The sequence below is a fragment of the Mastigoproctus giganteus genome, chromosome 2 (genome assembly GCF_048544385.1).
Source record: "Mastigoproctus giganteus isolate SK-2022 chromosome 2, ASM4854438v1, whole genome shotgun sequence".
NCBI classification, from domain to species: Eukaryota; Metazoa; Arthropoda; class Arachnida; order Uropygi; family Thelyphonidae; genus Mastigoproctus; species Mastigoproctus giganteus.
This window is the reverse complement of record NC_143576.1, coordinates 175,776,897-176,219,129: the sequence shown is the minus strand read 5'-3', so window position 1 is coordinate 176,219,129 and position 442,233 is coordinate 175,776,897. Positions and strand designations below refer to the sequence as shown.

Sequence of the window (442,233 nt, the reverse complement as noted above, 5' to 3'; positions counted from 1 at the left end):
AACGGAAATAATCAGATATATTTCATTGCCACAAATGTGGCGCTGCGAAGAGTGAACTTTTTTAATTTTAAGAATGAAATAAGAAAAAACAATTCAAAATCAGCAATTGTGTAACTCTGTCCAAAAGAAAGGCATATATCAGAGGGAAATGAAGACAGATGTTAAATAACCTGAAAACGAAATGATTTTGTTGTTATTAAGATGTCTTATCATCTGAAATATGAATTATGCATGTGATATTCAAAAAAAAGAAAGTAAAATTATTTTATTAAATTCAATATAGGATTCAAAGCTTTATATTTGGGAGTTTGTTCTAATGAAAAATAAGCACTTTTTAAAAACAGGTTGTTCTTGTTGGGTTTTGGCCAGATCAGTACTAAGGGCCATACTTAGCCTTATATAATATGACTATAAACTGTGTGTTTTCTGTGGTCGATTTGTTGCAGGCTTGACCCAAGGGGTTCACATCTGGTAAGTATGGGCTTGGTACACCCAGGGTCCTAAGCTGGATATCATCATCCTTCTCTTTCTTGGTGATACTCCTCTCTCTCTCTCTCAAGTAACTCGGAATTTTTTTTTTTTTTTTTTTTTTGGCTGGCGCAACATAAGTCTCAGGCTTTCTTGCACCTTATGGCTAATAATAATAATAATAATAATAATAATAATAATAATAACACCGAATTTAACGATGCTACCCTCTCCTGAAATCAAATAACTCAACCTCGTTGTCAAAAAGAATAATAAAAATTCCTTGCGTCATTAACAGATTTTCAACATGACAACGTAAAGTGACACATGGACGGATCCAGCAGTGCTGTTCAAATAAGCGGAACTCCATGATGAACACGTCGGCAGCAAGTAGCAATATAACGGCAACTTTTGATTTCGTAATTCCGTAATAATAAAGTTTCAGCAGTAAAAGGACACATTTTGAAATTTACACGCAGGAGTGTAAAACGATGGAAATGGTCATAATCCAGACCAGAAAAAAAAAAAAAACGATTATATTTAGGCCACCCGAATAATTAAATTCATCTGCCGTGCTGTGTCTTTTGTCTGTTAATTCCGTGTCTTCTGTGATCGATATGTCTGTTTTCTGGACAAAAACCCTTGCTGTCTACGCCTGAGACGGACTAACCCAGCCACTGAGTGAAACAACCCCATTAAAGATCCTCGCGACATCGACGATATTCGACCCCGGACCTTTTCTACCCGGTGTGGGGAGGATGGTGACGATACCATTGTGCTACCCGCGCAGACTATAATCCAGACCGTTTTCCTGGTAGTGGGGTAAAACGTAGTTGATCTTTTATAAGTGGCTGAGGCTCTTGTGGGTTGCACAATTAGTAGAATCTCAGTCCTTCCCATACCAGGAGGAAAATGCCTGAATTTGAGTCCCGTCGATAACGCGAGGAACTTTTATGTGTTATTTTCAAAATGTGGCTGATTTGTTCGTTCTCGGGAGAGGTAGCATGGTTTTTCTCCCAGAAACTCAGGTTTTTCCTCAAACAAACAGAAAATCGACCAAAGAACCGAAGCAAGTTACAGACAGTATATAGGGAGCAATATGGTCTTAGTCGCTGATACTCCTAAAACACTATACATAAGTGTGATTGAGAGTAAGTGAAACGTTAGCTTGAATTTTCCGAGAATTCAAGTCTCTGCTTGAAAATTATTCGACTTTTAATCGCTTTTATAATATACACTGAGTGATCACTGAATTACGACCACCTACCTAATACTTCGTAAGGCCTCCTTTTGCCCTCAGTACAGCAGCTATCCGACGTGGCATTCATTCAACACGATGTCGGAGGTGTTCGGAAGGTATGGCCAACTAAACTGGGTATAATGCGGCCAGCAATGCAGATATGGAGGTGATTGGTATATCCAAATGCCTGATATGCCTTTCCAAAGTGTCCGACAAGTGCTCTATGGGATTGATATCGGGGGAGTTCGGAGACCAATCGATATGATGGAAGTCAAAACTGTATTCCTAAAACCATTCCTGCACAACAAGTGCCCGATGGCTCGGCGCATGTACGAAGACACCATCGCAATTCGGGAAAAAGTGTAACATAGTGGAGTTGTACACAGTCAGCACGCAGTTGACGATAGTGGAGACCACTGATACATTGTTCCACTGTGGAACAACGTATCAGTGGTCTCCGCTATCGTCAACTTGGATCCCTGGTACATGTGGAACTTCCACACTTCCACATGCACCAGGTATCCAGTGTATCTGCCAGTGAAACATGCCCCACACCATGCAACCGCCTCCACTTTTGATACCAGGCATAATGAATCAATAGCCTCGTGTTGTTAACGCCAAATCCGTACATGACCATCCACGGTGTGGAGTAAATAACGTGACTCATCTGACCAGCAAACCTTCTTCCAGTCTTTCACGTCCAGCTTGCATGCTCCTTGCACCAGGCGAGTCTTGTACGCTGATGAACCTTGGTTAGGAGAGGATGCCGTAGGGGTCTAGCCAATACGCGCGAGAGTGCGATGCATGGTGATGCCAGATATTGTTCTGGGTTGGCCCATGTCGTATTGGGTAGTCAACTCTTTAAAAGTGCTGCGCCTGTTTGCCTGTACGAGTCGTCGGACCCGGCGCTCACCTCTAACATCAACCTTTCGTTGATCTTTGCAGTTTTGCCATCGGGTCGTTGTTTAACCATTTTGATTCGAGTCCTGGTGCACTTTAAGTAGGGCGACTCTCGAACACCGCTCCCCCCCCCAGTTCAGTCATTTGGGAAATTGAGAAACCAGCTCATCGAGCACCCACAATCTGTCCTTAATCAAAGTCCGATAAATCCTTCCTTTTACCCATCACGCTCGGAATTTTACTACCTACTGAACCACTGACACCTTATCGATGAGACGTAGGTCGACTAACTGCGCACTCTCGTATCTCACGTAGTCAACGGGTCGCATTCAGTTTTCATAGGGGTGGTCATAATTCAGTGATCACTGAGTGTATATATCATCATCGTCATTTTAATCCATTGTCGATCCACTACAGGGTGAAGGCCTGTTCAACAGGTTTCCAAAAACTGCAGTCCAACCTTTTCGGTTGCCATTGTACAGCAGCAAATTTCACAATTGCATAAATCCACTTCATCTTTGGTCTTTTTCTTGGGCGTTTAGAGTCAAGCGGTACGCATTCCAAAATTCCATTGATCCATATATTGACAGTTCTTCTTGTTATGCGACCTGCCCATTTCCATTTTAAGTGTTTTGTTATTTTCATATGTCACAGACATTAATTTGTTGACGAATACATGCACACGTTATTCGGACTCTTTTGGTTATGTTCAAAATTCGGCGCACCATAGTTCTCTATATGAATCTCTGGCTCTGTAAAGCCTTGAAATTCAATGTCCATGTTTCACAACCATAAGTTAGGACAAGGAGGATACATCGATCAAAAACTCTTCGTTTGAGACAAAGTGGCAAGTTTGTCTCGAAGACTATATTAAGCTTTCCAAATGTTTACCTTCTCAATTTTATGAGCAGTTCGATTTCCATCATGATGTTTCATTTGTTTAAATATCTTGTCGAAGGTAAACATAGCTTTCCACTAATTCCAGTTCTTGTCCATTGGGCATGATTTTCTTTGGTCTGGTAAATTTGTTGATCATAACCTGCGTTTTCCTGAAATACATCTTCGAGCCAAACTTTTTGCTTTCAGGCTGAAGTTATTCAGTGTTTTCCTGCAATTCTTCCAGAACATTGGCAGAGAAATGATATCATCGGCAAATCTTAAGTGATTCGCATAATCTCTATTTACCTTCGGTCCTTTATTATCCTGATGTAGCTTGCAAATAAATAAGTCTAAACAAACAGAAAATAGATAGTTTTGGGAGTGGGTTTTTTTTTTTTTTGTGTGTCTCCTTGTCAGACGCCTTTTTTTTTTTTTTTTTTTTTGATCTGAACTTTTATCATTGTTGACCAGTATTGACTGCAGTCACTTTTTCATATATTGACGTAAGCTCTCTCTACAGCTCGATTAATTAGGGCGTTGATTATTGCTTGTTTTCTAAATGAGTGGAATGCTTTTTCGTAGTCGATTAACGCTACATATAATTGAAGATTGTATTCATTGTGCCGCCCTAGTATTAGTATTAGTAACGGCCGCATGGTGCAAGAAAGCCTATGGCTAATGCTGCACCAGCAAAAAAAAAAAAAAAAAAAAAACTCGAATAAAACAATGATAAAAAAAATTAAATAAATAAATAATAATAATTAATAAAAGAAAAAGAAATTAAACCTATCATCCTATGCGCTTCCCTCACCCGAAGGTACGATCCAGATGACCTTTGAATTTCCCCAAACTGTCAGCCTCTACCACCCATGTAGGCAACTTGTTCCAGTAATTTATAACTCGCTGGCTAAAATAAAACTTCCTGCAGTCCAATCTAAATATTTCCCCCCCCCCGTAACTTGAATTTATGTCCCCTAGTTCTAGTATCATTTATAATCTTGAAAATTCCGTCCTAATTCATTTTACTGATGCCTCTCAGAGCCTTAAACACCTCAAACAAATCTCCTCTAAGGTGTCTAGTTTCCAAACTCTGCAACCCACATATTCGAAGTCTTTCTTCATAAGGACGCGCGCTTTTGCCGATCTCACCAGGCGAGTTACCCGTTTTTGCACCCTTTCGAAAAGCTCGTCTTTCTTTAGGTGCGATCTCCATACTTGAACACAGTATTCCAAGTGTGGTCTAACAAAAGCCTTATATAACTTGCTTCACTTCACCCTCTATAACTTGCTTCACTTCACCCTCTATAACTTGCTTCACTTCACCCTCTATAACTTGCTTCACTATTTGGATGTGAATCTATTGTGCTAAAGCCATAATAATATCATAATATCTGAAATCTGCTTGTTGCGGCCACACAAACTAATATGCTTCGAGTTGTGCCGCATCAAGTATTGTGCTTATTCTTCTTGAAGTATCTTTGGGAAAACCTTATAGACAACTGACAATAGCCTTATTAGTGAGTAGTTTTTTTAAAAATCTGCCTTGTCACCTTTTTTGTGCAGTACGATGGCTTCTGCATTTTCCATGCTACAGTACTTTATTAATTTCAAGATATTTTTGAAACTGGCTTCTGACCTCAATAACTTCAACAATGAAGTTATTTCAACAGTTGTGAAGTTATATCCACAACATGAGAGATGTCATCTCTCATATCCCTTGAGCATTTATATTTTATTTAAGCATTATCTTGCATAACTTTTGGCATCTCTCATATTGTGGAAATAACTGCACAATTCAGTTTGCATGGTTGCAACACCACAGTACCTGCCCGCCCACCGCCAATAGGCCAACAAGCCTTGAAATGGTGCCGTATGGGTGGTCAGTGACCACTGAGAATAAGTAACAATAGTCTTCTCTAGTAGTGAAGCGTTACTTACTCGAGGTAGTGCAATACATGGTAACTCGTTGTGAAGGTAGTCACAAATGAGATACAACCAAATCCATGCCGTTACACTACATATGTAGTTAGTTTTTCATTACGAATTCATTATGGTGTATTTACACCTTTATTTTATAGTGTATTTTAAACTCTTAACATTGAGAATTTATATTGTATTTATCCATTTGATATGGATGGCCAATGCAATGTTCAGTCAGTTTGGTGTAATATAAGCACTAAGTGTAAGTGTAAGTGTAAGTGTGTGTTGTTGTCTTACGGCACCAGGGGTTTCCCCCATCTCCGCGTTGCTTTCATTGTGGTGAACCAGTTCACTGGGAAATGCCAGAGATTTAAAAGTGCGTGGGAATTGTTCATGTGTTGTGTTCTGTACCGTTGTTCATCTGGTCATTTAGCCGTTGGACCCCTATTGAGGCCCAACGTTGTCCCACTTACGCCCCGTGGAGGCAGACCAGGAACCCAGTAGCTGTAGATTCACTCTGGCAGGTCCTGCCGCTTAATTTCCTGGGATTTCGGCGGCTAGGACCTTAAAAAAAAAAAAAATAAATAAATAAAATAAAATAAAATAAAAAAATAAATAAAAAAATATAAGTAAATAAAAAATCTGCGCTGGGGTAATGTCGCTTTGGTTTGCTAGGCCGAGTTTTGGGCGTAAGGTAATTTTATCATATTAAGTTTTTGACGTGTGGGGCTTTCGCTATGATGAAGGTAGAGAGAGGAGGGAGACCGAAGATTGGGGGGAAAAGACAGAAATATGGGGCCAATAGAGTAGATAGCCCCAGTTTTCAGTGGGGCATGCCCATGCCCCACCAGAGTAGAAGTTTGGGGGTAGAGGAGAAGGAACAAAAAATGTCCCCTCCCCCCAAGGAAGTGGGAATAATAGGTGAAGAGGGCGAGGGTGTGCTCTTCAGATCGCCATCAAGCTGTTTGCAACTGTGCTGCGTTTAGTCTGTGCTGCATTCCCCCGTCCTTGTTTTTCTCTTCCGTGTGATCAGCACTCTTCTTGTCCAAGTACTGGTCCTCTGCAAGGTTTCAGTTTTTTTGTCACATTTGGCGCCGATTTTTGTCAATCTCTGTGTACGTTGCTGTAGATAGCTATTAGTGTTTTTCTCCTGGTGAATAAGTCTTGCGCATACTGGGAGAGTGCCCTATATTCATCCTCAGTGTCCAGGAAGTGGTGCTCCAGTCCTTTTGGGAAGTATCTTAACCTTGCTATTAGTAGCCCTCTGAGGTCTTCATAGTGTTGACAATCATAGACTATGTGGCTCCAGCTTTCACTTTCTCCACATATGCAGTTGGGGTCCTCAACGAGTCGGAAGCCAAACAGCTTCTCCTTGTAGGGTCCGTGTCCGGTTAATAGTGTTGTCATATGGTACCCTGGGAAGTACCACGGTGGCTGCTTTGGGTATATTTTCTGGAGGTCTGGTAGAAATCTTTTTGTTACTTCGCCTTTTGTAGTCTCTGTCCATCTTCTCTGCCAAAGATCTAGGAGGTGGGTCTGTAGCCTATTTTTTTCGTGTTTTAGGTTGCCCGCCGGGTCTGTCGTGTATCCTTGATGGGTAGCGGCCACACCCCTGGCCAGCAAAAAGAGTAGCCCCGCTTGAACTGCCTCCAGGTCCAGAGGGAGCGCTCCAGCAAGTACCTGCAAAGCTGGGGTACTTACCGTGCTGCAGGCGCGCGTTGTTGATAGCAGTATGGTCCTTTGGGTCATTTCTAGTGTTCTTTTGTTGACTACCAGTGTCGTTTTTGGATACCACACCGCTGCAGCATAGGTGATTGCAGGCAGGAAGGTTGTTTTATAGTAAAGCATCAGTGCTTTTTTCTTGAGTCCCCAATCTTTCCTTGTGATTCTGGTTACCAGTCCAGAGTATCCTCTGATTTTTCTTCTGATGTATTTCAGATGCGGCTGGAACGTCAAGCTGTGAAAAACATTGAGAGTAGAACTGAGTTATAGGCGTAATGACTAAGATGAGTATACCAAACAGCTATACAGGGAAATAGAGTGGGCCAGTAAATCAAAATATCATATAATGAAAATTTGTGGGTTGGTCACACACACACTAGCAAGGACTTTTGTAGATTTCTTGGACAACCGTTTTCAATAGCAACCAGAGGAAACAATACAATTGATCTGGTTATCAGCGGTGATTATTCATGCATTAAGACTATGCGGGTAAAACACCAACCGGGAGGCAGCGATCACGGTGTGATAATCTGAATTTACTTAAAGAAATAACTATTGTCAAGAATAAAGGGAAAGGCTTTTGCTTGCATAAGAGAAATTATAGTGTTCTCAGAGAGTTCTTAAAATCTATAGAGGGAACCCATGATGCTACCAACGATAATTCTAAATGGGAAGCATTCAGGGAAATAGTCACTGAAGCTACTAGGCGTTTACTAACTATGAAATACTGTTCAAGGTTTAGGACTATTATAATTTATTATTATTATTCCTCGTATATTATTTCTTCCTGATTGGGGGATTATACTCCGTGACGGGTACTGCTACCAAGTACACAGGGTGGTTGTAATGTCTGGTGTTCTTGTCGGTGGAGGATATCTCTGACTATCCTACACGTGTTCAGAATTGCGACTTTCTGGAGTTCCTTGTATGTGTTTTCTGGTAGACCTATTGCTGATAGGCTGCTATGTAGAGTCTTTGGTACCAAACCGGTGGTTGACACGTTGATCGGGATGGTCAATACTTCTTGCATATAACGCATCTCCATCACCCCATGCCTCAGGTTCGTGTACTTGCTAATTTTTTTCCTCGTCGGTTTTCTGGACATTGCTAGTGTTGGACACTGCTATGTCAATCAGGTAGGTAGCCTTTTCCCTCTTGTCCACAAGGATTATGTCCAGTCTGTTGGGCAGGATGGCCTTATCTGTTATTATGGCCCAGTCCCAGTGCAGCTTCTGGGATCGGGTCTCTAGTACTGCCTGGGGTTCGTACTTGTAGTATGGTACACTTTTACACTTTCTTTGGTCAACTGGTATTTCCTCGCTAGCTTCTGATGTATTATCCTGGCTCCCTGGTCGTGTATATGAGTGTACTCAGTCTGGGTGATCACACTCACACGCCGCGATGATATGTTGGATCGTTTCTGACGCCAGGTGGCATCGTCGACATGTGTCATCTGACATTCCGGACTCCTTTGCGATGTATTTTCTATAGTTTCTGGTGTTCATTACCTGGTCTTGGATGGACAGCATGAATCCTTCGGTCTCGGAGAAGAGCGTCCCGCTTGTGAGCCATGCATTGAAAGCAATGTTATCGATGTGATCTTGATGGAGGAGTTTGACGTTTCTGTCATGGAGTGTCTTCTTTGCCCATCTTTCTAACTTCGTTTCTTGTACAGTCTGGGAGGGAGGGGGTCCCTCGCTTAGGTTGAGTGGGGTATACTACTTATCCATCTTCCTTATGGCCTGGTAGAGTGGTGCCGTGTTGTTCTCGAAGTAATCCTTCAGGTTAACTATCGCTGTTTTCTGTTGCTCTATGAGGCCCCTTCCTCTCTCTTTCTGGCTATTGTTAGTCTCTCCACTGCTGACTTTGGGTGGTGTTGGCAGCTCTCCGTTGTCCTTGTCTTTCGCATGATATCTTCTATCTCGGTGTTAGTCCAATCTATAACTCCAGAGTTCCATGTTAGTACTGGAGCTGAATAGGTGTTTATGGCTTTAACTGTGTTCTCTCTGTTCAATTTTGCTTTCAGCACGCTTCTGAGTCTCTGATGATATTTTTCGGTCAGGTACTTCTTGATTTCCTTGTGCTCTAACTGCTGAGCCTGCATCATCCCTAGGTATTTGTAGGTCTCTCCTTCTGTCATAGCTTCAATCTCTTTACCAGTCCGCAGATGCTAGTTTCGGTCAACTAATTTTCCCTGGTGCAGTATGTGGGTCTTGCATTTGTCTAGACCAAAGTCCATCCTGATATCCTTGCAGAATTCTTCGGTGATCCGGAGTAGTTGCTGTAGTTGCTTCTCGGTTGTTGCGTTGAGCTTGATGTCATCCATGTACATCAGGTGGGTGAGGGTGCACAGGTTCTTTCGTCCTTCTTTGAGATTATATCCATACTTGCTGTCGTCAAGCACGGTGGATAGCGGGTTGAGTGCTAGACAGAACCACAGTGGGCTCAGAGCATCTCCTTGAAAGATTCCTCTTCTAATGGGGATTGGCCTGGTTGTGATGTTCTCGAACTTAATGGTGGTACTCCAGTTCGCCATTGTTGCTCCTAGGAAGTTTGTCACTATCGGATTGACCTTGTAGATCTTCAGGGTCTCTATTGGCCAGCTATGCGGTACGGAGTCGAAGGCCTTGCGGTAATCGATATAGGCCGTGTATAGGTTGCGGTGCTTCTAGAAGGCTTGCTCCATAACTGCAGCATCTATGGTTCGTTGCATCCTTTCTGCTGTTCGGGCATTATGTTCTGACTCTCTAAGTGGTCTGTATCTTCTTGGTTATGCAGCTGGTCAGGATCTTGTACATCATTGGGAGGAATTATTATTATTATTAACCACATGGTGCAAGGAAGCCTGAAGCTTATGCAGCACCGGCTAAAAAAAATTTTCCAAGTTACCCTAAGCGAGAAAAAGTAGAAAGGAAGCATCCTTGGACTCAGGGGAGGTTCCCACGGACTGCAGATGTGCAAATGTATCCCCAATTCACAAAGGGGGATCGAAGGGTGACACGAGTAATTACAGACCAGTTAGTTTAACTTCTGTTCCGGGTAAAATAATGGAGTCGCTGGTTACAGATGCATTGCAGGATCATCTAGACAAGACTGCAGCAATAATTCAGACACAGCATGGGTTTTTTAAGGGAAAGTCTTGTCTGACAAATTTGATAGGATATTATGATGTGGTTACAAAGGAACTGGATGCAAAAAAATAATTTTGATATCATATATTTGGATTTCAGGAAAGCTTTTGACACTGTTGCGCATGGAAGACTATTGTACAAATTGGAGCAGAATAGTATTAAGGGTAAGTTGCTACAATGGATAAAATGATGGTTAAGTGCGAGAAGACAGAGGGGGGTAATGAATGGGTGCAGCAATAATTCAGACACAGCATGGGTTTGTTAAGGGAAAGTCTTGTCTGACAAATTTGATAGGATATTATGATGTGGTTACAAAGGAACTGGATGCAAAAAAATAATTTTGATATCATATATTTGGATTTCAGGAACGCTTTTGACACTGTTGCGGATGAAAGACTATTGTACAAATTGGAACAGAATGGTGTTAAGGGTAAGTTGCTACAAGGGATAAAAGGATGGTTAAGTGCGAGAAGACAGAGGGTGGTAATGAATGGGTGCTGCTCTTCTTGGACTAATGTTATTAGTGGAGTCCCACAGGGTTCGGTGTTGGGTCCTCTGTTGTTTTGTATATTTATGAATGATATTGATGAAGGTATATCAGGCTTAGTGTCGAAGTTTGCAGATGATACAAAGGTTGGCAGGGTTGTTAATGACAGTAATGGCAGTGTGCTACTGCAACAGGATCTAGATAATTTGGGCAGATGGGCTAAGAAGTGGCAACTGAAGTTTAACCTTGAAAAATGCAAAGTACTGCATATGGGTAGAAGTAACCCCAGAGAAACGTACAAACTGTGTGGTACAACACTTAAGTTGGTAGAAAATGAAAAAGACCTGGGAGTAATTGTGCAGTCAGATATGAAGTTTTCTGAGCAATGCAGACAGGCGGCCAGGGCAGGTCATGGGGTTTTGTCAATGATATATAGGAATTTTGCTAGCAGGGAAAAGGTGGTGATTATCCCTCTGTATAAGGCAATGGTCAGGCCACGGCTCGAGTACTGCGTACAGGTCTGGAGGCCTCATTTTAGGAAGGATGTAGATTTATTTGAGCGTGTACAGAGAAGGGCAACAAAATTGGTGAGGGGAATGAAGGGATCCTCTTATCAAGAGAGGCTTAAGTTCTGCAAATTGCAATGGCTGGAGACTAGGCACCTGCGCGGTGATCTGATTGATGTGTATAAGGCCTTGAATGTGTTGAGCACTCTGAATTCTGATGGGATACTTCCACTTGTTCGATTACGAACCTAAGGGGGCATAAATTCAAATTAAGAAAGGACAGATGTAGAATTGCTGGAACAAACTTCCATTTGTTCCAGTAATTGTAATTGCTGGAACAAACTTCCATCTGTCGTTGTGGAAGTTGATAGGTTGAATAAATTTAAGGAGGAACTGGACAGGCATTTGGAGGGAATGGTGTGATTTTTTTTTGGCTGATGCTGCATAAGCTCATACATTTGCTTTCTTGCATCACATGCCACTACTACTACTACCAAGAAAGAGAAGAATGATGATATCCAGCTGAGGACCCTGGGTGTGCCAAGTCCATACTCACCAGATGTGAGCCCCATATTGTACTTTATAAGCTTTATAGTTCTAGCTACGCTTATTATTTTAATTTAGATTGAGTTTTTGTAGGTTACTCCTAAATATACGTAAAACCGTTGTTCCGTTCGAATATTGCAGCCATTGTTTTCTTTTGGAGTGAGTGGTAGGGAATTCAAAATTTCAAATTTTTAATTGTGGTAAGCAGGTAACTCAAACGTAAAACTAGATAGCGTAACAGGAATCACTTCATTTAGGAATCTATTAGATAATGTAGTATTGATAATTAATTAAATTTATTAATCTTATTAATTTTCATTGTTAATTTCAATATTATGCCCCAGACAACAGCAGTAAAGCAACTGGCACAAAGTAGCAGGTGTGCTGACCCGCGGGAGAAACGATTCTCCAACACACCAGTCTAAAAAAATGCGCAACTTGTGAGATGTTTGCCGACTCTCTGGAAGAGGACCTGATCTATCCAAGGGGTGTGTGTGTGCATAGTGTTAGGGTCTGGCGCCACCTGTGATTTCTCACATCTGCGTCATATGTATGCTGTGAAGAAATACAGAACTACTGTAAATGCCAGAAAAGTGTTGTCTGTTGTATATGACATATTGCATCAGGTTCTGTTGGGTGTCCTGGTATTTGGCTGCAGGGCCCCTGTTGGGACCTCACGTTGTCCGCACACACCGCTAGGAGGTAGCCAGGCTGCCCTTTATTTTCTGGCTGGTCTCCGCCAGGGTCGCCTGAGCGTCCTGGACGAAGACCAAGTTAAAAAAAAGAGAGAAGAGAAGGCCTGGGGAACAAGAGGAATTGGGGTCTGAATGTGAGGAACAAGCTAAAGTGGACAGATAGAGAAGGCAGTCCACCTGAGTAAGGAGAAATAGGGGATGGGTAGAGGGATCAAAAATCACAGGGACAGGTGCCACTGTGCGAGTGCCAAAGGCCAAGCACTCTCTGGGAGTCAGCTTTTCAAGGAGTGCAACCATGATGCCAGCATAGTATTTTAATCTTCAGTCTTACTCTTTTATCAGTTGGGAAAATGGTCTCTGACCCCAGTTTGTGTTTGCACTTGAGGGTCGTTGTTCTGAGCAGCTCTAAGTTCAGCAAACTTTACCCGTCTGATGGTAAAGACAGCTTGTGCGTAACTCGTTAAGGCTTTGTATGTTGTTTCATTCTGAAGCAGGTATGTTTCATGGTTACGAGGGTTCTCGTGGATTTCGGTAAAAAATTTGAGCCTACAATCATATACTCCCTCCTATCGTATCTGGGCAGAATTGCAGACACTTTCAAATTCAACCCTAATTCACGGCTTTTTTTCAACAGTGACCTGTGCTTGTTAAGTAATTCTGCCGGTCTCCTACTCTTAATATCATTAGTGACAACGTGTACAACTATATCACCTTTTGTGCCCTAGGTTTTGTCAATGATATTGAGAAACTTTGCTAGTAGGTGCAAGATGATTATACCCTTGTACAACACCAGGGTTTGGCCTCATCTGAAGTATTGTATGCAGGTCTGGAGGTCTCATTTTAGGAAGTATGTACATCTGCTGGAATGGGTGCACAAAACTGCAACCAGATTGGCAAAGAGAGCATAAGGTTGACCTTTCCTAGAAAGACTTCAGCTCTGCAAATTGCAACATCTGCAGACTTCTGCACACCTGTGGGGAGATCTGATTGAGGTGTTTAAGGCCTTGAATGGATTGAGCAAGCTAAATATGAATGACATTTTTACTCTTGTTGCGACTGCACATATGGTGCTGCATAAATTCAAGTCGAAGAAGGATGGTTGCAGGATAAATAGGAGGAAGTTTGCTTCAGCCAGCAGGTGATTGATTGTTGGACCACACTTCCATCTGTTTTTGTGGGAGTGGGTAGTTTGAATAAATTCAAGGAAAAATGAGACAAATTATTGGAGTATGCATAGGTTTTTTTTTTTTTTTGGATGATGCTATATAAAGCTTGTTTTTTTGCATCATTTGTGTGAGTGATGCTTTTATTGTTATAGTTTTAGGTTCATCAGCAACATAGGCCACGCTGCCTGCGGTATTCTCTAGTTGATTTACTTTTTGCTGCGCGAAAAACCTGAGTTCACTGGAGAAGAAACCAAACAACTATTGCCTGAGTTTAACTCAGCACGGTATGGGGAGGACGGAGGTTAAAAGGATGCGTTCTCCTTTGTTCCCTGCAGAGGCATAGCTGTGAATATAGTAGTTTTGCATGGAGCAAAAATGTCAACTGGCAATCAAATGGGTATGTGAAAAACAACTGAAACATATTTTGCATCTTCTAGATGACAGATTTGTTTTAAACTGTTAATCACGTAGACACTTACTTGAAAGAATATAACCAAAACAAGTGCTTAATTGACCTTTCTCAAAAACTCAATAGGGTTAAACTCAGAAAACAATGGGAACCAGTGGGTGCTTAACCCTAAGCCATAGGCCATAAAACAAAAAAAAAAAAAAAAAAAAAATTGATCGCATTAACAAAAAAAACTGTGTGTTCAAATCAGAGGCACACTAAGTGGGCAAAAAGAGAACAAAAGGGCTCTAGTTAAGTTATAACTTAACTAGAGAAATACCTAATCAATACACTTGTTAAACAAACAGAATTTTCACAGTGTTCCAAGAAGTATGATTGTCAGTGCACATTTATCAAGTACCAGAATACAAATGGGAACCAGTGGGGTGGGTGCTTCACCCAAAGTCATAAATTGTTGAAGTTAAACATAAAAAAGGCACCTAGGGTGGATGGGATCTATCCAGTTATATTAAAAGAGGCGGCAAAACAACTAAGCAAACCCTTAGCCATAATTATGAGAGCATCCTTGGACTCAGGGGAGGTCCCCATGGATTGGCGATGTGCAAATGTATCCCCAGTTCACAAAGGGGGATGAACGGTGACATGAGTTACAGACCAGTTAGTTTAATTTCTGTTCCGGGTAAAATAATGGAGTCACTGGTTAAAGATGCATTGCAGGATCATCTAGACAAGACTGCAGCAATAATTCAGACAGCATGGGTTTGTTAAGGGAAAGTCTTGTCTGACAAATTTGATAGGATATTATGATGTGGCTACAAAGGAACTGGATGCAAAAAATAATTTTGATATCATATATTTGAATTTCAGGAAAGCTTTTGACACTGTTGCGCATGGAAGACTATTGTACAAATTGGAACAGAATGGTATTAAGGGTAAGTTGCTACAATGGATAAAAGGATGGTTGTTGAGTGGGAGAAGACAGAGGGTGGTAATTAATGGGTGCTCCTCTTCGTGGACTAATGTTATTAGTGGAGTCCCACAGGGTTCGGTGTTGAGTCCTCTGTTGTTTTGTATATTTATGAATGATATTGATGAAGGTATATCAGGCTTAGTGTCGAAGTTTGCAGATGATACAAAGGTTGGCAGGGTTGTTAATGACAGTAATGGCAGTGTGCTACTGCAACAGGATCTAGATAATTTGGGCAGATGGGCTAAGAAGTGGCAACTGAAGTTTAACCTTGACAAATGCAAAGTACTGCATATGGGTAGAAGTAACCCCAGAGAAATGTACCAACACTTAAGGTGGTAGAAAATGAAAAAGACCTGGGAGTAATTGTGCAGTCAGATATGAAGTTTTCTGACCAATGCAGACAGGCTGCTAGGGCAGGTCATGGGGTTTTGTCAATGATATATAGGAATTTTGCTAGCAGGGAAAAGGAGGTGATTGTCCCTCTGTATAAGGCAATGGTTTATACGCAATACTCAAGGCCACGCCTTGAGTACTGCATACAGGTCTGGAGGCCTCATTTTAGGAAGGATGTAGATTTACTTGAGCGTGTACAGAGAAGAGCAACAAGATTGGTAAGGGGAATGAAGGGATCCTCTTACCAAGGGAGGCTTAAGTTCTGCAAATTGCAGCAGCTGGAGACTAGGCACCTGTGTGGTGATCTGATTGAGGTGTATAAGGCCTTGAATGGATTGAGCACTCTGAATTCTGATGGGATCCTTCCACTTGTTCAGATTACGAACCTAAGGGGGCATAAAATGAAATTAAGAAAAGACAAACGTAGAATAGATGTGGGGAAATTTGCCTTTAGCCAGTGGGTGGTTAATTGCTGGAACAAACTTCCATCTGTTGTTGTGGAAGTTGATAGGTTAAATAAATTTAAGGAGGAACTGGATAGGCATTTGGAAGGAATGGTGTGATTTTTTTTTTTTTTTTTTTGGCTGATTCTGCATAAGCTCATACACTTGCTTTCTTGCATCACATGCCACTACTACTTCTACTACTACTGTCCTCCCTGAAAGATTAATTCATGAAACAAACTGATTATATCTATCAAAATTTATTTGTATAAAATTGTATTATATATTTCTTGAAAAATCAATATCCTTTAAGTATTATTCAGTTATCTATCAATGAGAGTGCCTATGATTAACTTTCCTAGAAGTCTTCTAATAAAAGTAGGTACGGTTTTATGAGCTGGTTGTTTCAAAATTGCTTCAGTTGCATCCTTTCCTGCATAACGTAGAATTGCTTTTCCCCCAGGATGGTGTTTAGCATATGAGGTTATATCATAAACCTGAGAAAATAAAAAGGATGGCATCATCATAAAAAATTTTGTATATTTATAAAGCATAGCTTAATCTTCTGTATCTGAACACAAATATTTTCTATCAACTAAGGCAAACTGATGACATGCATGCATGCTACAGGAGGCACATTATACCAGCATGCAGCCACTCATAAATATATTACAAAAAAAGTATTTTTTATTTCAGAGCCAATTTACTTCATGGTCTATCAGATATGCCTAATTTAAAGCCAAAAGCGTAATAGTGCACAAAAAATTATGCAGCAACAATCTCATTAAAAACTTTTATATTTTTATTATTTTATTGTTACTTAACTGTTACTATTTGTTATTACTAATTAGTTGTTACTATTATAATATCAATGAAAACTATTTAATAATTTTTCTGTGGCTGTTTTTATTTATACTAGTTCCTCAGAGAAATTCTCACCACAGGTGTCCCCTGATTGGCTCCCTCATGCTATATGTATGGACTATATGCAACAATATTTCAAGGTCAATAATTAAAGGCATTTAAAATTGCAAGCTGTAGGGTTTTATTATGGTTTTGCTTCAACTCATTTCAAAATGCATCAGTTTTTCCTTAAAATGACAACAGCAACAGTACACACATTAATAGGCAGCAAGAGGAAACTCGGCTGAACTTTTCCTCTGGTAGTTGTGATAAAAAAAAAAAAAAAAAAAAAAAAGTTAAGTAATATACACATTTATGTAATTTAAGGTACATTTGATTTTTTGCTTAAATTAACTGAACTTTTTGATTTTTCAGAAATCAATACAGGTGAAAATTAAATAAATACAATGTCTAACTTTTCAACAGTTCATTCACTCAACTTTATGTATTTTACCTACTTTATTCTGCATTTCAAAAACTTTTGAAGAGAAGATGCACAGTATTTAATCCTTGTTAAATGTGTATAGTTAGCTATTTTCAATTTCACAAATGTTTATGACCTCTATAGTCGGTTTTGCATAGCAATGAATTCTGTGCAGAATTCTGGGCAATGAATTCTTCATGAAACTTTAGTTTTGTAAAAATTAAAACTTTGTACATAAATGCTTTTAACTTTTAATTTCTTCTTATATTGACTTTACTTTTTAGCTTTATAGTAAAACCATCAAAAATCAAACCAGAATTTTCGAAAAAAAATTGTAAAAAATTCATAAAATATTATTTAAAAATATCAACTTGTTCCTTTTTTATTTTTGTTTGAAGCAATAATATCCTCTACATCTATTTTATATCACTTAATTCAATTTCATCAACTTCTGGATCTGAATTTCAAGAATTTCTTAAATTTTAGCTTTTATCAGTCAGAATTAGCCAATAACGGCTAACAGGTGTGAAGTTCTCCTCTCATTTTCAAAGTTATTTTCATGTTGCCATATAAACTGTGTCTACTATGAAAACACACATTTAGATGAAAACTCAGATAAGAGATGAGAGTACATACTGGACAAATATAAAGATAATTCATACAAAAGTGTCTATATTATTTGAAATGTACTTGAAGTAACCTTGTAAAAGTATAGGTCTCTGTGCATATTCACAGGATCCCACAGATATCAAACTTAGACCTATATCTGTATGTAGTTAAATCTGCACATCTACCCTATTGACTAATCATCTAATGATTTTTTACAATCCTCTGGACCTGAAAAGTAATCTACATTAAAACTCCACATGTATAGAAAACCAGAGCAAAAAAAAAAAAAAAAATTCTGGGATAAGGTGCTAAATCATAAATTCTCTGCCACAAACAATTTCTATCACTTTAGCAAATAATCTATGTAAATTAGCAGACCAGTACTAGTATTAATTAAGGCAAAGTAATGCAAGCAAGTTGTATCAGCCATAAAAGAAATGTATCACTTGATATCTAACTCTCTATCCAAATCTTAAAATTTACATAAGCCCTTTGGTTCCACGTCAGGTGGCAAGTTCCAACACATTAATAATCCTTTTTTTTAAAAGAAATTTATTTTTTCAAGCTTATAACTACCCTTCCTTAATTTAAGGACATATCCTATACTATTTAAAAATAATAATACATCCATTATTTAATTTAATATATTGAAATTGAATATCTTGATCATATCCATGCCAATGTTCATTCTTGAGATTTCTCAAATCCAATAAATATTGCTTTAAATTGTTAATGATATTGATGAAGGCATGTCAGGCTCAATGTTTGAGTTTGTAGGTGATACTAAGGTTAGCAGCATAGTTAATGACAATAACTAGAGTATGCTAATACAACTAGATCTAGAAAAATTAAGCAGATGGGCTGAAAAGTGGCAATTGATGTTTAACATTGACAAATGCAAGACTGGTTGATTGTTGTAAGGTTTCAGGCATATCAGAACTTAGGCCATAATGCACTGTATATATAATAAACCTATAAATTGTGTGTTCTGTGGTCAATTTGTTGTTTTATGGATGAAAAAATCCCAAGTTTCCAAGAGGGGAAACCACTCTACCCTCAATTGAGACTGAGTAACTCAGCCAAGTTACTAAATATGGGTAGCAGTAATTCTAGAATAACATACCACTGTGGGTACCAGACTCAAGGGAGTAGAGAACAAAAAAGACCTGTGGGATAATTGGGCAGTCAGACATGAAATACTCTGGGTAGTGCAAAGGGGCTGCTAGGACAGCTCATCAAGTTTTTTCAATGATATACAGGAATTTTTCCAGCAGATATAAGTAGGTAATTATTCTGCTGTGTAAGGCAATGTCTTGAGTACTGCATATAGCTCAGTACTAAGTTTGTACTAGTATCAAGAAAGACTTCAGTTTGGCAAATTGCAGCCTGTGGAAACTAGGCACCTGTGAGGAGATCTGATCAAGTTGTTTAAAGCTTTGAATGGATTGAGACACATAGGGAGTATAAATTTACACTGAGGAAAGATGGCTAGAGGACAGATGTGCAGAAATTTGATTTCAACCAGAGGATAGTTGATTGCAAGCTAAATGCTGATGACATCCTCACTCTAGATCAGAGAGCACACATGAAGGACAGCTCTTATGCTCCTTTATGAGCATACGTTTAAATTAAGGAAGAATGGTTAGAAGACAAATATGCAGAAATATAATTTCAGCCAGAGAGTAGGCGACTATTGGAAGAAACTTCCATTTAGTGTTATGGAAGTGAATAAGCTGAATAAATTTAAGGAAGAACTGGAAAAATTACTAGAGGGGAATGGACTGGTGATTTGATGTGAGTGAGTGTGTGTGTTTTGGCTATGTAAGATTGCTTCCTTGAAACATTTGCCACTACTAATACTAATGTGCAGATTGATTGAATGTTTGTAAATCAATTACTGTACCTTTCGTTCAAACACTATCCATGCATCATCCTCAGAACAATGACTATTCACCTCCTTGAGAGATAATTCGTTTTCCTCTGGACCTGAAAAGTAATCTACATTAAAACTCCACATTTACAGAAAACCTGAGCAAAAAAAAAAAAAAAAATTCTGGGATAAGGTGTTAAATCATAAAACTAAAATGAAAGGTATAAAAACTGAGTTCTCCTCCTTCCAGCCATCCATATATCTTTCTAATTTTTTAATTACTTTGAGAGTGACCTTTGTGGCATAGCAAGTTTGACACTACTCATTTAGAAAAACGGATCTAGGCTCAAAGCTTGTAGCCAGTTAATTTCAATCCTCCTAAAGCTCAATCTGGTTTATTTTGCATTAAAACATGATCTGCTGCCCCTATGACTATCTTCAATAATGCCTTGATTTCTGTAACTCTCAATTTCCTTGACGTTATTCAGTCAGATTAATTAATGAGCCATCTCTTATAAACTCACTCCAGTTTCTCTCATACACATGTTCAATTTCTACTACATCTTTTCTATAGATAAGAGGGCTAACCATTTCATATTTTGACTTATAAGCTGTCCAAAAACATCAACTGGATTAGGCATTGCAGTCATGACTATTTCCTCCCCTCCACCATAATGGAAGATTTAGACATGAAACAACAGTATGTCATACACTACTGTGTGGATACTATAAAAGAAGTGATGGAAGTTCAGAGTGATCAACATTTGAAGAAAGCTCATATTTTCTAAAAATAATTCAACAAAGGGTGAGCATCTGTGCTTTATGACTTATGGCTTGGAGAGAAGGACCTTGAGAGGACCAGAGAAAATTGCATTTTCTCTAGTCCTGTTTTACTGAATGGTGGTGCATGTTCTAAAGAAATGCACCACCATTCAATTTGCAAAAAATAGCCTAAGCTTCAATATGAACCATAACAATGCCAGACAGTGCATCTCCACTATTGTACAAACTGCAGTTGAAAGGTCAAGCATTAGGTATTGGTGAAGAAATCAATCAACTAGCCAGGTCACCTATATAGGACACTATTTCAGCATGGGGTGGGGTGTCACTCAGGCTGGTGCCAACAATAGCTGAAAGAATTGATTTAGAGGTGTTTCCATAACTCTCTTAACCGTGCACCATATGATTTCTTATTTCCTATCCAAACCAAAGTGGTTTCTCACAGCCATGATATCACGAGGTATACAGGCAGTTCCGACTTTACAAGTTCCCGGAGGTGCCTCCATAGCCGGGTGGGCAGGAGCAGCAGTGCATAGCACATGGTTCTTGATTAGACCGGGATTCGAGCCCGTGACCACCAAATACGGAGGATGCAGAAAGGTCAGGGAGTGACCACCGCATATCCCTGGGGCAATATGGCCTTAGTTGCTAATGCTCCTAAAAATCAAATAACAACAAACAAACAAAATTCCCGGGTTTATGAGTTACTTTTTTTTCAAATATCAACAAAATTGAATATATGAACTTTAATTTCAATAAATAAGTGCTAAAAATTCATAAATATGGCATTTCAAACCACACGCGTAGCTATATAATACAGCACTATTATGTGTTTATGCATTTGTTTGTTCAGGCAGAGATAATGAGGGAACTATTATGCATTTGTTTGTTCAGGCAGAGATAATGAGGGAGGTCCAACTCTTAAAGAATTCCATATTTTAGATGCAATCAAAATAACAAAATGAGCGTGGGACAAAATTACAGAGAACATGAAGTATGTTTGGAATAAACTCTGTCATCATTTTATTGATAATTTTGAAGGATTTCAAGAACCAGCAGAGCTCGTACAAAATGAAACAGAAGCAAACGTAAATGTTGCTAACCAATTGCAGCTTGAGGTTTCTACAACTGACGTCACTGATCTGTTTTAAGTACACAATAGAGAGCTCACAAATGAAGACCTCATTGAAATGGCAAAATGTAAAGATGCTGAGGAAGAAGATTTAACAGCTGAAACTCCTGTTCATTCTTTCACTCTCAAGGGGCTTGAAGAAGCTTTTAAACACAGAAAAGCAATTGACATTTTCGAGTCATAAGATTCAAATTTCGAGAGCACTAAAAAAGTTGCTACAGATTTAAAAAATGCTTAAGCATGTTATCGTGAAATTTATAAAGAAAATCTTTGAAATAAACAACTCTTAAAGCATTTCCAAAGACAACTCCTTGTGCTTCCAACAAACCAACGAGTGTCAAACTAACAATGAATGATGAACAATCAACCAATGACGAGCCATCAAAGAGTGTGCATTTAGTCGATGATGAAGAATAAACATTCTTTAACATTTGTATGACAAACAATTTATTTATTATTATAATTTGCTTGATTTTAAGGGCTATGTTTTCATTTCTTTGGATAAATAAATCATTGTTTATAATTAAATGTTTTGTTGACCTTTACTTAACATTACTATGGGCAAATTTCATTGTTGAGAATGCAACCCCTATTTTTAACTACATCAATGGGAAATAAATTCCTGCTTTACAAGCGCGTGCTAGGAAAAAATTAACTCGTAAAGTTGGGAACTGCCTGTACTGAAAAATGGCTTGCAGATGATGATGCTGCAGAAAGCTGAATACAAGTGCATTCAGCTTCAAGAATTTCAAGATGCAATGGCAAACCTCAAATGCATACCTCAGTGTCAATAATTAAATGTATGGAATCCTCAGTCTACCAATTCAATGAGTAGCTTCCCATTTCCACAGCCTCTGTTCTAAACTGACATCTGTAATCAAACTTCCTCTGTTCCAAAATAGTCTAAATCTCGTCAAGGCCAATTCAAGGACAATGCATCAACTTATGATTAGTCATCTCCAACTTCAATGACCTAACTTTTATTTATCCTTTCTACTTTAATTCCTTACATCAGTGTTTCTCAACCTGTGTGCAGCGGCACATTAGTGTGCAGCGAGTATGCCTCAGGTGTGATGCGGAAAAGGCAAATAAAAAAATTTAATAAATTCAAGTTTTATAATAAAAATTAATTCAAATAAAAAAACTGTTTATTTACACTGCACCGATCTCATCCCCTTCCAGCAGTCAGTGTGATGTCACATTTTGATTCCTGGTACTAGATCTGTTCACCTTTAATCCTTTATTCACATTTTGATTCCTAGAATTAGATCTGTTCACCTTTATTTGGCCATTCTTATCACTTGAGGGCCTCTCCCAGGCACCCTGCAGTTGTATAAGTGCAACTTGTAAGCAGCATAATAAGAAATTTCCTTTGTGTTTTAAAAGTACCTTTTGTGCTTTTATATCTCTAAAACATTATATTTAGTTAATTCGTATAGAACAAGTACTTTAAATTAATTGTAATAGTACATTCTAGAAGTAACTAATTTTTTTTAGAAATTATTAGTGATGGATAAATTTTTAGTGAAAGGAAATCAGAAGAGGCAAATTGATAACAAGTTTGGAGAAAATGGCAAAAACAAAAAAGCAACCATCAACAACAAAAAAGATTTTGATTTGATTTGATTTTGATTTTTATGGCACAAAAACAGCAAGGTTATAGTGCAAACAAAAAAAAAAAAGAAAACATTATCATTAGCATTAGTAGAGGCATTTGATGCAAGAAAGCAAGCTTATGCAGCATCAGCCAAAAAAATAAATAAATAAATAAATAAAAAATAACCACTTCCACTTCACCCTTCTGTCATAAATATGATGATGATTATTTGGAGATGGGATTTTCATATGCTCGTACCCAAGATTGTCCTGAACCTTTGTGTGGCATGTGGTTTAAAATTGTTGAATGAATCAATGGTGCTGAGTAAATTGCAGCATTATCTTTCTATGAAACACGAGAAGTTATCATCCAAAACTGTGGAGTATTTTAAAAGACTGCTAGCCTCTACTAGAAACAAGGTACAGAATTTTATAATATGGCTAAAATATCTGATAAAGCACAAGAAACCAGCTATTTAGTAGCCGAACTTGTGGCAAAAAAAAAAAATAATAAATAAAATTAATCTCACTTGATTGCAGAAAGTCTGATTTTACTAGCATGTTAAGTAATCGCAAAAAGTATTTTGGGAGCTGAAAAAAAGAATGATGACTGTACCACTTTCGAACAGCACAATCAGCAGGCGTATAAAAGAAATGTCCGATGATATTGAAGAACAAGTTGTCCAACATATTAATAATTTTAGGCGACTGTTTGCATTGCAAGTAGATAATTCTACAGACATTAGCGGGAAAGCCCAATTAATAGCATTTGTCAGGTTTATCAAAAATGGCACTACTATTATTATTATTACAGTGGATTCCAGTTATTTGGGTCACTGGTTAATCAGGGAAGCCGTTTATTTGGAGAAAATCTTAAAAATCAGAACCCAATCGAGAAAATAGTCAGGGTTTACTTCGCTTAATTGGGACAACATGCAGTTTAATCAGGGCAGGAGACTGCAGCACTGGAGATTACTCTACGATTGTCTCCGACCGCACCACATGGTTCGTCAGATTTCTGGAGGTCACAACCATAAAACAATTAGCAGTCACCTGTTTATTGGGCTTTTTCTGTTAGTGCAATCTATCATAAATGGATTGTAAACTCGATCTTATTGAATCTGCGATAATACCGACAGCTGGAATTCTGTGGGTTATTATGGTGAAATGTGTTTACACTTCCATGAAATCTTCAATCATAAAAAAATTAATTTTCAGAATCTTCTCTTCATTCCTATTTTTAAAGCTTCGTAACCTTGTTACTCCGTTCTTATTTACACGTATCGTGTTACTTGCAATTTGCGTATGCCATGTTCTTTGTTATTGATTGCTTATCTTTTTACTGTTTTAAATTTTAACCCCCACCCACAAATGTCAGTGAACAGAAATATCAATTAGTTAGTGTGTACATATTATAGTATGTATTAATTATTCCGATTATCACGTATCATTTAATTTTTAATTGGTAGGGTAATAAAGGGTAAATTTGTGTTTAATATACTTTACTTTTATAGCCTGTGGATAATATTCCTTCTATTTTCGCTAATTAGAATTGCTGTTTAATAGAATTAAAATTTAATTCACAAATGTGATCCCAATGACCAGCGCTCACTACACATTGTATAGTGAATGGTACTTTGCTATGGTGAGTCTATCGTAATGTGATTTGATTGTACAGTGAACCAATAGTAAAGCGGGGTTCCATTGTCTTTTTAACTATTTATGTGAAACTTCGGATAATTGGGGCAGCCATTTAATTGGGCCAAAATGCACTAGTCCCGATGTGTCCCAAATAACTGGAATCAGCTGTATTATGTTTTTATTGTTGTGACAAACTCAATGAAAGAACAACCGGCCAAGATATTTTCAGAGTAATAAATAATTATTTGCAAAAGTGTGGTATAATATGGAAGTCACGTGTTGGCATTTGTACCAATGGTGCTCCCGTGATGACAGGAGCACTAAAAGGATTTGTAAACTTAGTAAAACGACACAATTCAAATATTATTACAACACACTGTTTTAGACACAGAGAAGTTCTAGTAGAGGGGACAGTCCTACCCAATTTAAAACTTGTACTTGATCAAGTGGTTAAAATGGTCAATTATATCAAACGTAGACCACAAAAAATACCTATTTTCGGAAAATTATGTGAGGAACTGAAGTCTGCATAATTTTTCTTTAATGATGCATACTGAGGTTCAATGGCTATCAAAAGGAAATGTACTTATGTGTCTGGATGAGCTGCATTAGAAAATGTTCATATTTTTTTCACTGGAGCAATCAAAATTTTTTGTGATTATTATTTTTTGTGATTATTTAAGTGATAATTTGGTGCTGTAAATTAGCATTTTTAGCAGATTTATTCGTGCAGCTTAAAGAATTAAATATCAGTAAGCAAAGCCCATAGAAAAATTTACTCACTTCTACTGACAAGTTGTTCGCCTTTAAAGAAAAGTTGAGTATATGGAAAAAATATGTAAATGAAAAAAATTTATAAATGTTTCCCTTAACTGCCAAAACAAATTATACTAAAATAATGTAATAAGTAAAACATTAGTGCTGTTAAAGACAAAAATTGAGCATTACTTTCCATCCCTTGATACCAAAAAATATTTATGGGTAAGAGACTCATTTGCAACAAGAAACCTTCTGATGTTAGAACTTAATCTGCAAGAGGAAGAAGAATTGGTTGAGATCCATAGTGACCAGTCGCTGGAAATTCACTTTAATGGCACTGCTATTAGCAAATTTTGAATATTAGCAAAATTCAAAATGAAAATCCACGAATTTTGGAAAAGGAAATTAGAATTTTATTGCCATTTTCCGCTTCCTACTTTGAAACAGGGTTTTCTGCTTTCAACAAGATTAAATAGAGAGAGAGAGAGAGAGAGAGAGAGAGAGAGAGAGAGAGAGAGAGAGAGAGAGAGAGAGAGAGATACTAAAGTCAGTATAAGAGCTGATAATAACCTTATCCACAATAAATCCTTGTATTAAAAAACTGTGTGCTTCCATCAAACCCAACCGTCTCACTGATTAAAATGTTATAATTGTATATTTGTTTGTTTTTATATTTAAATATGTTAATTTTTTACATATTTTCTTTAAAATTCCATTTTAAATAATTGTCCTTTTAAATAATTTCTTTTCTTTAAATCACCCCAGGGGCTCACATCTGGTGAGTATGGGCTTGGTACACCCAGGGTCCTGAGCTGGATATCATTATTCTTCTCTTTCTTGCTGATTCCTTTCTACTTCTGACTCTCTCTCTCTCTCTCAGGGTAACTCTGGAATTTTTTTTTCGTGTGTGTGTGTGTGTGTGTGTGTGTACATTAAATACATTAAAAAAGTTTTCTTCCTAGTGATATTTATTCGAGCCAATGGGAGAAGAGGGCGAAACAATTACATCACTTCAAATGCAATTAATTATTGACAACTGCCTCCAAACATTCACCAACCTTGTGCACGTGATTCACTAACATTTAATGTTCCGTTGTAACGTTTTTGTAAAGCAATGAATATTGTATATTTGAAAATAGAGTAATTTAGTATTTTGTAAATATTTTAAATATTTGTATACTTTGTAAATATTTCAGTGAACTATTTCAGTCCTGCTCTTTGGGATGCAACAATATTCCTCATGCATTATGAAACCCGAAGCAAAAGGCCTTTTCCTAAGTGACCTATGTAAATAATTACATTGTGATATTTATTCCACCTTGAGAATTCCACACAATACAAATGCACAGGTAAATAATTACATAGGTCACTTCCTGATTATATACCGATCATAGTGACATAGTGTTTTTTGTCTGGTGGCACTGGGGGTCTCCCCCAACTCCACATTTTTACTTTGTGTAGAATACAGTATTCTGCATAAAGTTAGGGTGTGTGTTAATGTGTTTTGTGAAGTATTAGTATGGGTTGCATTGTTCCTTTGGCCACTTAGCCTGGAGGCCTGTGGAGAGCCACTAACATCCCCAGTTTCCACCACCGCCCCAGGGAGGCAGCCCAGGACACATTAGGGGAGAAGAAAGCTCTGGTGGGGTGAATCCTGGTGTAGCCTAGGCATCCAAGGAGAGCCCAAAAAAAAAAAAAAAAAAAAAAAAAAATATTGGAAAGGAGATAATGGGGAGATAGAAGAAGGTGGGAAAAAAGGAGCAGAGAACAAAGGGGGAGGGCAATAGTTGAGGCACTTGCCTGATTTGAAAGAGGAGACAGTAAGGGGTCCCCTGGTACAGGATGCGCATCCTGGTCAAGAGGGTGGGAGTTAAAAGTGGGTGGTGGGGTGAGCCACCACGCAAAAGAAGGTAGGGCCACCCAGGGTGGGGGAAGGAAATTCAACCACCCCAGGTATAGAAATAAAAGAACATAAGGAAAGAGATTCTTATTGTGGAGCATGCTTTTTGCAGCTCTGTCCCACACTGGCCTGGTGGGGGGGTTACCCTAATGGCCAGTGTCAGCATCCCACACCATGCCTGCTAGGAAAAGCTACAGCATGGTGTCAGCTTGGATAACCATGAGGCCTCTGAGGGCCTGCATAGCCATCAGTCTGTCTAGTGAAGAGGCTAAGATAAAACATGCAATTAATAATAACTTTCATTCACTCAACATTCACACAATTTTACTTTTTATAGTTTTTTCTTACATTTTCTATTTTCTTTTATATATTAGATTAGATATTGATCAGCGTGTTTCGACAGGTGTCTTTTACATAGAAAAGATTTGACTTACTCTGTTCTACCTCTACATATTACATGGAAAAGCATGCGCAGGGGTTGGCGAGCAAAGCAAGTAGGAAGCAAAGCCCCCTAGTATATATTATAAATATTATAATATATATATTTATAATTTTTATTTATAATATATATAGTATTATAAATATATATCATATATATATAATATATATGAGTATAATACTGATTGTAATGTGCTGCAACAACGAAAAGGTTGAGAAACACTGCCTTAGAGTAACCCTTGCCAATATGTATATTCTGAATAATAAAACTTACTAGTATATAACAGAGCTATGATGTTCAATACGTTCTATGTTGATATCAATATGTGTAGAGGGATAAAAGAAATTTACCTCAATATGATACGTCGAACACTTCTGTATGATACACTCCAGAAATTAAAATGAATAAAAGATTAATGCAAAATGATTACATTAAAAAAAAAAAAAGTAATTGAACATAATCCAAAAATTAACTAAAATTCAAAAAATTATTAAAAAAAATTAATAAAAAATCAAATAAAGTTAAATGCAAATTTGAAAAACGATTTTCCTTCCTGAAGCAGACAATGCTTTTCAACCATGTGTTGTGATCATAGGAATGGAAATTATGGATTGTGTGAGCTTGAATCTTAGAGAGATTATTTGTCCTCATACATGTATGTGAAATGCTGCGATTATTAATAAATATTTTAAATTTATTAATTATTAATAAATAATTGCGGCGTTTCAGGCACATGCGTGAGGACAAATAATCTGGACAAATGCAAGATGCACTCGTCAGATCTTTTCTATAATAAGGGACTACTTCTGTAACTAAACGGTAGTAGTTAAATCTTCACCAGGGAGTGTAAGAAGGGTGGTCATATGTGGGTGTATGCAGGGATCAGTCTTTAGCCCACTTACGTGGAATTCGGTGTTATGTGATTGGCTGCTGTGAGAATACAAAGATGTGTCAATGATTGCTTATGCAGATCATCTATTCTTGCTGGTACGAGGCAATTCTCGATTGCAACTAGAAGAGACATAGAATCACGTAATAGCAGAGCTAAGTTGATAGTCATGTATTCATAGACTTTTGAAGGGGTACTTATCGATTAATCGAAACCCAGTGACGATGATTGATGGCTTAAATTTAGAGTTTTTAAAAACAATCAAGTATTTAGGCAGAAAACAGACAGACATTTGTGTTTTGGCTCCCATATTAATTACATCAGAGAGAAAATACGTCATTCTGTTGGACTTATAAGTTGGACATTTTGTTGCTAGGGTGACAAGAAAGAACTGGGATCTAAAAGGTAGGGTGTTAGACCTATTTTATGATTGTCTTTTTGCCAATAGTGAGTTATAGAGCTCATCTGTGGATTGACTGTGTGTTACAAAAAGGAAATATGAGAAAATTGTTTGCAATTCAACATTCAATGTTACTAAACAAGATAATAGCTTGTAGAAGAATGTCCAATGATGGTGCTCTGCAAGTAATGGTGGGACGGTTACCACTAGATTTATTCTCAGTTTTCAAAGTGATATGTTGCTACGTATGAGGGGAGTGCAATATGAAAAGATGAATATAACAACACAGTTGGGTGCAGGTTATAAGGAAGAAAAGAAATGCATCGGGGGGTTAGTTGGTGGGTTACTAACAGGAAAGATGGAACTGCAGCACTAAAGGAAGGATAACAAAAAAATTCTTTCCAGCAGTAGACCATAAGTGCAGAGGGAAACCTAACTGGTTCAATCCAAACTTGCAAACAAAGTTTCTCATTCGAAGTCATGGATCACTTTTTGCAAAACTGAACAAACTTGGCATTAGTGAGAGGTCTAGATGAACGTGTGGAGCATTAGAAGTCTGGAATCATGTTTTTTATCTATGCAATGAGTATGATACCAGACTTGAGAAATGAACTAGTTCATCAATTGACATGTTTGTGCAGATTAGAGGATGGTTGTGAAGAAACTAATAAAATAAAAGGACACGTTGCATGCAATTAACTGTTTGCTATACAGGTCTTTTAGAAGAGATGATTACAACTTGAGGAGCATCACAGGTAACTGATTGGAGTTTTGAACTGTTCAGTGGCAAATTATGAAGGCAGTGTACATTCAGGTTCATTGAAGACACCTACAGCTAAGGTTCATCTAAACATTGTCCAGTATGCTTGCAGCTCATGGTGCTGCTTAGTATTGAGGTAGAAGAGTTGACATTTGTGTAGTGGTTCCTAGTGCCACTGCGGGTGCATAATTTATTACTGATGGCAGTTCCTGCTCCTGCCATCAGTCTACACAACCCTTGGCACTGATATTAGTCTATGCAGGTCATGGTGCTGCTACCTCCTGAATAATTGAACATGGATAAAAATGAACACTAAGTATCTTGTGAATGACAATCTAGCAACTAATACAGTTTCTTTGGTGGCTCATGATGCTGTTTCATTTGTACAAATGGTTTTTTGACTGAAGAACTGTGATATTCACTATTTGATAAAACTGTTGGTCCCTGTACTGCCATTACGGGGATTTAAGATTCCAGTTTGCTGAACGGCAGTTCCTGGTGCTACGATGATATTCTGAAGACTAGAAAGATGATGGTACAGTGTGCTACAATTATTCAGAATAATTGCGATCAATACAAATTGTCCAATTGAAATGGACAATTGTATGTTCAGGATGTAGTTTCCAATAATGGTAGCTAGTTCCCCTGGCAACCACTTGAAGCAAGCATGACAGCCGGTTACTCAGTGCCCAAACAGAGGGAGAGGTTTCTACACAGTTCACATGGCACAAGACTTCACTTTGCATTCCAGTTCATGGTTGGATGGTCAACTGCAGCTTTGAGGAGCTTCTGTCAAGTGCAGGCTTATTTAGAAGAATTATGGGGGCACTGGTGGAGGGGGCAGACTCCCACACAGGCCTGCCTGCCTGCCACACACTTATGCTGGGTTCCATTACTTGTGTCCTTTGTGACTATGCATATGCAAGGTTAAAATCTAGAGTGGAAAATGGATTGAACTTTGCATTCATTGATAATGACTGTTACATTTTTTAATGGCCTGGATACAAAAACTGACATGTGATGTCAATTCATTGCTAGTACATTTGAATTAAACTTAATACATCACATCAAAAAACTTAAAAAAAGTTCATCTGGAATGCTAGATAGTAGACAGTAGTGCTCTCATGTCACGAATGAATGTATCTGTATGGCGTTGTAAACTGATGGCAGGGATGCAGGAGGCTGGCTGGAATTGCCTAGTTTAATAAAAAAAAAAAAAAAAAAGCCCCAATTGAAGAGAACTTTAATGATCCTCAAGTGTCTGATGATTTCAACCCAGTCCAAATTAAGTAGCAGAACTACTATACTCGTACATGAGTGATAACATGGTGGTTGGCCTAATACACATATTCAATTTAAAACTAGTGCATAATATAGAGTGAACTCTAAAGAAATGCTTACCTTTCAAGAGACAGTCTGTAGATTTATCTTCCATACAACTGATGTTGAAATTTATTCAGAGAATTGTACTAACTTTCTTGCTTAATTGGGTATCTATACAATTGGTAAAAAACTTGATTAGAATGAGAATGTCTTTGTTTTAACAGACTCAATATAGTTATTATATTTGCTTAAGTCTTATTATTTCTATGATTTAATTAAATTAACCTATTAGTGATGGCACAGCATAGAGGAACAAGTGATGCTGCAGGGTAGATGTTTCACCCTATCTTACAATACATATATCCTGAACAATTATGAATATGTACTTCAATTTTTTTTTTCTCTTCTGGTCAATAAAATCAGGGGCATTCCTAGGGTATGTGATGCCTGGGTGCCAATCGCAATTTGGCACCCTAAAATTTTCTTCATATGTGTATGTAAGTTTCAGGTTTTCAGGTACCCCTTGAACGTTGGCACCCAGGTGCAGTGCACCCCTAGCACCTTTGGGACAGCCTGCCCCTGAATACAATGCTTTTCCCAATAACTTTAATTAAAATATATAATCAAGATTGCACTAGTTTTCTAGACAAATTATATATATATATGTCTATTATCTTTCACCATGTCTGTCTGTCCATCTGAATGAAACAACACGACTCCCACTGGATAGACTTTGATGAAATTTATCTCTTGGCATTTCAAAAATATTTGTCAAGCCAATCCAAATGCCATTAAATTCAGACAAATAGAAATTCAGCAATTCTTATTTCTCTTTTCCATACAATTTGTATGTGAAAAATACCATAATCATGTACTCTTACTTTTAATCATACACTACACATTTACAAGGCAAACTTCTGCACATCTATTCTGTAATTGCCCTTTCTCAACTTGAACTTATGTATGCTCGTGTGTAATCTGAGCAAGAATCCCATCAGCACTGAGCTTGTCAAACCATTCAAAGACTTAAACACCTCATTACGAGGAAATCTGTGCCTTGGAAGTGCCCAGTCTCCAAATGCAGCAATTTACAGGACATTTTCAGAACAATTTGCTATAACAGGGAGCTAAATAATTTTGTGATAACTGAGAGGAAAGTGGAAGAGGAATTGGGGAAGCTCAACATCTCGGGTGGATGGGCTCTATCCAATTATATTAAAGGTGGCAACAAGGAGGTAAGCAAACCCTTAGCCATAGTTATGAGAGCATCTTTGGATTCAGGAGAGAAAAGTCCCTATGAACTGAAGATGTGCAAATGTATCCTGAATTCACAAAGGGGGATTAAAGGGCGACAAGAGTAATTACAGACCTGTTAATTTAACTTCTGTTCCACAGAAATTAATTCAATCACTGGTTCAAGAAGTAATGAAGGATCATCTAGACAAGACTGAAGTTACAGTTCAGACACAGCTGGGGTTTGTTAAGGGGAAATCTTGTCTGACCAATTTGACTGAATATATGAGGGGTCACAAAGGAACTGGATGCAAAAAATAATTTTGATAACTTATACTCGAATTTCAGCAAAGCTTTTTATACTGTTACACAAAAAATACTGCTGTACAAATTGGAGCAGTGTGGCATTAAGGGCAAGTTGCTGCTATGGATAAAGAGATGGTTAAGTGAGAGAAGACAGAGAGAGCTGTAATCAATGTTATTACTGGAGTTTCCCAGGGTTTGGTATAGGGCCCATTGTTTTTTGCATTTATAAATGATATTGAGAAGGTATATCAGGCTTAATGTTCAAGTTTGCAGAAGAACAAAGGTTGGCAGGACTGTTAATGATTGTAATAAAAGTATGCTACTGCAACACGATCTAGAAAAGTTAAGCAGATGGGCTGAGAAGTGCAAATGAAGTTTAACATTTACAAATGCGAAGTACTGCATATAGGTAGCAGTAATCCTAGAGTAACATACCAACTGTGTGGTATGACACTCAGCATAGTAGAAAATGAAAATGACCTGGTGATAACAGTGCAGTCAGATATGAAGTTCTCTGAGCAGTGCAGACAAGGTGCCAGGCCAGCTCATGAGGTTTTGTCAATGACAAAGAATTTTGCTAGCAGGGATAAGGAGGTGTTTATCCCTTTGTATAAGGCAATGGTCAGGCCATACCTTGAGTACTGCACACAGTTCTGGAGGCCTCATTTTAGGATGTAGAGCTGCTGGAACCAGTAGACAGAAGGAAAATGAGGTTGGGGAGAGGAACAAAGGGAGTGCTCTTACCAAGAAAGGCTTCAGTTCTGCAAAATTGCAGCTTCTGGAGACTAGGCACCTGTGAGGTGATCTGATTGTGGTGTTTAAGGCTTTGAACAGTTTGAGCAAGCTCAATGTTGATGGAATTCTTCCTCTTGCTCAGATTACACACTTGGGAGGGAGCATAAATTCAAATTGAGGAAAGATGGTTGCAAAATAGATGTGCGGAAATTTGCTTTTAGCCAGTGATTAGTTGATTGCTGGAACAAACTTTTTTTTGTAATTGGTTATTCAGTTTTCTCTCTGATTGCTCAACTGAGGGTGATGGTAGATGGCTCTCTGTCTTCTAACTTCTCCACTAATGCTGGTGTCCCCCAAGGTTCAGTTCTTTCCCCCACTCTTTTCCTTTTGTATATTAATAACCTTCTTCCATTGACCGGAAATGGTATCCATAGTTTTGCTGATGATAGCACATTGCATTCCACTTTCCATTTTGAGAAACCTTGCCCTGCTCGATCAGCTTCAACTTCTCGAATATCCGCTACCAATTCCTTAAATGCCGACTTCCAGGTAATTCTCCAGTGGAGCAAAGACAACTCAGTTGATTTCAATCCTTCTAAAACTCAGTCTTGTCTTATATCTCGCAAAAAGGATTCTTCTGCTCCTATGCTTATCTTTGGTGACACTCCAATTTCTAGGTAAAATGATATCTCTCTTTTGGGGATTACCCTGAATTCTAATCTTTCTTGGCACAAGCACATTACAAATATTGCTTCCTCTGCATCTAAAAAAACTTGGTTTTCTCTTTCGCTCTCGATGTTACTTTTCTTCCAAATAGCTGTTCACTCTGTACAAATCGCAAATCCACCCTACCATGGAATATTGTTCCCACATCTGGGGCGGTGCTCCCAAAACCTCTCTCAAGCTTCTAGATTCCATTCAGAAGAGGGCAGTTAGATTAATTAATGACTCCTCTCTAACAGTCTCTGACTCTCTGTCTCATAGACATATTGTTTCTGCTGCATGCCTTTTCTACAGATACTTCTATGGGCACTGTTCTTCTGAATTGGCTTCTATAATTCCCACTCTCTCTTTCAAAATAGTCTGAACACGTGCCACCACCACCAGCCAACATCCATTTACTGTCCAACTTCAAACTCACAGAACCAACTTTTTATTTTCCTCGTTTATTCATTCAACTGTCATTTTCTGGAACAATCTTCCTTCATACATATTTCCTGAAAATTATAGTCTACAGAAGTTCAAGTCTAATGTTAGCAAATATCTTCTTTCATCTTCTTAACCTCCAATCCAAGCACGGTACTAAGTCTATAGGTTATAATACCTCTCGTGTTTGGGGTTTTCATAAAAAAAAAAAAAAAAAAAAACACACCCCTACTCTCATTTTTGCTTTCCCAGTGATTACATCACACCAAACTGAATCAACATTGCACTGGTGATCCATGTCAACTGGATGAGCTGACATGTCCTCTGGATGATATCCCAACAACATCCATATTTGATGTCTTGACCAGCACTACAAATTCATGAAATTTATTGACTGTGTTCCTATCCCAGTTGATATGGCATGTAACATTTTTGAGTATACAGTTATGCCCAGGCATCTGTCAGGTCCATTACTTTTTTTTGTTATTTTTGGTTTTTTTTTTAGGAGCATTAGCAACTAAGGCCATATTGCTCCGGGATATGCGGTGGTCATTCCTTGACCTTTCCGCATACTCCGTATTTGGTGGTGACGGGCTCGAACCCCGGTCTAATCAAGAAGCATATGCTACGCACTGCTGCTCCTTCCCACCTGGCTACGGAGGCGCCCAGGTCCATTACTCTCCTTTGTTAGAGAATGTGAGAGTTTAATTCTTGCCATCTTGGCCAGTAGCAGAATAAGCAAGTGTTTTCTGCACCAGATATCTAATCCAAAAACAGGTTATTTTCATCATAAAACTTTTTCTCTTTTATGAGATTTTTCCACTCTGGTACCAAGTGCATGGGGTGGTTGTTTGTGTCTGGTTACTCTCATTATCGTTATTTTTTGTCAAGGAACTCTCTGAGTATCTTACGGGCATTCGGGATCACAGCTTTCTGGAGTTCCATAAAAGTGTTCTCTAGGAAACCTATTGCACCATGCTGGTAGTTGACATGGTCATTACTTGTATCTGCCACATTCCTATGACTTCCTGTCTTCTGTCTGTGTATCTCCTAATCTTTTCCTCTTAGGTTTTCTGGGGGATTGCTAGTGTTGGGCACTGCTATGTCAATCAGGTAGCTGGCCTTTTCCTTCTTGTCAATGAAGTTTATGTCTGGTCTGATGTATGGTATTACCTCTGTCCAGTATAACCTGGAGTCCTACTTATAATGCAGTACCTGCTCTTTGATCAACTGGTATTTTTGCACTAGCTTCTAATGTATTATCCTGGTGACCTTGTAATATCTATGAGTGTACCACATCTAGGTGATCACCTGCATAACACACTGATATGTTGGATTTTTCTGGGGCCAGGTGGTGTTACAGACATGTGCCACCTGTAACTCCAGTATCCTTGGTGATGTATTTTAGTTCCTAGTGTTGATCACCTGGTCTTGGGTGGCAAGTGAATACTTTGGTCTTAGAGAAGAGATTCCCGTTCGTGAGCCAAGCATTAGAAGTGTAGTCTTGTAGTTTTGATGGAAGTTATTGTAGTGTTGCATGGAGTGCCTTCTTCCCCCACTTTTCTGTCTTTGTTTCTTCTGTCTGTATGAGTGGGGTGTCTTTGTTAAGGTTCAGTGTTGTGTGCCATTTGTCCATCTTTCTTATGGTTTTATAGATTGGTGCTGTTTTTCCTTGAAGTAATCCCACACTTTCTTATTTGCCACCTTCTCTTGTTCAGTGAGAGTCAGTCTCCTCTTTCTTTCTCTCCAGGCTATGGTCAGTATCTTGATGGCTGCCTTCAGGTGGTGTTGATGGCTCTTCATCATCCTGGTTGATCTCATAACCTCATCCAGTTCGGTGTTGGTCCAATCTATGATCCTGATGGAGTACATTAGTATTGGGACTACAGTGTTTACAGCTGTGACCATGTTCGTACCATTCAGATTTAATTTTAGCAAGCTTCTCAGTGTCTGATGGTATTTCTCAGTCAGACAGGCCTTGAGCTCTTTGTGTTCCAACTGTTGAGCCTGCATCATCCATAATAACATTAGTCTACGAAGAGCAGTGTCCATTGGTTACTACTCTCTATCTTCTCCCACTCAACCATCCCTTTATCCATAGCAGCAACCTGCCCTTAATGCCTCACTGCTCCAATTTTTATGGCAATCTTTTATGCGTAACATTATTAAAAGCTTTCCTCAAATCCAAGTACATGATACCAAAATTATTTTTTGCATCCAGTTCCTTTTTTACTACAATATAATATCCAATCCGATTGGCCAGACAAGATTTCCCCTTAGCAACCCAAGCTGTGTCTGAACTGTAAATGCAGTCTTGTCTAGATGATCCTGCATTACTTCTTTAACCAGTGACTCAATTATTTTCCATGGAAAAGAAGTTAAACTAACAGGTCTGTAATTATTCTTGTCACCCTTTAATCTCCCTTTATGAATTCAGGATACATTTGCACAACTTCAGTCCATAGGGACTTTTCTCTCCTGAATCCAAAGGTGTTCTCATAACTAAGGCCCTTTTTTATGATGAGCTTTCACAATACCTCTTCCACTTTCCTCTCAGTTATCACAAAATTATTCAGCTCCCAGTTAGATTCTGATGAGCTTCTGGAATTCTTCGCGATAAAGAACTCCCCATGCATGAATGTCAAAGCCAAATACTTATTTGGTTTGTCGGTAAACTTGGCAGGATCATCAACACTTAAACCATCATTGTCAGACCAATGTGATTCAACCTTTTCCATTTATTGATAAATGTAAAGAAGTCTTTGCTGAATTTCTTTTCCAGAGACTTCTTTGGCATATAGCTGAACCCAAAAAATGTTGTGTCCTGTTTTCACACAGCCACTTACCAAAAAATTTGTACAATTAATTATATGTTTCATACTTTTTTTTTAATGTATTTTATACATTAAAATATTAATATTATCGACTGATTTATTTTAATTTAGGGCTAACTACAACATAATTACTGACTTGTTATTTAATTATTATTATTTTCTTTGGGGAGGTTGTGGGTATAAACAGTGGTGAGCTGTGAATATTTTAACAATGGGCTCAGTTTTTTCAACTTTCTACCAAGTAACTTTGATCGGTCATGGAAGTGACTTCATCCGCAGCTTCCACTAGAGGCACTTTCCATGCTCGCACTACTAGTAGTGTGATTAGAGTGCGTGACGCATTTTAAGTCGCTTCACTTATTCACCGCGTGTGATATGCAACATCTAAGTGAATGTGTAAAATGTTCCTAGGTCTATCTAAAAAAAAAAAAAACTTAAAAAGGTGGTCGTGATGCTTCGCCTTACGATGATTGTTTGTTTGTTTTTTTTTTTAGTTGTTGGTGCATCGGCTTCTGTGGCCATAATGCACCTCCCAAGGTTTTTGCAGTACTGTGATCCAAGCCAGAGGCGGGATTCAAACCCATGACCTTTGGGTTGCCAGGCAGGCACTTTACCCACCCGGTCGGCACCTTACGATGATAACTAGATACGTCAGTGTCTGGAATCCTAACTTTTTACAATTTTTGAATAGTATGACGTCACAATCATGCTTCCTGAAGTTACTACTGCAGTAAGTATGATTGCAACAATACAAATATTTGTCGACAATTTCTTTTTTTGTCTCGCATTTTCGTTACATTCCATTGTTAGGTTCTCCTAACAGCTACATATATTGCTTCAACTACAAGATCGGTACATCAATTGGTGCTGTTTTACAGAGATATTTAGATACGTTGCACTCACAAGTATACATCTCTTACTTTAGTCATCATAAATCTATTATATCTTGTCTTCCAGAAATTATGAAAATTTGTGAATGATCAATAAAATATTTGCAATAAAAAGCTCTTTTATTTCATAATTGATATATACAAATCAAAATGCCTAAAAGAAACATGAAGGATGTTTTGCATAAACCATCTACTGCACGTGCTTGGCACATGCACAACTTTTTTATTCATCTTTTTTTTTAACAACTAGGGAAATATAATGGATACATTTTTTTCATGATAAAATTTTAATACTGCAAATAAAAAATAACATGAAATATTTTCTATATCACAAATAACATAAAAACTATCACAAAACATTCCACAATATAAAAACAAATATTACATAAAAAATAAACTTTCTAGAAAAAGTACACAAAAAATTACAGATTACATGAAAAAAAATTTCACAAATATTCAAGAAAAATATATTCTAAAAATTGCCATATACAATTTACTTCTTTATTAATATTTGTTGTCGATCTTCTGCTTTGCTCAATAGCTGAGCGACGATTACAGAGGAATGATTTGACATAACGATCCAGATCAAATTGAAGCAATGGTTTTCCATTTAGATGTATGGTCATCATAATCTGCAACGTGTTTAATTGTCACAATATTATTCATTATGCTGAAAGGTGAACTCAGCTTCAGCACTGCTAATCGCAATGGTTTCAAAGATATTTTCTGGCTTTCTTAATTGAAAAGGTAATTTCACTCGATTTTAAAGATAAACTGTCTTCGACAAAATCTCTAAAATCATTAATTTTTATTTCATATTTTATCAGAAAACTTAAATTTCTTATTCGGTTTTCACTGTCTTCCCACTGAGACAAAAGTTCTTTCACATCCACAATTTCGGGTAGCATATCAACCCCGGGGGCTCACATCTGGTGAGTATGGGCTTGGCACACCCAGGGTCCTGAGTTGGATATCATCATTCTTCTCTTTCTTGGTGATTCCCTTCTACTTTTGACTCTCTCTCTCTCTCACGGCTACTCGGGAACTTTTTTTTTTTCCTGGTGCAGCATAAGCCTCAGGCTTCCTTGCATCATATGGATGATAATAATAATATGTTTAAAATTTCTTTCAATGGCATCGTTATATTCTTTATTTAATTTAAAATCACCCTGTTGCATTAATAACTTATCCTTTAAGGATTAAACAATGCATTTAATAACTTGTCATGAGGTAATTTTTTTACTTTTGATTTTGATCCTTCAAATTCTTTCCACTTCAACATGCTCTCAATTTTAGCTTCATAATTTCCTTCAGAATTTTTCAAATTAGCAATAAATGGCATTGATAGTTCCAATAATTAATTTATATGCTTTTACCATTGTGATTTTGTAAAGCTTCTGAAAGGTAAGAGCTCTTGCAGGATGTCGATCATTAGTGCTAAATGGTTAAGATATTCCAAATTTAAAAGTCGATTTAATAATCCGAAATATTTAACTTCTAATTCAAAATGTTTGAATAAATTGGGATAATTCCTCCAACCCACAATTGCCATCCGCAAGCTACAAGCTGCTCATCATGTCCCGAACACACGACCAATCTTTACAGTTTCCACATCAAGTTCTTTAGCAATCATCCTTAATTCACTCTAGTTTTTTGGAGATTGGTAATACAGTTTTTTTTTTTTTTTTAATTAATTATTGCCTGTATGCCATTATATTTTAGAACATTTTCTACACAGTGAAAGGCTTGACAAATTTTCAAAATCTGCCAACATTTCATCTTCGTAAAGTTTATGTAATATCTTAGTTGCCTCAATACCCTCCCCCACGTTGCTACTCTCACTAGTTCTTTGAATACAGTGCAAAATGTCAGAATCACACGGATATTCCGCTACTGTGACCATGTAAACATAGACAGGAGAAATTTACTGGAAGGCATGGATCACTCACTTCTCCGAAAAAAACATATGCTCATTTGTCGTAGTAAAGGGGATCCACAACACAGGTTGATCAGAGGCAATAATCCGCGTCGAGAATCTTCTTAATCCTCTGACTGGCTATGGAAAGCATATTGACTAGCGCGAATTCTCGGTATGTGACTGCATAGGTTTTACGGATACCACTAACATTGTGAAATGGTAATCCCTTTCAACCTAAATTTGCACTTTCTAATTACCTAAATTGCCTAAGGCCAGAGGTGAGAACAATGCACACAAAGTTGTCACCCCTAATCCGTTCGTTACATGGAGATTTTCTTCGTTCAACAGAAACTAATTTTAAATGTAATTACCAAGGGAAATCAAAAAATTCACTATAAAGAAGTTCGTTAAACAGAGGTCCGACTGTAATTAAATAAAAAATGAAGCAATTTTAAAATACATAACTGATCAATTGCGCCATTAAAATACTGTAATGGGGCCCCGCTTGCCACAACATAGTTTTGGCTATGGATACTCAATAATTGCATTCAGGATTTCATTTGTAAAATAAATGATCGTCTCAACAATGGGCTCACAAATTTTCAAAAAAAAAAAAATAATAACAATGGGCTCTCGCGAGCCCACTACAACTCACCACTGGGTATAAACAATGCGGGCAGGGGTTCAGGTATGATTTCATTTAATGCTGGTGCAGGTCTAATACAGTAGACCTGTGTTTGTATAGTAAAAACTTTTGATGCAGTCTCTAACCTATGGTATATACTTACTGCCTTTCAGGAGAAATCTAGCACAAGGAAGAAGGGATGTTAGTGAGATCATCATCACATCAATTCTGTAGGCACATTATGGCCATAGCAGCTTATGTGCCATTAAACACCATAACAACAAGATCAATTCTGTAAGTTCAAACATTTATTTGTTAACCAATATAAAATTTATTTTATAAATGTAAACTTTAATTTTTGTTATTATAAACGCTTTGCATAAAATTCGTTTACATAGTAAAAACATTTGATGCAAGCTAGATGCTGATAGCATTCTTCCTCTTGCTCAGAATACACATGTGAGCAGGAAAAAATTCAAACTCAGGAAGGACAGCTGCAAGATAGATGTGGGAGGTTTGACTTTAGCCTGCAGGTGGTTGATTGTGGGAACAAACTTCCATTTGTCGTTGTGCAGGTGGGTAGTTTTAGTATATGGTACCCTTTTGATCAGTCGTGTGCCAATGTGATGTGAAGCAGTGATCTACAAGCCTAGCTCCTCCCACCAGCAGTTTTCCTCGTGATTACATTGCATTTTGTGACTAGCTGACTTTGCCGAGAGTGAGGGTTGAAGATTTACCTGAAAAGAGAAGGAAGCAATTCTTCAGCATCCTCAGAAATGGAAGCTAGTCAGAATCTCTCCCAAATAGTGACATAACATAACATAACATGACCTAACTCATTCGGAAATGGATTCTTGTCAGAATCCATTTCCAAATAGTGGCATAATATAACCTGACAACCCATTTAAAAAACTAAGCATTCTGGGCATCTTCGGAAATGGAAGCTGGGGAACCTAGTGGGAAAGCTAGTCATTAAAAGAGGCAGCAAAGGAAGTAAGCAAACCCTTAGCCATAATTATGAGAGCTTCCTTGGACTCAGGGGACGTGCCCATGGACTGGAGATGTGCAAATGTGACCCCAATTCACAAAGGAGGATCAAGGGCTGACACAAGTAATTATAGACCTGTGAGTTTAACTTCTATTCCCGGAAAATTAATGGAGGCACTGGTTAAAGAAGCACTGCAGGATCATCTAGACAAGACTTCAGTTATAGCTCGGACACAGCATGGTTTTGTTAAGAGGAAGTCTTGCCTGACCAATTCGATTGGATATTATGATGCAGTCACAAAAGAACTGGATGCAGGGAATAACTTTGATATTATATACTTGGATCTTAGAAAGGCTTTTGATACTGTTGCACATGGAAGACTGCTGCACAGATTGGAGCAGTGTGGCATTGGAGGCAAATTGCTGCTATGGATAAAGGGGTGGTTGAGGGAGAGAAGACAGAGAGTGGTAATCAATGGACACTGCTCATTGTGGACTAATGTTATTAGTGGAGTCCCTCAGGGTTCAGTATTGGGTCCATTATTGTTTTCTGTATTCATAAATGATATTGATGAGGGTATATCAAGCTTAATGTCGAAGTTTGTAGACGATACGAAGGTTGGCAGGGTTGTCAAGAACACTACTGACACTATGCTCCTGCAACAGGATCTGGAAAGGTTGAGCAGATGGGCTGAGAGGTGGCAAATGAAGTTTAACATTGACAAATGTAAAGTACTACATATGGGAAATAGCAACTCCAGAGCAATGTATCAACTCTGTGGTACTACACTGACAGTGGTAGAGAATGAAAGGGACCTGGGTATGGTTGTGCAGGCAGATATGAAGTTCTCTGAGCAGTGCAGACGGGCCGCAAGAGTAGCTCATGGTGTTTTGTCAATGATATATGGGAATTTTTCTAGTAGGGATAAGGAGGTGATTATTCCCTTGTATAAGGCAATGGTCAGGCCACAACTAGGGTACTGTATACAGACCTGGAGGCCTCATTTCAGGAAGGATGTAGAGCTGTTGGAGTGAGTACAGAGAAGGGCTACAAGATTAGTGAATGGAACAAAGGGATGCTCTTACGAAGAAAGGCCTAAGTTTTGCAAATTACAGTGTCTGGAGACTAGGCACCAGCGAGGTGATCTGATAGAGGTGTATAAAGCCTTGAATGGTTTGAGCACGCTCAATGCTGATGGGATTCTGCCTCTTGCTCAGAATAATCACCTGAGAGGGCATAAATTCAAATTGAGGAAAGACAGATGTAGGATAGACGTGCGGAAATTTGCCTTTATCCAGCGGGTGGTTGGTTGGTGGAACAGACTTCCATCCCTTATCGTGGAAGTTGATAGCCTAAATAAGTTTAAGGCTCAGCTGGACAGGTATTTTGAACGAACAGAGGGGTGAAGTGGAAGTGGTTATTTATTTATTTATTTATTTATTATTATTTTTTTTTGGCTGATGCTGCATAAGCTTGCTTTCTTGCATCAAATGCCTCTACTAATGCTAATCCTTCCTGAATAGTCGACATGATGTATACAGACCCATTTAAAAAAAACTGAGTGAAAAAAAAAAAAAGACTAACCTGATGTTGCCAGTCTTACATCACATTCATGGTGGCTAGTTACAGTCTGTCGGGTGAAAAACAGCATTCACTGCCATGAAAAACTGCTTCTTCATGTTGGTACAGTGTGTGTGTCCCCTACACCACAAATACTCGATGAGGCAAGAGTCAAACTGATTTCTTGCAGGCTGGTGCGATGACGTTCTGTACAGTGTTCTTTCAAGGCATTATTCGGACTTCTAGCAATCAAATACTATAGTAGTACTGGGCAAAACCGAACTCTTAATGACGTCTAGAAAGACATCTTTATTCCTGCTTTCAACAACCTTGAAAGAACACCATATGGAACCTCACTGAACTCCAACAAACATCCATCTCCCATTTGCACGCTATCCCTAGTGTACTTCTTCCCAAACTTATTCTCATTGATTTCAACAACTACACCAACCATACAAATTTCTCTCACACGTAGATCCACATGCACCTCCCAACAAAAGCTCTTCCTGTTAGTCATGGTCACAGAACTCACACGGCATCTTCTGAACTCAATAATAGGTCAAATGAAGCACATCAGTCATTTGGAACTTGTTTTCGAAGAACCAAACCCCTTTTGCACAGACCTTTTCACAATATGAGAATTTATCCCTTTCACTCATACCCATCTGTAACATTCTTTTGCTTGGTTAATTTCATCACATTTCCACACATGGGGCACTTATACTGGGAGGAAATCAACCCCACACTCCTATACCCATCGTTCTTCAAACCATAGGAAAATCTTGCAGTCCCTCTCTTCAGAGGGTTAATGGCTTGCTTCCTTTACTCTAACAGAAACGATCATTTCATTTCTCTTTAATACATCTGCACTGAAATGAGCAGTAACTGATAGCTTATCAAACACATTCCAATGCAAATAAGTGATAAATTATGCAGAGAATTAGACCTGCCAATCACTGTTTTGCACCACCTGGAATGCCACATGCAAATAAGTATTACATATCTCCATAATCCATATTTGGCAGAAGTAGGCTTGCTGGTTATTGCTTCATGCCATGCCTCAGCACAATAGATTGTAAAGAGTACCATCTACTAAAAATTAATGGAATAAATGCAAGGAAGAACTAGACAAATTATTGGAGCGGATAGACAGGTGATGTGGGAATTTTTTTTTTTTTTTTTTTTTTTTTTGGCTGATGCATTATAAGTTTGCTTTCTTGCACTATCTGCTGCTACTAATACATTAAAGATTCTAGCATGCAATTTTACTGAAACAGAGAGAGACGCATAATTTTTTGAAAGTTTCTCTTTTTAATTATTTTATTCTGGCCAGCAATTCCGTTTAATATTTCCAATTGACTTTAAATTTCCATTCTTTTCGTAGAGAGCAATAATTATTCCTCTTATCTGATTTATCCTTACAACTTCAGCTTTGCATAAAAAGGAAGTTTTGCAAAAGCATTTCTTTACTATATTGCATTTCATATATCATATCTTTTGGTGTAAAACAGTGAATCTTTTATTCAAAAGACCTGTACTGAACATTTAACTTCATTAAATTTTATTAATTACAGCACCTTCAGCTAGCTCCAGACCACTACTATGGCCTACACACACTCAACATCCCAAGGCTTACCTGGCTCATGGATAAAAGACTTGTCACAATGGTCAAGCTCATGACTGGGCTCATCTCCTCTCCCTCCTTCTGGGACAACTGCTCATGGAGGATCCCAGTGGTACATCTGCAGGCAACTCTGCAGCTATGTCCTCTTTAAACATGCCTTCACCTGTTTTGCCAGTTTCTTCTTCAGCAAATGTTATCACACATCCAGGATCTCTCAGCAAGTCTACAAGCATACAACGATCAGTCCAAATCCTCCAAACCCAGCGACTCTTAAGAGACAAAACACTGCTAGAACCAGAGGAGAGAATAAGAAAAGGGAAAGAATAAAGTACAAGGAAAGAAGTAAGAGAGAAATGCTTTGAAGGAAAGAAAGAAAAACATTGACTGTGACAACCAAACCTGGAAGGGATTCTGTCCCATGCCTTATCATCTTGGCAGAGCTCAATTTGAGTGCAGAAATACCCCCCCCTGCACTAGCTATCCGTGATCCCACAGCCCCTTGCTGCCAACACGCCACCTGGCGATCTGGACCAGGCACCTTGCCTGGCCACTTTCATTCCCTCTCCCTGGCGGAGTGGGGATGGGGAATCTTTTCCGACTCCTCTCCTTCTTGCCGAAACCCCTTTTCCCTCCTGGTGGGGCATGGGCCTGCCCCACTGATTTCCTTGGGGGGTGCCTTCCCTATTACCCCCATATTTCTGTCTTTTCCCTCCAGTTTTCAGTTTTCTCCCCCACTCTATCTTACTGCAAGCAAATGCCCCACACAACAAAATTTAAATACATTCAAATTAATTTTCGCCCATATTCTAGGCCTTTCCTATTCAAGCGACATTATCCTTTGCAATTGAAATAAAACTAATTAAATGATATATATATATATATTTTTTTTTTTAGGTCCTAGCCACTGAAATCTCAGGAAATTAGGTGGCAGGACCTGCCAGAGTAAATAATTATAATACTGGTGTGCCTGGTCTGCCTCCACAGGGCGAAAGTAGGACAACATTGGGCCTCAGCAGGGGTCCAGCGGCTAAATGACCAGATGAACAACACTACACATGTACAATATCCATACACTTTTAAATCTCTGGCATTTCCAGCAAACTGGCACACCCATCACAAAGCAAGCAACGTGGAGATGGGGGAAACCTCTGGTGCCGCTTGACACCAAACACACTTTACACATCCAGGACCTAGATGTCGACTTCAACAAGTTTAGTCAGGATCGACAATATAAAAAAAGCATACCCAGTGGTGGGTGGCCACGGTTACCAACATAACCCGAGTCCCAAGCATTGTAAACCCTTACTCAATTCAATGTATATTCTTATGTTATGTATTTTGTAACTAATGGTCTCTATACACTCACCTAATGTTTTCTGTATATAGTATACTCAGTTCATTTCTTCATTTTCTAGTACATACCTTACTTATTTTATTTTTTCATTTAATTCATAGGGGTTAACAGTACATTGTTAACCCCTGGTCACTGTGGTGTGACCAGAAGTTGCAACTACACTGTTGTAGGCCTGACATAGCTGAGTGGTCAGGAGCACGAATGCAGTAGCACATGCTCTTTGAGTGGACTGAGGTTCAAGCCCATGACTGCTAAATACGATTAACATTTGTATAGATTGATTTATTGTAAACTCCACTGACTTGGTGGTTGTGCCAGAGTATAAACAAGAACATTATTAAATCATCGTCTATGTGTTACAATAAAGATTCTTCTTCACCTGACAATATGTGAGGACTGAGGTATGAGGTATTAAAAAAATAATAATCATAACAAAAATCTATAACTGAATAAATATAGAAATTTTCCTTTATGATCCCTATATATCCTTTTGTCAATTAATTGAATATATGTTTTCAATGAATCTGTTTCCTTTTATCTACATGATATAATTTTTCTAAATTTCTTTCCTACAGCACCTCTTGCAGTAACATGCATCATGCTTTCACTTATGTGGGATCATGTGTACTACGACACACAATATTGCTGCCTATTTAATTTTGATACATTTATTATTATTAGCCATATGGTGCAAGGAAGCTTATGCTGCACCTGCCAAAAAAAAAAAATTATGAGTTACCCTGAGAGAGATAACAACAGTCAGAAGTAGAAGGGAATCACCACGAAAGAGAAGAATGATGATATCCATCTCAGGACCCTGGGTGTGCCAAACCCATACTCACTAGATGTGGACCCCTGGGAAACTCCCTTTGTAATAAGGATAATAACATAATAAAGATAGCATTTAAACACAGGTGGACTTCAACTAATGGTCATAATGCATTCAGCGCGACAACGCGGGCGCCGGCAGGTTCCACCCTTCCAAAATGGCGGCTAGGAAATGAGGGGGAAAGCAGTGATTGACTCCGCCCACTCACTGTGTTCCGCCTCTTTTCCTCGCCTGCATGAAGGCCGATGTCAGTGACAAATCAATGCGCCGGAGCTGAAAATGAGACAAAACAGCAATTTTTTTTTTTTAAACGTAAGAATGCACATTATGAGGGGAAAATAAGTCACGTGACATCACGATAAGCCAAAAATAAGAAAAATGCAAGAATGCACGTTAGGGAACAATGAAATTTCTCTTTCTGAATGGCAATTTTCGGCAACGAACATTAACAATGAAATTGCTCTTTGTTAATGGCAATTTGTGGCCATGAACAAACAACATAAGCTAAAAAAACAAGGCTAACTCGACTTAGCTGTACACCCTTCAAAATGGCGACGAGAAGCGGGGAAAGCAGTGATTGACAGGTTGTAACCCGCCCACACACTACGTGTCCCCCTCTTCGTTTCAGGCACAGAATTACTTCTCTGTGGTTTCAGGCGGACATCACGTGCCCTACGTCATTGCAGCGGTAAATGCGAAATTCGTAGTCACATTTGCTTGCTGGTTATGTTCGCTTGTTACCTCGTGTCGTCCTGAGTTAAAGAAAAGTGAAACTTGGAAATACAGTGGTGCCTCGCAATTCGACTATAATCCGTCGCAGAATTACGGGTCAATATTTTCCATATAAGTTTATGGAAAATTGATTAATTCGTTGTCGGAGAGAAATACACAGTATTATTGACTTTACTATATTCTACAATATAACAAACGAAATTACAAAATACATAATGAGTACATACATTTCATTGAGCCTTAGATGTTGGAAGGATGTTTTATTTATCTTGTTCTACCCTTTCTCTTCTCCTCTTGGCTTCAATGGGGATGAGGAATTGATCAAGGGTGGACTGTCTCTCCCTCTTTTTCAAGATAGCCTTGAAGTGATGCATAGTAGTGTTATTATTATTATTATTAGCCATATGGTACAAGGAAGCCTGAGGCTTATGCTGCACCAGCCAAAAAAAAAAAAAAAAAAAAATTCTCGAGTTACCCCTGTGCGTGTGTGTGTGTGTGTGTGTGTGTGTGTGTGTGTGTGAGAGAGAGAGAGAGAGAGAGAGAGAGAGAGAGAGAAGGCATCACCAAGAAAGAGAAGAATGATGATATCCAGCTCAGACCCTGGGTTTGCCAAGCCCATACTCACCAGATGTGAGCCCCCGGGGATTTTGTTAAACAAGTCTGTCATTCTAGTTACAACAGCAGTGTTGAGGTGCCATTTTAAACAAGCAGACTGCACCTTCTCCCAATGGAATAAAATTTCTTTATGGCAGCTGTTGGCATCGGCCCTTTTTCCCTGTCTTCTTCTTCTTCTTGAAGTGAAATTTCCTTTTCTCTCTCTTTTGCTTCCTGTTCGCTGAGTGTTTTGAGTTCTTCCACGGTTGGTTCGTCATCGTGATCTTCCATATCAGCCTCATCAACTTCTCCTATGTCGAGGTTCTCCGCCATCGAAATGATTTCTCGCATGGCCGCAGTTGCTTCTGATTCCTAAGCCGCTTGGACTGCATTGTTGTCATCCCGAAAAAAGGAAGGAACGAGTTTGTTCCATGATGCACGAAGGGTCCTATGTGTCATTCCCTCCCAGGCAGTTTTAATAAAGGAAATGGCGTGAAGAATATTGAACTGTCTTCCAGAACTCCTTCAGTGTCTTATCAGAAGAATGAGTCACGTCAAAAAGCTGCGAAAACAAAGCCTTCGTGTAAAGTTTTTTTTAAAACAGGCCAATTACTTCTTGATCCATGGGTTGGATCAGTGATGTGGTGTTTGGAGGCAAAAACTGGACTTTGATGAAATCAAAGTCAATTTCAAGAATGTTTGCCAAGTCTTAGGGGTGGGCATTAGCATTGTCAAGAATCAGCAGTGCTTTCAAAGGTAAATTCTTCTGAATTGGCTTCTATAATTCCCGCTGTCTCTTTCAAAACAGTCCGAACACGTGCCGCCACCAGCCAACATCCATTTACTGCCCAACTTCAAACTCACAGAACCAACTTTTCATCTTCCTCATTTATTCATTCAACTGCCGTTTACTGCAACAACCTTCCTTCATACGTATTTCCTGAAAATTACAATCTACAGAAGTTCAAGTCCAATGTCAACGAATATCTTCTTTCGTCTTCTCAACCTCCAACCCAAGCACGGTACTAAGTACTATAGGTTCTAATACCTCTCGTGTTTGGGGTTCACATAAAAAAAAAAAAAAAAATTGTTGTCAATGAGGAATTTTTTTACGCTCGAGGCAAACTCCTCAAAAATACAATCTTTGAAGACTTTCTGGTCTACCCAGGCTTTTGCATTGGATCTCCACATCACTAGCAGTTTGGACTTGATGATTTTCTTCCCAAAGTAGCGAGGATTTTTAGAGTGGTAAAAGAGAAGTGGCTTTACTTTAAAGTCTCCGCTTGCATTTGCTGCCAATAACAAGGTAAGCCTATCTTTCATAGGCTTATGTCCTGGGAGCGTCACTTCTTCTTGCGTGATGTATGTTCGATTGGGTAAGCGCTTCCAAAATAACCCAGTTTCATCCCCGTTAAAAATTTGCTGTGGCAAGTAGCCTTCCTTCATGATTAAATCTTCAAATTTTTTTCACAAACTTTTTTGCAGCCTTTTTATCTGCACTAGCTGCTTCCCAATGTCTGAGAACACTATGGATACCTGTTCTACCTTTCAATCTGTGAAAACACCCACGACTTGCCTTGCATTCATGTTTGATCTGAGATACGTCCTGGAATTTTCTTCTGCAATTCTTCAAAAATTAACCTAGCCTTCTCACAGATCATTGCCTGAGTTACTGGATCTCATTTCATCTGTCTTTCTCTAATCCAGGTAAGAAGCAGCTTTTCCATTTCTTCATTGATTAAAGATCTGTTTCTGTCAGAAATTTTCATTGCTCCAGCGAACACCCTAGCACCTATAATCCTCTTTGTTGCCACGGTTGACCTAGGGACGCCATACTCTTGAGCTACATCTGTAATTGTTCTACCTTTCTGCACTTTTCTATAATTTCTTTCTTCTTTTCTATGCTCAACCAAGTGTGTTTCTTTCCTGAATTATTCCGCTGTTCATTTCTCTTTGGACCCATTATCAAATTTCACTCAAAAAATAAATAACTGCCAAAGCACAAAATTTTTTACTTTATGAGAAATGCAGAATTATAAATTAGCACAAACAACTAGAGCAAACGTGAACTCAGACTACGATTATTAACGAGATAATGTTGTCTCATAACTGAGGAAGAACTGACGGCATACCTTTAGCTGAACAATTGAGGGATCTATTCCCGCTTTATCTATCATTGGTTAAATGTTACTCTCGCTCTTTAATACCATTGGTTAAAATGTATGAAGCAGCCGTCACTATTTAGTAACGTTAAACGCAGTTACGTAGTCCAGCAAAAATACTATCGTGCAATATGTAGCGTTTTCGCTGGCCCGAGAAATCCGACTGTCGAATTGCGAGGCACCACCTGTATTCATAAATTGTTCATATTTATGATTTTTCCTTTAACATCTTTTTAATTACCATACGTGTCCAAAAAAATAATGTTGGGTTAGCTTGCCATGTGGCTCCTCGTGTTGTCCTGAATTCGTCGTGTAAAATGCCATTCGGCAGGTAAACTGTTTCGTTGCTTTTTCGGCTCGTTGCTGCGAGCCCGCATGCCAGGACTGATGAGGTGAGTTTTTTTTGCCCATCTCATTAACCTAGTATTGTGTCAGTTGTTACGTTCTTTAAAAAAAAAAAAAAAAAATGTATTGGCGTATTGTGCATATATAAAGAGGAATTTTATTCCTCTGAGAGTATTTCTCCTTATGTCTCGCACTCATTGTAAACTTTTGAGATTTTCTTTCGACACACCAGTGATTGATTTTGTTTTCTCAATTTTAGCTGTTCGTATTAAAATTTAAACGTGCTCCAATCATAACGCTTTTCTAAAGATCTGAACGATCACCTCTCTCCCCTATGACCGGATAGACTAGGAATCCCCAGAAAGTGTACAGTTCTCCAATACTAAGGAATTTGTGATCACACCAAGTGAAAACCTACATTTGCATACCAATTTTAAGGTATTCTGAGTGTTGATGTCAATTGAAAATTTTCTAATTTTTTTGCCAGTAAGTGTACAATAAATCAATATGATGAAAAATAACAACATAAAAACATTTTAAAATTATTTTAGGTTGGCAGAATTGACAATTTATGAAAAATGAATTTAATCACTTAATGTTAAAATATTAAGGTCTTAGAACCTTAATATTTTAACATTAAGTGATTAATATTAAGTAATATTCTTAATATTAAGGACTGCCCTCAGGGCTGGATTTCACATTAGGCACTGTGCCTAGGGCCTACGAAGGAAGGGGGAAAAAGTTAAAAAAAATGAGGAAAAGGTTTTCAGATTTAAAAATAATGTAACTATAAAATTTCAACATTATACTAGAAATTAAAAGGAAACAAAATCTGCAATATCTAGATTACTTGTAACATTTCTTAAGATCACAAAAGTTTCTTGTTTCGGCTTCTCGTAGCAAAATCTTTAATAACGTCCTCGAAATACATATGACGACTAATATCACTCTCGATACATAAAGTGCCAATGACAATAAGCGATCTTGGTTCTAGTTGAGCGTACACGGTTCTTGATCTGCTTAAGTAGCCGCAGGCAGAGGTGAAGGTGATTCTTGCACAACTTCTCTTAGAATAAGTAGCGACCTGGAGCGAGGGGTGCTGGTGGTTTCAGGGGCTGATGGCAGTCATCGTGAAACAGGTGGTTATATGGGATGTGTCAGGATAACTAGGAATAGGATAGGTGCATGTATACCAACGCTAGAAGTATAGTAAATAAATTTGATGAATTCGAAGTGTTGGTCAAGACATCAAAGGCGGATATTGTTGGGATATCAGAGACATGGTTTCACACTGATATTAGGAATGCAGAATTGGAATTTGGGGAGTACAATGTATAGGAAGGGAGGAGGTGTTATGCTGTTAATTAACAAAAACAAAACCAAAAGAAGTGCATCCAGTTGATATAGATGAACAGTGCACTGTTGAGTCAGTTTAGTGTGACGTACGCACTGCGAAAGCAAAAATAAGAGTAGGAGTGTGTTATGGGATGACTCGAATGAGTACAATGAACAATTGAACAGAGAAATAGTGGGCTAGTAAATCAGAATGTCTTATAATGGGGGATTTTAACTTCCCAAATATTGACTGGAACTTGTGGGTTGGTCACTTATACACTAGTAAGACTTTTGTGGATTTATTGGATGATTGTTTTCTGCAGCAGCATGTTCGAGAGGCAACCAGAGAGGGTAATGCTCGTAATTTGGTTATCAACAGTGATCATTCGTGTATTAAGAATTTGCAGATAAAGGAACCACTAGGTGGCAGTGATCACAGTGTACTGATGTAGGATTTACTTAAAGATATAATTACCATCAGGGGTAAAGGAAAGGGTTTTTGCTTCCGTAAAGGTGAGTACAGTGGTCTCAGTCAGACAGTTTTTAAATTCTGTACAGTGGGATCAACTGACGATGTTACCAACAGTAAATTCTAAGTGGGAATCATTGAAGGAATTAATCGTGGAAGCTACTAAAAGTTTCATACCTATTAAGAAATATTGTTCAAGGTTTAGGCCTAAATGGTTATCAAATGAATTAATGAGACTCGTGGCAGAGAAGAAAAATGCATCCGATACATATAAATTATCAAGCGACTCAGAAGCCTATGGTAGATATAAGCTAGTCTGTAATCAGGTCACAAAGGAGGTTAGGCAGATTACGAGAAATTTTTGGAAAAGGATGCTGAGAAAAACAGCAAGGATTTCTTTACTTATATAAACTCTAAATGGAAGGGGTTGAATCTGATTGGTCCACTTGATATCGATGGTTCGACTGTTAGTAGTAGTGGCATGTGATGCAAGAAAGCAAGTGCAGCATTATCTGATGATCCTGCTTAGATAGCAAACAAACTGAATGAGTATTTTGCATCTACATTCACACATGAGGAGTTATGGTGTGAAAATGGCAGAAGGTTATCAAATTGTAGCAGGGTGCTTAATGATTTTGTAATAACTGAGAGCAAAGTGGAGGAGAAATTGTTGAAGTTAAACATAAGAAAGGCCCCTGAGGTGGATGGATCTATCCAGTTATATTAAAGGAGGCGGCAAAGCAACTATGCAAACCCTTAGCCATAATTATGAGAGCATCCTTGGACTCAGGGGAGGTCCCCATGGACTGGAGATGTGCAAATTTATCCCCAATTCACAAAGGGGGAATCGAAGCGTGAACGAGTAATTACAGACCAGTAAGTTTAACTTCTGTTCTGTGTAAAATAATGGAGTCACTGGTTAAAGATGCATTGTAGGATCATCGAGAGAAGACTGCAACAATAATTCAGACACAGCATGTGTTTGTTAAGGAAAGTATTGTCTGTTAATTTTGATTGGTTATTATGATGTGTTTACAAAGGAACTGGATGAAAAAATAATTTTGATATCATATACTTAGATTTCAGGAAAGCTTTTGACACTGTTGTGCATGGAACAGTATCAAATTGGAGCAGAATGATATAAAGGGTAAGTTGCTACAATGGATAAAAGGATGGTTGAGTGGGGGAAGACAGAGGGTGGTAATCAATGGGTGCTGCTCTTCGTGGGCTAATGTTATTAGTGGAGTCCCACAGGGTTTGGTGTTGGGTCCACTGTTTTGTATATTTATCAATGATGTTGATTAAGGTATATCAGGTTTAGTGTCGAAGTTTGCAAATGATACAAAGGTTGGCAGGGTTGTTAATAGCAGTGTGCTACTGCAACAGGATCTAGAAAACTTGGGCAGATGGTCTAAGAAATGGCAACCGAATTTTAACCTTGACAAATGCAAAGTACTGCATATGGGTAGAAGTAACCCCAGAGAAACGTACCAACTGTGTGGTACTACACTTAAGGTGGTAGAAAATGAAAAAGACCTGGGAATAATTGTGCAGTCAGATATGAAGTTTTCTGAGCAATGCAGACAGGCTGCCAGGGCAGGTCATGGGGTTTTTGTCAATGATATATAGGAATTTTGCTAGTAGGGAAAAGGAGGTGATTATCACTCTGTATAAGGCAATGGTCAGGCCACGCCTTGAGTACTGCGTACAGGTCTGTAGGCCTCATTTTAGGAAGGATGTAGATTTGCTTGAGCGTGTACAAAGAAGGGAACAGGATTGGTGAGGGGAATGAAGGGATCCTTTTACCAAGAGAGGCGGCAAAGGCTGGAGACTAGGCACCTACGTGATGATCTGATTATGTGTATAAGGCCTTGAATGGGTTGAGCACGCTGAATTCTGATGGGATCCTTCCACGTGTGGAGATTACGAACTTAAGGGGGCATAAATGTAAATTAAGAAAAGACAGATGTAGAATAGATGTGCGGAAATTTGCCTTTAGCCAGTGGGTGGTTAATTGCTGGAACAAACTTCCATCTGTCGCTGTGGGAGTTGATAGGTTAAATAAATTTAAGGAGGAACTGGACAGGCATTTTGGAGAGAATGGTGTGGTTTTTTTTGTTTTTTTTTTGGCTGATGCTGCATAAGCTCATACACTTGCTTTCTTGCATCACATGCCATTATTATTACAGTACATGTACTACTATTTCCAGTCGGTTTGAAAATCACTGAATATAACTACTGTGGGATCCGCAAGAGCCTGCCCTCGTGCGTAGCACAGTTGGCATAATAATAATTATTATTATTAGCCATATGGTGCAAGGAAGCCTGAGGCTTATGCTGCACCAGCCAAAAAAAAAAAAAAAAAAATCTGAATTACCCCGAGAGAGAGAAGTTGAAGGGAATCACCAAGAAAGAGAAGAATGATGATATCCAGCTCAGTACCCTGGGTGTGCCAAGCCCATACCAGATGTGTGCCCCTTTGGTTGGTCACCGTACTCCCTATACTTGGTGGAAAAGACTAGTTTGAATCCTGTCAGTGACGCGAAAAATTTTCATGGACCTTTTTCACAACGTGGTTGAGTTAGTCAGTCTCTGGCGCGGGTAGCATCGCTTTATATTTCCCTGAAAGTCGGGTGTTTAGCATACAGCAAATCGAACCATAGAGCACAAGCAATATGGGCTAGGTTGCTGATGTGCCTAATAAACCCTACAACAACCAATAGCAAGAGCGTACGTACACTGTATATTGTTTATAATTGTACTCTACTTATAATGGTATGTGCTCTGACATTTAAATTATTAAAATGGAGATATAGAGGGCGCTAGCATTGTTTTCACGGCGTAGCTTGTTCTGGCAATCAATTTTTCTGGTAGATCGATATGTGAGGGTTTTGGAATTTTAGGGAAAGAAATATAAAAGAAAGTACAAAACTGCACACAATTTTAAACCGTGTAACCTAAATTGTAGAAGCAGTAAATGAAGAGTAGTTAAAAGTAAAGCATTAGCTTATTTTGGTGTGTTGTGCTTGGTACGTGAACTTGGTTAGTTATGGAAAGAGAGCTGAGCGATCTACCTTCTGCACCTGCCGAGAAAAGGTATGCCTGCGGAAATCATTATTCTGCTTGAATGTGCAGTGTGATTGTTAAGACGGTATACACCACAATACAAGTGTTTTTTTTTTAATGTATTTAAATAGTTATAATGCTGTTAACATAGATTTTCTCTATGGGCTTGGAATTTTTTAGTCACATTTTATGGATTTTGATAATCATCTGATTATTCATCACACTTTTATGACACGAAATCTCAGTGGGGGCCTTCCAGAACCGTACACATTGGACGCCTCCCTTAAATAATAAGTATTGTGAGTTAAATTTTTTCTTGTGTTGAAATTATAAAAATATTTAATTTCAGATTATGCATATTTACAATTGTATACATTGAAATCACCAATTACGTTTCACTGGATATCCACAGAAGTCTGGATGCCACCCTAGAGGTTTTCAGTGTGGTAATGGACTGAAAAAACAAGTTTGAAATCTCAGTTATTTTTTAGATAGTCTGTACAGAGTCATTAATTAAGAACCGAATTATCCAGATGACGTTCTTTGGAAATAACCTCAGATGACAACCCTTGAGTTAAATTTTTATTCAACATGACTCATCAGATTCAGCAAATTTTGGTACAGGTCACATGGATCTTTGTGACGATGAGTGATAGGCTGGTCTAGCTGGTACAATAGATAGCAAGTTAATCACTTGCTATCTATTCTTGTTGCAAAATTTTGTTTCCCAATTTAAAACCAGCAGCAGAGGGACAATTTACCTGATTATTCCCTTTTGGTGCTGGTTTAAAATTGGTGAGTAAGTTTCCTTCCAGATCTTACAATTACTAGACCAATTAGACCTGCCAATCACTCATTGTTGCAAAGATCCATGGGTAAGAACCTTGTACTGAAGCCTAACTGTAATTTATGATGTACCAAGTCAAATGGGTGTTACTTTTGTTTGATCATCTTCCCCTTTTTTGCATTTAATTTTTTCATTTTTGCTATTATATAGCAGATCTTGAAAAGCATGCTGACATACATCTGAACCCAGTCATAGAAGGGCAACAAGATTGGTGAGGGGAAAGGGATCCTCTTAATCAAGAGAGGCTTAAGTTCTGCAAATTGCAGTGGCTGGAGGGTGTATAGGGCACCTGCAAGGTGCCCTATACAAGGTGATCTGATTGAGGTGTATAGGGCCTTGAATGGCTTGAGCATGCTGAATTCTGATGGGATTCTTCCACTCTTTCAGATTACAAACCTAAATAGGTTCATAATATGCATAAATTCAAATTGAGGAAAGACAGCTGTAGAATAGATGTGCAGAAATTTCCCTTTAGCCAGCGGGTGGTTAATTCTTGGAACAAACTTCCATCTGTCGTTGTGGAAGTTGATAGGTTAAATAAATTTAAGGAGGAACTGGACAAACATTAAGAGGGAATGGTTGTGTGAATTTTTTTTTTTTTTTGGCTGATGCTGCATGAGCTCATATGCTTGCTTTCTTGCATTGCATGCCACCATTACTATAGCAGTAAGCACATAGTTATTCCATTTAGTATGGACATTTCTTTTTGTGAGTTGTTAACTCTACTGGTCTGTTTCATAGACCAGTAGATATTATGTGAATTTATTATTATCTATATAATATTGGTGTAAATACACCATAGTTTACCCTTAAACTTAACTACATAAGTAGTGTAATGGCATCGTTTGATTATATCTCATATTGTGGCTACCTTCACAACGAGATACCAGGTATTGCACTACTTCGAATAAATAATGCTTCTCTAGTAGAGGAGACTACTGTTATTTATTTTCAGTGGGCACCTGCCCACCCACCAATGAGTGAGCCAAAATGCGTCTGGGTGGTGGTGGTGGTGCCCATTGAGAATAAATAACGGTAGTCTCCTCTACTAAAGAAGCATTATTTATTTATTTTTTTTATGAGAACCCCAAACACGAGAGGTATTAGAACCTATAGTACTTAGTACTGTGCTTGGGTTGGAGGTTGAGAAGACGAAAGAAGATATTTGTTGATATTGGACTTGAACTTCTGTAGATTGTAGTTTTCAGGAAATACGTATGAAGGAAGGTTGTTCCAGAAAACGGCAGTTGAATGAATAAATGAGGAAGATGAAAAGTTGGTTCTGTGAGTTTGAAGTTGGACAGTAAATGGATGTTGGGTGGTGGCAGCACGTGTTCGGACTGTTTTGAAAGAGAGAGCGGGAATTATAGAAGACAATTCAGAAGAACAGTGCCCATGGAAGTATCTGTAGAAGAGGCATGCAGCAGAAACAGTGCGTCTATGAGAAAGCGAGTGGAGAGACTCTGTTAGAGATGAATCATTAATTAACCTAACTGCCCTCTTCTGAATGGAATCAAGAAGCCTGAGAGAGGCTTTGGGGGCACCACCCCAGATGTGGGAACAATATTCCATGGCAGGGCGGATTTGCGATTTATACAGAGTGAGCAGCTGTTTGGAAGAAAAGTAACGCCGGGAGCGAAAGAGAAAACCAAGTTTTTTAGATGCAGAGGAAGCAATATTTGTAATGTGCTTGTGCCAACAGAGATTAGAAGTCAGGGTAATCCCCAAAAGAGATATATCATTTTGCCTAGAAATCGGAGTGTCACTAAAGATAAGCATAGGAGCAGAAGAATCCTTTTTGCGAGATATAAGACAAGATTGAGTTTTAGAAGGGTTGAAATCAACTAAGTTGTCTTTGCCCCACTGGAGAATTACCTGAAGATCGGCATTTAAGGAACTGGCAACAGATTTTCGAGAACTTGAAGCTGATTGAGCTGGACAAGGTTTCTCAAAATGGAAAGTTGAATGCAATGTGCTATCATCGGCAAAATTATGGATAGGATTTCCAGTTAATGGAAGAAGGTCATTGATATACAAGAGGAAAAGAGTGGGGGAAAGAACTGAACCTTGGGGGACACCGGCATTAGTGGAGAAGTTAGAAGACAGAGAGCCATCTACCATCACCCTCAGTGAGCGATCAGAGAGAAAACTGGATAACCAATTACTAAAAACAGTTGGCAAACCATAAGATGGAAGCTTGTTTAGAAGACCTTTATGCCAAACACGATCAAAAGCCTTTGAGATGTCAAGAGCAACTACTTGTGTTTCACCGAACCTTTCCATTGAATTAGTCCATAAATGGGTAACATAAGCCAGAATATCACCAGTGGATCGACACTGACGGAATCCATACTGGCGATCGTTGATCAGATGGAAGGTTTCTAAGTAGTTTAAAAGTTGGCGGTTAATTGATTTCTCCATTACTTTAGAAAGAGTAGAAGTAATTGCAATGGGACGATAGTTGGATGGGAGGGATTTGTCACCCTTTTTAGGAACTGGCTGGATATGAGCAAATTTCCAAGCAGAAGGAAAAACACCTTTGGAATAAGAAAGTGAAAATAGGCGGCAAAGAATAGGAGTAAGTTCAGGAGCACAGGTTTTGAGAACAAGTGGAGAAATACCATCAGGACGTGGAGCTTTCTTAGTGTCAAGATTCATCAAAATCCTTCTGATATCCTTTTGACGGAAGACCACAGGAGGCATTGAATGGAGCGTGTTAGGAATGGTGGGAGGTGTTTTACCAAGGTCATTAATACATGAGCTGGAAGAAAAATGGGATGCTAGCAGGTCAGCTTTATCCTTGGCTGAAGTGACAACAGAACCATCTGGTTTGGACAGAGGTGGGAGCAGAGATGGGCAAAAGTTGCGGCCAATAGCTTTGGCAAGAGACCAAAATGCTCGGCTACCATTAGGGCAAGAAGCAAGTTTTCTACTCTTAGCCTGTTCAAACTCTAGTTTGGACTGATTAATAACTGCTTTACAATTGTTGCGAGCTTTGGTGTAGGCAGAAAATGAAACTGAAGAATTAGAAACAAGCCAATTACGATATGCAACGTTCTTCTCTTGGCAGCCTTAGCACATTTATTGGAAAACCAAGGTTTAGATAAAGGACGAGATTTTAAAGTGGAGTGTGGGATAAAGGATTCCATTCCTGCAAGAATAATTTCACTGACACGATCTGAGCAAACGTTGACATCAGAAGTTTTGAAACAGTAATCAGACCAAGGAAAAGAAGAAAAGAAGTCTCGCAGGTCATCCCATTTTGCATTCTTGTAATGCCAAACAATACGAGGTTGGGAATAGCCATGAGATAAAGGTTCCATTGGAGAAGAGACAATCACCAAGTTGTGATCTGAAGTGCCTAAAGGACCTCTCACTTCAACCTTGTACTTAAGAAGGGTTGTTTGTGAGAAAAAGATCAAGCGTATTGGCTGTATGATTAGGATTGTCTGGTATTCTTGTAGGTAAATGAACAGTCTGTGCTAGGTCATTAGTAATTGCAAAAGCCTCAGCATCTCGACCTGCTGGGTCGGTGTGACTAGAAAAAGGAAGCCAGCTGGAGTTGTGAACGTTAAAATCACCAAGGAAAATTACCTCACTGTTAGGAAAGTTGGACTGGAGAAAGTCAAGTTGCAAAGAGAGGAAGTCAAAGAGCTCCAAGTGATTAGTGGAGTTGGGAGAACGGTAGAGACAACAGATGAATTTTACACAATGAGGTAGAGAGATTTTAAGCCAGAGAAGATCAAAGAGAGGAGATTCCAAATTGCCAAGTCTCTGACAGGGAATATCAGAATGGACATATGCACAAGTACCACCTTTGAGGCGAAAGGAATCATACAGCAAATAATTTGGACATCTGAGATGAGCAGTAGTTGAATCAACTGATAACTGAGATTCAGTCAGAAAAAGTACATGGGGTTTGGAAGACTGCAAGTGGAAATGGACATCGTTGAGATGGGAATATCAGAATGGACATATGCACAAGTACCACCTTTGAGGCGAAAGGAATCATAGAGCAAATAATTTGGACATCTGAGATGAGCAGTAGTTGAATCAACTGATAACTGAGATTCAGTCAGAAAAAGTACATGGGGTTTGGAAGACTGCAAGTGGAAATGGACATCGTTGAGATTGGAATTGAGACCACGTATATTTGTGAAATGAATTAGGAAGTCCTTGGGAGGTTTAGATCTTTTCGCAGATAAGCTTGCTCTATTATTTTGACAATTCATGGTGTATTCAATAGTAAGAAAAAGTGGGTGGGACATGCTGTATGAAGTAATGAAATTTTTGGATATGGCGTCCATGTGGTAAGAATATACCCAGATCCTTGACATAACGTGGCCTCGACAATGCTCCCCGCATACACACTGCTCGGACTCCCTCCAGTCACTATCTGGCAGAGTAGAGGTAGCAAGATTATACACTAGCTGATCCGGAAGCCTCCTAGAGAGTTACCAATAGGTTTGGTCCGGTGTACTATCTAGCGGCCGGCCTGCGAACACCGTTTTAGAGCTGTACCCTCGAAATGTAAGGAATATTGGATCTCGCCACGACATTCATCGTAACCTCAAAAATCATCAATCATACTGCATGATGGAAGAGAGAGGGAAAGGTTGGCCAGAACTTAGCTCTAGAGACTAAACATGGGTTCCACCACTTCAAGCCTCCAATAAACAAAGTGGTGGTATTTCACCGGTTGATGAGAGTCATCTACCACCTAGTACTGCCTGGTAATATAGAGGGGCGGCGTTCCTCCATGTGGTGTGGGCGCCACACCTCGACCCCTGCTTACGTTGGTTCACACCTGGGTGGTCACCCACCATGTACTTGTGCATGAAGGTTATACCCAGTATTACTAACAGTCCCACCATCGTGAAGGTGCAGGCAGAGGATTTGGCTGTCATAGACCGTCCGGACTTCACCGAAATTGGGTCCCCTTGACTTGAGTGTCACCCGAATATCAGTTCCATCAGCGTTTTAGACTCCCAGGTAGCAAGAACAGCTTGTCTGGCATATCTGAGAGAATTTCTGTGACAACCTCAAGGACCATTTGAAGTTGTGCAGTACCTGGTATCTTGTTGTGTGGAGGTAGCGACAATGTGAGATGGTGTATTTACACCAATATATAGTTAATTCAATCCATAACATTATGCCTTGTGTATTTTTTTTTTTTTTTGTGATAATTTTCAATTATCACAAAAAAAAAAAAAAAAAACCCAGAGATATTTTGCTAAAAATAACAATTTTTAGCATCATTCTGCCACCAAACTACCAGAGTACAACCACAATTATGGTTTTTTTACTATTAAACTTTTCAAAATTTCATGCCTTGCTGATTTTGAAGCTGTTTGATAGTCTCTAGTTCATTGCCGGATATCATGCATAGTCAGTCTCTTTATTCTGTTGAGTTAAAATACAAATTGTTATTTATTTTTTATGGATCATATTTCTAATTTCTCTTTGTTATAGGTTAACATACAGGCCATTATTACAAGTGTCTTGTAATAGTGGCCTGTTCTGTTGTAGGTACTTTCATATCATTATATGAAATCAGTAAACTTTTCACAGTAATAATGCAAGATTTGCTTTCGGTATAATGTTTGGCAAAAATTCACTACTGCAATGAACAGTCTTATTTACAATACTGTTTACTGTTCCAGCATTATATTAAAACATAACATTGTTTTAATATAATATAACATAACAAAGACACTCAGGTATGTCTTTCTGATAAGTTTAGTTTTCTTCCAATTTTTAGTTAAAGCGGTGTTGTTTTTTCAAATATGCAGATGTTTTTTTTTAATTATGGACCTATCAAATTTGATGACATATACGTAAAACTTAATCATAGTTGGTTCTGCTAATGTTTAGCTTAAGTATAGTGACCATGTGTTTACAGCTTTAGGTGAAAAAAATATATTTGGGCTTTGTATATCATGTTTTGAGACAGGTACGTTTACATATTTGATTTCAGTAAGAAAGATATCTTAGCTTTTGATATCTTAATTTAAATGATTTTTTTTTATTTTTTTGTAAATGACATTAACAATTAGCATTAGCATTAGTAGAGGCATTTGATGCAAGAAAGCAAGCTTATGCAGCATCAGCCAAAAAAAAAAAAAAAAAAAACCCACTTCCACTTCACCCCTCTGTTCGTTCAAAATACAAAGGCAAAAGGCAAATTTTCGCACGTCTATCCTACATCTGTCTTTCCTCAATTTGAATTTATGCCCTCTCAGGTGATTATTCTGAGCTAGAGGAAGAATCCCATCAGCATTGAGCATGCTTAAACCATTCAAGGCTTTATACACCTCTATCAGATCACCTCGCTGGTGCCTAGTCTCCAGACACTGTAATTTGAAAAACTTAAGCCTTTCTTCGTAAGAGCACCCCTTTGTTCCATTCACTAATCTTGTTGCCCTTCTCTGTACTCGTTCCAGCAGCTCTACATCCTTCTTGAAATAAGGCCTCCAGACCTGTATACAGTACTCTAGGTGTGGCCTGACCATCGCCTTATACAATGGAATAATCACCTCCTTATCCCTGCTGGAAAAATTCCTGTATATCATTGACAATACTCCTTGAGCTACTCTTGCAGCCCGTCTGCACTGCTCAGAGAACTTCATATCTGCCTGCACAACCACCCCCAAGTCCCTTTCATTCTCTACCACTGTCAGTGTTGTACCACAGAGTTGATACGTTGCTCTGGGGTTGCTGTTTCCCATGTGTAGTACTTTACATTTGTCAATGTTAAACTTCATTTGCCACCTCTCAGCCCATCTGCTCAACCTTTCCAGATCCTGTTGCAGCAGCATAGTGTCAGTAGTGTCCTTGACAACCCTGCCAACCTTTGTATCGTCTGCAAACTTGGACATTAATCCCGATATACCATCATCAATATCATTTATAAATACAGAAAACAATGGACCCAACACTGAGTCCTGAGGGACTCCACTGATAACATCAGTCCACGATGAGCAGTGTCCATTGATTACCACTCTCTGTCTTCTACCCCTCAACCACCCCTTTATCCATAGCAGCAATTTGCCTCCAATGTCACACTGCTCCAATTTGTGTAGCAGTCTTCCATGTGCAACAGTATCAAAAGCCTTTCTAAGATCCAAGTATATAATATCAAAGTTATTCCCTGCATCCAGTTCTTTTGTGACTGCATCATAGTATCCAATCAAGTTGGTCAGGCAAGACTTCCCCTTAACAAAACCATGCTGTGTCTGAGCTATAACTGAAGTCTTGTCTAAATGATCCTGCAGTGCGTCTTTAACCAGTGCCTCCATTAATTTTCCTGGAACAGAAGTTAAGCTCACAGGTCTATAATTACTTGTGTCAGCCTTTGATCCTCCTTTGTGAATTGGGGTCACATTTGCACATTTCCAGTCTATGGGTACCTCCCCTGAGTCCAAGGAAGCTCTCATAATTATGGCTAAGGGTTTGCTTACTTCCTTTGCTGCCTCCTTTAATATAACTGGATAGATCCCATCCACCCCGGGTGCCTTTCTTGTGTTTATCTTCAACAGTTTCTCCTCCACTTTACTCCCAGTTATTTCAAGATTCTGTAACTTACTGCTAGAGTTGAATACACCTCTGGCATTCCCCTCGCTGAATAACTCCTCATGTGTGAATGTCGATGCAAAATATTCATTTAGTTTGTTAGCCACCTGAGCAGGATCATCAACACTTGACCCATCAATATCAAGTGGACCAATCTGATTCATCCCTTTCCTTCTAGAGTTTACATAAGTAAAGAACTCTTTGCTGTTTTTCTTTGCATCCCTTGCCAAGGATTTCTCGTAATCTGCCTTCGCCTGCCTAACCTCCTTTGTAACTTGGTTGCATATCAACTTGTATCTATCATAGGCTTCTGTGTCATGTGTTAATTTGTAAGTATCCCATGCATTTTTCTTCTCTGCCATATGCCTCATTAGTTCATCTGACATCCATTTTGGCCTAAACCTTGAACAATATTTCTTAGTTGGTATGTAAAGCCTAGTAGCTTCCAAGATAAGTTCTTTGAATGCTTCCCATTTTGAATTTGCTGTTGGTAACATCATCAGTTGGTCCCACTGTATAGAATTTAAATACTGTCTCAGTCCATCGTAGTCGCCTTTACGGAAGCAATAACCCTTCCCTTTACCCCTAATGGTAGTTACCTCTTTGAGTAAATCCCACTTCAGCACACTGTGATCACTGCCACCTAGTGGTTCATTTATCTGCAGATTCTTAATGCATGAAGAATCACTGCTGATAATCAAATCAAGAGTATTACTCCCTCTAGTTGCCTCCCGAACATGCTGATGTAGAAAACAATCATCCAATAAATCCACAAAAGCCCTGCTAGTGTGTGAGTATCCAGCCCCCAAATTCCAGTCAATATCTGGGAAATTAAAATCTCCCATTATAAGACACTCTGATTTACTGGCCCACTCTATTTCCCTGTACAGTTCCTTATTATACTCATCAGAGTCATTAGGCCTATAGCACACTCCTACTCTCAATTTTGATCTCCCAATGTTTATGTCACACCAAACTGACTCCACACTGCACTGTCCAGCGATGTCGACTGGCTTCACTTCCTTGGTTTTTATGTGTTTCTTAACTAATAGCATAACACCTCCCCCCTTCCTATCCTGTCTATCCTTTCTGTAGACGTTGTACTCCCCAAATTGCAGTTCCGCATCCCTTATATCTGTGTGACACCATGTCTCTGATATCCCAACAATATCTGCCTTCGATGTTTTGAGCAATACCTCAAATTCATCAAATTTATTTACTAAACTCCTAGCATTGGTGTACACGCAAGTATACCTGCACCTGTTTCTATTCTTAGCTACCCTAACACAACCCATGTGTTTACTTGTACCACAATGGCTCCCAGCAGTCTCTGAAATACCATGCATCTTGTTTTTCAGGCTTCTGCTCATTCTAATAGAAGCAGTGCAAGAATCTGTTTCACCTCTGCCAGTGGCTACTGTCAATCTATTGGTCTTTGTCTCCCCCCAAGCTAGCAGTTTTCCGACCCACCTAACACTGCCTCGATAGCATCAGCAAATATTCTTGCACCCTTTCTATTTAAGTGTATCCCATCCCTGTAGAAGCAATCTCTCCTGTTAACAAGTACAGTCCAGGCTGAAAAAAATTCTACCCCTTGAGCCTTGCACAATCTTTCCAGGGCCGAATTGATCGACAAGGCTCTCATCATATACTCCCTCCTATCGTGTCTGGGCAGAATTGCAGACACTTTCAAATTCAACCCTAATTCTCGGCTTTTGTTCAACAGTGACCTGTACTTGTTAAGTAATTGTGCCGGTCTCCTACTCTTAATATTATTAGTGCCAACGTGTACAACTATATCACCTTTTGTGCCCTTAAAAGATGATATTCGCTCTACAACGTCATCAACCTTTGCCCCTGGCAGACATACCCTGGTGCTGTTCCACCTATCTTTTTTACAAAGCATGTTCCCCGTTTCCCTGACAATAGAGTCACCAACAACTACTAGTTCCTTCGGGACCAGCGCATTCTGCCTTGGGGGTTGTCTCTGTGTCACGCGATGCCCAAGTGCAAGCTCTGGCGTTGATGTGGGCAGCTGAGAGCTTGATGGGCCCCTCAATTTAGTTTCTTCGAGGGCATCCACCCTGTCCTTCAAGCTCTCATATAGGCCCAAAAGAACGCCGAGTTGTTGCCTGATATCGATACACTCCTTGCATCGCGCACACACAAAGACATCCCCCTTGGCAGTATCATGTCCCGTACCCGATTGCTCTGCAAACATCAAGCAAACAGTGCATTTTATAAGGCTGTGAGTCAGAGGACAACTGCCCCCCTCAGTTCTGCTCTGAGCCACAGCACTTCCATTAGCTTGAGCCTTTTGCTTTGCTGCTCTGGTCTGAGTCATGATTCTATTAATTTATTAATTATTTATGTTATGTTATTAATTATATTACGTTTGTAATCTAAGTCGTTATATGTATTTATTTAAACGTACAATTTAACTGCTAACGAAGTTAAAGCCCTGCTAGTGTGTGAGTAACCAGCCCCCAAATTCCAGTCAATATCTGGGAAATTAAAATCTCCCATTATAAGACTCTCTGATTTACTGGCCCACTGTATTTCCCTGTACAGTTCCTTATTATACTCATCAGAGTCATTAGGCCTATAGCACACTCCTACTCTCAATTTTGATCTCCCAATGCTTATGTCACACCAAACTGACTCAACACTGCACTGTCCAGCGATGTCGACTGGCTTCACTTCCTTGGTTTTTATGTGTTTCTTAACTAATAGCATAACCCCTCCCCCCTTCCTATCCTGTCTATCCTTTCTGTAGACGTTGTACTCCCCAAATTGCATTTCTGCATCCCTTATATCTGTGTGACACCACGTCTCTGATATCCCAACAATATCTGCCTTTGATGTTTTGAGCAATACCTCAAATTCATCAAATTTATTTACTAAACTCCTAGCATTGGTGTACACGCAAGTATACCTGCACCTGTTTCTATTCTTAGCCACCCTAACACAACCCATATGTTTACTTGTACCGCAATGGCTCCCAGCAGTCTCTGAAATACCATGCATCTTGTTTTTCAGGCTTCTGCTCATTCTAATAGAAGCAGTGCAAGAATCTGTTTCACCTCTGCCAGTGGCTACTGTCAATCTATTGGTCTTTGTCTCCCCCCAAGCTAGCAGTTTTCCGACCCACCTAACACTGCCTCGATAGCATCAGCAAATATTCTTGCACCCTTTCTATTTAAGTGTATCCCATCCCTGTAGAAGCGATCTCTCCTGTTAACAAGTACAGTCCAGGCTGAAAAAAATTCTACCCCTTGAGCCTTGCACAATCTTTCCAGGGCCAAATTGATCGACAAGGCTCTCATCATATACTCCCCCCTATCGTGTCTGGGCAGAATTGCAGACACTTTCAAATTCAACCCTAATTCTCGGCTTTTGTTCAACAGTGACCTGTACTTGTTAAGTAATTCTGCCGGTCTCCTACTCTTAATATCGTTAGTGCCAACGTGTACAACTATATCACCTTTTGTGCCCTTAAAAGATGATATTCGCTCTACAACGTCATCAACCTTTGCCCCTGGCAGACATACCCTGGTCCTGTTCCACCTATCTTTTTTTCCAAACCTTGTTCCCTGTTTCCCTGACAATAGAGTCACCAACAACTACTCGTTCCTTCGGGACCAGCGCATTCTGCCTTGGGGGTTGTCTCTGTGTCACGCGATGCCCAAGTGCAAGCTCTGGCGTTGATGTGGGCAGCTGAGAGCTTGATGGGCCCCTCAATTTAGTTTCTTCGAGGGCATCCACCCTGTCCTTCAAGCTCTCATATAGGCCCACAAGAATGCCGAGTTGTTGCCTGATATCGATACACTCCTTGCATCGTGCACACACAAAGACATCCCCCTTGGCAGTATCATGTCCTGTACTCGATTGCTCTGCAAACATCAAACAAACAATGCATTTTATAAGGCTGTGAGTCAGAGGACAACTGCCCCCCTCAGTTCTGCTCTGAGCCACAGCGCTTCCATTAACTTGAGCCTTTTGCTTTGCTGCTCTGGTCTGAGTCATGATTCTATTAATTAATTAATTAATTGCACCATCACTGTTACTGCTTCTTTCGTAGCTTGTTCTGTGCTGTATTTTAGTTGTTTGTTGTTAGGTTATGTAATTTTAAAGAGAATTTGTTTGTGGAAGAAGACCAGTTTCTTTCAATTTGTTGAGTGATTTGACTTTGCTGAGCTAGTTGATTTGCATAGATTGATATGATGTGCTATACTCAATTGCAACTAGAGCTCACAATACCAGTCAAAATCTTAATACTGGTATTTTTAATTTATGAAACCATGATATCCGTATTAATACCGGTATTCAAAAAAAAAAAAAAAAAAAAACATTTTTCTCAATAAATTTTGATGACAATTAGGTGCAATAAAGTAAGAAAAAAAAACAAGTAATTACTTGAATTCATATTTTAAATCAAACTTTTATTACAATACTAAATATTCTAACAAAAATTATTAAACATACAGTTATTCTAAAAAAAAAAAAAATATATACATATTGAAACTGCAAATTTTGTTGTCTAAGCATCCACAGTACCTGTCTGAATAAAGTGAGCTCTTAAGAAACATAAGTAATCAAGTGTTATCATTTAATCTAGATCTAATTTTTGAACATTTAATTAGCGGTAGAAAATGTCCTTTTGTATTCTGTGCTGGTTGGTGCTATTGTACTGAGATAGTCTTAGGCAAGTTGCAGTTTATCCCCCCCATTCCCTCATCTTCAAAAAAATCTTATTTTTTTTTTTTTGACTTTTTATACGTATTAATGAAAGAAAGGGATTGACATTTAAGCTTGGTGAAGAAACCAAATCTAAGATGGGGGGGGGTTATTTATTTATTTATTAATTTTTATTTCCCTGTACCTTAGTATTGCTGTCACTGGCCATTGTATAATTTTCTCAGCAGCTTTCCTTAAACACTAAGGCTCAGAGCTACCTGACTGTGTTAAAAAATCAGAATTTGCAAAAGCTGAGGGATTTTCCCCTAGTTTCTCATGAGCAGTGACAAAAATATTATAAAACAAGTCATTTATCATAGAAGACTACTTCCAAGTATATACATAATTGGTATTCATTTATTTCTAATCTATTAATTTTTCTCATTTAATCTGTTAATACATGCTATCATTTCCATAAAATTTTTCTCAATTAACAATATCAACTCTCTCTACAGCTGCAAACACTAAACTAATTCAATCTTAATCGCTTCCTTATATCTCTTAATCAGCAATATGAATTCTCTTCACAACAGCAATTCATAAGCTGACTTAATACTAAAAATTCCATATATATCTCTCTTAATTTAGCAATATCAATTACAAACATTTCTGTAAATTTCTTCAACTTCATCCTTACTTTAAATAATTACAGTTTTATCTAAGCACCCTTTTCAATACAACACAGTTCAGAGGACTTGCCTTCCTCTTACCTTTCACGGTGGGATTCCTTTGTGCAGATTACTTCCACGGAGTGCGGTGAAGTCTCTTCTTAGTTGAATTCTGCCGTATGGCTCTTCCAGTACTGTCTTATTTCGGGAACAGTTCTCTGTTAATACTGAAGGAAATTACCACAGCAGTAGTAGAAGCCAGGGCGTATCTGACTAACTTGTTACTCAGCTTCCAGATTAACTTCTAGCACAGAAACATGCCTGGCGGAACTCTTCACTATATAGCGGGACACTCCCAGAACTGGACCAAACTGAATCTAGAACTACCACTGCAATTCTGCAACCCCTCCGAACAACAACCACAACCCACTCTTTTTGGTGTGAGAACCTTATTTATTTCCTTTTAATTTACGTATCTCTGCCTATCTAATTTAAACCTGACCCAATTACGGTGTCATTGACGGGATTCGAATTTTCGTTGTGTGGGAAAAACAGTTTTCCCACACAACAAAACTCATCTTTTACCTCTAGATCACCTGCTGACAATACATTTGAACTGCTCCATACTGACGCCCTTTCCCAGAATGCACCATGTCGCTTCCTCAAGTAACAGTGTAATAGAGGGAAAAACTATTGTTCAGAAGCTTTTAATTTTAACCCTTCTGCACCTGCCATGCCATTGTTTACCATGTTCCTTAGGTGCCCTACCAGGCCTACTCTCACTAATGGAAATATTTCCATACTAAGAGAAATATATTTGTAGGATTTTGTCTTAGTTTCATGACATTTTCAGATTTCCGTTGCATTTGTATTGTGTATAACAATTCCTCTGTTACACATTCTGTAATATTAATGATTTATTGTTTCCGATTTTATAACCTTTATGTGAATAAATCATAAACAATTATTTTTTAAATTAGTACTGAAAAACTGGTATTTCAAATCCTGAAAAAAAAAAAATTACTGGGATCCTGGTATTTGGCATCCAGGAATCTTGGTATTATAAGCCCTAATTGCAACCATGTTGTAAAACATAAGGAGTTTGGAATAGTCAGTACTAATTGAAGAATAATAAAAATAAATAAAAAAAAGTGAAAAACTTAAAATACAATATATAATGTACATAATTTACCAGCAACAGTGCATTACATCCATTAATTACCATTAATCTGTAAAAGTCTGAAAACACCATTCAGACAGTGCTGGAATGCAGTTACAGAGCATTCCAGCCAGATCCAGAACTATATAAAAAGTCTTCCATTTTTGACAGGTATGAATGCCCACTTGTGCAGTAATTTTGTAAATTTAACTAGATTAAATGGATAAAAATATACAAATATACAAAATATTTCCGGAGACTTCATTAGTGAGATTAATAAACAGTATTTAAAATTATGGTAAGTTCACACCATGTTCACACAAAGATTAAAGAACTTTCTTTATGGATATTGCTTGTGTGTGGCTTGGTGCTCGGGTAATATAATTTATTAAAAGAGGAATGAAGCATTTTAACATATATGAGATCAGTTTATTTCTAGTTGAAAATTATGTAGATCAAAATAAGACATTTCATGTTATATTTCTACTGCTTCATCATTGATTGCTGTTGTTACTTCTTCACCTTTACAAAAAACAGAGGATTGTTCATTGAGAACAGATTGTTCATTTACCTGCAAGAATACCAGACAATCCTAACCATACAGCCAACATGCTTGATCTTTTTCTCACAAACAACCCTTCTAAATACACGGTCGAAGTGAGTGGTCCTTTAGGTACCTCAGATCACAACTTGGTGATTGTCTCTTCTCCAATGGAGCTTTTATCTCATGGCTATTTCCAACCTCGTATTGTTTGGCACTAATAAAATGGGATGATCTGCGAGATTTTTTTTCCTTGGTCGGATTACTATTTCAAAACATTTGATGTCAATTTTTACTCAGATCGTGTCAGTGAAATTATTCTTGCAGGAATGGAATCCTTTATCCCACACTCCACTTTAAAATCTCGTCCTTTATCTAAACCTTGGTTTTCCAATAAATGTGCTAGGCTGTTCAAGAGAAGAACGTTGCATATCATAATTGGCTTGTTTCCAATTCTTCAGTTTCATTTTCTGCCTACACCAAAGCTTGCAACAATTGTAAAGCAGTCATTAATCAGTCCAAACTAGATTTTGAACAGGCTAACAGTAGGAAACATGCTTCTTGACCTAGTGGTAGCCGAGCATTCTGGTCTCTTGCCAAAGCTGTTGGCTGCAACTTTTGCCCATCTCTGCTTCCACTTCTGTCAAAACCAGATGGTTCTGTTGTCACTTCAGCCAAGGATAAAGCTGAACTGCTAGCATCCCATTTTACTTCCAACTCATGTATTAATGATCTTGGTAAAACACCTCTCACCATTTCCAACATGCTCCATTCAATGCTTCCTGTGGTCTTCCGTCAAAAGGATGTTAGAAGGATTTTGACAAATCTCGATGCTAAGAAAATTACAGGTCCTGATGGTATTTCTCCACTTGTTCTCAAAACCTGTGCTCCTGAACTTACTCCCGTTCTGTGCCGCCTTTTTTCACTTTCTTATTCCAAAGGTGTTTTTCCTTCTGCTTAGAATTGCTCATATCCAGCCAGTTCCTAAAAAGGGTGACAAGCCCCTCCCATTGCAATTACTTCTGCTCTTTCTAAAGTAATGGAGAAATAAATTAATCGCGAACTCTTAAACTACCTGGAAACCTTCCATCTGATCAACAATCGCCAGTATGGATTCCGTGAGTGTTGATCCACTGGTGATATTATGGCTTATGTTACCCATTTATTGTCAAATTCAATGGAAAAGTTCGGTGAAATGCAAGCAGTTGCTCTTGACATCTCAAAGGCTTTCGATCGTGTTTGGCATAGAGGTCTTCTAAACAAGTGTCCATCTTATGGTTTGCTAACTGTTTTTTGTAATTGGTTATCCAGTTTTCTCTCTGATCACTCACTGAGAGTGATGGTAGATGGTTCTCTGTCTTCTAACTTCTCCACTAATGCTGGTGTTCCCCAAGGTTCAGTTCTTTCTCCCACTCATTTCCTCTTGTATATTAATGATCTTCATTCCATTGACTGGCAATCCTATCCATAGTTTTGCTGATGATAGCACATTGCATTCCACTTTCCATTTTGAGAAACCTTGTTCTGCTCAATCAGCTTCAACTTTTCGAATATCTGCTACCAATTCCTTAAATGCCGATCTGCAGGTAATTTCCAGTGGGGCAAAGACAACTTAGTCGATTTGAATCCTACTAAAACTCAGTCTTGTCTTATATCTCACAAAAAGGATTCTTCTGCTCCTATGCTTATCTTTGGTGGCACTCTGATTTATAGGCAAAATGATATATCTCTTTTGGGGATTACCCTGACTTCTAATCTCTCTTGGCACAAGCATATTACAAATATTGCTTCCTCTGCATCTAAAAAACTTGGTTTTATCTTTCGCTCTTGGCGTTACTTTTCTTCCAAACAGCTGTTCACTCTGTACAAATTGCAAATCAGCCCTACCATGGAATATTGTTTCCACATATGGGGCAGTGCCCCCAAAACCTCTCTCAGGCTTCTAGATTCCATTCAGAAGAGGGCAGTTAGGTTAATTAATGATTCATCTTTAACAGAGTCTCTCCACTCGCTGTCTCATAGACATACTGTTTCTGCTGCATGCCTCTTCTATAGATACTTCCACGGGCACTGTTCTTCTGAATTGGCTTCTATAATTCCTGCTCTCTCTTTCAAAACTGTCCAAACACGTGCAACCAACGTCCACTTACTGTCCAATTTTAAACTCACAGAACCAACTTTTCATCTTCCTCATTTATTCATTCAACTGCCATTTTCTGGAACAACCTTCCTTCCTACGTATTTCCTGAAATTTACATTCTACAGAAGTTCAAGTCTAATGTCAACAAATATCTTCTTTCATCTTCTCAACCTCCAACCCAAGCACGGTAGTAAGTACTATAGGTTCTAATACCTCTTGTTTGTGGTTTTCATAAAAAAAAAAAAGTCACCGACATTAAATGGTGCACTGCCTTAGATTTAATATGCTGCTTAACTAAGAGCATTGTCCTTCCTGTATCCATTGTACTTGTCATATTGCAATTCGGCATCACTTATGTGTGAGTGACACTGTCTCTGCTATCCCTGTAACTTCTGCATTTGATGACTTAATCAGTACTTCCGATTCATCAAGTTTATTAACAATGCTTGTGGCATTAGTGTACATGTTCTTACTCTTAGTTAACTTTACACAGTCCATGTATTCACTTTTTCCATGATGACCCAGAGCAAGGGGCCTGAAATCATCAAAACATTGTTTTCCATGCTGCTGCATTTTCCAATAAAAGCTATGCAAGAATTACCTTCTCTGTATATGACTCTGGTTAATTTGTTAGTCTCTGTTTATTTTCCCAATCTAGCAGTTTTCTGGCCTCAGTTTCATCAGCAAATATTCTTGCACCCCTACTATTTAAGTGCAACCGAAATACACTTCCATTCCTGTGAAAACAGTCTCTTCTGGTAACAAGCACAGACCTTGCTGTGCAAAGCTCATGGGGTAGAAAAGTTCTCACCAGTGCCAAATTGATTGACAAGGCTTTCAACAAGACAAGACAGGAATTGACAAGACAATTCCTGCCTATTGTCTGGGCAAAATTGCAGACACTAACAAATTCATTCCATACTCATCACTTTTTCCCAACATTGCCTTGTACTAGTTAAGTAAGTTCTCTGATCTCTTACTCTTAATATCATTAGTGCTAATGTACGCAACAATATCTCCTTTTTGTAACTTTAAAAGATGATATCTGGTTTACAGTGTCATATGCTTTTGCTCTTGGCAGACATATCTTGGTCCTATTCCACCTATCCTCCTTGCACATTATAATTCCCCTTTCCTTGACAATGGTGGTTCAATGGTTTTTTTTTTTTTTTTAGATAGACCTAGGAACACTTGTCATCGTCATCAGCCATTATCAATCCACTGCAGGATGAAGGCCACTCCAGCAACTTTCCAGTTCCTTCTGTTTTGTGCAATGGCCATCCATTTACTACCCACAAACTCATGAATTTCATCTGTCCATCTCTGTCGTTGCCTTTCAGGTTTTCTTCTAGCTCCTCTTGGGTACCGTTCTGTTATTCTTAGTCCATCTGTCATCATGTCTTCGAGCTATGTGTCCTGCCCAAGACCATTTTAGTTCTTTAGTTTTGATAAGAATGTACTTTACTTGAGTTTGCTGCCTAATCCACGTGTTTCTCCTCTTATCCAACAGTCTGATTCCCAATATAATTCGTTCTATTCTTCGCTGTGTCATTCTCAGCTTCTCTTTCATTCTTTTGGTGAGTGCCCAAGTTTCACTTCCATAAGTCATGCTGGGTAGTATACATTCGTTCATTATTTTACGTTTCAGACAAATTGAGATATTGCTCCTGAGTATGTGACTATATTTCCTGAATGCTATCCATCCAAATTTTATTCTTCTCTTGACTTCCAGCCATTTATCATTATTACAGCTGATGACTTGTCCCAGATAAGTATGACTCCACCTTTTCAAATACTGCTCCTTTAATCATTATATCCCTTTCTATGGCATACTTGTTCATCATTACTTTTGTTTTAGCCATATTCATCTTTAGTCCAAAATCCTTACTAACTGTGCATAACTGATTAAGATTTTGCTCAAATTCTTTGGGATCGTGGCTTATGACCACAATGTCCACTGCAAATCGTAAATGGTTTAGGTACTCTCTATTCACATTGACTCCTTTCTGTGACCGGTCAAATCTTCCGGACGCGCCTCTGTAGCCAGGTGGGAAGGAGCAGCAGTGCATAGCACACGCTTCTTGATTAGACCGGGGTTCGAGCCCGTCACCACCGAATGCGGAAAGGTCAGGGAATGACCACCGCATATCCCGGAGCAATATGGCCTTAGTTGCTAATGCTCCTAAAAAAACCAAAAATAACAAGTCAAATCTTCTGAAAGCTTCCTCAAGGGCAGCAGTAAACAACTTTGGAGATAGTCTCTCCTTGACAAACTCCTTTCTCAATTTTAAATTTGCTACTGTCTTTGTCAAGTCTAATAAAGGAAGTTTTTTTTTTTTTTTTTTGTTAGTTGTTGGCACATCAGCTTCTGTGGCCATAATGCACCTCCCAAGGTTTTTGCATTTTACTGTGATCCAAGCCCGAGGCAGGATTCGAACCTGCGACCTTTGGGTTGCCAGGCAGGTACTTTACCCACCTGGCTAGCCCGGTCGGCAATAAAGGAGGTAGCGTTCTCATATTTTCTTCAAAATCATAATATATGGGGTATCTATGCCTTGTCTTTCCAGTGCCTGAAACATTGCCTTATGTTGTATGGAGTCAAATGCCTTTTCATAATCCACAAATGCCAGACATAATGGTGTTTTACATTCATTTGCTTTCTCCATTAGCTGTGACATTACGTGAAGGTGATCCATAGTTGAGAATCCTGTCCTAAAGCCAGCTTGCTCTTTCTGTTGATTCTCATCAAGTATTCTTTCTAATCTGTTAGTAATGACCCTTGTGAACAACTTTGTAGATGTGGGATAACAAGCTAATTGGCCTATAATTTCTGATTTATCTCCTTTCTTATGCAGCAAAACTATGGTTGCATTATTCCACTCCTTAGGCATCATACCTTTTCTAATGCATTTTGTGAAGAGTCTTGCTAGTTTTTGTGCAATGTCTCTTCCTCTCAATTTTAACACCTCTACAGTAACTTCATCTTCCCCTGGGGCTTTCTGATTCTTCATTTTCTTCAACGCACGTTCTACCTCATCAGGAAGGATATCAGGTATGTCGTATGTGTTACTAATTTGTGATTCATCTTCCCCACTGCTGGCATCATTCCCTCGCTCCATGTATAATTCTCTATAGTAGTCTTCTGCTATTTGAATTATGCCTTCTCTGTTATTTATAAGTACACCATTGCTATTCTTCAGTTTCAGTATCATTTGTCTTTCTGTATTACTGCTCATGGCTGCTGATTTAAGTTGTTTTCCCTTAATGCTTGTTCTACTTTTCTTGTGTTAAATCTTATGTTCTCTCTGAGTCTCTTTCTAATGGTTTTGCATAACTCAGTATAATTAATTTTCTCGTTATCAGTGTTTATCTTGCTCTACATTTGTCGTCTTCTGTTCATCATGACAAGTGTTTCTTGACTAATTTTTTTCTTCTTTGGATTTCTTTTTACCTCTAGGTTTCTTAGACTATCACTTTCAGAAAGTTGTAATATTCCTCATCGATATCTTGGTCCTGAGCCGTCTGCAGAAACTCAAAACTTGTTCTTAAGTTCCAGTACATACTGCTTTTTCTCTTCTGTTATCTCAAAGACCTTCGTATTATTTACTCGAGTCAGTTTTTTCCTTTCTTTTCTTACATCTATATCAAGTGTGCATCCTACCATTTTGTGATCATTTCCAACATTTACCTTGTTGAGGATGGTAACATCATTCATAATATATCTTCTGTTAGTGAGGATGAAGTCCTCATTTCATTAGTTGTTAATCCATTTGGGCTCTTCCATGTCCACTTTCTGTTTATCCTTTTCTTGAAAAAAGTGTTCATTACTGACAATCCTCGACATTCTGCAAATTCCACAAGTCTTTCACCTCTTTCATTTCTTTCACTAATTCTAAAATTTATTATAGTTCCTCTTTCTGTGCTGTTTTGTCTCTTTCCAACCCTAGCATTGAAGTCCCCCATAATGATAGTGTAGTGAGTTTTCTGCTCATCTAGAAGACTCAATTTCGGTGTACATTTCTTCAACCTCTTCATCATCATGGTTCGATATTGGTGCATAAATCATAATAGCCTTTAGCTTGTACCTCTTAGAAATCCTGAGTAGTAGTCTTGTTGACACCCTTGGTGATGTACTTTTGAATTCCAAAATGTTGTTTTTTATATCTTTATGGACCAGAAAGCCAACTCCACCTTTGCTCCTTTCACTGTTTGCATTGGTGTACAGCAGATTTCCATTTGATAAACTTAAGTGATTTATTTCTTCTTGTTTCAGCCAAACCAATGATATTCCAATTCACATTTTCTAATTCCTTTTCCAGCTCTAATATCCTGTCTTCACTGATGAACGATCTTACGTTGTTACAGGCCAAGTTCAGTTTCCGTGCATGGCAACCTGGTCATACCCAGAGATTCTTAGCACCCTCCGCTTCCACTCTGATCCTCTCGCTGCTGTAAGAGGGGGGGGAGTGAAAGCTGCTGGGGACTGAGGGCCATTTGTTTCGTCATGTGCTGGAGGGTTTGGTCTTTTCCTCTTCATGCTGACCAGGCATCTTGAAGAGAACCACTCTACACTTTCATTGCCACCTAAGTGACATAACAGGGCTTACCATCGAGAAGGTGTGCATGAGTAGATTTTAGGGAGGCAGGCCAACCGGACTTCTCCTAAATCTTTTGAGATAGAAAGATATTGGATCTATCAGTGTTTTAGACAGTGTCTGATAACACAGAATGCCTGTTCCCCTCTAAGCCCCCTTGTACTGGAATACTTGTACACGCAAATAAATGTTTTATTGATTATCTTTATTTGAATATTAGGAAAGCATGTGAATAATAATATGTATTAATCACAAAAAATGACAATATATTAAATCCAAACAGTTGGCAATATAACACGGAACAAACTAGTTTATGAAACATAAGAAAATTATAAAAGGGAAGAAGAATAATAGAAGTACGTGCAGAGGTGGATTTACAGTGAAGCTAATGAAGCTTAAGCTTCAAGGCCCTGGGAGGGGCCCTAGCAATATGTTCCCATGGTTATGTTTTGTAAAATTTGCAAAAGTAAGATATTTTAACCACAATCGGTTAACACTGCTGTCTCTTTCCACTCGACTTCCCCTCTGTAGCACTGTCATGTTGGGTGGTGTTGGAGCCATGGGCACTGGCAGGATATTTTGCAAGGTGGTACATGTGGGAATAAATTTTTTGTTCACCAAATTTTCAAATACATGCAATATATTAATTAAGTGAAGTTTGAGTGATTTAAGTGTACATCTGAGCCAGCGTTTCATGATCAGTGGGAGAAAATATTTGTATTTTGAAAGAAAAAATTTGTATTGTTTTAATGTTTCAATAAATTAATGAAAATATTAAAAATTGTGTATTACTTCGAAATCCAAATGTGGTGCCCTTGCACCATGGTTTGAGTGGCCACCAACTTTAAGAAAAATACAAGAAATTTTGTATTCTTTTTCTTAAAGAGGGCCCCACAAAACCTCCATCTGCCTCTGCACAGCTATGAAAAATGCTATGCTGCTTTCCGCCATTGCATGTATCATCAATTTTCTTGAATGGCAATTCTCTAATGATGAAAAGTAAAGGGATCTTTGGCTTTCTTTTGCATCATTTGTAATATGATGTCTTTCAATAGCACTTAATTCAGCTCTCAGCGTGCATTTACCATATTTACAAAAGCATTTTAAATAATCACCATCTAATTTGCAGAGCTAGTTATGTTTATTGCCATTGATCATGAAAGTGTTGACTATATTTTTTGCTCATTTTCAAAAAGGGGCAAAATTAGACACTATAATAATATGAAAATTCATAATCCAAAAAAAAAAAAAAAATTAGTTATCTACTCAAAGTAATTGAATCATCACAAATGAAAAAGGAAAAGTTTTCGTCAACACTGTTAAACCTATTCAGACAGTGGTTTGTATGCGGAAAGGATTTAAAATAAAAGAAATTTTCTGTTAATGCTCTGGGACAATCAGAACGGTCAGAGGAGTTCACACGATATAGAGAATACAAGAAACAGCACCGTATTTAGCAGTCACGGGCTTAAACTCTGGTAACTCAAGGCACATGTACTTATACACCCTTGCGCCTGACCATTCGGCTACGGCATAAGTTACTGCATCAATGTTTTGGGCAGTCTACTCCAGTAATTTGAAAAGTGAACCAGCATAAAGCGACTCTCCTTATTAGGAAAATTAGACTATAGAAAGCCAAATTTCAAAGAAAGGAAGTTTGAAGAGTTCTGAGTGATTGGTGGAAATTTGTATTATAATATCTTTCTCCAATCTGTAAATGATAACCAGCAACAAATTTTCAATAAAAAAAAAAAAAAAAAAAAAAAAAAATACTGACATCTGAGTAATAAAATTACAAATCGTTCTGTCAAATTGTAACAAAATGCAAAGAATAGTAAAAAAAATAAAAATATATCTAGAGCAATGAGTAACATATATTAGTATTGCAAACTATATGTTTGATGATCGCCGACGTCATGGTCCATGTAATCTTAGGAAAACTGGAATAATAAATTCATTTACATGAAGGCCACTGTAGCCGAGTGATCAGGTATGAGGGTGCATAAGTACACGTACCTTGAATGACTGGGGTTCAAGCCTGTGACCATGGGTGATGGTAGCATGGTGCAAGTGCATCACCTTTGGATTTCAAAGTAATATACAATTTTTAATATTTTCATTAATTTATCGAAACATTATAATAGTACTTTCTTCCACCGATCACGAAATGTTGGCTCAGCTATACACGTAAATCAGTCAAATTTGACTTAACTAAAATATTGCATGCATTCGAAAATTTGGTGAACAAAAAATTTATTCCCACATGCATCACCTTGCAAAATATTCTGCCAGCACCCATGCCCATGACTGCTTAATATGGTGCCATTTCTTGTATTCTCCCTATCTGGTGAATTCCTCTGACCGTGTGGTCTCCCTGGAATATGAACAGAAAATTCATTCATAAAAGCACTTATTATACAGATTCACTACAAAGTTTGCATTGCACACATAAAGCAAATCAATGCATACTACTTTATTCAGAGGTGTGCATTCATTGTTTACTGAGCACAAAAGGGGGGAAAAATATTTCGGAATTCATATTATATTTTTCTCTAATCTGTAAATGATCCATCATCAGATTTTCAATAAAAAAAAAAAGAATTATTGACACCAGAGTAACAATATTACAGATTGCTCTGCCAATTTGTAACAAAATGCAAAGAATAGTAAAAAAAAAATAAATAAATCTACAGCAATGAGTAACATTAGTATAAAAAGTGGACGATGTTTCATGCTTACCAACATCATGGATCATTCAAAATTTGTGAATGGTCCGTGTAAACTAATGAAAACTGGAATAATAAATTTACTTACATTTTGAGCCTTGCTATCACATGTTAGAAAAGAATGGCTTGTAATTGTAATGGGTGAATTTTTTTCGTGGTCTGAGAAACTTTAAAATGTATAATCATTACACCTGAAAATGTGGAATCGCAGAATAGTACATGATGTTTGATAACAGCTGCAGAACTTTCTTTCTCTGCCAATAAAGCAAAATGAAAATAGCTATGAATGACTGAATTTTTTTGTTGTTCCCCCTTCAAGTAATTTTGCAACAAATTTTCCCACCACAAGCAAAAACAGAACAGATGCATATAAAACGCATCTGTTCTGTTATGAAGTGTATTAAAAGTGACAAAGTCCAATCCTGTTGGCTGTATAGGAAGTTCCTTGTCATTTTTTAATCCGCTTTCTGAACACCATGGAATAAATGCTAATTACACGAATGCACTGGTCACTTACAGAACATAGAACATACACAAGGATCAAAGGATCAGCAATTTAGATGAGTCTCTGGTTACCATAGTAATAACTCATTCGTAATCCTTGTAGTGTTTTGTTTCAGATAAACAAAAAAAAAAAAAAAGAAAAGCCAAATCTAGCACGAAAGGCACTAAAACAACAACACTGGCGATAGCTAGATTGTGACAAATTTGTGTATTGTAAAATAAAACATATTGCCCTCCGACAACAATCAGTGTACCACACAAAAAATGTAAAATAAATTCACCAAAACTAGAATAAAATCAGATGTGATGTATATCTATATTTGACACTGGTTTTGCTGAATATTTCATGACTATCGTTTATTTGCTAATATTTCTCCAAGCATCGCACAGTCAAAACAATACTTGGACAGCCAGTCACTGTGCTAATAAGAATGTGTTACATTTAATTAAAACATTTGTTTATTAATGAAATTTGTTAATTGTTTTGAGAAATGAATCTGTCTTCCAAATTTCACGGGCTCCTTTCAAGCTCGGGGCCCAAATGCAGCTGCATTGGCATAGTTATGCCACTGAACAAAATCATTGGTGTTTCTGGAGATTTTGCCTTTCAGTTAGCTCCTTGTAGACTGAATCCCTTGAGAGAATAGAGAAGCGAAATGTCTCCCATGTTCTTTTTCTTTAATTTCGAATTTTTGGTTAAGGGAAAGCATATGCCCCCCCCTCCAAATACACCAGAGTATATATAAAAAATGAAAGGGAAGAAACTAAAAATGTTACTTTATTTTAAAGTAACTGATAACAATAGTAAACTGGTTCTGACTTTGCTATGCAGCAGATCACATCTAGCCTAAAAGTGATGCATTTTCAAAATGTGATGTTAGAGACACAAATGAGTTGGTCAAATTGTATTTGCAAGTTTTCATATCCAATAGCTTATCAAAGATTAGTGTCATGATTTAAATAGTACCTGTTGCTTCAACCGATGATCCATAACTCCCTGCATTATATTCATTATTGAACTACTGTAGAGGCTCACAAAAATGACCGAGTAGGAAACAATTTGAAATAACCTGTTGAGATAACATTCTTCACATCCACCCCCAAGGAGGGGGGGATGGACACCTTAATAGAGATACAGTTAATGTGGGAAAAATGAACACATTTCCACTCTTTTTACAGTCTTATATATTAACCCCCTCCTCCTCCCTGTAAGGAATTGATTATACCATATGTTTAGAAGCCTTGTAATATCACCTAGGTATTTTTTAGGAAACCAATTTGAATTATTTTTTAAATAAACATTTATTAAAGAAAAAACTTTGCCAAATTGAATTAGCTCACATAACATCAGATGATTTTTTTTATTTACATAATTTGTTATTTGAAACCCTGTTGTGCTCTTTCAATATGTTAGTGGGAAGAAAATTTTATTTATATTACAAGCCACACCAGAACCACATATCAATATAATGAATTTAATTTTTTAAAGTTTTATATTAACTAAGAAATAGCTTCAGATGGAAAAAAATCAAGGTCAGTTTATGATGAATGTAACTTTAAGTTAATTCATAACAAGTGATATTAAGGGCTATTTAGTTTACATGCTATTTTTAATTTTTATAAATTGATACTATTTGAAGGATTGATATTTTTATTTTTAATTTTAATTCAGGACTGAAACCAAAGATGAAGGTTGCTATGAAAAGATCTGTCTTGAACTTGATGCTTTAGTAGTGAGAGTCATAAACCTTCTTGGGCAGATTTTGCAAGAGAGGCAACAGCTGGATACGCTTTTAAAGGATGGCTTTTGGAATATGGCAAAATCCCGCTATAGTATGGGTTCCAGGAGTATCAGCATACTTCAGGTTGATCTTGGAGATACTAAAGCTTCACGATATGTATCCTGTTCTGAACAAGAGTTGGATGGCTTGACATGCTGTGTTTATAACACTGTTGATGAAAAATCTACATCTCAGATGACTGATACTGTGAGACATAGAACACATACAGAGGATCAAAAAGATCTTCTGGATGAGAAAATGAACAGATGTACAATTGATGATAATGCAGATGATAAAGAAGTAACAGCTTCCAGCAGTCATTCCACTGATATTTCTGAAACAAATCGGTGCAGTGATCCATTAAAATGGTTTGGGGTATTAGTACCACAGAGCTTAAGACAGTGTCAGCAGCGTTTTCAAGAAAGCCTTGAAGTTTCTGTAAAAGTTGTTACTTTGCAAAGTGAACTGCAAGCTGCCTGTACAAAATACAGAGAACTGCTAAAACAGAAGAACCTTCTTTGCAGAGCTTCGCAAGAAGATTTTAATAGCCCAACCCCATCATAAAAGTTTTGATGTATTTCTTAAATAAAGCCCCTGTGACAAAGTGTGAAGTGTTGATGGTTGTGAACATATGAAAACTACCATATCAAAAATTTTTATGACAAATATTTTGCTCCTCTGTTGCTTTTATTGGTATTTTTAAAATCTTAAGAAAATGTTTAAAGTATTTTCTATAATGTGACTACCCACAAATAATGACGTGTTTACTTACACTTGTAATCTGTGATTAGATGTTGGTATATCAGATGTGTAATAACTGGTTATAAATAATGTCATGCTCATTGTATTTTGCATCCTTTTTTTCCTTTTCATTGTAAGTGTTTATAGACAAAACTATCCCTACATATTAACAAATGATATAGGCATAAGCAGTCCTTGAATCGGGAAATATTAGTAACAGGTATGCTAATATTTGGTAACAAAAAAATAAGATTAAATATATATTTTTATAAGAAGTTTTTTCAACACATGCAAACATTATACACCTATTTACATTGGCTCTGACATTACCAATTTATTGAGACCTATTCAAAGATGCATTGACACATTCAATGCATATAAGCATTATGGCACCTCACCCATCATGCCATAATGCATACAGGTGGTCATTCTTAATAAATATTCAAGTGGTATAAAAGTAAAGGCACATGAAATGAACTGCTTAATTCTGTTGGCGCCACTGATTGAACTCTTGGCTATTAGCATCAACAATTAATTTTTGTTTATAGCTTGGTAAATATTTTTATTTATTTTATGTTTGTGGTTTGCTTATGTACATAGAATAAACTTTTGATAAAATATTGAGTTTTGTTCTGATTTACAGCACTCAGCCCAAAAGCAAGCATTCGCTTTTAGCTATGAATTATAGACTTTTACTTTTCAACCATTACAGTAGTGTTGCAAATCCGAATGCAATAATTCAAAACGTCAGTAATCTGAATGAGCCAGCATTTACTTTGTTTTTATTTATTTTTTATGCTTGTGCTATAAAATAATTGCAGTAAGCGGTGGTTATTGTGATCACGTTTGCAAATTGAATTTTGATTCTATTAAACAGCAATTGTAATAAGCGAAAATTGGAGGAATATTATCCACAGGCTGAAATGAAGATATATAAAGCACAAATTTATACTTTTATTTTTTACCTTGCCAATTAATAAAATTAAATATGTGAAAATCGGAAGAATATTATCCATAGGTTAGTAAAATAAAAATAAATTTATACTTACATATAGCTTAATTAATATACATAGGTTACTAACTAAACATAACACTTTGTAATCTGATATTTCTGTTCACTGACTTTTTTTTTGGTTGTAAAATCTAAAACAGTAAAAAAAGATATGCATCAATCAATAAGAACACACCATGCAGAAATTAACTAACACTGTATGTGCAAATGAGATGTAGAGTAAAATGTTTACTAAGTTTAGATATAGGAATGAAGCGATTCAGAACATTTACAGAGTTTTTTTTATTTTACTGTACTGAAGTTATGATCCTCTTCTTTTAAAAGGAAGAAATTTTTAACAATTTAGTTGAAGAATGAGATTTTAAACAGACTTTCAAAGGGAGAAAGCGGGTCTTTGTTAGCAAGATTTTGAGGTTGGAAAGTCAACCATAAATTAAAAACAACAAGGAAAAAATTTTAAAGTTTGCCCTGAAACTTGATTCAGATGATGGTGCAAAAAAAAAAAAAAACTAGAACAGCTAATGACCCATCCCTCAAAGGTGCTGTTGTTGTAGTTGGGTTCTGGGAGCATCAGCAACTAAGATTATATTGCTCTCTGTATACTGCCTGTAATTTGTGTTCTGTGGTTGATTTTCTGTTTGCCAGATGAAAAACCATGCTACCCTTGCCTGAGACTGACTAACTCAGCCACATGGAAAGTACCCATAAAAATTCATGTGAGTTAACTGACTTTGAAAGAGGAATGATGGTGCCTGATGCATGGGTCACTCTATAGCAGAGGTGGTACAGAAATTGCACTGTCCCCATTTGACAGAATCAATAGTGTATCAGGAATATGCCATTTTTGGAATAACTTCATTGTGGACAGTGCTGTGGGTGGATGAACGTGGCTGTCAATGTCTGTCTTGTATTGTGTCCGCCAACCGGAGAGCAACAGTGGCACAAATCACCACCGACTTCAACGAGGGTGGTGCCAGAAATATCTCCACCAAGACCACCAGGTGATCATTAGCTGCAATAGGTTGAGAGTTTAAACCACCAGAGTCCCATTGCTACCACCATGACACAACACTACGCCTCAATTGGGCAAAAGAACATCGGGACTGGACCCTGGATGATTGGAGATCGGTCTCCTGGTCTGGAGTCCCATTTCCAGTTATTTCGAGCAGATGGGAGGGAGCATATCTGGCGGAAGCTGCACGAAGCTGTGCACCCATCATGTCAACAAGGAACTGTTCAGGCAGGTGGACGGTTGGTAATGGTCTGGGGTGTGTTTAACTGGCACATGTTGGGGCCTCTGGTATCTAGACTCATCTCTGAACGGTCCAGGTTACATGTCCGTCCTTGTAGACCATCTGCATTCCTTCCTGGTCAATGTGCACCCACAGGGCAATGGACTCTTCTAACAGGACGATGTGCCTCCCCGCAGAGCTGTGGTGATTAAAACATGGTTCCAAGAGCATGCCGCAGATTTTACCACCATGTAATGGCCTCCTGGTTCACAAGACATGAACCCTGTGGAGCAGGGTTTCACACTTTGGATCTTCCACCCAGGAAGGTGATGGAATTATGGACAGCAGTGCAACAACATGGAAGAAAAACCTTTGGAACATTTTCACGAACTAGTAGACTCACTGCCTTGCTGTGTGACTTCCCTTATCTGTAACTCATTATCAGGTAGGTACCTCATGATTTCTGTCCACTCAGTGTACATCCCCTTCTGCACTTCACATGCTGAATGTGTATCAATTGAGACAGCATAAAATTTTACCTAGTGTTGCTTTATTTCAAACATAGGGAGGAAATTTAAATACATCTAAATTACTTGGGACAACTTGTTGCATCAGTTAGAGTGAGAGGTTAATTCTCTTTGGATTACAATTCTAAAAATACCTCGTGGTTCAGGAGACTGACTGCTGATGGGATGCTTATTTTAAGAGGTGATACATCACAATTTTTGTTTGTGCATAATCAGCTCTCAGAGAACAGTACATTTTGTAGTGTGAATGGGGAATCTAACATTGATATGTTATCCACCATGCAGGGATCAGATGTCACCAATAATTGGTCAGTTGAGCAAGACTGGGTATCCAATGACCATTGCGTAATTAGGTTTCAGGTTGATCAGCAAGCTATGTGTTGTTCTAGTTATGTGTAGAGCCAGCTACGACAGTTCTCAATATGTTCGGAAAATTGGACAAGCTTTGATGAGCAACTTCGGGATAAGGTTGGTGAGATGACAGCAAACCAGTTTGGCTCTAAGATGGGATGTGATGCAGAATTGGTTATTGATGCCTCTGCAGCTTCTATTAAGTACTGTCAAGATAAACATGCCCTAGTAAAGTAGTGGATGGCAGACATGCATCTTCGCAAAGAACCAATATTACTTCCAAAGCAGATAAGATCCGGAAGTTTATTGGAATGATTGTATGGATAACAAGGAGGGACTAGAGAATAAAGGAACACTGAATTTGTTTTATGACTGCATCTTGCCAATTGTCAGTTAAGGTGTACATGTATGGTTAGACTGTGGGTTACAAAAGGCAAACGCCAGGAAGCTGTTTCCAATACAGCATGCAATATTATTGAAGCAAATGCAGTAGTTTCGAACAAAGCATTGCAGGTCATGACTAGACAGTTGCTTCTAGTCCTGCACTGTGTTTTCACTTGTGTGGAGTACCAAACAGGCATCTATCAATTGAAATTGTGATGGTGCATACAAAGAAGAACCGTATCTGGGATCTCTTGATTGATCAATGGTAGGAGAGATGGAATGTAGGTTTTTCTTCTACTATGGGTTGCATTAAAAATAAATTCCTTGTGTGTATATTAATGGTATATTTTGGTCTTTGAGGTTATGATGAACATCGTGGCGAGATCCAATCTTCCTTACATTTCGAAGGTACTGCTCTAAAACGATGTTTGCAGGCCATCCGCTAGTTAGTACACTGGACCGAACCTGTTGGTAACTCTCTAGGAGGCTTCCGGATCAGCCAGTGTATAATCTTGCTACCTCTACTCTGCCAGATAGTGACTGGAGGGAGTCCGAGTAGTGTGTATGCGGGGGGCATTGTCAAGGCCATGTTATGTCAAGGACCTGGGTATATTCCTACCATGTGTACACCATATCCAAAAATTTCATTATGTTATACAGCATGTCCCACCCACATTTTCATATTATTGAATACACCATGAATTGTCAAACTAATAGAGTAAGCTTATCTGCGGAAAGATCTAAACCTCCCAAACACTTCTTAATTCATTTCACAAATATACGTGGTCTCAATTATGTCCATTTCCACTTACAGTCTGCCAAACCCCATGTACTTTTTCTGACAGAATCTCAGTTATCGGTTGATTCAACTACTCATCTCAGTTGCCTAGATTATTCACTGTATGATTCCTTTTGCCTCAAAGGTGGTACTTGTGCATATGTCCGTTCCAATATTCTCTGTCAGGGACTTGTTAATTTGGAATCTCCTCTTTTCGATCTCTGGCTCAAAATCTCTCTACCTCGTGTCAAATCTGTTGTCTCTATCATTCTCCCAACTCCACTAAGCACTTTGAGCTCTTTCACTTCCTCTCTTTACAACTTGACTTTCTCCAGTCCAACTTTCCTAACAGTGAGGTAATTTTCCTTGGTGATTGTAATGTTCACAATTCCAGCTGGCTTCCGTTTCTAGTCCCACCGACTCAGCTAGTCGAGATGCTGAGGCTTTTGCAATTACTAATGACCTTGCACAGATTATTCATTTACCAACAGGAATACTGGACAATCCTAACCGTACAGCCAACATGCTTCATCTTTTTCTCACAAACAACCCTTCTAAGTACAAGGTCAAAGTGAGAGGTCCTTCAGACACCTCAGATCACAACTTGGTGATTGTCTCTTCTCCTATGGAGCCTTTATCTAATGCTATTCCCAACCTCGTATTGTTGGGCATTACAAGAATGCAAAATGGGATGATCTGCAAGATTTATTTTCTTCTTTTCCTTAGTCGGATTACTGTTAACTTTTGATGTCAACGTTTGCTCAGATCGTGTCAGTGAAATTATTCTTGCAGGAATGGAATCCTTTACCGTTAATTGGCTTGTTTCTAATTCTTCGGTTTCATTTTCTGCCTACACCAAAGCTCGCAACAATTGTAAAGCAGTTATTAATTAGTCCACACTAGAGTTTGAACAGGCTAAGAGTAGAAAATTTCCTTATTGCCCTAATGGTAGCCGAGCATTCTGGTCTCTTGCCGAAGCTATTGGCCCCATCTCTGCTCCCACCTCTGTCCAAACCAGATGGTTCTGTTGTCACTTCAGCCAAAGATAAAGCTGACCTGCTAGCATCCCATTTTTCTTCCAACACATGTATTAATGATCTTGGTAAAACACCTCCCATCATTCCCAACACGCTCCATTCAATGCCACCTGTGGTCTTCCTTCAAAAGGATGTCAGAAGGATTTTGACAAATCTTCATGCTAAGAAAGCTCCAAGTCCCGATGGTATTTCTCTACTTGTTCTCAAAACCTGTGCTCCTGAACTTACTCCTGTTCTTTGCAGCCTTTTTTCATTTTCTTATTCCAAAGGTGTTTTTCCTTTTGCTTGGAAATTTGCTGATATCCAGCCAGTTCTTGAAAAGGGTGACAAATCCCTCCTATCAAATTATTGTCCCATTGCAATTACTTCTACTCTTTCTAAAGTAATGGAGAAATCAATTAACCCCTAACTCTTAAACTACCTAGAAACCTGTCTGATCAACGATAGCCAGTATGGATTCCATCAGTGTCGATCCGCTGGTGATATTCTGGCTTATGTTACCCATTTATGGACATTCAATGGAAAAGTTCGGTGAAACACAAGTAGTTGCTCTTGACATCTCAAAGGCTTTTGATCGTGTTTGGCATAAAGGTCTATACAAGCTTCCATCTTATGGTTTGCCAACTGTCTTTTGTAATTGGTTATCCAGTTTTCTCTCTGATCGCTCACTGAGGGTGATGGTAGATGGCTCTCTGTCTTCTAACTTCTCCACTAATGCCGGTGTCCCCCAAGGTTCAGTTCTTTCCCCCACTCTTTTCCTCTTGTATATCAATGACCTTCTTCCATTGACTGGCAATCCTATCCATAGTTTTGCTGATGATAGCACATTGCATTCCACTTTCCATTTTGAGAAATCTTGTCCTGCTCAATCAGCTTCAACTTCTCAAAAATCTGCTGCCAATTCCTTAAATTCTCCAGTGGGGCAAAGACAACTTAGTTGATTTCAATCCTTCTAAAACTTAGTCTTGTCTTATATCTTGCAAAAAGGATTCTTCTGCTGTTATGCTTACCTTTGGTGGCACTCCGATATATCTCTTTTGGGGATTACCCTGACTTCTAATCTCTCTTAGTACAAGCACATTACAAATATTGCTTCCTCTGCATCTAAAAAACTTGGTTTTCTCTTTCGTTCTTACTTTTCTTCCAAACAGCTGTTCGCTCTGTACAAATCGCAAATCTGCCCTACCATGGAATATTGTTCCCACATCTGGGGTGGTGCGCCCAAAACCACTCTCAGGCTTCTTGATTCCGTTCAGAAGAGGGCAGTTAGGTTAATTAATGATTCGTCTCTAATAGTCTCTCTACTCGCTGTTTCTGCTGCATGCCTTTTCTACAGATACAGAAGAGGGCAATTAGGTTAATTAATGATTCATCTCTAATAGTCTCTCCACTCGCTGTCTCATAGATGTACTGTTTCTGCTGCAAGCCTTTTTCTACAGATACAGAAGAGGGCAATTAGGTTAATTAATGATTCTTCTCTAATAGTCTCTCCACTCGCTGTCTCATAGACATACTGTTTCTGCTGCATGCCTTTTCTACAGATACTTCCATGGGCACTGTTCTGAATTGGCTTCTATAATTCCTTCTCTCTCTTTCAAAACAGTCCGAACACGTGCCACCACCAGCCAACATTCATTTACTGTCCAACTTCAAACTCACGGAATCAACTTTATATCTTCCTTGTTTATTCAGTCAACTGCCGTTTTCTGGAACAACCTTCCTTCATATGTATTTCCTGAAAATTACAGTCTACAGAAGTTCAAGTTCAATGTCAACAGATATCTTCTTTTGTCTTCTCAACCTCCAACCCAAGCACGGTACTAAGTATTATATGTTCTAATACCTCTCGTTTGGGGTTCACATGAAAAAAAAAAGTTGGTTTAGTCCAAATTTACATGCCACCCTCCTGATAGGGTACTCCAATCTTAGGGAGGAATTAATGCAGGGTTGCCACATCTACATGCTTTTAATCCTGGATGTGAACAATTAATATGAACAGAGGTGGATTTCAAATCCTTCAAAGAATTTGCTCTCCAGGTATTTTGAAGCCAGTTAATCTTACAAATCAAAGAGCAAGGAAATTAATTGTTGCATCGTGTTATGAGGTCTTGTGGCTGACTGGAGAACCAGGTTGGCTGATTATTAGAATGGATTTCAATATTTCAACAGGGTAGGCACAGGATGTGTGGTACTGTTCGAATTATAGGTGGAACTTATTCTGTGCAGGCAATGATAACCAAATCATTTTAGAGAGAAACAATTTTCTCCATATAATGTAAAGAACCATCAGTTGCAGCTATTTGCGTTGCATTTTTTGTTATGCATTGTGTCAACCTTCATCCAGAGACAATCGCTCTACTAACCAACAGCAGTGAATTACCTGTACATATTAGGCCACATGATTGCTGTGGCCTAATATGTACAGATAACTGCCATTAGTCTAGACAAGGAATGTCTATTGCAGCTTATTGTGCACTGACCATTTAGCAATCACATCGTTATTAGTGCAGTTTCAGTGGTGATTTTTTACTACTTTGTTCTGTGCAGTACAATTTTAGTAAATGCAGTTCCTTGTGCTGCATGACATCAGGTGGATTATCTATTGCTTTCTCAGAACATAAAAATTTCAGATCACTCACATTAATGTGCAGTTCCTTGTGTTGTGACAGACTCATGTCTCAGGCTACAAGTATATCGGACAATTTCAGTAAGATAACGTAGTTCTTGTATCATACATGTATAAAGTTGATCTGCACGAGGATTCTCGTGCAGATGGACTTTGAACATTGTTGCCTACTTTTGAATGGATATACCTCATTCTCTGTATGATATTGTGAATTGTATCCGTAATACTGTATGTATGGTATTGTAAATATACTGTGGGGTCACTCGAATTTGGCAGGGACTGCTGGGTACAATAAATAAATAAAATAAAAATGCTTCAATAATTTTTCCAATTTGGTTGGCAGCCCATACTGGCAGTTGGTCCTTATTTGGTTTTTACTAGCATTAGCAACTAAGGCCATATTGCTTCGGGAATATGTGGTGGTCATTCCCTGACCTTTCCGCATCCTCCATATTTGGTGGTGACGGGCTCGAACCCTGGTCTAATCAAGAAGCGCGTGCTACGCACTGTTGCTCCTTCCCACCTGGCTACGGAGGCGCCTTGGTCCTTGTTCTGTGAGTATCTATATCACTGGTTCCCTACTACACTGTGTGAGGATCTCCTATTGGTTAATATCCTTTGATTGTTCAATAACCCTTCACCTCTAATACAATTTCTAAATGGTATCACAAAAGCATCAATATGTTTCAGAGGTAGCTTCATTTCACTGCCTTCTTGTGGTTGTGTGGTATGTATTGCACTTTTTCTAACCCAGTTAAAACTGGAATTTTGTTCTTACACTATCTTATTTCTTCCTTTCTTTTTGTTCTGCTCTATCTCCTGCTTTAATTTTTGGTGCATTTATCATCGTTAGGGATTGCTTGACTTAATTTTAATTCAACTTTGTTACTATTTCAATTTTTCTTTAACTCAAATTTTACAAAATTCTGTACCAGTGTCCCTAATTCTCTTTTGTTTCTATCTAACAATGTAACTATTACTTCACATATACGTCTTTGCTATTTTTCTTTGCATTCTTTGCCATAGACTTCTGGGTTAGGCAAACTAAGGCAGATTGAGGCTTCTGGGAAAGAATGCAAATGAAAGTGGGAAAAGAATGGTCAAAGAATGCAAAGATTTCGTTACTTATGTAAACACTGAAAAGAAAGGGATGGATCACATTGGTCTCTTAAATATAAATGGTATGCTGACAATCTTGCTCAAGTTTCTGACAAACCAAACAGATATTTTGCATCTATGTTTACATGAAGTTTTTTAAAGGATGAGGATGCCAGAAGTTCAACAAATTACAGGGAGCTAAATGATTTTGTGATAACTGAGTGGATAGTAATGGTTTTCAACCTTTTTTTTTAATAACATCACCCCTAAGTAATTTATTTTGTTTTGCGGCACCCCCACTCAATTTTCTGCCCGTTAGATCCGATTCTCTCTCTCTTTGTGTGTGTGTATATATATACATACACACAAAGTTTTGCTTTGTATATATAAACTCCAGCAAATAGAGGTGAAATGGTATTTGCATAGCTGGGCATACCAGGGCAGTTTTTAAGGAACTGTGGGGGCTGTCAAATAGGGGCCCACTTATTTGGGTCATTATTATTGAGTACAGTGCAACTATGTGCGCTGAATTTAATCGAAGCAAAAAAGAAATTCTTGACAAACATGTAAATAGAATTATTAATTCAATTTTTTGATTTTATGCGCAGGAAAAATGAAAAGTGTGCTTCGAAATATACAATAAAAAATTAGGTTAAGTGCCAGTACAAACACCTCATGGGCACTCGCTTCTGAATCTGAATTTCCATCCTTATTATTAATAGCTCTCCATCTCCAATATAGTACCTGAATGCTGTTTTGTGATCACTGTTGATCCTTTAACATATTCTTTTACACGTGCACTGTCCTTTAAAATAGTATTCACTGTTGAAGCAGAGAGACCTAATTCCTATGCAATAGATGACAAACTTTGCCCTTCTTCATACTACTTCATCATTTTCACCTTCATTTCTAAATCAATTTTCATTTTTTTCCTAGCCCTGCCACCACTTGCACTTTCCTTTAGTCGCTTTCGCTTCATCGTTGTAACAAGTAAATAGGAATGAAGAAAAGATTCTGAAAATTTAGTTATGTTTCTTATATGATTGAAGTTTCAGTGAAGGGGAAACATATTTCACCATAATACAGTAATGTAAAAACCCACACAATTCCAGTTATCAGTATAATTGGAAATGCAATACGATCAAGTTTACTACCAGTTTATAATAGATTGCGCAAACAGAAAAGCACAATAAACTAGAAAGTGCAAACTGTTTTATGCTAGTGACCTCCAGAAATGTGCTTTACAAAAATATCACAAAGGTGTTCAAAATTTATTCTTATAACTGAACGTACGATAATGAAAGTGTAGTGCATTTTAAAATTATTTGAATTGGTTTTTTGAAATTTTATTCTAGAAATTAACCAGCGCCTTTGCGTTACGATGGGCTTACGATTGTCTCCGACTGGACCACATAGCCCATCCTCTCAGCCAACAGCAGCAGCATTTGTAAACATGTCGGCTGCATATTTTGTTTTTGCATCCTTTAGTTAAAAGTGATTTTTGTGTTGTGCTTATTTGATATAAACTTATATAAAACTAATACAATTTCCATTATAAAAATGACCTTTTAGAGAGATAAATAGCTTAGTTATATAGAGAAAATTTCAACTTCTGAGGTCTTGGAACGAATTACCAAAAAAAAAACAAACAAAAAAAAACTATGTTATTGGGCTCACATTACGATATTTTCACAATACCTCCATTTATTCCCTCTCCCAACCTTCTCCCATAGTAAGGTAGCGGATTCAAGATTTTTGCTCAATGTGCTATGTTTATATAAACATATCCCTGTATCCTGCCAGTGTGGTTTTTATTTATATATATATATATTTTTTTTTGTCCTCTCTTTTTCCATTATATATGGGGTCAGCGTTTTTATTGTTTTGGCATGCAATGTTTACGGCCGGATGCCCTTCCTGACGCCAACCCTCACCCTTTATCCAGGCTGGGGATATGTGATGGTCATTCCCTGACCTTCCGCATCCTGTGATCACGGGCTCGAACCCCAGTCTAATCAAGAAGCGTGTGCTATGCACTACTGCTCTTGCCCACCTGGCTACGGAGGTGCCATGTGGTTTTTATTTATATAAACAAAGGCAAAGTCGTTAAGTTCAAGGTGCCAAAAAGGAAAAAGCCATTAATAATATTGCTGTTTGTTTCAGTTAGATCCAAATCCAAACTAAAGTATCTAAAGGTTGCAGTTTCCTTTGTTCTTTACTCTTCCCCAATCATCTCATAAATGACTCATCACATTATAACTCACATGGTAGTGTACATCCATTTTTAAAACAGTAACAGATTGGCATTAGTGTTGATAAAATGTAGGTTACTGAGATTAGGAGTGATGTAGTCTGCTACGTAATGGGTGACAACATAGTAAACCAGAGTAAGTCATGCTGAAAGTCTATAAGTGTAATTTGAGATTTGTGCTAATGTTCCATCTCGTATATTCTATAATGAACTAATATCCTGGTGCAATATTTTACAACTATATTACGAGTACTTTAGTCCTTATCAATATTTGTAATTTTTTAATCTTTTTAAGTAACCAAACGCATACACCATTCCAGTTCAATGAAAGATTATATTTAGTTCAGTATAAAACTTTTATAATTATTTTTCGAGAAAAAGCATAAAAGCGGTGCTTTTAAATGCAAAATAAAATGTGTTGCCGACAAAGCTCTAACAAAGGAAGTTAAAAAAATTATTCCAACACTGACTGTATTTTGCTCATCCAGAAACAGAATTAACATCAACAAGTCAATCTACAACTTTTGACACAGACAAAACGGGAAAAGAGCCATTAATTGAGGTTAAGCAAGAGAATGATATTCAAAAAACACCTGAAGAAGACTCCTCAAGTAGACCGCAGAAGAAAATAAAGTTTTTTCAATGCTGAAAGAAACTGAAAATATCAATATCAAAAATCTTAAAAAAGAGAATTACTCTACTGAAATTGCAAATTATCCAGAGAATTTAACAGCAGATATGAAGACATTTATTAAAAAATATGGTGCTTGCAAGCCAAAAGGAGAATTTCTAAAAAATAACAAAAATAGATCATTTTCAGTAAAATATTACTCAACCACTAGTAAATCCAGATTAAAAATGAACAAGCAATGGTTGTGCTACTTCAAAAAACTGGAATCCGATATTGTGAGCCATGCTGGATGTTTTCTGAAACTAGATGTAACAAGACAAATTAGCAAAATTTGTCTACTGAAATTAAGGACCACGAAAACAGCTGTAAGCACACAGAAGCATGCATCATGGAAAAGCAATACAGGACTATATACAATTATGGAAGAAAAGTATTAGAATGGGTGATTAAAATAATCCTAAAACTGTCGAGAAATTCATTAGCTTCAAGGGGTCATCAAGAAAATTTAAGTGATACCTATGTTGGAAATTTTTTGTCAGATGTAAAGTTGTTAGCAGACTATGACCCAATTATGAGACAGGTTGTGGATTTACCAACCAGAAGCACTTTTGTTTTATGGTAGTTATTTATTAAAGTCCCAGAATCCAGAATGAAGTTACTGAATGCTTGGGCCAACATTTAAGAAAACAATTAACTAAGGATATTAAAGAAGCCCCATATTTTTGCATCATTGCTGATACAATGCAAGATATCTCAAAAATGGATCAACTAGGCTTGGTGTACCGTTTTGTCCATATCATAAAAGATCCATACGACGACAGACCTACACGTATAGATGTCAGAGAAACGTTTCTTGGTTTTCTCACTGTTACTGATGGATCAGCTGCTGGAATAAAGTAAATTATTCGCAACTCCATAAATTCAAATGATCTGGATCTTTAAAAATGTCGTGGGAAAGGAGCAAACACAATGAGTGGTGCATATTCAGGAGTACAATCCCACCTAAAAGAATCACAATCGAATGCATTACACATACATTGTGTGGCACACAATCTCAATCTAGTTATTAATGATGCAGTAAATGGAGTACTGGAAATATCCACCTATTTCAGCATTGTTCAAAGTAGATATGTGTTTTTTGGCTACAGTATCAACTGTTGGGACTTATCTCAAATTACAAGTGAATGCGATATCGTATTAAAGAAATTAAATCCAACTCATTGGTCTAGTTGACTTAAATCTATAAGATTTCTCGATTTGCTAATGTCATTAAATAAAATTATCATACAATTGTCAAAAAGCGATGAAAAGTCGTAAGCTGTCCAGATTAAAAATAATATTGAGTATTAACTCAACATCAATGATTTTGCAAAGAACAAATATGGATATTGGTGAAGCTGCATTCAGCATAGAAACATTGTATAATCAAGTAAAAAAATTAAGAAACGACATTTGAAAATATCGTCAAGGAAGCATAATCTATTGCCTCCGTCCTTAATTGCAAGCATAATGCTCATTTGCAGTATGTTTGCTGGAAACCAATGGTGCAATGGAAAGTTTTTTTGGTAGTAAATAAGTTGTGGACATTAAAAAAAAAAAAAAAAAAAAGTAGAAAAGCTGAAAACAATACTACAAGTTAAGTGCAATTTTGCTAATTCTTGTGAAGAATTTTACGAAGAAATAGCAAATAATAAAGAATTATTAAGAAAAATTATATCATTTAATTTCTATTGTTCTTATTGTTAAAAGAAGTATGTATTTTTATTATTATTTCACCGATATATTTCATACTTTATTTTATTTCTGTGAAATAAAACGAATATATGTGGGGAAAATTTTAAAAAAATATATACAAAGTATATATATATAGGCTATATACAGGGTGTTTCAGTTAAACGTTTCAGAACTTCTAAGAGGGGTAGGGTACATCCTGACAACTCGAAATCATATAGCAATGTGGGGTCGGAAATGCTTTCCTGAAGCGGTGTTGTACACAGAAGCACCATAAAGAAAAGAGACCGTAAGTGAGAAATCGTTTTAATAATACATGAAAAAGAAGCAAAAGGTACATGGATTAAAGTAAGTGTTCGAAGTTTCTTCCACGGGCTACAATGCACGCCTCACATCTCCGACGCATGGACATCCGAACATTCTGGAATACTCCAGGCGAATTTCGAATTTCTTCGGCAGCTACTGCGATTCTTGCAACCAGCTCCTCAGCATTGTCAACAGGGGTGTCATAAACTAGCGATTTCATATGACCCCAGAAATAAAAATCAAGACATGATAGGTCGGGTGACCGAGCAGGCCAACGCACGGGACCACCACGTCCGATCCACTGTTGACCAAATGTGACATCCAGGTAGTTACGAACATCTCCGCTATAATGGGCAGGGGCTCCATCGTGTTGGAACCACATTGTCTGTTGCGTCGATGCAGAAATCTGTTCATCTCTCAAAAGTTGTGGCAATACTTGCTGCAGAAAGATCAAGTAGATAGGTCCGGTTAGATGACACGGTAACAGGTAAGGTCCGATGAGGTGATCTCCCATAATACCGGCCCATACATTGACCGAAAATCGAATCTGTGCTGCACGACGTTGTATTGCATGCGGGTTCTTGACCGCCCAGATATGGTCGTTATGCGTGTTGAAAATTCCTTTCCTTGTGAAGGAATTTTCACGGTCATATGAAATCGCTAGTTTATGACACCCCTGTTGACAATGCTGAGGAGCTGGTTGCAAGAATCGCAGTAGCTGCCGAAGAAATTCGAAATTCGCCTGGAGTATTCCAGAATGTTCGGATGTCCATGCGTCGGAGATGTGAGGCGTGCATTGTAGCCCGTGGAAGAAACTTCGAACACTTACTTTAATCCATGTACCTTTTGCTTCTTTTTCATGTATTATTAAAACGATTTCTCACTTACGGTCTCTTTTCTTTATGGTGCTTCTGTGTACAACACCGCTTCAGGAAAGCATTTCCGACCCCACATTGCTATATGATTTCGAGTTGTCAGGATGTACCCTACCCCTCTTAGAAGTTCTGAAACGTTTACCTGAAACACCCTGTATGTTTTTTAAGTATGACATTTTATTTTATAAGTTTAGTTCAAAGAAGTACAGTATATGTATTTAATTTATATTTTGTATGTGAATAGTTTTTTTATATATAAAAAATTTTTAAAATATGTGTATATTGTTTTTAGGGGAGGGGGGTTGTAAAATCGATGTGCTGCTTTGGAATACTAAGGATCTGGTCACTTTAACCAAAACAAATATTTTCAGGTGGGTCCACACTAATGCATTGGGGGCCCACTTTTTCTAGTTACACGACTGCTTTACAGTGCTTTCTTGTGCCCCATGTGACCTTTTTGATTTACACATGTTTACATAGATTGTTGCATATAACCAAAACCTCTAGATCATAGTAAAGTAGCTGGGCAGCGTGTGTGTGTGTGTGTGTGTGTGTGTGTGTATACAACTGAACTTGATGTATCTGAGGTACAAGGTGTGGATACTAAATAAAGACTGTGTACAGCCACCAAGCGTGATGTGAGATAAAGGCATAGCAGTTGACCTTGAACTTTCCTCCAGTTTTTTGCCAAGCCACATTCCAACATGCTCATTCACTTTGTAGTGAGACAGGTTTTCATTACCTTGTGTTTTTGCAGTTTGCTAGAAAAATGACAGACAAAAGAATCAAACAACAAATCAATCTCAAATTTTTAACAAAACTAAAGAAAATACCAACTGAAAGTTAAGAGTTGTTACATCAAGTTCACGGGGAAGATACTATGTCAAGAGCTCATGTGCTTGAATGGCATAAAAGATTTTTAGAAGGAAGAGAGAATGTGGAAGATGATGAATGACCAGGCTGTCCAGTATCCATGACAACTGATGAAAATGTGGACTGGGTAAAGACATTGATTAGAAATAATCATTATTTAAACATTAGAATGGTTGCATCAGAACTCAATACAGATAAAGAAAGAGAAAAATTTTAACTGAAAATTTAGGCATGAGAAGTGTGTGCCAAGATGGTGCCAGAAATTTTGAACGAAGATCAAAGAATGAGAAGACTTCAACTTTGTGAAGACATTTTTAAAAAAAACTGAAGATCCATACTTTCTGAGCATTGTAATTACTTGCAATGAAAGTAGCCAATGCAACCCAGAAACTAAAAGACATTCACCGCAGCAGAAACAAAGCAATCCCCAGGGAAAAAAAAGCAAGAATGTCAAAATCAAAAATGAAAACTATGCTTTTTTTTCAATATTAAAGGAATTATTATGGCTGAATACATCCCACCAAATCAGACTATCAATCAAACATACCACATAGAAGTTCTGACAAGGCTGCATTAAAAAATTTGAAGGAAGAGACCTGAATTGTGGAAGGATGGCCAGAAACTCCATCAATACAATGCTCCAGCACAATGTATGAACATGTACCCTACTTCCAGACCTTGTGACCTTTTTCTCTTCTCTAAACTGAAAAGTGTACTTAAGGGAACCCATTTTTGGTCTACTGAAAACATTTAGAAAAAAAACAACCAAAGTGTTAAAAGGGGTTACAAAAGATGACTTCCAGAAATGTTTCTGTGATTGGAGTAAATGTATGGAAACAGTGTGTGCATTTCCAAGGCAATTATTTTGAAGTGTGTACACAGTGTATTACATTTCGGGTGCACTGGCAATAATTCATGATTTTTTTAAAAGAAAAAGCACTTTTTTTTTGTGCAAACTGAGAATTTTTTTTTTCCTGAGTGCACACTGCATTGCCCATTCATTTCTAAAACCAGCACATGGCAACATGTTCAGTACTTCAGCAAAAAAATATGGTATATGAAGAATGTATGTGATGTATATGAAAAAAAAAAAGAAAAAAAAAAGGGAAATAATAATTGATGAATTTCAGTCCAATTTTAATGAAATTTGGAATAGCTACAAAAATCTTTTTAAAAGGCCAAAATATAAAATTACACGAAAATCTTTTCAAGAGTTGAGTTGTTACATGCATTATGAATATATATATTAACCTAATAAGGATCAAAGCATTTCTGTTGACAGTGGTATTACATATATATTTCAATGAATAGGACTGAAAGGGTTAAAATTGACGTACATAAATTGAATTCAAATTTTTAAAACAACTCTAAAATCATAAGAGGACCATTAGTAACATAAAATTGATAAATGAGTATGTACAATGCACAAGGATCACATGTTTTATGTATGTGAGTACTACATGTTAACGTTGAAAAAAAGTTGCGATTTAGGGTTAAATTTGAAAGTGTCTGCTATTCTGCCCAGACACAGTAGGAGGGAGTATATGACGAGAGCCTTGTCAATCAATTCGATCCTGGAGAGACTGTGCAAGGCTCATGGGGTAGAATTTTTCTCAGCATGGTCTGTGCTTGTTAACAGGAGAGAATGCTTCTACGGGGATGGGAAACACTTAAATAGAAAGGGTGCAAGAAAATTTGCTGATGCTATTGATGTTAAGTGGGTTGGCAAAATGCTATCTTAGGAGGATACAGAAACTAACAGATTAACAATAGCTGCAGTGAAAGTGATTCTTGCACTGCTTCTATTGTAACACGCAGCAGCAGCTTTGAAAGCAAGGTACCACGGATTTCAAGATTGTTGTGGGTCATTATAAAACAAGGAAATACAGGGGTTGAGTTAGGATAATTAAGAGTAAGAACAGTAGGATGCATGTGTACTTGTAATTAAACTATTGCTAGGAGCATAGTAAATAAATTGATGAATTTGAATTGCTGATCAAGACATCAAATGTGGGCACTGTTCGGTTATCAGAGACATGGTGTCACAGAGATATAAGGGATGCAGAATTTGAATATGGGGAGTACGATGTCTGTCCTTTCTGTACACATTGTACAGAAAGGACAGACAGGATGGGGTGGGGTGATACTCTTAGTTAAGAAAAACAAAATCTAATGCAGTGCATCCAGTTAACATTGGTGGGCAGTGAAATGCTGAGTCAGTTTGGTGTGACATAAGCACTGGGAAAACAAAATGAGGGTAGGAATGTATTTATTGGCCTAATGAAACTGAGAAGTATCATGAATGAACAACTGTACAGAGAAATAGAGTGAGGCAGTAAATCAGAATGTCTTATAATGGGAGATTTTAATTTTCCAGATATTGACTAGATCTTGTGGGTTGGTCACTCACACACTAGCAACACTTTTGTAGATTTATTGATGACTGTTTTCTACAGAAGCATGTTAGAGAGGGAACCAGAGGGAGCAACTCTTGATCTGGCTATCAGCAGTGATTATTCATGCATTAAGAATTTGCAGATAAAGAAACCACTGTGGCAGTGACCACAGTGTACTAATGTGGGATTTAGTTAAAGATGCAACTACCATCAAGTGTAAAGGGAAGGATTTTAACTACAGTGGTCTCAGACAGTTTTTAAATTCCACTCAGTGGGAACAACTGATGTTCCCATCAGCCAATTCTAAATGCATTTAAGGAAATAATCATGGAAGCTACTAGGCTATTCATATCAACTAAGAAATACTGTTCAAGGTTTAGGCCTAAATGGGTGTCAGACGAACTAATGAGCCTCGTGGCATAGAAGAAAAATGGATGGGATGCAAATAAATTACCTGGCAACACAAAGTCTATGGTAGATATAAGCTAGTCTGTAATCACATCACAAAGAAGGTTAGACAAGTGAAGGCAGATTATGAGAAATCTTTGGCAAAGGATGCAAAGAAAAACAGCAAACAGTTCTTTACTTATGTAAACTCTAGAAGGAAAGGGATGAATCAGATTGGTCCACTTGATATCAATGGTTCAACTGTTGATGATCCTCCTTGGTTGCTGACAATCTGAATGAATATTTTGCACCTACATTCACATTAGGAATTCTATAGGGAAAGGAATGCCAGAAGTTTATCAAGCTCTAACAGAGAGCTAAATGATTTTGTAATAACTGAGAGTACAGTGGAAGAGAAACTGTTGAAGTTAAACATAAGAAAGACAAAAGGGATGAATGGGATCTAATTCCAATTATCCAATTATATTAAGGGAGGCAGCGAAGGAAGTAAGCAAGAAACCCTTATCCATAATTATGAGTGCATCCTTGGATTCAGGGGAAGTTTTTTTTTTTTTTTTTTAGTTAGTTGTTGGCGCATCGGCTTCAGTGGCCATAATGCACCTCCCAAGGTTTTTGCAGTACTTTGATCCAAGCCCGAGGCGGGATTCGACGCGGCCTTTGGGTTGCCAGGCAGGCACCTTATCTATCCAGCCAGCCCGGTCGGCTCAGGGGAAGACTAATGGACTGTAGATATATGAATGTATCCCCAATTCACAAAGGGTGACATGAGTAAATACAGACCTGTTAGTTTAACTTCTGTTCTGGGGAAAATAGTAGAATCACTGGTTAAAAAAGTAATGCAGGATCAACTAGACAAGATTGCAGTTATACTTCAGACACAGCATGGGTTTGTTAAGGAGAAATCTTGTCTGACCAATTTGACTGGATACTATGATGTGGTCACAAAGGAACTGGATGCAAAAATAATTTTGATATCGCATACTTGGATTTCAGGAAAGCTTTTGATACTGTTGGACATGGGAGACTACTGTACAAATTGGAGCAGTATGGCATTAAGGGCAAGTTGCTACAATGGAAAAAAAGGATGGCTGAGTGGGAAAAGACAGACAGTGGTAATCAATGGACACTGCTCTTTGTGGACTAATGTTATTAGTGGAGTCCCCCAGGGTTTGGTATTGGGCCCTTTGTTTTGTATATTTATCAATGATATATGTCAGAGAGGGCGCTGACTCTCTTTAAAAATTACAGGCTCCGAAAAAGCGATAAGTGTTTGCCATTTTATTTACCTAATTGTTATTTTATATTGAACTTTATAAGTAGCCATATAGTTCTAGATACTCTGGTTATTTTTAATTTAGATAAAGAGTTTTTGTAGATTACTACTTAATATAAGTAAAACCATTGTTTCGTTCGAATCTTGCAGCCATTGTTTTTGTATAGAGTGGTAGGGAATTCAAATTTTTAATTGTGGTAACTAGGTAGCTCTAACGTAAAATTATATAGCGTAATTTGCATCCCTGCATTTAGTATTCTATTAGATAGTGTAGTATTGACAATTAATTAATTAAATTCATTGATCTTATTAATTTAAAATATCCTGCCCCAGACTAGAGTAGAAAAGCAGGCATGGGATGCATATAAATTATCAGGCGACACAGAAGCCTATGATATATATAAGCTAGTCTGTAATCAAGTCACAAAGGAGGTTAGGCAGGCAAAGGCAGATTACGAGAAATCTTTGGCAAAGGATGCTAAGAAAAACAGCAAAGATTTCTTTACTTATATAAACTCTAAAAGGAAGGGGATGAATCTGATTGGTCCACTTGATATCGATGGTTCGACTGTTGATGATCCTGCTCAGATAGCAAACAAACTGAATGGGTATTTTGCATCTACATTCACACATGAGGAGTTATTAAGGTTTGAAAATGCCACAAGGTTATCAAATTGTAACAGGGTGCTTAATGATTTTGTAATAACTGAGAACAAAGTGGGGGAGAAATTGTTGAAGTTAAACATAAGAAAGGCACCTGGGGTGGATGGGATCTATCCAGTTATATTAAAGGAGGCAGCAAAGGAAGTAAGCAAACCCTTAGCCATAATTATGAGAGTATCCTTGGACTCAGGGGAGGTCCCCACGAACTGGAGATGTGCAGATGTGTCCCCAATTCACAAAGGGGGATCGAAGGGTGACACAAGTAATTACAGACCAGTTAGTTTAACTTCTGTTCTGGGTAAAATAATGGAGTCACTGGTTAAAGGTTAAAGATGCATTGCAGGATCATCTAGCTAAGACTGCAGCAATAATTCAGACACAGCATGGGTTTGTTAAGGGAAAGTCTTGTCTGACAAATTTGACTGGTTATTATGATGTGGTTACAAAGGAATTGGATGCAAAAAATAATTTTGATATCATATACTTGGATTTCAGGAAAGCTTTTGATACTGTTTCGCATTGAAGACTACTGTACAAATTGGAGCAGAATGGTTTTAAGGGTAAGTTGTACAATGGATAAAAGGATGGTTGAGTGCAAGAAGACAGAGGGTGGTAATCAATGGGTGCTGCTCTTCGTGGACTAATGTTATTAGTGGAGTCCCACAGGGTTCGGTGTTGGGTCCACTGTTCTTTTGTATATTTATCAATGATACTGATGAAGATATATCAGGCTTAGTATCGAAGTTTGCAGATGATACAAAGGTTGGCAGGGTTGTTAATGACAGTAATGGCAGTGTGTTACTGCAACAGGATCTAGAAAATTTGGGCAGATGGACTGAGAAGTTTAACATTGAAAAATGCAAAGTACTGCATATGGGTAGAAGTAACTCCAGAGAAACGTACCAACCGTGTGGTACTTCACTTAAAGAGGTAGAAAATGAAAAAGACCTGGGAGTAATTGTGCAGTCAGATATTAAGTTTTCTGAGCAATGCAGACAGGCTGCCAGGGCAGTTCATGGGGTGTTGTCAATGATATACAGGAATTTTGTTAGCAGGGAAAAGGAGGTGATTGTCCCTCTGTATAAGACAATGGTCAGGCCACGCCTTGAGTACTGTGTGTAGGTCTAGAGGACTCATTTTAGGAAGGATGTAGATTTGCTTGAGTGTGTACAGAGAAGGGCAACAAGATTGGTGAGGGGAATGAAGGGATCCTCTTACCAGGAGAGGCTTAAGTTCTGCAAATTGCAGCAGCTGGAGACTAGGCTGTTGTTGTTATTTGGTTTTTAGGAGCATTAGCAACTAAGGCCATATTGCTCCGGTGCGGTGGTCATTCCCTGACCTTTCCGCATGCTCCGTATTTGGTGGTGACGGGCTCGAACCCCGGTCTAATCAAGAAGCGTGTGCTACGCACTGCTGCTCCTTCCCACCTGGCTACGGAGGCGCCTGGAGACTAGGCACCTGCGAGGTGATCTGATAGAGGTGTATAAGGCCTTGAATGGGTTGAGCACGCTGAATTCTGATGGGATTCTTCCACTTGTTCAGATTACGAACCTAACGGGGCATAAATTGAAATTGAGGAAGGACAGATGTAGAATAGATGCACGGAAATTTGCCTTTAGCCAGCGGGTGGTTAATTGCTGGAACAAACTGCCATCTGTGGTTGTGGAAGTTGATAGGTTAAATAAATTTAAGGAGGAACTGGACAAATATTTAGAGGGGATTGTTTTGTAATTTTTTTTTTTGCTGATTCTGCATAAGCTCATACGCTTGATTTCTTGCATCACATGCCACTACTCTACTACTATGCTATATTGATGAAGGCATATTAGGTTAATGTTCAAGTATGCAGATGATACAAAGGTTGTCAGGGTGGTTAATGGTAGTATGCTATTGCAACAAGATCTAGAAAAATTAGGCAGCTGAGCTGAGATATGGTAATTGATGATTTTACATTGACAACTGCAAAGTACATATGGGTAGCAGTAACTCCAGAGAAATGTACCAACTGTGTGGTACTACACAGTTAGTACCTGACAGAAAATGAAAAAGACCTGGGGGTAACTATGCAGTCAGATGCGAAGTTCTCTGACAGTGCAAACAGGCTGCCAGGACAGCTCATGGTACTTTGTCAATGTATACAGGAATTTTGCTAGCAGGATAAGAAAGTGATTATAATATTTTATAAGGCAATGGTCAGGCTACATCTTGAGTACTGCATACAGGTTCGGAGGCCTCATTTTAGGAAGGATGTAGAGCAGCTGGAACAAGTACAGAGAAGGGCAATGAGATTGTTGAGGCGAATAAAGGGATGCTTTCAACAAGAAAGGCTTCAGTTCTGCAGAGTAGGCACATGCGAGGTGATGTGCTAATGCTAAAATTTACCTTTTTTTATGTATTTGTGGCAATCATCTATATCCAATAATGTACAGTAGCACTAAATTTTAATATTTCAGTTTATTATTATGCACAATTAGTTTTTCTGAAATGTGATATGTACAACTAAATCATAAGCTGTTATTCTCTGTGTATTGTCCATTCAGTAGAATTACATGTAGTATCATTTTCTGGCCCCAGCAAAGAAACTCCATGAAGTTTATCATCTAAAAGGTACCTAAAAAAAAAAAAAAAAAAAAAAGTTTGTGTATTATAAAATAAAATTAGCATAAAAGTGCTACATAATCTATAGTTCAACATGGTTATTAAGAACTCTGGAAAATGGCAGAATTACTGATATAAAAATTCAAGAGAAATTAACTAAAACGTACACCTTCCCACTTCCCTTAGAAAAGTAACAGGTGATTGCAAAGTTACATTTAATATATTTTATGATAATACGGTATAAAACAATATTATTTAAAAATGTTAGTGTGTTTAAATCAAAATATTTTGACATCCATTTTTTTTTTATTTGCTTTGCTTCTGATAATATCAAAACTTCAGTTCTCAAGCTTTAAATACCTCACCCAAATAAATACAGCATTTACTTTAAGAGACATTGCATAGCAATGAATGACAAATAAATCTATCAAGTTAACCCAGGTAACAGTGAATTACGTACAGAGATTTTTTATTTCAATAAGATAAAGTGAATGATGTGACTTATATTAAGAGTTACAAGACTCCATTTTTTATGTCAGTACTAAAATTATCATCTTTAATCTTACTTTGATGCCACTTCCAGCAGTTCATCTTTTGATGCATTAAATAAGTTTTCTCTATGTTTCTGTCTCATATCATCAGTGATACCACTGAGAAAAAGTAACATTCCTCTATTTCCTGGAGCAATAGGCTGATCCACCTAGAAGAATTTTAACTAATTAGAACCACAACTTGGACACAATGTATTTGTTTAAGCATAATTAAATACAAATAGTCCATCTATAAGGAAATCTCATTACTACAAAGTTATCAACATTCTATAATTAGCATTAGCATTAGTAGAGGCATTTGATGCAAGAAAGCAAGCTTATGCAGCATCAGCCAAAAAAAAAAAAAAAAAAAAGTAACATAAATAAATAAAAATAACCACTTCCACTTCACCCCTCTGTTCGTTCGAAATACCTGTCCTAATTATTTAGCATAATTTAATGTTTTCAATAGAGCTGATGGAATCAGACAAAAACACCAGGAAAAGATCATACAAATGAAAATTATAAAGCATTTCACAACAGGCATGCCATAGTTTCAGGATTGATTAAGGACCTAAAAACAATGAGAAAAGATCATACAAACATGTGTCCAATTCTGAACAGTTCCAGAACTATGGCTGTTTGAATTTTAAAAAATGGGTATGAAGTTTAATGGTAAAAAAAATAAAAATAAACAACAGGTATACAGTATGAATAAACACTGTACTAGATATGTCTTCATGTATTTATTATTATTATTACCACTGAAAACCCATTACCATTTTTAAAAATTCAAATGGCCATTTGGAACCCAGGATACTGTTTATCACAACTTTAACATAGCACAATCCCAGAGGAGGATTGTGCTACGATAAAATATGCAGATAAACATTCGGCACATATGACAGTATCATCTTCACTGTGAAATGCTATCTATTTTTGCATTTCCTTCTATGCTGTACATATCCAACTACATCACATTTAGTAACGAATGGGCCTGGTGTACTGGGGTCCATGGTTGAGAGAAAAAATTAGATGCGTATAATGATAAGCCAGTTTAATGTAATAATAAAATATATAAGTAACAGGCAGTAGCTTTCAAGACTAACGAGTCTCTTTTTCATCTGAATAATATAATAATAAAATTCAAATAAATACAACGGATAAGTGCAATGAGCTGAGTGAGGCACGTTATTCATTTGTTATTGTTGTTGCATGGACGTGCGCTGTTTTATTCCCCTGATCATCTAGCATTAAAACAGTTTTCTCTAGGATGGGGTGTAGATGTATGCCTTTGTGGCGGTTTATTGCCTTTGGATTGTTTAATATGTTAAGTGACTCTAGCCATAGGCGGTGGCGAAAGTGTCGTGGGTGGTGTACTATTTCAAAGTCACGTTTAGGATCAAGATCGTGGTTGGTGGCCCAAAAATGTTCCGTGACTGCGGACTGGTCAGTTTCGGCAAGCCGGATTGCTCTGTCATGTTCCGTAAGGCGATCTTGGAGACGTCTTGATGTTTCTCCTATGTAGCAGCTGTCACAGTCTCTACAGGTGATGCGATATACTACATTGCTGCGTAAGAGAGGTGTGACAGCGGTCTTCACACTGGAGACAAGTGAACGTAGGTTCCTGCAGGGTAACTGTACGCATTTGATGTTGTACTTTCTAAGAATCTTCGAGATCCGTCCTGACACGCCTGGATAATAGGGAATGTAAGCGGACGGTATACCGTCTTGGTTCGGTGGTCTTGGGTGGGATGTGAGTTCTTGTGCCTGTAATAGGCACCTGCTTAGCACAAGGGATGGATAACCACATTTGGTTAGGTCCGCCTTCACACGGGAGATCTCGTTACGCCTAATTGCATCAGTGCTGGAATGGCTCCAAGCCCTGGAGAATAGGGTGCGGGCGGTGCTAATGAGATGACTTGGTGCGTGGCCGGATATGTAGTTAGTGAATTGTCCGCACCACATAGGTTTGCGGTACACCAAAGTCTCTAGATGTGGGCCTACGCAATGCACTAAGACATCCAGGAACAGGAGCGCATCATTGACCTCTAACTCTATAGTAAACTGGATGAAATTAGATAGGGAGTTGAGGTATTCCAGTAGTGCTGTTTCAGAGCCACGTGGTATAACAGTAAAAATATCGTCAACATATCTGCACCATGTTGTAATAGGTGTGGGTGGGTTCAGGTGTATCTGCTCCTCCAGATATTCCATGGCGATGTTGGCTACTACGGAACTAACAGTGGCACCCATTGCAGTGCCATGCACCTGTTGGTAGACTGAATCCTCAAAAGTGAAGATGCTGCTTGATAAGCATAAGTTGAGGGCGGTACAGATGTCATCAGTGGATAGTGATGTCCTGGATTGGAGGCTTAAGTCGTTCTCGAGGAGCCTTCTGGCGCAGTGCATGGCCTGTTGGACAGGAATTGAAGTGAATAAAGAAATCACATCAAATGATGCCATGACGGTGTTGTCAGGGATTGAAAGGTCCTTAATGAGGTGGATAAATTCACTACTATTTTTAATGGTGTGTGAGGTATTTCCTACAAGAGGTGAGAGGAGGCGCGCGATATGCTTGGACAGTTCATACGTTGGGGCACTGCAGCATGACACTATTGGTCTGAGGGGAATACCCGGTTTGTAGATCTTTGGCAATCCATAGAATTGCGGTAGTTGGCAGCCAGTAGCATGTAGAAGACGCTGAGTTGTAGTCGAGATCTTCTTATCTTTAAACCATGTGTGGACGAGTTTATTGACATGTGTTTCTAGACGTTTCAAGACCTTAATGGGTGGATCAGATAGAGGTTCATATACGTTTGGGTCTAGTAGTAGTAGGGCCAGGGCTTTCTCTCGGTAGGCTGATCGGTTTAATACAACGGTCTGGCACCCTTTATCAGCAGGAAGTACGACGATGGAGTTGTCTTTTCTTATAGATGATAGGGCGGCATGTTGACGATGGTTAAGGTTTGAGTAAGTTTGCCGAGTGCTGCAGAGGATTGCGGCAGTCCTGAAATGGATCTCGTTGGCAGTTTCTTCGGGAAAGTTGGTAATACTGGCTTCTATACCCATAGCGAGCTGTGTGAATGGAGGTTTAGATGGTATGACGGCGAATTTCATGCCGTTGGATAAGACATTCAGCTGTTCAATGGATAGTTGCTTGCTGCTTAGGTTCAAGACAAAGGAAGTTGCATCGAATGTGTGCTCGCCTTTAAGGAGTTAGCTTCTACGCTTAAGTTTATGAATTTGCGCTGTTGGCATAAATGGTAGGTATCAGAGATCTGTGTGACAGCTGCTACATAGGAGAAACATCAAGATGTCTCGAAGATCGCCTTACGGAACATGACAGAGCAATCCGGCTTGCCAAAACTGACCAGTCCGCAGTCGCGGAACATTTTTGGGCCACCAACCACGATCTTGATCCCAAACGTGACTTTGAAATAGTAGACCACTCACGACACTTTCGCCACTGCCTATGGCTAGAGTCACTTAACATATTAAACAATCCAAAAGCAATAAACCACCACAAAGGCATACGTCTACACCCCATCCTAGAGACAACCGTTTTAATGCTAGATGATCACTGGAGTAAAACAGCGCATGTCCGTACAACAACAATAGCAAATGAATAACGTGCCTCACTCACCTCATTGCACTTATCCATTGTATTTGTATTTGAATTTTATTATTACATTATTCAGTTGAAAAAGAGACTCGTTAGTCTTGAAAGCTACTGTCTGTTACTTATATATTTTATTATTAAGATATACGCATATAATTATACGCATCTAATTTTTTACATCACATTTCCTACTCACTTGAAACTGACAAATTATATCTACATACAGCACACAAAACAAATATGTTGCCTCGTCTAGATTTTATAATACATGAAAAATCTTGCATACATCTGCTGAACTTTTACATTTTTATTTGGCATCTTACTAAAGGTATTGTTAATTAGCTTGCATTAGAACAGTTAATTAATAATAACAGTTCATTTTCAATACTACTTTGATGATCAAAGTTAAAAGATGAACGACACTAGTGAAATGTTGGTCCATACACAACAGGGGCCGTCCCATTTCTTGCCAGCAAAACATGCCCCATATTAAACAACCACCACCAACTGCTTGGATAGGGGCACCATGTACAATGGTTCCATGGACTCGTGTTGCACCAGGTATTTGGACTCATCTGAACAGTACATTTGTTTCCAGTCCTCCAGTGTTCAACCAGAATGTTCTTGACACTACAGCATTTACTATTGATGTGATCAGTGGAGAGGAGAGGATGTCTCTTGGGTCATCTGCTGTGGAACCCCAAACATGAATGGGTGGCACATCATCATTTGGGATATTGTTCTTGCATTCACCATATTGCAGCAACGTCAATTGTCACACAATGACTGTCAGTGAGTCTGTACAACGTGTTGCACCCTTCGCTCAACACAGATATTACAAATGTTGGGGCTGGTGTGGGATCTGGTCCTGCAGAAAGTAAGACATTCACCTGGTGTAATCCTTTACAGAGCAGCTCTGTTGGTGGGAGATGGTTTCACCCATTCAACACCACCCTTTGTACACCTTAACCACAATAGGCCATAAGCAACTGATAAGGCGTACCATTTCCAATATGGAAGCACCTGAAGCACTAGCTCCCACAATCATGCCCTTTTGAAACTCTGTGATATTACTATATCCCATAACTGCTACTTTATCACTTTGACTTGCATGATCAAATGAAAATTTACTACTGCTCTAGCATATGAAGCTATTCGGCTTTTTACACTGTAAGGTATGCAGTATAGTTCATTATGGATGGGATGGTCACACAGTGATCACCGGGTATAGTTTCTTTCAATAAGAAACTTCCATGGTTAATCCTTTCTGCTGTAAATAGAAATTTATATATGTGCACAACATGCACATACATACACACACCACAATTTAATTCCATACAACCAAGGTAAAATTTTAAAACTGTGATTAAACATTTTATTAGACTGTACTCAGACATTGGATATTTTCTGTCTACTGCTCAGCTATTCTAAAGTGATATCAACTACTTACTGACTTGCATTGTAATTGGCAAGAGAAGTCTACAGTTACTTTATGAAGTTTGTGGTAAGTGATAACACAAAAAAAAAAAAAAAAAAAAAAGAGAAATATCACCTATTTTTGCAAGGATTGGAAGTACCAAACAACAAATAATATCCCAAGATGTGCATACCTCTCTTTGTAGCACATATGCACAATTATACATAATGGACAATACAATGCTTATTTTAACACTAATATATACAGCTTATATATATTTACTAGTGATACATTGAACTTTATGACTAGAAATGATGGCAAAAATGAAACTCAGCAACCTTGTTATCACTTCTGAGAAATTTATTGAATTTCTCCAAAGCACAATTATCTTTCTTATCCTATCTTTATTTATTTCTAATCTTGGTTTATACTGGCAACATATATTAGCTGTCTATTCATGAATGTCTACTAAAACTGAAACATTACAAAACTAAAAAATTACAGGCGCCCCTGTAATCTTTTAGGTTTGTCATAAAAACAGAGCACTAAGTGAATTGGCATTAAGTGGAGGAGATTTGTCCACAGGAAATAATGTAAATATTTTTAAGGCAGTGTTTCTATCTATAACAATAATAAATGTAGCAGAAACATTTAAATATAAATGTTTAAATCCATAAAGTATTCAATAAAATTGAATAATTTATGAATAATTTATTCAATTATTCAATAAAAACATAAAAATATGATCAAGAAAATGCAAGAAACTTATCTTAAAATTCATGAAACTTTTACACTGTATTTACAATAACAACTTGTGATGCTGTTAATTTTCAGATTACTCAAAATCACTAAATGGCACTTGAAGATGGACAGGAATAACTGGCACTGAATGGTTTGACACTGGATCCTTCTGGCAAATTTTCTTCAAATCTTTCATAAAAACTAATTACCTTTTCTTGAATTGTCACAGATAAAATTCAAGGAAATTCAATGATGCACAGTTTGGAAAGATTGACTATTGATGGAAAGCTTGTTAAATAAACATATTTAATAATCTTTCCATCTTTATGAATCAAGATCTACATCAAACTCTGTGTATTTTAGTGCAATGGCATCATTTATACACGGCTAAATATAAATTAGCAAATTTGCAATAGCGGCATCGTTTAAGTTACACCTCATATTGTGAATACCTTCATGATGAGTTGCCATGACATTGCACTACTTTGAATAAGCAATGCTTCACCCAAAGGAGAAGACTGTTGTTACTTATTCTCAGTGGATACCACCACCCAGACGGCACCGTTTTAGGGCTATTTGGCCCTTCTTCAGTGGGTGGCCTTTCTTCATTACCAAGTGATGTAATGATGGCAAAACAGTTGTGAAGTATATCTTCACAATATGAGAGATGCTTGATGGTGTATGATATAAGTTAAGACTTTAATGCATTAGGGCTTAAAGCCTCAAGCTGCGAGAGTCTTAACTTATATCATACACCATCAAGCATCTCTCATATTGTGAAGATATACTTCACAACTGTTTTGCCATCATAACATCACTTGGGTACCTACCCCCGAAGAAGGGCCAAATAGCCCCGAAACGGTGCCATCTGGGTGGTGGTATCCACTGAGAATAAGTAACAACAGTCTTCTCCTTCGGGCGAAGCATTACTTATTAGTTGATATTAGTTGATAGGTTGAATAAATTTAAGAAGGAACTGGACAGGCATTTGGAGGGAATGGTGTGATTTTTTCTTTTTTTTTTTGGCTGATGCTTTATAAGCTCATACACTCGCTTTCTTGCATCACATGCCACCACTACTACTACTATTCGAAGTAGTGCAATGTCATGGCAACTCATCGTGAAGGTATTCACAATATGAGATGTAACTTAAACGATGCCACTATTGCAAATTTGCTAATTTATATTTAGCTGTGTATAAATGATGCAATTGCACTAAAATACACATAGTCTAATCTCTTTCGCAGATTGAGGCTTTAAGCCCTAATGCATTAGGATCTACATCAAATTAATTTCACTGTCTTTAAAATATTGCTACCTTGCTACATTGATTTTTAGATGTTTTTCCTTATTTTTTATTATGGTTTTGATAGTGGACCTTGCTAAATCAAAAGTTTTGCAGAAGCCAGTCTGGAGTTTCCTGAATCTAGCCTTTTTGAATGCCAATTTAGTTCTGCTGACAAACTTTTCCAATGGCTTTCACTCTTTTGGCATTTTCTGACACTCTTGGTTGCTTTGAGGCCATTTCTTTTATCTTTAATACAGTAATACTCTTTTCATTTCAACTTCTCATTTTGGCCACATTTGAGACCAAAAATGAAGAAGGTGAAACTACCTAAAAGATAAACTAAAAGTCAATCATGCAGTCACAAGATGCTCATAAACAACAAGTAAAGCAAAAGTGAGTGGAAAACAAAAATTAAATTGAAAACAGCATTGTTGAGCAGTGCTACTGAGGGATGCAGCTAAAAGAACCTTCCTGTCAGGCACAAGGTTCCTAAAGAGCATTTTTATAAACAACACTTCAATAAATTTCAGTCAATCAGAACTTCCTCCAGTGCCTGCTGCTTTTCCCATAATACCACTGTACAGGAGGATGCATAGTGTACATAAGAAATGGTATGCATGACTGCTTTGTATAGCAGCGAATGACTAGTGTTTAACGGCCTTGGACACAGGAAACTTGAGCCAGTACAGAAAATCTACAGAAAATTAACACAGATGTAACTTGACTCATGGGCACTACAAATACCTTTCTGGCAAGAGACAGATATATTCAAAGTTTGCTTTTATCACAAATTGTAAATGCTTTGCAATATTTCCTCCAGTTTGGCCAGAAACAACCATTTTCTTGTAAATCAAAGAATATACTTTTAAATTATAGTTGATTGAAAAACCAGAATGAAGTTCCCTAACTGTTTTCTTTTTGAACGAACCTCCCAGACACCCAAACACCTACTATAGAGTAACTCTTCTTATGGCATTTGGAGTGAATAGCACTATTTTGGAGAAACGTAGCACAATTCTATTGGTTGGTTGGTTGGTTATTAGAAGTTTAATGGCGCATCAGCATCTAAGGCTATCATGCGCCGTTCTATTGGTTGCACTATGTTTCTACTCTGGTATTAAAAAATACAGAAAGCTATAGTATACAAGCTCTGAGTGAACTGCATGACAGTGTGAGATAACTATTAATATTTAAATGCTAATTATGAAAACTCTGGAGAGTGTTAATACGAGTATCTGGCTAAAACATTTTCTTGATTAAATTAAAACACTTGATATTTTCTGAAAGTGTCATCATTCCATTATCATTCTACTCTTCCATTTGGTATGGGTTGAGTTCCTATTTAGATATCGTCCTCCACTGTTGTTGTTGTTTGGTTTTTAGGAGCATTAGCAACTAAGGCCATATTGCTCCGGGGATATGCAGTGGTCATTCCCTGACCTTTCTGCATCCTCTGTATCTGGTTGTCATGGTCTAATCCCGGTCTAATCAAGAAGTGTGTGCTATGCACTGCTGCTCCTGCCCGCCTGGCTACAGAGGCGCCCCTCCATTGTTGTTGATCTCTTGCATCATTTGTTGATAACTCTGAAAGCCTGTGTTTTCCGTTAGGCATTGGAGCCATTCTCTTTTGGGTCTTCCTGGTGGTCTCTTATCTCCAATTCTTCCTGTCAGTATTACATTATGCAGCCTGTGTTGTTTCATCCGGTTCACATGTCCAAACCACTGAAGTTGTTTTTTTGTAGATCTGCTCTATTATTCTGCATTAAAAATTTAGATCTCTCCTTAATTGTTCATTTGTTTTATGTTCAATTTGTTTTATTGATTTTCCTTAGACATCTCATTTCAAATGACATTATTTTTTGCCTTTCTTTCTTATTTATTCTCCAATTCTCTGATCCATAAGTTGCTGTGGATATGATGACAGTTTCATATAGTTTAATTTTTAGACTATTTGAGATTTTATTGCTCTTCCACATGCTTTTGAGTTTGTTCATGTTTGTCCATCCGATGTTCAGTCTGTGATTAATTTGGTCAATATTACTTAGGTTTCCGGTTATTAGAGAGCCCAGGTATCAAATTTTTGTACTTGTTCTATTTGTCGATGTTTATGTGTTAATTTTTTTGCATTACTTCTGGTTTTATTTATATTAATTCCATAATTGTTGTTTGCTTTATCGATGTTTGTTAATATTTCTTTTAGTTGTTCTTTGGTGTCTGTTAAAATCATAATATCATCTGCATATTTTATGTGGTTTATATTTTTTCTATTTATTATTGGGCCTCTTTTTTCTTCAATTGATTTCATTAGTTCTTCAACTGAAAGTGTCAGTATTAATTAATTGGATATTTTGAACCTGTTTAAATTGAAACAGATATTTTGGTCCTTGAACTTCAAATTGACCAGGTTTTACTGTACATGGTTGTTTTGGATTTTCTACATAAGGATGATTTTGAAAACATTGAAAATCCATGTATACTAACAATGTCAGGCATATTCACATAATAAACAGTTTCTTTCATCAATATTCCTTACTATTACGTTTGACTTAATTCGTGATTCTAAATATATTAGTTAATACATATACAAATTTTCGAAATTTTAATTTCACAAAATTTTTCTTACAGCATGTAAATAATATATATTTAAAATGTATACATAAAATAGTTTTCTCTTAAACTTTTCAAATAATTTTAATAGGAAATGACTCACTTCACCAAAAACACCCAACTTTGCTTCAGTAATATCTTGTTCACTGAACTGTCCTCCCAAAAGCCAGTCAACTGCATCTGAGAAGCATTGAAGTGTTTGATGAAAATTTGGATCTCTGAAAATCAGAAATGAATTGAACAGTTATTTAAGGGAAATTTTGTTAAAATACTGTAAAAAAAAATATATTAAAAAATCCAAATTTCTAGTTTATGCCAATATCTTAAAGGAAAACTCATATTGATACATATTCTGGTGCCATATATATCAACTTTTATCTCAAACAGATTTTGGGCTCCTTATCAAAATGAATCTGAATTCTCATACAAAAAGTTGTTTTTAGTGTACCAGCACAGGCTTACTCATACTGTGTGTTTGAACCCATGTGACCACAGAATATTCTTGTACCTGTCTTTTAAACTGTTCTAATCCTATGTCACTATTCTGCAGTATAAACAAAAAAACTATTTTTCTCCCCCCCCCTCTGATTCTCATAAAAAATCACAACATTCAACTTACAAATTCATTTTCAGAACATTTTAAGATAAGAGACACATTATATAGTTATGCATATTTTCTCTTTTGATTAATTTAAAATAATGAGACAATACATAAAAATGTATGGAAGAAAAATTTTTACATCACACACAACTGAGAAACAGCAAACAAAGAGGACATACAACTGTGTCATCTGATATTTATTTTAAACTTTGTGAGGAGTATTTTAAAGTATCCCTTAAATGAAGAAAATGATAAAGCAGTACAACCTTGTATTCAGAAAGAGCCAAAAGTTGAGAGAAAAGGTTTGACTTACTCCTTTTCACTGCTTGAAGTTCACCTATTGTCAATAGTCTGCATTCACTGTGATTGTAGGTTGAGACAGAAACTTCCTTGTCACAGGTCCATGTATCATATTTTCAATTTTTTCCCCCTTTGTTTCATTTTCTATTTATTATTTTTTTTTTTTGTTTATTATAATTCTAAACTAATTCACTGGAAAAATGTTGCAACAGTCATGTAGCAACATTTTCATTATTATACTCATAGTTCAACACTTCATGACTATAGGCATGTGCACATTTCATTCATTATATTTATCAACTTCCACAGGAGTGAGTTGATAAATAATTAAAACAGTTTACCATTCTTTTGTTTTTATGGTGAATTAGTATGAACTTATATAAAGAAAAGAAAAAGGCAAAATAAAAATGTAAAAACTATAAACAAAAAAAAATAAATAATAAATAAATAAAAAATTTATGCATAAATGATGTCTACCCACTCTTCTACTACCTTTGGGCTAGTAGAACACAAGCATATAGGTAGTTTAACTACAAGTAATGATAAGGAGTAAGACATCCCCACCCCTCAGTTCAAAGTAAATCACATATGACACAAATGTGCACTCCATTGTAAGTATGTAAAATTTGTTAATTTTGTTTCAAATATGAATCAAAATATTTTCTAATAACTTTTATTATAATCCAGCCCTGAAGTAATCAGTTTATATAGAATATTTTTTAACTTTCTATGTCATTTTTAGGGCAAATCAGAAATGAATTTAACTGAAAATCAGAAAAACCATAAATTTAGAAAGTGCCAGTTAATGAAAATACAGGTAAACTTAATTGTATTATTGTATAATTGTACTCATAAAACTTATGAAAATTTTCTCTCCAAACAGACACTGTTATACCATGTGGACGTGTATATGTAATGGGCGGCACCTAGAACGTCTGTTCAACTCCGCCTCATATCTCTGTGAAGAACAGTATCACTACAAATGGGCCAGATGTGTGTGTGTGTGTGTGTGACGTAGGTAGTGTGTATTATGTGTATGTTCTGTTGTGGGTTTTTTAAAAGTTAGTTTATTTAGCCTTATTGGTTGGTTGGTTTGGATTTTTATGGTGCAAAAACAATTATGGTTATAATGCACCACATCACCCGTTATTGACTAAAGCCCTGAAGTAATCAGTTTATATTGACTACAATTAAGTCAAATTTCAGGAACCTTGCCGGAATCCATCATCTGACCATACTTGGCTGGACAGAAAAATAAATGTTACAATTAATTAATTTATGTGTTATTACAAACATCCAATTATCTATAATTTGTAAGTTTTATACCAATAAAATTAAAATAAAATAAGATGCTTATCTGTTAAGCCTCCTGTCTTGCTGAATGAATAAGTCATTTTAATTTTCTGTCCTTTAGCAGCAATGAAGAGGAAGAAAATTAAATGAACATACAATATCCGATATATAAGTATCACAGTTTGTAAGGTAAGACGTTTGTTCAGTTATTACTATTTAAGTTACTATTATAAAAATAAAGTTAAAATGGTAAGTTATTACTACTATAAAAATTAAGTTTCCAATAGTTATATATATATAAAAAAAATCAATGTTGGCTCCATGGAGCCGAAGGTGGATTAGTGAATAATGTCATGTGAAATGAAAAAAATACAATTTAAGCTTAATAAAACCAGTTTTATTTTATTTGGTATTTTCATTTACAATCAACAATAAAGGTTTGTGGTAACGTTTATTGTTGCATGTTTGCACTGTTCTTTTCGATGTTGATGGCCAGACATCTGCCTCTAATTGATCTTGCTCTCGTTCCGCCGCCGACTTTGGTGCTTGCTTTTCAACGTTAAATTTGTGATTTTGTTGAAATCTTTGAACACGTTTAGTTGATGTAACTTTCGGCATCGTCACAACTTAACTAAATGAAACACAACAGCACTGCTTGACAAATGCGAAGTAACTGAACGAAGTAGTTACTTTAATGAGTTGTTCAACCCCCGAAAACTAAAAACCTGATTTGAAATCTAGTTATATATCCTTGTAGAGCTCTCAAAGGGCAACAATTTTGTTGCTCAATTGTATGCAACTCATTGCATCACTGAACTTGTTGCGTACAATTGAGTTTTCTTGGGCACATGCGTTGTACTTGTTGCCTCACTGCATGCAACACATACAACGCATGCCAAAATCTACAGAACAGCGTTCGAAGTTATATTGTGAAAGAAAGAAAGGGAAATTGGACAGAAATGTGAATCTAGGTGACTTTCTGTCTCTCTTGCATTCCACTGGCGAATTTGGTGCTTACTTTTCAATGTTAGATTTGTGATTTTGTCGAGATTTTTGAACACGTTTAGTTGATGTAACTTTTGACATCATCCCAACTTAACTAAATGAAACAACCACACTGCTCGACAAATGCGAAGTAACTGAACGAAGTAGTTACTTTAATGAGTTGTTCAACTCTCGAAAACTAAAAACCCGATATGTGAACTTTTTAGTTTTTTCGAAAAAAATGATATTAAAATTAAAAATTTTTTTCTTGCATATTCATCAATGGCATTATATACCCAACAAAATAAATATAAATTATTTATACTATTGTCTATTAGTTTTGGAGATATAACAGCGGTTAGACGTTTCACCTTTCATGACAGCCTGAGCGCCGTAGGGTACCCCCCAGCATAGACGCTATTCACGTCAAAAAATGCCGTATTTTTGTTAGCTTTTGGAACATAATCCCCCCCCCCCTTTTGTACTGGTTCTTAGTCCCGTATAATACCGTTTCCATAGGAACCAAACTACTGTGTTATACGAGGGTTACCTGTATGTCTTTTAACATATAACGGGATTTTTCTCATTTGAATAACTAAAGACAGTATTGGAGAAAAGGGACTTGGGTGTTACGATAGTCAGACACGAAGTTCTCCAAGCATTGTAGACAAGCTGCAAGGAAGGCCCATGGTGTCTATCAATGATTTATCAAACAATTGCTAGTAGAGATAAGGACATCATAATCCCATTATATAAGGCTATTATTAGACCACACTTGGAATACTGTGTTCAAGTATGGAGACTGCACCTAAAGAAAGACTGTGCTTCTTGCAAGGGTCCAAAGGTGGGTAACTCACCTGGTGAGATCAGAAAAAGGGAGTCCATATGAGGAAAGACTTTGAATATGTGAAGACTACACACCTTAGAGTAGACTTGATTGAGGTGTTTAAGGCTCTGAGAGGCAATAGTAAAATGAATGAGGATGAAAATTTCACAGTTATAAATGATTCTAGAACAAGGGCCCATAAATTAAAGTTACAGGGAGTGATGTTTCAACTGGAACAAGTTACCTACATGGGTGGTAGAGGCTGACAGTTTTGGGAAATTCAAAGGTCAGCTGGATAATTACCTACTGGAGGAGGGAAATGCATAGGTTGTCTATTTCCTTTTCCCTTAATATTTATTTATTTTTTTTAAAATTTTCTTCTTATTATTATTTTTATTTATTTTTTGGCTGGTGCAGCATAAGCCATGGGCTTCCTTGCAACATGTGGCTAATACTATTATTATTGTCATCTAACAGCACCAGAGCTCATTGCTCATATGTGTGTGTGTTTTGTCCATAGAAGTATGGGTGTTTGTGGCCGAAAACTTGGAATAACTCATGGGGGATACCTACTCTTTCGCTCCCATTGAGACTGGTTAACTACTGCCTTAATTATAGAGGAATTTAGAAGAAATTCTTCCAGCTGTTGACAGGAATTGAATTTGCACCCCTCTAAACAGATAGCGATGTGTCATGCTGACTAAGCTTCCATGAACGACAGTGCAAAAAAAGAAGCTGTTTTAAACTCTGGTGCAGCCACTCTAGGGCAAATAGCATCACAACTTTATTGTTTTAAAGAACATAATGTTTTCTGTCAATATAACAGAAAGTGATTAACAATGAGCTGTACATTTTTTCTTTTTGCATATAGATTCAAACAGGAAACATGATTACTTATGATCATATATGCTGCTCCAGGGCCACGGCTTGTCCCAAAAATTTAACCTTAAAAGAGATCATACAAGGTGGTATCAGAAAAAAGATTAGTGAAATGGAATCACCTCCAAGTTTTGTTTACCTTTTTTCAGATAATATTTTCCAGTAGATATTTCAAATCGACTCATTTTTAGCTGAAAAATTCAATTTTTCTATTAGAATTACATACACACATTACTCCTTCCAAATATCTAACTCCTTTTTTATTTATCATTGGTAATAAAAACTAAAATTAACTCAGAAAGAGTTAATTTTAGTTTTTAAGAGGTCTTTTTTAAGAGGTCAATGTAAATGGATACCACTGTGTTATATATTTATCATTGATCTCTGGAGTCCAATTGTAATATGCTTGTAACTTTATAAAAGTTGTTTTATATGACAGTTCAGCCACAAATAATAATTTAGCATATCATCAAGAATGTCCTTATGTTTAGTGTCTTTTCGTTTTTTATTCATGATAACTTCAACTGATTTCACATCTTCAACTACCCTTACAACTTAATTTTTAAATTAATATTTCAATTCATTTAACATTTTGGTAACCAAGGATAAAAACATTGATGGAAAAAAGGAAAAAAAAAAAAAAAAACCTTACCTATATGAATAGAACATAAATACACTTCCAGAACCTAATGCTGCTCCTCCACCATAAGCTCCTCCTCTTTCTCTACAAGAATTAATTTTTTTAACTTTCACAAAATTAAGTTATAAATATAAGAAAAAAAGCAAAATTTTTTTACTCTATTAGAAAAAATTTGAAAGTATGCCATTAAGGGAAATCTCCTTCTAAATTGTTTATGTTCAGCCTGATATATACACATTAATCAGAAGGATAATTATAATATTGAATGGCTCACTGACAATCAAATATTGTGATATTTCATTGTTGCTCCTAATCATGATTGATGGCTCCTGTCAGCCAGACTATACATCACATAAAAATTTAAATCAAGTTTTTGTAAAAACGTAACCATAGAATGCAATGGTATTCACTGTATATGCATTTCCTTACTGTGGTCATCTTTTTTTCAAATTTCCCTAATTTAAGACATGAAACTGTTACATATTAGGTTAGGGAAATTTATTAAAGTGTTAACACAGATATAAGGGGTGCTCAACATATAGTAGCCCCTAGAAATATAAATTGTGGTGTGCTGTTTCAGCTTCTGGTATCATTGAACCACTTTTTTCTCAACAATACAGTGACTGCTGGCCAATATCTGAGTCTCCCTGAAGAGGAGATGCAAATGACAAAACATTTTTTTCAAAAGGATAGGAATATTTTAAGGATATTTTTTAAACTTTGTACAGCAAATGCTGTACTGCATGTTCATTTTGGGCATTTTCATGTATGGATAGTCTTAATTCTCTTTCTCTCTCCAAATCTGAATCTATATGATGTTTTATGGGTTTTCTTATTGATGCTGTTACCAGGAAAAATCCACATACATACAATTTAAGAACTAAGGCTGTGACAGCATCAGTGAACGCACTTTAGCTGGAGTAACAAAACATTTACAAGGATGAAAATGGAATGTTTTCCCATGATTTCCACTCTCCCAAGGCTGCTGAGTTCATACAGCTCAAATACACTGAGGTGGTGCAGGAACACCTTTTTCATCTGAATGCCATCATACACAGACAATTCTGTCACTGCTCTCCAAAGAGGAACTTGGCAACCAATACCATTCTTCATTTCAGTTGGCTCTAACTTTGTGTCACTGAAATCAATGTACATGATCGCATGCGGCAAGGAAGAGTTCATGCACAATATAATGGAATTCCAACTCTGCCAGCCATATAGTAATGATGCTTCTTAATATTAGATGTACTAAAGATGAATTAAGATCATTTTTAATCCTTCTCAGAGAGACAAATCTGTTGTCTACTTGCCAGTAGTAAGTTTGTTTGTTTGTTATTTGGTTTTTAGGAGCATTAGCAACTAAGGGCATATTGCTCCAGGGATATGCGGTGGTCATTCCCTGACCTTTCCACATCCTCCGTATTTGGTGGTCACGGGCTCAAACCCCGGTCTAATCAAGAAGCGTGTGCTACGCACTGCTGCTCCTGCCCACCTGGCTACAGAGGCGCCCCAGTAGTAAGTGGGTTTGGAAACATCCATGTTTGTCTGGGTGCTTATAAACTGATAATCACTGTGGTGTGGTGTGTTTTGCTATCCATTAGTGCCTACACTAACAAACTGTCCTAAGATCTTGTCCAACATGGCCCACTTAGCCATTTGCTCAATGAACCATCCAGTCACATAGAGCCAGATTATGTGATATTTATCAGGTACCTGTTCAGAACATGTAGTTTGGGCATCTTAAAAACCTTTCTGTCAAACAAATTCACTAATATTTTTATTTCTTCTTTTGGAGCTAATAATGGTGTGTAACACTGACCACTCTAATGACACTGTAACCTGCTTGCTTTTGTTCCCAATTTATAAGCTGTTTGATCACTTGTATATACCAACATAATGTTCATCTGTGGTAGGATTTACATCCTTATTATAACATAGGCAGAAAAAAGACAGGCGATAGCTTACTTCATAAGATGAGAGATGTCAAAAAGGTGCAATTAAATTTTCAAAAACAAGCTAAGAAATGCCTGTCTGTAAATAATACAGTTTAACTATGGTAGGATTTTTATTCTTATTTTATAGCACAAGCAGAAGAAAGATGCTGTCTTATAAAAGACATTGGCCTCTTGTTACCTACTTAGTGTATGCTGAGTGTTATAAACCTTTCTTTTTCTCAGATTCATTTGAAACTGGTTTCCCTTTTTTATTTATCACACCAGTTCTGGCTAACTAACTCCTTTCTAGAAAACATTTTATAAATCAACAAACTCTTTCATGTGTAAATAAAGTGTTTTGCTCTGTAAAATGTGCAATAAATCAATGAGAAAGATAAATTTAAGGAAACTTCAATGTACTGAATATTTGTGCAAAAAATTACACGTATCTCATTATACAGATAAGGAAACTTGACTTGAACATTAATTCTTTCCAATACATATTCTCTTTCTTTCCTTTTAATTCTTTGCAGTGAAAGAGAACTTTAATATAAATGACTTTCCATTATCATAACTTTTGTTCATATTATTGCATGACTGAAAATCATTCAAATGTGATCAGTAAACTCTGAATACTGATAATTTCTTAATGCATGTGGCAGTTCCTTTAAACATATTTAACAACAGAAGCATTATTAATTTATTACTCTACTTTTGAGGATTGAGAAAGAAAAACAAATTAGGCATTTTGTTTTCTTAAAATACTCTTAGATATTTTAGGAAACAAAGCACAATCTCAACTTTACAAAAAAAGCAAAAAAACACCCCATATATACAGGGTGATTCAGGAGGAACAGTAAATATTTTGGGAGGTTAATAGTATCAATTATTCCGAGTAAAAAAGTTCATATAAATGTGTCCAATTCTCAATGGATATGGAGATACAGCTGTTTGAAACTGGTGCACATAGCTCTCAGAATCAGATGTGACCAAGAAGCAGTTATAACCTGATGCTGTTTGGTGTTAGAAGTGTTGTTAAGAATGCTGCATATCTTCACACATGCTGAATATGTCAATATGATGTCTGTCTATAGTTTTTATGGTGGAAGTGCTACTGCTGCTTGTAGAGAATACTGTCGACAGTTTCCTAACCACAAAATACTGGATTCAAGAGCATTTACTAGTGTCTACGCCAAACTGCATAAGACTGGTACAGTTCCCAGCACTCATATTTCTTCTGAATGTGCAAATGAACAAAATGTAGATGAAATAGAACACATTCTTCAGTTGGTAGAATGTAGTCCTACTATTAGCACATGAAGAATTTCTATCTGTATCGGTATTACACAGACAAGAGTATGGCGAACATTACATGAGCACAATTTGTATCCATTTCACATACAGTGGGTGCAACACCTTCAACCAGGAGATTACAGTGATTGGAATTTTGTCAGTGGGTAAATGCTAATCGCCGATTAATTCCATTAATACTGTTCAGCGATGAAGCTACTTTCACCATGACAGTATCAGCAACACTGTAACTCTCATAGGTGGTCAGACAAAAATCCACATGGAATTGTAGAAACAAATTTTCAACACCGCTTCTCTGTAAATGTGTGGTGTGGTATCATCGACAATCAGTTGATTGGGCCTGTTGTGTTACAAAAGTGTCTTACAGGGCCCATTTATCTAGAGTTTCTGCAAAACGAACTTCCACTACTATTGGAGGATGTCCCCCTTGGCTACAGGGATTGGTATGTACTTTCAGTATGATGGAGCTCCTGCGTATTATACCCATCTGGTGATACAATATCAAAATTGAACTTTCCCTGAAAGATGGATCGGCTGCAGTGGTCCCATTCATTGGCCACCAAGGTCTCCGAACTTCACTGCATTAGATTTTTGTTTGTGGGGATGGATGAAAAGCACAGTATACAAAGAAAAGGTGAATACAAGAGACGAATTGCTCGCTCGCATTTTGGATACTACTGCCACCCTCATAAAGGAACACCAAGATGACCTCAGAAGAACAACATGTCATATTATCGCAAGAGTTACAAAGTGCATTGAGGTTGGTGGTGGGATTTTCGATCATTTATTGTGAACTGTAAAAAAATTGTCAATTATTTGTGTTTTGTATCATTCAAAAAGTCAATAAATAAAAACAATAAGTCATTTATCATTCTTTAAATATCTCTCATAATGGCTTTGTGCGCACCAGTTTCAAACAGCTCTATCTCCGTATCCATTGAGAATTGGACACGTGTATATGTGAACTTTTTAACTCAAAATAATCGATACTATAACCTCCCAAAACATTTATTATTCCTCCCGAATCACCCTATATATATAGATTTTGGTATTATCATTCACAACTATCGGCTATTGTAATTTAGCCTTTAAATACTTTTTAAACCATTCTAAATGCTATTTTCATCCATTACACGTAAACATTTACATAATCTCATGGTGGAACTGCAATCATTAGCATCTATAGTTCACAATATCAAGCATCAAGTTCACAATTTCTTTCACCAAGCTAGCCAGCTTGGTGAAAGAAACTTGCAAAATTATTTGACTTATCTTGTATACAATTAAATTTTAATCAGTTCATCACAAAAAGGTACAGGTATAATGCAAAATGATGAAATCATCCCTTCCAATGACACCATCTTTTCATGGTTGATGGGATTGAGTACCTCAATGAAGCTACTAGATATGCTGGCAGTAACTAAGCTACTGGCAGGGCCTCCCTAGCCAGACAGGTCAATGCAGAGAGGTCAGACAAAGTGTGTCCAAGGCAGGACCGAAGGTCTTAAGATGGCATCCCCATCATCAGTCTAGGCTGTGGATGGCTGGTAACCAACCCGGCTGAAATAATAACTACTCAAAAGTCTCAAGAAAAAAGAAACTGGATCATCAACAAGAAGAATACGAAATATCGGCCAGTTGGAAGAAGAGATCCAGGACGTCCAAAGAAAAGATGGACTGAGACTGGAACAAGCCACCTGGCCTAAATCCTGAAAGGATGATGAAATCATAACATTTAAGTATTAGTATCAGATCTGTGTTACTAATGTCCAGTCTAGAACATTAGTAACATAGATCTGATACTAAGGTTCTAGACTAGGCTGGACTCCAAAATCTGCCTATGCAAACACTACTGTAGAAGACCGGCTACGTTGTCATGCAGTGATGTCTGGCAAAAATGACGTTCAATGCTTGGATTCACTAACAATTTGAATCTCTTCAAATATAAACTGAAACAGCATATAAGACATACAGAATAGAATATTAATGTAAATTCAATTCAGGCACTTAGACTGCCAAAATGCCTACAATACCAAAATAAACAGAAAAAAAGATCACAGTAGCTACCAGTTATCACAAAAAGATCACAGTAGCTACCATAATAGTAATCATCACTCATATGTTCACCTCTGAGCTAACCTGTATATTCATGTACATGAGCAAAACCTCAGAGGGAAACCGATACACAAGAAAACAGAAACATTACTAAATGATATCATTCAGCCAGAGAGTATATCAACACAGGCAATATTTACTCTGGTCTACTGAAAAACACACTTAAATAATGCAAATCAAAAAAAAAAAAAAAAAAAAAAAAAAAGATGCTCTTGTCTCCAATATTCTCACACAAGCACTGATAAACCCTAATATCTAACATTCTATGATAGGAAATAAACATTGGTGCCGTGCAAAGAATATGCACAGAAAGCAAATGATGAATGATGTGCAAAAATAAAACACATGAAAAAAAAAAAAAAAAAACCAGCTCCCAATCTTTATTATAATTAAAAAAGAAAAAAAAAAATGTTTTCCATTAATGCCAGAGAAAATTGCTATGTAAAAACTATTAAAATTACTATGTGGAACACAGCTCTGCTCACATGCTACAACCCCATGCACTCTTGCTGTTTATTGTTTTTCTTTTTAAAAAATTTCTGCACAATAGCTACATCATAATGCATAGATTCACATGACACGATATTCTTATCTTTCATATCTGATATGCAGGACCGTACTTACACTTCTCAGGGGCCAAGGTGCTAAGCTCTTACGGGGCCCCATTTAAAGATACCAGAGGTCCAGGGTCCAAAAAGAAAAAAAACTTGCATATATAAATATAATCAGGAAAAAAAAAAATAAAAAAAAATAATTTTTATCGATTTGTTTAAACACAAACGTTGCAATATAAAGATCGCTTTAAAAATTTGAGATTACAGAGGCCATGAGAGGCCCTCCTCTGTGGTGAGGCCAGAGGCTATCACTTCATGTGCCTGTTTATAAGTATGGCCCTGTTGACATGTCTGTGTTCACAGATTTTCTGCAAGTTTTGTCAAGCATATGTATGGCAATCATACTTACTATCCTAGTGAGTATAATTGTCATACTTAGCATTTTCGTTGTCTTCACCATTTTCACTAAATGGACAATAAAAATGATAAAACTTATAATGCTACTTATAATGTCACAGATTATAATATTATTACTAACAGAAATCTTTTTTTGCAAGCAACAGTACTGAACATTAAAAATGTAAAAATCAAAAGCAGTAACTCAGAACATCATAAATAATTCCAAAAGGTGTGAGAAATACCTATCATTCTACCTTTAGAAACAATAATTCCCAACTCAAACAAGGCTCCCACCAAAAATTCCCTCTCACAATGAAAATGAAAAGAGTAAAATTTAACTTTATGAGCTACTCATCAAATTTTACTTTTGGCTGCTAAGTTTTTTAATTTTAAAATTGTGGTTTGAAAATGCCATAAGCTCAGACAGCCCAGCAATTGAACTTAATTCCAAACTTGGAAGTGGGGTGGGGGTGCTCATGGCAAAGCATTGATCAAAGATGGTTTATGGAAGAGTTTCAGTGCTTCTTCCATAAACCACCTATGGTTGATGTTTTGCCATATTTACAATATGGCAAAAAGCATATTCTCTTGGAAGAGATAAGGGCTGACTCACTAAAACTTGAGAGCTGGAAGTATTATACTGAGATATTTGTGAGAAGAAAATGCATCTGGTGGTTTCAGTTATATCAGCAGATGCATATCTATATTTATTTTTTCAACTCGAGGCATACTAAATTAAGGTGGGTGTTTGGATGATGTGAAATCCACACAGATCCATCCAATTGGACAACAGGAACTGTAACATATCCCTCCACATTAAAGCTCACCATTCCAGCCACATTACAAGTTCTTTGCACCAACTCATTCAATGGACTTGGTTCATAAGTAGCAATCGACCTGATAACCAACATTAAAAAAACTCTAACCAGTGATCTTCTCTTTTCACTATTTTATCTAGACAGAAAGGTATATTTATTATTTCACCAACAACAAGTGATACAGGAGCTAAACCAGAGAGGTAAATCCAGGTCTACGTGTGCTGACCTGTCTGTGTTCACAAGAAAAATCCCTTCACCTCTGCCCGATTGGCTAACTACATTTCATGGAGCGAAAATGCCTTTAAGAAATTCTTATAGTAATTGACAGGATTTGAATTAAGGATTTTCCAATTAAGAAATAAGCAGAAAAACAACATAACAACATGGAGGGTGACACATCAGTAAGCTGTTGTCAGGTTAGCATTGCTTAATTCTAATTTCAAATTAGCACCATATTTCAAAAAGTATACACTTTTTGAAATATGGTCTGGTTTCAGATATGCTCTGGGTCAGAGCATATTTAAAACGGCATGGCTGGTGGGATGCCCATGGTCAGCCGTGGTTAGTACCTACCGAAAGTGATCCAAGGAGGGGGAACCTATGAACTGCCAGCGAGGTGTTCGACAACCATGGCTCATTGATGTTCAAGGACTTGGTTCAAGGACAAGGACTTCGTTCAAGGTGAGCGAAGGCTCTCCCGGATGGTACATGGCAACAGAAGGGCAAATGTGGTACAACTCGGCGATAACTGAAATGCTGGTGACATGAGTAATGTGTCACAACACACAGTACATTGAACTCTGCTTAAAATGGGGCTGTGTAGCCACAGGCCGCTCTGAGTGCCCATGCCAACCACGGTTCACTGGCGACAGTGCCTACAATGGGCAAGCGAGCGTTGAAACTGGAGCCTGAGTGACTGGAAGAAGGTTGTCTGGTCCAATGATTCACGTTTCCTGTTGTACCACGTGGACGGCCGGGTATGTGTGCGTCGTTTACCTGGGGAAGTGATGGTGCCTGGATGCATTGTGGGACAAAAACAAGCCAGTGGCGATGGTGTCATGCTTTGGGCAATGTTCTGCTGGGATACCCTGGGTTCAGTCACCCATGTGCTGGGCAGTCTGACATCTACCACCTACCTAAACATCATTGCTGACCAAGTACACCCTTTCATGGCAACGTCTTCCCCTGTGGCAGTGCCGTCTTTCAGCATCATGCCACACTGCCCGAATTGTTCAAGACTGGTTCACGGAACATGAGGAAGACTTCCAGGTATTGCCCTTGCCTCCAAATTCTCCAGGCATCAATCCCATCGAGCATCTGTGGTTTGTGTTGGAACAGCATGGCTCCTATCTGCGGTGTTGAAACCACAGACCTTACAGGAGTTAAAGGATCTGCTGCTCACGTGTTGGTACCAGATACCATAAGACACATTTAGAAATCTTGTAGCCTCCATGCCTACCAGGTACAAGCTGTTTTGGCTGCACGTGGAGGACCAACATCATATTAGGTAGGTGGTCATAAATGCTTTGGCTCATCAGTGTATATTATATATTTTATAAAATAAAATTTCTTTAAAACAAAAAAGGTAAATGCCATAAGTCTATTCACTACATTTTTGACTTTTTTTCTCATATTCTTTCCATGCAACTTACCTTATTTCTCTATGTAAATATTTTGAAGAAAGAAGTTTGGAAATTATTTTTAACCTGCAAAACAAGTTATATATGTATATATCAGTCTTCTCAGAAATAATATAAAATGCATAAAATAAAAAAATATGGAAAATTATTGTATTTATTTTTGTTAAAAAACCCAAAATAAAAATGATCCACATGCAAAACATTAAGAATATTTTTTTGTGTGAGAAGACCATCTGTTTTTGGGAAAGGATTAAAAGCAAAGAAACACACCAGGGCTTACTAAGATTAATTACATGAGATGAAACATAGAATCATCTTCCTTACTGTGAAGTTCCTAAATGATAGTACTTTAAAGAAAATTTAAAAAAAAAAACCTAGGAGTGTACAGAAAGCTATGTTCTTCCTTTTATTCAGTTATACAGGAAGGCACACAAATTGTTGATGCATTTGTACCATCAGTTAAAACTGAATTTTCATTGAATTTCTGTTAACATTGGCAGTAGTCTGTAGTGTTTCCTGAAAAATTTGCTAGAGAGCAATAGCAGCAATAAGTCACAGCATTTTACATGTTTGTGAATCCCACATGCTCTCTCTCTCTAGCTTGTAATCTCCTAGATTTCTGTAGCTCAAGTGCAAAACCTTACATTTATCAGTAAGCAAAATGACAGAGAAATCACCACACCTCACAATCAACTCAGAAGGCTAAAGCTGTTTTTTTTTTTTTTTTTTCCCACTGAAACAAAGGGTGCAACTGTTGTGCAGAGATTTCTGGCTTTTTTTTTAAACTTAATGGGCACCTGCAAGTACAATATTTCATTTATAATAGCAGTTTGAACAGCAAGGCTGGGGAAGGAATAAAAATTACCATGCACAGCCAGTGCCTATTCTCCAGAAAATGTCAAGGTCTTTTGAGTTGCAATGCAAGATAGTTAACAAGAAAGCTATACATAAACTTGAAATATCTTGGCATTCTGTTTATTGAATGTCTCAAGAAAATTTGAAAATGTTCCCATACAAGACTAAAGAGTTGCAGAAACTTTCCAAAAATGATAAGAGAAATGCAGTGGTACATGATACTTAGTTTTCAGGTGAAGCTTATTTTCATTTGTACAGGACTGTGAACAAATAGAACCTCCCTGCCAGCCTAATGAGAAAAGTAGCAATGAAAGTAAAGTTACCGTAAGGAACAGTCCTGCCAAGTCAGTTTAGACTCTTCTTCAGTTGCCTTCAATTGCTGGTACTTAATGTCATCTAAAATTGCTCAGAAGCCAACAAAGATTCAGCTGCAGGAGAGCATTGTAAGGGTGTGGTACCATGAAATTGGGCCTCTGTATATCCAGAAGTTGATTAACTCTATGCCAGATCGTTGCAAGACTGTAATTGCAGCTCGAGGAGGAACAACAAAATATTGAGGATTTATTTTGTTGATTTACAGTACATAATACTATTATGTTAACTTGTTGTTTCAGTTTGTACACGTAAATGCAATAAAATGTATGTTTGGTTGTCATGATTGCCATTTGCATGATTTCTCATATTTCCATTAATTATGCATTTTACCCTTTGAGAAGATATTTATGGCAATTAGGTATATCAGGTGAGTCTTTTTATTGGACTTCATTCACAGAGATATATATATCCCACCTAACAAATGCATTTCAAACATTTCTGCAACCCACAATGCAATGTAAAACATTATTTGCAAAATTCACAAGTGATGCAGTTTTTTGTCCACCACGGTATTTTGATCATGACTGCAGTATTGGTAAGCGTGTATTGTGAAAATATAACAGAAATGCATATGTGAAAAACATAGCATAAATGGAAGTTTCTTGTAAATTTGTAAAAGACATGTTTCATTAAAAGTTGAAAATAGAATATGGCATGATCAAATAATGATTTTTGTGAAATTAGAACAGTGTTATACCACACTGAGGAGATATCTGTAAATTACAATCAGTAATGCTAATGAGGTGGCAATTGCTAGCTGCATAGGAACAAAAATTAAAAAATTTCGGAAATATGCAGAAGCCTTCACTCACCCAGAGAAGAACATCAGCATGATCTCCTGCTTAAAGCATGGTGCAACTGCTGCCAGAAACAAATTAGGAAACTCTATTCCACTTAACCCAATGGGCAAATGCAAACATCAACCAAAGAAGGAAAAACCTAAACACAAAGCAAGTGACCCCCTTTTCAAGAGGCATCGTCCCTGTGGAAATTCCCAAACACTGAGTTCCATAAGTATAGCTGGAAGTGTTTATTCCAACAGTCAATCATTCTTTGACTAAAGGAAAATTTTAGACATATATTTTACAATTATCTCCTTTCAAAAAAATTCTCATTACCCTCTTGTGTATGTCATCTGACTAAGTACAAAGAAGCTCGAAATTTTTTTTGAATTCTGCTTTAGAGTTTACTAATATTTCACCTTTTATTGATGAAACGTAACAATTATCATGCAATTTTTTAGGTTTTAATAAAAATATTAAATGTATAAAAAATTACATGTTTTCTGCACCTTTTATTTTTTAAAAAAAGTTAATTCTGCTGAAAATTAAAAAAAAAAAAAAAAGGTATCAAATTAATATTTTAAAGTTTTATAGTAGTACAGGTTTAAAACTTTTAATGTATAGTATTTCAAACGTTTTTATGTGTTTGATATGAATTCATATGATTTATGGTATTTAAATTATACTACATTTTACAATGAATTTTACATATTTTATTTGTAATTTTATTTTATTTTATTTATTTATGTTTATAAAGTTATAATTAGTCAGAGTTAACGGCATCAATTATGGATAGATTTCCTGACCACAGAGGCCTTTTTAGTGAAAATAAATATTAAAATAAATATAATAAAATAAATAATAAATAATATACTACTAATAATTAAATAATAAAATAACATATTAGATACTATTATTCATTCCATTTTCAAATTTTCTCAAAAAATTTATTTCAAATTTGGCACAATGTGAAACACAAAATTTGAATATCATGCATGTTGCTAACTCTATTCTGAGTGAATATCACCTTCTGTGTTTCAGTGTTTATTATGCAAAAATAACAAATCTCAAAAATAACTTTTATGTGACAGCAGATATTAACTAAACACATGGAAGAGTTCTATGAATAACTACAGACAGCCAAAAAGTAAGTAAATAAACTGTGACTATGAACAAACACAATTCTAAGTTTAAGTCAGCAACAGTCGGAGGTTCTATACTACGAGTTAAAAACAGTAACATGTGACCCATGTTTAGTCTCTAGAGCAATGCTCCGGTAATTATACATTTACTTGTGTAAACCATAAAAATCATTTAAAAAACCATTGAAAGTAAAAATTTATACATATTTATGGAAGCATGAAAAAAAATAAGATTTTTATCTTCAGCTAACAGTTAATGTGTGAACATTATTTTCGAGAGGAACCTCATGGGTCCAGTCCTGTAATCATAGTGTTAACCAGTCTTCAAGCTGTTGTTCTTTGTATTCTTTTCAAAAGCATGATATCTTTCATAAAATTTGACCTTCAAGCCTGTATTACAATATTCAAGATATGTCCTAACCACTGCTTTACATAATGGAATAATCATCTTTCTCTCTACTGACAACTGGCTACAAATTACAAGTCATTAGTTATGCAAAAGTCATACAAGTCATCAGTTATATCAAAAACAAGCATAACCTTTGTTAACCAACAGCAAAACAGGTAGGACTTCAGAAAGAACTGAATAGCTGTGTAACAGAGCAGAGGAACTGTGGTATAGCTGTGTCAACAAAAACTATATTTTTGAGGTGCAACAAGTTGGCATTATAGATTTAAAGCGAAATGGCTTAGCTATGAGGACACAAACAAGGAAAGATCAGAAAATGCCAGAACAATAAGAAACCTTGAGGCCATCACAGACTCTCCAGGTGTGACAAAGGTGGACCTGCTACCCAGAGTCTAAAATGCTGATGGAGCTGATATTCAGGTGACACTTGAGTCAAGTAGAATGACTGTGGTAACCCTGGGTATAACCCCTGCCTGCAAGTCCTAAAGTATGGGACTTTGTATACTGGAGGTGGCAACCCAAGTGTGAACCAACATAAGCAGGGGTTTGAGGTGTGGTGCCCACACTACAAGGAGGAATGCCGCCCCTCTTTGTTATTAGGCAATACTAGGTGGTGGATGACTTATGAACTGGTAAAATACCATCACTTTGATTATTGGAGGATTGAAGTGGTGAAACCCATGTTTAGTCTCCAGAGCAATGCTCCAGTAATCCCTCATCTCTTCATTCATGCAGTAATTGATGTCTTTTGAGACTATCATGGCAAGATCCAATCTTCTTTACATTTCAAGGGTACATCTGAAATAGTGTTTGCATGCCGGCTGCTAGATAGTCCACCAGAATAAACCTATTGGAAATTCTCTAAGAGGCATTTGGATCAGCTACTGTATAATCTTGCTGCTTCTACTCTGCCAGATAGTGACCGGAGGGAGATCAAGTAGTGTGTATGTAGGGGGGGGGCATTATTGAGGACATGTTATGTCAAGAAGCTTATATTCTTGCTGTGTGTACGCCATATCCAAAAATTTCATTATTCACACAACATGTTCTCCCCACCTTTTCTTACATCATGAATAACCAAACTATCATATCAAACCTGTTTACGAAAAGATCTAAACCTCTAAAACATTTCCTCATTCATTTCACAAATATAATCATCTTTTATCTAAACCTTGGTTTGGTTTAGATAAAAGATGATTATATGTGCAAATTTCCTGCTTGGAAATTTGCACATATCCAGCTAGTTCCTAAAAAGTTGTACTTACTTATACTCTTTCTAAAGTAATGGAGAAATCCATTAACTGCCAACTTCTGAGCTATCTAGAAACCTTCCATTCGATCAATGACTGCCAGTATGTATACCGCTAGTGTTGATCTACTATACTGGTTTATGCTAATCAGCTATGGACAAATTCAAAGGAAAAGTTCGGCAAAACTCAAGCAGTTGCTCTTGACAATTCAAAGGTTTTTGATCGTGTTTGGCATAAAGGTCTTCTAAACAAGCTTCCATCTTATCTTATGGTTTGCCCAACTGTTTTTTGCAATTGAGTAGGTATCCAGTTTTCTCCCTGTCCGCTCACTGCAGGTGATGGTGGACGGCTCTCTGCCTTCTAACTTCTCCACTAATGCTGCTGGTGTTCCCCAGGGTTCAGTTTTTTCTCCCACTCTTTCCTCTTTATATTAATGACCTCCTTCTATTGATTGGAAATCCTATTTATAGTTTTGCTAATTACAGCAAACTGCATCCCACCTTCCAGTTTGAGAAACCTTGCCCTGCACAAACAGCTTCAATTTCTTCAATATCCACTATCAATTCCTTATATGCTGATCCAGGTAATTCTCCAATGGGGCAAAGTTAACTTAGTTAATTTCAATCCCTCTAAAACTCAGTCCTGTCTTGTATCTTGCAGAAAGGATTTTTCTGCTCCTTCGACGACACTGAGATTTCTAGACAAGATCATATAATCTCTCTTAGCATTAGCACATCAAAAATATTGCTTGCATCTAAAAACTGTGTGCATCCCATGCATCTAAAAACTGCATTTTCTTTTTTGCTCCTGGCATTACTTTTCTTCTAAACAGCTACTCACTCCATACAAATCTCAAATCCATCTTACCATGAAATATTGTTCCCACATCTAGGACAGTGGGCCTATAATCTCAGGCTTCTAGACTCCATTCAAAAGAGGGCAGTTAGGTTAATTAATGACCCACCTCTTACAAAGAGATGTAGTTATTAATTAAGTTAACTGCTTCTATCTCTTACAAAAAGAATGGAGAGATGGGTTAATTAATGATCCATCTCTCCACTCTCTTTTTCATAGACGTCCTGTTTCTGCTGCATGCCTTTTCTATAGATATTTCCACTGTTCTTCTGAATTGGCTTCTTTAATTTCCCCTCTTGCTTCCAAATCACTTCAAACAATTCCTTCAACTTTCATTTTCTGGAACAAAATTACAACCTACAGAAATTCAAGTCTAATATCAATACCTTCTTTCATCCTCTCCACTTTCAACCCATGCATGGTACAAAGTATTACAAGTTCTAATATCTTTCTTGTTTGGGGTTTAAAAAGAAAAAAAAAAAAAAAACACCCCTAAATCCTGTTTTTTTTTTATGGATTTATAATTAAGGCTATGAAGCACGCAAACTATGAGCTTGGGCAAACTAGTAATATAGATGAAGTACCTTTAACATCTAATGTACACTCCAATACAACTGTGGACATTAAAGGTACAAAAATCAATAACTGCGAAGACATCAGGCCACAAAAAAAGACACAATATAGTGCTGTTTTGGCTTGCTGTGCTGATGGAATGAAACTTCCATCTCTCGTGTTTAAGAGAAAAACTCTGCTAAAGGAAAAATATTCACCAGGTATTTTGTCCATGTTAATCCTAAGGGGTGGATGGATGGAGTCAAACTATGGCTGAAAAAAGTTTGAGTTGTCATAGTATCCCAGTGGCCTCAACAAACCTGCCCTAACCTGCAATTTGGATCAATTTCATGCACGTAAAACAGAGGCCACAAAGAGGAGGGTAGACTTACTGGCCAGCTCCAACCATTGGATATATCAATTAACAAGCCTTTTTTTAAAGTTTTTTTACAAAAGAAGAATGGACTAAATGGTTGAAGGCACCCCAACATGACATATCTACTGGCTGTATGAAGAGACCAACAATTTCTCAGGTATGGCAATGGGTGAAAAATTCTTAGATGCAGCAAAAACCAAGACAGTTGTAAAACGAAGTGTGGTATCAGTAATGCCTTTAATGGTACAGAAGGTGATATTCTGTTTGATGATCACCATGATGAGGATGACAGCAGTGATGGATTTCAGGGTTTTGAAGATGAATAACAATAATATTGTTGTATATGAATTTTGAGATGATTAAAATATTTTTGGTTCATTTTAGTATGTATGGTATTTTAAAAATAGTCATATGTGTAATAAAATGCTTTTGTTTAAAAAGAATTAAAAGTAATGTGATATGTGCAATAAAATAAATCAGTCCCCCAAAAATGTTAATTTTTTTCCTAAATAATCTTATCCAAATTATGGGTGCACCTTATACAGCAGGAAATAGAGTAGTTATTTCATTTAATTATCAGCTACTTGAGCTGCTTAAAAGTATCCTTAACTATGCAAAGGGTACTAGGAAAGTTTTGCAATACAGCTTTGTTTATTTAATTTTTTCAAAGTAGTTTCCTCTACATTCAATACACCTCTCCATCCTCCGAACCCAATCTTTAAACCAGTTCTGCCAAGTTTCACTAGGGAGTAAAGCACACTCGTTGTCCCAAGCCCGTAGAAGGTCCTCATCACTGGAAAACCGCCTCCCTTTTAGCTTCATTTTCACATGCGGGAACAGTGCAAAGTTGCAGGGAGCAAGGTCTGGACTGTAGGGAGGGTGCTCGAGAAGTTTCAGTCCTGTCGTGGTCAAATATTCGGTGCAGGCTTTGGCGAGCTGCAGCATTATCGTGATGGAGGTACCAGGTGTCCATTCTTGACTTTGGCCGCAGGTTCTTCATAGATCCAATGACTTTAGACAGGCATTGTTCAGTATACCACTTTACGACATGTTCACTTCAGAAAACGACACGTTCCACAATTCCACTTGATTTGAAAAATACAGCTATCATTTTCTTCTTTACAGATCGGGATTTTCTGACAATTACGGGTGTGTCGTCATCATCAAAGACCCAAACTTTGTTTTGAGCCTTGGTCGGCAGATCGTAATAGTACAGCCAAGTCTCGTCACCTGTCACGATGTTGTTCACATACCGAGATTGTCCCTTATCAAACTTTTTTAACATCTCCCGGCACCAAGCCACACGTGTCATCTGCTCTTCAGTCAGTTGATGCGGCACCCAGAGAGAACAAAGTTTCTTCACGTGCAAATGATCTTGCAGAATCGAATGAATTGCTGGTGCATTTAGGCCCAAAGTATCCTCTATCTGTTGGTAGGTCACTCGCCTGTTTTCGTCAAGCATTTTCCTCACAGCAGTAACGTTTTCCTCCGTAACTGACGTTCGTGGTCTTCCCGGCCTCTCAGAATCCTCCAGAGTGAAATTTCCCCTTTGGAATTCTCTATACCACCTGAATATCGTTGTACGATGTGGACAATCATCATCTAGTGCAAGAGTCATTTCTTCTAAGCACTGGTCTATGGTTAAACCACGCATGAAATTATACCGCAAAACTGTCCTTATCTCATTTCGTGACCACGATGCCATCGCAAGCACTTTACACTCTCACTACTAATGAATAACTGAGCCCATCGACTTGGCGCGGCGGCTACTATGCATGTATGAACATGTCTCAACATGCAGCAACAAGCAGCTTCCTGTGATTTATTGTTGCGTCATATTGCAAAACTTTCCTAGTACCCTTTGTACTTCCCAAGTAGTATGTTATTCTAGAATTACTGCTGCTTCTTAGACAAAAGATCATTGGAGTGTTATACTTCAGCTTCACTTTCTTCAATAATTTACCTATGTCTTGCTAAAGCAGCGCACCCTGATTGCTGCCATCATTAATCACCCTGCCCACCTTTGTATCATTAGCAAACTTAGACATCACACTTGAAATACCTACATCACAGTTAGAATAGGTAAATAAATAAATGCTGTGGTATATGAGATATTTTTTATGTTTTCCTTTTTATCCGTGGTATTTAATTTCAAATAGTCTGCCAATTCAGGGAATCAGTGGGCCTCCATAACTGACACACACGCACGCACGCACGCACAACACACACGCACGCACGCACGCGCGTGCGGGGGGGGGGGGGTTGAGCAAAAGAGAGAAAGCTCATATATGACTTACCTGGCAAAATCAGGATGACAGTATGGTACAGCTAAGAAGCTTTTCCCTACATAATTTACAGCAAAAGGCAAAACAAAATGACTACACCTTGCAACTGGTACAAAATTAGAACTCTAAAAATAAACCATTCAAATATAAGAGAAATATATTTTAAATTCTTAGAGATTAATATTAAAACATGAATTTAAAGTCAACATTAATTTTGAATTTGCAGTTTTAGCTATATCTTATTCAAAAATACTAGCAAATTTCAGAAGTACAAAATGAATTGTATTTAACATTCATACTGAATAATCTTGTGTCCAAAATTATGACAGAGAAAAAAAAATATATATAATCTGAATATGAAAAATAACATTTTTCTTTTGTATTTTTTCCCTTCTAGAATATTATAATATATATAAATGAAACTTAGTTTAACTTTTAATTTCTTTTAAAATAATCATTAAACTGGTAATTGGAAAATATTTTTCATATTTTATTGATATGTGAGTATATAATTTTTTCAAGTATTCCATTATTACTGGGTGCTATAAACTTATATGGGATATTTGTCATATTTGTCAATTTTTACAGTGAGAACAGTATGTTTTTCAATTTCTATCATCAAAACTGTTTATTTGTTATAACTTTAATGCTAAACTAACCAAGAATTAAAATACAATCAACCTGGTGATTTTATGTACACTGGGAGGAATAAAAGTTTATATGAACTATTCTCAAATAACTCGTGTAATGAGTGTAAGTTCTCTCTCATTTAGTCTGAGTACCAGAATTAGTCATTCCAGAAAAAATAAACTTGTATTTAAGGGGACACATCCACACTAACATTCTCTCAGTTTTACTTGTTGCATCTTCATTCACTCATGACTAAGGAAAACATTAATATCCTTAAGAACTATGGATAAACTCCTGATTTCTGTTAGCAGAATAACTTCAGTGCTAAGAAAAACCATTAGCAGCAGAGCACTTTTTTTTTTTTTTATTTTAGTGTAGGCATTGAAATTAAGTTGATGCCTATCTGCATTCCTAATTAAAATAATTATCTGATTATTTCTGAAATAAAAAAATTCTGCTCTTATTAATTTCTTGTGATGAACCAATAATAACAGGCTTAATACAGGGGATGATACCCTTTACTAAGCCATAAATTTACAAATAATTTTCAGTACACATATATTTAACCTTGTTACTTGGCAGCTTTCAATGGAAAGTTTTTCCTTCTGCACATTGCTTGTACAGACCAATGGTTTGTACATGCACCACCTGATGAGAGGCCATACAAGTTAAAGCAGTGTCTCAGAGTTTTTAATTGAAGAGCAGATTTGCTTCTTTTAGTGATGCTATTCAAACTAAAACGAAATTAGTAATTTCAAGTTGACTTACTTTTTTAGGATAAAAATGCTGTTTCTAGAGCAAGCATAAGCCAAAGCTTGTTGCTGTCACTGGAAGGGAACATGGTGACAGCAAGACAGAAAAAGAGAATGCAGAGAAGCTTCTAAAATCCATTGTCTGTATGAAGTAATTAGTAATTTATACAATTTTAATGTAACAACAACATAATGCAGCTCTATAAGTAGTATCATATTATCTTTTTTCAGGAGCAAAATGAAAATGAAGAAACTAACCAAATCTTAATTTTCTGATAAATATTAATACACCAAAAATTCCAGAATATTAACTAGCACACAAATCAACACAAAAATAATCAAGAAATATAAATTCAACAATGAGAAGGAATACTTAGAATCTACATAGAAAAGCTTATTTTGTATCTTAAAGTGGATCTTTATATTTAAAATGGCTATCTTACTGTTGAACTTATTTAGACCAAATACTACATACCTCTTCTTTTGAACTGTGGGAAGACGATGGTTTGAATGAAGGTAACAGTGATTCTAAATGCTTCATGACAGAGCCAATAGAGGTAGAGGTAGTATTTAGAGAACATCTGCAATGAAACATGTCAGTCAATAATATAACAAACATCAAATATCATTTGAGCATTATCTATTTCAGCGTTTCCCAAACATTTTTAGTCACAGAACGCTTTTCATCTCACAATATATTTATGGAACACTTATGAAACACAAGTTTAGCAGGAGTCAAAGAACTGTTTGTTAATATTTTATTACATACGATGCACTGTGCATCAGGAGCATCTTTATTTCCAACACATGTAAAGCTGAAATTCAAATAACTGTCATCATACTTTCGTTTTGGTCTTTTATTAGTTGGTTGCCATTTTTTCACTTCGGAATTTTGGGGAACAAAAGGCTGTGATTGTTCATCCTCACTTTGAAGTGTGACAATATTGTGTTCGTTTTCATCTAGCACAGTTGCACTATTAGGAGTACTTTGCTTCTCATTTTAAAGTTCCTTTTTTCAACCACAAATTCATGGTAATTTATTTTAATAATAATATTTTGAAATACTGATAATTATCAAAAAAAATTTATACAAGTAAGTGAGTTTAGTTATGATATCGGTTCACTTCCCCTTTGACCTGTGTACTCCAGGCCAAATCGCATATTATATCACTACATTGCTACTTTTTCACAGATGTCATTACCTCTATGCATACTTCTTTATGCAAAAGTCCGCCAAAATAAAGTGCTCTGCGGCCTATTTGATTATTAGGCTAGGCTAGTATATTAATAACTGAAAAAAAAATAAATGTTACAGTTTGGGAAACGCTGATCTATTTAATGAGTCAAATGAGATGGCTCTCATTCAGGGATTACTAATCCAGTAACTATGATGGTTCACCCAAAGTTTTCACCCATTAATTTCTTTCTCACTAAACATTTATTAAAAGAAGCTGAAACTTATTTATGAGGGCACTCAATTTCTCCCTTCTCTGGATTCCAAAATTTCAAAACATTCTTACAGATAATGTTCAATCCTCAGTGCAACCACATGACTGCTCAAAGAACAGCTGTTACATACAACCAAACTCTTTACAGCAGATGAAATTTCTAACTCTATTATTTAATCATTTTGATGATGTGAATTTGTGTTGTATGAACCTTAAATGTTAAATTTTGTGTGCATCCAATGTAGATGCACACAAAATCTGGTGAGTATGGGCTTGGCACACCCAGGGTCCTGAGCTGGATATCATCATTCTTCTCTTTCTTGGTGATTCCTTTCTATTTTTGACTCTCTCTCTCTCTCTCTCAGGATAACTTGGGATTTTTTTTATTTTGGCTGGTGCAGCATAAGCCTCAGGCTTTCTTGCACCCTATAGCTAATAATAATAATAATAATAATAATAAATAATAATAATAATAATAAATAATAATAATAAATAATAATAATAAATAATAATAATAATAAAATTAACCAATGGGTTATTCAAAAGGTATGTTTGTGATCAACTCAAGAGACGCTAACCCACAAACTCCAGAGGAAAGAAATCGCCTTGGAGTTGTAGCAAGATATCAGGTTCTACTTCTGTTCTTTGTAACAACTTTCCTTCTCGTATTTTCTGAAAAAAATTAGTGTACAAAAAGGGGGGGGGACTTCAATGAATTACCAAATGGGAACTGAAGAAGAGAAAAGACTGAACAGTGGAAATTTTTGGATATCATCTCTATTACTGAGCTATTAAAGGTCATACGAAACAGCAAGTATGAAAGAGCAGCAGGTGTAGATGAAATGAAATTGGATTATACCAACAAATGCTAAAAACTGGGGAGAGGAGAATAGCATCATGATGGTTACACCATATTATCCAGACATTCTTTTCTGAAGGCAAAGTTCCAGCATATTGGAGCAAGGCATTAATTGTATTAATACATAAAAAGGAAAATAGAGGTGGATGTGAACATTATGGAGGAATTTCACCTTAGTGCATCAGGTGAGAGAAGATGATTATAAGTAATAAAACTGAACAAGACATTAATTGTAACAATACATAAAAAGAGAAATACAGGTGGATGTGAACATTATAGAGGAATTTCACCCCTTAGTGTACCAGGTGAAAGAAGAGGATTAGATTTGGGAATACCAAACCATAAATAAATTACACACCTGGTGGGGTTGAATTAAAAACAGTAAGGGATCTGGGAGTTACAATATGGGCAGATATGATGTATAATCTTGGGATATAACAGCTGGGATTTAGATCAAAGATGGGATATTGGTATTAAATATTCACTCTAAGATTACAAAAAAGTCACGGGAACCCAACAAGAACCCTGTATTCAGGATTTTTTGATGTAACTATAAATTTGCTCTTTGAAATTTTAGTAAAATATGCCATCAAAATAATGTTTTAAGGTTCTTTTCTGAAGGAAAAGAACCTTTTAAGGGAAAAAATGTTTCTCTGAAATTGGTTTAAGGTTAAACATGGAGTATGACAAGCTACAACATTACTTCTTTTTCAAATTTTCATAAAAAGTTGATGGCGTTGATGAATTGAACAGGTACTTTGCATCTTTACTGAAGAAGGACCCTTTATGCTAAGAAGAGGCTGTGCGAGTGAGGCTGAGCCATATGAAATTAGTGATGTCACAATTACAGATGATTGTTTATTAGAAAACTTTAGAGCATAAAGGCAAGTAAGGCGCCAGGAGTTGATGGTATATATTTGTAGTTTTGAGGGAGTGTATTGAACCATTGACGTTAATTATGAGGGCATCTTTGGCCCCAGGGGAGATTCCTTTAGATTGGAGAAGTGCAATGTATCGTCAATACATAAAAGTGGTTCTAAGAGTGAAGTTGGTAACTAAAGACTAGTTAGTTTGATTTCAGTGGTAGAAAAACTCTTAGAGACTGATTAAGAGTGCAATTCAGGGGAAGAGAGAGAGAGAGAGAGAGAGAGAGAGAGAGAGAGAGAGAGAGAGATATGGCATTCTATTTTGACACAAGTTATTCATGAGCTGGATTAAGGGAATAATTTTGACAGTTTATTTGGATTTTAGCAAAGCATTTGACTCGGTCCCTCATGAGAGGTTGTGGTATAAGCTTGAACAGGTTGGGATTACTGGTAAGATTCCAAGATGGATTACTGGGCAGAAGGTACAGGGCTGTGATTAATGGGTATTCTGATTGGACATCAGGAGAAACTTGTTTCTCATTTTCATGAATGACATTGACAAAAGGGATAGAAGGCACGATGTCAAAATTTGCAAACAACTAAAAAATTGGCAGAGTCGTTAATGATCAATGACAAGCAGCGCAACTTCAGGATGGTCAGAGAAGTGGCAGCTATGTTTTAATGCTGCTAAATGCAAGGGGAATACCAAACCATAAATAAATTACACACTTGGTGGGGTTGAATTAAAAACAGTAAGGGATCTGGGAGTTACAATATGGGCAGATATGAATTTTTCTGAACAGTGTAAACAGCAGCCAGGAAAGCTCATGGTATCCTATCAATGATTTATTGGAGAGAGAGAGAGAGAGAGAGAGGTTATAATCCAGCTGTATGGCAATTGTAAGGCCACATATATATATATCCGATAATTCAAAATAAAACATAAGCCAGTAGTATGACAAAAAATGTAGAGCGAAAAATTAACATAACAATAACGTAAAATAAAATAAACCAAACAGGGAGGGGAAAGTAAAGGTAATAAGACATAAACAGTAGCCGATAGTCCCCTATATAATTTAGCATGATTCCACGACCATTATTGGTCTCATGGTCCTCTGTCAATATGGGGCATAATGGTCAGAATATTATTTTGATATTTTGTTTTTCTTCTAGTAGTTCTTTTAGCCCCTTTTTTGGTGATATTTCACGTTTTTCAGAACTGGTACCTTCGAGGGGGGTACCGCTAAATCATATAGGGAACTATCAGCTACTGTTTATGTATTATTACCTTTACTTCCCCCTCCCTGTTTGGTTTATTTCATTTTATGTTATTTTTATGTTAATTTTTCACTCTACATTTTTTGCCATACTACTGGCTTATGTTTTATTTTGTTTTATTTTGAATTATCGGATATATCTGGGCTTCATGTGGAGGATGTGCATTTTGCTGCCTCTAATGATAGCTTAATATTTATTTATTTATTTTCTTATTTTATGTTAAACTTTTAAATCGTTATATATATATATTTTGTGAGCACGCATAGCGGAAGTTAACTGAAACTTCTTTAGGATCTTTTGAAATGTTTATTATTCTCCAGCTTCTTTGTTCAACTCCATTGTATGCTGTAATTTCTTCCGCTGTCAAAATAGCTTAGATCTCTCCTTTGTACTCAATGGAGGTGGTTTTGCTAGTTGCATTGCACGTATATGTGCTCTATATGCATTACAACGCTCACTATTAGTCTTCTTCATGTTGAATTATAAATTTATTTCTGTTGAAATTTTTTTATGTAACAGGTGATGAAAGAAATATTTTGGTTTTTAAAATTTGAAAATTGGACTGCTAGAAGCTGAGACATAGCGATTTAAGATGTAAACACGACATGCATGCAAATTACACCATGGCTGAGCACTGTAGGGATACTGATTGCATCATGTTGCTGCTACGCATGGCAGCACGTGGTTTGTTCCTGGTACAGATTGGTACAATGGTGGGGAGCGATGAATCATTTTGTGTCGCATTTTCGTGGCAATTTTTGTCCACCCACAGACACAAGTTTCTCTGATGTGAAAACTCCCTGGGGCACGCCTAAAGAAGTTTCACTTCAAGCTTCTCGAAAGGGTCCAAACGGGCAACTCGAATAGCGAGATTGGCAGAAGGATGACCGTATGAGGAAAGATTGATTATGTGAGCTACAGAGCTTGGCAACTAGGCACCACAGAGATGACCTGATTGAGGTTTACAAGGCTCTGAGAGGGATTAGTAAAATGAATGAATGTGAATTCTCACTGTTATAAATTCAAATTACAGGGCTTGAGGTTTAGATTAGATTGTAGGAAATTTTCTTTTAGCTGCAAGTAGTTGATAGCTGGAACAAGTTGACCTCACAGGTAGTGGAGGCTGACAGTTTGAATAAATTCAAAGATCTGCTGGATACTTACCTGTGTGAGGAAGAAAGCATATAATTTTTACATTTTCTACATCTTTTTGGCTGTTTTTTTTTGCCAGTTCAGCAAAAGCCCGTGGCTTTTTTGCACTATATGGCAAATACTATTACTATAATATATGAAATCTATATAAGTTTAGAGCTATTAAGTTAACATGACACTCGGTTTGTTTACGGCAAAATGATATAAAAGCCTCTCTTAACTTTTTTTCTTCTTGGTGAGGAAAAAAAGTTAAGAGAGGCAAATCACTGCAAATTGATTCACAATGTGAGAAGCAATAGTTGATGATTTTTGGGCAAAATTTATTTTGCTTACATGTGTACATACAAACACGATGATGCATTACCAGCACAGTACAATAAAAGAATGTAAGTCACTGCCAAAAGTTTAGTGTGGGAGAGGTAAAGATTGGATCATTGTTATATCCAGAGATATCATGCTGTTAAAATGCAGCTTACAAGATTTTTGGGAATCTCTAAATAAATTAGACACAATTGTAAACAATTTGGCATGAAAATTATTATAAAAAACAAAAGTTATGAGAGCTGGGAAAGCAAGCTTGTATACCATCAGCCAAAAATACTACACAATTCACCCACCCATACCCTCCATGACTTTGTCCAGTTCTTCCCTGAATTTATTCAAACCATCCACTTCCACAACAACAGATGGAGCCTGATCCAATAATTAACCTCCCACTGACTGAAGACAAACTTCAACACATCTATCCTGAAATCATCCTTCCTCAAATTGAATTTATAACCTCCCACTGACTGAAGACAAACTTCAACACATCTATACTGAAATCATGCTTCCTCAAATTGAATTTATGCCTCTCATTAACATTCAACATACAGGGAAAATGTACTTAGTCAAAGCTTAATAAGAAAGACTGCACTCACCTCAATAATCCATTATGGTTACATGAATTATGAAACAGTGGTGTGGGAAATCTTTGAATGAAACTAAAATCGGAAGTTAAGAATCATGATTAAGAAAGTGTAATTTAAAAAACTTAGCCCAGAGAAGGGGGAGGTGCACCACATCATCCTCTAGTTGTCAATTATAATACTGTATAAATAAAATAGTTGTGAATAACGGACATTCGATAGATTTATCTTCAGTTGGCATTAAAATGAAGAGCAAAAGGTTGCTGTGGAGCTTAAGTACCCGAAATGTTTTGCTGGACATGTAATTTAATTCGTGTGATATTCCAAATGGAAGACAAGGAAATCAGAAGCTTTGTGTTTAAGATGTCAAGATCGGTGTCGAGATGGTACCATTCTATTATGAGGGTTTAATATAGGAGTTTATAGTTTGAATTTAATTTGATAATGGTTATTGCGGCATCAACTGAGGGGTTGTGGTTAAGTGTCTGTACATGCTGAGACAGTTCAGTATTTCCTTGCTGTGTCCGGAAACTATTGACATAGTAGTAAGCGTGTGTGTTTGCAATGGTGGATAATCCAAATTTATTGGTAGTGCTCTCGATGTAACATGTGTTACAATTGGGTTTACATTTGATTAAGTACACTATGTTATTGATGTCCTTAGTGCCATATATGCAGGTTTCTTTATATTTGTTAAAAGGGGTTCCTAATTTATTATAAGTAGAAAAAATTATAGAGATATCAGTGTTAGTAAAGATTTGACGTAATCGTCTAGCAATTTGGCAATGGTAAGGAAGGACAACGTGAATGTTGGATGTATTGGATTTTTTTATAACTGAGTTATTAGAACCATTTAAATTACTAATCTTACCTTTAACAGTTGAAATAATTTGTTGGATTAGTTTGATGGGATATTTCTTAGCTGTGAATTTTTCAGTATGATATTTTAGCTCAAGAACTAAATCATCCTGTGATTGGTAGTATTTAAAAGCATTAAAAACTTAGTTGTAGAGAACCGATTTTTTTACACTAAGGGTGGTGTGAAAGAAAGTGTAGATACTGGCCTGTATTTGTTTTTTTCCTACAGATTTTTGTCTTTAGCCTGTTATTTTGTTTATATATGGTTAAGTTAAGAAAATTAATTGCGTTATTAGTTTCTATTTCTAAGGTGTATTTTAACCTGGGGTGTAATGAATGAAATCTGGTAAAAAGATTGTTGGTGGTGTTTTGGTCTACGATTATTAGAACATCATCTGCATAATGGATGTAAAGTTTAATATTTGCTGGAAATGGTTGAAGAGTTTGATGTTTGACTGTGGTAAGGTATATTTCAGATAAGGGAGCTGAAATTCCTAGACCCATAGGGAGTCCAAAAATCTGTTCGTACACCTGGTCTTGAAAATAGAAGTATCTAGCTTTGATTAGTACAGTAACAAGTTCTAAAATACTGTCAATGTTAAGAGAAGTCCAGCTGGCTAAGGTATTGTCCAAGGTCAAGAGGTCACATATGGCTTGTAAAGTGTAATCTAGGTCTACATTAGTATATAGGGCCCCTACACCAAAGGAAGCTAATAAATCGTTTGCGGATAACGCAATAGGGCTTATATGTTCAAAGGCTTGATATGTTATAGATTCGGAATTTAGAATATTTCATAAGGGGAGAAATGATCTTTACCTAATAACTCAGTTATAAAAAAAATCCAACACGTCCAACATTCGCATTGTCCTTCCTTACCATTGCCAAATCACTAGACGATTACGTCAAATCTTTACTAACGCTGATATCTCTATAATTTTTTCTACTTATAATAAATTAGGAACCCCTTTTAACAAATATAAAGAAACCTGCATATATGACACTAAGGACATCAATAACATATTTTACTTAATCAAATGTTAACCCAATTGTAACACATGTTACATCGGGAGCACTACCAATAAATTTGGATTATCCACCATCACAAACACATGCGCCTACTACCACATCAATAGTTTCCGAACACAGTAAGGAAATACTGAACTGTCTCAGCATGTACATACTCATAACCACAACCCTTCGGTTGATGCCGCAATAACCATTATCAAATTAAATCCAAACTATAAACTCCTTCTATACGAAATCCTCATAATAGAATGGTACCGTCTCAACGCCGATCTTGACATCTTAAACACAAAACTTCCGGCTTCCTTGTCTTCCATTTGGAATCTCATGCAAATTAAATTACCACGTGTCCAGCAAAACACTTCGGCTACTTAAGATTCATCTTCAGTTGGCATTTTAACGCCAGTCTTCATACACTACAATTTGCAGAACTGAAGCCTTTCTAGGTAATTGCACCCTTTCGTTCACTTCACCAATTTGGTTGCCCTTCTCTAGCAGCAGATGTACATTCTTCCTAGAGTGAGGCTTTCATACCTGTATACAGTATTCAAGATGTAGCCTAACATGGCATTGTACAAAACTGTGTCTAGATACAGTCTTTAAGTGAAGATGGAAGATTAGTTGAATATAAATGACAGAATATATAAAGCAGGAAACCAGTTAAACAAATTCATCTGGAGTAAAAGAGAAATTTGCTGTTTATAACATAATTTTAAAACCACTTTTGAGCTGTGGGTTGGATAAGAAATAAAGGGACTAATCAAAAATTGGAATCACTAAAAGTGAGTGTTTTAAGAATAATAAACAAAACTAACATATGGAATATATGTTAGTTTTTTTTTATAACTTAGCATAAGACCATATTACAAATAAAGAAATATGAAAAATTTCAGTCAAAGGTGAGTGAAGCAAACTTAAATAAATACGGATACAGAAATGATAAGAGAACGAAGATTTACTAAATATATTTGAAGCAAAACTGAATGATAACAAGGTCTAGGGCTGAATCAAGTGGAAAGTAATTCAATTGTATCATGTTAAGATTAGAGAAAAGAGGGCTTACTCTGGTTAAGGCTTGATTGATTGCATGATTCTGGTTTTAAAGGGACAAAAACAACTAAGGTTATAATGTGCCAGGACTAAGTTAAAATTTTAAAAAAAAATTGAGATTTTGGTAATTTTTTAAATAGGTTTCTTCATCAAAGTTATATATTACATACAGAAATAAATAAAATGCAGTATAAGAGTAAAAATAAACTCTGTCTATTTTATATATGTGTATACAGATTAATAGCTTAAGAACTTAAAAAAAATTGCTGATACATGGTCAATGTCAGATAAAATCTGACAATGGTTCAGTGAGATGGTAAAAAGCAGAAAAATACATTTCTAAAATTTGTACATACTGTTAAAACATGCATAATGGATAAAATGGTGTCATATTGTTTGCATATAGGACAGTCATCAGACCTCAGCAAAAAGGAATGTCAGATGACTATATCCTATAGAACCAAGCAAGAACAACTTCCTTTTTACTATCCCTGCAAGAGTATATTGCCATAGTTTGATTACAGAGTTGATCTGATATAGTTTGTTTGTTACTTGCCAATTATGTGAATATTGCCACTGTGAATTTACCTAAATTATGGATTATTTGCCTGTAGTTTGTATAGGAGATCGACAGGCCAAGATTATTTGTTGGGATGCTAATTTGGCTGCAGTATCAGCCAAATCGTTTCTGCCAATCCCAATGTGGCTGGTGTCTAACAAAAGTGGATATCGAATCCTTCATAGAGTGTGCATATCATCTGCTGAACCCAGGACAGGGTTTGATGGATAGTGTATCTCACTGCTGATAAAGCCTGCAATGCACTTAGAGAGTCAATGTATATGATAAACCATTGGTATTAGCAAGTTCGTATGTGATCCAAGGCTAACTCTGTTATGTGCAGCTCTGCAGTGTATACTGCATTCAGTGGGAATATGCTGAGATATAGAACTGTCTACCAACCCGATTATGATACTGAGCCACCTGTGTAAACTGGCAAGAAGTCAGCTCAGTGTTCTGAATAAAGCTGAAGGTAGAGGGAAAACGGAGTCTCAGACTTTACCCAGTTCTTAAGGAAGATGGCGTATACTGGCATTTGAGCATGCCAGGGTGGAAGGGGGCTGCTTTAGTAATTGGGTAACCATGTCTACTATGATGTTAAGTTCTCTAAGTAGCTCTTGGATATGAATACTGAATGGACCGTTAACAGCCTGGCTAGAATTATAAAGATTTTCTCACTGTGGCTCAAAAACAGATGTCCACGTGGGGGTGGTCTGTCAAGGAGTTCAGCTTAAAAGCATATTTGTAGAGACAACTGTTTTCATCGAAGCCACAAGGATGGTTCATTTGCTTCCACGTATAGACTTTGGACAGCAGATGTTCAGAATGCACCAGTAGTAATATGAATAGCCTGATGGAGAATGGTGTGAAGCCACTGAAGGATGCTATTTCTGGTGGATGCATATACCCAAGAGCCATAATCTAATTCTGATCACACAAGTGCATGATACAGATGGAGTAAAGTGCACCAGTCTGCACTCCAAGAAGTAGAAGAGAGGGCTCGGAGAATGTTCAACCTTCTCATGCACTTTGTGTGTAGATGAGAAATATGTTGGAGAAATGTCAGTGTTTTGTCAATTATGAGTCCCAAGTATTTCGTCTCCAGTAGTACTGTGTCCAAGACTTAATTCAGGTTCGGGGTGAAGGTTATGCTTGCGACAAAAATGTATGCAAGTGGCCTTCTGTGGTTAGAACCCATAACAATTGGCCACTGCCTAGGTGTTAAGGCAATCAACAGTTTGCTGCAGTTGTCTCTTGATAACCTTCATGTTGTCTGACTGGGAAAATATACTAAAGTCATCAACATAGAGTGCATGGTTGGAGGAAGTTGTTCAGTAATGGAGTTTACTTTAATGGCAAAAAGAGTAACACTTAAAACAGATCCTTGCAGTACTCCCTCCTCTTAGCAAAAGGACCACGAGACGGTGGAGGGTTGAACTTGGGAAAAATAACAGGATAAAAAGTTTTTGACAAAAAATGGTAAGGTGAACTCAGGCTGAGGTTATAAAGAGCTTTTAAAATATCAAATCTACAAGTTGTGTCATGTGATTTTTCCATATCAAAATAAGATGGACATCAGGGCTCTCATTTTAGGAAAGCATTTCGAATAGATGTTTCCATTCTAATTAAGTGGACCTGTTCCTTCAGAGGCAGCACTAAGTGCAGGAGGGAAGGTCATTTGATTCTTAGCACCATAAAAGACAAGAATTGACCATTCTCTCCAATATTTTGCAAAAACAGCTTGTCAGAGCAACAGGATGGTAATTTGGAAATTTAAGCTCCTTTCCTTTCCTGGCTTAGCAAAAGCAAGAATAGTTGCTTTGTGCCAGGTGTCCAGAAACTGCTCTTCAAGGAAGATTCTGTTGTATACGAAGAGCAAGTGATCCATGGATTTCAGTGAAAGATGTTTAATTATTTCATAATGGATATCATCTCATGCAACAGTACTTGCCTTCACAAGGGTGGGAAGTGTTTTCAGCTCATGTATGGTAAATGGTCCATTATATGGATAAATTTCCTTTGATGTTAAATTAACCTAATTATGCAATTTTGCAGTTTTGTGTTTAAAGACCAGAAACTCTGGTAAGATGATGTTGCTAAGATGTTAGAAAATGTTTCCCCAAGAGCATTGGCTATTGCAGTTGAGTCTGCAATAATACATCCATTCTATTCCAGAACCCATGAGGAGGCGCCTCCGTAGCCAGGTGGGAAGGAGCAGCAGTGAGTAGCACACGCTTCTTGATTAGACCGGGGTTCGAGCCCGTCACCACCAAATACGGAGGATGCGGAAAGGTCAGGAATGACCACCGCATGTTCACGGAGCAATATGGCCTTAGTTGCTAATGCTCCTAAAAAACCAAATAACAAACAAACAAACAGAACCCATGAGGGGTGTGCTGTGTATTTTCCATTCATTTTCCAGATTTTCTCCCGGATCACCTTACAGCTGGTTGCCTGGGTAACAGAAGAAGTAAAATGGATCCAGGATTCCCCCCCCCCTGCTCATTGGATATAATGTGCTTCATCGGATGTAACATGTCGGTAGGCACGTGGAAGGTGTTTGTTCCTCCCACAATTAGAAGGGAGAGGTCATTACATGCACTAAAGTTTAGAAATATCCCCCGGGCTTCGTTTTGCTGCTGCAATGTGAATTTCAATTCCACATTCTGAATTCCACCATGGTTTGGGAAAGTGGAAACTGGGCAGCTGCATAGGCAATACATTTTTTTGTGATGTATGTGACTGCATCATTCATAGACTCTGACTGACTGTAGTAAGTGATGTCAAAATTTTCCAGATGGTGAAAGGCATTTCAGTTACCCGATCAATCTTCCACTGGGACAGCCTAAAAGGAAGATATGGTCATTGGCTATGTAAGCAAGTTATTATGGAGAAATGATAACCTGCTATTTCTGGCACTATTCCTGCTATTTCAATTCCATATGGGTTCTCCTCCACCTCTCAATATTACAGCTCGACCCTGCCCCTTCCATTTATGTCAACACTGCACCACAGGATGTTTAAATCTATTAAAATCTTCAAAAAGTAAGAAAGGTGGGGCAACTGTATTACAAGATCAACAAGTCTTTCTGGGGGATGTCAGTTCCAGGTGGCAAATAAATAGAGCAGACTGTTCAATAAAAAAAAAATAAAAAAACCACTGTAAGATGAATTGCTACTGCCTTTATGCTGGTTGTGAGTAGCAAAGGATGAAATGGGGTCCGATTGCTCATGAGGATAGCAACTCCTCCATGAGCAGGGCCATCCACAATTCTATCTTACTTACAAATAATAGTAGTGTTATAAATGGCGGGGATATCATTTGCATTTATATTAGTCTCGTGTAAGTAAAAGCATGCTGATTCATGCTTTTGCAGGAGTGCCTTGATGTCTTCTGCATTTTGCCAGAATCCACAATTCCACTGGATTTTTTTAATGTAAACCCCAAGCATGAGCAGTATTAGAACCTTTAGTATCGTACATGGGTTGAAGGTTGAAAAAATGAAAGAAAATACCTGTTGATATTAAACTTGAATTTCAGTAGATTGTAATATTCAGAAAATACATACAAATTGAGGTTGTTCCAGAAAACGGAAGTTGAAGTAATAAATGAGGAAGAAGAAAAGTTGGTTCTGTGAGTTTGAAGTTGGACAGTTAAAGGATGCCGACTGGTAGTGGTATGTTTGGACTGGTTTGCAAGAGAGAGTAGGAATTACACAAGCCGATTCAGAAGAATAGTGCCCATGGAAGTATCTATAGAAAAGGCATGCAGCAGAAACAGAATGTCCATGAGACAGAGAGTAGAGAGACTTTGTTAGAGATTGGTCATTAAACTAACTGCCCTCTTTTGAATGGAATGGAATCTAAAAGCCTGAGAGAGGTTTTGGGGGCACTGCCCCAGATATGGGTACAATATTCCATGGTAGGGCAGATTTGTGATTTGTACAGAGAGAGAAAAGATGTTTGTAAGATGAGTAATGTTGAGAGTGAAAGAGAAAACCCAGAGTTTTAGATGCAGAGGAAGCAATATTCGTGATGTGCTTATGCCAAGGAAGACCAGAAATTTAGTGTACCCCGCTATTCGCGGTATTTGTATTCGCGGTCGCTGATTTAATATAAAATGAAACCTAAAAAAATGTGAATTTTAAAGTGACGTGAACATTTTCCACCATAAAAATACATGGGCGTGGCTAAAATTATCTTTCCCGGTCAAAACAGCACTCAGTGGGTGGGGAGGAGAAGGGTGACAAAATCGCGAGCGTGGATGTTTCTCGCTAATCCTTGTTTAGTATGTGTTATGCACTTGTCATGGAAGGTTTCGTCGTTTGCTTTTAATTTATATGCTTATAAATTTATCAATTTATAAATTGATTTACTTACAAAATGATAAATCTACCGTTTTGCAGTGTAAAACAGACTTTTTCGAGTGTGTTAAGGGAAGAAAGTGACTTTATTGTGGACAAGTTCTATCTAACCCGTACAAAAATATTGCTACGAATAACAAGGGAAACGTGAAAAGATCAAAGAAGGTGATGACATTAGCAAATAAAATTGGGTTATTCGATAAATTTTCTAATGGTGAAAGTGTCTCCTCAGTGGCAAGACATTATAAAATCAATGAGTCATCGGTCAATCAAAAAATCGGAAGAAAAAATCCGCCGTAGTGTCTGTGAAAACGCGCTAATTGCTTCAAATCTGTGGATAGAAGACCAAACTCAAAATAAAATTCCGTTAAGTTCACTCATCATTCGTGAAAAGGTAAAACTCCTTTATCAACACTTTAGCGAAATTGGTGAATTGGTGATAGCACTGGCGGGATAAGTTTTTTAGTTAGCAAAGGCGCTGGTTTGAAAGATTTGTTTGAAATTTCTAATAAATATTACATTTCATATTAAATTGTTTCTTATTTTTAATTCGATGCCATATGCTTGCATTTCACTATGTACATAGTCATATTATGAAGGTACATATAATACATACATAGACAAAATTTTAGACTAGTTTTTCTTATATATTTCATACTTTGGAACGAAACCCCTTTATTACTATGGGAGCCATAACTCAGTATTCGCGTTTTCGGTATTCGTGGCATTTCTCAGGAATGTAATCCCCGCGAATAGCGGGGATTTACTGTAATCCCTAATAGAGATATGTGATCTTGTCTAGAAATCTGGGTGTCATCAAAGATCACACATAGGAGAAGAATCCTTTTTGAAAGATATAAGGCAGGCCTGAGTTTTAAAAGGATTGAAATCAATTAAGTTATCTTTGTCCTGCTGAAGAATTACTTGGAGATCAGCATATAAGAAACTGGTAGTGGATATTCAAGAAGTTGAAGCTGTTTGAGCAGGACAAGGTTTCTTAAACTGGAATGTGGAATTCAATGTGCTATCATCAACAAAACAATGGATGGGATTTCTGATCAATGGAAGAAGGTAATTAATACACAAGAGGAATCAAACCTTGGAGAATGCCTGTATTAGTGAAGAAATTAGAAGACAGATACATACCTACCATCAAACGCAGTGAGCGGCCAGAGGGAAAACTGGATACCCAATTAAAAAAAAAAAAAAAAAAAAAAAAAAACAGTTGGCAAACCATAAGATGGAAGCTTATTTAGAAGACTTTATGCCAAACAAGATTAAAAACCTTTGAAATATCAAGAACAGCTGAGTTTCACAACATTTCCATTGAATTTTCCTACAGGTGGGTAACATAAGACAGTATATTACCAGTGCATCAACAATGACAGAATCCACACAGACGATCACTGATCAGATGGAAGATTTCTAGATAGTTTAAGGGTTGGTAGTTAATAGATTTCTCCATTACTTTATAAAGCAATTTCCAAACAGAAGGGAAAATAGCTGAGGAATAAGAAAGGGAAAAAAAGGCAAAACAGAACAGGAATAACTCAGAACAGCTCAGGATTACAGGTTTTGAGAACAAGTGGAGAAATACCATCAGGACCTGGTGCTTTTTTGGCATCAAGACTGATCAAAATTCTTCTGACATCCTTTTGATGGATGACCACAGGAGGCATTGAATGGAGTGTGCCGGGAATGGTAGGAGGTGGTTTACTAAGGTCATCAAACATAGAATTAAAAGTAGAATGCTAGCAGGTCAACTTTATCTTTGGTTGAAAGCAATAGAACCATTCAGTTTGACAGAGGTGGGAATAGAGATGGGTAAAAGTTGCAAATAAGAGCTTTGGCAAAAAACCAGAATGCTCAACAACCATTTGGACAAGAAGCAAGTTTGCTACTCTTAGCCTGTTTGAAATCTAGTTTGGACTGATTAATAACTGCTTTACAATTGTAGGGGCAGAAAATGAATCTGGAGATATGGATACAAGCCAATTGCGATATGCAACTTTTTTATTTTGAAAAGCCTTAGCATATTTATTAGAAAACCAAGGTTTAGATACAGGACGAGATTTTAAGGTGGAGTGCGGAATAAAGGATTCCATCTCTACAAGAATAATTTCACTACACAATCTGAGCAAATGTTGATGTCAGAAATTTGAAACAGTAATCCAATCAATGAAAAGAAGAAATCTCATAGATCGATCATCTTATTTTGAATTCTTGTAATGCCAAACAACATGAGGTTGAGAATGGTCAAGAGAGAAAGACTCCATTAGAGAAGAGACCTTCACCAAGTTATGATCTGAGATGCCTAGAGCACCACTTGCCTCAAGTGTGTACCTAGAAGGGTTGTTTGCGAGAAAAAGATCAAGCATGTCTGGTATTCTGGTAGGTAAAAGAACAATCAGTGTGATGTCATTAGTAATTGCAAACGCCTTGGCTTCTTGACCAACCGAGTCTGTGTGACTAGAAAATGGAAGCCAGCTGTGAACATTAAAATCAAAGAAAATTACCTCACTGTTAGGAAAGTTGGAATGGACAAAGTTAAGTTTCAAAGAGAAGAAGTCAAAGAGTTCCAAGATTAGTGGAGTTGAGAGAATGATAGATGCAAGAGATGAATTGGACAGAATGTGGTAGAGAGATTTTAAGACAGAGAAGGTCGAAAAGAGGAGATTCCATATTACTAAGTCTCTGACAGGGAATATCAGAGTGGACATATGCACAAGTATTAACTTTGAAGCAAGAGGAATCGTATGGTGAATAATTAGGACAACTGAGATGAGCAGTGGTTGAATCAAAAGTATGTGGGATACGTGCAGACTGTAAGTGGAAATCATTGACATTGGAACTGAGACCACGTATATTTGTGAAATGAATGAGGAAGTGTTTGGGAGGTCTAGATCTTTTTACAATTAAGTTTGTTCTATTAGTTTGACTATTCATGATGTATTCAATTGTAAGAAAAGGTGGGAAGGACACGTTGTATGATACAATGAAATTTTTGGATACGGCGTACACATGTCAAGAATGTATCCAGCTCCTTGACATAACATGGCCTTGACAATGCCCCCTCCCCTATATACACACTACTTGGATTCCTTACAGTCACTATCTGGCAGAATAGAGGCAGTGGGATTATAAACTAGCATATCTGGAAGCTTACTAGGGAGTTACCAATAGATTTAGTCCAGTGGACTATCTAGTAGCCAGCCTGCAAACTGTTTTATAGCTGTACCCTCAAAATGTAAGGAAGATTGGATCGTGCCATGATGTCCATCATAACCTCAAAAGATATCAATCATACTGTAAGATGGAAAAGATGAGGGGGGGGGATTAGCATAGCCTAAACATGTTCTACCACTTCAAGCCTTCAATAAGCAAAATGGTGGTGTTGCACCAGTTGACAAGTCTTCTACCACCTAGTATTACCTGGTAACACAGAGGGGTGGCATTCCTCCATGTGGATGGAGGAATGCACCTCGAGCCCTGCTTATGTTATTTCACACCTAGGTGGTCACCTCCTGTATACTAAACACATTCAGGACTTACACATGGAAGTTATAAACAGGGATACTAACAGTCCTACCATCGTGAAGGTGCAAGCAGAGGATTTGGCTGCAACCAAACTTTGCCGAAATTTGGTCCACTTGGCTTGAGTGTGATCTGAATATCAGTTCCATCATTGTTTTAGGCTCCCAAGTAGCAAGCCCAGCTTTACACACCTGAGAGAATGTCTATGACAGTCTCAAGGACCAATTTAGCGAACTACTTGGGCTTGGTGGATCTGCCAGTCAGCTTCTAAAGTGCAGAGGGGCTTATTTTTCTTCAGTCTTGGGTTTTTTGGAGAAGTATGGACACTGTACTGTATACATTTCTTCCTCCACAAAGAGTTCCAAGACTACTTCGTCAGGTACCTCCTTGGTTTCGATCCATTTTTTCTTGACTGCTGTTGGTGGTTGTCTTTTCTGTACTTCACTGCTCCAAATTTGTAATGCTGGAGCATGAGGAGGTACTGATACTGGAGTGGCAGCTGACTGAGTTTTCTATTTGGGTTTTCCAGAGTTCAGTAAATAGCAGGTGATTAGCATAAATGACACTTTTCTTTCAGTCCCAATGGAAAATTTCTTCACAACTTTTTCAGCATATGTTGCCTTATTGCTATTTATTGGTTTAACTGCTTTTCTGCTCTGCTGGTATGAAATGTTCCACTTTGCCTTAGGTCTTTGTATTTCTTTTTCTTCTTTTCATCTCTGGCATGCTCAAGAGTATGTACAATGCTGTCTTTGGCAATTATTGCAAGTGGGTTTTGTGGCTGAACATGATGTAATTTCATGGACCTTTGCACCACATTGAAAGGGAATGCAAGTGCACCATGGCAAGCTTTCTGTGAATGTCCATATTTCTGGGACTTGAATCATCTTAACAGATTTTGGACATATGGATTTACTTTGTACATCCATATGTTCCAAAAGTTCAGATATTAACTTTAATCTCATTAGGAGATGTTAGCATATTACAAGCAAGGATGAGGTTTCTAGTTTGGACTAGATTCCCATTCCTATGTACAAACATTTACTTTGCGGCTGTCACTTCTTGCAATTTTTGTTCTGAACAGAAGCTCTTCAGACACTGAGAATATTCCATTCAGAGATCATGCCTTGGGATGAGTTCAGTGGCATGTGAGGAATTAATGTAATTGACATTTCCCCAACAGAGTTGGCTCAGAGGAGCTGTTCTGAGTCCCCAGAATGCAGCCATTTTACAGATGATTTAGGAAAGGATGCCAACCCTTCCAAACCCTTCTGAATAAAGAAGGGTGATGCTTTCCCTATAGGTTTGTTCCCAGAATGGACTATCAGGTATCTAGGATTTAGACCTGATATGGTTTCAGTTCCAGGCCTCTTTCCTGAAATGGTGGTGGTGTCTGTATACATGTCATTATTTTTTGGTAGGGACCATGTTGTCACCCCCCCCCCCAAGAAGAAAAGGTTATATTTTCAGGATTCATATTAGTTTTTATTTTGGTTCAGTACCCGGGCTCCCTACCCACCGAAGAGCTCAAATGGGATGGCCACCACCTGGCAAGCAATAAATGCTCCCAGGAGTGGGACACTATGGCTATCAGACACGATGTCAGCACTGCTGCCAGCCTGAATCCTGCCCCTCAGACCATGAGGGTAGGGGCATGGCATTGACACGGTTTATCCTCACAGGTGAAGCACTAGCTGATGCTAATTTGGAGGAGCAGCACATCAATGGGAAGTCCTCATCAAGGTGCTTACATTAAGGGTCTGGTTAAGGCTAAAATATAACAGGAAATCAGATGGCACTGAATGAAAAATAGAGAATGCAAAGCTGATAGTCCAGAAGGACAAATCTGTTGTTTGACAGTGACCTGTACATCCACTGGGTATGATGGAATTGGTTGGTGGTGAATGATGAAATTTCAAAATCACAGCACATGGGTATTTCTCATATATAAATTACTCTACAGTGTAATTTATAACTAATTACAGAATGTGTAGAGCTAACCTATAATTCTTAATTTTCATTCCAATGTGATGTAATAATCTGAATTTACATTATCAATTTATTTATTATACAGGACTACTAAAAATGAAGTTAATAATTCAGTAAAAATATTAGAATAAAGGAACACTCTGAAAATTCTTTCTGCTAACCAAAAAAGCCTACAAGTTCTCATTGAGCTCCAGGAGGCACTCAGTAAATATTCTCATGATATTCAGCTACAGCCACATCTTGCAGAGTTTCTTTGCCAATGGATGCAGCGATGTGGTTGCTGACGAGGCTACTAGAGACGGTCGTTTTCAAAGCCGCTAAGTGGATTTTTGTTAATTATTGATTTGAAATTATTGTTTTTCTAAAACTTTTGATTTAAATTTAGTAGTATAACATTATTTTGTGATTTTCTGATTAATTTGGTGTATTTATTCTTTACTCGGCCTTGTAATTGCATAAAAGTATCGGTAAAGGTTTCCACCTGTTTCAACTCCGCTAACCGTTCGTAATTTTCCCGCCTTTGTGATACGATATACCGTACTAGATAGCGTTAGTTGAACTTCGTTAGCAGTTAAATTGTACGTTTAAATAAATACATATAACGACTTAGATTACAAACGTAATATAATTAATTTTATTTAACATAATTAATTATACATATAACCACTTAGGTTACGTAACATAAATAATTAGTAAAAACAAATAATTAATACATAACTTGATACGAAAGTTATATAAAGGGATTTCGCAGATAACACTCGTTACTGAAACGTAAATATTTCGTAGATAACACTCGTTACTGAAACGTAAATATTCCGTAGATAACACTCGTTACTGAAACATAAATATAGCGTTATAACTGTGTTTGGATACAAGTTTAGGATTTAATTTTGTACAGAAATTGAAATTTTATTGAAAGTAAATCTAAATCATGACTCAAACCAGAGCAGCAAAGCAAAGGGCTCAAGCTAATGGGAATGCTGTGGCCCAGGGGAGAACTGAGGGGGGCAGTTGTCCTCTGAATCACAGCCTTGTAAGATGCACTATTTGCTTGATGTTTGCGGAGCAGTCAAGTATGGGACATGATACTGCCATGGGGGATGTCTTTGTGTGTGTGCGATGCAAGGAGTGTAAGGAGATAAGGCGACAACTCAGCGTTGTTATGGGCCTATATGAGAGCTTGAAGGATAGGGTGGATGCCCTCGAAGGATTACAAGTGAGGGGCCCATCAAGCTCTCAGCTGCCCACACCAATGCCAGAGCTTGCACTTGGTCATCGCGGAACACAGCGGCAACCCCCAAGGCAGAATGCGCTGGTCCCAAAGGAACTAGTAGTTGTTGGTGACTCTATTGTCAGGGAAACGGGAAACATGCTTTGTAAAAAGGATAGGTGGAATAGGACCAGGGTATGTCTGCCAGGGGCAAAAGTTGATGACGTTGTAGAGCGGATATCATCTTTTAAGGGCACAAAAGGTGATATAGTTGTACACGTTGGCACTAATGACATTAAGAGTAGGAGACCGGCGGAATTACTTGACAAGTACAGGTCACTGATGAAAAAAAGCCGTGAATTAGGGTTGAAATTGAAAGTGTCTGCAATTCTGCCCAGACACGATAGGAGGGAGTATATGATGAGAGCCCTGTCAATCAATTCGGCCCTGGAAAGATTGTGCAGGGCTCAAGGGGTAGAATTTTTTTCAGCCTGGTCTGTACTTGTTAACAGGAGAGACTGCTTCTACAGGGATGGGATACACTTAAATAGAAAGGGTGCAAGAATGTTTGCTGATGCTATCGAGGCAATGTTAGGTGGGTCGGAAAACTGCTAGATTGGGGGGATACAAGGACTAATAGATTAACAGTAGCCACTGGCAGAGGTGAAAGTGATTCTTGCACTGCTTCTATTGGAATGAGCCGCAGCCTGGAAAATAAGATGCCGGATATTTCAGAGACTGCTGGGAATCATTGGGGTACAAGTAAACACATGGGTTGTGTTAGGGTAGCTAAGAAAAAGAACAGGTGCATGTATACTTGTGTGTACACCAATGCTAGGAGTTTAGTAAATAAATTTGATGAATTTGAGGTATTGCTCAAAACATCAAAGGCAGATATTGTGGGGATTTCAGAGACGTGGTGTCACACAGATATAAGAAATGCAGAACTGGAATTTGGGGAGTACAATGTGTACAGAAAGGATAGACAGGATAGGAAGGGAGGAGGGGTTATGCTATTAATTAAGAAACACATAAAATCCAAGGAAGTGAAGCCAGTCGACATCGCTGGACAGTGCAGTGTCGAGTCAGTTTGGTGTGACATAAGCATTGGGAGATCAAAATTGAGAGTAGGAGTGTGCTATAGGCCTAATGACTCTGATGAGTATAATAAGAAACTGTTCGGAGAAATAGAGTGGGCCAGTAAATCAGAGAGTCTTATAATGGGGGATTTTAATTTCCCAGATATTGACTGGAATTTGGGGGCTGGTCACTCACACAGTAGCAAGGCTTTTGTGGATTTATTGGATGATTGTTTTCTACATCAGCATGTTCGGGAGGCAACTAGAGGGAGTAATACTCTTGATTTGATTATCAGTAGTGATTCTTCATGCATTCAGAATCTGCAGATAAATGAACCACTTGGTGGCAGTGATCACAGTGTGCTGAAGTGGGAGTTACTCAAAGAGGTAACTACCATTAGGGGTAAAGGGAAGGGGTATTGCTTTCGTAAAGGCGACTACAATGGACTGAGACAGTATTTAAATTCTATACAGTGGGATCAACTGATGATATTGCCAACAGCAAATTCAAAATGGGAAGCATTCAAAGAACTTATCGTGGAAGCTACTAGGCTTTACATACCAACTAAGAAATATTGTTCAAGGTTTAGGCCTAAATGGTTGTCAGATGAACTAATGAGGCATATGGCAGAGAAGAAAAATGCATGGGATACATACAAATTAACACGTGACACGGATGCCTATGATAGATACAAGTTGATCTGTAACCAAGTTACAAAGGAGGTTAGGCAGGCGAAGGCAGATTACGAGAGATCCTTGGCAAGGGATGCGAAGAAAAACAGCAAAGAGTTCTTTACTTATGTAAACTCTAGAAGGAAGGGGATGAATCAGATTGGTCCACTTGAGATCGATGGGTCAACTGTTGATGACCCTGCTCGGGTAGCTAACAAACTAAATGAATATTTTGCATGGACATTCACACATGAGGAGTTATTCAGCGAGGGGAATGCCAGAGGTGTATTCAACTCTAGCAGTAAGCTAGAGAATCTTGTAATAACTGAGAGCAAAGTGGAGGAGAAATTGTTGAAGATAAACACAAGAAAGGCACCTGGGGTGGATGGGATCTATCCAGTTATATTAAAGGAGGCAGCAAAGGAGGTAAGCAAACCCTTAGCCATAATTATGAGAGCTTCCTTGGACTCAGGGGAGGTACCCATTGACTGGAGATGTGCAAATGTGACCCCAATTCACAAAGGGGGATCAAAGGCTGACACAAGTAATTATAGACCTGTGAGTTTAACTTCTGTTCCCGGAAAATTAATGGAGGCACTGGTGAAAGAAGCACTGCAGGATCATCTAGACAAGACTTCAGTTATAGCTAGGACACAGCATGGTTTTGTTAAGGGGAAGTCTTGCCTGACCAATTTGATTGGATACTATGATGCAGTCACAAAAGAACTGGATGCAGGGAATAACTTTGATATTATATACTTGGATCTTAGAAAGGCTTTTGATACTGTTGCACATGGAAGACTGCTGCACAAATTGGAGCAGTGTGGCATTGGAGGCAAGTTGCTGCTATGGATAAAGGGGTGGTTGAGGGGGAGAAGACAGAGAGTGGTAATCAATGGACACTGCTCATCGTGGACTAATGTTATTAGTGGAGTCCCTCAGGGTTCAGTATTGGGGCCTTTATTGTTTTCTGTATTTATAAATGATATTGATGATGGTATATCAGGCTTAATGTCCAAGTTTGCAGACGATACAAAGGTTGGCAGGGTTGTCAAGGACACTACTGACACTATGCTGCTGCAACAGGATTTGGAAAGGTTGAGCAGATGGGCTTCGAGGTGGCAAATGAAGTTTAACATTGACAAATGTAAAGTACTACATATGGGAAACAGCAACCCCAGAGCAACGTATCAACTCTGTGGTACTACACTGACAGTGGTAGAGAATGAAAGGGACCTGGGGGTGGTGGTGCAGGCAGATATGAAGTTCTCTGAGCAGTGCAGACGAGCTGCAAGAGTAGCTCATGGTGTATTGTCAATGATATATAGAAATTTTTCTAGCAGGGATAAGGAGGTGATTATTCCCTTGTATAAGGCAATGGTCAGGCCACACCTAGAGTACTGTATACAGGCCTGGAGGCCTCATTTCAGGAAGGATGTAGAGCTGCTGGAACGAGTACAGAGAAGGGCAACTAGATTGGTGAATGGGACAAAGGGGTTCTCTTACGAAGAAAGGCTTAAGTTTTGCAAATTACAGTGTCTGGAAACTAGGCACCAGCGGGGTGATCTGATAGAGGTGTACAAAGCCTTGAATGGTTTGAGCATGCTCAATGCTGATGGGATTCTTCCTCTAGCTCAGAAAAATCACCTGAGAGGGCATAAATTCAAATTGAGGAAAGACAGATGTAGGATAGATGTGCGGAAATTTGCCTTTAGCCAGCGGGTGGTTGGTGGGTGGAACAGACTTCCATCCCTTGTCGTGGAAGTTGATAGCCTAAATAAGTTTAAGGCTCAGCTGGACAGGTATTTCGAACGAACAGAGGGGTGAAGTGGAAGTGGTTATTTTTATTTATTTATGTTACTTTTTTTTTTTTTTTTTTTTTTTTTTTTTGGCTGATGCTGCATAAGCTTGCTTTCTTGCATCAAATGCCTCTACTAATGCTAATGCTAATGCTAATGTGGCATATGTGCTACTAGTAATTTAGATTTTAGACATTTGCTGGTAGAGTGAAACACATATACTTGCTATTTATTATACGAATTGTTGCGTGTACGATAGGCAATGAGGATGAAAGTGTGGATTACTATTTGTATATGAAAATTGATATATGATAAAATGCCAACTTAAATAAATGCATGCAAAAGAGGAATTTAATTAACTTGTGAACTCTCTATTTTCTTACTTGACATTGTTTCCTCTTAATATTAGAGAAGAAATTTGGCGAAGTTTCTTGAGTAGTTCAGAAAAGTCTGATTTCTCTGCCAATGCTTTCATAAATGATACCTAAAGTTAAAAATATTGAGATGTAGCTAGAAAAATTAAACAGTAATATACTATTTAAATGAAATACCTAAAAACGAAAATGGTCAGAATAAATTCAATTTTCATCGGTATACCAACAACATCTATCTTTTATATCCAAGCCAATTTATGATGTAAACTATTTAGGGTATTGATACTAACCGATTCTGTTAAACCATTTTGCTTATGATTCATGTTGTATCAAGCATATCATATATACTCGATACAGTGCCAACAATGGACAGTAATTATATATCGGTAAAGAGTAATTCTGTATTCTTTACATATTTTTTCATTTCATTATCATCAACCAGACTGAAATCATATCCTATACATTAGCAATGATCAACTTTTTTACATGTCCAGGCCTTAATATAAAGTACCAATACATAAAACTAAAATATTTTGACATGATGCAAACTTAATATACTTAGAGTTTTTGATGATGCTAATCTGCAAGAATGGAAGTGCAGCATTTTAACCTACTGCAAATAAAAATAAATATCCTCATAATGAAAAACATGAAAAGCCTTTTTAATTACTTTACTTCTTGTAGAAAACAAAACAAAAAGTTACAATTAATAATTTCATAATACAGTGAGATTTTGTAAAGATGTTTTTGAAGGGAGCAAACAGTGTAGCCCTATGCTTTTGTTGCACCAAGGGAGGGGGGAAAAACAAACAAAAAACCCACATGTGTGTTCCATTCTTCACACAGAGTTAAACCTTTGCCTTAGAAATAGAATTACAATAAAATGTAGCAATGAACTTAGCACAAACTACAAAGCCAATAATGTTGGTCTTGTTTAAAAGGGTGCTAAAAAATAACACAGAATTTAAAAATTCCTTTTTTGAGACAGAGATTTGGAATCAGATCAATTCCAGTTGTCCCAAAATCTGATAAATTACTGATAAATTGCTTCACCTCATCAGTTAAAATAAGAAAGGAATATAAGGAGGGAGGCAGAATCTGAAAAATGGGGACTTCATATGCTACTATCAACAGACAAAATCTGAGAACATGAGCAAAAATTACAAATCAAAATTTAGAGGAATAGAGGGAGCTGCTGAGCCCTTTAAAAACATTTTCTGCCAAGGTTTAGACATGGATGAAAACAACTACACTAAAATAACGTATAGCATTATATTGTGCATAATGAGAAGAAATATAAATTACAACATACGAGGTTTTTGGTTTGGGTTTTTTTTTTTTTTTTTTATGAGCATTAGCAACTAAGGCCATATTGCTCCGGGATATGCGGTGGTCATTCCCTGACCTTTCCGCATCCTCCATAATTGGTGGTGACGGGCTTGAACCCCGGTCTAATCAAGAAGCGTGTGCTACGCACTGCTGCTCCTTCCCACCTGGCTACGGAGGCGCCTACATATGAGGAGAGCAACAGCTGGCTGAGAGGGTGAATTCCTTATTTATGAACTTCAGATAGAAATGCTGCTTCTAGAGGATGGGGAGGAAGAAAACCCAAGTGCAAAATTTAATTACATTAGGAACAAAGGAACAAAAAATGCAGACTGAATAACTTCTATCAATTTGAATATCTAGACTTATGATCTCATTAAAGAAGCTGGCCAAGACTGGTGGAGCGAAATAAACAATGAGAATCATAGCAATCAATCCGTTTTCAAAGCTAAAGCTTCAACCATACAACTTCAAAAATAAACTTCACTGCCATTTTTACTTTGTTTATTCATGCAAAGAAATAATTTTCCAGTTAGTTAACACATGCAGTGCACTACATTTTAGGTGTATTCAATTTGTTTTTCTTAAATTAAGTGAATTTTTTTTTTTCTGTGATTAAGAGAAGTGAAAAGTAAATACCAATTAATGAATAATTAATTCCTCAAAAATTAATTGCTAAGATTATAACTTTATAGAACACTTAATAAAACAATTTTATGTTCTCTAAAGAAAGGAGGAGTTTAATGCAAAAGAGGAATTTAATTAGCTCGTGAACTTTCTATTTATATTATTGCTCTTCTCCCAAATATACTCTTTTTGATTTAAGTCTCTCTCTCTCTCTCTCTCTCTCTCTCTATATATATATATATATATATAAGCTAAATTAAAATAGCATATTTGCTAGAGGCATGGAAAACCAGTAGAGTGAAAAAGAACTTAACCAAATAAAATAACATAACAAAAAAAAAAAAAAAAAAAAAAAAAATATATATATATATATATGGGGGGGTATAAAAAAGAAGAGGGTAGTGTTGAAGCAATGTTCCTAAAATAATTTAGAAAATTAAGCCAATTAAAAGAAATTTAGCGGCACTCCCTGAAGGCACCCATTTCCAAATTATGTGAAATCTCACTAAGGTGGAAACGTAGACTAACAACATTATATGACCAATTAATAAAATGAAATGAAATAGACTGACATCTGTCTATTTAATTTTTGAATTAATTGGATTATATATACAGGGGGATTCACTACCAGTGCGACAAACTTGCAGGAGGTGTGGGGGCACAAAGACGAATCGGAATCCCATAGCATTGCAGGGTCCGAAATGCCTTTGTCATGCGGTAGAGGACGTTGAACGGGAGGTTGCGTGAACAGCGATCCCGCTGGAAGTCAGCATTTGCGAACCATTTCTGTTGAAGAAACCAAGTAGCAAAAATCCTCCGGAGTGGATAATCCGCAGGCTCCAATGATTGGACGCGTTGCAGATGGTATGAACTCATGTGGTTTGTTGACAGTATCCTCCATACAGTGGATTGGGAAATACCCAATCGTTGGCCTATTGCTCGAGTACTCGTACTCGGATTGCCTTCTGCAAGACATAGGACATTCTCCTCATTGTCTGGCCTCGTCGTTCGCTCTTGATTCATGGTACCTCTCGTGAAACAACCAGTCTCATGTAACCTTCTGTGCACACGTGCGAAAATCGTATGATGAGGAGCACGCCTGTGTGGGAAATGTTCCTGGTATAATCACAGAGCAGCGTGCCCATTACAGTCCGCAGCTCCATATGCGTTTGAATACTTGTCCATCCTACTGCCTCGGGAACCGGTTCGCAAATGCTGACTTCTAGCCGGATCGCTGTTCACGCGACCTCCCATTCAACGTCCTCTACCGCATGACGAAGGCATTTCGGACCCTGCAATGCTATGTGATTCCGATTTGTCTTTGTGCCCCCTACACCTCCGGCAAGTTTGTCGCACTGGTAGTGAATCACCCTGTATATATATTATACATATCTTCAAAAGTGACACCACTTTCATGAATCTTACAGAACAATACATGCAAACCATACAAGGACTGTCTAAAGTTAACAAAATACTGCATTTAATCTATGAATTTCTTTTTTCCATACAATTTGTATGGAAAAAAAGAAATAATTGTGGGATTTCTATTTGTTTGATTTTATAGTTGGGCCTTTTAAATATTTTTAAAAGCCCCAAAAATAAAATTACATGAAAATCAGTCCACTTGCAATGGATCAACAGTGGATGGACAGTATGAAGACAATAGATGCATGTGCATATACTGGGTGTCTAAAAATATTGGTACAAACATTTAGGGGAGGTAGGTAACATCTAAAGGAATGTGAATCGCATAGGAACCCATAACCGGAAACGTCATGGGAAAGTAGTAGTAGCAGAGGCACAAGAAGCAGAAATGACGCAAGACAGTAATTAGTGGCAAACATTTATTTGACATAATATTAACAATGGAGTACGAGAGGGATGCATTTCATGATGTTACAACAGATGCTTGAAGGTTCCACCATGAGACGTGATGCATGGGTGACACTGCATGGATTGACTGACACGGTCGAACACACCTGGAGTTTCTTCGACAGTAGCAGCAGTGCAGACGGTCTCGCCACAAGATCCATTTCCGTCTCCACAGGCGATTCATACACGATAGATTTGAGGGCCCCCCACAGAAAGAAATCAAGGCTCGATAAATCAGATGAGCGCGAGGGCCAGGCAACGGGTCCACCATAGCCAATCCATCGACGTCCAAAACGCCTGTTCAAATGGTCACGAACACGCCTTCCACAATGGGCAGGCACCTCGTCATGTTGAAACCAAATGTTGCGTCTCACATTTGCTGGAACATCGTCAAGTAACCCTGGTAGAACTTGTTCAAGAAAGATCTGATATTTAGCGAAGTTCATGTGGGATGGTAACAGGTACGGGCCGACTAAGCAGTCACTGACCACACATGCCCGCACATTTATTGCGAAGCGATGTTATGCCGCATGGGGGTGCACACTGTGTGGGCCCTCTGCTAATCCATACACTAGGTGCATGTCTGCCAGCTCACAGTTCGTATATCGATGCATGCTCTTCGTGCGTCGACTACTGCTTGAATGAGTAAACCAGAAATTTTCCCTCTCGAACTGATGAACAGCACCATATATAGACTTACTGTGCTGTTTCTGGTTATGGGTTCCTATGCGATTCACATTCCTTTAGATGTTACCTACCTCCCCTAAATGTTCGTACCAATATTTTTGAGACACCCTGTAGATACATATACACTGAGCGATCACTGAATTATGACCACCCCTATAAAAACTGAATGCGACCCATTGACCACGTGAGGTACAAGAGTGCAGAGTTAGTTGACCTATCTAGCATAGATAAGGTGTCAGTGGTTCAGTAGGTAGTAAAATTCCGAGCGTGATGGGTAAAAGGAAGCATTTATCAGACTTTGATTAAAAACATATTGTGGGTGCTCGACGAGCTGGTTTGTTTGTTTGTTGTTTGGTTTTTAGGAGCATTAGCAACTAAGGCCATATTACTCCGGGGATATGCAGTGGTTATTCCCTGACATTTCCGCATCCTCCGTATTTGGCAGGCACAGGCTCGAACACCGGTCTAATCAAGAAGCGTGTGCTACGTACTGCTGCTCCTGCTCACCTGGCTACAGAGGCGCTCGACAAGCTGGTGCCTCGATTTCTCAAATGGCTGAACTGGTGGAGTGTTCGAGAGTTGCCGTAGTTAGTGTACCAGGACTGACGTCAAAATGGTCAAACAACAACCCGAAGGAAAAACTGCAAAGGTCAGCGAAAGGTTGATGTTAGAGGTGAGCAACAGGTCTTACGACTCGTACAGGCGAACAGGTGCAGCACTGTTGAAGAGCTGATTACCCAATACAACATGGGCCAACCTGGAACAATATCTGGCATGATCATGCATCGCACACTTACACATATGGGATATACCAGCAGACAACCCCCTACGGCATCCTCTCCTAACCAAGGTTCATCAGCGTAAAAGACTCGCCTGGTGCAAAGAGCATGCAATTTGGATGTTAGAAGCCTGGAAGAAGGTGTGCTGGTCAGTCACGTTATTTACTCCACACCATGGATGGTCGTGTACAGATTTGGTATCAATAACATGAGGGTCTTGATCCATCATGCATGGTATCAAAAGCGCAGTCCAGTGGAGGCAGTTGTATGGTGTGTGGGCATGTTTCACTGGCAAGAACTTGGACCCCTTGTGCATGTGGAACAACGTATCAGTGGTCTCCGCTATCGTCAATTGCTTGCTGACTGCGTACACCATGATATGTTACATTTTTTCCCGGCAATGGTGTCTTTCAAGATGACAATGCGCTGAGCCATCGGGCACTTGATGTGCAGGAATGGTTTGAGGAACACAGTTCTGATTTCCACCATATTGATTGGCCTCCAAACTCCTCCGATATCAATCCCATAGAGCAGGGGTCACCAAACTTTTGACGGCCAGATAACCGAGAGATTGACAAGCACGGGCCGTATAATCATTTTGTTCAATATGTACAATTCAGTAAATATAACAAAAACGAAGACAATGAATATATTTATTTACCAATACAGAATATATAGAAAAATAAAGATAACAAATATATTTATTTATCAAAAACTTATCAAGGAAGGCGACATTAGGAATAAGATAAGCAGAAAAGATTAATGTGATTTATGGAACTGGTGTTTAGCTTTTAAAATATCATCAATGTTGGTTTTTGAATTGCTACACCCAACCAGGAGAATTGCCTTTAAATGTTCATCACTCAGCCTTGTTCAATATGTGGACTTTACATATTTCAGTTTTTAAAATGCTTGCTCACAGACGTAAGTTGTACCGAACACTGATGCCATACCAGAGGCAAATTTCTTTAATTTTGAAAACTCATTATCAGATAAGCAGCGATAAAATTCTACAAGATTTCCTTCTCTGTGTTTCTCTTTCAATAGGTCATTTGCTTGTAAATCAATGATCTCTAACTGTAGTTCGACTGGCACGTCATCAACGTTACAATGAAATGGATTTTGAAACAAAAGAATATCACTCTCAATTCTGTCAAGGTCTGAAAATCTTTCCAAAAATTCTTTTTTAGGCCATTAATAATTTTCTTTGGAAACTTGAGATTGATATCTTCTCCAATTTCAGCAAGAAATTCTTTGAAACACTGAAAATGAGAGAAATTTCCTCTTTCTAGTTGTGCTTCAAAAAGTAATAACTTTCTTCAAAATCCTTTAATGATTCGGTAAAGGTCACAGATAAAGTTGTCCTTTCCTTGAAGTTTTAAATTCAATTCATTCATGTGAGATGTTATGTCAACCAAAAATGACAATTTTGATAGCCAGGTAGGATCTGATAGAAGTGTATCAGCTCTATCCTTTTCGGTGAGGAAAATATCTATTTCTTTTCGTAGCTTATAAAAACGAAACGGGATTTTACCACAGCTAAGCCACCTCACTGCTGTGTGATAAGGTAAGTCACAAAATTCAGAGTCAATTTCCTCAAGAAAAGCCTGGAACTGGCAGTGATTAAGTGCATGGTCCCGAATAAAGTTCACCGCAGAGATGACTGGTTTCAGTATGCAAGAAATATCTAAGTCTTTGCCACATAGTGCTTGTTGATGTATAATGCAGTGTATAAACAAAGCACCCGGAAGTTGAAGATCTTCTAACTTAGTTCTAATCTTCCCTACAAGACCCTTCCTAACACCAGCCACGTTTTTTCCTCCATCAACTGTGACACATCGAAGCTGATTCCACTGAAGGTTATAGCTTTGCAAAGTTTTCTGCATTTCCACGAAAATATCTTCTCCAGTTGTTCCGTGTATGCTGCAAACGGATGCCAACTCTTCTGTGACCTGAAAGTCCAAATTAACACCATGAATGAATATGAGAAGTTGTGATGTGCTCGAGAGATCAGTAGATTCATCCAGTGCTAGAGAATACCACAAGAATTGTCTAGCTTTTTTGCATATCTGCAGTACTGTATTTTCTCCAAGTTCTTCTGTTCTCCGCACAACTGAACTTGCTGAAAGGCTAACACTTCTAAATAAATCGGCTTTTTCAGGACACAAGTCATTTGCCGCTTCCATCATATACTCTTTGATGAAGCTGCCATCAGTGAACGGTTTTCTTCGCTCGACCATCTTATTTACTATTTTGTAACTTACACGGGTTACAGATTCATTTTAAGTAAATATTTTCGTGAACACATGCCTTTGTGATTCCAAACTGTTTTATGAATTTAAATTTCTCAGTACATAACTTTCCAGAAAACTTCGAAAACATTGAAAGATGTTTTGTTTCATAATGATGCCGAAGATTGTACTCTTTTAAAAGAGCAACACTGTCGTTGCATATCAGGCACATAGCCCTTTGGTTACTTGCTTCCACAAAGAAGTACTTTTCTTCGCATTCTTCATTGAAAAGGCGACATTCAGTATCTACTTTTCTTTTCTTAGTAGCCATAACTATGGGAGAACGGCAAAGAAAAATATCTAGAAAGGAGAAACAATTTCTTACTTACATATTACTATATAATTACTATTTGTATATAATATTTTACAAGAATTTACCTTGTTTTTACATACACTTATTTTAATTTCTTTTAACAGAAGTTTATCTTATCTTCACAGAAAATATACCAAATATATGCAGCCAAACGTTGCACTGCACTCTAACTTTTGACAGTGCTATCTATCCCCTGCTGCACCCTAGCGATCATATCCCATAACCATGATTGACGGGGATGGGTGGTAGATATGACTAAGTTAACAAATGGCGGGTGTTCCTGACAAAGCACCCTTTTGTGATGTCACGTGCGGCGCCGCTCGCCGCTGCCAAGGTATAAGCTCACAAGCTGTCATCGAAACAGTAGTATTTCGTTGATTCACTATTTATTATATTTCCATATAAATAATTACAATATATTTTAGAAATTTTGATCATTTGTAGCACAGTGTGGAGCTGGCCAGATGAACAGACTACGTGGGCTGGATCTGGCCTGCGGGCCGTAGTTTGGTGACCCCTGCCATAGAGCACTTGTGGGACACTATGGAAAGGCATATCATGCATCTGGATAAACCAATCACCACCATACCTGCATTGCTAGCTGCATTATACACAGCTTGGTTAGCCATACCTCCTGAACGCTTCCGATATCTTGTTGAATCAATGCCACGTCGAATAGTTGCTGTACTGAGGGCAAAAGGAGGACCTACGAAGTATTAGGTTGGTGGTCATAATTCAGTGATAACTCAGTGTATATATAAATGCACCTGAAAACTGAAGTTAGATCATAAATTTGTTTCAAATGAAACTAAAATCTTATAGTCAAAAGAGAATAACATATATCAACCAATCAAGTCAGGAATTTGATACTTCAAATATTTTGATAAAAAATAGTCATTCTTGTTCAATATTCAACATATAAAGGTTATTAATGAAACAATGGGTAAACTATGCATTTGGACTAATTCATATCACATAATCCCCCTTTATCATGGTTCTATGATACTGAACTATCAGAGCTAGTTTTGAATAAATGTACATAATAAACAAGTACTCAAGAAATGCTAAAAGGTATACATGAAAAAACAGTGAATGTGTTAAGCACACAGTTAGATGACATCTTTTATTACCCTTCATTATCAATTTATTTAATCAAAACATGAGTGTACTGACTAAGGTAAATGAAAAGGAATAATTAGACATCTGTAAAAAAAAATCACCCAAATATAAATGATGGAACAGCTTAAAACAGTTGCAAGGAATATAAAAATAAATATTGTTTGTGAAACTCATAATTTGGCTTTAAATGTTTAGAAACATGTAGTAAAGAAAACACATTTTACGTAAGAATAAGATTAATCATTTATAAACCACAAGAAACTGTATATTCACAAATGGAAAAAAAAAAGAAAAAAAGAAATAAATGGCATATAGAAAAATGAAGATATAAGAACACAAATTCATTTCAGTTATATAAATGTGTGTAAAGCCATATTTACATTTAATTAATATCAAGGCCATTTCCTAAACAGAATTAATTCTGCTTTGAAGATGCTATCTGGGATGGGTGGGCAGGTGATTATTTAGAATAAATGGCAAGCATCTAGAGCATGCAGCATCAGTATATTGTCTATAAATTGGAGGCATTCTATGGTTGTTTGCTTGTTTATGGGATGAAAAACCCGAGTTTTCAAAATAAAAAACAATGCACCATTCACCTGAAATATTAACTTAGCCATGGTCTAAAAATAATTTGTAAAAGTTCCTCCTCTCCTGATGGCAATTAAACCAGACCTTTTCCACACAATGGAAGAACATCAGTTGCAATACTGCACCAGGTAGGAGGAAACCAACTCAGGGAACTGAGATTAGGGTTATTTTAAACATATGACAACACTGTTTTTGCATTAACTTAAAAAACAGTGTTGTCATATGTTAGCAAGAGGATACTCCATCTTTATATTTAAATGAATAAATAGACATCTAATTAAATAAGAATTCACTGGATAGGTTGATGTAAGCAGATAGTTACATTTACCATTAAGTTAATTAAAAAACGAGAGATTAACATGATTCCATATATAAGAAAGTTTATACTAAAATCAAAATACCTGTGTGAGACCTCCCATATTCTCCTTTAATTGAGAAAATGCACTAAGGCAACAGCTTGCCTGCTTCATGGTGTAGAGATGTCCACTGTAAGAAATATTTTGAGCCATATCTACTGCCGACATTCGTACCAGCTGAGCTAAACGTTCCTCATCTTCTAATCTAACCCTGTAAGATGTATTAAAAATTATACACTGCATAGATTTTAAAAAGTTGTAAAATTTGCAGTTTCTGCACCTGCTCAATTAAAATCACAGTCAAATATTTTGATTTCTTTCAATAATTTAATAACTCACAGGATCCAGAAAAAACAGAAGTGCAGGAATTTTATTTTGCTAATTTTATAAAATATTAATAAAAAAAACGTTTTTCTGCTATAAAAAATATAGTGAGATCTGAAATGTATTATGAGGATACAAATATATGTTCACAAGGCCAATTTGCATGGTGTGTGGGCTGAAAACAGAACAATTGATGGGGGGGGGGGTGACAACTGACTGCACTTGAGATTGGCTAATTATAGTCCCAACTGAAGTGGCCTTTGAAAATTCCACAGTCACTGATGGAATTCAAGCCTTGACCTCTCCAAATGAACAAGGGATGAAACTACTATATTCCCAGAGGAAATTTTTTTCTTTCAGATTAAAGTTTTTTGTGTAAAATTTTACAATGGATAGGTGGACAAAAAAAAGCTCACTTGTAAATGGTTTTACAATCAAAACTGTTAGCTTTTGAGCCACAGAAAATCCATGACCTGTGCAATAGAAAAAAAAAACAAAAAAAAAAAAAAAAGACCTCATTCAGGTTTTTTCATTGCATATCATTTGGCATTACTATTGCCATTTTGCCTTGATTGCTGTTTAAAAATTATGTATTAAATATATTGTTTGGCATAACTCCACACTGCATAGTGATATTACTGTGCAGTGTGGAGTTATGCCAAACAATATATTCAGTACATACTTTTTCAACAACAATCAAGGCAAAATGGCAATAGTGAATGGGAAAAGATATTGATACATGACTCAAAATTCTTTGTACCACAATTGCATGAAACTATTCTCTCCGCTTTGTAGTTTAAATAAGATGACCACAATGAAACATGATGCATAAGGTGTTCACAAACTAATTTTGCTCAACAGAGACAAACTGGCTATCAGTCTCCAGACACATCAGATTTCATTTTCTGTGGGTTGCTTAAAGAAGACAGGCATCAGGAGTTATTTTTAAAAGTGACAGATAACAAATGATTTAAAAACTAATAAAAACAACAAAAATCAATACCATAACATTCAAATTTTCTGGCTTCTGTGATAGAAAATGTGCTAAGAGCAAACCAGTGTATAGCAAATAAATGCATATGCACTAGACTTTTTTCAATGCATAATGTTATAACAAATTAAAGAATTCAATATACAGTCGGACCTCTAAATAACAAAATCGATCGTCCCCTTGAAAAAATTTGTTATACAGAAATATGACCCTTTCAACAATGAAATATACTGTAAATTCCGAAATATAGTAAAAGATGGGAAATAAATCAGAAATAAGTGAGAATGGTTACATTTTCTAACATTTTAAAACAGTTTATTAATATACACATATTAAGAAATGACTATGTACATGATGCACAAAATATATTAGTACATTTTTAAGAATTATGTCAAAATATTTGGTTATTTTTTGTTGTACATTGGATTCTACTGTACACCATTCATAAAAATGTTCGAATACGTTTAAACTTTAACCACTGAGATATATTTTCTGTTACATTTTCTTCTCACTGAAGGCCTTGAAGCAAAGTTTCAAATGCTGCCAACGTTTCTTGTTTGGAATGATTAATATTGCCCTCATTTTCATCCAACTCATCGTCGATATTGTCATTAGTTCTTTAAATACGCTCCAAAATGTTGGAGTCGCTCGGATATTCGGCTACTATGACATCAATAACAACTCCTAAAAATCTGTCAAGAACAATTTCTCCACTGATCAAACTTCGGTCGGAACTCTTTCCAAGACTGTTCAACATATTCTAGTAGTTCATCCCTCTCATCTCTGTTAATTAAGCATGTTAGCAAAACAATTCTTAATCGTTGTTTCCGATACATCTTGACTCCACACTTTTGCCAACTCTGATATGCACATCAATAAATCTATAACAGAATCTATAAGTTCATTGGTTTCTATTCTCAGTATAATTTTTTTCAGTATGAGCCTTTGGTAGTGCATTTTCAAATTCTTGTAATGCCTTGGTCTATTGTCTGCAGTCATGGCTGGATTTAAACTTGTTGTGGCCCTTCTCCCTTACTGTTCGCCTGTGACAATATTAAAAAAGGATATTTTTAGAGGGAGCAAGGTCTCTTGGAATGTGAGGCACTAAGCTACAGCTTGTTTAGCTTATATGTAAATTTGGCACTGGCTGCTAAGACGAATTATTCAGAAGGAAGAAAACAAGCTTCACACTTGTAAGTTTCAAAATTACTGAGTGAAGGTGGGCAGGGCAGTTGTTAACAATCAATATGATTTTTCTGTTTTATTTGTTCATCTTTCTATTGAAATTTAAAATCCACTGCTCAAAAATTTTGCTTATCATTCAAGATTTTTTGTTGTAGTCCAACTCTAACGACTTTACTCCTTTGAAACATAGAGATTATTTACTTTTCCCTATTACCAAAAGCTTCAGTTTATCATTACCAGCCGTATTTGCAACCAAGAGTGTAATTCTCTCTTTACTATTTTACCACCTACAAATATTATCACCTTTAAAAGTCAGTGTTTTGTTCATCAAACATTTAAAAAATAGACCTGTTTCATCAACATTGAATATTAGCATTAGTATAGGCATATCATGCAAGAAAGCAAGCTTATGCAGCATCAGTCAAAAAAAAAAAAAAAAAAAAAAAACAAACCCCTCCCATTTCACCAAATTCCTTCGTTTTTGTTGTGGAAGTCTGTTCCACCAAAAAATGTCTTTGGACTAGTAATTGCCTACAATTTTTTTCAAAACTGCTTCTTTCCAATGGGAAGAAATGGTTTCTTCTTCAATTGCAACTCCACTTTCATCAGAAATAACTTTTTTGAATAAGCCATGATGCTCTTTAAATTCGTCTAGCCAACCAGAACTGGCTCGAAATGCTTTGTGCCCCTGAAAAGATGCATACTCCATAGCCTTTTCTTTTATTAACAGCCCTGATATTGGCATGTTTTGGTCTGAAATCAACTTCATCCACTTAAAAACTGCTTCATCTACATTTTCCCAAAGGCATAATTTTGTATGCTTCGTACTGGGTCCCGTTTCCTCAAATAGTTTGAAAATCGAAACATTTTTTCAAAATGGTTAACACACTACTGGCAGGAATACCAAATTTTAAAGCAATTTCTTTTTCTTTTTTTAATGCTCCTATCTACACTATTAAGCACTTCCACTTTTTCACACTACACTCAAGGATTTCCTCTTAGACACTGTAAGGTTACTTTCACAGCAGTTAAAACAAAGCTGAAATTAGGGACCACTTGTAGCTACCATGTAAACAGACAGGTGAAATTTAGTGAAAGTGTGGATAATTCATTTCTTCGAAACAACAGATGAATTTCAGAGATAAAGGAAGATCACTCTCTCCTAATTCTCTAATAGGATTCTTAGGGGAGAAAATAGGTTGACCAGAGCCAATGCCGGCATTGGGAATATGCCTTAATCTTTGCCAATGGCTGTGGACAGCTGACCAGCAGGACTTCTCGGTATCCCCAGGGGCTCACATCTGGTGAGTATGGGCTTGGCACACCCAGGGTCCTGGGCAAAGGCCTCTCCCAGAACCTTCCATCTTTTTCTATCCTGCACCGTGGTTGGCCAGTTTCCTCCTGCAGGGTTTTACAGGCACCATTAAATTGTAAAATGTTTTAGCTCTTAATTTGTGCTTTCTACAGCATCAGCTCTATTGCCTAAAGGCTAGAGGTGCAAACAATGTGTACCCAGGTCTCTCAAAATCAGTTCGTTATACAGAAACTACTTTCAATGTAATTACCAAGGGGAAATCAAAAAAGTTCGCTATATGGAAGTTCGTTAAAGAGAGGTCCGACTGTATATATTTTTATAGAAAAACAATATTTCAAAATAAAATCTGTTTCTTTTTGCTATACTTTTCACGAGTCTGACACACGGGAGAGAGAGGGAGAAAGTTTTGCTTGTTTGCTTAAATGGCAGTGGGCTAAATGATTAAGCAGATTTCAAAAGGTTCAAGAAGAGAAGTCCTTAATTTGAAACTGGTGATCAGATGAAAGAGCTATCCAGGAACATCTCAAACATAACACCTCACTTCTACAGTCTTAGAGTCCTGAATGTAGTCAAAGGCAAAGGATTCTTTAACTATACAGGGTGTCTCAAAAATACACAGCATAACTTCAGGAACGAGTTCCTCATATGTAGACAATAAAAATATTTTATATCACATAGTTCTGGAAATGCTTGGTTTCCGAGTTTTGAAGGTCCGTCTATGACACTTAACTGTTCACATCACCTTATAGTAATTGTTCAAAATGTCCACCTTCTGCCTGAATACAGGCTTCACATTGATGTCTCAAGGACTCACGAAGACGATGCCAAATTCCTGGCATGTCTCGTATTGTCTCACAACCTGCCAAAATTCGATTGCGGAGAGTTTCCACATCAGCTACCGGAGTTGAATACACCAATGACTTTAAATGGCCCCAAAAGAAGAAATCCAGTGGGTTTAAATCAGGTGAGTGTGGAGGCCAGGCGGTTGGTCCACCTCTACCTATCCACCGACCAGGAAACCTTCGATTCAGGTAATTGCAGGCTAGGTGGCTGAAATGTGTGGGAGCGCCATCATGCATGAAGTGTGCTTGTTGACGAATGATCAGTGGCGTGTCGTCCAAGAAATCAGGCAGGTTGTTTTCCAGAAAGTTTCTGTATGCATGCCCTGTTTTTTTGTTTGGAAGTACATGGGGCCCAAATAACTTATCACCAAAAACACCCACCCAGATGTTGAGGCTGAACCGCTGTTGGTGATGCAATGGAAGAATTGCATGTGGGTTTTCCTCAACCCATACTTGCTGATTATGAAAGTTTTGGATTCCGTCTTGTGTGAACTGTGCTTCATCTGTGAATATCACTAGGGCAGGAAAGTGAGGAGTTGTACCACACTGCTGCAAGAACCACTGGCAGAACATTACTCGTGCAGGGTAATCTGCTGGTGACAAGGCCTGTACCCGTTGCAGATGGTAAGGATACAGTTGGTGTTCTCGCAACACTTTCCAAATAGTCGAATGTTGAACAGCCAGTTGCATTGCTATTCTGCGTGTACTGATTCCAGGAGCGGCATGCACAACATCCAAAATCTCCTCCTCTACTTCAGGAGTCGTAGATCTTGGTCATCCTCTGTCAGCAGCATGAGGTGTAAAGGTCTGATGTTCACAAAGGCGGCGATGGATACCTTCAAACTTTTTCCTGTCTGGACATCTTCGTTCTGGGAACCTTTCGTGGTACAAACGACAAGCCTCCAGAGTATTGCCACTCGCCAAACCATACATAAAGTGCATATCCGCTTGCTCCTGATTTGAGTACATGGTCGGAATGGAAAACTACCAGATTCTGTCAGTACCTTATGATGAAGGAAATCACCTGCGGGAGATAAGACATTCTGGTTAATAACTCGGAAACCAAGCATTTCCGAAACTATGTTGATATAAAATATTTTTATTGTCTACATATAACTCATTCCTGAAGTTATGCCGTGTATTTTTGAGGCACCCTTTATATACCATGTTCGCAGACATCCCATAAATTTTCTAAGGATATTGAGATCCGATGACATGGAGATAATGGGTGATGCTGCACCTGGTTGTCATGCTTCCTCAAACAACTTGCAAATAACTGCCGTGTTGAATAGCAAAATTGTCCGCATAGAAAGTGTCCACTGTTATCTGGAAGAAGTGCCATACTATAGTGGTCTACATGTTGCCTTTTACAATTTGACATGCAGAATAAGTAATTATGCAAACTACATATGAGAAAATTCATTGCATGCACCATCACTTTGGTAACAATATATGAAGCACATGTGATTCATCAGCTTTTCATGGCAGCACCAAATGAACAACCAATTATTTTTATACAGAAAAGTATAAAGATTCATATTACAAATGTACCTTTTATTGGCAACCTACAGTCCATTGCTGGTGATATTTGTGCTGACTATTACTACAATTCCTGACCTATTACTACAATTCATGACCTGATAAACAGGGATTGACATTTTAACTATCTGCAAAGTTGCTAGTAAAATTTGTATTTTTTTATGGGATATGTCAATCAATTTTAACACAAGATTTAAGAATGCAATCCATTTTAGTCAAATTTTGCCTTGCCTCCTGGCCAACATTCACCGAGAGCAGTCTCTCACATATCAGGATCTTCATTAAATGCTGCTACCAACCTTTGTTTCTTCCATCATTAATGGAAGACTTTGGCTTCTCCAAGGCTCAAAAGAGCAAAACAATTTCACAATCAAATTAATTTCAATCTTGTTTGGCTGGCTGTTAAACATGGACTGTTTATGACTACTTCAAGAAGGATACTGTAGTAGACTTTGCACACCGTCAGCAATTTTGAGTCAGTTTTCTTTATAACAATGGCACTGTTGCTTACAGGCTGTCAAGACCATTTTCAAAACTTCATCAGAAAGAGACGATCAGAATCCAGTCCCCCTGGTTGAATATTCTGACACTCAGCATTACAATAAGGAATTATTAAAATGCCAAGAATTACCTGGGATAACTTGTTCTATTTCATGCTTCCTGCACACTTGACAGTTCCCTGACCAAGGACCATTGTACATGAATTCTTTCTTTCATAATAGCATCTGGTAGGTTTTCACAGTGAAATCGACAGAACTGATCTACAAAATACCTATTTATCTACTTTCATTGATATTGAGAAGTAAGAGAAACTTATGTGTCAAAGTCATTCAGCTTCTGCTATGTTGCATTTAATATTTGAAGTTGTAATACACTGAATTGTATCTGCATATAAATTAACTCAATGAAATATGTGAACTTGCACTAATGTGTGTTTGCATGTGTTTTTTTTTTCAAATTGTATGCATAAAACACCTTAGTATAGTTTTACCACATCAACCTCTTTTGACGTCCAACACATACTGTCTCTGCACTGGTCTTTTGGAAGTGTGATTGATAAGGAAGGAGACGTTATTAAGTTACTGACAGGAGAGGGCAGTGTTTGGCTTGTATTTTTAGACTCTATCAACAATACAAGTTAGAAATTGAAAATGATTAATTTAATTTTAATTTTCTCTGAAAATAAATTTTTAATTCTATTAGTTTTTAATAAACTTCAAGTTCTTTTTTTAACCTTTATTGTTTTCTAAATTGAGAGAGTATCATCACTGTACTGTATCGTATCTGCTGCAATGGAAAAGAAAACTTGCAGAATAAAGATTGCATTGTATATATATATATAGCTAACTTCGCAATCATGGCAAACTATTCTAAATATTTATCATGGCTAATAAAATTAAGAAAAAATTACAATTGTAATATTTATTTTTCAAAAAAGAAAGGAAAAAAGAGAAATACATTAAGTCAAAAAATTCCCCAATCATACATCCAGAGCTGGCAGCTATGAAACTATTATCCTCAATTCCTCTATACTGAGAAGAATATCCAAAGCAAAACTAAAAAACATATTATCCTACTCCCTCCACCAGAGTCTGGCTAACTACAGACCTGACTGAAGAGAATTTTAGAGCTCTAGCCTCCAGTGGGATCCAAACTAGACTCTCCAAATGAGTGACAAGTGGCTATGCTACAACAATTAATGATGAAACTGTTTCCAAAAGAAGATAAAATTTTTTTACCAAGGTAAGCCACAAAGCAAGCACTGAGACAGAAAAGGCGTAGGCAGGATTTGGGCAACATTTGGGGAGGGAGTATCAAAATGCCTTAGGGGGATGTAGAGCGAGTGTTTGTGGTAAAGCCACCCAAAAGTTTTTCAGGAACAACATGTGGCTTCATTACAAACATATAAGTGTATCTATGCAATTAATTTTTGCACAGTGCTTAATTTCTAATGAAAATTAAGGGAGAAATCCTAATATAAGGTTGTTTTATTTTAAACAACTTAAATTTAAATGTAAATTCAAGTTAATAAATGTTCTTGTTATATGTAAAGGAGGAGAAGTGTTTTCCCCAAATGTTTTATTAACCTTGCTAGCAATTTTCTGTCCTGCTTGCTGTCCTGATAGAAAATGTTATCTTCATTTGAAATAGTGCCTTTATTAAATGATGTATCAACTAATAAGTTAGTGAATCCTCTATTCATCTCATTACAGACAAGTAGACAATTCACTGCCACCTATAATGCATTTGTACTTAGGTAAGCAGTTTTTGGTTGAAAAACACACTTTACTGCATTCTCGACACAGAAATGTATTGTCTGAATTTACTGAATTTATATTAGCATTCTTGGCACAGAAATTTATTGTTTGAATTTATATTAACAGTAGGTTGAAATTTAGAGTGCCATATGTTCTGAGTTTAGCTGTAGGCCCTTCATGAGCAACTTAAAAGTCAACTGAACTAATTAGAAATATAAAACTTGTATATTATAAGTTTGCAGACTGGCTTGTCTCATAAAGACAGGCTAACCAAGAAAATCATCATGCAATTTCACTTTTAACCCATAGTTAATGCAAATTCTAAATTAACAATAAAATGGTATGCCAAGAAAGAACAAAGTCCATTTTTCAACTTAAGTTTCATAACTGCAATACAGGCAGTTCCTGATTTATGAGTTCCCAGGTTTACAAGTTTTTTTTTTTTTTTTTGAAGTATCAACTATCAACAAAATCGAAAATATGAACATTAACTGCAAAAAATGAATGTTAAACATTCATAAATATAGTACCGCATTTCAAACCATGCGCGTAGCTATACAATACAGCACACTCCGGTTTACGATATTAATTCGTTACAGAGATGCCATCTGAACCCAAAAACACATTGTTTTGTGGTAATTTGTTCCCCAACCTTGGAAGCTGAAATTTTTGTTATATAACTCTCTAAAAGGTTGTTTTTATAGTGTAAATTGTATTAGTTACCAATTGAAATCATTAAAATGCATTACACTTTCATCGTTATATGTTCTGTTATAAGAACAAATTTTGAACAGTTTTATGATATTTTTCTAAAACACATTTTTGGAGGTCATGATCATAAAACAATAAAAACAATTCGCACTTTCCAGGTTATTGGGCTTTTCTGTTACTGCAAGCAATTATAAATGGGTAGTAAACTGCATGTTACTGCATTTGCGAAAATACCGATAGCTGGAATTGTTTTTTTTTTTAAGCTTCGTAAGCTTGTTACTCCATGCACGTGTTAGTTGTAATTTGTGCGTTCTGTTAAAAAATGATTATGCATGCTATTATAAAGAAAAGAGAAGATTATCTTGGAAACAAACGCCGCCTCTTGAAGCATTGCTGAAGAAGATGACTCCTTGTGCAACAAACCAACGAGTGCCGAGCCAATAATGAGTGATCAACGAGTGTGCATTTAGTCGATGATGATGAATAAACATTCTTTAATATTTGTAAGTCATAAATAATTTCTTTATTATTATAATTTGCTTGATTTTACAGGCTATGTTTTCATTTCTTTGGATAAATCAATCATTGTTTAAACAAACTAATTATCTAACCAATTTCATTGTTGAGAACGTAACCCCTATTTTTAACATTATGTCTATGGGAAATAATTCCCATTTACGAGCACGTGCTAGGAACGAATTAACTCATAAAGTGGGGAACTACCTGTATATACATTTTATTAGTAACCATATCAGAATTACATACTTTGCTTTTCATATATTGCCCTATATATATTGTATATTGTATATTGTAATGCATAAAATAAAGTCATTCTGTGAACAAACAGATTCTAATTTTACCTCTACATAATCATTATTAGTCAAACTAACTTACCTTTCAATTATGTCTTTCCACAAATTAAACATATGCTGAACATTATGGTCTAAACAATGAGATGAAAGCAGAAATCCCTAAGATGAAATAAAGTTTACAGTGACTCATCAAATGAAATTCAAGTTTCTTGTTTTCATTCATAGTTAATTACACAAATATATGAAAATAAATAGACAAATTCAATATACAGGGTGTTGATGAAACAAGGGTGTAACATTTTCAAATGTAGTAGAGAATAATTATCATAAAAGTTATAAGGCATTTTACTTTAAAGTTAAATAAATAGAGCTTAAAACAAGCAAAAATAAAAAGTAACTAAAAATATTGATTGCACCTTCTTTCATTCTGAACAAATTATGCTTCAGGGAGGAAACAATCCCTTTTTGACGTGAAATGAAAAGTGGGGCAGTGGCAATTACCAAAAAATTTCACAAACTCTTTTACGAAGGGTGGATATTCTTACTTAGTATAGTAAACTATTTTCATTTAAATAGTGAAAACAAACAAAACTTATCACCATTTGATACTACAAAGTAACAAAGCTAAATTATAGAATAAAATGTATCAACGTCTAATATTGCAGATATTTTCAGAAAAGCACAATTATTATAAGCTTCTTTCAATAAACAAATTCTGACATATTAATGTTAAGAAAAGTTGGTTGGTGGAGAAAAGGAGGAGATTTGAAAGGGATTTCAGACCAATAACTGCAATGTAAAATTTTAACTTTAAGTATGTGTTCCCATTATATTACAGAGAAAAAAAAAAAAAAAGCTTTGTTTCTAATAAGTACACCGCCTTATGTGATTAATGTATTCCAGAGCATACTTTGCATTATGCCTTTAGCAGTTTTTACAATTCTACACATGATTTCATAGCTTTCAAAAGATGTCATGTGCTGTTGTTTACAAAAAAATTTATAATTTATAACTAAATACAGTATACTGCAAAGTAGCTCATTCTCATTTTATCCTCAGAGGAAAAAGTTTACTTTTTGTGAGTTTCCTATGTGCAATTACCATATTAGTGATTTATTGTACTTTTTTTTTTTTTTTTATCTCTAATTGAGAGAGAGAAAAACTAAACAATTTACAGTAAATGGGACAAGCTTTGTTATTTATAAAAATTTTATTTTCTAATCAGGAGAATGTATTGTTCTAGGGAATACAGCAGTTTAAAGATCTGCATTTGGAAACCACTGCATTAGCTGGTGCACCTCCATGAGGTATGGAGTTTGCCTTTTCAGTGTATTGTGAAATCTGTGTATTTTCCATAAACCATAAACTCATAATTTTTTACATTCCTCTTCCAGGACATGATCACATTAGTAATGACTAATGTGATCAGGCCTTGGAATAGGCCTAATGAGGCCTATTCCAAGTCAATAGGTCTAATGACTCTAACAAGTACGACGAACAATTGTACAGAGAAATAGAATGGACCAGTAAATCAGATTGTATTATAATGGAGAATTTTAAATTCTCAGATGATGACTGGAACTTGTGGATTGGTCACTCAGAATGTCAACATGATTGCTAACTACTGCTAGATGCTGAAGAGAGACTGTAAAGTAGAAGAACCTGCAAGAAAATCAAAGAAGCAAAAATTTTACCCAATTGTAGATCAGTTTCTAAAATGAGAGGCGAGTAATTTAGTGGACTTTTTCCACATTCCTTTTTAATGGTGTTTTCAACATGTATTTAAATATAAAAGTCGGTAAAAGTAGAGTTTGTTATAATTTCAGTGCACAAATTCTGCCAAAATTAATAAAACCTTGTGCAAAATTAAATTTTCTTTTTTGAAGAAACCTGATGTGATGGAAACAAACAGAAGTCACTTTTTAAATCAGCATTAGAAATTGATTCAGAAACACCCTTTTCTGAGAAAACATCAGTGAATTTTTTTAAAAGTGCAGAGTAGTGTTATCCGATAAATTCCATTTTCTTTGCGTGCCTGCTTTTCACTCTCCTTTTGAATTTTATTTATTTATTATTATTTTTTCATAGTTGGATATCCTCTTGAGTCATTTGTCAAAACGTGTTGCTATGACAATGCGGTAAATGTAGTACCAGTCATGGGAAAGTACAGCTGATTTTCATAAGTAATACAGCTCCAATCAAAATTAATTAAAAAGTATCAGTTTGGAAATTTTTTAAAAGGCCCTAGGCTGATATGCTGCATAGAGGAACAGAAGTTGAAAAGCTTTCAACTTCTGTTCCTCACACACACACACACACACACACACACACACACACACACACACACACACACACACACACACACACACACACACACACCTCCCAAATGGACATACCTCAGCCATAGATCTCTCCATTTGTTCTCCATTACTGGTCCCGACTATAGAGTGGTATGTTTTAAATGATCCAATGGGTAGTGATCACTTCCCAATCGTATGCAACCTATTAATAGCACAGGCTCCTCCAGCTCAACCCTCCAGAAAATGGAAATTTGCCCGAGCAAACTGGGCAAAATTCCAGTCATCAATATCTTTAGACTCTGAAGAACCATTGCAGCCTTCTCTTCAATATCCCTTCTTGAGTTACCAGGCACACAGATAAGCAGATCACCCGCAAATGCTATTTTATGGCAAACTGTTTGTCTCAATTTAAGCCATTGGTTCAGAACCAAATTCCAAAATAGGAGACCCAACACAGATCCTTGTGGGCATCCCCTAGACACTAATTTCCTATAAGTTAAATGCTGTGCCCTTACAATTATCTGCCTTGAAGTTAAATAGCTTGTTACAACCCGGTATATTTTCCCTGGACAATGGAGCTGTCTTAACGAGTAAAGAATGTTCTCGTGCCAGACTGAATCAAAAGCTCCTGCAAAGTCAATGAACAGAGCAAGAACATATTTACAGTCTGCATTTTTAACATAAAGCACTAAATCATTAATCGCGTCCTCAGTAGATTTGGATTTTCTAAAACCATACTGAAATGGCAACTCAATGTGGCGTAAATTCATGAATTCACTTAATCGCTGGAAAATCAATCTCTCAAACAACTTGCCTAGGTTAGGTAACAGCGATATTGGTCGAAAGCTCCTGGGGCTTGTTTTTTCTTTACCTGGTTTTGGCAACAATTTCAGAAGAGCACATTTCCAGAAAACAGGAAATGTGCCTTCCAATAGACATTTGTTATACATATTAAGCAGAACTGGAGGGTATATCTCTAATAATTTACTGATACTGTTGTTCTCAATTAAATCAATCCCCAGAGTCTTATCAATCTGTTTACTGACTACAAGTAACTCCTCTGCTGTAAAAAGAGAGATATTCTCATCATTGACATAATTTCTATTATCTGCTCTTATCTCACACTGTTCAAGAGTATTGTTACTTATACAATCCTCGGGAAACAGTTTGTCTATGACAACTTTAATAGTTGTCTCCCAACTAACTGTTTCCCTACCATCTACTATTACTGTGTGAAATACATCCTGCTCTATCTTTTTAGTAATGGTCAACTTATACAGTAGTCCCCAAGGGTTACTGTTTCCTGCAGTTCTTACCAAATTCTGTCATGATCTTATCTTATGCTGATAAATAGCCCTATGATATTCCCTCCTTTTAGACCTATATATTTCCTTATAATAGTTAGCCTCTTCTATATCACGAGACCTATATTTTTGAAATTGCTTCCTGGCCGAAAAAACATCTCGCCTTAAAATTTTCAGTTGTTCAGACCACCATGGTACTTGCTTATCTGTGGCTTTCCTATGCCTAGCTGCATACTTCAAAGTTTCAAAAAGTACACTTTGAATATAAAATGCATATTCTGTGGCATTCATAGTGTTCAGAGTCAGATATTTATCATTACCAAAAACCAATTGCAAGGAATCATTAAATTTTTCCCAATTTATCTTTTTATATGCAAACCTCATCTGCTCATTAATTTTAATATAATAAGTCTTACTATATACCCCCACATTTACATGAAATAATATAGACCGATGGTCACTGTTTGTTGCATTCTCATCAACAACCCAAGCAAGAACCGATTATGGCAGCACACCATAAAAAATTTAATACCAGCATAGTGAAATTTTTCCAAATCAATGCACAGAGGGCCAGGGCAGTGGTTGACCAGATTAGGCTAAAAGCAGAAAACGAAAATACAGATATCATTATACTTCAAGAACCATACACAGTCGTTAAGCAAGTAAGGGGTTATCCCCTTACAAAGTCATACAAGCCGAAGATGAAACCCCTTGGGCCGCAATAGTGATTAGAAACCCAGATCTCACAGCCACTAGAATCACACATCTCTGCACAGCCTGGGCAGCCTGTGTCCATGTTATTTCAGCACTGGGTGCATTCTATGTGATTGCACTCTATTGCCGACCCGGCGAAGACATAACTTTTGCCACTAGATACCTGGAAAATGTAACCAGCATCCTCCGTGATCAAAAAATAATAATAGGAGCTGACGTGAACTGTCGATCGCAGGCTTGGTACAGCCATACTCCGGATAGACAGGGAACGAGGAACAGGCAGCGCTTGGAAGAATTCCTTGCAACATCAACCATCACTGTACTAAACAAGCCAAACCACCTACCAACCTTTTGTAACCTCAGGTGGGAAGCCACAATAGACGTCTCACTAGCAACTAGAAACATCGCAGGCAACATAACTGATTGGCAGGTGCAGGATGCCTGGACAACCTCCGATCACAGGGCCCTGACCTTCCAACTAAACAGAGACCACCAGAGACCCCACCTAGCAACAAGAATGCTTCACAGATATGCACTCCACACTGCTGATTGGAATGTATTCAGAGACACTCTAACTATGGAAAAAAATGCCAAACAATCTGATATGGACTCGCAACTAGACCCGGACCTACTGCACGAAACTGTCACTGCAGTTATTACCAAAGCGGCAAATGCTGCAATCAAAAGAAAAAACCCCACCCCAGGCACAGTTCCATGGTGGAATTCTCAGCTTCAGAGCCTTCGAAAGGATGTCCAAAATAAAAGGAAGGCCTTCCAGAGGGCCAGACGCTCATTGGCCTGCCCCAGAGGTAAATGCGCTATGCGAAATTTACAAAGAGGCAAGAAATCTATACACCTCACTTATCTGCCGTAGTAAACAGCAATCTTGGGAGAATCTAGTCACAACTACAGGGAACTCTGACCCCTGGGGGATGGTCTACAAGGTGAACACTAACAAACTCCCCAGAGGGGAGGTGTTGGCAGCTACCAGGACTTCACAAGGCAGAGCCACAAACTCATGGGAGGCGTCAGTTAACAATATCCTTGACGTAACCTTTCACCCAAATGCTGACCCGCAAAACGCCAGAACAATTCCGGATGTGCCAGGAGAAAGACCAATACCAAACGGATGAAAAGGAACGGGCTTTTGCTCTGGAAGAACTCCAAGCAGCCGCATACCGTATCAAAGGAAAAAAATGCCCGGGTCCGGATCTCCTGGAGCCGGAGATCGTGTTGAAGGTTGTTGAGATAGCCCCAGACATACTCCTAAACCTCTATAATCTATGCCTCAGGAATGGAACTTCCCCAAAGAGTGGAAGAGGGCCAACGTAAAACTAATTATCAAAAATGCTAACAAGCCGCCGGAACTACCAAACTCTTACAGACCAATAGCCCTGCTCTCTGTTTGTAGCAAACTCCTTGAGAGACTCCTCCTGACTAGAATACAAAACCACTACCTTCAAGCAAACCTGGCATCGCCAAAACAGTATGGCTTCCGTCAGGGGCTGTCAACGGTGGATGCCCTGAGAAATCTCTTGGTGCAAGCAGCAGCCACTGATCAAAAGTACTTCCTAGCTATCTCTGTTGACTTTGCCGGGGTGTTTGACACCCTCTGGTGGCCAAGCGTCCTGGCCCGGCTCCGGGAGACCAGCATGCCAGAAAATTTATATAACGTAATAAAAAGCTACCCGTCTGACAGACTTATCACGATAAACACCCCATATAGAACGCTTACAAGACAAATACACAGAGGCTGCCCACAGGGCTCTGTACTGGGACCAATACTGTGGAACATCACAATGGATGAACTCCTTAATACGGACATTGGTGAAGCATCCTCGCAAGTCTTCGCAGATGACCTCATCCTTATGGTCGCCGGAAACAGCAGACTTCAACTTGAAACAAAGGCAAACCATGCCCTACAAATTCTTCTGAAATGGACCGAAAAGCACAATCTCAGGATCTCCAAAGAAAAAACTAATTCTATCCTCCTAAGGGGCTTCCTTGATCCGAGGAGACCCCCTCAGATCAAGATTGGTACCACCACACTGAGACTATCAAAAGAGCTCAAGTACCTGGGTGTAATACTTGACGCCACTCTTTCCTTTAAAACGCATCTCAACTACACCAGGAAGAAAATTAGGGGCTACACGGCCCTCATCACCAGGGTCGCAAAAAGGGACTGGGGGCTAAACAGCAAAACCCTCAAGCTCACATACAAAGCAGCCTTTATACCGATAGCAACCTATGCATCGGGAGCATGGTACTCTAAAGTCACCATGGCAGTAAACCACAGGTTACTCGACTCCATCCACAGAGCCATGCTATTAGCCATCACACGGGCCTGCAGCACAGTAAGCACACATGCGCTGTAGGTGCTGGCTGGAACCCTTCCACTCGACCTGGAAGTGGCCAGAATCGGTATCCTCTATGAAATTTCTAAGGGGAACGCCTGCACCTTCATGGGCTTCAATGCAGATCCCACTGCTAACCGAGCGACCGAAAAGAAAAGGTTCACTGCCCACCTCACGCAAATATGGCAATCTAGATGGGACAACTCTTCCAAGGGAGAGATCACTAGGAAATTTCTCCCCAACGTGGAGAAATTGCATCCAAAGGCCCCGCTGTAGTTCTCACCGGGCCTCTATACAACCTTTCTACTTACCGGACACGGAGCATTCAAGGCAAAACTCACAGCCCTGGGCATCACAGAGGACCCTGCCTGCTGCTGTGGAGAGTCTGAGAGCTGGCAGCATCTCATGTACGATTGCCGGCTCTACGATGACCTTCGCTGCCAGCTCATCTCCAGGATCACCTTCTTGCCCAGAGACAGAGAAAAGCACCTACTCGACAGTAAAGAGCAATACATTGCATTCTCCAAATTCGCAGAAGACCTCTACAAGAGGAGACGTACCCTCATTGTACAACAACCAAACCGTGACCAACAGCAATAAAACTAATTCAAGCTGAGAACTGAAAACGACAAAGTGTCATGACTGCCGCATCGTGGACCCTACAAGGAAACGGATTCTACCAAGAATAAAGGACACGGCTTACAACCATTAGAATGACTACAACCCTGGACTTTTCAAAGGAACACACCGACCTGGATCGTGCAGTTCACTGCCACCAAGCCATTTTGGCGAACAAAATCGAGCACCTGACTCGATTACTTTAAACCCAAACCCAGGAGGGAAGAGGGGAGACACCCTGTCCCCCCCTCTCTCCACCGACCCTCCTTTTCCTTCTGGTGAGGCATGGACATGCCTCACTGACCACCTGTGGACATCTACTCTGTCGCCCCCATACTTCTACCTTTACCCCCAGCCTTCTGCCTCTCCTCCCCCACTCTATCTATACACGATGTAAACGCCCTACATCCTAAATTAATCAAATCAAAATTAATTTTCGCCCAGTCTCGGCCTATCATATCCACTGCCCTGCTCTTGCCGTTTGAATGCATGGACGCTATGCGCTGTATGCAAACATTCAAAAATAAATTACAACTGCATGTGTATATATATATATATATACAGTAATACCCCGAAGTTACGCGATAGGTGGGTCCGACGAAAATCGCGTAAGTCGGGGTACAACTTTGCATATAAATACATATAAATTTTGCTTAATTGGGACCAAGGACTAACAAAAACACTAGTTTAGAAGAAAAATATTAATAAAATTGCAGTTCTTTATACATATTAATACAAAATATGTATTAAAAAAACAAATGACTTACGTTAAAAAGTTATTTCGATGTCGATGGCTTCATAAAATCTAACAAATGCGTCTGACGACACAGCGCGTTCCTTTTTTTCACGCAGAATTTCTTCGTAGCAAACTAATAATTTTTTTATTCCTTGCTTTGTAGCTATAACGCGTTCTTCGTTGGAGTCTATGTTTTCTAAAATTTTTAAGCCCTTTACAATTGAGATCTTTTCAATTTTCAACCTGTCAAGTTTGCAATTGTCATGTGCTTTTCGCCGTTGCTTCATTTAGGCCTGTAGCACGTGCAATATCACATGGTCTTTCATTTCGCTCAAAGCGTTTCACAATTTCATATTTTTTCTCTATCGACAGAGGCGGACTGGCCATAAGCCTTACCGGGGAAACCCCGGTGGGCCGGTGTGATTTTGGCCATAAACCATAGTGTGAGGCCACTATAAATTTTCCCGGGTAAGAATTTTTGACCAGTCCGCCTCTGTTTATCGATAATTGCTTTTCTTTTTCTCTCTGAATCTGCAGTGTCTTCACCAGGACGCTTCCTTTTCACACCTTTTAATTTTACTAATTTTTAGGGAATAAAGCACAATTACAAAACGAGGAGCACTCTTGATACGCATAAACAAAGCTGCGCGCATGTAGCAACTGAATAAACAACACCATAAAGGCAGAGATACACTATTAACACCTCACATTTCTAGGGGTTACTACCATAAAACAATAAAAATCCAGTTGTGTTTCTGCTAGTGAAATCTGTTATAAACTGGTAGTAAACTCGATCTAATTGCATTTGCGATTATACCGATAGCTGGAATTGTGTTGGTTTTTACGTTATTATGGTGAAATGTGTTTCCCCTTCACTGATATAAAAAACATAAAAGCAGCAGAGTTGAATTTTGTTCATCTTTCGCTCTCAATCTCCGCCGTCGCACCGGATATCGATAACATATGAAAAACGACCTTGAAGATAGTGGGCGGCAGCGTTGCCAAACGAAAAAATCAAGAACCGCGTAACTCCGAGTTCGCGTAAGTCGGGGTAGCGTAAGTCGGGGTATTACTGTATATATATATATATACACACTTATATATCTTCAATTTTTTTTTTTTTTAGGTCCTAGCTGCCGAAATCTCAGGAAATTAAGCGGCAGGACCTGCCAGAGTAACCTAAGTCAAGTGAGTTCCTGGTCTGCCTCCACGGGGCGAAAGTGGGGCAACGTTGGGCCTCAATAGGGGTCCAGCGGCTAAATGACCAGATGAACAACGGCACGACACCACACAAATACAATTCCCACACATTTTTAAATCTCTGGCTTTTCCAGTCAACTGGTTCACCCACAATGTAAACTACGCGGAGATGGGGGAAACCCCTGGTGCCGCTGGACCCTAAACACACTTTCACTTTCACTTTCTCATCAACAACCCAGTGACACACCCTCTTGACAATTCACCCACAATGTAAACTACGCGGAGATGGGGGAAACCCCTGGTGCCGTTGGACCCTAAACACACTTTCACTTTCACTTTCTCATTAACAACCCAGTGACACACCCTCTTGACAAAATCTGGTGAAGCCAGTGTCAAATCAATGTTCGATTGTCCATGTACATTGCTAAAAGTATACGGTTGTTGTGATTCATTAAGTACAACTAAATTATTTGATATTATAAAATCCTCCATACACATTCCCCTGTTATCAGTCATACCACTGAACCACATACTGGATTTAGCATTTATGTCAATGCATTGCCATAACCTATCTGTGCCAATGCACCTTCCATACATGAAATGAAATATTCAATATTATCTGTTGGAGAACAATACAATGACAATAAATAAAATGAAATGTCAGGCATAACAACATGAATGAAAGCAATGTCTTGATTGCACAACCATGATACCACAGTTATATTTAAATTCCTATGAAAAATAACTATTGCTACTCTTGGCCTCACTCTAGTAACATAAACTGACTTAGCAGTTACAGGAAAACCTACCAATCTATAACTCTGCTCATGCTGTAATGCACATGGCTCCTGCAAACAAAGTATGTCACACCGGTTTTCCATTGCATATATTCTAATTTCATTCATTACCATGCAAGACCTTTGTCCATTCAATTGAACTATGTTTAATATCTGATTATTACTATTTGGAAACAAACAGATGAATGAAACATATGGTAATGAGTGCTTTGTAAGATGGCCACATTCTGGTGTGACTGAACTTTATGATGTAAAGTGGTTTTACCATTAAGACAATGCCAGGCCCCATACGGCTAATATTGTGCAGGCAGTAATCACTGCCATAGGTGTTGAGATTCTGCCACATCCCCTTTATTCACCAGACTTAGCCCCATGTGATTTCTTCCTGCCTGTTTCCACATCTGAAGAAAGCTCTGAAAGGCAAGCGTTTTGCATCTGACACAATGATGCTCACAGATCCACAATGGAAGCACTTCAGTCTTTCGAAAAATGGCTTGAAAGAAGCATTTAATGCATGGGTATGATGGTGGTGAAAGTGTGTAAAGTTCAAGGCAGAGTATTTTGAGAAGGAGAAATCCACAGAAGATTCAGATGCTGACAATTAAGATGAGATCTTGCACCAGACCGCAAATTAAATTATCATCCCTCGTATATTAATCTTGCTGTATGTTCTCCTTGAAGGTCTCAATGAAACTGGAATTACTTTTGCTAAAATGAATTCAGGCTCTATAAAATAGGTTCTTTTTACCTACTAGGATGGGCTACATTGATAAAAATACCTCACTTTTAGCAAGAAGCAGGAATATCTGTCCATTCCTGCTTTGGTGCAGGAATCAGTTCAACTGTAGAAGAAGGGCACATCAGTTTAGCCATGGAAGAAGGGGCAGCACTTCAGCTGTAGGATAGAGACACACTAGTTGTGCCTTGATCTGGCATTTCAGTTCATTCCAAAGGTGCTCCACTGATTTGGATCTTGGGTCTGGACTCCAGTACAGTCAAGTGAGTTGTTAGAATTTTTTTTATTTAAACCAGTTTCACAGTGCTTACTGTATGGGATGGAGCATTATCATGCTGGAACATGGCAGCCTCCAAAGAACTGCTAGAGTGTGGCTACCACACAACATCCAAGATATCAGTGTATGACCCGGTACTGATGGTTTTTGGCACAGGCTAACGGTCAAGTCTGAACCACGTAAAGCAACCTTACACTATTATTTGACCTCCTCTAAACCTTGACATGGTGTGTGTGTTATGGGGGTTTAATGGCGCATAAGCTGCTGTGGCTATAATGCGCCTATTCACATGAAAATGCTAAACACAAAATTTAAGCATAGCTAAAAACATAATTTAGGCATAACAGCTTGGTTGCGTTTACAGAGATACTTTAGAATTTATCATAAAGTCCAATTATTTTCAGATAAGAGAAAAACTCGTTGATGTTTGCATCATCTCCAATAATATGTTGCAATGTCATTGGTTCTCGTAGATTTCTCAGGGAACAGAGGACGGATGTTCTGTCCTGTTGATATTGAGGGCAGTCTATCAGAATATGTTTTACTGTTAAATTTTCTGAACAGTATGGACATTGAGGAGGATCTTCGCCTCTGAGCAGATGGAGGTGGGTCAGATATGTGTGTCCAATACGTGCCCGTGCAAGAACCACTTCTTCTCTTCGCACTGTTTTGGTGCTAGAGCGCCAATGCTTTGGATCCTGTTTCAACTGATAGAGTTTATTATTCTTTTGTGTGTGCCATAGCTCTTTCCACTTCGCGAAACCTGCTGTTCGTATGATGTGACAGTAGTCAGAGGCTGGAACCGGACTGGAGGTTAAATCAAAGGTTGACGGATTTTTAGCATTTTCATCAGCAAGTTCGTTACCCTTTATCCCCGAATGTGCTGGGATCCAGCAAAAGGTCACTGATTGATGACGTTCTTCAATTTGTAATAGGAGTCTTCCGATTTGATTTAACACAGGATGAGCCTTGTAGGAGGAGTTTTGCATTGCAGTTATTGAGCTGAGAGAGTCTGTGTATACAACATATTTTACAGATGGGTTGAGATTCAGGTTTTCTAAAGCTAATTTTATTGCATGAAGTTCTGCGGAGAAGCTGCTGTACTCAGGTGGAAGGGCAGCTGAGATGATAGTAGAGGGAAATACTGCCGCTGCTCCAACGGCTGAATGTGATTTGGAGCCATCAGTATATATGGGCAAAAAATCAACGTATTTCTGAATATGACTTGCATGGAGTTGCTTCATATTGAGTGTTGGTAGACGATTCTTTCCCCATTTGTCAAGATAAGTATCGAAATATAACTGAGGAGGCGGAATCCATGGCGGTTGGGAGTAATTCATTAAATGTTGCCTGTTGAAAATCTGAACATTCCAACTCTGCATTAACTCAATGAGGCGTAAGCCTGCTGGTCTTATTTTACTGGGTTTATTTCTATAGAGGTTTTGAAGTGGTGGATTAAAGAGGTATGGCTGAACAGGATGATGACCACAATTTTGTATTCGGGCTGCATACTTTAGAAGCAGCGTTTTTCTGCGGAGGTGAAGGGGGGGCTCATCAGCTTCAATGTACAAGCTATGAGTAGGAGATGTCCTGAAAGCACCAAGTGCAATCCGCAATGCGCTATGCTGTATAGGATCCAGCCATTTCAATGTACTCTTACGGGCGGAATCATAAAGAGGAGCACCATAATCCAATCGGGATCTGATCAATGCTCTATATAAGAGCAACAAAGATGTACGATCTGCTCCCCAAGACAAGGCAGATAAAGCTCTTAGTATGTTCAGCTTTTTGAGGCAGGATATACGCACAGATTTAATGTGCTCAAGGAAATTCAGTTTCCTGTCAAGGATTAAGCCCAAGAATTTGATGCTGTTAGTCACTGGAACAGTAAAGTTTTGCATCTGAAGTTCGGGATCTGTATGCATTTTCCGTTGATTACAAAAGTGGATTGCAACAGTTTTCTGCTGTGATAGATGATAGCCATTTAACTCTGCCCACCTTTGGACTTTATTTAAACATATCTGCAGCTGCCGTTCAATGGATCTCATATTCAGAGAATGGCAAGAAATAGAGAGATCATCGGCATAAAGGTAGGTCTCAACAGTATTTGGAAGATCTTTTGTGATGGAATCGATTCTTAGGGCAAACAGGGTTGCACTAAGTATGGACCCTTGTGGCACTCCTTCTTCCTGTAAAAATGTCATAGAAAGCGAGTTGCGGTATTGAACTTGGAACGAACGAGTCCTGAGAAAGTTCCTGATGAATATAGGAAGGTTGCCTCGTAGACCTAGAGCATGGAGGTCACTGAGAATGCCACGACGCCAGGTAGTATCAAATGCCTTTTCTATGTCTATGGAAACCATAACAAGATGTTCGTTTTTCACAAAGGCATTACGAATTGCAAACTCAGCTTTGATCATGAGATCTAAGGAGGACCTGTTCTTTCGAAAGCCATGCTGATTATTGCTAATTAGTTGTTGCGTTTCGATGATCCAAACAAGGCGATTATGGATCATTTTTTCAAGTAATTTACCGAGGCAACTGGATAGAGAAATAGGTCTATAACTGTTAGGACTGGTAGGATCTTTACCGGGTTTCAAAAAGGCAAGAATTGTGGCATGATGCCAAGAGCTGGGATAAATGTTTTCCATAAATATCCGGTTATAATAGACCAGCAGTATTTGTAAATTTCTCTCACCAAGGTGTTGTAACATAATGTAAGAGATTCCATCTGGTCCAGCGGCACTGTTGCGTGTTGTTTTAATGACATGTATAAGTTCATGATATTGCAGAGGCTGATTATATGGAAAGAAAACTGAAGTTCGAAAGTTGATGGCTCGTTGTTCAGTCTGGGTCTTTATTTTCTGGAAATCCGGAGAATAATTTGATGCCGCAGAAACTTCGGCAAAAGTTTTAGCCAAGGCATTTGCAATGTCTTGAGGAGCAGATAGTTCTTGCCCATTCCATGAAAGAATTGGTGAAGGGGTGGTTGGAAATTTTCCAGAAATCTGCCTGATTTTCTTCCATATTAACCTGGAGTTAGTGTTTCTGTTTATGGTGGATGCAAACCGAATCCAAGAATTCTTCTTTGCTTCTCTTTGAGTGCGACGTGCTTTTGCTCTTAGTTTCTTGTAATTGATAAGATTAGCTGTGGTTGGGGATCTACGAAATAAATTCCACGCTTTATTTTTTAACTTCTTAGCTATTGTGCATTCTTGATTCCACCAATAGTTAAGGTGCCGTCGGGACTGGGGATTCGACAATGGAATCGAACATTTAGCTGCAGATATTATATGTGAAGTGATATACTCTGTGGCTTCATCTATCGACTGTGTTTGTATATATTGTTCATCCAGGGTGACAACTGACTGAAATTTGACCCAGTTGGCTTGAGAGAACTTCCATTTCCTGCAGGGTATGATTAATGGTGGTTGTGCAGTGAGCAGGTCGCAAATAATCGGAAAATGGTCGCTGCCCATGGGATCGTCTATAACAGACCATTCTATAATTGGATACAGAATCGGGGAACATATTGATAGATCGATTGCAGAGGTTTGTCCAGTTGGTAGTTGTATGTGAGTAGGTGCACCAGTATTAAGAACAGTAAGGTTTTCCTTATCCAGAAAGGTTTCAATTAAGCGGCCATGGATATCTAATTTTGTCGATCCCCATAAGGGGTTGTGGCCATTGAAATCACCCAAGAGACAGACAGGGGGTTCTAGTTGCATTAGCAGGTTTTCAAGGTCTTGGTAAGAGAAGGTATGACTTGGTGGGAGATAGACTGATACCAGTGTTAAAGCAATCTGGGTTATCAAACGTACGGCGACAACTTCAATTGTAGTTTGCAAAAAAATTTGCTTGGTCGGGATATTTGAGCTGACTAAGATGGCCACACCCCCACGGGCAGTATTTGAATTATTACGATCGTGCCGATAGATTACATAGTTCTTTATGTTGGTGGAAATTTGCGGAGTTAGATAGGTTTCCTGTAGACAGAAACCAACTGGAGAGTAGCGGTTAATTAAGACTTGAATATCGTTAAGGTTGCTACGAAATCCTCTACAATTCCATTGTAGAATGTAAGGCATTACTGATGTTTAGTAGAAGAAGCTGCTTCTGACTGTTTTTTTAATGTGACTGTCTTGTGACGTTCAGGCCTTGGTTTATCTTTTTTTGGGAATAATGGTCGACCGGTGTCCATTTCTTCTTCCGCATATATTTCTAAGATCGGTTCTTCCTGTCTGGATGAGTCAATAGTATCCATAGACGTTTCTTGGATATTCTTTTTTAAATTTGAGTTGCGATTATTCGGTATAGAAGAAATCACTGGGGAAGGAGAAGAAGTTGTAGCTGGTACTGTAAGTGCAGTATTACTTGCCTGGTTCAACTGTTTCGGGACATTGGACTGTTGCTGAGAGAGAACAGTCCGAGCCCAGTCAGAGATTGAGGTGGTAGAAGGGACTGTAACATCAGTTTGAGTGGCTACTGATTGATATTTTTGCGTAATATTGGCGTACGTACGTTTATTCATACTGGGAGCAATTAATTTCCGTGCTTCCTGAAAGCTCACTTTATTTTCAATCTTATATTTAACGATTTGCTTTTCAGTTTTCCATCTATCGCACGTCCTTGAGTAGGCAGGATGGTTTCCCTTACAGTTGGGACAAGTCATTTCTTTTGCCAAGCAGTCAGTTTGGGTGTGGTCAGCGGACCCACAATTAGGACAAACCTGGTTTCCTCTGCATGCCGTTTGAGAGTGGCCATACTTCTGGCACTTAAAACATCTCAATGGGTTAGGAATATATGGTCTAATGCGGCAGAGTAGGTAGCCTGCTTTTATCGATGGTGGTAGATTTGGCGTGTTAAAAGTTAGAATAATATTCCTTGTAGGTGTGAGTATATTTTCTCTTTTCACCATAATTCTTTTCACAGCAGTGACATTTTGATCTTGAAGCTCTTGTGTTAACTCCTCCTCCGTGACATTCAATAGATCCCAGCTGGATATAACACCCTTAGATGTATTTAGGGTGGCATGGGGAGAAACCTTTACTGGAATTCCAGCAAAACTTGTAAGTTTTAGCAGTTTCTCTGAATGTCTACTGTTCGCTGTTTCCAATAGCAGGTCGCCTGATTGTAATCTCCTGACTGTCTTAGGAGATCCTGCCAAACTTTCCAGTTGTTTCTGGATAAGGAACGGAGAGAGCTTACTGAGAGGCTGATCTGCAAGAGAGTGCATTATAAGAAATGCAGGACAATTTGTCGCTGAGGAAGTGGTTTTCAACCTCTTGGGTTGCGACGTATTATGGTCAGGGTCTAACTCTGGCCGAGAGCTTGTCGGCTCGAGAGGCGGAAAGGCATGTTGATCCATGTTTGCTCCTTTTAGTCCTTGGCAGATGAGCTTTTCTGCCAAGACTTCCGGCCCCGCCACGAGGAGGCAGGAGCAGTGCCCGGTGTGACCAAGCGTAGAGTATTAAGTGTTAGTAAAAGAAGTATGAAAAATAAAGAAAGGTAGCTTTTCTTTCTTGCTCTGTACAAGTACTTTTTGTGACAGTAGCTGATATAAAAAATAAATTTCTTAAGGGCAGTAACTTAATATAACTTTAAATCGCTTTTATATAATCACTTTTTAAGCACAGAGAAAACGCTCGATCACATTCGCTTGGCACCCGGGGCCCCTTGACATGGTATGACATTCCCCAGGCATTTTTCATACCCATACTTGACATACTGACCGAGGACTACGTAATACAACTTACTGTTTCATAGGACCTGGTTCCATTGTTCCATGGTCTAAAAACACTGACAACTCTTTTTTCTGTACAAAGGAAATTGGAATTTAAGGAAATGCAGTTATCCTATGTGGGTGTAAAAGAAAAATGTAAAATAGCTGTTATGACAGCAGTCTGGAATAAATGGTGATAAAAATGGTGGTTTTTCTTCTCTTCTATTAATCACAGTTTATATTTCAGTCTACTGGGTGTCAATGAATGTGCTACCAGAGTGTGGTAGGAGTTAGACAACATCCCCATATTAAGAAATGTGAAAAGTAAGATACCAGAAATGGCACAAAAATAAAAACTGATTAATAAGAGAGGTAAGGGATGATGATATTGAAAGAAAACAAAGGTATAAAAAAAAATAATTTCAAAGCAAATTTGGTTTTCACAGTAAAAATCTGAAAAAGAGAATTCAAATAATGGATATACAATCTTATTTATAAAATTCAACTGCATACATTTATGAATAAGATTATAGTTAAATTTGTGAAGTAAAAATTTAACAACTTTAAATATCAGTGAACAGTAATTTAATATACTTAACCTGATTAAATTTTCCAAAAACTTTTGGATCTTCGCTTATATGAAAATTGGCTGACAAGCCTCCTGTCTGCAGTTCAATTACTTGATCTAGTTGTTTGTAGTCTCTGTCTCCTGCTCCCATACTATAATAAAATATTAAATATGGTCACCGAACTAAACAGCTTATATATAGATGTCATAATGTCCATTTTAACGATGGTAATTTTTATTAAAAAAATATATATATAAAGTAAGGTAAGCTACAGGCAAGTGAAAGATATGCATTAATATAGAATAGTAAAATGGAACAGAACAGTTCCACTTTTCTTCATGGATACAAATTTTTATTTAAATATTAGTACTTTTTTCTGCTTTATATGTATTACCTCTATTCTATAAATTTCTAATCCATTTTATGTTATGAGTTTATAATCTTTTATCATTCTTTTCTCAAAAATGTATTGTGAGTTGAAACCCCAGTGAAATTTTCTCTCTTTCCAAAAATAAGAATATTCTGTATAAAAGAATCCATTAGTTTTTATTAGTTTGTTATTTGGTTTTTAGGAGCATTAGCAACTAAGGCCATATTGCTCCGGGAATATGCGGTGGTCATTCCCTGACCTTTCTGCATCATCCGTATTTGGTGGTGACGGGCTCGAACCCTGGTCTAATCAAGAAGCGTGTGCTACGCACTGCTGCTTCTTCGCACCTGGCTATGGAGGCGCCTAAAAGAATCCATGTCATGAAAAGTGTAGATACATACTACACTTTTCAAGGGAACAGGAACCATAAAGAGACAATTCTATAAAGTTAAAAGGCTAGTTAGGTAAGTTCTGACCATGTAATAGCAACTCAACTTAATCAGCAATTTTACCAGAACCTTACCTAGCAATTTTACCCCCAGTGGAGGGTAAAACTGCTAATTAAGTTGCTGCTAAAATAAACACAGTATGAATATTTTCTCTCAAACTATTATAGTGAGTAAGAGAGGGAGTAAGGTTGGAATAGGCCTAATGACTAATGTGATACACACTGAAAAGCCATTTTTTCACAACATGTAGTTTATTTTTTAATGATTCGTTCTTTCTTTTAAAGTAAAAACTTCATGTTACTTTTAGCTATTGTACAGTAAACTTTCAGAGATAATAATAAGCACAATGAAGTTAAGAGGAAACATCAGAAAAGTTATCTACTTATGAAAACAATGCCACAGAATCTTGAAATTTTGTTATTTTATTAATGTATGTTATTACAACTTATGTGCAAAATAATGTCACAAAACTCCTTGGAAATTTTATTTAGAAAAACTAAAATGCACTTTCTGTTGTAGCTAACAGAGATCTGAAGAAGCTGAAGTATAGAATAATCATTAAAATGCACTAATTAAACTAAAAGTGCATTTTAGTTTAATTAAATTAAACTAAAATGCAATCAAGGAAATTCATAAGAGGCTGATTAATATATTTATGGCTAATATTCTTCATCACCATACGAAGTAAAGTTCTGAGTAAGCAATTCAAATGGAGAAGAGAGTCAGCGGAAGCTGACCCAAGGAGAGGATACCTAAATTGAGCAACAAACACCAGAAATTTGTAAAAAAGGTAGAAATGAAAGTGATGAAAGACAGAGGACTAAAGTTTGCAAGGACAGTCAATGAAATTAAATATCAGAACCAAATGTTTTTTTTTTGCATACTTCAGATAAACCAATTATGTCAATGATTCATTCTCACTAGGTCTCAGAGATATTGACCCCACTTCACAAAGAAATGCAGTCACTTTCATAGAAAACCAGGAAATTTTTAAAGATGATTCAGAGAGTTTTATGTCTAGATTAGTAACTAGGGGTTAAAATGAATATACCATTGGGACCCAGAAATGAAGTAACAGTCCTCATGGGGATCATCAGCCACTACAGAGAAGTTCAACTCAGTCTGATGGGAAGATCATGGAACATTTTTCTGAAGTTCAGAGGGGAGTCTCATTGTTGACTACATGTCCCATATGAAGTTTATTTTTATACATTACACAAACTTCATGATTTCCACAGTTTAGTACAATCATCTGATATTTTTTTATTTGACAAACATTCTTCACCAAATTTGGGTGAAAATGAAAAACACCATCTTTGGAAATATTTTCATATGGTTTCATTTTGACTTCTGACCAAAAAGAGCTTATCCAAAAAAATCAGTCAACTACTGAGTGCCGGGCACTCAGGATGAAGGGTCCGTAGTAACGAATGGTCGTTAGTGTAGTATCTCAAATAGAGAGCTTTATGGTAACAAAAAAGTTTCTAGTACCCCGACTTGGCATAAAACTAAGGAACTAACAAAAACGTTATCTATTTCAGTCTTCCCAGTTTTTCTTGTGAATGCTCTTTCCAATGGTGTATAATAAGTTATAGGTTGTCGACAACATTTTTCTCCCCCACACATTTTACCCTCCATTTCTCAGACAAATTTTTGTCAACAATGATCAATATGGCATTATGTTGGCCGACATGATGAGTATAAGGGCCCTTCATTAGACTACGAACCCTAAAAATTGCATCAAGTAAAATTAGAGATTTTAACAATACTGGCCAGTAATTTCATTGTCACTGTCCACTTGGCTTTCAATATACAAGAATTGTTTTATTTTTTATATTTAATTTCACCATTTATTTTGTTCCTCCATCCAAAGGTTGAATCACTTGTAAGAAATTAGATAATTTTTTATATCTTCTAATGTGATATGTGAACTTTGATGTACTGAAGCATTATCCACATACAGTAAAACATTCCTATTTTCTCTCCTCATTTTATCATCAAGCTGTTTAATCTAATTATCAAATATATTAGTTGTCATTTATGCTCTATTGTTATGCTTATAACATGCTGGCAATTGGTAAAGATGAGTTGAGCACAGTTTTCCAAATGTGGTTTTACAATGCCTTATACAGTGGAATTATGACCTACCTTTCTCTACAAGACATTATTCAATAAATCATCAATACCATGGGCTTTCCTAGCTGCCTGTTTACACTGCTCAGAAAACTTCATATCTGGCCATACCACAACTCCCAGATCCCTTTCTTCATTTATTGTTTCTTAATTCAACCCCACCAAGTGCATAATTTATTTTGGGGTTGCTATTCCCCAAGTATAAGACCTTGCATTTTTCTGCATTAAATATAGTTGTCACTTTTCTGACCATTCTTGAAGCCCATTCAGTTCATCATGAAGGAGGGCTGCTTGGCCCTGATCATTAAAGACTCTCAATATTTATGTCATCTGCAAATTTTGACATCATGCCCTTTATCTCTTTGTTGATGTCATTTATGAAAATCAAAAACAACGGTGCTGTGGTTCAAGAACCGATCCTTGGGGACCCCACTTCTGATTTTACACCAATCTGAAGAATATCCATTATTCACAACTCACTGCCTTCTTTCCTGCAACCACCCTACAAATCTGCCTTAGAATCTTTCAAGTGATCCCAGCATGTTCCAGCTTATACAGTAACTTCTTATGAGGGACTGAGTCAAATGCCTTGCTGAAATCCAAATAAACTATGTTGAAATTGTTCCTTACATCTAGCCCATGAATAACTGTGTCAAAAAAAGCTAACCAGGTTAGTTAAAGGTGATTTTCCCTTAACAAAACTATGCTGTGAGTCCTTCAGAATGTGAGTCCTCTTAATCATTGCTTCTAAGATTTTCCCTACCACTGAAGTCAGATTAACTGGTCCGTTGTCATTGACTTCACTCTTAGAACTGCCTTTAAGTATTGGTGATAGGCTGGCACTTCTCCAATTCAAAGGAATCTCTCCTGAGTCCCACGAGGCCTCCATAATTAACCTCAATGGTTCAATACACTCTCCGGCAGCCTCCATCGAAATTACTGGGTATAAGTCATCACCTCCAGGAGCCTTACTTGCTTTTATGCTCAAAAGTTTTTCTATTAAACAGTCATCTATAATTTTGAAATCACTAATTTCACATAGCTCAGCTTACTTGTATAACCTCTCCTCAGTGTTATGGGTAAAGACCAATCTGAAGTACCTATTCAATTTGCATCGACATTCACACATGAGGAGTTATTTAGCGAGGGGAATGCCAGAGGTGTATTCAACTCTGGCAGTAAGCTAGAGAATCTTGTAATAACTGAGAGTAAAGTGGAGGAGAAATTGTTGAAGATAAATACAAGAAAGGCATCTGGGGTGGATGGGATCTATCCAGTTATATTAAAGGAGGCAGCAAAGGAAGTAAGCAAACCCTTAGCCATAATTATGAGAGCTTCCTTGGACTCAGGGGAAGTACCCAAGGACTGGAGATGTGCAAATGCGACCCCAATTCACAAAGGAGGATCAAAGGGTGACACAAGTAATTATAGACCTGTTAGTTTAACTTCTGTTCCAGGAAAATTAATGGAGGCACTGGTTAAAGAAGCACTGCAGGATCATCTAGACAAGACTTCAGTTATTGCTCAGACGCAGCATGGTTTTGTTAAGGGGAAGTCTTGCCTGACCAATTTGATTGGATGCTATGATGCAGTCACAAAAGAACTGGATGCAGGGAATAACTTTGATATTATATACTTGGATCTTAGAAAGGCTTTTGATACTGTTGCACATGGAAGACTGCTGCACAAATTGGAGCAGTGTGGCATTGGAGGCAAACTGCTGCTATGGATAAAGGGGTGGTTGAGGGGGGAGAAGACAGAGAGTGGTAATCAATGCACACTGCGCATCGTGGACTAATGTTATTAGTGGAGTCCCTCAGGGTTCAGTATTGGGTCCATTATTTTTTTCTGTATTTATAAATGATATTGATGATGGTATATCAAGTTTAATGTCCAAGTTTGCAGATGATATGAAGGTTGGCAGGGTTGTCAAGGACACTACTGATGCTATGCTGCTGCAACAGGATCTGGAAAGGTTGAGCAGATGGGCTATGAGGTGGCAAATGAAGTTTAACATTGACAAATGTAAAGTACTACATATGGGAAACAGCAACCCCAGAGCAACGTATCAACTCTGTGGTACTACACTGACAGTGGTAGAGAATGAAAGGGACCTGGGGGTGGTTGAGCAGGCAGATATGAAGTTTTCTGATCAGTGCAGATGGGCTGCAAGAGTAGCTCACGGTGTATTGTCGATGATATATAGGAATTTTTCTAGCAGGGATAAGGAGGTGATTATTCTCTTGTATAAGGCAATGGTCAGACCGCACCTAGAGTACTGTATACAGGTCTGGAGACCTCATTTCAAGAAGGATGTAGAGATGCTGGAACGAGTACAGAGAAGGGCAACAAGATTAGTGAATGGAACAAAGGGGTGCTCTTACGAAGAAAGGCTTAAGTTTTGCAAATTACAGTGTCTGGAGACTAGGCACTGGCGAGGTGATCTGATAGAGGCGTATAAAGCCTTGAATGGTTTGAGCATGCTCAATGCTGATGGGATTCTTCCTCTTGCTCAGAATAATCACCTGAGAGGGCATAAATTCAAACTGAGGAAAGACAGATGTAGGATAGACGTGAGGAAATTTGCCTTTAGCCAGCGGGTGGTTGGTTTGTGGAATAGACTTCCATCCCTTATTGTGGAAGTTGATAGCCTAAATAAGTTTAAGCCTCAGCTGGACAGGTATTTCGAACGAACGAACAGAGGGGTGAAGTGGAAGTGGTTATTTTTTATTTATTTATTTATTTTATTTTATTTTTTTGGCTGATGCTGCATAAGCTTGCTTTCTTAGATCAAATGCCTCTACTAATGCTTATGCTAATGCTAATTTATCAGCAACATCAGCTGGGTTATCCCCACACCCAGTACACAAGGGTCCAAACTGATTTGTTTTCTTCTTCTTTGTACTCACATACATGAAAAACTCCCGTTCCCATTCTTTTTTCTCTTAGCCAGTGCTTTTTCATACTCAGCATTGGTCTCCTTAACCATATCTGTGGTACTATTACAGTTCAACTTGTAGTTGTTGTAGGTTTTCAACGTTCTGTAATTTTCCCATACTATCTTTTTCTGCTCTGTTAGACTGGCCAGCTCCATATTCCTCCATCTCGACATTCTCCTCATGCTATATTTTCTTAATGGTATATATGCATTCATGGCCTCTGTGATCACTGCTGTTAAGGTATTCCATGAATTTAGTGTCTTCACCTTCCCTCTGCAATCCACCCAATTAATAGATGCCATATGGCATCTTAAACTTCCATGTCCTCTTTTCTCAATTAAAATGCATGCCTTTAATTAATACATCTGTCTTCATCATCCAACTGGCAACTGCATGCTGCCTATCTGCTGATGGTTGTGAGTAAAGATGGGGTCAAGAAAATTTTTACTCCTAGTATTTTCTGGAACTTGCTGGTACAAATAATAATAATCTAGTTTATTTAAAAATTTTGCTTCCCATGGCAAGTTTTCACTTAATCCAATCAATTAGGGGAAGATTGAAGTCAACCATAATAAGATATTGCACCTGATTTCCCACCCCATCTGCATGTAGAGAGCCTTAACACACTCTTCACAACCATCTGGTCTGTAGATAACTCCCATTCTCATTATACCTTTGCTTCCAACTAACTCACATTACACAGTAACTCAAGATTCAGCGAAAACTCTATTCATGCTCAGATTGCTTTTGATAAGAAGCATGACACCACTACTCCTTCTACTTTTCTTATCTTAAATACATTATACAAACCATAATGGAACTCATCATCCTCAATTTCCAGGTGGCCATGTTTCTGTTAGCCTTATTATGTTAGCATTAGTTGTCCTAACCAGGAGTTCGAACTCACTCATTTTGTAGACAACACTCCTGAAAGCTCTTTTCATGCTCGGGTTGCTTTTGATAAGAAGCATGACCACCACCCCTTCTACCTTCCTTATCTTAAATACATTATACAAACCATAACGGAACTCGTCATCCTCAATTTCCAGGTGGCACCATGTTTCTGTTAGCCTTATTATGTCAGCATTAGTTGTCCTAACCAGGAGTTCAAATACACTCATTTTGTAGACAACATTCCTGACATTACTGTAGACAGAGCCAAGAGTAAGTATTGTTCTATGTTTTACTACCCTGACACATCCCTTGAAGTAACTAAGGCTAGTGTCCTTAGCTTTATCTTCATGCTCATCTGAAACATTGCCACTCAGAAAATCTTGCCTGAAAAGATTGTGGAATTCTTGTGGAAAAAAACAAGAATTCTTGAAATGTGTACAAGTATTACTTTGACCCATATTATCAGAAAAACACAATATGTCTATATCACCTTTCTCCCCCAACTAGGGTATCTTCAATGATGGCAAAAACCCTTGTACCACCTTTGTTCAAATGAATGCTGTCTCTACAAAATAAATTCCTTCTACCTACAAGTGCAGGTGATTCTGATAAAAATCCTCCCTTCCAGACTTACTCAAGTCTAGAGTTAATTCACAAGGCTTTCAGCATATAATCCCTCCTATTGTGCCTGGGCAGAATTGCAGATACATACAATTTGGGGTAGAATTTTTCTCAGTGTGGTCTGTGCTTGTTAACAGAAGAGACTGCTTCTACAGGGATGGGATACACTTAAATAGAAGGGGGTGCAAGAGTGTTTGCTGATGCTATAGAGACAGCATTAGGTGGGTCAGAAAACTGCTAGCTTTGGGGGATTCACAGATTAAAAGGTTAAAAGTAGCTGCACGTGAAGGTGATTCTTGCACTGCTTCTATTAGAATGAGCAGTTGCCTGGAGGACAGGGTGCTGGGAGTCATCACAAAACAAATAAATACATGGGCTGTGTTAGGGCAACTAAGAATATGAATATGAATTTATTTACTAAAAGTATAGTAAATAAATTTGATGAATTTCAAGTGATGGTCAAGACATTAAAGGGGGATGCTGTTGGAATTTCAGAGAAGTGGTGCAGAATTGGAATTTGGGGAGTACAATGTGTACAGAAAGGATAGACAGGATAGGAAGGGAGGAGGGGTTATGCTGTTAATTAAGAAAAACATAAAATCTAAGGAAGTGCATCCATTTGACATAGATGGACAGTGCAATGTTCAGTTAGTTTGGTGTTACATAAGCACTAGGAAAGCAAAAATGAGAGTAGGAGTGTGTTATAGGTCTAATGATTACAATGAACAATTATACAGAGAAATAGAATGGGCCAGTAAATCAGATTGTGTTATAATGGGGGATTTCAATTTCAAACATATTGAACTTTTGGGTTGGTCATTTGTACACCAGCAAGACTTTTGTGGATTTATTGGATGATTATTTTCTGCAGCAGCATGTTCAAGAGGCAACCAGAGAGGGTAATACTTTTGATCTGGTTATCAGCAGTGATTTTTTGTGAATTAACAATTTGTAGATAAAGGGACTACTAGATGCAGTGATCACAGTGTACTGATTGGGATTTACTTAAAGATATAATTACCATCAGGGGTAAATGGGGCCGACCGGGCTAGCCGAGTGGGTAAAGTACCTGCCCGGCAACCCAAAGGTCGCGGGTTCGATTCCCGCCTCGGGCTTGGATCAAAGTACTGCAAAAACCTTGGGAGGTGCAATATGGCCACAGAAGCCGATGCGCCAACAACTACCAAATCAAAAAAAAAAAAAAAAAAAAAAAAAGGGGTAAATGGAAGGGTTTTTTGCTTCCGTAAAGGTGACTACAGTGGTCTCAGACAGTTTTTAAATTCTGTACAGTGGGACCAACTGATGATGTTACCAACAGCAAATTATAAGCAGGAAACATTCAAGGAATTAATTGTGGAAGCTGCTAATAGCTTTTCATACTGATTAAGAAATACTGTTCAAGGTTTAAGCCTAAATGGTTGTCAAATGAACTAATGAGACTCGTGGCAAAGAAGAAAAATGCATGGGATACATATAAATTATCAGACGACACCGAAGCCTATGGCAGATATAAGCTAGTCTGTAATCAAGTAACAAAGGAGATTATGTAAGTAAAGGCAGATTATGAGAAATCTTTGGCAAAGGATGCTAAGAAAAACAATAAGGACTTCTTTACTTATATAAACTCTAAAAGGAATCAGATTGGTCCACTTGATATCGATAGTTCGACTGTTGATGACCCTGCTCAGATAGCTAACAAACTGGATGAGTATTTTGCATCTACATTCACACATGAGGAGTTATTAAGGGAGGAAAATGCCAGAAGTTTATCAAACAGTAACAAAGTGCTTAATGATTTTGTAATAACTGAGTGCAAAGTGGAGGAGAAATGTAAGTTAAACATAAGAAAGGCACTTGAGGTGGATGGGATCTATCCAGTTATATTAAAGGAGGAGGCAAAGGAACTAAGCAAACTCTTAGCCATAATTATGAGAGCATCCTTGGATTCAAGGGAAGTCCCCACGGACTGGAGATGTCAATTAAATTGTACTTTTAACTATATATATATAACGACTTAGAGTACAAACGTAACAAATAATTAATACATAACCTGATACAGAAGTTATATAAAGGGAACTCGTAGATAACACTCGATACTGAAAAATAAATATAGCGTTATAACTGTGTTAAGATACAAGTTTAAGGTTTTAATTTTGTTCTGAAATTGTAATTTTATTGACATTAAATCGAAATCATGACTCAGACCAGAGCAGCAAAGCAAAAGGCTCAAGCTAATGGGAGTGCTGTGGCTCAGGGGAGAACTGAGGGGGGCAGTTGCCCTCTGAATCACAGCCTTTTAAGATGCACTGTTTGCTTGATGTTTGCGGAGCAATCGGGTACGGGACATGATACTGCCATGGGGGATGTCTTTGTGTATGCACGATGCAAGGAAATTAGGCGACAACTCAGCGTTGTTATGGGCCTATATGAGACCTTGAAGGACAGGGTGGATGCCCTCGAAGGAAATAAATTGAGGGCCCATCAAGCTCTCAGCTGCCCACATCAACGCCAGAGCTTGCACTTGGTCATCTTGCAACACAGAGGCAGCCCCCAAGGCAGAATGCGCTGGTCCCACAGGAACTAGTAGTTTTTGGTGACTCTATTGTCAGGGAAACGGGGAAATGCTTTGTAAAAAGGATAGGTGGAACAGGACCAGGGTATGTCTGCCAGGGGCAAAGGTTGATGACGTTGTAGAGCGAATATCATCTTTTAAGGGCACAAAAGGTGATATAGTTGTACACGTTGGCACTAATAATATTAAGAGTAGGAGACCGGCACAATTACTTAACAAGTACAGGTCACTGTTGAAAAAAAGCCGTGAAGTAAGGTTGAATTTGAAAGTGTCTGCAATTCTGCCCAGACACGATAGGAGGGAGTATATGATGAGAGCCTTGTCGATCAATTCGGCCCTGGAAAGATTGTGCAAGGCTCAAGGGGTAGAATTTTTTTCAGCCTGGACTGTACTTGTTAACAGGAGAGATTGCTTCTACAGGGATGGGATACACTTAAACAGAAAGGGTGCAAGAATATTTGCTGATGCTATCGAGGCAGTGTTAGGTGGGTCCGAAAACTGCTAGCTTGGGGGGAGACAAAGACTAATAGATTAACAGTAGCCACTGGCAGAGGTGAAAGAGATTCTTGCACTGCTTCTATTGGAATGAGCAGAAGACTGAAAAACAAGATGGATATTTCAGAGACTGCTGGAAGTCATTGCGGTACAAGTAAACACATGGGTTGTGTTAGGGTAGCTAAGAATAGAAACAGGTGCATGTATACTTGCGTGTACACCAATGCTAGGAGTTTAGTAAATAAATTTGATGAATTTGAGGTATTGCTCAATACATCAAAGGCAGATATTGTTGGGATATCAGAGACGTGGTGTCACACAGATATAAGGAATGCAGAACTGGAATTTGGGAAGTACAACGTCTACAGAAAGGATAGACAGGATAGGAAGGGAGGAGGAGGGGTTATGCTATTAGTTAAAAAACACATAAAATCCAAGGAAGTGAAGCCAGTCGACATCGATGGACAGGGCAGTGTCGAGTCAGTTTGGTGTGACATAAGCATAGGTAAATCAAAATTGAGAGTAGGAGTGTGCTATAGGACTAATGACTCTGATGAGTATAATAAGATACTGTACAGGGAAATAGAATGGGCCAGTAAATCAGAGAGTCTTATAATGGGGGATTTTAATTTCCCAGATATTGACTGGAATTTGTGGGTTGGTCACTCACACACTAGCAAGGCTTTTGTGGATTTATTGGATGATTGTTTTCTACACCAGCATGTTCGAGAGGCAACTAGAGGGAGTAATACTCTTGATCTGATTATCAGTAGTGATTCTTCATGCATTAAGAATCTGCAGATAAAGGAACCACTAGGTGGCAGTGATCACAGTGTGCTGAAGTGGGATTTACTCAAGGAGGTAACTACCACCAGAGGTAAAGGGAAGGGTTTTTTTGCTTTCGTAAAGGCGACTATGATGGTCTGAGACAGTATTTAAATTCTATACAGTGGGACCAACTGATGATGTTACCAACAGCAAATTCAAAATGGGAAGCATTCAAGGAACTAATCTTGGAAGCTACCAGGCTTTAAATACCAACCAAGAAATACTGTTCAAGGTTTAGGCCTAAATGGTTGTCAGATGAACTAATGAGACATATGGCAGAGAAGAAAAATGCATGGGATACATACAAATTAATGGGTGACATGGAAGCCTATGATAGATATAAGTTGGTCTGTAACCAAGTCACAAAGGAGATTGGGCAGGCAAAAGAAGATTATGAGAAATCCTTGGCAAAGGATGCAAAGAAAAACAGAAAAGAGTTCTTTACCTATTTAAACTCAAGAAGGAAAGGGTTGAATCAGATTGGTCCACTGGATGTTGATGGTTCAACAATTGAGAATCCTGCTCAGGTGGCTAACAATCTAAACCAGTATTTTGCATCTACATTCACACATGAGGAGTTATTAAGGAAGGGGAAGGTCGTAGGTGAAGTAAACATTGGCAGTGAGCTAGATGATTTTCTAATAACTGAGAGGAAAGTGGAGGAGAAATTGTTGAGGATAAACATAAAAAAAGGCACCCGGAGTGGATGGGATCTATCCAGTTATATTAAAGGAGGCAGCAAAGGAAGTAAGCAAACCCCTAGCCATAATTATGAGAGCTTCTTTGGACTCAGGGGAGGTACCCATAGACTGGAAATGTGCAAATGTGACCCCAATTCACAAAGGAGGATCAAAGGGTGACACAAGTAATTATAGACCTGTTAGTTTAATTTCGGTTCCAGGAAAATTAATGGAGGCACTGGTTAAAGAAGCATTGCAGGATCATCTGGACAAGAATTCAGTTATAGCTCAGACACAGCATGGTTTTGTTAAGGGCAGGTCTTGTCTGACCAATTTGATTGGATACTATGATGTAGTCACAAAAGAACTGGATGCAGGGAATAACTTTGATATTATATATTTGGATCTTAGAAAGGCTTTTGATACGGTTGTGCATGGAAGACTGCTGCACAAATTGGAGCAGTGTGGCATTGGAGGCAAATTGCTGCTATGGATAAAGGGATGGTTGAGTGGCAGAAGACAGAGAGTGGTAATCAATGGACACTGCTCAACGTGGACTAATGTTATTAGTGGAATTCCTCAGGGTTCAGTGTTGGGTCCATTGTTGTTTTCTGTATTTATAAATGATAATGATGATGGTATATCAAGCTTAATGTCCAAGTTTTCAGACGATACAAAGGTTGGCAGAGTTGTTAAGGACACTACTGATGCTATGCTGCTGCAACAGGATCTGGAAAGGTTGAGCAGATGGGCTGAGAGGTGGCAAATGAAGTTTAACATTGACAAATGTAAAGTACTACATATGGGAAACAATAACCCCAGATCAACGTATCAACTCTGTGGTACTACGCTGATAGTGGTAGAGAATGAAAAGGACCTGGGGGTAATTGTGCAGGCAGATATGAAGTTCTCTGAGCAGTGCAGACGAGCTGCAAGAGTAGCTCATCGTCTTGTCAATGATATGCAGGAATTTTTCTAGCAGGGATAGGGATGTGATTATTCCCTTGTATAAGGCATTGGTCAGGCCACACCTCGAGTACTGTATACAGGTCTGGAGGCCTCATTTCAAGAAGGATGTAGAGCTGCTGGAACGAGTACAGAGAAGGGCAACAAGATTAGTGAATGGAACAAAGGTTGCTCTTACGAAGAAAGGCTTAAGTTTTGCAAATTACAGAGTCTAGAGACTAGGCATCGGCGAGGTGATCTGATAGAGGTGTATAAGAGGAAGGACAGATGTTGGATAGATTTGCGGAAATTTGCCTTTAGCCAGCGGGCAGTTGGTTTGTGGAATAGACTTCCATCACTTGTTGTTGAAGTTGATAGGCTAAACAAATTTAAGGCTCAGCTGGACAGGTATTTCGAACGAATGGAGGGGTGAAATGGGAGTAGTGGTTGTGTTTTTTTTTTTTTTTTTTTGGTTGATGCTGAATAAGCTTGCTTTCTTGCATCATATGGCTCTACTAATGCTAAAATGGTAATGTGCAAATGTCCCAATTCACAAAGGGGGATTCACTAAGGGTGACACAAGTAATTACAGACCAGTTAGTTTAACTTCTGTTCTGGGTAAAATAATGGAGTCACTGATTAAAGATGCTTTGCTGGATCATCTAGACAAGACCAGCAATAATTCAGACAGCATGGATTTGTTAAGGGCAAGCCTTGTCTGACAAATTTGATTCGATACTATGATGTGGTTACAAAGAAACTAGATGCAAAAAATAATTTTGAAATCATATATTAGGATTTCAGGAAAGCTTTTGACAGTGACAGGTAGACTTGTTAGTAACTTGTGATATATCAGGCAAAGAAAAATGTGTGAACATGGAAGACTACTGTACAAATTGGAGCAGAATGGTATTACGAATAGGTTGCTATAATGGATAAAAGGGTGGTTGAGTGAGAGCAGACAGAGTGGTAATGAATGGACACTACTCTTCGTGGACTAATGTTATTAGTGGTGTCCCACAGGGTTCAGTGTTGGGCCCACTGTTGTTTTGTATATTTATCAATGATATTGATGAAGGTATATCAGGCTTAGTGTTGAAGATTGCAGATGATACAAAGGTTGGCAGGGTTGTTAATGACAGTAATGGCAGTGTGCTACTGCAACAGGATCTAGAAATTTTGGGCAGATGGGCTGAGAAGTGGCAACCGAAGTTTAACATTGACAAATGCAAAGTACTGCATATGTGTAGAAGTAATCCCAGAGGAACGTACCAACTGTGTGGAACTATGCTTAGGGTGGTAGAAAATGAAAAAGGCCTGGGAGTAATTGTCCAGTCATATATGAAGTTTTCTGAGCAATGCATACAGGCTGCCAGAGCAGGTCATGGGGTTTTGTCAATGATATACAGGAATTTTGCTAGCCAGGAAAAGGAGGTGATTATCCCTTTGTATAAGGCAATGGCCAGGCCATGCCTTGAGAACTGTGTACAGGTCTGGAGGCTTCATTTTAGGAAGGATGTAGAGATTTGCTTGAGTGTGTACAGAGAAGTACAACAAGATTGGGGAGGGGAATGAAGGGATCCTCTTACCAGGAGAGGATTAAGTTCTGCAAATTGCAGCAGCTGGAGAGTAGGCACCTGCGGCGAGGTGATCTGATTGAGGTGTATAAGGTCTTGAATGGGTTGAGCATGCTGAATCGTGATTAGATTCTTCTGCTTGCTCAGATTACGAACCTAAGGGGCATAAATTCAAATTGAGTTAAGACAGTTGTAGAATAGATGTGTGGAAATTTGCTTTTAGCCAGCGGGTGGTTAATTGCTGGAATAAACTTCCACCTGTCGTTGTAGTTGATAGATTAAATAAATTCAAGGAGGAACTGGACAAACCTTTAGAGGGAATGGTTGTGTGATTTTCTTCTTTTTTTTTGGCTGATGGTACATAAGCTTTCTTGCCTCACATGCCTCTATAAATTCAAATTGAGGAAAGATGGTTGTAGGACAGATGTGCAGAAGTTTGCCTTTAGCCAGCGGGTGGTAGATTGCTGGAACAAACTTCCATCTGACGTTGTAGAAGTTGATAGCTTAAATAGATTCAAGGCAGAACTTGGACAAACATTTGGAGCGAGTGGATGGGTGAAATAAGGGTTTTTTTTTTTGGCTGATGCTATATAAGATTGCTTTCTTGCATCATTTGCCTTTGCTAATGCTACTAACTCCAAAACATGTTGTTCATGCAAAGTGTATTATTAAAGAAGGAAGTATTACATACCATGTAACAATATTAGTAAATAATGGAAGACACATTTTTAAGTCATCTGGAAAATGAGGAACATCAATCAAAGCTCTGAAGTATGTAATTCCATTGGTTGGTTGTTCACAAAGTTGAACAGTAACTTCTCCTTAGAAAACAAAAAGACCTTTTAAATATTTATTAATATTAAATATTTTTATATTAAAATATATTATTTTAAATTTCTTAAAAACAGAATTTTTTTTTTAAACCAAGTAAATCTGAAGCAGATTAGTCACTTAGCCTCTTCAAGTCAGATAGGTGCATGTATAAATAAATGCAAATTTTTGTTTAGGGGAAAAAATATCTAATATTAATAAATATTAATATTTATTAATATTAAATTATATTACCACTCCTTTTAACAATTAAAAAATAGGGATTTCATTATCTATCTTTCATAGGGGAGAGGATCAGTAGGCATCCTCTTTCCTTTCCTTACAATTAATACACTAAATAACTTTATCATTGCAATTCCATTATTCAATAATAAATTTAAAAAAAAAAAAAGTATATTGAAATTTTGTATAGATTTTACTTAAGTACTAACAAGTGCTCATCATTTAATGCACAGTAAAATCATTCATAAAAATTGTGATTTTTACCATATTCTAAATATTCTAGATATTATACATTCCATTTCTCCTGTGACTAATTCTTTTTTGATGTCTGAGTATATTCTTGAGAAGTATTGGGCATTACAAAAAATAAAAGAGAGCAATAAATATAATCATGGTTTCAGCAAAACATGGTAAATTTGTTAGTAACTTGTGATATATCAGGCAAAGAAAAATGTGTGAAACGATCCTGGAGTATATCTACATAGGCAGGAATTTTGTAGTGCCCATAAACCACAGAGGAAAGGTTAAGCTGGTTTCAGGTTTTAGAATAAGGTGGCTTGTAATGATACCTTGTTCATTAGAAGCCTAAAGTGATTAAAAATTATATTTTCACTCCAGAGAAACTTCCAATTCCACACCCCCCTTCTATTGTAATGTGATACTCTAGTATATTTAGAAACTACTGAAGAACAGATAATGTTCTTGAAGCACACTCTGAATGTTTATAATTTCTGATAACACTCATTTGTTGCTTATACCAATGCACTACATTTTGCATAAAATCACACAGGTTTATTCATTTATCATTCAACCTAATGTATAGCTAAGTAACAGAGCACATTATGTCATTTGATATGAAGCGAGATATTTTTTAGGCAGGTGGCAGAAGGTAATTTTCATTGAATAGAGTAGAGGTATTCGATAAGTACAGCATTTATTAGTACAGGGCATGATATGGGTCTTCTCCCTTAAGAAGAAGAATGCATGTTTACTTTGTAAACATGCATTCTTTTTTTTTTTATTTTTTTGCAGTGCAAAAACACATTCAGTAATAGATATTGCAACTGGCTTGCATCCAAATCTCCAGGTTCATTTTCTGCTGCACCAAAGCTTGTAACAACTGTAAAGCAGTTATTAATCAGTCCAAACTAGATTTTGAACAGGCTAAGAATAGAAAACTTGCTTCTTGTCCAAATGGTAGTCAAGCATTCTGGTCTCTTAGCAAAGCTTGGCTGCAACTTTTGCTCACTGCTACTCCCACCATTGTTAAAACCTGATGGTTCTACTGCCACCCCAACTAAAGATAAAGCTAATCTGCTAGCATTCTAACTCTTGTATTGATGATCTTGGTAAACCACCTCCTTCAATTCCCAGTACACTCCATTCAATGGCTCCTGTGGTCTACCATCAAAATGAATTTGAAGTTTTGATGACAAGAAAACACCAAGTCCTGATGGTAATTCTCCACTTGTTCTCAAAACCCGTGCTCTTGAGCTTGCCCCTATCCTGTGTCACTTTCTTATTCCACTGATATTTTTCTTTCTGTGTGAGAATTTACTTATATCCACTAGTTCCCAAAAAAAGAGTGACAACCTTCCCCCCCCATTCTGTTATCATCCCATTACACTTATTTCTACTCTTTCTAAAGTAACAGAGAAATCAACTAACTGTCGACTCCTAAACTATCTAGAAACCTTCCACCTGATCAATGTTTACCAGTCTGGATTCTGTCAGTGTTGATCCACTGGTGATATATTGGCTTATTTTACTCACCTATGAACAAGTTCAATGGAAAAGTTTGGTGAAACTGAAGTAGTTGCTCTTGAAATTTCAAAGGCTTTTGATCATGTTTTTCATAAAGGTCTTCTAAATAAGCTTCCATCTTATGAATTGTTGACTGTTCTTTGTAATTCGGGTATCCAGTCCTCTCTGACCACTCACTACTGGTGATACAGATGGCTCTCTGCTTCTAACTTTTTCATTAATGCTCCTTCAGTTCAGTTCTTTCCACCACCACCCTTTTCCTCATGTATATTAACAACCTTTTTCCACTGATTGCAAATCTTATCCATAGTTTTGCTGATGATGGCATGTTGCATTTCACCTTGCAGTTTGAGAAAACTTGCTTGTACAAACAGCTTCAACTTCTCAAATATCTACTACCAACTGCTTAAATGCTGATCTCCAGGTAATTATCCAATGGGGCAAAGATAACTTAATATAAATCCTTCTAAAACTCAGTCATGTCTTATATCTCTCAGAAAGGATTCTTCTGCTTCTATTCTATCTTCAGCAACACTCAGCTTTCTAGACAAGATCACATATCTCTATTAGAGATTATCCTGACCTCTAATCTCTCTTGGAATAAGCACATCACAAATATTGTTTCCTCTGCATCTAAAAAACTGAGTTTCTTTTTCACTGTCACTTTTCTTCTTAGTAATAGTAACAGTATTTGTCATATAGTGCAAGGAAGCCACAGGCTTTTGCTGAACTGGCTAATTTAAAACCTTCAATGGAATACGGCATCAAATTCTTGTTTATGAATTTTTGAATTATATCTAACGATATCCCTGGAGTGATGTATATGGGAACGATGAAAATAGATTCACTATTGAATTTGCACAAAGATCCACAAATGTCTCCAATTTCATCTGATACCACTGTCACATTGCTGCTATTATGTTGTGCAAAGATATGTGGTGTACTGATAGTTGAACCTTCACATTGATAAATCGCAACATCACCACTACGAACATCCGACCTTTTAAATTGAGTCACACATTGGAATGGTTTAAGTAATATATGTTCATCATTATATGTGTTCATCATTGGTAGAGGTGAAAGAGATTCTTGCACTGCTTCTATTAGAATGAGCAGAAGCCTGAAAAACAAGATGCATGGTATTTCAGAGACTGCTGGGAGCCATTGCGGTACAAGTAAACACATGGGTTGTGTTAGGGTAGCTAAGAATAGAAACAGGTGCAGGTATACTTGCGTGTACACCAATGCTAGGAGTTTAGTAAATAAATTTGATGAATTTGAGGTATTGCTCAAAACATCGAAGGCAGATATTGTTGGGATATCAGAGACGTGGTGTCACACAGATATAAGGGATGCAGAACTGCAATTTGGGGAGTACAACGTCTACAGAAAGGATAGGAAGGGGGGAGGGGTTATGCTATTAGTTAAGAAACACATAAAAACCAAGGAAGTGAAGCCAGTCGACATCGCTGGACAGTGCAGTGTGGAGTGAGTTTGGTGTGACATAAACATTGGGAGATCAAAATTGAGAGTAGGAGTGTGCTATAGGCCTAATGACTCTGATGAGTATAATAAGGAACTGTACAGGGAAATAGAGTGGGCCAGTAAATCAGAGTGTCTTATAATGGGAGATTTTAATTTCCCAGATATTGACTGGAATTTGGGGGCTGGTTACTCACACACTAGCAGGGCTTTTGTGGATTTATTGGATGATTGTTTTCTACATCAGCATGTTCGGGAGGCAACTAGAGGGAGTAATACTCTTGATTTGATTATCAGCAGTGATTCTTCATGCATTAAGAATCTGCAGATAAATGAACCACTAGGTGGCAGTGATCACAGTGTGCTGAAGTGGGATTTACTCAAAGAGGTAACTACCATTAGGGGTAAAGGGAAGGGTTATTGCTTCCGTAAAGGCGACTACGATGGACTGAGACAGTATTTAAATTCTATACAGTGGGACCAACTGATGATGTTACCAACAGCAAATTCAAAATGGGAAGCATTCAAAGAACTTATCTTGGAAGCTACTAGGCTTTACATACCAACTAAGAAATATTGTTCAAGGTTTAGGCCAAAATGGATGTCAGATGAACTAATGAGGCATATGGCAGAGAAGAAAAATGCATGGGATACATACAAATTAACACATGACACAGAAGCCTATGATAGATACAAGTTGATATGCAACCAAGTTACAAAGGAGGTTAGGCAGGCGAAGGCAGATTACGAGAAATCCTTGGTAAGGGATGCAAAGAAAAACAGCAAAGAGTTCTTTACTTATGTAAACTCTAGAAGGAAGGGGATGAATCAGATTGGTCCACTTGATATTGATGGGTCAAGTGTTGATGATCCTGCTCAGGTAGCTAAAAAACTAAATGAATATTTTGCATCGACATTCACACATGAGGAGTTATTCAGCGAGGGGAATGCCAGAGGTGTATTCAACTCTAGCAGTAAGCTACAGAATCTTGAAATAACTGGGAGTAAAGTGGAGGAGAAACTGTTGAAGATAAACACAAGAAAGGCACCCGGGGTGGATGGGATCTATCCAGTTATATTAAAGGAGGCAGCAAAGGAAGTAAGCAAACCCTTAGCCATAATTATGAGAGCTTCCTTGGACTCAGGGGAGGTACCCAGAGACTGGAAATGTGCAAATGTGACCCTAATTCACAAAGGAGGATCAAAGGCTGACACAAGTAATTATAGACCTGTGAGCTTAACTTCTGTTCCAGGAAAATTAATGGAGGCACTGGTTAAAGAAGCACTGCAGGATCATTTAGACAAGACTTCAGTTATAGCTCAGACACAGCATGGTTTTGTTAAGGGGAAGTCTTGCCTGACCAACTTGATTGGATACTATGATGCAGTCACAAAAGAACTGGATGCAGGGAATAACTTTGATATTATATACTTGGATCTTAGAAAGGCTTTTGATACTGTTGCACATGGAAGACTGCTACACAAATTGGAGCAGTGTGACATTGGAGGCAAATTGCTGCTATGGATAAAGGGGTGGTTGAGGGGGAGAAGACAGAGAGTGGTAATCAATGGACACTGCTCATCGTGGACTGATGTTATTAGTGGAGTCCCTCAGGGCTCAGTGTTGGGTCCATTATTGTTTTCTGTATTTATAAATGATATTGATGATGGTATATCGGGCTTAATGTCCAAGTTTGCAGACGATACAAAGGTTGGCAGGGTTGTCAAGGACACTACTGACACTATGCTGCTGCAACAGGATCTGGAAAGGTTGAGCAGATGGGCTGAGAGGTGGCAAATGAAGTTTAACATTGACAAATGTAAAGTACTACACATGGGAAACAGCAACCCCAGAGCAACGTATCAACTCTGTGGTACTACACTGACAGTGGTAGAGAATGAAAGGGACTTGGGGGTAGTTGTGCAGGCAGATATGAAGTTCTCTGAGCAGTGCAGACGGGCTGCAAGAGTAGCTCATGGAGTATTGTCAATGATATACAGGAATTTTTCCAGCAGGGATAAGGAGGTGATTATTCCATTGTATAAGGTGATGGTCAGGCCACACCTAGAGTACTGTATACAGGTCTGGAGGCCTCATTTCAAAAAGGATGTAGAGCTGCTGGAACGAGTACAGAGAAGGGCAACAAGATTAGTGAATGGAACAAAGGGGTGCTCTTACGAAGAAAGGCTTAAGTTTTGCAAATTACAGCGTCTGGAGACTAGGCACCAGCGAGGTGATCTGATAGAGGTGTATAAAGCCTTGAATGGTTTAAGCATGCTCAATGCTGATGGGATTCTTCCTCTAGCTCAGAAAAATCACCTGAGAGGGCATAAATTCAAATTGAGGAAAGACAGATGTAGGATAGACGTGCAGAAATTTGCCTTTAGCCAGCGGGTGGTTGGTTGGTGGAACAGACTTCCATCCCTTGTGGTGGAGGTCGATAGCCTAAATAAGTTTAAGGCACAGCTGGACAGGTATTTTGAACGAACAGAGGGGTGAAGTGGAAGTGTGTTTTTTTTTTTTTTTTTTTTGGCTGATGCTGCATAAAAACCACGTTTCACTTAACCACGTTTAAGTGAAAATCCAACCACGTTTCACTTAATATCAATACTTTGGATTGCTGTAAGATTGTGTCCGTTTCGATATCTCAAACATGGGCCTGTAAACTTTGTACATTCATTGACGATATAGATATACCACTTCGTATGAAATCTTGCATTTCATCCTGGAGAGACGGTAGCTTATTATTTTTAAGGCGATCGAGTTCAGCACAAGTTCTATATTACTAGTAGCTTTGTCATGGTGAAATGTGAAATTGTCATGGGGATTTGTAATATATAAACCTTGCAATGAGGTCACTCGAGATAGCGCCATATATACAAGTTGCTGTTGATGATCTTTCTCATAATTATATACAACTTTGTCGAAGGTCCTTCCTTGAGATTTATGTATAGTCAAAGCACAAGCACATACTAAAGGAAATTGTGTACGTCTACATGTTAATTTCCTATTGTTCTTGAATGGAATCATAGTTGATCATTTTATAATAGGTGCAGATTGACTAGGTAAATGTTTATCTTTCACATATTGTTTATAACGAGATTGAAGGTTATGTCCTATTTTTGACTCAGGAAATTTCATCGATACTCTAACTGTTTTGTCGTCCTTAAATTCGAAATATACTAAAGTACCGATTGCACCGTTTACCAATCCACTGACCATATCTATATTTGTAGTAATCATGTACGGTTTTCCTTTCAATAATGGTAGGATGTATGGAAGTCCTGCAGTTTCAGTCACTGACATTTTATGAATTTTATTTCGCATAGTTGCTAATTGTTCTTCAGAATGATATCCGTGGTATAAATCTTGTGCAACCACTTCATGGGTTTCATCTGCAACTAAAGCATTTGTAGATTTAAATGCAATTTGCAAATTTTCTGGATAAGCATTCACATAATTTTCATTGCCATGTATAGCAAATGTTGGAAAGTTACTCCATGACAATCAGATCTACGAAATTCACCGTACTTGTACTTCATTCAAGTACAAGTACGGTGCGATCATAAAAGGAGTCATTTTCAATCCATTTTTAAATTTTCATGCATGTCCCAAATATATAGCTGGAAAAGAAGGTTCTTCTGCATGTATATCAAATATGAAACTTGTTGGAGATGATTTCTGACCCGGTGCTATACAAAAATATTTATCTCCAGACCATAATAATGTTTGTTGTTGAATTAACAATAGTTCATCATCATTGTTAACAGGTTCCACAATTTCATCTGAATGTTCCTGTTCACTATCATCATTTGTCCCCAAGAAATCGTCACTCACTTTTATGCCATAGAATTTATACAAAGGTGAATTTATCAAATACCATAACCACATTTTCACTATTTTCTTCTGCACACATCCTTGTAAATATTTTTATCTTGTAGATGATGATTTATGTATGAGTCTTTGTTTTATATGTACATTAATGGCATAATCGTCATCTAATTCTCTAGGTAACTGATGAACCATCGTATCTACACTAACTGGTACATTTATTACGTGTCCAATATTGTCCATGTTCATAACACAAATGACGAATTTGCATAAAGGGTAATCGTGGTGATATCAAATGCTCAGTTACAACATCCAGTGGAGGCAAATGGGTAGGATATGTTGGATATATAAATCGATTTGACGTGGCCATAGTTGGTATTCGTCCCTCTTTTAATGAAGTATGAAATTCATTTTGAAATAATTCATATGAAATTGTTGGAAATGGTTTCAAATCTAATTGAAACCATAAACGATCACAAACACTAAACCCAAATGGGTTTTTGTACGCTAGTTTTTCAAACTCATTGTCAGCTTGTGTAGACACTATAGGGATGTAATCAGGAATCTCATTATTAACCACTTCTAATTTGGTTTTTTTTCGTGCACGATATGCCTTCATTCGTTCTGCTGGAGTTTTAGATTCCTGTTAAGTTATTCAGGCATAGTAGAACTTTGTGGTTGAATTTCATTATGATTCGGAATAGTTTGAATTTCTAATTTCCTTTTCTTCCGTTCACGATATTCCTTCATTATTTCAGCTTGTGTTTTTCTGGGTGCAGTTTGAGAACTCCCAGACATAACGAAACACTCTTGTTGAATTTCATCTGGATTCACATTTCTGTCCAACTTCCCTTTCTTTCTTTCACGATATTCCTTCGAATGCTGGGCTGTAGATTTTGGCACAGTCACTCACATATTAATCATTACGCTGATATAACAGTATAATGTACCGCGTCATTTCTCAATTGTACTTGTTGCATCACTGCATGCAACAAGTACAACGCATGCGCATTGGGTTTCGTGACGATTTCTAGGTAAGGTAACACTTTTTTCCAAATAACGCCGGTAAAATATAAGAAAACACAAATTATATGCCTCCCTCCTCACACAGGTAAGTATCCAGTAGACCTTTGAATTTATTCAAACTGTCAGCCTCAACTACCCACAATGGCAACTTGTTCCAAATATGAATGACTTGTTGGCTAAAAGAAAACTTCCTACAATCTAATCTAAACCTCAAGCCCTGCAATTTGAATTTATGACCCTTAGTTCTGGAATTGTGTAGAACAGTGAGAATTCCACCCTCCATTTTACTAAATCCTCTCAGAGTCTTATCCAGGTCACCTCTGAGGTGCCTGGTTTCCAAGCTTATTAGCCCAATTAATTGGAGTCTTTCCTCATATGGTCGTCCTTCTGCTGATCTCATCATTCAAGTTGCCTGTCTTTGGACCTTTTCAAGAAGTTTGATGTCTTTTTTCAGATGAGGTCTCCATACTTGAACACACTATTCCAAATGTGGTCTTACAATTGCCTTATACAGTGGGATTAGGCATCCCTATCTCTACAGGATATCGTTCGATAAATCATTGATAGGACACCATGGGCTTTTCTCGCTGCCTGTTTACACTGTTCAGAAAACTTCATCTCTCTCCATATTTTAGCGTCCAGATCCTTTTCCCCTCCCCTGTTTTTAATTAAACCTCACCAAATGTATAATTCATTTGTGGGTTGCTATTCCCCAAGTTTAAGATCTTGCATTTAGCAGCATTAAAACATAGCTGCCACTTCTCTGGCCATCTTTGAAGTCTGTTCAAGTCATCCTGAAGGAGTGCTGCTTGGCACTGATTGTTAACGACTCAGCCTATAGCCTATCTTTAAGTAATCTGCAAATTTTGACATCACACCTTCTATCCCTTTATTAAAGTCATTTATGAAAATGAGAAACAGTAATCCAAGAATGCATCCTCGAGGGACTCCACTCCTGATGTTACACCAACCTGAAGAAAATCCATTAATCACAATGCTCTGCTCTGCAGCTACCCAGCAATCCTCTATCCATCTTAGAGTTTTACCAGTAATCTCAACCTGTTCAAGCTTATACAGCAACCTCTCATGAGGGACTGCATCAAATGCTTTGCTGAAATCCAAATAAACTATATCAAAATTGGTCCTTAAATTGAGCTCATGAGTAACTGTGTCAAAATAGATTACTATATTAATTAAGCATGATTTACCCATAACAAAGCCATGTTGTGTGTCCTTCAGAATAACAGCTATTCACTCTGTACAAATCTCACATCTGTGCTTTTTTTTTTTTTTTTTTTTTGATTTGGTAGTTGTTGGCGCATTGGCTTTTGTGGCCATATTGCACCTCCCAAGGTTTTTGAAGTACTTTGATCCAAGCCCGAGGCGGGAATCGAATCTGCGACCTTTGGGTTGCCGGGCAGGTACTTTACCCACTCGGCTAGCCCGGTCGGCACACCTGTGCTACCATGGAATATTGTTCCCACATCTGGGTGGTGGCCTCAAACTCTCTCATGCTTATTAGACTCTATGTAGAAGAGGACAGTTAGGTTAATTAACAGCTATTCACTCTGTACAAATCTCACATCTGTGCTACCATGGAATATTGTTCCCACATCTGGGTGGTGGCCTCAAACTCTCTCATGCTTATTAGACTCTATGTAGAAGAGGACAGTTAGGTTAATTAATCACCCATCTCTTACGAAGTCTCTCCACTCTATGTCTCATAGATGTTTTGTTTCTGCTGTGTGTCTTTTCTATAGATACTTCCATGGGCAATATTCTTCTGAATTGGCTTCTATAATTTCCCCTCTCTCCTCTGAAGTGGTCCTAACATGTGCTGTCAACATCCAGTCAACCAGTGAACATCCTTTTACTGTCCAAATTCAAATTCACAGAATCAACTTTTCTTCTTTCATATTTATTCCTTCAATCATTTCTTCACACACACTTCATGAAAATTAAACAAATGAAATGAAAATTTCACATATTGCCTGAAAATTTCAACAAGTATCTTCTTTCATTTTTTTCAACCTTCAACTCATGCACAGTACTAAGTAACATAGGGTCTAAAGAAAAAAAAAAAAAAATAAAATAAATAAATATATATATATATATATATTGCAGTTAAAGTGTACCAGGACTGGCGTCAAAATGGTCAAAGAACAACCAGATAGCAAAAGGTTGATGTTAGAGGTGAGCACCGGGTCCGATGACTCGTACAGGTGAACAGGCACAGCACTGTTGAAGAGTTGACTATCCAATACAACATGGGCCAACCTGGAACAATATCTGTCATGACCATGCGTCGCAAACTTGCATGTATGGGATATACGAGCAGATGACCCCTACTGCATCCTGTCCTAACCAAGGTTCATCGTCATAAAAGACTTGCCTGGTGCAAAGAGGGTGCAAGCTGGATGTCAGAAGACTGGAAGAAGGTGTGTTTATCATGTACAGATTTGGCGTCAACAACATAAGGCTCTTGATCCTCGAGGGATCAAGAGGGATCACTATGCACGGTATCAAACGTCAGGCCAGTGGACACGGTTGTATGGCGTGGGGCATGTTTCACTGACAGGAACTTGGACCCCTGGTGCATGTGGAACAATGTATCAGTGGTCTCTGCTATCATCAATTGCTTGCTGACTGTGTATACCCTGCTATGTTACACTTTTCCCCGAATGGCGATGGTATCTTCCAAGATGACAATGCGCCGAGCCATCGGGCACTTGTGCAGAAATGGTTTGAGGAACACAGTTCTGACTTCCAGCATATCGATTGGCCTCCAAACTCTCCCGATATCAATCCCACAGAGCACTTGTGGGACACTATGGAAAGGCATATCAGGCATCTGGATACACCAATCACTTCCATACATGCATTGCTGACTGCATTACACACAGCCCGAATGCTTCCGACACCTTGTTGAGTCAATGCCACATCAGATAGCTGCTGTACTGAGGGCAAAAGGAGGATCTACGAAGTATTAGGTAGGTGGTCATAATTCAGTGATCACTCAGTGTATATTGAGTGCTATATAGAATTTAGAATTATGCCCACTGATGATTGGCTACCCAAGGGGGTATTAAGTTTTATAGTCATTTGCATTTACTTTTTATTTTTATTTTTACATATTATAATATAATATAATAACATTACTCACTTAAACACATGAAGCATACTCCCAGACCTATGTCCAGGGTCCTACTATAGGAACGGGTTCACAACCCCAGACTACCCGAGTATGCTTATATTCCCCTTCTTCCTACTACTTTCTACCGTTCTTACTCTCTTAAGTATTTTATTTCTTGTGCACAATTAGGTTGACTGAAAGCAATATCGAGATGCTATTTTTCTGCTATCACTCGCTTTTTTTTGTCTCCAACAAAGTCTAGTCTTTTTATGCTACTTTGTCAGTTTAATATTTTTCCTCTATCCTGGGTTGTATTGCTTCATTGGTTTAATTGCCGACCTTCCCATCACACTATGTAACATTAACTTTAATTCTGACCTACTTACAGCCTTCCCCCCCACATGTGGGGTCACAATAACATGTTATAAATACTTCGGGGCCTAATTCTTTTGAACACCGACACAGCTCATCTTGGCAGTTACTCCCCTCTGTCTATCTCCTAGACACCTGCTTGGCACCACAGTAAATTGTCTTTCTTTGTCTTGGTCCTTCATTTTAAATTTGCTCTTACTTAGATTGCAATTTTCTTTCCTTTTTCTTTTTGTGTTCTTTGGTCTCCATCGAGTTGGCTATGAAATACAGCCTTGCATAATGTGAGTTCAACAACGAGTTTTTCAGTTACCGCTATTTGAAAAAATTATACCACTTTTCACTTTACGCAATGCAAATTTTCAGCTAAAGCGATTTTTTTATGTGACAGTTGAGAAAGATTTGAATCACATGTTAAACTTAACGCGCATTGGATGGGCAATAAACAAATGTTTGCCTGCTGCCCACCTCAGTGTTTTCCATCACCCATCAGAATAAGACATGTTACTTGTTTGTCTCCCGCTAATAAAGTCAATGCAGACTTGCATTTAAAAATTCAAATTTTTAAATGAGACAGATGAAAATGTTACCGTGAAAGAGATAACAGTAAATGAGCTAGTTGAAATCTTTCATAACGCAGAGAACCTCAAACAAAAGGTTGGAGGAAATATTTGAACAGTCAATGACTGTTCAAATATTTCCGTAACATATTGTTTCTTCATTGTGTATTTTATGTCAGAGGTGCCCAAACTTTTGTGGTTCGTGGCGCCCTTAGTATCTCAGTAATTTTTTCACAGTGCACCTAGACAAAAAGAAATACCTAACAGTTCCGTTTATTAAGTAGTTAGGTCCAAACAACTTAATAAGAAATGTTGAAACTGTGAACTACCTTGAGATAGTAGTTCGCACAGTGTCTGACAGATGTCGAGTATCACTGTGTTTCCCTCGAAATTTTAAAATATTCCGCGGTGCACAGTTTGGGAACTGCTGTTTTATGCAATAAACATTTAATTCCATAATTATTTTCATTATCTTTTACATGGTATAATACAGTTAAAAAGTTATTTAAAAGGTATTTTTAAAATTCTTTATGGACATTCCTGAAGTAAAGGATCAATCATAATTTTTCTTATTGATTATTATATTCAATTAACGCGTTTCCGTTTTGCGTGATGCGCGCACGGGATGAATTAATTGCATTAACTGAGGTCAGCCTGTATACGTCGACTTCTTACTTACCGCCATATTTTATTTAGTTTCTGCACGCACTTTTTCAACTCAGTTTCATTATTTTAACCATGTGCTACGTATATTTCATATCAGAAACAGAGGCATTACTTCTTGCTGTATTTCTTTGTTTTTGGCTGCTGACCCTTGACAAAGAAGTTAAAATCATCGGATCTATAGCATTAAGTACTACTGTTAATATGTTACTTTTATTTTTCAGGTACCTAATGATTTTTTCCATTGTTACTACTTCCGGTTTTGCCAACTTTTCTCCATTCCATTATGGTCGTTGGGTATTTTCTAGTAGTGCCCCTAGTCCATAAACCATCCTATATATTGCTAAATATAATGCTTTATTTTGCTGTAACCTTTCACTACAACCTCTTATTATTAATACATTATATATATAATGTATGAATTAATGCATTCATACTTCATACATGTATGAATTAAAACATAATGAATGAATGTTTACATGAGCGGGTGAACTTTTTCAGCAGTAACAGTTGTAATTAAATTATTTTGTTTTCATATTTATTAAAACTTTTGTTGTATTACAAACTGTGCCACATTTTAATTGGATAATACTGTAAGAGTGAAGCTTATTGCTAAAATACATTATGCATCATGTTGGTATAAATATTTGAACATCTCATTTGGTTTCAGATTTTACAAAATTGATAAACATATAAATACAATTTAGGTCAAATTACTTAATGAAGCTGAAATTATACAAGGTTTGTACAAATAAGTGCTGTACACATATCTTACAATTCACACTAAGAGCTCGTTTCATAATAAGAACTGTTATAGTACAATCTAATATACACCTAGACAAAGTGAAAACAAAAATTGCCCAATCCATAAGTAGTCTTGAGAGAGAGAGAGATCCACAAGTAAAACAACAGACTCTGGAAGAGTGAAATAATAGCCAAAGTGCAGTAATATTGTGTGGATAAAAAAAGTTTTTAGAGTAGCTTGGTTAAGTATAGTTGAAAGCAGTCAAAATAAATCTGAACTGTTATTATTTGTTATTTGGTTTTTAGGAGCATTAGCAACTAAGGCCATATTGCTCTGGGATATGCGGTGGTCATTCCTGACCTTTCCGCATCCTCCGTATTTGGTGGTGACGGGCTCGAACCCCGGTCTAATCAAGAAGCGTGTGCTCCTTCCCACCTGGCTATGGAGGCGCCCTATCTGAACTGTATAATAGAAGAACATGTGGAAATGTACTTTTCTATAGAATTAAAAGATCCAAAACAAACAACCGAAAATAACATACATGCACACACCACATCATCCCATAAAAATGGAACTAAAGGAATTTTTAAGTTCTCTAAATTTATCCTATATACATTTCCAGAGAATGAAAGGAGATAAAAAAATAATAATAATAAAAATAAAATAAAATAAATCATAAACAGCAAAAAATTAGAGTAAACTTATGAAAAGTAGGAGGACTTGTCCACTCATGTGTTTTTGTGGGTGGCAGGGTTTAAATTTTTTAGACAATGAAATTTTCTTATTACTCATAGCAGAGTTAAACTTGTGATTTTATTAAAAGTTGCTTTGGTGCTGCAGCTTTTAAACAAACATTATCACTGAAAGGTTAACCCATCTTTTATTTCAAAGATATGACACTGTTATGGCAGCCTTTTTTTTTAGGATAAACTAGTCTCTCACCAGCCAGCAAGGGTAACAAATCCCTGACAAAACAGCAATAATGAAATTGTTCACTGTGAACTGCGATGTAGTATATGAAGTTAGAACTTACATGTAACAAAATGATTAAGTGCATTGTGTTAAGAGTAGGGTGACCACATCCTGCTTCTCAAGGATTTCCTGGTGTCCCTGGACATCCTTGAGAAACAGGATGGTGGGGATGCTATTTTCTGCTGTTTCTCATAAAGCTATTTTTTTTAAACTAAGTATAAGGATTTACAATTAAAATATTTTATTTCCTCTGCATTCAGTAAAATGCCAATGCTTAAATGAATCTATAAGGAAGAATGTTCCAAGGGATGGACATTAATCAAAAAATATTGCCCTGATGATGCATTTGAATGAATTTGTATAATGGTGAGTATACTGATATAAAAGCTCACTTAAAATAATGTAAACATGAGTAAATCTGCAAAGGCAAAACTAGACTCTTGGCCAATTTATTATGCAGTGTAAGAGCTAAACATTATACTGATCTTGTGGAAGAAATACTGAAAGCTTGCAAGACAGTGGATATTAATATGTCACTAAGGCCGCATTTTCTTCACTTACACTAACCTTCTTACGCTGAATGCAGGTGTTGTTACTGAGCATGGAGAAATGCACCATTATAATATACCTCATTACTGAAAAGTATTACTAGAGACAACACAATCCAATATAATATAATTAGCAGCAATTTCATTAATGTGCTGCAGCAGACCTGTAGTTGGGGTATTCTGCCACTTACGTAAAGATCAAATATTTCAGCTTTCACCAACGGTTGAGAGGAAGAAAAAATTTAATTTAATTTAATTTTTTTTATTTTACAATTTTCTATTTTACCATCTTTATAATTGTACTGTTTATGGATACTAGTCACAAGGTACACAGGGACTTTTCGATCAGCCTATGTCTCTGTGTATAAAATGTCTTAGTTGTGCATTTCATTTGCAAAACTGATATCACAAGTCAGTTTATTTTCAAAACTCATATCATACGGCAGTTTATTTTCAAAATTGATATTATTATGTCACTGATATATGCCATGATGTGTTGAAATGCACATTTTTACATAGGATATTTAGAAAGATATAAGCAGAAATACATATATTTATATATATATATATATATATATATATAACATTTCTTTTAATGCAGCAGACCTGTAGTTGAGTAATTTTGCTACCTATATGGAGCAGTATGAAAGTAATGCCTTTTATTTTTTTTCTCAGAAAATTTAATTCCTACAACTATGCCTTTTACATCAATCAATCCTCAATCATTAATAAACACTGTTATTTTTCAACAAAGTCACCATTTTCTATGCACTTCCACCATCTCTAAGTCACTATTTCAATCCTGTAAAAGTCCTTACTCTTGCTCTGGAGGGCTTCACGAACACTGTGCTTGAGCTGGTCGCCATCCACAAAATGGTTTCCACAGAATGCATCCTTCAGAGGGCCAAAGAGGTGATAGTTGGAAGGTGCAAGATCAGGGCTATGAGAGGGGGGAGGAAGAACAGTACACCCCAATTTTGCAATGGACTCCATTGTGTGCAGACTGGTGTGGGGCCATGAGTTGTCATGGAGAACCTCATTAAGGTTTCTGTCCAGTCAAATTCTACGGATGTAGGCTTTCAACTTTTTCAATGTTTCCACATATCAATCTGAGTTGATTGTGATGCCATGCCCCAAGACGTCCACAAGTAAGACCCTATCTTTTTCTCACAACACTGTCGCCATGACTTTACTGGCTATCTTTTGAACTACTACTTCTTGCATGGTGAATTTTGATGATGCCACTCCATCGACTGTTCCTGCGTTTCAAGGTCATAATGGTGTATCCAGGTTTCATTACATATGACTATGTGTGAAAGAAAAATCTTTCCTTCACTCTCGTAGCACTGGAGATGTTCTGTACAGATGACTTTCCGGGCTTCTTTATGCCAGCATTTTTGGGACCCACCGGGCACAAACCTTGTTGTAGCCTGGTTCCTTTATGATGGTCATCACAGCAGGTTTCCCCAGGCCTACTGAATCGCACAATTCACATGTTGTGATGCAGAGGTCTTCTTTGATCAGCGCACCAATCCGGCTCTTGTCTGTTGTCACTGAAGTTACTAACCGGGTGCTTCGGGACTTGTCAACAATGTCACTTCCCCCCCTCTTAAAGTGTCTTACTCAACGTCTAACTGTACTCACATCTACAGTATTGTCACCATAAACATTTTTGAGATGCGTATGGATTTCGATAGGCATCACTTCTTCCTTAGTAAGAAATTCAACCACCTCTTTGCTTGATACATATATCTGTAACATCCGCCATTTTGAACTATCCATGTGCTGCACTCACAAGACCAATCACAGTGCCACTCAGTACAGTGAAACTAGAGACCTCTAGTGACTACTCAGTGACATGTGAAATGATCTATGGTGCCACATTTGAAAGCAAAAATTAGGAGGCATTACTTTTGTACTTGTCCTAGTACATAAAGATCAAATATTTGAGCTTTCACCACCAGTTTTTACTAGATCCTTGAAAAAGAAAGATCTAGTAATGCCCATGCAGACAAGCAAAGAACACTTGTTTAACAGTTTTTTTTTCAGCCAACGTTTTCTGCCTTTATTGAATTCCCTGTTATTGAATATTGCTGCTTATTACTTTAGTAAACAAATTTAGAAAACAAAAATTTCTCTTGACTATTTTAGTAAACAGAAAGCAAGCAGATGCAAAAAAAAAAAAAAAGAGATATATATTTTTATTATGTATTGGGAGGGTTTAAACAACACTGGTAACAATAAACATAAAATTTTTAAAAGCAATGAAAAGATTCCAAGACATTTACAACCTTCAATGAGTTAACATATACTGTCAATTCTGAGATCTATCATTATTTTTTAAAGAATCTAGAATGAAAAGCTTGCACTAATTTCTGAGTAATGGCTAACACAAACTAGGCAGCTATGAATTCTCAAATATTAACACTCATCAAGCAGACCTATAATCTACAGACCCATACAAAATTGGTAATTACACAATACTGCCCCAATTCAGTTATATGTTGCTAGCTATTTTAAAACTCAGAGATAAAAAGTATTATATGGAAATTAACTGAAGGAATGTAGTAGCTGTTACAGGATGCATGGGGAAAAAACCATTTGAAAATAATTTACCTGCACTAATATGATGTGTCAATGTTGGTTCCAAAGTTTTTTCCACATCTTCTATTTTCAGAGTTGGAAGAAAAGAGAGATCTTCTTGTTCTCGTTGTTTTTTAGCTAATTCTAATCCTAGATAAAACACACACAATTAGAGAAATAAGCTTTATTAAATTAAAAAAGCTCTAAGCAAAAACAATTTTGCATGTACAGTGAAAATGAAAGATACAGGATAAGATTATTAAAAAGGAAATGGGAAGTGATACATAGATGCTGCAAATGATACAAGAATGCAATTCTCATGGCTTGTGAAGTAGTCACAAAATCAGTTTTTTTTTTGCATCTGGGAGGGAGATAAAAAGTAAAAGATAAAAAGGAGGGAGATAAAAAGCAAAACTATATTGAAAATTATATTTTGATGTTTTTAAGGACAACAAGACAACAACAGTATCAACAAGTAGCAAGAAACAATTTTCCATCATACATTATCACAAATTAATGGTACTAGAAGGATTTTATTCAACTTCACTGGGCATTAGTTAAGAATGATACTACAGCCCTGAAAAAATGGTTATAAACTTCTGATTTTATTAATTTGTAAAGACTTAGATACTAGTTGTGGTCAGTATAATGTTATGTGAAAGAGTTTTACTTGTGTCTAAGTGTTGAAATATATTTCCCAATAATGATAATGATTATAACATGAGAGAAAGAGAGAGAGAGAGAGAGAGAGAGAGACTACTATTGTTATTCTTATTTATATAGTACAATATATAGATTATAGTACCTAAGATTGTATTGCACTGTATGTATTATGCCTGCACAATGTGTGCGTGTTCATGGGATGATCTGCACGTTGTGCAGGCTGAAAAGCCTGGAATAACTCATGGATGGGGGATTGGATTTTGTCCCTCTGCTTCAGATTTCCTCAAGTGAAGCGGCCTTTTAAGAATTTCTCCATTCTACAAAAGGATATGGACATGCACCTCTCTAAAGAGTGAAAAGTGGTGAAACCACTATGCTATCAAGGAGGACTAGAGAGTGATTAGGGGATAAATGAGTAGCAAGAAACGATTTTCCATCATAATAGTATGCATGTTAAATACAAAAATTTATATTAAGCTTCTGAAAGATAAGCGGACAGTATTGTTTGGATTTAATGGAAACAAGAGATGACAAGATAACTGAAAAAGTCAGGAAAAAAAAATTGTAAGGATGGTAGTAGTAGTAGTGGAATATGATGCAAGAAAGCAAGTGTATGAGCTTATGCAGCATCAGACAAAAAAAAAAAAAAAAAAAACAATTCCCTTTAAATGTTTGTCCAGTTCCTCCTTAAATTTCTTTAACCTATCAACTTACATGACAGATAGAAGTTTGTTCCAGCAATTAACCACACACTGGCTAAAGGCAAATTTCCACACATCTATTCTACATCTGTCTTTCCTCAATTTGAATTTATGCACCCTTAAATTCGTAATATGAACAAGTGGAAAAATCCCATCAGAATTCAGTGTGCTCAGCCCATTCAAGGCCTTATACATCTCAATCAGATCACCTCGCAGGTGCCCAGTCTCCAGCCACTGCAATTTGCAGAACTTAAGCCTCTCTTGGTAAGAGGATCCCCTCACCAATCTTGTTGCCCTTCTCTGTACACGCTCAAGCAAATCTACATTCTTCCTAAAATGAGGCCTCCAGACCTGTACGCAGTACTCAAGGCGTGGCTTGACCATTGCCTTATACAGAGGGACAATCACCTCCTTTCCCTGCTAGCAAAATTCCTGTATATCATTGACAAAACCCCATTACCTGCCCTGGCAGCCTGTCTGCATTGCTCAGAAAACTTCATATCTGACTGCACAATTACTCCCAGGTCTTTTTCATTTTTTTCCACCTTAAGTGTAGCACCACACAGTTGGTACGTTTCTCTGGGGTTACTTATACTCATATACAGTACTTTGCATTTTTCAATGTTAAACTTCAGTTGCCACTTCTCAGCCCATCTGCCCAAAATTTCTAGATCCTGTTGCAGTAGCATTCTGCCATTAAGAACCCTGCCAACCTTTGTATCATCTGCAAACTTCGACACTAAGCCTGATATACCTTCATCAATATCATTGATAAATATACAAAAGAACAGTGGACCCAACACCGAACCCTATGGGACTCCACTAATAATATTAGTCCACAAAGAGCAGCACCCACTGATTACCACCCTCTGTCTTCTCCCACTCAATCATCCTTTTATCCGTTGTAGCAACTTACCCTTAATACCATTCTGCTCCAATTTGTACAGTAGTCTTCCATGCGCAACAGTGTCAAAAGCTTTCCTGAAATCCAAGTATATGATATCAAAATTATTTTTTGCATCCAGTTCCTTTGTAACCACATCATAATATCCAATCAAATTTGTCAGACAAGACTTTCCCTTAACAAACCCATGCTGTGTCTGAATTATTGCTGCAGTCTTGTCTAGATGATCCTGCAATGCATCTTTAACCAGTGACTCCATTATTTTATCCAGAAAAGAAGTTTAACTAACTGGTCTAATTACTCGTGTCACCTTTCGACCCCCCCTTTGCGAATTAGGGATACATTTGCACATCTCCAGTCCGTGGGGACCCCCCCCCCCCCCGAGTCCAAGGATGCTCTCATAATTATGGCTAAGGGTTTGCTTACTTCCTTTGCCGCCTCCTTTAATATAACTGGATAAATCCCATCCACCCCAGGTGCCTTTCTTATGTTTAACTTCGACAATTTCTCCTCCACTTTGCTCTCATTTTACAAAATCATTAAGCACCCTGCAACAATTTGATAACCTTCTGTCATTTTCAAACTGTAATGACTCCTTATGTGTGAATGTAGATAAAAAATCTACATTACTATTAATCCTATATTTATTCTTTCTGTATATACATATTACTTCTTAATAATTTAATTTTGGTTTAGCAAACAAGAATGAAATTGAACAACCATAGGCAATTGTGATGAACTGAATTCACCTTTTTTTTTGGAAAGGTAAACAAATGACAACTTCCAAGAGATGGAATGCATCAAATTTCCGATTGATAAGCTATGTTCAGCAAAAGCTGCAATCATTTTAATAATGTAAACCATTTTTATAAGGTGTAATGGAGGATGATGATGTGCAATACATGTCCTTTAAGCAGGTCTCAGCCTATCCTCACTATATTTTTATGTAAACAGGAATATTATTACCATATTAAGCTGTGGATGGCTGGTAATGAGTAGGAGACAATTTAATCCAACTGAATTTCTCCAATTTGAAAGTCACATAAAGAAAGAAAATGGGTTGCTTCTTTGGAATATGGCATGGAAATGGAAAAATGAAGAACTTCTTGAAAGAATTAAAAAAAAAAAAAAAAGAAAAACTGGAAGGGATGTTAGAAAAGCTATGAAAGGAACATTATAAGGAATGTTACTTGGAATATTAAAAAAAGGCTATCAAATATTAGGAGTAATAAAATGCCACTCAGTTATTTTATGCTTTCTTTATATATAAATTGTATAAACTTTATATTCTTTGCATTCCTATTTAGAGCTTTATATATCCTCCGTAGCCGAGTGGTCAGGAGCAGGAGTGCAGTAGCACAGGGGTTCAAGTAGACCGGGGTTCAAGCCCCTGACTGCTGAATATGGTCGATCTGCCAACCCGCACTGGACCAGCGTGGCAGATTATGGTCCATTTCTCTCAGCATGAATCGTTGAGGAGGCTTCCATCCTGCAGTGGGTTGATAATGGCTGCCCTTTACCTTTTTTTTTATACTTGTTTTAGTATTCTTTATGTAATGCTTATTTCACACTCTCATACTTAACAACTTGTAGAAGTTATTGGAAGATTAACATTTTATGGCCAGGTACACCTTAATGGGTACACCTTATTTACTACTGAGTAATTCTGCTTAAACTGATAATAAAATATCGAGATAAACACAGAAGCACATCCAATGTACAAATGCTTTAATAAACAGAAATACTGAAAGATAGGCATTATGGAGCTTTGGCCATTGTTTCTTGAAATACACATAAAATTAAAAAAGAACTGCATGTAACAGCTCAGATGCACCAGCTGTCTTCTGTTACCTTAATTATATGCATTACATGAAGTGCACTCTCATGGCAACTTGAACTATAGTTATACTATTAAGACCTCAACTCTGAAATAGGTCCCTTCAGAATGTGTTTATGAGACCTTTTTACTCAAAACAGAACCAGAAACATGTACTTCAGCTAAGGACAGCCTATTGCAGACATTCTGTATATAAACTCCTTCATTAATTAAAATGATAATAAAGTAATATAAAACTATAGACAAAAACCAGGGGTAATAATTCATCAAATTCATAAAATTATGAAAACAAACACTATAAATCAAAATAAGAGAATTTTAGAAATAAGACTTTCAGAAAAAAAGAAAAAGCTGTAGATCCTAGGACTTGATAATGTAGTTCAAGTCCTAGGATCAACAGCTTTAGGTACAAGTAAAAATTGTACCTATAGCTTTAGGTACAATTTTTATTATTTTTATGTTATTTTTAAGTTAATCTGCTGTTACCTTGCAGTCATTCTCAATTTATTCCATTGTAATTACACTTGACGGGTCAGCAACCCCCCCCTACTCAATACACTGATTAAAATACATTTGTCTATAATATATATATAATTATACATATATTTGAATAACGTTTAAAATAGTTGGAAACTGAATCTTTCATAATAAAAATAAAATAAAAAGATACAGCAAACATCAGAGGCAGCAAAAAGCATATTCCTCTACATGATGCTTGAAATATAACCATAGAAATGAATTAGAATAGGAATTAAAAATAAAAATAATGCCAGCAGTATGGCAAAACAAGAGCAAAAATAACCAAAATTAAACATAACGATAAACCAACAGGGAGGGAAGAGAGGGGTAACATGAGTAAAAATATTGCAGGAGAAACTCTCTAAGATAACTTAGAACATCTATATGTAAGGATAATAAAATAATAATTAATTAAATTTTGAAAGTCAATTAAATAAAAATTTAATGGGGCCCCCTCTGACGGGCACCAGGTCCAAATTTGTGAAATATCACTAACAGAGATGTAAACCACTACAATAAAATAAAACAAAAATAGACTGACCATTATGCCCCATCTCAACAGAGGATCACAAGGCAATAATGGTCACGGAATTGCTGCATTTTGATCGCTAGACAAATCGCCACAAATGCAAGTCGATTGAAAGATCAGTCCGCCATCCTATACAGAGATCGAACCGCCAATGCAGAGGACTCGAATAGCGGTGGTCCTGATGCAGCGAAAATTAAAAAAGTAGAACAGATACGAGCACTCCATTGCAAAGCCACACTACTGATAAAAGTAATCTTAACCAGATTATATAGACGAGTAATGAACTATGAATGGCAGCACAAGCACAGCATTAGCAATTCGCCCACTACTATTATGTGATATAATTATACATATATTTGAATAATGTTTAAAACAGTTGGAAACTTTGCGGCGATTTGTCTAGCGATCGAAATGCAGCGATTCCCTAACCATTATTGGCCTTGTAGTCCTCTGTTGAGATGGGGCGTAATGGTCAGTCTATTTTTGGTTTATTTTTGTTTTATTTTATTGTAGTGGTTTACACCTCTGTTAGTGATATTTCACAAATTTGGACCTGGTGCCCGTCAGAGGGGGGGCCCCATTAAATTTCTATTTAATTGGCTTTCAAAATTTTATTAATTATTATTTTATTTTATTATCCTTACATTTAGATGTTCTAAATTATCTTAGAGAGTTTCTGCTGCAATATTTTAACTCTTGTTACCTCTCTCTTCCCTCCCTGTTGGTTTATCGTTATGTTTAATTTTGGTTATTTTTGCTCGTCTTGCCATACCGCTGGCATTATTTTTATTTTTAATTCCTATTCTTTTCTATGGTTATATATATATAAAAATAAAAAATATATTTTTTAAAATATCGTTAAATTGATTTAATAAGTAAACTACGTGAATTATTTTTAAAAAGAATTTATCATGCTAAATATAAAAAAATAATGTCCTTACTCTAACACAAAAATTCTACTTAAATAATGACATTTCTAAGAATCCCTGTAGAATCTTTTCGATCACACCTGAACTAAGAAAGGCTTACTACTGTATGAATCCAAATAAGAACATGTAGGACTTCATTAAAGACTAGCATGGTTATGTCTCCAAGCCTATTATGGAAAAAGAAACACTAATTACCATGAAACAAATTTAAAAGGACCTGGAGTGTAATTGTGCAGTCAGATAAGAAGTTCTCTGAGCAGTGCTGAGGCTACCAGAACAGTTCATAGGTTTTGTCAGTGATATTCAGGAATTTTGCTAGTATGAATAAGGAGGTAATTATCCCACTGTATAAGGCGATGGTCAGACCACATCTTGAGTACTGCATATAGGTCCGGAGGTCACATTTTAGGAATGATACAGAGCTGCTGGAATGGGTATAGAAAAGGGAAATGAGACTGGTGAGGAGAACAAAGGGGTGCTCTTACCAAGAAAGACTTCAGTTCTGCAAACTGCAGCTCCTGACCACTAGGCACATGCAAGGTGATCCAACTGAGGTATTTAAGGCTGGAACAAGCTTCCATCCACTGTTGCTGAAATGGATAGTTTGAATAAATTCAAGGAAGAACTAGACAAACTATTGGAGGGGATGGATAGGTGTAATTTTTTTTTTTTTTTTTTTTTTGGCCTGATGCTGTATGCTTGCTTTATTGCAACATTTGCCTCTACTAATACTAATATCAAATCCAGCAAATTAATAAGGTATGATTCTAATACCTGAGTACCAAGGTAGCCTAATATTCAAAATAAAATAAAATTAGAAAAATAAGAAAAAGTTAAAACAGCCCTAACCAAGAGCAGTGCAAATGCATGACTACCTGCTCAAGGAAATATAACCCCACACCCACCAAAACACGAACATCACTTTATAATAAAGTAATAAAATTAAACAAAGACAGGGAACTCACAAACACCACCACCTCTTCAAGGGGACGCTAGCACTTACAAACTCTGAAAATGATTATCATATTTCAGTCAACAACCACTACAGGCCTGAGTATTGCATACAGGTCCAGAGGTCTCATTTTAGGAAGGATGTAGAGCTGCTGGAACAGGTATAGAGAAGGGCAAGTGGGACTGGTGAGGGGGAACAAATGTCAATGCACAGTATATCCCTACATGACCCAAACACAGAAAGAAAATAATGAACTAAACTCAACTTATAAAGTATGCCATGACCACTGTTCTCAATAAGTTAAATAAGTAAACATAACAAACACAATGCAAACGTTGGCCCATTAGCGTAACTTGATCTCAGGTAGCAGAACTGCACCTTGTCAAGTATAACCATCAATGTGTACAGTATTAATATGCTGTATTTGTTTCATGGTTATTATTGTTTCTTTTTACATAACAGAACTCATAGGAACTTCATGATTGCACTTCATTTTAATTTTTATAACCAAATTTATTTTTATTAAAACCCCAAACATGAGAGGTATTAGAACCTATAGTACTTAGTAGGGTTGTAGGTTGATAAGATGAAAGAAGATATTCCATGACATTAGACTTGAACTTCTGTGGACTGTAATTTTCAGGAAATATGTATGAAGGAAGGTTGTTCCAGAAAACGACAGTTGAATGAATAAACAAGATGAAAAGTTAGTTCTGTGAGTTTGAAGTTGGACAGTAAATGGATGTTGGCTGGTGGCGACACGTGTTTGGACTGTTTTGAAAGAGAGAGCAGGAATTATAGAAGCCAATTCAGAAGAACAGTGCCTGTGGAAGTATCTGTAGAAAAGTCATGCAGCAGAAACAGTACATCTATGAGACAGCGAGTGGAGTGACTCTGTTAGAGATGAATCATTAATTAACCTAACTGTCCTCTTCTGAATGGAATCAAGAAGCCTGAGAAAGGTTTTGGGGGCACCACCCCAGATGTGGGAACTAGTAGGGCAGATTTGCAATTTGTACAGAGTGAACAGCTGTTTGGAAGAAAAGTAACGGCGAGAGCGAAAGAGAAAACCAAGTTTTTTAGATGCAGAGGAAGCAATATTTGTAATGTGCTTGTGCCAAGAGAGATTAGAAGTCAGGGTAATAACCAAAAGAGATATATCATCTTGCCTAGAAATCGGAGTGTCACCAAAGATAAGCATAGGAGCAGAAAAATCCTTTTTGCAAGATATAAGACAAGATTGAGTTTAGAGGGATTGAAATCAACTAAGTTGTCTTTGCCCCACTGGAGAATTACCTGGAGATTGGCATTTAATATTTAGCATAAGAAATTATACTTAAAAATAGTTCACATAGTTTATTAGTGTTCTTTCATTTTAAATATATTTCTTTAAGAAACAACAAGAAATGTCCTTCTTACAATAATACACATATATTTATTTTTTAGTTTCTTAGTGATGAAATTTAAATAACATCACTTTAGAGACAAAATTTAGGGATATAAAAATTAGTAAGTTTTATTTATAAGATAAAAAGTTAAGAGTTTGAGAAGGAAACAAAGAAAAGATATGAACCTTCTTTAAAAATCTTCTCCTTTTCATGCTCAGTAAGATCACTAATTTTACTCTTCAAAAGCTCTTGTTCTGCTTTCTTTTGAATTTCATCGTATTCATCTTTTGGACTCATTATAAGAGTTAACTTATGAGGATTGTTCTTTAAGAAAAGAGTTACAGAAAACAAACTATGAGATCCATGACATATTAAAAATAATACTACAATAAGATGAAAAAGCAAAAATCTGAGCATATAAAGTTTTTTTTTTTTTTTAGCAAATAAAGCACTTTTTATTGGATGTATAAAAAAAAAATGGTTAAACCATACAGACATTTTACATAGACTAAATACAGTATAATCCTTTCAAGCTCTCTCTCTCTCTCTCTCTCTCTCTCTCTCTCACACACACACACACACACACTAGAATATTATTAATTCAAATTTGGTGTATACAAGTTATTATATAAAACATAATTTCTTCCTACTAAAGCAGAAATTTTTCTGCAATAACATATTCAATTTATTATAAAATTTGTCAATATGTATTCCAAAGTCAGTTTTATCCCATAAAAAATAAATTAGTTTATTTTATTTCCAAATGAAACATTTGCTGTTGAAAAGAGTTTTTTCAATGGTGAAAAATTAAGTAACGAAAGAATTACTATTTTTTATTCCACAAAGCAGGTGGCAGTACAAAACTGTACCCACTCCTGATTGTGAATATTTTCAAGCTAAGATGTTTTAAAATAGTTATCCAACTTTACAGGATGAGACTAGCAGAAGTGTTTGGCTTGCAGCCAAGCACTTCTGCTGTTCTCAGTCTTGGTTATTAAGAGTGGACAGAAGAATGGCTTTAGAGGGAAAAAAAAAAAAAAAAAAAAAAAAAAAAGGAACACTAGCTAAAGAACACACCTTCGTTACTACAAGTTTTATACAGCAAATGGATCATGGCATTATTTGTAATCTCAAGAGAAAGAATATAACACCTGATTGATAAGATGATTCATCCTATATAACTGGTGGATGGAAGCTATCCAGTTATATTAAAGGAGGCTGCAAAGGAAGTAAGCAAACCTTTAGCCATAATTATGAGAGCATCGTTGGACTCATACCTGGTCCCCAAGGACTGGAGATGTGCAAATGCATCACCAATTCACAAAGAGGGATCAAAGGTAAGACAAGGAATCAGACCTGTTAGTTTAACTTCTGTTCTGGGAAAAACAATGGAGTCATTGGTTAAAGAAGCATTGCAGTATCATCTAAACAAGACTGTATTTGAAAAGGTTAAATCAGTGAGAAAGAGGAAGCAATTTGAAGCCAATAATATTGTTCTTGCCTAGAACAATACTACAAGTGCTTTGCAGAGTGGTTAGAAAATATGAAAAACAATGTTCAGCAAATGAATGGAGATAGTAACATCTTTAAATCAGACTAATTTGTTAAAATAGTTATCCAACTATTTGTTAAAAAAAGTTATTTGTTAACCAACTATTTTAACAAATAGTTGGTTAACAAATAAATAGTTAATTGGTTTTCATGTTTCCTTTAATATCAGTACTGTGATTTTGTTTTTACTAGTATATATGATACCAATTATATATTTTTATTTCAATTGTATTGTTTATTTTCTCATGGTTTCACTTATAAAGAAAAGGAAATCAAAACAAAATATTATTCTCATTATTGTTAGCTATTATTAAAAGATACGAGGGATGTTTGAAAAGTTTGCTTCCTGAGAATGAAGGGTTTATTTGAGGAGTCTGGTACCCTGTTACTTTTCAATTTTTGAAAAGTAACAGGTACCCTGTTACTTTACCTCTTTAAATCAATATATTTTGTCACCAATGCTGCAATGTGTTGATTTCTGCTATGTAAAAAGTTTTCTCTTGGGCATCCAGGAATTCATCCACTGCAGCAATGATTAGGAAATAGGTGAAATTCCGATGGTAGTAGATGCCTCACAAGGTCCGCGTAATATGAAGATAGGATGTTCTCTGAGCAGTGCAGATGGGCTGCCAGAGCAGGTCATAAGGCAATGGTCAGGTCACACCTTGAGTACTGTATACAGGTCTGGAGGCCTCATTTTAGGAAGGATGTAGAGTTGCTAGAACGAGTACAGAGGAGGGCAACAAGATTGGTGAGAGGAACAAAGGGGGTGCGCTTACGAAGAAAGGCTTAAGTTCTGCAAGTTGCAGCAGCTGGAGACTAGGCACCTGTGAGGTGATCTGATCGAGGTGTATAAGGCCTTTAATGGTTTGAGCAGGCTCAATGCTGACGGGATATTTCCGCTTGCTCAGATTAAGAACCTGAGGTGGCATAGAGTCAAATTGAGGAGACATTTGTAGAATAGATGTGCGGAAGTTTGCCTTTAGCCAGCAGGTAGTTGATTGCTGGAACAGATTTTCATCTGTTGTTGTGGAAGTTGATAGCTTAAATAAATTTAAGGCTGAACTAGACAAACATTTGGAGTGACCAGATGGGTGAAATGGGAAGGTTTTTTTTTTTTTTTTTTGGCTGATGCTGTAAAAGCTTGCTTTCTTGCATCATATGCCTCAACTAATGCTAATATGTCCTGGTGATTGTTTGGCCTTTTGAGGGTAATCCACTAGCAACATTCCATCAGCATCCTAAAACTGATGCCATCCCCTTGCAGCAGAAGGAATTGACTTAGAGGAGTGAGGAGAAGAGCACTGTTTGAACTGCTCTTTTGTTCTGGCTGAAAGTGATGGACCCACATATCATCCACGGTTACAAACCTTGCAAGGAAATTTGCTGGATCTGCTTGAAAACGATGCAAATATTCACTTGACTTGACAACTCTTGTGCATCTCTGATCTGCTGTCAACAACTTTGGGACACATTGTTCTGACACCCTTCTTACAGTGAGAACCTTCCTTATTATATGTTACACACATATGTTAGTTACTGAATATGTAGACAACTTATATTAAAAACAGCATTTTCCTACAGATGTTTTATCTAGGTCAGGGTACGAACTTTTTGATACCCCCTCGTACAATGGCATAACAAAGCTTCTTTGTAAAGAGGTAAAAACTTGTGCTAAGGTCTGCCAAGGCATTTTTCAAGAGCCCATTGTGAAGTTACTCAACAACTCCATGTTCAGCAGGAGAGAAAATCACTGAAAATGTGGCAGACTTCATGTTCCACATCTGACTGGTTCTCTAGCAGTCGAGATTGTAATCATTCTCAACTACAAGCTATGGTCAGTGCTTTTGAGCAGAAAATCATCGAATTTCTGATGGACATCAGGCATGATTCCATCAATCTACTTGAGTGCCTTAAGGCATTAAGTTCAAGGGAGGGATGAAGAATAATCATGAAAAGGTATACAGGTAGACTGTAAATCAAAGTACTTGTTGAAACATTCTAGGAATTTCTGTATAAATGCTGTTTAAGGTAGATATTTTGCCACAAGCCAAAAAACAGAGCAAAAATTTTTTGATCATGTTCTCCACAGTGTCATTTTCATCATGAATTTATTTTGCGAAAGGATATCTGACATATATGATAAATCTAACAGGATATAGTTAGAATATGAAGTCTGTTACCATAGCTACATAAAAAGTATGCAAAAAAACATTTCATAGTGCATTATAATTACTTTTAAATGTTGAAGTATTTATAAAAAAGCTGTGAATAATTTAATTTTATGCTGTTCCATGTACAAATGCATATTCTGTAAGGTTAAATCCAATTCAATGCTGCAATTAGATGCAAACCCAACTACACACAATTTTTACCACTTTATTAATTCTTTTCCTTAATATGTGAAAAGACTGCCTGGTTTACAATATTTTAGCAGAAGTTAAAAAATTCCCACAAAACGTCTGTAAAATGCAAGCGAAAAATTTACAGCTTTCGCTCTTATAAACAGGAAGATACAGTGGTGGACAAAATAACTGCATCACTTGTGAATTTTGCAAATAATGTGTTTCGTGCTGCATTGTGGGTTGCAGAAATGTTCGAAATGCATTTGTTAGATGGGATATATATCTTTGTGAATGAAATCCAATAAAGACTCCACCTGATATACCTAATTGCCACGAATATCTTCCCAAAGAGTGAAATGCATAATTAATGGAAATATGAGAAATCATGCAAATGGCAATCATGACAACCAAACATACATTTTATTGCATTTACACGTACAAACTGAAATGATAAGTTAAAGTAATAGTATTATGTACTGTAAATCAGCAAAATAAGTCCTCAATATTTTGTTGTTGTTCCTCGAGTTGCAATTACAGCCTTGCAACGATCTAGCATATTAGGGATCACCACACAGACATCCAAAACTGCATTTTCAACAGGACTTGGATATACGGTTGCCCAATTTCATGGTACCACACCCTTATAATGCTCTCCTGCAGCTGAATCTTACTTGTTCACTTCTTCTGAGCAATTTTAGATGACATATGTACAAGCAATTTTCAACAGGGTTCAAATCCGGACTATTGCCAGGCCAGTCCAACACTCTAATGCCAGCATTTCTGAGGTATGACTACACCTTAAGGGAGAAAATCGAGGGAAAACTTCAGTGTAAGTATGTTTTAAGCCTTGTGAGACAAGAAGACAAACTCATCATTAAATCTAAAAAGCATCAAACTTACCAATTTTGCTGTGTTCTGTTTAAAAATGCAGTTTTGGACATCTGTGGGGTGATTCCTAATAACGGGTTTCAGGCACTCCTCCAAGGTAGTAGTGTAAGTTTCTGCATTCACCATTCCATTAATAAACTTAATTCATCCCACCCCTTTGCTTGTTATGCATCCTCAGACCATCTTACCGGCGGGGAACTTTACAGTCGGTGTTATGCAGTCAGGATTTCATGCCTCCAATTTTCATCTGACATATCGCTTCCCATCTGAGCCACGCAGGTTGAATTTCGATTTGTCAGAAAAGATGACAGCGTCCCATTGTTCTTTTGTCCATGAAACATGCATTTTAGCCCAAGTAAGTCGCTTCTTCCTCATTTGTTGGGTCAACAAAGGCTTCTTCTTGGCATGCAGACCACATTCCGAAAGTTGTCTCTGGATAGCTCGTGCACTTGTTTCAACACCAGAAGCCATCTCAAAGTCCAGTTTTAGATCAGGAGCACTAGCATGGCAATTACGAAGGCATAGCCATTTCAAATATCAATCTTGGGAAGGCGTAGTCACTCCCTTACGGCCCAATCCAGGTCTTCTGTTCACATCACCAGTTTCACGCTTTAATTTCAGCACCTGGGATACTGTTGACTGGTGGCAGCCTATTTTATCAGCGAGAGCACGTTAGAAAGCCCTTCCTGGGACAGAGCAACAGCTACACTTTTTTTTTTCTTGGTGTCAACTGAACATATGGAGCCATACTTACACCTCTGCAAAACAGGATACTAATGAGCATGTATACCCTTTCAATGCCGTATTTATAGGAACAGCTGATGTAATACCTTTGCTTTGCTTTGCAACAAACAAAATGACCATAATCAAACAATACCTTATACGTTTCACCACAAATGTTACTTTTTTAAGGTGATGCAGTTTTTTTGTCCGCCACTGTATATAACAAACCAAAATGCCAGTTATATTTAAACAATTTTTCTATTACCTTAAAATACTGCTCTACTTTGTTCTGTAAGTAATGGGGATTATTTTTCATTTGTTTGCGAAACCAATCAATGTGCTTGTTAATTTTCAGTGCTTCAACTGGATCACCTCCATGGTTCCAAGAAAGGTTCAAACCCTAATAATAAACATTATCAGTTTAAATTAAATAAACAGTATAGTAACATAAGCACATATATTTAAATAAAACTTTAATTTGGAGTAATTCTTATCTAATTTTTTTCCCACAGTGTACGAAATGAATATCACTTTGTGTGTGCTTACCTTATGCCATTATTTTTAAAAGTACATGGTGAAGTATAATGTCCAAAAAAAAAAAAAAAAAAAAAAAAAAGGATTAAACTTCCACTTCCATAAGAACAGATGGAAGCCTGTTCCAACAATCAACCACCCACTGGCTGAAGGCACACTTCTGCACATCTATTCTGAAACCATCCTTCCCCAAACTGAATTTATGTCCCCTAATGTGTGTAGACTCAGAAATTATATTATATGCTGATGATCAAGTTATAATCGCAAAATCCGAAGATGAACTACAGATAGCAGCAAATGAACTTAATAAAATAGGTAAAAAGTAAGAGGTGAAAATCTCCACCTCAAAAACAAAATCAATGGGATTACATGGAAAGAACATACAAAGAGTCAAAATTGTTATTGATGATAAAATAATAGAACAAATATCTGACTTCACCTATTTGGGAAATCTAATATCAAATGAAGGGAAAGACATCCACACTAAACTACAAAAATATAATAAAATGAATGGAACGATTAAACGCCACTTCGGAAAACAAATGACAACCAAAACAAAATTACGACTGCAAAACATCACTTCAAAACCAGCCCTCTTCTACAGACTTGGGTCATAAATAAGAAAGATGCACACAAATTAGAAGCAGCACAAATGAAATTTTTAAGACCATTATTAGGTTTTACAAGACTAGACCACCAAAGAAATATAGATATCCATGAGAAATTAAAAGTAGATAACATTGTAAATGACATAAAACGGTATCAGGAAAAATGGATCAGCCACATAGAAAGAATGAACCCAGACAGGATCCCAAAATTAGCCTTTAACTACAAACCTACAGGCAAGAGAGATGTGGGTCGACCAAGACAATGATGGTGAGATCAAAACCACCTCCATGAGCTACAACGGAACAGGTCTTAAAAGACCTAAGCTGGACCAAGTTCATGATGATGATGATAGAATTACAGGACAATTTCATTATCACTCCAGTTGATAAAGCATCTAACAACTTTTTGCTAACTGTAAACTAAACTTTTTTCTTAGTACAGAGGTTTTAAATACTGGCATTATGTAGTAGTAGTAGAGGCATGTGATGCATGAAAGCAAGTCCCTCCAAATGGCTGTCCAGTTCCTCAAATTTATTTAACCTATCAACTTCCACAACGACAGATGGAAGTTTGTTCCAGCAATTAAACACCCGCTGGCTAAAGGCAAATTTCCGCACATCTATTCTACATGTCTTTTCTTAATTTGATTTTATGTCCCCTTAGGTTCATAATCTGAACAAGTGGAAGGATCCCATCAGAATTCAGCGTCTCAACCCATTCAAGGCCTTATACACCTCAATCAGATCACCACGCAGGTACCTAGTCTCCAGCCACTGCAAATCTTCATTTCCCTCACCAATCTTGTTGCCCTTCTCTGTACATGCTCAAGCAAATCTACATCCTTCCTAAAATGAGGCCTCCAGACCTGTATGCAGTACTCAAGGCGTGGCCTGACCATTGCCTTATACAGAGGGATAATCACCACTTTTTCCCTGCTAGCAAAATTCCTACATATTTCATTGACAAAACCCGATTACCTGCCCTGGCAGCCTGTCTGCATTGCTCAGAAAACTTCATATCTGACTGCACAATTACTCCCAGGTCTTTTTCATTTTCTACCACCTTAAGTTTAGTACCACACAGTTAGTACGTTTCTCTGGGGTTACTTCTACCCATATGCAGTACTTTGCATTTGTCAAGGTTAAATTCAGTTGCCACTTCTTAGCCCATCTGCCCAAATTATCTAGATCCTGTTGAGTAGCACACTGCCATTACTATCATTAACTACTCTGTCAACCTTTGTATCATCTGCAAACTTCGACACTAAGCCTGATATACCTTCATCAATATCATTGATAAATATACAAAACAACAGAGGACTCAACACTGAACCCTGTGGGACTCCACAAAATAACATTAGTCCACGAAGGGCAGCACCCATTAATTACCACTCTGTCTTCTCCCACTCAACCATCCTTTTATCCATTGTAGCAACTTACCCTTAGTACCATTCTGCTCCAATTTGTACAGTAGTCTTCCATGCGCAACAGTGTCAAAAGCTTTCCTGAAATCCAAGTATATGATATCAAAATTATTTTTTGCATCCAGTTCCTTTGTAACCACATCATAATATCCATCAAATTTGTCAGACAAGACTTTCCCTTAACAAACCCATGCTGTGTCTGAATTATTGCTGCAGTCTTGTCTAGATGATCCTGCAATGCATCTTTAACCAGTGACTCCATTATTTTACCCAGAATAGAAGTTAAGCTAACTGGTCTGTAATTACTCGTATCACCCTTTGATCCCCCTTTGTGAATTGGGGATACATTTGCACATCTACAGTCCATGGGGACCTCCCCTGAGTCCAAGAATGCTCTCATAATTATGGCTAATGGTTTGCTTAGTTGCTTTGCCGCCTCCTTTAATATAACTGGATAGATCCCATCCACCCCAGGTGCCTTTCTTATGTTTAACTTCAACAATTTCTCCTCCACTTTGCTCTCAGTTATTACAAAATCATTAAGCACCCTGTTACAATTTGATAACCTTTTGCCATTTTCAAACCTTAATAACCCCTCATGTGTGAATGTAGATGCAAAATACTCATTCAGCTTGTTTGCTATCTGAGCAGGATCATCAACAGTCGAACCATCGATATCAAGTGGATTCATCCCCTTCCTTTTAGAGTTTATATAAGTAAAGCAATCCTTGCTGTTTTTCTTAGCATCTTTTGCCAAAGTTTTCTCGTAATCTGCCTTTGCCTGCCTAACCTCCTTTGTGACCTAATTACAGACTAGCTTATATCTGCCATAGGCTTCTGAGTCGCTTGATAATTTATATGCATCCCATGCATTTTTCTTCTCTGTCATGAGTCTCATTAGTTCATTTGATAACCATTTAGGCCTAATCCTTGAACAATATTTCTTAATAGGTATGAAACTTTTAGTAGCATCCACGATTAATTCCTTGAATGCTTCCCACTTATATTTACTGTTGGTAACATTGTCAGTTGATCCCACTGTACAGAATTTAAAAACTATCTGAGACCACTGTACTCACCTTTACGGAAGCAAAAACCCTTTCCTTTACCCCCGATGGTAATTATATCTTTAAGTAAATCCCACATCAGTAAACTGTGATCACTGCCACCTAGTGGTTCCTTTATCTTCAAATTCTTAATACACGAATGATCACTGCTGATAACCAGATCAAGCGTATTACCCTCTCTGGTTGCCTCTCGAACATGCTGCTGCAGAAAACAATCATCCAATAAATCCACAAAAGTCTTACTAGTGTGTAAGTGACCAACTCACAAGTTCCTGTCAATATCTGGGAAGTTAAAATCCCCCATTATAAGATATTCTGATTTACTAGCCCACTCTATTTCTCTGTACAACTGTTCATTGTACTCATTTGAGTCATTAGGCCTATAACACACTCCTACTCTTATTTTTGCTTTTGCAGTGCTTATGTCACACCAAACTGACTCAACAGTGCACTGTTCATCTATATCAACTGGATGCACTTCTTTTGATTTTATGTTTTTCTTAATTAACAGCATAACACCTCCTCCCTTCCTATCCTGTCTATCCTTTCTGTACACATTGTACTCCCCAAATTACAGTTCTGCATTCCTTATATCTGTGTGACACCATGTCTCTGCTATTCCAACAATATCCGCCTTTGATGTCTTGACCAACACTTCAAATTCATCAAATTTATTTACTATACTTCTAGCACTGGTATACATATACCTATCCTTATTATTAGTTACCCTAACACATCCCATATACCCACCTGTTTCACAATGACTGCCACCAGTCCCTGAAACCCCCAGCACCCTTCACTCCAGGTTGTTACTTATTCTAATAGAAGTTGTGCAAGAATCACCTTTGCTATCTTTTGCAAACAATTATACTTCAACCAACTAAAAACTGAAATAGAGAATAGTTCCACATATACACCATGCAGTCTCAATCCTACTTCTACAATAAAAAAACTGCATACCAAAATATAAAACTCTATCCTTCCCTTCCTTTATATGATTGCCAAATTTCACAAACAACCGGTAGGTTTTAGATTCATAACCAGTTCCAAAAATAGTGGCTACCTAACCCTGCAAGCAATTCTTCAGACAACTAAAAACCATCTTTTGCAATCTTACTACTACCTAGATTATCAACAATAACCAAGCTGTTGTAAACATTTTTAGATCCAATCTCTATAACCAGTATTGAAACTTCTGATTTCAACAACCTGTTTACTTCCATCTCACATAACCTATTGGTGTTTGTGCTAAAACAATGTTTAACAAATACCATGAGAAACTTAATATTCAAGAGAGTACTTGGGGCAACCTCATCAATCTCTGCATACTCAATAACTTCATTTTCGATGGCAAGTTGCATACAAACAAATAATTGGAGTTCCCATGGGTTTGCAAATTTCCAGCCTTGTTTCTAACCTGTTTTTACACTACTATGAGGAATTATTTTTTATTAGCAATCCCAATCATAAACTTTTAGCTTTCAGGTATGTTAATGACATCTTAGTTTTAAGCTGCAGATATTTACCCCTCTGAACTTAAACTCAATAAAGAAAACGTTGATAATTGCACAGCCAACTTCCTTGATCTGAATATTACACTCTGCAATGCAGCAGTTCCTTTATTAACAAATATGACAAAAGAAACTATTTTAACTTTGATGTAATTTGCCTCACAAATTGGAAATCTAATATTTCCAATAAAATTCACAAAAATACTATTTGTATTCAAGCTATCAGATTAGCTAACGTATGCAGCAATCATATCCTTTTCAGCAAAGCAATACAAGTTTTTTTATAACAAGCTTTTAAATAATAATATATCTCCCTTTTCTAACAAATACTGTTTCAATATTGTTTCTTCTACAATTAAAAAATAAATTCAATTTCGATTTACTTGGCACTTGTCCACGTTAAAGGCATTGTACAGTTGTATATTATTTGGTGGGATTTCCACTACTTAGTTAGTAATCACTGTTCATGACTTCTGTTTATGGTTCTTTTTCGGAATGAGATTCATGTTGCTTTACTCACTAAGTTTTTGACCCGTTTAGTTTGAATTCTTCCTTTCTACCATTTGTAATTCTGTACATTTGGCATTTTATTCCTGGATTTATTAAGTTAAGTATCTTCCCTGATAATAACCACTCAGTTTGGCACTTTGCTTCTCTGGCACCGGTCTTAGATCTATGGTCAATTTGATAGCCATTTGATGTGAATGTTTTTGTTTTTCTTTACAAAACCTGCATCATTTAACCAGGCCTTTTATTTGGTGAAAAATTTTTTCAATGGATACAAAAATTCTTCTTCTTCATGATTTTCAATTTTGCCGTTGTGTTACCACCAAAGGTTTTTGCCTGCTGGATTGTTTGTCATGCTCTTCAATGGGTTCACTCAACCTTCAATCAATCTTAGATGTAGCCAAACAGTGCATTTCTCTGTCTACAGCAGCTAGTTAACTTGGAAGTTTGGAGACATGATTTATAGACCCTGTTCTCTGATCATCTAAAATTTCACCAGAATTTAATCTCCTAAATTTCACTAGATTTTCATCTCATGTAGATTGAAATTATTTTCATCTCCTGTAGATTGGAATTATTCTTGTTTTACTTTTTGTTTCACATGTTTCTTCCATATTTGTATTCTCGCAGCCTTAAGTCTGGTGTTTCATGTTTTTGGGCCATCTTTCCCACAATTTTTTTTTTTTTTTTTCAATGATAGAGGTCATCAATATCTGTATTTCTAAAGCTATATAACTCGGTGAGTTGTCATTGTACCCCCTTTTGCATCTTGAGTGTGTATGTCTCCCCTCTGCTTGACTTAATGACTCCAGGTAACACTCACTTTTAGTTTTGGTTTCGATTTCTCTTCTTCTCTATGGTTAACGCCTATGGTATTAACACCCATTTTTACTAACGCTTGCTTATACCAGAATCCTTTCTTTAAGGTTGGGCCTTACACACCCAGTAAGTTCAGTAATTTTAATGACTTTTTCTATACCTTTTATCTTTATACTGTCTTTTTCTATCTTTTTCCCCGTTCATAAAACTATTAGTCTAATATGAGGGTGATACGAACGCTCTGACTATCCTGCATCCTATCGCTATTTTCGCCTTCTTTTGACCATCTTATTCTCCCCTCCCCTTCCCCACCCCAAGAATTTTACCATTCCCTATACCATTTGTCCACACTTTTAAGATCAAATTTCTTTGCAGTATATTTGTATTTTATTTCATTTTATATGATTTTTTAACCATGTTTATTTAATTACCTTTTATCCCTTCCTCACGGTACAAACATTTGTATTATATTTCGCATTACACTTTTGTATATTTGTATTAAATTTAAAATTGCATTATTAACTTAATTTTTACACTGCGTAGGGACTACCTTGTCGGTTAGTATTATGATAAAGGCCACATATTTGCCCCCCCATTTTCTAATACTATAGACAAGTTTGGAAACGCAGTGCCTGATACATGGTCAGGAGTAGTCCCCTGATGAAATTCCTGGCCATGTATAATTTTTTCATTAACTGTATTCAGATTTTGCATATTTGCCATCCTTTGTTCCGACCTCTTGCTAAAATTGTCCTCCCATATCTGAATACAATGTTATTTATTTTTTTTTTATTTTATTATTATTTTTTATATTGTTTGCTTCCTTAGTCCCAGTTCATTTTTATACTAGGTTTTTCAAATTCTTTCACTTTTTCACCACTACTTTACTTCCGGCATTTTGGAGTATTTTTCATTTCCATTTTCACAGACACTATATTTATGTTTCAAACCACACATTTTTACATTCTTTTGCTTTTTTGCTGCTGCTGTCTTCCTTTACTGCTGCCCTACGCATTTTGGAGTATTAGACATATGATAACTTTTGCAATTTTCCTTTTTTCTGCTTATTGTGCTTCTTAACAGTTTTATATTACTACTCTATATATATATATATATAATAAGTTATATATTGATAAAAGATGTTGAGAAGAGTAAAGAAAAAGGGGAAGACAAAATGGAAAGATGAGCGGAGGTAGTATAGGTACAAATTGGAAAAGTAAAAAGCATTAGCAAAGGCACATGATGCAAGAAAGCAAGCTTATATAGCAGCAGCCAAAAAAAAAAAAAAAAAAAACCCTTATTTCACCCATCCACTTGCTCCAAATGTTTGTCAAGTTCTGCCTTGAATCTATTTAAGCTATCAACTTCTAAAATGACAGATGGAAGTTTGTTCCACCAATCAACCACCCACTAGCTAAAGGCAAACTTCCGACTTCCGCACATCTATCCTACAGCCGTCTTTCCTCAATTTGAATTTATGCCCTCTCAGGTGATTATTCTGCACATGAGAAAGAATCCCATCAGAATTCAGCATGCTCAAACCATTCAAGGCTTTATACACCTTGATCAGATCACCTCGCAGATGCCTAGTCTCCAGACACTGTAATTTGCAAAACTTAAGCCTTTCTTTATAAGAGCAACCCTTTGTTCCATTCACTAATCTTGTTGCCCTTCTCTGTATTCGTTCCAACAGCTCTATATCCTTTTTAAAACAAGGCCTCCAGACATGTATACAGTACTCAAGGTGTGGTCTGACCATTGCCTTATACAAGGGGATAATCACCTCCTTATCCCTGCTAGAAAAATTCCTGTATATCACTGACAAGACTCCATGAGCTACTCTTGCAGACCGTCTGCACTGCTCAGAAAACTTCATATCTGCCTGTACAATTACCCCTCCCCCCGGTTCTTTTCATTCTCTACCACTGTCAGTGTGGTACCACAGAGTTGATACGTTACTCTGGGATTACTGCTTCCCATACATTTGTCAATGTTAAACTTCATTTGGCACCTCTCAGCCCATCTGCTCAACTTTTCTAGATCATGTTGCAGCAGTGTACTGCCATTAGTGTCGAACCCCTTCGTATCATCTGCAAAGCATAATAATAAAAGGTAAAAATAATACATTTTTAAATGCAAGGTAGAAATATATACATATACAATAGGCCTTCGATTTAACGGACTAACTGGGGGAAGGGGTGTCGGCTATTGCCGAAAGTCCATTAAATCGAATGTATTTTAAAAACATATATTAATAACGAATTTACAATGTACAGGATGTATTAAAATGTTATTATAATGTACATTAAGTAATTTTTACATGCCACTAAAACATCTGTTAAAAATATAAAAATAAATTTACAATAGGAACCAAACTATTTTAATTAAACATGTCAAAAACTATACAATGTAACTAATGGAGTATTTCCACCAATTGTTTTTTAACTTAAAGTTCACAGAAAGTTGTTTTCAATGTGAACATTAGTTTTTTTCATTTAAATCCATTTTAGATGGAAAAAAAATACTTTAAAATTTTTCAACTCCATTGAATAAAAAAACATTAAAAATAGATACATAATATTCAATATTAATATTAACTTAATGAAAGAATCATAATTTTTAGAGTCAGAAACAACTGTCATATGGAGAGAGAGGTGTTAATTCCTTGCTGCTAGAGGGTTCTGGTGGAACAGGTCCAGTTGACGAAGTGGTCTTGAAGAAATCATCAAGCTTCAGTTGCCTTACACCTTGGTGCTATTTCCTCATTACTGTAGATCGAAATTCTTTAAAATGTTCATAATAAGGAAGCACATCAGGATCTGACGATGATTCAGTATAATGTCTTATAACAGACAATTTAGGATGAGGTGCAACTGATTCTTCGTCTTTGTCGTCATCATCGTCCTCTTGTTCTCTATGAAGAACATTTTCCACAATCTCTACCTCAGAAACAATTTGATAGCCCGGATCACCTTCATCATTTTCGAGCCACTGTTCCACATCATTCTCAGTTGCATTTTTGTTGCTGGCCCTCAGAAGAGTGTCCTGAAAATTAGACGCCTCAACTCCCGCAAAGTCCATTTCAGTTTCTACATCGCACAACAACTTCTTCCAAGCATCAGCCAAGGTAGAAATCGTATATGTTTCCATGCAGCTGTTAAGTTGAAGATAGCAGATCTGATGTTGTATGCATGTAAATTTCACAGTATCCTGATGCCTCTTGTATTTTCTTTTGCGTCTTCTGTTTCTTCCAAAACAATCATCACTTCTTCCAAAAACTTCTTCTTATACAGCCTCTTACATGCAACGATTATACCCTGATCCATCGGCTATATCAGTGAAGTAGTTTTAGGAGGCAGAAAAACACATTTAATTCTCCCATCCCTGCTAACTAATCTCTCAGCATTAGGGTCAGCAGGTGCATTATCTAGCAGAAAAACAGCCTTTATTTCATGAGAAGGAATTTTCAGCACATCTGTCTGATAGCATCACACATCAGGAATAAAATGGTTAAAGTATTAGTCACAGAAAATATCCATTGTAAACTAGGCATTTTTTGAGTGGGAATATATTTAAAGGATTTAATAAACCAGTAGTAACTGTTCCATTAAATCCTTTAAAGCACGAGGTTTTTTTGCCTTACCAACTACCATAGGCTTAAGCCGATGCAAGCCATCAGCATTTGCAAAAAATAAAACTGAAATTTGCTCCTTATTTAGCTTACGACCAGGGGTGCTTGTTTCATGCTTGTAAGCCTGGGTATTTTCAGGAACAGCACGATAAAAAATCCAGTCTTGTCAGTATTATAAAGCTGTGATAAAATGAGGCCCTCATTTTTAATGAGGTGTCATTTAGATATTTTCTGAAAGCCTCAACTTGTTCTTCATCTGCACCTAAAGATTCACCACAGGTTCTTTTATTAACAATGCCATAGTGCTTTTGAAAACGCCACAGCCATCCATCACTCCCTAAAATTTTAGGTCCAAGCTATTCGCAAATAAAAAAAAAAAAGAAAAGAAAAGAAAAAAAGGTTCTAAATTGTTCCTTTAGGAGAGAAAATCCATTAAATCGAGGGCCTACTGTATATAAGTATATTGTTGCATATCGAACAATCATGGCATCTCTTCAAGTGTCAACAACCAAATTTATTATTAAATAAATAATGGCCACGTGTTAATAAACACCTTGTGTGTGTAAAATAATCTGGGCTGAAATTGGCTTTTGAGCTTATGAATTTCTTATGGGAAAAAAATTGTCTGAATGCTTCTTACTTAACTAACAAGAATTCAACAAAGTCTAACTCACTTTCTATGAAGTATTTCTATGAAATACTTCATAGAAAGTATTTCCTGATATATTTTCACAATAAATTTTTTCGTTATTATTGATGTTCCATCAACATGCTCCAACATTAGGCTGGAGAGTTTCAAAAACCATGTATATTGAACATAGAAATACAGTTTGTTGAAAAAACTTAAAGATGATGCTGTAATGATAGGAAGGAAAGTGATGTAATAACTCAATTCAGTTATAGAAAGTATACCGAACAGAAATGTAACTTATAGATTTTCAAGGGTTTTAAATTTTGAAAATAAACTCTAAACAAGTACTTTGGTTATTCTATACTTACAGTAATGAGACTTAATCCAAAATTAGAAGTTTGATGTTTTATTGCTAACTCTATTCTATGAAGTACAGCATCAATTCTTTCTGGTAAGAAACCTTCCCTGCAAAAAAGAATGGTTATAAACAAAAAAAAAAAAAAAAAAAAATTAATAATAATAGCAATGGTTATTTAAGCAAAAAGAATCAAATCTCTAATAATGGTAAATCATGTATAGTACAGATAATGAAACTTCTGTTTTTATAAGAAAACACATTTTCCCACATGAAGCCTAAAATTACATTTTACCTAATTTTACATGGCAAAAAAGTATTGAACTTCTTTAGTGTAAAACTTCAAGTTAATTCAATAAGAAAATAGGTACTATTGCATTAATTACATGTGAATAATACTAATTAAACCATGTGAATTTTGTTATAAAGTGTATTTTACTGTAAAAAAATATTGTATTAAGTAAGTTAAACTCCCATACAACAGAACTATTTCATAAATGGCAACATTTCTGGATTCCACATTGAATTCAGTCATCAGGCCTAATCAGAAAAGATTTGGTGGTTGTTCCTAATTTTATGGAGTAGAAGAGTCTTATGTTTGTACTGAATCCAGAAACATTGTCAATTAAGTAATTAATGTAATACTTTTTACATAAAATTCACTCAATAACCACGTTATGTCCTCTCAAAATACATTAAGGTATACTATTGTTTTTCGAAAACAGGTACTGGTATTTATTTGTGATTCAAGCTTTATGGATAGAATGTAGATCAAATGCAAACATTCCAGCTAAAGAAACTGAGTGTTCATTCATTTATCTTATTCATAGTTGCAAAAGAGTAAGTGATATGTAACTAATAAAGGCATTCTCTGCAACTTACTCTACTCTCCTTAGATGGCCCTAATCACAGCAGCTTCAATTTTATTTAAATGTTCATGCAAAAGGTATAATCGATTCTTTTATAATAAAATTTTCTAGAGTTCTCATAATACTCATTATGGATGATTCCAGTGTTGTTTCACTCTTTACAATCTGCTCCAAATGGAAAACTTGTCAGAATAAATTGACAAGTTTTCCATTTGGAGTAAGAGACAAAGAAACTTTGGGTGGATGGTGAAGAGGAATATATGGTTATTTTTTCTTCAAATGTTTAGTTTGTGCTTTTTAACTGATTATATTAGATTTATGGAGCAGGGAAGTGTCTGTTGAAACTTAGACTTTTCCTCAAGCACAGGTGGATGACTTTTAGGCACACTCACATATGCATAAAGAGCCTACTGTCCACATATAACAACTTGACTCCCATTGGATGGAATTTCATGAAATTTTATATTTAGTTCTTTTAGAAAGGTTTTTTCCCCAGGCAACCCAAATTTCATTAAAATCAGAAATATATAGAATTCTTGCAATTATTATTTCTTTTCACATACATACATATCACATAGGTTGTTTGTTATTTGGTTTTTAGGAGCATTAGCAACTAAGGCCACATTGCTCTGGGATATGCAGTGGTCATTCCCTGACCTTTCCGCATCCTCCGTATTAGGTGGTCACAGGCTCGAACCCCAGTCTAATCAAGAAGCGCGTACTATGTATGCACTGCTGCTTCTGCCCACCCAGCTACGGAGGCGCCCACTATCACATAGGCTATCAATATATTATACATTGTAATGAATGTTTGTGACTGTGCACTCATTGGAGGAATGAATGGACAATGAGCAGAAAATAAATGTTCTTGGTTTCTGGTTGGTGAATATGAAACAGACTGATTTTTCAGGCACTTGTTTTTTGTTACTACTTTACTAAACATATAAATCATGAATTATTTTCTATTTTCATATTATACTAATCACAGCAAAATTGGAAAATATAACTATTGTTAAAATCCAGGAATTACAAAGGTACTGACAGCATACTAACTTGAAATACACATTGCATTTCAATATTTATTAAAATCCAGAAGGAAATATGTAAAGTACATATTTTTTTATGTGAATATTATGAAATATTATCTTGAGGTATATATAGTGAAAGTGAAAACAATTACATTTATATATTAACTAATTAATTAGTAATTAACTATTAACAAGTTAATTAATTATTCACTTTTCACTTCTATTAATCACAGAAAACAGAAATTGAATGAATTTAAAGGAAAAAATAATAATAATTGAATGCACCTGAAATATAACACATTATGAATATTGCCCAACTTGTTTATTCTCATTATGGAAGACAACCTACAATAAATATGTACATATTTATGTAGATTGCCTGCCATAATGGGAATAAACTCTTTGCAATATGCAAACATCACATCACATCATACTTCATCATCTATTTACATCATATCATACTTTTATACTGCCATTTTTTAATTATGCAAGGTTTTGAACACATCATTTGAATATATGTGGTATGGTCAAAGTCTCCTGGACTTGCACATCAAATGTAATTAAACCTAGCTACAGCAAACAGTGTGTGGACATGTTGTCATGGAATAATTTCTAAATTTTTGCTCCTCATCATTTCTGGATGCTTTTGCTGAACTGCCTCTTCAAACCAGTGCAACACCTGTACATATCTTTCCTTATTCATGGTAGCACCTTGAAGAATGAACATATAATGCAAAATATCTCAACAGTCAGTAAAACCTTGTAACATCATTTTCCCTTTTGATTTACCTTGTCAAATTTTTTTGATCATACCAAAAATAAGGCAATTTTTAAGTCAACAGTTCGTGCTTTGTTGCAGGACATAGAAAAAACAAAATCTCATCCCTGATGATGTCTAGGAACAACAGATTTTATCAGGTGTCATTAAGACAGTGGTGCAAACTGTGACCTACTCATTGTGTTGATCATTGGTAAGCACAGCACCACATGCTGAGCAATGAATATATGATCAAATCATCACTTACAATTCCATGACAGCATTTATGTTGTCATGGAACAACATGAATGCTGTCATGGAAAATACTTTTATTACTTGTCACAACACAATGGTTGCAATGAACAAGTTGTCTAACTGCTCTAAGTTTTTTGAGCACAAAAGCCCTCAGACGTGGTTATCTTCTGCTAAATTTTCCTCTTCCTTCTTTGAATCTATGATGTCTTTCAAAAACAGTAGTATCAGATGGTGGCTTTTCTCTCTCTCTCTCTCTCTCTCTGGAACATTTCTGATGTTTTTTTTTTCTGGAAAATTTCTGATGTTTCAGAAGATTTTTCTAACCACTAGTAAAATTTTACATTTGTGCAGTGTAAGAAAATTGATATTTTTCACTCAGAAATCATGATAAAACAAATGAACTTTAAATACACAGAGCAATGACAAGTACTGATTAATAAACTTCTATGTACATGTAGACTGAAACTTTCAACTGGCAACAAAAAACTGCAGTTTATTGCAGAGCTGTGTGGTCAGTTGCTGTTGTTGGGCTTCATGACACATGGGCTACTGAGGTTGTTATGTTGTTATTTGGCTTTTTAGGAGCATTAGCAACTAAGGCCATATTGCTCCGGGGATATGCGGTGGCCAATTCCCAACCTTTCCGCATCCTCTGTATTTGGTGGTCATGGGCTCGAACAACGGTCTAATCAAGAAATGTGTGCTACACACTGCTGCTCCTGCCCACCTGGCTACAGAGGCGCCACCTCCTGAGGCCAAACTGCTGTTGTTCAGGCTGGGAATTTCTTGGCTGTACTATATATTTCAACTATTAAAATTTTGTATACAAGGTTTCTAAAGATGAGGCTGTCATCAAATTTCCAATGCCAACCCTTAAATAGAAAAAAAAAAAAAAACCTCTTATAACAGAACAGTACAAATGACTTACCTTATGACTTTCTGAAAGGTATCTTCAATGAGATCTCTGACTTTCTGAATGTCATTTTCATGAATGCTATCCAATCCTACAGAAAAATAGCTCTGCTTTGTATGGCCTAAATATCTGCAGAGTTTAAAATATTCAATATTAAAATATAAATTATAATATAAGGTTTATTTCATCACGTGTTTAATAACTATAAATAAATGTATTTAAAAGCTTGTTTAATCACATATATCTTATTCATATATATAAAATGTTCTTGTTTATACTTCAGATATAATGACTAAGTCAGAGGAGTTTACAGTAAATCATGAATATAATCGTTAATTTAGTAGTCACAGGCTTAAACTGTGGTCCTCTCAAAGAATATGTGCTACAGCACTCTCGCTTCTGATCACTTGATCAGGAAAGAGGTCATAGTCATCCGACTGGTGACTGTGCCCTCTTCCTTTTCCTTCTGCTTGTTCACTGGCAGGTTTAACCAGCAAGCTTTTAAATAAATACAATGTCTATATTTTGGAGAGCAGAGGAATTTGCAACTAAATAGTTGTTTGTAAACACACAATTGCTGGTAAATTGCTTGTAAATCTATGCATTTCTTTGCAGACCCTTTGTATATGTTCTTGTTTATAAAGTAAACAAAGTCTGGTAACTTTGTTATAAAGTTCTGCCACTGTACATTAAAGGAAAACTCATCCAGGTAAATCGAAAAATGAAATCATTACTTTAGCTGCACATTTTACATGTATTTTAGCTTCTACTATTAAAAGAATGAAGGCTGAAATATAGCAAAAGGGATTGTTTTCAACATCCATAGAAGAAGTGACCATTAAGATGGGTCCACTAATGAGAAACAATGAATTTGCATTATCATCACTATAGTAACCTCTGAAAGCTGTAGTGTGGGTAAGCACTGTGGACTACCCAATATTAGGTTGCACTTGTTGCAACCAGACAATCTCATTATCTACAAGCATAAAAACAGTTCAAATTTATATCAGCTACAGAATATACTCTGCAAAAGATAACAAGACTGAATTCACTCAAGAGAAGTTTTGAAGTTTATATCAATAACATAAACACATATCAATCATATCTTTGTTTCATGAATTCCCAATTGTCACCAAAATTCATAAAACAAGAAAACTTTCCACAAAACTGTAAGAGATAGACATTTTACAGTTCTGTGAAAGGCTAGCAGTCGTGTAACAGTTCTTCAATCAAGAAAACCTAAGCATATAAAACAGATTAGAAGTCAAATAGTGGTAGTAAAACTACTAGCTGATCTTTATAACTTTTCTAATAACTGCTTCAATTTTGCCTCAAGCCAATATATTTGAGGTTTAAGACAAAATTATGGTGTGCCTACTAATTTATAGATGTTCTATCTTTTAGATGCTTGTTTTTGTGTTCTTTCATGATAATTAAGGTATTAGAGTGGATCCTGAAATATGAAGTGATTTGCTCTTCCTGAACACCTTAAGGATATTTCTTTTTTGGTCAGCTGTTTCTTTTGTTTTTAATTCAGGATAGCATTACATAATTCAAGCATTACATAAACCTTCTTTAGCCACATCATATATAAGCCTAAAAATTTTTTATAGTAAATTGTAAGCACCATCTACTCTTTCATACTAAAAATTAAAAAGTTTGAAAAGATGCGTTTTCTAAACTGAAGAAATAAGATATTTTATAATCAAAATGGTATTAAGCAGTCTAAATTTAACATGGACATTTTTTTTACAATAATAGGGCTATAAAATAAATTTAGTTTATAGTAGAAATTTATAAGATATACAAATAAGAATAAATTTACCCTGTAGAAGGGCTGAAATCAGCTCCTAATCCTGATTCCACTAAGGCTGCATAGAAAGGTGCATTTGGACCATCTACCAAAAGAGTTGATAGTATGTTGAGAACAAATGACTCATAAGTATCTGTGATCCTGCAAAAAGAGGAAGCATGTTACACAAATTTAGTATAATTTCATTATAAAAATAATTATATGATAGAAAAGCATAAGAATTAAAAGAAATTTCACTGCAAAAAATGATCTACACAGCCTGTGAGGGGTACATACAACCATCAGATAAAATTGCAAAGATCACTGAAGGGTCCGGTATGTATTAACAAATAAATTGAAAGGAAAATAAAAGTACGGCATACTTGCATTATACGGTGTATATCAATGCATCTGATGTCATTCTTGCAAATCTAGGTTTAGTGCATTGTGTTACTTATACATAGATTGAGAAAACACTTTTCTCTCTCTTGGCGCTGGATTATTCAAGTGAAAGAAATATAGTTTTTTTAAAATAATTTTTATTTTCAATTACTTAAAGAATGTTGTGTTAGTTTATGCCACCAATTCTGGACAGATTCAAGTGAAAAACGGTGTACATAATCTTGTATACAATAGATTATGAAAACTGTTTTAAGCATGAATCCTTTAGTTTTGGGTGTTTATCCTCCACTTGCCTCTGTTTTAAACAGTGGCAAGTGGGGGATAAACACCCTAACTAAGACTAACGATAGCCAGCTAGGCATGTCAATCACTACTACTCGCAACAATCAGTCGGAAGGGGGGTAAAAAAAAAGTAAAGTGCAGCCATTATCAACCCACTGCAGGGTGGAAGCCTCCTCAACAATTCATGCTGAGGGAAATGGACCATAATCTGCCACGCTGGTCCAGTGCGGGTTGGCAGATCGACCGTATTCAGCAGTCAAGGGCTTGAACCCCGGTCTACTCAAAGAGCATGTGCTACTGCACTCCCGCTCCTGCCCACTCGGCTACGGAGGAAGGGGGGTATCAGATTGTAAAGACTTACTTTTTTTTTTTTTTTTTTTTTTTAATTTTCATAATTTTACTTTTACTAGCATTAATACGTTTTTTTTTATTTGATAATTTTACATTACCAAGCATAATACAATGGTTTTCCTTCATGTGCTGTTATATTAAATCCAAACTGCGATTCACTGCAGAAGTGTTTTCTCAATCTATGTATACGTGACATGATACACTAAAGTGACTAAACCTAGATTTGCAGGAATGACGTCAGTTGCAGTGATATATCCTGTATAATGCAAGTATGCCAAAAGTACTATTAGGAGTGTGCTACACAATGGTAGATGTCTATGTATTTATGCAAATAAATGGAATGGATTAGTAGATATTAGTGTCATATTATCTGTGAACTTTAATCTTCCACGGATAGACTGTAAATTTTGGGTGGGTTACATTTACAGTAGCAGTACATTCCCAGATTGACTAAATGGTTGCTTTATACATTGTTAGAGGAAGTAATATTCTTGACCAAGGAAAAGTACAGCACCAAATATTAAGAATTTTTAAGTAAAGAAACCAATATATAAAAAGCATCTGCACATTTGGTATGATTGGAAGATGAGAAAATATCTTTCCATCTGGCGATCACAGTGTATTAATATGAGAAATATCCAAAGAAACAGTTACTTAAAATAGGAATAAACAAAGGTTGTTGTTATTTGGTTTTTAGGAGCATTAGCAACTAAGGCCATATTGCTCCGGGATATGCGGTGGTCATTCCCTGACCTTTCCACATCCTCCGTATTTGGTGGTGACGGGCTCGAACCCCGGTCTAATCAAGAAGCGTGTGCTACGCACTGCTGCTCCTTCCCACCTGGCTACGGAGGCGCCGCCAATAAACAAAGGAAGGGTGTTAAGTTTCCTATGTGGGTGGGGGGAGAGGTTCAGATTACAATGGCTTTAGGTATCACCGAGTTATATTTAGTGGGAAGCATTAGTAAACCCAATAAGTATAAATACCAAATAGGAAACTCTGTCTTCTTTTCCTTCTTTTATAGCATTAGAGTTAACGAGGGGAAATTCAATAAATTATCTACCTAAGGTATTTCCCATAGTTATATTTCAATTATTCATGATCCCACTGTGTTTTTAGGTTGTGCTGCTGCTGCTGTAACAGAAAAGAAGGAAGACACCTGTTTCAAATTATAGATTTGCTGAAATTGGAGCATCGTTCAGTCATCAAGTTTCTCACCAAAGAAGGAAATGGGCCAAAGGTCATTCATGAAAGGATGGTGGCTGTGTATGGCAACGGTGTACCTTCAAGAGTACCAGGTGAAATTCTGGTCAAAACAATTCAAGTGGGGTAGAGTCCATCGAAGATGATCCATGTTCAGGAAGGACTGTGATAGCAACTACTCCAGAAATGTACCAAGTTGTGGAAACCCTTGTGCTGAATGACACATGTTTAAGGTGTCCCAAATCTCTTGAGAATGTGACATATCTGAGGGAACAGTTACATTCATCCTCCATGAACATTTGGGGGATGACTAAGGTCAGTGTAAGGTGGATCCCCAGATTTCTGACCCCTGTGTGGAAGCAATTCAGAGTACGGTGTTGTGAGGAGAATTTAGGGCTTTATTGACAGATCCTGAACCTTTCATCTTCAGAACTGTTATGGGTGATGAAACATGGGTTCATCACTGGGATCCTGAGACCAAACAAGAATCAATGCAATGGAAGCACAAGGGTTCTCCCTCACCTAAAAAATTCCAGACACAACCTTCAGCTGGCAAGATTATGGCCACCATTTTTTGAGAAGCAGAGGGAATTTTGTGCATTCACTGCTTGGAACACAAGCAGACAGTCACTGGGGAGTCATATGCTTGCTACTGTACAACCCAAGAAAAGTCATAAAGGAAAAACACCGTGGAAAACTTTCCAGAGATGTGCTGTTTATTCACAACAACGTACCAGTGCACAGGTCACATACTGTTGCTTTACAGAAACTTACCCATTCACCTTACAGTCTGGATCTGGCCGCAGTGACTACTTCCTGTTTCAATACAAGAAAAATGTATGTGGATGTCACTTTGCTGATGATAATGAATTGAATTCTGCTGTTTCTGCATTCTTTAATGGACAGGACAAAGAATTTTATTTGTCTGGTATTTCTTCAATTGCCAACAAAATAGAACAAGTGCATGAAGTTCAGGGGAGTTACACTGAAAAACAAAAACAGATTTTTGCCTCCATCTCATTTCCTTTGTAGGTAGGTAGATAATTTATTGAACATCCCTTGTAGAGCCAAAGTAGACGACCAAGAATCTCAAATTTAGTCTGGTTTGATTCTATTTAGGTTTTTATGATACACTAGCTACTAACGTGATAATGCACTACACTTATGCTGATGAAGAACTTAATACTATAAAAGAAATGCTACATGTGAATATAAGTTATTAAGAAGCCCTGAGCACCCAGTAAAATTCAGCAAGTTTGGCATGCTAAGGCAGATGGAGAAAAATTTAGCAAAGTGAAAGGACAGCAGTACCAAATTCTTTACATACAGGGTATCCATAAAGTCCTTGTGCACTTTAAAACTGCAATAACTCTATGTTCCATATGAGATTAAAAAAAAAAAAAAAAAATCTGCAAAATGCACTGCAAAAGTAATTTATTCTGGGTTTCAGGGAATGTAATCATAAGGTTGTTAAGATTCAACATAACTTCTATCATTACCAATACAAAGTGTGGTACAATTTTGCAATTTCATAAACATGTTCTCCAGCTATGCTTCAGTTCTGGCATTAAATGCATTTGTGATCCTGATACAAAGATCATCTAAACAGCAAGGTTTTGAGGCATGAACAACACTTTTCACATGCTTCCATATATATAAAAAAAAGTCCAACGGTAACAAACTGGGTGAGCAAGCTGGCCAAGTTATTGGTCCACCTCTGCCGATCCATCAGTTTAGGAAGATTTCATTAAAAAATTGTCGAACATTCCTAGTGAAGTGGCAAGGTACTGCCATCTTGCTTAAAACCTGTATTGGCTACACATCTCGATTGTCTTAAGTTCGAGAATAAAACAAAATCCTCCAGCACATAAAGATAGCTATCACCATTAACCATTGTTTCTTCAAAAAAAGAAATTACCAATTTATGTTTCTCCTAGGGTACCAGACATTAACTTCAGGGGTTGGTTTGTTTGTTATTTGGTTTTTAGGAGCATTAGCAACTAAGGCCATATTGCTCAGGGGATATGCAGAGGTCATTTCCTGACCTTTCCGCATCCTCTGTATTTGGTGGTCACGGGCTCGAACCCCGGTCGAATCACGAAGCATGTGCTACGCACTGCTGCTCCTGCCCACCTGGCTACAGAGGTGCCCAACTTCAGGGGATTTGTTTTCATGTTCCCAGACTTCTTGCGGTTCTCTCTGTCACACAAACAGCAATTATGCTGATTAACTTTGTCACTAATACGAAATGTTGCCTGATCCCTAAATGTTAGATTGTCAAGAATAAGATACTGTTTTAAATGTTTCCATTAAACCCATGACAGAAAGCTAAGTAGGCTTTCTGTCCAGCAACACTTATTGCACTTGATTCTTGTAAAATCATTTGTAAACTGTTGTTTTAACAAAATAAAGTTCCAGAGATGTCTGTCTCAGTGATTTTTGTGGGCCCTGCTGAAAGCTTCCTCAACAATCTCCTTGTTTAATCCAGGGCTTCCAACTCTTGGCTTATTAATAAAGGAACCAGTCTTTTTAAACATCTTCATCCAGTTTGAAATTGGATTTCTGTGCAGTGCTTTCCTTGCATAACATGTCAACTTTTCTTCTGACTGCTGATATGGACTTAAGCTCTGCAAGACAGAGGACATTGATCACTTTCTCTTCTATTGAAGCCATCTCTTGTAAGGCAGATTACATGAAAAAATTACAAAACAAAATAATTATTAATGAAGTAATTATTTTTGCACATAAAAACTAGAATAAATTATCTTTCCTAATACAGATTTGTTTTTACATTTTACAGATTATTTTTAACTTGTGCAGAAACTAAGTAATTGCAGTTTTATAGAGCACAAGGAACCAACCATACTGGCCTGCTAGAGGATAACTTTGGCTACATTATTGACAACCCTAAACAGATAGCTAATGAGCTAAACAAATTATTTTTAATATTTTAATCATTATTTATATGTCAGCATGTTTTTTAATTCATCAGCAGGCATACCCTGAATAGTAACAAGTCTCAAATAAAATATAAGCATGAAAGTATTAGTTAGTTGCTTCCATTTACAGTTCATAAAATCAATAATGGAAAAAAATTTAAATATTTAATTTTGCACCCTTATTTCATGTATAAAGAGATATATATGCAGAAACTTTCATTAATTTTGTTGGAAAACAAACTGCACAAACTATTAGGAACTAAAAAGATTTTAGGGCTAAAAGCCTCAGACTATGGAAAATTCACTAAATGAACAAGTTAATGCATAGCATCATGTTAGTTTGTAGTAAATCACTGAAACAGGTGAAACGACATCGTTTTTTCTTATATCTCATATTGTGATTGCCTTCACAACAAGTTGCTTGATATTGCACTACCTCGATTAAGCAATGCTTTGCCAGTGGAGAAGACTAATGTTACTCATTCACGGTGGATAGCACCACACAGACGGCACTGTTTCAAGATGGCCTCTCATTGGTGGGCAGGTAGGTACTCTGGTGTTACAATAAGTGACAATCCAGTTATGAAGTATAACACTACAATACAAGAGATGCCAGGTGGTGGGCAACAGTACAGACTAAAAATGTTTTAGGGCTAAAAGCCTCGACTACAGAAAACATTGTGGACTTATATTTCATAACTGGGTTGTCACTTATTATAACACCAGAGTACCTACCTACCCACCCACCGATGAGGCCAAAAAGCCGTGAAACGATGCCGTCTGGGTGGTGATATCTGCTGAGAATAAGTAATACAGTTGATTCCGGTTAATTGGGACACATCGGAACAGATCACTTTGTCCCAATTAAGTGGCTGCCCCAATTAAACGAAATTTTAATGAGCTGAAAAGCACATTCTAACGGAGGCAAAAAGGTGTGAATAAAATAAAGGGAATGTGGTATTTAAAGAAAGCACACTGTATTTAAGTTATATTGGTATAAACATTTATTTAAAAATAACTAAAGCTAAAAGCAAACAAAATGTACGTAGGTACATATAATATAGTATATGTAAAACGAAGATACAGTACAGAATAATGTCCGTGTCAAGCAAAGGTTACACATTACTTAAGGGTTCTTACTTTGAAAAAAATTACGAAGTGTACCCTGACATGTTCTCTTTATGGACTGCAATTGAACAAAGTCGGCGCAGGTATCTAATGCTGATAAAGGATAGCCTTCATTGCCTTGCTGCATGAAATAACATCTCAATTCAGCGATACATTTCCTGGCATCCTGGTTAGTCACTCGCTTAGGTATATCATCGTCATCGTTTTCTTGGTCTTTTGGTGTCTCTGAGTGTTTTGCCGCAATTTGTTCAATAATCGTTTCCTCATAATCTTCATTTTCATTGCGGCATTGAAGTTTATCATCAATCGTTAAAAATTCTTCACAATTTTGGACCTGTTGCAGTTCCAAAGCCATTTCATTTTCTGTACAGCTTATCGTGTCTGAATCACAATTAGTTGTGAAACCACATTCAGCAAAACAATTCTGAATTGTTTTGCTGCTCATTCCTCGCCAGCTATCGGCGATAAATTGTACAGCTTTTAACATTGAAACTTTTGCACTAACCTCTATTTATTTCGAAGATGATGTCAGCAGATTTTCCTCAATTGCTTCAAGGATGTGATTAACCAGCTTCCCGCGATAATAGGTCTTCAAATTTTTTATAATTCCCACGTCCATAGGCTGTACCAGGGATGTGGTGTTAGGGGGTAAAAATTCCAGTTCAATATTTTTTTAAAACAGTTACATTAGAGTGTGTGGTGCAGTTGTCCAATATCAAGAGAATTTTTCTGGACTTCCATTGCAGTTCCGCGTCCCAGTTCATTAGACATTGCGTAAAAATATGTGGTTATCCACACCTTCTTATTGGCATAATACGAAACTGGCAAACTGCCTATTGAAACAACGAGGTTTGGCACTTTTACCAATAACCAAAAAGTTTGAGTTTATCATTTCCTGACATGTTTGAGCAGCACAACACTGTTACACAATCCATTGCTTTCTTTGAATCGGACAGTGTTATGTGTTGATAGCTGAGGGAGCCATCCGGCATAGCACGATAATACAGACCTGTTTCATTGGCGTTGTAAATGTCATCCTCACTAAATTGTTTAAGCAACTTTGGCAGTTTTTCAGATTTCCATTGCTCAGCACTGTCCTTCTCGCCATGTGCTTTTTTGTAACTAATGTCATGTCTACACTTCTATCGAGACAACCAACCATCCGTCGCTTTGAAATTTACGTGACCTAGCTTTTTGGCCAACTCTTCTGACTTGGATTTTAGCATAGGGCCGCTTACACGCTCTCCTCGTTTAGATACAGTGGAAAACCATTGATTCAAAGCAACTTTGATGTCTGGATCTTTGTCTTCCCTCTTTTGCTTATGAGATGTTTTCTTTAAATCCACGCGCAATGCCCACTCCTCTCTAAGTTTTTCTTGTTGCTGTAGCAGTCGTGAAATTGTAGATTTTGGCACGTTTATTATTTTCGTTAGCTGACGATGACTGATGTTAGGCGGCTGACTTTTTATCTTGTCAAGAATAGCGATTTTTTCTGAAAGTGACAAATCTTTATGTGGCATTTTGACAGGGGTTTTAAATGTACTGAAAAAAGGGGGAGGAGGGAAACCAAAATCTGTTTGGTACAGCTTTTAATCTATTCTAACCCACAAGATGTATACATATGTACCTAGTGTGATCGTAAACAACTGCAAGCAAAATTTCTTCAAAATCCGATTACCACGACACAGAACAAACGTAAAACAACCACTGTACAGCACGACTTCGCAATAACTGATTTGGCTGCTGCCCGCACGATCTCTTTGTTACGAACCATCTAAATTAGTTTATTGTTCAATAAACTATATTTAGATGTTTGTGCGCACCATCTAAATATAGTTTATTGTTCAATCAAGACCTGCATTGCCCCAATTAAGCGGCGAGTTGGCCCAAATAAGCAGAACAAATTCAGGCTAAATATTTGTTTTGTTTCTGTTCTTCATAATTCGCCCCAAATAAGCGGCTGCCCTGATTAACCGGTGCCCCGATTAACCAGAATGCACCGTATTAGTCTTTGCCACTGGTGAAGCATTGCTTATTTGAGGTAGTGCAATTTCAAGGCAACTTATTGTGAAGGCATTCACAATATGAGATACAAGAAAAACGATGCCATTTCACCTACTTCGGTGATTTACTGCGAACTAACATGAGACTATCCACTAACTTGTTCGTTTAGTGAATTTTCCGTAGTCTGAGGCTTTTAGTCCTAAAACCTTTTCAGTCTATACGGTTACACACTAGCATCTCTCATAGTGTTCAGTTATACTTCATAACTGGGTTGTCACTTATTGTAACATCAGGGCACCTACCTGCCCACTGATGAGAGACCTAAAAGCCTTGAAACGGTGTTGTCTGGGTGGTGCTATCCACTGAGAATAAGTAACATTAATCTTCTAATTAGTTATTGAGGAGTGCAATATCAGGGTAACTCATTGTGAAGGCATTCACAATATGAGATAAGAAAAACAATGCCATTTCACCTATTTCGGTGATTTACTACAAACTACCATGATATTATTAGGGACTTAAAAAATTAATTTATTAGTATAGCAATGGAAGAAAGCAAGCATATACAGAATCAGCAAAAAAAAAAAAAAAAAAAAGGACCAGTACTTCTCAAATCACACAGCCATCCCTTCTAACAGTTCATTTAGTTCTTCCTCGAATTTATTAAAACCACCAGCCTCTAAAACACCAAATGGGAGTTTGTTCCAACAATCAACCACCTGCTGCCTGAAAGCCAATTTCTGCACATGCATCCTTCTGAATTTGAATTCGTGCCCTCTCAAGTGTTTAGCTTGAGCAAGAGAAAGAATTCCATCAGCATTGAGCTCACTCATTCGATTCAAAGTCTTAAGTAGCTCAGTCAAATTTTCTTACAGTTGCCTAGTCTCCAGGCAATGCAGTTTGCAGAACTGAAGTCTTTCCAAGTAAGAACACCCCTTTGTTTCTCTCACTGATCTTGTTGCTTCTCTGCACAAGGTTACAAAAAATCCAGGATGGAACTATTTCTCAGACAGTTTTAAATTCTATTCAGTGGGCAATACAGATGATGTTACCAACAGCAAATTATAATTGGGAAGCATTCAAGGAATTAATCTTGGAAGCAACTAGGCTTTTCATATCAACTAAGAAATACTGTTCAAGATTTAGGCCTAAATGGATGTCAGATGAACTAATGTGACTCATGGCAGAGAATAAAAATGCATGGGATGTATATAAATTATCAGGGTGACACAGAAGCTTATGGTCAAGGAGGTTAGGCAAAGGAAGGCAGATTATGAGAAATCTTTGGCAAAGGACGCAAAGACTTCTTTACATACGTAAACTCTAGAAGCAAGGGATGAATCAGATTGGTCCACTTGATATTGATGGTCCGACTGTTGATGACCCTGCTCAGGTAGCTGACAAACTGAATGAGCATTCTGTGTCTACATTCACACATGAGGAATTCTATAGGGAAGTTGAGGCCAGAAGTTTATCAAACTTTAATAGAGAGCTAAATAATTTTGTAATAACTGAGAGTAAGTGGAGGAGAAATTGTTGAAGTTAAACATGAGAAAGGCACCTGAGGTGGATGGTATCTATCTAGTTATATTAAAGGAGGCAGCAAGGAGGTAAGCAAACCCTTAGCCATAATTATGAGAGCATCCTTGGATTCAAGGGAGGTCCCCATGGACTGGAGATGTGCAAATGTATCCCCAATTCACAAAGGGGAAAAAGAGAGTGACCAAGTAATTACACACCTGTTAGTTTAACTTCTGCTCCGCAAAAAATAATGGAGTCATTTGTTAAAGAAGCATTACAGGGTCATCCAGACAAGATTGCATAGTTCAGAAACAGCATGGGTTTGTTAAGGGGAAGTCTTGTCTGACCAATATGATTGGATACTATGTAGTCACAAAGGAACTGGATGAAAAAAATAATTTTGATATCTATATCTTGGATTTCAGAAAAGCCTTTGATACTGTTGCACATGGAAGACGGCTGTACAAATTGGAGCAGTATGGCATTAAGGGTAAGTTGCTGCTATGGATAAAGGAACGGTTGATGGGCAACATACTGTTTGTTGGTTATGCAAAAGCAGCTGCTCATGTTAGTTGATATTTCCCTTTTTTATTTTTCTACATAATTTACTATTTTCACAGTTTATATATATAAATAGAGAGAGAGAGAGATAATAGTTCATTTAGGGAAGAACTCCTTTAGGGGGGGATAAATGCACACAAAGAGTGCTTGACACCATATTCTATGATTGCCGTCAAAAACACTTAGCACTCTTCAGTTCTTTTATCATTGGGATAAATGATGTACAGACCCAGTTTTTCACTACTGACGTAAAATTAAATAAAGATGGGAGCTAACCAATACAAAAAAGTGTTATTTTTAATAATAAATTAAATCACAATTAATAAAATATAACAGCAGAAGTTCAAAGAGGTTTAGCTAAAAAAAAGACCATTTGAGATCCATGCTTTTTTAGTGCATGATCCCACTAGATTTTACCAGATCCTCTTTTGTTTCTGATATTCAATAATAGCGATGAAGAAAATAGAAGTTTGATATCAAAGTCCACCAATGAGACAAAGATGGGGGCAGGGGAGAGGACATAGAACAACAATAATAATCAGGGTATGTTGTTCTAGCAGAGCCTAGTTAAATTCTTCCAAAAATGGCATGAAATACCAACATATATTTTGCAAAGGTGGACTATAGTTTTTATTGCCTGACATGTATACCTGACATGTTCTGAGTATACCTCAAAACAATCTTCTAGATTGCAAAAATCAATAAAGTTACAATGAAAAGAAGTAAAATACAGGCGGGCCTCGATTAACACGATTAATTCGTCCCACGAGCGCATCGCGCAAAACGGGAACACGTTAATCGAATATCATAACCAATAGGAAAAATTATAATTGGTCCTTGACCTTCTGGAATGTCCATAAAGAATTTTAAAAACACCTTTTAAATAACTTTTTAACTGTATATAATGTAAAAGATAATGGAAATAATTATGGAATTAAATGTTTATTGCATAAAATAGCAGTTCTTAAACTGTGCGCCGCGGAATATTTTAAATTTTCGAGGGAAAAACAGTGATACTCGACATCTGTTGGACACCGCGCGAACTACTAGCTCGAGGTAGTTCACAGTTTCAGCATTTCTTATTAAGTTGTTTGGACCTAACTACTAAACGAAACTGTTAGGTTATTTATTTTGGTCTGGTTGCACCTTGAAAAAATTACTGAGACATTAAAGGCGCCATGAACCGAGAAACTTTGGGAACCTCTGACATAAAATACACAATGAAGAAATTATTGAAGAAATAAGAAGAACCTCAAACAAACCTTTTGTTTGAGGTTCTATGCGATACGAAAGATTTCGTCTAATTATTTTACAGTTATCTCCTTCGCGGTAACATTTTCATCTGGCTCATTTAAAAATTTGAATTTTTAAATGCAAGTCTGTGTTGACTTTATTAGCAGGAGACAAACACGTCTTCTTCCGATGGCTGATGGAACACACCGAGGTGGGCAGCAGGCAAACGTTTGTTTATTGACCGTACGACTTGCAGTAAGCTTAACGTGCAATTCAAATCTTTTTAAACTATTGCATAAAAAAAAAAAAAAGATCGCGTTAACTGGAAATTTGCATCATGTAAAGTGAAAAGTGGTATCATTTTTCAAATAGCATTAACTGAATATCGCGTTAATCGAACTCACGTTATGCAAGGCCTAGCTGTATAGACAAACTTTAAAAGTTCCTTTCTTCTCTCTCTCTCTCTCTCTCTCTTTTTTTTTTTTTTAAATTCTTTTTTAAATTTAAGCTAGTCAAGTTTTATAGATTTTTCCTGCATAGGGATGCTAAATAGTCAGTCTTTAAGAAGATGTCTCAGCACAAGAAAACATTTTGTGTAATAGTACTTACACTTCACAAAACTGGTCACCAGTGTTCAATGAGAATTTAATAAGCTAAAAAAAAAAAAAAAGCAACAAGTCAACAGGGTGCTGAGACACATTGGTTATGTGTGCAAGGGAAAAAGAAAAGATACTAGTGATTCTACTAAACTTTAATATACGTGCAGCAACAACTGATCATCTTTGAAAAAAAAAAAAAAAAAAAAAAAAAAAAACCCTTTTACTGCCATTCCTGACTGAATATGCACCAAACAATTGTGTGGAGAGTTGTGAAGTTTTGCCCTTTCTTCTTATAAACTAAAACTATTGCAAAACATCATCAACAAAACACAACACTGAAATTGATGCAACATCAATTTTGCTATCAGATAATGGACTATCTGCTGATGGTGACAGTTGTTGTTGTTGTTATTTGGATTTTAGGAGCATTAGCAACTAAGGCCATATTGCTCCGGGATATGCGGTGGTCATTCCCTGACCTTCCCGCATCCCCCGTATTTGGTGGTGACGGGCTCGAACCCCGGTCTAATCAAGAAGCGTGTGCTGTGCACTGCTGCTCCTTCCCACCTGGCTACGGAGGCGCCGATTGTGACAGCTCTCTAGCTAAAATTTATTTCAGTGATATGATGAGACAACATTTTATCGCTCTGAAAAGGCTAATAGACCCAATATTTAAATACTGGGAAGTGAAAATCTACATATATTGACCACATTATGGATGGCCTAAAGTAAATATGTTTTGTAGGATCAGTGCTAGCAAAGAGTGTGAACATTCTTCTTTGCTGAAATGACAGTCACCAATTTTATTTACTTCAACATACTACAGCTGCAGCCGATATTCTATTGTAACAGAACTGTTTCAATGATATGGTGTGCCATTGCATTTCCACAATGTGGTCAATATATTTCCAAATGAGTAATTCTCTGACAGCTGGGGCAGCAGACACTGATTTCTTGACCAGCTCATTCACTCAATCTCATTCTCCTTGAGATTGTTCTTTAGGTATATGTGAAAAATAAAATTTATATTCCCTCACTCAGCAACTGTGGACATTTTAAAATAAAAGATGTGCAAGAGCTTTGTAACATATTATGGGTTACTGTAACTAAATGTTTATTGCATAAAATAGCAGTTCTTAAACTGTGCGCCATGGAATATGTTATATAATCCATGGCAAGAAATCATATACCACTTTAATGTCTGTATGGCTATGAATGGAGCACACAATGAACTTTATTAACCTGGGAAAAACTTTGAGTCTATCCATCTAAATGCAACTTGCTCTTTAGCCTAACTTTATTAGTTAAATTATAATAACTGTAATTTAACTAATAAATTACAATAACTTCTGAAATCAGGAAGCTCATTTTGAATTACTCTGTATATTATCACATACAATACTTACTTGTATGTGTAATATACAGAGATTATTGATAATAATTATTGATTATTGGTAATAATATTACTTCAAATTTACATTATTGTTTAAAAAACATACATTCCATGAATTTATCCCAATTGCACACAGTAAGCAAACTTACTTATTCAATAAATAGCAAACACCAACTGTTGTCTGTTTTTCTGGATTTGCAGCCATTGGATCAGGCTGGCAGTAAATTCTCTCCTCTCTCTAAAAGAAGGAAAAAAAAAAAAGAAGAGAAATCATTACAATAATTAAATATTTGCAATGTCAATTGGTCGAGTATTTATTGGGGATAAGTTCAAGAGCATGTCACTCAACAGTATTTGGCTATATAATGCATAAAATAACACACACACACACACACACACACACACACACACACACACACACACACACACACACACACACACACACACACACACACACACAATTTTGACTGTGTAACCCACTGGTCAATGCTGTATAGCAAAAGGAGAACAAAATCATTGGATTTGGCATAAGGTACATTTAAACAAGTGGCAGAAGGCAGTTTCATTATGAAAATAGTGATATCTCAAAAGCAGTGGAGCATTCGTTAGTGAGGTGTATAACATGATTTTTTTCTAAGAATGTTTATTTTGGAACATTACCTTGCCTTCGTAGCTGATAGTCAGGAGTGGCAATGCAGTAGCACATGCTCTTTGAGAATACAGGTGGTGCCTCGCAATTCGACGTACCGCTATTCGACAGTCGGATTTTGCGAGCCAGCGAAAACACTACATGATATTGCACAATAGAATTCTTTGCTGGACTACGTAACTGCGTTTAACGTTACTAAATAGCACTAAATAGTGACGGCTGCTTCATACATTTTAACCAATGGTATTAAAGAGCGAGAGTAACATTTAACCAATGATAGATAAAGCGGGAACAGATCCCTCAATCGTTCAGCTACATTAGCCGCCCTCAAAGATAGCTACAGGTATGCTGTCAGTGCTTCCTCAGTTATGAGACAACATTATCTCGTTAATAATCGTAGTCTGAGTTCACGTTTGCTCTAGTTGTTTGTGCTAATTTATAATTCTGCATTTCTCATAAAGTAAAAAATTTTGCGCTTTGGCAGTTATTTTTTGAGTGAAATTTGATAATGGGTCCAAAGAGAAGTGAACAGCGGAATAATTCAGGAAAGAAACACACTTGGTTGAGCATAGAAAAGAAGAAAGAAATTATAGAAAAAGTGCAGAAAGGTAGAACAATTACAAATGTAGCTCAAGAGTATGGTGTCCCTAGGTCAACCGTGGCAACTTTTTGGCAACAAAGAGACAAGATTATAGGTGCTAGGGTGTTCGCTGGGGCAATGAAAATTTCTGACAGAAACAGATCTTTAATCAATGAAGAAATGGAAAAGCTGCTTCTTACCTGGATTAGAGAAAGACAGATGAAAGGAGATCCAGTAACTCAGGCAATGATCTGTGAGAAGGCTAGGTTAATTTTTGAAGAATTGCAGAAGAAAATTCCAGGACATATCTCAGATCAAACTGATGAATTCAAGGCAAGTCGTGGGTGGTTTCACAGATTCAAAGGTAGAACAGGTATCCATAGTGCTCTCAGACATGGGGAAGCAGCTAGTGCAGATAAAAAGGCTGCAAAGAGTTTGTGAAAAAATTTGAAGATTTAATCATGAAGGAAGGCTACTTGCCGCAGCAAATTTTTAACAGGGATGAAACTGGGTTATTTTGGAAGCGCTTACCAAATCGAACATACATCACGCAAGAAGTGATGCTCCCAGGACATAAGCCTATGAAAGATAGGCTTACCTTGTTATTGGCAGAAAATGCAAGCGGAGACTTTAAAGTAAAGCCACTTCTCGTTTACCACTCTAAAAATCCTCGCTGCTTTTGGAAGAAAATCATCAAGTCCAAACTGCCAGTGATGTGGAGATCCAATGCAAAAGCCTGGGTAGACCAGAAAGTCTTCAAAGATTGGATTTTTGAGGAGTTTGCCCCGGGCGTAAAAAAATTCCTCATTGACAACAATTTACCTTTGAAAGCACTGCTGATTCTTGACAATGATAGTGCCCACCCCCAAGACTTGGCAAACATTCTTGAAATTGACTTTGATTTCATCAACGTCCAGTTTTTGCCTCCAAACACCACATCACTGATCCAACCCATGGATCAAGAAGTAATTGGCCTGTTTTAAAAAAACTTTACACCAAGGCTTTGTTTTCACAGCTTTTTGACGTGACTTATTCTTCTGATAAGACACTGAAGGAGTTCTGGAAGACTGAGTTCAATATTCTTCACGCCATTTCCTTTATTAAAACTGCCTGGGAGGGAGTGACACAGAGGACCCTTCGTGCATCATGGAAGAAACTCTTTCCTTCCTTTTTTCGGGATGACAACAATGCAGTCCAAGCCACTGAAGAATCAGAAGCAACTGCGGCCATGCGAGAAATCATTTCGACGGCGGAGAACCTCGACATAGGAGAAGTTGATGAGGCTGATGTGGAAGAGTTTGTGGAGGATCACGATGATGAACCAACTGTGGAAAAACTCAAAACACTCAGCAAACAGGAAGCAAAAGAGAGAGAAAAGGAAATTTCACTTAAAGAAGAAGAAGACAGGGAAAAAGGGCCGATGCCAACAGCTGCCATTAAAGAAATTTTATTCCATTGGGAGAGGGTGCAGTCTGCTTGTTTAAAATGGTACCCCAACACTGCTGTTGTAACTAGAATGACAGACTTGTTTAACAACACTACTATGCATCACTTCAAGGCTATCTTGAAAAAGAGGGAGAGACAGTCCACCCTTGATCAATTCCTCATCCCCATTCAAGCCAAGAGGAGAAGAGAAAGGGTAGAACAAGATAAATAAAACATCCTTCCAACATCTAAGGCTCAATGAAATGTATGTACTCATTATGTATTTTGTAATTTCGTTTGTTATATGGTAGAATATAGTAAAGTCAATAATACTGTGTATTTCTCTCCGACAACGAATTAATCAATTTTCCATAAACTTATATGGAAAATATTGACCAGCAATTCGACTCTAATTCGGCGACGGATTATAGTCGAATTGCGAGGCACCACTGTACCAGGGTTCAAGCCCCTGACAGCTAAATATGGTTGATCTGCCGACCAGCACTAGACCAGCATGGTAGGTTATGGGCCATTTCCCTCAATATGAATCATTGAGGAGGCTTCCATCCCACAGTGGATTGATAATGGCTGCAGTTTATCTTACCTTTTACCTTGCATCCAAATTATTTTTGTAATGCTAAGAGATATTCAGCGATAAATGTCCAAGCAGGCTTGTACCAAATAAGACAAACAAAATAATGAAACTGTATTCATGGCATTCACGAAAATATTTTTTGTACAGTTGCATCAAACACACTAAAAAAGAGTGAATGGCCATATACACAAACAAAGTGGGCATTTCTAGCACATTCTTAACAGTTTAATTAAATTTGTTTTTTTGACGTTAAACTTGTACAGTAACTACCCACATGGAACTGTGTCAAATGTTTACTAAAATTTAAGTACATAATAGCAGAATTGTTCCTTACATTCATCTCTTGTGTAACCATGTCATAGTAGTTTATCAGGTTGGTGAAACAATATTCTCTCTTAAAGCTATGTTGCAATCCCAAGGTGATATCCCACAGTGCTGTTATTTGTTTTTTTTTTTAGGAGCATTAGCAACTAAGGCCACATTGCTTTGGGGATAAGCGGTAGTCATTCCCTGACCTTTCCGCATCCTCTGTATTTGGTGGTCACGGGTTCAAACCCCGGTCTAATCAAGAAGCGTGTGCTATGCACTGCTGCTCCTGCCCACCTGGCTACGGAGGTGGCACTCCCACAGTGCTCATGTATATTAGCATGGTATCTCCTATCCCAAAAAGGAGTTTCAATTGTAAAATTGTTATAAAATATCTATTCAGTTCATCAGCAACATATGCTGTATTATTTAAGATTGTGTTGTTTCCAATAAGCAAAGGTCCAATCTGATTTACTTTTACCTCTTCACATTTACATGTTGTTGTTGTTGTTGTTGTTGTTGTTTTTTGGTGCAAGGGCTGCTTAGGCCATATTGCACCTATCACTGTTATAAATGGTACATATGCATGGTGGTTGTGATGGCATTACTTAAAAACGATCATATAATTCGATAATTTTTGTGAAGTGAAAGAACTCCAGTAGATTAGCGTCGTTACCTATGATATGGCAGAGTGTCAAAGGTTCTTTAAGGTTTGGTAGAAAGCTAAAAGAGACTTGGCGGGCAGTGGTGTATAAAGTACACTCAATAAGAATATGCTTTATTGTGAGTGGACAATTGCACTGTGTGCATTGTGGAGGATCATTACCTGTGAGGAGATAAAGGTGGGTAAGGTGACTATGGCCAATTCGCGCTCTAGTTAAAATTACTTCCTCCCTCCTGTTCATACGGAAACTGGAGGTCCACGATTGCGGTTCAGGTTTTATTTGGCGGAGTTTATTGTGTGTTTGGGCTTGCCATTGAATTCTCCATTGTTCTTTACACATTCTTTGAATGTTACTTTTGTAGTCAAGATATGGGACGTAATGCTGTGATAATTCTCTGTCGGATGGATGTTTAGCGGCATAGTCTGCACGTTCGTTTCCTAGTATCCCAGCATGGCCTGGGATCCAACAGAAAATGACCACTCGTTGGAGTTCTTGAAGATGCATCAGTTTGGATTTTATGAGCTTTATTAAAGGATGTGTTTTAGAAGAATTTTTCTGTAAAGCTATAATCGCACTCTGGGAGTCTGTATATATCATGCTTTTATGGATGGTCAGATGGAGGATATTTTCCACTGCAATTTTGATGGCGTATAATTCAGCTGTATAGCTGCTGCATTCATTGGGAAGTGATACAGAAAAGGTTTTATGAGGGAAAACGGCTGATGCACCCACTCCACTCTCAGATTTTGATCCGTCAGTATATATTTTTGAAAAATGCAGATAATTTTGTGTATGGGCTATATGGAGTTGTTGTATATTAACATTTGCAAGAGAGTGTTTTCCCCAGTTTAGAAAATAACTGTCACAGAGTGGCATAATACACCTCCATGGGGGATCCGTACTGCTTAAATCTTGAAGAACTTTATCGGGATCTATATTCCAGGTTTCTGATAGTGCTTGAGCTCTGAGAGCAAAAGGTTGAATTGCTCTTGGTTTATTTCTATAGAATGTTGTGAACTGTGGGTCGTTAAGTATCGGCCTAATGGGATGGGTAGGTAGACTTTGGATTTTAGTTGTATAGTTAAGAATTAACATCTTTCTTCTGAGGGTTAGAGGAAGTTCATGAGCATCAATATAAAGACTTTGGACTGGTGAAGTTCTATAAGCGCCTGTAGAAATCCTCAGGGCAGAGTGTTGAATTGGTGCAAGTCGCGCTAGCACACTTTCTCTAGCAGAATCATACACCGGGGCACCATAATCAAGGCGAGATCTGATTAGGGCTCTATACAAATGCAGTAACGTGTACCGATCTGCACCCCATGATGTAGAAGAAATGACTCTGAGTATGTTCATTTTTTTCAGGCAAGACGTCTTTAGATGTTTAACGTGCTCTATGAAGTTCAACTTACTATCAAAAGTCAGACCAAGCAGACGAATGCTGCTCACAACTGAGATAGTTTGATTTGTTAAGTGTACTTCTGGATCTGGATGCATCTTCCTTTTGTTGCAAAAGTGAACTACTTTAGATTTTGAACAAGAGAGTCTATACCCATTCTGTGCCATCCATAACTGAATATTATTAATTGAAATTTGGAGCTGCCGCTCAATGAAAGTCATGTTTTGAGAACTGCAAGAAAAAGTGAAATCATCGGCATAGAGGTATGAATTCACAGTGCTGGGCATATATTTAGTCATATGGTTTATTCTTATTGCGAATAAGGTGGCACTGAGCACAGAGCCTTGTGGGACCCCTTCTTCTTGTATATATGTTTGAGAGAGAACTTGTCGGTATCGGACTTGAAAAGATCTGTGCTGAAGAAAATTCAATATGAAGTACGGTAAGTGGCCTCTCAGGTCAAGGGAATGCAGATCTCTTAGGATACCAAAACGCCATGTGGTGTCGAAGGCTTTTTCTACATCAAGGCATACCATGACGAGATGCTCATTTCGAATGAATGCATTCCTGATGTTTGTTTCCGCTTTGACCATGAGATCCAGGGCTGATCGATTTTTTCTGAATCCAAATTGATTGTCAGAAATTATATTCTTAGAGTCGAGAAACCAAGTAAGTCGACGGTGAATTATTTTTTCCAGGGTTTTGCTTAAGCAGCTGGTGAGAGAAATAGGTCTATAGTTTTCAGGAATGGAATGATCTTTTCCTGGTTTCGGAATTGCTATTATATAGGAGTGGTGCCAGGAACTGGGGAAACAATGTTCAAGAAAGATGCGATTGAAAAAAGTGAGCAGTGAACAGACCGATTCTTTATTTAAGTGTTGGAGCATTATGTAGTATATTCCGTCGGGGCCTGCAGCACTGTGTTTTGAGCTAGATATGGCTTCTTGAAGTTCAAGCATTGTAAGCGGCTGATTATAAGGTAAAGTACATTTACTCGTAGATCTGAAGTTCAGTTTGGACTTTTCAGCTAATGCTTTGATCTTCTGGAATGATAGATCATATGCTGTTGAGGCAGATAGCTGTGAAAAAACAGTCCCTAGGGCATTGGCTATATCTACAGGAGAAGAAAGATCCTGTCCATTCCAGTTCAGAATTGGAGAGGATAATTGGGGAGCTTTGCCACTTAGTTGTTTTATTTTCCGCCATATTATTCTTGAATCAGTATTCTTATTAATCGTGCTCGCAAATCGAATCCAAGATTCTCTTTTAGCTTTCTTCCTAATGTGACGGGCCTTGGCTCTGAGTCTCTTGTAGTTTATAAGATTGGCGGTGGTGGGATATTTTCGAAACAGATTCCATGCTCGGTTTTTTTCTTTTTTTGCACCTTTGCACTCTTCGTTCCACCAATAGTTTGTGGTTCTATGGGTTGTTGACTGTGATTGTGGAATCGCAGTGCATGCAGCAGCGAGTATTTGTCTTGTGATGTGATCGGTAGCTGTGTCAATAGGACAGGTTTCGATGATCTGTTCATCAAAGGACACTCGGGAAGTGAATTTTGCCCAATCTGCTCTGTGAAATTTCCATTTTACATAGTTTTGGGAAATTATGGATTGTGCTGTTTGAATTTTGCATATTAGCGGAAAGTGATCACTATTTAGCGGGTTGTCGAGGGCCGTCCACTCAATACTAGGGAAGAGGATCGGAGAGCATATCGAAAGGTCTATTGCAGAAGTTGTACCCGTAGAGAGATGGATGTAAGTTGGCAAGCCAGTATTTAGTATAATCAGATTTTGTCTGTCAGCAAGCTGTTCGATAAGTTGTCCTCGTCTATCTGCATTGGGAGAACCCCACAATGGATGGTGTCCATTGAAGTCACCCAATAAACAGATAGGGGTTGGCAACTGCTGAATAAGATCTTCCAGTTCATGGATGGTATAGGACTGATTGGGCGAAAGGTAGATAGAAACAATTGTCAAAGTAATACCAATCACAATACGTGTTGCAACAGCTTCGATGGAGGTTTGTAAAGGAATTAATCTGCAAGGTACTCTGGAGTCTATGAGTATGGCTACCCCTCCGTGAGCATTATTTGTAGCAGTTCTGTCTTTTCTAAAGAGTGCATAATTTTTAACTGAGAGTGACACATGACGTGTTAAATTTGTCTCCTGTAGGCAGATGCCTACGGGATGATAACGATCAATTAACTCGTGGATATCATCAATGTTACTGCGAATTCCTCTACAGTTCCACTGTATGATTTGGTGCATTATTTGGTTTTGTTACTTGAGGAAGATTCTGAGTCTTTTTTATTTCCAGGCTGTTTGTGGCGATCGAGTTTCATTTTCTCTTTTCTTGGAAAGTTTGGGCGTCCGGTATCCAAGACATCTTCTGCATGAAGATCTAGGATAGGTTCATTTGGGTCAGCATTGTTATCAGTGTCCATATTTTCTGAAGTGATATTGTTTGTCTTCCTATTTGTAACTGAGTCGGTTTTTGACTTTGAAATATCTGGTGGTCTATGTGGGGTTGCTGGTGGGACTGAGACAGGGGTGTTGTTGGCTCTATCTACTACCTTTTGCTCTTTTGGAGTCTGTTTCATTGATGGTGACAGTATAGATCGGGCCCAATCTGCAATCGACATTGTTGGGGGAACTGATACTTCAGTTTGTGTTGCTGTTGTTTGGTGTTTTTGCATTGCTGCTGCATAGGTGTTCTTAGGTGCGTTAAGCATAATTTGCTTTCTTGCCTCTTGGTATGTGACTTTTCGTTCTACCCTGTACTTTTGGATTTTTTTTTCAGTTTTCCATAGATCGCATGACTTGGAGTAGGCTGGATGCACGCCTTTGCAATTCAGACAGTGCGGTGTTTTGGCGTCACAGTCTGTGTGCGAATGTTCTTTCGACCCACAGTTTGGGCAGGCTGGATCTCCTCGACAAGCCATTTGTGCGTGACCAAATTTTTGACACTTGTAGCATCTTATAGGATTCGGGATAAAGGGTCGTACTCGGCAGTTGAGATAGCCGGCTTTGACACTGGATGGCAAGATAGGTGTTCCGAATGTCAGGATGATGTTGCGGGTGGGAACAAGTTCTCCATCTTTCCTGATCATGATGCGCTTGGCTTGTATTACTTTCTGATGTTTGAGTTCTTGGGCCAGTTCATCTTCTGTTACATTTATCAGATCCCACTCAGCAATTACTCCCTTGGAAGTATTTAGTGTTGCATGAGGGGTAACTTGAATGGGTAGCCCGCCAAATACTGTTAGTTTCAACAGTCTCTCAGAATGTGCACGACTCACTGTTTCTACCAAGAGGTCTCCAGATCTTAGTCTTCTCACCATTTTGGGAGAGCCCGCCACATTTTCCAAACATTTTTGTATAAGAAATGGTGAGAGAGTGCTCATAGATTTGTCCGACAGACTATGTAAGATAAGGAATGATGGGCATTCCTGTTGGTCTGTGTCTGTACGCAGTCGTTTAGACTTTGTTACATCGTGAGAAATTTCATGATCAGCATTGTTGATGGTACTGGATGAGCGCCTAGGCTGCTCAAGCTCTGGGTAATTGTCGTAGTCCATGTTAGGCTCCTTTTTGCCCTGGGAGGTTGACTTTCCCTCCCAAGTTTCCGGCCCCGCCACGGGGAGGCAGGAGCAGTGCCGCAAGGAGGCCAAGCGGTTAGATAAGTTAGTTGGTTAGTAAAATAGAGTAAATATATGTAATTAAAAAGAAAGGTGAGTTTCCTTCCTTGTTCTTACTTGTGATTTTTCAAGTATAGAACTGAATTATAAATGAACTTCCAGTAAAAAACGATATAACTTAATATAAACTTTTATCACTTGGAAAGATCGCTATATATTCGCACTTTGAACGCTTGACCTCGAATTCGCTTGGCACCCGGGGCCACACATTTACATGTGAAAAGAACTTTGTTCCCATTCTTGGCTCTCATAACTAATGGGATCAAAGAGTTCATATGTAAGAGGAACTCTTTGTTCCTATTCTTGGCTCTGATAACTAATGATTTCTTATATTCAGACTTCATCAGCCCAATTCCCTCTGTGGTCTTGTTTGCAAATCCAGTTATAATGATTATATGAATCTGAGTTTCAAGCTTACTAAACAAGGCATCTCCTTAATGTAATGAATATGCTTAGGGCTTCATGATAACTTTAACATCACTACTTCAAGGGTACTGAGGCTAAAATCAGTACCATTCTATAAAAACAGATGCACACACGAATCTGTAATATCCTGAATGATTAAAATAATAACATACTAGGTACTTTGGAGATCTGGTTGAGGTTAGTAAAATAGTTAAAGATGAAAATTATCATGGTATTAAATGATGCTAGATCACACTAAAGAGGAAGAATTAAAAATTGGATTATATGAAGTTTTCCTTTAGCCAAGGAGTGCTATCACTGGAATGCCGAGGCTGATGCATTAGAAAACTCAAATTACTGGCATGGACAAAGACAAACCGGGTGGAAGAATTTCAGTTGATTTGCCTTTGTCCATGTCTCATGATTCTTTTACAGTGTAACAGTACTTTTATTCCAAATAAATGTTTATTCAGTTTTACTGTATATAGTTTTATTTTAAAAGAATTTTACAACTTTAGTTTTGTCGTTTCGTGATTATATCAAGTTATACAAGTCAACAGAAGTGGTCACATGGTGCAAGGAATCCTATGGCTTATGCTGCACCAGCCAAAAAAAAAAAAAGAGATGAATAAAATAATAATAAGAAAATTTAAAAAAATTAATTAATAAAAGAAAAGAAAATAGACAATCTATGCGTTTCCCTCCTCATGTAGGTAACTATCCACCTGATCTTTGAATTTTCCAAAACTGTCAGCCTCTACCACCCATGTAGGTAACTTATTCCAGTAATTTATAACTCGCTGGCTAAAATAAAACTTCCTGCAATCCGGTCTAAACGTCTCCCCGGTAACTTGAATTTATGGCCCCTAGTTCTAGAATCATTTCTAACCGTGAAAATTTTATGCTCATTCATTTTACTTATGCCTCTCAGAGCCTTAAACACCTCAATCAAGTCTCCTCTGAGGTGCCTAGTCTCCAAGCTCTGCAACACACATATTCAAAATCTTTCCTCATATGTACGCTTTTTGTCAATCTCACCAAACGAGTTACCCATCTTTGGACCCTTTCAAGAAGCACAATGTCTTTCTTTAGGTGCAGTCTCCATACCTGGACACAGTATTCCAAGTGTGGTCTAACAACAGCATTATATAATGGGATTACGATGTCCTTATCTCTACTAGCAATTGTTTGATAAATCATCGACAGGACACCATGGGCAACCATGGGATAGCAGTCTGTCTTGGAGAACATGTCCAACTATATCGTAATATCCAAGTCCTTTCCCTCCACTACTGTCTTTAGTTCAACTCTACCAGTGTATAAGTTATTTTGGGGTTACTGTTCCCCAAGTGTAATAGCTTACACTGTGCTGAATTAAAGCATAGCTGCCATTTTTCTGACCACCCCTGAAGTCTATCTAGGTCACTTTGAAGCTCTGCTTGGCAGTGATCATTAACTACTTTACCAATCTTTCTATCATCTGCAAATGTAGACATCAAGCCCTCTATCCCTTCATCAATGTCATTTATGAAAATCAGAAACAAAAGTGGTCTTAATATTGATTCTTGGGAACCCCACTTCTTATACCAACCCAATCTGAGAAATAACCATTTATCACAACCCTCTGCCTCCTGCCCTGAAGCCATCCAGCTATCCATCTAAGGATTTTCCCTGTGATCCCAACCTGTTCCAACTTATAAAGTAACTGAAGATACATTGCACTTCCAAGTCCAGTGATGCTCTCATAATTAGCCTCAATGGTTCAATGCACTCACTTGCCACCTCCCTTAAGATTATAGGGTATATGCCATCAACCCTAGGAGCTTACTGGCCTGCAGGCCCGAAATTTTTTTCATTAAATAGTCATGTGAAATTTCAATATCATTAATTACATATTTTTCTACTTCACTTCCATAATTTCTCTTTGACACAAAGGATTTTTCGTCTGTAAATATCAATGCAAAGTAACTTGAGTTCATCTGCAGCATCAGCTGGGGTATCTAATACTGTCCCACGTCCATTACATAATGGTCCGATCTAGTTTGTCCTTCTCTTCTTTGCATTTATATATGAGAAGAATTCGTTATCCCCACTCTTTGCCAGCAATTTCTCATAATCTGCCTTTGCCAGCCAGCCTAACCTTTTCTGTGGCACTATTACAGATCACTTTGTAGCTGTTATAGGCTTCAGTACTTTTTATTGCCCTGTAACTTTTCCATGGCATCTTTTTATCTGGCAACTTCATTAATCATCCAACTGGCAACTTCATTAATCATCCAACTTGGAATCCTCCTCATGGAGAATTTTTCAATGGTATATACACATTCAAGGCTTCTGTGATTAATGTTTTAAAGGAATACCATAATTCAATTGTATTTGCTCTCTGTGCGATATCTACCCAGTTAATAGAAACCATGTAGCACTTTAAGGCATCGCAATTTCCTTCTCTGAAATTATAACCCATTCCTATGCCTTTAACTACTGCTACCTCTTCATCATGCACCACAGAACTCCATGATCACTTCCTGCTACTGGTTCCTGTACTGTCAGCTCTATAATGTCATCTGGTTCATGGGTGATGATGAGGTCTACAATATTCTTTTCCCTAGTACTTTCCCTGACACGTTGGTACAAATAAAATCATCTAGATGATTTAAAAATGTTGTCACTCATGTGGAGTTTCCTTCCCATTTGCTCCAATTAAAAATTAGAGGCAAATTAAAATCACCCATAATAAGACATTCATGCTTACTTGGCCATTTCATTTGCATGTAGAGGCTCTCATCATAATCTTCACAATCACCTGGCCTGTAGATTACTGCCACTCTCATTATACCATTGCTTCCAACTATCTCACACCATACAGATTCTATACTAGCATATGAAGTACTTGAATCTAGAAAAGCTTTCGTCATGCTCAGGCTGCTTTTGATAAGAAGCACGACCCCACCGCCCTTTCTATCTGCCCTATCCTTCCTAAATACATCATACATTGTACATACCATACTGAAACTCCTCTGTCTCTAGGTGGTGCCAAGTTTCCATAAGCCCTATTATGTCAGTGTTACTTGCTCTAACCAGCAGTTTGAATTTACTCATTTTATTGATGACACTTCTGATGTTACTGTATAAACAATTAACTACCCTGACACACCCCTTAAAGTTATTTAAACTTGCTTCCCTGGCATCAGCTACCTGCTCATTTGAAACATTTCTGCCTTCAGAACATCTTGCTAATATGTTATGTTGCAGAAACAAACAAGAACTCTTGATAGATGTGCAAGCATTACTTTGACCAATATTATCAGATAAATGTGTATCTATGTTATCCCTCATACCCCCAAACTAGCAGTTTCCCTGAACCTTTAATGTATCCTCAATAATACTAGCAAAAACCCATTCACCACCTTTGTTTAAACATATCCTCTCTACAAAACAGATTCCTTCTACCTACAAGTGCAGGCCAAGCTGATAACAATTTGCCCCCCAAAGCCTAGTCTTGAGTCAATCCACAAGACTTTTAGCATATAATCCCTCCTACCATGTCTGGGCAGAATTGCAGACACATAAAGTGACCTAACTTGCAGCATTTCTTCAGCATGGTCCTATAATGAATATGTATAAGAAATGAATATGTATAAGAATATGTATAAGTACAGATATAAGAAAGATATCTGTATCATAAAAAAAGAAAAAGTTGTTCAAAAATGAATTTTCACCATTTATTTGGTCAAATAGCTCTATATGATGCTTAAATATAGACAACAAACAAAGGAATGAAAAATGCCCAAAGCCAAAGATGTAGAACTACTGTAGGATGGCATTAATAAGTTGGACAAAGGGGAAAAAAAAAACCAAATAAATCTACCCTGTCAGTGAATGAGCAAGTCCTTGAAGAAGTAGTTGAACACAGGATGCTAGTGAACACAATTCAAAAATGGAAGACTCCTTGTCACATCTGGTAACATGGCCTAGTGCAGAAAGTAAAATCCAGGGTAATTGAAGAAGAGGGCAATTAAGGAACACCTTCACAGCATAGACATGCAAAAATATCTTATTTCAAACTTATGCTGACTTGAAAAGAGCTATGGGGGAAAAAACACAGTACAGAGACATGAATTAACTTCTCCTAAGGTAGGCATAATCAAGAGTCAATCAAAATTATTGATTATGACCAATAATGAAATTCAATTAGACATTTTCATAATTGACAAGAAAAAAAAAAAAAAAAAAAAAAAGGATGAATTCGATCTGATGTTACCAAAACTAAAAGGTAAAGTGCTGTTACCACTCCAATATATACATATATATATTGAGAGAGAGAGAGAGAATTTTAAGATTTTTGTTCAGTCACTACTGTTATCGATTTCATAATCATCTAATTTACATATAACATTTTGATTATTGAAATAACTGGTTATCAATCATTTGATTATGCCAATTTCACAGGGTTGAGGTGTTTGGGCTGGCTGTTATGTTGCAGTAACAAACAAGAACTCTTCATATATGTGCAAACATTACTTGACCAAGTAATGCTTGCACATATATACATACAGACACAGGTGTGAACATTGCAAGACACTATGTTTGTGCAAGCCACAAAAACAAGACCTACTGTTAGCAGTTGCAAGTGGTGCTTGCATAGCAGCTATAATAAAACAGTTACAACGAAGCTGCAAACTCCTCTTGCCCTAGTCATGCAGAACATAAGTGGAAATTATTTATAAATTTATTTATTTTATCAAAGCGCATCTGCAGAACTCATACTCGACCATGTGCAATTCTTGTGTAATGGGGTACTATGCATGTGTGTAATCATTAATATTATCATACCATTGTTCCTGACATTAAAAATTTAGTCTTATCTCCAATAACATTACTCTAATAATGAATAAGTTTCAATAATTCTTTCTCCAGATACTTACTGGTGTTGACCATCTTGTTTCATCTTTGACTTCTGTATCAACTGAAATCTTTGAAAAATCTCCAAGTGCTTGTTCCAGTAACTGCACATGCAATTCTAGTGGAAAGTTTCCATATGTAAAAAACCTAATAAATTATAAAGTAAATGAGTGTTAGGAAAAAAACAAAGAAACAACTAAGCATATTTTTAAGATTAAAAAAGATCACTGTCATTTTTTTAGGTTGTTGTTGTTGCTGCTTAAGGGTTCCACGACACAAGGACATCAAAGGCCAAGAAGTGTCTTTTTTAGGTTTCTTAATGTAACTCATGTTTTGTTAGATTTGTTAATCAAAGTAGATTTGCCTGAATGCACAAAACAGTTCTAGATTTGCAGAGTTACCTAATATCTGTTGAAGGGTAGGTGCTTTCTAATTATTACATAAACTCTGGAAGCAAAATAATCTGGAATTTCTGAACTGAGGGCATACCAAAAGAATGGTTTACTAAAAATTGAACTTGGCATTGAGCACATGTGGGGGATTTTCATTGGCTAACAGATGATAATGTGTATGTGGAAAATTCACAGTCTGGCAAGCATTACTTCTCTGTGATTTTTTTATGATGCTGGTGTCTCATATTTGTGAATTAGGTTTTATTTCATGTAATTGATTGTTGGTTTGGTTTCTTCATGCCTGGGCTCATTCGTCTTCTCTTGCTCTTCTAATAATTAGCCTAAAGTCAGTGGAAGGAACTATTTATTTTGTTTGGTAGTTGTGATGCTGACTTACCTGCTTTTGTCACTGTCTGCTATTGTGGAATGTCCTGGGATCCAACAAAGAATTAGTTTGGAGTCAATTTTTTTGACAGAGGTTGATTAGAATGTGAATTTTCTGTAAGAGGGGATGATTAGGAAGGATGTTTACCTTGTATGGCTGAGATGGCACTGAGCAAATCAGAAAATATTAAGTGATGAGTTGTTGATATATTTCTTTTAATGCAAGCTGGATAACATATAATACTGCAGGAAGTATGCTGTACTCAACTGGAAGGGATTTTCAGACTGTGTAATGGGAATACAGCTGCTCTACCTACATGTGAATGGGACTTAGAACCATCCATATAGATGAGTTTCCCAGTGTGGTCTAAACTATGATCACCATATAGCTGTTGGATGTTAAGTGATGGAATGGTATTTTTTGACTACCGAGCAAAGTATAGAACAATGTCTAGCTCATGTCTATCCCATGGAGGTAAATGTATATTTGTATTTATCTCAATTTTCCACTTATGTATTATTTCTCGAAGGCTTAGGTTCGTTAGGCTTAAATTCATAAAGAGGATGGTTGAGATATACTCAGCAGGGGTGGAATAGACTTGGCTTCTTATTTTGGAAGTGTAATGGCAGAGTAGGTTTTGTTTTCTAAGTGTGGGTTGGGGGGGGATTGTGCTTCTATGTAAAAGTTGTGAACTGGCAAGGTGTTGTAGGCACCTAGTGAAGATGCAGATTGAAGGGCACTCTGTTGGATAGTGTTGAGAGATTACAAGATGTTGTTTTTGGTGAAAGCATATATTATAGCTCTAGTCTAATTGTGACTGGATTAGAGTACAGTATAAATTCAGCAACAACATGTCAGTACCCTAAGAAGTTGAGGATACTGCATGAAGGATATATAATTTCTGGAGGCATGTAGTTCACAGGTAGGTAATACGTTTATGAAAATTAACAAAACCCAATATGGAATTTGTCATGGGTATTGCTATGCCTTTCAGTTTTAAGACAGGTTCCAGACAAAGATATTGCAATTCGTAGAAGTGTATTGCTGTAGTTTCCCCTCCTCTCCTAGTTAATCGATAGCCAATGTATTTTATCCAAGTTTCAATTTTAGTTATTCCTAATTGTAATTGTCTTTCAATGGTAGCCATGCTTGATGATTGACAGGCAATATCAATATTGTCTGCATACATATATGTTTCCAATGTATCTGGAATGTCTCAAATTATGTTACTGGTAAGTAATGCAAAAAGAGTTGCACTTAAAATCAGTCCTCAAGGCATGTGAATCGTGGGCAAAATTCTGAATGAAAAGAAGCAGGTTACTTCTCAGTCCAAGGTAGTATAAGTCTCAGAGGATTCCATATCTCCAAGTGTTGCTGAATGCTTTATTAATATCAAAAGTTGCCATTACCATGTACTAATTTTTTAACAAAAGCGTTTTGAGTGCAGATGTTGCAGACCTGTTATGATGGAAAGTAAATTGGTGATGTGATATAGCACCTTGATCTCCAATAATCTAAAGAGCCTTTTGTGAACAATCTTTTCTAGGATTTTTCCTAAACACTGCCGGAGATACACAATGATAACTGCTGGGGGAGAAAGTTTCCTTTCCTGGTTTTGCTACGGCTACCACTATTGACTGATGCCATATATAAGGGTAAACATTCTCTTAAAAGATTTTGTTGTAAAATTGCAGTAGTGTGGATATGTAGTTGGAGTTAAGGTGGAAAAGTATTATGTAATAAATGCTATCTGGTCCAGCAGAACTATTTTCAGAATTTTTGATAGCTTCATTGAGTTCAGTAACAGCGAACAGTAGGTTATCGGAATATGATTGATTTGTAGCAAAATTAATTTTATATTGTTTTACAGATATCTTTGTGTGACTAAATGAGTCCTGATAAGATGAGGCAGTAGTGAATGTTTCAGCTAATGCCTTTGCAATGTCAACTGAAGAAGAAATATCTTTTCCTTTCTAAAACAAGACTGAGGATGAAGTTTGCTGTCACTTTCCACTAAGGGTGCAGATCTTTCTATAGTTATTGTGGGGTCACTTCTACCATCTGCAACATTTCTGCAGATGGTAGAAGTGAATCTGATCCATGCATCCTGTTTTCGGCGAGTTACAGCTTTGAGTAAAAAAAAAAAAGTTCCATGTTTTAATTTGCTTCCCTTGGCAGGAGAGCAATCTCTTGTCCACCAACCATTATGTCATTGTTTGGTAGTATTTGATTTTGGTATTGCATTGGCAGCAGCTCCGAGCAGCTGTTATTATTAATGCCATTATATGCATAGCAGCATTATTAATAGAAGTAGTAGGGATTAAGTGACTATCAAATTGGATTACATTAGAAAATTGTTCCCAGTTGGCTCAGGGAAAATTCCAGGTAATCTGTTATTTGAGGGATAGTCTATATCTGTTAATACATCAATGCTAGGAGTATAGTAAATAAATTTGACGAATTTGAAGTGCTGGTCAAGACATCAAAGGTGGATATTGTTGGGATATCAGAGAGGTGGTGTCACACAGATATAAGGATTGCAGAATTGGAATCTGGAGAGTACAATGTGTAGAGAAAGGTTATATGGGATAGGAAAGGAGGAGGGGTTATTCTGTTAGATAAGGAACACACAAATCTAAGGAAGTGTATCCAGTTGACCTAGATGGACAGCAAAATGTTGAGTCAGTTTGATGTGACATAAGTGCTGGGAAAGCAAAAATGAGGATAGGAGTTTGTTATAGGCCTAATGACTCTGATGAGTACAATGAACAACTATACAGAGAAATAGAGTAGGCCAGTAAATCAGAATGTCTTATAATGGGGGATTTTAACTTTCAAGATATTAACTGGAACTTGTGGATTGGTCACTTGCACCAGCAAGACTTTTGTGGATTTACTGGATGATTGTTTTCTACAGCAGCATGTTCAAAAGGCAACCAGAAGAAGTAATACTCTTGATCTGATTATCAGAAGTGATTATTCATGCATTAAGAATTTACTATATAATATTGGTGTAAATACACCATAGTTTACCCATAAATTTAACCACATAAGTCGTGTAATGGCATCATTTGATTTTATCTCATATTGTGGCTACCTTCACGAGATACCAGGTATTGCACTCCTTCGAATAAATAACGCTAGTGAAAGTCAAAGTACAGTAATACCCCGACTTGCGCTACCCCGACTTACGCGAACTCGGAGTTACGCGGTTCTTGATTTTTTCGTTTGGCAACACTGCCGCCCATTATCTTCAAGGTCGTTTTTCATATGTTATCGATATACGGTGCGACGGCAGAGAGTGAGAGCGAAAGATGAACAAAATTCAACTTTGCTGCGCATGAGCTGCACACATATACAAGAATTTGTATTCCAACTGTCATATTTACATGTGTGCGTTCAAATTCGTGCTCAACTTTTGTTGGAAATTACATCGTTTTCACGAGAGAAATGGATCACGTCGGTCGAGCCGTATACAATCAGTCCTCGTATAACACATGTTTACACCACACGAATTCGATCATACACGATTTATAAATATGGTAACGATATCTTATAATATAACACGAACCGAATTGGCTTATGCACGATTCGCCTTTGTGTTTACAAGAAATGGCAGTCGAACGCAGAATCACCCCAACCGAACGCAACACGATAGGAATGAAGAGAAGATTCTGAAAATGTATTTATGGTTTTTTATATCAGTGAAGGGGAAACACATTTCACCATAATAACGTAAAAACCAACACAATTCCAGCCATAAATACATTAGATGCAATTAGATCGAGTTTACTACCAGGAACCCCTAGAAATGTGAGGTGTTAATAGTGTATCTCTGCCTTATGGTGTTGTTTATTCAGTTGCTACATGCACGCAGCTTTATTTATGCGTATCAAGCGTGCCTCCTCGTTTTGTAATTGTGCTTTATTCCCTAAAAATTAGTAAAATACTTAAAAGGTGTAAAAAGGAAGCGTACTGGTGGAGACACTGCAAATTCAGAGAGAAAAAGAAAAGCAATTATAGATAAACAGAGGCGGACTGGGTCAAAAATTCTTACCCGGGAAAATTTATAGTGGCCTCATACTATGGTTTATGGCCAAAATCACCCGGCAAGGCTTATGGCCAGTCCGCCTCTGTCGATAGCGAAAAAATATGAAATTGTGAAATGCTTTGAGCGAAATGAAAGACCATGTGATATTACAAGAGCTACAGGCCTAAATGAGGCAACGGCGAAAAGCACATGACAATTGCAAACTTGACAGAAGGTCTCAGCTCAATTGAAAAGGGCTTAAAAATTTTAGAAAACATAGACTCCAACGAAGAACGCGTTATAGCTACAAAGCAAGGAATAAAAAAATTATTAGCTTGCTACGAAGAAATTCTGCGTGAAAAAAAGAAGGCGCTGTGTCGTCAGACGAATTTGTTAGATTTTATGAAGCCATCGACATCGGAATAACTTTTTAAAGTAAGTCATTTATTTTTTTAATACATATTTTGTATTAATATGTATAAAGAACTGCAATTTTATTAATATTTTTCTTCTAAACTAGTGTTTTTGTTAGTCCTTGGTCCCAATTAAACAAAATTTACATGTATTTATATGCAAAGTTGTACCCCGACTTACGCAAATTCGACTTAAGTGATTTTCGTCGGACCCACCTATCGCATAACTTCGGGGTATTACTGTAGTGCAATACCTGGTAACTTGTTGTGAAGGTAGCCACAATATGAGATAAAATCAATTGATGCCATTACACTACTTACGTAGTTAAATTTATGAGTAAACTATGGTGTATTTACGCCGATATTATATAGTTCATTTCACCCATAACATATTATGCCTTGTGCATTTAGTCTTCAAAATATTATCTGTACCATTTGGCATCTCTCATATTGTGGAATTAACTTTGCAACTGTGATGGCATGTCAGCATTATCAGGGTACCTGCCCGCTAACAAGCTCCGAAATGCGTCTGGGTGGTGGTGGTGATAGGACAGAGAGTGGTAATCAATGAACACTGCTCTTTGTGGACTGATTATTAGTAGTGGAGTCCCCCAGGGTTCGGTGTTGGGTCCATTGTTGTTTTCTGTATTTATCAAATGATATTGATGCATGTCATGTTTTTGTATATCAGGCTTAATGTCGAAGTTTTCAGATGATACAAAAGTTGGCAGAGTTGTTAATGACAGTATGTTACTGCAACAGGATATAGAAATGTTGGGCAGATGGGCTGAAAGTGGCAACTGAAGTTTAACTTTGAAAAAAGCAAAGTACTGGCAAAAGCATATAGGTAGCAGTAACCCCAGAGAAATGTACCAACCGTGTAGTGTTACACTCAGGGCAGTGGAGAATGACAGAGACCTGAGGGTAATTGTGCAGTTAGATATGAAGTTTTCTGAGCAGTGCAGGCAATCTGCCAGAGAAGGCCACGGGGTCTTGTCAATGATATACAGGAATTTTGCTAGCAGGTATAAGGAGGTGATTATCCCATGGATGGTTGAGGCCACACCTTGAGTACTGTGTACAGGTCTGGAGGTCTCATTTTAGGAAGGATATACAGTTGCTAGAATGAGTACAGAGAAGGGCAACAAGACTGGTGAGGGGAACAAAAGGGTGCTCTCACGAAGAAAGGGTTATATTCTGCAAATTGCAGTGTCTGGAGACTACGCACCTGCGAGGTGATCTGATTGTGTATAAGGTCTTGAATGAATTGAACAAGCTCAATGTTGATGGGATTCTTTCTCTTGCTCAGATTACCAACCTGAAGGGACATAAACTGAAATTGAAGAAAGACAGTTGTTGAATAGATGTGCGGAAATTTGTCTTTAGCCAGCGGGTAGTTGATTGCTGGAACAAACTTTCATCTGTAGTTGTGGAAGTTGATAACTTAAATAAATTCAAGGAAGACACGGATAAACTTTTTAAGCGAATGGATGGTTGAAATGGGAAGTTTTTTTTTTTTTTTTGCTGTGCTGTATAAGCTTGCTTTCTTGTATCATATGCCTCTACTGATGGTAATGCTAGTACTGTCCACTCAATTCTAGGTTAAATGGATAACGAACATATGGGCAGGTCTGGAGCAGAGCTAGATCCCGTGGAGAGGTGAATATACATGCATATACCTGTATTTAGTAATGCTGGCTGATGATCATCAAGTACAGTTTTGATCATTCACCCTCCATGATCCATGTTCACAGACTCCCACAATGGGTGAGTTGCATTTAGATCACCTAAAAGTCATACGGGACAGAACAGTTGATTTAGTAAATTCTCTACTTCTGTGGTAGAGCATGATATTTTTGGTGGAAATGGAGACATATGGTGGAAATGGAGATATAAATGGAGACAACAATGAAAGTAATGCCAAGAACAATGCAAATGGCTACTGCTCCTAGAGAGGTGCAAAGCTGGATAGGTTTGGATGGTATGTTTTTGTAACTAAAATTGCTATTTGCCAGGGACTCAAGACATCTGTCACTTCTGTATAGGATATATCTGAGAACTGAGGAGAATTATTTGAAGATAAATATGTTTCCTACAGACAAATGCTTGCAGGATCATGCTGGTGCATTAAATATTTTAATTCATTTAGGTTGCTTCATTGTAGGTCTCTACAATTTCACTGAATGATTTTCTGCTTTATTTGGTTTTAGACTTAGTGGATTGTCTCGTTTTGGAAATACTGGATGACCAATATCCATATCATCATCAGCATGTAGCAGGAGAACTGTATCCTCATTATCTGATTTCTTATCAATGTCCATATTTCAATCTAGTTATCTATTTCATGCAGGATTTGGATCATTCTTCTTTGTGAAAGGGAAAGAGATATTTTAGAAGGAACTGTAATATCAGTCTGTGTTGAAACTCTTTAGTGTTTATGACTGCACTGCATATGATTTGGAAGACATCAGGTTTAATATCTGTTTGCATGATTTTTGGTGTGAGACATTTTTGCAGGATTTGGATCATTCTTTTTTGTGAGCGATTCTGACTTGGGTGCATTGTCAGGTAGAATTTGTTGCACTCTGTTTTTGTTGTTGTCAGCGTCTTGCCATCCATGAGGAAAGATCTTGCCTCCTGAGAAAGAGATATTTTAGAAGGAACTGTAATATCAGTCTGTGTTGAAAACTTTTAGTGTTTGTGATTGCACTGCATATGATTTGGAAGATACCAGGTTTAATATCTGTTTGCATGATTCTTGGTATGAGACATTTTTCTCTACCTTGTACTTTAGAATTTTCTTACCCATTTTCCATGATTCACTAGCTTTGGAATATACAAGATGAGCACCCTGACAATTGGGACATTGTGATGCTACAACAGCATATTCAAATTGGGAGTGTTCTTTTTAACACAAAAATGAGAGTAGGAGTGTGTTATATGCCTACTGACTGTGATGAGTATAATGAACAACTGTACACACAAATAGAGTGGGGCATAAATCAGATTGTCTCATAATGCAAGATTTTAACTTTCCAGACTAGCACCTTGTGGGTTGGTCACTCATACAATAGCAGGTCTTTTGGGGATATATTATTATTATTTTTTTTTAACCAGCATGTTAAAGAGGCAACAAATGAATGCAATACTCTTGATCTCATTAAGAGATGTTGCTTGTCATGCATTAAGAATCTGCAGATAAAAGACACAGTAAGTGGCAACGATTACTGTGTACTGATATGGGATTTACTTAAAGATGTAACTAATATCAAGGGCAAGGGCACTTGCTTTTGCAAAGTTAACTACAGTGATCTCAAATAGTCTTTAAATTTCTTGCAGTCGGACCAACTGATAATATACTAATGGAAAATTATAAATGGGAAACAGTTGGGGAATCATAGAAGTTATTAGGCTTTTTATACTAACTGTGGGATACTGTTCAAAGCTTAGACCTAAAATGATTGTGAGATGAAATGATGACACATGGTAGAGAATAAAAATGCATGGGATGCATATAAATCATCAGATATAAACTAGTTGGCAATTGCATCACAAACGACATTAGGCAACCTACGGGTTGATCACAAGAAGTCTCTGGCAAAAAATGCAAATAAAAGCGGCAAAGACTAGAAGGAAAGGGATAAATCACACTGGTCCACCAGATATAAATAGTTTAACTGTTGATGATCCTGCTCAGGTTGTTGATAAACTGAACAGGTATTTTGCATCTACATTCACATGTGGAATTTAAGGGTAGGGATGCCAGAAGTTTATTAAATTCTAACAGAGAGCTAAATAATATTGTGAAAACTGAGAGAAAAGTGGAAGAGAAATTTTGAAGCTAAACGTAAAAAAGGCATCTGGGATGAACGGGATCTATCTGATTATATTAAGGGAGGTGGCAAAGTAGGTAGCAAATCTTTAGCCATAATTATGAGAGCATCCTTGGTTCCAGAGGAGGTCTTTATGGAATGGAGATATGTGATTGTACCCTCAAATCACAAAGGGAGATCAAAGAGCAACATGAGTAATTACAGACCTGTTAGCTTGACTTCTGTCTAGGGAAAATAATGGAGTCTAAAAAAGTAATACAGAACTATCTAGATAGCAATGCAATTATATTGCAATCGCTATGTTAAGAGACAATCTTGTCTGACCAATCTGACCGGATACTGTGATGCTGTAACAAAGACCTTTAAAAATAATTTTGACACTGTATACAAAGATTTCATAAAAGCTTTTGATAGTGTTGCACATAAAAGACTTCTGTACAAACTGGAGCAGTGTGCTGTGTGACATTAAGGGCAAGTTATGCTATGGATAATGGGATGGTTGAGTGAAAAAAAAACAGTTGTTATCAGTGGACACTGCTCTTCTTGGACAAATGTTATTAATGGAGTTCTCCAGGGTTCAGTGCTGGGCTCATTTTTTTTTATATATGGCATGTCAGGCTTTGCAGGTTGGCAGAGTGATCAGTGACAGTAATCAAGGTATACTACTGCAACAAGATCTAGAAAAATTAGGCATATGGGAAATGACAGTTGAAGTTTGAACATGGTTAGGCTGTATCTTGAGTACGGCATATAGGTTCAGAAGCCTCATTTTAGGAAGGATGTGGATCTGTTGGAAAATCTGCAAAGAGCAATGAGATTGGTGAGGGGAACAATAGGTGCCCTTACCAGGCCTGAGTTCTGAAAATAGCAATGTTTGGAGACGAGGCACCCATGAGGAGATCTGATTGTGGCATTAAGGGTTTTGAATGGATCGAGTATGCTCAGGAGCTAAAAGAAAACCTGGAAGACAACAGCGGAGATGGATAGATGAAATTCACGAGTTTGTGGGTAGTAAATAGATGGCCATGGCACAAAACAGAAGGAACTGGAAAGTTGCCGGAGAGGCTGATGATGATGCTCAGTGTTGATGGAATCCTATCTCTGTCGCTCAGACTACACTCATGGGAAGGGGGGATAATTTCAAATTGAGGACGGATGGTTGCAGGATAAATGTGTGGAAGTTTGACTTCAGCTAAGGTAGTTGATTGTTGGAGTGAACTTCCATCTGGTGTTGTAGAAGTGGGTAGTTTGAACAGATTCAGAGAAACTATCAGAGGGGACAGACAGGTTGTCACCTGTCTTATCCCTCTGATTATTTGATATGGAAAATGTTCCCCTCCACCGGTTGATGTTGTATAAGCTTGCTTTCTTTTATTGTTTGCTCTTACTAGCACTAATGAATTATTAATATTTGCTAATGTGCCTAAAATGCAAAACAGTGCAATACATTAACTTTTTTTTTTTTTTTTTGTTATATGCTAAAGCAGCTCAGCAAATTAGGGATCAGTATATTACAGGAATGAATATTTTAAAATGTAAGAAATGTAGTCATTGGGGGGTTAAAACTGTGCGAATCAACATGTAAATATGTTTATGGTAAGGAAACGTTGCATTCTTTATGGTTTGGAAGAAAATTATTTTAAAATATATTCAACATAATTAAAAATATTGGACATTGAAGAAGGAAGAAGAAGGATAATAGCGTGACCTTATGAATAAATTCATTGACTGTAGATACAATAACTACTGGTGTAAATCTAATAAATAATATGCATATATCCATTTATATACATAGACGACCTCTGGAAACCAGGCGAAAACCAGTTGTAATCAGCCTTCTGCACTAAATGGGGCTCTGCTGTAGTCACCTTTCCTCTTCAAGAGCATCTTGTGGGATGCATGATGACTCTTCCTATGGTTAAAGCCAGCCCCTTTCAAAATCAGCCATGTGGTAGGCAATGGCATACCACCACATTATCTGATGCCACAGAGACCATAACAAAACCAACTCCAAAAACTGCTGTTAAAGGAAGACCTGCAACTAGGTAGAAGGATGGGATCAGTGAACTTTTGGGCGTGACATTTTGCGATGCCGCTCGTATAGCATATGATCGATGCAGTTGGAGGATTGTATTGGTGGCCACAACAGTTCCTCAGGGAACTATGTGACTGGAAGAAGAAGATATTATGTCTGTAAATTGCATGTATTCTATGGTCCATTTGCCAACCAATCAACTCAGTTATCAATGGTAAATAAAGAAGAGAACAATAGAGAACATATTCATAGTACAGGCACACAAGGATATATCAGTTCAATCATCACTAACCCAGTCATGGTTAAAAAAAAAAGAGCCCATAAAAGTCCCACCTCTCTAGATGGGACCCAGGCCTTTGCCATACTGTGTGGATTGGAAGAACTACCTTCACAATCATTGTGCTAGCTGTATATGGTGAAACCAATCTTTATTTTCATTTCTGGACATGAGTCCGAAACTGACATTTCACGGGTGAATTCTGAAACTACTTCCTCATAGTGAAGTAGAAAGACAGTTGCCTATTATTCTTATGATATTTGTTGCGGAATAAAGATAGTCCTTATACCTTCTTGAAAAACTCTTAGCTGAATAGTGAAAACTGAGTCATCCTGTAATGGCATTGTTTGATGCAAAATAAGACATTAATGATAAATAAAAAAAAAAGCTGTTTCTAGAACACCTGACTAAAGATCTGAATTTTGAAAGCAAGTTATTTTTCTTATTATTACTTTAAAAAGCATTTCCTGAGTGACAAACATTTACCATCTTAAAACTGTTTTTCAATGTAGAAGATAAAATCTGATTTTTTTAAAAAAAATTAGACAACCTAAAAAAAAAAAAATCAAGTGAGGAAAATAATTTTTGTAAAACTTACATGTTTATTGATAATTGTTTTTATTGTAAAATGAATTATACAACTTTTTATAAAAAAATATTTTCTTATTTAATCACAATGATTTTAATTAGATTTATTCCTAAATACAAAAAAAAAAAAAAAAAAAAACATTCACACTCAAACCAGTTAGTTTTATGTTAGGGATAAATAACTTTTGTTATTAACTTACCTAGCATTGCTAGGATGGTAATGTTCAGCATGGAACTGCTTCAGCTGTTCATATGTCAAATGGGGTATTTTCAATGGATCACCTCCACTAATAAAGGAATAGGTCCCTGTTGTCATTAATTTATTCTGTAAATGTTCTGCAAAGTGGGTCCTAGAGTCTGACTGTTGAAATTAAGGGTAAGATGAAAATCAGATTTTCTTTTTTTTTTTTTTTTAAATTTTAGGACTGAATGGTTAAATAGAATAAATCATGTCTTTATAAAATTCTAAAATGAATTTCATATCGCTCTAATTAGTTAGCTATACAAAGTATAAATATCTATGGCAAAAAGAATAAAAATGCATTTAATGATATAGTTTTATTTTAATTGGTAGTTCCTATCCTATTTTATCTGGAAATCTTACAATTTAACTGATCCATACTGCAATCCCTAACATGACTATTTTTATATATTTTTTTAATATATATTTTTTTTTGTACAATACAGGAGCAAAAAATATTAGTGTGCAAAGACCTTACATATGTATAATTTATTTATTCACCTCAAAAAATATTATTCTGACTCTAAGCAATGTTTTTATGGTAGTAAAGCAAACATGCTACTAACATCCATAAACATGAAAACTTGTTAGCACTGTGTGTGCGCACTTGTTAACACTTATCAATAACAAGGCACATATGAAAAGCAGAAACCATACAACACAGCTGCATGTGATTAAAAATGAAACTTTGTCCAGGTTTTGATGCTCAACTCAACAGACTATACGTCACTAAAACTTTAAACTAATCTAAATCATCATTCCAGTTTTATCAATGACCAAACACTGAATCGCAGCTGGTGTTGTAGAACACCATTATGCCTGGCCAGGTTGGGAAACACAAATTTAAAGAATTCTGTAAATCCTACTAGGCAAGTTAATCAAAAAAATTAAGTTTACTTACAAAAACACCTTTCATCTCATTAAAAACAACTCCTTTTAAAATAATAGGGGAATTTTTATCATCAACTGTTTCATGTTCTAGTCTCCATCCTTCTTGCCTAGGAAGGAAAAATCATCACAATGAATTTTACTTATAGTCACATATTAAATTACTGATATATGGTTAGTACACTAAAAGAATTGAAAAACATTATATAGTAAAACATTTTAATTTATTTTACAATAAATATTATTCACACCAGCACCCCAATTTCATAAATTCAGTTTGCACTATTTCAAAGTTGCAAAATATAGAAAATCTATTCTGCATTATTAAAATCTCAAGTTGTTTCATCTTTATCTTGGGAATTCCCAATTTTTTTTTTTTTTTTGATAGGTAGTGTGCATGACACAGTAATAGAAAAGTAGTGTTTGTGTTATTTATCTAGATTTATGGAAGAGTCAAAATGGATTAACTACTAATGAAATCGACTACATCCTCACTAACAGAAGATATATTGTGAATGATGTTACCGTCCTGAATAAGGTAAATGTTGGAAGTGATCACAGAATGGTAAGATGTACACTTGATATAGATGTAGGAAAGGAAAGGAAAAAACTGACTCAAGTAAATAATACAAAGGTCTTTGAGATAACAGAAGAGGAGAAAAAGCAGTATGTACTGGAACTTAAGAATAAGTTTGAGCTTCTGCAGACTGCTCAGGACCAAGACATCGATGAGGAATATTACAACTTTCTGAAAGTGATAAAGCCCAAGAAACCTACAGGAAAAAAGAAATCCAAAGAAGAAAAAATTAGTCAAGAAACACTTGTCATGATGAACCGAAGACGACAAATAAAATGCAAGAAAAACACTAACAGGGAGAAAATTGAGTATACTGAGTTATGCAAAGCCATTAGAAAGAGACTCAGAGAGGACATAAGAAGATTTAACACAAGAAAAGTAGAACAAGCATTAAGGGAAATCAAATGATTTCAATCAGCAGCCATGAGCAGTAATACAGAAAGACAAATGATACTGAAACTGAAGAATAGCGATGGTGTACTTATAAGCAGAGAAGCTTATAAACAGCAGAGAAGGCATAATTCAAATAGCAGAAGACTACTATAGAGAATTATACAAGGAGCAGGAGAATGATACCAGCAGTGGGGAAGATGGATTGCAAAGTAGCAACACATACGACATACCCGATATTCTTCCTGATGAGGTAGAACATGCATTGAAGAAAATGAAGAATCAGAAAGCCCCGGGGGAAGATTAAGTTACTGTAAAGTTGTTAAAATTGGGAGGAAGAGACATAACACAAAAACTGGCAAGGCTCTTCACAAAGTACATTAGAAAAGGTGTGATGGCTAAGCAGTGGAATAATGCAATCATAGACCAATTAGCTTGTTATCCCACATCTACAAGTTGTTCACAAGGGTCATTACTAACAGATGAGAAAGAATACTTGATGAGAATCAACTGAAAGAGCAAGCTGGCTTTAGGACAGGATTCTGAACTATGGATCACCTTCACGTAATATCGCAGCTAATGGAGAAAGCAAATGAATATAAAACACCATTATGCCTGGCATTTGTGGATTATGAAAAGGCATTTGACTCCATACAGCATAAGGCAATGTTTCGGGCATTGCAAAGACAAGGCATAGATACCCCACATATTATGATTTTGAAGAAAATATATGAGAGTGCCACCTCCTTTATTAGACTAGACAAAGACAGTAGGAAATTTAAAATTGAGAAAGGGGTTCGACAAGGAGACACAATATCCCCGAAGCTGTTTACTGCTGCCCTCGAGGAAGCTTTCAGAAGATTAGACTAGTTGCAGAAAGGAGTCAATGTGAACGGAGAGTACCTAAACCATTTACGATTTGCAGATGACATTGTGGTCATAAGCCACGATCCCAAAGAATTAGAGGAAAATCTTAATCAGTTATGCACAGTTAGTAAGGATTTTGGACTAAAGATGAATATGGCTAAAACAAAAGTAATGATGAACAAGTATGCCACAGAAAGGGACATAATGATTGAAGGAGCAGTAATTGAAAAGGTGGAGTCATACTTATCTGGGACAAGTTATTAGCTGTAATAATGATAAATGGCTGGAAGTCAAGAGAAGAATAAATTTTGGATGGATAGCATTCAGGAAATATAGTCGCATACTGAAGAGCAATATCCCAGTTTGTCTGAAACGTAAAATAATGAACCAATGTATACTCCCCACCATGACTTATGGAAGTGAAACTTGGGCACTCACCAAAAGAATGGAAGAGAAACTGAGAACTAAACAGCGAAGAATGGAATGAATTATATTGGGAATCAGACTGTTAGATAAGAAGAGAAACACATGGATTAGGCAGCAAACTCAAGTAAAGGACATTCTTATCAAAACTAAAGAACTAAAATGGTCTTGGGCAGGACACATAGCTCGAAGACATGATGACAGATGGACTAAGAAAATAACAGAATGATATCCAAGAGGAGCTAAAAGAAAACCTGGAAGACAAAGGAGGAGATGGATAGATGAAATTCATGAGTTTGTGGGTAGTAAATGGATGGCCAGTGCTCAAAACAGAAGGAACTGGAAAGTTGCTGGAGAGGCCTTCATCCTGCAGTGGATTGAAAATGGCTGATGATGATGATGATCTAGATTTAAATATGTACTGTAAAATACTGTAAAATATGCATAGCAAAACAATGTACACATACAAGGTGCATCAAAAGTGGAGTAAATCAGACCAAGGAGTAAATTATTTTTATTGTTACAGATATTCAAAATGACAACCTCCAATTTCCAAACTTTTGAATTCTTTGTACAAATGATACCTTGACATGCATCGATGTCTCTTTTGTAATTTGACGGCATTTTTCCGATGATACAGCTTACTTAAATTTGTCAATGTTTCTTGGGCAGTTCCTGTAAGCAGCAGACTTCAAATGACCCCAAAGAAAAAATTTGAGTGGTGTGAGATCTGGTGACCTGGGCAGCACTCAACTAGGCTTCATTGTACTATCCATCTGTTGGGGAACTGTTCATTGAGGTAGTTTCACACAACCAATGAATAATGTGGTGGTGATCTGTCTTGTTGGAAGAACATGTTGACCCTTCATTGTAAAGTGCATCATCCAGAAAATCCATCATGTTTCACCAGTAACACTGTTGTCAAAGGAATAAGGACTAATTATATGACTATCCCATATTCCAGTCCACATCATAACCCAGGGGTTGTTTTGCACATTAGTTGCTTCCATCTGATTAAGATTACTGTCTAACCAGTAATGAAAACTGTGTCTATCAACATTACCACTTAGGTAAAATATGGCCTTGTCACTGAAGAAGATCGATACAGATCTGTTTTGCTGTTCACTCACAAAACTCTTGTTGTCAACCTGTGTCATCATCATGTAAATCTTGAATGAGTTTCACTTCATACAGGTGAAAATGATTTTTTCAAAGAATGTACACTACTGAACTTTGACTAACCCCTGCTTCTTGACATAACTTCCTCGTTGATTTTTTTTTTTTTGGTGTTTGCAAGCTGTTCCAGTATTGTCACCACTGTTTCTTCATCAGTTACACTTTTTGGTCTCCCACTTCGAGGATGGTCAGCAATACTTTGTTTCTTTTAAGCAGTTTATTAGTCATCCAACAGTTGACTGATCAAGTGCAGGCTGGTGTGGATTCTATCTGTTAAATTATTCAGCAATTGAACAGTGTGTAGCACTTGGTACCCCATACATAAACAGTAAGCTCACTCTGTTATCCTTAGATAATTTGTCAGCCATTTTATAACTCAAAAACAAAAAGAAATATCAATTTATAATATTTATAGAGGTGCCCAACTTTTGAATTACCCTGTACAGTATATAAGTAAACTTAACTTGTTTATACTACTTGACAGTGTTAAGCTTGAAATACGCTCCATTCAATGCCTCCTGTGGTCTTCCGTCAAAAGGATGTCAGAAGGATTTTGACAAATCTTGATGCTAAGAAAGCTCCAGGTCCCGATGGTATTTCTCCACTTGTTCTCAAACCTGTGCTCCTGAACTTACTCCAATTTTTTGCCACCTTTTTTCACTTTCTTATTCCAAAGGTGTTTTTCCTTCTGCTGGGAAATTTACTCATATCCAGCCAGTTCCTAAAAAGGGTGATAAATCCCTCCCATCCAATTATCGTCCCATTGCAATTACTTATACTTTTTCTAAAGTAATGAAGAAATCAATTAACCGCCAACTCTTAAACTGCCTAGAAACCTTCCGTCAGATCCACGATCGCCGGTGAATTCTGTCAGATCAACGATCGCCAGTATGGATTCCGTCAGTGTCGATCCACTGGTGATATTCTGGCTTATGTTACCCATTTATGGACTAATTCAATGGAAAGGTTCAGTGAAACACAAGTAGTTGCTCTTGACATCTCAAAGGCTTTTGATCGTGTTTGGCATAAAGGTCTTCTAAACAAGCTTCTATCTTATGGTTTGCCAACTGTTTTTAGTAATTGGTTATCCAGTTTTCTCTCTGATCGCTCACTGAGGGTGATGGTAGATGGCTCTCTGTCTTCTAACGTCTCCACTAATGCCGGTGTGCCCCAAGGTTCAGTTCTTTCCCCCACTCTTTTCCTCTTGTATATTAATGACCTTCTTCCATTGACTGGAAATCCTATCCATAGTTTTGCAATGATAGCACATTGTGTTCCACTTTCCATTTTGAGAAACCTTGTCCTGCTCAATCAGCTTCAACTTCTCGAAAATCTTCTACCAATTCCTTAAATGCCGATCTTCAGGTAATTCTCCAGTGGGGCAAAGACAACTTAGTTGATTTCAACCTTTCTAAATCTCAGTCTTGTCTTATATCTCGCAAAAAGGAATCTTCTGCTGCTATGCTTATCTTTGGTGACACTCCGATTTCTAGGCAAAATGATATATCTGTTTTGGGGATTACCCTAACTTCTAATCTCTTTTGGCAAAAGCACATTACAAATATTGTTTCCTCTGCATCTAAAAAACTTGGTTTTCTCTTTCGCTCTCAGCATTACTTTTCTTCCAAACATCTGCCCACTCTGTATAAATCGCAAATCGCAAATCCGCCCTGCCATGGAATATTGTTCCTACATCTGGGGTGGTGCCTTCAAAACCTCTCTCAGGCTTCTTGATTCCATTCAGAAGAGGGCAGTTAGGTTAATTAATGAATCATCTCTTATAGAGTCTCTCCACTCGCTGTCTCACCAACATACTGTTTCTGCTGCATGCCTTTTCTATAGATACTTCCACGGGACTGTTCTTCTGAATTGGCTTCTATAATTCCCGCTCTCTCTTTCGAAACAGTCTGAACACGTGCCGCCACAAGCAAACATCCATTTACTGTCCAACTTCAAAATCACAGAACCAACTTTTCATCTTCCTCGTTTATTCATTCAACTGCCGTTTTCTGGAACAACCTTCCTTCATACGTATTTCCTGAAAATTACAGTCTACAGAAGTTCAAGTCCAATGTCAACAAATATCTTATATCATCTTCTCAACCTCCAACCCAAGCATGGTACTAAGTACTATAGGTTCTAATACCTCTCGTGTTTGGGGTTTACATAAAAAAAAAATATATATATGCAAATGAGCCAAAAAATTGAGTAAAACTCTAACTGTAGGCCACTGAAATTGCACTTTTTTGGGACATAGCATTGGGTGTCTACATTCAATTGATCATTTCTTTCCTTATCTCTTGAAACCATGACAAACTCAGCTTTCATTTTTTTTTTGTTCTTAGTCAAAAACTTGCAATGTTATAATCCACAATGAAGGTTTTGCCAACAGCATGCTTTGAAAAATTTCTAGACTTATGTCTACTTTTAAGAATTTTCACCCATTCATAAATTTTTCTTTCTCCATTACATGCTTTGCCATACTGCTTATCAATTCTTCTACTGATTTCTAAAAGGTATATATGCCTTGAATATAAAAAAGGAAAATTGAGAGCTGCTCAGTTTTGGTGCAATCTTGTAATGGAGCTGCCATTTTTATAAACTATTTATGCCACACAAGAGAACAACTTTAAAGTTTGTTAAAATACACAGTTACAAGATGTTTATTATTCAATATGAAATAAAATAAATGCTTTTAATCTATAAATATTGTAATTACTTTTTGATTTATCTTTGTATAATTCATTTGTACCATAACTGATTATATTACAAGTCAGAGCATAAAATCAAGTTTAGTACAGAATGGATGAAGTCATATAATTTATCTTTTTTTGTACTAATTTTTTTAAACATTTTGAATGAATATTAAATAATACACTGCTACTACAGTCCTCCTCTTAGGAGAAGAAACTTGACATTAATATTGCTCTGGCAACAGACCAGTTTATTAAACTAGTAGGTAGTTAAGTTCTGAAGATCTGTCACTTTTCCACAAACACCTACTCAAAAGTTATTTCACTTTGTGCTTGCTTTGCTTTTGCTTGAAATTTTGATGTTTACCTGGAAGTATCAAATGCTTACTTTCTAGAAGGACAAGAGGTATTAATCCCAAGCTTGTGGAGTAATTAATCCAGTGAATGAATTTTATGAAAAAGCTAAGAAAAGCAATTTGTAGTTCTAATTGATCAGACTTTAAAGCATGCTGTGTTAGCTTGGTGTAAATCTTACACCTAGCTAAAATTATGGTAAAAATTTCTATTTGATAGCAGTTGTGAAAAATGAATTGATGTCAGGATTACATTTTGGCATAAATCAAAATAAGCCATGACTTGGAATCTCACTATCCAAAGAGGCATGCCCATTTCCTTCCATGAGAATAAAAATTTTATAACTGCATATTTTAGGGCCTTTTAAAATGAAATGGCTTAGGCCAGTTCCTGTAAAAATCCAGCCCTATGCCCAGTAAATGTCAAAGGTAAGGCAATTTTTTTAAAGACAATTTTAGGATTTTAACAAATGTATAACAAGATTAATGATTTTATATTTAAAAGGAAACAGTTCCATCAGTTTAAAGCTACTACCCATATTGAAGAAAAAAAAAAAAGAAAAAAAAAAATTGTATTTCATTGAATTGATTTTTTTAACTTTATAAAAAAATACTGTTGCCCTGTTTTAGAATAAACTTTCTTTTCTTATCATATTACACCTCTTACTCTAATAATTTGATTAGTTAATTAGTTACTTCAAGCTTGGAACTGATACTTATTACTCTTCTTGGATGTAGATGGTAAAATTTAGATAAACAACCCTTAAAAAACGAGGAAGAAATAATGACGATATTGAACAAAAGCAAATGCATAGTGAAAAATACTTTTGAACAGATTTCCATGGGAAATTAAAACTTAACTGCCTGCTAGTGTAATGAACCAGTACAATACCAGAGCAATGCTAATCACATCAAGTGTCTTCTCCTGAGAGGAGAACTACAATATTTGCAGAACAATCAAACTTTTCAGAAAATTTCAAACTCCACTTAGCAAACTACATAATTTAAAAATTACCTGAAATCCATGTATTGTAAAGAGGGATTAAAAACAGCATCTAAATATATACAAAGCAGATTTTTAAAATCTTTAAGATTCTGGGTTGAAAATGGATACATGGTATAATCATTACCTAGAAGGTAAAATGAAAGAAAATTTTGTTTACAAAGTACACAAGTAACAGTAAATGTATAAGTGCTTATATTTTGCTATTCGGAGCAGAAACTACATTATAAAATTAAAGCAAGATTTTTTTTGTTACTAAATTAATTGAACAGTTTTCAAAATTCATATCACATATCTAACAAATTCATTGTGGTTTCAATCTCATCTGGTCCTATATGACTTCCAAAATGTAAATTGAAGTTCTATTTTATATTTCACCCTTAATTTATTTCCCCAACCCAACATCATAATTCTTAATATATAGACTGATTCATAAATTGAGGCAGACATTTTACGTGGATATTCTACAAAAAACTACTTACAAATAAAAAAAAATTCTCGCTGCATTTTTGAACTTAATTCACTGTTATCATACTGTACAATCTTGGACTTTTGTCATTTACATTACTGGAACCAAACAAATAATAGTAGTAGTAGTGCATGTGATGCAAGAAAGCAAATGTATGAGCTTATGCAGCATCAGCCAAAAAAAAAAAAAAAAATCACACCATTCCCTCCAAATGCCTGTCCAGTTCCTCCTTAAATTTATTTAACCTGTCAACTTCCACAACGACAGATGGAAGTTTGTTCCAGCAATTAACCACCCGCTGGCTAAAGGCAAATTTCCGCACATCTATTCTACATCTGTCTTTTCTTAATTTGAATTTATGCCCCCTTAGATTCATAATCTGAACAAGTGGAAGGATCCCATCAGAATTCAGCGTGCTCAACCCATTCAGGGCCTTATACACCTCAATCAGATCACCACGCAGGTGCCTAGTCTCCAGCTGCTGCAATTTGGAGAACTTAAGCCTCTCTTGGTAAGAGGATCCCTTCATTCCCCTCACCAATCTTGTTGCCCTTCTCTGTACATGCTCAAGTAAATCTACATCCTTCCTAAAATGAGGCCTCCAGACCTGTATGCAGTATTCAAGGCATGGCCTGACCATTGCCTTATACAGAGGGACAATTACCTCCTTCTCACTGCTAGCAAAAGTCCTATATATCATTGACAAAACCCCATGACCTGCCCTGGCAGCCTGTCTGCATTGCTCAGAAAACTTCATATCTGACTGCACAATTACTCCCAGGTCTTTTTCATTTTCTACCACGTTAAGTGTAATACCACACAGTTGGTACGTTTCTCTGGGGTTACTTCTACCCATATGCAGTACTTTGCATTTGTCAAGGTTAAACTTCAGTTGCCACTTCTTAGCCCATCTGCCCAAATTATCTAGATCCTGTTGCAGTAGCACACTGCCATTACTATCATTAACATCCCTGTCAACCTTTGTATCATCTGCAAACTTCGACATTAAGCCTGATATACCTTCATCAATATCATTGATAAATATACAAAACAACAGTGGACCTAACACTGAACCCTGTGGGACTCTACTAAAAACATTAGTCCACGAAGAGCAGCACCCATTGATTACCACCCTCTGTCTTCTCCCACTTAACCATCCTTTTATCCATTGTAGCAACTTACCCTTAATACCATTCTGCTCCAATTTGTACAATAGTCTTCCATGCGCAACAGTGTCAAAAGCTTTTCTGAAATCCAAATATATGATATCAAAATTATTTTTTGCATCCAGTTCTTTTGTAACCACATCATAATATCCTATCAAATTTGTCAGACAAGACTTTCCCTTAACAAACCCATGCTGTGTCTGAATTATTGCTGCAGTCTTGTCTAGATGATCCTGCAATGCATCTTTAACCAGTGACTCCATTATTTTACCCAGAACAGAAGTTAAACTAACTGGTCTGTAATTACTCGTGCGACCCTTCGGTGTGTAATTATAGTTTTTCACAAAGATAGTGTGCTGATTTTTGCTGAAGTTTCTAAAACAAAAAAAGTTAGCTGAATTCCTTGCCACGCATACTAATTTTTACAAAATATTTTGTTTCATATAAGTATTTTCAATTATTCCAAATGAATCAATGTATTCTGAGCAATAATGTGCTGCTTGTTAAGATAAGTGCACAAGTCACACTGCAAATCACCTTACAGAAAACATCACAGCAGACCATTCAGTTACTGGGGCACTGAGTTTCTGCAGAAAGACAGAGTAAGTACAATCGCATCAGCCAAGTATATACACTTTGTGTGCAGTGCATACCAAGGAATGCTACAGCCATCAATTTTTGCAGCATCAACATCCCAAATAGGGTGTTTTTATTGGCATTTACTGCATTTCCAAGAATGGGATTTACTAATAGTGAGAAGTAATCATAGTTGGCCTCATTCAAGACAGCAGTTAGATCTGGAACAAGCTGTACAGAATGTGCCCATCAAACAACCAACTTTCAGAAATCAGAAAACTTTTAATACAGATTTGCCAATAGGTGCCCAACTTTGTGTTTTGCTAAAAATTTTCTGATTTTTTAAAATTTTGCTTGAAGTATACCATGTAGACATGTTTAGTTTCTTATGTAGAGAAGCACCCAAATGCCAGTTCAACTCTGCTTTGGTACACTGTGAAGAATACAGATCTCTGTAAAAGGCCAGAAATGGGTGTAATGTTATGTTTGTGCAATGTGGTGTTTAGTTGTTTCTGACCACTTTGCTACATGGAAAGCCTGCCCAGTGACCATCTACACTACGAGGAGGTGGATCACGATTATGCATGTACTGTGGCCGACCTCGAAAATCTCTGTTCTGCAGCTCTTACTACCCTAACAATGGGGGGAGGGGGTGGACAAAAAACATACCCATTGGAGGAAGTGCTAGACCAGTGGTACCAGCAAATAATTCTGTACCCTGGGGGCAGCCCAAGCCCAAGTACCTGCAGAAAAAAAAAGATAGTGAACATCTAAAATTTTTGAGAGAGAGAGAGAAAGAGAGAGAGAGAGAGATATATACTTGCAGTGTACCAATATTTGTTATATCCAATACTTTGTGGGGGGAGGGTAATAAATAATTGTTATTACTTGTCTTTTGTTTTTGTTGTGTTTTGACTTCCACCCTACTGAAATCTGACTGCAATTCACAGAAAATTCTAGAGTGTGTAAAGCAGGTGTTAGCAGAACATTAAAGACATCTTTTTTCAATAAATTTACAAACCTTTAATGAATATTATATACAGCAATTACATAAAAAAAACAAACTACATATGTACATGCATACCAATTTCTATATATTTGAACCATACTACAGTACAATACACTACCTCTCTCTCATCAACTATTCTCAATTTACAGATTATTAACATCAGTTTGCGTCAGTTAATATGAATCCTCGATGATTACTCAATCATGTAAGTGATAAAACATTACCAAGTTTTATCACTTACATCAGTAAAACTCATTTCAACTCTTATTACTCTTTTTTGTATATTTGTTTCTAGCCTTTAACACATGAAATGTATTGCAACTGATGTTCTCTTACTTCAATAATGTTCACCTAAATCACTCATTCTACCTTAGTTACTCTCTAGTTACCATCTTAGTCATCCCCTTTACTCATGAGGTTTCTCTATTAATAAAATTTCTTTCTCTTTACACCTCATCTGGTATGTTATCTTGTGTTGGCACCAGGCCTAATTTAATGATATAGGTTAACACAACCTTACAGTACTACCCTATAAATATAATTTCTTTACTAATTCTTTTATACTATTACTTTCTTTTTATTACCCCTGTACCACCGTTATATTATTTCATAATCATTAACATTCATAACAAATTATCTCAACCTTAGTAACTAACTTACCTATTCCAAATTTAATTTTCGTTAGGAAGAACTATCAATCAATTTCTTACAGTTTAGATTATGAGTCCACGAGTCAGGGTTCAAAAAAAAAAAAAAAAAAAAAAAAAACAGGAACAGACTTACGTTCTGAATTGGCTGCTACTTCCAATTTCCTTGTGTTTAGGCTTCCTTCACGGTACCCCGGGGGCTCACATCTAGTGAGTATGGGCTTGGCAAACCCAGGGTCCTGAGCTGGATATCATCATTCTTCTCTTTCTTGGTGATTCCTTTCTACTTCTCTCTCTCTCTCTCAGGGGGTAAAACTTGGGAATTTTTTTTTTTTTTTTTGGCTGGTGCAGCATAAGCCTCAGGCTTCCTTGTACCATATGGCCATTAATAATAATAATAATAGACAGGCTTTCTTCCATTTCTTGGGCACTCTGCTTTCCTTAGTGGAGGACAGGCTTTCTTCCACTTCTTGGGCACTCTGCTTTCCTTAGTGGAGGACAGACTTTCCTTCTTTTCTTGGCTCACATATCTGCACAACTGGGCATTTCTCAATGGGCTGGACCCTAGACACAAGTGTAGGCTCTTACACGACAAAACTTCGGAGGTAAATCTTGCGATTTTGTTGCTAGGGACACCAATCATTCTATCACTGTCCTCCGATGCCAGACCAGGCTGTCTTTCTTGCACGTTTACCTTAACCTTAAACTTTATCACTGCCTTCCGATGCCGCACCAGGCTTTCTTTCTCTCGCATTTTTTTCCCCCCTTTTCTTCTTCATCTTGCTACTACGAGATGTGAACTCTGGCCACCAAAAAATCTACTTCTACTTCAACCTGCAAACACACGACTTTTTTCCTTTAGACCACACAGAAGTCAGATACAGAGTGGGCACTTGTTTAATTATTCTCCCCCACCGAACTTTTCTTTTCCCCTCAAGTTTGGAATGCCTCCCCCAAGGACTCCAACCAATCCCCATACTGTTTAATTTTTCTTTCCTTCCTATTTGCTAAAACAACTCGCCACAGCCTCTCCCTAGCACACAAACCAACCCTTCTCCAGAAATTTTATCTTTTTTTCATACGGCAATATGACCTTTTCATGCTTGCTGGTCACCTCCAAAACACTCCTTTCGTGTTCACACCTTCTCTGCTAAATATGGCCAACTTGCCAAAATATTAGCCATACTGACGCCGTTTTCTTTTTATGCAAATACTGGATACCCGCTCATTTCTTGTTTACTTCCTAACGGTGGCTTAGATCAAAAGAGACGCTTTGTAATCCCATTTCACGGTTCTATTGTTCTTGCCCTCAGCAACACTTTCACTCCTGTTCTCAAATGGCACCCCCTTCCCTTGCGCTGTCCATGTTTGCTTTCTATATTACTTGAAATTAATTGTTTCCATTTAGCCGCTATTTAACATATACGTCTCTAACTTTCCCATCCCCAAATCCAGTGTTTCTTCAAACTTTAACCTTATTTACATTAAAATTAATACTCCCTTTCCATTGCCCTTCCTGGATTTATTTTAGCTAAATAGATATTTCTATTATATTTGTAAGATCTACATCTTAAAACTTCTTATATTTCTTAATCCAATATTTCTTATTTTCTTAATGGACTGCAATAAGTAACAATTGCACATATTTTTTAAATTTTTAATAAAAAAATTTCAAATATTTAAATATGCTGTGCTTTTTTTTAACATGTTCATTTTAAAAATGCAAAATAAATTAGTTCTGCTGAAAAAAAACAGAAAAAGTTAGTCATATAATATAATCATAAAACCAATGCTACCATTTCCATTAATGCTTCCATCCAAAATTAACACTTTCCAGTTTGGAGAACCATTAGGAGCATGAAATTTCAAACTTATGTTTGTGTATATATGTGTTTTGTCACACAAATAAAGGAATAAACAGATAAAAAATAATAATAATTGAAGCAAGACACCATTTTATATCAATAATAATAATATAACAATAATCATAAAGACAAAAAAAAAAACCATATTCTTTACAAAACTTGAAAATAAAACAAAAAAGGAATTACTTTCCACAGTAGATATTTCCACCACATGTCAGCCAATGCACCAATTTCTAATTACAAGGGTGAGCAATGTGTTGCTTATGAGATGAAAGCAAAACTATTATGTTGAAGGAAAGAAAAATCCAGTAAATATAAGTGCAGAAGCTAACAGGTTCTTTGAATTTTTAATTGCAAGTAAACAATAATTTTTCACTTTCAAAACATCTTGAATAAAACTTTGACTACATTTAGAAAGGTATAAAAAATTTCAGATTTTTAATCATTAATAACAATTAATGCACATCAGATATTTCTGATGTGCATTAATATTTGCCATGTGGTGTGATAAAGAGCTATACCAGTTAAAAAACCCAGTAAACCCTTGATTCAGCAGACAAAAAAAAATGTGACTGGCACCACAGTGCAATCTGAATGTGATCATGAGATATAAAAAACTGGGGAACTCACGAGTCACAGCAGCTACCAGCAAGCATGAAGCTGTTAGTTACAGGTAAGAGTAAATTGCCTAGATGTACAGAATAAAACAGCTGCCTGTTGAATATATCAATAATAGTAATAAATTATTGTGCAACAGAGCAAAAACAGAAAGAAAATGACAGGTTGCAGTAAAAATACATTAATGTAAGGTTGCAGAGTAAAACATTTTTACTGCAACCTGTCATTTTCTTTCCGTTTTTGCTCTGTGGCACAATAATTTATTACTATTAATATGAATCCAGAGCACGCTGGATTCATATTAATAGTAGATTCATAATAATGTTGACACAGATGACAGGTTCTTTATTTGAAGATTATCTTTGTAAATGGGATTTGCAATTAGGTAAGAAAAACAAAAAAACTGGGCCAGTTTTGGATAACTGCCCAATTCATTCAAAATTAACTTTCAAAAATATTGAAATTACTATTTTTACCTTTGAATATCAATGTCACTGATCCAACCCTTTGAGCAGTTGATAACAAAACCTTTAAGACTATTTGTAGATCAAAGAATTATAATCTATGAGGCTATGAATCATCCAGTCAGTATATGATGGTTTGGAAACATTATCCAATATTACAAAGCAGACCGTTCTAGATGCACTTCATATGACAGTAAATGCATGGAACGAAGTTTCTGATTGTTACAAAAAATCTAGAATAATTATTCATGATGGTCAACTAAGTCACGATACTGATCACACTGAAAAGCCTGAAGACATGGATGAATAGGAGTTTTAACGATTGGGTGGACATAGGTAGTGATCTACAAGTTATTACAGCCTCATCAGATGAAGAAATTGCCCAGTTTGTTACAGATAATTTCACCAAGGAAATAAGAAAATGAAGATGAACCCAAACAAATTCCAGTTACAAAATGGTAAAATCATGATACAGCCATCCCAAGGAGAGCACTGGAAGAAAGTAGTACAAGTGATTGTAAATATAGACTGTTATACAATATTAAAAAATCTTTAAATAACTTTGTAGTTATAATTCAAAGCAATCTAAAATAAGTGACTATTTTAAATTATAATCATATTACAAATACTAAAATACTGATGCGATGGCTATCATAAAAGATAAGATAAGATTTACTTATTCATAAAAGATAAGATTACAATATGGAATAACTGTACCTGTAAATGCATTCATAAATGTCGCTAATGATCTGTTTAGCATCTTAAAAAATGGATCTCGGCAAGGAAATTTCTGAGACCCACAAAGAGCAAGATGTTCTAGAATATGGGTTACTCCTGTGCTATCTTGTGGTGTTGTACGAAAAGCAACACTATAAAAGAATTATAATCATCTTTAAATTTTGAATAAGTATTAAATATATGGCCAATTGGCACCTAATTATTACTATTTTTATTTATTTGTATAAAATGCCAGTCATAAATATACAGAGATAAGGTATACCTCCATGGAATAAAAGGACTAACTGTATCAATAATAGCACCACAAATATTACAAATATTAACCACAAATATTAACGTCATCTACCATGTTAATCCTTTTGATATGCTTTCTTTGCTGTTTGTCATGAATTTTGCAATAAGTGCTATTAAGATTCTGGATTTTTATGAAATAATGGTTACTCACTCTTCTTAAAGGAATAATGCAGATGCAATAATAAAGGTAATGGGAGTGTTCATAAAAGATTAGCTAGGGTTGCTACGCTGATCACCTTAATTTGGTACCACTGAACAATAATTGATTTGTCTACTATAACTAGTTGAACATTTGTAATAACCAGAGAGGGTGCTTATTCATGAACATGCCAAGTTTTTAAAAATCTAAGATGAAAAAACTTCTTGAGGAGATTATACCTGATAATTTTAGTAATGTGTTGTACTGTGCAATGATGAAATTCATGGTTTGATTTCAACATTACACAATGTGCATAACAGAATCTACACCTTTCACAAAATTTACATGTTTTTCCTATCTCCTCTGTGTTTCAAAAAAAAAAAAAAAAAAACCACAAACTTTACATAAATACTTATTACAGATAAAATTAATTTTATTATCGCATTCCGACGGACAAAATTAGATGTTTATAATTCTTCTAAGAATAGTAAACATTTAATGGTTTGCATAGAATATTTTTCTCCTATCAAACCATTTTTGCCCTATTTCACATTTATTTCTGTCCATAAATAGAAATGCATTTAGATCAGTGGCAGCCCTAAATTACCGTGCATTTTGAGCCAGTGTTTTTCAACCTTTGACAGATGGGGTTCACTTTTATATTTGAGGAGGAAACCATGGACAACTTTTATATTTCAGATAGAGGCCACAGACTACAAAAAATATTCAACTATATATGCAAATAAATAACTTTTTAAACACAATAATATGCACTCATACTTAACATATGTAAGTATACATTAGGTTGTTACGGGCATATCTGTATCTCTCATTGCTGTTAATGGATTGTTGCTTATTGCAAAAAAAAAACTTCTGTTTTACTGTAAAGTCCCACAGACCAAAGGTTGACTAACCTATGACCTTGACTACATAATTTTGTGTATTTAAAATTCAAGTAACAAATGAATATACATATAATTATATATATATAAATTTACTTCATATTAATGACATATATATACAACATGCACACATACACATTATTTTTTGGATAATAGTGATATATTAATAAAATTCTGAAGATTTTTTCAAAATTTTATCAACCCGTCTAGTGCACCTATATTAAACACTACAATTACATAATTACAGATATACTTTTTAATATCAACTGATATAAACTACTATTTGCATTCAGTTAATCAAATTATCAAATGACTATAATAGCATAATGCCACTTCATGAAAGTGACAACACTGTTGTCACTTTAATGTTGCCACTATAATAACCAAAGTTATTATAGTGGCATCATTTCATTACATCTCATATTGTGAATGTCTTCACAATGAGTTGCCTATTCAGTTATACTTTGAATAAGTAACGCTTCCCCAATAGAGAAGCTATTTTTACTTATTTTCAGTGGATACTACCAATGTGGATATTCCTTCATTGGTGGGCAGGTTGTTAGCTGTCACACCATCAGGTTACATGTCCACCCACCGATGAAGGGGCCAAATAGCCCAGGAACGACCACCTGGGTGGTGGTATCCACTGAGAATAAATAACGTCTTCTCTATTGGGGAAGCGTTACTTATTCAAAGTATAACCGAATAGGCAACTCGTGAATGCAATTCTAATGAAACAATGTCACTATAATAAATTTGGTTAATTTACTGCATATAGACATGACACATTTGTACTAACTTATATGTCTATCACTGTTGCTTCTTTTTATAAAGAGCAGCTATCATAGATTCTATTATTCAAAATTGAGTCTCTTCGGAGAAAATCATTGTTGCTAAGTGGGGACGAACGTATTGCTATATTAATAAAACCAACCAATTTATTAATAAAACCATTAATAAAGCCAACATTGCTCCCAACAAACCGTAAAAAAACTTGAAAAGCCTGCATGCTTTAACAATTGGATGCCAGTCATAAAGGTAAGCATCATTATCAATTCACTGCAGGATGGAAGCCTCCTCGACAATTCACGCTGAGGAAAATGGACCATAATCTGCCACGCTGGTCCAGTGTGGGTTGGCAGATCAACTGTATTTAGCAGTTAGGGACTTGAACCCCAGTCCACCCAAGCAGCGTGTGCTACTGCACTCCCGCTCCTGACCTACAGAGGCATATGCTGCAGTAAAAGTCTTGTTTCACAACATTTGCACATAATAATCAAGGATAGCCTTATAGATGTATTATTTTATTTTTTAATGGTGGCCAAACTTTTTCAATAACAAACAAGCAGACTGAAAGTCAAACCAATAATGAAGGAATATGAAAATTCACACTGACAGATATTTTAATTTTTAAATTAAATTTTTTTAAAAATGAAATTCACCAAGCATGCCTGGTAATGATTAAAATTTAAGAACTATAATTAAAGTGCTGCCATTATTAAGAATTTTGTTTTGATTATCTGTTCATTTCCTTTTATTGATCAATTAGCATTAGTAGAGGCATATAATGAGGAAAGCAAGTTATAGAGCATCAGGGGAAAAAAAAAAAAAAAAAAAAACCTTCCCATTTCACCCATCTGGTCATTTCAAATGTTTGTCTAGTTCAGCCTTAAATTTATTTACGCTATCAACTTCCACCACAACAGATGGAAGCCTGTTCCAACAATCAACTACCCACTGGCTAAAGCCAAACTTCCGCATATCTATTCTACAACTGTCTTTCCTCAATTTGAATCTATGCCCCCTCAAGTTCTTAATCTCAGCAAGTGGAAGTATCCCATCAGCACTGAGCCTGCTCAAACCATTCAAGGCCTTGTACACCTCATCAGATCACCTTGCAGGTGCCTAATCTCCAGATGCTGCAACTCCAGATCCTGTTGCAGTAGCATACTGTTTTACTAACATTAACAACCCTGCCAACTTTTGTAGCATCTGCAAACTTGAACATCATTAATAAATACACAAAACAACAATGGGCCCAGCACTGAACCTGGGGGGATTCCACTAATAATATAGTCCACATAGAGCAGTGTCAATTTATTACCACTCTCTGCCCGTCTTCCACTCAATCACCCCATTTATACATTGCAGCAACTTGCCCTTAATGCTATACTGCTCCAATTTGTACAGCAGTCTTCCATGTGTTTACTTGTTAACAGGAGAGATTGCTTCTACAGGGATGGGATACACTTAAATAGAAAGGGTGCAAGAATATTTGCTGATGCTATCGAGGCAGTGTTAGGTGGGTCGGAAAACTGCTAGCTTGGGGGGAGACAAAGACCAATAGATTGACAGTAGCCACTGGCAGAGGTGAAAGAGATTCTTGCACTGCTTCTATTAGAATGAGCAGAAGCCTGAAAAACAAGATGCATGGTATTTCAGAGACTGCTGGGAGCCATTGCGGTACAAGTAAACACATGGGTTGTGTTAGGGTAGCTAAGAATAGAAACAGGTGCAGGTATATTTGCGTGTACACCAATGCTAGGAGTTTAGTAAATAAATTTGATGAATTTGAGGTATTGCTCAAAACATCGAAGGCAGATATTGTTGGGATATCAGAGACATGGTGTCACACAGATATAAGGGATGAAGAACTGCAATTTGGGGAGTACAACGTCTACAGAAAGGATAGACAGGATAGGAAGGGAGGAGGGGTTATGTTATTAGTTAAGAAACACATAAAAACCAAGGAAGTGAAGCCAGTCGACATCGCTGGACAGTGCATTGTGGAGTCAGTTTGGTGTGACATAAACATTGGGAGATCAAAATTGAGAGTAGGAGTGTGCTATAGGCCTAACGACTCTGATGAGTATAATAAGGAACTGTACAGGGAAATAGAGTGGGCCAGTAAATCAGAGTGTCTTATAATGGGAGATTTTAATTTCCCAGATATTGACTGGAATTTGGGGGCTGGTTACTCACACACTAGCAGGACTTTTGTGGATTTATTGGATGATTGTTTTCTACATCAGCATGTTCGGGAGGCAACTAGAGGGAGTAATACTCTTGATTTGATTATCAGCAGTGATTCTTCATGCATTAAGAATCTGCAGATAAATGAACCACTAGGTGGCAGTGATCACAGTGTGCTGAAGTGGGATTTACTCAAAGAGGTAACTACCATTAGGGGTAAAGGGAAGGGTTATTGCTTCCGTAAAGGCGACTACGATGGACTGAGACAGTATTTAAATTCTATACAGTGGGACCAACTGATGATGTTACCAACAGCAAATTCAAAATGGGAAGCATTCAAAGAACTTATCTTGGAAGCTACTAGGCTTTACATACAAACTAAGAAATATTGTTCAAGGTTTAGGCCAAAATGGATGTCAGATGAACTAATGAGGCATATGGCAGAGAAGAAAAATGCATGGGATACATACAAATTAACACATGACACAGAAGCCTATGATAGATACAAGTTGATATGCAACCAAGTTACAAAGGAGGTTAGGCAGGCGAAGGCAGATTACGAGAAATCCTTGGCAAGGGATGCAAAGAAAAACAGCAAAGAGTTCTTTACTTATGTAAACTCTAGAAGGAAGGGGATGAATCAGATTGGTCCACTTGATATTGATGGGTCAAGTGTTGATCCTGCTCAGGTAGCTAACAAACTAAATGAATATTTTGCATCGACATTCACACATGAGGAGTTATTCAGCGAGGGGAATGCCAGAGGTGTATTCAACTCTAGCAGTAAGCTACAGAATCTTGAAATAACTGGGAGTAAAGTGGAGGAGAAACTGTTGAAGATAAACACAAGAAAGGCACCCGGGGTGGATGGGATCTATCCAGTTATATTAAAGGAGGCAGCAAAGGAAGTAAGCAAACCCTTAGCCATAATTATGAGAGCTTCCTTGGACACAGGGGAGGTACCCATAGACTGGAAATGTGCAAATGTGACCCCAATTCACAAAGGAGGATCAAAGGCTGACACAAGTAATTATAGACCTGTGAGCTTAACTTCTGTTCCAGGAAAATTAATGGAGGCACTGATTAAAGAAGCACTGCAGGATCATTTAGACAAGACTTCAGTTATAGCTCAGACACAGCATGGTTTTGTTAAGGGGAAGTCTTGCCTGACCAACTTGATTGGATACTATGATGCAGTCACAAAAGAACTGGATGCAGGGAATAACTTTGATATTATATACTTGGATCTTAGAAAGGCTTTTGATACTGTTGCACATGGAAGACTGCTACACAAATTGGAGCAGTGTGACATTGGAGGCAAATTGCTGCTATGGATAAAGGGGTGGTTGAGGGGGAGAAGACAGAGAGTGGTAATCAATGGACACTGCTCATCGTGGACTGACGTTATTAGTGGAGTCCCTCAGGGCTCACTGTTGGGTCCATTATTGTTTTCTGTATTTATAAATGATATTGATGATGGTATGTCGGGCTTAATGTCCAAGTTTGCAGACGATACAAAGGTTGGCAGGGTTGTCAAGGACACTACTGACACTGTGCTGCTGCAACAGGATCTGGAAAGGTTGAGCAGATGGGCTGAGAGGTGGCAAATGAAGTTTAACATTGATAAATGTAAAGTACTACACATGGAAAACAGAACTAATGTATCAACTCTGTGGTACTACACTGACAGTGGTAGAGAATGAAAGGGACTTGGGGGTGGTTGTGCAGGCAGATATGAAGTTCTCTGAGCAGTGCAGACGGGCTGCAAGAGTAGCTCATGGAGTATTGTCAATGATATACAGGAATTTTTCCAGCAGGGATAAGGAGGTGATTATTCCATTGTATAAGGTGATGCTCAGGCCACACCTAGAGCACTGTATACAGGTCTGGAGACCTCATTTCAAGAAGGATGTAGAGCTGCTGGAACGAGTACAGAGAAGGGCAACAAGATTAGTGAATGGAACAAAGGGGTGCTCTTACGAAGAAAGGCTTAAGTTTTGCAAATTACAGTGTCTGGAGACTAGGCACCAGCGAGGTGATCTGATAGAGGTGTATAAAGCCTTGAATGGTTTAAGCATGCTCAATGCTGATGGGATTCTTCCTCTAGCTCAGAAAAATCACCTGAGAGGGCATAAATTCAAATTGAGGAAAGACAGATGTAGGATAGACGTGCGGAAATTTGCCTTTAGCCAGCGGGTGGTTGGTTGGTGGAACAGACTTCCATCCCTTGTGGTGGAGGTTGATAGCCTAAATAAGTTTAAGGCTCAGCTGGACAGGTATTTTGAACGAACAGAGGGGTGAAGTGGAAGTGGGATTTTTTTTTTTTTTTTTTTTGGCTGATGCTGCATAAGCTTGCTTTCTTGCATCAAATGCCTCTACTAATGCTAATGCTAATGTGCAACAGTATCAAAAGCTTTCCTGAAATCCAAGTATATGATATCAAAATTTTTTTTTGCATCCAGTTCCTTTGTGACCACATCATAGTATCCAATCAAATTGGTCAGACAAGACTTCCCCTTAATAAACCCATGCTGTGTCTGAACTATTACTGCAGTCTTGTCTAGGTCAGCGTTTCCCAAACTGTGTTCCTTGAAAAATCGTGATTAATAATTAAAAAATAATAATAAAATAAATAAATTTTGCAAATTTGCAGTGTACACCACTTTTATATCATTATAATTTTTAACTTTTTTTTTTCCAGTTATTAATATACTGGCATAGACTAATAATCAAATAGGCCGCTGAACACTTTATTTTGGCAGGCTTTGTAGAAGTATGCATAGAGTTAATGATATCTAAGAAAAAGTAGTAATGTAGTGATCTAATGCGCTATTTGGGAAGTGAACCAATATCATAACTAAACTCACTTCCTTGTATAAATTTTTTTTGATAATTATCAGTATTTCGAAATATTATTATTAAAATATGTGACCATGGATGTGTAGTTGAAAAAAGGAACTTTAAAACGAGAATCAAAGTACTTCCAGTAGAGCAACCGTGGTCAATGAAAAACAAACAAAATATTGTCACACTTCAAAGTGATAAACAATCACAGCCTTTCGTTCCCCAAAAATCCTAAGTGAAAAACAGGAACCAACTAATAAAAGACCAAAATGAAAGTATAATGACAGTTATTTGAGTTTCGACTTTACATGTGTTGGAAATAAAGATGCTCCTGATGCACAGTGCGTCATATGTAATAAAATACTGTATTAGCGAACAGTTCTTTGGCTCCTGCTAAACTTGTGTTTTGTAAGTGTTCCATGAATAAGTTGTGAGATGAAAAGTGTTCCATGACTAAAAACGTTTGGGAAACGCTTGTTGCTGGTCTAGGTGGTCTTGCATCACTTCTTTAACCAGTGAGTCCATTCTTTCCCCCGGAACCGAAGTTAAACTAACAGGTCGATAATTATTTGTGTCACCCTTTGAACCCCCCTTTGTGATTTGGGGATACATTTGCACATCTCCAGTCCATGGGGACCTCCCTTGAATTTAAGGATGCTCTCATAATTATGGCTAAGGGTTTGCTTACTTTCTTCGCTGCCTCCTTCAATATAACTAGATAGATTCCATCTGCCCCAGGTACCTTTTTTATGTTTAACTTCAACAATTTCTCCTCCACTTTGCTCTCTGTTATTACAAAATCATTTAGCGCCCTGTTAGAGTTTAGTAAACTTCTGTCTACCCCTTCCTTACAGAATTCTTCATGTGTGAATGTAGATGCAAAATACTCATTCAGTTTGTCAGCTGTCTGAGAGGGATCATCAACAGCCGAACCACCAACATCAAGTGGACCAATCTGATTCATTCCCTTCCTTGTAGAGTTTACATAAGTAAAGAAGTCAAGTTATATCTGTTGTATGAGTTTCTTAAATATTTACATAAAATTACATGACCTTCTCCCACAGTACTTTCTGTCATCATTCTAAATAATAATGATAGGAAGTACTATGGGTGAGGTTCCTATAGTGTTTGTAAATTCGCTATTAGCTGGTTACCAAATACAAGTGACCCCCGCTTAACACTGATAATTTGTTCCGGAAAAACAGAGCGCCAAGTGAATCCGCGCTAAGCGAGCACCACATTCCCATAAGGTAACATATGTATTTGTGAGTTGCGGTCGGTGCCATAGGATATTTCCTAATCAATAATAAAGATGCGAAAGACGGTAGTGAAAAGATGCACAAATGTCGGTCAAAATATTTAATAATCAAATATTTGTACATATAAAATATTCTGCATTACATACATATATAATTATGTGGTAACGACTTACGTATTAAAATTAAACTTAAAATTCCAATTAAAATCATGAAAAAGTGTCGATTCTGGGGTGAACTTTGGCCCTCTTCCAAATAAACTAAAAGGGGTATTAATTTTAAATCTCCCACAGCGTTACCACCTAACAATAAAGTCAACCGATCCTTCACCACTTTGAAACCGGGCATGTTTTTTTCTTCTTTCAATATGAAACTTCTTTTAGGCATTTGTTTTTCCATAAAAGTCCTGCTTCATCTATGTTAAAAACTTGTTGAGAAGTATACCACATAATACCCTCTTCAAAAGTTCTTTTCAGTTTCGACTCCTCTTTTTTTTTAGGTGAGTTTTCTTCAGATCATCATATTGGCTAATCTCTTTCTCTCTATTTTTTTATAATATTTAACTTAACTGAATTCTGCACTGGATATTATCTTCAGTAAAATTAGTTAAAGTCTTTCCACTTCAATCCTAATAGCCGGCCTAGCCCTAGTTGCTAGCAGTGGAACAGCCATCTTTCCCGCTGCTAAAATTAATTCTTTATTTTTTTTATAATTGTTCTTACAGTTAAACTTGCAAGTCCTAAATTATGGCACACATCCGCTTGTCGTTGACCGGAATTGATTCGCTTCAAAACATCTAATTTAATTTTCAAATTCAGTCTTTTTCTTACATTTATAGTCTTCGTACTGTGCCCAGATGCTTTTTCATTCTTATCGGCCATTATTAGCTCTTTGAAAATGTAACTACGTTGGTTGCATTAATTACAATACAATGTTCGAGTAAATTGTACGTTACGCACGATGTCTAATGCTGTACTGAGTGATGACTAGACTTTGGATAAATGCATATAACGCAAATATTACAAGCAATATACTTGATCATTTTTTAAAATGTTGATCTCGGAACTACGTAACAAGTCACTGTACTGCAATTAAATTAGTGTGCGAGAAAATTTCACTGAGCGTGGGAAAATTTCTCAAGTTGGCATGGGAAACGTTTTAATGCTGTTTTGATATTCATTTTCAAGATATCGACTCCATCAAATTTAACGATTTCGTTAAATATGCCAAAAATGCAATCTGTAAAAGAGCATTATAGTGATCTGTGACAGCGTTATAGTCAGATACGGGTTATAATATAAGAACAGCGTTATAGTGAATCAGCGTAAAGCAAACCGCGTTCTAACGGGGGCCTGCTGTAAGTGGTTTTCAATCCTCATTCAGTATTTCTCCAAATAATGTGCTGTCTACTTATATGAACAATGTATTCTGACAGATCTATACTGATATGTCCATTATGCCCGCTTAGTTGGCATGTCGGAGAATTTTTAATAAATGTAAACACACTGATAAGAATATTGGCCTGAACATTAAACAATTAATTTAAAAATAAAAGACATGGGCATTATAATAACTATAATGCCTATGTATAAGAAACAAAACTATTTACGAGCAGAAAAGATATTAAAAGTAAATAAAAGCAAATAAAATTTCAGTATAGCAATTAAAAGTGATAAGAATATAATATACGTGAAATATTAAATATTTCGGGTATATTATAATAAAATAAATATACAAGGAGCTTTCAAGGCATAGGGACCGCTTTTCAACTTAGACTGAAGCAACAACAACAACAGCCTTTCTTAAACCCCAGAAGCTAAACTGGATATAAAATACTATGTGCATTGAGCCTGGCAGATGAAAGAAAAGGAAGAGGGAAGTGGGTGGGGGAGGGGGAAGGAAAAGGTGGGCTAACATAACTTAACATTTATCAGACCCCGAATGCAGCAGCTTCTTCAACAACTTAGCCCCATATCTTCCTCTTCCTTTCCTCTTATTTTCTTTCATGTGGAATGTGCATCAGAAATAATTCTAGTATAAAGTGATTTCATACGATAAATCAAGCCATGTAAATCACCTCCTAATGTAGAATATAGCAGAGCTGTGGCAAGAAAGATTGCAGTTGCCATTTCCTGTTACAAAAAACTTTACAAAGAGAAAGAAAAATAAATCAAATCTGAAAATATAAGAAATGCGAAACCACAGTATCTGAGTTCTTGCAGAAATAAACTAGCAATGTTTTTGTTTATTTACAGCTTGCATTACAAAATTTATACTAAGGAGAAAACAGTTGGTGACCCGAGATCATGAATTGTGTGTATGTGTGTGGATGGGGGGGGGGAAGACAAAGCAAAACATACATAGGGAAGAGGGCTGAGCTGCCAAATGTTTCTCTCCTTAGTAATATTTTTATAATTTACTAAAAATGATAAATGTGATCTTAGAGAACATCTGTCCTTTTTATCCTGCATAAATTTCTTTTTTTTGCCTTTAGGATCTTTCATGCAATACATGCCACATGCAAAACATAAGAAGGTTGATCAGCCCCATCATTTGTTGTGGTGCTAGGAACGTAATACAACAAACAGCAAGACTTACTGTACACGTTGCCACTAGATGGAAATTCACAATGTACCTAACATCATTTTGATTAATTTTTTGGCAAATGATCCCCATTTATTTAGTTCTCCAATGAAACAGTGATCATTAAGATAAATATTTACATAGAACTTGTACAGAAATAGTAAATTAATGAGGGAGATGGTAAACAGACAATTAAGTTCTTTAATTCTACCTTTAATTTGGTAGTAAAATATTTTTGAAAAGTCTGCTATATTCAGAAATATTTTAGAATGTGTGCTAGTAAATGCTAAGAATTAGTACTATGATATAATCTTAATATTTTTTATTAGTAAAATACAAATGCAAAGTGATTTTATTTTTATCTTGCAGTATGCCATGTTCTGCGATCAACTTATATAATTATATTGGTTACAAGGTCAGTATTCAAGACCTTGTAACAAATCTATTAAAATATATACTTCAGCTGAAATTACTCTATAAATCGCCCTTATCTGTATCTAATTAACTATTAAAATGTTTCTCTACCTCAATGTCCTTAAATCACTTATTTCTGGGAAGGTTTCTCTTAATCATCAGTTTTTTAAATTGTTTTTTCAAAGTGACCTAACGCAGTTGATTTTCCCTAATATTAAACAAAACATCCATCAATGTTTAATACTTTCTGATGGCTCTTCTTGTATCTGATGGCTAGTGAAACATCTCTCCAGGTAAATTTGAGACATTCTACTAAGAGCAGCTCACTCTGCTGAAGGAGATTCTGTATAAATGAACAATATCTTGGGTACAAGATTTCTATTTATTGATAGATTTATCAGAAAAAAAAAACACAGTTGAGACTACTGGTATTATTATTATTATTATTATTATAAACAAAAATTCTCCTTTTTGTGGGAATTTTTCTGCCCCGTAATCAGGTGGTACCAAGTGCACAGGGTGGTTGGTTTTGTCCGGTTATTATTATTATTATTATTATTAATACCGTTGGTTAAGGAACTCTCTTACTATCCTACAGGTGTTGAGGATCATGGGTTTCTGAAGTCAGTCCTTGTTAGAATCATGTAAATGTTCTCTGGGAGGCCTATTGCTGCTGGGCTCTTTGGCACAATGCTAGTAGTTGACATGGTGATCTGGACGAATATTACTTGTTCCATGTGCCACATTTTTATTATAAAACTTTTTTGCCTTTATGGGATATTTTCTGCCCTGTGACAGGTACTGGTACCAAGTGCATGGGGATGGTTGGTTGAGTTTGGTTACCATTATTATTGTGTTCAGGATCGTGGTTTTTCAGAGTTCCATGTAGGTGTTCTCCGAGAGGCCTATTGCTACTAGGTTCTTATGGTGGCACTTTGGAACCGTGACGGTGGTTGACACGGTGGTCAGGATGGTCATTACTTGTTTCATATTGCCACATTTCTTTGACTTCCTGTCTTAGGTCTGTGTACTTCCTGATCTTTTTTGCGTAGGGTTTTCTGGAGGTTGCTGGTATTGAGTACCACTATATCAATCAGGTGGGTAGCCCTTCCCTTCTTGTTGATGAGGGTTATGTCTGGTCTGTTGTACAGGATCATCTTGTCCATTATTATGGCATGGTCCCAGTACAGTTTGTGAACAGGAGTTTTTAGTACAGCACAGGGTTTATACTTGTAATATGGTACACTTTCTTTGATCAAGTGGTATTTTTGCACCTGATGTATTATCCAGCAATTTGGTCGTGTCTACAAGTGTACTCCATCTAGGTGATAACCTTGCATCCAGTGGTGATGTGATGGATTGTTTCCGGGGCCAGGTAGCATCATCGACATGTGTCACCCGTCACTCCAGGATCCTTGGTGATGCATTTTAGTTCCTAGTGTTGATCACCTGGCCTTGGATGACAAGCATGAATCCTTTGGTCTTGGGGAAGAACTTCCCATTCATAAGCAATTTTAGCTATGTAGTCTTGAAGGAGGTCATTTTAGTGGTTGCCATGGAGTGCCTTCTTCACTTACCTTTCTATCTATGTTTCTACTGTCTGTGTGAGTGGGGTCTCCTTGTTAAAGTTAAGTGCCATTTCTCTATCTTTTCTTTTTTATGGTTTGGTAGACTGGAGCTATGTTTTTCTGGAAGTAATCCCACGGGTTCTTAATTGCTCTTTTCTCTTGTTCAATGAGGTCAGTCAATCCCCTTTCTCCTTTCCGGGCTGTGATCAGTCCTTAGTGGCTGACTTCAGGTGGTTTGGTTTGGTTTTGGTTTTTTTTTTGGCACATGAGCAGCTAAGGCTCTTCATTATCATTTTCCTGGTCAATCTTGTAATCTCCTTCAGCTCAGTGTTGGTCCAATCTATGATCTCCCTATTCAGCTTTGATTTTAGCAGACTTCTCTGATGGTATTTCTCAGTCAGGTGGGCCTTGATCTCCTTGTGTTCAAATTGGTGAGCCTGCATCATCCCCAGATATTTGTAGGTCTCTCCTTCTGTCATGGCTTCAATCTCTTCATCAAAAGTTAGTCTTCAGATGGTAGTTTTGGCTGACTGAATGTCCTTGATACAATCCATGGGTCTTGAATTTGTCTAAGCCAAATTGCATCCTGATGTCAGTGCTGAACTCTTCGATGATCCTGAGTGGCTGTTGGAGTTGACTCTCAGTTGTGGCACAGAGTTTGATGTTATCCACGTACACTGGGTGTACAGGTTCTTCCGCCCTTCCTTTAGGATATATTCATACTTGCCATTATGGAGCATGGTGAACAATGAGTTGAGTGCTAGACAGAATCATAGTGGGTTCAGGGCATTTCACACAAAGATTCCTATTCTGGAGATTGGTCTGTTCGTGATGTTCTTGATCTTAGTGGTGGTCCACCATTTCATCACAGTTGCTTCTAGGAAGTGAGTCAATGTCAGATTGACTTTGTAGATCTTTGGTATCTCTATCAGCCAACTATGGGGCACTAAGTTGAAGGCTTTGTGGTAGTTGAAGTAGGCTGTGTATAGGTTGCAGTACTTCTTGAAGGTTTGCTCTATAACTGCAGTGTCAATGGTCATTTGCTCTTCACATCCTTTGCTCATCTGCTTACATCCCATATGCTGCTTGGCCACGATCTTCTGGTTCTGATTTCCTCTTAGTTATGCAGCTGGTCAGGATCTTGTACATTGTTGGGAGACAGGCGATTGGTCTGTACTTGACTGGATTTGTGGTGTCTAAGTCCTTAGCCTTCAGGTAGGTGATTCCTTGCATCAGTGGCTATGGGACTGCATCAGGGTGCCTTATTATCTGAGTGAACTGATCCACTATTTGCTTGTGTGCACAGCTGAACTTCTTGTACTATTAATACAGTAAACCCCCACTATTCGCGGTCGCTGATTTAATATAAAATGAAACCTAAAAAAATGTGAATTTTAAAGCGCCATTTTCTGCCATAAAAAAACATGGGTGTGGGTAAATTTCTTTCCGGTATCTTTCCCGGTAAAAACAGCGCTCAGTGGTGACAAATCCTTTCTCGCTAATCCTTGTTCAGTATGTGTTATGCGCTTGCCATGGAAGGTTTCGTCGTTTGCTTTTAATTTATATGCTTATAAATTGAATAAATTTATCAATTTATAAATTGATATGCTTACAAAAGTGATAAATCTACGAAAAAGTCTGTTTTGCAGTGTAAAACAGACTTTTTTCGAGTGTGTTAACGGAAGAAAGTGACTTTATTGTGGACAAGTTCTTTCTAACCTGTACAAAAATATGGCTACGAATAACAATGGAAATGTGAAAAGATCAAAGAAGGTGATGACATTAGCGAATAAAATTGAGTTATTAGATAAAATTTCTAATGGTGAAAGTGTCTTCTCAGTGGCAAAACATTATAAAATCAGAGTCAACGGTACGATCAATCAAAAAAATCGGAAGAAAAAATCCTGTAGTGTCCGTGAAAATGCACTAATTGCTTCAAAAATTTGCTCCGTAACTCGTGATGTTAAATTAGAAAAATGGAAAAGGCTTTAAATCTGAGGATAGAAGACCGAACTCAAGATAAAATTCCATTAAGTTCACTCATCATTCGTGAAAGGGCAAAACTCCTTTATCAACACTTTAGCGAAACTGGTGATAACACTGGGGGGATAAGTTTTTTAGCTAGCAAAGGCGCTGGTTTGAAATTTCTAATAAATATTACATTTAATATTAAATTGTTTCTTATTTTCATTTCGATGCCATATGCTTGCATTTCACTATGTACTGTCTATGTACATAGTCATATTATGAAGGTTTTTTTTTTTTTTTATGTAAACTCCAAACATGAGAGGTGTTAGAACCTATAGTACTTAGTACCGTGCTTGCATTGGAGGTTGAGAAGACGAAAGAAGATATTTGTTGACATTGGACTTGAACTTCTGTAGACTGTAATTTTCAGGAAATACGTATGAAGGAAGGTTGTTCCAGAAAACGGCAGTTGAATGAATAAACGAGGAAGATGAAAAGTTGGTTCTGTGAGTTTGAAGTTGGACAGTAAATAGATGTTGGCTGGTGGCGGCATGTGTTCGGACTGTTTTGAAAGAGAGAGCAGGAATTATAGAAGCTAATTCAGAAGAACAGTGCCCATGGAAGTATCTGTAGAAGAGGCATGCAGCAGAAACAGTACGTCTATGAGACAGCGAGTGCAGAGACCCTGTTAGAGATGAGTCATTAATTAACCTAACTGCTCTCTTCTGAATGGAATCAAGAAGCCTGAGAGAGGTTTTGGGGGCACCACCCCAGATGTGGGAACAATATTCCATGGCAAGGCGGATTTGCGATTTATACAGAGTGAGAAGCTGTTTGGAAGAAAAGTAACGCCGAGAGCGAAGGAGAAAACCAAGTTTTTTAGATGCAGAAGAAGCAATATTTGTAATGTGCTTGTGCCAAGAGAGATTAGAAGTCAGGGTAATCCCCAAAAGAGATATATCATTTTGCCTAGAAATCGGAGTGTCACTAAAGATAAGCATAGGAGCAGAAGAATCCTTTTTGCGAGATATAAGACAAGACTGAGTTTTAGAAGGGTTGAAATCAACTAAGTTGTCTTTGCCCCACTGGAGAATTACCTGAAGATTGGCATTTAAGAAATTGGTAGCAGATTTCGAGAAGTTGAAGCTGATTGAGCAGGACAAGGTTTCTCAAAATGGAAAGTGGAATGCAATGTGCTATCATCGGCAAAACTATGGATAGGATTTCCAGTCAATGAAAGAAGGTCATTAATATACAAGAGGAAAAGAGTGGGGGAAAGAACTGAACCTTGGGGGGACACCGGCATTAGTGGAGAAGTTAGAAGACAGAGAGTCATCTACCATCACCCTCAGTGAGCGATCAGAGAGAAAACTGGATAACCAATTACTAAAAACAGTTGGCAAACCATAAGATGGAAGCTTGTTTAGAAGACCTTTATGCCAAACACGATCGAAAGCCTTTGAGATGTCAAGAGCAACTACTTGTGTTTCACCGAACCTTTCCATTGAATTAGTCCATAAATGGGTAACATAAGCCAGAACATCACCAGTGGATTGACACTGACGGAATCCATACTGGCGATCATTGATCAGACAGAAGGTTTCTAGGTAGTATAAAATTTGGCGGTTAATTGATTTCTCCATTACTTTAGAAAGAGTAGAAGTAATTGCAATGAGACGATAATTGGATGGGAGGGATTTGTCACCCTTTTTAGGGACTGGCTGGATATGATAAAATTTCCAAGCAGAAGGAAAAACACCTTTGGAATAAGAAAGTGAAAAAAAGGCGGCAAAGAATAGGAATAAGTTCAGGAGCACAGGTTTTGAGAACAAGTGGAGAAATACCATCGGGACCTGGAGCTTTCTTAGCATCAAGATTTGTCAAAATTCTTCTGACATCCTTTTTACGGAAGACCACAGGAGGCATTGAATGGAGCGTGTTGGGAATAGTGGGAGGTGTTTTACCAAGATCGTTAATGCATGAATTGAAAGAAAAATGGGATGGTCAGCTTTATCCTTGGCTCAAGTGACAGCAGAATCATCTGGTTTGGACAGAGGTGGGAGCAGAGATGGGCAAAAGTTGCGGCCAATAGCTTTGGAAAGAGACCAGAATGCTCGGCTACCATTAGGGCAAGAAGCAAGTTTTCTACTCTTAGCCTGTTCAAATTCTAGTTTGGACTGGTTAATAACTGCTTTACAATTGTCGCGAGCTTTGGTGTAGGCAGAAAATGAAACTGAAGAATTAGAAACAAGCCAATTACGATATGCAACATTCTTCTCTTGAACATCCTCAGCACATTTATTGGAAAACCAAGGTTTAGATAAAGGACGAGATTTTAAAGTGGAGTGTGGGATAAAGGATTCCATTCCTGCAAGAATAATTTCACTGACACGATCTGAACAAACGCTGACATCAGAACCTTTGAAACAGTAATCTGACCAAGGAAAAGAAGAAAAGAAGTCTCGCAGGTCATCCCATTTTGCATTCTTGTAATGCCAAACAACACGAGGTTGGGAATAGCCATGAGATAAAGGTTCCATTGGAGAAGAGACAATCACCAAGTTGTGATCTGAAGTGCCTAAAGGACTTCTCACTTCGACCGTGCACTTAGAAGGGTTGTTTGTGAGAAAAAGATCAAGCGTATTGGTTGTATGATTAGGATTGTCCGGTATTCTTGTCTTGTAGGTAAATGAACAATTTGTGCAAGATCATTAGTAATTGCAAAAGCCTCAGCATCACAACCAGCTGGGTCGGTGTGACTAGAAAATGGAAGCCAGCTGGAGTTGTGAACATTAAAATCACCAAGAAAAATTACTTCACTGTTAGGAAAGTTGGACTGGAGAAAGTCAAGTTGCAAAGAGAGGAAGTCAAAGAGCTCCAAGTGATTAGTGGAGTTGGGAGAACAGTAGAGACAACAGATGAATTTGACACAATGAGGTAGAGAGATTTTAAGCCAGAGAAGATCAAAGAGAGGAGATTCCAAATTGCCAAGTCTCTGACAGGGAATATCAGAACGGACATATGCACAAGTACCACCTTTGAGGCGAAAAGAATCATACAGCGAATAATTTGGGCATCTGAGATGAGCAGTAGTTGAATCAACCGATAACTGCGATTCTGTCAGAAAAAGTACATGGGGTTTAGTAGACTGCAAGTGGAAATGGACATCGTTGAGATTACAATTGAGACCACGTATATTTGAAATGAATTAGGAAGTGTTTGGGAGGTTTAGATCTTTTCGCAGATAAGCTTGCTCTATTAGTGTATTTAATAGTAAGAAAAAGTGAGTGGGACATGCTGTATGAAGTAATGAAATTTTTGGATATGGCGTACACGTGATAAGGATATACCCAGATCCTTGACATAACGTGGCCTCGACAATGCTCCCCGCATTCACACTACTCGGACTCCCTCCAGTCACTATCTGGCAGAGTAGAGGTAGCAAGATTATACACTAGCTGATCCGGAAGCCTCCTAGAGAGAGTTACCAATAGGTTATGTCCGGTGTACTAACTAGCGGCCAGCCTGCGAACACCGTTTTAAAGCTGTACCCTCGAAATGTAAGGAATGTTGGATCTCATCACGATGTTCATCATAACCTCAAAAGTCATCAATCATACTGCATGATGGAAGAGATGGGGAAGGGTTGACTGGAACTTAGCTCTAGAGACTAAACATGGGTTCCACCACTTCAAGCCTCCAATAAGTAAAGTGGTGGTATTGCACCGGTTGATGAGAGTCATCTACCACCTAGTACTGCCTGGTAACATAGAGGGGCGGTGTTCCTCCATGTGGTGTGGGCGCCACACTTCGACCCCTGCTTACGTTAGTTCACACCTGGATGGTCACCCACCATGCATTTGTGCATGGAGGTTATACCCAGGATTACTAACAGTCCCACCATCGCGCAGGTGCAAGCAGAGGATTTGGCTGTCACAGACCGTCCGGACTTCGCCGAAATTGGGTCCACTTGACTTGAGTGTTACCCGAATATCAGTTCCATCAGCATTTTAGACTCACAGGTAGCAAGTTCAGCTTGTCTGGCATATCTGTGAGAATGTCTCTGACAACCTCAAGACCTTACATATAATACATACATAGACAAAATTTTAGACTAATTTTTCTTATATATTTCATACTTTGGAACGGAACCCCTTTAATACTATGGGAGCCATAACTCAGTATTCGAGGCATTTCTCAGGAACGTAACCCCAGCGAATAGTGAGGGTTTACTGTATTATTATTAGGGGCATATGACACAAGGAAGCCAGTTTACAACGAATCAGCCAAAAAAAAAAAAAAAAAAAAACGCCCACCTCACACATTACTTCTCCACCCCTTCCAATAATGTACAGTTCTTCCGTGAATTTGTTCAAACTGCCCATCTCCACAACACCAGACGGAAGTCTGTTCCAACAATCAACCACCTGCTCGCTGAAGGCAAACCTCCCCAAGTCTATCCTGCTACCATCCTTCTTCAATTTGAATATATGACTCCTCATGTGTGCAGTCTGGCCAAGAGGAAGAATGCCACTGTCATTGAGCTATCAATCCATTTAAAGCCTTAAACACCTTGATCAGATCACCTCACAGGTGCCTAGTCTCAAGACGCTACAATTTTCAGAACTTAAGTCTGTCTTAGTAAGACCATTCTTTCATTCTGTTCAGCAATCTTGTTACACTTCTCTGTACCCATTCTAGCAGAGCTACATCCCTCCTAGAATGAGGCTTCAAGACCTGTATGCAGCACTCAAGGTGTGGCCTGACCATTGCCTTATACAAGGGGATAATCACCTCCTTGTTTCTGTAAGCAAAATTCCTGTGTATCATTGACAATACTCTATGACCTGCTCTGGCAGCCCATCTGCACTGCTCAGAGAACTTCATATCTGACTGCACAATTGCCCTCAGGTCTTTTTCATTTTCCTCTATCCTCAGTGTAGTATCACACAGTTGGTGCATTACTCTGGTTACTGTTACCAATATACAGTATCTTGCATTTGTCAATGTTAAATTTCAATTGCTATTTCTCAGTCCATCAGCTTAATTTTTCTAGGTCTTGTTGCAGCTTGAATCACTAACATGACCATACTTATCCATATCTCATGAAAGTAACATGATTTATCGGATTTTACTGCATCTAGAATGGATGGAATTCATGATATATTTAGTAAATGAAAGTCCATGAAATAAAGCATCGTCATTCACTTTTCTACACTCCCAATTTACGTCTCTGTCAATTTACACAGTGATGCCCATCCATGGACTTCATCTTTTGCTTACCTAAACTAAGTGAGACTATACTAGAGTGTAGTTGTGGACAATTGCTTCTGGTTGCCTGAATACTCTCAACCACTCATAATTATTCCTAACAATGCTAAAAACGAACTGAAATGGAAGCTATGATACACTCATTGCAGTTTATTTTTGATGCTTACTTTGTGACCTCAGAATCTCTTTCATTTTTTTGCCATATTCTTGCTCATCACTTTGACTCATTAACTATCATTAATCAAAATCTAGTTTGTTATTTTGTCATCCAACTCTGTTTCAGGAATATTATACACCGTCCAGTCAAAACATTATGACCACCTACCTAATAGTGGGTATGTCCTCCTCTTGCCACCACACAGTGAGGCAGAGCCTCTGAGTGCTGCAGGAGGCATGCTGCACCATGTTGTCAGAATTGCATACAGGAATGTCCCTTTACAGCTATGCAGCTAGAGGACATGGGTTACATAATAATATGGAATGAAAAATTACACTCTATTTACAGTTTATGTACAGAGTACTCAGGTGGGTTAATACAATACATGGCCTTAACCAGGCTCTGGTTTATATGCATAAATATAAAAATGTGCGGAATGTAGCATCACAGACATGATCTCTCCTAGAGCTTAATGAGGGCATACATATCTGCAAGAGTGGAAGATCTGTAGGTTTTGTCACTGCACAGCTTCTGGAAGTCTATGGATAAACTATTAAATATTTTGATGGAGTTAATTGGAAACATGTAGTCCAGGGTGGTTATGCTATGCAGCTTAGATCTGTATGGGAGTGCGATGGTAAGGCTTCTATTCCGATCTGACAATGATCTCCCAGATATCATGCGAGTTCAATTTTCTGGACAGAAGCTAAACGAAGATAATGAGGTTCCTAGAGATTATGTGGTACCTTCATGGTAGCATATTTAGATTGGAGAGCAGGACAGATTTTGAGATAGTGGGTGGTAGACCTGCAGTCTTACTCAGCTATTTTAAAATGCAGCATTCGAGGGATAAGAACTTGGTTTGGTATGATGGGGGTGCAGAGGACCATATAGTAGAGTCATATAAGGGAATAGGGCTTAATGCAATGAAGAATATAGTTGATGATGAGATGCGGATTATGAAAATTGGAGATCTCCAGTTTCACAGCCCATATAGCTGCATATGTTTTTTTTCTGAGTGGCATTAAAATGAGGCAAGAACGTAAGGTCTTTGTCCCAGGTGATTCCCAAATCTTTATCCTGGTTGACTTTTTTTTTTTAACTGGAGAGTTCCTAATTATGATGTTCAAGCGATTGATATTTCTCTTCTTGGTGATAGTAAGTTGAGCAGTTTTCTCTTTATTCATGGAGAGTTCAATCACATGGAGGCAATTTTCAAGTTCTTTCAGCTGTCAGTTGGAGGTCACAGTGGTAGACTGGAAATACTGAGGTCAATTGGGTGATGATAGTTCTGGTTTCTTATCCATAGGGTCCTGGACTGTAGGAGCTTCTTAAGAAGATCTAATAGGTGACTAGAGAATTTGAAGTATTCACATAAAATTGTACAAAGTGCAGGGATGGACAGGTTGTCAAAAGCTGCCTTAATGTTGAGGAACACAATATCAAGTTGCTCTTTGTTGTTTAAGACATGTTCTATTCTGAAAAGTGTGTCTGTGAGGTTAGTGACAGTGGATCATCTGGGTAGTATTCTATGGAGGTATGAAGAATTATGACCAAACACATGTTGGGTGAGAGCAGGGAATATGGCCTTTTCCATGATTTTCAGAAGGGTGCATCTTACAGAAATTGGTCTGTAATCATTGGACGATTTAAGGTTAGACTTTTTTTTGGACAGGAGAGATAGACTGCAGGGTAAGGTCCTGTTGTGAGGATAGAGTTGTATGCTTCAAGCAGGTGGTCAATGATATATGCACTACATAACTTAACCATAAAAACAGGGAATCCATCAGGACCAGTGGTGGACTTGTTGGGAAGACTGTTGATGATTCAATTTGACTGGATACTAAGATGTGGAAAGGAACTTCACAAAGGAATTGGATGCAAAAAATAATTTTGATATATACTTGGATTTCAGGAAAGCTTTTGATACTGTTGCACATGGAAGACTGCTGTACAAATTGAAGTGGTATGACATTAAGGGCAAGTTGCTACAATGGATAAAGGGATGGTTGAGTGGGAGACAACAGAGAGTGGTAATAAATGGACACTGCTCTTCGTGGACTAATGTTATTGGTGGAGTGCCCCCAGGGTTCGGCATTGGGCCCATTGTTGTTTTGTGTATTTATCAATGATATCGATGAAGGTATATCGTCAGGCTTAATGTCCAAGTTTGCAGATGATACAAAGGTTGGCAGGGTTGTTAATGATAGTAAAGACAGTATGCTACAGCATTCAGGTGGCAGCAGTGTTTTGGTATGGGTGATGTTTCCTGGGAATCTCTTAGAACCCTCATACCCCTAGACTGCACTCTAAATGCTAAAAACCAACTATCCATTGTACCGGATAAACGACTAAGTTGATCAGAAATAAAATAAACCCCCTTTCATGGTAAATGCATTCCTAGATGACACAGGTTTGTTCCAATGAGATAATGTGCCTGTCATATTGGTATTGTTCAAGAGTTGTTTGCCAAATAAAAAAGTGATTTCCAAGCGTTGCTACCCTGGCCTCCAGATTTTTCCGATATTAATCCCAATAAACATTTCTGGAATTACATAGATTCACAGATCTGCTGTTTGGATCCTCTACCACAGACTATTGCAGATCTCCTGTATGCAATTCTGACAATGTGGTGCAACATACCTCCTGCAGCATTCAGAGGCTCTGCCTCACTGTGTGGTGACAAGAGGAGTATATACTCACTATTAGGTAGGTGGTCATAATGTTTTGACTGGACGGTGTATAATATTCCTGAAACAGAGTTGAATGACGAAATGACAAACTAGATTTTGATTGATGACAGCTAATGAGTCAAAGTGATGAGCAAGAATATGGCAGAAAATGAAAGAGATTCTGAGGTCACAAAGTAAGCATCAAAAATAAACTGCAATGAGTGCATCATAGCCCATTGCAGTTTATTTTTGACATTGTATGGGTTCCGCCTATAACTACACTCTAGTATGGGTCTCACTTAGTTTAGGTAGGCAAACGATGAAGTCCATAGGATGGGCATCACTGTGTTAATAGACAAAGACATAAATTGGGAGTGTAGAATAGTGAATGATTAAGCCTTATATCATGGACTTCCATTTATTAAATATATCATGAATTCCATTTACTAAATATATCATGAATTCCATCCATTCTAGATGCAGTGATACCAGATAAATCATGTTACTTTAATGAGATATGGATAAATATAGTCATGTCAGTGATTCAACCTGCAACAAGATCTAAACAAATTAAGCTGAGGGACTAAGAAATATCAATTGAAATTTAACATTGACAAATGAAAGATACTGTATATGGGTAGAAGAAACTTTTTTTTTTTTTTTTTTTTTAACCCCAGAGTAACGCATCAACTGTGTGGTACTACACTCAGGGTAGAGGAAAATGAAAAAGACCTGGGGGAAATTGTGCAGTCAGATATGAAGTTCTCTGAGCAGGCAGGCTGCCAGAGCAGGTCATGGAGTACTGTCAATGATATATATAAAGGAATCTTGCTTGCAGAGACAAGGAGGTGATTATCCCCTTGTATAAGGCAATGGTCAGGACACACCTTGAGTACTGCATACAGGTATTGACGCCTCATTTTTGGAAGGATGTAGAGTTGCTAGAGCAACAAGATTGGTGAGATGAACAAAGGGGTGCTATAACCAAGAAAGGCTTAAGTTCTGCAAGTTTCAGCATCTGGAGACTAGGCACCTGCGAGGTGATCTGATTGAAGTGTATAAGGCCTTCAACGGTTTGAGCAGGTTCAATGCTGATGGGATTCTTCTGCCTGCTCAGATATGCAATATGGCCAAAGCTGCTTTTATGCCAAAAAAATCCAACAACAACCAACCTTATTATGTCGTCTCTGAGTCTATTTCTAATGGCTTTGCATAACGCAATATACTCAATTTTGTCCTTGTCAGTGTTTATATTGCTCTTCATTTGTCGTCTTCAGTTCATCATGACAAGTGTTTCTTGACTAATTTTTTTTCATCTTTGGATTTCTTTTTATCTATAGGTTTCTTGGGCTTTATCATTTTCAGAAAATTGCTGTATTCCTCGTTGATATCTTGGTCCTGAAAGGTCTTCAGAAGTTCAAACTTGTTCTTAAGTTTCAGTATTTACTGCTTTTTCTCCTCTTCTGTTATCTCAAAAACCTTTGTATTATTTATTCCAATCAGTTTTTTCCTTTCTTTTCTTACATCTATATCAAGTGTACATCTTGTCATTCTGTGATCACTTCCAACATTTACCTTGTTCAGGACGGTAACATCGTACACAATGTAATTACTCACTTCACCCTTTAATTCAATGATGCTTCATAATTATGGTTAAAGGTCTGCTTACCTCTTCTGCTGCCTCTCTTAATATAATTGGATATATCTCACCTGCCTCGAGTGCCTCATGCTCTTCTCCCACTTGGACAATATTCTATTTCTCCACCTAGAATACAACAGATTATGAAAATGCCACGATCGAAATAACTGATTATTGGCAATATGAGCAATACCTTATATTAGTATATTATGCCCATATTTGGAATTGGCACCTGTGAGAAGAATTGGTAAGTTTTGGCTTGTTATTGATGCTTTTTGTCAGGTTGAGATGCAGCTCAATTTTTTTAGTCATGTGACATCACTTCAGGTGAGCAACATACTACATTGTTGCAGTACTTTTATTCAAAATGTTCAAGAAAGTGTATTATTTTCTTCCCCAGGATAAATACTGATGCCTTGCTTGTTAAGAAATTAATGAAATTTTTGTATGGTGAAGAGGGAGGGAGTTGAAAATTTTAAGATTAGAATTTTCAAAACCTAACAAACACTTCTGACTGAGGCAAAAACAAAGGATTTCACAGGTCTAATGTACTCCTTCCCCACCCCACTTATTAGTTTTCTTCTCAAATAAAAGATCCTATAATCTTGTCCTCCCACAACTTGAGAATCTAAAAATTTCTTGACTAAATATCTAAGAGTATGAAAGATTCTATGATGGTTACTGCACGTAGTAGAAATGGTTACTTCACCATTTCTACTACCAAGGTAGTACTGAATGCATCATTAATTCATATCTCATATTGTGAATGCCTTCACAATTAATTGCTGATGCATTGCATTGCTTTGAATAAGTTTTTTTTTTTTTTTTTTTTTTTGGTAGTTGTTGGCACATCGGCATCTGTGGCCATAATGCACCTCCCAAGGTTTTTGCAGTACTTTGATCCAAGCCTGAGGCGGGATTCGAATCCGCGACCTTTGGGCTGCCAGGCAGGCACTTTACCCACCCGGCTAGCCCAGTCGGCTTTGAATAAGTAATGTTTCACCAGTGGATAAGACCAATGTTACTTATTCTCGGTAGATACCATCACCCAGATGGCACAGTTTCGAAGCTTGTTGGCTTATTCATCGGTGGATGGGCAGGTACCCTGTAGTATAACTTATACTTCATAAGTGGGTTGTCACTATTGCAACACCAGGGTACCTGCTCACCCACTGATGAATAAGCCAACAAGCTTCGAAATGGTACCATCTGGGTGGTGGTATCCGCTGAAAATAAGTAACATTAGTCTTCTCCACTGGTGAAGTGTTACTTATTCAAAGCAATGCAATACCACGACAACTCATTATGACAGTATTCACAATATGAGATATGAATTAATGATGCATTCATACTACCTTGGTAGTAGAAATGATGTACATGCAGTAACCATGCATAAACCAACTCTTTCAACTTCAGAATTAAGCTTAAACAAATTTCCCTCCTCTCCACAAGCCATAACACTGCATCTTAGCCAGCAGGAGTGAAATCACACACACCAAAGCACCAATATAAGACAGCCATCCAATAGAAAACTAAACCCTACCTTGGACATCTTCTGATGCACTAAGTTTTCCAGTTGCTGTTAACATAGCAATTCTTAAAGACTAACATGAACTGGTAAACAAAGTACATTGCCTATTTAGTTTTAGATAATTTGAATTATTTACTCTGCATGATAAAGCAGTCTGAAACAAAATAAAAATCTTAAGCAAACTTACTTCAACTTACTGGCTTTCTTCTATAACAATTTTCATAAAAAATCATCATGTTCTGGATTACAGGAATATTTCAACCAGAATGTAATAAAATACTGTCAGATTTCGAAATGGCAACAACTGAGAGGCAAATCATTATGTGGCATGGCTTGACATAATTTAATTGCTCACTATTTTATAATATTAAGCCTAATGATTATATAATAAAATAAACAATTGTGCACCAAATTTGCTTACATGCACCAATGAAAATGTTTGATTCCTTAGCCAAAGTGGCCTTGCACCAATAAACTGCTCCAAACAACAATGATAACAACTGACTTCTTAAATAAATCTGGATTTTCTACAGAACATTCCTTCTTAATATACAAGTTTTCTTAAATAAAAAACAGAACAAAACAATTGCAACATTATTAATGTATGTTACAAACCTGAAAAGATTATTTTTATCATCTCTTGCAACATGCAAATAATCTGCTCCTGTCTTTTCATGTTGAAGCCTCACTGCTGTTAAATGTAATTCTGGGATTTCTTGAACCTGTTCCAATGCAATGTAAAACACAACAGTATATAACTGACATCACAGAGAAGACAAATCTATCTATCTATATATTTTTTTTCACTATTCAATAAACAAATGAGAGAAAACAATAAATTTTTCACATATATGTACAAAAATGTATTATTCCTTTATGTGGTTTGCTTAAGCATTAACAAATTTGAATTTTGATTATTATGATTTATTTATTTATTTATTTTTGACTGACACAGAAAATGTTTATTTCCTTGCATCATTTGGCCTTACTAATACTAAACTGTGTAATAAATGTTCAATAAACTAACAGTATTTCGAGAAAAAAAGAAAAAAAAAAAAAAAGAAAAGATTTTCACTATTATGAAATTTGCTACTTTCACTATCTTAGGGCTTAGAGAGGTGCTTTAGAATGCAGAGCCATTCACTTTCAAATTTCAAAAATCAGATTTGATCAGGAATGTAAATTGACTGACTGCCCTCAACACACTCTTGTTGACCTATAACATTTCAACTTTCTTCTAACAATTAGAAAAACTATTATTTGAATAAACAAATAATAATAATTTCCTGATTGAGTAAGAAGAGTAAACTAATCAGAATACAGTTTTTTAAAAACCGTATCACATTTTGTTGATGCCTTACTTAAAAGGAAATAGTTAAATTCCCTCAACAATGAGTGCACACCTCATTGCTAAAAGTAGTATTGGAATAATTGTTTTCGATTTTCAACATGATAACTAAAGCCCTAACAATTAAGTTGCAATGGCCACCTTTGCTGAAAAAACAGACAAATTTTACCAGCTATTATAAAAACAGAAGAACAAGAGCATAGAGATGTCAATAGACTCATAATTTAAATGATCTCACCTACCTCCAACAGAAGTGTCACTGTCTGTGACTAAGATTAAAATATTCATTCTTTTTCTGACAGGCTATATGAAATCATTTTTATAATTTTTTGTGCTTTGTACACAGATGGTACCTCACAGGTTCCACTCCAGTTGCATACTGAATGATTGCCATTATAGATCAAGATTATCCATCAGTAATAGAGTCAGTTCTCGTATAAAAAGGTGGTTGTGTTCCTAGGAACCCTCGTGCAATGCAAAATCATGCAATATAAATAACAGGCATTATGGGAAAAATAGGGTAAGGTGCAGACCACCCAAGATTGAACACACATTTGTAACCAAAACATTACCAAATGCGATAAATAATCGTAATAAAATACTTATTTTATTGCGATTTTTACATAAAAAAATATTGCTAATGCCTTTGCTTTTATCATAAGCAAACTTGTTCCTGATCTCTTCTTTGTTTGATCCAAACAGATAACAGACGTTCCATCTCTTCCAATTCTTTGTGTCTTAATCTAGTCTCTTTTGTTACACTTTGAGTTGTTCCTGTTATAAAAGTTGCTTTTATTTTCTCTGTATTCTTTCCAATTGTTCTCAGCAGTTAGGTTATGTTATTTCCTAACTTAACCTTAAAGGTTAAGTTAGGAAATAAAAGATCCCCAACTTCATCTGTCATGCCGACATGTCAATCAATATATTGTTCTACAGGGTGTCTCAAAAATATTGGTACAAACGTTTAGGGGAGGTAGGTAACATCTAAAGGAATGCGAATCGCATAGGAACCCATAACCGGAAACGTCACCGTAAGTCGGTAGACGGCACTGTTCATCAGTTCGCGAGAGGGAAAATTTCTGGTTTACTCATTCAAGCAGTAGTCGTCGCACGAAGAGCATGCATCGATATACGACGTGTGAGCTGCCAGACATGCACCTAGTGTATGGATTAGCAGAGGGCCCACACGGTGTGCGCCGCCATGCCGCACAACATCACTTCGCAATAAATGTGTGGGCAGGTATGGTCGGTGACTGCTTAGTCGGCCCATACCTGTTACCATCCCACATGAACTCCGCTAAATATCGGATCTTTCTTGAACAAGTTCTACCAGGGTTACTTGACGATGTTCCAGCAAATGTGAGACGCAACATTTGGTTTCAACATGATGGGGCGCCTGCCCATTATGAAAGATATGTTCGTGACCATTTGAACAGGCGTTTTGGGCGTCGATGGATTGGCCGTGATGGACCCGTTTACTGGCCCCCACGCTCACCTGATTTATCGAGCCTTGATTTCTTTCTGTGATGGGCCCTCAAATCTATCGTGTATGAATCGCCTGTGGAGACGGAAATGGATCTTGTGGCGAGACTCGTCTGTGCTGCTGCTACTGTCAAAGAAAATCCAGGTGTGTGTTCGACCGTGTCTGCCAATCCATGCTGCGTCGGTGTCACGCATACATCGCTTCTCATGGTGGAACCTTCGAGCATCTGTTGTAACATCATGAAATGCATCCATCTCGTACTCCATTGTTAATATTATGTCAAATAAATGTTTGCCACTAATTACTGTTTTGTGTCATTTCTGCTTCTTGTGCCTCTGCTACTACTTTCTGTTTCCGGTTATGGGTTCCTATGTAATTCACATTCCTTTAGATGTTACCTACCTCCCCTAAATATTTGTACCAATATTTTTGAGACACCCTGTAGACTACTAATGCCACTACCGAAAATGTAGGGAGAAACTGCATTCTCTGTCCAGCAATTTACTCATAGTTTGCCATGGTTCTTGTGTAGGCTTTCTTTACCTTAATTGCTTTTCTTTTTTCTCTCTGAACTTGCAGTACCTTCACCAACACGCTTCCTTTTCACACAGTTTTCAAGTATTTTACTCATTTTTATTGAATAAAGCACAATTGCAGTATAAAAAGAAAAAAAAAAAAAAAAAAAAAGAGGAGGCACGTTTTATGCACACAAACAAAGCAGTGCATGTGTAGCAACTGAGTAAACAATGAAGTAAATGTTGTGTTCAGCTGTTGTGATTCTGCCACGCTTGACTGCCATTTCTTGTAAAAGCAAAGCCGAATCGTGCATAAGTGAATTCAGTTCGTGTTATATGTGACATCGTTCCCATATATTTATAAATTGTGTATGATCGAATTCATGTTGCGCAAACACGTGTTACAAGGACTGACTGTGCTCTCAAACTTTGTAAAGAAAATATTTCTCTTAGGTAGCTTGCTAGTTTGTTTTCAATATCTTCTAAACATGTGGCTCCCATATGTAGTTTAAGAATGGCATACCTGCTGGGGAGTGATGGAGGCATTTGCTATGCTACACAAGTTGTTCCTCTTTGTTTTATGTTTACTTGTTTACAAAATGTGTTTTTTTTGTCTTGATTATTATCATTGATGTAAAATGGTTTCTTGCTTTGATTGAAACATATAAGTTTTAAATTTTGTGCTCTTAACAGTTCTTGGAGTTGTAAAATGGAAGTGACTGTTAGGTTCATATTTATATTTTATGAATGTAACTATTTTTGATTTCAGCAATATTAATGTATTTTTTTCCTTTTTGAAAAATAATATGTAAAAATGACAGCATTTTTACATATTACATATTTATTAAAAATTAATAATGCATAAAATAAGTGCTGCAATCCATTAAAAATAGAAGGCATATTGGTATGCTACAAGCAAATTTTAAAAAAATCAAAAATATTTCCAAAAACAAGAAACAAAGTTAGGCCCCTGTCAGTTTCCTCCCGACTCTTTGCAACAAATAGGGGCACAACTATTACAACTCACTTTTGAAGATCCTGTATCAGTATTAGCTATATTACAGTGCTATGCCATGTACAGTTAATGTATTAGTGAATTGTTTTGCCCCTCGCATGCTGTTGTATCTTTATCTTGCTCATCACTTTTTGACTGATTTCAGACTTGAACCATGCAACCTTTTCTTGTGGGGGCTTCTTGAAAGAGAAACTGTTCTGCAAGAAACCTGGTACACTCATGGGCGTGAAAGTTATGGCTGTTTGTGTCATGACACTGATGGACATACGTTATTGCATCATTACAAACAATGATGTATGTCCTCAGGAATTTGCTCATCAAAATGAAGGATACATAAAATAAGAATGCTTTCCAAGAATCTTAGCATGAAAATTCATAATTCATTAATGAATAAATGAGTTTCATAAAAAACATTTAATGTGTCGACATTTCATGCACCAAGCTCTGTAGCTCAGATATTTGAGGTTTTCTCTCTCCTTGGGTGCAGTTTCGTGAATCTCATCAAGAATGGTACCTGTCTTTGGACCTTTCCCCCCCCTCAAAGCTCAATGTCTTCTTTTAGGCTTGGCTTGGACATAGTATTCCAAGTCAGGTCTCACAATCCCCTTAACAGTGCAATTAAGGAATACTATGACCACCCTCTTTGCCAACTGTCTCCAGCATAAGAAAACTGCAAATCTTTCTTTTTCTTCTTCTAGCATTTTAAATTCAATTCTTCCAAATGTAAAACTCTGCATCTTAGCATTAAAACGTGGTTTCCACTTATCTGACCATTTCCAAAGCTTATCCAACTTGTGCTGAAGGGATCCTGCTAGGTGCTGGTCAATAACCAGTTCCCTGACCTTTACATCATCTGCAATTCGTACCTTGCTGCATATTTTTTCAACTGCCATTATAGAGTTGCGATACACTGGCACTTCTCCAATTAATAATTGTGGTGTAATAGTCTAATACAGTGGTTTTCAACCAAGGTGCTGCAACCACATTCCAGGGGTGCCACGTAATTTGGGTTTAAATTACTTATAAAAAGGTACATCCTTATAATTATATTGTTATAATACCTATCATATAATATTTTTTAATATTACACACACACACACACACACACACACACACACACACACACACACACACACACACACACACACTAATTTATTTCAAACGATATATGCTTGGGTTGGAGGTTGAGAAGACGAAAGAAGATATTTGTTGACATTAGACTTGAACTTCTGAAGACTAATTTTCAGAAAATATGTATGAAGGAAGGTTGTTCCAGAAAACGGCAGTTGAATGAATAAATGAGGAAGATGAAAAGTTGGTTCTGTGAGTTTGAAGTTGGACAGTAAATATGGATGTTTGCTAGTGGCGGCAGGTGTTCGGATTGTTTTGAAAGAGAGAGCGGCAATTATAGAAGCCAATTCAGAAAAACAATGCCCATGGAAGTATCTGTAGAAAAGGCATGCAGCAGAAACAGTAAGTCTATGAGAAAGAGAGTGGAGAGACTCTGTTAAAGAGGAGTCATTAATTAACTAAACTGCCCTCTTCTGAATGGAATCTAGAAGCCTGAGAGAGGTTTTGGGGGCACCGCCCCAGATGTGGGAACAATATACCATGGTAGGGCGGATTTGCGATTTGTACAGAGTGAACAGCTGTTTGGAAGAAAAGTAACGCTGAGAGCGAAAGAGAAAACCCAGTTTTTTAGATGCAGAGGAAGCAATATTTGTAACATGCTTGTGCCAAGAGAGATTAGAAGTCAGGGTAATCTCCAAAAGAGATATATCATTTTGCCTAGAAACCGGAGTGTCACCAAAGATAAGCATAGGAGCAGAAGAATCCGTTTTGCGAGATATAAGACAAGACTGAGTTTTAGAAGGATTGAAATCAACTAAGTTGTATTTGCCCCACTGGAGAATTACCTGGAGATCGACATTTAAGGAATTGGTAGCGGATATTCGAGAAAATAGCTTAAGATAGAGATAAATAACCATAACCTACAAAGGACCCAGTCTCTATATATAGTGAAGTTTAACCCCAGGGGCTCACATCTGGTGAGTATGGGCTTGGCACATCCAGGGTCCTGAGCTGGATATCATCATCATCATCATTCTTTTTCTTGGCGATTCCCTTCTACTTCTCTCTCAGGGTAATTCAGAAAATTTTTTTTTTGGCTGGTGCAGTATAAGCTTCAGACTTCCTTGCACCATATGGCTAATAATAATAATAATAGTAAGTCATACCAAATTCAATAATTCAATATTTACAAATACCAAATCAAAAGCACCATAATGTCATTACTGAATAAGGCTTACATCGAAAGGCACGTCAACTGGGGCTAGCGCCTCTCAACATATGCCATCAATAATAACCTATGCTGCTTCTGCTAGTTATATGCCAGCCTCACCATATTATTATATACCAAATATACTATGCATAATAGCTTTAAGTTTAAATTTAAGCTAAAATAATATAAATTATATAAATTAGCTAATAGAGCAAAAATATGAAACATGCTATATTAAAATAAAAATAATAACGGCAGACTGGCAAAAATATAACTGCTAGCCCTACAGATAGCCAAAACTCAAACATTATTAGAATATTTACATGTTTAATTTTTTGTTACTTTATCAAAATGCACAGGAAAAAAGGAAAGCAAGGGCATAGACCTAAAAACTAGGCAAAAGGAATAGGCAACAAGTATAGAAATAGCGCCTCAATCTCCCTCAAATTACTCTAATAAATTTTGAGGATTTGAGATATATATATATATATATATATATATATATCTAACAGATAGAAAATTGAGTAGGGGTGCAACTCTTAAAAAAAAGGTCAAAAACCACTGGTCTAATAATTTGTAGTTAAATCATCAGCAAAGGTAAAAGACAAGTAAAACACACATTGCCTTTTATAAATTTATTACTGTATTAGAGTGTTTTTTCATAGGAGTTATTCTTAAACATTCATAATTTCTCCATGTTCAGTTGTAAAAGGAACTTACCACCCTTTTTTCCACTGGTTCCTTCACAATGATGACTAAAAATTCATTTTGTGTGCCCTTAAGTGGTTTTTTTTTTTAAGAACACAGTTTTCACATTTTAGTTTTTTTCCTGCTCATGTAACAATAGGTGTGGGGAGAACTCTAATACAATTTTTTCATTCTGTGTACTGTCATCTTCCAGCAATAATAAGAACTACTTTTAAATGCTTTAACACAGCCCAGAAATGTCTAGTGATATAATATGTTGAGCACTGCACTCACAGAATGAAATGTTCCAGGATATACTGGGTTCAAATGTATAGCAAATCTTGTAACTTTTTAGACATACTACCTAAGAAGGGAAAACTTTCTGCATTCATGAATTCAACATTTACAATATTTTTAAATAAGAACATAACCTTTGCAAATAACAAGTGTATTGATGTATTACAAAATCCAAATAATAATTGACTTTATTACACTGGTCACACTTCATTCTCTACATTATAATGCTGCAATGCACTACAGGTAGGACTGTTTAGGCCAGGGTTAGGTTCCTGAGATTTCCAGCGTAAAATGAAGAGGCGTAAATTGAAGCAAAAATATAATGGGAACATATGTAAATACATTAGGTTCTGTTTCAAGATTTTCAGTAATCAACACAATCATTGTATGTATCTATTTTTTCACAAAATATGTACTTAAAAAATGTTTTATTTTATGAAACTATGTATTGAAAATTGTATAATGTTTAAGAAAAAGAAAGAAAATTTACTGCTTTAAAAATGATAGAATAGATGTCTGTTTGGTTTTCTTCTTTTCTGATAATAAGTTATAGTATGGCTGTAGAACTGTCTCAATTTCTCTCTTAATGGTTGAGCTCCGATCTCAGTTGCGGTTTTTGCTACAGAAGATCTCACATCCCTTATTATAAGAACAATAGCCTATTGAATTGATTTCACTGTTAGTGTCCTAATTGGCATTGCAGAGTCAGCTTCACTTTCCTCTGTGTCTTCTTTGGACAGTTGTTCAGCTAACTGTTCTAAATCTTCCATTGAAAGCTCTTCACCATGGCTTTCAAGGAGCACATTTAAGTTGGTGACATAAATGAGCTCTCAAGAAGCTCATTTATGTCACCAACTTCTACATCATCTAATCCTATTTCCTTTGCTATCTCTGTCACATTCTCTGTTATTAACGCAAGGGTAGTGTTGTGCTTGCAAATCTGGAATGCAGTCAGGACAAACTTTATGCCAGATGCCATTCATACATTGTTTTATAGTCTCTTATCCAGACGCACTTGATAACACACGTTTTAGGGGCATGGTGGTAGATATGTACAGTATCCGTACTTGAAAATACATATTAATAAAAAGAAGCATCCTGTACTCTAGACACCAGTGCATGTATGTCAGTTCACTTGCAGTTCTTAGTCCGTGGTTAATGTAATTTGCTTTTTCTCGTCGCATTTTATATTCCATTTTTTTGTTTAATTATTTAAATTTTAGGCCATAGTTTATTATTTAGTATTATAGTTTTATTACAATGTCAGGACCATCTGTGTCTAGGAAGTCGGGCAGAGTAATGACTCATCACCCGTTCCAATCGTGATCTATGAGAGATGCAAAAGTGAAGCGGGCGTAAATTGAAGCGGCGTAAACAGAGTGCTACCTGTATATAGTACCTATACAATTGTATAGTTTTTTTTTTTTTTTTTTGTAATTTGTATATTTTAGGAAAGAAGATTAAGTGTTAACCAGTAAAACAATTTAATTACAAATAGATACAGAATATCTTTGATTACAAATAGATACTGTAGCTTTCAAGACAAATCGTGTCTCTTTTTCACTTGGTTCTGAAACAGCATTGCTAGAATATCTCAATTCCCTGTCTGTGTTCATCCAGTTCATTCTAGAGTTAGAGGTTAACGGATCTCTCCCATTCCTGGATGTCCTTGTAAAACGCATGGGCCCACATCTGGAAACCTCAGTATACCGTAAGCCTATGTGGTGTGGACAGTTCACAAACTACAGATCCGGCCATGCTCCCAGTCATCTCAACAGCACTGCCCGCACTCTTTTCTCCAGAGCTTGGAGCCATTCCAGCACAGATGAAGCTAGGCGCAGCGAGATTTCTGGAGTGAGGACAGACTTAATCAATTGTGGCTACCCAACGCATGGTCTCGGGTGGACTGTGAGCGTGTCAGGCCGGATCTCAAAAATTCTTAGAGAATACCGCATAAAATGTAGGCTGATTGTTCTTCTTCAAGAACGCCTTGCAGAACACGACCAGTCCGCAATCGCAGAGCACTTCTGGACTACCCACCACGACCTCAATCCCAAGCGAGACTATGAAATAATAGACCACTCCCGGCACTTTCACCAATGCCTCTGGTTAGAGTCACTCAATATATTGAGCAATTCGAGAGCCATGAACCGCTGCAAAGGCATGAGACTACACCCCATCTTAGAGACAACCATTTTATGCCTCGACAAGCACTGGAGGAAAACTGCGCATGTCCGTGCAGTAACAATAAATGGCAGTTTAATGATTGAATAACGTGCCTTCACACACATAACTGTATCCGTTAAGTTCAAATTCTGTTGAAAAAGAGACACGATTTGTCTCGAAAGCTACAGTATCTATTTGTAATCAAAGATATTCTGTATCTATATGTAATTAAATTGTTTTACTGGTTAACACTTAATCTTCTTTCACCATGGATCCCAGTACAACAGGCCCATTTGTCCTCATTGTATATTTTATATTAATATAATATATTGTGCTATATATATAAAGTTATAAATATAACGTGAAGTAGCCGGAGTGGCACATAAGAAAAGAAAACATAAAAGGAAGAAAAAACCAATGTTATTGTACTGTAAAAATTGATACGTATTTCGTATGGCATGTAGGCTTTATAAGGGTTACAAAGGGAATCAAAACCAAAATGTACACATTTAGGAAAATTGGTCTAAACCATACAATGAATCCAATCTACACACTTTAGGTATTGAACTGAAGTTAACTTAAAATGAACCCAAAGCATTAATAAGGCACATTAATCACAAGGTGTTGTAGGCTGAGGGAGGTAGGACATGGTATGAACTCTTCAGTCTTCATCTGTTTCGTATGCTTTTTTTTCCCCTTCATAAATTGCGTGATAAATTGATAAGCAATCTTTAACTTTTCTTTCTATTTTCAAGAAAAGTTCGGTGTTTTCATCCATTCTATCAAACATAGAGAGACCTCCCTGAATTTTACGCTTCTGCCATTTCCTCTAATTTGAACTGCTTCTTGGGTTGCTCTGATTCCTCAACAGATGCAGCTCTCCCTTGCTCCTTAACTCTTTGCGCATTCAACTAGGCTAGGTCTTCTGTTGTTAAATCTTCACCTCGTTTATCCACAAGCTCTTCTACATCTTCATCCTCCAGGACCAGCTGCAACTCTCGGGCTAAGTTTACAATTTCTTTGGTAACTGAAGACATCAACTCATCTTTGTTGAGGCCTTTGTTGTTAAGCTCGGAACGTTTTAGAAGTTTTTCCAAACTATGCTAATACAAGTTGTCACATTGTCACATCATTCCAGGCTCTTGAAACATTGCATATTCCATCAAGGATGTTAAATGTCTTCCAAAATTGCCGCAGATTCACCTTCTCTTGCTCTGTTGCATTTACAGCCTCAGAAAATGCTGTCTGTGTATAATAAGCTTTGAATGCCAGGATAACTCCCTGATCCATTGGTTAAACAAAAGCCATTGTATTTGGAGGGAAGAATACCACCATGACGTTGTCGTGCCGATCATCTAGGTTTTTAGGATGACTGGGAGCATTGTCAAGAAATTTATGTAAGTCTGAAGTTATATAACTCGGGCTTATGTAAGTCAGGGACTAACTGTATAATTTTTATGAATCCTACCATTTGTATAAATAAATGATACTGGAAACATTAAAACTTTGCTCATGCAACAAGAAAGTTTACTCCATAGGCAAAGTTTTAATTTTTTGTCTGATTTTATTATGAAATAATGTGTCAATTATGGCAGAAATAACATTGTGATAGACTTATAATCATAATGTGATTTTGACCATATGGCTTTGATCATAAGTCAAATCTATAGACTTTGACTTATGATCTTATGATGTTGTTATTTGGTTTTTAGGAGCATTAGCAACTAATGCCATATTGCTCCGGCGATACGGAGTGGTCATTCCCTGACCTTTCTGCATCCTCCGTATTTGGTGGTCACAGGTTCGAAGCCCGGTCTAATCAAGAAGCGTGTGCTATGCATTGCTGCTCCTGCCCACATGGCTATGGAGGCACCCCTATGATCTTATGACTATTAAAAAAATATATTTTATTTTAGCTGTTTTGAAATACTTAATGAATGATTATTAATTATAGGAATATTATAGAACTAAATGAGGCAAAATCTGTTATCAAAATGGCATGATATCTAGAAATCAACTTGTCAATAAACATTTGGGCCAACTAAAAATCACAGCATTTACCTCTTTTACAATAAAACTACGATGTTTTTGTCCTTTGTTAAATTTTAAAGCTTCTTTGGCATTAGACAGAAATCGGTATGATGTTTTCAAAGGATGGAACATAAATCTAAAATAAAACAATAAGAATATTATTGAAATATAAGTTTCAGGTGGTATTATCAATAATATTATCTATATTTGTAGTTCTATTAATTCTTTAAAGTTAACTGAAATAAATGCACATCAGTGAAGAAGTTGGAATTAGTTATAAAGTAACTTTATATCTTATACTGACAAACTTCACAAAAAATAATCATATGTATATAGAACTCATTAAACAACAGAAAATCAGAAAAAAGAACTTTAATGAATTCAAAACTAACAAACTACACTTAAAACCTGTTAAAATAAGATAAGTATGGTTAAATGAGACAATTAAAAAACAAACTTATATCCCAAGCAAAATACAACATGAAATTAGTATGGTATTAGGGAAAAAAAAAACAGACACTTCCTATTTCACCTATTCATTCCCTCCAACAGTTTGTCTAGTTCTTCCTTGAATATATTTAAACTATCAACTTCCACAACAATCAACCACCCTTTGGCTAAAGACAACTTCTGCACATCTATTCTACAACCGTCCTTCCTCAATTTAAATTTGTGCCCATTCATGTGTAAGGTCTGAGAAAGAATCCCATCAGCATTGAGCTTGCCCAATCCATTCAAAAGCCTTAAACACCTGAATCAGATCACCTCGTGAGCGCCTAGTCTTCAGACACTGCAATTTGCAGAACTGAAACCTTTCTTGGTAGGAGCACCCCTTTGTTCTGCTCATCAATCTAGTTGCCCTTCTCTGTACTCGTTCCAGCAGCTGCACATCCTTCCTAAAATGAGGCCTCCAGACCTGTATGCAGTACTAAAGATTTTGTCTGCCATTGCCTTATACAATGGGATAATCATCTCCTTATCCCTGCTAGCAAAATTCCTGAATATCACTGACCCCATGAGCTGTCCTCGCACCCTGTCTGCTTGCTCAGAGAACTTCGTATCCGACCGCACAATTACCTTCAGTTCTTTCTCATTTTCCACTACCCTGAGTGTAGTACCATACAGTTGGTATGTTACTCTGGGGTTAGTGCTACCCATATGCAGTACTTTGCATTTATCAATGTCAAACTCCAAATGCCATTTCTCAGTCTATCTGACCAACTGCTCTAAATTCCATTGCAGTAGCATACTGTCATTAACCACAATGCCAACCTTTGTATCATCTGCAAGCATGGACATTAAGCCTCAAATTCCTACATCAATATCATTGATAAATACAGAAAACATCATTAGGACCAACACTGAACCCTGTGGGACTCCACTAATAACATTAGTCCACGAAGAGTAATGCTCATTGATTACCACTCTATCTTCTCCCACTCAATCATCCCTTTATCCACAGCAGCAAACTGCCCTTAATGCCACACTGCTTCAAGTTGTACATACAGCAGTCTTTTATATGCAACAGTATCAAAAGTTTTCCTGAAATCTAAGTGTATGACATCAAAGTTATTTTTTGCATCCAGTTCCTTTGTGACCACATAGCAGTAACCAATCAAACTGATAAGCATTAGCATTAGCATTAGTAGAGGCATATGATGCAAGAAAGCAAGCTTATTCAGCATCAGCCAAAAAAAAAAAAAAACCCTCTCCCATTTCACCCCTCCGTTCGTTCGAAATACCTGTCCAGTTGAGCTTTAAATTTGTTTAGGCTATCAACTTCAACAACAAGTGATGGAAGTCGGTTCCACCAACCAACCACCCGCTGGCCAAAGGCAAATTTCCGCACATCTATCCGACATCCGTCCTTCCTCAATTTGAATTTATGCCCTCTGAGGTGATTATTCTGAGAAAGATGAAGAATCCCATTGGCATTGAGCATGCTCAAACCATTCAAAGCCTTATACACCTCTATCAGATCACCTCGCCGGTGCCTAGTCTCCAGACTCTGTAATTTGCAAAACTTAAGCCTTTCTTCGTAAGAGCAACCCTTTGTTCCATTTACTAATCTTGTTGCCCTTCTCTGTACCCGTTCCAGCAGCTCTACATCCTTCTTGAAATGAGGCCTCCAGACCTGTATACAGTACTCAAGATGTGGCCTAACCATTGCCTTATACAAGGGAATAATCACCTCCTTATCCCTGCTAGAAAAATTCCTGTATATCATTGACAAGACACCATGAGCTACTCTTGCAGCTCGTCTGCACTGCTCAGAGAACTTCATATCTGCCTGCACAATTACCCCCAAGTCCTTTTCATTCTCCACTACTGTCAGTGTAGTACCGCAGAGTTGATACATTGCTCTAGGGTTACTGTTACCCATATGTAGTACTTTACATTTGTCAATGTTAAACTTCATTTGCCACCTCTCAGCCCATCTGTTCAACCTTTCCAGATCCTGTTGCAGCAGCATAGCGTCAGTAGTGTCCTTAACGACCCTGCCAACCTTTGTATCATCTGCAAACTTAGACATTAAACTTGATATCCCATCATCAATATCATTCATAAACACCGAAAACAACAATGGACCCAACACTGAACCTTGAGGAACTCCACTAATAACATTAGTCCACGTTGAGCAGTGTCCATTGATTACCACTCTCTGTCTTCTGCCACTCAACCATCCCCTTATCCATAGCAGCAATTTGCCTCCAATGCCACACTGCTCCAATTTGTGCAGCAGTCTTCCATGTGCAACAGTATCAAAAGCCTTTCTAAGATCCAAATATATAATATCAAAGTTATTCCCTGCATCCAGTTCTTTTGTGACTACATCATAGTATCCAATCAAATTGGTCAGGCAAGACCTGCCCTTAACAAAACCATGCTGCGTCTGAGCTATAACGGAATTCTTGTCTAGATGATCCTGCAGTGCTTCTTTAACCAGTGCCTCCATTAATTTACCTGGAACAGAAGTTAAACTAACAGGTCTATAATTACTTGTGTCAGCCTTTGATCCTCCTTTGTGAATTGGGGTTACATTTGCACATCTCCAGTCTATGGGGACCTCCCCTGAGTCCAAAGAAGCTCTCATAATTATGGCTAGGGGTTTGCATACTTCCTTTGCTGCCTCCTTTAATATAACTGGATAGATCCCATCCACCCCAGGTGCCTTTTTTATGTTTATCCTCAACAATCTCTCCTCCACTTTCCTCTCAGTTATTACAAAATCATCCAGCTCACTGCCAATGTTTACTTTACCTACATCATTCTCCTTCCTGAATAACTCCTCATGCGTGAATGTAGATGCAAAATACTCGTTTAGATTGTTAGCCACCTGAGCAGGATCCTCAACTGTTGAACCATCAATATCCAGTGGACCAATCTGATTCATCCCTTTCCTTCTCGAGTTCAAGTATGTAAAGAACTCCTTTCTGTTTTTCTTTGCATCCTTTGCCAAGGATTTTTCGTAGTCTGCCTTTGCCTGCCTAATCTCCTTTGTGACTTGGTTACAGACCAACTTATATCTATCATAGGCTTCCATGTCACCCATTAATTTGTATGTATCCCATGCATTTTTCTTCTCTGCCACATGTCTCATTAGTCCATCTGACAACCATTTAGGCCTAAACCTTGAACAATATTTCTTAGTTGGTATGTAAAGCCTGGTAGCCACCAAGATTAGTTCCTTGAATGCTTCCCATTTTGAGTTTGCTGTTGGTAACATCATCAGTTGGTCCCACTGTATAGAATTTAAATACTGTCTCAGACCATCATAGTCGCCTTTACGAAAACAAAAACCCTTCCCTTTACCTCTGATGGTAGTTACCTCCTTGAGTAAATCCCACTTCAACACACTGTGATCACTGCCACCTAGTGGTTCATTTATCTGCAGGTTCTTAATGCATGAAGAATCACTACTGATAATCAGATCAAGAGTATTGCTCCCTCTTGTTGCCTCACGAACATGCTGATGTAGAAAACAATCATCCAATAAATCCACAAAAGCCTTGCTAGTGTGCGAGTGACCAACCCACAAATTCCAGTCAATATCTGGGAAATTAAAATCCCCCATTATAAGACTCTCTGATTTACTGACCCACTCTATTTCCCTGTACAATATATTATTATACTCATCAGAGTCATTAGGCCTATAGCACACTCCTACTCTCAATTTTGATTTCCCTATGCTTATGTCACACCAAACTGACTCGACACTGCCCTGTCCAGCGATGTCAACTGGCTTCACTTCCTTTGACTTTATGTGTTTCTTAATTAATAGCATAACCCCTCCTCCCCTCCTGTCCTGTCTATCCTTTCTATATACATTGTATTCCCCAAATTCCAGTTCCGCATTACTTATATCTGTGTGACACCACGTCTCTGATATCCCAACAATATCTGCCTTTGATGTTTTGAGCAATACCTCAAATTCATCAAATTTATTTACCAAACTCCTAGCATTGGTGTACACGCAGGTATACATGCACCTGTTTCTATTCTTAGCTACCCTAACACAACCCATGTGTTTACTTGTAACGCAATGACTACCAGCAGTCTCTGAAATATCCTGCATCTTGTTTTTCAGACTTCTGCTCATTTGAATAGAAGCAGTGCAAGAATCACTTCCACCTCTGCCAGTGGCTACTGTTAATCTATTAGTCCTTGTATCCCCCCCAACTAGCAGTTTTCCGACCCACCTAACACTGCCTCGACAGCATCAGCAAATATTCTTGCACCCTTTCTATTTAAGTGTATCCCATCCCTGTAGAAGCAATCTCTCCTGTTAACAAGTACAGTCCAGGCTGAAAAAAATTCTACCCCTTGAGCCTTGCACAATCCCTCCAGGGCCGAATTGATCGACAAGGCTCTCATCATATACTCCCTCCTATCGTGTCTGGGCAGAATTGCAGACACTTTCAAGTTCAACCCTAATTCATGGTTTTTTTTCAACAGTGACCTGTACTTGCTAAGTAATTCCGCCGGTCTCCTACTCTTAATATCATTAGTGCCAACGTGTACAACTATATCACCTTTTGTGCCCTTAAAAGATGATATCCGCTCTACAACGTCATCAACCTTTGCCCCTGGCAGACATACCCTGGTCCTATTTCACCTATCCTTTTTACAAAGCATAAGACAAGACTTCCCCTTAACAAACCCATGCTGTCTGCATTATTATTACTGCAGTCTTGTCAGGATGATCCTGCAATGCTTCTTTAACCAGTGACTCCATTATTTTCCTGGAACAGAAGTTAAACTAACAGGTCTGTAACTACTCGTGTTACCATTTGATCCCTCTTTGTGAACTGGGGATACATTTGAAGATTTCCAGTCTGCAGGGATCTCCCCTGAATCCAAGGATGCTCTCATAATTATGGCTAAGGATTTGCTTACTTCCCTCTATAACTTGCTTAATATAATTGGATAGATCCCATCCACCCCAGGTGCCTTTCTTATGTTTAACTTCAACAATTTCTTTCCACTTTCCTCTCAGTTATTACAAAATCATTTAGCTCCCTGTTAGAGTTTAATAAACTTCTGGCATCCCCTTCCCTAAAGAATTCCTCATATGTGAATATAGATGCAAAATACTCAGTTTGTCAGCAACCTGAGCAGGATCATCAATAGTCAAACCACTGATATCAAGTGGACCAATTTGATTCATCCCCCTTCTTTTAGTGTTTACATAGGTAAAAAGAAGTCTTTGCTGCTGTTTTTCTTTTCATCCTTCATCAGAGATTTCTTGTAATCTGCCTTTGCTTGCCTGATCTCCTTTGTGACTTAATTACAGACCAGTTTATGTCTATCATAGCCTTCTGTGTTACCTTAAATATATATATATATTTTTTTAAGAAAACCCCAAACGAGTGGCATAAGAACCTACAGTACTTTGTACTGTACATGGGTTAAAGGTTGAGAAGATATAAGATATTTGTTGACATTAGACTTGACCTTCTGTATATTGCAATTTTCAGGAAATACGTATGAAGGAAGGTTGTTCCAGAAAATGGAAGTTGAATGAATAAATAAGGAAGAAGAAAAGTTGGTTCTGTGAGTTTGAAGTTGGACAGTAAAAGGATGTTAACTGGTTGCGGCACGTGTTCAGACTACTTTGAGAAAGCGGGAATTATAGAAGCCAATTCAAAAGAACAGCGTCCATGGAAGTATCCAAAGAAAAGGTATCTAGCAAAAACAGAAAGTCTATGAGACAGAGAGTGAAGAGACTCTGATAGAGTTAAGTCATTAATTAGCCTAACTGCCCCTCTTTTGAATGGAATCTAGAAGCCTGAGAAAGGTTTTGGGGACACCGCCCCACATGTGGAAACAATATTCCATGGTAGGGCAGATTTGTGATTTGTATAAAGTGAACAGCTATTTCAAAAAAAAAACAGGAGCAGTGAGAGCGAATAAGAAAACTCAGTTTTTTAGATGCAGAGGAAGCAATAATTTTAATGCGTTTATTCTGAGAGATTAAAAGTCAGGGTAATCCCCAATAGAGATATATGATCTTGCCTAGAAATTGGAGTGTTAGAGAAGATAAGCATAGAAGCAGAAGAATCCATTTTGTGAGTTATAAGACAGTTATAAGTTTTAGAAGGATTGAAATCAACTAGGTTATCTATACCCCCACTGAAGAATTACTTGGAGATCAACAGTAAAAGAATTGGTAGTGGATATTCAAGAAGTTGAAGCTGTTTGTGCAGGGCAAGGTTTCTCAAACTGGAAAGTGGAATGCAATGTGCTATTATCAGCAAAAGTATGGATAGGATTTCTGGTCAATGGATTAATATACAAGAAAAAAAAGAGTGGGCAAAAGAACTGAACCTTGGGGAACACCTGCATTAGTGGAGAAGTTAGAAGAGAGCCATCTTTCATCACTTGCAGTGAATGGTCAGACAGAAATCTGGATACTCAATTACAAAATCAGTTGGCAAACCATAAAATGGAAGCTTATTTAGAAGTTTTTTATGCCACACACAATCAAAAGCCTTTGAAATTTCAAGACAAACTCCTTGAGTTTTACCAAACTTTTCAATTGAATTTGTCCATAGATGGGTAACATAAGCCAGAATAGCACCAGTGGGTCAACACTGATGGAATCCATACTGGCAATCATTGATCAGATGGAAGATTTCTAGATAGTTTAACTAGGAAGTTAATTGATTTCTCCATTACAATGGGACAATAATTGGATGAGAGGGATTTATCACCCTTTTTTGGAACTTGCTGGATATGAGCAAATTTCCAAGCAGAAGAAAAAACACTTTGGAATAAGAAAGTGAAAAAAAAGGTGACACAAAATAGGAGTAAGTTCAGGAGCACAGGTTTTGAACAAGATTGTTCAAAATTCTTCTGACATCCTATTGACAGAAGACCACTGGAGGGTTTGAATGGAGTATACTGGTAATGGTGGATGGTGGTTTACCAAGATCATCAATACAAGATTTGGAAGTAAAATAGGTTGCTAGCAGGTCAGCTTATCTTTGGCTGAAGTGGCAATAGAACCACCTGGTTTTGACAGAGTTGGGAATGAACAGAGATGGGCAAAAGTTGTGGCTAGTAGCTTTGGCAAGAGACCAGAATGCTCAGCTACCATTTGGACAAGAAGCAAGTTTTCTACTCTTAGCTGTTTGAAATCTAGTTTGGACTGATTTATAACTGCTTTACAATTGTTATTAGCTTTGGTGTGGGCAGAGAATGCACCTGGAGGTTTAAAAAAAAAAAGGCCACTTATGATATGCAATATTCTTCTCTTGAACAGCCTTAGCATATTTATTGGAAAACCAAGGTTGAGATAAAGGACGAGATTTTAAGGTGGAGTGTGGAAAAGGATTCCATCACAACAAGAATAATTTCACTACCACAATCTCAGCAAACGTTGACATCTGAAGATTCGAAATAGTAATTTGACAAATGAAAAGAAATCTCTCAGATAATCTCCTTTTGCATTCTTGTAATGCCAAATAATGAGGTTGAGAATGGCCACAAGAGACGGCTCCATTGCAGAAGAGACCATCACCAAGTTGTGATCTGAGGTATCTAGAGGACCACTCGCCTTGACCGTGTATTTAGAAGGGTTGTTTTTGAGAAAAATTTATATGCATTCCATGCTATGTTTTTCTCTTCCATCAGTTTCATCACTTCATCTGACATCCATTTATATCTATACCATGGATGCTGAAACTGCAGATATAAGCGAACACCTGCTGACACCATTTATAACATGATTTTGTACATACATACATACATACGTATAATAAAGTTTAATTGATAAAGTAAACACACAGTAAGACATAACAAACATTAAATACAGTAATAATAAACAGCAGACTCTTGATTTACCAGGATTGGATTAACCAGGGACATTTCAAGACTCCAAATTAAAAAAAAAAAAAAAAAAATCAACCAGAAATCATAAAATTTATGTAATAACTGGAATAGGTATAAGAGATATTTTGCAAGTAGTAAATAAGCAACAAGAACCGGTTTTATAAGTCATCATTGGGAGATTAGTGTAACCATTATCTTGCAATCCCTGCTGTCTTCACACCTACTGCTCAAAACAAAAACAAAGAAAAAGACCAAATTAGCATTAGCAAAGACACATGATGCAAGAAAGTAACTTATATAGCATCAGCCAAAAAAAAAAAAAAGAAAAAAAAAACCCACCCTTATTTCACCCTTCCACTTGCTCCAAATGTTTGTCAAGTTCTGCCTTGAATCTATTTAAGCTATCAACTTCTACAATGACAGATGGAAGTTTGTTCCAGCAATCAACCACCTGCTGGCTAAAGGCAAACTTCTGCACATCTATCCTAAAACTGTCTTTCCTTATTTTGAATTTATGCCCTCTCAGGCGATTATTCTGAGCAAGAGGAAGAATCCCATCAGCATTGAGCATGCTCAAACCATTCAAGGCTTTATACACCTCAATCAGATCACGTCACAGGTCCCTAGTCTCCAGACACTGTAATTTGCAAAACGTAAGCCTTTCTTCACAAGAGCAACCCTTTGTTCCAACAGCTCTACATCCATCTTTAAATTAGGTCTCCAGACCTGTATACAGTACTCAAGGTGTGGCCTGACCATTGCCTTATACAAGGGGTCCAGGGAAGCTCTCATAATTATGGCAAAGGTTTGCTTACTTCCTTTAATATAACTGGATAGATTCCATTCACCCCAGGTGCCTTTCTTATGTTTATCTTCAACACCCACCGAAGAAGGGCCAAATAGCTCTGAAATGGTGCCGTCTGGGTGGTGATATCCATCTGAGAATAAGTAACATTAGTCTTCTCCTCAGGTGAAGCGCTACTTATTCGAAGTAGTGCAATATCATGGCAACTCGTGAAGGTATTCACAATATGAGAAATAACTTAAAACGATGCCGCTTAGCTAATATTCTGTTCATTCAGATTTGGCTATGTATTATTGATGCTTTCGCACTATACTTATACATAGTCTAGACTTTTCCATAGCTTGAGGCTTACGCCCTAAATGCTTTATAGTCTAAATACATCATACACCATCAGGCATCTCTCATATTGTGGAGTTATACTTCATAACTGTTTTGCCATCATTGCATTACTTGGGTACCTACCCACTCACTGACGAAGGGCCAAATAGCCCTGAAACAGTGCTGCTAGGGGGAGCTTGATGATGTCCGGAGTTTCCGAGAATAGGTAACAACAGCCTTCTCCACTGGGGAAGCGTTGCCTATTCGAGGAGTTTATGAGTTTTTGAGTGGTGTGAGTTGAAGGAGTTACTGTCCCTTTCATTCTTCTACACTGTTTCTTTTCCTCTTCCACTCCTACTATAACTTTCCCTCTACCTTTTTTGATTTTCTAAGTCTAATAGGGACAAGTGGATATTCGAGTAGATATTCACATACATACATCAAATAGCCCTGAAATGGCACCAGGGGGAGCTTGATGATGTCCGGAGTTTCCAAGAATAGGTAACAACAGCCTTCTCCACTGGAGAAGCGTTGCCTATTTGAGGAGTTTATATGAGTTTTTGAGTGGTGGGAGTTGAAGGAGTTACTGTCCCTTTCATTCTTCTACACCGTTTCTTTTCCTCTTCCACTCCTACTACTACTTTCCCTCTACCTTTTTGCTTTTCTAAGTCTAATAGGGACAACTGGATAGTCGAGTTATTATCCCACACAAATACAAAATAGCCCTGAAACGGTGCCGTCTGGGTGGTGGTATCCATCTGAGAATAAGTAATATTAGTCTTCTCCTTAGGTGAAGCGCTACTTATTCGAAGTAGTGCAATATCATGGCAACTCGTTGTGAAGGTATTCACAATATGAGATATAACTTAAAACGATGCCGCTTCGCCTGCCTAACCTCCTTTGTGAATTGGTTCATTCAGATTTGGCTATGTATTATTGATGCTTTCGCGCTATACTTATACATAGGGCAGTGTCTATTGATTACCACTCTCTGTCTTCTCCCACTCAACCATCCCTTTATCCATAGCAGCAATTTGCCTCCAATGCCACACTGCTCCAATTTGTACAGCAGTCTTTCATGTGTAACAGTATCAAAGGCTTTCCTAAGATCCAAATATATGATATCAAAGTTATTCTCTGCATCCAGTTCCTTTGTGACTACATCATAGTATCCAATCAAACTGGTCAGACAAGACTTCCCCTTAACAAACCCATACTGTGTCTGAGCTATAACTGAAGTGTTGTCTAGATGATTCTGCAATGCTTCTTTAACCAGTACCTCCATTAATTTCCCTGGAACAGAAGTTAAACTAATTGGTCTGTAATTACCTGCATCTCCCTTTGATCCTCCTTTGTGGATTGGGGTTACATTTGCACATCTCCAGTCCATGGGTACCTCCCCTGAGTCCAGGGAAGCTCTCATAATTATGGCTAAGGGTTTGCTTACTTCCTTTGCCGCCTCCTTTAATATAACTGGACAGATTCCATTTACCCCAGGTGCCTTTCTTATGTTTACCTTCAACAATTTCTCCTCCACTTTACTCTCAGTTATTACACGATTATCTAGCTTACTGCCAGAGTTTAATACACCTCTGGCAATAAGCGAGATACCCTACCTGAATATCTCCTCATGTGGGAATGTAGATGCAAAATATTTATTTAGTTTGTTAGCTACCTGAGAGGGATCATCAACAGTTGAACTCAAGTGGACCAATCTGATTCATCCCCTTCCTTCTAGAGTTTACATAAGTAAAGAACTCTTTGCTGTTTTTCTTTGCATCCTTTGCCCCAAAGATTTCTCCTAACCTGCATTCGCCTGCCTAACCTCCTTTGTGATTTGGTTACAGACCAGCTTATATCAATCATAGGCTTCTGTGTCACCCTGATAATTTATATGCATCCCATGCATATTTCTTCTCTGTCACATGTCTAATTAGTTCATCTGACATCCATTTAGGTCTAAATCTTGAACAATATTTCTTAGTTGGTATGAAAAGCCTAGTAGCTTCCAAGATTAATTCTTTGAATGTTTCCCATTTTGAATTTGCTGTTGGTAACATCTTAAGTTGATCCCACCATACAGAATTTAAATACTGTCTCAGACCTAGACTTTGCTTTCGTAAAGGTGACCACCGTAGTCACCTTTACGGAAGCAAAAACCCTTCCCTTTACCCTTGATGGTAGTTACCTCTTTGAGTAAATCTCACTTCAGCACACTGTGATCACTGCCACCTAGTGGTTCCTTTATCTGCAGATTCTTAATGCATGAAGAATCACTACTGATAATCAGATCAAGAGTATTACTCCATCTAGTTGCCTCCTGAATATGCTGCTGTAGAAAACAATCATCCAAAAAAATGCACAAAAGCCTTGCTAGTGTAAGAGTGACCAACCCACAAATTCCAGTCAATCTCTGGGAAATTAAAATCCCCCATTATAAGAAACTCTGATTTACTGGCTCACTATTTCTCAGCACAATTGCTCATTATACTCATCAGATTCATTAGGTCTATAACACACCTCCTCTCATTTTTCCTTTCCCAGTGCTTATGTCACACCAAACAGACTCAATATTGAATTGTCAACTGGATGCATTTCCTTAGATTTTGTGTTTTTTAACCAACAGCATAACCCCTCCTCCCTTCCTGTCCTGTTTATCCTTTCTGTACACATTGTACTCCCCAAATTTCAATTCTGCACTGCTTATGTCTGTGACACCACGTCTCTGATATCCCAACAATATCTGCCTTTGATGTCTTGACTAGCACTTCAAGCTCATCGAATTTATTAACTATACTCCTAGCACTGGTGTGTACATCAGCGGTTCCCAACCTTTTTTGACTCGTGAACCCCTTTCAGTGTAATATATTTTATCGCAAATCCCTTTCAACATAATATTTTTAATGCGAACCACTAAGCCTATACTCTGTGAAATCGTATAATATTTCTGAATTTTTATTATAAAATATTTTCAGTACTACAAGCGACATTGCATAATAATAAAAATTATTATTAAGTATTATTTATACTTTGTAAAGCAGTTATTAATCAGTCCAAACTAGATTTCGAACAGGCTAATTGTAGAAAACTTGCTTTTAGTCCAAATGGTAGCTAAGCATTCTGGTCTCTGTTCAAAGCTATTGGCCGCAATTTTTGTCCATCTCTGACAAAACCAGATGGTTCTGTTGCCACATCAGCTAAACATAAAGATGATCTGGTAAATCACCTCAAACCATTCCCACTACACTGCAATGCCTTCCGCGGGCTTCCGTCAAAAGGATGTCAGAAGGATTTTGATGAATCTGATGCTAAGAAAACTCCAAGTCCTGATGTATGTCTCCACTTGTTCTCTAAACCTGCGCTTGCTCCTGTTTTGTGTAGTCTTTTTTTTTTTTTTTTTTTTTTTCACTTTCTTATTCCAAAGGTGTTTTTTCTTCTGCCTGGAAATTTGCTCATATCCAGCCAGTTCCTAAAAAGGGTGACAAATCCCTTCCATCCAATTATTGTCCCACTGTGATTACTTCTACTCTTTCCAAATAGAGAAATCAATTAACTGCCAACTCTTAAATTATCTGGAAATCTTTCATCTGATCAACAATCACCAGTATGGATTCTGTCAGTGTCGTTTCACTGGTGATATTCTGGCCTATGTTACCCATCTATGGACAAATTTAATGGAAAAGTTTGGTGAAACTCAAGCCATTGCTCTTGACATTTCAAAGGCTTTTGGTCGTGTTTGGCATAAAGGACTTCTAAATAAGCTTCCATCCTATGGTTTGCCAGCTGTTCTTTGTAATGGAGTATCCAGTTTTCTCTCTGACCGCTCACTGTGGGTGATGTTAGACGGCTATCTGTCTTCTAACTCCTCCACTAATGCTGGTGTCCTCCAAGGTTCAGTTCTTTCTCCTACTCTTTTCCTCTTGTATATTAATGACCTTCTTCCATTGACCGGAAATACTATCCATAGTTTTGCTGATGATAGTACATTTCATTCCACTTTGAGAAACTTTGCCCTGCAAAAACAGATGCAACTTCTCGATTATCCACTGCCATATCCTTAAATGCTGATCTCCAGATAATTTTCCAGTGGGGCAAAGATAACTTAATTTCAATCCTTCTAAAACACAGTCCTGTCTTATATCTTGCAAAAAAGGATTCTTCTGCTCCTATGCTTACCTTCGATGACGCTCCGATTTCTAGGCAAGATCTTGGGGACATTACCCTGACTTCTAATCTCTCTTGGAACAAGCACATTACAAATATTGCTTCTTCTGCATCTAATAAACTGGGTTTTCGCTTTTGCTCTCGCGTTACTTTTCTTCCAAACAATTGCTGACACTAAAGAAATCACAAATCCGCCCTACCATGGAATGTTGTTCCCACATCTGGGGGCGGTGCCTCCAAAACCTCTCTCAGGCTTCTAGATTCCGTTCAGAAGATGGAAGTTAGGTTAATTATTGTCTCATCTCTAACAGAGTCGCTCCACTCTCTGTCTCATAGATTTTCTGTTTCTGTTGCATGTCTTTTCTATAGATACTTGCACGGCACTGTTCTTCTGAATTGGATTCTATAATCCCTGGTCTCTCTTTCAAAGCAGTCCAAACACATGCTGCAACCAGTCAACATCATTCTGCTTTCCAAGTTCAAACTCACAGAACCAACTTTTCTTTTTTTCTCATTTATTCGTTCAACTGCCATTTTATGGAACATCTTTGCTTCATAAGTAAAAGGTAAAGTGCAGCCATTATCAACCCACTGCAGGATGGAAGCCTCCTCATCAATTCATGCTGAGGGAAATGGACCATAATCTGCCACACTGGTCCATTGCGGGTTGGCAGATTGACCGTATTCAGCAGTCAGAGGCTTGAACCCTGGTCTACTCCAAGAGTGTGTGCTACTGCACTCCCGCTCCTGACCACTCGGCTATGGAGGCCAGTCTAAGTATTTCCTGACAATTACAATCTACAGAAGTTCAAGTTTAATGTCAACAAGTATTTTCTTTCAACTTTTCGACCTTCAACCCATGCACGGTATTAAGTACTATAGGTTCTAAAAATAAAAAGTACCTGTACATAACAATGATCCTTGAGAATGAAAAAAATTTAGTATGGAAAAAAATTATTTAACATGATATACTGTTTTACTATAAGATAGTAAACTAATTATCAGGAATAATGGGAGATACGGTTTCTTTCTTTGGCAATTTTTACTTTTTATTTAATTTTATTTTACTTGTTTATTATTAGTTATATTTTGTAGTTTACAATAATATACCTATGTAAATCTAAGCAGACACCATTACAGAATTTTTATTGCGAAACCCATGGGGGTTTGCAAACCACCGGTTGGGAACAGCTGGTGACATGCAAGTATACATGCACCTGTTTCTACTCTTAGTTACCTTAACACAGCCCATGTATTTACTTGTTCCACTATGACTCCCAACAGTCCTGGAAATCCTCATTGCCTTGCTTTCCAGGCTGCTGCTCAATTGCATTTCAATAGAAGCAGTGCAAGAATCACTTTCACCTCTGCCAGTGGCCACTGTTAATCTATTAGTCCGTGTATCCCCCCAAAGGCCGCCTGCGTAGCCAGGTGGGAAGGAGCAGCAGTGCATAGCACATGCTTCTTGATTAGACCGGGGTTCAAGCCCGTGACCACCAAATATGGAGGATGCGGAAAGGTCAGGGAATGACCACCGCATATCCCTGGAGCAATATGGCCTTAGTTGCTAATGCTCCTAAAAGACCAAATAAACAAGCATCTCCCCCCCAAGCTAGCAGTTTTCCGACCCACCTAACTCTGCCTCGATAGCATCAACAAATATTCTTGCACCCTTTCTATTTAAGTGTATCCCATCCCTGTAGAAGCAGTCTCTTCTGTTAAGAAGCACAGACCAGGCTGAGAAAAATTCAACTCCTTGAACCTTGCACAATCTCGCCAGGGCCGAATTGATTGACAAGGCTCTCATCATATATTCCCTCCTATCGTGTCTGAGCAGAATTGCAGACACTTAAAAATTCAACCCTAACTCACGGCTTTTTTTCAGCATTGACTTGTACTTGTTAAGTACCTCTGCTGGTCTCCTACTCTTAATATCATTAGTGCCGTGTACAACAATATCACCCTTTGTGTCTTAAACACTACTACTTCTACAATGTAGTAGTAGTGGCATGTGATGCAAGAAAGCAAGTGTACGAGCTTATGCAGCATCAGCCAAAAAAAAAAAAAAAAAATTTACAAAACAATTCCCTCTAAATGTTTGTCCAGTTTCTCCTTAAATTTATTTAACCTATCAACTTACACAACGACAGATGGAAGTTTGTTCCAGCAATTAACCACCCGCTGGCTAAAGGCAAATTTCTGCACATCTATTCTACATGTCTTTCCTCAATTTGAATTTATGCCCCTTAGGTTCGTAATCTGAACAAGTGGAAGAATCCCATCAGAATTCAGTGTGCGCAACACATTCAAGGCCTTATACATCTCAATCAGATCACCTCGCAGGTGCCTAGTCTCCAGCCTCTGCAATTTGCAGAACTTAAGCCTCTCTTAGTAAGAGGATCCCTTCATTCCCCTCACCAAACTTGTTGCCCTTCTCTGTACACACTCAAGCAAATCTACATCCTTCCTAAAATGAGGCCTCCAGACCTGTACGCAGTACTCAAAGCATGGCCAGACCATTGCCTTATACAGAGGGACAATCACCTCCTTTTCCCTGCTAGCAAAATTCCTGTATATTGTTGACAAAACCCCATGACCTGTCTGCATTTCTTAGAAAACTTCATATCTGACTGCACAATTACTCTCAGATGTTTTTCATTTTCTACCACCTTAAGTGTACATTTCTCTGGGGTTACTTCTACTCATATGCAGTGCTTTGCATTTGTCAATGTTAAATTTTAGTTGCCACTTCCCCGTTTCCCTGACAATAATCACCTACAACAACCAGTTCCTTTGGGACCAGCGCATTCTGCCTTGGGGGGTTGCCGCTGTGTTGCATGATGTTCAAGTGCAAGCTCTGGCATTGATATGGGCAGCTGAGAGCTTGATGGGCCCCTCAATTTAAATCCTTTGAGGGCATCCACCCTGTCCTTCAAACTCTCATATAAGCCCATAACAATGCTGAGTTGGCACCTGATTTCCTCACACACCTTACATCACGCACACACACAAAGACATTCCCCTTGGCAATATCACGTCCCGTTTCTGATTGCTCCACAAACATCAAACAAGCAGTGCATTTCAATAGACTGTGATTCAGAGGACAACCCCCCCCTCAGTTCTCCCCTGAGCCACAGCACTTCCATTAGTTTGAGCCTTTTGCTTTGCTGCTCTGGTCTGAGTCATGATTTCTATTCAAGTTCAATAAAATTCCAATACAAAATACAACCCTAACAAATGTTTAGTTTGGTCTCTCTCTTTTTTTAGTGGGCCGTGTCGATTGTTGAGTTCCGTTGCACCACAAAAGGACAAATTTTGTTTCATTATTTATATCAGGGATGTCGGGATTTTTTTTTTTTTTTTTGCTTAGAAATTGCAAAAATGATTGGTTGCTTTCAAATTAAACAAAAACTTGAAATTATTCAAAAGTCTGAAAATGGTGCATCCGTTAAATCTCTAAAGAACCATTATAATGTTCTTTAGAATGTCATTATAATGTTAGTGACCAAACCATAAGCAACGTTGTAAAAAATAAAGTGAAGCCATTCGATTTAAAATCGACATCATAAAAAATAAAGGAAAGCATCGTATTGGACACGCCAGTACTACGTGTTAAGTTTTTTCGTTTTTTTTTTTTCCATGGTTAACCATGGGTAACTGAATCAGCGGATATGGAGGCACAACTGTATATATATATATACACAGTTGTGCCTCCATATCTGCTGATTCAACCAAGGCCATATTGTGTAGGTATATATATATATATATATATATATATATATGCACAGTCGATTCTGGTTATTTGGGACACATTGGGACTAGTGCATTTTGGCCCGATTAAGCAGCTGCCCCAATTATCCGAAGTTTCACGTAAATAGTTAAAAATACAATTTAGCCCCCCCCCTTTACAATTAGTTCACTGTACAATCAAATCACGTTACGACGAACTCACCACAGTAAAGTACCGTTCAATATAAGATGTGTAGTAAGCGCCGGTCATTGTGATCACATTTGTGAATTGAATTTTAATACTGTTAAACAGCGATTCTAATTAGCAAAAATAGGAGGAATATTATCCACAGGCTATAAAAGTAAAGATATATTAAGCACAAATTTACTCTTTATTACCTTACCAATTAAAAAATTAAATGATATGTGAAAATCGGAAGAATATACGTGATAATTGGAATAATTAATACGTACTGTAATATGTACATACTAACTAGTTGACATTTCTGTTCACTGACATTTGTGGGTGGGGGTTAAAATTTAAAACAGTAAAAAGATAAGCAATCAATAACAAAGAACACGGCACACACACAAATTGCAAGTAATACAACGCGCAAGTGAGAACGGAGTAACAAATTACGAAACTTTAAAAATAGGAATGAAGAGAAGATTCTGAAAATTATTTTTTTTTATATGATTGAAGATGCCATGGAAGTGTAAACACATTTTACCATAATAACCCACAGAATTCCAGCTGCCGGTATTACCGCAAATTCAATAAGATCGAGTTTACTGTCCGTTTATGATAAATTGCACTAACAGAAAAGCCCAATAAACAGGTGACTGCTAATTGTTTTTATTCTTTTATGGTTGTGACCTCCAGAAATCTGACCAAACTATGTGGTACGGTCGGAGACAATCATAGGGTAATCTCCAGTGCTAAGGTCTCCTGCCCCAATTAAACGGCATTTTGTCCCAATTAAGCGAAGTAAACCCTGGCTATTTTCTCGATTGGTTTTTGTTTTTTAAGATTTGCCCAAATAAACGGCTGGCCCGATTAACCGGTGGCCCAAATAACTGGAATCCACTGTATGTACACACACACACACACACACACACACACACACACACACACACACACACACACACACACACACACACACACACACACACACACACACGGCGCCTCCGTAGCCAGGTGGGAAGGAGCAGCAGTGCGTAGCACACGCTTCTTGATTAGACCGGGGTTCGACCCCGTCACCACCAAATACGGAGGATGCGGAAAGGTTAAGGAATGACCGCCGCATATCCTGGAGCAATATGGCCTTAGTTGCTAATGCTCCTAAAAACCAAACAACAACAACACACACACACACACACACACACACACACACACACACACACACACACACACACACACACACACACACACACACACACACACACACACACACACACACACAGGTGTTCAAAGAAAGTGCATCACCTAGGAATTCACATTTCTAACCCTTTTTCGCAATGGTATGTTACATTAATGACTAGCATCACAAATAGAAATATAAACAAAAGATATTTATTAATAGTTAAGGCAAAGATAAGTAATATTTGACAGGTGCCCTCAAAATATTCAAAAATGAGCATTTGCAACCTTTTACAACAGTTTTGGTAGACACAACAATTATGGCTGAAATGTTATCAGAAGCCCTCAGTTTGCTTCAGTTTATCATTTTAAATGGAAAACAAAATGAAAAGTTCACCAGGTGCAAATTAATATTTAGTTGAACTGCCTCTGACCCTGATGGCAGCAGCACACAGTCGAGGCATTGACAAGATCAATTTCTGAAGATAATCAACTGATAGTTCGTGGTTCCAAACATGAATTACGGCTTCCTGAAGTTCCCAAAGGGTCTTTGGTTTCTTTCTGGCAACTGCAGATTCAACACGATGCCAACAGTTCTCTATAAGATTCAGGTCCGGGCTGTTTCCTGGCCAGATAACAGTTGTTGTTGTTGTTGTTTGGTTTTTAGGAGCATTAGCAACTAAGGCCATATTGCTCCGGGGATATGCGGTGGTCATTCCCTGACCTTTCCGCATCCTCCGTATTTGGTGGTCACGGGCTCAAATCCCGGTCTAATCAAGAAGTGTGTGCTACACACTGCTGCTCCTGCCCACCTGGCATAACAGTTGTAATGGACCGTTCTCCCAACCATTTTTTCACCTGTAACAAATGTAAACACATTACTGTCGAACCTCTAATGCAAAAATGAAGTTAAAGTAACTAAAGAAGTGCCTACTTACACTTTTTGCTGATGACAAGGAGCAGAGTCGTCCTGAAAGATGCAGTTACCTGGCACGTTGAAATGGTCTCTAATGGTCGGCAGCAATTTGCCTTCCAATATAGCCAGGTATCCATTGGCATTTAGGGAACCTTTTAAAAACTGCAGGTGACCTACAATGCGATACAAAATGCACCCCGTATCATTTGGCTGGTAGGGAATTTCACTGTAGACACCATACAGTCTGGATGGTATTCTTCACTACGTCTATGGTGAATTGTTTGTGTCCCATCAGAGCCACGTAGGTTGAATTTCTTCTCATCTGAGAAAATAGCTGACTTCCACTGCTTGGGGGGTTCATTTGACATGCTCCTTACACCAAATTAATCGGGTCTTTTTCATTTTTTGTGTGAAGAGGGGCTTCTTCTTAGGATGACGCACTGTAAGTCTATTTTTGAAGAAGCGTCTTCTGAACTGTTACTGCACTTGCTACCACTCCTGTATGTTCTTCCCATCCTCTTTTCAGCTCAGACGAAGAAGATTTAGGGTTTTTAAGGCATAAGTGCTTCAAAACGCGGTCCTGTTTTGGTGTAGAGACTCATTTGCATCTGGTTCCTTTTTTCTTATCAGCAGAACCAGTATTATTGAGTTTGGAAAGAAATCTACTCACTGTCGACTGATTACAAGACCCTTTATAAGCAATATGACGGGAAGAACATCCTTCCTCACTTAAAGCAACAATAGTACTCTTTCTTCGTGGCATCAACTGCACATAACTCGCCATCCTGATACAAGCAAGGAATGACTGCAACTCTTGCAGTGTGCTTATATAGCTGAAAGTAACAGCTGATGCAATATTATGTCATCACCTATGCGTATCAATTACAAGTTTAAGGGAGATGCACTTTCTTTGAACACCAGCGTATATATAAAAAAGAGTATCTTTCCAGGTTAAGATGCACAAATGTGAGTGCAAGTAAAGTCACCTGTGTAAACTGTGCATTACATGGCCTTCTCTGAATTTGCTCAAAAAGCTTCTGAGACTAGAAGCAACCTTGCGGTGATAACCTAAATTGTAACACCTGCCTCTACCTTGAAATGTCCCTCTCCCTGACTGTGACAACTACTGATAATGACTGCCCTGCTAGAATGTTTCCCACTCAATGCAAGTATGAAAGGAAATGTTTCTGATGGAATGTATATTAAGTGTGAGTGAATGTATGTAATAGTGTAGTTAGTGTTGATATGTGAAACTCACTGGGTGGGAAATGATTCCACTTAACCTGGGGAAAAAAGATGTATAAAATGTGTGTGCTACATCTATTCAGGATAGTGTTATTAAAGGGATCAGTGTGTGTGAATGAGAATGTCCAATAGATGTTAATTGTTATGTGTGTGTGTGTGTGTGTGTGTGTGTGTGTGTGTGTGTGTGTGTGTGTGTGTGTGTGTGTGTGTGTACAGTAAGCGTGCCAGTTATAGTGATCACTGGTTATTAGAATCAGCTGCTTTAGAGAATCAAATTTCAAAGAACTGATTCAAATAAATAAAATGCACTACACTTTCATCTTTTATTAGCATCACATCTTCAGTTATAAGAATCAATTTTGAATGCTTCTGTGACATTTTTCTAAATTACATTTCTAAAGGTCACGTTTGTAGAGGTCACAACCATAAAACAATATGCAGTTTTTGGTTTATTGGGCCTTTTTGTTTGTACAAACTGTTATAAACAGGTAGTTACTCCAACTTTAACAGAAGAAGAAATTGTCCAATCTGTTACTGATAATTTTGTCAAGGAGGAGGAAAATGAAGATGAACCCAAACGAATTCCAGTTACAAAACAGCAAACTCGTGAAGCTATAGCTGTCCTGAGGAGATTGTTGGAAGAAACTGGTGCAAGTGATCGTGAATATAGACTGTTATACAATATTTTAAAAAAATCTATAAATAGACTTTGTAGTGATAATTTAAAGCAATCTAAAATAAGTGACTATTTAAAATTATAATCATATTACAGAGTGTATGCTTAATAAATATGTATATTAATTAAGCCAGTATGTAAGTATAAATTTATTTTTATTTTGCTAACTAATTTGATAATATTCTTCTGATTTTCATACGTCATTTAATTGGTAATAAACTTTTTGGTAATAAAGTGTAAATTTGTGCTTTATATCTTTATTTTTATAGCCTGTGGATAATATTCGTCGATTTTGGTTATTAGAATCGGCATTTATTAGAATCAAAATTCAATTTGCAAATGTTTTCACTATAACCAGTGTTTACTGTATATAAAAAAAGTATCTTTCCCGGTTAAGATGTACAAATGTGAGTGCAAGTTTGTTTGTTTGTTATTTGGTTTTTAGGAGCATTAGCAACTAAGGACATATTGCTCTGGGATATGCGGTGGTCATTCCCTGACCTTTCCGCATCCTCTGTATTAGGTGGTGATGGGCTCAAACCCCGGTCTAATCAAGAAGTGTGTGCTACGCACTGCTGCTCCTTCCCACCTGGCTATGGAGGCGCATGAGTGCAAGTAAAGTCCTGTGTAAACTGTGCAGTGGCTGAGCGAATGTAGTTGTGATGTGTCAAAAAAAAAAAAAAAAAGTGTGGATGTCTTGATAGTTGTGTTTATTTAGGTGGTACCTGTGTCCTTTCTCTGAGTATATAATGATGCATGAAAAGAGGCACAAGGGTGAGTGATTCTCTTCCATTGTTACCTATTCTGCCCCTAAATGAATGATAATAATAAAAATAATAAACCACCCTGTGTACTTGGTAGCAGTATCCGTCATGCTACAATCACCATGTGTACAGGTAATCGAGGGTTCACCAGAAACTATAGAAAATACATCGCCAAAGAGCCTGGAGTGTCAGATGACACGTGTCAACGATGCCACCTGGCTTCAGAAATGATCCAACACATCACTGCAGGATGCAAGATGATCACCCAGACTGAGTACACTTATAGACATGACCAGGTAGCCAGAATAATACATCAGAAGCTAGCAAGGAAATACCAGTTGATCAAATAAAGTGTACCACACTAAAAGTACGAACCCCAGGAGTACTAGAGCCTGGGACCACGCTATAATACTATCTGATTGACATAGTGGTACCCAACACTGGCAACCTCCAGAAAAACCCATGAGGAAAAAATCAGGAAGTACAAAGACCTAAGACAGGAGATCAAAGAGATGTGGAATATGCAACAAGTAATGACCATCCCGATCTCATGTCAACCACCAGTATGGTGCCAAACACCCTACATAACAGCCTAACAGCAATAGGTCTCCCAGTGAACACCTACAAGGAACTCCAGAAAGTTGCAATCCTGAACACCTGTAGGATAGTCAGAGTTCCTCGACCAACAGTAACACCAGACATAACACCCACCACCCTGTGTACTTGGTAGCAGTACCTGTCAGGAGATGGAACCCCCCAATCAGGGAGAAATAATGAGCAACAACAATAATAAACCGCCCTGTGTACGTGGTAGCCGTACCCGTCATAGGGTGGCACCCTCAATCAGGGAGAAATAATATAAAAATAACAATAATAATAATCCACCCTGGGTACTTGGTAGCAGTACTCATCGATCACAGGGTGGAATCCCCAATTAGGGAGAAATAATATAAGAACATCAATAATAATAATAATAAAGGAATGTGTATACCCGTGTATCTGTAAGAATGGAAGTTGTATTTAACATTTGAAGAGTGTGTGTAGTATTCTGGCAGGTCCTCCCCCCCACTTGGACTGCAGTGGGGGGTAACCCACAGGAACTACCCCTGCCTTGCTGACACCCTGCATCCTCGCTTTTGAGGCATGGTGTGGGAACTGCTTACACTGGCTACAGTTGCCTGACCAGTGTGAGATTTCATGCAGAGTTGCATGTGTATCCACAGAGCAGACTCCATCCCCACATAGAGCACTCTGACCTTATAACTTTCTTTCCCCACACTCCCATCTCCCCTTCCCCACCTGGTGGATCCTACCACCACAAACCTTTTACTTTTTGATGGGTTCCTCCCACAGAGGTGCCCCTCTATCCCTTTAACTTCCTATTTTCAGGTAGACAGTCTTCCTATTGTGCACCTTAATCTTCCTCATCACTATTATCCCTCACAACCTTTCCTCTTCTAGCGGGTTTCCCACCAGGGGCCTCCCTGGCAAGCTCAGGTGAAGTCAAGGGTTCACCCCCCCTTGCCAGAGAACTTTCTACCTGTACTACACCTGGCTGCCTCCCTGAGGCACGGACGGGCAATGTGGGACTCCATTATGGGTCCTCACTAAATGCCAGACGAACAACAAGCCAACACAACCGTACACTACACTACACAAACTAACACTATCTCTGACATTTACAGAGTTTATAGCGTTGCAATGTATAATTATGGTTTCTAGGGGAAACTCCTGGTGCAGTTTAATAATATACACAATGTCCTTTCTGTATACATTGTACTTCCATTATTCAAATTCTGCATGCATTATATCTGAGTGACACCTTAATCTGAAATCCGTCTGCATTTGACATCTTGACCAGCACTTCAAATTCATCAAATTTATTTACTATACTCGTAGCATTAGTGTACATGCAAGTATACATATGCTCTGTCCTTACTTTTAGTTACCCTAACACAGTTCATGTATTTATTTGTTTCATGATAACTCTAGAAGTTTTTAAAATCCCCAGCACCTTACTTTCAAGGCTGCTGCTCATTCCAATAGAAGCAGCACAAGAATCACTTTCACCTCTGCTTGTGGCTATTGTTAATCTATTGGTCTGTATATCCTTCTCAAGTAAGCAGTTTTCAGACCCATCTAACACTGTCTCAATAGCATCAGCTATTGAAATTGTCAAGAGAAGGACATCGTATGACTGTTCATTAAGAATTAATGTGGCGTAAGCTGACACATTATTCTGGCTTTCAAACTTTTTGAATGGGCCTGATGACAGAATTCAAGAATGTATTCAGTAATTTTGCCAACTGTTAAACGATTGTATGTGGGATTTTTAACCTACTAAAACTATCTATAACCCTTTCCTCAGAACGACATTACTGTATAGCAAAATTTATGTGGTTTAATAACTATAGTGACCACCTTACATTTCAGAAATTCTTCATAATAAGGAATCTTAAGAAAGCACATCAGAAAATTTATTTTTTTCTACTAAACAAAAATCTACACATACAAACTTATATATAATACTCAAGGTGTAGTTTAACCAAGTCCGGATTCACTAGGGTGTCAATGCTCAATAAATACATTGAGTAATAAATATCCCAATGGATGGCATCAATAAATAGGCATATATTTATGCCTATTTATTGCCTAATGAATAGCATAAATAAATATACACTATTCATTAGGTTTGTGTTCTAATGCCCAGTTCATTCAGAAGACCACCAATCAGAGCTCTTTATAGAAACATACATTCCTGCATAAAAGCTTGGAATCACATTTCATTTTTCTTAATTTTCAAAGTTTTTATTAAAATACGGCTAACTTGTTTACTAATTTTTATTAAAATATTTTTTATTATTGTATAAAAATAAAACACAAATAATAATTAAGAAATTTCTAGAATATTCACGAATATTCCAAAAAGGTGTAGAGGCCTTCTGAATATGGAAGAACATTAGAGAAGATTCCTAAAAGTGGTAAAACATTGTAGATTTCTGAACGTTGCAGATAATTCTAGTGTTTTACAAAATGATAAAATTGTGGTCTAAGAACTGTAACTCATAAAATCAAATACTTGTCATTCAGAAAGAGTGGTGGTGAAAGTTGTGTGTTTTTGTGATAAACATTCTGAGAAATAAGGTTGTTGTTATTTGGTTTTTAGGAGCATTAGAAACTACGGCCATATTGCTCCGGGATATGCGGTGGTCATTCCCTGACCTTTCTGCATCCTCCGTATTTGGTGGTGACAGGGCTCGAACCCCGGTCTAATCAAGAAGCGTGTGCTACGCACTGCTGCTCCTTCCCACCTGGCTACAGAGGCGCCGAGAGAGAGAAATAAGGAACTAATTGTTGAAAAATGAAGTGCTATTATAACTCCGTATGAAGAAAGTTAAAAGTTAGGTGTTTCATTTAAAGGAGCACAAACAACTATTCGACAAGTTGAAAAGACTGGCAGTTTAAAGGCCAAACCACAATCAGGATGACTGCACATAATAATGGAAGCACAAGATAAGACCATAACACTGATTTCTAAATGCGATCAATAACTTACTGCACTTTAAATCTAAGATGGGCTCAAAAGGACAGAGAAACTCCTGTATATACATTCAGTGTAAAACTGCTTTAAACAAGCATGACTTCATGGTCATATAACAGTCTGAAAACCCTTATTAAAACCAGCAAAAATTGAAATAAATGGTTGGCTTGGGCTAAGAGCCATCAGCATTACACAACTGAAGAGTGGGAAAAATGTACTGTGCATGGATGAATCCAAATTTGAAATTTTTGGATCCAAGTGTAGAATTTACATGACACGATCAACTAAAGGAAAAATTGGGGCTACAATCACGCACAGTGGTGATTTGATCACAGAGTTACTTCTGTTTTTCTGGAGTGGATGACATCATCAGAATTGAAGGAATTTTAAGAACCCAAGGCTATAAAAACATTCTTGAACATAACGCAATATCCTCTGGTCTTGACTTTATGGATTTTATATTACAAGAAGATAGTGACTCAAAAAACAGCTCTAAGGTGTGCAAGGATTTTATGGTGTGGCCCCCAATTACCTGACTTAAACCCAATAAAGCTTTTATGGGATCATCCAGACTGTGAAGTCTGCCGATCTTCACAAAATTTATGGAAAACCTTGCAGAGTACTTGGAATAATTTTAGTCACGACTATTATAAAACTAATCACCAGAATGCCATGTCTGTGTTAAGCAGTAATAAAATCTTGTGGAGAATATTTTGATGAAAAATCAGTACAGTTGTTAATATTAATAATTTAAATATTTTTGGTGTAAATTTTTCAATGCATAATGAAGAATCTTAAAATACTTTGTAGTGTGTTGTTTTTTTTTTTATATTAAACCTTAACTCTCATAGCTAATTTAAAAAAAAATAAACAAAAACTGTTGTCATATGCTGTGATTCCAAACTTTTAGCCAGGAATATACATCTTCCATAATGAAATATAATTTTTTTTTTTTTTTTTTTTTTATCATTGTTTTGTTCGGATTTTTTTTTTTTTTTTTTTTTGGCTGGTGCAGCATGAGCCATAGGCTTTCTTGCACCATGCGGCCGTTACTAATACTAATAATCCATAATAAAAACATGTTGTGACATTTTTGATATACTGTAATTTTGGTTTCTGCATCAAAGTAAATTCCACTGTTCTACCTAAAACCAAAAAGTTGTGGTTGCTCTTTAGTTAAGTTTAAATCACGAACTAAGTCATTCAACCCTTCTTGCTTAATTAAGTGAGGTGCATTATAATTTTCTAGTTGGTAGTCAAAATCTATTGAAAGTGGACGGTTCAGCAAAGTCTGCAACATAAGAATCTGCTATATTCAGAGGACTTTATCATGCAGAAAGAAATGATTGGGCCGAAACTGGGCATCCCATGGTATGTTCAGTCTCGCCTCACAGATCTGGGCTTTGCAGATGACATTTAATTGCTAGCAGAAACACGAAAATGGTTACAAGACACGACCACCTACTTTGAGACAGTGGCTGGTAAGATCTGCATTGCTCAAATGGGCACATGAATAGTTGTTGGACATCGACTTGTCAAGGTAGTACACCAGTTCCCCTACCTAGCAGCATATTGTCTAGCAACAGAGGTGCTTAGGTGGACATCAACTGCAGAATTGGTACTGTCAGCAATGTTCCAACGATTGTGCTCAATATGGTTGACAACAACAATTGATAATATGATAAAGATCTGACTCTACAGCACTATCATTTTGCCAACTGTGAAATATGGATTTTCATGACTCAAAGTTGGTGGAAACTCAACATGTTCCATTAGCGATGCTTATGAGAAATACTGGATGTTACTTATTGTGACTGCATTACCAATAATGAGATCCTAAGACGCAACTTGCACAGTCTGCAGGACATCGTAGCAGGATGTGACTTGCCAGACATGTTCTGCACCAATGAGACCAATGGCATACTAAGACTGTAATGTGATGAATACCACTTGATGGGAAGAGGAAGAGAGACAGGCCACCCAAGACTTGGCACATGACATTCCAAGAAGACTTGTGAATCACTGGTATCACGTGGGAAGAAGCAGGAGCTGTCACTGCTAATCAAGCCCATTGGAGGACACTTGCTGCCAAATGTGCCCAGTTGCAAAGGTGGACCCAAGTCTAAGTCACTTATCCATCTGCTCCAATAGTCTAGTTCTTTCATGAATTTATTCAAACTATCCACTTCCACCACAACCGATGAAGCTTATCCAGCAATCAACCACCCGTTGATCTGAATTTATGTCCCCTCGTGTGCACTGTCTGAGCAAGAGGAAGAATCTCATCAGCACTTGAGTTTGCTCAAACCATTCAAAGCCTTAAACACTTCAGTTAGATCACCTCGCAGGTGCCTAGCCTCCAGATGCCAATTTGAACAACTGAAGCCTTTCTTGGTAAGAGCACCCCTTTGTTCCCCTCAACGGTCTTGTTGTCCTTCTCTGTACCCATTCTAGTAGCTCTACATCCTTCCTAAAATGAGGAAGCACCCAATTACTTTGCACTGGGGGAAATAGATTCTGGACTCCCTGCAAAGTCGGCCCTGGTTATATGCAGTCTCCACATTCCTGCTTGTACAAAAAGTTACCACAATCCTGAAGATTTAACCCCGGGGACTCACATCTGGTGAGTATGGGCTTGGCACACCCAGGGTCCTGAGCTGAATATCATCATTCTTCTCTTTCTTGGTGATTCCCTTCTACTTTTGACTCTCTCTCTCTCTCCCCCCCCCTCTCTCAGGGCTACTCGGGAACTTTTTTTTTCCCTGGTGCAGCATAAGCCTCAGGCTTCCTTGCATCATATGGATGATAATAATAATCTTTCACCGATGAAAAAAAAAAACATAAATAAATAAATATATAGCCAGTAATTATGTATAAAATACCGAACCACTGAAAGAACTGAGAGACAACTAAAAAATAAAACTCAACACATTGCAATTATATTACACGTAAAAATGTTACATCATACCGCAGTTCCCGAGACGAGTGGGTCAGGTGAGATAATCTTGCAGCCATTTTATTTAATTACTACTGTGAAACAGAGGAAAACTAATAATAATAATTAAACATATAAATCTGAGAATGATATACTGTAAATAATATCAACGTAGAAATATACTTTAATCAATACACTATTTTTAATAAACACAAACATTGTACTGTCATTTGCCACACATTTTACCCATGTGGAAGTTAAAACAACGGAAGCGCCACTACACGGAAAATATCAGTGTGGTGGCATTTCATTTTTTTGGAATTTACAATTAAATAGAGAGAGAGAAAGAGAAGAGAAAGAAAGAAACCAAAAAAGAGAAGAATGATGATATCCAGCTCAGGATCTTGGGTGTACCAAGCCTATACTCACCAGACGTGAGCCCCTGGGGTGATAAACGTTAGCAGAGCGTTGTTGTATAACTTCAAACCGCAGAATAAGTTAGGGATATCGAAGGAGTACTGTACCATGTATTCGGGAACGGCCCTTACAATTAGTGAGTTGGACGGCTTTACTGCTTTCTCACACTAAGTGAAAATGGTTCGACTGCCACTGTAGGCCGAAGTTTTAAAAATTTCTCGTTGAAAACGGATGGAATCTTTATGGGCAATTTTCAACTCGTTAATCGGTCTTTGACTGGGGAGGCTGTAGTTACTGTTGTAGGATTTTAGAAAATCCCTTTACCAAAGCCATATTTCTTCGTATATACTGTCTGTAAATTGCATATGTTCAGTGGTCGATTTTCTGTTTGCTAGACGAAAAACTCAAGTTTCCAATAAAAAAGACCATGCTACCCTCGTCTGAGACATACTAACTCAGCCACACGTTGTGAAAGAAGTCCATAAAAATTCTTCACTTCATCGACGGTTTTCGAACTCAGATCTTTTTTTATCCGGTGTGAGGGAGGACGACGATTCTGCCAAATGTGTTACCGACAAGGGCTTCGGGGACGCTTTCGTGGGTAGCGCATTCCATGGCTGTCTTGCTTATCCAGAGATAGCAAGACGGTCATGGAATACATACAAAGAACTGATATATATACACCTTTCATGGGGGCCAGTGGACCTAATTGTCGCCTAACTGTAAGGGTGAAAATCCATTATTCCATACTTGTACTGAGTGGCGTAGCTATCATGTAGGCAGGGAATGCAATTGCCATTCAATTGCCCCCTTTTGGAGCCCGGCGTCTTTGGCTGTCTCCTCTTTTTGCAATTTTTATTAATTAAGTAGGGTCCCGAACATGTTCTTTGCCTTCGGGCCAGAAAAAGGGTAGCTAGCTACTGCTTGTACTCATCTAAGAGGAAAAACAGTATTTATTTAATGGTTACGCAGGTGCGGATCCATGATTTTGATCAACAAAAAGACCAAGGACCCAGGCCGTTGCTTTACCTAGGAAAATTACTCAATCTTGTTCTTTGTGAGGGGAGGGAGAGTGATGCCCAGCAGCCACACGGGTCAGGCTCTGATGTCGGCAGCATCCAATAACTAATGAGCAAAGCCCTTGTTTTATCGCATTTTAGGAATTTGAACAAGCGAATTCTGAACTTTTGAGCAAGATCAATACCAAACGACTATGGCTAGCAACTATATAGGGTGTTTCAAAACATGTGCGCAGTATTTCAGGACAGAGTAAGGAACTGAAAAGAATGAAAAAAAAAAAAAAAAAAAATATATATATATATATATATACAGGGTGTCTCATAAATACACGGCATAACTTCAGGAATTAGATCCTCATATGTGGACAATAAAAATATTTTATATCAACATAGTTCCGGAAATGCTTGGTTCCCGAGTTATTAACCGGAATGTCTTATCGCCCGCAGGTGGTGATTTCCTTCATCACAAGGTACTGACAGAATCTGGTGGTTTTCCATTCCGACCATGTACTCAAATTAGGAGCAAGAGCATATGCACTTTATGTACGGTTTGGCGGACGGCAATGCACTGGAGACTCGTTGTTTGTACCACGAAAGGTTCCCAGAACCAAGATGTCCAGACAGGAAAACGTTTGAAGGTATCCATTGCCGCCTTTGTGAACATGGGACCTTTACACCTCGTGCTGCCGACAGAGGACCAAGATCTACGACTCCTAAAGTAGAGGAAGAGATTTTGGATGTTGTGCTTGACACTCCTGGAATCAGCACACGCAGAATAGCAATGCAACTGGCTGTTCAACGTTCGACTATTTGGAGAGTGTTGCGAGAACACCAACTGTATCCTTACCATCTGCAACGGGTACAGGCCTTGTCACCAGCAGATTACCCTGCGCGAGTAATGTTCTACCAGTGGTTCTTGCAGCAGTGTGGTACAACTCTCACTTTCCTGCCTTAGTGATATTCACAGATGAAGCACAGTTCACATGAGACGTAATTCGAAACTTTCACAATCAGCATACATGGGCTGAGGAAAACCCACATGCAATCCTTCCATCACATCACCAACAGCGTTTCAGCCTCAACATCTGGGCGGGTGTTTTTGGTGATAAGTTATTTGGGCCCCATGTACTTCCAAATAAACTCACAGGGCAGGCGTACAGAAACTTTCTGGAAAACAACATGCCTGATTTCTTGGACGACAAGATTTCTTGGAGACAATACGAAACATGCCAGGAATTTGGCATCATCTTCGCGAGTCCATGAGACATCGATGTGAGGCCTGTATTCAAGCAGAAGGTAGACATTTTGAACAATTACTATAAGGTGATGTGAACAGTTAAGTGTCATAGACAGATCTTCAAAACTCGGAAACCAAGCATTTCAGAAACTATGTTTATATAAAATATTTTTATTGTCTACATACGAGGAACTCATTCCTGAAGTTATTCCGTGTATTCTTGAGGCACCCTGTATATATACATATAGGAGTATATATACTGATTGTTTCAAAAGTGATGGTCAATAATTTAAAAGTGAAAAGTGCAAAAAAAAAAAAAAAATCAAGTTATTATTTTAGGGTTGCCCATACTTGAATACATTAACTCGTATTTGTGTCTGTAAATTGTGTGTGTTCTATGGTCGATTTGCCTCTTTTTCTGGACGAAAAAACCCCAGTTTCTGGGGGAGAAAACCTTTGCTATCTACGCTTGAGACCGACTAACTCAGCCACGGAGTGAAAAAAGCCCATTAAAGTTCCTCGCGTCATCGACGGAATTCTAACCCGGGCCTTTTCCACCCAGTTGGGGAGGACAGTGACGATATCACTGTGCTACCCGCGCAGACGGTGAAAAGTACAAGGGACAACGGACAAGGTATTCTTATATTGATTGAGGCCTCCAGGGTTACCCCTATATACAGCTGTAGCATCTGTAGGTTATTTATAGCCGGCAAGTGTGTGTGTGTGTGTGTGTGTGTGTGTGTGTGTGTGTGTGTGTGTGTGTGTGTGTGTGTGTGTGTCGGCCCTGGAGTCTTAGCAGCCGGGAGGCAGGGAGCAAGCTACCTGCGTCCCGACTCCCGTCCTATCCACGTGGAGGCGCTCCAGGAACTATCTAAATTACACTAAGTGGGATTCCAACAAGTGGAATCCCTGTTATAATAAATAAAGAATAGGGAGGAGAAAGTAGGATAAAAGAAAGTAGAAGAAGAAAAGAGAGCAAAAACTCTCTTAGCGAAAGGAAGAAATAGGAAAGAGGAAAACACTAGTTGGAAAATCTAACAAGCGAGAGAGCTGAGGTAAAATTTTGAAGCCCGAAGGCTTGTAATTTTGATAGAAAGATTCTCCTAGCCAGGAAGGAAGCCCAACCTGCACCGACAAGGGGAAAACGAAAAGTCTCAAGGAAAGAATATAGGTAATGTACAAGTGGCTATTAGATAGCCACTTAAAAGAATAAATTAAGATAAATAATAAATATTTTAGTCACCGATATGAAACATAGCAGTAAACATATTAACAAATTACGCTGCATAAGCAGAGAGTAAAATATACAATATTTACAAAATAAGTAATTAAAATTTTAGCTGAAAAACCAGTACAGGGAGATGTACAGGGAGATGCAAGTAAAGTTGCACATGGTGTTCATAGACCTGGAAAAAGGATATGATAGAGTGTCCAGACAAGAGGTATGGAGATGCATGTGGGAGAAGGGTGCATCAGAAAAGTACGTAAGGCTTGTGAAGGAAATGTACGAGGGAGCGGTGACTCTGGTTAAGAGTAGTGTAGGTATGACTGAGGGGTTCTCTGTAGAAGTTGGACGCACCAGGGATCAGCTCTTAGCCCATATCTGTTTGATCTGGTAATGGATGTGTTGGTGAGAGAAGTGAAGAGTAGAGCACCATGGAATATGCTGTTCGCGGATGATATCGTACTGTGCGAACCATCCCAAGGAAAGGTAGAGAAGAAATTAGAGGAATGGAGGAAAGCGTTGGAAGAGAGAGGCATGAGGATAAGTAGAACAAAGACAGAATATATGGTATTGAATGGAGTGAGAGTTCTGTAAAACTGCAGGAGGAAAAGCTACCATTACTTTCGAAATTTAAGTATCTGGGGATCGAACGTTGAGAGGGATGGAGGATTGAGTGCAGAAATACAGCATAGAGTGCAATGTGGATGGTTGAACTGGAGAAAGATGAGTGGAGTGCTGTGTGATAAGAAAGTAAATTGTAGAATAAAGGGAAGGGTGTATAAAACTGTGGTTAGACCCGCATTGATGTACGGTGCTGAGCCATGGGCGATTACACGGGCCTAGGAGAAGAAGATGGAAGTAGCGGAGATGAGGATGCTAAGATGGATGTGTGCTGTGATGAGGAAGGACAAGATAAGAAATTACTACATCAGAGGTACGGTTAAGGTGGGCCTCTGAGGAAAAAATGCAGGAATCTAGGTTGAGGTGGCATGGACATGTGAAACGAAGAAGTGAGGAGTGTGTGGGGAAGAGGTGTGAAAAGTTGAAGGTGATAGGGAAGAGGCAGAGGGGGAGACCTAAGCTGAGATGGATTGTTGTTTGGACTTGATTGGACAAGTCCAAACAACAATCCAAATTACTTCTTGCATCAGAAAAATTAGTGTATGTTTTAGCTGGTTGGATTCAAGATATTCAAATACACCAAAACAACTTGGATCTTCAAGTTTAAAGCATCACCCCGTCTGCGAGATATCTCCAGTGAGGCGTCGCTTCTTATCCAAGAGGAACTGCACCGTGGGAAGTGGGTAAACAAATCAAATATCTTCGGATGGAAGTTACCGCTGCTTTGATATCGGTTTGATCGGAAACAGCAAAGACTGTAATGTAATATTGCAACCATCCATCCATCCGAGGATATTTACTCACTTGGGAGATGGTTGTATTATCTCCCCAATGAATAAAACTGATATTAAAATAATTTAAATAAATTATTTATATTCATTAGGTTAGTTAGTTAGTCAGATAGTTTGCTATTAACAAATACTTAAAAATTAGTAATTAAAAATTATATTTATCTATTATGACAGTTAGAGCCCCTCTTTCCTAATATAGTAATATTAGTTCTTAAGTACGCGTTTTCTATTTTTTGTGTAAATGTGGTGGGCTATGGATGTGTTGGATTCCAACTGAGCAGTGCACTGCTGTACGGATGGTGCTCGTTAGGAGGATGGAGGGTACGTTCATTATTCCCACACGGGGTGCTGCGTAGTGGAAACCCAACGTGTCCATCAAAGGAGCTCATCGGGAGGGTAGTTAAGGCGAGAAACCGAAAAACTTTTACATTGTAAGAACAGGATGGAGGGTGGGCTTATTCAAGACGGACGAATTGGATCCCGACGATGGGGTGGGAGACACCAGTGCGGCAGACGTTTGCCCGTTGGGAGGGGGAGGTATACATTGCACTCATTTGTTCGTGCTGGTGTCCTTCCGTTAGGGCAATCCCATCTAAGGATCCCGTTCACTAATTACGGATTGTTTTCTCCTTTTAGGCATCAGCTGATTGACGGATTTCCAAACTGACTTTTCGAATGAGGACCGCTTCGCCCAGGATACTTACTGGAATCGAAGATGGATAACTCAGGAATCTGTTGAAGTGATGCCGAAAGGAGGCCAATGACGTATAGTTGCTTTTGATTGTATTATTGAGTATTTATGTACCATTGATCCGCTGTACTTGCAATTCGGAATGTAATTTCTTGTTGCTAATAAAATCGATTTTTTTATTAAGAAATTACGTTTTCTAAAATTTCTAAAGGAGAATGATCTTTCTTCAAACCGATACGTACTTTATAATCTACCCACGCTGGAAACGAGGATGTAAACGAATAACAGCAACGTACTATTGATGAACCGCGTTTCACACATTCAGTACTTTCCACCAAAATTAAAGAACTTGTTGCGATGCGTGGCAAGGTGTTCGCTGATGCTGCTACTATTACTCTAAAGCCAAAATAAAACTGGATATGTAATTTGAAATTTTAATATGAAAATACCCTAAATTACGTTAAAGTATTTTCATATTAAAATAGGGTTGCTGCGAACTCTGTGAAGTATACTTTTTAAGGAATTGTTGTTGTTGTTGTAGGGTTTTAGAAGCATTAGTGTCTGTCAGTGTCATATACTGTCTGTAAATTGCATGTGTTCTGTGGTAAATTTTCTGTTTTCTTGAAAAACCCAAGTTTCCGTGAGAGAAAATCATGCTACTATCGCCTGAGACGGACTAACTCAGCCACGTAGTTGTAAAAATACCATAAGAATTCCTCACGTCACTGACGAGACTCGAACTCGAGTCTTTTGCACCCGGTGTGGGGGTGGGGGGGTAACACCGATTCTACCAACCTGTACTACCTACGAAGCTTTAAAGAATGCTGCATAGACGCAATACGAGGGATATTTTTATCAGCATGGTCGACCGTAGCAGGTGGGAGGAAACTTCTTCGTACTAACAGCATACAGTAAAAACTGTTGGCAAGCCTGTTTAACAATGTCACTTAGGAGACCTTAAGAGTTCAGAGAAACTGTTAGTTCGTGGGTAGCGGAAAGGAGTAACAGTCGTTGAGCGTTTTCTCATGATATTGGTGAAAGTTATGGTTGCGCACATCTCAAGATTTGTTTGTTGCCCAACTGCTGACAAGATGTTCTGCGGGTAGCGATGTTTATAAAGAACAGGAAGCTAATTCTGTGGGAAACAATGTCGAATATTTTTGGGGTGGGGTTGTCAGAGTAGTCAACTGTACATGAATTCTTAGTCTTTAACGGTGTCTACAGCGATGTATCAGAAGTGTTTTCAATAAAATGAATGAATGCGAATTCCTAGTTAAGATAACTACTGCTGATATAAGAGTGGTAATGGAAACGAGTTGTTGCCCAGAAATTAAGGAATGAAATTTCACTTTGGTATTTACAATGTATTTAGGAAGGATAGGGAAGAGGGAAGGGGTGATGGGATCAAGCTTTTCATCAAAAGCTTTTGCAGATTCAAAAGTTACGCATCCAGCATAGGATCTATGCTGGTTGCGTAGGTGTGGCGTGAGTCAGTTAGAAGCAAAGGTATAATGAGAGTGGAAGTAATATGCAGACCAGACGATTGTGAAAAGTATGACGACAGTCTCTATATTCACATGAATTCGACAAGCAAGTGTGAATGTCTTATTACGAGTGACTTCAACTTGTCGATAACTGATTGAAGAGTGTATCCCTCCTAACTGGGAGAGATACACACCATTGGGAATGGTGTGTATTTATTTTATTTAAATAAAGTAGATGGTGTGTATCCATCTACTTTATTTAAATAAAATATTTAAATAAAGTAGATGACTGTCATAAAAGTTAGTACAATAGCGTTATTGCTATACACAGTAAACCAGCCGAAGTTGTGCAGTTACATCATTTCATAACATCACATTATATTGCCGTATTACCCACAATTGAAGTAAAGAATCTTCCTTCAATTTTTCTGTTCCTTTCTTAAGGTCATCCGTGATCTACATGCTCTACATGTAATTATTGGCATAGCTTATTATGCCCTCTTTTTGCCGCTAAATTCAAACTCATTTCACAGCACGTGTTCCTGAGCATACAAACCATGTCGTAAACAGAGAGGCCTACATATTGTCCTCTTTCTCATAATTTCCTTGGATGACCTCTGAAGAAGACATTGAAATTATGAGTTATAAGGCAATATGATATTTTATTTTATGTTATTTTAGCCACTTTATTCTATTTTTAATTCATTTTATGTTATTTTATTTTGTTTTACCTCATTTCTTATTCATTTCTTCTAGTTCTTTATAGTTCTGTTACCTCATCTCTTTTAATTCTCGATTTATAACTTCTCGTGTACACAGTAGATTTAATAGTAACAACCATCTCCTTTATACTTTCAATATATCGCTATATATTTTTTTTTTATAATATTATGGGGGAAATTATAGTAAGATAATCATATTAAGATAATCATATATTAAGATAGATAGATCTACAGAAAACGCATAGGATAATATAATGTACAAAAGTTAATATACAAAACGATAATATATACACAAAACTTATCGTTGCTTATCTACCCCACACAAAGTCACCTAGATCGTGCGTAAGCAACGATAAGTTTTGTATACACTGTACTAATTTTTGTACATTGTATTATCCTTTGCGTTTTCTATAGATCTATCTAGGTATATAATAGCATATACAACTTGTGTGTGGGGGGATGAATGAATAAAATATAATTAACTTTTATATTGGTGCCACAAAGACTGTCTGCATCACTCCTCGTTCGAGAGCTTGGTGGACACCAGCGCTGAACAACAGCTTTCAACAAAAACAAAATCTGCATAAGAGATGGAAAGAATCAGGCGCTATACAAGATCGTATTGCCTTCTCCAGAGCCCGAGCAGTTTTCAACCGTCAGAAAACATTTGCAATTAAAAAGCATTTAAATTCAACCCTACGAAAAGGCAAATCGTTTTATGACTCTCAGCACACAGGAATTCCTAAGACACTGGACCTTGAACTGTGGATGGACCACGTTGCACGGTTCTCAAACACTGTGGCCCCGATGCATCTAGGCAACTTACCCATCAACAACGTCCCTACTGATATGCTCGCCACCGTTCGCATCAGCAGGAAGCAGCTTATAACTGCTATAAATGGATTGCCACCCATTGCAACTGCAGGCCCCGATCTTGTGCCACAATTCATGATTAAATGTCTTAGCTCGTTTATCATCGATCCGCTACTATCAATTTTTAACCGTGTATTAACGCAGCACTACTTTCCCCCTCTCTGGAACAGATATGCTGTGAGGCCACACCCTAAATGCCAATCTGCAACCCTCATTAAACAGTTCAGGCCAATCTCTCATTCTTCCAGCCTCTTGAAGCTCATGGAGAAGACATTACTTTCCACCATCACCAATCAAATCATGCCTCACAAACCCCCACAGATTCACTATGGCATTCCAGGTAGATCCACAGTCACCAATTTAACATCGATAACCAACACCATTCTCAGTGCACTAGAAGCTAAAGCAGAGCTTTCTGTCACCTACATCGACCTGGAAGCTGCTTTCGACTCCATCAGTATCCCCTCACTTGTTCACCTCCTAGAAAACTACTCTACATAAGAGGTGACATGTTGTGGTTTATCACAGCCCTGCTCTCTGAGAGAACTATTCTTCTTAAAGCGGATCAACACACAATCTGGAGAAAGATCACCGCAGGAGTTCCCCAAGGCGGAGTTCTCTCTGGAGTATTATTCACTGCAGTTATTCTTCCGTTTGTGCAACAGAGAGAAGACATACTCTGCTATGCCGATGGTATTAAGATATTTACTCTGTTTAACCCCGGCGAACATCTCTCAAACATCAATAAAAAGATCTGTGAAAAGTTACACAACTTAGGATCCTATCTCCATCAATTTGGCCTCCTCATTAACCCTGCCAAATCAGCACAAATTGTCTTTTCTCTGAAGCGCCAACCCACTGAAATCCAAGCCTCTCTAGACGGCATTCCCTTCCCAGTGGTCAAGATGCATACAGACTTGGGAGTCGTCTTCGACTATAAACTGAGCTTCAACCCCCACATTGACAAGCTCACAGCAAAATTCTGTCAAATGCGCTGGACCACAAAACAACAACTGCTCCACGTTAGGGATCTGGATGTGACTCGTCGATACGTATACACCTCAGTATACTCCGTAGTACTGTATGCCTCGGAAATTTGGGGGTCCGCGGCCCCTACCAACATCAAGCGCGTGTACTCCGCCGAATACTGGCTCCTTCGTTGGATCACGCAAAAACATCGTCGTCCACCCCAGCAAAGAACAACTGCAATGGCGATCTCACTTAATTTTGCCCGACTTCCAGATCTTGTATTTGAAAAACGCCTTGTTCTCACTGTCAAGATGACAACCGGAATGATCTCGGAGCCAAACATCTGGGAACTGTGTGGCTGGAGGATCCCTCTACCCGGACTGAGGTCAGCTCCCACGCTCACAGCTCACTATAACAGACTATCGCTCAGTGACCGCTTTCTCCCCAGGGAGATGCTCCCCACAATCGTTTCAATTGACGGCGACCTCTGTAGGTTTGTGAAGGATCGGAGGTACCGAAGACAGATCCTTAAGAGCCTGACTTTGGCCAGGCAAAGTGCACATTGATAAGGGCAGCATAATAATGCCCAATATATTGTAAATAATGTTCAAAGCACGATGTCTTTATGAATGTGTTGTAAATAAAATCAACAATATCTTTATGAATATAAATATTAATATAACATAATGTAAATCTGAATATCTATTATTTCACTATAAATACTGTCAAAAGCATATATTCTGTAAATAATCTGACACTGATTCTATTTTATTGTTGGCTCTGGGGGATGAGCCCGAACTTCGATGTGGGCCCCGTTCCCCCAAGGCTACTGTCCACCAACCAATGTAAAACCCCTGGCATTGCTGCTGTGAAGGGTCTATTGTATATACCATGTTTGTATACAATAATAAAGATTAAAGAAAGAAAGAATTATCTGCAATTCACTTCCCCCTACTGAAGTCACAATCCCACTCCACAAACGCAAATCTGACTGCAATTTACAGAAAATTCCCAATTCTAGGGTGTTAGCAAAAACATTAAAGACACACATTTATTTACAAAAATTTACAAACCTTTAATGAGCATTAAAGACAACATTTACATAGAACAAACAAACTACCTATATGCATGTCAATTTCCATATATATAAACCATACTATAATTCAATACACAATCTCTCCCTCAGGACTAACGCTCGAAGTCGCTCCTTATCCGTTACAAATTATACACTTTACTTTGTTTCAATTGTATGAAACATTAAAGAATATGCAATTATTCTCATTCTCATCTATTACTAAGTTCTTAGTTCTTATCGCTTATATCAGTAATACCCATTACAAAGCACTCTTATTATTTTGTTAGATCTCTTAATTTTTAACATATGAAATGATTTTATAACCCTTATCCTCTTACATCAGTAATATTCACTATAAATATCCCATTCTACCTTAATTACTCTTTAGTTATCAGCTTAGTCATCCCCTTAATCACCCTTACATTATTTCATAATCATTTACATTCATAACAAATTATCCCAACCTTAGTACTTGCCTATTTCAAATTTAACTTCGTTAGAAAGAACTGTCAATCAATTTCTTACAGGAGTTCAGATTATGAGTCGAAGAGTTCGGGGTTCAATAAAAAAACAAGGAACAGACTTAAGTTCCGAAATGGTCGCTGATCCCACATTCCTTGCGTTCAGGCTTCCTTCTGGCTGACAGGCTTACTTCAGTTATGTGGCACTCTGGGTTTCTCCCATTTCTTGGGCACTCTGCTTTCCTTAGTGGGGTACAGGATGCACCATCTCAGGTAGACTATATAGGCACATGTGTACACTCTTGGCTCATTCTCTATGGGTGGAAGTTGGAACCCATGAGCGGTTCCTTTGCGAGCTACTCTTCAGACTTTTTCTACAAGTCCTACATTACCATACTAGCCTACATCTACTTCAATCCGCAACTCACGACCTTCTCTCCTTAGACCACACCACACAGAAGTCAGATACAGAATGCACTCTCTCAATTTTTCTCTCCCAGAACTTTACTCTTTCCCTCAAGTTTGGAACGCCTCCCCCAAGGACTCCAACCAATCCCCATTTTCTGTTTAATTTTCCATTCCTTTCTATTTGTCAAAACAATCCTCCCCAGCTGTGTCCCTAGCGCACAACCCAACACTTCTCTGGAAATTTCTTATTTTTTTCACTTGGCAGTATGACCTTTTCATGTTTGCCGGTAACCTCCAAAAACACTCATTTTCGTTTTCACACTTTTCTCTCTAAATATATCGAAACACCCAAATATCAGTCAGCCTGACGCCGTTTTATTTTGACGCGAACACTGGACGCCAACTAATTTCCTGTTTACTTTTTTCTAACCGTAGCTTAAATGAAAAGAGACGCTTCATAATCTCATTTCATGTCCTATTGTTCTTGCTGTCAGCAACCCTTTCACGACTGTTCTCAAATGGCACCCTCTACCTAATCCTGCTCTCCCTGTTTGCCCTCTTGTATTACTTAAATTACTTGTTTACCTTTTAGCCACTATTTTAATTCCCACGCCTAAAACTGTCCAATATTAAATCCAGTGTTCTTCAAACTTGAACCTTATTTGCATTAAAACTAAATATCCAATCTTAATATTTACTATCTTTAATTAATACTCGGGCATTAATGCTAATTCTCACTTTCCATTGCCCTACCTGGATTTAATTTAGCAAAGCAAATATTTATATTTTAATTTGTAAGATCTACATCTCACAAACTCATTATGTAGTGCATCCATTGCCACTGCAAGTGCATTAGCCCATAAATTAAGTTTATTAATGTCAGTATACTAACATTACTTCCATACTTCCATACTATTCATTTAATATGTATATATATATATTACACACATACATATAAATCCAAATACTACATAGGTTTTTTACAAAAACTTGTTTGTAGAGAGTTTTATTCATCTATACATTGATACATATTTTTCTGTCATCCGTTAAAAATATTTTCTGAAAACATATTGTGTTGCGATGTCAACTGTAGCACACTGATCAGCCGTTGAGCCCGTACAACGCGCTGCACCTTTCGCTCACCACGAACATCTACCTTGAGTAATCCTTTATAGTTCTGTCGGCGAAAGATACTTTCACCCGTTCGACAACAATATTCTTTGTACACCTTAAACACAGTGGGTCGTGAGCAACCGACAAAACGTGTCGTTTCCCTTATGAAAGCAGCAGGCACACAGGCTTCCACAATCACGCCCTTTTGAAATTCCAGTGGGGAAAAGACAACTTATTTGATTTCAATTCTTCTAAAACTCAGTCTTGTCTTATGTTTCTCAAAAAAAAAAAAAGGATTCTTCTGCTCCTATGCTTATCCTCCATAAGAATCTGATTTCTAGGCAAGATCATAAAGCTCTATTGGGGATTACCCTGACTTCTAATCTCCCTCGGCATAAGCACATTACAAATATTGCTTCCTATGCATATAAAACTGTTTTTTTTTTTTCTTTCGCTCTCGGCGTTTCTTTTCTTCCAAAAGCTGCTAACTCTGTACAAATCGCAAATCCACCTTACCATGGAATATTGGTCATATCTGAGAGGTTTTAGGGCGGTGCCCCTAAATCTTCTGTCAGTCTCCTAGATTCCATTCAAAGGAAGGCAGTTAGGTTAATCAATGATCCATCTCTTACAAAATATGCTCACTCACTTTATACCATCAATATATATTGGTGGTATAAAGTGAGTGGGAAAACTTCTGTCTGGATATATCCAGACAGAAGAATTTACCATTGATGAGTTAACCTCTTCTGCTAAAAAGATTAATATTAAGAAATATCCTGGGATAGACCTGGTTGAAAATACATTTATTTTACGATTTTTCAAATTGCGTCGACAAGTGACTTTTTAACAAATGTCTCCAAGAAGGTCTCTTTCCTGATATGCGGAAAATTGCACTTTTAAAACTGATTAAAAAACCAGATAAACCAGGATTAAATCCTAGATCTTATACGCCTATTGCACTCCTGCCAAATCTTGGGAAGTTGATAGAGCATCTAATGGCTCTGCGTGTTACTGATCTTCTTCTTCAGTCGAAAAATATGGTGTCCTCTAATTAATACGGGTTCTGTGTAGGAAAGTCCTGTGACGATGCACTTGTTGAATTTGTTCGCAGCATTAAGAGTTCAACATCAAAGTACACGTTAGCTACCTTTGTTGATTTCAAGGGCGCTTTTGATTCTCTATGGTGGCAAAGTGCTCTCGAACGGTTACGAGAGCACTTTGCATTCGTAACCGTTCAGCTGGACGTTCTCAGCAACTATACCACCTGTTCATGAGCTATTTCAGTAATCGTCATATTTTAGTGAAGTCTAAATTTCAGGAGGTGTCCAGAGAAGTTTCAAGAAGGTGTCCCCAGGGGTCTGGGGCTTCTTATATGGAATACAGTGTTACATGATTGGATTTCCCGTTTTTCAATAGTACTAAAATCATCGCTTATGCTGGCGATCTTACTATCTTAATTCATTGTTCATCTAAGTCTACTATCGAAAGTAATGCCAATGATGTTTTACAATTTTTTTTTAAATGGACAGTGGATAATAAATTGACAATAAGTACGTCTAAGACTAAAATGATGATCATGGATCACATTTAAACCCTCAGCGACCCCATTTAGTGAAGGTTAATAATAACAGGATTCCACTTGTCTCTGAAACTAAATTACTTGGGATTAGAATCGACTCAAAGCTTAATTTTGTCTCTCATTTAAATAATGCAACAACAAAGATCAGAAGATTCACTGGCGCTATTGTAAAAATTTTTCGTTCGGACTGGGGACTTTCTAGATGTACCATGAGAATTTATTATAATGCCGTATTCCTTCCTATGGCTACTTATGCGGCAGGTGTATGGTTTCACAGGCTTAGAACTGTTAAATTTCGATTGAAGTTGGCTACTATGCAACGTACAATATTATTATGTATGTAAAGAGCTTGTCGAACTGTTTCAACTTCTGCAATGCAGGTTCTTGCAGGTGTATTGCCATTGGACCTTCACGTAGCTTACAGAGGTCTTTGTTATAGGTTAAAAAACCAACTATCAACTGAATTTATGGGTTTGGTTCTGAATATTCATTCAGACGTTAAGCAAGAACGTAATCGTTTGTGGAATGAAATAATCTGTGGCAGACCCGCTGGGATACGTCATCTGTCGGATCTGTTGCTAGGACTTTTTTCCCTGAGGTGACCTTTTGTGTAAAGCAGAAACCTGTTTGGTTCTCTCTAGACTTATATACATCCTTCTTCTTAAAGAGACATGGATCTCTTAACGAAAAACGATGTCGTTTTGGTCCTTCTAGGTCGGAAGCTTGTCAATGCGGAGAAAATGAAAATTGGAGCCGTATTTTATTTGATTGTCCGCCAAATAATGACTTTAGAGATGTTCTTCGTTCGTCAATTTCTACACTCTCTCATGGGCATGAAACTTTGCAGGTAGGAGACAAGAATTAATTAATAGGGAGACATTTATTAGTTGGAGGTTGTGCACATTGTGTATTAGGGATGCCATTCCATTTACATTAATATTTTCACTTTGAACTTGAACTGAACTGCATACATTTGGATTGACTTTGATCTGGCTTGTGACATACTCGTACACGAGTGAACGCTGAATTATGACCACCCCTATGAAAACTGAATGCGACCCGTTGACCACATGAGGTACAAGAATGCAGAGTTAGTAATGGGTAAAAGGAAGGATTTATTAGACTTTGATAAAGGACAGATTGTGGGTGCTTGACGGGCTGGTGCCTCGATTTCCCAAACGGCTGAACTGGCGGGGTGTTTGAGAGCAGCCGTAGTTAAGGAGTATCAGGACTGGCGTAAAAATGGTCAAACAACGACCCGACGGCAAAACTGCAAAGGTCAGCGAAAGTTTGGTGTTAGAGGTGAGCGCCGGGTCCGACAACTCGTACAGGCGAACAGGCGCAGCACTATTGAAGAGTTGACTACCCAGTACAACATGGGCCAACCCGGAACAATATCTGGCATGACCATGCGTCGCACGCTCGCACGTATGGGCTATACCAGCAGACGAACCCTACGGCATCCTCTCCTAACTAAGGTTCATCGGCGTAAAAGACTCGCCTGGTGCAAAGAGCATGCAAGTTGGACGTTAGAAGACTGGAAGAAGGTGTGCTGGTCGGATGAGTCACGTTATTTACTCCACACCGTGGTTAGTCGTGTGCGGATTTGGCGTCAACAACATAAGGCTCTTCATCCATCATTCAACAACATAAGGCTCTTCATCCATCATGCATGGTATCAAAATTGCAGGGGGGTGGAGGCTGTTGTATGGTGTGGGGCATATTTCACTTGCAGGAACTTGGACCCCTGGTGCATGTGGAACAACATATCAGTGGTTTCCGCTGTCTTCAACTGCTTGCTGACTGTGTACGCACGATGTTACACTTTTCCCGAATGGCGATGGTGTCTTCCAAGATGACAATGCGCCGAGCAATCGGGCACTTGTTGTGCAGGAATGGTTTGAGGAACACAGTTCTGACTTCCAGCATATCGATTGGCCTCCGAACTCCACCGATTTCAATCCCATAGAGCACTTGTGGGACACTATGGAAGGGCATATCAGGCGTCTGGATACACCAATCACCACCATACCTGCATTGCTGACCGCATTACATACAACTTGGTTGGCCATACCTCCCGAACGCTTCCGACATCTTGTTGAATCAATGCCACGTCGGATAGCTGTTATACTGAGGGCAAAAGGAAGACCTACGAAGTATTAGCTAAGTGGTCACAATTCAGTGATCACTCAGTGTAGAACATTGTACGTTACAAACTCAGGATACTTATACACTGTGCTGCCACTTTATTAGGTACATCCCTGCTGTGCACACAAATGGTTTGTCCCACAACGTTGCAAGTCACATGACCACAGTTGTGGATATAAATGCAGCAGAACAACCTTTCTAGTATCAGGTAAGAGTACATACTGTTGCAAGAATGGAGAAAAGGAGTGATCTAACGGATTTCAAACGTGGCATGGTAGCAGGTGCAAGACGTGCTGGACAAAGCATCTCTGAAATGGCAGTTCTCCTGAACTTTTCACACACCACAGTTTCAAGGGTGTATCGAGAATGGTGCAACGAACAGAAAACATCCTCTCAACGGCACTCCTTTTGAAAAATATCGCTGAAAAATAGGAGGATGGCTAGAATTGTGCAAGCAAATAGACGGGCCAAAATGTCGCACTTCACGTCAGAACACAACCTTGGTGCGCAGAACAAAATATCGCAACGGACCAATAGTAGTACTTTGTCACGAATGGATTATAACAGCCGACGGCCACATCGCGTATCTTTGTTATCAATGAAGAACAAGAGAGCATACCTCGTATGGGCACAGCAACAAGCATTGGACTATCGAGGATTGGAAAAAAGTTGCTTGGTCTGACGAATCGAAGTTCCTGGTGCATCATCATGGAAGGCTCAGAATTTGGCGAAATAATAATAATAATAATTTATTTATCACTATTTTATATTACACTTTTTTGGGAGATAACAGCAAAAAGGGAGGGAGAACACATAAGCCAATGGATTTTTAGGGGTGTTCCCTTAAAAACGATGAATATACAAATATACAATTGAAAAATACACAGTTCTGGAATTGTACAGGTAATGTTTAACAGAAAAGACTGAAATAAATTGAAGTTTTTTGTACCTTTCTTTACAGAATACTTCGAAAAGCATCACTGCTTATAATATCATTGTGAACATTTTTACGATTAAATGATGAGAGACAAGTAAAATTATGAGTTGTCTGCATAGAAATTTACAAACTATTTTCCAACTACTTCCTTTAACATTTGTACATTATTTCCATGTTGGTATTTTTATAATCCAGGAGTTGAGTGGAAAGTAATTTGAATCAGACATCCCTGGTGATGTGTTCAATTAGTAGTTTCTTGAATTGATTTAGTGAAGTGACATTTTTGATTTTTGCAGGAAGTTTGTTCCAGGTTTTAGCGCCTCTGTATTTTATACTTTTCTGAAAAGCGGAATCTTTAAGTTGGCTTTATTTCTTAGATTGTCAGAAAACAACATGAATCCATTTCATGGAAAACAACATGAATTCATGGACTCGTCATTTCTGACGACTACTGTGCAAGATGGTGGTAGAGGCAGTGCTATGGTGTGGAGAATGTTACCCATAGATTCACGTCTGAATGCCACATCGTACATAAACATCGTTGCTGACCAAGTGCATCCATTCATGTTGACAGTTTATCCTCAGTCAGATGGTTACTTCCAGCAGGATAATGCGCCGGTGCACAAAGCCCGAATCACTATGGAATGGTTCCAGGAACATGACAATGACTTTTCTTTGCTGCAGTGGCCCGCTCAGTCCCTGGATCTCCATCCTATTGAACATCTTTGGGATGAGCTGGAAAGGGCTGTTCGCTGCAGGCCTACACCTCCGTCGAATCTCGAGGAACTGGGTGACATACTCATGTCTGCATGGTACTCCATTCCTGCACAACGTTTTCAGCTTCTTGTTCAATTCATGCCTAGACGAATTTAGGCTGTTTTGAAGGCTAAAGTAGGCTTAACACACTACTAGGTAGGCGTACCTAATAAAGTGGCAGCAAGTGTATGGAGCAGTATAACTTAAGCCATCTCTTTATTTGTACAAAGCCTGGTTTGATGATAAGGTATTGTCTACAGTAAAGGATGTTAACTGTTATAGGAGCTACGAATATGAAGGATAATGTTTTATGTATTATTATTTATTTTATTATTTATTTATTTATTTACTTTATTATTATTATTTTTTTTGTTTAGTTTATTTATTTATCATTACTATTTTTAATTAATTTTATTATTATATATATTTTTTATTATCATTTTATTTGTTTGATTATTTATTTATTATTTTTTAATATATATATATATAATTTTTGTTTATTATTTATTTTTTAAATAACATCACGGGAAGTTATTTCCCCCTCCTCTGGAGTGGGCCCCCAGAGGAATCTGGCCCATCTTTTGCCAACATCAGGTGTGTCAGAGTCTAGAATTGAGACAGTGCGAGCTCCATTGGGACTGGCCCACCTTCCTGTGGTGTGGACGAGTACCCAGAATCATCGGTCCAGGTGATTGATGCTTCTGGTAGCCAAAGAGGCCAGAACAGAACAATAGAACACACATAATACACACAAAAGCATACACTACTCATTTCTGGCCATTCTACAGTGGTACTATTCTTCACAGAGATACGAGGCGGAGATGAACTGACGTTCCAGGTTCCGCCCATTAAAAAAACACATGTCCACTCACTGTCTCATAGCCATTCTGTTTCTGTTGCATGTCTTTTTTATAGATACTTCCATGAGCACTGTTCTTCTGAATTGGCTTCTATAATTCCCGCTCTCTCTCTTCCAAACCAGTCCGAACACGTGCCGCAACCAGTCTCAGCATCTCTTTACTATCCAACTTCAGACTCACAGTACTAACTTTTCTTCTTTCTCATTCATTCCTTCAACTGTCTTAGGGTTTTCATAAAAAAAAAAAAAAAAGAAAAGAAAAAGATAGCTATTGGAGGGTGCTGACTTCTCCAATACTTTCTGTCTTCTTCCCTTGCGCACTCACTCTTGTATACGATGTATGGCCATTAAATAACAGGACTGATACCATAATAGTGCATTATTGAAATTACGAAACTTTTTCCGTCAAAGCAGTTCCCTTGTACAGCGCGCAATGCTTTCCAACTACGTCTCGAAGCACCTGTGGAAGTTGTTTTTGTGAGCCTTTTGCGAAACTCTGCTTTATATATATATATATATATATTGTGTATATCCTCAGTCGACTGAAAATGATGGAATCCTATGAGTGAATTTTTCAATTTCGGAAATAGAAAAAAAAAAAAATTGCACGGATCAGGAGAATACGAAATATAGTGAAAGATGGGCGCTTGAAGTTTTCTATCATGTAAACACAGTCACATATGACATTCTACCCAAAAGTTTCCCGACTAATCTTGCCATGGCAACGCAGAAGATAATGTGAAGTTCTGCCGATAGATGGTGGTAATACGTACCTTTGTGAATAGTATGGCATCAGCTCCACTCACTTAGCTTGCCTCATTGCTATTTTACGCGCCACCAAGATCGTGTGGCGTACACTTTACGATTTTAAGGATTTTCTAGGATGACAGATTTGAAAATAACAATGACTTAAACTTCAAGAACGTGCTCAGGATAACTCGATTTACTTTTAGAGGTCATCACATGGAGTATAGACATGAGTTTACAAGTAAGAACCATTAATGAAGGCGGAGTCTGCTCAGTGGAAAAGCCATTCATTTCCACTCCCGAAGAAAGCTAGACAGGTTCATCAAATGTTAATAGCATACTGATCGTGCTTTTGGATATAGTACACCATTAACTTGTTCCATACGGTCAAAGTTTAAAATGAAATGGAAGGAGGTATAATAACATTTTTGGAAACCCAATAAAAATCGAAAGAGGCACTGTGGGAGATAAGCAAACAACAGGGATTCCAGAAGTGCTTCCAGCCATTGTAGAATCCCTGACAAAGTGTATTACCTTGAAAGAGGATTACTTCGAAGAGGGATAATCCTGGGTATTGTCTTGTACAACAGAAGGAAATTATTTTGTACTATCAGAATGATTGCTCTTGTGCAATAAAACAAAGATATATTGAGGAAAACAGATATTGTGAACAGTAACTGAATATGTCACATTACTTTTCCATTAAGATCCATGTAGTTAAATCAGCTTAAAAATCTAGCCGCCATGTAAAAATTGGAACCACAACACACTGCTTCCTAGGATGCCTCGTCTTTGTCGTGATGATGAGATCTCATATGATCATTCATAGATCATGTGAGAGGTAGTGGAGTGTCCCTCTCCATTCTGTGTATTTCAAGCTTAAATATTTATGAGAGTTCTTCAAAAAAATAGTGGTAACGCGGCTGCTACAAAACAAAAAAGCGAGCTGAATTACAAGTATTTTGCGTTTACTTTCCCGCAGAGTAATCTCCGGCCTCCTATACAACTCGATTCGCAATAAAAACATTGACTTCTGAATGTCTTTTTTCTGTGAAAAAAATGAAAGCCACTAGGACTGATGGCGGAGAATAGGTGAGGTTAATTACCCAAGAAATTTCCTTTGCTACAGACTTTTGGAAATGGTAGCTCTTTCGTCGTATTTCTGTGCGCGCTTACATCAGTGCCTGTATTTTAGGGACTACCCCGGCAGGTAGTATACAATTACAAAGTTTCAGACGGTTGTATTTGAGGATTAGTGTGGGGTCAGACCTCAAGGATGACGGAGGTTTCTGCCACTGACAGAAATCCAAGATGTTCGGGGCGTTTATCACTCCTGTGAAGTTTCATTGGAAGTCTGGGTACATTTAGCTTCTGAGTGGTTCTCAATTGAGGCGGTCAGCGATGTTTATCTGTGACCGATTTTAGGGGTCCAGTGTTCACATAAGAACACCGGTTTTTGAAGTGAGGGCGAAGCAGATGCCCAAATTTCAGCAGCTTATTAAATAACCATATAAACAGTGGTTTGTAGGTATCTGGTAGTGGTTGTGGAATGGATAGAATGAAGTAAGTGTTGCTTCCCTCTCCAGCGTAAGGTGATAAATCGTTTCCGGAGCTTTCTAATCTTATACTTGTGTCTTAGTTTCGTTTTTCAATTTTGAATTACTTATTTAGTTTCTTATTTATCTTCAACTGTTTACATTTTTACGAGGAAGACTCGAATATAAAACCCAAAACTGTTTTTTATTACACAATGAGCAAAGCAAATCCTTAAAACAGCTGTAAGTTATAAATTGGGGTAATTTTAGACCCGAATGAATGCATTTATTAAAGTAGATAAATCTTTTATCTTGAACCTAACTGCAGAAGTATTTCGAGTCAAATAAACATAAACGAAATTAAAATAGAAATATTAATATAAAACAAAAAATCAAGAAACGAAGAAAACCAATTTATAACATTTTACGTCAGTATTAAATAATCAAAAAGAAAAGGGTTTTGTTATTTGCATTGATAATGAAAGCAAATTAGCATCGTCCCTAATTATCACATGATAAATGAAATATAAGGGCCTTATCTTTCATTACTCTTTCCTCAAAGAGAAGAAGTCTGCCATTATCTAAAGTAATGAAAAAAAAAAAACTGTAGTGGATATTTAACACAGCATTAGTCATTTCCTATAGCTGAGTGTGCGTACTAAATGAAAATTTAACCCATCTTTTGAAAATTACCACTGGTAACTTCAATCTGATTCATTTATCGCTCTACGAAGTTTGATATCAGAGATCGTTATCGAAGAAAAGTTAGCCATTGTAACGAGCTAGTGGTGAGCATTTATCTTGGCGGAATTATAAAATGATTCCGTTTGATTACGAAAACTGTCTTTATTAAGTCTTCGTAATAGATTGTAATAACTGTATCTTTAACGCTTGCTTTATTCACCACACAGAATTTCCATCTGCTTCTCTCGCGGACCTCCTGATTTCATTCCATTAGTGCAATTGTTCAGATTTGCGTCACTGATGACGCATTTCAATCAGAATGCATTAGTCGCCAAAGCGGACTCGTCTATGTTGCGAACAGTTATGGTAACGGAAATAACTGTACTAAACGAGTTTATCTTTAAAAAATGGTGTCTGCAGTTTTCGTTTCGTTCAAAAACAGGAAAAGGCAGAACATATAAGTTGTAATAATAATACAGAAAAAAATTGTTAGCTGTTTATGCAATACAGTTGTTTGCGTGTAAAGTCAGAGAACTAGTTCCTGATTCTTTGCATTGCACATTTGAAAATGAGTGATAAATTTTACTGTAAAAAAATAAGCACTCAGAGAATGTAATATTGATACTGATTATTGCGTACGATTCGGAGGATGGCATAAATCTCCTTCATGCTGATCACTGGCCAGAATCATAAATTCTGCGTACTCGTTCTTGGAGATGCTTTTTGGAATTAATCTACAGAAAATGGCTACCGATTAAAAATACCGTTTTATCCTCCTAGAATGGCTCGCATCTGTTCAACTGTAATAAATTCTTCCAAATCTTGTGGCTTAAACTGTGCCAGATTACTAAACATCGACAATAGCCATCTCCCTCTCGGATCCCTTTCGCGCTGTTTTTGAGCGGCAACAACGATTCTTTTTCATCTGCGTTTTTTCGATAAAAATCCATGGTTTGATTTTTTATTAAACTTTCCTGCCATTTTTAATTAAAAAAGAATAGTTTCTATTATTTTTAATTAATAGGAACCTTGTATTTTACACTGTGTGGGCAGAAATTATGAAATACCTACCAAGTAACGGGTTGGCTCACCTTTCGTCCGGATAAAGGCAGTCACACAGCGAGACATTGGGTCCACTAGTTCACAAAAGCATTCCATAGGTATTTCCATCCACGCTTGCTGCACCGATGACCATAATTCGGTCGCATTCCTGGGTAGATGATCCAAAGCTCGAACGGACCTTTCCACAGCATCCCAAAGATACTCCCCAGGGTTAATATTCGGTGAACGGGTAGGCCATTCCATGGTGGTAAAATCTGCGGAATTCTCTTCCAACCATGTTCTAGTCACCACGGCTCTGTGGGGAGGTGCATTGCCCTCTGGAAGAGTCCATTGCTCTGTGGGTTCACGATGACCATGAAGGGATGCAGATGGTCTGCAAGGATGGACACGTAACCTGGACCGTTCAGAGATGCGTCTAGATGAACCAGAGGTTCCAACGTATGCCAGTTAAACACGCCCCAGACCATTCTCGACCGTCCACCTCCCTGAGCAGCTCCTTGTTGACATGACAGGTGCATATCTTTGTGCGGTTTCCGCCAGATGCGCATCCTCCCGTCCGCTCGAAATAACTGGAAACGGGGCTCATAGAACCATGAGACCCATATATCATCCAAGGTCCAGTGCCGATGGTCTTATCCTGTGTCCTGTGTCGTGGTGTTAGCAATGGGACTCTGGTGGGTCGGCGGTTCCCATAACCTATTGCTGCTAATGATCGCCTGATGGTCATGGTGGAGACGTTTCTGGCACCTCTCTCGTTGAAGTCAACGGCACCACTGTCGCTGGCACTCCTCGGAGTGTGGGATTGAAAAGTCATTGCAAACCCGAAATGGGTAGGATATACAGCTGGCACCGATCTAGGTGCGGGATTGCTGGCACTGATCACAGTGCGGGATCTACAGGCACTATGCCATTGTCAATTACACAGTGGCGCCTGTCTCCTGTGACTTTTAAACCCACACCCTTTCCTATACTTCGCCTAAACTAGGGTGGATTAATTGAAATTGAACAGGCCTTTGACTTCGGAATCCATGTATAAAAGCATAAATATATTACTCGCCTCCGGAAGAACAGAAATAAGGTAGTAATCTTTAACAAACACGGTAGTAATCTTTAATAAAACACAGGTACAAAACACAGTAGCTCGCGAGTCAGAGGGATTGTTCATCAGCTGAATATAAACGTTAGTATGAAACTAAGAATGCCGGGGCGTGGTCATGTAATGCAAACAAAACGTAACACACACGAGTGCAAGCAACAGTAGGGACAATCACTAGTTAGAACTAGATGTTTGCAGCTGCAAATAAACGTTGCCACCTACCCCATGTGCGGGGCGCGCACATGGGGTGGGTGGCAACGTTTATAACATTGTAGGATAACTGCCTCCATGATTGGATGTATACGCATACCTTTATTGTGGTTAAAATTACCATGACAACCGGATATGTGGAGTGATTCGAGCCATACTCGCTGATGGTAATTTTGATATCTCGGCGTGGGTCAGGATCGTGTTGAGAGGACGAATAGTGTTCTGCGACAGTGGAGTGCTCCGAACCAGCAGACCGGATTGCCCTCTCATGTTCTGAGATCCGGTCTTGGAGCCTCCTGTGTGATAAACGTTGGCACGCACCCCATGTGCGCGTCCCGCATTCGCTGCTACAAGCATCTAGTTCTAACTAGTCATTGTTCCTACTGTTGCTTGCACTCGTATCACGCTTTGTTTGCCTTACATGACCACGCCCGGGCATTCTTTGTTTCATACTAACGTTTATATTCAGCTGATGAAGAGTTCCTCACATTCGAAAGCTACTGTTTTGCTTTATTTTATATAAATTAGTCTAACTCAATTTGTACCTGTGTTTTATTAAAGATTACTACCTTGTTTTTTTAAAGATTACTACCTTGTTTTTTTAAAGATTACTACCTTATTTCCGTTCCTCCGAAGGCGAGTAATATATTTATACTTTTATACTCTTGATAAAAAAGAAGTCGAAAGGGCATAGTACAATTTCTGTGCCATCTCCGCGATAGAGTGACCCATGTGTCGGGGGCACCCACTATCATCCCTCTTTCAAAGTCGGTTAACTCACGACGTTTATCCATACTGACATCGAATTACTGTTTACGTGAATGCAGTGATGCAGTGTACCTATATACCTGCCAAGCGGCGGGTTCGTCCACTAGCGAGAGGGATGACGGTGTCGCGTTGCCCAGGAACCAGGTATCCCATGAATTCTCTCCTTTTGGTGTATACCCAAACCAGCGTGAAAAGATTAAAGAGAAAAATTTTAATCAATGTTACTTTTAACTGCCGAAATTTTTAAAATTCTTCACTTAAAAAAAGGCCTTAAGTAGAACTTAAGAAAATGGTACAAGTACTAATGCAAGTGATTTTTCTGATAAGATTTTTAAAAATCAAATTCTCTCTCTCCAGTTAAAAAGTCTTTTAAATGCAGATTTTATTAAAGTACATTCTTAATTTATAAAGCTACCGTTTCCTCTTTTTACATCTAAAAACTTGAAAGATTGCCTGAGATTTTCCATCTTCACGATCAAGACTTTTACATCTTTATGCGCATATCTAACTGAGATTTTTTATCTTCAGAATACGAAGCAGTAAACTATACTGCACACATGGATATCTTTCAGTTACTCGAATTTTTTTCTCTCTAAAAATTTCAGAAATAATATCATCATAAACTTATTTCTCAATTACAGAAACTTCAGACTCACGGGATCAGATACCTTGGTAGAAGTCATCATCATCAGCCATTTTCAATCCACTGCAGGATGAAGGCCTCTCCAGCAACTTTCCAGTTCCTTCTGTTTTGAGCACTGGCCATCCATTTACTACTCAAAAACTCATGAATTTCATCTATCCATCTCCGCCTTTGTCTTCCAGGTTTTCTTCTAGCTCCTCTTGGGTACCATTCTGTTATTTTCTTAGTCCATCTGTCATCATGTCTTCGAGCTATGTGTCCTGCCCAAGACCATTTTAGTTCTTTAGTTTTGATAAGAATGTCCTTTACTTGAGTTTGCTGCCTAATCCATGTGTTTCTCTTCTTATCTAACAATCTGATTCCCAATATAATTCGTTCCATTCTTCGCTGTGTATTTCTTAGCTTCTCTTCCATTCTTTTGGTGAGTGCCCAAGTTTCACTTCCATAAGTCATGGTGGGGAGTATACATTGATTCATTATTTTACGTTTCAGACAAACTGGGATATTGCTCTTCAGTATGTGACTATATTTCCTGAATGCTATCCATCCAAAATTTATTCTTCTCTTGACTTCCAGCCATTTATCATTATTACAGCTAATAACTTGTCCCAGATAAGTATATGACTCCACCTTTTCAATTACTGCTCCTTCAATCATTATTTCCCTTTCCGTGGCATACTTGTTCATCATTACTTTTGTTTTAGCCATATTCATCTTTAGTCCAAAATCCTTACTAACTGTGCATAACTGATTAAGATTTTCCTCTAATTCTTTGGGATCGTGGCTTATGACCACAATGTCATCTGCAAATCGTAAATGGTTTAGGTACTCTCCGTTCACATTGACTCCTTTCTGCGACCAGTCTAATCTTCTGAAAGCTTCCTCAAGGGCAGCAGTAAACAGCTTCGGAGATATTGTGTCTCCTTGTCGAACTCCTTTCTCGATTTTAAATTTGCTGCTGTCTTTGTCTAGTCTAATAAAGGATGTAGCACTCTCATATATTTTCTTCAAAATCATAATATATGGAGTATCTATGCCTTGTCTTTGCAGTGCCCGAAACATTGCCTTATGCTGTATGGAGTCAAATGCCTTTTCATAATCCACAAATGCCAGGCATAATGGTGTTTTATATTCATTTGCTTTCTCCATTAGCAGTGATATTACGTGAAGGTGATCCATAGTTGAGAATCCTCTCCTAAAGCCAGCTTGCTCTTTCGGTTGATTCTCATCAAGTATTCTTTCTAATCTGTTAGTAATGACCCATGTGAACAACTTGTAGATATGGGATAACAAGCTAATTGGTCTATAATTTCCAATTTCTGATTTATCTCCTTTCTTATGCAGCAAAACTATGATTGGTAGAAGTATTTGCTAGAATCAGGAGAACAAGACTTAGAAGCTAAGAAAATATCTTACAAAATCAAGTCTACTCAACAAAATTTTCATTTTCTAAAGGAACCCAGAAGTCTTAACTTGAGTGTTAGTCTTTTGGACTTGCACCAGATTGCTTCCACTTTTAATCTCGTTGCTAAAAAGTAAACACGAAAACTTGAGAATTATTAAATAAGTGGGATATGTACTATTCTGTCCTTTTGCTGTTATTTTTACCTCGACTAATCAGGTAATGTTGATTTATTCCTGATTTATTTTATTGATTTGATGCTAAATCTGTCTTTCAGTTAATATCTCTCCTGAAAATCAATATCTAGTTTGTAAAAACACGAAACACAAAACAGGTTATCCAGATTCCAGAGTCGGTAGATTACTTTTGTTTTCTTAAAATTATATACTTTTCATTATGTGTTTTGAATTAAAACATAGTTTGCTTGTCTGATTATTGTCAAGAGTATTTTGTTATTTTTAATATCAAAATTTCACAAACCGGGAATTTGATCGGTTTTCGCTTCAATAAATCATACAATTTTGGAATATTTATAAATTTATATTTCGCAGTTATCTTCTAATAGTAATCCCTAATATTACTAATCCCTTTATGAAATTACAACAATCTCTGATATATATATACACAGGGTGTACACAGAAATCAAATATCTTTGAATCATAACTTTTTATATATAAATGTTTCCGATTATACGTTTATATATATGATATTTATTTTATGTAATGAGCTTCAGATTGAAGTAGGATGACCCCACAAAAGAAAGCGAACTATATGCTATTGATGGCTGTAGTCAAATCATCAAAGAGAGAGAGAGAGAGAGAGAGAGAGAAGAGAGAGAGAGACGAGAGAGAGAGAGAGAGAGAGAGAGAGAGAGAGAGAGAGAGAGAGAGAGAGAGACCCATTGAATCCGCTCCACTCCCAAGCTTCTTGCTCTTCCGTCGAGGTTACATTTTAAAGATCGGTTCCTCCCTTATCGGAAGCTCCATCTAGCTCAGTCCTTGGACGCCGACCTGTGCAAAATCGTCGATGACAAAAAGTACAGACGGCGCATCCTGGATCTGCACGTGTGTTCCACAACCATCAACTGATGTGAGATCCCTCTGGCTCGGCAAGAATTTCAGGGAAACTTGAATTCAAGAAAACTGTCATGTGTTATTTTAATCTGATGTATTATTGTAATTATATTTTATTTTTAACTAAATTCAATCTGCTGTATGCTATTTACTTATCCTATTATGTATTTATTACATTTCCGGCGAGATGATATCTCTGCCGCTTGTTAACCCCTGGCTTAGTGCCGTGAAGGGTTTGTAAAAGTAGGGTACCTAGGAACTTTACAATAAAGATCATATTTATTTATATTTATTTATAATTTAGGAGTTGTTGGTTAATGAACTTCTCCATTACTTTAGAAAGAGTAGAGGTAAATGCAATGGGACAATAATTGGAATGGAGCGAGCTTTCGTCCTTTTTAGGAACAGGTTGGATGTGAGCAAATTTTCAAGCAGAAGGAAAAATACAAGAAGAACTCTTTATTGCATACAAATATAGGCACATATAGGCACACGCTGTACACAATGCCCTTCACGGCTACAAGCCAGGGATTCACAGGAGAGGCTAATACAATGTACCAGTGGAATAAGAAAGTGTAAAAAGGCGACGTAGAACAAGAGAACAGGTTTAGAGAATGAATAGAGAAATGGCATCATGACTTGGCGCATTCATGGTATCAAAATGGTTCAACATTCTTCTAACATCCTTTTGGCGAAAGATCAAAGGAGGCATTGTGTGGAGTGTACTGGGAATGGTAGGAGGTAATGAACCAAGATCGTCAATAAAAGAGCTAGAAGAAAAGTAGGATAACAGTTAACTGACTTTATCGATAGCTGTGGCTGCGGCAATCAGGTTTTAACAAAGGTGTAATTACAGATGGATAAAAGGTGCGGCCAATAGTTTTGGCAAGAGACCACAGGACAGTTGACTTCCTGACAGTTGTCAGGAAGCTTAGGCGACTCTGCAGAGACTAGCCAGAGAATAATGGAGCCTGGGTACCTCCTAGTGGTGTGTGCGGGCAACGTGGGGGTCCACCAGGGGCCCTGCGGCCAAATGCCAGGATAGCCAACAGAACAAAACACAAAACTACATATTCAACACAGAACACTTTTCCGGCATTTACAGTAGTTCTGTATTTCTTCACAGTGTACATGTGGCGCAGATGTGGAAAACCACAGGGGGCGCCTGACCCTAATACTATGCACACTATGCAGGACAGTGTCCTCTGCTGCTCTGCAGGTTCTTGCTGGAGTCTTACCACTAGACCTGCATGTCATCTTCAAAGGACTATGCTATCGTCTAAAGAACAGATTTCCCGGCGAGATTCTCGGCATCTCATGCAACTTAACTGCTAACATCAAAGACGAGAAACGGAGAATCTGGAATGAACTTATCAGTGTGTGGCAATCACGATGGGATTCCAGTATTACTGGTCAAGTCACCCGCTCTTTTGTTCCTGCAGTTACCTTCCCTCTCAACAAGAACGTCCGCCAATGGTTTTCTCCCAGCCTGACAACATCGTATATACTTAATGGGCACGGCTCCATCAACCCCGAACTATTTCAATTAGGCTTGTCTGACACCACTCTCTGCTTGTGTGGTGCTGAGGAAACCTGGACACACATTCCGTATCGCTGCAACCTGTACCACGACGACAGATCTACACTACAAGCTTCTGTCAGCTTGTAGTGTAGTCTGCTGTCTCTGAAGGAAATGAAGTGGCACTGACTGAAAATTCTCAATCGTTCTCAGCTGTTTTCACCAAAAGAAAGCAACTCTTCTCAAGTCTATCAACATATCAACAACAAGAAACCAACCCAACATCTGCAATGCCTAGCGATATTTCTTAAAACTGATATCACCAGCCATTTACTTTTTTTTCAGCTGGTACCCCAGTTTGGGCAGCTGTACGGGATTAGCTAGCGCCCACTGGTATAGCACTACCTCCAGTGGGTGCGGTTTTCGTTCCTCCTAGGACAGGAAAAGACTACTGTCTTGTGGTTCCTTGTGCCACAATTTATACTTCTGATTAGTTGCGAGATGTGATTTGCTGTGTGGACATGTACATGTTCATTTTCACTTATGACATTGCAATTAACATGATTCTGACTATGTACATCATTGTATATAATATGTATGTATGTACATAACGGATTTGCCAGTTTCTGGCTAGGTGCCGCTTGTTGTTTTTGTTAATAAAGAATACTAGACTACCGTTTTAGACAAGAAGCAAGTTTTCTACTCTTAGCCTGTTCAAAATGGACTGATTAATAACTGCTTCACAATTGCTGCGAGATTCTCTGTAGGAAGAAAATGAATCTGCAGATTTAGATCCAAACCAGTTGCAATATGCAGCATTCTTTTCTTGAACATCCTTAGCATATTTATTGGAAAACCAAGGTTTAGATAAAGGACGAGATTTTAAGGTGGAATGCTGAATAAAGAATTTCATCCCTACAGGAATAAAATTCATTGACGCGATCAGAATAAACATTGACAACAGAAGATTTAAAACAGTAATCCAACAAAGGAAAAAGAAGAATAGAAATATCTCAGATCATTCCATTTCGTTCTTTAATCTTGCAACTCCGAAAACAACACGAAGCTGAGATTGGCACGAAAGAAAAGTTCCATTGAAGAAGGGACCTGTGGGGGTTGTTCTTGCTTATTGTGGGGGGTTGTGGGTATTATTGTTTTTCTTGGTTGTCCTAATTTTCTTTATATTTTAATTATTGTAGTTTATCCCCTTTTTTATATGTATATCCCCGTAGTCCAATCCTCCCACTTAGCATCTGACTTGTTTGTTCTCAGAAGATTACCAGAACCCAAAGGGGACCCCAATTAATTTAGGTATTTTTCTACCGGATTGGCTGAGTTTCGGAATGACAGACTCCAACACATGAATGTAAAATAAAACAATGTTTATTGACATATCATACAGAAACTAGCAATAGTAATTAGTCAAACTATATTTGGCTGGTGACTTGTTATTTCATTAACCTTTATATGTGTAAATATCTTGTTCAAACTCGATTGTTTCATCATCCGATATCCTATTCTAATACACATTATTATTCATTATGACATGGTGTCTCTTCATGTTCTTTACAGGGACTTCAATAGGTCGGGCTATACACTTTACATAGATTCCTCTCACTCTTCTTCTGAACAGTCTGTATAATAAACCAACAACTACCAGCCAATGAACTGGCTCACAAAAACCTTCAGAGTTCGTGTCTCAATTTGTAAAAAAATTGCATTTTATTCAATTAGACACCCTTTCTGCATTCAGGTCAACAGGAAATATCAATCAATTCATTTAACATTACCCCTTCAGAACAGTTAATCCTCTATACCTTTATATATCACTTATTAATTAGCCCCTACTCAAATCAGAAATACTCTCCACCAATCAACTCATAATAAATTGAAATTTCAACCTTCAATTTCATACATATTATAAAAACCTTTCCCAACCTTAAACAATTCTCAGTTATCTATTATACCCTCTACTTCCAGCAAGCTTTATATGAGGAGCTTCACTCCAAATTATAGGCTACGTCCGTCTTAAATACATTACACTTTTATTCATATATTCATTACTTAAATCTCCCTCTTTAACTATATATGCACATATTTCTCCTAAAGTCCTCTCCTTAATAAACAAAGTACACCTATTTCGGTAAACTCTCTAGCACTTACGTGTTTGGCCTGGAACTTTCCTCTCTGCTCGGCTTCCTTTCATATCGGTCATTCAGGTACTGGAATGCGGGGGCGCTCATTTGGGGATCTCGGTGATTATGGTGTTTCCCTACGGGTACTGCACGGCTGGAATCAATCAGTGTCGCATACTCTTTACCGGTCAGCATTTCTTCTTCCGTGGACTAGAGGGGTTTTCGAGTAGGTCAATGGTTCGACCACTCATTTGACTGGCTTTGCCTATATAATTCTCAGGGTGTGATTCTTCCTTCTTCCTCACTACGGCTTCCATGTTTACAGGTGAACATTCCTATGGGCTGTCGGGATATGTAGAATTTCTATCACCTATCACTGCTTCCATCTATCTCAGGTCTGCAGCTATCACCCAAATTAGACTACTGCTCTGCTTAGTATCGTTCTCCAACTCCTTCAATTCATTCTCCAGATCGCTCCGTGAACTTCTTCAGCCTCCTCCGAAAACTTCTTCCGAATGCCACGAAAACTTTTCCAGAATGCCACGAAAACCTTTTCAGAATCTCACTCTCAAAATTCCCTCTATTTTCTTCCTGGCCAATAGGAGATCTGCACATCCTTTTTCCTGTGTTCTCATTTGTCTCCTCTCCTCTTCCGTGGGCGGGTCTTCTTTACTCTTTGTGTCCCCACTTCCGTGGACCTCGAACATACGAGAACAATCCAGAAAGAGAAGTGGAAGTTCAGGTCAACTGAGAAGCGTCACAGCTCCTACCGTGACCTCACGCGCGCACACCTGGTGACGTCGCCTACCTCTAATAGCGTTTCACCGTGAAATCTTTAAGAGGGCCAGCTTAAGCACTCTTGGCCCTTACTATGGTGCATCTGCTTCTGTCTTAATGGGGATTTGTCATGGTATATTACTTTTACTGACTCGTCAAAGAACTTCCATACAAACAAGCTACAACTAGTGACTGGAAGGTATTTTTGAATTCCAGTGCTTCTTAACTCATGTTGTTTTTACCAGAAAACCACTATTCGTATTACAGTTAAATTCTCATAATATTTAACCATTTTTATTAATTAATGTAAGGACGGGTCCTTACATAGCATTCCTCTTCCCCTAAAAAAAATTTATATTCCATATATAAATTTTTTTCCTTTCTGTCCCCAGACGGATATGACCTTATCCCAGATCCACTTTATCGACAGCCAATCTCCTCTAATTGCCTTTCTATATTTTCTAATTACACTTATATACCAGACATTACTTAAACTTATATTAAGCTTCATTAACTACTCCCATCCCATATTTTCGTCGAATACTGCTCCTAGATATATTTGCTGCATCCTATTTATTTCCTTCAGTTTGTGTGCCTTCTCCTCACTGTAAACTTCAGTTCTGTAATTTCCCAATCCTTCGATTCCTTTAATTTCTGTTGCTCTATTTAATTTGCGATCCTTTTCATCACAGCCATTCTCTCCCCCTTCATGTATTTTCTCTCCCGAATGTAAACCGACCCTTTCTCTCGTTTCCAAAACTCCTACGTGTAACACCCTCCCCTTCTCTTGGCACCTTCCCTCATTATTCCTATTTGTTTTGGTGTTCTTATTTAATTCCCATTTGTTTTGTGTAACCAGAACTTTATTATCTGTGCTTGCCTTACACCCTTCTAATTCTTTCCCACTAGCTTCCTGTGGAGTTTTCCCTTTCTCTGGCTCATACTGGGCTCTGCCGCCTGCCTTTCGCCTCCTGTCTACCTTTGGACTCGCCTGGGTATTACTGCCGAAGGTAATGCGGCCATTTCTCACATCTATTCTGGCTCTTAATTTCCTTAGTAGGTCCGTGCCTAGTATTGCGTCGTGTCGACGACTGTTTATTCTGTTTGCCACAAAATATGAATGGGCCACCAAGTTATCACACCCCTGTATTCTTACCTTGTCTCTGACAATACAATCGGTGTGAATTTCTTCAGCACCTACCCCCTCCACAAGGAAATCGCAGCAACATCTGATATCTCCCTTATTCGGCCTTTTGCAGTATCTAATGAGGTAGTCCCACATTAAAATAGACATCGAAACTCCTGTGTCCACCAGAAACTTACCTGGTACCCCTCCTAAGCTGCCTCTCACATATAATAGGTCGTTTCTACTGCCATTAGCACTTACCGCACCTAAAGATATGGCCTTTCCTTTGGCGGTGTTTAAGTGTAATGATGGCCTCCCGCAGCGGGCATGTCTAAAAGATCCATGTCTCTTGACTACGGCATTGTTAATGCGCTCTCGTTCATTCTGATACCCCCTTGTTTTGCGCAATGCCTTTCCTCCCTGTGCTTGTCCATGTTTCTGGGGTTTTTTACGTGTGGGTACCTGTCTCGTTCCCAATACTCTTCCCTTTCCCAGCTTTCTTTAGCACCCTGTTTCACTTTGCAGTAGCGGGTCCAATGGTCTGAGTTCTGGCACTTATAACACCATTTTCGACCGCCGTCCTTGTCTCCCCCCTCGTTTGTTCGTGAAACTGTACCCAATCTTTGTTTCACTTCCGTTTGTTGCTGATTTTCTCTAGCATCATTGCTTAAAGAGAGCCTTTCCATCATCCACTCCATCTTTCTTTCGATGCTATTTAAATGTTTAGCTAACCCTTCGATTTCGCTTCCCCATTCCCTTGATTCCTTTCCTGTTTCAGGCTGCTTTCTGTCGGTCATTGCGTTTATTTCCCTTGCCCCCGTATTTCTGCTAAAGTTCTCGAGTCTTTCTTCCTCTAATGAGTGTGTGTACGCTTCTGTTAATGTTTCTGGATTTTTTCTTAGTACTTCTTTTTTAAAATTGTGCCTGAGCCCTGTGATGAACTGCCCAGTTAGTATTTTTTCGAATGCCTGTTTCTCCGATTCCGATGTTTCTGTGTTTAGTTTTAAATTTAGGAGGCGCTGGTGGAATTCGCTTACTGTTTCGCGAGTGGTTTGCGTGTATCCTCCTAATTTTCCTACGCTTGTTAACAAGTCATTCTTTTTCCCAAATAATCTTCTTAATGTCTCAGTGAATCTGTGGAGCGTTACTATTTCTTCTGCCACTGTAGCCTGCCTGTATTTTTCTAATGCCTGTCCTTCTAGTTTAAATTCCCCTATAGTTATGACATCCATATCGCTTAGCTCTTCCTTCCTTATCCTTCCACTCTTTCACCTGATTCCCCCTTGAATGGTTTCAAATACTTGCTGTATTTGATTTGTCCTGACCCCTTTGCTACCCCGCTTACCATTCTCACCTCTGGTTTTTCTTGGCCTTCATGTTCGTCACTGTGGCCCCCAAAATTTTCGCAGTCCTCGCCACGTTTCCTACCCTTTCTTGGCATTTTTATTTTATATCTATTAATCTCTAGCTATCAACTTTAACTAATTAATATGTCTTCCGATTAATCTTTCTACAATTCTTTAACTATATTAGATAATCTAATTCAATTTACCATTAACATATTTACCTGCTTGATCAATAATCAATTAGTAAAAATTTCAACACCCAATAATTATAAAACTTATTAAGTTTTACCTATCTATCCTTGAAGTTTCCCTGTCCGGTCTCACTAATTAGTTCAATTGTACATAAATAATAATTTCCAGTTCAACGCTAAATCAATACTTGCCTCTAAAATCCACCGTTATTTACCTGTTCCATCTAAAATTCATTCAACAATAATCAACTCAGTAATACATATATAATTCTAACTTACGCTTTCTGGCTCGCCAGCTGAATTTTTTCTATCAGTTTCAGCAACTGGATTGCATGTATATATACATGTAAATATATTTTCCTGTCGTTCTGAACTCAGCCTTCCGTTGTGCAGAATTATCCTGGCTTACGCTCGCCAATTGTGGGGGTGGGTTCTTGCTTATTGTGGGGGGTTGTGGGTATTATTGTTTTTCTTGGTTGCCCTAATTTTCTTTATATTTTAATTATTGTAGTTTATCCCCTTTTTTATATGTATATCCCCGTAGTCCAATCCTCCCACTTAGCATCTGACTTGTTTGTTCTCAGAAGATTACCAGACCCAAAGGGGACCCCAATTAATTTAGGTATTTTTCTACCGGATTGGCTGAGTTTCGGAATGACAGACTCCAACACATGAATGTAAAATAAAACAATGTTTATTGACATATCATACAGAAACTAGCAATAGTAATTAGTCAAACTATATTTGGCTGGTGACTTGTTATTTCATTAACCTTTATATGTGTAAATATCTTGTTCAAACTCGATTGTTTCATCATCCGATATCCTATTCTAATACACATTATTATTCATTATGACATGGTGTCTCTTCATGTTCTTTACAGGGACTTCAATAGGTCGGGCCATACACTTTACATAGATTCCTCTCACTCTTCTTCTGAACAGTCTGTATAATAAACCAACAACTACCAGCCAATGAACTGGCTCACAAAAACCTTCAGAGTTCGTGTCTCAATTTGTAAAAAAATTGCATTTTATTCAATTAGACACCCTTTCTGCATTCAGGTCAACAGGAAATATCAATCAATTCAATTTAACATTACCCTTCAGAACAGTTAATCCTCTATACCTTTATATATCACTTATTAATTAGCCCCTACTCAAATCAGAAATACTCTCCACCAATCAACTCATAATAAATTGAAATTTCAACCTTCAATTTCATACATATTATAAAAACCTTTCCCAACCTTAAACAATTCTCAGTTATCTATTATACCCTCTACTTCCAGCAAGCATTTATATGAGGAGCTTCACTCCAAATTATAGGCTACGTCCGTCTTAAATACATTACACTTTTATTCATATATTCATTACTTAAATCTCCCTCTTTAACTATATATGCACATATTTCTCCTAAAGTCCTCTCCTTAATAAACAAAGTACACCTATTTCGGTAAACTCTCTAGCACTTACGTGTTTGGCCTGGAACTTTCCTCTCTGCTCGGCATCCTTTCATATCGGTCATTCAGGTACTGGAATGCGGGGGCGCTCATTTGGGGATCTCGGTGATTATGGTGTTTCCCTACCGGGTACTGCACGGCTGGAATCAATCAGTGTCGCATACTCTTTACCGGTCAGCATTTCTTCTTCCGTGGATTGAGGGGTTTTCGAGTAGGTCAATGGTTCGACCACTCATTCGACTGGCTTTGCCTATATAATTCTCAGGGTGTGATTCTTCCTTCTTCCTCACTACGGCTTCCATGTTTACTGGTGAACATTCCTATGGGCTGTCGGGATATGCAGAATTTCTATCACTGCTTCCATCTATCTCAGGTCTGCAGCTATCACCCAAATTAGACTACTGCTCTGCTTAGTATCGTTCTCCAACTCCTTCAATTCATTCTCCAGATCGCTCCGTGAACTTCTTCAGCCTCCTCCGAAAACTTCTTCCGAATGCCACGAAAACTTTTCCAGAATGCCCCCAAACTTTTTCAGAATCTCCCTCTCAAAATTCCCTCTATTTTCTTCCTGGCCAATAGGAGATCTGCACATCCTTTTTCCTGTGTTCTCATTTGTCTCCTCTCCTCTTCCGTGGGCGGGTCTTCTTTACTCTTTGTGTCCCCACTTCCGTGGACCTCGAACATACGAGAACAATCCAGAAAGAGAAGCAGAAGTTCAGGTCAACTGAGAAGCGTCACAGCTCCTCCCGTGACCTCACGCGCGCACACCTGGTGACGTCGCCTACCTCTAATAGCGTTTCACCGTGAAATCTTTAAGAGGGCCAGCTTAAGCACTCTTGGCCCTTACTATGGTGCATCTGCTTCTGTCTTAATGGGGATTTGTCATGGTATATTACTTTTACTGACTCGTCAAAGAACTTCCATACAAACAAGCTACAACTAAACGGGGAGTGACTGGAAGGTATTTTTGAATTCCAGTGCTACTTAACTCATGTTGTTTTTACCAGAAAACCACTATTCGTATTACAGTTAAATTCTCATAATATTTAACCATTTTTATTAATTAATGTAAGGACGGGTCCTTACAGACCACTACGAAGTTATGATTTTGAAATGTCTAGAGGATCACTCACCTCGACCGCGTACTTGGAAGGGTACTAATTGTAAAAACCAGCTGGGTCCGTGTGATTAGAGAACTAAAGTCATGTTGATTGTGAATATGAAAATTGACACGGAAAATTAAATTACCTCACTGTTAAAAGTTGGACTGGAGAAAGTCGAGTTTCAAAGAAAAGAAGACAAACAGTTCCAGGCGATTAGTGGAATTGGGAGATCGGTAAAGGCAACAGATGAATTTGAAACAATGGGTTAGAGAGATTTTAAGCCAGAGAAGATCGAAAAGAGAAGATTTCAATTACTAAGATTTTGAAACTAAATATCTCGGCAGACATATACATACTACCAACTTTGAAGCGAAAGAAATCGAACAACTAACAATTAGGACAACCGAGATGACCAGTGATTGAATCAACCGATAATTGGTTCAACATTCTTCCGATTGCAAAGTAAGTGGGGGTTGGTAGACTGTAAGTGGAAATGGACATCATTCAGATTGAAACTGAGAGCACGTAAGCGGTGAACAGAATAATGGAAACACCTGTGAAAAGAGTTACAGGTATGCATTGATATGATGTTGGGTGACCGTTTATCCTTTTAAAACAGCTTGTATCTCAGATCATTCTGGTGGAATAGATTCAAATAAACTTTGAACTCTTTAAGAGCAATATAGGACCATTATCCATTGAGGAACATTTTAAGCTACTTGAGTGATGATGGTAGAGGAAATCTGCTTCCCACTCTCCTCTCCAAATATGCGAATGCAGATGTCATTTTCGATACAGTTGCTGTGGCTGCATTAAACAAATCAGCAGTTTTAGTGACCGGTGCCCCTGATAAACATGCATAAATAATTTGACCTCTTTGGAATTCAGACAGGTCGGCTATTTTCTTCATGTATCTTTTTATATTACCTTTAAATAAACATCAACTTTTATTCAACGTATTTCCTGCATGAAAGAAAAAAGCGCGTGTGTACCATGTGTGCACGAAAGATGTTTTATGTGAAAACATCTTTGATGAAAATCGGAACCGTTTTAAAATAGGACTGAAGTTATGATCGATGTAATGTTTTATGATCACGCCTGCTACTTACTCTACCGAATCAACTTTATTTCCGTTTCACATTTTTGCCAACGAGCCAAACGCTGGTTGTCGGATAGCAATTTAGTAGGTGCCGCCAAGGAAGGAGACTGCATTAGTCATTTAGGAAGTGACACAATTTTCGTCATTTCCGCGTCGCATTTTCGTGACAAATTGATTTTGCTTCAGTCCGAAATTTAATAGGTGCTTCCAAAGATGCTTTCACATAAAAAAAATTGTTACTGTATGTTCTTAAATACGTCATGCAGCCATTACAAAAACTGCTACGTTCATATCAGATGTGTCCATCATTTTGTCCATCCCCTTTTGTATTTGTGAAATGAACTAGGAAGTGGTTGAGCAGTTCGAATCTTTTTACAGATAAATTTGTTCTATTAGTTTTGACTATTCATGATATTCAGTAGTAAACGAAAGGTTTGGGGAACACGTATGAAGTGATGAATTTTTTGGATATGGTGTATACACAGCAAGGACATTCTCAGCTCCTGACGTAAGCTGGCCTTGACAATGTCCCCTCTCCAGCATACACACTACTCGGATTCCCTCCAGTCAATATCTGGCAGAATAGAGGCAGCGAGATTATACACTAACTGAACTGGATGACTCCTAGAGAGTTACCAGCCGGTTCTGTTCGATGGACTATCTAACGGCCTACCTGCGAACACTGTTTTAGAGCTGCACCCTCGAAATATAAGTAATGGAAGGTACGGGGGTCTGCCGGAGCTTTTCTCTGTAGACTAAACATGCATTTCGCCACTTCAAGCTTCCAGTTAGCAAATTGGTGGTATTGCACCGGTTGATGAGAGTCATCTACTCCCTAGTATTGCCTGTTAACAGAGAGGCGGCATTCCTTTGTGTAATGTGGATGTCACACCTCGACTACTGCTTACGTTGGTTCACTCCTGGGCGGTCACCTCCAATATACTAGGCGTAGTATTTCAGGATTTGCACAAATGGGGTTATACCCAGGGTTATTAACAGTTCCACCATCATGAAGGTGCAAGCAGCAGAGGATCTGGTAGTCGCAAAACGATAGGACTTCACTAAAATTAGGTTCACTTGACTCAAGTGCCACCCGAATATCAGTTGCATCAGCATCTTAGACTCCCAGTTAGCAAGCCTAGCTGTCATACCTGAGAGAATGTCTGTGACAAGTCTGAATTTGTTTCATTTCTATGTAGACATTCTGTATATCTGAAGTGGAAAAACACCGAGTCAATCTGAAGGAAAAATAAATTTGATTGTAGGCTATGTTTTTTTTTTTGAAAAAAGAAAAACTGTAGATAATATTTTACATTTGAAATTTTCAGTTTATTTGTACTTGGCTACATTTATGAATATAAAAGTCACATGCCAGAAAACTCTGCTTTGTATCGTAATTCAGTTCTTTTGACGAGCTATTCCTTAGCACAGATCTTATTTTAAAAGTATTCTTTTGATAATCTTCCGTATAGATCAGCTTATCAAAGCAGTTCCTTTGCATTCTGAAGAACCGTATAAAGACACGATCGTTTTCCTGCATTACCAACAAGTAATGCTGGAATGCAACCTTATTATGCATTTAGAAGATACAAGGAGTAGGGTAATCTATTTTTACATGAAGAAAACAACACATTCTCTCAAAATAAGGGTCTGTCAACTCAGATATGAATTTGCTTACTAAAACTGTTTAATCCCATTACTTATTTGCTTTTCCGAAGCTATCCCTCGTGACATTAATGCTTCGGAAAACAAGGTTAACAGGCAAAGCACTCACCGTTAGGCAGAACAACCTCCTGTATTTCTTATCCTCTTTCCTTGTTACAAGTGACTGCCATCTGGGAAATGCATTACACGGTTAGCTTTTGCTTTCCTTCCTTCCGTCTCGCTAATAATGCCTTTGATAAGATGTGCATTAAGGCCTTTATCTTTGTCATGTGTCATTTTTACAGATCATGCCTGTTTATTTCAAGATTGTGCCATTTCTCGAGCTTAAACTGCCTTCACTAAACTCTTAACTAAATATACAGAACAGTAATTCTTTTAAACACTGCTATTAAACTTTTCTTTATAACTGTGGTGGTGATTTCAAAGGAAAAAACTGCAACCGCCTGTATTTATCGTCACGTTTTCCTTTTTTAATCACTTAGATCGATACCTAGATCAATAGGCTGTTTTCACAAATTAAGCACCTCTTTGATTTAATACACCAGTTGGCAGCACCATCGACAAACGAAATAAATGGCGAAGGTGCGTTAACTGTAAAAACTGGAAAGATCCAAGAAATGAGTGAGAACATTGCAGTGATGAATCAATAAAATGAATCGAAAGCGTCATTCATCCTCTCTGCTAACAAAGAGGCTGAGATGGTCAAAATGAGTTCCGCTTTTTCTTTTAAACGGTAAATATTTTTCTGTACAATAAAGCGCGTGTCCTTCTTCGTGAATTTGTTTGTTCATTAAAGGTGAAATAATAGGGCATTCGCTTTGATTTTTATTGAAGGCGAATTAATTATTTTGCTAATTAGTGTTATTGATGAATTACTTATTCGATTTAATTTTAATTAAATTATAAAATGATTATTTTAGTCTAATATAGAAATCAAAGTAAACAATATATATATATTTTTTTTTTCGAAAGTGTATGTTCTATAAAAAATATCTTTAATAAAGAGCCGGAATTTTCTATTTTCTTGAGAACCAGATAAGCTACAGCTTTGGCCCTCAGATTTTGACAGAAGTCGTCCCCTAAAAAATATCTATATTTCAAGAAAAGTTTCTTTCCAGAGAATGTATATTCATTCTCTGGAAAGAAAATATTCTGAAGAGATTGTTTTATTGTTGCTTTTGTTAATCTACTTTCTATTATTTTTAAATTTAAATAGGTGCAGATTCGAACGTATTTCTGTTACAATATCATGCTTTGTTTACTGGTAAAGTTATAGGACCTCTTACACTCGACACAGATTCGACCTATCATGTCTACAGTATATCTGGCCCTATATTAGTAAAACCATTTTTGTTCAAAAAAACCAGTGGCGTCATTTTTAACTGCCTTTTCAAGGGGCTTCAGTTATTCTGTCTCAAGCGGAATGCGAGGCGTTGTCATTAAGTATTCTGGGTAATTTTTCCCACCGGATTTGAACAAACGCGATTAAAACTGCAAACTCTGGCACGAAGGCAGGGGAAATCACAGCACTTCTGTCTAATTTTCTCGGGAGTTTCTGAAGGGATGGAAACAGTGATTGGGGAGGAAACAGTGATGAAACGATTCGGGAAGGGGGTGGAAATCGCCCCCATTTCCGCGCCAGCAAAGACCCTTCGAAAGGAGAATGATTATCCATGTGATGTGAAACTTTATTCAAATATTTCCTTGTCTTCATCTTCTTCCCAAAAGAGTCTTTGTATCTTCTTATATTGCTCTTCTTATTCGGTAGAAGGTTCTCCTGGGAATCATGATACAAAAGGATTCATTCAAGGAAGCTTTCGTTTCTTCATCGTATCACTGACGAACCGATAGCATAGTTTCTCGAAAAAATCGTGGATAAAGTTCTAATCCTTCACTAGATATACATTTGCTTTTCATTTAAATTGATCTTATTTAAGTTTTTAATCTTTTAACGTTTAATGACAATCAATTATCAGTTGATGTAACATCGTCGTTTTAAATTCTTTCACGTTTTTGCTGTTCCTATAGAAATTTAACAATAACTAGGTTAGAACTGTCTTGAGTTTGTTATAAAGATGAATGTGGATATTAACTTATATCCTGACTCCCCCTTATAACAATCTAAAGACAGTTCTAATGTTTCACTAGAAGTGCATTTGCTTTAAATTTAAATATCTGTTATTTACATTTAAATTTTTAACCCTTTGATTTTTTAAGGTGTCTTAAACCAGCTACCATCCATTTAGAGTTCAATTTCCCCAATTCGTTCGTTTCTTCTAATTTTACTTTTCGAAACACCTTACTTTTATATCACAAAATAAAGAAAGTCAACCAGTTACAACGTTAATGTTTCGTTCGTCTCCAGCTCACAACCTATCCACAGTATTAAACTCATTTCTGAAGTACCCAAGTTTTCAATAACCTCTCTTCGTGCTTGGGAGCTTGGTATTACCATAAAACTCCACAAAACATGCGCAACTGATGGACATAAACCGAGAGAGGCTTTAATATTTCACAGAATATTTCTCATAATGTCGGAATCGAAAACACAGTTCGCTCATAAAATCTTACCCACTTTCAATCATCAGCAGAACCAGGATAGTTCGAGCAGGAATTGATGGGAAAAAATCGGATAGTGTTTTTAACTTTTAGCTGCTTTTATCAATAATCTCATTGAAAATTTAAGTTGAATTTACATATAGCTTAACACTGCTTATTTCAGAAACAGGCCTTTACATGTTTTTTAAGCTTATTTCTTAAACTTTAAATGTTAACCTTTTAACATCTATTGTAGATACCTTTCATTATTAGATTGTCACTAATGGTGCCTAGTTGTCCAGTAAGAGATGGAGAACAATCCTTTTGAAAGAGCAATGTAGGTAATGCTCTCGCTACAAGGAAATGGCTGTATGCTTTTTCCTTGGGGAAGTGCTGTTTATTTGAAGTGTAAGACTGAAGCAAATAGTTTGCTTGATTAGCTAAGAACAGAAATGATGCTTTTGTACTATTTACTGCATAAAGCGTAGGAAAATACGCTTTATTATTATTTTTTTAAACTTAGAGATAGAATTTAGTTGCATTTACAACACCAAGAAATCATGGTGGAGTAAAACCCGAGTTCATGCATTCACTTATGTAACTATAGCTATTTCATCTAACGATGAGCGCCATGGTTATATACGTGTACCTTAATTTTACTTTAGGAACTGGGATTTGGTCATTACCTTTAATTTGATATCCTGCGTATGTATGAACTGCTTGTCATTTGCCTAGCTAGGAGTTTCAAACTTTTACCATCACGATTAACGTACGGTGTATGAATAGAAATGAGACAAAATTTCTAAAAGAAACGAATGTTAAGAAAAAGAATTTATTATGAAAATAAATCAAAATAGTCCACGAGGGCCTACACACTGGTTACGCCTCTCTTTTAATCATTGAAAGCATTCACGAACTTCTCCAAAGTTCCTTGAGATGGTCGGTCATATTCTTTTAGACGTTTTGGATGGCACGAAATCGTTTCCCTTCTACCTTCGTTTTCAACTTCGGAAAGAGAAGGAAGTCAACTTGATCCAAATATATTGAATGGAAGGAGGTTGTTGTGGTTGATCTCAGAAACCCTTTTTGTGAAAGAAATCTTCTAACAATTAACGCGGAAATGCGCAAGAGTGTAGGTTGAATTTTCATGCAACAAAAGCCGATTTTTTTTTTCATGTTTTTGAACTTTTTATATTTTTGTTTTCGAAAACCAATTTATTGTTTTTAAGTCTGGACTGATCAGTCGAACTCTTTACAACAGTTGTTTCATCGCTTCTAAACAAAGAGTTGCAAAGAACTCGACGGATCAGACCAGCCTTTCATTAAACCAAATCTATTTTTTTTTGCACGGCAAACTGACCTGCGCATTTCACGTTAATTGCTCGAATATTCCTTTCGTAAAAAAAGAGTTCGCTGAGATCAACCCTTTCGTCCCCATTCATTCACCAGATCTGGCTCTGGCTGGCTTCTTTTTCCCCTAAGTTAAAAATGAAAATGAAAGAGAAAGGATCTCATATCAAAAACATCCAAAAGAATGTGATCGACCATCTCAAGGAGATAACTATGGAGCAATTCCAAGAATGGTTTCAACGATTAAAAGCGAGGTGTAACAATTGTATAGAGTCCCATGGGGACTATTTTTAAATGATAATATTTTTAATAATGAATTCTTTTTCTGAATATTTGTTTATTTTCTTTTATTTCAGAATTTCTCCCTCATTTTTCAGACGCACTCTGTCTAAAAGGTGTCATATGACTATTCCATAACAAGGTACATTTCAAGACAATTCCAACTTGAGAGTTTGCAAACACACACATTTTCACTCAAGTTCCAAAATGATGCAAGGCGTGAATTAAATTTTTTGGCTCTTACCTGTTTATGGTTGTTAAAGTGTCAAAGAAATCTCCGTATTTCTGGCAGTAGCCTACGTTGATGGGTGTGTCTCGCAGCTGGATGCACGTGAATGGTTTTAGCTCATGTGTTGCGCAAATTCTCCTTTTCAAGTGTCGGGGATTTCTAATTACAGCACGCCAGAGCGAAACTGATCGCACATTTTCTTTCCCTTTCTTTTTCATTCTTTTTCTTAAGAAAAGTTCGTTTGAAAAGTGATATCTTCTTTCATTAAAATTAAAAAGTTCCTTAGCAGTTTTGACTTCATTATCATATTAATTAACACTTTTGTACGCTTCTCTTGCATTTCTCTCTTCCGACAGCTATTTCAATGAACTACGTTTCACGCTAACTACTTTATTAAGTGACACCAAAAATAATTAAAAATTTTTAAAAAAGTTGCAAATGTACTTAATGAGTTTTTTTTAAAAGGGGACGTTTAGAAATCAAAGGCGATTATTTTACATTGGGAAATGCAAAGAAAGCAGATCCATCTAATATGAGAATAACCTACAAAAGAGCTCGAAACACGTTATCTTGTACAGTTAATTATGTATTCTCTTATATAAAGTACTGAGGGGTACTTTTTTTCCCATTTTATTCTGTTCTCCATTGAATCACATTCTTTTCTATCCTCTTAGAAATTAGGCAGTGTTCGAAGATGCACTGAATAAAGAAAATGTCGTAAAATAGACAAAAAACTCTATATAGAAAACTGCAAATACGAAAAATTTTAATGCGCACGTGAACAAAACCATATGATACCGTTTAATATAATTATCTTATTGCTGATTGATGTCCCCAATAGCAACAACATATCTCGCTGTTGCTCCTAATGTGACTGATCATTATTGTAAATTTCGTCCTTGTAGTTCAGTTGTTTTAAATTTTATGTTCAGAGCGTTTAGTTTGATTTTGAAAACGTGAGTTCGTTCTTAAGATCCAACGGTTTCACAACCATTTATACAAATAACGAGGTCTTTAGATGCTTCTCTTCTATGTTTTGATTAAACAACCACGAAAATAGGCATCCGCGCTGGTTTATGAATCTTTTAAAATTGTTTATTGCTCAGAAAAATGACTGGCATAAATATTTAAAATTGTCCAACGATTTAAGTGCATTTAATCCATTTACCGAACTTTAAAAGTTAAGTCATCTACTATAACGTGTTTTAGTTAATAAGAGTTCGACATTTGTCAAACTATTATTAACAAAAACACGTATATCTTAGTGCACTTGCATCATTTATACACAGCCAATTATAGATGTATTAGAGTCCTAAATAAAACACGTTATAATGGAAAATAATCGAACGTTTTATGTAATTATTTATAAGTCAAGAGTGAAAAATATGCTTAAGTTTCTTAATTATTTTCGATGAACGATAAGTTATTGAATTAAAGATCAGGTTTAACAACTTTGGCGAAGTACTTTCTGGATATTCCAGTTTTATGCTTGCCAGTGATGTCTTAATCATGGAAAAATTGTTGGCTCCTCTGCTGACCATAATGAGATTAAAATTGTTCCTATAGGTACTGATGGTTTCCAGTTTTGTTCACCAAGATTTACGTTATATACGTACTAGTCTTTAATTATATGTAATCTTTTTACTTTTTTGGTCTTTTTTCAGGAGAATATAAATCGTTGCGTCCACTCTATTTTGAGTCTTCTTGGAATGCGTCCGTACTACTAGTTTTAAGGGGGCAATGCTCGTAAACATTCACTTGTTACAGAAATCAGAGGCGATCTTCGTGAACAATTCATCCTACACAGAAGACTTCCCTATTTTAGGATTTTTTATTATCACTGTGGAAGAAAGAATAATCTATGATTTGAGAAAAGAAAAGAGCCTATCTCGAAGATCCCATTGTATCAGAAAAGTTATATTTCGAGGGACAAAAACTTGAAGCAGTCTTCCTCCTCATATAAACTTTTCCAAGTGGCTCAATTACTTCAAGAGATTTTTGAAAGAACATTTAATCATGCAAGTTAAAATACAGTAAAATATTGTTGTGATATTAATGTGTACATTATAATATATGCATATACTTTATAACGTATGCAAGTAACCTGTATCATGTATTCACCTCAGGGAACCACATTCCTTAGACTTACGTCTTCTCCCTCCCTATTTCTTGTTATTTTCTTTCCTGCTTTTGTAACACTTTCTAGGATAAATACATTTATTATTATTAGTATGGCCCTTTCTTAGCATTTCAAGAACATAAAAGATCATTCAACTGCAAGTTTTTATGGAATATGGGATGACTTTGTTACGATCGTTGTTATGATCATTTGTATAATCATTTTTGTTATGATCTTTGTTATGATCGTTGTTATAATCATTGTTATGATCCACTTAAGGTGGATCATAAACAATGATCATAACAATGCAATCATTGTTTATGATCCATCTTAGGGGGATCATAACAATGATTGCATTATAAAGCTATTACAATTATTAATTCAAAACCTAAGTAATTAGAAATAGTTATATTTGATAAGGTCTATAATTATCTGCTTTTATTCGTATATATTAACACAGTTTTCACCGAAAAAACAGTGTCCGACTTAAAGCAGTTTCAGCAATATTCTCTACTCCGTTGACAATGAGTAAGATAGTTGTCATCTACGTTGATATAAGTTAGGTATAAAACAAGGTCAATCATCAAATACCATTCCGTGAATTTAAATTTTAAGATTTAAAAATCTGATCCTAAAATTCATAGAGCTAATTATGAGAGTAAAAATAGAACTTTTTCCGTGGGAGCACAGATAAAAGGACGTTTGAACAGCTTCCCTTTGCATGGATTTTTGTTCGGACTTGTTTGTTTTCGATATGGATATAATGCCAGAAATGAGGCTTGCATAACCAGACGCATTATATTCATATCGAAAACTTGTATAACTCGTGCAGGCAGCTTCTTTTCGTACACCGTTATGAATTGAGAACAAATGGTCCTAGAGAATAATAAATTGGATTAAATATGAAATTTCTAGAGAATTCTGAACAATCGAAACGATGAAACTCTAGAATTGGAAGTGATTAAATTCCTAAGATAGCATGCCGAACCTAAGACTTTGTGAAAAGCCCTTATAGTAGAATTACAGACTAATTATTGATCGTAAAAACAATACTCTCAAAAGTGTTCCAGTACCAGTATTTTTAAAAAAAAATGATTGCTTATTCAGAAAATCAATAATGCGGAGTCCATCATTAGCCTTAATGATCATTCCGGGAATGCTTTTTACCATTTATAGGTTCAAAAGTAATTGAATCAATCTAAAAGTATTTTATCAAGTTCTCTGTTTCCAAACTAATACAGCAAAAGGAAGAGGGAGGAAGTGGACCACGGTAAGCTTTTAACAGGTAATTGGTTTTGATTTCTCAATTGGAATTAGTTCACTGGGTGGAGTAGATCTCCTTCCTTCCCACATCTTTGTGCAGAGATAAACGTGTTTTTCACCAGTAGTTTAAGCAAAAGGAATTCAAGGAATCCCCTGGAAGTAAAGTATTAGAGGAACATGTAACCTATTATGACCTTTGTTATCATAGGATACAAATTTTAAAAGTAATATAAGAGGACAGAATCCATGACAGCATTTCCCTTGCATTGTCAGATTTTGTCTTCGAATTACATGGACTGAGGTGTAAATCCAAATATAAAATTGACTCTTTTATAAAGATCGATGTTATTATAAAATTGGATGTTATTATAAAGATTTATATCACTATCTCCATTGAAGATAGTGTTCGATGACAACAGGCTGATCCATTAATGTTTGCCATTGGAATTAACTCCGGCTTTAGATGAAAATGTATGCATTTTACCAGTAACTTATTTAAATTTATGTACAAGTATCGGAGCTACACGTTCTATATGATAATTAGGGTAGTAAACATAGGACTGCCTTAATTAGTATCATCAAATGCGGTTGATCCTACAAGAATTCTAATTACAGGGGGTGGACCAAATAATGGAAACACCTGTGAAAAGAGTTACAGATATACATTAAGATGATGTTGGGCCACCCTTTACAAGCTTTTAAAACAGCTTGTATTCTAGGTGAGAGTCAAATGAATCTTGAACTGTCTTCAGAGGAATATTGGTCCATTTCCATGGAGCAACGTTTCAAGCTCTTTGAGTGATGATGGTGGAGGAAATCTCCTCTCAAAATGTGCCCTAAATGGCTTAATAATGTTTAAGTACGGTGATTGTACAAGCCACGGGAGATGCTTAGTATCAGTTCATTGCACCTCAAACCAAGACTAGACACATCTGCCAGTGTGTATTGGAGAATTATCATCTTGAAACATGGCATCCTTTGTGGGAAACAATATTTCCACCATGGAATGGATAACCTAGTCTCTCAGAACGTCAAGATAATCACTGGCAGTAATTCGTCATCAGAGTAATGATAGGACCTAAAGAATACCACGATACTACTGCCCAAATCATTGCTGATCCTCTTTCATATCTGAGGGTTGGCGCAAGACAGACATTCGCCAACCTAAATTCATCTTGATGTTGGAAAAAGTATGAATGATGATGATTAATCTGAAAATATGGCACGTTTACAATCATCAAGAGCCCAATTTTTGTGCGTCTTCCACCATTGCATCCACTTTCTAGCATTACCATCAGAAACGAATGGTTTGATAATAGCGGCTCTGCCATAAATTTCAGGACTCATTAAGTTCAGAAGTTATTTTTGAAGCAGAGTTTTATGTTTTCCGGCTGCAATCAATCCTTTTCAGTGTCCTGTGGTCTCTTTTAATCAGCTTAGATTTTCTGCTACAGCTCGTTTTATCAGAGTTTGTTTTTCCATACTCGGTGAATGCAAACATAACTTTCGATATAGTTGTTCTGGATACGTTAAACAAATCAACAGTTTTAGTCATCGATGTCCCTGTTAAACGTGAAGCAACAATTAGACCTCTTTGGAATTCAGACAAGTCAGTCATTTTCTTCATCTTTTTATATCACTTCTTTGTATCACCTTTTTATATCGCCTCTTAATAAACATCAGCTTTTATCGTCTTTCCTTCACAGTACCACCTGAAAGAAACAAACAAAAAATCATCATTACATGTTGATAAATATATCATACAAACCATTATAAAACCTATTATTTTTAATTGCCTTTCTACTCGCTTACTGTTATTGCTGTACAGGTCTTCTAACCAAAAGTTGACACTTTGTGCTTTGCTTAATATCCTGTAAAATATTCAAAAAAAGTAATCGAACAATGATTACTTAATTGGCTGAGGTCTGAGTACTGGTGAATTATTTTATAATTGGTATTGCAACGACAGTTACTCTTTCGATAACGTAGTTAACTTAGTTTATTCTCCCATAGCCCTGATTTTCCACTTCATAAAATATTTAGAATATTTTCAATTTTCGTGAAGCATTTCTGGAGCAAAAATGCACTCACTGAACGTGTTAAAAAACTAATTAATTGATTTTTCTGACGTTCGTCTCTCTCCCCCCCCTATTCTTTCATCATTTATTTCTTCGAAATCATGCTCTCGCCTCTAAAAAGTACATATCCAGGTCACCTCTACCACTTGGACATCACCTTTAGCATCTCTATCACAGCTATATGCGTCACATGACTCACTTCTTCTGTCTAAC

At 37.5% G+C, this 442,233-nt stretch overlaps 3 protein-coding genes across 6 annotated transcripts; 1 reads left to right on the top strand and 2 right to left on the bottom strand.

Annotated features, from left to right (window-relative positions):
- Positions 1–16,198: 16,198 nt before the first annotated feature.
- On the bottom strand, positions 16,199–47,895 carry LOC150089772 (uncharacterized). The gene is made up of 4 exons (XM_090390095.1): positions 47,866–47,895; positions 31,379–31,471; positions 19,715–19,797; positions 16,199–16,372 (listed from the first exon to the last, which is right to left on the bottom strand). Exons 2-4 carry the CDS (start codon positions 31,410–31,412, stop codon positions 16,199–16,201), a joined length of 291 nt encoding a protein of 96 aa, XP_090246221.1. The 5' UTR covers positions 31,413–31,471; positions 47,866–47,895.
- A 7,966-nt stretch (positions 47,896–55,861) lies between these two features.
- On the top strand, positions 55,862–84,128 carry LOC150089771 (vacuolar ATPase assembly protein VMA22-like). The gene is made up of 2 exons (XM_090368799.1): positions 55,862–56,075; positions 83,147–84,128. Exons 1-2 carry the CDS (start codon positions 56,029–56,031, stop codon positions 83,817–83,819), a joined length of 720 nt encoding a protein of 239 aa, XP_090224925.1. The 5' UTR covers positions 55,862–56,028; the 3' UTR covers positions 83,820–84,128.
- A 22,755-nt stretch (positions 84,129–106,883) lies between these two features.
- LOC150089770 (presequence protease, mitochondrial) lies at positions 106,884–391,359 on the bottom strand. 4 transcript variants are annotated; one of them, XM_090389648.1, is made up of 27 exons: positions 391,167–391,359; positions 362,377–362,482; positions 351,139–351,245; positions 324,292–324,443; positions 316,773–316,887; positions 309,292–309,388; positions 308,350–308,510; positions 296,220–296,343; positions 281,726–281,814; positions 267,993–268,121; positions 266,183–266,296; positions 262,359–262,455; positions 251,524–251,658; positions 245,937–246,075; positions 237,363–237,479; positions 219,291–219,420; positions 204,127–204,247; positions 186,852–186,928; positions 176,838–177,003; positions 166,841–166,941; positions 142,284–142,389; positions 140,439–140,551; positions 131,558–131,611; positions 122,787–122,858; positions 117,355–117,469; positions 107,613–107,746; positions 106,884–107,059 (listed from the first exon to the last, which is right to left on the bottom strand). In XM_090389648.1, exons 1-27 carry the CDS (start codon positions 391,211–391,213, stop codon positions 106,963–106,965), a joined length of 3,015 nt encoding a protein of 1,004 aa, XP_090245774.1. In that variant the 5' UTR covers positions 391,214–391,359; the 3' UTR covers positions 106,884–106,962. The 4 variants fall into 4 exon arrangements, with proteins under 4 accessions (XP_090245774.1, XP_090245775.1, XP_090245776.1 ...); XM_090389649.1 differs by having other exon boundaries at positions 219,291–219,417; XM_090389650.1 differs by lacking the exons at positions 106,884–107,059; positions 107,613–107,746; positions 117,355–117,469 and adding an exon at positions 118,956–119,560.
- Positions 391,360–442,233: the final 50,874 nt, after the last annotated feature.

Excerpts from the sequence above, each read along its gene's own strand:
- LOC150089772 (XM_090390095.1), bottom strand. The coding sequence starts at position 31,412 with ATGGAAGATAAATCTACAGACTGTCTCTTGAAAG. Across the intron at positions 19,798-31,378 it reads TACAGACTGTCTCTTGAAAG|GTCCAGAGGAAAACGAATTA; the intron begins GTAAGCATTTCT and ends ATTACTTTTCAG. Across the intron at positions 16,373-19,714 it reads GGATAGTGTTTGAACGAAAG|GTTTATGATATAACCTCATA; the intron begins GTACAGTAATTG and ends TTATTTTCTCAG.
- LOC150089771 (XM_090368799.1), top strand. The coding sequence starts at position 56,029 with ATGGAAAGAGAGCTGAGCGATCTACCTTCTGCACCTGCCGAGAAAAG. Across the intron at positions 56,076-83,146 it reads TCTGCACCTGCCGAGAAAAG|GACTGAAACCAAAGATGAAG; the intron begins GTATGCCTGCGG and ends ATTTTAATTCAG.
- LOC150089770 (XM_090389648.1), bottom strand. The coding sequence starts at position 391,213 with ATGGCTGCAAGATTATCTCACCTGACCCACTCGTCTCGGGAACTGCG. Across the intron at positions 351,246-362,376 it reads GTAGTTTTATTGTAAAAGAG|GTTCAAGAAATCCCAGAATT; the intron begins GTAAATGCTGTG and ends GCATTGGAACAG. Across the intron at positions 246,076-251,523 it reads AAGTAGAGCAGTATTTTAAG|AACAATCCTCATAAGTTAAC; the intron begins GTAATAGAAAAA and ends CTTTTCTTAAAG.